Source organism: Scatophagus argus, chromosome 5, assembly GCF_020382885.2.
Source record: "Scatophagus argus isolate fScaArg1 chromosome 5, fScaArg1.pri, whole genome shotgun sequence".
Taxonomy (NCBI): Eukaryota; Metazoa; Chordata; class Actinopteri; family Scatophagidae; genus Scatophagus; species Scatophagus argus.
Window position 1 is genome coordinate 21,141,805 of NC_058497.1, and position 422,629 is coordinate 21,564,433.

A 422,629-nucleotide genomic window follows, 5' to 3' on the forward strand; every position below is an offset into this window, starting at 1 on the left:
ATTCGTGTTCAGTGAAACTGTTTGACATTTTGTATTCTGTTTAAGCAAATGATTCTGTATTGACTAGGGTCATCTAACAACATTAAGGTGTCCAGCACCTGACTCGCTGCTCTGTGGACAATGGAGTGTCTGAGGGCCAGTTTGTCGATGTCCCTCGAGTATCCCCCTCCAATAACAGCAGCGACGGGAACACTTCTGCTCACCGCGGTCTTCAGCACGTACAGATCTCTCCGATACAGCCCTGGGAGACACTTACAGTTGTTCTTAAACTGTCTAGAAATGATTTGTAGGTAGAAATAGGTGGCCACTCACCTTGATCAGTGAGACGGAGCCTCCCGAGTTCGTCTTCCCAATGAGGGTCGACGCCCGCGTCATACAGAACCACGTCAGGGCGAAAACTCTCCAGCAGCCAGGGAAGGTGAGCCTCCACTGTGGAACATCAGACATGTAAGTTAGTTCATGGACTGATCACAGTAGTTTTATGTTGTGAGTTTTCATTTGGCTTGTTCATTTCTCTTCTGAAACCAGCAGAAAGAAAACACAAATAAATGTGAAAGATACTGACTTGACTTTGAACACGGCCTGTGTTAACATACCCGTGGAGAGGTACTCCTTGTCTTCCAGCCCCTCCTCCACACTGATATCTAGGTCGCTCTGCTGTTTACGGAGGGGAAAGCTTTTCCCACAGTGCACCGAGAACGTAAACACACGCGGCTCCTCTTTAAAAATGAAAGCCGTGCCGTCACCCTGTCGAATGCAAAAGTTTTATTAATGCCAAAAACCTTATCAAACTAAGAAAAAAAAAAGACTGTGGGCTATTTATGGGATATTTATATAACCTCACAACATTATACAACAGAGACAAGTTATTGCTACCTGATGAACATCTAGATCCACAATCAGAACCTTCCTTTCGGAGGACGAGATCAGGCATTTGGCTGCAACTGCCAAGTCGTTGAGGAGACAAAACCCTGAACCATAGCTTGGAAAAGCGTGATGTGTCCCCCCTGCTGTGCTGCACGCCAAGCCCCTCTGCAGGGCGACTTCAGCAGCGAGGACAGTCCCACCTGTAAGCAAGAGAGCGAGAAAGGAGATCTTCCCAGGCCGTTAAGCTGTCAAATCATCAGGACACTTCAGAGGGTCCTCCCACCTGTTTCATATCGGCAGCGTCTCACTATGCCTTCGCTCCAGGGGAAACCTGTCCTCCTTTGTTCTTGCTCATTTATCTTCCCGTTCATGAAGTTGTTCAAGTATTCCTCTGTGTGCACACAGCTGAGTAAATCTTTAGAAGCAATTTCGGGGACCCACACCTACTGCGAAGAAGGAAAATCACAATCACATCAATATTTCTACTAAAAATAGTCTTGCAACTAACGTGAATTTCACTACTAATCAGTCTCTCTGCATAGCCAGTCTACAAAATATTGAATTTACAGTGAAATACAACCAGGGAAAATCAGCATTATTCAATATCATATCGATTAAGCAAACCACCAGCTGACTAATAATAATGATTATGACGTCAATACTTTTTTTTGGTTGAAAACGTCAATGAGTGACTCACCTGCTTCTGTGTGATGACCTGGTCTTTTATTAAACAGTGTAACACACGGGGGAACTTGCCAATTGGGAACCTGTGATTGGGTGGGAGCTCACACACGTACCTGCTGTGATGAATTATGGGAAGTCCGCTGGACTCATGCCTCACCTGCGAGGCGAAAAGGTTCACCGCCAGGTCAGTGTCAGTAAAGCACGCTGTATTCGTTCTGTTCAGTAATATGTGTTTTATGAAGGCAGTAAGTTCTCACTAGTTCAGCATGGAAACATCTGCAGGAGGTTAAAGCTGCACCGACCAGCCGCCCGACTCTTAGACGAGGTCCTTTAGAAAACGTTTGCTTTAAGCAGGTCATTTTTCACACTAACGTTAATGCGTAATGGCTCGCTTTAACAAGGACGGTAAGCGTTGAGCAGCCGGGAGTTAAAATACAAGTCCATAACTGTGTCCTGGTTGGTGACGGATATGTGACTGTGTTTGTGCTCTCTACTGCCACCGTCTGTCCTGGAGTGATAGTAACACACAGTGTGAGGATTACATTGTTGATTGCCACCATCTACCGATCTGGAGTGAATACTGCAGATGCGCAAATAGCTTCATCTGTCAGAGGGATACAGTACACAGACAAAAGTATTGGGGCAGTTTTCAGGGGTTGGGCTTGGCTCCTTACTTCCAGTGAAGGGAAATCCTAATGCTTCAGCATACCAGGACATTTTGGACAATGCTATGCTTCCAACATGTGGCAACGGTTTGGGGAAGGCCCTTTTCTATTCCAGCATGACTGTGCCCCAGTGCACAAAGCAAAGCTCCATAAAGACATGATTGGATGAGTTTGGTGTGGAAGAACTTGACTGGCCCACACAGAGTCCTGACCTCAACCCCATCCAGCACCTTTGGGATGAACTGGAACGGAGATTGTGAGCCAGGCCTTTTGGTCCAACATCGGTGTCTGACCTCACAAATGCTCTACTGCATGAATGGGCTAAAATTCCCATAGAAACATTTGAAAATCTTGTGGAAAGCCTTCCCAGAAGAGTGGAAGCTGTTATAGCTGCAAAGCTGTCTGTGTATTTAAAATGCAATCTCATTAAAGGGTTGGTATAATGATAAGGTGCCTCAAATTTTTTTGCCTCTTCTAGCTTCTCTCTCGCTCATGATAAAAATTCAATAAAAATTGTTCATTATTAAGTACATTAGCACCAGCAGGTTCTCAACTATAAGTATCAAAACTTTGAAAAGCACTGAAATGTGCTTTTTATCTGGTAGTGTCATGTTCTATAGTACAATTATTCAAGTACACCATATTTGATGACACTGATTATGAGTTTATGGCTCAGCAGATTCAACTGTAACATTAACTTAATGCACCAATAATTATAATTAAGCAATGTGATATTTATTCTTCAAAAAAGGGACCGTTTGCGTAGGTAGTTTTGAATATATTTTCATGCTATAATACTTTTGTACTTAGTCATGTCATATCATAGCTTGTGATAAGGTTTCTGCACACATATCGATTTCTTAGTGAGAGAGATAAATTCATCCTGAGTGGAGACCCCATGGAAATGAGGGGAATTTAGGATTCATGAGGCTCTTTTCATTCTGCTCTCTTCTTCTTTCTCTTGGTTCAAGGATCAAGGAACTTTTATTGTCATACCAGCTCACATTTACATGCTTATGGTATGAAATTAGGACTCAGGACTCAGGAGCAACAAGGAGAATATAAAAAAATATGAAATGAAAAGTTGAATAAAAAACAGAAATATAAGCTAAGTAAAAATAGAATATATAAGCTAAGGACAAATACAGATATATAGTATATATATACATATAGACAAATATAGTGTGAGGTAGAAGAAATCAACAAATGATAACAAAGCTGCTTTTACATAGACATATACATATAGACTTTTCAGTGTGTTCACATGTCGCTATGAGAGCAGCTGTTTCCCTCTGCATTAACCAGCTTTCCTCTCTGATGTTTGTCTGTGCCCTGTTCATCTCCATCCACTCCTCCCCTGCGCCTCCCCTGCAGCCGTCACCGTTAACTCCCCTCCTGTCAAGCTAAAGCGGCCGAGGTGGTTAATCGCAGTGGCAGTGGATTGTTTATGGTGTTCCAATGAAATCATGTCAGAGCCTGACAGATTTACTGTCTTCACTCCCACATGTTACAGTTTAGACAGAAGGCTGAGGAAGGGTAAGTGATAACAAATAACAGTGTCTTTCATTTTACAGAAGTGCTAAAATGTTGGTGCTTTTTATAGATGAAATGTATGTTTCTTCAGCTTGGAAACACTCTGGTTTCATTGTCACTATGCTAAAATTATCTTCGATTAGCTACTATTGTGTCTGGTTTTACTTCTCCATCTGTCTCTGCTTTACATTGCTAACAGGCAGCTCAAGGCACTGTCTGGCATACTCTTGGCTGTGTGGTTCTCCCTTGTGTGTGTGTGTGTATGAAGAGTCTGGTGAATGGGGATTAGTAGGACCCCCGCTGGGAGGGGATAGTGTACTCACACTCAGATAAGAAAAAAGAGGAGCGTGCTGGCCCCAGGTGCAGAGGAGAAATCTCCTCATAATGCAGAGAGGAGATTAGAGCGTTAAGATCAGTTACCGGCTTCAGCCTTTTAACAGGAATTTCAAATAGGGAGAGAGGAAAAAGGAAAAGGGACTCCAGTTTATCCTTACAGAAAGATCGTTTGCTTTGTAACAGAAGATTACAAAGCAGTAACATGTAGATTTTATGTTCCACTTTCTCTTGAATTTTATTGCATTTTTAAAGGACCATACCACTGTTTTTGCATGTTTTCACTGACTACAAATCATTGATAACTTTTTTGTAATCTGTGCTTTTGGCTTTGCAGAAAAGTGTTTATTACTGCTCTCGGCACAATCCCATACAGTCCACAGCGACATCTTGACATGTTTGTTTTTTTTTCTAAACAAAACGGACTAAAACAAAGAAGAATGCCTTTGAAAATATACATGGCATCTACATTATTTGTAGGAAGATGTGGTTCTTTAACATTTTGCACAAATGGAGGAGGAGGCACAGCTGACAGTCAGCTGTGAGCAGCAGGTCTGCTTCAGGGCAGCTGTTCTCAAGGCCTCGCAGCTCCGCGTCTCATTCCTGCCAGAGACAAAAGAAGAAGCTGACAAATGCTCAGCTTTGATCAGATTTTCTCTTCTCTGGCGTGATATTAAGTCAGTCTTACTCTCAGTGTTGTATTTCCATTAAAATACAGTTGAATTATTGTCTCCATGCTTTGAAGTGAGTGTTTAAGTTTATTTAGTACTTGGACCATACATACCGTCTTTAGTTCACGCATGGATGGGATCGATTATTTGCTGCACGCAATGTGTGCTTAACCGAACGGATAACCCCGTCATCTCTGAATAGCCCTGTCATGTCGGCATGTATTTTCACGTTCCTGGAAGCAGTTGTGTTTGTTGTCCGATCCCGGTGGGGGACTGGGCGACATGTTGTTTGCATCAGACACTGGATTCAAACATACCTGTCAATTACACAACATCACAATCACAACACTGGGCACGCAAACGCCACCCCCCATCCTTCACCTCCACCTCACAACTCAGAACGGAAGGAATTTGCTGGTTGATTGCGAGTGCTTGCAGAGCGTGTTGCAGCAGGTGAGGACAGGGGTTGTTGTTGGAGTGAATTAATTTGTATGGTGACGGCCCTCTGCCTCGTCCCCCCTACGGGGCAAACCCCCGGCAGTTTCATGAAAGGGTGAGCTGATTCACCTCTCATGCATCCCCGTGTGCTCCTATAATCACATACGTGCTGGGGAAACAGGCTGTAAAATCACTGAGCGGTAGTATAATTTAATATCATTTTAGTCAGTGTTTACATCTCCCGTCTTCATCACTGAAATCTTCTTTTTGCTTTCTGGCATCACTCATTGCTTGGGAATGTCCTTACAGCTAGCACAGTGGGTGCTGCTGGCTGAGTGTGGTAATAATAGTGATAAACCTCGTTTGTGTAGTTTTCATTCATTTTAGTTTTCATTTCTTTCATAGAAGAAATGCGGCTCAAAGTGCTTTACAACAAGAAGGCATGGAATGAGCGTAAACACAGGGATAGAAAATCGTAATTGTAAATTGACAAGGAATACCTTCAAAACTATTCAAAATTGGTCATTTTTTAGAGCAAAACTGAAATGTAGAGTAAATGTATTACATTAATCTAGTCTGAATAAGTTTTTAGCATCTTTTTTATTTTTGAATGGTTGTAATCTAGCTGTGTCTCAGAGGTGGAAAAATGATGTTTTTTGTCACTGATGTTTCATGAGACTTGAAGTTTAGATCTGAATCAAGCATAACACCAAGACTTCTCATCTCAGATTGAATCCAGGGGGTTAATTTCAGTAGATTATTAAACAACACTGGCTTTAAGATAGGTAGGAATTTCACATTTGTCCTTTAAAAAATTGTTGCTCATCCATTAGATTATTGCCAAAAGACAGGCAGCGATGGAGTCTATAGCTGCAGCACCATTTGGTTCGACAGAGATGATGAGATAACTATAGAAACACACATTGTGCTTTCTAATAATGTTAGCAAGTGGCAGCATGTGCAGTGAGAATAAGAAGGGAATGAGGCAACTTCCTTCTGCGACCCCATTACAGATCATCATGTTTCTCAGACACACGATCTCCAAGACTGACGGAAAACTTTCTTCCTTTGATGTATGATTTGAACCAGTTTAACACAACGTCGGAGATACCAAGTGACTTTTCAAGACGACTGATTCGATATGAAATGCTGCACTTAGAGCACAAGAACTGAGTGCTGTCAGAAAGCTGTAATGTGTGAGCCGCTTAAAAAACAGCAGTGTACTGTTGCAAGTAGTTCAGAAATGCTCTTGTGGTGTTTGAATTGTGGTTTTATTGTCTGAGGAGATTAAGTTTTTGGGGGTTTTTTTAATGAGCTTTTCAGCTGATTGTTTAGAAACAATTTTGTCTGAATAACTGGATAACTTAGAAAAGCACTTAATTTGACAGCGAAAAGCAGATTTAAGCACATAAAGCAATTCCCACACTAATTATTCTCTTTGTGCTTTTGCACAAATAACTTCAATTACTTTCATATTCAGTGTTGAGTGTCTGGGGCTGTTTTATTAGCAAAAGAAAAGCTTTTTCAACCAGTTAGCAAGGACAATTCACATCTGTTGGCTTGCCAAACGTCCTAGTTTTCATGGAGTGTTTTAAGAGCAGGTGAGATTCTAATTAACTGAGTAAAATGTGTGATTTTAATTCCAGGGCTTAGATGATGATTTCACAGGTGTTTCGTGTTGCATTTTGCCTCAATGCCTCCTCAGTACAGATTAAAATATGGCCTTGGATCTTATTGCATTCAGTTTTAATGTTACATAAAATCTAACACAGTAACATAAGGTGGTGTGGGCCTTTTGGTTTTTATCTGTCACCCAAATTAAAGACCTTTCAGTCTTACTCGCATGTGCTCTCAAATATTAAAAAGCTGTGGTTTGTTTGCGACATCCTAAATTGAATGGACTGAATTTACACCCTAACAACCTCTGGTACAATCTGAATAATGGGAACATAACGGTCAGTACTTGTGCATCCACAACAACTCCGAGGTGATTTGATTAGTTCTTTGGATAGAGACAATGTGAGACTGTAGAGGGAACTGATAACACAGAACATCTGCCCATGATCTGTGGTATGCTGGGAATCTGTAGGGGAGTCGAAAAGCTGCAGAGATATTGACTCAGACTGTGGTATTGCTGGAATGTTTTGTAAATGATGTTTGCGTTTTGTATTGTACTCGTCTGCCCTCCACAGCTGGGTATGACTCAGGTCATATAAGAGGGCTGCATGCAGTGTCCTTAGATGTAAATGCAGGATGGTCTGAATGATGTGTTGCAGGACAGATAAAACGTAATAAGCATCCATACTGTCAGTCTTTGCTGTCTTGACAGACTCCCGCTTGTTCTGTGCAGCAATAACATGGCTTGCAGGCAAACATGCAGCCATACAGCCGCATGTTTCAGCAACACAGCTGCCTCCATTCTCTTTAATTTCACTATGCCATGTGAGGACCACAGGCACTTCAGAACGTCTGGCCCGTCTTGACAGCCATGTTGATACGTCTGATAAGGAGAGGAGGGAGAGAAGAGAGTGAAGTGACAGAATGTGCTTTTTCTCATACACTGTAAAACGTTCTCACAACTGTTCAGATTCTGGATGCTGTGAGACATTACATCTCTCGCAAACTAATCTTTTGCCCATATCTGATTATATTTTTAAGAAGTGAATTTATTTATCGTTTACTTGTATCGGTGCAATGCGTTGGTGATACGGTAAACACACAAAACGGGCGACTTCGTGATCAACACATCCACATTCCACAAGTACTGAACAGTGTGCATCAGAGGTCAGGGTAACTCTTTTTTTCCATAATGCACACTGATAGCATGCTTTTCTTAGGCCTTCTCTGCCTGGTAAACCCTCACATTATTAAATGTCAAAACAGAAAATTTCTTTGGAGGTGTCCAAAATAAATGGTACTGAATCTACTGTCTTCAGTAGATCCAGTGTGAATACTGGAATAATTAAGTCAGAAAGGAAAAGATGACATCCATGTATGCTAAAACAGATATTTATGACACATTCGTATTTCATAAAAGTAATTAATCTGACTCCTGTTGATGATCTGCAGCACTGACATGTTTTGATTAGTGTTTTTACAGTGAAACAGACAGCTGTTTCTACTCAAGGGCCGTACTTGAGTGCCAAAACATCTTGCGCAAGCTTGTGTCAGTATCAAACTGCCTTACTTTACAAAGTCTTCAAATGAGAACAGACCAGAGGAGATTCCAAAACAGAAACAAATGTATTTAAGTCTTGCCTGGATTAGGATTAGCAGTTCATTGAGAAAGTATTTTGCACCCTCAGGCGTTACAAGTCTTTGGGTGAGTTGGTCTTGCAGTTGAAGTGAATGGGAAATCATCATTCTCATCGCTCTGTAAGTAAGGAAAAAACAAACAGTAATATCCTCTTACACTCACATTTGCTTCTTTCTGGAGGGGTTGGCATTGAGCTTTTCCGCCTCCTGAGGATTTGCGTCCAGGCCTTGGTATGCCTACCGTCTCTGGCAGTTTGCTTTGGCAGCCAGTCCACGTCCCCCCAGTCCTCTCTTGACATAGTTGTCATAGCGGTGATCTGTGGCAGGAAACCTTGTCTTGTTTCCATTTAATTTAACACACAGCTCAACATAAGGCTGTAGTTAAGAAATACATTTAGCCCACATACTGAGGAGATGGTTTTTTTTCTATCACTGAAATGACACCTGCATGCTTTTAATAAGCTCATATCTTGTAGCCAAATTGCCCCAAACAAATCTTACCAGTCATAGCGACAGTCAACACTTTTTAATATGAAAGTGAGATAATAAAGCAGGTAAAAGCCTCCTGACATAATGTGATTGTAAAGAAGAGTGTAAAACTGGCATAACCTGCCAACCTCAGAGCAAAGAAATTAAGTCATGGTGGTCAAATTTGATGGACGCACAGAGACAGAGCCTGATGTCAGGCCAGCACAGAGTGACTTTGCCCTCTTCTGTTTCCTCCCTCCTGCTCCATGTGCAGACGGTGCCTTGCAGGTAAGCTTGTGAGAACATCCAGCTGTGTTTGAGCTCGACTGTTCTCACTCCCACTGGCCTTGGACTGTTCACCTCCACAGCTCAGATAGACCAGGCAGAGGAAAAACTGCTATTCTTTAAGTCCTGCCAATTTTACTGTAAGCCAACACTCGGGGTTGACACATAATCTTCCTGTTTTTGTGTTTCACTCTTTCTGTGTCTTTGATCCTCTACCTCACTTGCATACATTTGTTACCTTTCAGCATAAACAAGTTCATAGCACATTGTCACGCTTGGTCTGTCCTGATGTGTACACAACCCATGCAAGAAAATCCTTTAAAAGAAGATATCTTTTGATTTAAAGTAGTTTGGCTGTCAGGAATGATTCTGACCAAGTTGTGACCCGCAAATGGCAAAAACCAAACCTCTCGTGCGCTTCCTGTAATCTTTCCATGTACCCATTCAGACAGTTGGGGAAATGTAAACACAGATACCCAGCAAGGACATCAGGAATGTCACTCACTGTGGATAAAAGATCAGGAAACATTAAAAGTTTGCATACATACCTTATCTCACTGGTCAAACAGTGGGTTTAGTCGAACATCAAACTCATGAACACTTTTATGAGTATTCTCAACAGAATGCATCTACTTTTCTCTTTGATATACCTCCTGATGTACCCCCAGAACCATATTTATTTTACTTATTTCGTTTTGCTTTACCTTATTCTATTTTATTTTATTTTATTCTACTATTATATGTTACTCGTTACATTCTATGTATGCACCAATCACCAAGATAAATTCCTAGTAATGTGAAACCTCTTCACTTACAATGGCAATAAAGTCAATTCTGATTCTGATTCTGATATCTAAACGTTGGTTAGCAAAATACTTTCATTCTGCATATTATTGATATAAAAGTACAGAAGTCAGTACAGTTCAAAGGTTGTCAAGGCCTTGTTGTTAAAAATCTCTCTTTAATAAAGTGCATAGAGCGGTGGCTGAAGCTGACTCGTAAGGAAACAAAGAAAGAAAAACACACAGAGAGAAGCTTTGAAACGTCGCTGAGCGAGGGTGAGAGCCACAGGCTTTTCGCAAAGAGTTTTATGAATGAGAGAAGTCAGTCAGCACTCATTTTCTCCCTCCTGGCCGGAGGTCAAACTGAGTCCAAGTGCTGATTTGTAGCTGTAGCTGCACCACCTCACTCCTTGTGAGGAGATTGAATGAATGAGTGAATAAACAAATGAATAAATGAATGAACGCCCCCCCATGGAGTAAAGTCAAGGACAGCACACAGAGAGTGAAGGTTTTTTTTCCTTTTTCTACAACACTCCTCCCAGGAACAGTAGAAACAAGCAAATGCTCAGACATGCCCCTTTTGTGTTTACTCTCATTTCACTTTTACTCGCCTTCTTCCACAGTTCCTATATGTGGTATACTTGGCACTTCCTACAAACATTTCAACACATTCTCATCCCAGGCTGTCGGTGAATCTCAAGAGGACTATTGTTTGCTGAGGAATGCCTTGGCTCAAACATCCAAGACGTGACATTTGCTCTGATTTTGGTTTTGTTTATGATCCTTGTCAAACAGGAATCACTCGCAGCTTCTGTTCTACGTGTCATAAGTGATAAGCAAAACACTCACTAGAAAGTCTATAAATATTAAAAGGCGTCCAAGAGGATGAATGTAGGCTTTCGGAATAAAGACTGAAGACATTTAACTAAAAGAATCATCAAGTTTGTCTATCATTTATATTCCCCAGCTGTTGGAGTAAATCTTTGATTTGTTAGACATGAAAAAATGTGAATCAACTATCAATAATGAGAGCACTTATGTACAATTAAGCATCCTGTCACTTGATGATTTATAAGAGAGTCCTACACCACAATTTGGCTTGCTGTCTGATGCAGCCTGCTAAACTGGCAGTTTTTCTACACTTAGTGTCAAATAAAAACTTGAGGAAACATGCAATTGGTTTCAGTTCGGCATCAAATCCTGTCATGGAGATATTATCTCAATCTTATGTATAGTAAGCTCCAATAAATTATGGTGCTTCACAGCAAAGCATTCCTCAGCCCTCTGTTTCGAAGCCATGGGTCACGGCTGTGGTCCATCCTGCTCCTACACAGCTCACAGGGCTGCTGCAGTTGGCCATTCCTCACAGCCTGCTTGGGAGGGCTGGAAATCTGTTCACCTTGTTCTGTTACAGTGCCAACCAATGCTGCTCCCTCTGCCGTCCACCCCCTCCCTCCCTGTTTTTACTCCCCCCCCTACTCACCTCCTTTCTCCTCCTCTTTCTATCTCCCAACAAGTACACATTCTCCCTGCTCATACGCATATTGTGAATGGTTAAGTCGCTGCTAACTGAGCACTGCAGCCCCCCTAGGGAAACACAAGAGGAGGGGTGATAGTTGTGATGACAAGCTTGCCTTTTAGCAGAATAGGCCTATGGGGACGTAAGTGTGGCTCTGCGAGGGGCCGTCCAACCCTCTCTGCTCTTATAGGGACAGGCCTCACTGTTTTGCCATGATCTCAGTGACACTATTTGGGCAACACGGGCAGCTTTTTTCCACTCAGCAGGTGAGTATTTTGCGTTCTGTTTTTCCTCTGAATCTAACTCAGTGACGACTAGCATCTGCTCTTGATGGAGAAACAAATGACATCTCAGTTTTTTTCTCTCCTCTCTAATCCTCCTTAGCCGAGTTGGGAGAAGTTCTGCTATAGGTTGTTTCTGCGTGAGACGACGTGTTCAGGACCTTTCTGTTGAAAATTTTCCAACTCCAATCTAATAAATAAGCTGTGGTCTCGCCTTGCCAGTCAACACTCGCAATTCGTTTTCACTCTGTGACTTCTTCACCGTTTTAATCTTCTGTGTATTCATTTGAAAATAATGAGACCCTCTTTGCATAGTGTTTTTTAAAAGAGGGTTTCCTTGAAAGGAACCCTAATTTCCTGTATGCTTGCTTCATATTCACCGTGTAGATTGGTTCCACTGTTTAATTTATTCAGTATTTAATGTTTCTGTGTGGAACTGTGAATACATACAACATCCAGAAAAAGTATCATCAGAGTTACATTTTGTCTTGTCCTTGTCTTAGGTTGTTTATCTGCTTGTGTCCTAAAAACAAAGAGTGTGTATGCATATTTTTACGTGTATGTGGGTGTGTGTCATGTGTCTCAAGGTCATGGTAAAGACACTGGCAACTGCAGCTTTCTCACAGAAACAGCAGAGACCTGTATGTGCAGAAATTACATAAATGAATTTTGTGCATTTGAAGAGAGGTTTTCCCAGGTTGTGTTTCTTTTGGAAGTTGTCCCATCTAAAGAAAATGTCTCCTGAGGAAAGTCTTTGTGGTTGAACAAGATGATAAGCACCTGTAGCAGCATGATAATGCAGTTGTTTGTCTTTGTATGTACTTTGGATGTCTAGGACTTGTCCAAGGTGTACTTTAAAGAGCTGCTTAATGAAGGGGTGAGTGGGACGTTAACCACGGTCGACCAGGGACATCTTCTGCCCTGATGAATGGTGTAGTGAGTAGTAAATCACCGACCGGGGAAGAGCAGTCGGATTCCTCTGTGGAGTGATGTCACCACGATTGTGTGTGAAACAGATCCAGACTTGAACAGCCCAGCCTGAGCCAGATGTTGAATTTCACAGCAAATGTCTCGCTGGATGGCAAGCAGTCAGAGCTTTTCAGAGCTGGATTTAGAAGGTTTACTTCAAGCAGAGACTTTGATAATCACGGGACACAGTCGTGTGGTAGCATTCATAGAAGTATGTATAAGTAGTCCACCTTTTTTGTACCTGTGTTGGCTTTGGAAGGAATCTTTATCTCTCTGCGCTTCTCAGATGTGTTACATGCCATTCATGTTTTCATTTCTCTTCTGTTTTTCAGGTTTTGTGCTGTGTGGTTTGACTGAGCATCTCGGGTAAAAAAAAAATGGCTATCAGATACATCAAACACAAGTATCTGTGGATTTATGTTTTAAATTATGAAAAACTGTAGAGTCGAAGCGTAATGGAGATTCCGCCTGTGGTGCATTTGGAGGGACATCAGTCTTGGACAGATTCAGGATTACAAAAACGTGCAACACAGGAGTTAACCTCAGAAAGTTCTGCTCACGCAGCTAACGGCTCACCAGACCACAGAGGAGACGACTGTCTCCTTGAAGCTCAAAACTCGCTGTTGGAGCCAGATGAGGACACACTCAAGCTGAAAAAGAGTTTTGTTTATGTAAGCCCAAAGAACACTGAATGTTTAGAAGCCGAGCTCTTACAGGAGCCCAAGCAAGCGTCACTCAGTCCTGGTGAAGCGCATCTGGAGTCGAGTGCCTCAGCCAAACTTCACGAAGCAGGTATTGTGTCCACATTACTGAAGTCCGATGACAACTGTTGTGGTAACATTTCACTCACTGTTCCTGTTGCAGAAGGCCAGTCAGACCCGGTGGTTCAGAATCATGCTAGTCATACAGTGGACTTAAACACTGGATGTGTGAAAACAGACTTTGAGAAGTTAGAGACGATCTCAAATGATCATGTCCTCAATCTGGACTCCAGTCCCACTCACTCTGTCACAGCTGCGACTATTCCTGATTTAGGTCCGACAGTCCTGCATTTGCCACGCATTGTGAAGCACAAACCGAGCTCAATCACCTTCTCACACTACACCTGTCCTTCAGGAGCCGGCGGCCACACTTTTGTCAATGAGAGCTCTGAAGATGAAGAGTCTTCACCGGAGGAGGAGAAGGAGGATGACCATAATGATGATGTTGATGATGATGGTGATGATGATGATGATGACGATGATGATGATGTGTTCAAAGAGCTGCCTCAGAACAGAGAGTTCCTTGCCAGTCACAGACAAAGAAGCAAAGACAAACAGAAGAGGAGAGGTGCTTTGAGTGCCCGAGCAGAAATCGATCACATGAATCAATCGCATGACTGTGGTTATGAAGCAGAGGGGGAAAGCAGCAGTAAGGAGGTAAGAAACTACTAACTTAAAATCATCCACAATTCTTCAGCGTTGCCTTTGCATTATAGTATTAATCACATATTGACTAACATCGGGAAATTACAGTAAATGTCTGGCATGAAAGACAAATGAAATGCAGTTATCGTTTGGTGATAAATTGCCTATAAATTTAGGCAGAAAATGAACCTAAAAGCATGTGTGCATCTAGAAAATTTCTGTCTAAAATGAAAATGGACTTTTAGCAACATTATTTAGTTCTGTTTATTCTTTGGTCCATTCAAGGTAAAAGACCACAGTGTCAGAGCTCATATTAGCCAGCTCCCAGTAGCTGACATCATTTTTTTGTTGGTATAAGTGTGTAGGAGTCTACATTGACTTCACTTTTGCATTGGTGAAACACAGATCCAGAAGGAATGCAAACAGCTTCTGCTTTCTCTCCACTCCCTCAGCAGGCTGCAGTGTTTTGACAGAGTCCATAGCGGGCCATATTAGCACTGAACTTAGCCTTCCATTACTGAACAGCTCCCTTTTTCTTGAACAAGTCAAGGCACATCAGAGGCTCTTTTTCTCACAGCCTTCAGCCTGACCTCAGTTGTAACTGTCCTGTAACCCATCATCCCTGCTTTTTATGGCCTTTTTAAAGCCTCATATGGACATTCATAAATATATGACATTACTGTCTCCCTCTTTTCTTAACATTCAGATTATAGCACACGAGTCTTTTTCTCAGTAGGAAGTTTTCAGATTTATGTGCAGAATAACACTCATAGATGAACGGAAGGACAGCAGGTCAATGCGTCCCATGCCGTCACACCACAAGCTCTGTTATCATATGATGAGCATGACTTGAGAGTCACTACAGGAAAGTTTTGAATTTCATGCAGAGAAGGAAGAAAAAGTCTGCTGGTATTGAGGTATTGATTTCACAGAAATATAGACGTGAAAACAAGCTGTGGTATAAACTACGTTTATATGTGTGTGCGTGTGTTTGTCCCAAACCTGTCCACAATCAATCAAAAATAATAAAGAATTCCAAACTGCAGTATGCTCAAACTGAAGTTTTAGTATAAGTGTCGAAATCTTCTGAAAATACTCAAACGGAGGAAAGCTACTGGAATAAGACATAGATGCAGTTGTTAACATTAACCATATGAGGGCAGTGTACGCACAGTGTTTCCACTCGTCATCTTGCGACTTTCCACTGCTTTCATCATTTAACTGTGACTGACTGAAACCCTCTAAAAACATTTCTTTTCTTCATCAATCCTTCCCGCTCTGCAGACACAACTGCTCTGCGTTCAGCTGGTGTTTTGCATCGCAGGATATTAAGAAAGTAATTTATTCCTCCAAGCAGCCAGGTAGTCGTTGCCCTTTCGCATGACCGGCTGCTACATTTGGACACCTCCATGGTGATCTCTGTGGGTGGCGCAGACTAGGCACCAAGCCCAGAGCTCCCACACTTAACTCCTCATTTCCATGTCAAAGCCACAGTGTTGGGATTCACTATGTGGCCAATTTGTGCTGATAAAGTTATAGTCAGCTCACATTTTGTTGTCCCCAGAAGATAACATTAATGCATTTATCTAAAGGATTGACTCATACCAGCTCAGTTGCCATGGTGTGAGGACTCTACACAATTGCCGGGGCCGGATCGAGGGGAAAGGCATGAGGAAATGAATCAAGGGTAGTGTCTCACTTGAGCGTCAGGCCTTCTCTGGAATTTGTCTCATTCTAAGTAGAAGTGCCCACATTCCTAAATAGCACCTTCTGGGGATGTCACTGCAACACACAGTGTGAATGTGTTCCAGATTTGGCTCAAGCATGTGCCAGAATGGGGCATCTGTTTCTTGCGTTTGTGTTTGTCTGACTCCAGGGGTTAACTGCAAGTCCAGCTTGCAAGATCTTCTTCTTCTTTCTTTTCCTTTCTCGCACAAAATGCGTCTCAGAATACCAATCTCTCCCCTCACTATTGTCTTTAAAAATGACTGAAGTTCAGCTTGTTGCTCTCAATTTGCTCTCTGATTCTTGCTCGTGGACATTTCAGTAGGATTGGTGCTTGCCTTCATAATCCATAGACTCATTTTATTTGGTCAGTTGCTGTCTTCTCCTTAGCTTGAGGAATGTACACACACTGAAGGTCAGACGTGAGGATTTACTCACAACTCACATGTGAAAACAATTTCATTTGCGCACGCCTCTGGTTCCTTTCAATTTGGTGCTTAATTAATTTTGGCAAATGTTTTGTCACAGCTTATCAGTTTATCATTTTAAATAGTGAAAGCTTACAACTTTATGTCTCTGATTCCACACGGAGGAGCAGGAGAGTATCTTGTCTGTAATCTGTGATGACAGTCTTGATGCTCCCTCTGAGAATCTGCAAGAAAGATGGAAACAGAAAGTGCAAAAGTGTGTAGGAGGATTTTCCCAGAATCAGTGTTCATTTCTCTAAACTCGTGTTGTTTTACAAAGCCTACATGGAGAGGAAAGTTGAAGCAAATTTCATCTACATTATTATTGTCTCACTTATCACAGGGAGTAGCTATAGAGTGAGCATTAGCATGCCAGAGAGTTTGTGATGTCTGGATCCTGTTCTCTGGAGTGGATGCTCACTATTTGTCACTGATCCGCCTTTACATTGACATGCTCCAAATATGAAAGTATGCAAAGGCCTTTTGTTAAGCAGACACAGAGAATTGAGCTGTCTAAACATAGTGACCCCGTGTCTAACCTTTGATATTCCCTGGTCAGACGCTTTATTTCTTCCTCTCTGTGACCCCAAGTGACCCCTCAGGGTTCAGCAAGGGATTGGCCAGATTTAGGTCATTCCTCAGGGATTGAGTGGAAAAAGGCACTTTCTCCCAGTGCTGGGTCAGTCAGCTGACACTGGGTGGTCAGATGAGTGAATGGACCTTCAAGTGTCTGGTCCCTTAATTCCTCTCAATTTAGGGGGAATGCAACATAAGTTTGTTTGTCAGTGCCTTAATATGTAATATAATTCAGATGTAATGCTTAATGGAGCCCGTGGGAAGCTGCAGAAAGGCTGACCTATGCTAAATTAGGACGTATTTACAGAGTCTTAATGGTGTTTCTTTTAAACAGTACTAGTAAACAGTCTATGGCTTGCAAGCTGACTACAAACACTCAGTATAGGTCACAAAAATGTCCTTCTCCCCATTTTGTCTTTTTTCTGATTATATTTTTTTTTTCAGCGAATTAATGAAAATACCAAAGCAATTATGTCATACTTGTTTCCAAAAGTTTCAAAAATCCCTTTGGATAGGAACCACGCCCTGTTCAAGACATTCTGGGGGTTTCCCATCAAAACCTTTATTGACGAGTCCCTTCAATGCAGCGATTGTACACTGAGGGGCTTAATGATATCAATGGAAACATGACTTGATTTATAAATGACAGGCCGTAATCAGCGGTCGGTCGCATTTTTTAGCTTGAATGCCAGTAAAAGAATTAATAGTTTTGTTGTTTTGATTTAATTTTTGGTGATGGTTACCTTTAACCCTTTATTTTATTCAATTAGCACAGCGGGATGATCAGCCACAGGGTGCTGATCAACACTAGATTTTTTTCTCCTGATGTAAATTTCAGGTTTGTACAGACATGCTGTTTGTATCTAGTTGATAACCCTGAAAATCTTCTTCTTCTTTAAGTAACATTTTACTGTAAGTCCCCATATTTAGCATTCGTAAGCAGTGTATAAAAATTTAATAAAATGTTTGTAACACATTGTAATGTTATGTAATATTATAGTTGTTGACAAGTGCTGGCAGATTTAATGTAAACAATATCTGCTCTCTAACTTGTACGAATCTTTTTTGATCTTTTCTTCACAAAACAAAGTCTTAACAGATTTTTTGCACCACTCATATTCCAGGAGCAGCTTCCTAAGAAATACATGATGATACAAGTTAGTCAAAAACTATAAAACGCTCCACATGAGAACTCCCCCAGAGACTCCACTCCACTGTGGTTCTGGGATTTCATACCGGGATTCTTGAAAAGGGTCCACAGTGATGAAGAGTATGCAACGTATGCGACCCTGTCCAGGACCAAGCAGGAAACACTCACTGATGTTTCTCCTCTCTGTCAGCCCGACAGTTTGCTCAGATTGCAGAACAACAATGTTAATTTATGCTTCGGTGACTGAGGTGCATCCTGCTGATTTATGAGACTGGACCTCCAGATCCTCAGACGCAGCTCCCGTCTGTGTGAGAGGATGATCTATTTATACACACGGTGTGTCTGGGGAGTAGTGAAAGCCAGTGTGGGGAATTTCATCCTGCTCTGTATGTCTGGAGCCCTCCTCCTTTGCTCTTTCACCCTGAGACACAGCCAAGGAGATCAAATTTCCATGCGTTGCAGCAATGAAGCCCACTGATGTGGCATCTGCAGTTTACAAGATACTTTTTTGGGTTTGGCTGTAACTCTCTAGGACATTGTGGTAAATTGACAGATGCTTCCACCTCACCCGAGAAGCTTTCACGTGTTAAATAAGTCTGCCAAGGATGACAGACAAGCAATTACTGAACTAAGGAGGCTGTTTTTTTTACCCCTGATCTCAATTACTTTTGCTGCGGGTTTGAAAGTCAAATTATTTTTATTTTGATGAAGTTTTGCTGGGGCATATAATTAAGATAGCAAGCAATTTTGATGAAGTGTCAAGAACTCAATTTGACATTAACCTTAAAGTAATGCCTGAAAACCCCAGTGGGCAATACTGCGTGTGTGTTGAGCCTCTGGAAAATGTGTGTGTGTGCATAATATGTAGGCCAAGCTGATGTGATTGAGTAAGGCAGCTGCTTTTTTCTTTTATTATTGATATGAATTGTTGCAGCTTGCAACTTTCCATTGTGCAAAATGCTGACATTTTTTGGAAAAAATGAAAATGTGGGCACAGCAGCACTGGAAAATCGTGTTGAATTATCGACATTTTACAAAAATGAGACACAGCTATGTAAACATATAAAATTGTGGAGGAAAAAGTCTGAAAATTTGTTTAAAATAAAATATGAAAGATGTTCTTAAACGCTTCAGATTGTGATTTAAAAACAAATCTAATTAAACAAGACAAAATAACTGCTCTCAAATACATGAATTTGGCAAACAAAACCCTGAAATTTTAGCTAAACAGAGTTGATACTGTCTTTGCTTAAATCAGTGCTTCCCTGATTACCTGCAGGAGTCTCAGCAGGTCAGGTCTCCCTGGTCAGAGTCGATGAGCCAGCTGATGAGGAAACTCGACCAGCTTAATCTGGATTTAGAGGAGGCTCTGAGTGCAAGCTCCTCCCCCACAAACACACCGTGCACCACCCGCAGGAAACAGGTGAGCGTATTTGACAACAGTTTTGTCCTTCGTACTTTGCCATAAACACACAATATACTGTACGTACTCTGTGTTTTCAAGCAGTCTGCAGACTGACTTTCAGTGCCTAATGGCCTGGTCACGGTTTGTACTGTACACATTCCTCTGAAGCGTATGCTGCATACTTGGTCATGCTTGTAAACTTCCCTGAATCAATTTACTTTGCTGTGGGGACAGAAAATCCCATTGCATTATTCGGACCTGTGAGCAACAGGTGTTCATCAGAATTTTATGTCGTGGTCAGTTTTTAAAAGTGTTGCCCATTAGGTTTAGATTCAAACACGCTCACTGAAATCAAGCAGCAGTGAGCCATAAAGTCGGCCTGTGAGGGGAGATTCGGCATGCTGACCTCCTGCTAGTTGTAACAATATCGTCTGTCTGCGACAGTATGGGCTTTCTTGGGCCATCTTAAAGTGTCCTCCTGACCTCGAGGGTCTTTTATGATGTAGGTCTGCAGCTCTTGGATGTGGTACTGGAGTGTACAGTGCTTTTGTCGGGTCTGAATGGTGTGGCAGGAACAGACAGCTATTGTGCTGTTGAGGTTGCGTTGGTGACCATGCAACTGTGTTCCAAAAAAAGGGCTCTTCTCATGGTGGCATGTTTCATGAAATATCCCACTAGAGTCCACATTCACGAACAAAAGTGCTCTTTCGGGGTCCATATGCATGCACTGCACAGAGGAGCTATTGTACTGAAGGGAGTTTGTATGATTTGGTCCATTAGGAATGGTTGAGAGAGGCTCACATGGCTCCCAGGCATCTGCATAACCATCCCAGGCATTCACTGTTACTTGCTTTAACTAATGACAGGCGACTGGCCAAGACAAGACATCTTTACTGGGATATTTGACAAGGTCATAATCTCTGTCTCCTTAAAAGAAGAACCACACATACAGGCTCCTTTGTGTACCTCTGTCAAGCTGAATTGAGAGTGGAGATTTCACTTCCCCAGCAGTTGACCTCAGCCTCTTGTTTTCTTTTCCCCTGACCACCGCTGGGATCATCCTGTCCTAGGCTGTTCGGCCAGACGGAGACAGACACACAGTATTGATTGTTGTTGTGATGTTCTTGCAGTGCAGCACTGTTGCAAAGTCCACGTTGAACCAAACCCCGAGCAACCACGCTCTCCAGAGACTGGACCGAGGGGCATGTCCGAACCAGGACAGGTCTTCTTCTCTTCGCGGAGCCTCAGCTGGAACAAGAACAGCACCCAAGAAGACGGTAAGCTTCTCTGAGACTAACAGCTTTCCTGCACAGAGTTTCTGTGAGTCTGTGAGAAGTCACTCAGGTGGTGTGTAGCAGAGGTGTTGTCTGGTTGTCATCTTTAAAGCTGTGATCCCCTAAACCTCTTCAGGTTTTCAGAAGTAGTTGCTCGTGTTTTCTCTCTTTTTTTGGCTCAATTCTGGCTTTAGGCATTTTTGGATGACTGTCATGACCTGCTTACTTCCTGCACCGCACAAAGTCTTTATCGCTGCTATTTCAAAGTCCTGGTCTATCTGGATTATTTTTATTTGAAACTGCAATGATCTGGACCTTTTAGTCTCTGTCATTGGCCTTTGCTTTTTTTATTATTATTATTACTGAAGACATACTGTATCAAATGTGTTAATGCATCTGTTGGCTTGAAGTTTTCTTTAAAACCTGTAAAAAAAAAAAACAGAATTACTGTATGCAAATAAGAATGCTTTATCTACTTACAAAATATTTTAAATATCTCTTATCAGTTTCCTTCATGAATAAAATCACGCTCTGTGGAACCTACATTTCACAATCACATATTTGACCCTGACATTGTGATTGCTGTGTTGAAAGAAGAAAAAAACATATCACAAATAACACTGCAGGAGTGGATTTTTTTTAAAGATAAATCCATCACCAGTCAGCTGAAATTCTGACATTTCCTTCTGTGCAGCTGCCTTTTTCCCTCTACATCTGTAAATATTTGAGGTTTGTGTAGAGAATAAGGTCAGCTTAGGCATTCTCAAACAAGCAGGACTCACTTCTGCTGGACAAAGTATATAAATGTCACTATTCAGCTGCCCTAAAGGAAACAGACAAGTGAGAGATTTGCAGAATGCAGGGCAGGTTTAAATTCAAAGCCTTTCAGCTTCTGCTTTGTGCATTCTTAGCGGCTCTGCTGCAGCCTGATGCCAAACAGCCTGCTTGTAAGCGAAAACTGCAGCCATCCACTCCATTCCATTCATTTACACTTCCCAGTGTCATTTGGTGATATCAGATATCATCTGGCCGGGGTTGAGACACAGTGGAGCATCAAAAAAGATTATTTAGTCTGCGGGCACTTCAAAAGAAAAGACGCTCAGTCCGAGGCGTTGCCACCTGTCGTTTTTGTGGACCCCATAAGTACCTCTTCAAAATGGCAGCAGCTGGGTTAAAACGTGGCTTGAGAACAGCCTGGAATGTTCACATATGTTGAAGAGTATTTTGTCTGCAGCATAATCTTGATTATAATGAGATCACATGTTGCTCAGTGATGATGTGTTTTAGGGTCTTTGTTGGTTATATGAATAATACATTTTTCTCAATGATTTTTACACTTTACACACATGCACTGCATTGCTTTTGTTGATGCCCTTGTAAGCGTTGATATTGACACTGCCTGGCTCTGACCAAAAGTGATCAAATCTCCCCTTCTAGCAACTCTGACTCTCCACCACCACCCTCAAATAAACATCAAACTCTTCCTTTAAGTTTGTTTAACTGGTTTTCGTGTGACCTTGCAAAGCTTCCCAAAAACAGATGAAGTGACGCCCCAGCAGCAGCGCACATGCAGAAAGATTTTTTCCTCCTCGGCCCCCTCTGGGTCTTACATAAGAGCCCTGGAGTCAAGGTGAAACTTGTGACAGCGGGGAGCGAGAATGCGATACAGACTGAATCACAGTCTCAGAGTCTAAGAATAAACAGGCCTGAATGTGTGAGCCACTACACATGGTGAATAGTCAGTCATGGCTTCACTGACAGATGTTTTATGGATGTATCTGGTAAAAGTTTTGGCACCTGTCCGACAACCTTTGACTCACCCCTGCCTCTGTGTCATCTCTAAGATCTGCTGCACATCATGCAAGCTGAGCAAATCTCTGCTGGAATGTGTTGGATGTTGACCAAGATTTTGTCTCCCTGGAGCGAGAGATGTGTATATATATCATTTGTTAATCCTCCATATCATTACGTTCACAGTCATTTTAAGAAAATATTATGAGCCTTTTGTCATCAGACTTCCTAACAGCCACAGTCCTAAAATGTACCTCCGATTAAAAAGAGCAAAATCAGGGATTACCAAGTTTTGAAGTGTTAATCTACTTAAGCTTCTGACTGTTTTGTTGTAAACAATGAAAATTATTTTCTTACTCCATCACAGTTCGTTTATATCAGAAATGTTTTCTAAACACAATAGTTTATAAGTCTGTGTACTAATCACACACTGAGTGTGTGTAATTATGATAAGCAGCTGCCAACATAAGCTGTCAAAAAAATCAACTGATTGGGCTGTCATAGTTTAGGATGTTTTCATCTCCAGCCTTCAGATCCATGTTTGTTAACTCTCTAGCCTTGCTTGGTTCCACTGTAAATAAAACCAGTTATTCAGTTATTAAGGCTTGAAGGATGTACCTTTCATTTGAAGTAGGGATAAACTTATTCCAAAAATGCTGTTTAGTCTGTATATTTGTCATTCTCAAAACCAGTCTTTTATGATTTATTTTACATGTCTCTATTAATATGCTCTGTTTGAAGCAGAAATGATTATTTGATCAACTGATGACTTGTTAGCTGACAGGAAATTAATCCAAAACTACTGTTTCAAAGCCACCTAAAGGTTTTCTGCTTTTCTTTGTTTCCTGTCAGTGTAAATTAAGCATTTGAGTTTCAGACTGTTGGTCAGGGAAAGCAGTCATTGACTTTGGAAAATGCAGTGGGCATTTTCTATCTTTTCATTCGTTCTTTCCTTCGGTATTGACAGATTAACAGTTTCACGATTAGTAAAAATAGTTACTAGTAGCAGCCCTAATTGTTTATTTGTAGAAGTTATCTTGCTGCCCTGCACAAAGTCCGGGTTAGGCCGGCTGTATGCTGTGTTCTCTTATTAGTGGAATCGGTCATGTTTGGGTTGAGGATTCCTACTTTTAATTGGTGTTGACAGAGACAGGCAGAACAGAGGACACGCTGCTCTGTCATTCGGACTGACCGGTCTTGTAACTGCTCTGTTGACTCTTGGGCAGAGTGTCATTTGTGCTGGGACAGCAGCTATCATTCACCCACACAGACCTGTCACTCCTTATAAACATCCTTGTTGGTGTAAGCAAAAGGAAGTTTCCTCTGTAACAACAGCCCTGCACGGAGGATGTCACTTTTCTTGACCTGCAACCTCTGACATGTGTCCACCATCTGACCGCGGCTGGGCTGAACTAGGGCAACGTGTGCTTTAAGTGGGTCAGCACTCGAGATGTGCCAGGATGAAATACTTTCTCCTGGCTGTTTAAAAAGAGAGAGAGTGATGTGTCCCAGTCTTTGAAGCCCTGTCGAATCGGCACATCTCCTCTGGGGCCTAGCATCTGGTTTTTGGAGTGCTAATTTTCAAGTTTATAATTGAAATTGGGTCTAAAGCTGGTCCTTGGAGGCTAACTTATCAGGTCCAACTCATTTGCAGGAGACGTTCCTATCTCTTGCAAGGCACATGCAGTATATGATTTTGAGCCTTTGAACTCTGTTACAGAAACGTTTAGATACGTGATGGAATTCTGCCAGACTGTGCCAAATCTCACAGTCAATAATGAGGGATACATTTCAGAGGCCCCACTCCCCTCCTCCATGTGTAAACAGGGGTGAAAATGCATGCAAGAGTGTATGAGTCACACTTTTATCTCATGTTTTCCTATTTTCTTGTTTTCCTGTTGAGTAAGAGTCAGCGAGTTGGGATTCTGTCGATAACCGAGGGGTCGAGCCTGATGACCCTGGAGCCACATGGACACCGAAACCTGCCAGAAGTTTTTTTTTGGCTGTGACTCTGTCTTTGTTTTAAATATTCTTCTTCCCTTTAATAAATCAAAAATGTGCTGCCAGGTGCCTGCTGTTCTTCGACCTCATTTGCTGGCCTCAAAGTGTCAAAGACCCTGTAACAAAGACAGATAGCACACAACCAAAACCACCTGTCCCGGTTAATCCTGCCAGTCACATCTTTTTTATTGTCACAGCAAAGTGGCAACCATATAGGTCGCTCACCAAGCCAAGTGCTTCTGTAGGCTGCAAGCGTTTCTGCTACCATGGCAACACGGGGGGGGCATGGCCCTTATGAAACTTGCAGTACATGACTAACTTATTGTGAGTCCAACTTAACAATAAAACATTTGCAGATATGTTGATGGAAGTTTGAATCCACAGCATGTGGGCTGATTGCCAACTGGCTGTCATGACGGAGAGTCAAAAGTATTGCAAGCAGGCAGGCTGGGAGTTTTCACAGCGTTTTGTCTCTGCCAGGGGAGAAATGTGGAAACAGGGCAAGCAAACAAGAGTGTAAATCAGACCAGTGGGGCACAGAGGGGAAATGGAGGTGCAAGAGGGGACGCAGCTCTGACTGGTCCAGATCAGGAAGACCCGTTGAGTCCTCTGCCAGTCATTTTATCACCTTCAAAATTAACCATTAAAACTGGGGACCTCTATCACCCAGTGTTTTTATCCGATTCCAAGGTAATGCAGTATGTAGCCTCTCCTCTTTCCATTTCTTTTCAGCACTACTTTTCCAATGTCACAATAGTCCTGAGAAACAGTACATTGCTCAGTAAATTTTCATTTGATCTTTGGTTAAAAGTTTAAAGCTCTTTATGTTTTGTTTTATTTTTTGGGGGGCGCTCTTACTATCAGTACTCTTAATGGACTCAGTATGGCAGTGAGTGCAGTATAGAAGAATGCGGGGAGACGTCCTTTATCCTTCAATTCAAGGAACTGTGTGTGTGTGTGTGTGTGTGTGCGCGCACGCACCAAATAGCGAGAAATAACAAAATGTTTTTCTTAGCTACACTGAAGTAAAGCTAAAGTCTCCATTTGATTGTCCGTGTTCCCATCTCCCTTCCACCTTCCAACCTGGTGATGAGTGGTCTCCTCTCAAATTTAATCAGGATATGTTGCAACCTACTGTTACTGAGCTTTTGTTATGTCTTTTGTCTTGTAGATGTTCAATAAGATGACCAATGCAGCAGGGCCAGGTAAGAAATTCTTCTTTCTGTTCGTCTTGAACCTGTGATGGACTGTCCGGTGTGTTTGTCTTCCTCTCGGCTCACAGTAATGCTGTGAAGGTGATGCAGGGAGAGGAAACAAATCAATAAACGTGATAACAGTATTGCCTTAATGGATATTAAAGAGCTAAATAAATACTCTTCTGATTAGAAAGTACTTTTAACCCTCAGTGTATCTTGCCTGCATGCATTGTATCAGACTGAATGTAATGATGAGCACATTTCCAGTCACCGGAATTGAACAGGATCATCCAGTCGCTGCAGTCTTTGCACTGATTTCAGTTCATTTCCCATTTCTGTTCATATTAACCAAGAGACTGCACAAAGCTTCAGATGCAAGAGAATTTGATAGCACATCATTTTCATTCACTGGGAAATCAAATTAGAAATGTAACAAGAAAAGGTCCTCAAATGTGTGAAATCCTCTGGATAATTTGTTGTGTTCTTGATAGAAGTAAAAGTATGATCTTTTATTGACTTTTATTGACTTTACTGGGTCCGTACTGTCCTTCAAATGGTGCTGTGCTGCAGTCTGCGCGCATCAGGAAAAGCCTCTTTGAAAGTGATCTCCCGCTGTGTCCTGGCTTGTGTGGTGGCATCAGCCAGGACTCAGACAATATTAATAAGACTGATGGCCACAGGTGTCTGATGGCTCCCTCCCAGCCGGTGTCTCAAGAATGTCCAAGCACAGTGTCTCTGATTTTAAAGGCATTCTATATATTGGTTGCTTGGCGGGATGTCAGTTAAAATTAGGCAGTGTGCCAGATCATTGTTTCTGTTTTGCTGAGGGGAAATATTTGGCCTGTTGTGATGTGGCCCTCAGGGGGCAGCTGTGGGATTTGGGTAGATGCCATTTTAGGCTCAGGTTGCACTCTCACATGACCTCTGTTGTGCATGACGGTACCGCACAAGTGGATATTATGGTGTGGAAAAATTCCACGTCACTTTTATGCAGCAGTTAGATAATGTGTGGTCTGCTGGTATGTATGAGATATGCAGTGTGACCGATCGCTGGTCATTCCTGACTGTAACTCTTAGAAACCTGAGTGTGAGACCACCGTGAAAAACATCAATAAGTTTGTCAACACGTCTGTGAAGTTCTCTTCAAATGCGTTTATCATTCTATTTTTCCACCACATGATTTTCATTGCACACTGTGTTTTCAGCCACACGCGTTCTCTTTTAGGTGGTTGTCTTGGCTGAAATAAAACATCTCAGAGATAGCGTCACTGTCAACTTTATTTAGTCCTCAAGCAAATGAAATCGGTAATATTGTCTAAATTGGAATCTGATAATAAAAAAACTTGTAAAACAGTAATGTTGTAAAAAAAAAAGAAAAAAAAAAGACAAAGCTGGCAGCGAGTCAGACACATTAGGTGCGATATTCCCTGTTTGTATTTTACTGCAGAGCTGAGGAGACCTCTTTTCTGACACGGATGCGAGGTGTCCAGATGGTTCTCACTATCAACCATAACAACAATGTCCACCTCATTAAAATGACATTGTCCAGGAGAGGAAAGCACATTCTTTGGGTCCAGATCCAAAATAGCAAAGCAACAGTAAGAAAAACGGTTGGTATTCTGTGCTATAAATCTGCAGTGTCTTTTTATTGCTCTCATATGGTCTGCAGTCATGCAGTATGTGCGCAAGTACACACACTATTTTCATCAATAGCTGCCTGTAAAGAAAATATTCTAGTCCCCAATAGCAAGCTGTTAAATAACTATTTTTTTTATGAGAAAATCCATTTAAAATTTTATTCATATTCATAAAACCAGAAACAAATCCCCGGTTCTCCTTTAAACACCTTTTATAGTGATGTTTTGGCAGTTTTGCTCCTGAAAACACATTTGCACTGTTTGTTTGTATGATTGCAGTGCCAGATGCTGCATAATAACACTCAATTTTGCATTCAGTTTGCACAATTGTTGCATGACGGCTTTGTTTAGAACACGTTATTGTCTAATCTTTAACAAAACAGTCGTGATGAAAAAAAAAATCCCAAACTGTATAACATTTGAATCCTGACAGGGAAATCTCTGTCAGCGTCGCTTAGTCAGTCACAAAGGCGATCTGTGAGCCGTTACAAACATTTAAGGAGCATCCTGTAGGAGCCACCGGTGGGTTTTTAAAAACTCATTAGTTTACATTTCACTCATCTCTGCTGTGCTTTTAGCAGCATTCGATTGTATTGAACAATGGCCTGCTTGTTTGCCACAGTCAACACTGACAGAAGGCCCTGCGCCATTTAGGATGGAGGCAGTGAGTGGAGATTTCAGAAATATTTTTGGGAATCTCAGATTTCCTACTTGTTCTTTATTTAGCACATGCAGAGGCAGTTATGGAAAAAACACTAGACCCTTTAGCCCTCTTGACTTGTTGTTTTGTTTTTCCTGAGGCAAAAAACAAAACCCAGGGCTCCATCCTAAAACCACACATGAATATCCTCAGAGAACATTTGGTCTATGGAGAGGAAAAAAAGCTTACCAGTAATACTCCCTCTCAAATGTTTATTTTTCTGAAGGCATTACTCAACGTTTATAGAGCATTTTTCAAGTCTTGAGAGGATGAAGGACCAAAAGAGCCTTATTCCCTCTTATACAGCATAATTTGGATGGAAATCTATTCCCTACAGTCTCTTTAATTGCAGTGTGAAAATGAATGGCTTCCTCTGGTGAGAGGAGTCAGCCACGCTCATCCTCAAACCCTGCTGCCTTAACTGACATTAATCACAGAATTAATGAATCTGCGCTGACACTGCAGGCTGAAAACTCCACATCCAGCCAGGTTTCTGTCAGAGATGCAGTACAGATAGGGAGGAAGACGTTGCTTTTTTCTGTGTGGTGTAAAACATATATTTGTTAATGGGCAGACAAGATTTTGTAATGGACGTGGTCACAACTTTGTGCACTGCAGGTATTGTTATATTTTGTAAATGTGTTTGTGTTTAACAAGAAAATAAAGACTGCAGTGAAGAGGGAAGACAAACAGAGAGCTTGACAGGGTCCAAAGAGAAGCAGTTATGCAGAAGTCACTGACTTTTAACTTGTGTAAATAAATGGTCATTTGCTTTGTTATGATAAACATCACCTGGCAAAACGTCAGTCTGAAAGGAAAATGACTCAAGTGAGGCTTAAACAGCACTTTCTGGAGCAAATCTGTCAGTCCGAGCTTTCGAACAGACAAACTGTGTGTGCATTTACACAGATCCTCTCTCTGAATGAGTATGCTAATCTACTTTCAATGTGGAAATCTCCTGCTACCGATTATCAGAAAAACAAAGAGGAAACTGTGGAATCCCTTGGAGACTTCTTAGCATAAAGCCCTGCATCCTTGACGCATTGCTGTGAATGACTCTGGGAAATGCTGGGAAAAGAGGAAGAAAAAAAGGATATTTTGAGTTTTAATCTGACCATTTATTCCTTCATTGTCAGTATTAACCTGATGCTGCATTCCTAATCGCAGCCTTGCTGCTTTCCTTGATTCTGACTTCAGGGTCATATGACAAGCTGCAAACTGAAGAAGAGTCTTTGGCCTGTGCCCTGGACTGTGAAAGTGATTGTGAAAATGTTGATTGTGAGGGATGTAAAGCCAGAGAAATGTGTAAATCTTGTACTCACTGGAATCAAATGAAATCAAAATGATACTGGGGGGACTTACACAGTATGTGTTGTTTTGGCAACATTTCTGGTGATGAGCAGTAATAGCTGTGGTGTTTTGGCACTGCATGTGCAGAGCGTATCAGAGGTCAATAGAATGTTGTCAACAGCGCTGTGGCCTACTTTTCTTTGAATTGTCTGCTGATGAGTGTCTGTAGGTAATGTATTTCTTAAAGTTTCACAGGAGTTTCTCTTTCCGTTTTTCTGCTGTTGCTGCTCCCAGTAGCTCAAATGTCTCATCTCATCTCATCATCTCTCACATCTCATGTCTCCTCTTGAGGATTTTTCCTAATTGGCATCAGGATGAAACATTTATTCATTTATGTGAAACATCATAACAGATTTTTCAGTAACAATTCATATATAAAATGTTGAGGCACAACTTAAAGCTGCCCTGATGTTTTGGATTAGTTGCACAGCAGTGTCACAGTCATTTACCAGCCACTATTAGCGTCCAGTGTGAAATGACTCCTCTGTGGGTGTCCTGTGAGCGTACACTGCTACATAAATCACCAGTCCAGCTATACATGAACCACCAGTGGACATTATATAATGTCTATAGCTGCTAATGCATTACAGCAGGGTTGTCTTATCTGTTTGTGCATGTTCCTCAGCTGTTCTTAGTGTCCAGGCCTTGAGTCTCAGCCAGGGTCACTGCCTGCTGCGGGAGGCTGACTGTGGCCTGGGACAGCTGCGCTCCCTCTCTTCCTCTCTCTCTGGAGGCCTGTTACAGACCATAATATACACATCATAAGGGCTTTGTGGCAACAAAGAAGAAGTGCACTAGTGGGTGGAATATTGCAACCTAATGTAACTTCGGATGTTTTCATCTGTAAACAGGATTATTTACTCTGCTGCTATTCACTGGTCTCCACTGGAGTCTGACCTCAGTGCTGTTTTTATTACAAAATGTTGAGTTGTTTTTTTTTTTTTTCCATTCAAACTTTGTGTATCACATAATTGAGAAGGGGAGGCTGTGGGGCCTGATGGTCATTAATCACTGATCACTGAGTCTTCTAGGAAGACTTTCCACCGGATTTTTAACCCTGGCTGCTGGGATTTGCTCGCACTCAGTCACAAGTGACGCGAGGTGGTCTGCTGATGTTGAGTGATAAATTCTGCATGGCAGTCAGTGCTCCAGTTTTGTCCCAAAAATGTTGGATTGTGTTGAGGCTGGGGATTTGTGAAGGCCAGTCAAGTTCTCCCTCACGAAACATTTGTTTATGGACCTTGATTTCTGTGCGTGGGAGCAGCGTCATGTTGAAACGCAAAAGGGTTACTGTACTTTTGAGCAGTGGTACAGTACTCAGATTCATTACTTGAGTATAAGTACCAAGGCTGCAGAAATATGTGTGGACTAGCATGAATATGTTGTTGGGGAGGCTCGTCTTTATTGTGAATCAGAGTCATCACAACACAAGGCTTTTTAAACGTGGTTGAGGAGACGACGTGTCTGTGAATCTGTCGCTCCAAAGTATACGTGTGGTGCATTAGAAGTCTCACTGATATCGAGGTTAAATGACAGCGTAGCACATTGTTTCCACAGCAGTGTTTGAATATGGCCAAGTGTTTTCGTCTGTCCTGTGACTATTTAAATACAGATCTGTGCATTGTGGAGCGTCCTGATTCAACACATATGCAGGCTTTAAATACTGCAGGAAAATCCATTTTCATGAGATTGTACCATTATTTTTGCTTCCCTGTCTGTCCGTTGCCTAACAGGTGCCAGATCAGTGACATCATGCGCTAAATTTATAACGAAGTCGTCATTTGTAGATCCAGCTCAGACTATAAAGGGTGCTGCTGGCATGACGAGTGCATGAAAAATTCCACACATGGAAAGATGGAAAATGACTTGTGGTTTCCTGAGTGCAGAGGCCAGCTTGGCTGTTTGACAGGGAAAGAGAGGGGAAAAAAGAAGCCTGGTAGTATTTCTAGACTTTTCTTTGTGTATACAGTAATTTGTCAAGGTTGTGAAAACAGTAGAAAAGCTGTTTGGTTAACCTGCACTGAAATCTTTTAACGTTTTTATTGCAGTTTCAACATTTTCATTACAATTATTCTAGTTATCTACATAAAATAGCCCATAATATCATTTAATAATGCCTTCAAGGCCCTCGTATCAAATGAGATCACAATGTTCAGCAGTTCCCATCATGTTCAGCCATAATTTATGGCCCAGTATACCAGTATTAATCATCTGGTTTGATCCTCTCATTAGGTGCAGTGTGTGTTCATAGGACTGTTTGAACAGAAACTGTACTATCTGCCAGTTTTATGTTCTTCAGTGGGAGGAAACAGTTTTATTGTTCTGATTCCCAATTATATCCACACTGCCAATTAGAAAAGAAGCAGTCAATAAATCCTTTGGGGCACAACTTCCTCAAGCGGACCAAGGTGAGAGTGTTTTCTATGTGTGTCGGTTAGCGTGTGTGTGAGTGTGTGTGTGTTCTGAGGAATTTAGGCCTGGGTTTTGTAACGTAAGTGGAAGGAGACGTGGGCAGCCGTGTCAGGATGCAGGCCAGTTGCAGGAGGACAGGCACTCTGTGTGTGTGCCTGAGTGTGTGTGAAGCAACACAAAAGCTAACAGGTTGGTCCAGCACTCAGCTGCCAACTGAGAAGAAAGGCAGAAACAAGATTTGGAAAGTAATGAGCCAGGAAGGGCCACACTCCTTCAGCACCCTGGAGCAGGATGTAGTGAATAAACAGTCAACAGGCGTGAGTCCTGTTATCTCCTTTTCTGCGTGTGTTTGTGCGTGCGCGTGTGTGTGTGTGTGTGTGTGTGTGTGTGTGTGTATCATTCCTAAGCTGGAGTTCAAACAATAACTCTTTTCTCATCCAAAACTTTATCAAGTCTGGTGCTCCACTCTGTAGTTCCTCAGAGTCCCACACACATACACGCAGCGTTTCCAAGCCAAGAACATTTCCGCAGGGTCGGTTTAGATACAGTCACCACATTGGCTCTGTCACTGGCCTCCCGAATTTCCCACGTAAACCACAGAGATTCCAGATGTTGCAGGGAGGCAAAAAGTCTGCCCCTCCGTAGGGCCCGCGGCCCTCACTTCTCCATCCTCGGCTTGGCCGAACACGTGGCACGGCTCACACCAAATGCCGTGTCCTTCAGCACAGACGCAAGGCTGCCGGTACCCCATGCCACTGCAGATTTACATAGCTGTGCTCTTCCACCTGTACCCTGATAACAAAGAAAACACAGCTCCCCGTTAAAAGAGGCTCTGTCCCTGGGCAGTGTAGCACTGCGGCTTTCTTGTGGTTTCAGACCTGATTAAACAATTTGGCTCGTTAATCAAAGAGCAATAGCAGGCAGAGGCAGACCAGACTTCCTGCATCCTCTCTGCTCTCTGGCTCCCTGGCTTTAAAAGTTAAGGGTCCTCCAGGACCTTTTTGTGTCTCAGTTTGAAAACAATACCTGCACTGTACTTCCAGCTTATCGCGGCTGATGAGTTCAACAGAATCGTTGGACAGGCTGATTACACATCCACACATCCGTCATTAAAAAAAAATCATCATGAATTTGCTGTTGAAAGTAAAATTCAGCTTTTTGTATTGGTGCTGCGGCATAAAAACTGTTTTATGTCTTGTAATTAAAAAGTCTTTTTCCTCTGTTGTGCTAACATGATTCAGCTTTAAAAACGTGTGTGAGTTCACACAGATGTTGGTTGCTGCCGTTTGGTTCCTATTAAGCAAAAATATTTTTGTACAACTGTGTTAGTGCTTTGAGAATCATTTGTGTGGAGGCAAAACTGCACTGATTTCAAACAGGAACTTTACATGTGTGACATTTGTCATCTGAGGGGAAACTACATGACCAACTGTGGGTTTCATTTTAAGCAGCTGTCATTTTCTCCTTTGGTTTTTGTCAGACTCTTAACTCCAGTTTCTCTCATGGGACGGCACTCATCTTGAAATATAAACAGCGACTTCCTGTTTGAATTTGTTTCTCGAAGGCAAACGTCATGCTGTGGTATATTTTAAGATGTATGAAGAGCCACCTTGTCAGCTGTATCTATAGGTGAAGCAAATCTCCTCTGATGTGCATTTCATCATTAAAGCGATGGGACTTGTGGAACCTGGTTGAAAAAACTGAAAAGCCAGCTTGAAAATTGCCTAAAATCAATAAAACATGAGCTTATTTCACATCTGCCACCTTTGAGAGAAAGAGAGTGAGATGGAGGGAGTGAGGGTGATTGAGAGAGAGAAATGTACCTCTGTGATTAGATCCTCATTGCTCTAATAGAAACCAGGTGCTGGACAGTGGTGTAAAATGTTTTCCCATGCATTTTTGTGGGCAGTGCAGCCTTAACAGATTCAGACCTGACAGCATTACATGCTTTGTCATTCAATGAAACAATCGCCACGTACGCTTGTCATGCCAGTTTTACATTCTTCAAGCCTCTTCATACAAACTTTGTCCCCTGCGAGCTCCCACTCCTACCCAAGCTTCATGATATTTAAATTAACTGGTGAGGTTTTCTGTTTTTACCTCACTTATTTTTTTTTTTTGTTTTATCTTGGATTTTTAAAACAGATTTGACTTAATTGATCATCCATTGAGAAATTAATGATTCTGTAAAGAAGAAACTATGGCCTTACAACAGAGTACCCCCTAAGAAAACAGAATTAGTGGCCACGTTAATGGATTAGAACCAAAGTCGGCTCCTCCTACTCCATCCCCATAATCTGAACCCAGATATACACCACATGTGTGGCTCCTCTGGAAAAATGAACTCAACTTGGGAATATATGGTCAGGAAATTTATAGCACATGCCTGGGACGAGCCCTCAGGGGCTGAGGCTGGGGTGGAGGTGGAGGGGCGGCCTCCCTTCTCCCTGCTCCCCAAGCCTTGATTCCATTAGGCTGGGAAGAGCAATCTCCTAGACTACTCAAGAGAGTGGGTGTGGGGTGGGGTGGGGTGTGGGGGCTGGTGTAAGACCTCCTGGCCGACAACATGACCCAACGGCGGAGGAGAAATCAGTTTCCTCACATCTGGGATTTTCCCACTGCAGCTATGGGGCAGCATTCCACATCAGTCACCAGACACGGACGCAGCTTGCACACAAACCCTGGCATTCAGATAACTTGTGTACAATTAAAGATGTGAGTGTTTATGAAGGAAGGGGAGGATGATGGTAAGAGGGGGTGGGCAAAATGTAGCCCTGAAAACATGCCAGTTTTTCGGGGAAAACGGGAGAATGAGTGTTCTCTGAAAGCTGCCCGTCCAAAACAAACAAGTGGGTGAGTCAGCGAAGGGAAAACATTCTCAACCTGATTGATGTTTCCTCTCTTTGCATCTGCTATTACTTCCACTGCCAAGGACCACTCCAGCGGCTAAGTCACCGTCTAGCCACAACAGTACTCACCGCGATAATGCTCCTCTTTATTGTGCAAGTTTTGTTTTTAGAGTTAGCAAGGACAGCGTTTTCCACTCCAGTGGTTCATGTCGAGAGACATCAGAACTTTGCTGCTGTGTTTCCTCCATCATTTTTACTGTCTCGGGCTGACAGGGACAGCATTGTCTGTCCGTCCATTCCTGGCTTGTCATTCATCAGGCCTTAAGATGGATACCTTGTTTACAATTTTGACAAGCAGCACACATCATTCGTTATCCTGTTTTTAACCGTGTCAGAATACATCAATCGAGGAGAAGATGATGGACGGATGATATTTTGAAGATTGTTTAAGGGTTCATTTTGAAATGATTCTGTCTAATATTTGTAAATCAGTGCCTTCCAGTTTTGTGGAAATGGTTTGTGTGTGTCTTGATTTATAGATTTAGAACCTTTTTTTGTGTTAAACTGCCAGAAGTCGTATGCTAACTTTCAGCCTCTTTCCTCCATAATCTTCCTGGTTCACATGACCAGCGTAAAACAGGGTGCTTGACTCGGCCTAACCCTGACCCAAGTTCTCTCAACAAGTGTGTGTGTGTGTGTGTGTATTTTTTCTCCTCCATGCTGCATTTTAGCCTGGGGTCTGAGCAAGCAGCGCTGAAAATAGCAACATGCTGATCACCGTTGAACAGGTTCCTCCCTCTGACCCATGCTGAACCAAAAAAGCATTTCTGTTTTCTCACACGTTTCATTCCTGAGACTTTCTAAACCTTAAAATAATGGTTACAAATTCAGTTAGATCCACACACACTCTGGGAAATAGTTTGTTTCTCCACAGTGAAGGACCAGAAAGTTTAGCTGTTTTGCTTCAAGTAAAACCTTTGATGTTTCTGTTATTGTGTCATTAGCAGAAAGTGGAGACTTGACCTGTGATGTGTAGAATGTTTTCCTGTCAGATTCAGAGCAGGATTAAGTTTTTTTCTTTCCTCCTCCCTGCACATCATCCCAGTTTTAGACAGAGCAAATGGAAAACTGAGCCCTTCATTAATATTCTCGCTTCAGCCGCACACTCCTTTGGCACTCAGATATCTCACTGTGTGACCTTGTAATAATGTGTAAATCACCCGTCCTGCTCAGTGGCAAATGGGGTCCGTCTCCTCATTGAAATGAAGTAATGTTAGCTCGGCTTCATATGGAGAGGGCAAACTGAGGTCAGCTGAGATTTGTTCATTTAAGAAACTGTCAATCTTCAGCCAGTCGCTCTGTGTTAAGACTGTGTGTTTATGATGGTATTAAACCTGTTATTACAGTAATCCCAGCTGGCAAGCGAGAAATTAAAGCAGCTGATATGATATCACAGCTTTTAGGTCGGGCAGTGCCTGAATGAGCGTACAATAATAGGAGGAAATTCCTAAAATAATTATGGTATAGTGACAACTGAAGCCCAGCAGGCAGCAGCAGCCTGATAGAAGAACTTATCGTGTTGACTCTTTGGACGTGAGCTGAGGATTTCTTTTCTTTTCAGTATCTGTGGTGCAAGATATTGTGACAACAAAAGTAAATGGTGGTGAATGTGAGCCCATGTTTCTGCTGAAGGGCTGACCTACTCTAAGCTGTCTGGGGAAACTTGTTGAACTCTCACCAGGCTGTGGAATAATAGACAACATGGTCAACAGATGGGAGGTTGAAATCCTAATAGAAGTTAATCAACAAGTCAATCAAATGTTTTCGAAGAATCCACAAAAGTTTGTAGCCTAACGTTAATGGTCACCACACACACAGGATCTCCGATAATTGAACCTTACTGTATAGTTGCAGTGATTTTATTTTCTCGTATCTTGTTGTTTTTAGGCTGATAGTGAAATGAGGGCCCGGACTGGAGAAAGTGATTGCTCGGGTTTCAAATGTGTCATCTGAGAGCCCATGTGTGTTTGTCGTGGTGTTGGTGGGGTGTTGAGCGGTTTGCAGCTTGCGATGCCTTCATGTGCTCTACGTAGAGTTCCATTTCCTCCTTTAACGTCTTATGTTAGCGTTATCAGATGCACTGTGGGTGTAAAAATGTGACCGAATGGAAACTCTGTCTGGCACTCAGTTTATTCTAGAAATCAATTCCATCAGGGGTTGAGCTAGCCTACATTGTACTCACGTAAGAGACTGAAGGGAATACTGACACTGGATATAACATCCAGACAGTAATGTTCATTCATGAGAGTACTTCTGAGACACAGTCCGCCATTTCATCTGTTTTAATCTGTAATTACTTAGTAATGTTTATTATGACATGTTTGTTAAGTTTTTCCTTTTCCAGAGAAACGCGGGAGGGAGGGTTTTTGCTTTTTAATCCAATAAACATAGTGTTGGAAAAAAGCAACATCCACGTGGTTTTCCAGGAGGATTTTCTTCACATTCTGTTTCTGCAATGATCCCATGTGATAAATGATGTGGGTCCAAAAAAATATTTTTTAACCGTCCCAGAACATTGCATGGTTATGGAAACCTGCAAGGAATGTTCTCAGTTCACTGGGATTAAACATTGTGCAGAAATCGGTAGTATTCACATAACCATGACAGAACATCAGCCTGTGTGGAAGCCTCCTTGTGATGTTCTTTAAAGGTTACATGAAATATTGCCATGTGACAACCTTCATAAAATGCTACAAAAATGTATGTTTGGCGGGCCATTAAGCACGTGACAATTATTAATAAACAAAAACTGAATAGCCTAAATACTGCCATCCGTTCTTATATGTAAATATTTACATATAATACAAAAGAGCAAGTATGAAAATAAAATAAAAATGTGTTATTATCTCCTTTGCTCCTTTCCACACTTGAATGACAATCTGTTGGTTGCTCATTAGCGCTCTGCTGGTAGTGCTGATATTTCCTACAGTTCTTGAAGGTATCACTACTTCCAAGCGCTCACTGCGCGTGAATGCCTTCTCAAACACACACACAGACGCACGTACACACATCTGGTGTGAAGTGTTAAAGTCTGACCTGGAGCTTTACTATCATCTTATTACTTTGACTCGTTTCCTTGATTCGGAGTGAGAGGAATATATTTATTTTCCCCCCTCAAAATGTTGACAACAGACCAGGCACCAATTTCAGGTTTGTTGCTGCGGTAGAGAAGAAGTGAGTAACCGGGAAAAGGTGACTTTCTGTCGGAGACTTTGACATAAAGGGTTTGTGTGGGACGAGGAAGAGGATTTTGGTTATTATGAGCGATCGGAGGATTTGCGATGACATCTAGAAGAAACTCCGCGAAACTGAAGCTCCGGCGGTCTTTCAGCGAGCAGCTGCGCAACTCCACATCCAAAGCCTGGGATTTACTCTGGAAGAATGTCAGGGAGCGGAGGCTGGCAGGTCAGTAGCCCGCGACACTCGGACCCTGACGCCGCTGAGAGCGGAGGGTTCACCAACGCAGTCAAAAGTTTTGTTTTTGTTTTTTTGTTTGTCTGGCAGCAGACTGATAGACACCATTCACGGTGTGTTTAAAGTTTAAAGTGACGCCACAGGGCTCATTTATAGGGAAACAAATAAATTATGGAAATGGTATTAATTTGGCTTAGTTTTGGTGGCCTGGATTATTTTCTAGTGATAAGGTCGGCCGGCAGTAGGGCGCAGAGCAAACATGTTTATCCTAAAATGGACACATTATAGTAAACGTCCATGTGGCCCAGTTCATTTTAAAATCAAAATGCCACTTGAGATGTGACAAGTTCTGGTCGGGACTGAAGTCGTAACCTGTTGAAAACTAACATCCCGCCGATTTTAACAGCGTCTTAACGATATATTAAATTTATTAGATTTTGCACACGTGTAGGAAGTCCTTTGGTGTCATACTGAACACCAACCATCCATCATAAAAGGCCGCCCTGCTGCCGCTGAGTGGCGCTGATGGGTCATTTTTGCACTGAAGTAAAAGGTGAGTGAGGGTGGACAGTATTTGACTTTTAAATCGTGGTGTGGAAGTATATTTGTGTTCAAAGAGCTTGACCTTGAATTAGCTTTTAGCAGTTTGAAATGTAGGAGTTATAGAAGGATTTCAAGTTTATACTGCTATGAACCTCTTTGCAAATAAAATTGGATTCAGCAGTTTGCTGGCAGTGTGATTTCAGTGAAACGGTCTATTCATGTTTGCTTTACCCTCTGAAAGTACACCTGTCCCGCTGGTGGATGTGACATACTGTGCTGCCGAACTTTATTGTTATCAAAGTCCCATTTGAGGTCCCTTCTAACAGACATTAAATTTCCTGCGAAATGCAGATGAAATTGCACCCAAGAATCGTGTGAATGATGTGATGCTGCGGGTTAAGGAATGGGAAAATGGGATTATTATTTACCACAATACAGGCAAGATATTGCTTCAGAAATCTGATGGGGATGGGGGGTTAATATATGTGATGTCGTGGAAGTGTTTGAGAGAAACACTGAAGATTTGGAGTTTAATGCAAAGGTCTGAGGGTGTTGTGTGTGAAGGGTGGAAGCTGGATCGTTTGTGCACCGTCTGCCGTGAGGTGCAGCGAATTGACCGCAGCAGCTCTTCATGTGGGAGAGCCACATGAGTCACAAAACAGCCCTGTCTTCAACGGGACGAGTTTGAGTGCAGGATGTCATGCTTTGCCTGGATATTTGACACATTAATCTTGCAGTCTTTTCCATACGCACTGTGTACCTCAGTGATGTGTGCCGTGCATCTGGCAGCCATTGCAGTCCTGTGGTCTCAAGCTGCTCATATTGAACAAGGGGATCCATAGAAGACCTGATGCAGCTGACTGACTTGGATTAGCAGTTTTTCATGCTTGTTTCTGGATGACTGTGATTATGGGTCATATCGGGCTGTGTCCAGGGCTCATGTCAAATTTTGGGCAGACAGAAGAAAACTCTTTCATTATGAAAACAAATCAAAGGCAAAACAGAGAGAGGAACTTGCCAGTCTGCAAAGAAATTCATGTGTGTCAAATCCCAGTTGGTGGCCTGCTCACAGACAGATACTGCTGGATTGCTGTTGTGTCAAGAGTCAGCATTTAGACAGCTACACAAAGTCTTTTCCACACTTTGCACTGACTCCGACCTGATAGGCTTAAATTATGCGCATCGGTGCATCAGATAATCCGATGCATCAGTCTGCTGCTGTGTTTAAGGTCACCGTGTAGTTAGCAAATATTTAAGTGGGCATGGTGGGCTTCACATCCTCCTGTGTGATTCATAGGTGTTAACTGTCACAGGCTGACTGGAAAGTGGGAGCCAAATACTGATAAGACGGGAGCTGTCCTTGTCAGTATATTTAACGCTCTATCACAAAGCTCCTTTTTAATTACTGCGAGATGGGCGTGAAAGGGTTGAGATGAGTCAGTTGCTCCCACAGACTAGTGAATTTACAGGATGCAGAGTGCTGCAGGGATGACATATTTTTGGGGGGCCGACCCAACATCGCCCTGGTTTCCTCAACGAAAAGCCAAGCCAGAAGCTGCTCTCGGACTCCTTAGTGAAAATGTGTACATGTATGTTTATTAAGCTTTGTTGGAATGTGCAAAAGCAGTACGTTATACATTACACCATCATGAAATTGCGACATGATGCTTTTGCTCGAATGTTCCCAAAGCCAGAAAAGAAGAAAAGAAGAGATAATGAAAGAATTGGTGAGATTGTTAACCAGCAAGCGGCCACTTATTATGTTTCATAATGCAGTCGTGGTGCTCGGTTGAGAAGCTTCCCGTATATAATTAGGAATAATGACAATGTAACTGTATTTGAGCGTGAAATCTATCCACTCGCACTTTTAATGCAAAAAGCAAATACTCCCTCGCCCACGTTGTATTTATTTCCCGGAAAATTTATAGTTTCACTCATGCGTCACTTTAATTTGCAGGTGAGAAACCTAAATATCTCGGGACACACCTCTGTTTTGGGGAAAACCCAGCAGCTTCGTGCAGCTGCTGAAGGAGTGCTTGCTGCTGAAGATGAGATTACGGTTTGAATAATTGTGCATGAAGTGATCCTCGCTATTTTGAGCGAGTAAAACAAGTCTGCAGTACCTCATCTACTTCACCGTTATTAAATTATTAAATGCCTCAGGTTACCTGCAGAGCTGCATTGCTGGTCCTGCAGTATTAAAGTGTCATTTACTCCCAGACCTGAGCTCAGAGTTCAGACATTTGGTGGCACATGAGGTGGAAATCTTCAGTCACACTGGTGCTATTCTTAAGCCTTAACCACACAAGCCTTAACGTAGCCGCACCAGAGCCAGAACTGCCCAGCGCAGATTACATGTGTCTGCCCCTGAATGAGACCACATCAGAGCTGTGTCTAAACCCCACTCGACTGCCTTCTTACTCATCATCTGTGGGCCCCGAGCTTCAGCTCCATGATTCAAAATTTAGGTTTCCCATCTTGTGATCACACCTGGCTGGGTGCTGGGGCAGAGGGAGATTGAAGGTCAGACATGCATGACAGCTGCATTTCAATGTGGCTTAATTTGTCATCGCACAAAGACGTTTACTGCCTTCATTGAGATAAAATCCACTCTGTCAAACTGGCTGGCATCTAAACGAGCCTTCATATGTTTCATGTGCAATGTGAGTCTGGATTCCTGTTGCCATGCTTGTAGTATTTGCGCTCTGAAAGCCAGACAGTGGCGTGTTGGAACACGTTTGATAAGGGCTGCAAGTCACTGCTCCTGACACACAACACTCCCACAAAGGACACACCACAGCCATTTCATCATGGCATGCAGCATGAAGTTAAACACCGGGACATCCGAAGAGCACACTGCAGAGCTCGTAACTCTTTCACAATCCCCGCTGAGGTATTTGAGTGCAGACAGAGACGAAAACACCATTAATCTCACTCATTATGATGTTGCATAGCAGTGGGTGATTGATTCCATAATGCCTTACGTATCATGCGCACCGTGAGTTTCTCTGTCTAGACAGCGATGAAGGATGAAAACAAGGAGAACACGCTGCCGCCAGCGTGCTGCCGCTCTTTTTTTTATAGCATCTGAAACCTGAAGCAATCCTTGTACAGTATGAATGAACACAGGTGTTTGTGTGCGTAGAATGTGAGTCACTGCCCAATGAAATCATCTGAATAGTGTCACACCACCACCTAGTTCCTTAAAAAGCAACAATCACATATTCAAACGGCTCCACCTGAGGGTGTGGAAAGGGTCATTAAACCCAGGAGAAGTTTATGAAAACCTGCAGCGGACTTGTGGAAGTGTGCTGCTGAATTGTGGTCTTTGTGAGCTTATGGTAGGGTGGGTTTTGCCAGCCAGGGAGTGAAACAGACAGGGGCTGTGTTTGACTTGGTCACTTGCCCATTTGTGCTCTATTCACATGTATGGTGCCATACCATACTACACAGGCAAGCCTGTATGCAAAGAGCAGCTCGCAAGGAAAGTGGCAGGAGCTCTGATTGGCTCTGAGCGACTCGGCTTGTGTGGATGTGGATTTTATTTTGTGAGGAGATTGTTGTTCTATGCTGTAAACAGGTTGACGCAAGTGGACTCTTAAACCAGAGAAGCGTGACTGTCAGCTTTCATTAAAATATTTCATAATCATGATAATCATGATGTCTTTGTATAGCATCTCAAGTCCTAATCTTTTTTGGTTTTTGTTTTTTTTATCAGACTGACATCTGTAAACACACTTTCTGTCCATTGTCCAAATGGAAAAGTCTCGTATACTAGAGAGTGAGTACTATGAAATCAGTGAATTGTTTAAATTCTTTCAGTCCACCTAGTTTTTCTTTTGTTCTCTCCAATTTCAAAGTGACAGTTTGATTGACACTCAATGACTCATGTCTTAAATCATTTCCTGTTGCCGCATTGCATTCTTCTATTTTAACTGTAAAACTCTACCATAAGCTTTAGTATATAGTACATAAATAATTTTTTTTTGCAATAGGGGACATATAGTGAGGGACATATAATCAGAAGAGGCTTTTCTTCCTGTCACTAAACGGCCACCAGAGCTGAACAGATGATACGGCGGAGCTTGATCTTTCCTTTTGTGTAGAGTTAAGGGGATATAGGTCACTCATATGTATTCAGGCTAAAATTTCTCTTTTCCCCCGAGGAGCTGACACTTTGAGGAGACCTGCTGAGAGGCCTTCCTGTGGCTGGAACAAGGGGGTTATGTGGTGGGGGTGGGGGAGAGCAGAAATTAGCATTCTCCAGGCAAGAAAACAGCTTCTGCCTTCTCTTTTTCTCTGCACTGTAGTTTGCTTTAAAATGGACACAGACTCGCTCTCGCTCAGTAAACCTGGCACCTGTGTGACCAGCAACAGCAAAAGAGTTGTTCTAGTGCAGGGCGGGCCCAAAACCACTATTTTTGTAAGTCCTCCCACACCCCTCTTTCTACCACTCCTGCTCCTCTTAGTCAGTTCATAGGCATTCCAATGGTATTTATATTTCCCTCCAGAGCAGGGGGAAGTTGACAAGCGTTCACACAGACATTGGACTCAGCTCAGCAAGGTGGGCAGTACTCCAACTCCTTCAGTTGCCATTGGCCTCCCTGCAGTCACATGACCTCCACTGAAGTTGTGGCACTCCTCCCCCCTGAGCTCTGCTCTGCTGTCCGTCTCAGCTCACTTAAGGCTTTTTGCGCCTGCATGTGAAGTTTTCTGTTACTGGGAGAGTGAGTGAGTGTGTTTGGTAGTCAGCGGTACAGGGACTTTTTTGAGGGGCTATAGTGTTTCAGTTATGTTTCGGGATCTCCCGGAGTCAGCAGGCAGCGAGTGTCTTGGGAGTATGACCCCAGAGACTCAGGATATCTACCTGAGAATGGACCATCACCGCAGACGCTCAGGGTACAGGCTGGGCAGGATCATTGCAAGGCAGCAGCTCCTCAAGAAGATTGCTGGAGGTAGGAGATGTGTTGGGATAGAAGTGACAGCTCAGGCTGTTGGTCTTGGTTCTTTTTTTTAGCTTTGGCTGAAGAGCCAGCTGTTAGGTTGTCTGTTTAAATCAGTCCTTCTGAGTCATACCTCCAGGAATTCTAGGAATAATGGCTAAACATTTTGGTAGTCAAAATATGCAGTGAGTGAGATGTGATACACATGAGAATATGAATGCATGGGTGGAAAATGAGCAAGGGCAGTGTTTGTTCGGGGAAACCCAGTTCATATCTCTGGCTTTTTTTCTTTGTTCATTTGTTTCAAGATAAAGGTGGAATTCAAGAGAAATAAGTTTTGGTAACAAAGTGTGGTTTTGTCTGGTGGGGTGTGTGTGTGTGTGTGTGTGTGTGTGTGTGTGTGTGTGTGTGTGTGTGTGTGTGTGTGTGTGTGTGTGTGTGTGTGTGTGTGTGTGTGTGTGTGTGTGTGTGTGTGTGTGCCTGTGTGCGCCACTGCAGACAAAGCCAAACTTGACCTTCAGCCAATAAGTAGTCAAGGGTGCAGTGGCGGTAAATAATTAGTATTGACTGACTATAATCAACTCTGATAGATGATAAGCTGTAGAGTCTGTTACGTAACAAGAGTTCAGCCCAAAGTGTAAACAAGAGATATCAGTGAATGTCGAGGCCTGACAGTTTTACAAGCCCTCAGCTCATTTGTGGCCTGCTGTATGTAGCCAGGAGAGCAATAGTGGTGGTATTTTACTGAGACATGGTCTGACCTTCCGTTCATCTTCCCAAGGCCTGTAACCTCTTGCCTTTGCATTTACCTGAACAGTCTGGGGAGGGGGCACGGGGGGCAGGGCAGGGCAGCATAACAATAGAGAGGACAAAGCGCTACCAGTCCTGCTCCCACCTGCAGGTGTGAGCACCCTGCCGCCGGATCAAAGGATGGCCGCAATTTGTAACAGAAGAAGCTACAACAGCCAACGTAGTTCTCCTCTCAGTCACACCAAAGGAGAGCGTGAGTCAGATAATGCCGCCAATTCTGTGGGCTGAATCACACAGAGGACCAAGCCAGGCCATGGTGCATGTTTTGAGATTATGATGATTTGAAGGATAGTCAGAGCTAGTTGTTGGATTGATGCATGAAGATGTCCGGGAGCTGTGTGTACGTACGCTTGTTTTCAGGAGGAAATCTCCAGATCTGATGTTCGCAGGCATGTGCAGTCACGTAACTTGGCATGTGTTTTCAGATTACAGATGCCTGGTTTGACAGCAAACCAACAATTTGGGTCATCTGTGTCAAGGACTGAAAATACTTACATGTTTGAAATGGCTCTTTAATCTAAGTCTAACAGTGTTTTACTTGCAAGTATATAATCAGATGTGGCGTAATGTAAATAAATATAATGTGCTTTGATTTCAATGGAATCAGGGTGAATATTAACTTTACATTCATTTGATAGATTTTATTGCACAGTTTTGCATTTTTTGTTTTGAGCAGAGATAACAGAAAGCTTTGAAGGTTTCCCCGTAACATCATAAATCTGTCACTATTGTTAATATTCCACCAATGCAATCATGATCCTCATCTTTTATAAAGCTGTTTCAGCTGTGTTTATGTGTATTTGTATGTATGTGCATTAAAATGACATCAAATGGCTGCAAATGTAGAAAAATAATATAAATAGGAATAAAAGCTACGTGTGTTGCATTCAGCCAATGTGTCAACACATACCTTCTTTAACTAGCACTGAATGTAACCCACATAATACCATCAGTTTGTTTAAGAAAGTGAATGCAAACATCTTATGTTTCTGATGGTGGATAATGTAATTTTCCATGAGATAAAAGACTAAAAAAGATAAACTGTTGGGCACTTAATGTTTTTCACATCTGTTTTCATTGGCTGTCATAAGTGCTATGATTATGCCTAATTTTGGTAATTGTAGTTTTTTAATCTGACTTGCCGTAAATGCCTTTACTGAGCAATTTTCTTGCAGTGTGGCAATTTCTTTTGACATTTTCTCTTCGGAGAGCAGTGTTTTAGCATCTTATTTCCTTTCATGGCTCATGTCTCACCTTCTGTGATGCATACCTGTTTGAAATGCCAAAGATAGCATCTAGGTGGTATTTTAAGCGACTGACAGCAGAGTGTGCAGAGCCGCAGGATTGATCTCCATGTGTTGCAGTGGCTCCTGCATTCCAGCTGCCCAGTCCTGTTGACATAGCAGGTTGAAAGTGAGTGGGGGCCATGGTGATGGACCGAGTGTCTCGGTATTGTTTCATCCCAAATTCCAGGCAAGCCTGTGGGGGTCTTAGTCATGTTTCCGATTTGATGGCATTTCAAAGCCTCCAACGCCGTGTGTGTGGGTTCTCGTTTAGTCCAGTGAGCTACTCGCAACGTACCAGGAAAGACTGAGTACCCAATAAGTTTCCAGTATATCTCATCGGCTTTGAGAGTCAGTGGATATAAATGCACAGCTGTGTGAAATGAGATGGAAAGAAACAGGCGTTTGATTGCTGCGCAGTGAGATTGTGGTGTAAGGAAAAGGGCCTGTTTTCATTGTGGAAGAATGTGTCTCCTTTCCTGAAAATATTCCTCAGATCAGATTTTGGGGGGAGTGTTCACTCTGGAAGGGCTACTGTGTTTCTGCAGCTTTCTGCTCTGTTTGCAGTGATTCCTCCCTCTCAGCCCATCTGGAGTCCAGAACCTCAGGATTTCTGCATCTGTTGTTGCTACTCATGCATTTACTGTATGTGACCGATACATTGTTAGCTTCCACGTATATTTTATTCTGCACAGACCATCATTTATGGGTCAGTGATCTACTCATGCCAAAATAAAGAAGCAAATTACTTGTTTGCCCAAATTTTAATCAAATCACTGTATGTTGCAGTTTTAAAGAAAAATTGTAAAATTCTTTTTTAGGTGTGTTCCATGCATGAAACGTTGCTCTCTGAATGGGGATTTTCAGCTACTCCCCGAATGCGAATGAATCATCTCACTGTAATATGCCCATATTAAGTGTAGAAATTGCATATTTATGCCATTACGTGATAGTTTTCACAAGGTTTTTCCTGTCGTGAAAACTGAACAATTCACAGATTGTTCACAACAGACCATTTTCAGGTTGTGGAAATGTTCAGCCACTCAAAAGTCCTGGAAACTTCATCTGCTCTTTGGTGGAAAACCCTGAGCAGCTGAATGCTGCACCGTGACTAAAAACCTGCTCGCTGACTGTGGCTATTTGGCTCTTTTTTCCCCTCATTGAGGAGTTGTTGTGTTTCAGACAAGAAGCTCTGTCCAGTGTGACCCCTCCGTGGCCCTTCTTCATGGCTTATTGACCTCGGTGCAGCCAGTGGGCTCCGATCTCTGCCCTGGAAAGATCATTAGTGCATTCTGCCATGGCTGAGGACGTCATGCCTTTCTTGTCAAATGACACAAGTTATTGCGTGGCAGCTGCATGCTTATCATTAATGTGTTTGTCCCAGAGTTACAAAGCGTGCCTTTTATTCTTCTGTCATGGCTGAAAGGCTGTGCTATCTGCTACATTTGTTCTCCTCCTGGCGTGTATCAATGTTTGTACTGTACTGTAGTCCTGTTTGCTCAGTACTGCAGTAGATATGTACATTCTGGGTTGCATTTTTTGCTATATTTTAATCTTCTGCAAACTTTAAATGCACATTATCAGCAGAGAAAACCTACAGGCAGAGAAGAAAAACATTTCTGAGCAGGATAAAAATGTATAGCACTTAAACTCTTGTAGATCTGAAATGCTTAGTACAAAGAGGACAGAAACACTTCAGCTTGTTAAGAGGAGAAGCTCTCTGTTCTTCCTCTGACTATTAGACGTAAATTTGTTAGAAACGAGCTCTGAAAAGGGGTTTGCGTTGTTCTTTCTTTTGAGAAGTTGTAACGGTATAAAGGGCTCTTCAAGGTGAGGAATCTAGTTAGACTATGTCCTCTCCCACTCAAGACTCCTCTTCCAAAGAACTGAATTATTCATCAGTGGCATATGGCACTTTAGATCATCTGTGTGTGAAACAAATCTAACTGCTCCTTCATTCAAATGGAAGTTTGATGATAAGTGAAGCTGTAGCCCCATGCGTTGTTTGCTTAGTACACACGTACCCAGTTTATCTTTTATTCATGAACCTCTCTGTGGATGTAACTGTTATGCAGATTTTGTTTGCTACCTTCAGAGGGCAGTAAGTAATACTGTCAGGGAGCTGAAAGCAATTTTGACAATGTGATTAGGTGGTCGTCTACCTCCAGCACTACCATCGTAACACTTCAGCTAATTAAGTCTGTAGCTTGTACTCTTGAGCTTAAATTATATGATGATTTTGTTGGTACAGGGGCTAAATATATTTTAGAAAGTAAATAATGTCACATGAACGTGTGATTGACGCATTAAGACTAATTCTAATCACTTTTACATGTATGGACATTTTACACTAGAAAAATGAACATGTGATAAAGTATATTTGACAAGATGGCACTCATACTAAATACTCTAAATTTCTGAGGATGTTGTGTCAACAATACAAAGCACAAAGGAAGCTCTGTACAGCTGGCAAAAAGACATTTCTCTGTCTCTGTTTTTGAAGTTGAATTGGTAGTGACAGTACAAAGTCGCCAAAACTGCACGTATTGTATCAATTCCTGTTGGTGTAAAATGGAAAAATATGTTCATTTTTTACATACTGAGTGCTACAGTCATTAACTGTGGCAATTGATATGTAACACATACTGTATATAATTAGTATGTAATATGGATTTGGAACAAGCCCATGTTTGCGTATGTGTTTCAGTGTGTATGTGTATGTGTTAGTTCTATGATAGACTGACAACCTGTCCAGGGTTTGTGTGGGATTGGCTGACAATGTCCCCATCTAACAGATAAACAGATCTGATTTCTCCACAGCTCTGCGTAGTTCTCAGTATACTTTCACCAGCCACTCTTCCTCAAGCCAAAACGTACCAGCAGTTGGCTTGTAGCTGTTGGTAATTTCCCATCCCGCTGATAAAGAGCGAGTAAATGATTCAAGAGTCTTGTAACGGCCGGGAACAAACTGACTCAATCCAACCAACCTCGGGTAAATGAAGGTTACACTCATATAGCTGTTATGGGGATTTCAGCTTTTTGCCTGCAGGTGGCAGGCTGTGCTCATGTCCTTCTTGTAAACCTTTCTGCCGAATGTGGATCAGTGTAGCTCCTACACAGTCAGAGTAGCTGACAGCTGCCACATGTACGCGGCTAATTATTTACTAAGAGGAGATTTCAGAAATGCCTCCGCTGCACTGTAACAGGAACAGAAAGTCACATATTAACAGAGGCCCAGTGGAAAACTCATGTTCTCAGGTCTTTTACGTTCCACAGATTAGAAAATGCTCATTCACCGAACAATCCCACAACCCACATTCAGCAAATAGTACACCAACCATGTTATGATCCAAACAATCGCTCTACAGAAAATCTGAAGACAGGATACAATAGATTACTGTCAGTAATTACTGATAACTGCTATTATAGCTGCTATACTCCCAACATAAATTGGACAGTCTGTATACAACATAAAGTGCATCTTATCATCATCTACATGTAAACCATGGCCAAGTTCAGCACTTGGCCGCCCTCCTATGGTAGAAATGTACATTACTTGTTATGAGCTGGAAAAACTGACAGAAGCGCAAAGGCAGTGTGCTTCCAGACATTCTGCCGCTGTCTCTTCACTTTATGGGCCTCTCAGCCTGGGAGCAAATGACTGAAACAAGGCCTGTCGTTGACAGCCACACGTGACAGATGGGCAGAACAATCGCTCAGCTATTTCTCTGGGTAAAATTCTTGATAAGCTATGCCGCACCTCATCATACACAACAACACATGCTGAGAGTGTCATCATCTCTGCTGCAGCTTGCCAGTCTGTTGAATGAATGCTGCAAGGCTCCTGAGGCCGTCTTGTGGCCGTTCACTTTGATGTCGTTAATTAGGGCCAGAGTCCCTAGGGATGGCTCCATGCTTTTATTGTGGAGGTCCTGACAGGGCTTTCTCACGGTAGGGGCCCTTGTTCTGACACTGGCCCCCTCTCTACCCTCTGACTCTCTGAGGCCATTCTCAGAGAAGGAGGGAACCCCGAGTAGTCCCCTCTGGGATCTAGTCCAAATGAGAGGGAGGTGGACGTAATGGAGCTCTGCAGGATTCGACTTCAGAGGAGTTCCTTCTTTATATTTTTCTTCCCCTCTTTTGCCTGTATCCTGTATTTTACAGAGCGGTACTCACACAGGAGACCTCATCTGTTAGCTTACAATTTTTTTTAATTTATTTGCATCCACTAAACTTAAACAGTCTTTCATCTTGAGACACTTGATTTGTGTGGGTGCCAAGACTTACAGGACATGTGTTGATAACTTTCCAGCCAGTCTTTGTTATTGTGCTCTGTGTCTTTGAGTGTTTGTCAGTAATTCATAGTTATGTTATACGTTGCTCTCGGAAAACCAAATTACAGTGTTTATATAGGCTATCAAAGGGAAGGAGGAATTACAGCCACACAACCGCATATTATTAGTAGGAGAACAGCATGACATGGCAAGGCTTGCAAACTACTGTGCTTTACATAAAATAAGACATGTATGGACTTCAGATCAGGACGCACACGAAAACACACCTGTGGGAATTTGGAGTATATGTTGGTAGGACTTACGAAAAATCCAGTTAACTGCATGGCCGCATGGGACACTGTAAGGATCTGGTGTAAGGAATGGGAAGGGAATTAAAAAGACAACTGAACAAGCTCACATCAGAGTCTTGTTGAGAGAGAAGGAGGTAGGAGAAAGAGCGTGGAGATCTTTGAGGGGATGTTAGTGGAGAGGAAACTAAGCTGGGAGAAAGTCAGGCAGGTCCGGAGTTGAACTTTGATCAGTTACATCTGGACCGAGCACAGCACAGTTGCCCACAGGTTCAGTTCCTCTGCTGATCTGTTACATCAGGCTTTCTTAGTGCTGATATTCTTCCTCTGAAGATTTGTCATGCTGTTATGAACTTTCAGGAGCTCACTTTAATGAAGGATATGTTGGAATGAGAAACAGCACAGATAAGAATGGTGATTAGATTAAAATCACAGTTTCTGATAAGCCTTATCACTGAGTTATTCATCCTTCACTGTTCTTTATCATCTGTGAGAAGAGTGAACCGCTGAGCAACCAGAACAATGATTACTCTGCAAAAATCAACACTGGTGTGAAGGAATAGTCCAGGGTATCGGGGAGGTATGCCTGGAGAAATGAAAAAGGAAATCTCCAAAAGCCAAAGTTGATGTTTTTATCACCAAAGAAAGCAAATCTTTCATAAAGGCCTTCAAGATGGTTGCCAAAACACTTTAGCATGCGTGGGAACGTGGCTGCAGTCCAGTGTCTGGAAGTGTTTAGCTTGTGCATCATGCCTTGGAAGTCACTGCAGTGTGTATTTCATAAAAAGCTCTGCTGACTGCTTTCTGCTGTGTTCAGAGGTGCTGACTGTAAAGTGGTACTTGAGGATCTGGTCTCCTCCTTCCTAGAAGTTTGGGTTCAGAGTTCCATTTTGTCGAACACTTCTCTTCAGTAGTCTGCTGGAAGCCATGTGCCAAAGTATCCTGCAGTGTGACCACTGGGGGAAGAAGGAGATCACCCGAGGCTGCAGTACAATCGACACTTTGCTCACTTTTTGCTGTTTGCTATATGACCCCGGAGAATCAATGTGTGGTTGTTGGAACATTTTCTCAAAACCGAGCGAATGTGAGACACTGCAGTGAGCTGGGTGAAAACACTGCAGAGCTTTGAAGCCTTGAAGCTGCAGTTTGAACTTTGAAGCCTTGGCTTGCTCAGAGACCACGTAGCCCACACATTATTTGTCTTCTGGCTGTGACACCCGACCATATCCAGTGAGCTATCGTTTTTCAGTTTGGGTCCGGGATAATTTGTAAATCCTTCACTGAAAAGCTATTTGTGGCAGACAGTGACTCTGATAATCTTTCCCATTACTCTCCCAGGCTGTTGTTTGGTGTCTTGGAACACATATAATGTCCGCTTTTGGAAGCACTTGAGTGATTTTCCGTGGTCTAAAAATGTTTACAACATCATGCTGACCCTTACATGGTTTTAACTGTATAACCCTGTATAACCCTCCATCAAGCAGCCATTCATCTTGATTTTGTGCTCTCAAACAGGACTGTGTGGGAGATATGAATCAACTTTGGGTTTTATTATCAGATTACTGGTTACCAACAGTGCGCAGGAGTAGGGGTACATCTGAATGAGTGTTTTAGGTATTTTGATGTCGTCACTGTGCGTTGTATTTTCATTAATAACTGTAAATGATGCACTAGCTGTGACTGGTATTTCCAGACTTGAGAGAGAGAGACAGAATGAGACACAGACAGAGAAAGAGAGTTTATAGGTTGTTACCGCTGAAGATGAAAGAACCTTCTCTCTGGGTGTCCGTCAGAGGTGAAGGAGAGTGTTACCACAGCTGTGCTGCCCTTGTTTAAATTCAATACAGGACCTCAAGAGAAAAACACAGCTCAGATGACTTTTGACCCAGCAGGCTTTGGCAATGGTCAACAACAGCAGCTTCCTAGCTCACATAGTCATGCTATTTACTCTCAGAATCAATAAGCTCTTGCTGTGTGTGTGTGTGAGTGTGTGTGCATGTGCACAAGTGAAGTGAAAGGTGAACCTTAGTCTTTTGCCAGTGGAGTCATTAAAACATTTGTAATATTCTTAACCCAGACTTTGTTTATACTGAAATCCGTCTGAAGAGAAACACAGAATAGAATAGAAGTATTTATTGTCACTATACAAGTACAGTGAGATGTCGTAGAAGAGCAGCTGATGATGATGGTATTTGCTTTATTTAAAAGGCTGATCTGTATCGCATGAAGATGAATCGTGGATGTCTTTGAAACGCCGACTTACTCGGGTTCAGAATGTTAATGCCTCCTTTGGCTCTGGCTTTTCCTGGGCTGGCACTGTGTTTGTCCCCATATCCCGGTCCACCAGGAAGCATTGATGTCTGCTTTGTATAACGACTTGTTACTGGAGACCTGCGGTCCACTGAAAGGAGTTCTCCACAGGTCACTGTGGATCACAGGGCAAATGCAAGCCAAGGATTTGCTAGCTCATTTGTATTTGGGGAAATTTTGTTTTGTCGTCTTAGTAACGTAGCCCAGAGCTGTTCATTTTAAACCTGCGTCCCATGTTGGCTGCAGGAAAACGGGTCCCCCCTGTGCCCCGCGGGATCAAATGAGGGGGCTGGAAGTCCGTGGGTGATTCAGCTCTGGCTCTATGTAATTACCTGCAGAGCCAGTCAGCTTATGTGCCAATCACTGCACAGAATAGAATAAAGAATAGAGCCACAACAACAAAGGCACTGTGTTGTTACTCACCTTTGCAGACAGATAATCTCTTAGATTTGGCTATTGTCCTTTGTCCCAACACCTTGTCGGTTTGCAGGTGATGAGAATGCTGTGAACTGCAGAGGTATTGTGATATTAGCGAGTGGCACCTCCTGTTATGCTGATGATTGTGGCGTATTGTGCCGAGGATGTTGGAATCTGAGGGGCGCGTAGAGCTTTTTTAATTTAAACCTGCTCCAGAAAATAAGCAGTCTGTATTCCCACGACATTAGGTGAATTACATAGGGCACTGCAGTATTAATCCACCTAGTGCATTTCCAGCATTCCCCTCAGAGGGCCTGAACTCTTACATGGAGAAAACAGATCTTCTGTGCCCCCTGTACATGGATATTGCTCTCCTGTCATCAGGTCTGTCTTTAAGCCGTCGTTCATCGTTATTTCTGCTTCCTGTTTTCTCCCCTGCACACAATTACAAACTGTGAGACAGAAGGAAATGTTAGGCTATTCTGGGCATGAGACATCAGATGTTGTGGTTTCTGGACAGACGAGAAGAGGGGCCAGTGTGTTTCCCCTGGCTGCCTGTCTAGTCTTACTTTTACAGTAAGGCTGACTGCTCTGTGAGTGGGTGTCTGTATGCAATTAGCATCATAAAGGGGGGAGAGAGGCCTCCCCTCCATCATGCCTCCCAGCGTGACGACACCTCTCCGCCAGCCAGCCCTCTCGTGGTTTTTTTTTTTTTTTTTTATTGTTGGCTCACTCTGTTTTTCTCCAGGTGTTTTTGATACAGACAATCTGAGCGCTCGGTTACAGTCTGTGTGTTTTTTTGAGTGATATATTCGGCTGGCTTGTCTGGCTGAGTCATCCATTTGTCTCTGCAGGAGTGCGGTGTGGGGGAGGAACGGATAGACATATCTGTAAGGGTCCACACAGAGTGCTTTTAAAGCTCTCATATGTGCTGTACGTATTTATTGTTACATTTGTTAAGGTCCCTTAAGTGGATCTAAGCTACATCATGGTGCTGTGGGTTTGCAGTGTTGTATGCAGTTCTGACCCCAGTAGGTCAGAAGAGTTGTGTGTTACAAGAGGAAATGGCCCCGGCGCAGCAGAGACAGGCTACATATGGAATTCTACTTACGCTGTAGGAAATTATGGATGGATGCAATGTCCTTATGTAATCACAGTGCCACGGCAAACACCCCAGTAATTGAAAGGGCTGGCCATTTTATCCACTCATTTATGACCTGATAGATTTTCCTTACACGTCATAGATTTTAGTGATCTCAGCTTTTATAAAATACTGTAAAATTGGGCTGTTAAATGTATAAAACTGGGGAAACGTCTCCAGTCACTGCTGTACATATGCAGCGTAGACATAAGGAAGACGTAGGAATATAAAGGAACAGGTAAGAGTATAATGATGATGTATTATATTGGCAAACCCACTCACTATATTCTCTTTGATTTTAATTGTGTACAAGATACAAGATAGGTTTATTTGTCACACATGCAATCATACATGGTACAATGTGCAGTGAAATTCTTTTTGTCCCTGCTACCAAAAAATAGGTAAGTAAAATGGAATGAGTAAAATTAAATATGTGACGATGTCTTGGAAACTATTTAGACTGAATAATGAAATGTATTGCTTAGAGTCTTTTAGAGATGTTTTAAATAAATGAATTATTCATCATTTTATCAAATTTACATGTAATTATTTTTATAATTATAAAATTATAAACAGTTAATGGGTTTTTTTGGCTGTCACATTTCTTTCATTCATTATGTTTAAGGAAGACTTTACTTTTAAAACAACTCATTTTGTTTTGTGTCAGGTGACGACAATGCTGGCAGTGTCTCGTGACACAGATCACACAGTTCCTCTCATTCATTGATTTGGCCTCAGACAAAGAGGCTGAGACAGAGGTAGAGCAGACGAGTATATCACTCTGATGATGTTAGCACAGAGTCTTGTGAGCCGAGCGCTTCAGCATGATTCACCGCTGATGACTGCTGACAGTTTACAGTATGTCATGGTTTTCCCCCAGTTCGGGTGCCTACGTTTTTTCCATTTTGTCGTTCTGTTGGAAAGACATCTGGACTCTGTGAAACCATGTGACGCTTCTCTTTTTGTTTGTTTAAATGAAACCTTTCCCACAATGTTAACACTTCTTGGATGAAATTATGGACAATTGCAAAAGCTTACATCATGCAATCTTGCCCAAATGACTGTAAAACATCAACGTATAAGGAAATGTTAGTTAATTCCTCACATTTATAAATCAGGGTCTTGAAATAGAAGAAGAGTCTAAGAATTCAGAGGCAGGGCTTACTTAGATCTTTGCCAAAAATGTGCTGAGTGGGTTATAAAAGAGTTGTCGTGGGCAGAGCTGGGTAGGAGGGTCGGGCACAAGAAGCTGAGGGGGGAGGGAGAAAGGGTGAACATTAGGGAGCCTGCCACAGAAAGGGGTGGGTTGAAGGAGAGATTTAGTGTTGGGACAGGCACATGGTGGTTGGGGGTAGATGGAAAGAGAAAGGGCAAAGAGGGAGCTGTGGATCTGAGTTCAAACTGCAAGCTGTGTTCAGAGAGAGAGAGGGCAGGAATGTGGCTCAGTGTGGGAATGAAGATGCTCTGACATGTTGAGAAACACTCTTTAAGTCCTGATGGATATATGAACCACTCTGGCTGTATGATGAAAATATCCCGTAAGTACACAATAATTTGTTACCGGAAGTAAAGCACAGCGTTAGCTGATTGAAGGATTTTGGAGAGAAGACATATTAAGGCATGTGCTTTGGTGATGATGGCTTGTTTTTATTCATCATAAGCCAAAATGAATGAATCTGGTAGTTTTTTTTTTGTGTGTGTGTTCTCCAAATGAGTATGAAAGGAAATGGATTGCTATCAGACAGATGCAGCTCAGGACAAACTAATACATATCATAAAATCTTCCTAAGTTTTCAACAATGTAGTTGGCTGTGTGAGTGGAATGTGAACGAGCCTTTAAAACTGTCATAATTTTGGCAGGGCTTGTGTCTTCTCACCGCTCCACGTGTGCCATATCTGTACCTGCAGCGCTTTGTAACATGTCATATCTCAGCCATGAATTGCATAACCGTAATCTTGATGGTAAACGTTGCATAAAGTGAATTGTAAAGGAAGGAGATGTCCTTGCCACAGATACTTTAGTGGTACACAGCCTTTGACATTCTGGGCCATTGTGTCACAGCCAAACTAGGTTTCATCTCTTTGTGAAACTGTAATTTTATACTGTACACAGTTTTAAAGCTGAGGGTTGCGGAGAGCAAACACAGGTCCTCATTCATTGGCACCATGCCCGCCCAGCCTTTTATCCACAAGAGATTTCCTTCGAGAGAGAGAATGAGAGGACAGAATGTCTCGGCATCATGTTACAGAATGCCAAACAGAGAGGAATTCCCAGCTCATGTTACTTGCTCCCAGTGGTCCAACCTGCGGCTGTGGGACACAAGGGGACCTGGCAGGGTTCTCACTACGTGCTGCAATTGAATAATACATGCCCGATATTATCCACCTGGGAGGGAAGCCTAGCTGAACAGAAAGCCTTCAGCTCCTGGTGATACAGGTGGGAACAGAGCACAGAGGTTCCTGCAGCGTGCACATGTTGACTCAACTGCTGGTTAAGAGTGTAAACAGTTGAGGTTTTTTTTTTTTGTCATCCAAGGACACAGGGAATTGTTAATATTTATTCAGTTGTTGGTCAGTCCGGTGACCAAAGTCACTTTTCATTGATTTCTTTGTGACATGGACGTGAAGCAGCACTGGTGAGTCCTGGATCAACAGTTCTGAAAAAGGGGTGCTAGCAGTATCTTCATGGCAAGGTTACAGTCGCCGTAATTACACCGTATTGTGTCATGAATGATCTCGGTTTGTGTTTCAGCTGTAGTGTGACAGGCACAGAGAAGGACGGGAACTGAGACTGTAGCTGTGTGATGGTAGAGCTGTTTGTTACCCGCTGCTGCAGATTATGAGTCCGTTGAAGGTTTACGCTCTTTACATTTTGGAAAGCTGGCTAAATTTCAGATGAGACAGCAGGAAATGTATTTGCTGTGTCGCTTTTAAAGAAGCACTGGAGCTGGTAAGAATATTTTGGACCTCAGGCATTAAATTATTTTGCATGACATGATTTATGCCATTTAGTCACTGTGTTTTCTGATTCTCAGTAAAGTAGCTAAAGAGTTATTGACTTTTGAAAGTGAAATAATTGCTTGTGTATTTTGCTGCGCAATACTGTACTCTCTTGTTTTCTGAATTTTTAAATGGTTTTCTTCTTTCATAACTGCGGCTAACACTTATTTTCGTTATCAATGAATTTATCACGCAAATAAATACATGCCTTCAACAATGGATGTATTTATCACGCAAATAAATACATCCATTGTTGAATCAATAGAATATCAGAAATAAAATAGTAATAAAATGTCCACCACAGTTTCCCGGGGCCCCGAGGTGACATTTTCAAACTGTTTTCTCCAAACCAATGATATTCAGTTATTGTAGAAACCAGTACCAGTATTCACATTTTAGTGAAGTACCTAAACGCTTAATCAATTCTGACAATTGGCTCTGATAATTTTCTGTCAGTTAACTAATCCATTGACTGATTGACATTGATTTGTTTCAGCGTTACTTTTGTTACAACAAAGTGGAGAAAACCTGCCTGTAGACATATTTAAAGATTAGATTTGACGTCACTGGTGCGAGACATTCAAGTGACATATCATGTGTACAGGCCTTGTCCTTTTGCTTTTAATTAGCTATTTATGTAAAATATCTATGGACTTTTAACGTGAAGCAGACCGTGTGCTGTAGCTCTGGTGTGGCAGAGAGTATGTCTCACTCAGATGGTAAATGGCACCCAGCTCTATTAGCATTAATGGAAAGGTGCCAACGGTCTGTTTCCTCTCCTTGTCATCAGCGGCTCTGAATCCTACAAATGGCTCAGTCTGCAGTTCACACTGCTGGGGTCATTTGTTTATCAGAAAGTCGGGGAGATTTGATTTGACTCTATTAAGCGGTTACAGAGAGTTCTGATTTATGAGTTTGTGTTATTATTCTACTACTATATACTATTTTATATTTTAAGATGCGTTACTTTTATTTAAACGTGTGGTTCATACAACATAGTATCTCCAGCTCTGTGTAGTGTATGTTGTGCTGTATTTTCTCCTGTTTTATGTTCTAAAGACTTCAGCTTTTTCTTATCGCATACACGTTGTATTGAAAGTAAACAGACAACAGATGGTTGCATAAGATCTTATGTTGTTTCACATGAGTGAGCCGCGATACCTCCACCCAGACAGAATGACCGGCAGGGTCATCATCACTTCCATGTCATCTCAAAAAAATCAGATGTGGGGGGGTTCAGTTTGAGAATCACGCAGGTCTGTCCACCCCCAAGGCTGTTGTGTTTGTCAGATATCAGAGGGATTTTTTTCCTAAATGAAAATGACTTTATGTGGCTGAGTTTCACTTTTTATCCCTTCTTTAAAATGCACACTTTCTTGTGTTTCAGAAATTGAAGCAAAAGAGGCGTGTGACTGGCTGCGGGCGGCAGGATTTCCCCAGTATGCTCAGCTCTTTGAAGGTAAAACAAGCGTTCACTAAACTCCCACACATGTTCATCACAAAGAGGGAAATGTTGTTTGGTTAAAAGGACAGAGATTAATGAAGCAGCACACCAATAAAAGACCTCTGTAATAAACCAAATATGGCATTATTGCTTTAAATTTTCCTTTATTTTTGTTGTGGAGCATAGCACTTTAATGTGGACTTTCGAAGATGAAGAGTGAAGTGCACAGTGTTATCTGGTCTGTCACCCTTAGTCCCCAACTCTGTACACAAAACCACATATTCAGAGGTTGCACAGTGACCCTCTTTTACACAACTGTCCCCAGGAAGCCTTGGAGCTATGGCTCCAGTCAGATGCCCAGACACCACAAAACAAGCGGAACATCAGCAGCTTTTAAGGTCTAATCTTTTCCAAGCTACAGATTCTGCATAAACACGCCTTCTGTGCTGAAAGACTGAAGTTATGGGAAGAAATGGGTTTTTATCAGAGCTTAGAGTGCCTCTACTCCCTCAGATCTTTGTGCCGAGGCCAGACTTTTGATGTGCTCGAGTGCGATATATTTGTTCGCTGACAGTTTGTACATAGTTGAAACAGACCTCAAGAAATGTGCACTGAAAATGGCTTTTGGAGTGCAAAATAGATGAGCATGAGTTTCAATCCTGATGCTGGACGTCATGTATTACAAAAGACATTAATGATGAAATATGTTATTATCGTGTTTCAAAGCCTGCACCCTGCAGTATCTGAGCGCTGGCCCTTTAAAGAACAGACTGAGCCTTGTCGAGGTCTTCACGGCTGCTTCTGCTTTTCATAAAAAGTTAACGACTTCTCATGAATGCGGTGGAATGTTAGATTCAGAGGGTTTGGATTCAGTCTCTTAAGTTATGTAAGAGGAGGCCCATACCCAGAGCAAGACGTAATGCCGGCACAAGCCTGAGTGCTGTTTTTTGGGGCAAATTCTGTCTCTTCTCATTAGCATCAGATACAAAACAAGTTTGATGGTCTCCCAGCTTTCATTCTGCTCCTGGAAAGAATGTGGTTTCCAGATTCAGATCTTTCCGTCTATCCTATCCAAGAACACTGTCTTTAGAACAGTTACTGAAATATTACATCTAATGTCAACAATATTTTATGCTTGTCTTTTTTCAGATTCCCAGTTCCCCATTGACATTACACCTGTGAAAAGAGATCATGACTTTCTGGACAAAGACCTCGTGGAGCCTCTGTGCAGGTAAGCAGCCATTTGATTGGTGCTCTAAAGATGGTGGTTCATCCATGAGTCAACTATGTCAATGCCAGAATTTCTTTTTTTTTTTTTTTCATTTCCTTGCCAAAAAGTAAAATTAAGTGAGAAAGTAAAATATATGAATGCCTTTATAGTAAAAACTCATCTAAATTTTCATGATATTTAAAACATACCGTTATGTAATTTTTACTGTTTTTTTTTACCTTGGGTGTCAAGATTTTCATGAAGAATTGAATGTTTTTTCCATACTTGTGTTTTATATTTATATATTTATATATATATATATTTAACTCATTTATTAAATTAGTAAATAAAAATGCTTTTAACTGCTATACTTTCAAGGTTAGTAATATGCTGAAATTTGAATATAATCCATGTTTTATGTACCCACGTATCAAAAACATTTGAAATGAAACAATCCCATTGTCATATTTGCATGTTATCTTCTGGAGTGAAAATTAAGAATTAATGGTGTTAAAAACCAAAGTGACAATATGCTATCGTACATGATGTGCGTATAGAGAATTCTGTAAATTCTGTTTTTCACAATTGCGTTTATTTTGTTAAATAATGAATTGTATTTATTTTAGATAGACCTTTATTAGTCCCGCACTGGGAAAATTCACATTGTCACAGCAGCACAAGTATAGCAAAATAAAAATGCAGGTAGATCGAATAAAAAAGACGTACAAAATAAAAAAACACGAGGATGTTTACACCCTTTTTTCAAAGATTTATAGTAAGTACAATAAGTTAGATTTGAATATAAAGGCTAAGAGAGTCTGGAAATGTCTGGTTTAGCTACCCTAAAAGTGCTTTAAAAAGTATTTGAATTTTAAAAAGCTGCACAAACCCTGGATTTTATAAATTGCAAAAGTATTAGTGGGAATCTTCTTCTCTTCAGTACCTTGAGTTACGTAACTGAATGACAAATATTGGATGTGTGCATTTCTTCCCAATTACTTAGACATTATTAAGAATATAAAAGTGCACTAAGCCAACAACTGGTGGCTCCACATCACTCCCTTGTAGGACAAGACGGCTCATGTACTTTTTCAAGGCGAGATGAAAACAGCACTTCAGTCACCACAGTAACCATGGAAACCACCCCAAAAGGGAAGCGGGAGGAGCATGAGGGTTGCCTCACACAGCTCAATATACTGTGACTCTAAACAACCCTAAAGCAACTCATCTAAATTCCAAACTAGCCATGGGATAAATAGAAGACAATTGGAAACAGTTCCACCTCCAACGTGATTTTGCCCATGACTTCCCAGCATCTCTATGGTAACATAAGGATGGCTTTGTTGTTAGTTACGGCACTAAAGTCTTGTGTGCAAAACTGAAAACCACCCTACATACTGTGGGTGTCTTTGATTGAACGTAAACTGATAGATATTTCATGTATGTGAGTGCTCTTCCTGATCCTCGGCTAAGCTGCCTCCCATTTTAGCAAACCACATTCAAAGCTCTTTAGGCCTGTGGAATAAAGGGCCTCCAGCTTAGAAATCCTCTCTTCAGGTGGGTCCCACTATCTATGGTAATAATCATGAGAACTTTTTGTTTGGCTAACCCCTATCATCTACAGCACTAGGGGAAACTTACAGTCTCCATCTGGTGCCATTTTATTCTCACAGAACAATACTGTCAATCTGTAAAAATAGACTGTTCGCAATATCTGGAGCTGTTAAAGTTTGTAATTATTGTGCCACAAATGAGTTTCCTTTCATGTAAAGCCAAGGCACAATGAGCTGTAGTGTATTTTGTCATGCTGTCTTCTTTTCCCCTGTGCTATTGTTGATTCATGTACAGTTTTTAGTGCTGTTACTTTCTATATCCCAGTTTACACACCCATGAAACCTCTCGTGGCTAAGCACTCGCTCCAAGACCTAGACTTGCCGTTGATTAAGAAAACTGAAAATGTTTTCTTGCTTCTCTGAGAAATTTTTTGAAAACATAGTTCAGAACATTTGTATTATCATATCAAAGGCAAAGTTTAATAGTGCTGTGCGTATATGTACGCTCAGTCAGGCAGAACTAAAATCACCCTTCATAATTCAGAAATAATTAGCATGCCAAGTTCAAAATGGCATCAAAGACTGGTCTGCATCTGTATATTATGTCTGCATATGACTATATTGACGATAATAATGATAATCCATTGCTTTACCTTAAATTCACCCTTCTTCAAACTACTGCATCCCACCTTTCAAGTCACAATCACTTAGATCCAGTGCTGAGAGAAAGAGAACAGAGCAGCCGTCAATTACCGGTGTTCATTACGTTTAGGAGATGGCACAGACAAGCTTTCCCTCTGCATGTGGTTGTACATCTAGATCAAAGGTTGATCCAGTTAACACTTAAATAGCAAACAGAATGGAATTTATTTTCAGAGAGCTCATTAGGAAACTATCTGGGTGTTTTTTTCTGCTCAGAACAGTTTTCATCCTGAGGCCATTTTTCTTTCAGACGACTCAACACGTTGAACAAGTGTGCCTCTATGAAACTTGATGTGAACCTTCCGAAGAAGAAAGTAAGTCAGGACTTTGGATTATGACCTTTATCATCACAATGATGCTTTTGCAATCTTTGACTTTTAAGGCTTTAAGGCCAACCGTTGTATGAGTGCAACATCGTGCTATATGCATTTTGAAAACAATGATGATTCAGTCTGTGAACAAAATATTTAAGGCTTGTGTGGCTGTCACACTTTCTCTCTGTGCATAGACTATTTATACATATATAAATATAACACTCTGTACTCTTACCATTTTTGCCCCTCAAAATTCCTCATCCCTTGGTGCGAGTATCACAGTTTTCATTTGTGCAATAAATAGAAGACAAAGGTCAATGCCTCCATAAGAAATAATATTTTCTCACAAGGGCTGCCTTAAGTTATGCATATTCTTCCTGCACTAACAGAAATATAATCTGGCTTCATCCCTTTAACCTGAATTCTTTGATATTTGAGATTTTCCATTGTTGTATTCATGCCTATTGAGTATAATTGCTTTGTATCTCTCATCACTTTGGCATGTAGCCTGCTGGCTTGCATTGATCTATTTATGGAAAAGTCTTTCAGTCAATGAAATCATTTGTTTGGTGTTATATCTCTGTTGGCTGCGTAATGTTATTAATTCTGAGCAGACCCATCCTGCAGCTTTTTCCAGCATTTCCTATTTCACTTTGTGGCATAAATGATACGTGTTATGTCATCTATGCATTAACTTGCAAGCCATTTTTTTCCAACTCACAACATGACGAGGAAAAAAATGTGCAATTTATCTTAAGCACAGTAAGCAAGCTTTGAAAAGTGTAAAAATATCCTGTTATTTTCTCTCCCTTTTTGTATTTCTATACTGTGCATGGTACTGCTAATATGCGTCTACCATGCGTCATCTTTTTAATTTAATTGTATTAATTATTATTAAATCAGGATGTTATGGCAGATCTCTTTTGGGAGACCTAAATAGAAACATTCATTACTACAAAGAGGGTTAAAAATAGAAAATTAAATCATGTTGATTTAATGCAATCTGTCTTTCCCCAGAGTGAAGACTCTGATGAAGAAGACCTGTTTGCAATCAGTGACAAATGGACCTTTGAGCTGAGCAGTCGGCGCTGGTCCAGGTTACAGGACATTGACTGTCTGCTGGGAAACCACGGAGAGGTTCAGCCCTCTAAGGACAGTGTGCCTCTGAAAACCACCACCAGCAGCGAGAGTGTTTTGACAGACCTCAGTGAGCCAGAGGTCTCTTCTTTGCACAGTGAGAGCAGTGGAGGCAGTGGTCACAGGGCTCTCAGCACAGAGGATTCTGACTGCTCCAACCGCACCTGCTCAGATTCTGCAGTGATGCCAGACTCTACTTCTCTCACAATGCCTCACACCCCCAAAGAAATTGCTCACTATGCCTCACTACCTGATAAGCACGTCAAGACAAGCCGCATCCGTGCCAAAGACTTCCTGAAGCGCATGGAGACATTGCGCTCCCGAGGAACTCTGGGAAGGGGTCGTAAGACTTTGGTCATTAGCTCTCCGGTGCTACAGCAGGAGGCCCGGGCTCTGAAGACTTTGCGTTGTGTCGAGATCATAAATGGAGATAGTGGGGCTCCAGAAACACAGTCCAACAAAGATCTGCCGTCCCAGTCCAGTAGTGAGAGTAGCAGCCATTCTAGTGGCAGTGCCGTCAGCACACCCAGCCTGAAAGAGCGTAAGCCTCACCGGGCTGACTACAAGCGCAGTGGCATGTATTTGGAGGACATAGACATCTTCTCAGGCACCCAAGTGAATAAAGTCGCAGAACAAAATCGCAGGAATGAGTTCTGCTCCTATGAAGATCTGGTGGTCCATATTCCCAAAGACCACAAGCCAGGAACCTTCCCCAAAGCACTGTCCATAGAGAGCCTGTCCCCAACCAATGGGGCTTCTATCAACTGGCATACAGGCAGCATGCACCTGGAATCTCCACTGATTACATGCAGTAAGGAACCCAGGCCTGTCACCCAGTGCTGCTCCAGAGGCAGCCGCATCAGTGTGTACGATAATGTTCCCGGCTCACATCTGTACGCCAGTACCGGAGATCTGATAGACCTGGAGAAAGAGGACCTGTTCCCTCACCTGGATGATATCTTGCTGCATGTCAATGGCCTACAACAGATAGTGGACCACTGGTGCAAGAATGTGTTGCCGGTTGGAGAAGGGCTGGCACAGGTAGATGGTGAGAGGGAAGATATAGTTGGCCTCCAGTCCTCTAGTCAGATCACACTGGACTTTGAGGGAAATTCTGTCACAGACAGCCAGACCCCACCTAGTTACGGAGACAGAGACAGAGTATCACTTGCTGAGACAGAATCTGCAACGCTCAGGGACAGGAGGGACTCAGGAGTGGGTGCTTCGCTCACAAGACCTAATCGGTAAGGCTCATGGAACTGTACTATTGTTACTACACCACTTTAAGTCCTCTTTGAACAAAAAAAAGAGAAAATGCTTTTCTTGTTTTTGCTGTTTTATCACATTAGGTTACGATGGCCCAGCTTTCAAATATCTAATCGCCTAAGTCACTCAGTGGCATCCCTGCAGATTACCAACCAGTCAGCAGGCCAGCTGAGTTTGTTGCAGAAGTTTTCTTTGCTGCGCCTTACTGCAATCATGGAGAAATACTCCATGACCAACAAGCATGGTTGGACATGGTAGGTCCCCATTTAACTTCCAAGATCCATGTGTGGCATGATTCATGATTTATTACACCTTGCCTGTACTTGTGAAAGAAAATTTTATTACACTTCTTTGATCTGATGATCTCTATTTGCTCAAATGATATTAGTATTAATTTTGTTGTGTTGATTTTGCTCATAGGTCTGTGCCAAAGTTTATGAAGAGAATGAAGGTACCAGACTATAAGGATAAGAATGTGTTCGGAGTGCCTCTCATTGTGCATGTGCAGCGTTCTGGACAGCCATTGCCTCTTGGCCTGCAGCAGGCCCTGCGGTACCTGAGGAGCCAGTGTCTTGACCAGGTCAGTCACCATACACACACACTCAGGTTGCATATGGCTTGCATTTTCACATGTGATGTAACAAATGGTTGGGTTTATCTAACGTGTAAAATGTGGTGTAAGATTTCGACACACAATGACTGACACAGCTTGTAGGCCGACACAATGGTAATATAAGTACAATGCACTGAGCAGCACTGCTGTACAATGTAGTTACATATTGCTGTCAGCTGTCAAGTTAACGTTAAGCCTTGTTTTTTATTTCCAGGTGGGTCTCTTTCGTAAGTCAGGGGTGAAGTCTCGAATTCAGGCTCTTAGGCAGATGAATGAGAGTTCTCCGGACAATGTGAACTATGAGGATCAGTCTGCCTATGATGTAGCTGACATGGTGAAGCAGTTCTTCAGGGATCTACCTGAGCCTCTGCTCACCAGCAAGCTGGGGGAGACCTTCCTTCATATCTACCAGTGTAAGGATATGAATGTCCATTTTGTCCCATTTTTGATCCCTCACCACATCTGCAAGGCATAAATGATACAAATGAATTCTTTCATGTACAGATGTCCCAAAGGACCAAAGGTTGCAAGCTGTCCAGGCAGCTATCATGCTGATGTCGGATGAAAACCGAGAAGTGCTGCAGACGCTGCTCTGTTTCCTCAGTGATGTCACTTCCTCTGTGGAAGAGAACCAGATGACACCCATGAACATTGCTGTGTGCCTGGCCCCATCCCTTTTTCATCTCAACATACTCAAGAAAGACAATCTCTCGCCAAGGTAATTTTTTTTGTCCAGTCATACGGTGATACAGTTGCCAGCCCCTCCAAATTAATGGACCAGATGCCAGAATTCTATTAACTCAAGTGTGAATATCTTCACCTATGACTCCGTAATGATAGACATAAAATGAGTTTCAGAGTTTGCTCAGCCCTCAAGGGTGCTATAGATTACTCTCTTTCTGGGACAGCTTTAAAAGGACATGGCACTCTTTTTAAAGCTCTATGTTTTATGAGATCATGCTGTTCACAAACAAAGCAAAGCTCCCTAATTTACCATGTTGAAATTGTTGCTAAAGGGATCAAAGGGGTTTCCTGCAGAGTGGAGGAAGGGTTTATATTGGTGGGGGACATTGACCAGAGGACTCCGCTGTCCTAATAAGTTTTTATCTCCTCACTATCCCAAGGGCCATGCAGAAGAAGTATGCCACTGGTAGACCAGACCAGAAGGATCTGAATGAAAACTTAGCAGCAACGCAAGGCCTGGCTCATATGATCGTAGAGTGCAACCGACTCTTTGAGGTACAAGAACCTGTAGTTGAGATGACGCATTTCAAGCCTGGAGGCAATATCCCCAGGCCACCCTCTGTGTATATTTGCTGTCAGTCTTAACTCCTTCTTTTATACATCCATTAGATCCCTCATGAAATGGTTACTCAATCGCGTAATTCCTACGTGGAGGCGGACCTACATGCACCAACAATTGGCGAGCTGTGCAAACAGATGGAAGATGATGATGGAACGTACCAAACCCATATGGAGGGGAGACTTCAGAACCTGCTGAAAGAGGCTCGAGAAAAATCCAAATACTGGATGTCCTGCAGCAGCTCTGATAACACAGAGCTTTTCTATAAAAAGGTTGGAGAGTCACGTTAATTTGTTATTGTTTCATATATAACAGCAGATCAAAATTTTCCCAACACTTGTCAAGTCAGAATTATGACAGTACCAACAGAATTTCAGTAATGCAAAAAAGAACATGCAGTTGCTTGCTGTCTCAAAACATAGATCTTGGTTTTTTGATCCGCAAATTGACCTGATCGTTTCTATCTGTGCATCCATTCCAGGTGGGAGATGGGAACCCTTTGAGACGTTGGCGAGTGTCTGTGGAGGTGGAAGCGCCACCGTCTGTAGTTTTGAACCGTGTGCTGCGAGAGCGCCACCTGTGGGATATAGACTTGCTGCAATGGAAAGTGTGCGAGACATTGGACAAGCAGACAGAGGTGTTTCAGTACGTCCTCAGTCGCATGCCCCCTCATCCCAGCAGGGACTTTGTAGTTCTCAGGTAAGTGGGAATTAAAAAAAAAAAAAAACACCAAACAACAAATTGTACTTTGTTTGGAAGTAGTTGTAATTTATTTTCTTTCAGGATATTTACTTAATCTCTTTCTGTTTATTCAAGGTCGTGGAGGACAGACTTGCCCAAAGGTGCCTGCTCACTGGTTTCTGTGTCTATAGAACATGAGGACTGTCCTCCTGTTGGAGGAGTACGAGCTATAGTCGTTGAGTCCAACTACCTGCTAGAGCCATGTGGCTCAGGAAAGTCCAGACTAACACACATTTGCAGAGTGGACTTGAAGTAAGTCTTATTAGAAGATTTTATCACTAACTCACACACATAAAATACATTTCAGTTGCCTTTAAAGATATTTATTTGAAGCTCCATGTATGTGCAAGTGTGCTTTAGTATATTGAATATATTGACTTTGATTTCAGGGGAAGGACTCCAGATTGGTACAACAAAGCCTTTGGTCACCTTTGTGCTGCAGAAGCTGCCCGGATACGCAACTCCTTTCAGCCACTAATCACAGATGGCCCAGAGACCAAAATCTGAAACCCTCTGCCAGTTGTGTCTGCCTTGAGACTAAGATTGAGCCTTTGAGTCTTTGCTAACAGGCAGACACAACACATAATCAGGACCCCGGAACTAAAGCACAGTTTATTCTTTTTTTTGTTTTATTTTATTCCAGAGTAGAAATGCTCTGAAAATGATTTTGAGCTCCTCTGTACTTGCACAATGACAAAAGAGGACATTTTATTGGTGCTGAGTATAATTAGTCAATGGGAAATTAATCATCCTGCCAATGCCCTTAGCTTAGGATCTTATTTACCTTTATGTTGCTAAACCTGTACATTATGATAATTATTATCTTTAAGAATATTGTATTACTGTTGCTTTAATCTATGATGTCTAGGACATTCAGACTCTTTAACGCTTCTGGGAAGCATGTATATGTTATTGTTTTCAGAGTTAAAGCTCTAATTATTGTGATGTAGACCCTTGTTTCTGTATATATGTGTGTGAATACTGTACATGCAAACAAGATGTATATATTGTATATTTGTGAAGGGATAAATAGTACATATGTTAATATTCTATATATTGATTCTTTCACTGTGTCAACCTTCCTGTAATACACATGGTACGAATTTGTAAACTGGTTTTACTTTGCTTCAGTATTGCCGTTTTGGAATGGGTGTAATTTTATGAAACTTTGACCTCCTATGGTTGTGAAAAGAATGACTTAAGGTTTGACTTGATCATACCTGCTTAAGGGTACTGGATTGTGCAGTCAAGTACAGAAGACGTCATTTTTTAATAAAAGTGTCAAAATTGCAAAATGTTTGTATGTACCAATTCTTAATCTCGCTGCCACATTAAAAAGATGAAACAAGCAATTTTCAAGAAATTATCCAGGAAAGACATCAACTGACTTATGAAGGAGTCTAAATATCTCTTTATAATAAAATTAGTACAAACCAGGGTCAGGAAAAGATTTACATTCCACAATTACTTACTGAATACACTACCAAAAACAAAACACAATTCTCCCTGGTCTGGGATGAGAGGGACCTCTACTGGTCAGTCAGAGGAAACATGTGAGTACAGGCAGCTCACATGGGAAGATGGACCTTATTTGAGCTTGAAACTAATTTTTAATGTAAACAACAACACAACAGTGATTGAAATTAAACACAAATGAAGAGTGCAATTTTTTTTATCTGACCTTTCCTGACAAATTATAAGAAAAGGTAAAAACTTTAGTTGAACACATAAACCTGGTTGTCATTTTTGTCCACTAGATGGCCCTTTCTGATTAGCAGAATATGCATATTTACTGTGGCCACGTTTTTATTCACCATGGAGACGTTATTGAAATGACAACCCTTTTTTCACAGGCATTTTCAGTTATTTTTAACTAATAAGGATGAGAATATAGATATCTGTTATGATATCTAATGGACAAATGTCCATGTCAGCTGTAAAGAAGCAGTCTTCAGGGTTGCCACATTAACAGTGTTCATTTTGTAAAATACGTTTTGGTTTGATGGACTGAAAAATGATCACCATTTGGTATTTAGAAGGTTGAAGGTTGTGGCAGCTCAGACATGGTGAAAGTATAGAAAAAGATCATTCCCAAAACCATTACAAAATACAATCAGATGGTGCTTTAGCTGAAACAATCATTATGAGCAACGTCGCAGGTCATTGAGTCTGGATCTGTGCTTCTGATTGAGTTCCTTTTATATTCTCTTACTGTGTGAATGGCAAAGTCAAACCTTCTCCACTGACCTCTGTTCATTGCTGGCAGGTTTTATGGTTCTCATTGTAAATGGGTACTAACAAACTTAACAGAGGGGATAGGAGGACAGGAAGGATGAGTTTCTGATAGTATGTATTGACATTAAAAGGACATTATTAGATAAAGTGACACCAAAATAATAAAAAAACAACAACAAAGGACTAATATCTTAAGGATAAAATAACTACAAAAAATATTTTTAATTTCTCTCACTCAATTACGTTGCCATTTGCTACTTCAAAGACATAACATTCTGAAAGTACATTTATAATAGCACATAGGACTGCAGTGAAATAACAACCCACATTGTAGGATGAAAGTACACTATCTTGGTGAACAGGCTAAATAATGAGATTTTTTGTTGTTCCACATTGCACTACTGCAAATTAAATCAAGTTTTAAAACCTTACAGTATTATAAGTTACATGACAGGTAGCTATATAATGTCTGACATAATTTTTACCTTTTTTAAAGCCATGCTGACACAGATCAGCTTAAAGAGGTCATGAAATGCAAGCTCAGCTTCTGGCTGTCAGTCAGGACGATGAACAGGATCGTTGCCAAGCTGTCAGTGTCAGTCACTTTTATACAACCCTGATTCTAGAAAAGTTGGGACACTGTGCAAACCATACATAAAATAGAATGTGATCATTTGCGCTGATCCCTTTTGACACATGCTCAATTGAAAGCGGTACAAAATCAATATATTTAATGTTTTACATCCTTAACTTTGATTTGTGTAAATATATGCTCATTCTGAATTTGAGACTAGTAACATATTTCAAACAAGCTTGGACAAGGACAACAAAAGGCTGGGCAAGTTATGGAATGGTAAAAATTATAAAACAAACAATAAATAAATAATAAAACACCTGTTTGGAGCATCCCACAGATAAGCAGATTCATCTGTAACAGGTGAAAGTATCATGATTGAAAGGAGCTCAACTGTTCAAAAGAATATTATCTTTTGAAGGCTATTACTGCATGGGATTGGTAACATTTACAAAACCGTTGTCAGCAGTTTGTCTGCAAATGACTGCATTATTTGGCTACAGTGAAATAAGCCACATACAAATATTGGAGAAGTCACTGTTCTTGAATACTCTTCTCATAAAACATTTTGGACAAAAGGCAGTAAAATGCATAATATCTACAATACAATGTATAGATGCACCATTCAAAGGATTAAGTCGCTGACAACAAACATTTTCTCTGGCCTGGTAAATGAATATAATAAAAATATGTTAATAGGTAACATGCATGATCAAGTAATACTGCAAGTTGGGACTTTTTAAAATTGCTTAATAATATCTCTCACTATTCATGACTATCTGGTATTAATGCAGAGAAATGCTTAAAATTCTGCTTAACACCAGTTCAGCGTCGGCACGCAGACCCTAATACTGACTCATCAACAACACTGAGAAAAACTTGACTTGTAGCTGACCAAGGGAATTAATCTCAGCATAATAGGATTTGTTGTATTGCTTTGCATAGACACAGGGTCACCTCTGTACCTCCAGACCTATCAATGGACTGTACTCAACTGGAACCAAAACTGTTACACATTCATGTGATGGGAAAAAAATCATAGGATAATAACACAAATCAGATGTTTGTATACGTGCTCAGGCAAAAATGTTCAGGTGTTCATTCTCAAAAAGATGGGCTGAATGAATAAATGAATGACTCAGTGTGTGCAGTTAATAATAAGTATTGTTAAATGTTTTCTTGGTCACTAACAACCTATCGTTCCTTTGTAAGTTTAATGAAATTAATATTATAATAAATGTTTTCATGGCCATAAAGCTCAGATCTTCTTTTGGCTAGGCTACTGGTCCAAACACACCAAAATGACCTACAGGCCATGAATCACTTTTATATTTACTTTTATTTATAATATTTACATCCAGACAGGAAACCAAAATCAAGTAACTTCCGGCTGACATATTTCTTCCGGAATCAAGATAGTTTAACTTAACAAAATTTACCCGAATTTGCTTAGTTGACCTACTACTGGCAAACTTAAGAAAATGCGTTTTAATGGCAGTACAAACCGACTACTGTTTTTTTTAATTATTTAATTAACTTAATTTTTTTTTTTTTTTTTGCATAAGTAGCCATGCTAAGCCCCACTAAGCGCTCCACTCTTCGCTGATCACACCTGCCCGGCGGACAGCATGTCGAAGCGCCCTGGTAGTAATCAAGCTCCAGCTCTCCAGCTCCATCATCGCAGCCAGCGCAGGCGTGGTGAGTGGAACCGCAGGCAGGGGGCGGCAACATGGCGGTGACAGCGGCGCGGACGTGGAGACGCGCATCCAGGAGAGCGGCATACACACACACATTTGCGTACACGGCGCAGTTCAGCCAGCTCAGTTAACCGGTTGGCACCGACAACACGCCGAACTCCCGCACCAAAACTCTCGAGAGTGGATTTTACCGACCGAGTGAGTTTTTGTTTGTGTTTTGTTTTTTGTTTTTCCGGGGCTCAGTGAGTGTTCTCTTTCATTTGTTTTTGATGCTTCAGAGCAGTGATCCCAATTTTGAACAAGGGGAAAACGTGAAACAAGCCTCTGAAGCCGCCAGGTTTGTGTGGACATGGCAAGCGAGAGACCGGTGACAATGCCAGGCTCGGTGTCGCTCTCGGACCGACAACCTCCACCAGGTCACAGGCAACACGCAGCGGCTGCAGTCTCTCCTGCCGCCGCTCAGACAGTGATGATGTCCGGCCCCGGTTCAGTGGTCCTCCCGGCTGGGATTATCAATCCATCGGTTCCAATCCGGAATATCAAAATGAAATTTGCTGTTCTCACCGGACTGATCCAGGTTGGAGAGGTTAGCAACCGGGATATTGTTGAAACGGTGCTGAATCTGGTAAGTAAACGTTTTTTCCTCTCTTCTCACTATATGACTGGACGTTATTTGCCTAATCCCAAATCAGGAATGCTGTTCAGCGGCCATAATAACTGAATTTAATGTTGACATGTTTTTTATAAAATCACAAATAACTATTCAGTTATTTTCAGTAATACGAGCAAGTATGTATGTGCGAGTAGAAAGCTGTGAACATTTGAACATTGAGGAGATACTAACACAAAGCCAGTTCTCAAGTTTTCAAGTTCAACAAAGTCCAGTTTCACTGTGTTTGCTTGTGAACTGATCAGGATGATGTTAGTGAAGATAAAGTACGTACCTGCTGGGATTTCAGTTTTATGTGAGTACTACTGCACACATTATTTCAAATGGCGTTTGTGTGGCTGTTGGTGAACAGAGTGTGGAGGCATCTGCTGCTACGTGTGTGGAAGTGGTTTGGTGCGTGGGATGGAGGTGGGGGATTCAGGGGACCCAGAGCTGAGGGTCACCATAACACACCAGAGACTCAATCTGTTGCTGAGTTGTTTCAGGAAACCCAGAAATGCATCATGTAGAGAGTTCAAGAACTGGTTAATTTTTAGTGATCAATTGTCCAGTGAAGCTTGTATTGAAGCGGATGAATATTCTTTGTGTCTCCTGGACCCGCTTCTAACTAAAGCGTCAAAGCTTGTGTGGTCATCACCTCCAGATCCATACTGATCCAGAACGTGTTCTTCTTCTTCTTCTTCTTCTTCTTCTTCTTATAGATGCAGCAAAATCAGAGTGAAATGAGAAGCAATAATGTTGTCACCACAAATTGATTGGGGATTTGAGCCCATGGTAAGACCAGGGTTAGCAAAAGAATTCAGTTTCCTCTGCTGGTACAGTGTAAGATGACATTAAGAGCTAGTAGAGCCAGCTGACACCCTTTCTTTGACCATCTGAAAGAGAACTACAGTGGTGCCTTGTTTGCAGTTTTTTGGCTTCTCCTTGTTAGCACACTAGAGATTAATTAAGACCTGTTCTGGCACAACAGAAATCCACTTTGTGGAGCAGGACAAATTGTAGCCCTTGGCATGTTCATACATGAGAGCAGTGCTGCAATGGCTGGAGTCTCTGACAGCTTGCCCTCTCATACTTTGCAGCGCTATTTTCACAGGAAATGTGCTCAAGGAATAACCCACTGTTGACTGCACTGATTTTGTCCAACAGTGATTGTCTTGACAATAGACTAAACATTTATTTACAACAACACTGATCTTGTTTAAGTAATTTTTCCATTTTGCTTTGTTCTCTTGACTTACTGAAGGCAGACCATTAATGTCACATCTGCCCATGTTTATATTTCAGACTAATTTGTAATTTGTGTCCTTATATGTAATGAACAACAGAGTGTCCTATATCCAAACCGTTCTCAGACTTTTGAATGACAGATTTAATTAACAGAGTGTGTGACTGATTTGCTGTGGTTGGCTATTTTGGATATCAGGCCAGTTTGACTCTCTAGTTGACTTATTTGCAAACAGAAATACAACTTACATCCAAATTATGTGCATCACAAAATGTGCATGAATAAGACCAGCCAGGGACGAGGGTGGAGAAGGCCGTCATGCAAACAATTCTCCCGTGTGTAGACGCCATAACTGTGAGGATTTTATGCTTATAATTTCTGATTATTTTTGTATAAGTGTAGAGAGAGTGTGAAGATCCTGAAGGATCCTCAACTTTTTCTCACGGGGTCCAATTTGTGGAGTAATGAAATAATAATGTTTTTCTCCATCTCCAAGGAGCATCTCAAGAAAATTGTGTGCAGGGGATCCTGGTCTATCATGAAAGTGTTTTGTTCTGTTACAGTTGATGATAAATTGTGCTTTAATGGAAACTGACCTTAAATGTTATAGATGGGACATGAGGAATTTAATTAAATTGATGAATGGCCACCACCCATCAGAAAGGTAAATTTAAACTGAATTAGACACAAAACACCTTCACAAGGTGAAGCATTAAATTGCAGTACCTCAGAACCCTCAGATTTGTATCAAATACTGAGGATTTGCAGTTTTTACATAAATCTAACAAATTGAAGCTTTTATCATGAATATACTGTGTAGGTCACACACTTAATCTAATCTGGTATGGGCACGAATAAAAAAAAAATATTCCTTCTTGTCTTCTAACCATTAAGTTGGACACAAAGTGGATTTGTTTCATACTCAGATGTGCAGTTCACAGTAGTCACCCCCTCTGTGACCTGTTAGCTGCCTCACAGCTTTCTCCAAGATGTGAAAATAGAATTGGGTTTCTGCTTAGCTAATTGTCACTTGTTATGAATTACTGCAAGACAAAGTCGCATTACTCAACAGCAAGGCAAGCATGATCTGATGTGGAGACTTGTGACCTTTCATGAAATTAGGAGGAAATGTTCACGGCACATCTTCATTTTGATCACTGACATTTGGAAGTAACAAAGTCCTCATCTGCTGTCAACTGGCTGATATTAACACAATAATGAAATAGGTGTAGAAAGCATATACCCTTGACCTTGATTGTCATGTCAGGTCAGAGTTATCACTGAGCTTATTGTGGCTTTGTCTCCACCCAAAGTCTGTACTTTTAGTCACCACCTGTAGGTGTTAACAGTGATGGATTCCTTCTTCATAAAGAACAGAAGCTATGAATTTTATGACATGAATTTTAGAACAGTTGCATTGGTTGCAATGTTTTTGTAGTGGGAAAAGTATAGCAAACATGAAACCACACACACAGAAACTTGCCAAAACATGTCCGCAGTAGAATCCATTTATCCATCATTCAGTTTGTATACTCATGTTCCACATGATAATATAGGAAATACAGTTTGTGGTTGCATCTCATGTAGCGGCTTTTGTTTGTACTGACTGACTACATTTGATGAGTTTAGATACTAAGATATCTGAACGCAGATTGCCTAAATCATAACCAAATAAAGAAAGGAAAGTTTATATATAATATAGTGTTTCACCTACTTATTTTATCAAAAGCCAAATGGTGCAAGATGCTGGCCTTGGAACGCTGGAAGCTAATGCACTGGAGCTTAACCGATTATCTGCTCTGAAGAGGACTTTGACACTTGGTGTAGACATCTCGAAGTACCTAGAAATCAACCCTCTCTCTTAGATGTTATGCTTATGTACTAAATTATGATGTGTCAAAGATAATCACTGCCAGGAGTTTGTTCAGAGGCAACTTTTATACCAGGCTCAAAGAGAGGTGGACATGGTAGGTGACAGGTGAACAAAGTGCATCAGGGACTGGATTTGTATCCAGCCAGGCTACATGAAATCTAAGGCTCTGTGTATCACAGAGTAATTTTCACATCCTATTCAGTGAATGTATCTAAGAAGTGAGGTGCTCGGCTTGCTTAATTGTGAGAGACTCAATTTTAATCTCTCCATTCTATTCCATGACAACTGTGTGTCTTTCACTCAGTGGTTGACGGTGCAGTAGCTAGCCGTTAGCTCAAAACTACAAGCAAACTGTCTGTATTAAATGGCCTTCTTGGGAGTTTAAATAATTTACAGACCAAAGATATACATTTAACTGGATGGAGGGCTCTAAATTGCTGTCCAAGTAAGCCTCAACAGCGGGCTGGCGATCATCCCAGAGAGTCTTTGTCCCTTGGCCAACTGGATTCTGTGATAAGCTCCAGCCTTCTAACAAAAAAAGAAGATAATTAAAGATTTGGGGTGCAGTGACTGCATATTATGCACACCTAAACCTCCCGTAGTTAATTTTCTAGTAAAAAGAAACAAAAAAGAGCCTGATTAACAGTTGCTGTATCAATGTAAAAAGTGAGTGTTGAGGAAAGTTTCACTGATCAACTGACCAACAGCAGTCAATGAAACGTCGCCTTCAGTCACAGTGACCGAAAGGAGAGGTGCTCAGAGGCAACCCACCAACTCTCAGGTGGGTGCGTTATAGCGTGCGGCCATATTGATATTTTGTGGCAGGAAGGTTTGGACCAGATTTGAACAGCTTGTCTGGCATGAACAAAATACAGTAAAAATGCGGGTTTCAACCACCTGCAGCACTTAAATATGTGGTTTTGTCATGAGTGACGTGTCTGTGCTGCCATGTTATACTCTACTTGCTACTAATGTAGCCTACATTTCTTAACTATTTTGTTGTCATCTTGTCATATTCTTTCACTGACAAAACTGGCTTTGGGCCCCTTTGTATTTTTCATTTAAGTGACTGAACAACTCCGGTAGGCATCAGTTTGACACAGCACAGAGTTTTGCTTACAAATGTTAACAGGTTTTAAGAATAAAAATTTGCTGTGTAACATATGATCTTTGTGTCGGTGTGTCTGACCTTGGAATGATGTTATGTACTCAAACTTTTGTGGTTCTAGTAAGAATTCTTGCATTTTGGTCTATTCTTCTTGTATTGCACCAAATGGAAGACCAACCTGAGAAGAGCATGTTACAGTAGTCCACTCTAAATGATTTCTGCATCTGACTGTGTTAGAAATGAGCCACCTTGGGCAACATGGCGGAGGTGGAAGAAACCTGTTGTCGATGTGCTTCTCAAATATGAGTCAAAGGTGACGCTCAGGTTTTCATCTGTTGAATATGGAATAATAACACTGCGATCCAGGCTGAGAGTCGCAATTGGGCAAATGTGATCATGATAAACAATAATAGCCATTTCTAGCTTAAATTATTGCATACGTCTGGAAAATGGGTATGAGAACAGTGTGTTTTTGGAGGGGAAAAGATATCTCTTCCTCTACTGACAGCTGCTTCAGTGGAGCACAATACAATGCAGGCACAAGGTGTATTGAGACTAATGGGATTTTGCTCATCTGGGTAAACTGCTCTCTTCATGTTTCTTTTGGAACAAATATTACTTTTGCTGTCTGCCCACACACACCACACTGAAAGTCATTCTGCTTGTTTTCTTCATGATAACGTTGCTAATGGCTAATAGTTAAAGTAGCTTGAAGTTAATTTGGCCAACTGTTCTCTGATGCATTTAATTCACTCTTGACAATAGTCTTGATTGAAATTACAAATCTATTATCACACCTGTCAGAAGCAGAAAACAAGCACAAAAGCAAATAAATAAGAATATAAATAAATAATCTTGCTTCAACACACTGTATTAACATTGTTCCTCCTGGTTGACCAGAAGTAAATCACCTTCCTGCCCTCAGCCTTTAAACCACTATTAAAAGATTTAACGTGGATTTGGTGTCATTCTTTTTAAGGAGTAAAAACAGCACATACATCAAACTACCCCGACAAGATTCTCTTGATAACTAATAAAAATGGTCTCAGTGAAGTCCCTTGTGAACTTTAAAAGTCCATCAGGGTGGCCTCTTAGATCATCCTGCCTATCACTGCTTGTCATCCCAAGGTCTACATTAAAAAAACGTTCAGGGTCCCTACTGTGTGCAGCAGCCTTCTACAAGAAGATTGGCCTGTCCTTTTTTTTTATTTATCATCTTATTATAAATTATTTTACTAAAATTTATTATAGTGTATGATCTTTTGTTTAATAAATTTGCTCCTTATTCAATCCAGACCCTGGTAATTCAATCAGTGGCAAAATGCTGATCTCTTTGTTTGACGTTGTCTTCATCTCTGCTGTCCGTTCTGTTTATTCAGAGATAGAGACAGTTAAGAACCAGCAGGCATCTTTCACATTTATTTTGTTATATAGTGTGGACTCTCATTTCAGAAACAAATATTTTCTTTTAGACGTCTGAGGCTTTCTGTCTCCTGCTCTGAGAAGGTTGTCTTTTGTTCTTCACCATCGGAGGAGCTGAAAACAGTGTTTTTTGAGGATTGCAAAACATGTTATTGCATTTAGAATAAATTGAAAATAGGGCCAGTGCCAGCCTAAATTACTTAACTTTTGTTTCATAGTGTTGAATGAAAATCAGTTGAACCATTACAGAGCGAAACCTTTATGTTCACCAACTGCCTTTGCTTAAAAAAATAAAATAAAACTACTGTTGTGTGCAGCTTTGCCGTCAGGGGACAATGAGCAAATGTGGAAATGCATAATAGATGAAAGACAAGGATTGAGTCTTATGTGTGGCCTAAGCTGCTTTCTGTTATGGTTGGCCTTCACTGTAAGCATCCCTCTGCTGCTGTTGAGTCAATTGCGCACTTTGATCAATCTTGGATCGATATCACCTCCGGGCACTGGTACAATTTGGCAAATGTCACACTCCACTTTTTTTACCCCAGAATTGTTTTCTGTGTCACTCTTGAAACATTACCTAATGGGCCTTTGCCTTTTTTTGCTCTTTACTGCAGACCTACTGCATGTATCCATGAATGGTGTTACCCTTAGACAATTTTTATAATTTGCTTTTGGGAATGCTGCAAATGTTTTGCTAAAAAAAATGCAGTGACATGAAAAATGCCTCTGCCAGTCTGATCTGGTTTGTTTGACATCATGTCAAGCAATACTGAAAGAAGGGTTTTAGTTATTGATCTGAAACGTGTGTATTATTTATTCTGTCCTCTATCTTTACTGATGTCCTGCTGAAATGTCCTTCAGCATGATTCTCTGGTATGGGGCCTGTGTAGCTGTGTGCACTCAGACCTCTGTGTAGACTTGGTTAATGACAGATAATTTACCTACCAGCTAAGTATTACATTAATGCTGTTGATGTACCTGAGATAGTAGTCAGTATTCCACGTTTTCTCTGTGGTAAGATAATTAACTCAATCATCAGGAATAGCAGCGTTCACTGTCATGAATTCTTCACTAACGCTTTTCCTGTTTGAACCACATGCATTGTAGGGGAGTACAGCATGCTAAAATTGTGCTTCCTCAGTAAAGTTTATTCTCCACTAAGCCATCCAATTTCTGCCAAGAGCAGTTTCCCTCTGATCTACTTCAAGATAATCTGTTTAGGATTTGAGAGAGGGAAAATTGAAATTCTGATTCTGTGCAATTTTTTTTTGTTTGAATGTGATTTACTTGAACTGTTTGATTGATTCAAGGAGGATGCTGTTACATATTTTCTTGCCCTCAACCAAAGACAAAGTGAAGGGCAGCTTTTGTAAAACATTTTCTTACCTTTATACTCCCTACTCCCTAATTCTACCTTTATTTTTATCCTCTGCCCACTTCTCATTGTTGCCAAAATTGTAATTTGTTGCCAACATATTAATTTATAGGTTTTAGGGTTTATTTATAGGTATAGACCCTGTGTAGTTTCATTGATAACCAACAGCCAGTGCCTTGAGGAAATGCTAAGAGATAGGTCAAACGACTGCACAAAGGCCATGGATCTATTTTCTCTCTGTTCTCCCCTCGGCCTTACTTGTCTCATACTATGCTGGTTGCTCTTCCTCGCTCATGCAACATTACCCTTGAGAGATGCTGATGGTACATTATTTGGCTGCTGCCTACATTTGTGTCAGGGTGCATTCTGCGATTCATCTCCCAGCTCAGTGGGGCAATGTTTGCCAGGGGCACGGCTGACTCCAGGTTGTTGTGGACTCTGCAGCAGCGGCTGACACCGTCGTTCAGGACTTTTTGGATATAAATGTGTTGCTGTGCTGTAGCGGTATGATGTGGAAAAGTGTGAAATATCCTGTGGAGAAAGTTGACAATGAAATAGTGTGAGAAAGCAGAAAGTTTGATAAATGCCTCCAAGAACCTTTTTCTTCTTTTCTTCTTGCTGTTTCCACTTGGTAACATGATATGGTCACAGACACGTACACGAACAGCCATTAAATTGAACTGTAAGTTTTTTGCGTTTGTGACCATATTCAGTACAGATTGGTCTGCTAAAGAAAACACTTTGAGTTTAGCAGGTTTACAGTGAATATGACCAGAATCCTACTGCAGCTTTATTTGAAAATGATATGACTGTTCATTTATTTATGTATCTATTTAACTAGTCATATTTAGATTTCATATTTATTTTGTTCCTGGCTGGGGTACTTACAAGTATTACTGTAGGAATATCCCTCTGTTTCTATCAAATGTCTGTGGTTTTGCTGTGATGATATTTCTCAGTCTCTCAAAGAGGACATTTATTATAATCTGATTTAGCATCACTTCATTCTTCCTTCAACCAGTCTCAGAATAGCATCTTACAAAAAAGTCTGTCCATACCAATATGTACAGTAAATGAATAAATTATATATGTGTATACACATATATATGTGTATACATGGTCTGTTGACCATCATACATGATGAACTCTGGGCTGGCAGTGCTTTACATGTATGTTATACAAATATGAATGAATTCCATCTCCTTTTTGTTCATTAGATCCAAGTAGCTATTGAACATATTTTTGCATCAGTAACATTACAGTGTTCGTTAGCAGTGGTCTGTTTGTGAGTCAGCATTAACCAGACCTGTTTACAACAAGGGGCGAGTGTGTTGAATGATCAGAAGCAGCAATGTGCTTACTCCCAGGTGGAGCTGGTTTTGGCAGTCAACCAAATCCCAGCCTGGGTGTTAATGCGTTGTCTCCCCCCCTTAGGGATGAGGCCCTGTGCACACACACGCTCATTTCTATGGAGATGAGCTGCATCTCTGATCGGGCAAACATGCACAGTCATATTGCTCGCTGCAGCAGGGTGACAGCCAGTTACAGTGGCAAAGCGTTCACATCACAGCGCAGATGCAGCAAAGGCAAAGACTGCTTGATAACTGGATAGTGAAGGTGCAAATAAGATCTGCGGCCTGTTCCTCACAGTCACTATGTGATACAGTCCTGCTTGGAAATGGAAATCTTTGCCTAATTTGGATCTACCCGAAATATGTGGTTGAAAGCCATTCTGTAAAGTTATAAAATAGTTTGGCAAGTAACAAATGCTCGAAAACAAACTTGTGTTTGACTCAAATGAATATAAAAGCAGTCAGCAGTATAATTGGATGTGAGGTTGCGGGTGAGTTGATGTTTGAATGGCTTCTAAGTCACAGAAGTCATGAAATTGAAAGTTTCCCGTACATTCATTTATTTGTGGAGGCTCTCACCACAATATGAGCACTGTCCCCCACATTTTAATTGTATTATTCTCTTTCTCTTTCTTTCCTGTCTCCTGACAATCACACATGCTCTGCAGAGAGATTTTTTTTCTCCTTCAAATGTACTGCTTGTGATACAACCTCTCCTGTTTACTGTAGGCCTACTTATGCTGTTGGTTTAAGCTCGGAAGTGCACCTGGTTGATGTGATGTCATTCGGTACCACATTGGTTTTTGACAGACTGCTTCATTAACGACAAGCCTCCTTCACACACGGCTTTCCTGCTGTTGTGAAAAAGGATTTTTTTTAGGGTACCTTCATAAACCATTCATTCAAGGAAACTACCATTTCTGGCACTTCTACACTGACTTAATTTAAGTACATGTGAAAGCAAAAGACCCTTATTTTTTCTTATTTTGACACCAATTGACATTATCCTTTGCACCTCTTGTTTATCTTTAAATTTGAACAAAGAAATTAAAGTTTATTTAAATTATGTTGGAAATGTAAATCAAGATATTTTCTCAGTTTCCTCACTCTTTTGTAATCATGCTGTGATTAATAAGGATATTGCGTAGTTTGTAATATCCGGTTAGTTAGGTCTGACCCATTTCGGATGGCATTCAGTTTAATATATGGTAACATAGTTTGTCAGTCACTGAAGTCATATATGTAAACTCCTGTTGTTGTATTTTCCTGAGGCAGTGAATAAAAGAATAGACCTATCTGTATTGTGCTCTGCATAACATAAAGCATTGTTGTGAATGCTGCGCATCAACAAATACAGGTACTTTAATGCATGTTCAGTGTCATACAACAGTTGCTTCCCAATGGAAATGTGGTCTGTGTATAAACAGTTTTTCTTTCCATCTCTGCCACTGACAGAGCACATCCAACAGAGTCTAACCCACTTTACTGGTGTAGAATAAGGCATCTGAAGTCCGTATTACAGGAAGTGACAGATTTATAATTCTCTCTTGCACACAAGCCACTAGGTAGTTAATGATGTGTGCTGAGAATACAGATTTCTACATTATGCCTGACAAGGCTGCCGTTGTTGATGGGATGGTTTCGAATATGTTATGTTTTCATTTACACTTCATTCCCTTTGGTCTTGAAGTGCTGTAGCGCTGTAGCCTGCAGTGTGTTGCTGCTCGATGACTGGGGCCAGGGTGCCGTGTTCATCCTCCTCTCCTGCTTTTCGCAATCCTGCAAGGGCTTTGCTTTTGATAAAGGTTAGTGTAATCAATCTCCTCGATGTTTATATTTATTGCTTCAGTACAGCTGGGATGTTTCCATTTCCTGCTGATATTGAAGCATGAAGGACTCTATAAAAGCTTGATCACACACTGATTTAATGTGGCTGAAGTAAGGGAGAAATAATGGAGGGCTTAGGGTTTTGGATTACAATTAATACTAAGGGATCAGCGTAATGAACGAAGACACCATCCATTTTTATGGCTCATTATCCTCCCTGCCACCTTCTAACTGAATCTTTTTTATAATTAGTCACTTGGACATACTTTGTCTCTTGTCTGCTTGTTTTTTCATCTTGGTTGACACACTAACTTTTAAAAGCCACTTTAATGGACTCCACTCACCAATTTGCTGTTGAATATTTGGGTATTGCTCCAATGAAACATCAGTGCTACCATAACTTTTGATTCAAATGCCCTTTAATGTTACATTTCCTTAGTACAGCGTTACTCATGCATAAATTCATGAGAGACACGTGTTCTACTTACCTTGTTTAATTGCATGATGGCAGCTTGATATGTCCTATGGTCAGTCAATTCAGATTGTGTTTATTCCTCATGTGAAGGCGCATCAGTGTTTGTCCTGTGTTATGTGACATTGTAGTCCTAATAATGATGTATAATGCACTGTAGATGGCTTTTTGTGCCATTTCTTTGTTGATTTAAATTGATTCGAATAAACAGTCAGAGCACTATGGCTTCTGTTGTAGTCAATTCTAGTTGTTGTTTACATGCTCTTTATAAAAAAATTAAATATAAATATAAAAATCATGATGAATTAAGTTAAATTTCCTCAGTCCACAAATGCTGCTTAACACGATGGACCAACAGTAAATACATTTAACTGTACCATGATGCATTGCATATCTCTTTTGTACCTTTGGGGAGTTAAGTCTCTGTATGTTGTATGCATGGGCATACTGAAGCCCAATTTCAAGCATAGGCTGGATGCTAAATGTGTGTGTCTGGCTAATGCTATTAGTTGTGAGAGTTGGACTGCTTTGAAAGGAACATCTGGCTGGAGAGCCTCACTGTTGCTCCAGAGTCTCAAGCTGAGAAGGATTACTGCTGTGGCATTTGGTTGAAGATGATTCAGCATGGAATTAGATGGCCTATATGGAACACAGCTTGGGACAGTGTGACAGTCATACTCTTCTTGTTAATATGAATACAGGGTGTTAAGAGTGGTGAAAGGCTGTGGGGGATTGCTGAATCCCAGCATCATGCTTTTGACTGATAATAGTTGCTTTGATTAATGTTTGAATATTATATCTCTTATTTTCTAGCTTTGGGCAGAAAATCCATTCTGTTCACAGCTTATGCTTAGCTTTTTCTATAAACTGTGTGGACTGTGTTGTATTTTATTTCTCAGCAGGATGGTGTGGCTTTTCTTAAAGCTATGGGGTATGTTTTGATTTTATCTCTCCACAGTGTCAGTATCCCACCTGTCAGTCCATCTCTCCCTTCAAGCATTATCCTGTACAGACAGTATAGGAGAACAAGAAAAGCAATGTACTGATATACTCTGATTCAACGAAATTGATTAATATTGAATTGATTGCATTACGTAAGAGCAGCAGTTTATATTGTGTATGTTGAAACAAACTGGCTGGCTTGTAAGCATTAAATAAGAAGAAGAGTAGAAAAATTTCTACTTTATTGAAATAGATTTTACCCTACCCTAAAAATATCAACAAATGGACAGCCTGGACACATAAGCCATCTGACATGGCTCCAAGGCATTCTGGATATTACATATATATATATATGTATATATATGTATATGTATGCTCTAAAAATAAAACTGACTTGACTTGACTCTTGTCACCACCATCATGTTTGTGTCTGTGAAATGGTAGAGCTCCCCTAGAAAACAAAGACATAATGATCAGTGTGGGCTGCTGCTACATGAAAGAACATAGCACATTTATTCTTTACTGCACTTATGTTTGCATTCACATCGATACACCAGGCAAGTCTCCCTCTATGAATGTGCATTATTTCAAGGGGACCAGGCTGCAGCCAGATGAGTAGTGCAGATATACCTCTTCAAGAGCGGATGAAAGTGCTAACTGAAGAGAGTGCCTGTGTATCCCAGGTGTAACTTTTTAGAGGTGGCATATTTTCTCCTAGAAAGCACACTGTTGTGATTATCATGGTGACAGCCTTGTTTGCATAGAGTTTAATATGGGGCTGTAAGTGTCTGGAGAGAACCTGGCTGTACTGTTTAGTTTACTGGTATCACAGTAATGTGAGCCCATGGATATGTCTTCTTGGACCACAAAAAGTAGTACTGCTGGATGTCACTCTGACCAGGCAGGGCTATAATTGCATTCACCAGGTGTCCCAGGTCTAAATCAATACATCCACACTGGATGACTAGATTAAACACCAACAATTCTGTTTGGCAATCATTTTCACAGTGTGACATTTAAATAGAAAATTGTAATTGAAGATCAATGCACAAATTAGAGATCTCTTTTTCCACAATTCCTTTGATATGACGGTGCCAGTCTCAACTCATTTTGTATTGTATGCTGACTTGAGAGAGAGAGAATGTGCATTTAGCTTTGTGTTTTTGGAGTAGATTGATGTTGCTTCAGTTGGGTGTTATGCTTCCTGGCTTGCTTTACGGCTTTGTGTTTAGTTACATTAATGGAAGCATGTTTTTTTTTTTTTGTTTTTTTTTGATTTGTTTGTTTTTTTTCTTTTTAAGCTCCAGTGTCTGAAGGGTTTTCTTCTCCAGTTGCACTTTGCCAGTCCTGACTGATGCAGGTTTCTGTTGACCTTTGAGAAACCGCTGTTTCACAACACAAAGTAGTGGATGGAGGATGGGGAAACAGGGTGAGGAGAAGTTCAGGAAAGCCTCATCGGTATTCCAGGGCACAGGAGGCCAGCCAAACTAAATCCATGTGACAGATGCGCCTGCATTTTATATCACTGTGTTCACAATGTAAGCATTAACGATGATTAGATTGTTCCAAGTTCATCTTCACGGCTAACAATAGGAAGTGCCCCCGTGGCTACAATCCTGCAGCAGTCATTGTTAACGTTTCCAATCAGCTGTACAGCTCTGTGTCCATTACTCACAGCCAGCAGATGTGGGGTGCAGCTGTGCTAATAAGTTTTGTGTTTGAAATAGGGCTCTCTAGTGCTGTCCTTGTATAAATTGGACTCTTTTTACAGGTAGTTTGTCACTGACAGTCTCATAAAACATCAGTGTGATTATTATTATAATTATTATTATTATTGTTATTACTTTTTCAAAATAAAACTGTTTATGTTCATGATCCTCTCAAATATCTATCTAACAGTGGCCCAGGAGTCAGCGTTGGTCCGTTCTCCCTGCCCTGTTTCTGGCTGCACTCGAGTCAGAGCCACTTCTCTGGAACACTTTTATCTGCCTGACTTTATTAAGAGTGTTGAACAAATTAGTGAGCCACTGCTGGCCCAGAAATGTCCTTGAGGCTTAAAAGTAAATTTGCACTGCCAAGTCTAACAAAGTTGTACATCAAGCCTCTGACAGGCCAAAACTTCTCAAACTCCAAGTGATCCCGTGTTGCTGCTGACTAATCTTTTCTTTTTGTCTGAGAACCACCTGCAGATTCTGTGTTTGAACATATACATATGTGTTCACATCGTAGCCAGAACAGTTAACCAACATTGTTAATTATTATTATCGGATGCTCATTTTTACAAAGCAGCATTTGACTAGGAATTATGTCAGTATGTAATTTAAATGTCTACTTTAGCTGCTAAGCCGACCCTTAAAGCCGCTGAGGGGCTGCACAGACAGGTTAGTAACTGTGATCCTCCCGTAGCACCGCTTAGCAGCGGGTAGAGAAATAAGTGTTTTTGTTATTTATATTTATCGCTTGCATGTTACATGCAAAAATCTGCAACCACCAGCACAAGCGTAGCATAGCACTCAAAACATTTTTTGTGCTCTCCATCCAGCAACACCCTGCACCCTGAGTGAAAGGTCCTACCTATCTTGCAAGAGACCCAAACCACAAACCTGGCACCTGCTGGTCCGGTGTGGTGTCCTATAGACACTTAGCTCTAGAAATGGCTCCTTCTTGTACAAAAAAATTACAAAAAGTTTAACTGACTGGTATTTCTGGTGCCGACTAGTGAGGGTAGTAACATTTAATTGGCTAGCCAACTAATCCCTGTAGGTACTCATAGTAGATACAGAGCTTGGCTCCTTAACTAAAATATCATGTGAACGTATTTGTTTTTTGTTTTTTTTTACCTCGGGTGTCTGTCTGAAGTGATTTTCAGAGGCAGGTTTAAGCGCGTCCTCTTCCTCCTCCTGTGGATTCTCTCTCAGTGAGGGTCCTCAACCTGCAGCTTTGAATGACAGCGTGGCCCTAATGACAGAGCAAGCAGAGTTGGAAATGAACACCTACCCCTGGGCCATATGTTGGTTAATAGTTCTTGTTTTTGTAGGTGAATTATTAAGCATCAGCCAATAAAATGTGATTACCTTAGTTATGTGCATTCCTTATAAGTTTTCAAACTTTGTGACTGCTAGCTGAACCAATCAAATGGCTGTGTATCTTACAAACAGTTGGGTGTCTGCTCGATGTGAAGCGGTAACTGCAAGCTTTTCCCTCCTTCCTTTGGAGTCCCACCGAACATCATCTGTAACTTAATATTTTTCTCCAGTAAGGGGTATTTTGGCAGGTTTTTAATTTATTGACTTGGCTGGTGAGTTAAAATGTTAATTTCCTTCACTGAGAGTAAATATTTGCTAAGCATCCTTAAATCTGGTCTTTTGATAAAATGTGTTAATACTGAGCGGAAACTCAGGAGCTGATTTGGTCTGTATATTAAATGCCGAATTTAATGATCTTAACAGCATAAAAGCAATACTCTCACAGGTTTTGTTAGACAACCCTTGATTGTTTGTTTTATTTTATGGTAATGTACTACTTAAATCATTGGCAAAGTCGACTTTCTTAAATTTTATTGTTGCTGATATCTTGATATCCATGCTATGTGAGAATATTTCTGAACTTGTCCTTTGAATGAAAACCAGGATTATCAGACTGTTGGCTTGCTATATCAGCAGTGATTAAAAAAGACCTATTGTAATTGTTAGAAAGCACAAAGCATTAAAAAAAGCAATTTTCGCAACAGTCTAATGGTTAATAAGGATGTTCTGATCCTGAGCCGAGTCCTTGAATTTGAATAGTGAGATTGGTCCATTGTATGTAGTACTGCATGTTTGAAACATTAATAACTCTGCATTAACAGAGTGGCAAACGCCACCATCAAAACTTTAAATTCTTTTAATACATTTTTTTTTTCACCAAAATTATAACATCAAAAAGATATGAATAAAGGTTTAAATGTGAGAATGAGACTCTTGAAGCTCTTACTAGTCTGAGTGCAGACACTGGCTGCGGAGAGCCGCCCGACAACAGCCAAGTTTAATTTTGACCTGTCATCAAATTACTCATGGCATTGTTATTAATGAGTGACAGCTAGTGTAGCCTGCCGTCACCATAATTTTAACCAGTTTGTGCGACTAAAAGCTAAAAGCGAATGTTTTGTGGACCACGTTGTACTTAATGCCTCAAAGTGCTTTTGCTCATCACTTAGTGTGTGAATATGTGCTGTATGTGTTTCTTTTTGATGAAAATGGTACTGCGGGTTCACATTGCACAGTGACAAAAATAAATTTCAGCATCTCAGCTGCATACAGTGGAGACAGTACCTACCACTGTGAATTTTTGAATGTTGAGCTGCTGTGTTAGTGAAGTCTTGTTCATTCATTGCTTCTGGCAGCTGTCATTTCAGTCAGTGAGCGGGAATTTATTTTGCTGTGCTTCCAGCAGTCGAGCATGTTTCGAGTTTCGACCAGTGTTCTGTCGCTGGTTTATGGGATTGAGTGTGTGACCTGTTTTACAGGGGGGTCATCTTGAGTTTGACGGGGGCGGGGATGGCAGGGGAGAACCAGAGGGAACCGAGTAAGCTGAGGAGGAGAAAATGTGTTTGCTACACAGTTCAACTGCCAATTATCATTATCCTCAAGCCTCTCGCAGTGCAGTTCACAACTGTTCAAATCCATTAGTGTGGTTTAAGTACACACATTCATTTACAGTCCTGCAGTATGGTATATTAATGTTATCAATATATATATATTCATGAGAGATCTAAATTTATCAGTTGAAACAAATCCTCCATGCACAACATCTGTAACTTTAAGGAAGCTTTCAAATATTTGATAACGTAACTTTAAGTGAACATTACTGCTGAACAGTTTTTGGACAAAGTATGAATTACTTTTTCTTAGTCTGCTGGCTTTCTGCTGACTTTCTAAGTCTGCTGGGCTCCTTGTGAATATAAAATGCAGAATGTTGGAGACTGACGTTGTTGTGCTGTCAAACTTAGATGTTTTTATCTTTAGGCAAAACTTTAGACCTTTGACTGTGCATAGCCAGACTCCAGTGTCTTGCTTTGTCATCCTTCATGCAGAACTTCAAATTAATCCTATTTTAAATTATGGATTGAAACAGTACATGCATTCATTTACCCAGTGCTGAGTTACTGTGAGATCCACGGCCTGTCCAATGTGTTATTATTATAATAGTTGTAATATTTTTATGTTTTTTTTTTCTTTCTTATTATCTCTATTGGCTAAGAATAAGCCAAGCCATACAGACATAACAAACTTTCTATCCCGGGTGCCTTGTTTGCGGTTGCACTCTACGAGTTGGCTAGTTGTTCCTCGTTTCTTGCTATCATTGTCAAGTGTCAGCAGCTCTGAAGAATGAGAAACCATATGCGTTTACAACATTTACCAAAAAAAATATTGCACGGATGTTTGTAGCTCATCCTACAGTGACTAGTTTAAAAACTGATGGAAGGCAATTTAGCTTAATCCTCAGCATGGAGTCAAAGCTTAACCAGGTTATTCTAAACAAGCTATGACAACATGGAGCACACAAATAATGTATTAGTCGAGCAACAGATTAAGACTGAGATTCTCCACACCTGTAAGTGTGGCCACTGATTGAATCAAACCCTCACTCTGAACACTCAGTCTCAGTTCAGCTCCAGATAACCTCGTCTCTCAGTCCGTGAGGCCTGCAGAATGACACCTCACGGGGGAGACAGTCGGTCCCTGTCAGGACATTCATTCTCAGTCAGAGGGCAGCTGGTGCTTCCAGGTCCGTCACAGAGTCAGTGGTGCTGTGGACTCTGTGGCTGTGTTTCTGCACTGGGCCGTGTGATTGCCATGTGTCAGAGAGCACGGCCAAGTCTCACTTGGGGCATCTGCAGATTAGTGTGTGTTGCCTGAGTGATCGTGTTTTTCAGCTGTCCAGTCCTCGCCTCACCTCTTCTCTTTTTTCCTCTGAGTGTTAAGATACCGACTTGTATTCTGAACACGCCGCGGCTGATACTGATCCTGTTCACTAAACACAGGCTTTAAGGTGGCACTGCTTGGGGTCTGTATCGTAATTATTAGGCTTTTAACTTTTGATGTGCTGGTGTATCCATGAGTTTACAGTTACACCTGTTGCAGTGTTTATCTAAATGTTCTGAGCCGGCAGGCACGCAACTAGAGTTAAGCCAGTTTTTGCTTTAATTTGTAGCCATTTTACCCAGTATGTAATTATAGAAGCATTCAAGGTTTGTTTTTTCCTCCATTTCTGGAGGTGGTTGCTGTGCTTTTTGAGGACAGAAGATGTGAAGAGCTTCACAAACACAAACAGGGCAAACTCCCCTGTAGGCGCTGTAGAGTGACTCTGCTGTTTTACAGCCATCTGGCTCCTCTTGTCTGTCTGTCTGTCTACACTCAGTTTGCTCCACCACACCCGGGTCCATACATGATTAATAAATGTCCGCATGTGCTGTGTTATGATTCTAAATACCATATGATTTTCATCCTTCACTGCTGCTTTTGTTCTTGCTAAAGCAGTAGCAAAAGATCTTAGTTTGGGTCTGAGCTAGCAACTTACCTTGTTTTAGATTAAATATTGACGTGTACTTTGGCCTTGTGAGTAGTTAAATTTGACTGAATTTCCATATTCCTGCAGGAGTGAGGTTATCACATGCACTGTGTGCTGTCTGTCTGGAAGTGATCAGTGCATGTGAATGAGAGGGATGCATTGTTGACATTAGTCCCACTTTCAACAAGCAACATTCTGCTCAGCAGCCTCATGACGTTTGGCAGATTGAGGCTGACAGGTTGTGTTGATGCAAGTAATTACACAGTAGATCAAATAAGACCATAATAAAGCCATCAATCACTGTGCTGAGACCATACCCACATGAACACACAGAGTGTCTGATGAAATGACTGTGTTTTAAGAAATAACAAATTTATGTCTCTGATACATTTTGTTTTAAACTGCAGCCTAATTTTAAGTTACTTTCCAAGGCGCTGTTTACTCTGTCTGAAATGAAGTTGTTTTTGATTGATTTTTCACAAGTTGTTCCTTCTACACTTCAGTGTCAAGAGTCTGTCAATAACAGCTTTCCATGCAAATAATTCCAGCTTGTTCTGGCTGTCTTTTATTTGTTTTTGGTGTTTGATAACCAGTTTGACATTCAGCTGGAGAGAAAAGTGAAAAGCACTTTGTCTTGGCCTAATATAAACTGAGCATGGCACTCGGCTGTGTTGTTTTATTTTGCTGCGGCTTGGTTCACAGGAGCTTTCAGAGCTTGTAAAATCTCCACTGCAGAGGGGCGGAGAATTTCCTCCCTCTTTGACTTTTTGTCACAGCAGAGTCCACCGAATGTGGATTTAGGCGAATGTATGTCATGACTGAATATTTTGGTAAAGGTGCAAGATGTGACAGAATTTTGCTTTGTGTGTTTGAGTGGTACATATTCACATACTTAAAGATATGATGTATGCGTATCCCTGCTCTGCTTTTCTAGAGAGAGCACCGAGGCTGAGACTGAATTATTCATCCATTTTCATTTTCTCCCAGCATGAACATGACAGTCAGGGTTGAAGTAAGGGTTGAAGAACAAGCAAGCCAAAGGAAAGGTTCTCCCCTTTTTGTCCCAGCTGGCTGTCTGTTCATTTTTATAGAGGCTCGCTGAATGAATGAAGTAATTTGGACTCTACATCTGTAACTGAGCACTATAAATATTTGGACAGCGATGATTTGGCTCCACACTGTCGTTACTAGATGTGAAGTGATGACACAGTGAGGGCTGTCAATGGCAATCTGGGCTGTCTGTGTTTAGAGAATGTTTTTCTGCCACATCAATGTTTAAATAATTATTGTCTCTTTTCTAGTGTCTGAGCATCCATCCATTTTAGGCTACAAAAACTAATTTGGAAAGGTCAAGAATTAAATTATAGATGAATGAACACTAGCTGACTTGTTGGAGAACACCGTGGTTTTCTAACTCGTATCTCAGCACTGAAACTTTGAATGGTAGTTACAGATTATTGCTGTAATATATAATAACATATAAATGCATTGTTGTCTATTTCACCTGATGTTAATTTTTCTGCAGTGCCAAACATGCTGGACATACCTTTTGGCATACTGTCATTTCATACAGAGCTTTACTTGCCACCAGAGTTCTTTTGAAACTTGTGGCAGTTGTTGCACCAAAACTAGAAAAATCTTTAACGCCTAAATAAACTTGTTCTTTAACATCATGACAAAAAAGAAATGGAGCAAATCATGCCAATGTTAATGTTTGATACGATAAGACATCCCCCTTAAAACAAATTAAATTTCCGATTTCCCTATTGGCCTTTTGTTGTTGTTGTTTTGGCCTTGTATTTTCACTGATTCATTCGAAGGCTTCAGCTTTTCTTCTCCTCTGTGTGCTGCTTTAATTCTTCTTTTGAGTCTACACTCCTTACATGTAAGGTGTGAGGGTTTATGTCAGCACGCCAACAGCATGCATCCTTTTGAATGAGGAGGATTAAAGATCCAGCGTGTATCTACCCTTCCTCAGATAAAATTCAGCTACACTAATTTCATATTCCATCTGACGTGAGAGGAGGATCACGGATGATACCAGCAGCCACAGGTAAATCCTCACTAAGGAGCGGAGGTTTCTTCATTTTTCTATAAATGTTGGTCTGGAATACAAGAACAGTTCAATTGAACATTGTGGTGAGATAATACTGTGATTTATGCGTCCGACATTCAACGTTCATGCCTGTGTATTTTGATGCAACCGCTACTGTAACTGTTCTCACCGAAAGCAAAGCGTCAAATGGACCATATGGGGTCCAGCATGGGATGAGATTTGTCCTTTTGTCACTGGGTAATGACCATGAATTTTCCTGGACTGACAGGCCAGGCAGGTGGAGCAGGCAGTAAGCAGTCAAGTAATTACGCTGCAGGACCTGGGGGAGAGAAAAGCCGAACCACGAGGACTCAGAGGTGTGGAGCTTGGCTGAAGCCTCTCACCTGCCCTTGTGGAGGTGACAGAGTGGTGAGAGAGGGAAGCTGGTAGGTGTAGCGTTTGTCTCGAGCTGTGAGGATAGTGGTTAACTTGCTAATCCTGCAGAGAGAGTAGATTGGAGATGCCATATTTTACCATTTTTACACTAAATTAGCATGTCTACATGCTTTTTTTAAAAAAAGGCTGTTAAACCTGTTAAAAACAGGGAACAGTAAAACGCAGCAGATCCCACACCTCATCAGACTGTATCCGGAAGATGTTAAAACATGAGAAAAAGAGTCTGCTCTGGAGGCAGTTGTGCAGCAGCCTAAACCCCACTTTGACACCCTGTTGCTTTATAGGCTTGACAAATAGGGTCAACTTCTCGAGATAAAATTGGATTATTATCAGATTATCAGGGCTGTTGGACATCAACATCGGATCTTGGACGGGACAGCAGGACTGTCTGTCCCACTCTCACTCCTCCCATAGCAGGAGCTCCCGTGAAGCTGTGAATATCTGTCTATACTACTTGACCCCTGCCTCACCCTGATGCTGAATATGCAAAGCTCTCTGTTCATTGCTGCTACAAAGGCACTCATAATGAGCTTGAACGTCTCATTAATTGTGCTCATCCACTGGCTATTGGAGCTTGCGCTGACCAGGACCTATTACTTAGTGATGTGTGGACAAACAGGGTCCTGTTGCTTTTTGTGTTGTCAGATTGCAGATTGTAAATGTAACTGTATAGTGAAAGAGTAACAGTTTCAGTTTTATTTCTATGAGCAGCTGTCTCTCTCAGTCAATAACATTAAACATGCAAATATTTGCCAGTTTTCAGATGAGCTTCCGCTCCTCCTCTTCTTGTTAAACTCCTCCTTTAGTGTGTGCATATTACCATTCAGAATCTTAGAGATTTTGGATGTGATAGGAGAGGAGAGCTCTTTTTTGTTGACAGTATTGTTGTGTGTACATTAGCTCCAATATTTGCCAGTCAGCTCAGATGTGGTTGAGAGAGTCTCTGTTAGTCGGGCACGTCAGCTGTCTCCAGCATTTGAAGTACAGCCAGTGGATAGTTGCTTGTTGGGGGAGCGTACTTGTTCCCAGGGTCCTATGTTCCCACTTTATTTTGCTCCTGTGGTTCTACATCCCTAGGTGAGTATTCTGTTTACACATAAATCTCCTGTTTGTTCTGGTCAAAACCCCTTCCCTGGCAAGCTAGAACTCTGTGAGACCAGATGCGTAGAATTGGAATTGGAAAGCACAGCACCCTTTGTCATGTTCCCAATATGTACCATAAAAATCTGAGGAACATGTAAATACAAATTACATTAAATGGGAGAAAGATTATGGGGCTTTAAATGCACATGCCCCAGGCAAGGATCTGTGAATGTGGGAATCAGAGAAATGCAAGTCCAAAATCATACTTATGCTTGCATTAGGTAGCGAGAGGTAGTGTATATGTTCTGTTCTTACTTTAGGGCTCAGCAATTTACATTTTTCCCTTCTGAATTTTAATAAAGAAAATATGGACTTTCTTTATTTACTCAGTTAATTTTACATAAACCCAGGGGGAAAATAGGACTTTATCAAAGTTCCCCTGATAGATGAAATACCTTATTTGCCCTAAGGCAGAGAGATTTGACCTCAGTATGCAAGTGTATTCTTGTGATTTTTCACTTTGTGAAAAGACTTTCATCTTCCTATGGATTTTCTTTATGTGTATCTTGGTTAGGAAGGAGAACAGCAGGTTGGAAGTTTTAACAGTATATTTATGTGTCTGAGATTTCTTTACTCCTCTGCACTAACTTTCATTTTTGGCTCTTTGTAGCTACATTACATTTGCCCTTAATCATGTCTTTTTACTGTAAGTTTAAGACTGGTGAGTGGATGGCATGTCTGTATGTGCACACGTCATCTGAGGTTTGCTTATATCATAATCACTCAGTGAAAGAAACCAATGTGGACTAGCTGTCAGAGTGTTGATAAATTGCCTGCGAGGAAACAGTGTCATTAGTGTTGTGGTCAGACGGAGGAAGTGGGAAATTGCTGCAGTAAACACTGTGGACTCCACCACTCTCCCCTTCCCAGTTCTGTGACCTGCATACTGATCCCTGTTTCTAACCTGGAGGACATCTTGTCCCCATCTTAGCCTGGGAAGAGAAATGACACTTTGATGATCTGGAGAGGACAGAGTCAAGAGCTCTCTGCTGTCGCTTCCCTTTTCATCTTTTGCCTTTCTTGCCTTCTAGAGGTCTACCTCAACCCTCTCTGTTCCCCGTCCTCCCTTCCCATCTCTGCCTCTCGTGTCTGCATTGCAGTGTACTTTTCTTTCCTCTGTCAAACCAGAGATGTTTATATCAGCAGTGGACCTTTAGCCTCCTCCTCTCCTGTCCTCTCCTCTCCAGCACGTATTTCTGGATGGATGCGCCTTGCTTATCTCTTTAGAGCACATGAGACATCAGGAGAACATATGTTTTTTGACAGCAGTATTCAGTGGGAGGAAACTGTGCTCACTAATCACAGAACCCCTCGATTGTTAGATCTGTCCCCAGCTGTCTGCTTCTTCAAGTGTAGCTGCAACATGATGTGTTTGAAGCGCCAGCTTTATATCAACCAGTTTATATCTCAAGGTCAGTGGGGTTAATGCCACTTCACAAGTGTTGCTCTATATCTAATGAGCTTAATTAGCTGGGAGTTAGAGTGGGCTGGTTGATTCTTGTGTGTTCAGAAATTGTGCAGGAAGGCATTTTTGTTTCAGTTGTGCTGTGTTATGGGATTGTATCACACGGCTCGGCTGCGCCTACACAGGTGAACAGAGGAGAATGCTGCAGTGCAGAGTGCGGTGAAGGTGAGTGTCTGTCTTGGGTCAAATTTATAACTAAGTTACACTAGCTTCCATTTTACACAATTGTAGTTGTGGACAGCAGCCCCATGCGTCCGCAGCCTTTCTTTGGATTAACAAAGTGTTCGTATTCAGATCATGTACAGATCATTTTCATCATATTGAATGCCTGTGCTGTCCTTCTAATTTGACTTTGTGTCCTCTACTGACAAAGACTTTTTTTCCCCCAGAAATTTGTACATATTTTCTTTCCTGTGCTCCGCAGGGTTATTATTATGTCAGGTTAGCGCTCAGATTTGATGATGTGTGTTTTGTGACTGGCACTATCATTCAGTCAGGTTTCCTGCTAGATGTGTTCACACAGCACATCCTTGCTATTTTTTTGCGAGATATATTTCCTGCAAGATTGCCTTTTAATTTTCTTCCTCTCCTCCTCTGGAGAGGTGAGCACTTCTGCTGTTTGACAATCCCAAGCATTTCAAGGGATTAGAGGAACGACCACATGATACAACCCACCAGAATAGTAAACAGGCCAGTGTTGCCACACAGTGAGCTGTGAATATGAGATAGGAAAAGCAATGTGGCTTGGAGAGTTTTTTTTTTTTTCGTCACCCCTTTGGACCTACACTGCTTTCCACTAACTGCCCCACTGAGTGTGGCAAATAAAAGGTGTGATTAATTAGTGGAGTGGAACAAAGACACTCTCAAAGTACTCTCATACTCTCTCCTTAACTGCCATTCAAAAGCAAACAAACCAGTATGACTGGGCTTTAATCCCCATTTATTTCTTGTCAGTCAGGCTGCTTTAAAGCTCAAGACTTGCCATAGATGAAAGGCCTCACTTCTGTGACCACTGGCTGCTCCAGATGACAAGGTTTGGCATAGAACTGGGGAGCTGAGTTTAGACGGTGTCGACACTGTTGAAAAAAAAAAGCATTTTACACCATAGAAAGTGTGAACACCATGTTACAAAGCTAAATCTGTCAGTTTCGCTTAAAGCGGACCATCCCGTTCAGGATTGTAGCGCTGATTCTCCGCTGGGTTCCACAAGAAGGGAGCTGTCCTCAGTGCTGAAATGAAGACAGGCAGCTGGTGTCTGGGGCAGGAGCTGAGGGAGTCTTACTGTTCAACTGCCTCTTTATCAGAGCAGTAATCAGTCACTTCAGAGCCTCCCACGTGCAGAGAATCTTTCATGACCTGACTGTTTGGCCTTTAAGCTGATATTCTGTTGTTGTTGTTTTTTTTCTGGTTTTGCATTTCTTGGCGAGCTCTAAGAATATCTGTAGGGGAAAAACTTTTTTTTTTTTTATTTTGAAGTGCAGGACAATTTATGAATAATCTGACATTGTGGTTTAGAAATTGGACCCCTATGTTGCATTGTTCTCCAGTTTCACCTTCAGACTTTGCAATTTATTCACCCCCTCTGGCTTTCAGAATCTTAATCAAATCCAGATCCCCATGACTCGCAGGGGAAGCTACATTTTGATGCAACTTCCTGCAAAACATTCCTTTCATGACTCTCCCTTTTCCTTCACAAGCTGTCTGTAGTTTAAAATACTCTTCAGGATCAGAAGGAAGATTAAAAATTGTTGAGTGTTTTTATTATACAGGTGAAAAATGTGATTCATCCCAAATTAAGATAACGGCCTCTATAGTCCTTTGTCCTCCTCTTCCAGCTTCATATTAAATAACACTGCTAAGTGGCACACAGGACTAAATGATTTTACCACAGCTGACATGTATTGCCATTTATTACATTTTCCCGCAGATGGAAATGTTCATGTCGTTACTGTTAATTTATGTATAAGCACAAGCAACCATGCTGACCATTTTGCGGTAAGTCAGGGCAACTAGACAAATTGCACTTTCATTGCTTTTTAAGATTTGTTGCACTTCATTTTCCCCTGAATTTATGTGCAGAGAAGATGACAATGGACAGAGGTCACACCTTTCCCAAGATAAGGCCTTTTTACACTTGACAATGGAAACAGCTTTTAATATTCAGGTCATATTTCTGTGCTTCTGCATCCCTTTTTTGTTTGTTTGCCTTTTGCTTTCCTCTTAAATAAACCACAAATAACTTTTCAGTGTTTTCTTAGGACTTGCTGATTTTTGCTCCGATTGAAATAATGACGGCAGCTGTGTCAGTTCAGGGTTTCAGAGCTCGCTTGAGGAAAAAGTAGCAAATGATTTAATTGGGGACATTAATGAATTAATGTTGACTAGTGTGTTTTTCTTGCTGTGTTTGGACGGGAGGTCAGAAGCAAAACCGTTTGTTTGCCTGCTGTTTTGGTTGATGTTGTCCTGTTGGTTTGATGTTTTATTGTTTTTTCCCCAGATAAATTACCTCTCACAGGGTAACCATGTTGTTGCATCTCAGAAGTGAAATGACACATACTAGTGATGTTGTGGCGTGAAGCCAACACCAGAACATTTGACACAGCTGTTTGTGGACCAAGATGAGATTAAATATATGAGGTGCCTGTGATGCATGATGGGATGTGGTGGTCACACTGCTGTGCATGGAAGATGACTTGAAAAGATGAGAGAAATAGATGCGCTGTCCTCTGTCCTCTGTCCTCTGTCCTCAGTCCAGTCCACACAAACTCTTTCACATTTTTCCTTTGTGGTCTTGTCAAAACTTTCTGGATTCAAACCTCCTCTGCGGTTCTGTATGTGTTTTTGTTGGTTTCATCTGGTAGTCTGCCTCTGGAACAATGCATGTTTATGACCCTGAATAAAAACAAGCAAGTAAAATTGAATCAGTGAATGAAGTCATGCCTTGACTTTGTCAGAATACCCCGTAAATCTCTGTTTTCTCTGTTTGTGTTGCTCTCTTTGACTCGCCCTCCCTCACCGCTGTCTTTCTTCTTCCTGCTGCAGCATTGTCACCTCTTTCATTTGCTCTTTCCCTCCCAATCTGTCTCTTTGCTGTGCCTTTAAGTTTGAATGCTGCTAGAGGCTCAACCTGCTGGGCTGAGCAGTTCCAAGTCAGTGTAACAGTGAGCTCCATACAACTGCTATTCATCTGTCCTATAAACAATACCTCAGTTCGCTCAGGGAGCATATTGGCTCACGTTTTTCTCTGCCAGCCTGATTTTCACTTCACTCACTGACACATACAATGTAGTTGCGTTCCTCTGGCCTTGTAATATTAGGTCAGAGAGCTTTCACATAAAGGCTGGACTTCATTAAATCACCACCTTGCTATTGGATCAAAGATTACATGTCAGCTTAAGAAAATGAATGATCATGTGGCTGTGTTAGTGTCTTGTCTTAACAATGCTACATTTCTTCAAAAATACCTCTTGTTATGTAGACTAGAAGCCAGGGTGATAATCATTTGTGAAGGTGGCTGCCAGCAGCTTATTAAAACTGTTACTTGTGTAATAGTGTGTGCAGTAAAAAAATTGCTCTTTTTTCACAAACATTTCTTTGTTGTCATCTGTGATTTCTCATTTGGTTTATTCCCATTTCCTTCCCAATTGAGGTGAACTCCCATCAGCCCTGCTCAGGGCAGCACTCAGCACAGGTTCCAGCATCTGGGAGTCCTGGACGACAGTAGAGTCATCAGACCCATTGAGCACTTTCACATTAGCACAAGAATCTGCACCAACTGCCCCTGTTGTGCTCCTGTTAACCCAGTCTCACCCTGTTGTTTGGAGTGAAATGCAGAAATATCATCTACCTCCGACCTTGACGACTTTCTACTTGAAGCCAGGACAGTCAAATGCTAATGAGGCTATTTACAAAGCTTGAGGCTCAGCTTTTTAGCAAGTAAAACTGTACAGCATCACAGTGTTCAAATATTTTATGCTGATTGCTGCTAGTCAGCTTAAGTTATTGTTATATTTTATCCTCCTTATTTAGATATTATAGATATTAAGTAGCTGAATTGCTGCAGATTTTAAATGATGTTTTGATTATGAAATAAAGATGGGACATAAAAAAAGCAATTTAAGCATTTACCACTATGAATTGAGATATATTAAACTAAAGTGCAACTGCATATCTTAATCACAGGTTGTGCAGAAGTTTCTTAGATTCTTTTACTTCTTGCATGTAGCCGTAAAATCTATAAAATTGATTAAATTCTTAACTTGTCAGTTCCATTTATTGATCTGCTATGGCTACGCTATGGCCAGCTGATATTATGAAGGTGGGAAAACAAAGCTGTCACCAACTTGACAAGCAGATGTTCACAGACGGATGATAAATTGGTGCTATTCTCGATGAAATTATGGGAAGTGAGGAAACGCAGCATGGCTCCATTAGCTGTAAAGATTTCACGAAATCCTCAATGATGGACTCCCCGCTAGACGGTATGATTATGAATCACCTTTCATCTTCATTTTCTTGGGGGCTTGTTAGCTGCATCTGTATGCTGCAGGCGTCCAGTTCAGTAAGGCATAAGCACTGTAATCTTTAAATCTTTAGCAGTGTTTCCACACACAATACACCGAGCCTCCTGAAGTCTCAATCACAGTCCGGTCACATGCAGGGAGTTAGTCGTTAATTCAGGTCACATTCTCCCCAGGCCTGCCAGTGCTTCCCGGTAGGTTTACACTAATCTCTACACAAATGCAGTCGAACACCAAACACTCTTGTTCAGGTTCTGTAAATACGTGCTACTGTGATTCTCAAATTATATTTTTGAACACTTTAACACTTGAAAGTTTCTTTGCTTACATGCCGATGTTGACTCTCTGAAGAATATTTATCAGTTACTGTTCAAATCCACGTGAACCTCACTTCACGTCGGCATAAATTAGGTCCACCGCGCAGCAGACAAAACAAAAAATATGTCATATGTTTGCCTGTTACACAACTCTGTTATTTCCTTCTTGCAAACAATAATAAACACATACACAACTTTCAAAGGTGTGGAGTTTGCAAAGACCTTAGCATGAGGGGAAAAGAGCAGTGAAGAAGACAATCATCTTTTCTTTCCATGTTTTTTCATCCCCGTTTTTTTTGCCTTCCACAGTTAATCACTGAAATAATAAATGTGTTGTCTGAGCTGCGAGGAAACACGACACTGCTCAGCCACTATCTGACATATGGATGTCAAATACAAACTTACTGTGGATCCACACTCCGGCTGTACACGGCAGGAGATGTGCTCAGAAACTCAGACGTACCAGCTGGTTCTTGTCTGCTAGCTGTTAGACTGAGCCTAATTTTTATTGAAGGAGAGGAGACTCTCCAGGTGTCTCATAGAATGCGGTGAGCATCATGCAGGTTGTACAATTGTGCAATTTAAGGTTGTCTGGATAGCAGAATTTTTAACTTTGATACAGCATAAGATTTTGAATGTGATACAATACTTTTTCAGTATCACGACAGCAGTCACTGAACGCATCCTAACTCTGCATACTAATCAATTATGACGTACACATCACAGTCTGTGGTTTGGTTTAAACCTCTGACTCCTGCTGGTTTATATGTTGATTTTCAGCAAATTCTGGCCGTGTTTTGTCTCGCTGTAGTGTGAAATCAGACACGAGTATGTGTGCCGGCTCCCTGATCTGAAGTCATTGAGTGATATATTTTAAACCCTAAATAGATGCAGTAGTTTTTGCATGGTTTTGTGATGATGGCCATGCAAATGTGAATCCGGATTAAGGAGAAAATGAGGAGGTGTTCCACTCTCTCAAGCGTGTCAGGAACAAGATATGGTCCTGTGTTACAGTCGGAGCACTTCAGGGACTGTCGCATCCAATGAAAGTCCTGCTCTCTTGCTCTCTCTGTTTCTCTTCTCTCTTTCCACTCTTAATCTATTTTTTAATTACATGGAGTACAAATTAAGTGCGGGCCAGCTGTACGTAGATGCTAGAGAATACTCCCTGACATTGCAGATGTTTTCAATCTTCTTTTATTTTTCTGTGGCCAACACATGGGCAAGTGTTTGGACCACGTTGGAGACGCGATGGGAGTTGTCCTCTCATTGAAATCCGTGCTCAGCTGATACAAACAGTAACTTCTTGTGTGTTTTTGCTATCACAAAGCCAGTTGCAGATCTCTCCAGCTGCAATTATTTGGGATGAGTAGTACAGCATTTCTAAAAGACAAAAATGTGGTAGTGTACATTTATTTCAATGTTTTGTTCATGATTACACATTAAGAACTAAACAAGGAGACAAATGGATAAACAAGAAGGAAGTTGTTGTCCCCAACTTGGTTCATCAGTCCTTTCTCTCGCTCCATCTCTGTTTCCGTTCCTCTCTGCTTGTTCTCCATTAGTATGATTATTGCCTTTTAAGAGGAAAAAGAATAATTATTTTCTCGCTCCCAGTCAGTGTGCAAATCTGTGGCGAGGTTAACTGATCACTGGAGCGGAGTGGATAGATAGGGCGTTTGAAGTGTGGTCATTAGCATGGTTCAGCACTGATGTGATGGCCATTCATCAAACTAAATGGAACCACAGAAGCAATAAGCTTATTCTTTTTCTTTCTTTCTCTTTGACACACCTCCTTCAGTGTCCCACACCCCTGTTCCTTAAATGGCTTGACCTTTATTTTGGTGACATTTTTTAAATTAAAGTTAGAATGTGCTGCAGTTACTCCAAAGAGTTCCAGCTCAGCTCTGAGGATGCAGATCCCTGGAGTGACAGTGCCATTTTGTGTCAATGAAGGCTTCTGTTTGCATAATATCTTTTCATGCATCCTTCAGCCATGCATTTTAGCAGTCACGCACTGAAGAAAGACTGGAACTAAACGGTATTGTTTGCCAGCTTGGTTGGTCAACTGATGCTCCAGTGTGCACTCTGGCATATGTGAGCACATCTACCACTGCGACCATAAGATCGGTTATTTTCCACTTCAGTCAAAAATGAGGCATCCAAATAGCTTCAGTTTAATATTGTGAAATTCATTTCTTGTCTTTGCCTTTCGGTTCAATTTTCCTGTCTTTTGGGAGTGGGAGTTTTTTATAATACTGTAATTTCCGGACTATTGAGTTCACCTGAATATAAGCCGCACCCACTAAATTTAAAAAGAAAAACAATCTTGTACATATATAGACCGCAATTGTCTATAAGCCGCAGGTGTCCACATAGTCAGTCTCTCTTTCGTTTCCCCTCTAAATGTCATTTTTGTCTCGAGGCAGAATCCATAAATTAGCTGCATCATTGTTTAAAAAAGTAGTGGTTTATAGTCCGGAAATTACGGTACATGATATCACCTGTACTTCAAAATAGCGAGACTTTAAAGAATGTGAGCTTGATGAAAAGAGTGTGTAGATGTAGAAAATATTTGAGAAAAGTTATTTATGCCGTTGCTTTTGAGAATGAATTGTTTGAATGTTAGATACGTTCTCTATTGCAGTTTAAATGCATTCATCTGCCTTTGCCTCTTTGCCTCTTACAGACGCAGTTTTGAGAGTGCCTGTGAAGTGAGAGGGCTGGATGGAAAATCCAAGTACTCTATATGGATATTGTGTTGAGTCTAACTTCCTCTGGTGCTGCTAAGCACTTGGCTGCAGAAGGACCAATTCATGGTTTCCTCCTCTTTGCTCAAACATACCACATTTTTTGCATCATACTTTATCTCTTTGACTGCCTTTGGACTCCCTTTGGTCTTTGGAGTCAGCTGCAGGCTGTTCTCATTTTGTAGCTGAATCTCGTTATTGGTTTGGTATGTGCTTGGTTTGCTAAAGTTTCTGAGGAGAAGAATACTTACTGGAATAAGCCACTAGTCATGTCGTGAGCTTTATGGCATCCTTGTTTAGTTGTTTGTTTTCTTGGTCTATTCTGCATCATATGTTGGAGCATCATTGTAGAACACAAACTGTCCACACAGACACAGTGTTTCAAGCGCTTCATGATCACTTGTGTGTGTGTGATTATGGTACTTTTTTTGCTGTAAAAATGCTATTTTGACAAAGTTGGGAAAGAGATCTTGCACATCCCATAATATTAATTCAAAAATAACAGGTTGGATGTTACTCCAGTCAACATCTGCTACTGTCCACATCTGGCAGACTATATGAACCTGTAACACTTTTCGTGTTATTCATTTAGATCGTTTCAGAGGGGGCTCGCCCCTCTTCTCATGTGCCTGAAGAGGACACCTTCCCTGTAAAGTTCGCACTCCGCCAGCAGTCTTTGTAAATAGGAAATCAGTTCTATTTATTTTCACCCAATTTAGTGGCCACTGTAGGCTTCTTGCAAACTGTCTCAAGTCCAATCTTGGCAGCCCGTCACCATGGTGACGGTGAGTTTTCAGCCCTGGCCTAATCACAAGCAGTTGAAAGTGGAAGGATTCTTGAGGGCTCAGATGCAACTCTCTTAACCTCATAGCAGTGACGCACAGATGAATTCTCAAAAAGATGAAAAAACAATTCTTTAATTGAGGCTCATAACCCTATCACGCTAATAGAAAGGGACCACAGCGGTGAATAGTGAAACTAAGCACACGCCTTAATTGCTTTCACATAAATACTTTTTGCTTTTGCTGCACAGGAAAATAAATGCCTGCTTGATGGAACGATGTTCCCGGAGAATCACTGTTATAGAGTAGCTTCTTTCATTTCTTCTGCTGAATTGTCTGTGGCATCATGGGAATCTCATTCTTTCCAGGTCAGCCAGATAACAGTGACAATATGCTTGTGAGCAGTTCAGTGAACCTCAGGCGAATGAGTGAAAAGGGTGAGTGAAAGATACTACTGCTAATCTAGTTTTGCCCCAGGTTTTTGAGCCACAAGGCCTTCTTGTCTCTGAGCTATAACAGTGAAAGGAGGTGGCTGCCACTCACTACTCTTGTGTAACCACACTGACAGGTCTGCTAGCTTGAGCTGCATAGATACCAGTTAGAGTCTAATTAAAGTGGTATTACTCTCCTGCCTCACATTGCATTGTTGTTTCTATAACCTTCCTCTCCGGTTTGCAAATCATCGACCCGCAGCTCCCCTGAGCTTCTGAGCGTCTTAATAATCCGGAGCAGATATTCTTAATTGAAATTATATGATTAGCTATAGCTGCAGGAGGCTTGTTTCCTCCTTCCGTGGGCCCCTCCCCTGGGAATGTGGAAATGGGTCAGCTTTACCTCCGTCTGCAAAACCATGAGTTGAATCAGCACATGGGTACTTGCATCATACAGCATAGATTCTTGGCTGCTGCTGGCCTTCTACATGGTTTTCTAGGAGTCTGTGTGTCCGTGCATTTAGGTAACCCTGCAATGGACTACTTGCACGCTGTGCAGAACTTATGTGGCTCTTTGATGACAAATGATGGTGCGATCAAAGAAATGTCAAAAGATTTAATTCATTTGTGGTTGTGTTTAAGTGGAAATTACTCGAATACAGATTTGGTTGGGTGAGTGTGCAAAGAAAATGCTTAAACAGGCTTGATATGCTGACTGACAGGTTTTTTAGGACTGTATCACAAACCTCAAACACCTGAAAGAGCTTCAGTTAGAGTGTTTTTCAATTTCAACCATTTAGTGACACACAGAGAGAAAAAAGAGCATTTTGTAAGTTCAATAATTAGTCTCTCACATGGATGAACAAACTCAGTGGCTGTCACCATCAGCATAACATTAATTAACAGTTCTCCCATCCAGAAGCGGTGCAGACTTGTAGCCTGTGGAGATTTGCCTTATGTGATGAAAGTCACGGAAACAGCAACAGGTGCCAACCATTCACACCATGTGGGTTGAGATAAATATAATATGTTTTACAGTATTCAGCCATGAATTAAGCTCAATCTGAAATCATCAGCTTCAGTGGCATCTGTGAACAGCAGAGGCTCGACACAGATTGACCGGCAGATTCATGGCAACATGGTGACCACATGGCAACATACGACCTGCAACTTTACACTTCTACTGAAAGCATCATGTGATTCCTTATTTGTTACATAGATTACTGGTCCATCTGATGATACTTTGGTTCAACAACTCCAGGTTGATGCTTTTACTGGAAAGTCTTGTCTTATTATCTGCATAACCTTGTTCTCAGTCATGATGTGGATGATCCCTCCATGCATCAAATCCCTAATTAAATGTTCACCTTTTGACTTTGTTAATATTAAAGCCCTTTAATTAATTCAGAGTATTGGTTTCAGTTGAGAAACACACTAACTTCAATATGATATAAATCAGTACGGTAGCACCTCAGTACATAGTTAAGCAGCAGTACTGTTAACCTTTTGTCCTGGCTCTTTTTTTGCGTTTGAATTTATAACACGTGTGTCTCACGCAAAGCAGGAGTTTTATTGTGCAGATTACTGATAGAGCTATCACCTCTGCATCTCAGTGAGAAAGGACTTACAGAGGAGCTCAATCTCACCAGCACACTGAGCTGCTGTCAGGGTTTAACCGTGGTAAACAGAACAAGGCTAGCAGTGTTCTATCATTGCAAACCATCAGGAGTACAAGTCAGAGACAGACGCAGAATAAATGAGTGTACAGTCACATTCTTTCACTGTCACTGTTTCCTGCTGTTATTGTGTTTTAGATAAGTCCCGGAGAGGCAGCAGGGGGTCAGAAACAAAATTAAACATTAAATTCTGACGGTGGGGTTTTGAAAAGAGTGAAGCATCACCCTGCATGTTTTGTCTTTGTTTTTGTTGCTGCATTAGTTTTCTCTGAGGTGTTCCACCTTTTAATTGCATTAAGCGTTGGTTGGCCAAGACACTACTAACAATGAATTCCAGTGGAAATTTCAAAAACATGGCTTTGGCAGACATCTTCTTCAACATTTAGATTGTTACAGACTTAAGTTACAAAGTAAAATATGTCAAGTTGAATTACCACCTTGTATTAATTTGCCTCAACACACCAGTCCAGTTGCAGTTCTCATACATGTCTGTCCAGACTCATATATGTCATGCCTGAGAGAAACTTCATCACATGGTACAATCACCTGAAGCTCAGCATCAGTGAAGCCAATGAGCTTGTGGTGGACCACAATGTTTCAAAAGCAGATGTTGCTACAAAGATGTTTCACACACGTCTTCAACTCAACAGCACAGAAGATCTTTACAGTCAAGATTAGTGACACCAGTTCAGTATTTGGTCAAATGCAAAATCCAGTCACAATCTGCCCTTGTGTTCCTGAGTTATGGTGAGGAGTAATGGGTGGAGAAGTGTTTTTGCAGAACAGATGCCTCAGTGACATTTGTCTCATCACTTCATCATTTTATCATATTAGATGTGTGAATTCTTGAGTTATGTTTTTGTGAGGTCACGGTGACCTTAAACCACCAAAATATTATCAGTTCATCCTTGGGTCCAAGTGGGTGTTTGTGCTAGATTAGAAGAAATTCCCTCAAAACATTCGGAGATATTGCATTTGTGAGAATGGAACGGGCAGTCTGAAAATATGCCTCTAGCCACGGCTGCCGTCAGCATGAACCCCTGAAAATGTTCTGAATTTCGTAGATGTAAAACACAGAGACGTCTAATTTACATCCAGACTCTATTACTTTTTACAGACGCAATTTGTAGCAATCATATTCTCAAGTCTCCTACGTTTTACCATCCAGTGGAGATCCCGTTGACTCCTGTCAGATTGGATGGGTTCAATCAGAGGAATTTTATTCTTTCAGGTCTCTCCACATCTTTTCAATCAGGTTTACCTCCAGACCTTATCCGATGCCTGGGTCACTAGACACTCAGACTCTTGTCATGAAGCCACTGCAGCATTTCATTTGCAGAGTGCTGAAATGTCTTTGTCAGGCTGAAAGGTGAATCCATTCAGTGGTCATCTGTCTTTCTTCCAAATCCCCTCTGCATTTAGCTGCGTTTATTATTTCCTCAGTCCCACTGATAGCCTTTTGTCGCTGCTTAATTTGCCACCTGGCATTCGGGCCAGTGTTCCATTTTGTTCTCACCAGGCATCACAATATTTTCATCTTGTGCTATCGAGTTTACTGTTATTAAGTAAACTCCAGGCAGGCTGCCACATGCCTTTAATTTAGGAGCGGAGTTTGTATTCTACCAAGAAGCTCTAATTAATGGAGTGTCACAGAGATTGCTGTCTTTTTTGACCGGCTCTTCATCTCTGCAAAACTTGGTTAGAGTGGCCATTTGGTCCAAATGAAACTCAAACAAACAAACAAATTCCCTGATCCAAACATTTTATCTGTCCCCAGATTTTTGCCTCAGCACGGTTAAGTTGTGTTCTTTGGACATTCTTGTTCTGTTTTCTTGTTTTGTTTTTTCTTTTTTTTTATTACACATTTTCTCTTGCTAAATTTTATAAAACTTGTATGTATTTGTGCCTTCACCTTAAGTTTTGGATCTCAAGATCCCAGAGAAAACAAAATAAGTCAAAACTGAACTGGTGCCATGGTCATAGCTTTGAATATATTGTACAGTTAAGGACACTACTGTATCACTAAACCCTCATGAAGTGGCTGCTGAGGTTACATGCGTATAGATATAGATTTATTTCAAAATAAAATAATTATTTTTGTCATTCTGCTTATATTAGGTCACACTAGAGTCATAGACAGGAAATAAAACAGAGAGAGACTTGACATGCAACAAAGGTATATGTTACACACTATATAGACAAAAGTATTGGGACACCTTACCATTACACCTCCAGGGACTCTAATTGCATTGCATTCTAAACACACAGCTTTGCAGCTATAACAGATTCCACTTCATGCAGGAGAGCATTTGTGAAGTCAGACATTGATGTTGAAGGCCTGACTCACAATCTCCGTTCCAGTTCATCCCAAAAGTGTTAGATGGGGTTGAGGTCAGGACTTTGTGCGGGCCAGTCAAATTCTCCCGCACCAAACTCATCCAACCATGTCTTTATGGAGCTTTGCTTTGTGCACTGGGGCACAGTCATGCTGGAATAGAAAAGGACCTTCAACAAACTGTTGCCGGTTGGAAGCATAGCATTGTCCAAAATGTCTTGGTATGCTGAAGCATTAGGATTTCCCTTCACTGGAAGTAAGGAGCCAAGCCCAACCCCTGAAAAACATCTCCATGGAGAGGGATGGCTGGATATTTTTGTCAATATAGTATATGCAGATATTTGCAAGCTGAACTAACGATGAATTTTGTTTGCAGTTTTACTCTTTTATAGCAGCTATTGTTTTTACTGCTGTACTGCGTAAACAAACTGTAGCAATTTACCCCTGTATACAAAGAATCTGGTCATTTACTTAACATTGATTATGGGGTTTACATCACTGAATTTAAGTGGCATTCAATCTCTGCTTTGATTTACTGATTAGGAATTTTTCTATGGCTCAGAAGCTCTACTCTCCACGTGTTAAGTGTGTAATCAGGGATTTCATGCCTTTATTTACCTCTTGAAACATAATGGTTGAAAATTTATCTGGGGATCTGAAACTGCAATTATGCCACTTCTCAGGATTGTGGTGTGCCTGTGAATAGTGTGATTAATGGCAGTTGCACTGAAGAATGATGAGGTTTAGTCAAGACATAGTGGCTCTTTTCCTTACATGCGATCATGAATAATAACTTCAACAACTTTTGACAGCAACTGAAACCATATAATGTCTCATCTTCGTTATTATTGGTTGCATTGGTATTTTTATGCCACAAAGTAAGAACATATATATATTATTCATCACTGATAGCGAGTCATTTGCACCTTCACTGGAATTCATAAATGATCTCAAAGCAGAATGGAGCTTGGCAGGTGCCGTATCGACTGCATTTTTAGGTTTTTGTCCTTATATAAAGTGCTAACTGAAGGCTTTTGTCCTTATATTATGCTTAACACTTTACTAATACCATATTTTATGTTTACTATAATGCCACATATGTTTCATGTGAATCTCGTCTTGAAACTAAATGAACCTTCTCAGGTCCAGCCACATACATCATTCAGTATTGCTCATTATTTGCTTCACATTCACATCAGGACTTTTGGGCAGCGTCAGGGGTTTTGGTACCATACTGATATTATATTGTAAACCGTCCAGTTATTCTTGGCCGCCTGATGTGGCACATTTTACCAAACTGAAGGATAAAGCAACAGAGTGTTTTTTTGTAATTGTACCCTGTATTTGGCATTTTGCAGGAGGACATGCATGGTGGCATTTGGAAGTGGTAGGAGAAGTGGGCCATTTGGCATTGAGGTTCATCTGCATACCGATAACAAGCTTTCCACCAGTTTGTTCATTTTCCATACCCGTTAACACAGTGGCTATATTTAGATAACAGACACGTTACAGCTTGCTCGGCTTTATTCGAGTTGTCTGCACGTTTCGGCCAGTGAGCTGACTCAGACTGCACATTACCTCTGCCCCATGAGTTTCCAAGCTGTGAAATTCCTGGTATTGTAAGTGCTTCACTGCTCTCTGTGCTCATTGATAACGATGCCTGGTTTCCAGGCTGAATTTCAGCATTGGCAATGGCTTTATGTAGTTATGTAGGCAAGAGCTTTTTCATTTTTCCGGAATAAACTGCCACTCTGAGATGCTGAAATCTTTACAGAGTGGATCTGCATACCTGCAACCTCAGTTGGATGGAGTGACTAAACTGTGTTTGATGAAATAAAATCATTAATTAAAAAGTTTTAAGTGCATGATACCTTTTCAGTGCGCATTGTGCTGAATAACTTCACTGTGGACGGAAAGACTGTGTCTCCAGTTTCTAAGTCCAAGCAGTGACAGATATCATTGTAATGTATTTGCACCAAGATCTGATGATGATTGAGGTGAGACTCTGCTTATAACTCCACGGACCAGCCTCTTTCCACTCCCTCAGGCTGCTTTTGATCTCGCCTTGCTATTACCTGTCAGTCACAATAATGTACAGTCAGTTTCTAGGCCCATTTTCCACCTGCCTGCTTTGATGCCCACCAGAAAGTTGTTGTCAGTGCTCTCCATATATGCCGTACCCTTCTTTAGAGGGCTAATTTCATGCTTGTTGAACTTGAAGAACTGCATTATTGATTGTTGTTTTCTACTTTCTTAATAGTGATTATCATTTGTGTCTTGAAAGTGGCAGCCGGGCAATAGGGATCCCATTTCCCCTCTTCTTTTTATTAAATGCTCGGCTGTTTTATTTTCATGGGTGTTTAAATTCTGATCAAAACCTTTTAGAAGATTTCTGCTTTGTTCTTGCAGTGCTGACCAGCCCTTTATCATCAGAGCTGTGACCTGGAAAATATGTGGTTAATTTCCCCCCCAGAGAACGAGCCTGATCAAGAACAGGGTTGAAAGCTGAGTCAAACAGAAATGTTCAGCATGAAAGTTTAGTTTAATCCATGTCACTCTGAACTGGGGGAAGAGATCATCTACAGGACACAGAATTTAAACAGGCACAAAAATAGTAGTAGTTTTAGTGGTAGAAGTTTTTTGCTACATTACATCATTTCTTACATTTATTCCATCTTATTCTGCAGTTGGTGGGTGGGGAGTTTGATCTGGAGACAAACTTCATCATCCAGGATGCAGAAAGCATCACCTGCATGGTGGAGCTGTTGGAGCACTGCGACGTCACCTGCCAGGCTGAAATCTGGAGCATGTTCACCGCCGTCCTGCGAAAAAGTGTTCGAAACCTGCAGACAAGCACTGAGGTGGGCCTCATCCAGCAGGTGCTGCTCAAAATGAGCTTGGTGGATGACATGATTGCAGGTATGATGTAGCGTGTTGGTACATGTCTGTTCTTTTTTAGATAGATATGTGAGGTTAATGTCGAGTTTGCCCAGCCATGATGCTATCACCTGTTGTGGAATGTTACAAACAGGTGTTTTTGAGAATTCTGCAACTTTTCCAGGCTTTTGTCTTACCCTGCCGCAAATTGTTTGAAGCTTTTGGAACCTGGTTGGCCTGTTGGTGTCCTAACAAATTCATGGCAATGAATTTTAAAAATGAGGCAATGAGAGAGATGTAAATTATACAGGAATGTTTGGAGTTTTCTTTTTCTTTTTTAACTTGGTTGGTTGTACAGCTGTTTAATCATTGTCAATTCTTTTTATATCTTCTGTTAATTCAGTTCAAACAATTCTTCAAGACATCAGTTGGTGCAAAGAGCAAAACTGAATTTAAAGCAACAGTATGGTACTTTATAATTGATGGAAGGTGAATTTTGCTTTATAAAAAGAGAACTCTTTTACATATTGGGTGAAGAATATTTTAGATGTATTTGATTTTCATCAAATACATCTAAAATATTCTTCACCCAACTACAGAAAGGCCTCAGGATGTTCTTCTAAAAAATACCAGACACATTGCTGTTAGATTTGGGTATTCACGAGTATTCGTTTATTTAGCGATTATAAATTATCCAGAGGTTAACTGATGGCAGTGACCTCTTGAACTTTTGTTCCGCACCGTCAGGGCAGAATTTCACCTTGAACAGCACATTATTCATTAACAAGATACAACATCTCAAATTAATGGGTTCAGTTTCCATGAAGTGTTGTTGCTGGTAGCACTGTGGTCTCACACAAGGGTGGTAAATAGCACCGCAGTCTAAAGGGACTGCCAGTTAGTCTTATTTTTTTGATACATGCAGGCCTTTCTTGAATGAGCGCCTCAAATCTGTATTCAGGTCACTGTGTGGTTGTCTGCGCAAGTCAGTGTCACTTTGATATTTTGGACTGTGCAAATTACATCCATGCCATGTGTAACCTGTAAATTATGTTTCAGCTGATTAAATCCAAATGCGTTTCCCCTGCAGTGTCTCTGAGTTTAACAATTTAGACATCACTTTGATTTAGAAGCCAGTTTCCACGTAATTGTGGTGGAAGTGTCCCTGCGATAGGTATAATGGAATTTCATGACAATGAACTCACTGAGAATGAAGCTGAACTAAAACAAAACCATTTTTATTGTCTCAGAAGTGGCTGCATGTGAATACTTTTCACTCATGAGGACCTTTTGTGCAGTGTGGATGAATTGTAATATCACTAAAATACAGCTGCATTTCACGATTGTCCTCTCTCCCCTCTTGTTTGTGTGCGTGTTTGGTGATGCATGCATGCTGTGTGGCCTTTAAAGACTTGCTAGTGGACATGTTGGGAGTGCTGGCCAGCTACAGTATCACAGTGAAGGAACTGAAGTTGCTCTTCAGCATGTTACGAGGGGAAGGAGGCCTCTGGGTAAGTGATAGCAGGGACTGCATGCAGTCAGTCAGGCAGAAGAACATGTTTTGTGTGTGGTTTGTCACTGTCACTTGAGTTGCCTCCAGAGAGCAGTCAGACTGATATGTTTAGGGCTTGTTCTGTAATTGACTGAGTGCAGAATGAGGTAACTGACAGTGCAGTCAGAGCGGTCAGAGGGAAGGCCTTGACTGTCTTGTTTTTTGTTCTTTTTCATCACCTCCATCGTCACCTGTGCAGCCGAAGCATGCGGTCAAAATGTTGTTGGTGCTGAATCAGATGCCCCAGAGACACGGTCCAGATGCCTTCTTCAACTTTCCTGGTCGAAGTGCAGCAGTAAGATTTCACACGTTTCCCTCCGGCAGTCAATTTTGAAACAACATTTGTTTGTGCATTTTTAAGGAGCCCTGAGGTTTATAGGAGAAAAAACAACTGATGATTCACGTTGACAGATTACCAAAACAATCTCTACAGAAATGGATGTCAAAGATTTCACAAAACCAAAGTAAATCCAAGTATCCAAAAATGCACCTCTAATATCTGCTGAGCTTCACAGAGTTATATGTTATGACCACAACAATCACAACAGTCTAACATGGCTCACAAATCCTTTGTTTTATTGTGTCAAATCAAAGTAACAGGTATGAACTTGTCTTTATATGTAGATGGAAACAGCCTCTTTAATACTGTATACATGTATACTGTTTGTGGCAAGAGTACAAATGTATTAAAGTATTCACATCTGAGAAAATATGTGTAAGCCATCTTGTCTGAGGAAGACTGACAGTATGCACTGTAGTGTGACTAAGTTCATTTGACACAGTTTGGAGCTGCTGATAGTTTAGTTTGAGTTTTTGGGTTCTGACTTCTTGAGTCATTTCATGGTAATTTCATAAAACGTAATTTTTTACTGATAGTTTAAGAGTTGTGTGAAACGACTCTGCGGAATCACAGATATTATTAGCAACTTTAGCCAATATGCAAATAGCTCCTGAAATCGTGGCAGGATTTGTGTCAAAGAGGCTGGACACTTCAATCATAAAATATTCAGCATGAACAGGAATTAAAATGCAGTCAGTTGGCCAGTAACATGGTGCAGGTCGCTACATATTTACAGTTTTCCGGATGTCATTTATTTTTATAAAATTACAAAGCTTTATCATGAAACTAGAAGTTATAACATTATAGTGATTTTAGTTTTGCTACGCTTGCTCTTGCCACAGACTCAGAGCTTTGCATTTAAAAGCTCTGGCGTGCTGCGCAATACAGAGATTTATGTGGCTGTGATAGGCTTAATCAGCGCTGTATTAACTCTATTAACTCATATTCGTTCATATGTTTATGTCCCACACTGCATGTTTAACTAAGTCTTGCAGAAGCAGTGCTGCAGATTTTTAAACTGGGTCATACTGCATGATTGTGTCTCCTAGCACCTTTAACAGTGTTTTGTGTTTTGTCCTAGGCCATTGCTTTACCTCCTATAGCCAAGTGGCCTTATCAGAATGGGTTTACATTCAACACCTGGTTCAGAATGGATCCTTTGAATAACATCAATGTTGACAAGGACAAACCGTATCTCTACTGGTGAGTACAAACTTTTATACATTTATGCTTCATGTTCCCAAAGTCCTCAGTTCTCTCCTTGTTCTCTCACTGGTGCTTTAAGCCTACGTTATGACACCGGAGAGAAGAGAGTTACACTTTGCTGTTTTTCATCAATCTAATTGCTTTAGCTTTGTATTAGAAATCATTCCCTCTCTGCAGAGACCTATAAAGCTCCCAGCAGCTTTATTGACAAAGCAATATGCTGTCTGATATTCTGTGACCTACAGTGATTTTTTTTCCTCTCCTTCTAAGCAGATTATGGCTGGAACTTGTTTTTCAAGGTTAAACTAGTTTTACACATACTATTTTCACATACTAGAAACACTTATGTAATGTGGTTGGTCGAAAGGCCTAATTTTTTCCAGATAATGATCATGAATTTTAGTGGACAAAGAGGGGAATTGGGTGAGATTATTAAAAGCCATGGAAGCATGAAGTGCAGCGGCTGGTACTAGCTGTTTCGCAACGGACTGCAGCGGGAGCAACTGTGGAGGTATTAATTTAGATTTGAATGTCTGCCACCTAAGGCTCGCATACCAGCTCTTGCAGGGACATGTGAGTAATTAGTACTAAAATCAATAACCCAAAAGTGCAGTGATGAACAGCTGTCATTATATACCTGTTTATGAGCGGAGCTTTGAGAGAAAATCACACAATACAGTGGGACATGTGAAACAGTTGTGGAAGGGAATGAGCTTAAAGGGTATGATGAGTTGGCTGATTGATCGGTTGTCTGATGAGTTCACGCTTTTCGGTGAGTGCTAACACCTAGCTTACTGTGTAATGTGCTGCCCGCCGCTGTTTTACTGGGATCACGCAGTTTGAATGTAAGAATCTGCTCACCTTGGAAGGACTTGTTCTGCGTTTCTCTGATGTGCAACATCAGAAAGAAGAAAAATAAAAGAAATGCAGCCTAAGCTAAGTTGTTGATATTCATGTGGCATCGATTCCTTACTGACAGAGTCACAAAAACGTCTGAGATATGCCAAGCTAATCCTCTTTATGCATTGCTTTGAGGTCCCTGTAGCTCTGTGGCCGGGCATGTCGACAACAGAAAAAGAATTGTATCTTCAGAAGCGGCCAAGGTTTGCTGCTTTCCACCTGATGTGTAATCACAAGCAGGCCTGTCCGCTGCTCCGTCTTGGCCGGCTCAACGGTCGCTCGGTGTGGGGCCCCATATCTCTTTGTCCCGACATGCTCCCCACACTATAAAAGCCCCGTCTCTCTTTATCTGCCTTGACAAAGAGTTCTGCTTGTTTCAGATGATCACTGTGGGTGGTGGTGGTGGTGTGGGGCTTTGAAGGTGGTAGACTGCTATAGACCTAAAGACAGTGGGAGTGTAGTGAGTACATGTCAGCAGTTGAAAAAGATGTTCAGTCGTAGCAGAGAAAGAATAGAGGAATGGTGTGGTGTTGTAAGGTTGTTTGCGAGTGTGCAGGGCTGGAGGAGGTCTGCAGATATTAAACAGAGGTGATATTTCCTCAGTGCTGCTGCTGACGTTCTATATCTTTTTATCTGTGCAGTTAAGAACATCAGAGTGCAGTGCGTTAGACCCTGGGAGCTTCATTGAATTGTGCTCATCAACTAAGTGTCCTTTGTCTTTGTAGTGCCTGCAACATTTTGCAGTAGCTGTAGTCTCACCTCCGATTTTGACCTGTTCTGACTGATTAAATATAATATCATAATTCTCATTAAAAATTTTTAGAATTGTCAATTACCGCCACAAATTGCTCTGTGTCTGTGTAGCCCTAGGCATTTTGTTATTTTGACCCCAGGCTTAATATGCAGAAGAAAGACTCTATTTTTCTTATTGATATCCAAATATCCAAAATGAATAATTAAAGTTAAAAAAAAGTATTTTTTAGTGCCTGACGATGAAGTAGGTTTACCCTTTCAAGTTTGGAGCTCATGATACATAATATGCGTGTTTCTGCTTATAGTTTCCGTACCAGCAAGGGCATCGGATATTCTGCACATTTTGTCGGAAACTGCTTGATAGTGACATCCCTCAAGTCGAAAGGCAAAGGTTTTCAGCACTGTGTTAAGTATGATTTTCAACCCAGGAAGGTAAGCACACCTTTGGCTTTCAATCATTTGTTTCAAGTATTATTTTGTGGCCATTTGTGTATGTAATATGTGTAGTAGCTACTTCCGATATACACAAGTTAGCCACATGTGAACATGAATCGCATTATAACAACCACTGAATAACAGAATTACACATAAGCGTGGCCTGAACTGAGAGGAAGCGGCTTCAGATTTCATTTAAAAACAAGCAAGAAATTACACTGCTCTTTCAAAGCACAATGCAGTTTGGCTACACTTAGCCATGACTCCCTCCCTACCACCTGTTCTTTTACTGGCATTACAAAGTTGTATGTCTGCATGTAGAGCTGAAGGGTTTCAGACCCCTAAAGGAGTATTACAGGTGTAATTGGATGTAAATGTAGATGAGGAAATGAAACTTAATTTAGCGTCGCATGTCAGTGTCGTGCAGCCGTCCCTGCAGAGAAGGAAAACAAGCTCAAAACATGTGTCAAACAATTAGAGGCTTCACATAACACCTGGGAACAAGCGATCGTCCTATTCCTCCTGCCAGGCGCAGGTATCGTTTTGTGGAAGCTCTTGGAAGATAAAACACGTTGAATTAAGATTTTAATTGATTCTGGGTTTAGACATCTGCGGATAAGTGCCATTCTTAATTATCTGCAGTCTGCTTCCACTTTTCCCTTCAGCCATGAATCCTCTTTAAGTGTCCTTACTTTTGTGTGTAGACCACTGTAATTATATTAGGCTGCCAACAGTGTACTTCACAGGTCAGGCTAATAAAGTCACATGAGAGATGGACAACCTGTTGTCTACTGCTGTGAGGGGTTGAGCTGGTCTTTGCCCTTTTGTAAATTCATTTCATGAGCCACCACAGTTTAATTGGACATTAATTGGTAGACATCAAATCAAACTAAAGACAATACAATGTTTCTGTGTTTTGGACTCAAAATTGCAGGGAACCTGTAAACACTGTAGTGTATAATGTGTAATTAAATTTTCATACCAAATTCAGGTTTATTCACACAGTCTGCCACACCATTATGACATGACAGGCTGAAGCGGTCCAGCACAGTGTCCCTTCATGTAGTATTTATGGCTTGGTTAGTGTTACCTGATCCCTCCATTTTCAACTTTTTGATTCAAAGAAGTTAAAGATTATCTGAGTAAGGAGAAAAGTTTGGAGACACTCTGTGGTAAATTAAAAGAATATCAGTGTTACAGCTGCTGCATCAGCAACATGGAATGTTGATAACCCCTTGGATAAAAAAAGCAAAAAACAGAAAACTTGAAGAAATAAAATGCAGCTGCAGAGTGAATAAGAAATAAAAAAATCTGTGTATGTGCAGCTGGGTCCACCAACTGCATTTGTCCAACGTTATGTATGAACAGTATGAACAGACTCCTGTAACATCATGAGAAATCTGCAGTCTATTTTTAGACTTAACAAGAAAATGTCTGTGCTCAATACAAAACCAACAGTTCAGCTAGCTAATGAATATGAATCCTTATTACAACAAAAAACAAACTCTTCAGGATGTCAAGAAGTAAACAAAATATTAGTTTGAGACTCAACACAACACTAAGCCAACAAAAATTCTCCCAAGTGATGCCTCCTGCATCTGATGGACAAGCGTAGTGATTCTCTGACAGCAGTGTTACCCACGCTGCTGTCAGCTCCGGGGACTGGCCAGCCTGGGAGCTGGGCAGTTTGGTGGTGCAGAATAATCTGATTCTGTGGGATGGGTAAACTATGAATTATAGACATTTTGGCTTGTTGCCAGGGATTTTGCAAGCTAACTGACTGACTCGGCCACTTTGACCGGTGAGAAAGTTAGATGCAGGCATTTTGTGAATTCTTTAACATTCTGCCTGTCGAGTGGCAAGCTTTGACGTGCCGGATGAGGCCGGCGGGCTGCTAGTCGAAGATCACTGATGTACAGGTTCTGTGTTAGGAAATATGATCGAACAATTTATATATAAAATTTTTCCCTGTAAACAGTACTTAATATTTGGTAAGTGGTTTCAGGAAACTCAAAGTCCATTCGTGTTTCCTTTTCTTTAACTCACAACTGTTTTGAGATCAGTGGCTTTTCTTTTATGGTTTCTTTCATGTGATTTTTGTACCCACTTGGCATGACATCCTTTAGCTCTCTCTAGCTTGCAGATTTGATTTGACTTGACTGGCTGTAGTTAGTGTTTCATCCCTGAATAATTACAGCCGAGCATCTGATGTGGCATTGTTCGCAGTGAAAAATGAGTTGTCTTGCCTCCTCTTTCTCTAATCTATTATTCACAGTGTTCCACTGCAGATTTCAAAACATTAAATGGCAAACCTCATAGCAGTGGATTTCTGGTAGCTCTGATGTTCATGTGAATTCCCTGGCTTTAAAAGAAACAAATTCAAGAGCTTACGTTGGGCATGTTGCTCAGTAAACCAAATTCCATTGTGGTTTAAGTGACGTGTAGCCAAATTTAGTTAAGTGTGGGTGTTCTTTGTTTAGGTAAGAATTCACACAATAAGTGACTTGTTCTGTAGATCATTTTGTAAAATCTTTTCAGTCTGCCTCTCTTCTCACTTTCAGTGGTACATGATTAGTATAGTTCACATCTACAGCCGCTGGAGGAACAGTGAAATCAGATGCTACGTTAACGGACAGCTTGTTTCTTATGGAGACATGGCATGGCACGTCAACACGAATGATGTAAGCACTCTTATTTTTACTCCTCCTCACTGCTGTCATCTCGCTCCCTTGGTCTTGATGTTTATTGGCAGAGGACCAGCTGAGGCTGCCACATTAACATTTCTCATGGCTGGAACTTGTGAGAGGAAAAAAAAACCCCATAGATCTTCTGTAGTGCTCATTGAGCAAAATGAGTTTTACCATATCAACATGGATTTCTCTCAGTAATATGACTGACATTTCAGTCTCAGTTTGACTATCCATTTGTCACAGAGCTGTGCTGCAGCAGAGGGTGGAAGACGGAACATTAGACATTTGGAGAACAGATTTATGCATAGAGAATATTTATGTATGTATACAGTGAAAAATGGCGACAGGGCAGTATAGCTCCTGTAAATATGTATACAGAGGGTGTAAATACCATCGGACTGAAGCTTTCTTGTTTAAAATGTATGAAAACATTGGGAGTGAATGTGTAACAGTACAACAGTTTCACGTTTGAATGACTTTAAACCAAAATGAAACTTACACACTCACACTGATCTTAAGGACAGATTTGAAAAACAGTTTGCCCTTACACAGATGGAACACATTTCTAAAGGTGTGCTTCATGCTGCAGCTGTGTGTCCAAGGGAAGATTACACAAATCACAATTTCAGACACACCAAGAGAGTAGTTAAATTAATGATAGAGAGACGTATACAAAATGTACTGAATACAGTTGCATAAAAAAAAATAATCTCATCACAACGTTGAAGCAACGTTTTGCACCCTTGTAGCTTAGCATTTCCCTGAATTTGGACACATGTTCAGGCAACAACAGCTTCTCTCATATGTCATGCAAGAGGTAAAGTCAGGTGGTGGTGATCTCTAGATATATGACAGCTGGAGCGTTGCTACGTGTGGTGGGTAACATCTGGTAACATCAACAGGCTGAAAAAGCTTAGAAGTTGTATGTAGAAACATGAATAATTTATATTTTGTCCATTCATCCATTTTCTATACCGCTTATCCGTCAGGGTCGCGGGGGGGGGGGGGGGCTAACTACAGGTGAGAGGCGGGATACATCCTGGGCTGGTCACTTGTCAATCACAGGGCTGACACAAAGAGACAGACAATCACACACTCACACTTAGGGTCAATGTAGTGTTGCCAATTAACCTAATGTGTAAATTCTAATTGTTCCAGTCTATTCTTTCTATATTATTGACGCTCTGATATTAAAACCTAAATGCTGTAGTTTCTTGTGTTAGTGAAAATGTCAAATTTTTCCTATCATAATGTTGCCGGGTCCTTAGCTCACTGTTGGTGGCACCTTAGAAGTCGGACTGAAGGTAAAAGTCTGGGTAACTGTTTCACAAATTCTCCCAAGCTTTTGTAGCAAAGGTATGTGAGATTCAAGGCTCATTTTGTCTGTGTTTATTTAACTTTTAAATACACAACACACAAATTAACATGGTTAGGTGTAAGACAAGCTTTATGAAGAAAAATCTGATGGATTTTTTTCCTCCTGCAATACCAGTTGTATAGACCCTCATAGTGACTGCTTCTTCAGCTGGTTTTTAATTTGCTTCTACAATCACAATACATACTCTCTCCATCCCAGAGGTTATATTGAGGTTTCCTACCTTTATAGATCAGAGCTGTTGTTTTTCTCTTTTACAGAATTGTCAGAGTTGTCACAAAAACAGCACAGTAGGTGATGGTGCAAGTAGTTGCATTCGAAATACAATTTCTTGGCAAAAATTAAAAACTAAATAAATAAATAAATAAAGCAATCAAATGTACTTCTTGCTTTTCCTCTCAGCCCTAGTTCAGCTCTGTGTGAATTTGGATATTTTTTTTTCTCGAGTCCCCATGTATAAAATGATGTAACCCTTCATTTCTGCGTCCCTCTTGCAGAGTTATGATAAGTGCTTCCTCGGGTCCTCTGAGACAGCGGATGCAAACAGAGTCTTCTGTGGGCAGCTGGGAGCGGTCTACGTGTTCAGTGAAGCCCTCAACCCCTCACAGATATTTGCAATTCATCAGCTAGGACCAGGCTATAAGGTATGTGCTTTGGGGTTACTAAATTAGATTACATGTAAGCGGTCTGCATCACCTATCAATCTGTGAAATCAATGCCTGGTGCTGCCCTGTCGCAGTTCCTTTGCCGCCCTGGGAGCAATGCTTTTCCTCCCGGATAAACGGCTGCATAAATTACCCACTTCTTGGAAATAATGGCACAATACACAGAGGGAGGCAGCAGGCGCTCTGAGGGGATAGAGTCCTGAGCTGACTTATATCAGCTGGAGCAGGTGTAGCACTCCCAAACTCCTTGACAAAGGCCAAAAGATGATAAATATAGAAAGATGCTGACCCACCCAGAAGGGGATTCAGCTGTGGATGTTAATCATACTGGGATAGAGTATTTGGTTTGCACATTTTATCTATTTTTTTTATTTCCTCCCCAAATATTCTTCTCATCTTGAATGAGATGCAGGGTGTGTCCTCAGTCTCAGATTTAGAGATGGCTCTGTCTCCCTCACTTTGTCTCACTTTGGCTGCTGATGCTCACAAAGTGCTGCTTCTTCTTCACAGTTTTAAGCCCTACGCTCTGTCACAAATGGAGGAATGACACGCACTGTCAAATCACCTGAACACAGGATCTGTCTCAGACTATTTACAGTATCTCTGTCCATTTCACGCCAGCTCTGTTTGTTCTCCAACTGCTTTGAAGACAGAATTAGGATTTTTTTTTTTTATGCTGGGAGAAATAGCAGTCTTTGGTCTTGTCATTGTGAAACCTACTCTGTTGAAGATTGTGAGATGGATGTTTACTTCAGTCAGGTCTGTGATTGCCTGGATATTCCCAGGTGAACTCATTGTTTGGTCTCTTCGCTAATGGCTGTTGACTTGCCATTTACCTCCTTAATTGTGGTCCTAGACCTTCTATTAGAGAGGTAACACACAGCAGAGCAATCCTCCAGATTTCTCAAAATAATGAAGAGCACGTCCTGGGGAGACAATTACTAGCAATAAATGAAGCTGTGAACGGTGTTGGTAATGGTGAGTATGATAGAGCCAGCCAGGTGAGTTGAGGAGGAAGGTCAGAGAGTTGTCAGGCCCACTGATTGGTTGTTTTAATGGGAGTGCTGTCCTGGGGACGAGAGGTCCGTCTGCTTTAATTGAAAACTGCCAGGAAGAGTCTTGAGTGCAGCAGATCACAGCGTACATCTGCTACAGTATGTATGTTTGACTCTCATTATGTCTGCTTCCTCAGCTCCACAGCTGGAGAAAAAAACAAAACGTCTGAGCTGATGTGTGATTTGTTTTCTGATCCATTGTCCTCTCATCCATGTTTGATGTTTGACACCCTTTCCCTTGCTCACACAGTGCATTGAATGTAACTGTAACTTCTGCGCTTAGTTGAAATGCAGAGATTATTGCTGCCAAGGGTAACAATTTCTACTGCATGTTATGATTTATGGGCCTAAATCTGACAGACCTGTTAGCAGAATCTACTCCCTGGGCTCTTTTCATATTGCAGTATGTGAAATTGCACTCTGAACCGAGATGGACTCATTCTTATTTCATTTAAAGTACTAAACAACTGCATATTGCTATTTGTATGACTGGCTTGAAAGATTCCCAGCCTTTCAGAGATAACATCAAGGGGCACTGCTGGATCTGCAGACTCTGAGGCTGACAGAATCTGGACTGTCATTCATCATGCTGTTTTAGCAGATTTCATAAGCTTTTGGTCTTCGTCTAGGAAATTGTGGCCTGAGAGATTCATACGGGGAAAATGCCTCACAGCTGTGTAAGATGTAACTCAGGTTGAAGAATCTAATTCCTTTGGGTACAATGCAAACACAGAGTTTTAAAAATCCTTATTAGTGTGTTAATTCTGGATAACTATCTCTTTCCACTGCTGGGTAGCCTGGTTGGAAATCATAAAGTAACGTCCTTTACAGCAATATCCAGTGACAGCTTCAGTGAACACAAAGTATTAGTCATTGAGTTGACTAGTCAAAATAATTAAGCCATGACTTTATGTCTTTTCATTTGATGCACTGAGAGTTATTTCTGTTCTTGCCCTCTATCATCACTGCCATATGTGTTCTACAAGAAGCAGATTAGCCCATTGAATTTGTGCCAACACTGCTCTGCAGTATGCACCACAGATTGCTGTAGAAGAGACTGAGGAGCTGCAAAGTCCTGGTCCTCCCTTGTCAGGGAAGACAAATGTTGTCTCTGTATAGAGGCCATGCAATCGTACAATATCTGAATACTACATGACAAGCTCAGCAATGTCAAACGCTTCTGCAAATGCAGGCCTATTTGGAGTAAACCTACCTGCCTTCATAATTGTTGTTATAAATGTTGCTTGATGTTTGCATTTACGACAAAACACTAGTGTTGTTTCTGCTTTTAATTTTGTTTAAAATGCTTGTGTTGCTGTCTAGTTGTATTGTTTCAGTCCGTTGTCCTGATAAGCCTGAAGGTGCTGTAGCATGGGAGCGTCCCCAGCTTGTCGTGTGTCTGCTTGTTTTTTTTGCAGGGAGTTGTGGGGATGCCCCCGGTCAATGACAGCCTTTTGCACTGGGAGAAGAACAAGGCAACTGTGCTGCAATTCTTTCATATGACTGGTTGGCCTGTGGAATGATGCTGTCATGCTACAGGGACTGTTACTGCAGCTACAACCCATGAGATCATTATTTTCACACTGCGGCAGGGCTCACGCTAAAGTGCAGGGCACTGGAGCTTGTTATTTTTTGTCACTTGGGTTCCATGAGTAGGATCTTTTGAAGGATGTTAGAGACTTCATGATGAGATGCATGCTGGCTGCTGTGTGGACTTGATCATAGCAGATGAACAGAATGCCTCTTATGCCTTTTTTATCATCTGACTGGAAGGAGATATGCCATTAAATGTGGCTCAACCCTCTCAGTTTCTGTAAAGCTCTGTAAAAGTAGAATAAAGCTGCTAGGCTACAGATTCTGCATCAGGAAATATACATGGATTTTGACCAATATCTTTGGGAAAAGGATTAACTTTCTTAAAGTAAAATCTGAAACCCAAAGGATAAAGTTTTAGGATCAGAAAACTTAAAAAAAAAAAGCATATTAAGATTTGAACAGTGTTTTTGAAAGTGTTTCAATATAAGCTGATTTAAATGTACTATTGTGCAGTATTTGTAGCAAGTATGTGATATAAACATTAGTGTTGTATTTTTGCCAGCGCCTTAAAATTCTGCATTTTAGAAGCACTCTGAATAGAACACACAATAATTGTGCAATTGACAACATGAGTCAACTCACCTTTTCATCCATTTACTGCCTTACTGCTATCCAGATTTAAATGCCTTTTAGGCAGGTGCATGAACCCGTTTGTTTGTGTTGAATAACAAACTGTAACTGCAGTCCTTCTAGGATCAGATGGTTGTTTCCTCACTGGTGCTTCAGCTCTTTCTGTCTCTCTTTATCTTATCACTGTCCGCTTGCTGTCCATGAGTCAGAACGAAGGAAACACATTTCACTCATTCATTAATAATTCAGCCCTCCTGATTAGAGGACTTGATTTCCTTATTAAGCATGTTCCATTCACACTGCAGTGACATATTAATTCAGCTCACTGGCCATCAGCTAATTGATTGAGTAAATTAAGACTAGTCTGTTATCGATCGGCTGTTTGTTAAGTTTGCCATAATTGATGTGTTACTGAGCCGCTGGCTGATGGAAGCTCGAGTTCTTTTTACACGAGCGTCGAAAAGTTTCAGATATCTAAGGACATAATGAAACACCGGACACAGCATGAAGGTGTGTGAGACATGATTTAAATCATCACAGCAATCAGGCAACACCACAGTGTGTCTGTAGTCATGAGAATTAAAGAGGGTCAGCGCAGCAGATGTAAGGTTTGCTTTAAGGTTTAAGGTGCATCTCCGCTATGTGTGATTTAACTCTAGTTTTTTCTAAAACTTTTAAATATCTTTGTATTTAGCTTGATGACAGCCTCTCTTTTATTGAAAGTTTTATTGAAAGTTGAGACAGAAATTAAGGTTTTATTTCATAAATAAGTCCTGCTTCTTTTTTGAGGCCAGAAGAACACTGGTCTCTGCTTCTTCTTCACTGGTTCTTCATTATGGCGATCTGTTGTGCGTGAGTGAATCTATTGCTTGCACAGTTTAGAAACTGTGTATCACAGCACTTTGAGATTTGTTACGAACTTAAAAGGGCTCAGTCACTCAGGGCAGGGGGACCGTGACTGATTGTTCATAAGCTCAATCACTGGTGCTTGTTTATTTCTAAAGCCATTCTGGGTAAACGCCCATCTCCCATATGCACTGTGCTGACACAGAGATCCCACTGTGTCACATGGCGTGTTTTTGCTGTCCGTTCCCAGTGCACGGACTGGGAACTGGGAAAGAAAACATTTAAGTGCCCTGCTCCCCTCACGTGGAATAGCCTTCGAAAAGATTTGAAAGTGAGGGACTCTGTCTCCCTGCCTGATTTTTAGGCTCTTACAAGTAAAGTAGTGAATGAGTTGGTTGGTACTTATCTGTGTATGTAGATATAAGTAACGCTACATTTTAGTGTATGTTTTATTTTTTCGTTGTTGTTTATGGTTGTGTTTTCTGACACTTTTTTCTGCTGCCCTCTTGGGAAGGTCTCTCTTGAAAAAGAGATCAATGATCTTAAAGGGACTAACCTGGTTAAAATAAAATAAAATCTTGTTCTCTTGCTGGAGGGTGGAAGGATTTAATTAATAAATACATCAGATAAACCAATATTGAGTCTACTGTGATCTCAACAAGTATTTGCATTTTGACTCAGAGTTTGAGTTCTTTGGATGTAAAGTAACACAGTTACTTGCCAGCTTTAATTTGAATGTGTTTTCAGCCATACTGGCTAAAATCTTCTCGTGTTTGCGGCTGCTCCATGAGTGCAAGGCATATTTGATCAGAAAAACATGTTCCTTAAAGAAACCTATGCCTTGGTAAAAATCTTAATGTGTTCGAAGTAAAAGACTGAAACCATGGCACACACACTCTCTGTGTAGCCTTTTTCCATATTGAGATTGCTCCAAAGCAGGCTAGAGTAAATGGTCGGGTTAAATTAATGCAGGTAAACAATCATCTGTGGTATCAAAGAAACTCTGATCCCTCTCATCAGTCGCTGTTCCTCCTAATCATTGTACTCTGCAGTAGAACTTGAAGATTGTCTTTAAACAACGTTCCCACAGAGATAAAAAGGGGAAGGCTCCAGCGTAAACATTCAGAGCGAAACAAAATGAAGCTTAATAAGAAAAGACATGCAACAAATACGTACGCAGCATACATAATGTCCAATGTCCCCTGTGAGATGCATTTCTTGCTACTTGAATGTAGCTTTTCTTAAGCGATGTAAGCGTACTGCAGCCAGACACATTGATGAGCTAATGAGCCAAAGGTGAAAAGGATGGCTCGTAATCAGTATGAAAATGCACTTTCAAATTGTTGATATACTGTGATGCACTCGGTGACTTCTAGAAATGCACGACTGCTAATCCACAAAAAACATCTTGTCATTTTTTATTCTTGAATGGATATTTTTTAATCAAGTTATAATTAAAAGATAACACCCAAGAGACGCAGATATGCAGGAGCTACTGCGTTTTCCACTCTCTCTTGTCTTTCTTTATCTCTGCCTTATTCTGCCTCATTTGTTCTCTCTTGTTCTTTTTTTCCAGAGCACTTTTAAGTTCAAGTCAGAGAGTGATATCTACTTAGCAGAGCACCACAAGCAGGTGTTGTATGACAGCAAGTTGGCCAGCTCCATCGCTTTCACCTATAACGCCAAGGCCACTGATGCCCAGCTGTGCCTGGAGTCTTCACCTAAAGAAAATGCCTCCATCTTTGTGCACTCACCCCACGCCCTTATGCTACAGGTCAGCTGCTTTAATCAAGTCTGTTTACACCATACCAGATACTGAGCCATTCATTTCTGTTGCACCTATTTAAAAATGTCTTTACGAAGGTATGTTTTATTGGTTTTATTTTATCCTCACAGGATGTTAAAGCCACAGTGACTCACTCCATCCACAGTGCCATCCACTCCATTGGTGGGATCCAGGTGCTCTTCCCGCTTTTTGCTCAGCTGGACTACCATCAGTTGAACGATAACCAGGTGGAAGCTACTGTATGGTAAGTAATAGAAAAGTTGTTACAGTACAACAAAATTTCGCTTTTGGATTGTTTTTTGATCCTTTAATCGTGAACCTTTTTAGATTTGTATGTGAGGCTGTGTTTGTGGCTGATTGAGAGAAGGCAGTTAATATTAATCACTTTTAAAAGTCACACAAGGGTTCACTTTTGTATAAATATATGCCTGTATTATCAGCCTAAGCAGAAGCCAGAGCACAACAGAGCAACGTTTAATTTTCTCTGATTGGAACATTGTACTGTTGTATTTATTAGTGTTGTGCTCACGGACAGTAGATTCAGCGCACAGCAAGTGAGAAATAAACAAAAATTCTGCTAAGACAGCAGATTTGTTGAATCCAGTGCAAAAATATAGTCGAGTTCTCAGTTTGCTGATGTCATGTTACACGACATCTTGGTGATTCTGTCTAAACACTTGGAATTAGAGGAGGTCTCTGCTGTGATGGAGAGTATTTCAGCATTTCTTCAGGTATTTTTTCTGTGTATTTGCCGTTTGCTTTTCTTGGTCAGCACACACAGATGCCAGTATACATAATACCATAATATATATAATACCAGCTTTGGTCAAGCTGTAGACTGTTATCTCTGCTCTCTGGTTCAGACTCCTCTCTTCCTCGTCGCCCTTTGCTTGTCAGTCCAAAGCTTCCCCACTGTGTCCTGGATGGAGTCTGAGCTCTGCTCTAATCCCATGTTACTTCAACGACAGCAGTACGGCTAAGATAGACGCAGGAGCACAAACCCCCCATTGCCCAAAGCCCTCTGCCTCTGTCTGTAGTTTTCTCTCGTCTCTGCTCTCTGTCCCTCATTCTTTCTTGCTAACATGTTGCGGGTCTTTCCCTCACAGTATGTCACTCTCCCCAACACTTACTTTGTCCTTGCTTTGGCTTTTAATCTAAGTCCTACAAAAGCCTGCCGGGCTGAGGAGTTCAAAGCTTCTGCAACAGCTAACTCTCTGTAATGCTTGGGGATCTGCTTTGGCTGTGCTCAGCAGCACCCTCGAATAGTGATTTTTAAAAAAATTGCTTTTAATAAACATGTTACTCTGTGCCCATTTGAATTCCAAACAGCAGAGCTATAACATCAATCACTATTGTTCAGCAAAATTGGAAGGAAGCTGTGTTTTCAGGAAAGGATCAAACGCGAAACCAAGTGAACTGTACTGACTGTCACCCACTTCTGTGTGCAGCAATGAGATGAGCAGCTGCAGACTGAGAAGGCAGTATCTCTGTAGTTTGCATGCATGTAGTGTATGTGCAGTATCTATTGGCAGGCCTGCACAGGAGTGGTTATGTCCTTGTGATTGTCGCGCTAGAGTGGAGGCCACCAGAGGATGTGAGGGAAAGCCGATTAAGAAGTGTCACTGAGCACCACTGTCATTCAGCCAAAGGCTTCAACGGAAAAGCCCTGCAACGAAGGAAAAACCTCACCTCACACACATACACACACACCCTGTTATGACCCCCCCCCCCACCCCCCCCCGCCCATCCTCTGTCCTCAGAGAGCCCAGCGACTCAACCCTTTCTTCCCTGCTGAAGAGGGATGAAAGTGGTTTGCTGGAGATCCCAGCTGATTGCTGACATCCTCTGAAAATGACCTTGATTTTTTTCCCTCCTCTGCCACCCTGTGTGCTTGTGCTGCTGCTCCTTCACCACCTGATGGGTGTGTGAATGCGTGAGTTTTTTCCCTGTGTGAGATGTTATGTCTTCTTGTTTTGCAGTGCGACACTCCTGGCCTTTCTGGTTGAGCTGCTCAAGAGCTCTGTGGCCATGCAGGAGCAGATGCTGGGAGGAAAGGGCTTTTTGGTGATTGGATACCTGCTCGAGAAGGTATGGGAGCGCTTCTATAACATATCACACTGGTTTCCTAACCTTGGTGACACATCGGTTCTCTGGAGGTTGCCATTTCCAAATTAACCAGTATAGTCTCACCCATACAAATACTGTCTTGTTCACACACAGTGACACAAGATGTCCCAGTACATGCTGACAAATATAATAGGGACAGACAGACTCATCACAGCAACTGTTTATCTCACTTTGAACAGGGATTTGAATGCTCAACTCTTCAGTTCTTTCTTGTGTGGAACAATTAATGGGAAATGTTTTGACAAGTTGTATTTTTTTTAAACTGAAAAACCCATCTACTTTTGGAACTTTCATCTTTCATCTTCCTCAATATCAAGCTGCACTGTATTTTGACTGCACTCCTGTCAGCAGTTTGATCCTCTATTGCCTGCCCTGAATGTGTCTTGAAGCTAGAGGAAGAACACCATAAGACTACACCACCCTCCCCCCACATCAGTCTTTATTTACCCAATTTTTTGATGCAGGTGTAGCAGCTTGCCGGCCTCCCCAGAGCGCTGGCTCTTTTGGAGCACTGAGAAATGACTCCACTTTGTCACTCAGTTACTCGCCTGCCTGCTGGCTTCGGCTGCTGTTAGCTAACAGCCAGGCAGAGTCGGCACCTGAGAACTTTTGCTTTTTGTTTTTTTTCCCGACTTCCCTCCCGCTGCCAGGTCTCACACTTCCACATATCGTGCCATCTGTTCGTGATCTGTTTATGCCACACCTTCTCCTTTCCCCTTGCCTTCATTTTCTCTCTTTCCTGCCCTCACCAAGTCCCCACCTGGGCAGAAAACAGGTGCCATACAGAAGTGGTAAAAGGCATTCGTCAGAGTGACATTCTCTGCAAAGTCAAGCCTCTACAATTTGTCCAAATTTTGCTAAAACTTTTTTTATATTCTTTAGCTTGGTAAAATGGCTAAGTAGATGAATTTATCACCAATACAAACCTGCTGCCACAGAACATAAGGAGAGCACGTAAATCCAAGTGAAGTCGAAATCCAAGTCTTTAACTGAGCTTACAAACAGGGGTATTGACAAAATGATGCAAATGGTGAGTCATATTAAGCTTCACTCCAATTACCAGCTTTTTAATATCTCTGTTTCAGACCACTTCTGTGGTTTACACAGGCTTCCACCTGTCAACTCAAAATGGCCTGTTTTGTGACAGAGTTGTGGTTCGTTTCTTTGTTTTCTTGTGTTTTTTTTTTTTCTTATGGATTTTACAAACAGTCACTTCACTAACAGTTACCATCTCCATGATGCATTCAGTATCAGGAAAGATAAATACATGCAGAACATGCAGCAGACCATGCTTGGCAGTTATTGTTAAACATGACTTTGTGCTTCCTCCTCCAGTCATCACGTGTACACATCACCAGGGCTGTGTTAGAGCAGTTCCTCTCCTTTGCAAAGTATCTGGACGGTCTCACACATGGGGCGCCGCTGCTGAAGCAGCTGTGTGACCACATCCTGTTCAATGCCGCAATCTGGATCCACACTCCTGCTAAGGTGAGCTCCTGCAGGTAACTCAGCCCATGAAGAAGAAACAGGTATCTTTGCATGCAATCAGGCTAAAGCGGATGCATGCTGGGAGCTTTGAACCGTAAAAGGCTACAGTAATCCTCAGATCATCATTGCCTCTGTAAAGGCGAGATTTGAAACTGTGAGTCTTCACACGTGATTGCGTTCCAAAAGAAATAGGGGTGGGAATTTTCTGTGTTGTCAAGTGTGTATCACACTGTTGTATTGGTGAGATTCCCCATGGCAGCAAGCACAGCCGGTAATAAAAGTACATAGCAGAGTCCATACACGAGATATATTCTCACTATCACAAGATCCCAAATGGTTGTAGAGTCCATCACTTGTTTCCACTTTCCTGTTCTCAACCTATGCAAGTTTTTTAAATGTCCCAGAGCCCCTTCACCTCTTTTGAGTAATGACCCATGAAAAAGTAGGATGAGGTATATCAAAGGAGCCGAGTTTGTGTGGCAAATACATTTGCCTCAGGAATGCTGCTGATGGGCCAAGCCATGAATAAATAAAAGGAAGAAATAAATATGAGGCTTGCCTGTGACACTCCACCAAAATAGAGCATGGAGAAAGAGGGAGTGAAAAATGAGAGAAAAGGCAAGGTAATGAAGTGGACTAGAACACTTTGAGCTACAATGTCAGAGAGAGCCATGCTGGCTCCTTCCCATAGGAGAAGCCACAAAGTCTGCATTTCCTCTGTCCCTATCTGCTGCACATATACAGAGAGCAAGCTGTGTGAATGATGGGTGCATGCATTAATTACCTGAGCTCACCGACCCTGTCCTCGTAGACCAATAAGATTTTATGAGCGCATTTCAGTTTTCTGTTCTCATGGAAATTACATTACTAGCAGCATGGTGTTCACTTATCTCTAGCGTTTAATTTCTGTAGCCCCAAACCATATCACATCACGCTTACATTGTAACCACGCTGCCACCTTTCATCACGGCTCGCATTTGACTGTTTAATATCCTATAATTTATGACGTATGGGAAAACGCCCTCAATATTTAGAGCCCGAATGACTGTGGTGGGATTAGAGTTCTTGTCAGGTCTGTCGCTAATTACAGAGTACATGCTAATCATCTCTGAACAGAGTGGCGCTGCGACAATTATGAAATTGAGTAATACGGGGTCAGTGGCCGACCCTATCATACACTAGCAAGGATCACAGACGCAGCTAGTGCAAAACGTATACGGTTCATGGAATTAATTACATGAATGCATGTATGTGTGTGTTTCCACTCCAGGTACAGCTCTCTTTGTACACATACCTTTCTGCTGAGTTTATTGGCACGGCAACCATCTACAACACGATTCGTCGAGTGGGCACGGTGCTTCAGCTCATGCATACGCTCAAGTACTACTACTGGGCCGTCAGCCCTGCAGACTGCAGCGGTATCACGCCAAAGGGTCTTGGTGAGCATATTTAGCATTTTGGATTTGTTTCTGTGTAAGTCAAGCTACGTTTATTCGCTTTTTTTGCTGTGGAATGTGATTTGATTAGGGATGTTGTTAAACTGTTTTCCATCCATCCTGAGGCTCACTGAAGCAAAGCTCAGTGTTTTGGAAAGAAAATGATTGGGAGTGAACCAATCACAGTCATTGTGTGCAGTCACAAGCCTGTTATCAAAGTGTCTTCCTGAAATGGCAGCAGCTCCCCCACGTTTGAAATGACTCATTCCCACATGGAAGCGCTTGGCTGTCAGCTGTTAGGACTGTGGCCATCACTGGAGATGACAGTGATGCATACACGCCACATCAATACTGTTATCCCCCCAGGGTGCTTGGTGTGGGTGTTAGGCCTCTGAAACTTGGGCCAGAAGTATGACTGCCATCCTCTCTCTAGGAAACCGCATGTCACCAAGCAGGCTGTGCTGGAAGTGAAAGTGTCCTTGAACTGCCATTTCCTTTTTGCTGTCCATTATTCTTTTCTAAAACTATTTGTGTTGAAGTAGAGGGGTTGTTTTATAGTGGTAGTGAGAGCTCAGTTTATGCTGCACCAAGGTGTAATGAAATCTACTTCCTGAAGGTCAAAGCTTAGACACCTTGATACAATCCTGGCCATAGAGTCAAAGGTGTTTTCTTCCCAGAAGCATTTTTTTTTTTTTAACTTCCATCGGCACACATTTAATAACACTGCAGTGCCACTGGCTAAATCTAGCAGTTTTTAACCTGTAAAACAATATATATATATATATATATATGTGTGTGTGTGTGTGTGTGTGTGTGTGTGTGTGTGCACAATATGCCACATCGAGGAAAGTGGCTTCTTCCAGCTGGGAGTGATCCTAATTGATTTCCTACTGAAAGTCATAGTGATCTCTAGACTGAGGTTAACTGGGATGGAAACACATATCTATAAGTTAGGTCAGTCCACACGGCCCTCAGTCTCACTGTTCCTGATTTTAATTTGTTTCTTATCCCATCTGCTCACACTGTGCGGTGTCCCTTGTCCCTCCTTATGCTGTGCAAGGGAACATTACAAGACATAATATTTGATGAAAGTTTATCCTGAAACTCATGTTCAAGGTTGGTGAACTATATTTAGCTTAGACATCAGAGGAGCGTTTCTCCTGAATTTATTTTGAACGCATCCACTACATTGGACACTCTCAGTAGGTGTTTTGCTGCTTTCACCACTGTTGAATAATAGATTCTGATGTAGAAATCACTTGTTTGGGAAATCTTTCTCTGTGTAGCCTCAGGCACTGCAGTGTAGTTCTGCTTTATATACGGGAGTATCAAAGGACCAAGCAGATTTCTGTTTTGTTCAGTCAGACACACAAGTCAGAGATGTCAGGTTATTGTAAAAACACCAACATAAGAGCTCTAATGTCATCCATCTTTATATTACAGTCAGTGGTTGAGCGTGAGGAAAAACTCTGCGCTTACCAGTCCTCTGCTCAGTGACCCAAATGAGGTTCCTTGTCAAAGTGTTTGTGCTTAAAGGTGCAATAAGCAAATCAGGAGATTATCTCATTCCCAGATCATTGACACCAATGCTTTGGGTCACCAGTTCAGCCTGTGAATAATTTAGTATGTTGGAGGACGAGGGAATGAAACTCAACAATAATTTTATTAGCACAGAACAACACAGAAGTATAAAGGGGGGACACACATCACAGCTTTTAGATTGTAAAGAGGTGCACATACAGGATACAAGTATTGGACTATACTCTATATTTGTAAATGATCTTCATTCTATGAGCTTCCTAGTTGAGTCTTCCCTAAAATCAAGCACCACTGTGAATATGATGCTGACTGTTGTTGAATTCCTGGTAGATTGTAATGGGTTGAGAAAATGGCTAAGATTATCGGGAAGACATATCTGGAAATGGATCGCCTTCCTTCTGTAGGTAATTTCCAGAGTGGGTCCGGTTCCATTGATCTGCGCTTGATTTGGCAGGTCACTTTTTCTCTCTGTCCTTCTAAACTGAGAAATGACCAAATAAAGACTCATACGAAGAGGGAGAGAGCCAAGAACATAATGAAGTGTTCAATTATGGGGACAGAGAGAGCACATTTAAAACAGAGCTCCTCCAGCTACTCGCTCACTGTTTCTGGAAGTGCCTCCTCTTTTTTTTTTCCTCAGGTCTTAATAGAGATTGCTATCAAATTAAAGCCATGTATCATTCGGTTATACACACAATCACTGCAGGCGCTCACAGACAGATGCCCATTGCTCAACTTCCCTGAGCCTGTGATATGTATCCGCAATCCAGGACATAATCTGTCTTAATCTTTATTGCTCTCCTTTGTTTATGTCTGCCTCTGTTTTACTAAATAATGAATAATGAGATGGGAAGTTAGCAAACCTGTTTGACTGGTCACCACTTTCAATTCAAGCTGGTTTTGTTTTGTTCCCATTACACAAGTAATCACCAGTGACACACAGTGTAGGTGCTTCAGAGGATCTGAAGGATAATCTGATCAAGGCTTGTGGTTGATTTGATTTTTGCGTATGCCTTCATTCTGTTGAATTAATTTGATGTAACACACAAATTACTGATTACAGGGAGGCAGTCAGGGAACGATTTGGCACATAGATGTGCTTCTTTTATCAGTGCCTTGCTTCTGATTTCCACGTTTACACCTGGGAAATCCACTGGAGCAGCTGAAATGAAGGTTAGAGAGAGAGAGAGGGTTGTTTGGAGAGAGATGTTTTTGCCCATTCTGTCATATTATTCCCCTCATGTTTGCCCTGTGCGTGTCGCATGAAAAGTTAAAGTCCAGTTAAAATTCAGCATTCTCAAATTGCTCTCAACAGAGCAGGTGAAGTTAGTTAAAAGTGGAGAACAATTCTGGAAACAAATGGCTGCCTCTGCATTCACAAATGCTTGTTGCATAAGAGTGTTTTATCTTATGAGTGAAAATCTCTTTATTCTAGCTATACAAGCTGTGGCTTTATTATCATCAGTCATAAGCCAAAATAGGATTGCTGCATTAATCACATGGCCCCAAATTGTTTTTCAATAAATTCTTTTTCCTTGTGCCCCTGGGATGCAGGAAGTAAAGCAATATGCGAATGGGAAACAAGAGCTGCGCACAGCCGCTGAGCATAATTGGTTGTGAATAACTTGGATGCAGTGGCTGCGGTAATAATGTTCTTATCATCCCCTTCATGTCAGGCTCTGTCCCTGCACAGGGCTTTCCTCTCTCACTCTATTAATCAGTGTCAGGATGCAGTGATGCTTGCCATCCTCCTTCAACCTCAGGGAAGGAGGTTGGTTCATCATTGATTAAATTGACTGGCTGTCATTGATTACATTGACTGAGTTTTGGTGCGGCCGATTGGCCAGGTGTCTACTGCCGTTGTGCCTGTCATCATGACACAGACACCGTTTCAAATGAACACGTGTCCTGCCGGGGTGGAGGTTGAAGTTTATCAGGGCTGCGAGGAGAAGAAAGACTTGGCCCAAGTGACCAGTTTTCTCTGAAAGGCTTTTGGCTGTTGTATTTCTCCCAGTGACTGTCATTTTATGTAAAAGATTTTGTCAGTGTGTTTATACCTGGCTGCCTCCACAGCATGAATGAGAAATGAATGAATATATGCCAGGTTTTACTGCCAAAATGAAGCTTTTGTGCTCCAGTGAGAGTGCTGCTAATCTTGAGGGAGATTCATGTTTGCATTGTTATAAGTTTAATGTATGCCATGTCCTGCATTTTCTGATTTGTCTGACTGGATAGCTCTGCGTCGTATTGATCTGCCTGTTGCTGCAGCCCATTAATGTGCTTACTCAGTGTACATGTTGACACTGTTTGGTTAAAAACTAACGAGCTGAGCACATTTAAGAGGATCTGACTGTGTCAAAATGAATCCTTGTGCCAGCAGCTGTGTGATATGACAGTTAATCAATGCTTTCTGTCACATACTGCTGTCCTCCTTTATTTGCACAGCATACAGACACCTGCTGACGTCGTTGTGCCTGTCAGAAGTTGAATGAGGTTCATGACAGGGATGGATTGCAGTGCGAGTCTAACTTCAGAGTGCCAATGTGACCTTAAGTTGGCAGTGGCATTCTGCGTAGTTTTAATGAGATGTTGGCCAGTGTGATGGGCAGGTGAGACTGTGGTGACCTTGGACAGGCTTCCTGGGCACTATGCTGTGACTGAGACTAACGGGGATATACGGAGGCTTTGAACGCAGCATGAGTGATAAATACATTTGGATTTAAGCACCCATCCTGAACTTAAAATGTGCATATAGCGAGTATATAAAATATACTCTAATGATTATGAATGTACCAATTCTTCTGTGCTTACAATCTTAAAGAGTGGCACACACTGGGTTGTTGATACAATTCTAAAGCTACAGCAAAGAAAGCTGAAAGTGTCTTTGAAATTTTCCTGTTTTTTTTTGCCAGCTTTTTCCCCAAAGCTCACAGGAAGACATCAGTGGGAGAAATATTTAATTCATTCTTTTGTTATCTATAAATCCACTTATCATTTGGAGGGTTGCTAACTCTGGTCAAGAGGCAGGGTCCACACTGGACAGGTCACGAGTTCATCATTGGGCGGGAGATAAATATTTCATAATCAGTCAAAAAATATATATAAAATAAACTTTAGATTGTGAAAATAAGCCAAATAAAACATTTCCAGTAAAAAAATGTAGAGGAGACAGGAAAAGACCTTTTTTGGTTCCAGTTTTATTGCTTTTATTTACTTTCTCTCCAACTACAGATGGCCCAAGGCCGACCCAGAAAGAAATCATTTCTCTGCGGGCATTCATGCTTCTTTTCCTCAAGCAACTCATCCTGAAGGTATATCCCACCTGTCTTCATTCCTCACCGCTCCTCACACAGCTTGATTTTGAACCACAGCGAGAAAATAAGGAGATTGTCACTTCTCCCTGTGTTATCTGCCTGCTCTGTAATAAATTCAGTGCTGTTTATTTATTTATTTCTTCTAGGAAGCATGTGTGCTTGGAAGAAAACCAGTTGTGGTGAAACTAATTTAATGAAATCATTAGTCAGTCAGGCAAACATTAATAAAAGAAAGTTTTGATAATTATTTAATCATTTAATAATTTATCAGGTAAAAATACCAAACATTTGTTGGTTCAAGCTTTTCAAATTAGACAAACTGATGGTGATTTTCTTCGCTTCAGTTAATTGTAAATCACTCTCTCTGGGGTTTGCTGCTGTTTATCTGACAAAGAGCCTTTTCTAGTCATCACTTTTTTGGCTTTGGCTTTTTTGCTAATTAAATTCGCTCAGTTATTTAAAAATAAATTATCTGCTTATCAATATAAAGTATTATCTTTCTGGACTACATAGTCGCATTTGGTGCGTTTCTTTTAATGTTTTATACTTCACAGTTTAACTTAATGTATTCCTTCCCATATCCCAGTGTGCCATATCTCTGCAGATAATTATCTTGCCACATTCTGTCACAGGGTTTCCGTGCCATGGCAGAAATAAGAGAGCTTTTGACACTGAGGAGAAAACAGAATCGGCAAAGAAGACTTATCTGGGTCTTCAGTCTGTTTTGGTGCAGAAACCTGTAAATTCTGAAGTGCATATCTAATCTAAGCACAGCAATAATAATTTCCACACTAGAGGCCAAAATACGTCCTCCAGTAATTTCAAGGATCTTTTTTACATCTGCACCAAATTGAAAAATACTGCAGTGCTTTTTTGTCAGAATATATACCAGACATACTTTACATTTAGAATGCACTGACCCTTCTCCAGTTATTTGCCCATTATATCATGTAATTGTTTCTCTGTTCTCAGGACCGAGGTGTGAAGGAGGATGAGCTGCAGAGCATCCTGAACTATTTGTTAACAATGCATGAGGTACATGAGAGTCTGTGTCTGTGCCAAGTGAATTCACTCGGTGTGTCAGTGTGCCACTTTGCTGCACTGAGCTACAAGGTCGCATTTTATCTTCAGAGTTGATATTCTAGGAGAAGTTTATTCTTTCCAGTATTTAAAGTATCCAGCAAAATGAATAAATCTTTTCGATTAACAATGGAGGGAAAAGGCAGCCACAGTCAGAAGGTGTACCATGGGCCCAGGTGTATCCTGCAGTTGCAGGTGCTATGACTGCAAGGCGCATACATTAAGTCTTTGCTGCATCTGCAGTTACAGAGTCTTGGTGAACAACAAAGACTGTATTCTGTCTTTTCACCTGCTCGCTTTTCTGTTCTGTGTTTATCTCTCATCATCTCTCTCTCGTGGTTTGTCCACAGGATGAGAATCTCCATGATGTGTTGCAGTTGGTGGTAGCACTCATGTCTGAGCATCCAGCCTCCATGATCCCAGCTTTTGACCAGAGAAACGGAATACGGTAAGCCCCTTAGGGGGAAAGACACAACCCCTCCGTCGTTCAGGCACAAATTGAAGAGGTGATTTCACAAAATAAACCTAAGCATCTAGCCCTCGAGTTGTTGCTGTGTGCTTATGAGACTCGTGAATAATTCATGAGTTCAGTGGAAAAAAAAAGACCTATGCATGGAAAAGTAGCAATATTAACATATTGATTTCAGAATATGACACGGATGATCAAACTTACCCCATGTGATCCTATAAAATATAAATGCACACAATGTAGCACTACTTGTGAGTTCTGAGGAATTCATTGCGGAAAGACTGCCGCTTTCATTAGGACATACTTTTAATGCTAATGTAAATTCTCCCTGAAGGAAAGTTGTTGTCAGCTAACCAATGCAGGGCCTTTTCATCAACAGGCCTATACTTTATTCTGTCAGGACAGCGTGCTGTTGCCAGCTTTCACTGCTTGTGTCTGTTCCAGGGTAATCTACAAGCTCATGGCCTCGAAGAGCGAAAGCATTCGAGTGCAATCCCTCAAAGTCCTCGGCTACTTCCTCAAGCATTTGGGCCACAAGTAAGTAACCGATTCCAATGTGTTTGTACTACATGGTAATTACAAACTATAAGTGTTTTCTTAATAATGAATAGTCTTAAGATTTATTTATTTATTTAACTGTCAGAGGTATGTTACCTGCTGTTATCTGCATTGTCAGTTTGTGTTTTATAAGCCTCTCTGTGTTCATGTAATGTCCAGGTTTAACAACATTACAATAGGCTGCTAGGGCAGAAACTGAAAATTCATGAGGCTTTACCTTCAGGAAGATGATTCATCTGTTCCTGCCACTCCTTTGTAAAAGTGGGCAGTTAGAAGAGCCAAAAAAACTTTTGACTGGATGCCAGTTTTGCAAATTAGGGTGCATTTCCTTGTAGAACACCTGAATTCCTGGCATTGTGCCCTAAAAACATTACTTCACGTACAAGAGTAGTGGAAGAGGGCTAGGTTACTGTCCTGCAGAGTAAAATAAATAAATAATAAACTACCAACTAGGATGTCAGCATATCCACTGCATGCTGCATATTGGAGAGGAGAGAGAAAAAGCCTATGGGTGGGGAGAGCCCGTGTTACAAAATGCAGGATTCAGGGAGAGGATTTTGCTGTGCTCGCAGTGGTGGGGCACCAGGTGTTGTGGTGTTGCCAGTGCCTGATGAACAGAGGAAAAAAAAGCCCCCATAAGCCTGTGCTAGACAGCCCCGGGGGCAAGGTAAAGGCCAGTAGCCTCAAGGGACCTGAGGGCTTCATGAAAGCCAGCCTTTTACTGCTCATTTTCTTTCGTACATTTTAACACACCAGTCTAGTTCACTGTGAGCTAGTGCAGCTCATAAAGAATTAAACATGTTTCTTCTACGCTTTGTTGGTTTGTTATTTGAAGTTAATTTATTTTACATTCATCGGTTCAGTGATGTTACCTTTTGTTTGTGTCTGATCAGGGTTGATGAGTCACATAATCACTACGACGTGATCTACAGATTTGTTGTTGATACTTTTTGCAGGTGGCATACAGTACAAAACAAGCAGACTAGGACAGCGCTGACATAAGCTTGGCTTAAACTTCTGTCTTATCATTTCAAAAGATGAAAGTAAAAGATAAACATAATGTATGTTGCATGTCAGTTTTGTTGTTTTAGAACTAAATTCATGTCCTGCTTTATCGCTACTCTAACTGCAGTGTATTTAAAAGCATCCTGTTTTCATATTTTGAACAGTGTGCCTTCATTTGACATGGTCATGACTTCGGATTCAAACTACATGCAGGACAGAAGAGAGTGACTTTGTCTGGATATTACACTCATGAAACACGTACAGCAAGACCTCTCCTCCCGCTGTACCTCACTGACTGAGCAGTCTTGTACAACTTCTACCTCATCTCGTTGTTCACCATCAGTCTGGACTTTTCTCCCAAGTATTCATATTTACACAATTGAGAGAGATCCTGTTTGACTCCTAAGTGTCCAATTTGCCAGCCTCTGCAAAATCCCCCCCCAAAAAGAAATTCCAAAAATGTCCCACATTGGTCTTGAGACAGTAGCAGCAGCAGCTTTGGCTTAGCACTGTGACAGCAAACTGCTTATGCTGTTTGCAGAAGTAGTTTGTCACTGTTGAACCCATTCACCTGTGGTATGCCTCTGTTGTATCTTGGAGCCATTCCTACTGACAGGTTATCTTCATTATCCTACACACGTTCAACGAAATTCCCCCAATTTATGACAGCAGGCAGTTCCTGACAGTTGTCTCTGGAGCCCGGCTCCCTGTGGGTGAGAATTGGAAAGCAAGTTGGCGGCCCCCACTGATCCTTTCAGTGGCTTAGGGAGCTCTAAACAAGGCACTTTACCATTATGTCTGTGTGTGTTTATCCACAGGAGGAAGGTGGAGATCATGCACACACACAGCCTCTTCACTCTTCTGGGAGAGAGGCTCATGCTGCACACCAACACTGTGACCGTAACAACCTATAACACTCTGTACGAGGTAACAAAACATTTCCTTCCTCTTGAATGTGCCAACTTTGCTGCACCACTGGTTTCTGTGTACACAATGTGTGACCGACATCCTCTCACTGCGTCCCTCATCAGATCCTGACAGAGCAGGTGTGCACGCAGGTAGTTCACAAACCTCATCCAGAGCCCGACTCCACTGTCAAAATTCAAAACCCAAGTAAGCTTGCTATGTGTCACAAAGAGTTTTATTCTCTCTGAAGAGCTTGGTTCTCTGGTAAAACTGACAACGTGTTTGTGCACATCTGGCATCAGTGATTCTCAAGGTGGTAGCCACCTTACTGAAGAACTCCGCCCCCAGTGCTGAGCTGATGGAGGTCCGGCGGCTCTTCCTTTCAGATATGATTAAACTTTTCAGCAACAGCCGAGAGAACAGACGGTGAGCAGAACTTAAACCTTTTACTCACCCACTCCATCAATTATCTTACTGAATAATGGATGGCAGAGAAGAGGGGGGGGGCGGGGGGGACACTGTTCCTCCTGCTTGCATCATGTTTTATAGACTCATATGGACACTAAATAATCCATAGACATGCACATGTTCTCCAGCAGATGTTTGTTTTTTGACAGTTGCTCATTTCTCTCTTTTTTTCACTCTCACATCCAGTCTCTCCTTGTGACAGACACGCTTTAAGACATATTGCAATTAAATTATAACTCTTAAGAAACCACTGACCCAAATCAACAACATAATTAGCCCATAATTAATAGGCAGACAGAGCTTCACCAAGTCAAACTGCTGAATTGAAAATAACACTTAATTGGTTTTCACTTGCTTGCTCCTTTTCTATCTTGGCTATTGTTTTGTGAGATGCTGCTGCCAAATAAACAAACAAATTAATGTGATAATGAGTGGCTGGATGATCAAAACAAATTATTTTAATGTGAATAACAAATACCATAAAGCAACTGTATGATCTCTGGACACAAAGAAAATATTGAGGAGATGCAGAAAGAATCATAACAGATTTTTAATTTTGAAGGGAAAACTCAGAGTAGAATTGATGTTGTTGAAAATTCTTTCTTTTAGCACCCACACCAATTACAAATTTTAGACCTGTTGAAGATAAGAGGGTCAGAGTTTGCTTAAACTACTTAAACCTGTTATCTGGATAAAGTGAGGCAGATTTTGTTTTCTTGATCTTGTGGTTATGTATGTATTTCAGGTGTCTGCTTCAGTGCTCTGTTTGGCAGGACTGGATGTTTTCTCTTGGCTACATCAACCCTAAAAACTCTGATGAGCAGAAGATCACTGAGATGGTGTACAACATTTTTCGTATTCTGCTCTACCACGCCATCAAATATGAGTGGGGAGGATGGCGTGTGTGGGTGGACACGCTCTCTATAGCCCACTCTAAGGTGAGTACTGTACTGTACAACATAGGAAACACTGATATCTACACCTGAGGGAGACACTTTTATCTAATTTGTCTTATTTTAACTAAATTGATCCTCACAAATATGTGGCTAAAGCCGTCTATGATTTTGCCGTTTTTATAGGTGACATATGAGGCACATAAAGAGTACTTAGCTAAGATGTATGAAGAGTATCAACGTCAGGAGGAGGAAAATATTAAGAAAGGAAAGAAGGGTTTCGTCAGCACCATCTCTGGTCTGTCTGCTCAGACCTCTGGCATTAAGGGCACAGTTGAGATTAGAGAAATGGACGATAACTCCCACACACCTGAGAGCGAGAAGGATTATGAGAGTGCAGACTCACGCAACCTGCTGGCTGAAGGGAAGGAGCCTGAGGAGAGTCTCAGAGGAACAGGGGATACGGTGGATGGGGTCACGGTTGAAGTTCATGACCTTCTGGTGGACATCAAGGCTGAAAAGGTGGAGGCCACAGAGGTTAAGCTAGACGACATGGACTCTGAAACTCTGGGAGTATCTGAAAATGGAGCACTGGTGGAAGTGGATTCTCTTTTGGATAATGTTTATTGTGCTGCTGTGGAAAAGCTCAACAGTAACAGCGTCAACAGCGTGTTGCTGCCAGAAGGCAGCATGGATGACCAAAGTGCACCCCCTCTCATCACTTTAGATGATGACAAGGACAGCATCCCCAACAGCAACGACTTCCTGTTCAGCAAGGTGGAGGACAAGCTACTGCCTGATCTCAGTCCAGCTGATCCTCTGGTCCTGCCTCATGCTCCAGTCCACACCAGCGCCACTGATGAACTGGGCCCTCTTGCTCACATGACAGTCAGCTCTGAGCTTGGCTCCTTACCCAGTATCCTGGAGAAGGATGAGTTTGAACTGCAGGCAGCCTTGGAGGGCATCAGCTCTGCGGCCGCTACTGAGGTCTCCTCCAAACGATTAGAGGTCACCGAGGCCACAGCTGCAGTGGCATCTGAAGGGGACGCCTTGACTGTTAAGACCAGCAGTGCAGCAGATGCAACAAGCAACAATTCTGACACAGAGAGATCCGAAGAAAACAAAGGCAAGGAGAAAAAGATTCAGACAACATCCACCACACAGGTCAGTCTGAGGTCTATCAACACAAAAAAGACAGTCTTTTCTCATTTTCAGACTTTCTCATGACAGAAATAGTCGAGATTCACTGACTTCACTTGATTTATAATAACAGGAAAGGTTAGTCAGAGCAGATGATCACCAGTAACCCTTTTCACACAGAGATCCTGCAATACTGCAGCAATGAAAACCAGTCTTTATGCCAGCTTGGCTTTTTAACACTGAATCAAACAGCGCTGGTATTATAACGCCCCAGTGTATGTATTTTTGGATAGCATGACATTGTTCTAGGAGCAGCCGAGGTAACACAACAGCACATGTAAAACAGCACGTGTCCCATTCCTGCCTTGAGCAGGCTGTGTTAAAGGGGGTAGTGCTACAACAAAGCAGCACCAGGTCTCCATTTGCCACTGTCAGGATCTACTGGCGTTTAGTGAGCAGTTCTATATTACCAGACCCACAGGGATCATTTCCTTGCCCATCTCTAGTTGTAATGGGAACAGGGTGGCCTGGTGAACATCGGGCAACATCCCTCTGAGATTCAGGAAAGTGGGTTGCTGGAATGGCCAACTGTAGGGCAGAAATAGACAAAGCATTTTTCTGCAACGGTCGCTAGGGATTTGTTCATTGCTTCCCTCCTCTCATATGAGCTGTGCTCTTTTTCAGAGGTCAGGCTCTTTTACCTAGACTGGGTCACTGATGGTGGGCCGATGGGAGGCAGGGTTTATTTTTAAACATTTCTCTGCTGTTGCATAATTGCTCATGTTCAATTCATTGCCACTGCTTTTTAAATAGCCTTTTTTTGCAGGACCTTGCTGACTCATTCATCTTAATATTTAGAGGTTGGATTGAGCTTGTTGTATTTTTTCTTTACCTGCAGGCAGGAAGAGATCATTCGAACACTCTGGCAATTCATCATTCTTAATGAATAGTATGACAGTAGCATTATATCTCATTAAAGATGCACTATCAGTCTTGACAAAAGAATATGATTAGGAGCTAATCTGTAAACAGCATCTCATGACACTGTTTTATACTGACTAACTGGTCTCCTGTTAGAGCCTACATGGCCGCTTAGCCACTCAGATGGAGAGGGACATACGTGTGGACTTGGGCTTCAGGGGGATGCCCATGACGGAGGAGCAGAGACGTCAGTTCAGCCCTGGCCCACGCACCACCATGTTCCGCATCCCAGAGTTCAAATGGTCAGCCATGCACCAGAGATTGCTCACTGACCTGCTGTTTGCACTGGAGAGTGATGTCCATGTGTGGAGGAGGTGTGTGAAGTGGTTTATGTGCACTTGAGAAAGACAGAGAGGGAGGGTGAGCATGGTGCTTGTAGTGATGCTTAGTTTAACCTTCCGTATCACAATTGACATCTACTACTACCACTTCATTAGAGTTTTTTCTATGCATATTATCCTGTAAATATATTTAGCTTAATTCATAGCACAATTGATGGGATTTATATAATGTGAAAACTGCTTGTACCCATAATAATGTTTCTTTCCCTCCCTCCCCTGCAGCCACTCCACCAAATCTGTTATGGACTTTGTTAACAGTAATGAGAACATTATTTTTGTCCACAACACTATCCACCTCATCTCACAAATGGTAGACAACATCATTATCGCTTGTGGAGGGATCTTGCCTCTTCTCTCAGCGGCCACCTCCCCTTCTGTAAGTGCCCATCGCTGTCTTCACTGTGGAGGAGTAACGCCATCTAGTGGCAGTTTATTATAACCGCATGGTCTTTGCTTGCCTGTCTTCACTACAGTATAGTATGTACCTATGGGAAATAAGTCTTGTTTGTGTTTATTGACTGGAGCTGGCTTTGTTTGCTCAGCTTCACTCTGCTACAGTTAATGCCTATGATTATTTTGGTACAGTCTCATATGTTTGTAATTAGCTTCTCTGTGTGTTATTTATGGTTACTTTTATCAATCTACTGTGACACTCAGACTTAATTTGCAGGCTTTAACTGAAATTGATTTTAATCATTTTCTTTTGTTTATCTTGTCTGTGTATGTCTAGATTGCCAAGGATGTTATTTATGCTACTTTAAGGTCTCTCTCAATTTCACACTGAATTGGCAAGTAGATATTTGCCTTGGAAAACCTTTCTATGTTCCAACACAAACAAAAGGAGAGGTGGACTCGGATTAAACCTAAATTTCTACAACTGAGAATATTATCTCTACTTCACCCTCCCATAATAATGATGTCCCATGCTGTTGACCTAAATTCCGAAGTACCCACTGCTGTTTATATGTTTGATCTCCTCCTTTTCAATCATCTGTTGCATGTTTCTCTTAAAATATCTTGCTCTAATCGCAACTAAGAGAATATGGCAAAGATGATCTTGTGCGCTTTTTATTTTATGTGATTGGTGTCTTCCTTGTTGCTTGTGCAAGACGGAGTTGGACAACATTGAGGCAACACAGGGCATGTCCTCAGAGATGGCCGTCACGTTCCTGTCCCGTCTCATGGTTATGGTGGACGTGTTGGTGTTCTCGAGCTCCCTCAACTTCAGTGAGATCGAGGCTGAGAAGAATATGTCCTCCGGTGGCCTGATGCGTCAGTGCCTCAGACTTGGTGAGCTAATGACTGTCTGCTGTTCTGCTGTAGATGTGAATGTCAGTCAGTGCACTGCGGTAGTGAAACAATTACAGTATCTTTGTGTTGGGGTTTTGGGGGGTAAAAAGCTTTTTCTTTGCCAGTTTCAATAGAAATTTGATGAGCTCGAAAATGCCACAAAATTCTCTTCACACACTGTAAGAATTTTTCTAATCCCCCCAATCCTCTGTTTGATCAGCAAAGCTAATTAATTTAAGAGTCCTTTGCAGGCTTTTGCTGCACTTTCCAGCTGCAGAAAATGACAGGAATCTTTTTGAAAGTCATACTGAGGAGGGCGAATCATTTGCGGTGCATTCCTGTAGCCTTTGTGTCTGTCATTGGTGTGTTCCATAGGACTCCATGATGTCCTCTCTGTCCATTTGTGTGTTTGTGTTTGTGTTTGTGTACATTGTAGAGATTTTTTTTTCTTTTTGGAATGCAAAGTAGATGACGGCTCAATTCAGAATTAGTTAATTGTGAATTTTATTGAATCATCTTTGAAAATTAGAGTTCTGTTGTCGTACCAGATTTAGTTGACAAAAAAAGAAGGCATAAAGAATGTGTGTATTTGTGTCTCTTTTTGTCTTGGCATGTGAGAGTGTATCTGTGTCTATATCTGTTCAGGCCAGTGGGTGTGTATGTGTGTAAGTGCACATGTGCGCGCCTGCGCTTGTGTTGGCTAGCTTGTTGACTCCAAGTTGTGCTTTGGGGGATGAGAAATAGCCCTCAGACTTCACACTGTCCTTGTTGCAAACATACAATTTCTCATCACTGGCTTCAGTGTGAAATCAGTCTGGCTGCTGATTTTACTCCCAGCTTCTGTCCTGACAGCCTGGAACAAATAGTCATCAGAGATAACTGATTAGTTTATAGGAGGTCATGCATGTTATCAACATTTAATTTCCATTTAACTCTGAAAGGAGAGCCTATTTGTAAACTCTGTGTGTGTGTGTGTGTGTGTGTGTGTGTGTGTGTGTGTGTGCATGCAGTGTGTTGTGTGGCTGTTAGGAACTGTCTGGAGTGCAGACAGAGACACAGAGACAGGGGAAGTAAATCTTCCATTCCCAACAACCACAAGACTCAGGAAGTGTCCTCCAGCAAGGTAGGATGTGGTGTCATGCCTTTGCTTTTTGTGCCTCGAGTTGCAAATTTTATCTGTGCACTTTGCAGCATTTTCATGATGTGGTCTGAGAAGTGATGCTTACCCAGTGCTCTTATTCTAAGTGTCATTTATGCCCTCTATTATACTAAAACTGTCTTTGTAAGATTTTTCATGTCCTTATTATGGAGTTTGCCATTCCTTAAAATCAAATAAAAAGAGAGGCATTAGTAAAAACTTACCTAATTTGTTCATGTTTGACTGAATAGAGTAGCTTGTCATTTTGTGCTATCTATCTTTAGACATCCATAGAGACTGTCCCTGGTAACCTGTCTCCCATTAAGGACCCTGATCGCCTTCTGCAGGATGTGGACATCAATCGACTGCGTGCTGTGGTGTTTCGTGATGTGGTGAGTGCAGGTCTACATTTGTGTGTCTGTGCTCAGTGTAACACCTTTCAGTGTGAAGGTGAAACACCCAAGGCGCCCTTGTCGACTCAGTTGCTGCTTGTTTAATACAAGTCTACGAAATGTTGAATCAATGGTGGTGAATGGATATATTTAAAAGCTTGTGTTAGAGATATATGAGAGAATAATGGCAGTACTTTGAATGTGTTTCATGCTCTGTGCAAAGTGGTTTCCTGTGAGAGGACCATTTCAGGCAGCAACGGTGGGTTGTGGGTATAGAGTGGCGTAACCACGTTGTGATTCCTTTCCACAGGATGACAGTAAGCAAGCACAGTTCCTGGCTTTAGCTGTGGTGTACTTCATCTCTGTCCTCATGGTCTCCAAGTACCGCGACATCCTGGAGCCCCAACGTGAGACTGCCAGGATAAGCAGCCAATCGGGCCGCAGCATGCGTCAGGAGATCAACTCGCCCACCAGCACAGGTGTTGACAGCTGTTGCCCTACCTTCCCTACATCCGTTCTTCCTGGTCACTAATCTTAGCTCCTGGTCACTGTGTCAGATATAAATGAATGTTAAGTGTCCTTGGTCCTTTTTGATATCCAGCTACCAGTTTGAGCTGAGAGCTCATTCAGTATAATAGCAGGGATACCCTGCCTGCACTCCACTAGTTCACATATGATTTATTCATAAGCTCTGCTAATTGCACTGCACAGAATTAAATGTGGAAGCAAATGGAGAGCGGGGCTGGAGAAGGTAGTTATGAACTTGAATGGGCATCTTCGTTCGCCATGAAATGAAAGGTAGTATTTGCCTCGAGTCATAAATCATACATTGAGTCACATGAAAGGAAATCAGTGGCTGCCTACAAAGGTTTAATGCAATCTCTGCTGAAGTGCCAAGTTGCTATTATAACATGCACGAGTGAGCATACTTTATCAGCTTCTATTCAGACAAAAGGTGCGGTGAATAAAAGAAACCAGAAAAAAAGAAGAAAGACCCAAAGAAATATGAATGTGTAATACTGCGCTCGGAGCACGCGGAGAATGAGGAAGGAGAAGACGAGCAGTGAGGAGAGGAGAGATGGCAAAGCAGCAGCATGCTGACCAACTACTGTGGGTTTTTGGGGCAGTGGAGCCAGGCTTGCTATTTTCAGCCCCATCTGTCAGTGCCCATTAGGCAAGCAATCCACCAGAGGAGAATGGGATCATAGAGGTTGCTGGGAGGAGAGAGGCACACTGCCGCCTTCATAAATTTCACTAGAAAATGGGGGAATTTTCCAGACGGCATGTGGCAGACGATTGTCTGATGGACCAGGAAGCCAGACAAGTTGCAGGCTAAATCAGGCCCTGCTGACTTTGTTAGGGGGCATGTGATGAATATTAAAATGGCTCGCCTTGCATCTAGGTAACCGCTGGGTCAGGATGGACCAAGATCAGACAGAGAGGCCACTTTCCAGGAAAATCAACATTTATTATTTGAAGTTTATCACTATATAAACAATGTGTTTTCAGTGTAATGCAGATTTTAGCCTTCTTGGTTCACCCTCAACATCTCATATATGTAACGGTACAGCGTACAGTATATTATGTAGCAGATTAATAAAGCAGCTGTCTGACTCCTCTGTCACAGTTTCAAATCAGTTAAATAGATGTGCCTCCCAGGGCAGGAGGAAGTTGAAGAAAAGGATTCATGTTGTATTAGCATAGAAGCAGAATAACTGAGTGATAATCTCACCAGAGGATCAGAGCTTCTGTGGGGAGATCTAAGAAGCCGCGTCGCCACATGGCTCCTTCCTCACTCGCTAAATTTACTCTCTGACTAGGAATGTAAAGGCTGCTCTGAAATCCGGTTTGGTTCATTAGTATTGGTATCAGATTGTTGTAAAATGTTGTTCGTCAAAATTCGTTTCTTACTTCTCTTAACAAATACTATTATGCTAATCTTTTGGCATCTAGAAAGGTTACTTGCAACAAATATGTGTGATATGCTCATATATATAGTGTAAAGATTGACAGAATTAATTTAATTCACTGAACTAATTTATCCAGCAAAAGCACCAAAACATCACATTGAACTGTGGGAGATTGTTTATTCTTTTGCTTGTTTTTATATTTTAGCAGAAGTCAATAACAAATAAAAATAAAACTAAAAAATGTAATGAGTATTTGTAGTATTTGAGTTTTAACAGTTTTCCTAGTTGTGTACCTATGTGTGTCATCTGTGTTTAAATGTGTGTGTGCATTCTACAGAAACCCCCCTAACATTTGACAGCAGTAAGAACCATTCGGTGCCATCAGAAGACCTCCACAAGGAAAGTTCCCTTCCCCACACAGACTCTGGTATCGGGGAGGAGCAGGTAGCCAGCATCTTCAACGGGTCTGACTTGGACCACAGAGCAGGAAGGCCTGCGCTCATATCTACACTGTCCTCAGAGGTCAAGCAGTCTCAGGAGAGTCTGTCTGAATCGCCCAGCATGGAGGCGTTGAAATCATCCTCCTCTATCACCAGCATCAGCCAGCCCAGAGGGGGCATCAACGTCAAGGAGATTCTGAGGAGTCTGGTGGCAGCCCCATTGGAAGCCATGGAGGCTGGACTAGAGCCTGTGGCCTACCCAGACCCTACTGCCAAGGCCCAGGCCCAGGCCATGCTGCCCATGCAGTTTCATTCCTTTGACAGGTGAGGAGGTGTCATCATTGTTGTGCCTATGTGTTGGTAACAGTTTCAGCTGGAGGCGTTATATTTTCAGGTTGTCCGTCCGTGTGTTGAACAGCTCATATGATCATTATGAAAACTTTTCACCCAAATGTCTATGGTCAAAAAAGATGACAAGATGACATTTTATTTCCTAAAGGTCAACTTCACCCTCACATTATAATGCTCTGCCAAAACTTTCAGCACAATAACAACACTGATAACCATACTTCAGTCTGGGTCAGATACTGACGCTAATCTCAGGTGATCATTTTGATACTGTGGTGATGAGTTTGTAGCTTCTTTGTGTTTTATCAGAATCAGCTTTATTGGCAAAACGTGAACACATGCAATACTTCTGGTATTATTACTGCTGCTATGCATCTCTGCTTGTGTGCCCCTTCTCTCACGCCCCACCCCCCTCTCCCTCTCTCTCTTTGTCTGTCTTTCTCTCTCTCTCTCTCTCTCTCTCTCTCTCTCTCTCTCTCTCTCTCTCTCTCTTCCTCTTTCCTGCTCTCTCTCTCTCAACCCAACCGGTCAAGACAGATGGCCGCCCATCTTGAGCCGAGGTCTGCTCTGATGTTTCTGCCTTCTAAAAGGCAGTTTTTCCTCGCCACTGTTGCCAAGTGCTTGCTCAAGGGGGAATGTTGGGTTCTCTATATTACAATTTAATTAAAGAGTTTGGTCTAAACCTGCTCTAATTGGAAAGTGTCATGAGATAACTTTTGTGGTGAATTGGCGCTATATAAATAAACTGAATTGAATTGAAAATTAAAAATGCAAGGGGCAAAGAAGGGAATATATTATCATATGTTTGACTGTATCATTCTTAGAGGATAACTAGCAAACATTTCATACCGTAAACGTGTGTGTGTGTGTGTGTGTGTGTGCGCTAACATGCAAGCAGCCCTAAAATGCTGTTGTTAATCCTCAGGGTTTATTTTAGTTATCCAGTATTTTACTAATGGTTTCTAAGCAACATCTAAGACATTATTCATTTCAGGCCACTTGTATTGTACTCATGGCAAGGACTTCCTGTGTTTGAAAGGGTCTTCAAAGCACGGTGGCACTGCTGCGGTTTATTTACATTCCTGGATTAGATAAAACCACACAGTAATCTATCTGGATTTGGGAGTTTACAAACCTGCTCCTGCAGGGATTTCAGGCTTTAGCTCCTCCCGATCCGTGTCCCCTGTAGCTGGATAAGTTTTGAAAATCGTAATTTTTCTGAAAGTAAAGGAAGGTTTAGCACAAACAGAAACTTCTGCTGTCCTCTGGACTCCATTGACTGTGTAGAGTTTTTTTGTGTAATCACAGCCAGGTCCCAGAGAGACAGCAGAGAACACACTGAGTCAGGAGTAACAATGAGGCCTCACTTCTTTTTATTGTGTACTGCTGAGGTGAGCCTGATGAATAGGAGAGAAGATGGACGAGTACGTGGAGCGAGGACAGCTTAGAGGGTGGGGGTCTCCAGGGTGTTTATGACAGATTAAACAGAGGCGGCCTCACGCCACACCACGGCCAGCCCTGCCGCCCTCACCGCTCACACCCGTAATGGGAACTGGCAGCCTGAAATGAGTCGCCACAGCAAAGTGTATTATTTTTGAAATGCTTTCACACAAGCCCTCCTGACCACATATACAACTTTGTCTCATGCTTTTCATGTCACTTCACCTCCAGCCTCCATTTGCTGTGTCTAATTGTTTGCCACCTGCCAGCGAAATGAGCTGCCAGACATGGACAGGCCTTTCATTTGTCTGTCAAGGCAGCAATAGATTGGGAGTGACAACATCAAAAAAGAAAAAAGGAGAGGGAAAAATGGCTTGAAGCAGAGTGCACAGGGGCAGAGGCCCCTTTCATAGAGGAGGGGTTTAAATTGCTCAACATTCAGATTTCCATTTAGCCAGATGGGAACCTTATCTTTCTTAATCCTTAACTTCCTTCCTTTTCCCTTCTCTTTCCTTTAAAGTCTACAAATGAGCTCTATGAGATATTATTTGTCCTTACATTTTTTTTCTGTGATGCAGAACAATTATAATTGGTTTTAATTGAATTTGGGAGTGGAATGTCGGCACATTGCCTCTGTGACTATCCTTGTACTCCTGAGTAAAGCACTATTAGATTAGATTCCATCTGTTGGATTTATAAAAGAAAAATTTCTTCGGTTATACTTTACACCCCAGTCATCTCCCACAGCCGCAGAGCTCATTAATATTAATTACAAGATTAATCCTTGCTTTATTCTCTGCAACTCAATTAAGACAATCCTATTAATAAGATATGCGCTAGATAATCTATACATGATTCATGAGCACTCAGCTAATAAATTATTCATTAAAAGAGGTTCATGTTTTATCAACATCCTGTAGATCTAATGTAACGCCTCAGCTATGCCAGTTGTGCAAGAGCAGGCAGACTTTGTGCTGGAAGATGCGAGCGAGTGATAAATTTCCAAAGAAGGATTAAATTCGTGACCAGTTCTAGACAATCAAAACATGCTCGTTATGTTCTCCGTATTCGTCAATAAGATTTCACAGAGGAGAGCAGTGCAAAGATCTACAAAGTAAATGATTTTTGTCATCAGTTCTATGTGTCTGGAGATGATGGAATATCAGCAAGCTTTCAGGCTTTTCTCTGAACTGAGTTGATTTTGTTCTGCTGCTCAACAATGTTATTTTACTACTGGTTTTGGTATTGTATGCATGTTAAGTGGTTGTCAGCCAGGCAACACTGTGTCACTTAATGTGGAATGTTACCTGCTTTTTATAGATTTTATCCATAGTGATAAACTAAAGAGCTATAGAGCCTATATTTCATGAGGTTTTTCATTTTGAGAAATCAGTTATAGAAACTGTCGTGAGATAAAATCCAAAAAGCAACATAAAATAGTAAAAGTCTGTGTTGTTTTGTTGGGAGGAGGATTTCTGGGGGATTTGCTTCAGATGACGGCCGGCTTAGCTCGTGACAGAGCAGAGGCCTGGTCTGTGTCACCCAGAGTAACTGCTGGAGATTGGACAAGACATTATCTGGCTCCCTCACAGACCCAAAGGCCAACTGGAGACCTGATAAGGACCAGCTTTCCTCCTCAGTCGTGACAGGGAGCTCTTGCAAGGCCAAGTCCACTGCATCATCTTTAATCCTCAGCCAATCAGATCGTACGTGAACAGAAGTCTGGTGGGTTAGTGATGTGTCTGTGTTTCATTTGCTGGTACATGAATTCACAAGCGAATCTTTCATCTCAAGCATCTAAGTTGTTGGAGCTCACTGCGACTGTTTCATGGGAGAACCGGTACAACTGTAGAATGGCCACAATTGTGGCAAGACTTTTTTTTTTCAAATGCAAATTTAAATTGTATTCCAGTAAAAGTGTCTTCATTGTGAACATACAGTTTTTTTGTAACTATTGTTTGATATCGAGCTGCTCATGATGTTATGTTGGTCTTTAGCATTTGATGGACCATTTGGACACACGTACATCGTAATAAAGAGATTTTGGGGTTTCACACGTGTATGTTAAGCGTGTGCAGTATTTCCACTTTAGAAGTACATAAAAAATGCACAGCTGAGATGATGAGGCTTAAGCTAAGCATGAACATATTTTGAAATAAAACATTAGTGCTATAAATATATATATATATATATACATATATATATACATATATATCATAAATACAGAAATATTATCTTTTCATATGTATATATTCATATATATAATTCCTCTAATGTATGAGTTTTGGAAGCTGTCTTGTACTGGATACTCTCTGTTTATATCTAGCTAAATAGTGCCATGGTGTCTGTGTGCACATATCACATTATGAATCCTATGGTGTTTATATGTTTTATATGGTGTTTATAACCAGATGTACAAATGTTCACATGTATTCAGAATTATTTAATTATTTGCCACCTCTTCTGTTTCCATTTTAAGGGTTTCTGTTTCTCGAAAAGAATTTACAGGGTTGTTTCTCTACGATCATCATTTAAAAACCTGCAGTATATAGAACATAATCTGTAAATATGTCTAACACTCCACATGTGTTTTCTGAAAGGAGAAAGGCCTCGAACCTGATGCTCAGTGAGCCGTAGCTCTGTCGGTTCGAACACAGACGGTAGCTATGCAAATGCATGTCAGTAACAAGTGCCAAGTCGCTCCTGGAGAGCCTTTCATTAGGGTCTGGGATGTTTTCAGCTTTTCCAAGCAGAGCAGAGGGCAGCAGAGGGCCAACAGTGGCAAGAGCAGATGTAAGGAGAAGTGTAGTAGCTGGCTGGCTGGCTCCTTGCCCTCAGGTTTATTTACTTTATCCTCCTGTGTTTGTGTGTATGTGTTTGCATTGCATGCGTTATGCTGAAAGATGGAGTTACAGGCCAGGATGTTTCCCTTTCCGAATGTTTTGTTTATGTCTGGGCATGCTCATGTTAGCTGGGCCTGGGAGCAAAAAGAGACAATGAAGATTGTTACTATTCTCCTTTCTTTCTCCTGTTGTGTGGAAGTATTTCAGAAGGGAGGATTAGAAAAATAACAGTTGAATTTCAAGTCTTCTGTTTTCTTCTAAAACCAGGGCTGAAAAGCTTATTCCAGATACTGGCTTTACTGAAAGTCAGCTTTATTGTGACAATGTTTGTCCTAAAGCTAACCTGATACATGATTGAACCCCTAGTTTGCAACTTCTCAATCGCTGGGCTCAACTATGACCTTTGGACAAAAAAAGCAGTCTTTTTGTATTGTAGTATCAAGGTCATAAGTCAGAATATATAAATAACTCTGAAGTTATCACAGTTTAAGTCTATAGTTACCACTTGAAGTTACTAAAGTACTCTGGGGTGTTTTAATGTCTGTCTTAGAGGCCCTTTGGGAGGGAAGATTGTGCATTTCTGGTTCACTTTCTGGTTCACTCTGCAGCAGTATAGTGTTAGAACTCTGTTGAACGTTTTGATATATAAACTGTTTAGAAGTCTGTTTTTTCTGTGCTTCTGTATGAATAAAGTGTATTGTGTATGTGTTTCCTGTAGGAGTGTGGTGGTGCCTGTGAAGAAAACCTCCCCTGGCAGCCTGGCAGTTAACACAGTGGGAAGCAGCAGCAGTAGCAGCACCTCTGCTGGCCTGGCAGCTGGCAGCACCCCCAACATCTTTGCTGCTGCCTCTGCAACCCCTAAAAGCATGATCAATACCACTGGTGAGTCACGCACAAGGTTACCTGAACTCACTCCTATAGTCAAAATACTACATTCAGCTTTGGTTATGTGTTTCATTTTTAATTCATAATACTTTAGAGCAGTTTTAGAGTGCTTAATTTTAGTAATTAGTGTTTATCTTAATGAGCCTGTTTTTTCTTTCTTTGATGCAATTCCAGGAATAGAAACAAAGTGTTTTCCCTTTGTTGGATCATGTGATCCTCTATGCCTGTGCAGGGGTCTGCTCTTACCACTAGATGGCCCTCTTTACCTTACTACCATCATCTGCACTGCCCTTGAGTGCATTCTTAAATTTAAACTGCACTCCTTCCTCCACTAGGATCCCATTTTAATCTACCTGAATTATACAATTAAGCAAATGTCTTTACAATAGTGAAAAGCACGTGTACACATGGCCTCCCTGTGTAGTATGTGTCCCTGTCGGATCGACTACATGGCCTCTCTCCCTCCCTCTGCTGTCACGTTGCCTCTCCCTGGTCTCTGCTGCACTGAGCCGCTTCCACCTCAGTGGAAGTCTGGGTCTCCGAAAGGACGCGCTGAACACCAAGAACAATTAGGAGCTCCAACACCTTTTTAATGTGCTCCAGTTTAAAAAGAAAAAGAAAAGCTTTCCTTCTCCTCTCTGAGCCACCGTGCAGGAATGTGAGAAATGTATCCAACTCAAAGTGTGCTTTCAGCTAAAGCTACAGGCTCTCACCCAAACCCCATGATCTCACTTACTCTGATTTTAACCTCTCATAAGGACTGTTAAAATAATGGCTTTATACTTACACCTGTGCTGCCAAGAAGATGTGACTCAGGGCTCACCTTGTAATTACTGTAGTTACAAAACCCTAATTTTGGCTTTGATGCCAAAACTAATAAGTAAAAAATTTCTTGCAGAAGCTTTTCTGATTTGTTGGCTGATTCTTCATCTTTGTCGTCCTACGTGTTGCTGCAGGCGCCAGTTTTAACAGCCAGCTGAGATGCACGATTTGACACTCTTACCATGTTTTCATTTGTATGATGTGGTTGAAATTTCCTGTCAGTCCACCGTCAGGGGCCAGGTTCATTTTCAGTTCTTTCTACTGTTTCTTGAAATTATTTCAGTCTGTCGGATGTGAGCGTGACAGTGAAATGTGACTTCAATCAATATATATGTATTTTTTTTCTTATGAGTCAGTGCTGGGTTTAATCTTTGATCACATAACTGTAGTAACATTCAAAATACTTAAAATGTAGTTTAAAAGTGCTTTCATTTCCTAAAAGTCCCACATTTCAAATTATTCTGAATTATACTTTACGGTAAGACGTACATATCGAGAACTACTCTTGCACTGCACTCACTAATGTTGCATGCTTGTGTTGGTCTTCCCTGCAGGAGCCACTGATGCAGCCCCCTCTGCTACCTCTTCCTCCAATTTTGTCAATGGAGCCACCAGTAAGAATCTGCCGGCAGTGCAGACGGTGGCCCCCATGCCTGAAGACTCAGTAGAAAACATGAGGTACAACAGGGCCCTCTCTGCTCACCCATGCTTACTGTGTTCGTAAACTCACTTCAATCGAATTATGTGACTTACATCTAAAATCTGTTTGTGTGAAACGTATCCTCATAGTTTTTCCACAAAATATTTTATTTTTAATTATCTTTTTCATGTTTTTGCTGTCCTTTGAACTGATTGATGTATTTTGATTTGATAACTGCTGTGTCTTCATGGTTCACCTTTAACTAACAGCAGTTTATTCCATGTGGTACATTCATGTTCTTTGTTTCTCCACTAAACAAAATACCACAGATGAAACTGAGGCGTTCCTCTTTGGAGCCAAATGACAAAGTTTGACCTAATTCTTTGTGTAGGTTTGAGTATTTCTGTGCGTATATCGTGCTGTGACCTTGTCTCTTCTTCCTCACTTGCTCTAATAGTTTGTGACAGAGGTCCTTAGTCCTGCTCTCCCACTGACTGCTGAGAGCCCCGGTTTTTCTCCAGAGTCTCTCTCCCTCTCTCTCTCTCTCTCTCTCTCTCTCTCTCTCTCTCTCTCTCTCTCTCTCTCTCTCTCTCTCTCTCTCTTCCTCTCTCTCTCTCTCTCTCTCTCTCTCTCTCTCTCTCTTCCTCTCTTCCTCTCTCTCTTTGCTTCAGTGTGTTCTGCTAGAGGATTCAGTTGCCATGGCAGCAGTAACCGACATCACTTAGTGTAACTGTGAAGTCAATGATAAGACTATCTCACTGCAGAGCCTGCAAGTGCCTAACTTATTTTTAAGATGAGGGAAATAAACATCCTAGTTGAATTTCCTGCTCTGTGTGGTGAAAATAACAAACATAATTAGAATTTATGATTTTATAATTGGTTAATGAGGCTAATCATTAAGTCACAAAGCAAAATGAAGCAGCTACTGCCTGTGGTTTCATTTTTCGTTTCTCTCTGTATTTCAGTGCCTTTTGTGAAGTGGACCAGTGTCCACTACGTGAGGGACCAACACCTCCTGAGCACAAACCGTTTAGCTCCGTGACAGGATTACAGGCAGCCTCCAGAGGTGCAGGCCAGTGTCTTAGGCAAGAACTTTTATGTTAGCCATCTAGACCCCTTTACACCCTGCTCTTTATGCTAGTCTGTCATCCCTCCGCTGTGTTTTCCCAGTGTTGGAAGGCAGATTACACCACACACACATACAAGGAACACTCATGCAAATTCTCAACCTTCCCTCTCCTTTCCTCTCCTCTCCTCTTCTCTCCTCTCCTCTCCTCTCTCACTTTCTGTTTCTCTATACCCTGCTGCTTTCTGCTCATCTTAGCTGGGAAAACAAGCCTCGACTCTCCTCGTGTTGCCTAGTATCCGTGTGTATACGCGTAGGAGCTCAGAGATATGTAGCTGCTTGAGTCGTATCTCTGCTCGTATACAGTCTGAGCTGAACGGCGGCATGACTCCAGCTCACAGTTCCATGAGATGCTTAGATAATGTCAGGTAGCAGCACGTAGAAAGTGTGTAGAAGATAAGGAACTTCCCTGCAGTGTTGAACAATGTGCAAGCCTGCTAGCGTGTCACAGCAAAGAATGCATACAACGGGTGAGAAATCCTGTCTTTGAAGGCAACAAAATATTTGTTGCAGGGCATTTAACCACATAAAATCTTCTCTTCTCCAAAATCTACACATCTCCAGTGAGATCAGTCATGGCTGCCACGAATATCAGTCTTGGTTTGCACTGCTATTTTCCTGGCTACCCTCGCTGGAAAGCACAGCACTACTTCCCTTACGTTTTTGCTCTAATTCTAAGTCAGTTTTTCTTCATGTGTTTTCTTTGACAGCATCACTACAAAGCTGGAGAGGGCCTTAGAGAAGGTGGCACCCTTGCTTAGAGAGACCTTTGTGGACTTTGCACCCTTCCTATCACGCACCCTGCTGGGAAGCCATGGACAAGAGCTGCTCATAGAAGGTACAGTTGTTGCATTATGTCAGAAGTGTGTGTGTAGCCCTGTCCCCAGCGCCCCTGTGCTGTACGTACTCCACCGGCTGCCTCGCTGACGGATGTATACGCAGTAGCAGGTGTTGACAGGAGAGTCACACATTTTGCACATAAGCTGGGGGTCTGTCACAGTCTGATTAAATCTGCTCTCCCTTTCATTCATCTTGTGATGTCTGCGTGTTTTGTTTTCTGTACGATTCACTCCACATATGGAGATGTAGTATTTTTAAACACCAGTCTTTCGCAGTCACAACAAACGTCAAGTTGAAATGAATGTTTCGAAATAATTGGTGGTGTTTGCTTCATGCCAATGATATTTTTAGTTCTCAAAATTTAAGACCGCATCTCACCCTGTTGTGCTAAAAGGAGTTTTTTTTGGCTTTTTTTGGTCAGTTGTGTTGTTTTTTGTTTTTTGTTTTTTTTTTCCAGATCTCAGTATGAGCTCGTTTGTGTCGGGCGTTTTGCCATTGTAGGACAATTTGAAATGTTAAGCTGTGTTTACGTTGGAAGTACAGCGTACCTTGTTTCTGTTTTTAGATTTGCTGCGTCATCTAATCCAGGTCCAATCCAGGTCCATGAACAACAAAGTGTAGTATAGAAACTCACAGAGGCCTTGGCACTCTTTGTTTCAATAAAACAGTCTTCAAGATTAATGTAATGTTATTTTGAACGGCATTACAGCAGTCACATTGCATGTATTTAAAATGCAGGTCTTACTGGCTCGGTTGTGCACAGCGTTTGCAGAATTGTGTGATCCCGCTGCTGCACTCCGCTCTGGGCTTTAGTAGTATTTCCTGTTGGCTGTGTGAAAGCTCCGAGTGCCATCCTCAGGCCCCAGGTTGGCAGTCTGCTCAGTCTACTTGTGCCTAACCTCAGGGATGTCTGCCTGCGTGTGTGTGTGTGTGTGTGTGTGCTCTGCCACTCTGTTCCCCCCAGCTTGTTTTGGCTTGCGTTCATAAGAACACACTGCCACCTCAGCCAGCACGAGTGCGTGTGACTTTGAGTGTCTGCGCACGTTAGTCTGATGTATGTGTGTGGCCTCAAGTTTCTCGACTTGCAGTTTGCACAAAATGAAATGATATCTCTGCCTTTTTCTCACTGCCAGCGTCTTTTCTTTTCACTGTAAGCTCAGCCGATATTAGTTTCAGAAGTCTATGCACAGAATGACAGCAGGCTGAAAGAATGCACTCCCTTGACTTTATTAAAACTGGTCTCTGAACGAAGTTGCCTGAGCACAGTTTTCTGTATGCTGTTTGCACTGCCATTTATCTTCACTTTATTTAATTGCTGCCAATAAAATGGCGTTTTATATCATAAAATATCAAATATTATATTCACTATTTCAGATTTTTGTTATTAAGCAGTTAGCTCTGAAATATAAAGACATTTTAATTGTTTTAAGGTCATAATTTAACAGTTTTTTAAAGCTTTCAACCACTGCAGCCATTAGCAGCCATCAGACATTTAAAGTGTTATTAACTGCTTTTTTTCCCCCAAATGTTTCCATTCTAGCCAGTTCCACAAACAATACATAATCTGTAAACAGGCGTGTGGGTATGTCATTCACATGTGGCTAAGGCTACTGACTCAAACTCAGTGGAAAGGAATGAAAAATAGCAAAGCCTTGACAAGTGTGAATATGTCTGTTACCCTTTCACTCAAAGTCTGTCAGTAGACTGACCAAGCTGACAAACCAGAGCTGAGCCGAGAGTGCAACCTCACAAACAAGGTCGCAGATAGACAGCTCGGGCCTCGGTGCTCTTCACCACACGTGTTTAACCCTGTGTGGTTCTCTGAAAAGTGCGCCCTGACATGGATTAGAGCAGGTTTATCAGACAGAACAGCTCGCAGATTTACCGCATGTTCTGTAGCTCCTTGAATCTCACTCAGTCATGGCTGCAGTGTGTATGTGTCCAAGTGGTTGAGCTGATTTTGCTGTTCGTCGCTTCTCTTTCTGCTTTTCTTCCTCTCCCTTCACAGGCTCACAGTTGAAATACTGTGCTGTAGAGCAAAGGCGCTCCATTTACCAGTAATTACCAGCCATCCATCACTCCTTAGATTGCCCGGGGTCGAGCCCCCCGGTGCCCCCTATGCCCCTTTGCCCCACCCTATTCCTTCACCCCTCCTGAAGACATGTGGTCACTGCGGCAATTATGTTGAGTGCACCCTGAGCTTTACACTTGGAGTTGGTGGGGAAGGCCTGTGTGTGAACACTGCTGCTGTTGTGATGCCTGCCGCCTGCTTCTTGCTGTCCCCTGAGTGGCCCAGTCTGCCGGCACATTGGCCCACAATGCCACATTCACCCGTGCCTTAACCCTGCCCTGTTTACAGGAAAGGACTGGCAGGCCGTGTTTAAATAGAATGCATTTAGTTTGTCTACCAGCACAAGGCCAGGGTCAGTTGGCCACCTGACTCCTGTGTCAGACCGGACTGACTTATGGCTCAGCATGTCACAGCTATAACAAGAGGTCAGCCGTGGCACTCTGTGGACAAGAGAAGGGTCACATCCTCTCAGAGTATTTACAATACACTCCCTCGGACAGTCTCTGCTCATGAATAGACTGATGTAGAGTCAGATCCGTCTCTCCAGTCCTCTGAATATTTTGCATTCTGTGTTACATTGTGCAGTGTTTACACAGGCAATGTTATGTCCTTTGAATGTTAATATCGAATTTTTATATTAATTTGTATATTTTGTTGCTGTCGTTACTCTCTATATTAAAAGACTTGTTGGTCAATTGTGTTCTGAATTTGGGTGGTGGGGCTACAGTTTTGTTTACTGAACATGTGGACAACAAATTGTGCCTGAATCTGAACAGAGGGAGAACAGACTGCACACTGCAAACTTCCTGGAATAAGCAACAGCATATGCACCAATGTCTTCTGCGTACTGTCATGTCCCTCCCTAAGATTATTCTGACCGACAATTTTAGAAATGAGTCATTGTGATAACAATCAGCGAGGCATGCTGTTATTTCTCATTGTTGATGCTATACTGTGTAATGCAACAACAGCTCCTGCAACAACATTAACTTTTAGAAATTTTGTTCTCTGATTGACATCCATGAAACAATGGCAGTCCTGTGGTGCAGAGTTCTTCTCCTGTAATGAGTCTGAGAGAGTTGCGTTCTTTCTTTTCTTTTACTAATGACTGCACCTTTAATGGTTCTCGCCAAGTGCAACAGAAGGAGGTGGAGGTGCGGAATACGAGATCAGTTGAAGCCTTTGTTTCTGCAAATGAGCTTTTCACACCTGCCCTTGTTTCATTAGAGAGTTGTCGGCTTCTGCGGCTCACTGGCTACAGAACTGAGAGAAGGGAAGAAGCTGTGAATGTGTGTGTTTACTTCTGTGAGTGTGAGTGTGTGTGTGCGGGTGCTTGCATGTACATGTGCACATCTGTTCTGTGCACGTCTACTCTGTGCAGATGCAAATGTTCTTTATATTTTTCTTCACTTTTATGTTGGAAATTGGAAGCACAATTTAGGGTGCTTGCAAACTGTCACTATGCCTCAAATGTTCCTTGTGCCAAAAATAATACAGCTTTGTCAAAATTCGATCCTGTATGATTATTTATTTAAAATGTGGTCTTGTTCTGCCAAATAAATTAAAATAACTGCTCATTATGCAATCAAATAATCAGTGTTGAACACTTGTGCAATAAACTTTGTGGTTAATATCTGATTCTTTTCCTCTGGTTTGTCTCTACAGGCCTGGTGTGTATGAAGTCCAGCACCTCAGTGGTGGAGCTCGTCATGCTGCTTTGTTCTCAGGTGAATCTTTTTCTTTCGCTTCCTCATCACATTTCTCTTTACCAGCCTCTCTTCATCTTTTTCTCTAGTTCCCACCTTCCTTGCTTTTCCCTGTCTGCCTTCTCTACTAACTTTAAATGCACAGAAAATAGGTCCAGTGTTTACCCTATTGAAAGTGCAGATATTTTTAAATGTATAGATGGGTGGTTATGATGGTTAGATGATAGATGTCTCATATCAGAGAGCACATGATATAATCTCCACTGAAGCTTTGCTTATCAGTGTGTTTTGTGCGGTAAAATGTTCCATAAGCAAATTGTCCAAAACAGTGACAACATACTGACACATTCAGCTCTCTGAGAGAATCCCGTGGCTTTCTCACTGCACCCCGGAGCTTTAATCCTGAGCCCTCCTTCAGAGAATGAGCCCCACCTCATGCAACACTGCTAGTGACTGATCACCTCCAAGCTGACCCTCCGAATCTCTTGTTAAGCCCTTGTTTTAGAGAAGGTCAAAGCCCCGATGTAGCAGTTAGAACAGGAGATATTTAACATACCTTCTGTCAGCCCATCAGTCTTGCGTCGGGAGCCCATAAGGAAGCCATTACTTGGTGCCTCTTTGTGGATCCAGACTGCAGGGCCAGAGCCTCGAGGAGGTGGATTGCCACTATGTGTGCTCTGTGGTATCCGCAGTCCAAAGCCCTCTTCTGCAGGGAGTTCAGCCTCTGTTATATGGAGGCCATTATTCAGGGGCTTTCCTCCAAAAAAGCCTACATAAATGGGACAGCAAGCTTTGAGTTATTGTTGCTCTTTTGAAGGTTTTCAACAGGCTCCTTTTTGCGCTCCTTTTCCGTCTATCTGTGGGTAGCTGCTTTTTTCCAGCTCTTGGATTTATTGCAAATGAGAGCGTCAGCATGCTGTTAAGGGTCTGAGTCCATCCCCCTTTGCACAGATAGCATTACTGCGGCTCCAGAGGTTCCTGCCATTAGGGGCTCTAGGGATGAAACCCAGGCTTAGATATCGATCAAACAGTGAGGCCCTGAAACTGTACCATATAGCTTGGTGTCCTTCTACAACCTTTCAGATAGAGATGGGCTGTTGCTTTGTATCTAATATACACCATTAGTAATGAATTCAGTTATTCTGCCTGCTATTATGATTTATCATCATGCCGTGACGATGAATGATTGATATTCAGTGTTGTCTATAATGCTTATTTTAGGTGATTTTGTCACTGAGCTGTTTCATCCTGAGCAAATCTATTGTTTTTCAGATAATTAAATTGTAGTATGTTCCAAATCAATGTCTCTGGTGTCACATACTGTATCTTAAGTACTTTCTAGCTTCTGCCTTGGCTGACATACAATATGCCAACTTCAACGTATCCCTCACATATATCAGCATTAATGTTTTAAGACAGCAAGGAGGGCACTTAGCTGACCTTTAGTCCTTCTCTGTTTTGTGACCTGTCAGTTTTATGAATGAATTAGTGCTAATGATCTGCCTCTCCTTATTTATGCATACTAATCACAGCAATCATCGCGTGGTTGGCCACAGTTGCAGACACTGTGTGTCTCTTCTCAGCCTGGGCAGCTGAATGAAAAGGTCAAGCAGCTCTGGTTCTTGTAACAGCTTAAACATACGGGGGGTGGGGGTGGGGGGGTCTTGGTGGAGCCACAGAGATTTAGTGATGGAAGGTCTCCAGATGTGGAGAGTATAACAGAGCAGAGCAGAGCAGATAAAAGCAAAGGCTCCCGCACACTGACAGGTCAGATTGAAACACCACAAATACTTAGTGCCCTGCTGAATTTCAGGAAGATGAAAGTGGGAGGAGAGAAAATCCTGCCGAGACCAGCGAGCTGTTGTCTGGGTTGGGAGTTGTGGGATTTTAGCTCCACAAAAAGGTTGTAGGTTTTTCAAAGATAGATGGAGAACAGCACCATTGCCCCAAGTGAACCTGCATTATCATCACTGTCCTTTTCCCACGGTTGCATGTTGTGTTAAAGAATTCACAAACTCATTATGGAGCTTTTTTGCTGCTTTTAGCAAATTGTTTGGTTTTATATGCTTATTTACTTTATTCTTCAGTTTCTTCAGTGCACTTGTTAACATTGTTTCCTGCAACAGCAAGCAGCTGTTTTTTAGTAAAAAATGTCTAGTAGTGTAAAGAACTGTATATGACTTGTCAAACACCAAACATCAATCAGCTTGTGAAGTTTTTTTCCTCAAGCGTTTGTGCAAAAATGAATGAATGTTAACATTTCCCGTTGAATATGTCAGAAGGCAGTTGTTAGTTTACAGGTTGGTCACAACAACATAGTACAAAGCGACGTCAGGCTGGTTTTCAGTTTGTTGTGGAGCTCTTCCGCCCCCAGAAGGCCAAAAACCCAATTAATTCAGCTTTAAAGCACAATTTTTCACATCCAATCTAACTAAACAAACTTCCAGTGGCCTGAAGTGCTGCACTCTGATCATGGTCTGCATTTACATAAAGAATAACTTCTCTTTTCTTTTAAGCAGCTGCACGTCAGGCCTAATTCCCTTCAAATGGGCAGCAGAGGACTTTTTAAAATCTCTGCAATCAAAGGCAGGCTCCTCTGGGACCTCTGTTCTCCAGTTAAAAAAAAAGACAAGTAAAAAAAAGAGAGCCTCTGAAGTGCTATCTCAGCTGTCAACAAGCATACCTCAGACAAGATAGCAATTTTGACTAGTTCATGCTATACCTCCATTGACCTGCTGCCATTTTCCCACAATGCCCAAGTGTCACATCTGCCTTGATTTCCGTATTTATTTTTGTCACGTGAGCATTGTGCAAGTGGAGCCTCAGAAGACTGGCTGTACATGATCCCTGTCCAAATCAAGAACAGCTTATTCCAGGCAGATACTGTTGCAGAGGAAAGGGGGTCATGGGGAACATTTGGAGACCAGATGCTCAGCAGTTTGTGAGCACCATCTCCCTGATTTAACACATCGTAGGGTCAGACTGTGTACTGTTGCGTGAACCGGTACGTGTCAGGAACGACAACTGTGTACAAAAACACATGCCCATACATAATAATGTCAGTGTCAGTTATTCTAGTGCTGTACACAACAACCTTGTGCAGACATTAACACAGAAGCAGTGTGTATCACTGTTTTGCATGTGCGAATACACATTAAGGATCCCCATATGTTCTTTCCTTTGGAAATTATATTAATTTCTGCATACTTTAAGAAGAGGTGGTCACATACAAAGGATTCTTATCTACATGAACAGCCTCAATTTCCATACACAATACTAGCCCTCTGGAATGAAAACCTTATACGTTTCACTTTCCTCTGTTCCCCCTCTTCTTTTGAACTGAGGCTTTCTCTGTTTTCTCTTCCATTTGCACCTCACTGAGGGCACAGGAGAGCTGAATTTCCCACAGTGAAAAACGCGCCCTCAAACTGCTTTTTAATCATTTCCAGAGCATGTTGTGAGACAGCAAGTGCTGGCACTCTGGCCCAGGGCTCGGATCGCTTGCAGGCATATACTGCAGGGCTCAGTGAAGCTGCTCAGTAATCTGTCACTGTAAGGGACGGGGGAAATGGCTGTATTTAAGTGAGAGGATACAGTTTCATCCCACAATTACATCTCTCCTGTGTTTACAGATCTTTTCACAGAGGAAGAAAGCATTGTCACACATGCTGTACAGGGTTTCAGTTTTTTTTATAGACATCACTTTTTTTCTCAAATGATATATGAACTACATGCTTTCTTTACCTACTTGAATTACAAGCTATGAAATGTAGTCCAAATTACAGCTGAAATATGCAATTTGGGTGTAATGTGATTCTTGCCAGCGTGTGTGAGTCATGCATTTATGGAAGATCTTCAGAAGGGTATTTTATCCTTCACCAATTTAACTTGTGGTGTACATTGCAAAGGCATGAGTGGTGGTGGACTTTTTCCTCAAATCCACATTTAATATTGATTGTAAGGTTGTAAATATGTCTTTGTCTCATCTCAACACATCTCAAATTCTTTCATTTCAGGAATGGCAGAACTCCATTCAGAAGAACGCTGGCCTGGCCTTCATAGAGTTAATCAACGAAGGAAGGTAATTCATCCGTTCAGTGTAATGCATCAAGTGCTTTTTAAAGAATATATATTATCCCGGCTGGCTGTGAAACGACTGTTGGACCAAGCAGCAAGACTTAGATTAGCTTTAAGCCTCTTGACGGCTGCTCTGTTGGGGGGTAACAGTAAATAAGATTGTGGTAAGAATACAAACACTAGAGTATAGTCACCCTTCTTATATCTTTGTCTGTGCCTGTTTCGCTGTACATCTCAGTATCAGTGTTTCTCTCTCTGTCTCCCTCCCTCTTCTCATCTCTGGGTGTGGCCAAAGTCAGGGTCTTTTTTTTTTTGTAGAGCAGATCAGGGGTGGCTCAGCCTCCTTGTCCATCTGCTGACCCATCTGGCCAGGCCTTCTCTGTGCCCGTGCTTTAGCCACAGCCCAGCCGGGCTTCTCTGAGTTCCCTGCTGGCCCTGGAACAAAGACTCCGTAGGGCCACACGGCGCTGTCCAGGGTGCTGCTGACAGATACATAATTTCCCAGTCTTACTCAAGTCTCTGCGTACCTGCTTTGCTTAACTAGACAGATCTAGAGGTAGCCAGAGTCTGGTAAATCCGTTTGACTTGCAAGGTGTGGCTGACACAGTATCTTCTGCATGTGTTGTTGCACATACAGCAGATACTGTGTCAGCAACACAACTATCAAAGTGACTGGAATCTGATAATAGACAAATGTAATATATTACTGTAAAGGCTCTGTTTCCAATATCTTAGTATGTTACGTTTCCATCTACAACACATGTACAATCCATACAATATATTGAATAGTGTAACCTATTCGTGAAACATAAATTCAAAAGTGTGGACGACAGCATCCATATCTTTTTCTCCATCTCCAAATATCACTCGCCAACATGCTTTCTCATCTATTCTTGGTTTCAAAGCAGAGCTTGGAGTTGTCATCGTACGTCTTTGTACAGTGAACGTCTGTCTATTAATGAGTGCCTGTCAGCAGTTAAAGAGGCAACAGCAGCTGATGAATGCAGCCTCGGGATTACTGCCTCTCCTTGGGACAGAAGGGAAATTACAATCTGTATCAAGCACTGGAGAGGAACAGGGGATGCTTTAATTAAAACAAAGCTAGCCTAATGGTGTGTAAAATGGCATGTAATCTACACACAATAGCCAACGTGTTTTCAATTATTAAAGATACTGGAATTTAAATGTGAATGTGGGTGGAGACCACAGAGCCTCCAGAGTCAGTCATGTGAGAAGTTGTTCCCGGCCGGACTTGTCAGCAATACAGGCACTGGGGTTGATGTTGTGGTGAGTGGGAAGAGATGCTCAGTCAATCAGGAGTATGCCAGACAGGCTTCGATGCTCTAATGACACTCCATTCCCTCCTTAATGCTACAGAGGGATCTGTCACTGACCCGCAGCCCTGCGACATAACACAGACAAATGATGCTGTTTACTCGTCTGCTCTTTCAGCAAGCAGAATTTGGACCATCCTGACAAGCTGTATTTGCCTTAACTCTGCTCCTTCTTTAAGAGTGTCCTCACAACAGATTACAGCTAATCCATATGCTCTATTTCCTAATCACTGTTGATAACTTGAATTTCCCTCAGGATCAATAAAGTATCTACCTATCTATCTATATATATGTGAAAATGCAAAGTCTGTTGCATTTATCTTTTTCTACAACGTTAAAGGTTGCTCTGCCATGCCATGAAGGACCACATAGTTCGGGTCGCCAACGAGGCTGAGTTCATCCTGAACAGACAGCGAGCAGAGGACGTCCACAAGCATGCCGAGTTTGAGGTATAAACTGGCCGTTCTTGCATCGTTGCAAAGTGACAACTGACAAATATGGTACTAAAGTCAGTATAATGAACATTGAATTGCACTATTCCAGATCACTGGTCCTCCAAATTCAAATGATACAATCTTTAGTGAAAATGGAACATTTTGTCAATCTTTTAATGAACTCTAAATAAATCCTATTAGTATTAAAAAGTCATTCAACTGTACATGCTCAGTATTCGTGTCCCTCTATTCTGTCCTCCTGAGGATTAACTCCTTACCCTTACAATTCCTTTAAAAAATTAATTACTGCTTGCAAAGCCAAACGCAAGCAATATTAATTTAGGATTTTGATGTGAGCTTTTGCTAACTTAACTCGAGGAGGGGGTAGACCTCCTGAGTCTGTATTTAGCCCACCAGTGTCAAACCACTCCTGTGTCAGACATGAAAGGAAACGCTGACAAGCTTTAATCCTTTTCTGAATATTAATTTTCTTGCAGTAATAATTTCTCTTTTATTTTCCACTAAGGGAAAAGACATGAAGAAAAACAAGGGCCTTGTATTTTTTTAGTGCAGGTAGTTTAGGGAAATAACTTGCACAAAAGAGACTGCTGGAAAACTGTGAATTAATCTTGTTGTATTAAAAGTTTGTCCATTGTAGCTCATCAGAAGATATATACAGTGTGTGTGTGTGTGTGTGTGTCATCAGAGAACCCTGACCAAGCAGGCACACAGATGCACACATAGTCCCACCACCTCTGTTAGCAGCTTGTACTTGTGAGGAGTGATGAGTTTCTTATCTGGGAAAAGCAGCCATCCTCAAACAGCTGCTTGATATACAGTTCTTGAGGATCCTTGACCTGCTAGATAAACTGGAAGAGACGGCTAGATATGCAATGTCAGGAGAGGGGGGAAGCGTACCTGGCCCCATCCGTTCTGTCTGCCAAACTCCAGACAGCCTACACTTCTCATCTAGGGCTGACGTTACTTTATTACCCACTCTCCAAGATTGAAGATTCAGGACGCAGATAAGACATTTTTACAATTAAGTTGGTGTCGGGGCGAAGCGTCATATTCTTTAAAGTGATAAATAACGTTTGATATTTGTCACAGCATCACGTGGTGATGTGAGGTGACAAGCAGAGATTGAGTTATCTCCCTTATGAAGAATATGTTGAGGTATGATATCTGACAGAATTCAAATTTTAAGCAGGAAATTCAATTAACTTCCAGCTTCTGTTAGCAAATTAGATTCTGAATATTAGCAAGAGTTCCTCCAGGGTGGCACAGTAAGACAGTCTTGTTTTAGCAGCAAAGATAGAGTCAGATGTGCTCCTCCAGATTACATTTAGCCACCTGGCCCACTTGCATAGTTGTACTGACTTCTGGAAATTGATTTAAAAGCGGTATTGTCTTTTTTCACATTTAATTTTTAAAATGATTATTTTAACTTCTGACACTTAGATATCAAACATTATTATTGATATTTTTAATGTTTAATTCATTCATTCCACATGTTTTTTTGGTATATTTTGTTTTATAAAATGGCTGCATGTTTACATTTTACACCAGGTAACGATGACAGGCTCTTTGATGTAATGGCGGTGCAGTTTTGTTAACCTTGACAGACTATATTCTTTGTGGATCTATTGGAGTATTTTCCTTTCTCCTTTAATAGCGCCATCCACAGCTACCTAGCAGGGAGCCTCATCTGTCCGCAGTTAGGGAATGGACTGCCTTCATGGGCTAGCCATGATTTACTGCACTCCTCCAAGGGAGCCGAAATATATCTCTCAGCTGTCCACTAATATCTTTATGCACTCAAGTGTGTTGAATTAAGCCATAACATTCTTCAGTGTGACAAATGCTCCATTAGAGAGAATATATTATTCAAGTAAAACATTCTCAAATGCTATTAGTACATTGTCAGACATCACTTCTGGCAGCGGATACTGTACCGAAAGCCATAAATATACGATGAAGTTCACACTGTCTTTTTCCTTTTCCTTTTTTTTTTTAATCTTAAATTAGTCCAACTGTGCCCAATATGCTGCTGACAGAAAAGAAGAAGAGAAGATGTGTGACCACCTGATCAGTGCCGCTAAGCACAGAGACCATGTGACGGCCAACCAGTTAAAGCAGAAAATCGTCAACATTCTCACCAACAAGCACGGTGCCTGGGGAACAGTGGCCCAGAGGTAAGCCCTCACGCACGAACAAGTTCACCTTCGGACCAACACGGCCCCGTTACGTCTTTAACGTGAACCATAGCCGCTCCAACAGAGGACAAAAGTTACCTGTTCACAAAACTCTGCACTGATGGGATTGGACCACCAGTTAATGTCATTTTCCCAGGATCCGATAGGGTCAGCGATCAGGTCAGCAAACGCAATTACAGTGCGGAGTGGCTTAATCCCCTGGGGACAGCTGATTGGCCAGCCGTCCGACAGGCCGGGGTAGAGGAAAGGGAAGAAGGGGGTTGGCGTGTTTTCTGTAGTGTTGTCCAAGCATTCATTGACCCTCTCAGTAACACAGCCCAGCACCTGGTGGTGGTTGCAGACTTCCCCATGGGCCCTGTTAAAATAACCGCCGGCTCTCCTGCTCTGCCTCCCACGTCTCTCGCCTGCATCCACATGGTCCCGCGGAGACAGACTGGAGTGGCAAGATCAAGAGCTGTTTATATCAGACAAACGGAAGTGTCACAAAATTTTGGTATATATTTTTTTTTTTTTTACTAACCAAAAAGCTGAGAATTTGTTCACTTATCTTTTGTTTGTGCAACTGCATACAGCAGAACTGGGAAGCTTCAGTTGCTGTTTGCTGTGAGGCGCATTACATCAACATCACTACATGCAGGTCAGATGCAGAAATGTAAAGTGACAAAATTACAGTGTTTACCCAACCATGTTTGTTAATTGTGCTATGAGCTGCATTCTGCAAGACCAGGCACGTGAGAAAGTCTTGCCTTTCTTACACAACCCACCGCTGCCGATCAGCCAAAAGCAATTCTGCCTCTTGAATGAAACAGTAGCTTTGGTTTTGTTATTGAATTTTCAAACACAATGCAGATGTTCAACCTTGTTCCCTGAAATTAGGTTTGTTTCGTATCTTAAGCTATATTTACCGTTGTCAAGAAAAATATTCTAGCTGGTGTAATTACTTTTTATGGCTGTATTTTATGTCTTTGACCTGCTGTAAAGTTCAAATAGTTTCCATCCAAAACAGCAAATGTCATAAACAGCTACATTTGGATTTTCTTTTCATGGATTCATGGAAGATTATGCGTTTGCTTCATGATATCATGTGTATGTATATTGGCATTATTCACTGTGTCATTTTCTGTTGACGTTATTAGGTTTGTAAGAGGCCATTAATTTGTTCTGATTTATTTCAGAGTTACTTGAAAGAGCCTTAACCGGTTCAAAAACTGTGTTTAGCGTTATAGACGCTGTCAAATGAAAAAACATTTTGACTGTGACTGGAAAGGTTACAGTCTTCAAGTACAGATTGTCATAAAACTGACTGAACCTAAGCTGAAGTACCCATGACAAAATCTATTGGACTGAATTCTGGGCTCTTGTTCAAATATTTATGGAGCCCCTCTCAGAGGCCTTGCATTTGCATTGAAACAAAAGGTTATTGAGCGTGGGTGTATTGTAAATGATACCGCAAAACTTCCAACAAATTCAAATTTAATGGTAACCTGCTGGTGAAGAAAAATGATGCAATATGCTCACAAGCTCAAGGCAGTGTTGCAGTTCAGCAGCTTAGTCTTATTCAATGCTACATTAACTTTCCCATTTATGCTGCTCTTGTAAAATATAAAGCCCTCAAGCATTTTGAGGTGGCCGGGAGAGTGTGTGTGTGTGTGTGTGTGTGTGTGAAGGAGAGAGGGGGACTTTAGTTGTTAATGTTTCTTTTCACCCTCATGCACAGAAATAGCTTTGCCTTTTACTCCTAAATTCTGCCTGGAGACATGCCAAAGGACATTTATCATTTCTTTATGGTAAATTACAAACAAAAATTTTTCTTAGGCAGCTAGGAGAAAGAAACTAGTATAACTTATTTGTTAATTTTTTTTTTCTTTTAGCAGTGTGTATGTGTTTTTATGTGTTTTTAGCTGTGCACAGTGTGTTAATACAACCACTCTGTCTTCTGTTGGATGCATTCAGTTTTTCTGAATTCTAGACAAAGGCAGGTTATCTGCATTTCTGAAGGCCAGTGCGTTTTGAGCTGTTGTTCCTCTTTCTGACAGACGGTGTAACAAACTGTTTTGCAGCACACACGACAGCAACAGCCTACAATGAGGAAATAATCTGCGTAGACTTGAAAACAGCTGCTCTGCAGTCATGTGATCTGAGCGGAGAATAAGCAGATCAGACCCCACGGTGCCCTGTTGGATCATACTATATGCTTGCTTGGTGATGAATGTCCCCCTGTATAGAGTCAGCATAGGAAAATCAATACTCCTCAAATTGAAACAGTATAGGGTCGTATTGATCCGCCGTGCTAAATCAAAATGAGGAGGCTTTGATACATCTCTCCGAGACAGCTCCCTGCCCAGTAATGACACACTATCAATTTTAGCTTTGCACTGATAAATCAAGTTGAAAATTGGATGTCAGAGTTTCTTCCAGGGAGAGAGTGATTTTCCCTGCCCTCTGGTCCCCTCTGCTGTTGACCTCTGAACCCTGCCAGTGGATTATAAAGTTCAGGCTCGTCTGAAGTGAAAGTAGATGTCAAGGCAAGGCTGATGAATTCATTGAAAAATAATGTCCACCACTTTTGCAGCACGGGACTACCTTACTGTGATGGTATTATTAAGTCTCCCTCGTTGTGTGGTTCTTTCACATTGCTGAAGTGTAAAATAAGCAACAACTGTTTGCCTCACGCACCTCAAAAGCCTGGAATTTGTCAAACTATTTAAAATACAAAGCTTGAGTTACACAGTGACAGGCATACATGCTTTTAAAGTGCATTTTATTGCATTATTAAAAATAATGAAAAGTATCCTTTTAATGTTTATGTATCACAGAAGCTTTTTATACTGTATACAGATTTTCATTGGTGTTTTCACCATTTACAGTACATTTTGTGCAGGAGATGTAGCCTCATGCAGACTACGTACTACTGACATTTAAATATTCACCATGTGAACTTCTCTTGTGTCATTCTCTAGCATTCATTGGTCAGGGCCCTCCTCCTCAGGGTGCTAATTGTTTTGACACAACCACCCTAACAGAAATGTAAAATGGGGCTGAAGGAGACAAACCTCCCATTGTTCCCATGCGGGCGTCCGTGTTCACATCAGTAGCATCAGTGACAGCTGATGGAGGAGCCTCCACTGGTCCCCACAACGGACCTTAACCTTACCTGACTAGTCTATTGATTGTCAACATTTCTTCTGTATAATTACTTTTTGTAGCAGAGGAGAGAAAGGAAAATGGTGGCTTATATTGATCTGTGGCGAGGCAGTGAAACAGCCGTTTCCCTTGACTAACAGTGAGTTTCATCTCTCACACTTGATGAATGGTAACAATCTGCCTGTGGATAATAACTTTGTGATGGAAGGAGCCTTTTTACTCACGATGTGCCCAGAGTGTTTGGTCTCGCCGTAAAGGGTTATCAATTCTAATAGAGGTCTACAAGCGGGGGAGGGGGGGCACCTTTCCAGGACCGTACAGCCTCAGAGGGTTCGAGGTGTCATGACCCCTCTGGGGCTGAAAAGCAAGGCCAAGGTCTCTGGTTGAGCCTGACAGTATAAACAAAAATCAGCCTGACAGTGTTAGATATATAATTCAAGTATATTCTTTTCAACGTCCAGAATAACCAAATGTGTATCATCGTCTTCATTTTATGTGTGAATTCCTGTGATCAATTTAATGTAGTTTCTTTACATTAAAGTCCATTAATACTCTCTTTAATTTTTCAGTCTGCTATTGAAAAAAATTCAGCTTTATAAATCAGCTTGGAAATAATAATGTTTTATAATTCTTTGCGTAATTAGATTTTATTTAAACCGTGATGCTCCTTTGTTCTTGCATGCTGGTATTCTCTCAGCTTGCATTTGTTCTTGACCCACACCAGGATTTATTCCCCTGGGACACTCTTAACCTTGCACACTGTGCTAATTATCTTTGGAAAGAGGCCCATTCACACAATCATCAATTTCATTGGGTGTTGAAATTGAGCTGGGCATCGCCTGACCGTGCCCCATTTCCAATGAAAGATGGCGATCCACAAAGCTGGCGATCCTGGGGAGTTCACCTACAGTACAGTATGGCTCCTCATCCCTCGTCCCACTGCGCATGTCTGTCTTCATTACACCAGATGACCTGGAGTTAATCTTGTTGCTGCTGTGTTGTTTCCCTTTAGTCTTTGTCCAATACCCATTCCTCAGCGTGCCTATTCTCTATCTCTCAATCTACAAAAGAAAAGTCATATCCAATAACTGGAAGCATTTGGATCTTAGCTTGATATTCTCACGACTGCAACAGTGTTGAGTGTAGTGATGATAAGAAATGGCCAAATTAAAGAGATGAAAGTCTTGTGTACCATTTGCAGCCCTCTGGTATAATCTGATCATGATGTTGGCCATACAGTCACTTAATTCTCAGCATTCAACAGACGCATGATCAAACTCGATGTGTTTTTATAGTTAAGATGTTTTGGGTTTTTTTTTTTTTTTGTCTTGGTTTATAGGTTACTTTGAAAGCAGTGGGCTGAGACTCGCTCATCACCATATGGCTTCCAGTCATCACTTTTTAAATCACAGTGTATTTTTCAACGGTACCCTTGTTGCACTATGTTAAGCACTGTGGCCCCAAAATGAATGCACTGTTTAACAAACAACATTTTAGCATTTCCTTGCTTCGGTTTTTTGGTGTGCCGGCTGCCTGATGTTTTTCCTGATCCGTGGAATCTGCATCATTAGACAGTCACATATGTGGTTGTCATTTTGATGGGTGTGATTAAGTAATGTTATTTGGTCAAATTAGAAATTGTTCCTTACATTTCTGCACTCGGTGTGGTTCTGGTATGTCCCATGTAGTTCTGTTTGGACAGGTACATGCTTGGGAGGTTATGTCTTTTGAGTATTTTATTTTCTAACCAACTTTTTATTTCACTTTTTAAAGATTTTTTAATGTCAGTGACACTTGCAACTCAAACTAATTCCTCATGGACTTTCTAAGTCAGGCTCAGACTGTGTAAGAACAACTGAAATCTAGAGAAAAGACCACTTGTCCTCAGAGTTACGCTAAAATCTGACGTGTGTTCAGCGTCCCAGTGTGTGTATGATAGAAACCAGTCACTGTGCCTTTGAATGGAATTGTCACTGATTACTGGCATTTATTATAATTACCCCCTACTCATGTCACCAATGGAAGCTTTTAAAGGAGTATAATGGTGTTTTATTGAATCAGCATGTCCCTGTCCTTCCTCTCGACCGCCTCACACAAATCTCCTCTGAGCATAAATAGAATATAAAGGAAATCTTCTTAACCATGAGATCCTCATCTGTCTGCAATCCAGCTGTGTACATGTTTTAGTGAGGCACTGGTTTAAGTGACTGGAAAATTGTGAAGGTAATTATTACTTCCGACAGTAAATGAGTGCTACATCTTTAATTCAACACTTTTATGTTTATTGTATGCGATTTTAGCGAGTTGTGTAGTGTTTGTTTTCTTCTCCTTGCTGATTTGACACACAATGCTGGCCTCACACAAGCACCTTTAACTTGTTGACAGCAATGGTTTTTCCTTTGCACTGGCTCAAGTTTATCCTTTTACTTGAGTGCCAATATTATTATTCAAATATTGAGACAATATCTGTTGCCCTAATATAGCAGTACCCTCTAGTCTAATATGAGTCCACGTCAGCTATCAAAAACACGTCTTTTCTAGAATGATATTGCAGTTTCCTATAAAACTGTTATCAGTCCTTTTATTTTTATTTTCCTCCCCATCTTATTTTGAATTATGCCTGTCAGCTTTCCCTTTCCTTTTACAAACAGAACACATTCCCCATAGACCCAAGTCTTAGATCTGGCAACTCAAACACCTCTGCACTGGCTCCTTGAGGAGCGGTGTGCTTTAAATACCTATTTGAGAGAGAAGAGAGTAGACGATAGTCCTCCTATACATTTATCCTGCTGCACTTAGCAAGTCTGAAAGCATCCATAAATAATGGTGCTCCTGTTTTCTGTAGGTTATCAGTGCTGGAAAATTAGCTTTTAAAATGCGGTTTGAAATCCATTTGGGTGATTGATGGGCGACGGGACTAATAAATTTGGCCAGTTTCTAGGAGGCGGGCTCCCTGCCATTCTTTATGGTTGTCATGAAGCCAGACACATTTGATGTGGAAAATAAGGAGGTCTTGAGCCAACTCAGCTTAATAAAGAAGGATATTTGATGTACAATTTGTTGTTACACAGACAATACAGGCAACCAGCTAAATGTGGTTCTGTGTAGTAAGATTGCTTGTAATCAGAATTACAGCCCAAATTACATTTAATTACAGTTACATTGTCTAGGATTACTAGGACTACATTTTTGAATGCATCTTTAAAATATGGCAATTTATTCAGCTTTTTTTAATGAATACAAAATAAGTTACCCCTCACAGCTGCCAGTTTTGCTAACGGTAATTTACCTGATAGTTGCTTTTGTTTATAGCGATGATGTTGGACTTTTTATTGCTTTTTTTTTTTTTTTACATTGAAAATGGAAGATGAACACATTTGAGTTTGGGCTTCTCTCACATTACAAGAGAAAAGTCCCCCTTGTGTATTCAGAATAATATTTGTGTGCCTCTTTTGTGGCTGCATCCATTTTTGTAGTACAAGCTGCAATATTTTTGATTTTTAAGTAATCCAGTATTCGTTTTCGGTCTAATGGATTAAATCTGAATACTAACTTGTATTCAGTAACTGACTGTATTTCAAAACAATCTGACCGAACCCTGGTTAAATGGCACAAATGTGCTTACCAAGCACAATTTCATTCTTTGGTTTAGAGTCCCAAAGAGGAGCGAGTATGGCATTGATTTTGACAAAACACTGGAAGTCTTGCTCAATCCTTTCATCCTACCATGTTTTGAAGAGAAGGCTGAGCTGTTTGGTGGCTCGGTGCCACCTCAGAGATCCCTTGTGTGAGAGCTCAGTAGCTCCCAGCTGTAGATCTCCATCAGGAGTGCAGTCCTCCTGAGAACTGTTTGGACCACCCTCAGAGAGGAGGTCCCTTCACAGCACTTTGGCACAGTCCAAATCCGGTTTAGCAGTGCCTGCATAGTGTGGAATATCAGGTCCTGCAGCAGAATACCACATTCAAAGTGAAACCATCTGCACAGGACAAAACAAGGGGAAGAAGAATCAAAATGTTATTATTCAGCTCATTAATTAGTCATTGTGACTTGAGGGTTTCATTCGCTGTCCTTTTGGTTGTTGTTAAAGATAAATAACGATATGCTGGCTTAAAATAAAGTTGTACTGAAAAGAGCAACTTCAAAATGGATAAAATTCAGTTAATACTCTTATAAGAGAATCTTCAAAGTGGCGGATTTATCCCCCACTGGCATCTGCTGTCTATTTACACTCAGAATTAGGGGACATAATCTTCCACAGTAATCGCCCAGTTGCCTGCAGTGGATTTACATTTTTCACACTGTGTAATCTTGCATTTACAATATCATTTACGTGGGTTTCTCCTTTCAGCCCACTGACATCTTTCTTTTCCTCAGTTAGGCTTTGAGGCAGATTGACAAGGGACAAGCTCAAGGCGGTCGGTCTTGCTTTGCATACAGTGGCTCATGATACTTTGTGCATACAATGAGTGTATTCTTGCACACACACACACACTCAATTTTGATTGATACTTAACTGAAACTGAGCTCTTGTTGCTGTCAGAGCACAGCTAAGTCTCCTGAGCTCCTTGATTTCTGACATTTGTAGATATTATATTCATGGAGCAAGCAGGCTGTATTTTGAGATGTGATCCCCTGTAACACTTTAATCTGTTTAGACTGCTTCAATACTGTGGCAGGGAAGGGGGCAGGAAGCGTACAATGCAATAGACGGCTGCCTGCCAAGGTCTTACCGTATCCTTCACACACTGAAAAATCTCTGCTTGGATTTGGACACACAGTACAAGATCCAAGGTTTTATTTAGAGCTTTGGGTGGCTGTTTAAGGTGTTTTACTTATTTTGTTTTATAATATGGAGGTAAAAACAACATTTTAGTACGAAGAATTCTGGAGCATGTATTTTGCAGCATGTTTGTGTAATGCACATGAGAGCGTTCGCTATGACCCACGCGTACTGTAGCTGCAGAAGTTCAACAAAATAAAACAGTGATGCCATATTTCTGCACATTTGACTGAAAATTAAATAAAAATGAACATCTTGCCAGGCTGATGTAATCACCTCTTACCTTACTGTCAACTTCACACCAATTACTTGAATCACTGCTATTTTTTCATGTGTTACTCTTCCTCGTTAAAGGTAGATTAAAGCTGCATTTCCCTCTAAAGGAAACACAAAGGCTTTGAAACAGCTCCAGCTAGTGCACAGTTGGAATAAGCAGCACTTAGTAACCTAATGCTAGTCCTGGTGCTTAATGGTTTGCATTAGCCACAAGCAATAAAATTATCCCAGGTCCTCACTAATGTTGGAATAATCATTTACAAAGATGGTTACCACATGCTGGAACTGTTTTCTTCTTTTTCTCTTTTTTTTACAGCCCTAATTCACTGTTATTAATAATGAATAAAAATGCAATTTTCTGTCGGGTTGCTCCAGGGCTCTGAGAATCATTTCAATGAATATTTCAGCACATTATTTTAATCATGGCTCCACATATGCAGGGAGGGGGCTTGTTTTATAGGCTCATGCCTCAACCGCCCCAAGACCCCGATCATTAAACCCCACGCTGTCTGCGCTGAGGTTCCTACCTTTGATTTACAAGACTTGTTAAAAAACATTGTAAAAAAAGGAGGCAAGCTGTGCCATTTATACTTGTAATTCGATGCTGTATTTGTTAATGGGAGTGCCTGTGATTTATGAGTGCAGCGGCTGCTGCTGCTCCCTGCTGTTCTGATGCTATAGGTTTTAGCAGAGCTAAGATATCTGGGCCTCTGCAGAGCATGCCACTCGTCAGCCTAATAAATCTGCTATCTGTGGCCTGATTTTTCTCCTCAAGATGTTTTCCCCTGATAAGGAAGGGTGCTGTAATCAGACCATCACTGAGGGGTGTGTACTCCATCTAACCTAGTCTTCTTGTCTCTCGCTCTCATAGTCAACTGCACGACTTCTGGCGTCTGGACTACTGGGAAGATGATCTGCGGCGGAGGCGGAGATTTGTCAGAAACCCTTTTGGCTCCACCCACTTAGAAGCCACATGCAAGTCGCTGCAGGAGTATGGTGAGTTTATCCTTTCTTTGTGGAATCAGAGTATTTTTTGAAAACCATCAGAATTAGATTTCTGAAAATTCAAGGACATTATTACCCCATATTAAATGTAAAATATCAATGTTGCCTTTAAAGCATCATAGAAAAAGCATTAAAAAGCCATTAAAGTTAACCCACTTGTCCATATAGTTTAACGTATTGCTTAGGAGCAGTTTTGTGGCATTTTTATAGACAACCTATTTATGAGTACTGTGAATTGAACATGACACATCAAGTTTATTGCAAGTTTTTATTTCCATCACAACACATATTCAAGAACAAATTGGATCCCCTTCTTTATTGTTTCTTCTCTTTGCTCGAAACTTTTCTTATTGACCCAGGCAATCTTGAAGTGTTGCCCACCACCTTGTGTCAATTTTGCCTTATGTCATGCAACACCGCCTTTTAAAGGAAAGCAGCTCAGTACTATTAAACACCCTTGGCCCTTCTCTCCCTCTGGTAATTGAATAGCAGAGTGTGTGTATTAAAGGCACAAGGGTGAATGTATTGATTCTAAAATTAATGGAGTAAGCTCCTTTTTTGACTTCATAGAAAATAGAAAACAGGCAATGCATGATGGGTAGCCTTTTTAAAACAACCATGGACTTACAGCAACATGGGCATAGTGATCAAAATGTTCACTGATCTCTGACTCTGACTCGTGTTGAGCTACTGAAGCTGACCGTTGGCTGGGTTCATAATGTCATCTGGCTGCTTTCAAGTCCAACTCTGCCATGACTGCTGCGTGGAGATCGTGGCAGCTCTGTAGATAAACACATGCCAGCTGTCGCTTCAGCTGCAGGTGGTCCATATACTCACATGCAATAACTGCACCGTCTGCTTTAAAGTTTGTAGTGGTTCTATTATTTAGTCGTAAGATAATTTTGTGGGCTTTTGGTGATGTGTTGATTCTGTGATGGAGAGGATTCAAGTTAAAAAAATGTTACAACTGTAGCACACTACAACTGTTTCAAAAACCTTAATGAACGTTAAGATCTTCTCTAACATCTGCAAGGAGACACAGTCCAACATAAATATAGTGTCGCAAACCATATCGTGGAAAAACTGTGACTGTCCTTTGCATCTTCTGGGAAGCACCAAGCTGCCAAGTTGTCAGAGCCGCTTTCCAAGCCCAGAGAGACCACAAGTGTTGAAATCTCAAAAGATTTTCACTGAAACATTCCTCTAAGGTGGTGCAACAAAGGCTAACTGCCACAATAGGAATTATTTTTTAGGATTGTAAATAAAAAAAGATTTGTGGACAAATCTCTTCAGTGGAAATAACTTCAATGGCTGTATAAAAGCTGGTGAGGGTTTTTTCCTGAAGGCATGGCCTCACTGTTCCGTTGCTCAATTTGCTACTTGTGTGTATCATCTCCTTTCGTGACTTATGTGACAGCTGTCCTCAAGACAATGCCGCAAACACACATCATGCTATTTCGTCCATCAGATCACTAGAATGTGCTATTGAGCTATCTGTTTTGTTTCTGTTGTTTGACATTAATGCCTATTTGAGTGAAGAGTTGTTGAAGTCCCGCTGGCATGTGGTGGTTTTAATGAGTGGAATAATGTATAAACTTGTCAAGTGAAGGGGATCGCCTGCGGTCGGATGGCCTTCTTGCTCTCCTCGAGAGGTGAGCTGCACTCTCAGGCTTTTTCTAGCAGGCTTTGATGTGGCTGCACAACGGAGGGCAGGTTTTGTTGTGAGTTAAAATGAGAAGCATCTTCTGTTCTTTTGCAGAGCTTCAATAGATTTCCTTAGCTGTGACGGTTGACAGTTTTTGTTTTAAATGTACTGTGACAGCTTGTGGTTTTTGGTTTTTTTTTTTTATGAATATTCACTTTTAATTAGCATGATATTAAAGATAGGACCCGCCTTTGCAGATAACCCTGGAGCAGAGGCTCAGTGTCATAACTACCAGATTTGGTTTCCTAGATTTGACAGGGTCTTCACAGAACTTTTTACTGGGATGTTGGCTACATAGGCACCAGAGTAGAAAAATAAAGAGGTTTCTTTGATTTAGCCCTTGAGAGTCATTTTTAAAGCTTTAAAATCTGGGAGAACTTGGAGAACCAGTAGGTTGTCCAAATTGAATACATAGTTTTGACAGCAAAATATGACAATATTCGCTCAGCCACCATCTCAAGTTTGAAGAGGGCAGACTTGCACTGTAAACGTCAATCTTACATGCCCACGCGGGGAAAATGAAAGTGAGCAGGAGAGTTTATTTTTCACACGAACATTTCAGTGAGTGAGTGGCCTGCATCGTTTTTGACAGCATAGACGAGTCTCTCAATTCTCTTTGTTTTCTCTTCGGAAGAAATGAAATATTTTTCGCCACTTAAGAAGTGGGATTAGTTACATTTGTTGTGTGGATTTTGAGGAGTTTACTTGTCAAATTATTTTGAGCATTTATGGCTTCTTTGAAAGCTGTTATTGGTATTTTTGGACCAAAGTTGCAAATAGAAAAAAATATTTTTTAAACCCACATGTTAAAATTTGACCTTGTTCACTGCTTACCACAGTATTATGATATGCCAAGCTGACAGAAACTCTGGATTATCCTTTGCAAAAAAAAAAATAAAATAAAAAATTGCACACTTCCTAAAATTCTTTGAAAGTGCAAACGTTCAGGGGAAAGTTTTTTAAACATCATGCCCATATATTGGCAAAACCTGAGCATTAGTGTAACCTTTGTAATCACTTTTGTGCAATGTGTGTGTGTGTGTGTGCAAGTGTCTTCATTCATGAACATGCGTGATGGAAGGTTAAGCTCTTGCCTTAAACTCTGCCTCGTTGTCTATTAGCAGCATTGACAGCTTAGCCAGCACATTCTGTCTCTGCCCTCTCAGCCTGTAATAACCTGCCCTGTTACAGCCAGCCACGGCCCAGTATCAGAGTATATTGTTAGGTGATTGGAATTGGGCAAGCATGAAATGGAAGTCACGTTAATATTGATCCAAGTGTTTAACGGGGTGTTTTACCTCCGGGTGTCCTTGCTGTCTCATTTCAGGTGAGCAGCCTCTCTCGGAGCTGATTGCCCCGGGCGGAGATCTTTATAGCTCTTTACTGCAGCAGAGGCACCAGCCTCGTGATGTGATATTAACCCTCTCCAGCTTTACGATCGAAGATATTAAACCGTGACAAAAGACATTAAGGCATTTGCTAATATGCAAATCCATTTTAAATGCAGCCTTTCAGTAAATACATGATTTGTTCAGAAAGGGTTGTGTGGAGTGTCTAACGTCCCAGATGTGGGTATTATTAGACTCTGCTGTTAATGTTTTGATCGAGAGAAGATGAGGTTGTTTGTAAGCTCTGGCAGCACAGTAGACACGCACTGCACACCCCAGGATATTAAATAAAGACCCCCCCCTCCCAAGAGGAAGCGTCTGCACCGTATAAACTCCCCTACATCAAAGTTGTGTTTACTTTAACAGTCTCAAAACACATTCTCTGCAAAACGGATGGCTTGCATCACAGGAAGTATGAAGCTGTCATTTGTTCCCCCTCATTTCATCTTTCAGTCCAGAGTAAATAAAAGTGAAAAGACAGAGGGCAGAATTGCATCGCCCCAGCGGTAATGCAATCCCACGGACTGGACTTTTTCTCTCCATGTGGAATGTGGAGCCCGTGGAGAGGGTGCGTAGGAGTGCAGGATCTGAAACAGATAGAGTCTGGGAAGCGGAAGAGATATATTTAAAACATTCTATAGAGCTCACGGTATTCGGATAGTTGAATGAATGACTGCATGTACATTACGTTATTAGACAGTGTAGTAAATAAGCTATGGAATCGAGGCTCGTACTAATGCGTGTTATCTACAGAGATCTGACAGAATGAGACATAAAACAGAATATCTGCCAAAGCTCCGGAGACAAAGCTCTCCTTCCAAGTCTCCGTTTAGAAAGAGGTAGAGATAACTGTTTGTCTTAAGCTGTGTCCCAAATGTTGCCTGTCATGTCAATTAAAAAACATTCAGCGATTTCTTTTCAAGAATGTCTGACCTTTTCCAGCATTTTCCAGATCTTGCTTTGCTGATCAAACCACTTCATGAAAACTTCTCAAAAAGAGCAACCTGGAGTATGTTGCACTTTATTTATAGTTGCGTATATAGAATTACCCAAAGTATTTGTGAAATGAGCTTTTTTTTTTCTCCTTTGGCTCCTGAAGAGTAATACTGATGTACATTTGTTGAACCTTAAGTGAAACATGATGTTGTGGATTTCTTTTTGAGGAGTGTCAGTGAAGTGTTTGAGCCAGGGTGTATAATACATAGGAGACTTTGAAAACCTTGTGCTTGCAGGTTCTGCGAGCGTATAAAAATGAGAGGTCACTGCCACAAAACTCCAGCCATACAGTATATTAAACATGGAGTCTCGCCAACAGTAACGTAGCTGATTCAACAGCCTTTTAAAAGCCTTTCATCTCTTATCTATTCTATACAATAAAACTACTGAACACTGAACACATTTCCAAAGTGGGAGTCCATATCTGAGACTGTAAAGTTTATTTGAATTGACCTTTAGCTTGTTCACACAAGGACACACTTGCTTAATTTCACTGCCTCAGTGAATTATTCTTGTCTGTTTGTCTGTAACAAATTATTTCCTAGTCAGCTGGGATAGGCTCACCCCCCACCCGCCACGACCCTGATGGATAAGCGGTACAGAAAATGAATGAATGAATGAATGGTAAAAACATGACAAGATAAAAGTTATCACCACAAAATTCAACCCTCTGCTTCTTCTATACTGATATTTTGTTGGGGTACACTCATTGTGTTACATCCTTACTCCAAATCCTGTTTTGATAGGATACACGTTGCATTAAAGGAGAAAAGATGGCCTGTCATAGTGTCAAAATAAAAACCTACTTTTGGTTTCGTGTCAATAACTTTAAGATCTGTCTGACTTCAGGATGAAACTTGATTTTTAAGTTATTTTGTTCTCATGTCAAGATCTTCAGGTCATCTCATACAGAACAGTACAGAAGAATTGTACTGTTGTTAAACAACAGTATGTTTAACATTTTTAGCCAGTTTTTAAGAAAATTATGCCACAATAGGTAGATACCTCAACAGGAACTCCGTGTTGAACAGCAGTGATGAGGGCTCAGGGACCTTCCTTCATTGGTCACAGCTGGCAGATCTTCATCACCCCCCCCCCCCCCCACCCACCCAATGAGGTCACAAAAGCTCTGCAATGCACTTTACTGAAATTAGTGCTCTGTGAAGCAGTTTCGACTCAGTGATTGAACAAGAGGACCCGGGAGACTGGTGATCAGTGGCTTCTCCTGGCACTTTTCCTGACGGGCTTGAGAGTAAACATGAAATGAAACGGCTGTTGAGAAGTCAATGGCAGTGGCTTTTGCCAGCTTGGTTTGTTAGTTGATGCAGAGAAGCTACACAGTGGCGTGGTTTTTGTTTTCCTTTATTTAATATTGATTTATTAAGTGAATATTGTTTCAAAATGCCCACTTAATGAGATTTGATGGAAAGATTTGACTCAGTCTGCAGCTTCTCCAAGCGAAAGCAAACATCTACTTTTTTATTTCTTGGTGATTTTTTATCTTACTAATATTTTTATTTTTAATTTGGTGTGTAATAACACTAAACTAACACAGTATTCTCAATTATCAATTCAGCTGAACAAAGAATGTGTAAATCCTTCAGTGACTGCATAAGTACATCTACCCTTGCCCGAACTTGACTTGTCTCCTGCTCTTTTACACTTTAGGTCATTCAGTCGGAGTTATGTCAGATTTCCAAAGGGTCATTCTCTTTGCTTTGCGATTTAGTGGTCAAGGGTGAGCACATGAAAACGTTTCTAATGAGTCCTTTTCGACATCACTGCGCAGCAGATCCCATAATAGTGACAAATGGCGACCCTTTTACCAGCCGCACTTTTAATACAAGAATGTCTGTGAGTCAACGGGCTATCGCTCATGAGTCGTCACTTTTCATGTCAGCACATTTCCTCTTTGTGTTTTAAAACTCACTTTCTTGTTATTTATAACCATATTACTTTTTTTCTATGAGAACAGAATTGCCTTGTGGGTAGAGCTAAACCATTACCCTGCACAGTTGCCCCCACACACACATACATAAGAATTTACATTGGTCATTTGCGTGTAGAAATCAGCGTGGTTTATTTGGTCTGCCAATGGGAACATCAGCCCGTCTGCTGAGCTTTCTCTCATTTACTTTGAGCATAATGATGGTTTACAGAATTACAGTTTTAAGTTTCACTCGTTCAGCTTTGATCTCTGACCGCTGGCTGGCTTTTGCCTTTAACATTACACAGAATTCATTTCCGAAATGCAGACTTCTTCCCTCGCTCTGATGAAAGCTCTCCAGATATGAGACAGAGCAGGAAGCAGGCTTTTTTCTCAGTAGCAGTGTTGACAACAGTCAAATGTGACCTCTTCAAGACAAGGTACACGTTCCTCAGGGGAGGGAGAGGCGAATTAAGAACTGTGCTGAAAAGAAACATGTCAGACGGGTGTCAGCCACCTCCCATTTCTTGATATGTGTGCTTCCTTCACACACGCAAGGTTTTCCTCTACACTGGACTTCAGACAAATTCACATGGACTGAGCAGCTGTGTGGCAGGCACATGTTGGAGATGCGCTGATTTAAGCTGATAAATGTGCTGTGAGACCTCTTTGTTTTGCAGGATGTATGAACACATATTGTTGAATGAGTGTGCTCCACCATAGCCATATGATGAAATCGTGGTGTAAGCAGCCTCCTAATTGTGCTGTCTGTTCAGTCTCACTCTTGTCAAGTCTCCAAAAGCGGCAAATGATATCTCTAATCGACTACGAGCTCGAGATGTATCCCCCGACTCAGCTGTTGGTCTTTCAAGATACAGATAGTGTTTCATTGTTGACCTTGTCTAAAAATAAAAGCTGAGACACCTCTGATGTTCAGCGATGCGAAATGTATTCAGTGAACGATTGCGTACTCTGACATTCTTTCATATGCTGTGGCAAGTACATTACTGAGCATCTCATATCAGGTTCACCCTGCATATGTTGTGTATGTCGTGCAGAGATTCTCCACAGTTTACTTCTTTTTATATATTTCACCAGATGTGGTGCGTGTTAATAGCCTATGAAATCAGATTCCTTTATTTGAACTTGCACAAACTCGATTAGGATAAACCTGTTAATCTGGTTATCAGAAATGTGGTTATCACACCTGGTTTGGTGTAAATCAGCGAGATTTGAATGTGTCATGCAACTTTTGCTTCACATACAGTACGTAATAATTTCTTTTTCATAATTCATTTTCATAATGTGAATACATTTCCATTTTTGTAACACTTCTAATTCTTTGGTACTTGTAATGTGAGACTATAAGAGAAATAGAATACAGTCTGATATTTATGTCCATATAAGCTTGCTGATGTGCACTGATTTGAACTTTAGAGGTCAGAGGGCAATATTTAATAGTTTCTCTTCCTCATATTTCTTTTGACAGGAACGGAGGAGGACGAGGTTTTCAAGTCTAAGAAGGTCTTCCGCAGCCAAACTGTGGCCAGCCAGAACCCCGAGACAGAGCTGATGCTGGAGGGAGACGATGATGCCGTCAGCCTGTTGCAGGAGAAGGAGATGGACAACCTGGGTGGTAAGTCAGCACACCAGCACCTCCATTAACCCCAAGTCATCTACTCTGAGGGAGCATCAGCGCTTGTCTTTTATCTGTCTATTTACTATTAGCTGACATAGTTGCAGTGAACATGAGAAATATCGGTGCATCAAATGAGGCTATTGGATCAATGTCGTGGATGTTAATGCTAATTGTGCCGCACTGGCAGCTTTGAGATGTTTGGTATTATTTAGTATTCAAAATCTATTTATCTAATGTATTTCCAGTTTGGGTTTACAGGTTGTTTTCTGCACCTTCAGTGTTGTTCCATGGTCAGTGACTTTGTCTTCTAATCTGGCTTTGCTTAAGTTTGACAGCTACATATTGTTTTGGTCTGATAAGTGTTCTTCTCTGTTTTGTTTTGGATCTCGTCAGCAAGGTTCCTTCCTCGAATGTTTATCTCAAGAGGCAAGTCTTCTAAAGTTAAACTAACACCGGAAAGATGATCAGTCCAGATATGTCACAACTCACATTTAGCTTTTCTCAACCAATCAGTGATTTAAGTTGATATGACCCACCGCTTGCTAATGCTTAACTTGCTCTGATGCTAACAGTGCATTGTTATGTAATAGAAATTCTGCTGATCTATGGCTAGTATATCTGTCATTACCACTTAATAAGGCCATAGTAAAGTGTCACATATTGTAATCAAGTCTGAGCTAAGACAACCGTAAACATAACTCGTACTAGAAAATATCTTGATAATAATGATTAAACTTCATTAAAATCTAGTGAGTGTGAGTGAGTGAATGCAGCATGCAACATTTTGTTACTCACAATCAAAAGCCTGCATAATAATAAAACACACAACACATCTCCATGCACACTGTAACATAATCAGTTGACAAATTCTTGTATAGAGATAGTTTTAGTTTTGTCAAGTTCTGTATACATTTATTTCCCCATATTTTTACACTAATTATCTGTCTTCATTTCAGATGAATAAAATGTGCTGTAAAATGTATTTTAACTGAACCAGGCCAAGAAAATTAGGTACAATGTGTATTTACCATGTGGATGTGAGCACTTGGGTGCTAGAGGAGAGCAAACAACAGCTTAATTATTCTGCAACCCTTATTTATTCCCTCTGCACTGAGCAGTCATTAAAAATCACTTGGCCCGCAACAGCTGAGGAAAGACAAATACAACATTAAGTCTTTATTAATCTTTGATTTATTTTACTCATGTGATTGTCATTATTTGTTTTGGGGTTTTTTTTTTTGTTTTTTTTCCTACAAGCTCAACCCAGCCTTAAAGGGGAATTCACCATGTTTTATATGAATGTCCAGTTTGTGCTGGTGTTAAATATCAATGGAAGCAATAAACCCCTCGGGGCGTGACATATTTGCAGAGAAAGATTACTTCTTCTGCTCACCGAGCTGTGCTGGCATTTCCTACAATTACCAGGATGCATTGCGCGTTGAGCTTCTGGTGCCCACACTCAGGTTACAGAATATGACCACTCTAGGCTATAGCTATCAGTTTGTTGGGAGAAATCTAACATTCGGTGACCAATATATTAAATAGCCAGATCCCCCACTGGCCAGATCGTATTACAGCCTCTCTCTGCTGCACTTCCTCAGCCAAATGAATATCCCAAGTCGACCTAAAAACTATAAAATATATCCTCATCCAAAACATCCTCTGCATTCATATTGGAAATGTGACTAGTGCAGTACAGATCAGGACAACAATGTCACTGTGCATGTTAGAGCAACAGATTTTGCAGCAGGAGGCCTCTGCTTTCTCTGTGAATATAGCACGCACTGAGGAATTTATTGCTTCAATTTACAGCTTTTACATTCAACACTAATAGGATATCCACATCCATAAAATATGGACAAATTTCCCTTTAATACTTGTTGCCAAAAGATCTTGCAATTTAATCGGCATACACACTGTGTGTGTAAGCCAAACTACCAAGCCAACCCCTGACTGCTTCTCAAGTAACTGCCATAGCTTCAATAGTTATCCAGAGTTCACTTGAGTTTTGAGCGTAGATCAAGAAAGCTGCACTGTTTACTTTTCAAAAGCCAAATCTTCCACTCAGCACCTCCTGCAAATTGAATTTAAATAAGCAGGGTCTCTTACTGATGTGATACCTAAATGATATTGGATTTTTAGTTGAATAAAAGCAATACTCAGCCGTCGTCAATTCCAAAAACATCTCTTGTCTTCCAGTGAAAAGGATAATAAAGCAGTAAAGACAGGAAAGGTTTCTCCTTCAATGGTGAGACATTTGGGCCATTGTTGCTGTCTGACAGTCACTGCTCCAATAGTGCACACATATTTTTAGTCCTTAGGCTAACATGTTGTGTATCAAAAATGTTTCATTGATGTCTGATCTTAGTGATGTTCCTGTTTTTATGGAATTTTTTATCACTAGATTGTCAACCCAACTAAACAGGAGAATTTGGAGGATCTTCTCGTTTTGACACAGGAATTGCAATAATAATCTAAAATTATCGACTTTGTCTCCGAGTTCTGTGAGTTCAGCAAACTTTAAGCAGACATTTTACGGGTCTGATTACAAAATCCCTCCAGTCCTTCCCTCTGTAATGTCACCAAAATATCTTTTTTAAGGCTGAGCTGCCACTGAAACACATGTTAACAATAATAAATACTGTATGATTGCATGTTTCCTATGTAATGAATTCATTCCAGATACAAATTGTGATAGAAACTATGTGGAAAAAAAATTACAGATTCCCAGACTCTTAAATAATAACACCAGGTTCATAGCCCTGTATAACATTATCTAGTTATCCTGGCTTATGTGAGGCTCAAACTGAACCAGGGCACTGCTGAGTAGTGAAATCCTCTCTAAGATCCCACAGATGAATATGAGAGAAGGAGGAGGCTAACCCCTCCTCTTTGTCCCAGTGCCAGCAGGCAGCCAAACACTCCATGTCTGTCAGATGAACCCTGCACTGCCCAATCAAAAGAGCAAGGGAAGGACTAAAGTACAACGAGAATGTATTCCCCCGAGAGAACTGATAATGACCTTGTACAAAACAAAAAAATGCTGAAATTTGCTGTTTGTGATACATTTATGATGTGTTAGCTTGTTTGAAATTATAAACCAAACTCTGGAGGTGACTTTGAGCAGTAAGTGCTTGGATTTTGGAATATTTTTTATTTTGTATCAATGTTTCTTTTTTTCTTTTACCAGCAGGGGAGCTCCTCACTCCCAACCTTTGGATAATGTTTTTACCAGGATGAACTGTCTGTGTTTGACCTGTATCTAATCTCGGGCATGAACAGCCTTAATGAGAGATCTGGGACTAGATCCTTGTCAACAACAGTGCTCCTCCTGCCAGCCGTTGGGTCAGTGCCTGCTGCTGCTGCTGCTGCTGCTGCCAAAGGGGAGGCGCCTGCACTCAAGGGCCCAGGCGGTTGTGGTTACTGAACCTATGATTAGTTGTGCTCCCCCACAAACACTGGACATGCTGTCTGTGCTTGCACTCGCATTAAATGACCGTTTTGTATGCACACGCACACACATATTTAACCAGTTGGGTAAAATAGAAACTTAAGATGAGCATGTGAGAGGAAAGACAAGAGGAATCTGAGCCTCACAAGACATTTCTCATGTCAAGCAAGATTCAGTAGATTTGACTCTTCTTGCTGGCATGCCATAACTGTGCTATACCCCGAAGTGTGGTTTAGTAGCCACAACCATTTTGTTCTGCCTTAATTTAGCCTTTCTGTATCCATTTTAGTCCCCATTTACGAGACTGATCTCTTGAGTGGTGACATGTTTATAAAAGAGTAAAACCAACACAGAATTTCTGAACGTGTAATATCAGATAAAAGTGAAAGGACGACGGGGTGTTATTGCACTTTTTACACAGCCAAGTTTTTTTTTTTTTTAATTTAAAGGTCCACAAATCCTCTCTCAATTTAAACCAGATATAGGTGACTTCAGAGGAAAATATACAAACAATGCTGGAAAATTTAATTACTTACATTAAATATTTAGCTGTTTTTTGCTTGTTTTGAATTAATTATTGTCTCCTGCAGCCATATTAAATAGTCTGTAGTGTGGTATATATTTCGCCGGGCCTTTACATGCGAACGTTATAAGTTACATGCTGAAAGATAAATGCATTCTTTAAAAACGGTGGAAAAACTGATTGTTACTTCAGTGACTCAAATGAACAATAAGGCACTGTGCCTCAGATTCTCAACTTACAGCAGGTTAGAATGACTGCAGCTGAATGTGTGTATATGTGTGTGTATCTACCATAAGTCAACATGCTGGCTAGTGAATAATGGCGCTCAGGTGTGCAAGTAACCCACTTCTACTTGTATTTCTTTCATAATGTAGGATATAAAAGCATTCGGCCAGAAATGCCGCAGTCCAGCGGATGGATTGTGGTTAATAATATACCCATCTTCTCAGCAGTTCTCCCAAACTCCCACCACACCGAAATGAGACTTTTCATCACTTCATTAAATTGGCCTGTCATTTGACAAATATTTGCATTTTCATTCAAAGTAAGACCCAACGGCCGGATATTCCAAGCCTTAGCCTATATACACCACTCATCCTGTGTAACTTGCCCTTAATTTCATTATTCTCCTGTAAACATTTTAATGCCATATAGCCTAATTATGGAAGGATCCCTGAGGGGATTACTGCCTAATCCTCTTCCTCCCCATGAGCAATGGATGCTGTGGCTTAATGCTTCAGGCATTGTGTCTTTTTGTCTGCGTAGCCCTTAAGGACCGCAGTACAATGCATCAGCCCCAAAATGTTCATTTTAATGCGAGGTGGCGAAGTGAATGGGCTTAAAATGGAGTGAGCATAAAGACTTAACAACAACAATAATAATAGCAGTAATAATTTTATGTACAGAAGTTCACTTCTTGTTGTGCAATGTGGTATTTTTCACTTTTTCAATTTTGTCTTCTTTTAAACGTTATCTAAAATACAATAAAACCGGCTGAGGTGAAGTTATTTATTCTTCATATGAGTCTTGTAAGCAACGTGTCGCGCCTGGGCTGATAGCATCAGCAGATAGGATCACCGTTAATGGACCCGAGCAAAGCTGAGGGGGAAAAAAACATTCAGAGAGGGCGGTTTGACTGTGCAGCCTGCAAGAACGATGAAGGGGCGCTCTGGGAGTTGAGACCGAAATCCACTTGTATTCCTGTAACACTATCGGCCATAATTGGCTGAGGAACGCAGATTAAGATTGATGAGACATTAAAGTGGCTCTTTGGACTTTAAGGGATCGATAAATATCCCGATTTCGAGAGCTTTCGTTTGAGAGCAGACAAATCACTGTAACGGTGCTCCACAGCGACACTGATCTGAGAACATGGAGGATGAAGCAGAAGGAAGAGAGGGAGGGAGGAGACTGAAATAAAGATGTGATCACTATCAGCTGGCAGGGTCACAAACCCACCTTAAAAAACTTGGGGAATTATTTGGATTTGAGAACAGGGTCGTGCTTTTATTGTCTTCCTACCTTAACGAATAGCTTTTTTTCTTAATGGTTGTAGTTGTTTTGCGTTATGATCAGACCAGATCATCATGAAACCCTTTTTTTTCTTGGTCAGTGCATCACTGGTTTCCAAACAGGTACAAATGTTTTAATGACACAGTTATCTATTTATAGGACTGCCTGATAAATTCGCTCCATTGCGCGCATGTATAACTGAGGCCTAAAGACAAAAATGGCGTTCAGACCTGTTTTGTTGACTCATAAATAAGAAAAGCCATAAAAAGATTTTAACGGAGCTGGCAGAAAGCATAATATTTGACTGAATTGCAATAGTTAATTTGAAGAACCTTAATGCGTAAAAGGTGTAGCCAGTACGCACGTAGCGTAAGGTTTGGCGCAAACAGGCCGCTGGCGCGATGTTGTCCCCCTGTAATCGCATTGATCAGTTTTACAGAATGAACCTCACCGTCGCTTTAGTTAACACAATCACCATCATCTTTTTGTATGTTGCCGCCCCCTGTGCCCTCTGCAGGCCCAGTGGTCCTGAGCAGCCCGGCCCAGCTTGTCGCCCCTGCCCTGGTGGCCCGGGGGACTCTTTCCATCACCACCACTGAAATCTACTTCGAGGTGGACGAGGATGACCCCGCCTTCAAAAGGGTCGACTCGAAGGTAAGTAACACAAGCAAGCAAGTGCCCGAGTTTGATGCGGCCAGTTTGTTTTCCGACATCTTTTCCCCCCATTGGAACTGGCCGACAGCTATTAAACATTCACTGTGTTTTAAATTATTGTTGTAATAGAAAAAACACGCGGATTTGCGCAGGTGATTTTTGGGTTGCGATGCACTTCTGGCCACGTTTTGCTGTTTTGTATAATGACGTTTTGTGTTCAGAACTTTGTCGTTAATCACGGTGGATGAGTGTATGTGTGCGTGTGTGTGTGTGTCAGTTTGCTGCATTATTTGTGCATTTTTTTTAAAAAAATCATCTATTGATCGTTGAGGCCTACTCGTCGTGCAGGCTCAACCGTCACTGATGACAGTTCACCCACCAAGTTATGCCGAGTTAACTGGTTATCCACCAAATGTTAAAAGAAATTACACACACATTTCTTGCACGGTGGGTTTTAAAAAAAAAAATCCAAAGTGGTCGACAGGGTCGTAGATCTGGTGTTCTGTATGGAACTGACTCTTATTTCCCTTCCTTTTCCTTTTTTAAAGTGTCAAACTCATCTACAGAATACAAACCCTAAGAGACCCCGAAATTAAAAATTTAATTATATTGTAATTGACTGGCATTAGGCCTACTTCACTACTGTTAAAAACACATTTAATAAAACCATAGGGGGACACAAATATAAAACAACTCGTTTTATTAGCTCTTTAAATTAGATCAGAGACAGAAATTAAAAAAATCAGATCACAGATGTTATAATCCAGTGTATTTCAAGTGCATTTTTTTCAATTAAACTGTAATATATATACTATATATATGTTATCATTTTCATTTTTTTTATCATGTAGGCCTAAGCATGGTAGAGAAAAACAACAACCAAAAAATGTTCGAGTACTTTAAATAATAATTCAAGTAAATTGATGGAATGTTTTCAATGTAACAAATGTCTTACGCCTACCATCAAAATGTAAACTTTCAAAAAATATGACAATGTCCATTGAAACAGATGAATCAGACTACCACTGATGCAAGTATAAATTAATATCGTTTCTACCAGATAAAGAAAATTTTCAGAAGTAGATTTTAACAGGTGGATCCTATTTACGTGTCACAGAACAACATTCACAATTTCAGACCACTCGAATCACAATCTATGAATGTATTTACAGTATAAAATGTACAGATGTGTGTTTTTATTTTTATTTTTTCCAGTGGTTTTTCACGGGGCTTTATTTTAAAGCATTTAAGAAAATGTAGGATTTAGGCAACCGTGTGGCACGGAGAGAAAAGAAGCCATTGTCGAGGTGGACTCCTGGATTAATGGTAGCCAATAATTTAAATTTGCTCCTAAATATTGACACCGCCAAAAGGTGCACGGGCATAATGGCAAACTAGACCGTCTGTCGTAAAAATCGTCTTGAAATAGCCTGGGCCAAAACATATTCAAAAACAGAGGACAGTCACATTTCACAAGACTTCGCAAATTGATTGGCGTTATTGTTTTTTTTTTTCTGTCCGTTTGTGAGCTCGTTAGGCCTCTTTACCACAGATTTTTAAGACGAGGTGAACTAACATATTTTACCTCAGAGTTTCTCCAAGCTTTTGGGGTTGGTCAGTATTTCTCTTGCCAGTCGCCAAGTCTGTTTGGCCGCGTTCTCTAGAGCAGAGTGAGGTTTTCCTTGAAATAGGTCTAAATTAGGCAGGAAATAATGCGGGCACCTTCTGCACTGCAAACATGAAATAAGCTGCAATAGTATCCCGTTCAGACGGTCGCCGAGGCAGTTCTCATCCCAGTCCGACTCCCTGGGATGCTTCTCACACTCGTAGGAAACCAAAGTTTTCATGTGGTAGTTGTTCAGGGGTTGTCCGGGTAGTTCGAGGTGACGGTCGCGTAAGGCTTTGAGGACTGACAAACATTTCTTCCTGCATCCACCCAGGAGCAGCCGGTTCTCGGCCTCGGCGAACTGCAAGACCCAGGCGTCGCTCTCTGCCGAGCTCTGCTTGCCGTTCAGGGAGTAGCACTCTTTGGATAAAAGATTGAAACCTTCCGCTTTGACTTCTGCCACTCGGTTCGGTCCCGGCCAGGGGATGTGAGGGAGAGGCCAGTGCGCGGCGCTTCGTGGCCAGATCCCAGTGCACTTGAACGCCGGCGTAATTTGCACCACATATCTGTCTCTAATGCGCAACTTCACCTCACTTGTGTCAGCGACCATTTTGACAACATCTCTGTAGCTGCATTTATCCACTGCCTGCGCCACCAGCGTCTGAAATCTCGATCGGATTTTGCGCGCCGAGAGGTAACCGGAGGCTGTGATGAATTCAACCCACAGAGACATGCTTCTCTTGCGGCCGTCGCTGAGCTTCAGCACGGCACAGCCCGGGAGTGATCCGTCATCCACAAAGTTGAATACTCCCATCTGATTCAGATAGAGTACAACCTCGAACTCAGTGGGTGAAATGACCTCCAGTCCCTCGAAACGATTATCCATCTCACTGAGAGAGCTGATGAAGCGAGGTTCCTGCACCTCGACCTCCTTCAGGACATCCGATACCACCTTGCACACCTCCCGTATGGTCTTGGAGATGGCGGCTTTTCGAGACTGGCATTTCTCGTTGTAGTATTTGTTGAGGTGATACACCAGTTTTGCCTGGGCGGCTATCATATTAGGGCAGAGATCCGGGTTATACACCGGAGTCTCGCAATAAGCCGAGGGATCCAACGCGGCTGTTTGTACGGGAGCCAATTTTAGAGAAGAAAGAAAGCTATTTAAAAAGAAAAAAAATTGTCTATGTGTAAGACAACTATTCAAAACTGTGCTCAGAGCACATGCGTAATAATCATATCACAACATTCACAGCTGCTGTAGAGTAAACTGCATTGAAGTACTCGAAGCAAGTCCTCGAATTTTTCAGGATGGGCCTGATTAAAAGTCCATTTCAACGTTGTGAGGTTCAGTAGCTGATAAAAAAAGCCTTTTGGTTTTTCTCTGATCACTGTGCCTGTTAGGAGTCCGCGTAATTGCGCAGAGTGGAGTGTGCCCTCCTGATGCAGACGCCCGGTGTTGCTGTGTTTTACAACAGGGAGACGCACACACACACACTCATTATTATAAGGGAGGAGTTGAAACCAAGACGTCCAATCGCTATGTGGTGCGTCACCGCTTCCCAGTTTATCGAAAACAAATTCATCCCCGGGTGTTATATACAAGTTAAAAGTGCAGGTAGTAGTAGTATATCGAGGAGCGGAAGTACACCTACGTATTTGGAGAGAAGAATAAAACAGCATTTTCAACGCGTTACGGTCCTCTTTTTTGTGGACTCTGCTGCTTTTTAAGTCAGCTATACTGAATCATATATGAAACAGTAGGTGGATTTAGAATTGTTAAAGTTGGCTGTTTCTGTCTCGGGATAGTAAAAACATTTAAATTTGCCACATTATTATTTATTTTTTTCCTTTTCTTCGGTGGGCCGGATCTAATTTCCTCTACAAAAGGCACATCCGTTGAAGTGAAATCAAAGTCATTATTTTGTTCTGTTTTATTTTATTTTATTTTTTTGGCGCAAAATGTAATTCTAATTTATAAATGGAGTTTACCTTATTTTCTGTCTTTTGAAGCCACATATGAATAAAAAATAATCACGAATTTTTGTAGTAATTAGATTTTTTCCGCGATATTAAACTTGATTTAACAGTTCCGTGAGGTACAAGGCTTGTTTCTAAAAGATGGAAAAAAAGTTAATGTGCTATTTTTATTTAGCTCCCTCCCCTATTTAGCTATGTTACATTTTAATTGTGGCAGTGATCCATAAAAGAGTTGATATCTCGAGCTTGTGACGAGTATTTGTTTTTCTCTTTTACTGTGCGGGAACAGCCTGAAATGTCTTGTGCCACTAATCCACACGCCAGGATTTTTCAGTCATTTCATTAACTATTTATTCACTGTTAAAAAATAAGAGACTACATTTCTTCCTTACATTGCTCAAAAATTAAAAACATATTAATCTACTAAACGTTTTAATGTGTTCATTTGTCGAACGAAAGAAGAATGTGTAAACAAAAATGAATGTATCTTTTTGTGCTTTTAGAATTGTTATTATTATATATTGGAAATGCTTGTGCTGTTGAAATTATTTTTTTGTTTTCAGAAGTGTCAGCAATCAAAATTCATTATGAATTTGTAGAGAATAATATACATGGGCATTGTGGTGATGATAAATATATATATTTTCTTCCACAACAAAATAATGACAACAACACGATAAGAGCATAAATACGCAATTTGAGTATTTATGAAAAGTAAATAAAAAAAGAAACAACAACAAAAAACAGGGATGGCTAATAATTCTAACAATCGTGGTTGACGGTTTTCTGTAAAGTGCCATAGTGTATAGTGTGTCGTTTTGGGTGTAGCTGTGTTGGTCTGATCCACAATAAAGAGATCTCACATCCACACTAAACCCTCTCTGGCTCTCATCATTGCACTGGCACTCCATCTCAGCAGGTACAGTGCATCCTTTGAAGAGGACTTCAAAACGATAATGCTGCACGGATCAGATAAGGAAGACAAAGGCATTTACACTCATCTCTGCTCTAGTCAGAACTGCATAAGACCAGACATTATGAGGGCAAAGCGCCGTGCGTCAGGACTGACTCATGGATGCAGCTGAGCAGGAGGTGGCGTATGCAGGAAGGACCCTGATAGATAGGTGACTCCCATTATCATCACAGCCTGTCATAGACACACTGTCGAGTAGCTTCCTGGCAAGCCCCAGTGATAATTTCACACTGTTACCAGGCAGAAATTGTTGAGATGGAGGAGCATCTTTTTGTTTATCTGATTGTGGGACACAATAGATGTGTGTATAAAGGTTAACTCTGAAATTAAATACTAAGAAAAGGTGCGTTTTGTCACATTTAGGTCTGATTAAATTTCAGAAACAAAATTTTACATTCTTACTCACATATTTCTGAAGGATGTGGAGGACATTATGGAATGTTTTCATGTGGTGAGAGGTAGCTAACCCTCTTCCCCTCTCAAGCTTTGTCTTTTCTCTCACTCTCTCCCACTGTCTGTGGCCCAGCAGGTACTTGACTTTTATTGAAACCAGACTAGACTGCCTTTTCAGGCTATCTCGCTCCAAGTCGGATACTTCAGAATCCAGTTGCACCTCCTGAGCTTGCGCGCTAGCCTTTGGTCGTCCGTATGCGTGATAGAAGGGGGGATTTTCATTGAGATTATCACCTCTTAATCTAAAGCATGTGGCTCCACGGATCTCACAGTAACTCAACCTGCTTTGCAGTCCCAAGACTCCAGCAGTTGTCAGGTCTAGCCTAAGACAATCCGATCTTCTTTGCCATATCTTTACTATTACAACATTGCAAGCTTTGTTGCTTTATTCGCCATCCTGCAGCCCGCTAGGCTATTGGAGGCCCACCAGCGTGATATATGGGGCCGTGATTCCAGTAGAGGCCTGTTTCTGACCCAGCAAAACGCATGTACGATTGTGTAAATCAATACAATGACTTCTACTTCCCCTAATTTTGCATGAGCATGTGACCCTGTTTTGAAGGCCTCTTTGTTTCCAGGGCATGCCTCTACACTTATTCATTTTTTCTCCTCCATTTTTCTTTTTCCTTTCTTCTGGTAAGACTGATCGTCCTGTTAACATGGCCGGGCATAAGGTCAGTGGTGCTTGTCTGATGTCTGAAATTGCCCTTTGATGACACCACTCATGCTTTGAGTGACTTGAAATGATTCTACCAATTGTAGCCAAAGTCATTAAATGTATGTTACTTTATTTTAGTTTTATATTCTTGAGGATTAATATATTTTAAATTTGTATATAAATTCATATAAATTTTATAGAAATATTTGTATATGTTGCCTTTGGGTTTCAATTTTCTGTGTTACTTTATCACTGTTAACAACACAGTGGTGTTATCTAAGCATAGCATTTAGCCGATTTTAAGATGGATTAAGATCTCCATGACTGGCAATATACTGGATGACATTTTATTTTTTGAATAATCCTATTACACAAGAACAAATAAGGTCTTCCATATGCGTTTTCATTAATTTTCTGTGATCTTTTACTTTTGAGAAAGTGAATCTCAAACCATATCCCATACAAAGGCAGTTAACCAGCTAGCTCCCAAGCTAATATGCAGATTAGTCAAAGTGAACTTAATAGGATGACATATTTCTGTACAAATGAGATTAAAAGCGGTGACACTTCAGAGAAGTCACATCACCACTGGCTCTCAAACTGTGAGAAATAATATACTTCAATCTCATGGGATAGCCACTCATGTTGACACATTTTCTATAATTTTATTTGTCACGAAATGAAATTGTCATTGGGATTTTTAATAATGGAACATTATTATTCCAGGCAATATGGTGTCTCTGTAGGAGGCCAGTTAATTTTTGGGCCCAGAGCTACACTGTGGACCCCCTTTGGATTGTTTCCATTCATTTGTTTTATTCTCTGCTGTGTATTAGCAGCCTTCCTTTGGAGAAGTCAGGAGGCTGGACCACATAGCCAGAGGCTCTCAGAGACCCTCTAGTGATTGACTCAACAGGCTCTGTTAAATATAAACCCTATCCATAAGATATACACACACACACACACACACACATCAAAGCTATCAGTGTGATGAAAATTTTGAGAAAACGTGACAGGTGAAGAAAAGTGTAAATTATGAAACTTAATTGATTGTCTCAGCATTCATTTGGCCCTTCACCCCTCCCCTCTGCAATATGGTACGCTTGTCAACCTTCTTGATAAATTACATGCATGTATTTGCATGAATTTAGAATGAATACAATTCAGTTTTGGTTTTGTTTGCCAAAATACTGATCCAGAAAATATCTAATTTGCTTTACTAAAGGGAAACATTGCTTTATATTGTGTTCGGTGCACTTTTTTCCTGCACAGGTTATGCAGTTGGCAGCTGAGTGCAGTGAAAGTGCTGGTGCAGTGCTTTCCACTCGTTTTATTAGCACACAGCTTAGCATTGTATTTTGCTGTACATGACAGGGTGTAACACTGGATGTGTTGGCGACTTGAGCAGGATTGTTGCTAGTTTTCCCCAGTTGTTTTGTGCAAGTTTTTAGGGTGTTGATTGTTCAAAAAGAAGTGACTTTATATACACGCAGTTTTATTTCATTTTTTTACTTATTCATCAAAGAAAACTATATAAAATGTTGTAAAAGGCAACCATTCAGCAGCAACAGCAGTGTGATTAATCTTAATGTCTCATAGATGTCTACCATTTAAAGGTGGGAGCTGTAATCATCCGCCCACTGACCCCACGATGCTCATCTACAGTCCTCTCCGAAGCCCTTGTGTCTTATAAGTAATTTCAAATTTCGGATCAACTGAACGCTATTGTCTCCCATGTGACATGTAATCTAAGAGTGGGAGTTAAATCACACAAAACAAAGAGAATGGAAGAGTTGGTGGCATATTGTAGGTTTGAGCATGTTGGTAATCAAACGCTGCTGTGTGGCCTGTGATAAAATTAGGCAATGTTGCCTAAATAAGGGATGAAGGGTTCATAATTGCCAGTCCTGGAGATCTGAGGTGCCGGGTGCCAACTGTCAGAGCAGGGCTAATGATGACAAATGTCTCTCTATGCAGATTGCTGCAGCAGCAGCACGGGTGTGCAGCTGAGAAAGAAGAAGAAAAGAAAAATGCAGAGGGCCTAATAAGAGAAAGCTTGTGTGCACATATTTAATGACCTACATGAAAACAAACTTCACTAACTGATGGGCTGCCTTTGAAAGTACTCAGGCTTGATGCTTTTTAAAGCTGCAGTAAAATGAAGGAGTCCCCTCTTATACCTGTGACTGATATTAATAGCCTGTATGATTATGAAGAAGCATTGCTGCTTTAAGCAATACAATGCACACACAAAAAAATATAAGCTACAACTAACTTACATTTGCTCGCAAGCTTGTTAAGATGATTTTAAAGATCTGTCATGTTGGACACATATCGAAGCAGTCCATCAGATCAAGGGGAGAGGACATGAACTGTCAAGAATCAATCAACATTGTGTTTGTGCTTAGTTTTCCTTAGTTGATGCTTTCATCATTATTGTGCAAGATGGCAAAGTGTTGTAAAAAGAGAAATGGCCTGTCTCTCTGTGGCTCATGCAAAATAACAGGCTGTTCCTGGTTAACATAGCTAAACTGTTGTTGGTTAAACGTGGCTTTTGTGAAAAAAAAGAAGTTTTTGTGTCTTAAAAGTGTGCTTGATTTTAACCACCTTTTGTAGCAGAGAGCCATAAATCTGATTTCACTTACTGTGACGTAAGGCTCACGCTAATAAAAGAGCAAACCCAGAGTGTTGCATGGCCAGATTTCCCCAATTTGTTGCATGAATGGCTTTTGAAAGGGGTCCCTTTTTGTACAAAGGGAGCCTCGTCTTTGTTTGGTTTCGCCCCATCTGTGTCATCTGGTGGTCTGTGCAAGAGGGTGGTGTCTTGGGGTGCTCCCCAGCGGCGATGCCAGTTGTTTTATGGACTCGGTGGAGTGGTGCTGGGAGTTCATAAGTTGGCTGGCCCATTGTGTGCTGAGCCCAGCTGACACGTGTGAATTGACTCCAGCATATTGACAGATCATTTCCATTAATGAATCGGAGGAGTCTGCCTTGTTTCACCCTGTGATTTATGCCCTTGCTTCATCATCCTCTGAGCTCAGGGTTAACTAACAAACCCCTGAATGACTCATCCACAGTTTGCTGGGTGAAGGGAGTTTGCTTTGTTCAGTAGTTGTGTGGATTGAAATGATTCAAGCATTTTTTTTTAATTTTAAGTGAATTTATGTAAGTAGCCCAAAATAACAGTTTTGTCTTAGAGGGTTTTTATATCTGATTTCCAAATCTAACATAATAGCATTCTGTTCAAAGTATAAATCACTGTCATCTAGAAATGTTCTTTTAATGCAATTCTGCATTAAAAAACATTAAAAGTTCCCATGAATAAAAACTGGATGATGTGCATTTGATTATCAAGAAGCCACTCCAGACAATTAAGTTTATCAAAGAACTGTTTTCTGCTGGAGATGGGTGGCCTGCTTCTTGATTTGATATTGAGCTGCTTTTGTTTCTAACCGCTGGTTTCTCATCAGCTGGGCCCTGATCCTCCATGGCGACTATCCAGGTTGTTCAAAGCAACAGCCACACACTGCTGATGGCGTTGGCCTCAGCCTGCCCTGTCACCCCCACCACTGCTGCCACATGGAAGGCACATTTGCTCGCCACCATTTTATGCCGCTGTCACCCTCCCTTCACGAGTGAGGGGAAAAGAGGGGAGGTGAAAAGGAGAGGAGGGAAAGCGGGAGGCTCACCCTGAGCGGATGCTAGACAAAGATGGCAGCAGAGACATTTTGTCTACTTTCATTAGTTCTGGTGGTGGTGAGCTGTGCTGAATATTAGCCGGTTACGGGCAAAGCCACACATTGTGGGGCACAGACGGAGAGCATGTCACAATCAAATCTACCCCACCTCATTTCCATCTTCCTCACTGAAAAAGTGGGACATATGGGGCAGGATGCCAATTGCTTATTTTATATGGTAATTAACATCCCTCAAACCGTGTTATGCGGTAGGTGTGTCTGAACCGTGACAAAGTTTGTCTCACAAATTTACATATATATTCCCAGTAAAGTATTTTAAGATCCCAGCACAAAGGCTCATGTGCTATATGTCATTAGGAAATGAATGAACTTTGGTGGCCCTCACTCATAGTTTCACTGTAATAGTTCTGTTGTGATGGCGTCACATTCAGCCAAACTCGGAACCATCCAAAATCAGTGCTGTCATTTCCTTGAGTATGTGATATCTGGGATCTGATGGCTTAAATCGTGACTCAACCTGGAGCCATCCACACCCTGTATGGATCTGTCTGTGTGTGTGTGTGTGTGTGTGTGAAGATGAGGCCTGTGCGCTAATGCATGTAAGTGAAGGACAGTTTGATGTGCAATGCTATTTTGATGAATTTGATTATTAGATTGCTGTTGTTTGTGATCAGCGTGACCTAATTGCCAAAACATCTTTTATTGGGGGGGATTTCTGCCAAAACACAGATGTTTCTGATTCTTTTGTTTGTCTAAATAACAACATTGACACAGTGAGTCCCTGATTGGTGCTAAGCCGGGTGTGTGTGTAGAGATGTTTCTGAATGTTGTTTTGTCCTGCTGGGCTTTCATCTGTTGGACTCATTATGCTAGTCATCTCACTGGGTGCAAGTAGAGACGCTCAGGAGACGGGCTCGTCATGAAAGAGTCATGATGGATGAAGAAGTGCTGATGTGCTGGTTCCTGCCTTCAGGCTTTCACCTGCTCAGAAACAGCCTCAAGGCAAAAAAACATGCAGGCCACTCCAGCCAGCCGGTGAAAGACTGAAGAACTAAGGTCAGATTCTCTTAGTGTTGCTTACTGTGAACTGGAGGCTTGGTATTAATGATAAAACAAAAGTTAACAAATTACTAAGTGAATTTCCGGAATCTCTTTCTAATGATAAAAAAACAAACAAGTTAAAAAGATGGATGAAAGTACCAAAAAGGATGGATAAACTTGCATCGTTCCACCTTGTTAAATTTCAAACGATTTTATTAGAGTGTCAATTCTGTGGTCTTGGCAGGGCTTGGGAGGTGTCTGAGCAGGGAGTGCAGCAGCAGCAGGCTGAGAGCATGTCGGCTGTTGACACCATCTAACGAAGGGAGGATTAGGAGTTTACAGAGGCAGTAATATGATAGGTCAAAAAGAGGAGGCACTCCTCCGCAGCACTTGGCTCTGTAATGAATGATTGACTGGAAAAGGAGAAGCTGCCACTCGCTGGCTGAGTGCTCATCTTGACGCCTGCCGCACCGCTCCACGGCTCCCCTTGATCACGTTTCGCTGCTCCCTTCTCATCTAAGGCACCAGTCTGCAGGGAAAAGCTGCTTTTCCCTCTTATTTTTCTCCCTAATTTACACATTTAAGACATTTTTGTTTGCTTATTTGCAATTCCTTTTTTTGTCAGAGAGCCTCTCTCTATCAGTCCAACTCCCAGCCCTGAAACCAGCCCCCCCCCAACACACACACGCACACACACATGCTCACACTCCTTCACTTACAACCTTCCCTTTCTCTTCTGTTTGCCCTGAGGCAATGAACTAATTTCAGGTTTTGTAATTGTGGTGTGTTGTACACCTGTCTGCTATTAATTCTCCCCTGTCTCCCATTCTCTTTCTTAATGAGATATTATTGTAATTATTGTCATTATGCTATTTTCCGTAATGAACTTGATTGATGTTGTTGTTATGGTACTATTTATTCTCTATAATTAGTGAAAATGTGTTGAGAACTTACACAGGCACTGGTAGTCTGAGGCTGTGGTTATAAGTAAACTTAGTCTGTCATTCACTCATAAGTTGACCCCAGAGTTCCTGCTTAGTGCAGAGTTTGTCTTGGATATGGAGAAGAAAGCTGAGCAGTGTGGTCACCAGTGAATAGGGCCCTGCTTGTAGCCATTTTAAGACCATTACGACAGTGAAAGGCTACACAATGGCCAGCGCTGGGCTTTGTTTCAGCCTGTCACTTGCACCCTGTGAAAATCAAATACTACTTTGCCTTAAAAGAAAAGGTGAAAAAGGTTTTGCCTATACTCCCATTTTTGGAAAATCAGGTTGTGTTTTGAAAAGAAAAAAAAGTTTTCAGTGACTTGATTTTGAATGTTATTGTTGAAGAGGCAAACTACTGGAAGGAATGCAAAAGAAAATCTCACCTGAATGAACTATGTTAAATTTTTTTTCTTAGCTGCTCTCAATCCAATTAGGAGTTTAATAAGGGTCATGCATAGGGACTTCACGCTGCAGGTTGGTTTCTTTTGGGTGCTTTTGGGGACTAGGATGGGGCTGAAGTTGGATAGCGGTCTGACTGAAGGCTGGTGTCTTTAATGTGTAGTGAGGTGTCTTGTGCCCTGGTGAGTCATTGAAACTGTCTGGGGAGCACAGATGATCTTTTCCGTTATGCTGAAGGCGAGGTCGGAAGATAATCTGACACTGTGGTTAGATTGGTTTCTCAGGTGGTACCAATTACCTGATCTCTCACGACCCCCTTCCCCTACCCCTACCCGTTCCCCTACCCCTACCCCTACCCCTACCCCTACTCCTCACCCTCATATGCTCCTCTCTTTTGTTGCCTCATTTGCCTTGAATTAATTTATTTCTTTATTTAAACCATAATTTCACTGATCAAATTTTGCAAATTTAGCAGGTTTACTGTCTTGGAAGGCTGTAACCCTTCTTGAAAATTGGAATGCGAGTAAAAATGCAGAAGGGCTACATGGATCTTTAAAGGGGCCTTAGTTTATCTTTAATCTCTCACTGTGAGGGAGAAAGTGGGTAGGAGGGCCCTAGAAATGGACACGTCCAGCCTTTGTGGGTTTGTTCACATGCTGGGGAGCTTTGAGTGTTTGACAGCCGTTTAACTCCACACGACCTGGTTCTCAAGTGCCATCGTTTGGGCGCTCTTGAATCCTGTTAGGAACCATAATTACAATTCATGCACTCCCTGCGCTCCTTTGAGGAGGCATTGAGAGCGAAGAGGGCTGCAGAAAGCCTGAGAGAGCCCTAGCAATACTGACCCTTCATCAGTGTGGAAACTCTTTCAAAGGCTTTCACTGAACAGCTTTACCGCAAACTAAGCTACCACATAGTTTTATGTAATGGACAGATCTACCAAATGGTGAATAACTGGGTTATAGAAAGGCAAATTGTGCAAATACAAGTAAATATTTTCTTTTTGTATAGTGCAGAACTCATTTCACAAGACACATTTTATGAAATTTCCCTTCTTTTAAGTATGCAAACAACTTGTGAATTGAGGTGAGAGTGAAGTGAAGCACATTCAATGACTTTCAAAGAGAAAGAGGAGAAAGGGTGAGCATAATGCCTAATAGGTGCTTTAGTAATTTTGGAGTTTTCATAGCTTAATCCGTTCTGAAAAGCTCAGGAGAAGAAAGGCTGCAAATGGCCCTCAGTATTAATTTGATGTGACTTCTGTACAATAAGGGCTGTGGATCCCAGAAGCCCATTTTCAAGCTTACCTTCTTTCATCATCCTCAGCCCTTGGAACTTTTGCCTAAATGTTTCATGAAACCAAGGCTGTAAGCCTCTTTGGTATTCTGTCTTTATAACGCCTGGTTTAAGACTATTATTACACCATGTTCAAGGCAGAGGAGCACACACAAACAGTGAAGCTGCCTCTCCATTGTGTGAAACTCAAATTGATTTGGTACAATTGGGAGAGCACTTGTATTAAAACACACATATTCTATGGCTCATTTCCCCTCTTTCAGAGTGAAGTTTTGCAAATGCAAATGAGGGTTGGTTTCCCTCCTCCTCCTTTTTTTAAACAAATACGTATTATTTCTAGTTTTCTGAGTATATCTATTCATTTTAAAGCAGATAAAATGGTGTGTCCACTATTTGTATTAATCATGGATTTCAACACAGCATTCCTCCATTGTATGACCAAACCACACATAAAACTGCACCCCATTACTCATATTTCAGCCTGATTGCTTGCCAAGATAAAAGTAAAATTAAAATGAAATTTTGCACTGTTGTTGTCTGCACATGGAGACCCTCCTGAGTCCCCCTATCTCCTTCTCCTTGTGTAAAAAAAATAATTTTGTGAACTCTGGGACTTCTGTGAGATTCATAAAAGGCCTTATTTTGTTTTTCTTTTCTGGCAGAGAGATGAAGGCGGCAAAGTATTCGGTTTGTTGTCAAAGAATCCTGTGATGATGTTCCTCAGGAAAGTGCTGGCTGCATCTCACAGCTTTCTCTGTTGTGGATGCTTTGGAATACATTCTCTTCTATTGTAAAAAAGCAAATAGGGATATAGATACATGTTCATTGTTATATTACTTTAGATAACAAAGATTTTACCTTCGCTCATGTGTGTGTTTTCTTCACATCAAATAGAGGGAAACTAGCAAGTGACACACTGGGTAGGTCAGTGACCCTGGAGAAAACAGCTTGCATTAATGTGGTCTAATCCAATGTAATTAGTCAAATTACAGCACGCCAAGCAGCTTGTCAAGGGCTGTCGGCTTTGGCAGGCACACAAGATGGCCAGGAGTCCCACTGGACACCAGAGAGACCCCAAAAGCTCTGTAAAGCTGCCCTACTGCACTTACTTTTACTCCTTCCCGTCCATTTTATGGTGTCCTCCATCTTTCTTTCTTGACAGCAGTGCTACAGCGTTTTCACCTTTTCTGAGTTGCCTACCATACCCCCAGGCTGCTACCTTGGTTCCCTGCCTGCCTGCTAAGGTGAATCAAGATGATGTGAGGATTCAGAAAGTCAGAGCAATTATATCAGTGCTGCACTCCTCCTACGTGATGTTATGAGAGAGAGTCAGATGCACGCTAACTAGTTACTGCTAAGAACCACAGACATGGTTAAGACACTTCCTCGTGTCGTAGGATTAGCATTGGTAAAAAGATTTAAACTATATAATTACATGAGGATAAAGTACAAATTATCTAGTGCACTTAACAGCCAGATTATCATCCCCTGCAAGCCCCGTTCAGCCTCAAGGGGTGAGCCAGGATGACAAAGGCGCTCATTAGCATAAATTTACAAGTGCTCTCGCTCATAGAAGCCGATAAGAACCTGTTCCACCTTTGCTTTGGCCCTGAATGGCTTGTTGTGCTTTTGGCAATGACAGATAAGTCAGGGTAATTCCACTTTATGCCTGAAAAAATGATGCTCCAGATTCTGGCTGCATCCCGAAGGTGTCACCCATGATAATCCTCAAAGAGCGTCCGGCAGAAAGGGGGCTGTGTGTTTTCCAGATGATATACTGCAAATGACAGAAAGAATTATACGAAGGAGGACAAATCTGTAACATATTATTAAGCAATTCCCAGTGAATAACAGGGATAAAAGGATAATGGATGAGGGTGTCGTTATTACCTTAGTGCTGAGGGAAGCGCCAAAGCAAAGGTAGAGAGACAAGATTAATTGAGGACGAGTGAGGCACTCATTGCTCATCAGGCCCTCTCGTCTAACCACTTGCTCTTTCTGTCCCTCTCCTCCTCTGTCTCTCCGCCTCTCCATCCTTGTCTCGTTCTTTCTGTTCTTCTCTGTCTCGCTCTGAGCCCCTATCCCTCCCACACACCACCAAAAAAAAAAGGTTGGATTTAAAGCGATCAGCTTGGCACTCTCAGTGGCAGCCAGAGGAAGCTGGTACCCAGGCCAGGAAGATTTCAGTCATCTTAAGGCTGACAAGTCCCTGAAAAAGTCCCATTAGGAAAAGCTTGCTGAAAAGACCCCGTACCAAATGACTGTATCCCTTCTCTCAAGCTCCTTAGTGAAGGCATCCTCAAGCTGTTTATCTGGATGATGTGCTCACTAAGTGTGTTCATGTATGTGTGTGCACTTATAGGGAGGATACAAAATAATATACATTACATGGAAAAAGACTTGAATTCTGAAGTTCATTATCATTAGTAACACAGTTACAAAGGTTACGTCATATTTGCTCAAATGCCAATTTGCAGCATTTGTCAGCTTTAAAAGAAGCATGAAATATGTGCTTTGGTGTCTACGATTTTCAAGAACACAGAGATAATTGACAAAGAGAACAATAATGAGGCCAAATAATGTATTCCCAAACTGTAGGCGGTTGGTTAATAAAAGGTAAAAATCATTAAACAGCCATGATTTCAATAATGATAACCTTAAAATTTTAGCCTCAAAGTCCTTCACCACTCAAAAATATCTTTTCTTGTTCCTACAGTTGGTGTTTGAGCTTCACTGCAAAGAATAATGTATGAGTTTTACATCACAGCTAGTTTGGGAGGTCAGTTCTGGTCCAGTATGCAACTGCTGTAGTACTTCATATGCATACACTGAGAACAGACTTTGTGGTTTGAGGAGACATTTTGTAAAAAATGCAAGAAATTAACAAAATTTAAGTAGTCATAGATTCTGGAATCTTTAATGAGGTAGATGGAGTAGATGCCTTTTTAAGGATTGTAGTGTGAAATGTATACTTTTTTGGGGAAAAAAATCAAAAAACATCAGAAACATTATGGTTTGGTCTATATGTGTAAATGTTAGTTCATATCAGAAGAGGAGTTTTTTGCATGTAGTTTTAACAGTACTTATTGTCCCCACTGTATTTTTTTGCCATTCCTAGTAAAAGGGCATCCAGCTTCATGTGAAGTAAAAAAAAGACAGTAGTGTGTGTATTGAATTCAAGAAAATCTATAAAATGCTACATGTTGATCATAAGATCACGTTTAACAAATATGTATTTCCTGCTGCATTTACATATCACTCTGTGATGGTCATCAATTAAATACATTTTATTTTGTGTTATTTCTTCTAAGCCCTCTGCAGATATCATGACTCAGTGTCAAACTTTATGTATCATCGCTGCTAAAGTTTTGCTGTTTGGGGGTTTTTGTCATTGAATTTCTTGAGACTTTATATTTTAACATAGACACACAACAGATGCTTAAAGAGCCTTGACTCTTTAAGAAGAAACTGCATACTAGGAAACCGACTCCTCCCACCTGTCCCACCATGGCAGCGTTGAAGGCAGTGCTGCAGGGCCTGCTAATGTGCGTGAAATACCATCCCTGACATAAATGTTATTGACAAACTTGGCTGGACATTTGAAGCAGTGAACTGCCAGTATATTTAATACATATTCATCTCTTTTATCCCACTGGTCTTGCCAGAGCACCCAAGCTGTGTCATCTTGCCACACTCCAGCTACCACCCAAATGTATAGTGACACTGATTATGCAAATCTGTATCTTGTTTTCCCCCAATACCTGCATTAGGAGACTGCTACTTTATTGAAGTTGAGATATGGGTCTCACAGAGAGGAACCAAGTGGAATGCAGATTTTTTTTTTTTAATAATCTGTGGGAATCTTGCTTTTTTATATTTTTGCACTTCATAACAGTTGTCACATTAAGGGAGGATCAGATGAGAAACATGCTTTGATGCTCAGGCATACGTTATAAATCTCTGCAGGATGTAAAAGGGATTAAAGCTGAAATAAAAGTGCGGATTTGGGAACGTCGTGGTCAGACAAGATTTCCGTAGCTTTTCTGCTTGGCTTAATAAAGTTTTATGTGGCAGTATAAGTTTCATTTCACTGTGTGTGGAACACCTGACTCATTTGTAGAAAGAAGAATATGTACACTATGTCTAGCTCGTACTTCTCTTAATTTGAAGGGTCGGTGCACCCAAATTACAAACAGTTAAGTGTTTCCCCTTAGTGTTATTTAATCATGCAGATATTTCTCATGAAAATTTATATTAAAAAATTCAGCCACAGCATCTCTTTCCAGAAACGATGTTATTCTGAATAATCACTGTGCTTTTAAATTTTTAGTGCCTGCTTTTTTTCTTTCCATGAGCAAAACTAACAAGGTTGCACTCACCTTCACTGTATTCAGACAAAAGCAGAACTCACAGAGGCTATTATGTCATAAGCTTTGCAAATAAAACCAAATTTCAGTTGTAAGATAACCCGAAATATTTGTGTGTAATTCTTCTGTGTTTTATTGTCAAACATATCTAGATAGTCTGTACATTGACTATCTATGCTCTGATTTTATTTCCGTCATAGCCTATGGCTGATGAGGCTCTCCCTCTAAGCTGGGAGGTGCTCCCTGCTCTCGTTGTTACTAGGCTTTACACTTTTCCTTTTTTGCCTTCTCCGACTGCTCAGCCTCTTCACAGATTTGGCCCATATTGCCTGAGGTCAGTCATTGAATACAGTATTCGCAGTGTGTGCTGATCCTCCAAATTGCCATGTGTGAAATCCATCCCACTCGCTCCTGGGGGAGTAGTCATATCACTCAAAATGAAACTGCCCCTCGTATCCTCCCCTTATTCTTCCACTTCGCCGTTCTCTCCGTCCGCCTGGGACCATGCAGTTGTGAGGCTTTATGGTGGAAGCCTATTAGACAAATCTTAGAAGAATGCAGCGGAGGTGCTGTGATACCAGGTTGTCAGACTGCTCTACAGTCTCATATAAATATATCAGTCATGCTGGCTTGGAGGTCTCACTGAATTATGTTATTTTCCTGTTTAAATGCAGTAGAGGGGGATTGTATTGTTCCATATCTGGGAAAATGGCATCAGATTCTGCAGAAAACGCTTCGTTAGATTTATTAATAACGTCTGTCATAGTGTCTCAGCCAATGTGGGGTTAAAGCTATTGGGAAGTCAGCTATGATTAGAATCTATTTCCATGCATGAAGTGGCTTCCTATCGCTTTTAAGTATGATGTGCTCCATTTGAGCATCTGCACATTATTATATGTGAGTTTCAGCCTAAACACTGGTGTCACCTGTGTCTCTCCTCATCTCATCTGTCACAGTATTTTTCTGTTTTTCACCTGTGATGTTCCACAGGCAGAATGCAGTCTGCCCTCTGTCATATCAGGGAAAGAAGTGAAGGGGAAGAAAGGGAGAGAGAGGACAGAGACGTTAAATTGCATTATGGCTATTATGCTGTAGAGATGTATCTCTCTGCAGCTGGCTAAGCAGCGCATGCGCCTGTGGCTCCTAATGAGCCTGCGTAGAGGGACCTGTGTGGAAACAAAAGGCTGTGCTTGTCGGCCATACCAGACCCCTCCACCCGTCCCCTCGCTGCTCCCCCAGCCCTAAGCGTGACAGACCAAGAGCAGAGCGCCGGTCCCTTCCTGGTGGCGTGATTAGATTGGGGCCGAAGTCTCCAGCTGGCAGGCCTGTCTGTGACTGGAGGCGGCGGTCCCCAGCGCTTGTCACTGGCTGACACCTCTGACAGGCAGGGGACAGCTTCAGCAGACAGGTTCATTAAATGGCATTTTTTACAGCTGGGCCTCCAAAAATGAGGGCTGGGCTTTGTCAAATCTCCAAGTCTACAGGGGCCCCTGCGTGTTGGTTTAGACCAAAGCTTTGTTGTTATGACAAATTTTTTGATCTGGGCTGTTTGAAATCAGCTCTTTTTCTCCTCTTTAGCCTCTCTTTTGTTGACAGCTAGGCCTTTGGCCTGTACTTTGTCATGGCAACAAAAAATGTTCACTCCGGCTCTGCAACTAGAAACAGCCAGTGCACATTATTGTGCTGATGATCAGTAAAGAGGTCGCATATTCTAGCTTTTTTGATATGATTTTCAATTACTAAAACACAAAATAGTGTGTCGGTTTGACAAGCCCGTGAAAACTGCATTGTTTTTTTTTATTACTCTCTGGCTTGTTTGTTCGTTTGTTTTAATAATGCATGATATAACAAATGGAGAATTCAGGATGCAAATATAAGACCCTGTTACAATCAAACAGTAACGCAAATAGAGACTTTGCTGAAAATGACAAATCATTTAAAATCTCTAGACATTCACATGACTAAATATGTTTTCACAGAACAGCTTGCTAGTGCCTTGATGGAGTAAGCTGTTGTAGCCTTCCCATGATGCATATCTGTACGACTTGCCTTTCAGCATTGCACTCGTCCGACTGCTTCCACAACATCTGGCTGTGGAGCAGGACTGGAATAAAAGCTACCCTGTCTACTAGTGAGATGCTGCTGGCCCTCAACCGTGCGCCCGCAGCTCCACAGCCATCCCTCCATCTCTCCTCTCCTCCTCTCTACTCCCCCCCTCCAGTCAGCATGCTGCCTCCTCTGGGCTGTGCTGTCTCTATGACAACTGTTTGAGTTGGGGGTTGCAGAGGTGTCAGGCGGGGGCATTACTGGGAGGAGAGCACCAGAGATGCTGTGCTGCACATCCAGTATCTCCACCTAATCCAATTTTAATTGAGCTCCAGAGATTTTGGATGTGGCACGGAGGTCGGGCATGAGCTATTCCAGGGAGAAATTAAGGCAGCCTGGCTCACGCTGCACTCTTCCAGCCTGTCACTACTTTAAATGAGCATTAGCATCAGACCTAACCCAGCTGAACATCTCACTCTGACTTCCCTCCCTCCCTGCCTACTCCACCTCAATAACCCGCCTCACACACAACCACGCCACCCCACAACCACCACCACCATACCCCACCACAACCCTCCCAAAAAAAATACACATACAGACACCCACGAACACACACACACACACACACTTAGGTACTGTATGACCTCACCCTTTACTGCTCTATTATATCTTTATTCTCTCACACTTAACATATGTGTGATTATAACCTGGAGAGTTGATGAGGTTGCGCTCTGGCTCATACTGTTGGACAAAATTGTTCAGTCAGAGGGAAGTGAGATGGAAGGAGGTGGGGACGGGTGTGTGAGCCGACCATTCTCACCTGTCAGAACAACTGCTTTGGCTTTCTGTGTGTGGACCTGCAGCCCCAGTGGTGCTGCATACACTAATGATCCTTTGTCTGCTCTCTCCTCTCCTTGGCATGATGGTTTTTATTGATTATATATGTGTCACTGACCCAGGTGGTTGTTTTTTGACCATTTTCCTTGCTCTAGTGAGTTTTACAGAACAAATGCCAAAGTGTGAAACACTCAAAGAGAATCTGTAGAGAGCACTGTAACATCATAATGTATATAGAAGTGCCATGAGATATGGTTAAATGTCTCAATAATACTACTACTAATACTAATAATAATACTACAAATTAAAATAAGGAATAAATTAAACTATACTTGTGTGATATTTTATATTCCATATGTTTTCCATTTTGAATAAAACTCAATCAAATAGTTATTAAGAATATATTTTAGTATTACAATGCTCAGAGGAATAAACTTGCTTGGAAATAATGAGTGTACTAGACCATGTGTCTTGCCGACTATTGTTGGGTGCCCATGAACAAGAAAACAAAAATATTACAAAGTACAACAGCTACCAACTTTTTTAAAAGAGGAAAGGTGGAAAACAAATGTTAATTGCTGATCTCACTTTTGTAGAATTTTGCTCAGGTCTTATTTACTGTCATGCTGCGATTGCTTTTCTGTCCATATCACAACAAATTAGCCTCTTAGTTTACTCCAGTGCTTTATTTAACATTTTAAATCGCAGCCTGAGAACTTGCCAGATTTCAGTTGTGTACTGCAATACCAGTGGCACTGTAGATGAAATGTTACACACAAAGCCTGTTGCAGAACCTAACGTGTCATGATCTCGATGGTTTTATACAACTATTATAACCTGAGGACATTCTTCTATTCCTTTTCTGCCTTCCTAGGTCTTGGCATACACCGAGGGTTTACACGGGAAGTGGATGTTCAGTGAGATTCGGGCAGTATTCTCCAGACGCTACCTCCTGCAGAACACAGCGATGGAGGTCTTTATGGCCAACAGAAGTAAGTGAAGTGCCAATTACGGCTTTTGAAATTCATGTTTCTTCAGCTTTTCATCGGTAACTTATGTCTGTCACTGCTTCACAGCATCAGTCATGTTCAACTTTCCTGACCAGGCCACAGTGAAGAGGGTGGTCTACAGTCTTCCTCGAGTGGGAGTGGGTACCAGCTATGGACTTCCACAAGCCAGGTGCGTCACATATTCCAAAAGAAAATTAACTCAACGTTAATGCATATTTCTAACATTGTAATTCCTTCGTGGCTGGTGTTACCTTCTCCTTGTTGCATGTTGGGGCCTCTGCAGCCTGGCCTGCAGCAGAGTCATGTGAGGTCCCATTTGCTCCAGTCATTGAAGTGGATGTGCACTGACCCTGATTGAACTGACCTAATTCTCTGACAGAAGACTCTATACAGCAGGGTTGCAGCCAGGCCATTGACCACAGTCAAACGACAGATTCCCTTTAGACTCTCATAGTGCTAACAGACCTGTGTGTACGCTGTTACGAAACAAGTGCAGTTCTTTAAGTCTCAAGTTAACTAAGTGGATATAAAGTAAGGCATCCTAAATTAACACATGGTAAATTAACTATGTAATTTAAGGACTCTTAATTTGCACCTAGCTTTCATTTAATTAACTGGAATCAAAACTGTGTAACTGTGAATACCACTGCGGTGGATATCACCATTATTCTCTGTGTTATTCGTCTCTGTATCTTAATGCTAATACTGCCATGCTGGACATAGAGCTGGTTATCAGCTGTTCATGTACCTCCAAATTTAAGAATAGCTTCATATGCAGTTAATGCTTTTTACTTTTACTTTTTGAAGGCTGTAAGTGTTTAAATATCTGTAAGTAACACCAGCCTTCTGTTTGAATGTTTTTTTCCAGACGCATCTCCCTAGCCACCCCTCGGCAACTTTTCAAATCCTCCAACATGACCCAGCGCTGGCAGAGGAGAGAGATCTCCAACTTTGAGTACCTCATGTTTCTTAACACTATTTCAGGTAAGGATTGTTTTTAATGTGGAAGTAGCTGAAGGTATGGAAATAATATATTCTCTTTTTTTCACAGCCATCACTTAAGTAGATAGATTCTGATTTGTTTTCTTCCTTATCCGAGTAAAATCTGCAACCAGTGAAAGTTTTAATTTTTAATCTACTATCTATGGGAACCTCTTCACCATTAAAGTCTTATGGCTTTAAGTTTAGCTATCATGATCAATACAAGTGATGTGTCAGTAGTACCAGAAATGTACTATAAGTGGCCTCGGGTATGTCATATTTGTTTAAGAATCCAAGGTAACCTTAAAGTGGTGCTCAACATGGTAGACTTCACTGTTCATGGGAGTGTGTTGTTTGAAGCTAAGAGCAGGCGCAGCATATTTTGCCAGATAATTAGTGCCTGGCTTTTTTAGGGCATACACATGTGCGTCTGCAGAGTTGTGTGTCTGTTGTCGGCTCTCTGATCTGAACTGCAACTAACAGGCAAAGTGAGAGCGACTGCACGCTACTCTGCTCTGAGAGGTGTCATCCTCTCTCTCGCTGCATATTCATGCATATTTATATTTAGCCTGTGCTTGAGTTCGATACATTATTGTCAGCTAATTAGATGTAAGGCAGACAGAAAAACATGCCCAAAATTCATTAAAAATCCCCGGTAATGACCTGGGCTGACAGGGATGTCAGAATAGTGTGGGTCGGCAGACAGGCGGGGGGGTGAAGTGTTGAGAAGAGGTGCGAACGGGAAGTGGTCTTCTAATTAAACACTATTCCACTGTTATTAACATCCTGCCACCCCAACTCAGGTTCTGAACAAGTAGGTTGAACCACACTAACACCCCCAACTCATCCTCCACACTCGGTCTGCTGCTTCCTTTTCACTATGTGGCGTTAACCTGTGTAATTATGCTTTCTAGCTTCCCCCAGACCTTATATACTCTGCAGAAGCCTTCCCATTGACTAGCCTGTCACACACTGTCACTCGCTCAGCTAGATTTAGATTATCTAATACCAACCTTTGGCAGTCCAGAAAGGAGTGAAGATCTGCCTGCTAGATTGGTGTAATTTGAAAAAAAATTGTAGGTAATCATTAAAAACTGTATGACTGTAGAGAGTGGGTCCCTCCTCTGAATGATCTTCCTTTAGTGACTGGCATAACATTGTATTCTAATGCATGAACTTTATTATATTTAGATGTAGTAAAACAGCTTTTAAGATCCTGATCCTAGGGTTAACACTTCCTTGATCTGAAATGCTTAAAGTTCTCAGTGTGACAACAATGTGCTTTATGCAATTAGCTTGCTGATCCAAGATAGTCTTGGTTTCTTTGACAGCTTCGTAAGCATCAGTTAATCATGAAAATGTGGCATTTTAAATGCAAAAGGTTGCAGGGTTGTCTCATTTCCCGTGATGTCATGATGCTGTAATGTGTGACTTTGATGTTTCTGTTGACTTCCAGTTTAAAAAGTCATTCTTGCAGCATGTCTTCAAAGGGCTTGTGCTATGCCAGTCAACATCAACAATGCAAGAATAAAAACATGTCAGATATTTCTGGGGGGAAAATGTGGTAACTTTTATTCCATTAAGGATTTTTTTGTGGGTAAAATAAAATGCTTGATTTGCTTTGAGCCTACACTTTTTTGCTCAATTTATCACCAGCAGTAAAAATTCCAACAAAACTATCCACAGCATTCCTGTCCCAATCCTGGATTACAACTGGCCACCACCTGACCTCACAGCCATTTCAGTGTCATCTTCAAAAGAAAAGTGGAGCATTAATGACAACATAGTACATGCTCTTGGCTTTTCCCATGGATTTCATTTGACACGTTTTGCCATCTGAAATCCATATTCCCACTGCCAGAGCAGAAAGGAATTTCACATCTGGCCAATCAATGCATTAGACTTGCAGTGACATTTCAGGAGTCATGGCCCTCAGGAGAACCTATATCCCTCGTATTACCTACACTCTTCACAACGTAGAGATAATTATGTTCTCTGTAACTTTAAAGACAATGCACTCAGGACTCCTGTAATTCCCACAGTCCACTGGTAAATTACGCTCAGCAGGAAAAGGCATGGGGAGCACGGAAAACCCTCTCTCATAGCAAAAAGAGTTTGCCATTAGTGCATGCTTCCCAGGCAGACTCCATGTGAGACAGGAAGTGAGTCTGATTGAGGGCTCTGAGATCGGGGTCTTGTTGGAATGTTGCACGCTGATCCCCCAAAGTAACTGAAGCCTCAAGTGTACCCTGCCCTGCTTTCAGCCCCCTCTGTTTCCTTCCAGCCCTTCATCACTCACAGATTTCTGCCTGCTCTGCATGTCTAGGGAGGACATACAATGACCTGAACCAGTACCCGGTCTTTCCTTGGGTCCTCACCAACTACGACTCAGAGGAGTTGGACCTGACCTTGCCAGGGAACTTCAGAGACCTCTCAAAGGTACCAAAGCCACTTGGCTATGCACATCTCCGTGTGATAGAGGGGTGGGGTGGGCAGGTGGAGGCAGGGGGCAGCTGGCCCTGATGGCAGGGGATTTCCTTATTAAGGTCCAGATTATAAAAGAATATCGTATTTAATAGCTATGAAATCATGTGCACCCTGATGACCTCAGGGTGGTCCAGGGCCACGTAGTTGCAACCATGATCACATTGTTAAAGCCGCTATAATATTTTTATATAAACAAAGGATCGCATGCCTGCTTGTAAGTGAAAGGGATCACTCACAGGGAATTATCACCCGACTCTGCAGTTCCCCTCAGCTTGACGGAGGTTTGTAGTATCTTTCAGCTCACTGTTTTGGTTTTCCCATGCTTAACTTTTTTTGTTTTGGTTTGCTCCCACTGCTCTTTTAGCAATGTTTTCTAAGGCAGCAGTCCAGCAGCCCAGAACCAAATGCCAGACAAAGTTGGTGACTAGCTGGTGAACACAGTAGGAGCAGTATTAGGAGCAATATACTTATACAGGACATGGTGGAGAGCAAAAGAGGGCAAAAAGTGAATATTGGATTTACTTTCCCAAGTGGCCAAATATGCTGCTCCAAATAAATACTAATGTGGCTATGTGTTGGATGTGCAAATACACAACTGCTTGCTGAAGGATTCACCATGTCAGCTGATGTCCGTAATGTTAATAATAATATGTTGTGTTCTCAACTTGTTTCTTGTTTGAGTTGGATATTGTCGTAACTAGAATTTTGTGATTTTATTAATAAGACATTGCCATTTAGTTATTTGAGTTATCAGGGTTAATGAACATATCGTTAGCAGAGTGTTGCAGTGAAAGACCCTCTGAATATGGCAGGTCAAAAACACATCAAGCTGTGCAACAGTGAGAGTCCTGCTAATGTTGCCAAATCACAAGAGCTCAGACACAATGACACTAAAGCCCAGCAACCCTGGGAGATGAAGTTCACCATTATGCCTGCTCTGTCTTTGGCTGAAGAGGGAAAAGGCAGCAGATTGCTATACCACAAACTATGGCCTGGTTTCACCACCCCCTTCTCTTTCTCTTTCTCTGTCTCTCTTTTGCACATGCACACTGCAGCTCACTGACCTGAAAACAGTCACATTCCTGTCTCGGCTTTCTCTCTCTCTCTCTCTCTCTCTCTCTCTCTCTCTCTCTCTCTCTCTCTCTCTCTCTCTCTTGCACACTTTATCGCTCCCTTGTTCCCCCTTGTTTCCCTCAAAGTGCCGACATTCTGACTAAGAGCCTCAGTTCTCAACAGTTTGTATCAATTTTCAGTCTTTCAAGGCATGTGTGTGCTGTGGTTTGTAGTGGGAGAGGAGGAGAACTCTGAAGTGAAAAAAAAAGGAAGTCACCGTGAAAGACTTCACAAAAGAATAATGGAGAAGTTTGATAGAATGTTATGAATTTGAAAAATGAGCTCCCACTGCTTTGGAACACTTCATATTTCAGCTCGCTTGTGTGTCTTGCCACCGTCATCTCAGCACTTGTCTTCTTTTGGCTGCTCCGGCCTGTGGGGATATCCAGGTGGGCTGAGAGAGCCACGGTGTGTGTGTGTGTGTGTTGTGGTGGGGGGGCTGAGGGGCGATCAGGGCAGAGCTTTGTGCAGCCCTCCTGCCCTGGGGAGACAGTTATGTATTGTAATGTATTCCAGTGACATCCTCCCATGCTGTTTACAGGGCTTAGCTGCCTTCATTAGCATGAGTTCACAGCCCGTGTCTCCTGACAGTTGTCCTTGGAACCCCGGGGCTCTTACCTCCAAAAGTTCACAGCTCGTGTAGCAGGGAGAGACAGAGGGCCCCGCACTTCTCTCAGCTTGGTCTGCCCTTATGTTCAATTATGGATCAGAGGTAGTAGCACAGTCTCTAGAGGCTCGCTCACTGGATATTAGGGCTGGGTGGGTTGGGTGTGGCTGTGTATCACGCAGGCTATGTGTGTGGTAACTAAGGCTTGGTATCATTTCTCATTTTTTGTTGAAGTGCCCATGTTTCAGCACCAATACCATTATGATACCAATTCTTGAGGGACATGTCTTTAACTTTTCAAAATCCTTTTCTCACTTCACTTTGACAACCTTGCCTGCATAAAATAGTTTAAAATGAACTGTCAGTCCCAGTAGAAAGTATCGTGGTTCAATATGTAACCCCAGCGGTTACTACATAAATCTTTCTTACTTTCTTACTCGTTTTCTGCTCTAATTTGTATGTTTATTTTTGTTTCTGCAATTTAATAATAACTAATCACCTCATTTAATATTGTGATTGTAGCATTATGAAGATAAATTGTCATAACATTACTCTTAGGTCAATATGCTGGATAAATTACACACTATAAACTAAAGCACGATGCTGTTGCACAATTTAGGAGGCTTTCTTTCCCACAGATGGAAGACATGAGACCTGTTTGTCAATTACAGGTGATTGGCACTTGATTGACAGCATTGTTTAAACTGTAGGAGTTCAGTGCTGCTCTGACTAATGCTTTCCTCACAAACCTACTGCACACACCTACAATTACCTGCTGGTTGGGCATTCAGTCAGCTGTGAACAGTGGATTGAACACTGCACTACTTTGCCTCAGGCCAGAGTTCTGCATATTTGGATGTCAGATACAGTCATGCACTGAGGTGTTTCATTAGGTTCTAATGATTATTCCTTGATAGATTGACATGTGGGTGATAGATAGGCGGAAGCTAATCTTTCTCATAGTTGTTAAATGATGTGATGAAAATGCATTTAATTGCCCAACAAGGAGAGAAAAGTTCATGTGGTTTAACACTGTGCTTCCTGATCCGCTGACTAAAATTTATTAGATGTGTCCTTGGTAAAATATCATTTCAACAGACAAGCAACACCAGAAAGTGACACTCTCTGTTGTTTACATACATTTTCACCCAACTTAAAATGACTAATATAATGCTGATAAGGTTGATTTGGCACTGTAAGCATATTTATGAATGAGCTGTGCTCAGACAGGGGAACCTGTTTTAATCTGTTTCCTTCTCGAAGCGGATCCTGGAGGATCTTTAGGAGAAATAATCTGAGTAACGAGGATAGGCTTGGCGACTGTTAAGACTCCTTCCACACTTTTTTTTTTTAACCACAATGGAGCCTTCTTCCCTCTCACTTCCACTCCATTCAGTCTCTTTGAGAGCACATCTGCTTTATCTTGAGCTTGAGCAACTTGATTGCATTAGACTGGTACTGCGTGCAGCCCTGCCTGTGATGAGGTAAGCAAAAGTGACTGCGACCATAGCAACATACCCTTAACGTAATTTTTTTTGAAACATGGTGCATCTCAGATATAACCAAACAAATGGAAGCACTCTGTTCACTCGTTCCATGTTAATTTCCTGCATCTTTGGAGTGCAACACCAGATATGATCCTGATTGAATCTGAAGCCAAATCTAAGTTTGATCACACTTTGTTTAGTTGTGTTGATGCATTTCACTGGGTCAGGTGTTATACAAGAAATTAATTCGGATAGGAGGAGGTATGAAACTGTCTGAATCAGTTGTTTTTATTGTCTGATATCTATGATCAGTATGGTAGGCAATGCAGGGAACCGGAAGAGGTGATTATTCTGTGTTGATCAGAGGTAAGAAAAGCTTGATTTGGGCTTAACAACAAATGTGACTGTGAGGGGAATAAAGCCGCTGAAGGACCACTGAAGTTCGTATGCTATCTTATCATAAATGGATTTTTGTTATGTCTCCATGCTGGCGAAACAGAGGCATTAGTTTTCAGGTTATCTTTGTTTGTATGTCTGTCCCATTCTTGTGAATGTGGTTTGTCAAGAACACTGAGAGAATTTCTTCAAATCTGAAACAAATGTCCACTTTGACTAAAGGAAGAGCTGATTAGATTTTGGTGATCAAACATCAACATCAACGTCACTGTGACCTCACATTTTTGGCCATAAACCTACAACTCATACACAGTGTTAATCAGACAAATATGTAGTAGTGTAAAATTATGAAGTGATGGCATTTTATATCCAAAAGGTCAAAAGGTTAACTTCACTGAGACATCATAATGTTCTGCAAAAACACATCTCTGGCCATTATTTAACACCATAAGTCAAGAACAGTTGGATACTGAATTGCTGACGCTAATGTTGCGTGCCCACCTTGAAGCCACACTGATATCTGCGGGGCTGAAGATGTTTGTGAAGCATCCCTGTTTTAGAACATGTAGCTTCTTTGTGTAGAATTGGCTTTATTGACCAAGCATTTTTTAGCTCTCTCAGCAAAAATACTCACTAATAAACAAACAGCAGTGGTCAACCACAAGCTCAGTGGTTCTGCTGATATTAAGCTTCAGGTGATTGTTGTTGCACCATGTGACAAAGCTCTCTGACAGCCCCATGTGCTCTTCTATTAAATAAAACTGTCTCAAAATACAGACAGCATGTTCCTCACTGGAAATGATTCACTGGAATCATACGTGTCAATATAATGATAACCTCCATTTCACCAAGAGTTATACTTAACTTTTATTACATTCCTTCAAAGTTTTTACTACATATATTGTGAGTCTGGACAGACACAGATTGCAACTTGACTGCTGACTGGTAATTCTGTTTATTTCCCATTCAACAGCTAATCAATCAGAAATTCTCCTCAGTTTTGGCTGTCCTGTCATCATCAAAGCAAAACTTGTTCTATCTATACCAAATTCATCGTATATGGAGTGTTTTTTTTTTATGGCCAAGGCAGCACACCTGGACTGTGTGGACAGGATTTGGACTAACCTGGAAATAGGTTTTTAATTTATGCCAAACTTTCCTGTACCTGCAGCTGAGAGAAGCATGGCATGTTTGTCTTGGCAAACTTGCTCTGGAAACAGTGTCTGTTTTGATGTCAAACACTGTCTTCATTCTGTGACACATTTGGGACGTCCTTATTTGTTTGTTAAGTCTAACAATTGGCACCACTAATGTTGACTTTGGAGGAATACAACAAACTCACCAACGAATAAACTCTTGGGTTTACAGCCTCCTGTTTATATACAACTTGGGAACGACAAGCCACCAAAACTGCTTTGATTTTCTTTGTGCTTACATTTATTCATGTTGATTCCTTAATTTAATTCATCACCCACCCATCTGTGTATGTCTGGCTATGCACCTGTAAATATATGTCAAATTTGCTTTATTATTTTCATCAGTGCCACTGTATTCGTGGCCTGATAAAGAGCAATTTGGACATTTGTCAGCTTTGGTGAGTCTTTACTATATTTTGTTGTTATTTTTTACAGCTCAGTGTGTTTGCTGCTTATTTGCTGTGTAACAATCCCAGTCTGAGCAGTGTTCAGTGGTGTGCCTGGTGCAAATTCCTTTTGAGATGACAGCAACCTGTGACAAAGAGTAACTTCTTCGGTGATGTGGGTGAAATAATGAAAGCTTTGCCATGCTGTCGGTATAATTATCTTAGCTCACCAACCACACAAGTTTTATAGAAAAGCATTCTTACTTCTGCACCACACTGCAAGTCATGGAGGTGTCTTAGCATATTCATGCTTATACATCTGGGCAACTCGAGAACAATGTGAAAATATTTTTGCTTCATTTATGTAGTGGCCGATAGAGGAACGAATGGGAAATAACCTGTCAGCAAAAACGTCTTTGGATCCCTTCCCTGTAAATTAGTGCTTCGTTAAAGATACGTTTGTGTTAGTTTAACCTCAGGAAGAGTTTGGTAGTAGCGGACTGGAGTCGAAACGTACTTTTTGCATGTACCAGAAGTTCAAGAAATGTAATGTTAACTTTTAACATCCCTTTAAACAAAAATCTGTTTTTCATATCACATATTCTTGGCTTATATAACATCACTTAGTTTGTTTTCTGGCTTCTTCTGGCACCATGATATTAAAATGGGAAAGTAAAATATTTAAAAAACATTTTGTGAGCTCCTTTGAGTTGTTACTTATTGCTCATGTTCTTATTCCTTATTTTTCTACCTCTGTCAGGACACCTGTATCTTTCATACAACTCTAACACGAATTAGTTACACTAGCAACGTTTTTACGTAGTGCGAGACGTCTTGTGGCTCGCACCCTGATCCAGCTGGGCCAAGACGTCCCATGCAAGGCTATTATCACCCCATAAATCTACGCAGATCTCAATAAACTTCTCCTTCAGTCTATTCAATTGTGCTAACACTGATGTGGCCTGCATTAAATTTTAAGGAAGAACCCAGAAAAAAAAAAGCTAGCCTCATTTAATTTTGACATAGAGCTTCAGGCATGTGTGTGTGCTATGCTATACATGGATATGACCAGACCGTAATTATCAAAGTGACCAAGAAAGTCTGTCTGACGCACTGAGGTTGCATACAAAGTGTGCCCGGCCAAAAGAATAAGAAGGTAATTTTAATAATGTTAGTGGCATCATTTTTTGGGCATCGTTCTCAGTCTTACTTTAGAATTGTGGGTTTTTATTTTATTTCTTCTGACCTCTGAGCTGCAGCTTTCAGGTGGAAAAGCTGCCATTGATTACATTAGCAGTCCCCCTTCCCCCTCTGTAACCGATTCAGTGTTACTGAGTATATTAAAATTGACTGCCAATACGCCTGCGAGGCTCTTATATTGGATGGGGTGATCGAAAAGGCAGAGAAAGCAATTTATTCACCACTAAATGTATGTTTAATGGGAGTAATTTTGTTGCCTTAAGAACACATAAAAATGAAACCACCGCCAAAGGGCAAAAACCCAGTGATGGTGTCAGTACAAAAGTGAAATTATTACTGAGGGTGCGGTTAAATAATGAACCATGCTGTCCAAGCTTTGGCCTAACGATGAAATAATTGGATGGATGTCCAATAAATACAGCAGTGATGTTATTTTTTTTTTATCCTCACAATAATAAAGCAGCTTTTTTTTTTCAAATGCAGAACAGAAAAAAGAAAGTTTTTTTATTATTTTTTTTTATTTCTGGCATTTTCAGTCTTCACACAGCATTTATTGCTCATGTGGTTAGTTTCAGAATTCGATTCGGCTTTGCTGTTTACTAGAGAAAAGCTGGTTTATAGCTGATAGAAATATGTTTTCTTGTACTTTGTATAACAGGAAACTGTCACCTTAATTTTCTGTGACAAATTTTGTTGTGGGGAGATGCAATTTGTCAGCTTACATGCTGTCCAATTATGTTCAGTTTTTTCAGAACCTGAAAAACTGATGTTAATCCAACTCTACTTATTGGGAGTTTTAAAATCATATCTTATGGTATTATAAATGATTAGATTCCGATACTATATTGTTGAGACCTGGTAACACAATCAACAGTAGCACAGAAGGGCTCTGAACACAAATGGGAGTAGCAGTGCTGAGTAAAGTGTTTGGCTCTGTGGGTGCGCTGGGTGTAAATCAGGTCAGCCAGGGTTAACCGCATGGATTAGCCACAACATTTAGCAGGAGACGCTCATATCTGCTCCCTCCATCCTCAGTGCGCCATCCTGCTCACCCATGCCTCCATACCCCTGTAAATTTCAGACAGAAGACAGCGCAACAGGAACTTTTTTGGGTTCATGAGAATAATGGGGTCTGACAGACAAATCCCAGAGTAAAGCTCCTTGTCTGCCCCGAACTCCCCCACCCCAGCCTCACCACATGTAGTCTAATGGGGAGCTACTAAGACTCTGCAAGTCTATCTCTGTTAATTGTATTTAATTATGTTTTCCTGTTCCTTGTGCTTTGCCAACACAAGATGTAGGACAGCAGGTAATTTACATTGTGCACCCAACAAAAGATTTTTACCTGTGAATCAAAGTAGATATACTGTAGCTTTGTTGTTGGTTATGGTCTCAAATAAGTATCACTGCAGCCGTGAGTTTGAACAAAAGTGCTCATATCACTTCTGTGACGCACTCACACTGGCTTACAGTTACGCGTAATATAGATCTTAAAATACTTGAGCTTGTCTATAAATCCTTTCATGGACTTGTCTTTAACTATATTGTTAAATATGCTGCCAAGACACGTGTGGAATATTCTCCGCAGATCTATAGACTTTCTGCTGCTCTGTGAAGCAGATCCAAACTCAGAGCAGCTAAGGGACAGCAAGAAAAATGACTAGAATGCAACTTTTAGGCTTCCCTTAACCTCATATTGGCTATTTTGTAAAACTTGCAAAGTCAATTCAGATATCAGAATGGAACAACCAGATGCATCAAAATGATCAAATGAAGTTTGACTTAACTTACAAAGCGTGCAACAGGAAACTTGTACAATTTCTTTACGATTACTTTGAGGGGAGAACCTTTGTGTTGCTTGCACAGGTAAATAAGGAACAAATTATTTTGTTGCAAGAACTGAGTCTCTTACTTCCTTATCTTTTTTTCCAGCCTATTGGTGCCCTGAATCCGAAGCGCGCAGCATTTTACGCTGAACGCTATGAGACTTGGGAGGACGACCAGACACCACCTTGTCATTACAACTCCCACTACTCCACAGCTGCCTCCACATTGCACTGGCTTGTCAGAATAGTGAGTAAAATCACTCCCTCACCCACCTTCACACCCATTATTGTACTGTGTTCAAAATCCCCGAATTAGTCAAGCATCTGAATAGGAATGAAGTGAAACTCACATCGTCAGACAGCTTTTCATTTCAGAGTCTACATTAGTTGATTGTCACTTGTCAGACTTGATGATGCTGTTACTTTGAGGTCTGTCGGCTGCTGCACAGGCAACGGCTCAACGTCTCAATTTGATTGGGCCCGGGTTAGACCAATGGTGCTCAGAAAACACATTTCACAGGCCAGTAAACCGGCATATGTGAACTAAATAAAGAGTGGCTGGGTAATGATTTACAGAGGCTGCTGTGACAGGTTTATGTGTTTCAGGCTACCCAGTGAGCGCCGGAGACGTGTCCATCAAGGTTACTGAGCACTGTCCTCATTTACTCTGGCAGAGAAAGAGGAACCACACGCACTCTCTACCAATCTGTTTCCTACAAAACAGACCCTTATAACCAGCACAGCTTCTCTGAGTTGGTACACGTTTGATTTTGAAGTCAGCTTATTAATTTGAAACAGCTTTATGAGGAGTTGGTAGTGTAGTTCTCCTCCCCCATCATTAGTAGAAAGGGGCTGATGAACTGAGGGAGCTCCCTTGACAGCAGTTAGATTAGCCTCTGTGGGTTTGTTCCCACAATCCCTTTCTTCCTCTGGTGAGTGATCCATCCGCCCCAACCAGCAATGGTCGCCATCTCAGGCTTAGAAAACCAAATTTGAGCCAATTATCATTATGGCTTACTGTACTCAGGAAGAACACTAATTAATTCTCCCCAAGGCTTGTATACAGTGAATGAATGATCTCAAGAGAAATCCCTTAGTCTGCTGCAGAAAATAACAATGAAATAATACAGGTTATTCAGACTATTCACATGTATTTTGTGTGGTAATCCAATAAATTCAAAACAGCACTGAGACTTTCATTATGTTCATTATTAAGGTTGCAACAGAAAATGCAGATCAAGAGGATGAAAAAAAAACGATGGCTTCACATTTGCGAGGGAGATCTTTGATTTTTGTTTATGTCTAATTTGCTTTCTCTGCAGGAACCCTTCACCACATTCTTCCTTTGTGCCAGTAACAACAAATTCGACCACCCTGACCGCACCTTTTCAGGTATTGCCCGCTCCTGGCGAAACTGTCAGAGGGACACTTCGGATGTAAAGGTGAGAATCACAACAAAAGAAAACAGTATGTAAACAGTAACCAATGTTTTTTTTTTTTATGTGCACCCAGAGGTCTGGAACTAGATACCTTGTCTATTATCTATATATTTCCTTGAGACATATTGTCTTTAAGCTGGCGTTATGGTCCTTTGTGTGTTACACTACATATCTTCCAGCGGAATTCAACTATACTTTATATGTAATTGGCAATATAACCATACCAAGCCTCTCATTCCATATTCTCTTCCCCAGTCAGTGTGCTTCAACACCACTTCAAAAATATATACCATTAATTATAAATGTGTCATCCAAACAGCGAAGACTCATAGTGTGTAGGAATACACTAAGCACTTATAAATGCACGTTCAAATTATCTCATGCAGAAAACAAACTATCTCGGAGGTAGACTAATCTTGTGTCTGTGCATGCAAGCACTCATAAGTTTGAACAAAGGCTTGTGCCTGAGAGAAAGACAAAGCCCTCCCTCAGTCTGCAAATCCACAGAGCAGATACCGAAAACGCTGAACCCTGCTGATTCGCCTCCATTTTGCCCACTGCATCGCACGCAGCAGGAATACGCACTGACCTCAAAGTGTCATACATTTCTAGCACACCCTGCATTGGGTAGTGTTGCCCCGGGCAATTAATAAAGCATTAATGACAAAAGCTATTTAAAATGTAGTCTTTTATGTACGGACAGGGCTTTTACTCGCCAGGATCTGGGGGAGAGCAGCCAACAATCTATGCGAGGCAGAGGCAGAAAGCTGCAAGCCAGCGAACAGCTGAATAGTCAAACGCCACCCTGTTAACAAATACAGCCTACTTTCAACTACTTGTATGTCTGCATGCATTCATTTTTACACACATAAGATGGCTACTGATCTATTAGGAGAGGCATTGTACTGTGGAGGACAATGCTGGATTACTAACACTATTTCATAATGTATTAGAAGCAGGAAAATATTATGCAAGAGCTTGTTTGGTTTACTGTTGGCGCAATATGGATAAGCTGCTGTATGAGGCAGTGTCACTGTGACTGATTAGTTTATTCACCTTTGCTCTGATCCTTCTCATAACAATCTCCCTTTTAATTTTTATGAGTATTTTATTTCATTTATGTGTAAATGGAGCATTGTTTAATAAAATCCTATGCGCGCCAAGAGAAAGACAGCCAAACACACCGACAAACCAGACGGCATGCACAGGCGGCATGCACAGACACCATGTAGCGACTGAGACTGAAAGGAAAGTCTGGGGTTACGGTCAGCTTCGGCCCAATACACCGAGCAGGGCCATCGGGCCTCTGATTAAAAGGCATCTTGTTTTTACCAGGGTCTCTCCTTCATTAACCCCGGCCTCATCCAGCAGTAATGACGACAAGACTGAGTGAAGCTGAACCCCTGATGAGGATGACCTCCTAAAAGAGCAAGTCAGATGGAAACAATCCTGCGCCGGCCAAGCCCCTCACTTCCCCGACTGCCCCATCATTACTGTGCATCCATGCCTCTCATTTATTTCTGTGCGCACACGCTTATGTTAAGCTGGCAAAGCCACGGTGGGCACAGAGAAGGAAACTTTTCTTGAGAGACATGGGCACATGCACATACCCTCCCTCTCGCACAACCTGCCACCATGCTGTCTGAAGGAATCCAGCAGCACTCCACTGGTGACAGATTTTGACGAACATGTCATTAAGGTGACACAGTGTAAAGCAATGGAGGCTTGTGTGATTGACTTGTTAGCCCATTACGATGCTGTTGCAGAATTAATGGCTGCCATGGGAGGGTGGCTTGAAAACAGAGCTGGCAGTTTTAACGGCTTGGCGGTGAGTTACGGCAGGAAGTTTACGAACGAAAAAGTGGAGGGAAAGTGCGGTTGTGTGTATGTGGGGAGACAGAGGAAAACAGAGAGGAAAGGCTACTTTACTCCCTTCCCCTGTCGTGTGCAGAGGGTGAAATGTGACCAACAGCAGACCAGCGATGTTATTGGCCTGTACGTTGTCATGCTAACTCGCTCTCTCAAAACCCTCTGATTTATGGGGGCCTAAAGGCTCTGCAGGTTATGTATCCCACAGGCAATATAAAGCTCGATAGTACCACTGAATCTGACAAACACTGCATTCATAAAACAAGCCTGACACAAGGAGTTAAAATACTGTCTTGCACCCTCCTTTATAATCTTAATTTAAGAGACAGACAACAGCATTTAACTTGCCTTGTGCGTGTGTGTGTGTGTGTGTGTGTTTTCTAATGAGGACGGAGCAGAGGATCTACATTCCTCATGTGCATGTGCCTCATTGTGTACATGCTTTACTCACTCCTTTTTTCTTAGCCGTATTATCAGGAGAGTAAGAGATCAGAGCACTTTACAATCACACAAAATATACATACAGTCACTTATTTTGCAAATACCTTTTCTTAAAGAATTTCCCAATAAACCAGGTGGACAGATTTGCATTTTGAACCCTTTACCAATCTAAAGCCACAATTTCTAGACTGAAGACATGAAATCCATGGATGTCACCATTGAATTTCAGAGTACTTTGAAAGTTAAGCCTGAATGTAAACCTTAACTTTTGTGATAAGGTTCATCATTAAATATCATGTCCTTTATTATTGTTATTTTTTGGGCAAAGTTAAATTTTCATTAAACGTTAATGCAGTCGAAACTGAAAGAGAGAGAAAGTGTTCTCTGTACAAATGCTCTTGATTTTAAGGATGGATCCAAATTTCAGCACTGGCTGCTAAAGAGCTTTGCACAATCTCTGTTTTGGAGACACCAACCAAGAAGATAAATAATTAGCAAAAACTGATTTTGTGAGAGTTTCTAAAGTCTAAAGTATGTGACTGTGGCAAAAAATAAAGGCTGCAAAATGTTCACTGTAGTGGCTTTATGCAAGTTAATATTCACAATGTATCCATAAACGTAGTGTGTGATGTGTACTTAACAGCTTAAAAAATGTAAAATTACTAATGTGGTTTCAACACAGAAAAATGCCTTTAGGAATGGTCTTGTCTCAAAACTCGGGTAAATATTTGTTCTCTTCTCCAACGTATGGAATCACACTGGGCTTTATGCAGGGGGCTCCTCCACCATGCTGACTTCCGCTCTACTGCGAGGTCCTGACCTCATCACAAGAGCCCAGAGACCAGGGAGGAAAAGCCCAGCTCAGTTCCAGTTTCATTTAACACACCTAACACCTCTGCCTGGAATAACTGGACTAGCACCTCTCACCGCCTTCTCATGGCCTGCTGTTTAGTTTGTTTGTCTTACCTTTCCCCTTGAATTCTCACTTCATCTCAGTGGGATACAGAGTCTTTTTTTCCTCTGTTTTTTGTGGCTTTGTCTTCACATATGTGATTTCTTGCACTTGAATTGTTGTTGAATTGTTGGACGATTATACGGTGAAAACTGAGGCGTTAGACGTTGTCTTGTTAGTAAGCTGTAAGTTATCAACATCTCTCTTCCTTTAACACGCAGGAACTGGTTCCTGAGTTCTACTACCTCCCGGAGATGTTTGTCAACAGCAACAGCTACCATCTGGGAATGAGGGAGGACCGGACCATGGTTTGTGATGTGGACTTGCCAGCCTGGGCCAAGAAACCTGAAGACTTTGTTAGGATCAACAGGATGGTAAGGTTTTGGCATGTGTCAGATTCAAAATAGTAATGGTATAATTACTTTGGTCAAAACTGTACCTGTGTATCTAATTTCTTAGATAAAATGTTGCACATACTTCAGGCAGTATTAAAACATAAATTCCATTTAATTTTTGCTTCTTTTTTTAATTTTTTTTTTAATCTGTTTTGTACCAAATTTAAAAGATAAAAGGTTAGAGTAAATACTACTTAAAATACACAACATGTAAATAGTGTAGTATCATAGTGAAACGTTACTATAATTAGTTACTATAACTGTATTATGTAATATACATTATATACTTTTTAAAATGAATTTTTTACATGTAGCCTTTCTGCCTTTTTCTCACAGCAGAATTCTTTTCCTGCTCTTCCCCGTAACCTTCCCGTACATCTGTGTCTCCCTGTCTTATGCATGAAGCATCTAATAAAGTGCACCGCTCAATACTTACACTGTACCTCTGACCCCAGTGGTGTCACTAAAGGACAAGACTGAGTTCTATCGAGTTTCCCCCGATAGTGTTACCTTCTCGAATGCTGGGCCTCATCACTTTGGCGGGGCCCTTTACGTCTGCTCGTCTGTGAACTTCTGTGTGTGTGTGTGTGTGCGCACGTTTAATACAGACAGCCTATCAACATGTGGTCCGCAAATCCCAGCAGGTTTCGGGTGCAGCGCGGAGACAGAAATGGAGCTCCAACCCGTCTCTGGCCGTCAGATAAACTCTGTTCTCCCTTTAATCTGGAATCACTTACTGCAGAAAGTCAACATCGCTCCTCCCCACTAAACCTAATGAAAGACAACGCAAAACTTTCATACAAAAACTACATGATGAATGGGAAGTGCATGTACTTACAACAGCACCAATTCATGTGAACATGTTGCTTTTAGGAAAGCCTGACATTAAACTAAAGTCACATTGTTTGGTGACTTGTAATTTGGACAGATTTTAATTATTTTGAAAATGGTATCTTCAGTACCCAGAAATGCTGTACCACAGTGTTAGTATACTGTACACAGCATGCCGATATTTGAATGCAGTTATTATTAAGGAATGCAGTTTCTGTTATGTTTGAATTTATGTTAAGATTAATATTAGAAAGCGATATTTCACATGTGAAGAGAAACACTTCTCATGCCATGTTGAAAAAAATTACTTTATAGGACAACGTGATTTTCTCTGTTTGTCTAACAGAATTTAATGGCTACATTTACAGCCTCATTGTAGAGTGAAGAAAATCCTCAATGATACGCCTACATTTTCCAATTTGGACTTAGTGAGAGGTTCATCCTTAAAACTGGAGAAAATACAATAATGCAGCTAGGAATACACAAAGTTTCATACATGTTATGTATTCCGAGTTTGGGGGCTGATGTGTTTTTGGACCAAAGGTAGAAAGAGGCTCTGGGAACACATTTGACCTTTTCAGCTGGAGTGACAGAGCTGGTCTGGTGTCATGGAGGTGACCTTTCCCTGTGCTCTACCCACGCTGCCTGGTCGAGCTCTATCAGGATTGTGTACCAGCAGAGTGTGAGTGTGTATGAGTGTGTGTGTGTGTGGTGTGGGGGGGGAGTTGTTATGGGCATGTCTGCATCTCCTAAACAAGGAGAAAGGATGACAAAAGGATTACAATGGATATTTTCTCACTGTTGAAGGATACATGTGTGATGTTGCCTTGCATTGTTACTCTCGCAGACCAGCGTATTCACATGCCCAGAAAATCATAGCCTTCTGCCTCCATTTTTTTTGTCTTTCTTTTGTTCTGCTCCTTCTCTAGCCCACACTCTTGCTTCCTCTATTATTTCATTTCTGTCAGTGAATCTCTCCCTCCCTTCCTCCCCCTCTGTCTCACTCTTCCTTTTTTCCTTCCCTCCTTCTCTTTCTCCCTCCCTCCCTCCCTCTTCCTCCCACTTCCCCCCACTTCCCCCCACTTCCCATCTTTGCATGTGCCACTTTCAATTGTAGTGATATGCCCTGTGGCAAACTCTGCCTCTGTGTGCTCGAGCAGGCTTTGTTGGTAATGGCTGTTATTCCTGACGCGAGGGGAGGAGTGTAAATTCCTCTTGCAAAGCCTTACACCAGCATGCATGGGAATTATATTGTACCGTGTTTTGGAACGATGCATCAAACTCCCACTGCATAGCCTCCATAGGTATATTTATAACAATTATCCACCCTAAATCTTCTCCTAAATATCTCAGTAACACTCCCACAAGAAATCAAGTCTCATTTTTCACTCTCCCAAATGATTTATCAGTTTTGCTCCTGCAGACAGCTTTACAGTAAATTGGATCCCTGTTAGTATTGAACCGATTTCTTTGTCTCCATGCAAAGATAGCCAGTCTATATTTTGAGTGGACAGAGAAATGTGATATTAGAGGTTCGGCCTGAGTGAGCTGTTAGTTATTCCTCTGTAATGTTTATGTGCAGTAAAACAGACTAAATACTTTATTTTATTTCATGCACGTTAGTTTCACTTGAATTATTCTTAATTAGTTTGTGATGTCTGATATTAAGTAAACCCCTGGCGGATCATCTGTGTACAGTAACATACACTGTGTTTTGGTGTGTGCAGTGTTGTGTGTGAAGTACAATTTGTGTTTTGGCCCATGTATTTTGTGCTACTGGTTTGCCTCCCACCTCTACTTGCCCTGTACTCCTCTGACAGGCCCTGGAAAGCGAGTTTGTGTCATGTCAGCTGCATCAGTGGATTGACCTTATTTTCGGCTACAAGCAGCGAGGCCCAGAGGCGGTGCGTGCCCTCAATGTCTTTCACCACCTGACTTACGAGGGCTCCGCCAAGCTGGACAGTATCACTGACCCTTCGCTCAGAGAGGTAAGGCACATGCACAGTTTGGCACAGAGACAAAACTGCCTTCTACCCTTCGTATTCATCACAGGCACACAGCTTACTCCTCTATTTGTCCTGGCATGTGCTGGAGCTCCGGGAACATTCATATCATGCATCTGTCAATCAATTATTGCTTCATGCAAATGTAAGCCGTGAGAGAATGGGGCAGAGCGGCTGACTCATCAAGTCTGTCTTGAGATTAGTGTCATTTTGTGATGACCTGAGTTATTAATTTCCTCTCTCTCTCTCTCTCTCTCTCTCCCTCTCTCTCTCTCTCTCTCTCTCTCTCTCTCTCTCTCTCAGATAAACAGTAATCTTTTAATATCTGTCCACATTATTCACAGATCCATCCTAACATCATTTTCTGTTGTTTCTTCCAGGTGCTGAATGTACTGTAATTTTCCTTCCCTTAGTCAGATCAATGAATCTGCTTGTGCCCTTTGATCAATCAACAAGAGGTCACTCAGTCAATAGATGAGGGAGTGAATCCTCTTGTTCTTAACTAATTAATTGAATATCTATTAGCTCAGCCATACTACTCGTGAATAGCTTAATTGCGTAGAGGGGAAAGGGGACCAGAGACTGCAGCAGCTGGCATGCATTGTGGTTCTTTCCAGTGTGAGCTTGTCTCTCCCTGTGATATCCACCATCTGCTGTCTGCAAAACAAGTCATTTATATACTGTCACTTCCAGGGGCGCCTTTATTTATCAAGTGACCACTATGCAAATCACCTGCAGAAGATTTGGGCGATCTAATTACCAAACCATATTGTGAAAGATTCGGTTTTCATCATTTTGAGAAAGGTTTCGGTGATGGCTTTTTTTAATGCATCAGGCAAAGGGGTTTTTAGCTGTCTTACACCTGACTGTTACCCTGAGAGATGACAGTACTGTTAGTTAGGTGCACATTAGGAAGCCTGCTACTCAGACTACCTAATTGTGCCCAGTCGATGCTATTGTGACATGTGAATGTATTTGTGCAGGAGAGAGAAATTGGATCAGGTAATTGCAGCTGATCTAATGTTGAAATGATGAGCACTAATTAAGACAAGCCTTCATACCTTCAGTCATGTCTCTCATTCCAGATGGATTCATCCTCTCCCTGTATAACCTTGTACATAAACCCATAAACCAAAACCTGGCAGTAGCCTGAAAATACGTTATGTCTGTTATACAGTTATTTTAAAATACAGTAATTGGAATTTTGCAACAGCCCACTGCAACTATGAAGAAAAAGTTGACTAGGAAATAAAAAATATATTTGTCCAGTATTATAATTTTAGTATTTCTCCAGACTGATTTAAATTCAACCGTTTAACTGTGCTCTGATGCTCTGCTGTGAAATGATTCAAATTGAACAATTTCTTGCATAGTCTACAGTGACATTCTGATAAGTGTGTGGGATTTATCACTCCATATTTCCTATTATTGTTTACCACTCCTCCTGTTCCACACAGGCCAGTCTGTGAGCTGCCAATCTGAGTCAGTGAGGTGGAGCATGGAAAAATGCCCAATGAATGTCTTGCTAAGACCTGCTGAAATGTAACGATTGACTCCAGGGTATTGATTCATTCTCCCCCTGACAGGTGAAACTGCAGATCTGGCATTAGTCACAACAATTAAGGCATTTGAAATGTCAAGAAATTAGAGGTCATGAGAGATAATTTCCGTCCGTGTGTCAGATGGAAATGATGGCACCTTCTGACATGCCACCGGGCCGCTGGTTGAGGGCGCAGTGACAGCTCTACTGGGCACACTGCCGGAACAGCAGTCCCTCTCCGTGATGCTCCTCCTGACAGCCTTCTCTTATGGAAAAACATGACAGCAACCCCTTGATTCAGACCCCGCTGTGTCACTCAGAAGTAAACAGACAAATTATTCATCAGTGGGACTCTATTCCTCCTCAGCTGCCACTGCCACTCCCGCCCACTCTGAATCGACAAAGACAACAAAGTGTGCTGCGGCTAGGCGGTGAAGGGCTTTGAAGCAGCTGATGTACTTCAAATTGATTTCACCTTGATAATCGAATAGGGATGGAACACGAGTGTTTGAATGCTTGACCTTAATGGTAAGAAACTACCTTCATGTGTGTCACATATAGGATCCAGAGTGCATTGTTGTTGATGGTAGCTGCATTAAAGACAGTCACTTACATGTGGGCACCTTGTTTAAGACATGTCTGCTCCCACATACAGTAGTGCACACGTTAACTCCCAAGCTGTCACTCAAGAAGAAACCCTCAGGGTAATTCTTTGTTAGTAGGATTAAAATAAGTCCAGATAAGCTTACCTTAAACAAATTTCCCTTGACATGTAAAGAATGGGCAGCAGAGCGGTCACATGTGAAAGTAACACAGTTGACCCACAATTACATTAATTGTTTGTTTATGTGTATTTTTGTGTGCCTGTATGGTTTCCTTTCTGTTCAGTTTTTATAGTCTGTTTATACTATTTAAAAGCCAAAATTACTTAATGAAAGCAATTTGTTTCCGTTATACCAATCTGTCAAAAGGTGAAAGGTGTAGCAACTTCATATTTGTAGCAGCCGACACTGATCTCAAGTGTCGTGACTCGGCATGATCCCACGCTGTTTAGCGGGTCACTGCAAGGCCGTGTTTGCATTCTGTCTGACAGAGCTGTTGTGTTGCCGCATTGCATGAGTGCACTGGAGGATGCTGTTAGGGGATCGTCCTCCACAGAGTCTCTCTGTCACTAGTTCAGGGACCAGGCTGCAGCCCCTCACCTCTCAAGCCTTTAGCTCACACCAAAATCAGATGTGAACAAAATCAGACAGACATGGTGCGTTATGATGGATGTTAGGTGCTCACCCAAGCAAGGCAGTTGTTGCTGGGAGGTGAGATCATCCAGATTGCTTTGGCAATAAGTGTCGCTTATCAGCTAAAAAGCAGAGCCTGAAGTGACTAATGAACTGCCTGTTAAGTGCTCTCCATCTCAGACTGAGATAGAGATAAGTTTCTGACATACCTCAGAGAGGATTACTGTTGAAGCACCTGAGAGATATTGACATGTTTTGATCATCTTGTGGAGGAACACGTTCTTGAGTTAACCTTCAACAAGTCAGACTCCCCTTCCCCTGACACACGCAAAAACACAAACACATACAGAAAATTCCTCGTCCATGCGCTCTGGAAATAATTGTTGGGCGTCAAGGTTGTCTAAGACTACCAAAATGGGACATGCAGCAGCCCAGTTTCCCTGGTAATATAATCATCACAAGAAATATGATGATGTTTTCCACATGGCCCTGTCAGCCTTCCTGATCTTTGTATAGAATTCCTTTATTTGAGCAGACATTGTGACCCTCACCCCAAACCTAACCTTAAATAGCCATAATGTCAGTTGCTTATTACTTGACGGACTGCATTGTAAAGAAACACCGACCAACACTTAATGGTTGCCAAATGTGCACAGCGACTCACATGAAACTTTCACTGCTGTGCAACGGCGCTCAGTCGTGTGGACAGGGCCTTTTTTGGTGCTGTGGAAGATCGGATGTGACCATTGAGTGTTGGGGGCGACTGTTTGGCTTGCAGGTGGCCTGTCCTAATTCAGTATCACCTCCAAACTTCCCGTGCCACATCTCCCTCTGTGGCATGTGTTACCCAATAGGTCCTTTTGATAGTGAGTGGTGTGTACAGGCGTAGGAAAATGAGGGCCAGTCACCCAGGCAGTCAGAAGGGCGGGCGAAAGGCTGAGCGATGTATGTTCCATTGTGCACAGTGGCATTGACGGACGTCTACAAGCTCCCCTCTGATGGTGGAAGTGGCTCCAGTCACATCAATCACTCCCTGTGTGGAGTGCCCCACTTTCAGTCAAACTCAGTAGCTCTTACTCCTTGTTTTTTTTTTTTTTTTTTTACCCTCTCCCACTGGAGGCAAAAAGAGATCTTTTGCCTATGTAAATGGAATTTGTTTTCTAATCATAATAAAATAGTCTTCTGTCATGTTGTTTTTTTTTTTCCTCTACTCAAGACGAAACTTGTGCTGTTTTAAGTCATTAGTCACAAGCATCCGGACTCGCAGTTCATACCCCATAAATCATTCTTCATCAAGGTACCCTCTGCCAAATTGCCCTGGTCTGCTTGTGTGATTTTGTGCCTCTGTTTCATGCGTATGTGTGTGCATAGACATGCTTTCTTCCTTTGTTTCAAGCACAATAACATCTAAAAGCAGGCCGGCCTGCTGCAGTCCTAGCTGGATGTCACTCCAGGTTAACATTTATGCAGCGGGGGCCCCTGCGCCTGGAAATGGGAATGGTTAACTGAAGCATGTTAATAGGAAAAGGCTTGTCTCTTCCATACTAACACTTGGATGACTCTGCAGAGAGGGGGGAAGGGGCACCCAGGCGAATTGGGAGTGCTCCCCTTTCCCTTTGCTTCCCCCCCTTTCTCAGAGGCACGGCTGAGTTAGGATTTGCTTGCATTGTCAAGTAACGCATTGACCCATCACTTTGATGCATATTGATTGTGACAGCCTCTCTCTCTCTCTCTCTCTCTCTCTCTCTCTCTCTCTCTCTCGCTCGCTCTCTCCCTCTCTCCCCTTCTCCCCTCTCTTTCTCCCCGCAGGCCACAGAGGCACAGATCCAGAGCTTTGGACAGACGCCATCTCAGTTGCTTATTGAGCCACATCCTCCACGCAGCTCCGCCATGCACCTGGTGAGAGCACCGAGCAAGTTGGGAAAATTCCCTGCACCTCTGATGGTGATGGTGTGTGTGTGTGAGAGAGGGTTTGTGGACCTGTGCAGCCCTAGATTGTGTGCATATGTGTGTGTGTGTGTGTGTGTGCGCCTGTGTTTGTAGGTAGGAGCAAGAATAAGATAGATGTTCCCTTATTTTTCGTATCTGTATATTTCCTCTGATCCTCTCTTGTGATAGATAAATATTTTAGCGGGCTTACCTCATATAGGTCACAGACCCACAATATAACACATTTTTAGCATTAGTTTTCTGAACTGTTTTATAGCTGTAACTTCCCTCTAACAGCATGGGGGTAAAGGAAAGAGTGCTCCATGCTGGCCCGGTAGCTCCCTTTTTCTTGCTGTAAGCTGCTCATTCCTGTCTAATCCGTGTAATAGCCTACCTAGCCCTCATTATCTCCACGTGGCTCTCTGTTTCTCTCTCCCTACCAGGATCTTTGTGAGGCCCTTTATTTTAATTTTCTACTTTTTGCAGCAGATGAGACTTTTTTTCACTGACTTCTGCCCGCTTCTGTCCAAAGTCTCTAAAATTAGGGATGTGAGCTGAAATTGGTAGGATTGCTCTGTCCTCCATTGCTGTTTACTCTTGCTGTACATGTAGTTTACCTCAGGGTTGCAAAAGCTGGATTTCACAGTGATAAAATAGGCACATGTTTAAAAATGATGCAGTCTCTTTTAATGCTTCTTCTATATGGACCAAATTGAATCTTTCTGATACATTTGTATCATGTATGCACCATCCCATGTGTACAGCCTACTTCATCCCTGTTTTTCATGTCTTACCCTTGTCTGACCAGTCACCTTGTCTGACTGCACTGTCCAGAGGGGGCAGTGCATGAAGCTCTCCTCTGTGTCTGAACCTAGTTTTTCCTCCAACCTCCACACTAATTGCCTCTTTCCATTCTTTTCTCCCATCCTTTCATACCTCCTCTTTTCATCTTCTTCTTGCTCCTTCCTCTTTCTGCGCCTCTTTCCTTGTACTCCTCCTCCTCCCCAACCATCACATCCCTCCATCCTTCCCCACACTTTGTCTTTTCTCTCTTCTACTCAACAGTGTTTCCTTCCACAGAGTCCTCTCATGTTCAAGGACCAGATGCAGCAGGATGTCATCATGGTATTGAAGTTTCCATCCAATTCGCCAGTAACTCACGTAGCCGCCAATACCCTGCCCCATCTTACCGTACCTGCTGTTGTCACTGTCACCTGCAGCCGCCTTTTTGCTGTCAACCGATGGCACAACACTGTTGGTGAGTGCAGCTCAACGCGCACATGGCAGATGATGTGTTCAAACATACACATTTGCCCTTGTGAAAACAATTGTGCTGCTCCACATGTGGTACCTACCACAGCAGTTGCCCTGTAAAATCACTTCATCACCGTCACACACAAACCTGCCCACTGTTCATAATAGAGTTGTAGGCAGCTGGCTGTGTGAGAGGCGAGCACCTCCTAGGTAAGATGACCATGAGTGTTTCCACATGTTCCTTTTCAGACATGTGCGAACAACATTACCCACAGAGCCCCTCCCTGAGAATCAGCCTCACCTCAGGGTCAGAGGGCCAAAGCAATGGTTACTCGGAAATTAGGCCGCAACTGCACCACATTCTCCTCACACGTCCACATGTGTCACTGTAGAAACACACCAAGCTCAGGACCAAAGAGTCCACACTGTGTGGCTGCTCTGGCTGCTCCCACACTAATGAACACAGCTGCAGCACCCTTGCCATCCTGTCTGAGAGGAGGGAAATGTGCTTTGGCTTTTCGGAATAATGATGATAATAAGGCCTCCACATTTTCAGACATGTTGCTGTTTCAAAACTTGGCTCCGGACACAGATTGCATCGATAAAATGACTCCATTCAGTTTGACATTTCCAAAAAAAAAAAAAGAAAATAGAAAAAAGAAAACCCAGTAAGGCAGATGGAAATCTCACTGATGGACCTCCAATACCTCCATCTCCTGGAAGAGACTCCAAATTAACTTTGGCTCTAAAAAAGGAACAGGTGTGTGTGTACATAAGAATGTATATGTGAAGACGTTAGAAAAATGATTCATTTCCTTATGTATCCCTGCCTGAATCCAGGTCTCCGGGGAGCACCAGGCTACTCTTTGGAGCAGGCCCATCACCTGCCCATAGAGATGGATTCTCTGGTCGGTGAGTAAGTTTTCTTGTTTTTGCTCGTTTTGAATGGAAAATACAAAAAAAACAGAACACTGACTTTTGTATCTGTTGTGGCTGTAAGTGTCTTGATAACTTAAAAATCGCTCGTTATAACCTCAGGTATTGACGAGTCTTCTGTTTTCCCTTTCTCTTTTTTTTTTACAGCCAACAATACTGGAAGCAACAAGCGTCAGATCACAGACCTAGTGGACCAGAGCATCCAAATCACCTCACACTGTTTCGTGGTGACAGCTGACAACCGCTACATACTGGTGTGTGGCTTCTGGGACAAGAGCTTTCGTGTGTACTCCTCCGAGACAGGTAGGTTGCAGTGTAAACTCTATTTCCTATAGAGGTGTGCACTGATGTGTGGAGGACTCAGCGATATGATGAGAATAATACAGCATTGTCTCTGCTGTCTCCTGACAAGCCCTGTAGAAAAATGGATGACTATACTGTAATACACTGCAACCCAATGTTATGTTTTCGCTAATTTTCTTTCTGTTGAAATTCATTTAATGGGAGCAAGATGATAATGTTGGCAACACACGTCTTTAAATATATAAATGATTATCGCTGTAGCCTTGATAAGTGCCATTTAAGACATTGGTTCCAAGTCATGGTGGAGGCCATGACTGCCCCAAGAGGCTCCAAGATTAATTTTAAGAGTCACATGAGGATTGGAAGGATAAGAAAAAATATCAGTTCTGTTAATTTTTCTTTTATCTCGTGAAATACTTTCACCTCTCCTGGCCTCTAAAATTCTTTCACATATAATAAATCGAGAGTGCAACCCACTCCTGTCCCTACTAAGGCAATAATCTGTGATGACGGGTCACAAGCCAAAAACGGCTGGGAACTACTGGTTTAACTGGAATTTTTTTTCTTTTCTGCTGCCACCGGTGCTTTGAAAACACAACTGGCAGTAGTTTTATGCTGCATTTCAGGAACTTTGAATACAAAAAACATGTCTGTTAACCATTTCTTTTAGGCAAGCTGACCCAGATAGTTTTTGGGCACTGGGACGTGGTGACATGTCTGGCCAGATCAGAGTCTTACATCGGCGGCGACTGCTACATCGTCTCTGGGTCCAGGGATGCAACACTTCTGCTGTGGTACTGGAGTGGACGACACCATATTATTGGTGACAACCCCAATAACAGTGAGTAACACACAGCATCACCATCTGGACAAATTTCCCGGAAACTTAGATTTTTCAGTATTTCAATCATATGTACTTGTCTGTAAAAGTTTAGAAAGGTGCATGAGTTCATTGCTAGTATTTAAAAAAAAGTGATAGTCTACAGGAAGTCTTTGATCAACACTGGAAAAAAAGGCATTCTTCTCAAGAAATCAAATAATATGGAGAGAAAGGAAGAAGATAATTTATCTGCACTGTAGCTGTGATATATTAGTGTGACCCACTGCATTGAGCTGTGCTGCTTTCAAGTAGAGGACTCCAGATGTCTTGGCATTCAAAATGGTAGACCCCAGTGTGTGATTTCTGCTGCTCAGCTCATTTAGTTGCTCATTCTCACTGATTGTCTGTGTTCAAAACAATCCATCAGAGCGGAGGCGAAGCAGGCATTGCAGTACAAGTGAGGAGGGCCATATATGGTGTGGAACAGAAACATTGAAGATGAGGAAGAGACTTTTGTTTTTGCTTTATTTCTGGATGTGCGTGTGTGTGTGTGTTAGTAGAAGATCTTGTCTCCAAATGACACAGATTCTGGTAGCTCTGGATTTGTTGTGTGTGTGTTCCCTAATTAACTTCACTGAGGCTCCAACAGTTAATTAAGAATTTCAGCTTGGTTGCCTCCAATTAGCAAGGGGCAATAGCACTTGTGTTACTGCAGCAGGAAAACAGTATTCCCCTGATATTCACGCTACTAGGGCTTACGATGCATCTTCAACGGACAAAGGGGAAAGAAGCCACATAGCTCATCTCTGGAAGCAAAAGACAGGATGTGTTTTTACTCAATCAAATAGTTTCTATTCTCTTATCAACATATGAGGATGTCAGAAGCACATTGGATAATAGCAGATAATAATCTAACTTGGTTCAAGAATGCAGAGCACTAGAGGTGTGGGAACTGGGAGACCATGGACCCAGTGGAGGAAAATGATTCAGAACTCTTCTAAAAACTTTGCATAGTGTTTGTTTGACACGGAACTGTACAAATCTCTGAGCACAGCTGATATCAGTCGTGTTCAAATATGGATAGCAGGCATTTGCAAGGACCCTGAGGGATAAACCACTACCGCCTTTTCGTATCTTTACACTTGAAGTCCTGTTTATTCTCATACTTTCTGGCTTATTCATTTCGCAAGGCTCATCCTGGTGATTTCATGCCTATTATATTTTCTATAATGCCGGTTCAAGGTTGTGTGAATGTGGGAGCAGCAGCCCTCTGGATCACCGCTCCCTCATCCTGCAGATGTGGCGTGACCAAGAAATTGATTTCACCCGCACCCCAAAAGGTGCATGTGTCTTAAATGTGTAATAATTAAAATAACTTCAAGCTCAATCATGGCCCTGCCTCTCAGACTCAGCCCCTCACTCCCGTGCAAGGGGATATTTGCACCGGGTAATTGTGGTGGCTGACTTTGGCTCGTCCCAAGGGCTCGGAGAGGGTGGGGGTATGCAGTGCAGGCTGATTGAATCTTTTGTCGGGTAGGTGAGCTGCACCAGGTCCCTTTTTCCCCCTGGAGGCTTTTTCTGACACTTGTCCTATTCAGCCCCCCTCAACGGTGGGTGCTGGGGACTGACAGCCCTGTTCAGGTCCTGGTCTCTAAGGGACTGTGCTGCATCGATCACAGTCCAGCTCACTGACTGGACCGTTACAGATGCAGAGACGATATGCCGAGCTGGAGGAGGAGGAGGAGGCTGGGATAAGAGAGGAGGAGAGTCTGACACATGTCCACATCATCTATCAGGACTTAACTGTCATCAAGGTGGATAGAGAAACTTTGACTGAATTGGCTGGACAACAGCCATGTATTCAGTGGCAATAGTTTTCCAGTTGCAGGTTGAAAGATGGTGAATACTAAGGGCCAACGCAAATTCTTAGTAGAATTATTTTATTTAGATAGTTAGAAATAATAATTAATGTATTGATTAAAATAAATACAATTTTGATTGAAATAAATAGAATTTTCATTGCAGCAAGCATTATTTTTTCAGTTTTACAGAATTCCTAACTACGCCTGGCCTCGTAAATGTAAATGTTGGACTTTTTTAGACTGCATTTTGTTTTCATTTCTTTGTTTGTTGTCACATACAGATCTATAAATAAATTACAATAATTTAGTGATGGATTCAGTGGGTTCAGCTCTCTGAAAGACACAAAGAGTATTCAGGGACATGATTAGGGCTTACTCAGTACTGGTGATCAGTGCATTTCAGAAGGAGCGCCGCTCGCGGTCGGCTCCAGTTGCCGTGAAACTCCCCTCACTAACCTCTCCCCTGGCCATCATCAATCATGTGACACACGGGATGAAATCAAGTGGCTCGGCTGCCTTCAGTGGGCATCCCTGCATTTACATGACAATTCAAAGGGACCTCCCTGCTAGCAGATGTGCATCACAATCAGTGTGTTTGTGTTTATATGATTTTATTGCAAGATGAATGTGTGCTAGTGGTTATGTAGAATGTTGCACAGAAATCCAGATTCACAAATGCAGCATATTGACTGGCAAATTTAGATTAGCGGTCAGTATGCTAAAGGTTCTTAGAGTCTGACAATACATAGATAACAACCAAATAAAGCAAGTCATGTGTTTTACAATATTGTGTATGTCTTTTAGGTGACTACCCAGCCCCGCGAGCAGTTCTGACGGGTCATGACCAGGAAGTTGTGTGTGTGTCAGTCTGCGCAGAGCTGGGCCTGGTGATCAGTGGAGCCAAAGGTCAGTATACCTTCTTGGTTCACCTCCACGTCGTTGTCATCAGATTGAAAAGAGGAGGTCAGGGACATTCATGCTGTGAGCTGGATTATTGGCATGAACACTGGAGGTTATCAGACAGACAGGTATCAGTTCAACACGCAAGACCTGCATGTGTTCCCAGCTAAACAACATGTAGTCACCTCATGGAAAACTGTTTATCCAGGAAGCTATCTCTGAGCATGCTCAGTAGTGATCTTTAAATTATATTATCTGATTATCTATTATGGATAATTCCTTTTACATCAGCAGTTTGTTCACGCAGTGTTTGTCTGTGTATCCCCCGCTTCTGCAGAGGGTCCATGTCTGGTCCACACCATCACAGGGGACCTCCTACGAGCTCTGGAAGGACCTGACCACTATCAGCGCCCACGGCTCATGTCAGTGTCCAGTGAGGGCCACTGCATCATCTACTACGAAAGAGGCCGCTTCTGCAACTTCAGCATTAATGGAAAACTGCTGGCACAGATGGAGGTCAATGATTCCACCAGGGTGAGCTGACACATGCTTTCCCAGCAGCGAGAGATGTGGCTTGCATCTTTGTTCATCTGAAGTCTTAAATACTTAAAGGCATAATGTAATAATTGCAGACACACAATACAAATTTGGCCCCTCGTGCACAGCTCATTAGTCGGGTGAGAGAGAGAGAGAGCGGTGGTGAACGAGCTAGAAAGTGAATGAACAGAGCGGTTAGCTGAACGAAGCAGTGAATCAGAGGAAAAAATGTTAGTCTATACTTTGTTTTTTATTTTGTAGGAAATTGCTGCATGTTATGCTTTAAAAGATTGAAATGGTTCATAAGTTTTTATTCAAATGCTAGTAGTAATAATTTGGTGTAATTTTTGGTAAAATACTGTACATTCCAGGACTGTTAGTGTTCCATTCGGTTAAGGTTATGGTAATATACTACAGGATGATATAAACAAACAAAAAGTGTTATAGTGTTGTTAAAAGGGCCAGCAAGAGATTCAGCGAACACACCAATTTGACCAATACGCTATGGACCTTACAGAGTCTGAATCATAGTATGTACCGGTAGTCCAAAACATTCCCTACAGGTGACATTTAAGTTACCCCTGTCAGATTTTAGGCTATAAATAACAGTATATAAAATATTAATTATATTAATACAATAATCCGTCTTAAGTTTGTACTCAGCTTTAAGTGCATAGCACTGCTGCTTGTCATTTTCATACCGTATCACCTATTTTGTGTACATAACCATCTCTCAGTGACATCTTCTACATGCTGCAACAAGACAACTTTCCCTAAAAGGCACTATAAAAGTTAAGCTGGAGAGTGATGGGTGGAACTGCTCTGCTCCTTCCCTGTAGACTATTCTTCTGAGCAGTGATGGCCACAACCTGGTCACGGGCGGGGATAACGGTGTGGTGGAGGTGTGGCAGGCCTGTGACTTCAGACAGCTCTACATCTACCCTGGTTGTGATGCTGGTATCCGCGCCATGGACCTGTCACATGATCAAAGGTCAGAGCGGGAAGTTGTATGGCAGAAGAGATAATTTATACAGAAAGCCATCTTAATGAACTGTCTCCTACTCATCATATACATGTACATTCACAGTTTTAATGTGGTCCTCTGATGAGGTGAATCGAGGAAATAGAAACTATCCCTTATTGATTCCTGTAGTTAATCTCTGCCACTCACCAAGAAGTTATAGACAAAAAATTTTTTAGGCCTTGAAGTAAAACAAACTGCAGGTCATATTCAAGTGATTTGCATATTTTATTGCATGATAAGAATGAGACTGCGTGGCTTTACAGAATCATTGTGTGGGCTTGTGTCGTTTTCATGCCTATGTGGGCTCGCCTGGCAAATCCCTTTATGTTTGTGTGCGTTTCCACATCTTCAGTACTGTATGTGTAGGCCGGAGTAAAAAGCCTTGTGTTTCATGGTTGTCACTGTGCGTTTTAGTTAGCGGAAAATCCACCAGCCTTTCCCTTTAGATAGAACCTACAGTTGCCATAGAGACAAAAAAATTACCGGGTGTCTTCTGCGAATGCACTTATTTTGGATAAAGAGACAACAGCAAGCACACATGCGTACTGTCTGCCGGCAGGTCAGCAACATGTTTTCCTCAGCGTTTGCGTTCTTAAAAATTTGTCGGCAGTCACAAAGGGTGCCTGGATGGCGGCGCAGAGGCAACAGTTTTTGCTCTGAGGCTATGAGCCTGACGTCATCATGTGACCCTGGCAGTCGACAGAGGTTACAGAGTCTGAACATTAGAGCTGCGTTTCACAGCCACCGGCGAAATCGCCCTCAGCATTTACGATCTGTCCCAAAACACAGGCCTGTTTCTTAAACAAATAAACCCTGCATCAACGTCTTTGTGACACAACCTGCGGAAAGTGAGCAGATAAAGGATGAGTAGTCAATAATTCATTTAGTTTTAATGTAAACTAAATATCACAATGTTAATCACACCCCAGACTAAAATGGCTGCTTTTAATTCTTTTTTTTTAACAAATCACCTCAATTAAATATTTAAAGAACCCCTTGATTAAATTACAGTCTCATTCTTCAGTAAGTTGACATTAGGTATCACAAGTGGGCCCTGCTCTAAAGCACCACTTACAGAGGGGCATTCTGCTTCAGCTCTGTTCATTGTGCGCTCAGTGTTTAAGCCCTTGGGGTGTAGCAATATAAGACGACCCTGTGAAATCAGCTGCTTTTCCTACATACCAGCCGGCCGTGAGCACAAGAGCAAAGGAGTTTGGAAAAAGACACTGGGGCTCAATGGTCTACTTCAGTTGTCAGAGGAACTCAGTAATTTACTGTCACAGCCCTGATGACCTCCGGTGCTTCATTCACCACTGTGCACATTTTGTTCATATGCATGGAAATAAGCTTTAACAATGAACATATGTTGGTTCCTTGTTCATATAAATACACCTTTGAAATATGAACACCTTATACATTCATTTTTTTGAAGAAAGATTAAATGTGTAGTTTTAATTTAATTGTGATTTTTTTTTTTCAATTTTCCTACATTTGACTAATTTCTTTGTTGACACTGGGATTTCGTGGTTTTGTCGCTCCTCAGGACTTTGATCACAGGCATGGTCTCTGGCAGTATTGTGGCATTTAACATCGATTTCAACCGGTGGCATTACGAGCATCAAAACAGATACTGAGCAGACACCGAGAGCAGGAGATCCACGCAGCAAAAGGCGAGTGAGGAGGGTTAAGAGAGGCGCCTAACAACGAGTGATCGAGCTGCGTCGCAGAAGATCTGCAGAGCATGGAAAAGATCCAGTGGGCTGGAGAACATTGGAATGGTGAAAAACAAGGTGTGCTTACACGTGTTCATCTGGCCTCTAAGGTAAACCTGTTGCTGAACAATCTGGACACATTCTCTGTTGGTTTTCATGTCTTACCTGAGCACCAGCTGATGCATTTCCCTAACCGAGTCAAGCAGGTCTGTTGTTCTGTGCGAGGAGAGACTTTTAACACCTAACACAATTACACAGTCAAAAAAACATACTTAATCTGAGCTTTTGAGTTCCTGTTTCAAACTGTGACAATGCAAAACAAAATGAATCCTCTGTTAGGAACATTTCTACAACATTTGTATTGCAGATACATATCTCAGTTGGAACACTTTTCTAGGAAAAAACATACAGAGTTAACCTGTTAAAATGGACAGTGTAAAGTGTTTCTGCCCTCCAAAGGCTGAGATAAAGATCGAAGTGCTGTTAGACTAGTCACCATGACGCCAACGTTTCCATTAATGTGAGCCATGTGGAGATGTTCAAAATGTCTTCATTGCACTTCAGATATTAGTTAGTTAGTAATACATGTGATAAAACACGCCATTGTTTTCTCATTGTTATTAACAGTGGTCAAATGTGTGTGTGTGTACGTGAAAAGACAAAATGTTCATTGTTACTTTGTTGTGTTGTCTATATGGCAGAAAAGTCGAATTCGGTGTGAGCTTAGTCCTTTGTGAAATATTTGTTTCTGATCACGATGTCAGCAAAAAAGTTTAACGGTGATACTTCCCATGTTTGTTTCCATAAATTGAGGACTATTTTGGTTATTGATGGCAGATAAATAAAATCCTTCCTAATACATATCAAAAAAGATTAAAGATCAGATTTGTTGGATAGCCTGTCATGACTGTAAAGGTGTTTGTGGTAAAGTTTTCTTTGTAAAAGAAATGTCATTTTAAAAACATTATACAACTGTTGGCACAGCTAACATTAATTAGCATCTCACAGTTTTTGAGTTTTGAGTACTTTTGCACCAAATGTTTTCTCATCTATTTTCAACCACACCAGTTCATGCTTAAACACCAGAGATTGGTAAGCAATATTATGACCTGGTTGCTGAAAAAGGTGTGAGGAAGGTTTTAAGCTGTGTTATAAAGAAGAAGAAAAAAAATCTAATGATGAAAAAAAAAGTCTTCCAAAAATGACTATGGTCTATTTTTGGTGAAAAGAAAACTGCATTTAATTGCAAAAATGACAAGTGGGGTCTCTGTGAGCTGACAATTTCATATGAACAAAAATATGCAAATAGATTTTGAGTTTGCATTCTGATTTTTCTAGTGGTGCTACAAGACGCCACCCTACCCAAAGCTGAAGTTTTGCATGCTAAGAGCTATTAAAGGCATTTGGGTTTACTTTGCTTTCCTGTGAAATCGTATTCTCGATTATATGTTTGAATTAAGCAGTGCATTTTGATTTCCTGTAATATATTTCAAGATATTATGATTTACACATTTTAGTTTTGCCAGTTGTCTTTGCATATGTTTGAAGCTGATGTGATTATATCAAAGATGAAACCTGTAAATTCAGCTGCTTTAATTTTTTTGTTTTTAGTAAAACTGACAAAAAATATAGTACTAGTGTCAGTGTTTTTCTGCCCAACAATGATGCATACATTGATAATAATTCCATTATAAAGTATGCATAGCTGTAGGTCAGTAAATGCATGTGTAACTGAAGGTTGGATTTTACTGACGATATTGTGCTTGTTGTTTGGCTATACTGCCACCTGCTGTCACAATTTGCAGCTGCAGATAAAGTGGGTCAACTCTAAGTCTTGCCAACACACTTACCTTCTGACTCATGTTTTAAGTCACTGACTCACAAAATTACTTAAATCCTTTTTTTATTTCCAGGTTTGGTTCCTTTGCAGAGCACATTGTAAGAAGTTTACTATCCAACCATAACAATGGATATTTTCTCGGGAATTGAAAAGAAGCGGATTACTAGTTTTTGTTCTCGTTTAGATTGTTTATAACACCCTTACATTAATGGAATATGGATGAATATATTACAGCATTCACATTCTCCATGTGCTTCCACATAACACTGACATTCCTAATTGTCTTTGAGTACCATTTTGTCAAACTGTACAACCATGACATGTTTTTCTGGCGAGGAAAAACAGACAATCTTGAAAGCAAACACATTCCCAAAAAGTGACCATCACAGCTTTCTTTTCTTGTGCTTTTCAGGTCACTTCCTTCTAGTGAAAAACTTAAAAGCCCTTTAACAACAAAATCAGTGGTGTGACATTACATTTCTGTTAAAATACACACAAATCTTAACTCAGCTGTGGTTTGTCTATAGTCTGTCTTAACTGAGCTGTACTCACCATGACAGCACGTAGGACGGAAATGGTTCCATATCTTACAGGCGTCTATCAGACAGTAGAAGACCAGAACAACTGATTTGGGATGCATTTGAGTACACATGCAGGTTACAGTCTCTGAAGGGAAGAGGACATTCACATCTATGAATATGTGATCTCTGGTGAACCAATGTATGACGAGGTCAGAGGACACATAGTACATACAGTCTGTTGAGCCGGACTTCTTCGTCATGTTGTTTGATTATTATTATTATTTTTTTTTTTAAATAAAAAAAAGGTGCTGATTGAATAAACAAATAAATAACAGATTTTACTGGAAGCACTGCTGTGTTTACCAACATTTAACTTACTTCTTATTTCATTAAGGAAAAAAAAAAAAAAAAAAGTCACAAGAGCCAGCTGTCACCGTTTGATGGAGGAGTGTGTCAGCCGGCTGCCAGTAACACCAGTGACAGATCCATTATCACTCATTCCAGCATTGCGAAGGACAAATTTAAAAATACTGTGCTCAGGGGGTAGTACACCTAATTGCACTTAAATCCATAGATGCCAAGGCAAGGCTTTAAACATGCACTTACTACCAACTACACAGCACTGACATTCATCTGCACCACCAGTGAATCACAACCACTCACAGACATGTGACAAAACTGTTGTTTCAGTAATTATCCTCCTGCACACAGCTGAGCTGGGCCATCAACAGTCAAACATTAGCCGTTTCAGTGCTCTTAAAGAGGCAAGCTACCGACAACATTCGTCCAACACAAATAAAATCTGTTCAGTACAGATAATGTTTATGGTACAATAAAGCAGCATGTGTTTTCAGTTTCTTAATTCCTCGGTGCGTCTAAGGTTTATGCACCAGGATTTTAAGTACCATAGCAAAGTAATCTGGAGATTGCACAGTACAGCAGATAGGTGACTGTTAGAGTTAATGTTGTATTGAATTATTGTTTAACAGCTTATTATGATAAGTAATGAGTACTGAACTTATCGCCTCACGAAATCATGTAATTTGGTATTCAAAAGCACTACCCATTAAAAAGCAAAGTGCTTCATGACGCAGGTCATCTTTCCTGCAGTATGCAACATGAGCCAATAGAGGGCATTGGAGTACTACAATAAAACAGTGCTTGCTGTGTAGAAATAAGGCTTGAACAGTTTGGTGACTTTTGAGAAAGAAAGGGAAAATATATTCAAACATTGTTGCATGATGTTAAGGTGTATTCTCTGATCCAGTCAATAATGGGCCCCTTAATCTTATCATAGCATTTTGCAGTTAAAAGTGTTATGACTGGAGAGAAAAATATAATAGGGAAGTATGCAGTCTAAATGTCCACTGTTGGCTCTTTCCATTGTGCACCCCACCCTCTCTCACTTGTGTTGTGGCCTCGGAAAGGCTGTTTAGAATGGAGAGATGGGTGACCGAACAGTGTCAGCCGAACTCGGGGAATAGTCCTCAGACTCTGCGGGGGAGAGGCTGAAGTTGGCACTGTGGGAGGCACTGGCACCGATACTGTGCGGGAGGTGGGGAGTGAGCTTCACATCCTGGTGGCGTCTTCGTCGGAAAACTTGCTTCTCTTTATCAAGTGCCGTGGTCTGAGGGAGGGTGACACAGCAGCAAGCGTTAGGTTCTCCACAAAACAACAGAATATGAGGAAAAGCTTCGACTCAACCACCGAGTGAGAAACTGGTGCTAAATGTTAAATGAGCCAATGTTAGCATGCAGCTCTACCTGAAAAGCTGTGTTTACAGTTCCCCTTAGAGAGTCTAACTTCTTGTGGCAGAGAAAGTTTAACTTCATCTTGTGACACAGCATACTAGTGCAGTGCTCAACAAAAACCAGGAAAAGCGACAATGAGGCTATAAAGTCTGCCACCGTCAGATGTATGAAGTCTTTATGTCCGTGATAGCAGTTCTTATGAAGAAACAGAAATGCATTCAGCCTGTGAAACGAAATCTAGTTGCTCAGTGAGTCCAACGAACCCTCAAGTGCAGTCAGCATAACTTTTCTATACAGAATAGTAAGATAAAGTGCACAACCAGGCGAGCGGAGACAGCCACAGCACTTGTGAGATGAGGTAATGTGATAAAGTGATGGGACAAATGATGTAAGTAAGGGCGAGGCATGAAAAGGGCTCCATTTAAGGTCAATGGCTCAAGCCCTTGTGAGGATGACAAATGGGGACTGTCAGCACTTTGTCATAGAAGCACTGCATATTTGCACTATGCTGTTTCATACCTTATCCAGTACAATCCTGGATGCTGGTAGTGGTCCAAAGACCCTGACCTCTGGATGGTAAAGTCCTGGTCCGGCTGAGCAGAGAGAGACGAGCGCGGCTCAGAGGATCACCTTGAACTCAAAGCATTACTGACCTGATTAGCATTAAGGCGCACAGCTCTAAACTTTTGTTATTACTGCTGTGATGAGAAGGGAAAAAAACTGACAGAAAAATGTCCTGTCACTATCAACTGACACTCTGAACTGTCAGAAATATATTTCTATTTAAAAACCGAGTGCTTGGCTTTCCTGCAAAGCAAATAAAAACGGTCAGATATAAAAAATATGGACAACTTCAATCGATTCCTTCCCCACATCAACAGCAAGCAGTAAAAAAGTAAGTAGCATCTGACTTCCAGCATAAGCTATTTATTTTTCTGTACAAATCCAGCTCAGGTTTCCAGCTACTCACGAAATCATATCTACCAAAACCTAGTTTTTGTAGTCCAATTATGTTAGATCTCCTAACAACAGTGCTGACAGTCCATCTACAAGAGGAGAATGAAAGGCCAGAGCACCACACACGGGAAGACCTGGCAGCAAGAAGCAGATGATTGAATTGATGCAAAATAAGTTTCTAATTGACAAATCATCAAAAAAAAAAAAAAAAAAAGAAAGAAGAAGGATGGTGAATGGATTAATTTGCTGCTTTTCAAAGGCAGGCAGACAATGTTAGCTTCAACCTAAGAAATAAACGCATTTTCATGGCATCCAAAGGAATAAGATGAAAAGGCTTTTGGGCGCTCAGCTAGCAGCTACATACAAGGAGCACTGCAGTTCAAAGCTGCAGGTGTTTTCAATTTTGAATGACATTCAAAGCGTCATTGCCAAAGCACAATGTAATCTACTGATGCAGAATTACATGCAGTGTCAGCGTGTGGACGGCTGCAGATCAGTGCTTACTGTAATGACTGATACTCCTGCTGTGGTGCTGTTGAGCTTGGGCCCCGTGTTGAAGTGCTTCTTGATCTTCCCGGCCACAGGCAGCTGGTGCTCATTCTCTGACACACCTTCATCCTGGAAAATACAGAGAAAAAAGCTTCAGCATCTCTACCTGCTGTGTCCTGCTGCATATTTTTTTAGTACGTGTATGCACACAGGTGATTGTGCTGAAAGGCCTGACTTCAACGTGCTCAGCTTACATTGACCCATGGGTGACCGAGCACCTGCACAGCTGTGTATCTCTGATCCACCTCTACCTGCAGCATCCCAGTGATCAGAGCCTAAAGAAATATGACATGTTAACCATGAGTCTCCAGTATGTATCCCAGAGCAACAGATCACAGACAGATGCTGGTGTTTCACATGAATCATGACAATGTCAGATGAGGAGAGCACTTCCAGACACAAACCTTTGCAGTGTCAGACACATTATCCCAGTATGGTGCAGGGAAATCAAGCAGGCCCTTCAAAATCTGCTCAAAGAGAGCCTCTTGATCTTCCCCACTGCTGTGGAAACAAAAAAACAACAAAAAAACAAAAAAACGATATGTTATAAAGTCCAAAGCAAAATTTCACATAAAATCCTATAATGTAACTGCAACCCATAGACACGTTGAGTGATTTAAAGAAAATCTAAGAGATTAAATTAAATTCAATTTCAATTCAATTTATTTATACGCCAAATCACAACAACAGTTTAAAGTGGTTAAAACATCACGCTTATCGAAGTAAACCTCCTCACGCAGGAGCACATACCCACGGAAAGGAGGAAAGCCACACAGCAGTATGTAAGTGATGACACCAGCTGCCCAGATGTCCACCTTGAGGCCATAGCTGTCATCGAAAAGGAAGACAGCAGGTATCACAGAGAGAACACGCACATTTGCAAATAGCAAAAGTCTCCCAGAATGACTGAGGCAGTTTCTGTCTGGGATTATGGTCATGTGTCTACTTTAATATCGCATCCCAGATGGCTCAGATGACGTAACTCTTCTTACTCACCCGGTCTCAGCAACAATCTCTGGTGCTACATAGGTGGGCGTGCCACACACAGTATAGAGGGGCCCGTTGACGACGGTAGCCAAGCCAAAGTCGCCTAACTTCAGAGATTTACTGCCATCGGGGTGTTCGTACACCTGTGTAACACACACAGTGAGGGAAAGGGAGAAACCACAAGCAAAAATGTCACCAATTAATATTCATCACTGTGGTAGAGATTTTTAATGAGCTTGGTGTGATCAGACAATGAAGTAACACTGAGCACAATGACTTACAGAGTTGAAAAATTAAGACCGTGGGGAAAAATTTTTGCATTATGGTAAAAACAGTTTGGGGAAGGTACAAAAGTTTGCTTTATTTGAGATATTTAAGGTAAACGTCTTGTTGTAATTTCAGGCTTTTCTTTTGCTGAATGAACTGAATCAACTGTTCAATATTATTAAGATCAAGATGGCGCCGCGGACGGTCGCCTCGGAGTTTCTCTCCACCCTGTGGACTATCTTTTTTGTAGTTTTTGTTAGTTTTCCGGTAGTTTTCTCATTTCAATACACCAGAGAAGAACTCTTGAGCATAAGAGATACGTCTCTACCCAATTTTCCACCACTTTTCCACAATTCTGGAAGTTTTCCGGAGTTTTTGGTCAGAGGCGCAGCGGCTCTCTATGGAATTACGCGGAGATGGAGACGCCGTCGGGGGAAGCGCGCAGGAGCACTCGTTAGGCTGAGGCAGCGGGGGTTACGCACGGCGCTCCCGTCTATTCACCTGGCAAATGTTCGCTCCCTGGCAAACAAAATGGACGAACTGCTGCTTTTAATCTCCAAAAACTCCGACTTTAGGAACTCCGCCGCTCTGTGTTTCACTGAAACCTGGCTCAGCGAACACATCCCGGACGCTTCTCTCCAGCTGCCCGGCTTCCGGCTCTTCCGTGCGGACCGCAACTCGGAGCTCTCTGGAAAGAAGAGGGGAGGCGGAACGTGCTTTTTTGTCAACGAAGGTTGGTGTGAAGATGTCACAGTGTTAAGGAAATCATGCAGTCCTCATCTTGAGTCGTTATTCATAAACTGTAAACCATTTTATTCACCGCGGGAGTTCTCCTCGTTCATCCTGGTCAGTGTTTACATTCCACCTCAGGCATGTGTAACGGAGGCGTTACAACACCTAGCTGACCAGGTATCAGACATGGAGGCTAAACATCCAGACTCCCTGCTCATCATTCTTGGGGATTTTAACAGAGCAAACCTCAGCCAAGAACTCCCAAAATACAGACAACAGATAAAGTGTCCCACCAGGGATGCTAACACACTGGACCACTGTTATACTGTTCTAAAGGACTCCTACCGCTCTGTTTCCCGTGCTGCTTTGGGACTCTCTGACCACTGCATGGTCCATCTCATCCCAACCTACAGGCAGAAGTTAAAATCAGCAAAGCCTGTAGTGAGGACAATTAAGAGATGGACAGCTGAGTCAAAGCTGGAGTTACAGGCCTGCTTTGACTGCACTGACTGGAGTGTCTTCGAGGCTGCAGCCACAGACCTGGATGAACTGACCGACACTGTGACATCCTACATCAGTTTTTGTGAGGACTCATGTGTGCAGACCAAAACCTTCTGCACATACAACAACAACAAACCATGGTTCACCAATAAACTCAGGAAGCTGCGCCAGGCTAAGGAGGAGGCCCACAGAAGTGGGGACAGGGCCCTGTACAAGCAGGCCAGGAACACACTGACGAGGGAGATCAGAGCTGCAAAGAGGTGCTACTCTGAGAAGCTGGAAAACAGGTTTTCAGCCAACGACCCTACTTCAGTGTGGAAAGGCCTGAGAGACATCACCAACTACAGGAGCCCATCCCCCCACCCTGTGGGTAACAAAGGACTGGCAGAGGAGCTGAACAGCTTCTACTGCCGTTTTTCACACCCTTCTCCCACCCCATCCACAACACTCAACCTCTGTGCCATACCTGACACCTCACCCTCCCCCCTCAACTCAGACCTCCTACCAGCACTGAAGGTCAATGTGGAGGAGGTGCATCGGCTCTTCCAGAGGCAGAAGACCAGGAAGGCTCCAGGACCTGACGGAGTGTCCCCCTCCTGCCTGAGAATCTGCGCTGACCAGCTGGCACCCATCTTCACCCAGATCTTCAACAGATCTCTGGAGCTGTGTGAAGTACCCTCCTGCTTCAAACGTTCCACCATCATCCCAGTCCCCAAAAAACCCACCATCACGGGGTTGAATGACTACAGACCCGTCGCCCTGACGTCTGTGGTCATGAAATCCTTTGAGAGGCTGGTGCTGAACCACCTGAAGTTCATCACAGGCCCCCGGCTTGACCCCCTGCAGTTTGCCTACCGGGCAAACCGGTCGGTGGATGACGCAGTCAACATGGGACTGCACTTCGTCCTCCATCACCTCGACACCCCAGGGACATATGCCAGGATCCTGTTTGTGGACTTCAGCTCTGCATTCAACACCATCATCCCAGAAATCCTCCGCCAGAAGCTCTCACAGCTCACAGTGCCGACCTCCACCTCTCAGTGGATCTACAACTTCCTCACTGACAGGAGGCAGCAGGTGAGGCTGGGGAGCATCACCTTCAGCACCAGAACCATCAGTACTGGCACCCCCCAGGGGTGTGTTCTTTCCCCGCTGCTCTTCTCCCTATACACTAACGACTGCTCCTCAGGGGACCCGTCCGTAAAACTACTTAAGTTTGCGGACGACACAACTGTAGTTGGCCTCATCAAGGATGGTGATGAGGCTGCCTACAGACGTGAAGTAGACCAGCTGGTCCTCTGGTGTGGTCAGAACAACCTGGAGCTTAACCCGCTCAAGACTGTGGAGATGACAGTGGACTTTAGGAAGAACCCACCCACCGTACCTCCTCTTACCATTCTCAACAACACAGTGTCTACTGTGGACTCCTTTAAGTTCCTGGGAACTACAATCGCCCGGGATCTCAAGTGGAAGTCCCACGTAGACCTAATCAGAAAAAAGGCCCAGCAGAGGTTGTATTTTCTGCGACAGCTGAAAAAGTTCAACCTGCCTCAGGAGCTGCTGACCATCTTCTACACCTCCATCGTCCAGTCTGTTCTCTGCACTTCCATCACTGTCTGGTTTGGATCGGCCACCAAACAGGACAGAAACAGACTGCAACGGACAATCAGGTCTGCAGAAAAAATCATCGGGGCCGACCTGCCCTCCATCCAGGACTTATACCAGTCCAGGGTCAAAAAACGGGCAGGAAGCATCACTGCAGACCCCTCACACCCTGCACACAAACTGTTTGATCTGCTTCCCTCTGGTAGGCGTTACAGAGCTCTGTATGCCAAGACCACCAGACACAAAAACAGTTTCTTCCCCCAGGCTGTCTCCCTGATCTCCCCATAAACCACCTGCCATTGTGTGAACCATCACACTGTTTGCACTACCTCATTCCACTGTTTGCACTACATGTATATATATATATATATATATATATTTTTTTTTTTTTTTTTTCTTGTAAATATTTTATTCTTCTTTTTATTATTATTATTGCTTTTTTGTATTTGTATGGTGCACAGGACAGAGAAAAATCCGGAGTCAAATTCCTTGTATGGTCACACATACTTGGCAAATAAAGCTGATTCTGATTCTGATTCTGATTCTGATATGACATCTTCTGCTAAATTTTAGAGGTCGTAGATCAAATCTGAAATCCGAAGGTGATTAGCTACAGCTGAATAGTGGTAAACATTTTGTGCAGCAAGTAATTTAATGTAATAATTTACATATATGCAGTTACGGATTTGTATGTCTTTATGTTGTTTGTAAACACAAGCTTGTACGTATAAACACTGGAGAACAGATATAAAGGAGATGGGAAATGGGATGGGATTAACATAGAACATGGACCTTTTGAGGACTGAACACTGAAAGCTTTTACAAGGCTGCTCCACTCACCACCAGTAAAGAACAGCCTTTACAGATTCTTACTTACCAACAGGTTTTCTGGTTTTATGTCTCTGTGGACAATATTGAGGCTGTGCAGGTACTTGATGGCGCTTGCCAGATTGAACAGCATACAGCTGGCATCTCGCTCTGTGTATTTGTTAGAGGAGGTGATTGCATCAAAGAGATCTCCGCCCTGGAGAAAGAGCATTCGGGGTGTGATAGAGTGCCAGTTATATGACTGATGCGGCTGATGATTTGACAGTAACACTTGATTCACTGACAGGGATCGATTTTTGGAGACTAACATAACAACAAAAAGTATTTATGAACAAACATCACAATGAGCACTAAAAATTCAACTTTTACACCATTTTTGAGCTTGAAATTTCTTTGTAACAATTAACAAGTGTGTATTACCTTAACCAGCTCCATCACAAGATAGAGCTCACTATGGGTGTCCATTTCCTCAATTAGAAGTACAATGTTGGGGTGTTTCACACGTCGAAGGATGGACACTTCACTCTGGATCATGTGCTCCTGCGTAATAAAGGAAATTCAATCAGAGCAAAACATTAAAATAAACCAGCTTGAAAAATAAATTTAAATAATGTTGATACTCATTCACACAACTTTTGATGGTTTTATTGAAACAAGAAACAGAAAAAAAGAGAACATGTTAGTTTCAGAGGAGATAGCACCATCTGCTGACCAACAAAGAAAATTAAGAAACTGAATGAGCATCAAAAACAGAACTCTGTCCAAAAATAGATACCAAAAATAACTTCTCAATAGTCCGTTAGAACAAACATGATGATTGAAGTCAGCTGACGTACAAACAGGCTCACCTTTCCTCTGCATTTATCTTTACTGATGATCTTAAGAGCGTATTCTCTTCCACTGGATCTCTCCACACACTCTCGGACCACAGCAAAGTTTCCATCCCCTAAAGTTCTGCCAACTTTGTACCTCTCTGCTATGGTGACAGGGACTGAGGGGTAGTCATCCACTGGCTCAGCTGAGCAGTAAAACAAAAGGACATCTATGATATATAATATATAGGCTGCGTGACTTGCCAACAGTCTTTTCCCCATCGTATACGTCTGTACCTTCGCTGCCAGGCCCATCTCCTTCGTCCATTGAGCTGCAAACCTTGGTGGAAGCTAAAGACAGTGAAGAGCCACTGTGCTGAGATCCCTGGAAAGGAGAGACAGCCATGAAGTGAGAACGAAAGACGCTTGTCTTACACAAACTTTGGAGAAAACAAACCTTGTAAAAATGTGATTACAGCCAGCTTACACAAAGCCTATTGGTTTCATTCTGCCAGCCTTAAGTAAGCAGTTTGAGGTTAGATAGAAACAAATCAAACGTGGTGAAACATTATATTAACCTTTTCACCAGCATAAAGGCTGGCATGTGGTTTGAAAAAGGGATTTAGAGAAAACGATATCCTCCTCCACAGCCACAATACCAACCCGAGCCAACCTTACGATTAATTAGTGATGGAATCACTGACAAATAGATTTTGCTCCAGATCTGACCATGCTGTGTGGCCTCACAACTTGCTTGTTCTCTCCAGATCAGTGATAACCACTGTGAAAATGTGCTACTGCGCTACTGATGACGTTTCATTCAAAAGATAGCCTTAAAGCTTAGCATAATACGTGTACAAACACAGCCTGTGTTGACAGAGGGGACAAAAGGTTTGGTGTTCCAGTGTTCCAGTCACATCACTGCTCAACAAAACAAACAGCAAAGTCAATAATGTACAGCTAGAGGATTCATACAAATATTATTTTGTTAAATTTGCTCAATAATCTACAACATCTCTGTCTAAATCCTACTCTCTAGAATACTTTTAAATATTGATGAAACAAATTCCTCCACAAAGTCAGTGTGGTATGATGATAAAATAAAATTTTAAGAACTCAACTTATTTACAGGAACATCAATTTTTATTACCTGTCGTCTTCGGAGGCTAGCTGGACTCGTTGGAGAGGGGCTTGGTGACTTTCCAGATCGAGGTGTGGACAGCTGACTGCCTGCAGTGCCATTAGCTGTCAGTACAGCAGAAATGGAAAAAACAGTTAGCATAATGATGAAATAATGAAGGACACTTTGGTGGAATAGTTGTATAAGAACACTGTGTGATGCTTTGGATCGATACAATGCTTTTGTTTCTTTGTGTCAAGACAGACTCTCACACACACACACACACACGTACCTGAACCAGTGGATGAGGGCGACTTGCTCCTGCGGGACATCCCGCCTCCTCTTGGGGAGGAGCGACCCTGTAAAGAGGGGAGGCGGCCGTACGATGCAGACTTTGCCACCCTGCATTCTATAGATAAAGGAAGAAAACACATAAACGTCTCCTCTGCTGGAGCAATATTTTTCTCAAAAAATAGTGGGCTACGTTATTCCCATTTTTCACTCAGTTTTGAGAAGTTTGAGGTTCTTGCACAAAGTTTCAGAATAATTTTACATTTCTAAAAAACAAAAGGGAAAAGGGGCATTGAAAAAGAGCTTCCAAATACTGGGCAGATGTGTTTAAACAATGTTCAATATTCTTAATAAGGACTAATAACTGCCTAAAACCAAAGATCCACAAACTATGAGTGATGGCATCCTCTCTGTTCTGACCCGCACATACAGGTTATACCACAGTTACAAAACTAGATCAAGTGAATTAATGAAGGTAACAACGTCTTTCATGTGAAGCAAATTTGTGTTTCAGTCTGTCTCCTCGTGACACTAACAAACATAAAGACTGTGCTTAAGCTTAAGGTAACACCACTCCAGAAGGCTTTCAGCCAGAAATGGTCAATATGTTTGACAAAAAAGTTTGTCCTTTAAATTTTAAACACACAGATTTGTTGTGAAAAAACACTTTTGATGGGTACAAACTTGCAAGAAGCACAACAACAACAAAACCCACACATTTGGCAGATTTGGTTTAGTCACGCTGCAAAGTAGGATGGTTTAATAAAGTTTTGAGTCACAGTGGACAAATGACACAAAATCCGGCAAGTCTGCTGTAAATGAAAGATCACTTACCACTTTCATCCAAATTGAAGTCATCCTGATAGCGGAACTTCTCAGGGCCGCAAGCGAAGAATATATCATCGTCCCCGAAAAAGTCCTGAAGGCAGGTGACCTGGTAAAGATGGAGATGTTTCTGTCAGTACAAAAACATGTTCGATATGTAATCTGTACTCTAAATATCAATAATTCAAAAGAGTACGGTTGCATACCAAATCGAAATAATCTAGAAAGCATCATTAGTGCAGGTTTTATTTTTCACAAACCAGCACGCTGACACTCTGCTCCCGTACTCACTTGTCAGTTTTGGCCTGCGTTCAAACTTTAATGGAGCTTCTTGGAAGAGATTCGGTAACATTTCAGTGTGTGAAGGCAGTGACACTCAATATATGCTGCAGATCCACATGCCAACAACTTTCAAACTGGCACTGCAACGGTTATATTAAAATCATATGTAACCTACTGACTCTTCTGTAATACACAGCAAATGCAGTAAGCATAGTACTGCATATTCAGCGTGAAAAGGTCACATAAGTACACACAAAGACAACATAAACATTACTATGGCTTTTGAAGGAAGTTGATCAATAAAGGGCATTGTTCACATGGGCATTATTGATGAAAATCAACTTTCAGGTCATCTCAGTGCACAAGAGAGAAAAATGTCTCGATTGATCACAGAGGACTGCAGCTGAGCAGACTCGCTGCAATTGCATATTTCAAATTGGCCAAAAGTACAAAGGGAAAATGAATGCTACAGTGTGTACAGCATATGAATGAGGGAATTAAAATTTCTTCTGCTGGTGTATCAGCCTGGTTGCATATGAAAATGTCTCTAGGGTAACTACAAAGAGAAGAAAAGCTTCTTTTAAACCTGTTGGATTTTGTTCAGTACGGTCTGTGACAATGGCGTCTGCTGGTAATTACATTTTTTCCATGCCTTGTGAGAGATTACATTAATTGCCCTCTGTTGTCTTAGACTAGTCAATTTAAAATCACGTTAAAGCTTGTTTTTAACACCACTCGTCCATTCGGGGCAGCAATCACGTCAAGACTGAGTGAGCATATTGTTCCTTATATGGATGCATTTTCAAAATATGATAGATCTTTTAGCCCAAATCTAACGTGTTGGCATAAATTACTTGAGGTATTACGAACAGAAGACTGAAAAATAAGCCTAAATTCTGACATCAAGAAATGTTCTTGTTTCGAGATTAAATGTTGCCTTTTAACAACTTTCAAAGGCAGCTTTCAACTTTTTTTAAAATAAAATGGTCACCGCATTTAAACAGACAGAAATAAAAATAATATTTTTTTTTTCCATGTTTTGTCAAAGAGAAACTAGATGTTGTGTTGATTGGTGCGCTGCTCTCATTAATACAGAAGCCCATCACAGTGTCATAAATAAATGAAGATGCTGATGGAGTCCTGACCTTCTCTTCCAAAAGGCTATTGATGTGCTTCACTGTGTGCGAGTGAATGCAGAGCTCCACTTTTCATTTCCTCTACAGATGGGGTGGACTCAGCAAAACCTCCATCAACAACAAAATGTGATCCCATTTTTGATATCAGTTATGAGGTGAAGGTTTATTCTATCTTGAATTAGCCGCTAGGTGAGATGTAACCTATAAATTAAATTGCATATACCTTTAAATTATGGATTATAAATATTGATATCAGTTTGAACATGAAATGAGTATAAATATTGAGTCAAACAATGACAGTGGTACTCAAAATATTGCAGACAATTTGGTACAAGACAACAAGGTTTAGAAAATCTGAAAAAGCAAGATGGTCAAACTGAGTACATGATATAATATGTACATAAATGATTCACTGTCTCATCATTAAGAACCATAAAGAGTTCAGCTGGAGTCTGATAAGAAGACTTCAGTCCTGAGACAAAGAGCAAAGGAGCCCAGACAAGAAAGCCACCACAGTCTATCAACCTGACTGCCCTCTAACCATATAATAAATGTCTCGTTATCTCCTACCTTCACACTTATGATGTGCCAATATTCTGCTTCACATTGTACAAATGTCAGATTACCTCGGAAATAATGTATTATTTAAATTAATCAAAAATTCTAAGAATGCAGTATACGCAGCTTTGATATTCTAACTTGCTGAATTGCAAACAAAGGGATTGGTTTATCGGTATCCTGCAGCAAAAGCACCAAAGAGCCAAAGGTCATTCAGCCATGAAATCTTAAAATAAAAACCGCGCACACAGGGGGGGCTTAATATGGCCTTTTTCTCTGCAGACGCCCCTCTCTGATAAACCCTCCTCACCACCCCTCCTCCAAAACTAGTGTGAGATCCCAAAGGGAGGAGAGCTGCACAGCCGTTGCCAAGGAGACCAGACAGAATCTGAGATGAGTTTGAGGCGATGAGAGGGACACGGCTACTTTAAGATCCGCTGTCAGATCCTATCTGGAGCACCGAACACTGGAAACTGCAGGCAACAGCACAATCTCACCTTCGGTCTAGGTAAGACACAATAACATAGAACACCTTGTCACTGTGATGCTGTGGGTTCAAATGTGGCTTCAGACATCAGACATCCCCTACACCTCCCAACCGCTCTCTTAAAACTGTCTGATCAAAAAGAAATGGCCAAAAGTTTAAAGTTAGGGTTAACTGACAGAGATAAACAGAGATCTAACAAACTGTGCACATCTTCTAAACAACAACAACAAAATTGTCCAATCTAACAACAAAACATGGACTCCATTATAGAAGATCCTGGGCAAAATGTGGCTCCCTGATTTCATCACAGTCGCTCTTTATTTTTATATGCATATGCAAAATTTAGTTGCACATTGTTCGTCTTAAACACTTGGGATAACTAGGGCAATCGTGACTCTGTTGCTTTATATTGATTTCTTATGCCTGTTGGCTCAGTGACACAGCAGCTCCATCAGGCATACCATCCCCCTCTCAGAGACACACACACACACACACACACACACACACACACACACACACACATAGACATAAACGCTCCTTGCGGTCCAGCAGCATCCTGTGCGAATATTGATTGCCAGGGTTTCATATGTAATTTCCTCAAAGCACAAGCATTCCTGAAGAAGGAAAACACAACAGGAGGTATGCATGTCATATAAGCTAATCAATCAGAGTCATATTAAAGACCACAAACTGCGCAAAAGATACAAACGAGTAACAAAACAAATCTCTACCAGAAAACAGCTGGAGCTCTCCCGGGTGCTTAATCTCCAGTTTAAAGTGGAGCACAGCAGCCAGTCAAATGGTTCTGGTTCATTTCAGTAATATTCACTCTATAATAATTTATTTTCAGCAATCATGGGTCCATTATTTTCTGTAATCTATTTGTTTTCTGTAAACTGCTTTATGTCCACATGCTCAGACAGACACACAGTATATAATCAGGTCTGCTGCAGAATGCTGTGGCATAGGCGCAGTTGCTGCAAAGGCTGTCTAATATAACTGCTTTAATCAGTCCAAGCCAGGACACACCCACCACCCAGGCACACATTAAAACACATATAAGATATTACACTAAGCCCACACATTTCCAGTATTCCTAATCATAAGGGTCTTCTTTGAGCTTCTATATTTAGCCCTTAGCAGTTCTAACAACATCTGACTTTCAGCAGCAGAAAAAAGAAGGCCAATTCAAATCATTTTTCAAACAGGCTTGCTTGCTGATCTGACAAGATCACCATAATATGGGTGTCATGTAAGATGACTCTGGAAAACTGCAACATCACACACACATATATACTGTCAACATAAGTAGCAGTCATGTTGAATCACTAACAGATGATCAGAAAGCAGGACTGTCATTAACCGAAAATGATTAAGTATTAGTATGTATTCTAATGTAAGTAAAACAGTGACTTGCATTTGAGCTCAAGCAACAGAACAAAAAGACTGTAACAGAAAACAGGTTCTCTACGCCAAGCGTGGTGGGACGCTGGGCGCGTCACCGTTGTTTGTTTAAAAGCCAAGTCACAGCAGTAGGTGTGAGGAAAGCCAGACAGCCTCCCAATCTCCCCTTCATCCTTCTCTCTCCCCTTCAGTCACAGCTCGAGGTTTAAATGTGTTAACAGTGCTTTACTCCATCAACCACAAAAAAGTAACTGTTAATCACTGGTAATGGTATTTTTACTATTTTATTGCTTTTATTTTAGAGAGGAAGGCACTACATGTCGTATGTATTTATATTTTGAATAGTACCACTCACACGTTTGCAAAACCAAAATACTAATTGCCTACTTTTATTCTGATGTTACTGAACAGTAGGAGAATGTAATGTGATCGTCATTTTACTTCATGAGAAATGACTTATTTTCTAAAGAGGAAAATGCATCATGCAGAAATAACCTCTGTGGTATGAGCACAGACCTACAGAGATCCATGGTGGGCACACAGAGGCCAAACCGGGGAACAGCAGAGTCAAGGTCAACGAGAATGAATTGGAAGAAGTGAGTTAGATTTCGCTCTCTGGCACAAAGGGCACCATGAATTTCATAACCAGTTCCACACTGTGTCTAATTTCTGCCACATGAATTGGCTGCTTATCACATCTACTGATACATAATTTTATAGTGGAGAATTAAGCCTTTGCCTTCATGCACTGATGTCAGGCAAGGCTCCATCTTCGCATGGCTGTGCTGACATCTGTTTCAACAACAAGAGTTGACTAACACACAGTGAAGTTAGCGGTGTGCATAATACAATTACAGTTCTGTGGCACATCCATTACAGGCTGGTTTGCGCGCCGTGGGGCAAGTCTACTCAGACACACTCAGTCATGCAAACATCCCACACAAAACAGTCCGTGGCATGTTTTCTCGCCTCAAACTGCCTTGCCTGCAGGGTGTCCGTTCCTCTCTGGCTTTCTCTCCGCCTTTTGTTTACAATACTTTCAATGTGGATAATGTTTTATCAATAATCAGTCATCTGATGTTCATAAAGTGCAGCCTAAGACCATTAACTTTGTTTTGTTGTGTCCATTTGGACAAGTTAAATTATACTCATATGGCAGAACTCCATTACAGAGTGACTCAGCAGCATGGAGGGATTATAACCATCACAAACATGGAGCATGAGTTTAAAATAAATGTGAACAATATGAAGTAATACAAATCGCCTGTCCGTTTCTTTTGCAGCAAAGGTTTTCATAGGCTGTCATTTGTCTCAGGACCAAAACAACAAGCAGGTAATTTACCAAAGGTTAAACACCCATGAAAACAGGTCCTCTGATGCCACCGGGGGCTTATTTGGCCATCTGGAGCCACAACATGTGACAAAAGTGACAAAAAGCAGAGAAACTAGAGCACAGAGCTGCACTGCGAAGCACCTGCCGCATCTTATTGTTAGGAAGGAAGTGAAGAAGTCGATATTATCTGGCGATTACTGTGTGACAGACAAATGCAGAGCCATAGAGAGGAACTGCAATTTTATGTCCGCTTATGCTTCGCCAAACAATCTGTATTCCTAAAATAACTGATGGAGGATTTGTGAAGGCAGATTTGTTTGTTGGTGTGAAAATCCCCAACTGCTCCCTCTACACACCATTACAGAATGGCTCCTATCCTGGGATTATACTTCAGCCATGTGCTCCATCTTGCCGCCATGTTTATAATGAGGCTGACAGTCCAAGCACTGCATCTACAGTACCAACCCTCTCACACTACACCTTCAGTACTGACATCACTACTGCACCGCTCTGCCGCAGAGGCTGTTCCTTAGCAACCAACTCAGGAAAGCGTGTCACCACGAAACGGAGGGAGAAAAAAAGTAATCGCTATATTTTTTAATGAGGTTACCAAAATAGAGTGCAGGTGATAGAGTTTATCAAAAGCTCCGGTTTAAAAGTTGATTATTCTATGGGATGTTCTGTAAGCAGTTTGTCCAGTTAATTCAATGTTTTGTGATTGTGAGCATATCCAGAAGAAGCTTAATTAATGTAATGTAAGGCTACAACATGGGGTGAAATATGTGACAAGTATAATAATGTACATAATACCTATAAAGTTCAGTTCAATACAAATATAAGAAAATACAAAGTATGCAGATTGCAGGTGTCAACATAAGGATCACACTTCCTGTCTGGTGTGAACTTCCTAAGTGAATATCATTCAATAATCTGCTTGTGCTTGGTAGAAATACTGCATGGAGTCCTAGAAACCTATTTCTCGTAACACATTTAGCAAATATTCCCAAGTGACTTTGAACCTACTGGGCTGTCTCTCTTCGGGTTATGGAAGCAATTCTTAGAGACGTGAATGAAGATCAGAACAGAGCACGTCTAATGTCAGAGGAAAAGTTCTATTTTCTTCTAAAACCTCAAGAATTCGCTCACCGAGAGATCAACTCAAAGCACACTGACTGCAAATGTGTACAAGCACGCCTCAATCTGTCCATACCAAAGGGAAGCCAGAATGTGGAGAGAACATTTAAATCAAACGAGGAGAATACCTGTCTCCTCAACCAAATGTGTACTGCACACAGCCAAGATGTGCTGAGGTCATGCCCCTATCTGACTTCTAACCATCAACGTTGTCTTTCCTTCTTCCTCTGTTGCGAGCATTAATGTATCAGTGGTGGAGAAAAAGGCACAAGATAATGGCACTCCTAGGTATAAAGCACTTACTGACATTCACCTGCAGTGCTTTAGCTTGGAATGCTAAAGCATAGCATGAATAAATAAACTAGAATACGGGCTGCATAAGTGGATTAACGTCTCTTAAGTGTATGGAAATTGGGTTACTTTGTCAAAAATGCAAATTAACTGACGTTGGCTACAAATGTGCAACCAGCTTCACCAACTGCAACCCAACCGAGTTACATCAAAGTGAAGCAAAATTTCACTGAGAGCAGTTAATGCAACTTTAAGTGTTTGTCACCAACTGTGATTTGAATAGCGCAGCTTCGTGCAGTGAGATTGACAAACTTAAGTAGATATGAGTTATCACGTTGTTTTTATACGCAGAAGTGTATAACTACAACAGTGGGCTGCTTTCTTGGTGTAGTTTAAAGGCATGCTATGCAGGATTTGTCCATGTAAGCGCACCATTCAAAGGTGACAGCTGAGTCCCAGGTTGTCAAATACTGACACTTTGAATTGGTGAACCACAAATTCAAACCCGTTGTATGTGACCACCTGGAAATGAGACTCAACTGATGTCCAAATGCTGTACACTACCATTAAGAAAATACAGGGAGAGGGCAGATACAATAAAACACGTTATTTTTGTATACCTTGTCTTTTAGAGGGAAAAAACTGCATGGTATACCTTTAAGGGACCAAAAGTTAACTTTGGCCTGTTTTCTGCACAGAATATGTTAACTATGCTCTTTTAATGGGAGCGTCTGTCTTGACTCCCAAGTTCAATGGCTAATTTGAATGTTCTCCAAAGTGCCTTAGGTGAAAACATGTGAGGTTCAGAGAACAACAACTAGAAATGTTAACGTAACACCTACCATCTTGCCGTCAACAGTATAAAGCCTTTTGACGACTCCAGAGTCCAGCTTAATGGCGTCTGTGACGTCAGTCATGACTTGCTCAAAGGAGTGCGCGGTCTTCTTGTTGAGCAAGATCCGTACGGCCTTGCGAGGCTTCACTCCGCTGCGGACAATAGTTACCAGTTTGGGCTTAATAAAATCCCTGCTCTCTTTGGCTTCTGTGCACACTGACTTGGCACTACCAAGGGAAGAAGGGTCACGGCTGGACACAGCAGTCCTAGCACCAACTGACCAGTTGGGATTTACATTCTTTGTGTACTCCAGCTTCTTGTAGGGCTCTATGGATGCACAAACATAACTCTCTCCTGCAGAAAGTCACACAACATGAAGATATTTTCAAAACTAAACCACATCCAAACACCACTAATCACAGGATGCAACAAGGACTACTCATGTTTCATAAGACTAAGGAAGTCATGCATGTAGTTTTGATCTAGTCTACAACTTACTTGATTGCAAACTTAGAACACTTCAGGAACATAACTCACCTTCCACCAGCTGGTCCATGCTGGTGATCTTTGTTGTCCCATCCACAGTGTATATGGTCCGCACCCCTTGTGGCAAGTTGACATTATCTGACAAAGACCTTGTGAGGTCAGCCAGGAGTGCCTCTATGGACCTAAATCTCTCTGGAGAAATGGCATACACAATCCCTTTGAAGTAGCGGTCTCCGTTGCGGTAGAAACGAATCTTCTTGGCCTTCTTTTCTGAGATCAGTGCTTGCAGTGTCCTGGTTCTGTACAGGCTGCAATGAGCGCTATGAGTGGGACTGGGGAGTCCATTCCCTCTTGAGCCCCTTCGGGTATATCTCTGAGCCTTGTCCCGCTCATCAAAGTGCTCCAGCTCCATGACTGTGCAGTGCTATTAAATACCTGAATAATACAAGGAGAATGTGCAAGATTCAACAAAGCTCTCTAACTTGAATTAGGTGAAACACATGAGAGAAATACTATACAGTACTGATACAAGCATTGATGCTGCTGCTTGTACACACATTATGAAGTAACATGTCACACCCATGCTCTCCGGTGTGCCTCAATTCAATCTTTACAGCAATTAAATTCACATGCATTTGCAGAAGACATCACTACATCCCGAGTATAAGCCTATTTAGGGATCTTGGCTGAAATATTACGGTAATAGGTGAACGATTAAAATCAATATAACAGAGCAAAAAAAATGGCACGTAACATTTTCCCTTGTTCTGGTGCAATCGTTCTTACCTTTGAGGTGAGGACAGGACAGATGCAGCAAACGCGTGTCTTGTATGCGGAACTTATCTCAATGGATCATTTATTCAACTAAGCGTCCCTTTGTTGGCCCTGTGGTGATGATGTCTGCCTGTCTGCCTGCTTGCCGTGTGTCTACTCTGCCGTGTATTCACATGCAGAGAAGAGGCAGGGCTGTAGCCGGTGTCTTCCACCCTCCCCTACTCCTGTGCTGCCATTGCAGTGATTTACACCGGACCGCTCGGGTGCCAGAGCGCGCCCTCACTGCGCTGCGCGTTCACGTTCAGGTTGACCTGCTTGAATGATCTTACTTGCGATAATAACGATGAAAATTCGCAATAAATTATAACCACCCTTCAGTAATTAGCTTAGAAGAGCAAGATTTAATTAACTGAAAGGGACAGAGTATCATCAGAAAAGAAAATACCACGTATTGTTTTATGTAAAAGAAATCTTTCTTCTGAAAAATAATTGTATGTTATCTGAATTTAAAAAAAAAAACAACGAAAGTTGAGAAAACTTAATTCAAATAAGGGTCCACATTTGTTTTTTGCAAATTTCCTTTTCTCGTTTTTCCATTTGAAGAAAGTGCTGAAACGCGGGACAGGTGACCCGGAAGTGAAAGTAAACATCAAAATAAAAGCCCAAAAGAGAGAACAGTCATTCTATAAATTTCTGCAAGTACATACCAGGGTCAAATGTCAAATATAGCTATCTATCTATATATATATATATATTGAGAAAGTTCACTTTCTGCATGAACTAGTTCAAAGTTCAGTTCGCAAATTTTAAAATGAACTCAGTTTAAGGTTCCAAAAATGAACCACTTCACAGTTCTTTTTTTATTTTTTTTTCTTCAATAAGCTGCTGCGAGCTATTATTTGTCAAAATTATTGCTACGGCCCATAGAGAACCACAGACAGCAATTATTTTGTCAGTTTTAACACTGAAACTACGTGTCAGATATTGAATTTCCCTCGGGATCAATAAAGTCTATCTATCTAGATTCATCTTCGTATCGTCCATGCGCCGTATTTTGATGACGTATTTGTTAGTGCGACATGCGACAGGTATGACAGCTGTTGCCAGGTTGGGTGGCTTTTCCCCTCCATATTAAGGGCTGTTTACGGTGTGTTTAGCGTGGGTTATCGCCTGGAAGGCTCTATGGAAATCTGGCACACTCTGTGAGAGGGCGCCGTTCATAAACGCCAGAATGAAGGAGTTCACAGTAACGTTCATCAAGCGGAAATACAGCACGTGCAGTTCACGTTGGCCCAAAATATGAACGAGTTCATGAGCGAGTTAATGAGTGTTTGGTGTAAGAAAGTGTGTAGTATAGTTTATAATATACATTTAAAGAATTATTACAATTAATAGTGAACGCAGAGGAAAGTAGGTCAAGCTAATGTCTTCCCGCTCTATCAGTAGATGGCAGTATCACTATATTTAAACGTATGCATGGTTTGTTTCTTTGTTAATTGCTAGTTTACATATTAACAATCATCCAGATTATTTATGATATATTTAGTGCTGTTAATTTCACTGCTTTATTTAATACTATTTGTGATTTATTTATTAGTTTATTTAATCGAGTATTTGATGTTTATAATTTATTTGCTGTCAAGTTAAATACAGCATGTACTTACTTTGTACTTTTATATAATTGCAGAAATACGCATGCCTGTTGAGAAAAATGAGCATGTGTTGATCTTGTGGAATTGAACAAAACACCCTTCTGTGGGCCTGGCTTCAGTCACCACACAGTCATAGCACCACCTGTGCTCCCTGTGTTTTCATAGCACCATCGTCACTGTATCATCATCACTATCATCATCACTATCATCATTGCTGTCATCATCGTCATCCTTGCACCTTCAGCACTGAATCATCATCGTCATTCACCATCAGCTCAGACTGAAACCTGCATGTCCTTCAGCCCTTCCACTCTCACAGTTCTGAGGAGATGTCTCACATCTTTCTTCTCCCTGTACACTCCAGAGTGATTGTAGGACACGCACTTTTATGACTGTCAGCATCTCATCTTTAACCAGATTAAAACAATCACTTGCTGAAGGGCCAACTGCTGATTTACTTTTCCTCAAAGATTACAAGGTAATTTTGTGTTGAACAGCTGACATTTCTTTCTACTTTAACAATTTTTATTTGTGTTTTGAGGTGTCGGTAACATTAATCTGATGTCATTGTGTCCTCAATAGTCTAGATATGCTCTAATTACTCCTCTTTAAAGTGTGTGCTCATAGTCTTTCTCACAGTGATATTCAGTGAATATTTGGATGTTACCTGGATCTTTAGATCATGTCACACCTGAGCTATAAGATAAAGGGTTGCAGGAAAGAGCAGGGGGTATCTGTGCAGATTCTGATACTGGACTCTATAAATAAGATTTACTTGACTAAGAGAGGAGCATTGAACACTCTTCATCTTCACTTGTTTAAACATGAATATGTAACTCAACAGTTTTGAATATAAAGGAGGCATTAGTGTGGATTCAGGGCTGCGTTTGCCTGCAGGTCCAAGGATGAGCAGCTTAACAATGAAGCTACTTAAAGGAAGTTTTGTCCCTTTTCTGAAAAAGGAAAGTGAGCTCCAGGCTTCGCTTCATTACTGCAAGGAACAGAAAACAGGTTGGGCTTTCACTGGACTTTGGTTGATTTCAGATTGTGTCGACAAATTGAAAACTGCTGAAAATTTCGTGTACTGTTCAGTCATGGGCATCTTGTACATTGTGCTATGTGTGTCATAATCCTAAATTAGAGAGAATTAGTTAAGTAGTTATGTCCATGAACTACCTGAAGGAGACCCTGCCTCCAAATATTGTCTGACAGTGGGTCTGCGGCTTCCTTATAGACAAACTTTGGTTGCGACAGAAAAGTCTCTCCCACACTGGTAGATCCAGCTGCTCTACCTTCAGTGAATTCTAAGACTACAGTCCTCTGTGGAAACAAACTTCATTAGACTGATACACCGCTTTTCACCTCATCTCTCTTCAACTTGAGGTAAATGAAGCAGAGCTGTCATATTTCATTGCATTTTCCATTTTACTGTTTTAAAAATAGTCAGTCCATCCCTTTTGTAAATGGCAAGCCATTGGAGGAATGTTGTTTTTCTTTTGTAGTAGAATGTTTTCTTCCTTTCAGTTATGAATTATGAATGCACACATAGCCAGTGTTTATTGCTGAATTGATCCCATAAAGCCCCCCAAAAAATCCCCAAATCTGCCAAGAAGTAATTAATTTCTTTTTTTCTTCAAACATTTTATTTTTCATACACATTTCAGCATTTCAGGTGAAAGAAAAAGAAAAGAAATGCGCAACTACAGCACTTGAAAATGATCTGAAAATTACAATTAGTCTTAAAGCTCGAGTTTAGAAAGTGACAAACAAGATTACTCATAACACAGCTGTTTGGGAAACAAGTTAGCATGACACTTCAAAAGTCACATTTTGTTTAATGTGTTGTCCATCCGTCAAAATAATAGATTCTCTATTTCCATATTAAATAATATAAACATTAACATTTCAAAGATATCTGCATAAAAGTCAACTGAAATGCAGACAACAGCACTGCAGATTGTAGCAGGACACAGAAACAGACTCGTTAACATTTCAGTAACCCTCGTTCATGTCAGTGAACGTCTAAACAATACATAAGATGTAAAATTTTACAGCATTCAATTGTTGCATATCATTTGACATTTGCAGGCACAGTCAGCATGAGTGGTGACTTCTCATTTTAAGCATCGCGGGGACAAACAAAAGTAGAGCAGATGCTTTCTCAGTACAAACAGTTAAACTGGTTAAACGATAATACCTGGATGTTGTGCTGTAATGTGTGTCATTATACTGTACACCCCAAATTTATGTTTTCATTTAGTTTAGTACTCTGCTGGTTTTCTTCATTTAGGTCCGTAGATTTTAAATAAAGTGCTCAAGAACTGTATTAAACTATAGGATATGCATCTAACAGTAGTTATCTTGTAAATGTAGAACAAGATTTATAAATAATGAGTATTGAATAAAATTTGTTTTAAAGATTTATTTATAGAAGAATACAAACGATGCTTTAAGGCATTACAGGGGGAATGAGGTGGGGCTCTATCAGCTATTTGTCCGATTTCTCCACTTGCTTCCCATTCACCGGTTTTTCCTGAAGCTTGTAGTCTTCCAAAATGGCCTGCGCTGTTTGCTTGCCAGTCCTTTTCACCACAGCTTTGATCCCCAGGTTGTCAACATTGAAGGCAGTGATACCGACATTAAGGGCAGAATTGACGGCATGGTCTGTGGCTTGTCCTGCAGCTGCCCCGTATCTTCATCAGAAGGTACATTGGATGAGAAGTCAGAAGAAGAAGCAAGAAATAGAGGATTTGGGGAGAAGTGATTAATATGCAGTGTAAGGGTTCCATAAAGTGGCATGCTCTGTGGGAATTTTAATGTGAGGATTCCACCCATGCAAGTGTGCAATATTAAACCGAGAAATTTCTAACGGCCAGAATGTTAAGTTTAATCATATTTCCACAAAGGGTGGGCAATATAGATGTAATCATCCATGATAGTATATTTAGTTTCTTCTCACAATATTAATGTATACTGAAACTGCATTAAGTTGAATTAATTATAAAACAGCCTGGTGCAAAAGTTGTCCAATCCAGTTAATTAAATTCCTGACAAATCAAGAGGTACAGTATATAGTCAAAAGTATTGGGACACTTGACCATTACATTACATTCTAAACTACGTAGACATTAACATGGAGTTGGTTCCCCCCCTCCAAAACTGTTGCCACAAAGTTTCGAAGCATAGCATTGTCCAAAATGCCCTGGTATGCTGAAGCATTAAGATTTCCCTTCACTGGAAGTAAGGAGCCAAACCCAACCCCTGAGAAACAGCCCCCTGTCTGAATACTTTTGTCTATCTATGTAGTGTACTTAGATAGATAGATAGATAGACTGATTGATACTTTATTGATCCCGAGGGAAATTCAAGCTTAATTCACTTTATGAAGAACTTGTAACAAGAACTCTTGAAAGTTAACAAATATATATTATCTCACAATATGTATATAACACGATATTGCCCAACCCTACAGGAATAAATGATCCGCCATACTGCACACCCATTTTGCTGAGAACACGAAACACCGATTCATACCATATGGGACGATTTTAAGGTCAGGCAGGACAGAAAACTTGCTAACTGTGAACTTTCCGTTAAAAACATTTCAGAAATCAGTGAAAAGCAGAACCATCGTGTGAATTACCACACAGGGAAGGCCAGTGAATTGGCACAGCGTGGATTATGTAAGAGAGCTTTGTGCATCAGCCAGATCATTCAAAATAAAAAAAAGCAGCTCATGTCATGCTCGTGATTAGTGTTGCCAAGAGTTAAATAGCTGTGTACAATTAAGGAAAATTACATTTCTCCTCATTAGGTGGGTCAAAGATGTTTTGTAGACCCCTAAATCTGCAAAGCAAATTGAACAGTAAAGTAAGTGAGCACGTGTTTGGTTTTACATGTGTAAAACGCATGAGGTCATTTGCAAGAAACATATCAAAAATGTGTCCAGCAAGCAGTGCTGAGCAACAAGCAAGTGACAGTGGTCAGAAAAGGGATTTAAAAGACAAGACTTACTTATGTTTTACAGTGGTGACGGTCTCTGCTGCTACATTCGTGGTAATGTTCTTTGCTGCTACTTCCAAACCAGTCCACACTGTCGCAAATCCTGCACAAATACACAACATGCAAAGCACGTTAGGTCCATTTTAGCAGTCCTCTAATTAGCAAAAGCCCCTCAGAAAACAAAGCGCAGATGCACTCTACCTTGCACTCCGCTGGCAGCCACCACCATGGCTCCGTCTATGTTGGAACGCCCGTCTTTGTCTTTCCTCATAGACTCCGGGATCAGCTTCCCTCCATGTTTTTTCACATGCGGAGCCAACTCTCGGCCCACGCAGCCGGCGACCACACACACCCCATCCACTGCAATAACAGCATTACTCAATCAGACGTCCGCTGCCAAATAGCCACAGAAGGTCAATAAAATGTGCTGACTGGGGACGACTTAGTCACCTAGAAACTGGCTGACTTTGACGGCTCCCCCTGTTGCTTGCTTGACAACGTTGAGGCCTTGGGTGACGGTGGGGCTGACATGGGCGGGTTTGTCCTCCGGAGTGATGTGTTCTCGGAGTTTAGATGCCCCTTTGTGAATGGCCTTGCCTGTGAACTCGGCTCCTTTCACCAGGCCCCAGCTTAGCCAGGACGCACCTGGGAGGACAACAGGATCACACGGGGCTAGTCATGCAGTCTCTAGTCTTTCCAAACTAGCTATTACCAAACTAAAGCTAAAGATATTTTAAGGGGAAGGTGTAGTTTGACCTCACCTGTCAGGATCCCATTTGCCACCTTTTCACTCCACTCGGGCAGAGGCTGATCCTCCTCCCCCTGCCTCTCGCCCCCCTCCTCCTCCTCCTCCTCCTTTGGCGCAGTCTCTTCAGGTGTAGCGATGGACACCTTCTGACTGAGATTAACAGTTTCTGCAGCTTCATCTGGAGCCTGAGCATACAGACACATCGGTTAGCTATTGTAAGACCAAGACAGAAAACACAGGCTGAAAATAAGAACAACTTGTCAGTCAAAACCTTTTGGATAACTTGTCTGCTACTCTGTGCAAGCTGTACACATCTTCACTCAGATGCTTGTCTCCAAGTAACCCCCAATTCACACAATAGCTCCTCTTATTATTCTGTGATTCTTGTTACAATGCGCTATTTGTTTGCCATTTTAAAAAGCCTCTCTGACAGAAAACAGTCTCCCTTTGTGCTGAAAACCTCAAATCTTCTACTTGACCCCAAAAATGAAAACAACAACAAAAAAGCACCTACTTGTTGATAGGGAATGACATCCATCAGAGAAGATAAAGATAACTAGCCTGACTGCACACATAAGGAATGACCTTGTTTGGCATCGCTCTGAGCCAGCATCTCTACCTCCATCATGGCTGAACTGGCACTTGTCTTTCAGCTGAAGCTCTGAGGTTGTTCAAACTGCTGCAGATAAGAGCATTACGGCTGATTAATTCTCCTCACCTGCCGCTCTCAAATCCCCACACTGCTGAGGCAGGGGTAACTTGGAGAAGTGTGCCAGCTCAGAAGTAAGCAGGAGCAAATGTTTGATTCCAGGCCACAACAACAGTGAAAAAGTTTGGAAACTTCCCAAGCTGCAGCAAACTCAAAGCATCACACAAGAAGCAACTACAATCTTTTAATGAGAGGAACTGCTGACATGTTTAAAGATGGACGACCCCAAAACCATCCCCGCCCCCAGACTTAAACCCATGCATCTCGAACACCCCCTAGTGGCTGGCTGCAGTATGGGCCAAACTAAAAACTCAAAAGTACACAAGATCATTTATTCCAGATGGTTTCTGTCCTTTTAGGTATTCTTATCACAGTCATATATATCAAGAGTTAATTTTTCAGATAAGTTTGGTTTTGATTAGTTATCTGATGCCATAATGAGGTGAAACCTCATGACTGACAGCTGAGGCAGCACTCGCAGCAGAGATATTTTGGCTTTATTCCCGCACAACAGAGGAAGCTGAGACATCTTGTCCATATTCATACATGTCAACGGGAAGAAGAGATTTAATACCAGGAGTGTTTCATGTGCTTGCAGAATTTGTTTGTGATGATGGACTTGAGGGAGGCTGGAGGGTGTTTATGGGCTGCCAAGTAGCAGTGAAATCACAAGCTTACTACCAGCTGCTTGTTTATATTGACAAACATTTATGTCGGTCTGCGCTCTGTTCTAGAAGACACTGTGTAACAATTCTTTAGTGACCTCAAATATTTTTGTGAACATATTTTTTGTCATGGAAACAATAGAAATACACATCAGAGTACAGCTTCTCTAAGCATTTGATCCGAGCTGACACATCTGACCGCTCAGCGACACCGACCTGAACCCTGAGGTCTGTCATCTGGGATAGCAGGTCCTCGAACAGCGCTCTGTCTGCAGCAGGCAGCTCAGAGGACAACACCACTCCCACATAATAGCCTGGAGCCGGCGCCATCATGTCCGGAAACATAAACACGCCAGTGTTACACAACAGCACCGGCGAGTCCACGGCCATGAGGGGGTAAAGCCAGTCACACACCTGCCAGGAAGCACAGGAAAGTTAACACAAATAAACAGCAAAAGCTGGAAAATGTGATGATAAACACAAATGTAAAATGTGTATCAGCCTAATTTATTTCAGAAAAAAATGTGCTCTGTGTGCAGTATGACTGATGTTAGTCAATTAGGAGAGAGAGGAGAGCTTCTTCAAAGAGGGTCTGGCTAAAGTTAATGTTTCCAAATATAACCTCAAAATGATTTGCCTTACATGTCTAATGCAGATTCTGCTTAGTGCAACACAATGACCCGTCTGAGGGAAGACAAACCACTTCACTGTCTCCCCCTCTGACTGCTGCACGGTTAACAGGATTATAAGGCAGAACCGTGTGAGCAGGGTTTTGATAATCACTTGCACTCAGTGTGAATTGCTGATGTCACCCACTGGCAATACCACCTGGGAAATTCCCAGATGAAGAGTCAAATTTCAGTCTTATGATCCACTGGTATCAATGTATCGGCTGTTTCAACACACAGCAAAGAAAAACAGTCGATATTTCTCAAAACTGGACAGGCTGACCAAACTAGATAAGATACTGATTGATTTTTTTAGCAAAAACCTAAACTCACACGTTTGCACAGCTTCACGTGATTTCTTATCTTATCTCTTATTGTCGTCTCAACCTGCCCATTTATAAACCAATCTGCTGGTTCAAAGGCCTGAGGCTCTGCACATTAGTGGGGACAAAGCAACAGGGCATCTAAATGTTAGCGGATTTATTTCTGCGGTCGATTTTGATTTTATTACATCGAGGCAGATGACCAAAAATATCTCACAATTTTGTCCTTTTTCCCCCTCTTTGTCTATATTTTTTTCATATAGACAGTCATATGATTTAATTAGTGTGTCACATGTTGAGGAAGTTATCGTCCAGTAGATCACGGCTAAGGAGCCATCTATGTCCACCTTTCAACCAGGAATCATCCTGGTGTAGGATTTACCAGGAGGATGACATCATATGCATAAACCCATCAGGATTAGGGCACAGAGTAAACAACGCTCCCATGATCAGGCCCACAGGAGTTGGGACAGAGATCATTAACGAGCCTATCTCCCCCTGCTGATGACTCACAGTCACCGAGGTCTTGATGAGACAAGCAAACATCTTACAAAATCAGGTTAAAGGCCACAAGAAAGACTCGAGAGATCCGGTGACACTGCAGTGATGGCATTTCACTTGCACTTATTGCATCAAGTAGGGCATGACTGTGGCTTATCCGGTCCTGCCAAGCTTTACGTCAGAGAAGTTTGCCTAAAAACACCTGGGATCAGGCAGTAATTTACTTTTCCTTACCTGCAGAAATGCTGGTGGTCGGTTGGGCATTCTGTCAGAGCGATCACTAGTAAACTTCACCAGCCGCAGGTAGCCCGGGTATGACGGAGCGCTCACCTGCCCTTCAGGTGTGACAAAGAACATCTGTACACCATGAGGGATGTACAGCAACTCCTCTCCCTCTTCACCCATACTCTGGGGAGATGGTGTCGAGTTAGAAGTACGACTGTAGAACTCATCCCCAACCAGTGACATTTCTCCCTCCTCCGTTCCATAAGAGATGGACAGGTGGCCGTCAGCTGCCTGAGGAGAGTAAGCTGGAGGCTGTTCGGCTGGAACCACAGGCTGTCTGGTGGGTGAAACAGGCAGACCTTGGCTACTGCGTGCAGGTGTGCCTCCAACAGCTCCTGCTGCATGGCCGTTTGCAGGGAGCAGGTTTGGTGAAGCTGGCCTGTCTGGCTTCTTTTTGGTGGGCAGGGCTGGGTAGACACCCCCTGCACATGTGTCTGTAGCACCAGGGCCAGGCACACTTTTATCAGTCTGTGTAGGTGCAGACTCCACGTCAGAGCTGGTCTCCAGAATGGCCAGGCGGGTGGTGATGTTGTTCAGGGTCTCCTGCATCTTCTGCTGCATCTCTCTGGCTGAATCCCACTGGCTGCCGACACACTCCTCTCCCCGTGAAGGCACGCTGACGGCCCTGAGAAGGTGCTGTCGGCCCCGCTTGTAGAGCTCCAGGGCCTGCGCCTTGTCTCCAGCCTCGTCCGCTGTCAGTCCTTTGTTGATGCATTCAAAGGCGCTCTCATAGCCATCTTTAATCACCTGGAGTCTGGCGTTGTCGAATGCATCCTGTTTAGCTTTCTCCATCCCCGCTAAAACAAGAAACGAGATTCCGCTTAGTTTTCGCGTTATTTAGAATTTGCTTTATCCAGCACACACAAACACGCACCCCGGAAATAATGATTAATGATAATGATAAAAACGGGAACAGCTTGAGAAGGCAAATCGTCACTTTCAATCTGACACACTTCTTAATACTTTATCTATTCTGTGAGGTTACATTTTACTGCTTTAAGCTGAGCTCATCAACAGTCAGAAGACATTTCACATGACGAATAAAAGTGACGTATAACTGAATTGACACGACTGAAGTTGTATCATATCACTCGATTCACTCTAGATAAGTGCGTTGTTTTTGTCTGGTCTCAGTTAGGTCGCTAAAGTGGGCTAAAATGGGCTAAAGTTGATGGTAAAGTTCAGATGTTCCTTCACCTGTCACGACACCGCACCAACAGCAAAATAAGTCTGACACTGACAAGTCTGCTAACATAACACGATTACTATTAGCTACTTAGCATTAGCTCCTTCATTAGCTACAGGTATCCAGGCTTACCCCAGTGAGCGAAAAACTCCGAAGAAACGCTTAATTAGCCGGTTAGCTAAGTAATAGCTAACGTTACGTGTTCTTGTCAAAACGGATCCGTCCGGCCACCTGATCTTGTGAAGTAACTTTGACTTCAATCAGCCACCAGCTTCCTGAACCAACTTCTGATCTGTTGATGGTCGCTGATGGACCTTTTCACTGCTGACCTTTTGAAGCAGAAGTACCGTGATAGGATGTACCTGGTGCTTCCCTTCAACACAACAAAATAACATGCCAATTGCACCGTCATATCTGTGTGTACGCGTATGTACACATTTGGTTTTATTTAGAAAGTATTGACAGGAAGTGTTGGTACGCTACCATAGCGGCATCGACAAGACTTTGACTAATATACGTGATGCAGTTCTTCATTGCGCCCACTAGTGGGCAGTAAACATTCATCCTAAATGTACTCTACTCTTTGGAGATGACAGTTAATAAAGAATCACGGGTGTTTACTACCATCTAGTGGACACATTGGGAACTGCAGCACTTAAAATTAGTCAAGTTATTGTCAGTGTAATAGCAATATACTTCCTAGTGAATACTTTCAAAGTACAGTGACCAACTTGAACAAGGCAGTAACGACCGAAAAAGTATGCTAATTGTTCACAGATACAAAACTCCCGATTTTTCAGAAGGAAGGATGTTAGTTATGGTATGTTATTATACACTGCTACATGTATAATAGCAAGACGTATCAATGAGCATTTTCAGAGTAAAGCCCTGCATCATAATGCTTTAAATTTGCAACAAACCGGAAGACACGCCAGGGAATCATAAAACGTGTAAGACTTAGTCCCGCTAAGTACTCTCAAAATAAATTGAGCAAATTGAAATGATCGGAAATAGGCAATGGGCAAATAGGCTTTGTACTATACCAGAATGCAACCCACCTACTGACGAAGTTGTGTTCCCACATGATTTCTGGCAAAACTCACATTATTTTGATGAATGAGTTCAGGAGTTATCCACTCTAATGCAACATGGGACCTGTTTGCTGTCCACCCTCAGGGCTCTGAATCACAGGTTCAGGAGAAACACCTTGGTCAAAAACAAAAACTCAACTGCAGTAAATCACAATAGAATTTTTGCTACAGATCTGGAAACCATAGCAGGTCATGCTGGACATAGAGACACACATTATACGGCTTCTAATCTATTGCACATGTATATTTTGAACTTGATAATTGTGGAAAATTGATCAAGATAAGAACATTTTAGCATGGAAGAAATTGGATATGTGCACACTTGTAATATCAGTTGCAGTAATTTAATGTTTGCTAATGACTATAAGCATGATGTGATATTAACAGTCATCACAGTCTTACTGGTGAAGACCATTATCTGCAGAGGGCGCCAAGTCCAATCTGAAACGGAAAGAGGTGACGTGACCACTGGAGAAAGAGTTGTGTTTATACTGCTGTAGATTTAAGTTCATTAAACCATTTTATAACCCTCATAATTTAAGCATTTGGTCTGAGCACGGAAATGATTAGACCTACAGCTTGGCAGAAATGTGCCACTAATGACCATTAAAGTTTTTTTTTTCTTAGCATATGGGCATTTAAAAAAGCCTGCAGGCATTAAAAGTCAGCAGAGCAAACCAACATTATAACCACAATTAAGTCAGAAGTTGTGTTTTTATCAGTTTTCGTGTCATCTTTTCTTTTTCACTCTTGACTGCTGCCAGTTTCTGCGCGAGCTCGGATAGTCTCTGTGAGTGTGAAGAAAAGGCGTATGATAAACGTCAGTCTCTTCACCAGTTTGACAGGTTCCCAGCATGCATCCTGCACAGCACAGGGACCAGACTGCACACACTCCTCACACGTACCGTCCTACTCGAGCTCATGTTCATGTCCACTTTACCTGTGCGATGCCCAGTGATATGTCTGTCTTATGGCATAAACAAAGCACTTTTATCTTAAACAACTGATGTTTATTATTGGTTATTTTGGTGGGAAAATTATCACCAAGTCAAAGTGAGTACAAGAGAATTTTGTGATGATTTTCCTTTTAATACAGTCACAGTAAACACACTCTGCAGTACTTTAACCTCTTTGTACTTTATAGTGACATATGGCTCTTGTGGGTTATGCTTACCATTGTGCTACTTCGCTCCTTAAGGAAGTTGTAAATTTGCTGTGTTTTGTCATACTGAGTTTAACAGCAACTCATGTCTGTAACTGAAACAGTCTGGTGATTCACATCTTCTGTCTTTCATGCTGTTTTCACATATGAACAACACACGCGTCCTTCAGTGTTTCAGATTTCCTTTAATTCTATAGAACCATACATGTGGAGAAATAACTTGTCAAGAAAGCAACAAAATCACATTGTGGTTTCCTTTTCCTTAAACTTTTCTTAAAAGTTCAATAATAATAACAGCATGACTGCTATTCTTGTTGTCATTGTTCTGTTGTTGTCCTCCATCACTGGCTGCAGCAGACAAGACTTATTTAATCTAAAACAGCTCGTTTGCATTCCTTGCACAGAATGAACAGACCCAGTGATGAATGAGGGTTGATAACTCAGCCAACAGTCAGATGATATTCACGTGCTTGTGGAAGAAAAATAGAAAGAAAAATATCTTTTTTTTGTTTGTTTGTTACTAAGCTGTTCATGTTATGTTCATGGAGTTTCGATTTTTTTCTTCTCTGTTTATTTACACTGGTGGCACCTACATATGTAACTGAATGTAAATATTTCATTCATGAGAAGATTCAGTGGATGAAACCAGACGTGAATGCATAGTGCAGCTCTGCACCACTGATTTTCACAGACTGTACTGCAGATATCTTCTTCTATGATGTTCATTTTCCACATTAAATACAAACTGTTTTGCCCCAGTTTCCCTTTGTCTGACCTCCTATTTTCCTAGACTGCGGGTCTTCACTTTAATTACTGAGCACATCAAAACATGCCATTACATTTAATAATCAGTCAGTTACATGCCACAGATCAGTTTTGTACTTATTTATTTATTTTTGCTCCTTCTGTTATTATTCCAGCTATGGATGCAATTATGTCAGTAATTTATTGTTGTTTTTCATATGGTGTTGTATACTCCAAAAGTCATATGTGTTCCATAACTTACTGTATGTCACATGAATATGTCAGGATCCACGTGGTATGGAAAAAAAAAAAAGTGCTGAAAATTGCCCGATGATGACTTCTTGGTTTGGTATCCCTTTGAAATAAGGACAAGCTAGACATCAGAATAATATATGGGGAAATGCAGAGAGCTGTTTGCATTTCTTCTAAGGTGTTCATCTCACCTGTGTGAAGCAGCTCCTGGACCCTTTATTTCATTCGCTACCAAAAGACAACATTGATAACAGACTTGTAAGTGCAAAGCGATTATCATAAATGGGACATTTTGGTGTGAAAAGCTTTTGGCAGTAAAACCACAAATTCTGCAGCGCTAATGTTGGGCTTCGTGAGGCTTATGTGTGTAATTTTTATCATAAAGATTAAGATTTCTGACAACTAAGACTACTGGAAACAATTCTGTGCCAGTTTAAAATCGTGCTTTCTTTTAGTCTTCCTATCGACCGCAGTGGTCACTTGTGATTATTGAAGTCAGTATTAACGTGCAGGTTATCAACATAACGAGGGAGCTATTTCACTGCAGTACCAAATGAAGGTAACTAAGCGGACATGACGGGTGATCACATCAACAGATGCTGAAATACAGTATAGAACAATTTATGCTGTCATCAAATGCAAATTTTGTATTGACCAGTGCATGAAAAAGTGTAAAACGAGTGATAAGTTTCCTTCCATGTGTTTCTTGTTTGTGAGCCAAATTGACTCATTAAAAAATGATGGAAGCAACTATAACTGATGAAGCTGCTTGGATTAGCAGTGAAACGTCTTCAAGTCAATCTTCACAAGTCCAGACGCCTTGCTTTAACCCTTCGAGAAGCAACTATAACATAACTATAGACAGAAGCCGATAGAAAGTATGCAACCAGGACAGAGAGGAAACCAGATGACATGTGATTCCAATTAATGCTGGTGTCAGAACTCATGTTGTCTGTCTTTTCCAACTGAAGCTGCAAAAAACAAAAAAGAAACAGCTGACATGAAACAGTGCAGTATCCTCACTCGCACATTTAGTTATTTTTCAGACGCAAATACATACCTCTTGTGCACAGCTAATAAAAGCCATATGAATCAATGCAGTTCCTCACAGACATCAGATCCTTAAGTCACAGTTTCCCCTCGACGGTCCGCTGAGGATCATAACATGTAATTTTCCCCACAGTGCATACAGTTAGACAATAAGTCGCCCATAAGTGAGATTGCAACAGCTGAAGATTGAATCCGTTTAAAAGAAAATATTAGTAGATGTTTAATAATGTTTGTTTACGTAGTTAGCAGACTAACTGCAGAAACCCACGACAGGATACAGTTATTAGGATCTAATCATTTGTTTTAGAGAAAAACACTCAAAGTGACAGAGTATCAGATGCAGAAAAAATGTAAAAGTACTCAATCACAAGGTACCAACAGTACTGCTGTAAAAAATGACAACTGGGCAATAAGTGTTAGATCATATCAGCTGGTTTATGAGTGTCAAATCTTTCATGAAATGTAAATGTATATTTACATACATACGGTGCATGAAATATAAATGTGTATTTTCTAAAATTTTCGTTGTTCTCAATCGATATCCTCGTAAGTTACAGTTAAGTTAAAAAAAGTTTTCTTCGACTGATGGATGAAGAAATGAGGCTGAATCACAGACCTTAGTAAACCTTTCCCTCCTCTGTGATTTATGGGCCGAGAGATCCTGTTCTTTTCTGACTCCAAGAAGCTGCAGAGTCTTGAGCTATCATTCTCTAAGTGAAACAAGGCTCTGATATTTGGAAAAACACTCTGGCCCACTTTAACTGCTGGCTGTATCTGGTTGAAAGGGTGCTAAGTATGGAATGGGGGTACATCTAATCCAAAAAGCCCTTATACTGCAAGTGATTGAGTATGACATGAAGGTAAACTTTTAAGTGCTCGCACTGATCATAATAAAAAAAGAGGGCTCTTCAGTAAATCACTCAGCTGTTAAAAAAGCTATTTGTTTTACCAGAGGCCATATTGAGTCTCTGTAGCAACCTGACGGCACCGCATGCATGAGCACTTTACCTCAGGAGAAATGACTTAAAGAAAACTGATGTCATCTGCACTAAACTAAGGTATGTTTCCCATAAATTTCAACTCAAGGAGGATGTTCTGTCCAAACATAAAAGAATTTCCCCTCGGGGATAAATAAAGGAATTCTGGTTCTGATTGTGATATCTTAGGGTTAAAATATTCGACTCCAAAATATCCAAGATGTAAAAGATTAAAGATCAGCTTGCACCTTGTTTCTTCTTGTTCCGTAATTACATTAATAACAGAGGAGAGTGGCAGTTTCAGTGTTGACTGGGCAAGTCAACTAATGAAACTGTATTTATGTGGTTGTGGATAACTCACAGGGAACAGGACATTAAGTGCTTTTGCTGTAGGATTATTATAGTTACACGATATTTGGACAAGATGTGTCACTATAATTTCAGTCCATGAGGATAAGTTTACATTAATGCTCATGATGTACATATTGCATACCTTCTTTCCAGAACTGGAACTGTACAAACATAGAGACGTGTAATTGCTTTTCTTCCAGCTAAGCTGATAAACCACATTTCCATTTTGAAACTATAATGCTGCCTGAGGTCATTGCAAATAATAGCCTTTGCTCAAATCAAATTGGCTTCTCCTGACTGAAGTCAAGTTTCTGTCAGGCCACGTTCGATCGTCAGCTAAACATCATGAACCAGATTCAGGATGAGGAGTTGGGTTAAATGTATCTTACATGTTGAATATCTAGCTTGTGAACCTAAGATCACTGACCATATTTGAAGAATATCAAGCAGATGAGCTGTGCTAATGACTAACCCAGCGATGGAAGATTCACAAACACAAGCAAACATCATTGGTGCGGTTTCCCAAGAAAGTAAAATACTTCTGGCAGCAAAGTGTGGGAGGAAGACCAAACAGTTTGGGTCTGTTACATCAACATCAAGACAGATAATAAACAACCTCGGAGATATAAAAAATAAGGAACATATTAAGTATGTTGCTAACATTAAAAGTTTAAAATATGTACTAAACCTAATTTAGGTGTAAATATCTTCCTATAATCAGACACATGCTTTTTGTAAAGATGCAGAACACAGTAAAATGTGTAAAACAGAAGCAACCGAAGGGAGTGAATGATTGAAATAAAAGGAGTCAGTCCAGGCTTTTCTAAGAGAGAAAAATACTGTAATTATCATCGTGAAGGCTTGTAAAGAGAGTGCTGAAAAAGCGTGATTGATGACCCACAGTGCTACCCTGAAATGCATATGATGTAGAATAATATGCTGCATACTGGTCCTTCATGAAAGGCAACAGAAAGAGGACAACAGAGAAGGAAGACAACAGGAGGAAGAACGTTACTATTCCACACATTGCAGGAGTATCAGAGAAGCTCAGAAGGATTTTTAATAAACACCAGATTCCGGTACATTACAAACCCAGCAACACTTTAAGACAGAAAGTGGTACACAGTGGTAAGGACAAAACTCCCAGATACAAACTAGATAATGTGATATATGCAGTGCAGTGAGGAATGCGTGGACTTACACATCGGGGAAAACAAACAATCACTCCACAAATGTATGGCACAACACAGGAGAGCCAACACCTCCAGACAGGACTCAGCAGGCCATCTGCACCTCAAAGCCAAGGGACTCTCCTTTGAAGATGAGATAGATAGACAGATAGACAGACAGACAGATAGATAGACAGATAGATAGATAGATAGATAGATAGATAGATAGATAGATAGATAGAAGCAAGGTTCAAGGTTCATGTTCTAGCCAGGGAAGACAGATGGTTTGAGAGAGGAGTAAAAGAAACCATTTTTGTTAACCTGGCTTTTCTGCCCAGGAGATTCACAGCCCAGTCTCATTCTAATGACCCTTTTTACCATAACGACTCAGGTGGCCACAACAACTCAGTCAACAACTTAGAGGGGTCAACGGCCCATCAGACTCCTTACCAACCCTTGTCATCTCTCCCAGGTGGATGTAACAACCCTCTTCAGGGATGAGCCTATGGACTTACAGCCCCTTTTGTACAGGAATTCATTACCCACAGAGGTTATATACTCTGCACTCCCCACCAAAAAAATTTAGAACTGAAGAAGCTTCTCGGATGAGAGGCGAAACGTCTTCAAGAACCCTAACAAGTCCAGATACCCTAAGAATTTACTACACAGACCATGACCTGGATGACTGAGAACCTTCACCGACAATATGCTGCATACAGTGTGTCTCAGCCATATGGATTTGTCTAAAGACATGAGCAAGAACTCTCAAATTCAAATAAGTCTTTACTTATATAAAATAACCCACAATGAAGGTGGTGGAAGCCAACAGATATCTTGTTGTACAGTAACAATGTCACCACTTGCCTCAACACATCATGACCTCCAGCACTCTGGACTAAATTTCCAAGTGTGGAAAATGATGTGCTCAGCATGCCAGCACAGATAGTGGAATTCATCAGCTGCATTTAGGTGTGGCTCTGCTGTATTATACTGTATTATCTCAGGGCTACAACCAAACAATCAGTTCTCACTTCAGGGTCTGAAAAACTTGAAAATGTGAAAATGGAATGAATTCTGAGTATGAATAACCTGGCAGGACATGGTGTTAAGGGATCGCAATTCAGTATGTATACAACCCTGGGACACCTTTGTAGCTCTTATCCAGTGCGCAGTCGTGAGGTGCACCACCATAAAATAAATTACCCAAATAATGGTGAAACTTAAACCTTAACAATGACAACGATCTCCATGAATTATATATGTATTATTTGTACTTTGCTTGCTGCGGCCTAGAGGTTGGAGAAGTGGCTTGTGATTGGAGGGTCACCGGAGGAAAAATTTGGGTGCGGTGGAGTGATTAATGCGACAATTGGTCCCCCTCCCCCCATTAGCCGACTAATGTGCCCTTGAGCAAGGCACTGAACTCCTAATTTGCTCCCGGGGTGCTTGATGCAGTCCACTGCTCCAGTGTGTGTTTCACTGCATGTAATTTGCTGGGTGTTGCGTGTGTGTTCAACTAAAGATGGGTCAAATGCAGAAGACAAACTCAGTGTGTGTATACAAAAATATAAATACTATCAATAAAGGTGATTCTTCTTATTATTATTACTTCACTTGCTCATTTGACGTATGCTGAATGATGCATGTGAAGAGTAAAGAAATCGGTTTTCAAATTGATCTGCTGGTGAGGGAAGTTCCTTTGTGCTGACCTCAAATGTGAGTTTTAAGGCATGTTTGGGCAAGCAGGATTTTGTTTGACAGCCAATCACAGTCCAACATCCAACTTACAGAAGTGTGCAGAGGGCGAAACATCAGTGAAAAGGGGCTCCAGCCGACAACCCTGCAGCTGACCCAGCGTAAACAGGCAGGCAAAGATGCAAAACAGGAAGATCACCACCTGGAAGACAAAATGTGAAACGCAGACTCAAAGCATCCAGAGCACATGCATGGAGCAGACCATTCAGTAAAGTAAAAGCCATTATGTAGCCAGCAGTTAAACTTTCTCAGATGAATAGATTCTGGATTCATGTAGTAAGATTAGATCATTTTAAAAATGTTTAAGGATTGTAATTGCACTTTTTGTGTAATGTAAAATTATATAGTATAATAAGTAAAAAGAAAAGCAGTGTGTTTTTTATACATCTGAAAGGGATCTTTAAACATTTTTTCCAAGCTATCTGAAGTCACAACATACTGATATTTCATTCTGTCTGTGGTTCCGAATCATGAAATATTGATTTCCAAGTCACGAGTTGTTATGGACTTCACCACTGCATCACATGGAAAATTCAAAATATCTTAGACATCATTTAATACACATTTTCCTGCAATGTAGCTTGACACTTTTTGAGACTGAATTCAAAATAAACTTATGTGGTTTCAACTCGGCTTGACAACATGAATATGTAATGATGGACTGGACCCTGGGGATTATGAGACTGGGTAAGGCATGATCTTAATGAATCCTTTTTTTCCTCTTTTTTTCTCTCAATTAAGTTTTTCGGCCAGAAAAAACAACTTTTATGGAATTTCTTAGGAAATTAGAAGTCTGTGTTATGAAATAAGTAGTAATGATTCATATGATTTTCTTCCTAATATTGTTTTTGTGCATGTCTCCCTGTAGAGATGAAGAAATGCAGAGCCAAGCTGCAGACCATCTATCTATCTATCTATCTATCTATCTATCTATCTATCTATCTATCTATCTATCTATCTATCTATCTATCTATCTATCTATCTATCTATCTATCTATCTATCTACCTACCTACCTACCTACCTACCTACCTACCTACCTACCTACCTACCAACCACAGACTGGACAGAGAGGATACTGCAGTCTGGAAAACTGGACCATAAAAGCACAGGGAATCCCATCTACGTGGCTCATGCGTCCCAGAAACTTGTTGGAGGAGGGGAAGGAGTGTTAGCCACCAGCTAACTGACTTTTTGAAGGAAAAAACTGAAATATTGCTTTTCTACTCCTTATAGGCTACTGTGAATCTGTGCACTAATGACTTAATTATGAATTCACAAGCAGTAGATAGTTTCAACATCATTCCCTGTGGTAAAATAATTTAGAGTTTCATTGGCTTCTTTCTCTGCATGTGTGTTCATTGTTAAGCCTACTGATAAAAAACAGTGGAGACTTGGATTCCAGTGAAGAAAAGTAGCCGCAAGATAGATGTATTTTGCAACTGGTTCAGGCCACAGAATAAATAATTAAATTGTTAAAACACCACTCTCTTCTATAAAGCTGGGGGAAAACTGGTTAAAGAAAAATGAACTGATGCAGCAGAGAGCAAGACTTTTAGTCCAGGATCCAAGCATGCAAAATCCTACACTGTGCAGCCTTGTCATTGGTGCTGCTGGTGTTACAAGAAGATAACTGAAAAAGTTTTGGTATATAATATTGTGAGGAGTTACATCACTGAGTGGTGTGACGGCTAACTTTACACCATTTGGATACAGTGCACACTATGCTGCAATGTCCTGCTTTGGCACAGTGGAAAACGTGTGGAAGTTTTCCACAAAATGGAGTCATGAAAAAACACAGACTAAGCCAAACCAACACATGGTCTGTTGGTTCACCGTCCAATTAAAATGGTATTGTTCTTGCACAGTAATATCAAATATTCTCCAAGCTGTTACCAAAGTCAAGAGCACTCAAGTAAATATCCAGTAAAAATAAAGTGTGTTATGACACTACTGTCCAATAAATGTGTATAATACAGGAATGTGTTCCAGAGAAAAGCAGAATGCTCGTTTGAACATCGTAAGAGACTTTCTTAACTCCAATCTCGACAAGTGACCGCATTCTTCTTGGAAGTAGTAAAGTTGCAGTGAAAAACATCTCCCAGCTGTTCTTTCCACATTGAAAATGATCATAAATGTTGAGCAGGAGGCTCAGCTGATACAAACAAGGCAAACAGCCATTCAAATGTGTAGAAATCATCATTTGTTAAGTAATAAACTTATCTGTTTCCTGTTTACTTCATATTTTTGCAGGGTTCTGAAAGAGTTAAAATCCTCATTGTGTCATGCAAGCCATCTTGCAAGCCAGGGCTCGAGACAACTAAGGCATTTCCCAGTATTTGGGTTGGCGCAAGTATTGAAAGGTGTTGATCCTGAAGGCGATGAACTGCTTTACAGACAAATGATTTGCATGTTGAATCCCCATGCGTTCTTTCATCATCTCCTGTCAGATTATAATTCAAAACAAGTCATCAGGTCAAATGGACAACTGCACCGTATCGTACATTGAGTTGAAATACTTTAATAGTAGCAAGAATCCAAACACAAGATTGATACTCAGTGATGTGGTTGCACTGAGCTCAATCATATTTATCAAAACCAAGAGAATAATCCAAATACTGGATCTAATCCTTTTATTATGGAGTTTTATGTATTTTCCATAAAAACTGAACGCTACCCAAGGTTTTCAATCCAGATCCCTATGTTGGACAAACTGTTTGTGAAGTTGTTGCGTGTTTCTGATCCCTCTTGTGCTTTGGGCTAGCCATGGAATCCAGGAAAAACAAGAGACTGCAGCTGGCGGTTAAATTGCTGCCCATAATGTTGTTTTTTTTTTTTTTTTTTTGGTAATCTCTCTGGTCTCAGTGTTAAGATGCTAAATGTAGCTCAGCACTGCGAGAATGTATTAATGTGAGACGCACAGTGATATATGACAGGAAACCTCACAGTGACATCTTCAAAAGAAATTCAAGACAGAGGAGCCTTGACTTGGAAGGCGCAGACTGGGAAAAAGGTTGGGGAGGGAAAAAATGAAACATGTACGGATAAAAGACTCAGTTTGAGGAAAAATGTTTATCTTTGCCATTTTTTTCTCTGAAAGGTACAAAAGGGACTGCTCATGCACTCATTTCACCTTACATTTCCATGGAAACGACAGGAGTACAGTAGTGAAAACACACTGATATGACAAATACTTTCAGATTTGCGTGTTATGTAATGCAGTATAAATCACTGCTTCGTCAATATGGGTTTGTAATTTCAAAAACAAAGAGGATAATTAAACCACAAAAAATCTACCACATGAAATTACATAAAGTGCATAAAACAGAAATACAGAATAAGCCAGAATAAGATCTGATCAGCATCCAGCCCATATGGAGGAATCATCAGTCAATCAAGATAAGCCACATAAGTATTTAACAATTTGATAACATCAAACTGATACGTCTGAAAGAGTGCTGGACATATTCGCAGTATTCACTATGGACATCAGGTCACAGGTGCCATTCTTCAGTCCAGCACCAGAAACAATTCCAGGAATAGCTTGTTCTTGAAATATTGTTCACTGAGTTATTGCTTCCATGTGACAATATTTCAGTGACTTTCACATTTGTTGCAGATACAACATCACCTAATCCTCACTGAGCGCTTGAGAACTGGTGGGTTTAAATATTGTAAATATATTGTGTTTTTAGGTTGTGCCACCTTCACTTCAAAGCTGACTTTAGCAGGTGGATGAAATTTGGAGAGAACTGTGGGTAAATGAGGGGATCGTGTTTTTTGTCATAGTCAGGAATTTATTTAATCCACATGCGCTTTTTATTGCTGTTTACATAAGTATCAACCCTGGAGCCAAATGATTGGTATTTTGGACCGGCATTGAGTAATATAAAACATACTGACTGACTGTTTCTCATAGGAGATGAATATTGACTCCATCTGAAGATAGCACAGATGTTTAAATAAAAAAAAAAAAACTACTGATCTAACTTGGGTAAGAAACCACATGAAACTTTTAAGGTGATAAGATTTTCTCTTAAATGCACCCAACTTGCATTAGTTTGGTTGTCATTCATCAGTTAGCCACTGATGGCAAACTTGTTGCTTAATTAAGGTCAGTGTGGAGTTTCAGCATGTTTGTTGGTAATTTTGCATCCATAAGTTATATTAAAACATGGTTAAATTAACAGTTTTCCCAAATAAAACAATTTCTTAAAAATGTAATCTTGTCTTTTACTGACAATTTTGCAGCGTTCACTATGTCTGACTGTCTCTTCCACACTTGTCCATAGATAAATATGCATTCCAATACATTCCAATCCATAGTAGCATACTATTTCAGGAAAAATGCCTGGTATGCCTCAATACACAGTATGTCAAATACAGTATGCCAAAAATACTATGCAAGTCACCATGTTTTTCAGGCTATTTTATAGCTATGCTGCTATAGGCTTAGACTGCTGGGGGACACATCAGGACACAGTGAACCTCATTCACTCCTCTCCTCTCCTCTCCTCTCCTCTCCTCTCCTCTCCTCTCCTCTCCTCTCCTCTCCTCTCCTCTCCTCTCCTCTCTTTCCACACATTTGCTGTTCCGTCTTTATCTGTTACACTGCGTAGTCTGGCCTTGGTGTCTGGCACTCTCTCTGTGTCTTCACAGATTTCTCCAGAGCTCCATCCACCGGCACCAACCTCCACCTGCATCACCTCCTTCCCTGTGCTTCTACCCTGCCTGCCGTCCTTGCTTATCAACCAACCTGCTGATTCTGCTTTCCCTGTTTACGGCCCAGCCTGCCCACAAGGAGCTGCCTCCATCAGCCTCCATCAGCTCTCCCCTGACTGAACATTCCTCATCTATCCCATATTTCATGACCGTTAACTGCTGTCCTTCCTGTACAACATCCATTGCACATCTGCCCATCCTAGTTGAGGGATCCTGCTTCTGTTGCTCACCTGGAGGTTTCTCCCATTTTTTCCCTGTTGGTTTTTTCTGGGAGTTTTTCCTTAGTCAATGTGATGGTGTAAGGGCAGAGGATGTTGCTGTGCGATGATTAAACTTTATTTATAACTCTCAGCAAAAGCTGATAGATGCTTATTAAGACGTACATGAAATCTTTTCTTTTATGATAAACTCACCCTCATCCATCTGTTTAGGTGCCTGGATATTACATAACATCTTGGTACTCATGAGTGGAAACAAACAATAAAATTTGAAGTGCACATGTTTTGCACATAACCATAAGATGAGACTTGTCAAAGATAATTGGCTTCGTTATGATTAATAATTGTGACTGTATTTATAACTGAAGCTGGTTAATTTTGAATTTACATTAAATAAAACGTAAAAATGAAGTGCTAACCAAAGGCATTTGGGTGTGTAGTACACAAAGGCATAGTTAAACAACATACGCTTGTAGAAAGAAAGGATTTTAGCCACGTAGCATTAGAGCTCTTGGCAAAGATGCTCAATAAATTGTCTGATTGGAATAGACTAAGATTATTTATTGGGCTCCATTTGTGTAGCACTGGCAATGATTGTTGGTAGACTTTCAGAGTATGACAGATTATGTAACTCCTGAATCTGCTCCTCTGTGTGACACATAAGGGATGGGAAAACTAATATAGTCACTCTGCTATATAGATCCACATCAGCTAAGCAAAAGTATCCATTTACCTTACTTAGCATTAGGCCTAAAAGGGCTAGTTGTTAAACCTGATAATAATAATGCAAACATTAATGTGTGTATCATTCACTTGTTAGAAAAGAGCAGTTGACCTGATTGTCATTGAATATAGTGCAGTTTGATGAAGGAGACTAAACTTGTACATGTATTTTAGAGAACTGATATTTCCTCCATCAGCCACTGGGAAATGACACCTCTGATAGATTATAGTGTCTTGTAATTAGCAATAATTATACATTTTGTGGGGAAAAAAATACAGCACTGACGCAAAGGGGATTTAATGAAGTGTTGTGTCTTTCCTCCAGTAGATGTTGAGTGAAAAGGCAATACATCACTGTAGTTTTGAGAGTAGAAAAGGGAGCAGGCCAACACGCTGGAAATGGAGCACTGAAAGGAAATCTTGATGCCTGAAGGTCTATCTCACAAAACACATTTGTCATTCTCAGGCTATCATGGAGTCTTCACAAAACCAGCTATACCTGGACAACAAAGATGGTTGTCTGGCTCAGATAATATGGAATTTACCCACTGAACTGTATGTACACTTACATCAGTAACGTGAAGTGGCATTAACAACAGATAGCCAGTAACTTCACTGACTGCTCATTCGTAATGTAAAAATAACCCAGTCAATTCAGGCAACTTGTTCTGGTCATAACAATAAAGAAACACTTCACTGACCTGGAACTGCCAATCAGAACTCAGAAGGGGGACACTGACTCATGTTTGCTTCAATAAGTATAGATTTTAACCTGCTATACTACTTGGTTCATGTTCAGTATTACTCTCTTATCTCATGCTTTATTTTATTTTATGGTCTATACATGAATGCACTGCAATGAAAACTCATTCAAGATTGAGTAGTCACCGTGCCAGGAACATGTCAGCACTGGAGTCAATGTTGAATCCAGATGATGAGTCACTTTCACACAGCTGCATTCAAGGCATTTACATTTACTGGGCCAGACAGCTCTTCTGGAATGTATGAGTGATTTGGCCAATTAAAAACTTTAAAGAACACTAGCAACTAGAAACTTCCATGAAGGTCAGATGATGTATACTTGTATCCTAGATCAAGAGCGTCATACCCATATACTCATATTCATCATGCCTTCCAGAACATGAATGCAAACTTTCTGCATTTTGGAGCATGATCAGATAATTAAGTCAATCTTTGGTCATAGGATTAACAGTAAAAGCCTAGATAAATGAATTCTCATTTGACCAAAAAGATAGTGTACGCTGCCCGTGTGGTTTCACTTAAGGATGAGCTGTCTGTTGGTGATAGTGACGAGTCTTGGAAACTGCCACGCCAAGTAAAGTGAAATCTGAATCTAATGTTGGTGATAACAGCAGTCTCATAAATGACTTAATAATTGATTGGGACATCACCACTGAGTACAGTGTGGAAAACCAAAGTGTGGAAGACCAAATGGAAACATAATAGCATCCTCCCGCACATGTCTTTTCAATTCTCTCTCTCATTGTAAATGTAGAAAGTATTGCCTGCTGTGTGTCTGACTGCAGAGTATTTTCACTCTCTCTGTAACAAGATTTGCATGTTACTGTAACAATAGAAATAGTTACTCAATATCTTTTGTTAAACCTGACGTAACAGTGACCGACAGTCTAAAAATACAGTCATTCCTCAGGGATTTTAGTGAAGGGAAAAAATCCTATAAAAGACACAATCAAACAGTTGGGTAAATTATTCATTTTTATCCCAGTGCACTTTCATTATAAATTGACAAATTTGTATCAATATCTGCACTGATATTAAAGTAGAGTCAGTCAATTGCAACATGACCCTTATTATACTGGACAAGACCAATTTAAGATATGAAACCTCTTTATTCCTTCCTTATGCTGAAAAATAGCTGCAATAACATGAATTGAATTGCATTTATTTTATCAAGGTATAAGAAGAATGTGGCCTGCAGATGCATGCTTCAAACTGAGAAGCTTGTACTTTAAATTGTCATAACATGCATTCAGTGTTGAAGCCTGTCAGCTTTACATGTTATAGTCGGACATGTGCAAAGTGAACATGGTATGGTGTAACGTAAGTGAATGTTTGACAGCATATCACTTGTTGAAACAACCAGAACAGATGTTAGCATGTTCATTTACACAGCAACGTACAGGTTTTAAGGGCTACCTTTATTCCATTTATACATACACCTGTTGGTCTCTCTGTACGGTAAAAAATAAAGCTACATGTTTTTGTACTTCTTGTTTAATTGGCATGCAAGTTATAATTTGACTTCCCACAGGCCACTGACTGGATGAACAGACAAAAATGATTTACTTAAGATGTCATTTGAAATATTGATAATTAAAGCAGTGTGTAAATGGAACCACAGTGATACTAAGTATGATGACTTAATCACTTCAAGCAGTGTTTAACCAGATGTTTGGATCAATAAAGCCTGTTGCTGCATAATATGAATTATTTTTAATGTAAAATTGATTAAGAAAAAATCCTTTTATATTTTGCCATGTTTGTATTTTTGTATGTTGCAAGAGTTAGCGTTGCATCTTGGCAGTTGCTCAGATTTTTAATTATTTGAGACCGTCTAAGAAGCTATAAACTTCACTGAAGATCTTTGCACTTTAACCAAATAACAGAAGATCTGGGCCCGACCCAAATGTGTACACATAAAAGGCCACACAATGTCTGTGAAACCTCAAGGCGAATATTTCAGCTGGCTATATAACAAACACCAGCTTAAATATGATTTACACATTCTTTTGATATTGCTGATATCATTCAGAGTTGATCATTTCATAATCAGAATCAGATAACCTTTATTTATCCCGGAGGAGAAATTCATTATGTAATAGCCACTGTAAATGCAAAACACTGGTGTTAAAGTTAAAATGAACGATTTATGTGGTGTATTATGTATACTGTCCATGAAAATGGAAAAAGGGAGTTCATGTTGCACATTAAATCATGTTTATTTTCAATTCTACATAATGTCTTGGAAGTTTCTAAAAGTGGACTGGCAGGCTCCCTTTTGAACATACAGAAAAATGAGTGGGCCACTGAAAATGATGGCTGAATCAAATTTAAGGTCCTTGTACTTGTGGACCTTGTGCTCACAAAACACAAACATAATCTTGGTTCTCTTTTCTCACCCAATGTTGACTACCTAGGAGCCTTAAAGTACATTCAGAATTAAATTGGCGTATTTATATTAAAGAATGCACTTTATTAGCAGGCATTTGAAAAATAGAAAGGAGAAAACCTTCAGTTAGATACATTGCTTCAAATGGCACAGGCATAGACAACATTTACAAGAAATCTCAAACAACTATACAGCCAGAGAAATTATATGTTTGGAAACATGTAACCATTTCTTCTTTATCATGCTGAGATAAGTAATCTTCTCAAGCAGCTGCTGGAATCTCCTCGCTATAACCTTCAACTCTAGCAAAGACATTGAAAAGCTGAGAATGTAAAAGTTTTTATTACTACCCTAAATCTTAAGATTTTACTGTTACCCTGTCTTTAAAGTCATGCCAAAATGTTCATTAGAACACGGTTTACATATGCTGAAGACTCATTCAGACATGCACACTCACAATAGACATACATTCAAAGCACCATTAAATCGTTTATGAGAATGGTTTTATTTTTGTCAGTTTCACCTATTACAGTATGCTTGAAATCACTGACATTTTAAGTGTATCCCCTGTATTAAAACATCAGGTTTAACCTCTGGACTTGGTTTCTCTCTGCCTTTACAACGCCGATATTCTCATCAGTCCATGGTTAGTTCCTTCCTCTGTTCCTGTTGCCAGCTGGTAATGAAAGGAAAAGGATAGAACCATTAACACATGACAGACAGGCAGCTCACAGGGAATGGTGATTATGTGAAGGTCAAATATGAAGTATACTCTCGGAAACGTTTGGTGTCTTGACTTTGATCTCATCACTGCCCGCAACAAACACAGTTCGGCACAGCAGGAAGTGGGGAGTGATTATCATGATTTACAGATTGATCAAAGCCTACAGGTGGATGTTGGGATGGCAATGAGGTTCATGAAACATTATGTGGTTAGAAACGGCAGCCACAACAATGCCAAAAATCAGCTCAGCTTTCATTTGAGCACTGGGGCGGCAAGCATGGTAGCAAAAATAGAAACAAACACAGATGGCTTAAAGGAATAGTTTGACATTTTGGAAAATATGCTTATTTTCTTTGTTACAATAGTTAGATGACAAGACTGACATCATCTGTATGATAATTATAAATATTCAACAGCTGATGTTCTTAATTTAGCACATGTGCACGATGGGAAACAGTTAGTCTGGCTCTTTCCAAAGTGAAGGCGTCCAACTATAAGCACCTCAAAAATGTATTAATATATTATAGCTTGTTTGCTTAATCTTTACAAAAACAAAATGCAACAATGCTTTGGCCAAGAAATAGTCCAGTGCATAAAAACTGTAAAATGCTTTGCAGTTTGATTTGGTGAAGGTTAAGCAAATAGGATATGTGTTAATAACATGAGGTTTTGAGGTGACGGTACACTGATTTTGCTGCCTCTGGACAGAGCCAGGCTAGTTGTTTCTCCCTCTCTCCAGTCTTTGTGCTAAGCTAAGCTAACTGGCTGCTAGCTGTAGGCTCATAGTTACCTTGCAGCAATGAGATTAACATCCACCCTCTCATCCAACTTAAAGCAAAAAAAAAAAAAAGAAGAAAAAATCTAAGCATATTTTCCAAAATAACATCCACCGTGATGCATTGGATTGGTTATTTGTTATTTGCAGGAATGTGAATGTGGCAGCAAAATCGAATTGACTGCCTGAACCTACCAGCTCACAGACTCACAGACATTTATTACAAATGCAGGATCTTTTTTTTGTCTGGCTGATTTTTTATTATTTATTTATTTAATTTTACCTAAAACTCTTCGGGAAGTGGTTCTTCTCGAACCGCCTTCTATAAAGGCAAACAAACATAGTCAGAAAGATAATATATATATCAATTATTCTTACCAAGCCACTACGTACAAACTAACAAAACTCACCTTGGATGATTTTGGTGAGTCTTTCAGCATCAAAATCAGGGTTCCCCTCAATGTTGGTTATTTCTGAAAGGTCAACTCCTGAAGGACAAAAAAAAAAATCCTTGAAGTGAAAGTGAAATACGTAGTGCAGAGATGCATTGTACGGTTCTGTAGGAAAGACTGTTACGCTTGAAGAGTAATCACATTACATTCATTCATTTTATGTAAGCACCTGTTTAAACAGTTGCAATCTTTTGAATTTACATAATGTGTTTTAAATCTGTCATTAAGTAGCATCCTGTGTGTTTGTCTATTAATTTACCATTTTTATGTTTGGAGTTAATTGCAATACTTGTGTGAATCTCACTTATATTTCTAAGGGTAAATATTTTCCTGCAATGCAACCACATTTGTCATACTATTATCACTGACCATTGACTGCTGGACAGAGAAGTGACCAATAAACCATTGATCATTATTAGATAAGATTATATTTTCACTGACCTTCCAGGTTGATGTTTCTGGTGTCAGTGCTGACTGAATACTGAGGACCTGTAGATGACAGCATTCATGAATTCATAAATGATATAAAGCTAATCACATACCGATTCAAGTAAAAGAAATATTTACCTGAGACAACCCTGGTGACTTTGGTGACAGAGGGTTGACCTTCAATGACCCTGGTGACTTTGGTGACTGAGGGTTGGCCTTCAATGACCCTGGTGACTTTGGTGATGGAGGGTTGACCTTCAATGACCCTGGTAACTTTAGTGACACTAGGCTGTCCCTGGATAACTCTTGTCACTTTGGTTACATCAGGAACTATAAAAGCAAAGGAGGCTTGTCTCACTAATTTGAAATTACAGACAGCACAGCATTGCGTCTTGATACAGGGAATTTTCCATTTGTATGCAGGTACCATAGCAAATGGACCTTTCACTGGATCAGAAAGGTTGCTTTGACAGAAATGTGATTCATAATCAAATGATTTCTGTAATCTACTTTTGAGGTATCATTTTGGTGGAGCTATTTTCATTTCATAATCTGTGCCACTTATTAGTGTTTATTCCTTTTTTTTGCTGACTAGTACATGAATTAGCCAGTAGCAGAAAAGAGATTTTCTTTTCTTCTCTCTAACGGCTTCTACTTCAGCCACCAAACACTGCAGGTATGTACATGTACTTGCATGTTTGTGTGAAATTATCTTGATCAACAAAAGTGTGGGTTCGTCTCAACAGTCACAAGAGTTCTTAACCCCCCACCCCCAATTTTATACATGCAAAAGTTTTATCAATCAAATATAATCTGTCAGACTTTACTGATTAGGAATCACATGATGATGATACTCTGTAATCATCATTACTGTACCTTCCTGGATGACACGAGTGACGATCCTCTCTAATAACAACAGGAGATATAAAGCCATTAATGACAGTTTTGAGGTTATTAAAAATGATGTATTGTAGAAAAAAAACAAACAAACAAAAAAAAACAAAAGGAAAAGAAACAACAAAAACGCAAACAAAAATGATAATGTTGTTACTTACTCATAAAAGTAAGGGGAATTTCCTGATATCTGAATCCTGAAATATACTGTAAAAAAAAAAACCCAAAAAACAAAACAGCTGTTGATATACAGTAACAAACTGGGATATGAAAACATTATTTTTGTGTATGTAGCACAACAAAACCTATAAATAAGTGACCTGTGGAAAATGTTGACGATTAAATGCAACACAAACCAGCACACTGTAATATGATTATTCAAATCTACTGCCTTAATGCTCTGCCCAGATGGCTTTCAAGCAAATTCATCTCTTGTATTTGAAGTTGAATTACATAATCGCATTTTGGAAGCCACAGAAGGCATTTTAAAAAACACCTGCATACAGAAAACTGCACCCTGCCCTTAATAAATTTTGCAGCTTGAATAGTCAGAAGACATGCTTTGTTGTGACACCTTGATATTTAGGTAAGTGATGAGCCTCTTCAACAGCAAGTGCAGATCATAGCTTCCAGCAGGGATATCTGGAAGGAAACACAGGGCGTTAACTGCAGTCAGGCCTTAACAACAGTTATAAATCACAGATAAGTTGCAGAGAATACATTTGCTTGCATAAGCAAGGAAATATTTACAAAGCTGACTGGGTGAAAATTGTACCTCCAGGATATAGGACGTTGTTGACGAAGTGAATGACTCCATTTGTGGCCATGATATCAGATTTAGGGACTTGGACAGTATTCACTTGCATAGTATTGTTTGCCTGAGGGAGACAGTTAACACAATTACAGACAAGAAAACCACAAAATGAGAGGCTTGAGTGAACTTGTATTTTAAGTATAAGGATAATATTATTGGCTTCCTGAAGGTTCAAAATTGATGACAAGATTTTATCAGATTACAAAGAGTGACAGTACCCTAATTTTACTGAATAATGATATATGTAGTATGATTTGGTCTAGGTATAAAATCTTTTGACTTCAGTCATCTAAAGATGTTCAGTCATGCCACACTAAATACTTACAAACATCAGTTTGAGGTTGCTGCCCTGGAGAGTCTTGAGAAGGTTTGTGACTCCAGTCTCCAAACCACCACCAATGAAGATGCCATTGTTGATGTGGTACAGAAGGATGGTTCTGAGAGCATTTATGTCACCTGAAATAAATCATTCATGTGTTTTGTGTGATTATCAATTAGTGAAGTAAATGCTTGAAACACATTTAAAGGTAAAGGGAGTGTTGGAGTCCTACCCTTCAACAAGGTCAAATCATTTTCATTCAAAACACTGAAAGCCTTATCACTTGGGGCGAACAGAGTGAAGTCTCCCTCCTGTTTCAGCAAATCAGTCAAACCAGCAGCTTCCATCAGAGACAAAAAGATCCTGCAGCATAGTCAAAAAAAACATTAGCTTGGCTCTTACAGAAACCACTGAGAACTGACATATTGCTACAACAGCACTTTCTCATTCCCATATGTGCCATGTGGGTTTAATGGAAAGATACAGAAAGATGTGGTCAGGGTATTATACAGCATTTTAATACCACAGTCAATTTTCACTAATATTGCCCTATACTTACTTAAAGCCTCCATTTTCTTTCAAAATCTCAAACATGTTTTTTTCCGCTGGTTTCAACAGAGTCTTCATAAGATGAAGTGCCCCATTACTTCCTTCCTTACTGCCTCTTATCAGACAGGAATTCTCAATGCACACAGCCTGCAGAAATAATCCACAAGTTAAAGGCAATGGGGATTAAGGCTACGCCTCAATGATATGAGGATTGAAGGTCAAAATGTTAGGGATAATGCATATAGTGTATGTGTGGTGGCGCCCAGAGACAATTCTTGGGCAGACTTCAGAGAGCACTGGACGCACTGTGCGATAGATGAAGACCCTGAGCAATTTTCCTCCAATGGTCTCCAGCCGCTGGCCATTGTACAGCTGTCCCAGGACAATCTTATTCTTCAAGATGTGATGCTCCAGGATAATCCTGAGCAACCTCTGATCCATGGACATCACTTCATCTGTAGAGGGGGTAAAGTGGTTTAATATTTTTGATTAAAAATTAAACATATCAGAATCAGAATCCATTAAAATTATTATCCTTATTTTCTTATTTTGGCCCCAAAATCCTGTGACCAGTAGCTTTAATACTAACTGTAAGCGAAGACATGTGTGCTATCAATGACTTGATTTAGTGCACAGTTGGCTTGGTTTAACATTAACCCTAATGTACAAGTCATGTCTCATGATTTGTAGGTTACTGTACATGTAGGTTAAGTTAAATTTATGCTTTGAGATTCCTGTTATATCCAGCTGTCCTCATGCATTCCTCACTCCTGTTTAAATACATATGTATGTAAAGATAAAAGTATTATGCCTCAATTAATGACACAAACAAAACATCTCTACTCCCCTTGGGTCATTTCCAGAAATGCTTTCTTGGGGAGTGGGTTTCTAGCATAAAGCTTCTGTAGTGTCCCAGTAAAGCCACAATTTTCCTGAAGCGCCACATATGTACATATCTATTAATTTATGAGTCTGCATGCAAGGCGAAATAAAAACATTCCCCTTTATTCCAAGCTGTGACTGTGTGTAGAGCAGCCAGGGTTCATATCTAGCCAACCACTGAGAGTAAATTAGAGGGTCTTGCATGATGTAATGATCACACTCACCACTGAAGGCAACGTTGAGGGGAGCCAGCAAAGTGTACTCAGCCTCTGGTCTCATAGCAGCAGCAAGGCCTAACTCGGACACCATGTCACCAAAAGTCGACTGGGAACTTCCCACCAGTTCCATCACCTGCTTAGCTTAAAGGGTACAGCAAATCCCAACAACATTGAAGTATGGATAACAGAAAAATACCAATAACCTGATACAGTATGTGTGTTTAAGCAGTAAACCTTTAATATGAGCAAGAGGAAATTAGGGTCTAACCTGAGTCTGGCATGAGCACTTGGTCGATAAGGTGGATGACACCATTGGTGGTGACAATGTCCTTCTTGCGCACCATCTTGATGCCGTTAACTGTTATACTTTCACCGTCACAGCCAATCTCAATGTTGTTGCCCTCCAAAGTCTCATAAGAGCTACCAGCCATGATGGCCTCAGAGCACTGGACTGAGTTCAGGAGGTGGAAATTAATAAGAGCTGAAAAGGTGAGACAAAGTTTTAAATTAATTGTGGTTTTGATGTATGGTTAGAATCTTTGTGATTCAGCACTAACCAGCACCTTTTGTAAAATAAGATAAGATAAGCCTTTATTAGCCTCACAGTGGGAAAATTCTCTGCGTGGCAGCTCTGTTAAGATTGGTGTGTGTGTGTTGGTAATCTCCATTAAGATTGAAAAGTACAGTAAAAATCCAGTTGAGTGTTAATTTTAATGCACAGTACGTCAGTTGGCTGCATGGGCTGTTTTATGTTCTCTGTCATGTTAAACTGCAGTTGACAATATAACACCCTGGGAACCCCAAGATCCCTTGGATCCTTTGGGTCCTTGAGGGAAAAGACACGTGATTTCTTCAGAGTTCTGTTTAACTTTCTGCGAAATAGTCTGATCTCAGAGCACAGGGCAAGCTGTGGGCTAATAAAAACGTCTGGGGTTCTTGCCAATTTGACCAGTATACTCACTGAAGCAGCTGTTTCCTGCCTCTCAGTGTCAATGTAAAACAAGCTATAGTTAAAAATGACGAGAATTTTCATTTTTCTAGAGCTCCAAGTCACTGTACATTTGAAGTACGATTAAGAATTGTAACAGTGCTATTCTTGCAAATGTTTTGACCTACTCACAACTTATTTAAAATTAAAGAAAGAAAAAACCAAAACATTAACAAAGCATCAAATGATGTGATGCTTTGTTTGACTTTCCACTCACAAATTCTTGCATGACTTGAAACTAGAGACTTATTTTTATTACTCATCGACACAACTTGATTATCTACAGTTTCCCAAATGTGTGTGGTTACAGTTCACTGTGGTTTCATATGTTTTGAATTGAAAGAAACTGAACTTGAAAAAAAACTTTATGGGTGACTTAGTCTGGCATACATGTTGCCAAGGAACCTCCGTGTTTCTTTTCCTGTTCATGGTCCTAGTTTGCTGCAGTTAATACAAACCCAGACTCCCTACTGCAGTGGTATAAATGGGCTTGAGTGATCTTTTTGGCACTAAGGAACAATGACCAACCTCTAAAAATAAAAGTCTGGTTTACCTTTGAGGACCTCCTTGTCACTCTGAAGTCTCTCCAACACATCGCTGCCCAGTCTCTCAAAGGCTTCATTGGTGGGGGCAAAAAGAGTGTAATGTCCTGACTGACCCAGCTTCTCCAACAGTCCAGAATTCTGAGCTATATCCTAGAAGGTGATTTTGCCAGCAGAATTATGTTTAGTGAACTTCAATATACATCAAACTACAGTAGAATCAATTATGTGAGGATTATATAACAACAAAATCATCTGAAAATCTGTTTTTTGACTGATGCACCCACAATATTTTTGTTTGCTCTGCATGCTTGCACTCTTTCTCAGTTATCTGTAATGTGCTCAGGCACTATGGATGAAAAGAAAATGTAACTTTTTAGCAAACTCTGGGAAAATTTAGTGTTATATTCACAAAAGTGCACTATACCTGATAAATGTAAAGAAACAAATGATTTGTTGTCTTTGCCTTGTTAGTTGTCTCACACTGCTGTGAAAACTCCCATATTAAACCCACTATGACCCACCTTTGCAGTGTGTTTGAAATTAGCTCAGAATCCTTTCCCTGAGGTGTTACTTCATCAATCCCATATGAGTGTACTTACACTCAGAGTTGTCAGGTCATCGTCAACCTCAATGACATCCTGGATTGAGCTTCCAACAGCGCTGATTACACGGTCAATGACGTGCACAACTCCATTGGTGGCAACCTGGTTGCCGTAAATAATCCTGGCACAGTTCACTGTCACCACCTGCACATTACAAACACTTTACTGTTATACCAATGAAAAGTGTTTTCAGTGAAACTATAAGAAGATCGGTATGTTAATAATACTCACCCCATTGGGGTAATGGTTAATGTGCAGACCAAGGTCATTATACATGGAGGTGACTGTCATTCCATTTCTTAAATCTTTAGTTAAGAGGCGTTTGTTGGCCATGTGATAATGCAGAGCATTGTATAGTTCAATGTTGACATTGCTGATGAGTGCACTCCTCACTGTCTGTTAGATGAGGAAAAGGAGATGTTAGAAAACCTTACAGATGGACAGGATCTGCTGCTATATGTTTTGTTCTTGAATCACCTCATCCAAAAGCTCCCAGGCCTCATTGCTAGGGGCAAAGAAAGTGAAGGAACCAGATCCCTCAATCTCAGGCCTTAGCTTAGAAATGTCAGCATATTTTTGAGTTGAGGTGGCCTTCACCACACCCAAGGTGCCATACACATGGTCAATTGGAGCCACTATAAAAGAAATTTACAAAAAAGCATTATTAGATGTAAATTTGTTTTTCTAATGACTTTAAAGGGGTCAGTAATGTGCTACAACATCATCTTCCAGTGTATTTATGTCTGATCTCAGAAATAGCACACAGATGATCTACAGCTGGAGAATTTGGCCTCATCTAACCTTTACACACACTGACTTAACTGTTACACATAACACAGTGTACCTGCAGGGCAACCACGCATGCCCTCCAGCTTCATGTATCCGGGGCAGCATTCATAAAGCACAGTCCTGCAAACCACACAGATCACAAACGTGGACATCAGTTCAAGTAGATATCATATCCTTTGAAATATTGTTTACAAGCATCTTTCAACATAGCTATACAAGAGATTTGTATTGTTTTCTGGCTGCCATATTTTTAGCTGAATCATCATTAGGCTTTGGTCTTGTATTTTCAGTGTTTCCAGATGTTACTCATTATCTCCTTCATTATCCAAACAGACCATGAGATCCAAAAGCTCAGGCCAAAACATAAAGGAAAGGGTGCCATGAGAATTACGCTACCATTACAGTGGTAGATTTATATTACCAAAACCTCTTCTTTGAAGCTAAACAATTAGTTTTGACTCTACTTGGCACTTGGTTAGCCTCAGAAACATCGGGATTCTGTTTCAGTGTAATTAAATTGATTTTTAGGAAATTTAGGTTGACACTAAGAACATTTAAAGGGATTGATGGTCTGTATGGACTATGGAGATGTTTGATCTAATCCGTTTATTTAATTGTCTACGGAATTTTACAGACTCTTCCACTTTAAAGAATGAGAATTGTGATTACTGTTTAGATGAACGAGACACAAATGACAAAGTTTCAATTGCTGTGGGACAAACATATGAAAAGCAGTGTCTCCTCTCCACATACTGCCAACCGCACTGGACACCGTAGCCTGAGGAGGATAGTAAAATTCAAAGCACAGCTGCTACATATAAACATAACTATACTACTTGTGTCAGCAGGTTTGAACATGTTGGAACTATAGCATTGTTTCCACCTCTTGGAAGACCAGACATTTGGAGATGTACATTTCACCTCAAATTACTAACATGTATGCAACAACAAAAAAACCCACAAGATATAAAGAACACCACAGATGTACTTATTAGGGGTAAATAATACCACATGTGTCCTGAGTTGGTTGAGGAGTTTATTACTGTAGACTGCCCAGTGTTTATGGTCGTAAAACTCAACAGTGAAGCTACTTCTTCCCCATTTTTTCATCTCATAATTAAAATAATCATGACAAATAGTAAGAACGTTATCAAATTATTGTCTTTCATAAAATGATCACTTACAAATGTCACAACATAATAAGCAGCCTTATATTTAGTTGTGTATGGCAGCTAATAGCATATGGGAGTAGTGATACAGGAGGGTCTGCACTCCAGGAAAGCTCTGCATGCATGCCTTTTTTGGTTCAAAACTGTCAATAATGACTTTGCCTGCATACGATTAACAAATATGTAACTGGATTTAATTATCTAACAGTTCAAAGATGCTACACAAAATGCAACTGTAAATAGCTGCATAAGGACAACCCCCCCCCCCCCCCCCCCCCCCCCCCAAAAAAAAAAAAAAAAAAAACACAGCTATGAGGTTCCAACACAAATTTACTTTTTGAGAAGAACAACTTAGAATAAAATACAAACATTTATTCACAAGAATAAAATGCTTGTCTGGGTTGTAAAGTCAGTGATAAACATTGCACGTATGTACCACTAACAGGAGTCTTTGGGTCAAACGAGGAGAATCCAAGCATAGACTTGTTTCCTTTGTGCTTATAGTTGTGCTCATAGTTGTGCTCATAGTTGTTATCCACTGCTGAAGTGTCAGACAGAATACAGACCAGGGTTTCTGTGTCATGGCTAACTGCATCCCTTCAACAGCTGTATTTGAATTAAAGTTGAATGGAGTCGGACTGGGATGAGATCACACAAACCCCCATTGGGGCAGAGTCAGCAAAACCCTCACTACACTGCTCTCCCACACAGAGGGTTTGTGTCTGGCCATGGAGTTGGAAATTTTTGACTTGTCAGCATCTTTATAAAAAGAACCTTTCCACTGAGAGTTGTGATAACTTTGTCAAACATAATATAAGCTACATGTGGCTTTATTCCAATTCAACCCATCACTAATGGGCAGTCTAGGAGTTTGGTTGTACAAAATTTTCTTGGAGACAGAGCTGCTCTGGAAGCAGAAATATTTTTCATTTGTTGAATGAAACCTCAGTGGATGAAGGAAAGTACTTTGGCTGGCTGAATAAAGTTATACCGAGCACCAATCCAAGTAAAAAGTGCAGTTTAAGCCATATTAGATCATCTTGGTAAGTGAGTTGGTTGAAGATGGTAATGCTTGTTTGTAGCTTATGGAACAACAGGAAAGATATTTTATTATATTTTATACACAAAGTCTCTTTGCCAAAATGAAAGAAATTAGAATTCCATTTAGAATAAAATTTTTAGACCTGATCAGTCCAAATCAAAGTGGAATGAGATGCTGATGTCAAAAGTATACATACATTTTCTGTGGCAGGAGACATTTACGTATGATAAGAGGACTTATTTGCTTTTAAATCAGCTAGTTATGCTATCTAAAACAATTGTACAAACAGCTGCACTGAAATAAAGAAAATGTTCTGTTGTTCTTGTGACCTACAAGGAAAAATCTTGGGAGCCAGTGGAAGACATGGTGAATGGAATGATTGGAGAGTTACAAGTTTGGCTGAGGAAGATAATATGATCTGTGCCACTGTAATAAGTAGTGTGTTCATGCTGTATTTGCACACATCTACTGTTTAATATTCATTAAATTGTAGTTAATTTGTTTAAGTTGCCCTTACATGGCTGTAAAATGGAATCTCCAGTACTAGTTTAAAGCTGTACTTTAAGGACACCTCGCATGAGTATACTAAAAAATGTAAATGAGTTTACAGTGTGACTTCACCTTGGCTCAGCCATCTTTTGACTGATTCCATAGCTCCATGTCAAAATCTCATTAAAATAGAAAGAATTCTTTGGCTGTTCCTAGTGTTATCACTTTCCAAGCTTGGTGAGCAGTGTGCATTTGTCATGAAGAGCCTATTTAAGCCAAGAGAGTTGAGCATCACTTAGGCGTAATGCAGGCATAAAGGGCAAGTTGAATGTGTGTGAGGGAAAGACTGTGAAAGAAGCATGGCTTTGATTCATGTTTCACATAACATAAAAGTGCTGAGAGGGCTGAAACAATCAGAAAAAAAGAGGTTGTCAAGAATGACTGAGCTGAACGCTTTTCCATTCATGAATAAAGGCAGCATTTTGCAGCCACATCATATGCTGTAATCAGTGGTTCACCACTGTGGCATCCAATGACCACCAGGTTTTCTAAGTTATGAGAACCTTAACTTTTAGTTTATAAGATCAAACGGGACAGGCTTCAGTAGAAAGGATTCAATGCTGCCTCGATAAATGTGTCTTTTATTTTAAGCCGGTATTTTGATTCAAAGTAAGATAACAGATGTCTGTCTCTATGGAAATGTTGATATTTCCACAAAAACCCTTAAAGAAGCAGGCACTAAGGAGAAATGCTACAATGCAACAAAAGCTGAATGCTTACATTAAATTCTGTTGGTGAATTTGAATGCAATCGTTATCTTTAAAGAGGAGAAACATGTTGTCTTTTTGGGAAAGTGAAACAACACTTACGCTTTCTTTCCACAGATGGCCCCCTGGTACCAATTACGACAAGTGCTGAAGTACTTCTTCTTGGTCCCCATGACTTGCTGGAGTGCACAGACATTTGGTCTGATGAGAATTGAGGGTGAAAAGGTGATGAAGCATTAATCACCAGGGAAAACACTGGAGTAAGATTCCATGGAAATTCTGAAATAATTCATTTTTAAATGATTATGTGACCAGCCTGTCAAAGTGTGAGTAACTGTTTGGCAACTAAACCTGGTGTTTCTGAAACCAGACAGTCAAACATGAATGATGGCATTCACGCCTTCTGGATATGAAACTGGTTTTTCAGATTTGAGTTATGATTTCATAACTACTGTTCAATGGCATATTATGTTATAAATTGCCATAAATTATCAATATTTGTTGTAGTTGTGACTGAATTACAATATAGCAGATTTCATTAAAAACCAGAAAAAAAACAGAAATGTGCAGAAATATTAAGAGTTACTGATGTAGTTATGCTCAAGGCTCAATAATGTTGCATGCAAAATAACATGACATCACCTGACAACTCCTATATAATCATAATTAACAATAATGATAAGCTTACCCTTCTTTTCTTGCCCTGATGCGACTGTGGGCGACAATTTTGTCATAAGCTGAAGAGTCAGCCTTGTCAAATGTGGAGAGCACAAAGAGTGCAAAGGCAGCTACAAAAAGGAGCTTCATCCTTGATTTCTTAGCTTAGCCCTTCCAGACCCAGAGTGACGGGAGAAGACTGAGTGGGAGCTTATATACCACTCTGTCTCACCCTCCACTCAAGGAGGATGGCAATACTTACAAGCATGCTTGGACCACCCAGAATCTACCAAACTTCTATGCACAAATACATTCGGTTTTACCATTTTTTTGTGTCATGAATATTGATACATTGTATTTAGTGCATTGTTTTATATATGAAATCATTTTAACAAGTGGGACCTTCACCACTTTCACACACTGGCTTTTTTTTCCTATATTTTTTTCCCATATTTTATTTTTCCCATATTTCTCACAAAATTATTTATTATGTAGAAACATTCTCAGCTTGCTTATTTCACTTGTTTTAAGACTTTTGCAGAAATTTTTGAAGTCACTCTACAGCTGGTGAGCAAAGATTAAAAAAATAGTAAAATTATCTGGACAAATTGGTACAAATTGGTACAAATTGGTTAAATAAATAAACTTGTCAGTCAATATTACAAAGTTGAGAAATTGAGAATTTCCCCACTACAGGACTAATAAAAGTTTATCTCATCTTATCTTATCTTAACATAGTTCAACGTATGTTTTTAAAGCCCCAAAGCTGAGCAGCACATTAAGAAATATATAGTAAACAGATTGAGAGAGAATGTAGCTGTCGTCTTTCTACAGAAGTCTCACTTATCTGGGCTGGTCATAAAAAAACATTACAAAGTCTCTGCGCTGAATAAATGCCTGTGAGCTGATTGTTAATCTTTCAGGAAGTAGTTTGCTCCACCTAGTGGTGAGAGGGAGCACAGGCAGTCTCACAGGTCACTTTTTTACAAGGATAATATTTTCACTTAACCTTTTTACATTGTAGGGGTAATAAGTTGTTGAGGTGAATCATTATTTGAACTATTAAATACTTCCTATCAAGGCAAGAATGAAACTTGATGACATGTCAAACATATTAAAGCAGCTACTTTATAATGTTTTGTTTCTATAAAAATATGCTTAAGTTTTACTACTCTTTGCTAATAAGCAAATTACACATGGCACTTTTTGACGACATGAAAAGACTAGGATTTTGTTCAAGCCATTCAAAAATCATTAGTTCTAAACTTGTAGCTGTTGGAAAGCTATGCCACTGGGTATTGTTACCCATGTGGCATCACTTAAAACCATTCACATTTATTCACATTCATTTTGCCACACATTGTTCAACCCTCTGGCTAGCCATGTGTTCCACATGTGAGCAGGCAAATGGATTGTTAAAAACAAGTATCTATTACTACAGTACAGATAGAGTGAAAAACCATGATCTGCTTGTTTATTATGCTAATGTTTAACTAAATTAAAAATATCAGAACACCACCAGTTCATATGCTTTACTGAACACTGCTCAGTTAAGCATATGTCTATCAAAAAGATGACACTTTAAAGGCAGCAAGGCTCTTATGATCTTGATGAGTCAAGGCCTTTTGGAAAGCATTTAATGAATAAAGTCCCTGTCCAGACCTTTTATGTCTCCTAAAATCCCAAAGACTGGAATATATTAACTTTACTATCCCAACATTCCAATGAGCAGCCAGTTTCAAACTAAAGACTCTATATTTGCTTGCATGGGGAAATAACGGCAACCACTGAGTCACTACAGTGATAATTAAATGCAGCGTTGCTTTTACACTTTGAATCATAACACTCTGTTTGAATCAGTCACTTTCACACACTCTGACACACAGACACAAACACTGCAGGTGTTGCAATGAATAGATAGTGTAAGTTTTGAGACCCAAGTAGAGTCTTGTCTCTTTGTATCTTAGAAACTCATTTTAAGTAGAAATTATAGGCAAAATGTGACAGCAATGAAATTAATTGAGCTCTTTGAATATAACTCCCAGACCAAAACAGTTTTTGACTGGCTTCCTAAAGATAGTATGACTTCTTCTCAGCTGCTATGGAAACAGAAACCTAAAGACTTCACCCTGCACACCAGGCTACTGGGAGCCTAAAGTTTTGGACTAAAATTGAATATCTTTGCAAACATGGGACATAGTAACTAAATTTCTTCAGCATAACACTAAGAAATCGGATGCATATTTGCCATAAATTAATACCATGCTAATAGCAATAACACAGTGATTTCTGTATCTCAAATTAATTCAGAGTTTGAGTGCAGGTTAAAAGCAACTAATCCATGCAACTATGTATCTGAATGCAGCTTTCAACAAATCTAAAGTTGTGACACCATTGTTTACAAATTTATTTTTAGTTTATTTAGCCCACAACGCTGCACTAGTTGTTTACATACTCCATGTCTGATAATCCTTTAACACTGAATCATCAAACCACTAGATGGAGTTGGAACTAAAACAATTGGTAGTAAGTGTTAAATTTTGGTTGGGCTCCTAAACATAACAATTAAGCTGGTAATTCAACATCAAATGTTTTGGGTTTTTGCAGCATTTAGATCAGGGTTAGTGAAAAGGGCATGAAACTGCATGCACATAAAATTAAATCATCTTCCACCTTAGGCCACAGATTTTATCACTCACCCCCTGTATGTTATGAAGTATGGCAAATATGTTGAAGTTAAAGTTAAAGTTCAAGGCAGTGTGACCAAGCCTTATTTATCATTTTGTTTAATTTGCCATTTTTTTAAGTTACACTACTTCACTTACTATTCCAGGTTTGTTTGTGTTAGCATTATGTTACAATTTATATCATATCATAGCTGTGAGTTAAAGCAAACACACAGCCATTTATTGGTTTAAGTTACTTTTATTTGGCTGCTGGCTTCAATATTGCTTAATTGTTTGCTTTGTTCATACTTACCATTGCTTTTTTTGCTCAGACTCGCCATGCAGGAGTATTGTTTGAAAACAGGGACTGCATAGCAGTTCCTGGTTTTTATGGTATTGGTGATGTCAGCTGGGTTAAACCAAGAGGAGGGGTTTACTCTTTGACAATGATGCTTGGTTTGATTTATCTGAAGATTTGTCTTAAAGAATGAGTAGAAGTTGCTCACCTGGACAAAGTCACTGAGAAACATGATGGGCTTGGAAATGATTCTAGCAATGTTATGTGGTTTCCTGGTTATGAGAATACTGTGTATTTTTACCTTCTGTATTATGGTACTGACTGAAGCGATTCAGGTGTCAATTGAACACACGTATACACACACATATATACATATACATATAATATACATTTATATATAAATGTATGTATGCATGTTACATGTGTAATGGAGAGTATGGTGAATAAATTTTCACACAGACAGTCTAAGGCAGGTTTGGTCATCTTATTAATTAGATAGAGTATCACTTGCATGACACATTTTCACACTGGAATTTAGTCTGCAAATAAGCATGCAATGGGAGCTTTAAGTAATACTTCCGACAGGTCAAAAAGTATGAGGGAAAAATCCCTCAGAACGAGGACGTCCATGTAAACTGTGTATCTAGTGCATTATGTTAGAGGGATCACCGTATATACAACCAGAAAGAAGCTAACAAACTATTTACTGAAATCTATTCCCCAGTAAACAAAGTGAAAGAGAAGGGTTCTGCAGTTCCTCTTTAGTGAAAGAGGCATCTACTCTCTTAACATCAGTCAAGTTAGTATGTGTGAAGTGGAGAGAGTACATCCTCAGAGAGGGCAGCAATGTGTTGTTTTGTCAAAAAGTCTAAAAAAGTTAGAAATACTGCATTTTGAATCAGATTTCATATTTTATTTAATCACAAATTCATTTCATTACAAGTTACAAAATTACACAGATCACAAGAGGGTCCTTGCACCTGCAAGTTATAGTCGATACAGCACTTGGCAGAGGATTAAACTCTGCAACAAATCTCAACAAGAATACACTGCATGTAAAACTTTATATCTTTCCCTGAACAGCTTAGCACAGTAATACTAGAATAAAATAAGTCGAGCCAAATATCTGAATTATCTAATCCAGGTGCCACATCAACTGGACAAATTGTCCAAAGGCACTATAAAATTTGCCTAGATAGTAAATACAAGTAAACCTAGAATAATTTTGATGATTTCTTTTAGTACAGTTGATAATTGAGTTATAATTGAAAAGTACTAGATACTGTCAGCATACGCATGATACTTTTTAGACATACTTCCAGAGTAAGAGGGCCGTTCAAGATGGCAGTAAAGAGGATAGACTGCAGGGTGTCAGAGCTCTTGGGAAATTGAATGCTCAAGATAAAACATGAATTACTATCTTGCTTTCCAATATCTTGAGCATCAAGTCACTGCAATCAATCCTCACCCAGTATTATTGTGTACTCTGTCTTCTACCAGAGATGAATGAATGTTATATAATGTGAGATAATATATGATTATGCCATTATGTACATCACAGGACACAAGATTATTCCAACGGAATATATTATCCAACTGTAGTACTGTTTACCATGACAAAATTAGTTTGATTTTGATAAACTAATGGATTTTACAACTGGTAGATGAATGAAAGAAAACCCCAAGATGTTTAAAATGATTGGCATCTCTCACTTGCAGACAGATTGATTTTTATATTTTTTGGCCCATTTTTCGCTTGTTTTTTCCAAGAATGTTCAGTCCCCTGAATGTCCTTCTCCACTTTCTGTAAAACCTCCACAATCACTTTGTCAGTCTGAAGTTGTTCTTGATTTCGGCCACCTGATTCTGAATTATCTACCTCTGACAGTGAATATATTTCATCACATTTCTGAGAGAGCTCTCTGCTCTGTCTCTGGAGGGTCCCAGCACCCAACCTGGCCTTGGATAGCTTATTGTGAGACTGGTCTGTATTGAACAGAACAACTGAACCACTGGTTTGCCTGTCAGAGACCACAGAGCTCGTGGTATTGACAACTCTGCTCTGCAAGATAGCAGCAGTGGTCACATCAAACATGCTGAGCTTCTGTTGGGGTTCATCAGTAGGAAATGTCGGAGAATATTTGAATGAGTTTCCAGGGTAAGCCAAGGTGGAGCTTGCCACACTACCTGCAACCCCACCTTGAGGTTTACCCTTCATCATTCCCAGGACTTCATAGCGGAAGCTGGAGATATCTTGCTTAAGCTCCTGTCAATTATTGAGAAGCAGAGATTATAGAGCAATGAAAAAATGTCAGTATTGAAGAAATACTAAATATATGCATATTACCTTGAAATTCTCTTCCGTCAGCCCTTCCTCTGTCTTGGCATCTCTGATCATTGCGGCAACATACCGCTTCACAAGGTTCCTCAAAACTTCCTAAACAAAAACACATATATTTTTTAAACTATAGATTCATCTTAAAATAAAAAAGTGTGTATTGTGGAAAACAAATCCCTACCTGATACTCATGGTTTAATCTTACATTTTCAGCTGCACGTCTCTACAGTTTGTGAAAAAAAAAGAAAAAAGGTAAATAATAAACATGGTATTTATCTTTGTAATGGCAGGGTGAATTGTTATTTTTGTTTTTTTTTATTAGCCCTTTTCAATTAAATGTCCTATGATATTAATAACTACCTGCCTTATTAAAGAAAACAAGTAATTCAATCTACTCTTATTTCTTTTGGAGCATCTGCCTTGAGGCTATAATACCAGACAAGCATTGAAAATGTTTTCAGCACAGTGCCAATGACAAAGATCAAAACAAGTCTTTGGAAATTCCTTACCCCCAGACTTTCAAAGGTTTCAAGCCTTTTAATGATTGGTCCTTTAAACAAATGCCTCTTGATCCATCCAATTAGATAATAAACAGACTTTGGACTGGGTATTATATTGAATGGAGATGGCAAAGTGCCCCCTTCTTCAAAATAGCTCATCCATAATTTTGTTCTAGCAAATTTCCATTCTATATCTGCATGATCCTGAGAAGCAAAACAAACAGCAATTAATGAAAACCTTGTGCAAAGGTCTGCAAGACAAATTAGTATAAAACTATAAAAACCGTAAAACAGCTAAACGCCACCACTCACAGCAATGTGCTGGTAGGAGTTGTTCATCATTGCAATTAACATGTTCAGAAGCACAACCAGGGAGATGATGTTGTATGTGCCAAACATGGTAGAGCCCACAAACTCAGTGAATTCATGATCTGGTTGCACATTGGACACATAGAGGGAAATCAGGCCAAATATAGACCAAAATAATGACTGTAGCGTCTCGAACAGCCTGGAAAGCAAACAACCATACATCACATTAAGTGCTGCTGAAAAACAAACTTATTAATTATTAACAACGCAGATTTGTCAGGGAAAATTTATGTAAGATCTTAAACTTGCGTTGTGAAGGCGTTGTTTTGCTGATTACAGCGAATACCCTTGCAATTATTTTCTCCCTCTGTTTCATAATAGAAGTACAGCTGGTTGAGGCCATTGGCAAAGGCTAACAACACTAGGCAGTAGATGAAGAGGAACTTGAGGATGTCCAGCAGCATGCGGCCCAGTGAGATCTGTAAGGGACCCAGATGGGAGTTGGCCGTAAAAAGGCAGATGAGGCGCAAGGAGCTGAAGATGTTAGCGATGGCAAACAGTGCTTCTGCCACCAAAGTTGGATGCCACATTTCCCAAGTGCCTCTGGGTTTGTACCCACTATACTGTAAAAAAGAAAGGGAGATCCATGAAAACAAGAAGCTGATGCTGCAGTTTCACATTTTCCAGCACACAAGTTGACTTGACAAGTTGAGAAATACAGGAATATACGGTGATACCATTTATTTTCAATTTCTCCTGACACAATCTATGATGTACTGTGCAAGAATATTTTTGAATCTGTGTCTGTCAAATACTTTGTGCTTTAAGATGTACAGTACCTTTGCATAGGCGACAATCTTCAGTGAAATGGTTGCAAGATACAAGGAGTTCATTATAAAGTCCATTAAATTCCACCAGTCATCTATGTAGTCTTGGAAACCACTATCCCACATCTGTTTGATCTCAGCCCATATAAAGCCTCGGAGAGATGAACAAACAATGGCAGTCATTATTACAGGTAAAGTTCCACAGGAAATACATTTTTTGGCAAAGAACCACTGTGCAGAGGTTATGGTAGCATGCGCATGATAATGGTACAGTAGGCACTTTAGCTCGACTTCCTTCAAATGTGAGTAACTGTAGTGTATGGCTGTATGATAAGATGACATGACATGTTATTGTGTGTGTCTATGTGTGGTTGTTGTTACCAAGCACCCAGGGCAGTATCATCCATTCCACCGTGGTAGGAGGTGGGCCTTGATAGTTTGGCTGTGGAGAGGCTATATGCTGCGAGGCCAGGAAGAGTAGGAAGAGGAAGGTCAGGTAGGAAGCAGTGTGACAGATGAACTTGATGAAGGGCTTACGGATGAACATGCCATAGCGGCTCTTTGGTGATATCAGGTACAAGATGGATAACAGTGGGAAGAGGAGGCCAAAAAAGATACATGTGATGAGCTTTACTGCCCAGTGACGCCTCCTCCAGCCTGGTAACTCATCATACCACCGAGACGCCAGCAGCTGCTGACAGTTGGGCTGAGCAACAAACTGAAAGGAAGGGAGAGTCAAAGATAGATAAGTTCACTTCTCGTTTATTTAGATCTTTGTCTTAATGGACAAATCAGATTTAAATGGTACACAAAAACAAACTTACACACAAAGCAAACAACAGAAACTGAAGACTGTATTCATTGTGCACACTGCACTACGTATAACCCCTATTCCAAAAAAGTTGCTAGTTGACAGGATATAGAAATATAAATTATTATCACAACTGTAGCGCCATGTTAATTTTATGAAGTATAAACTGCCACTAAACCATTGGTCTAATTAATGTAATTCTTTGTGGTCCTTAACATTGCAAGAGTGCCTGTCCCTTAGAAGAACCTCAACAGGACATGAAGAACCTTCCAGAACCATCCAGAAACCTCAATACCCAACTGAGGATGTTGAACAAACACATGTAAAAGGAGTCTTAGATGCTTGTCAGAAACAACAGCCCTCCCATTGTGCCGTGTCATGTTTTAGAAAAAGCCTGGAACCCGTTCACACATAAAGAACATAGATTGTTTTTTCCTCAAGTCTCAACCTCTCTCATGTATGATGACAAAAATTGCTTGTACATGTTTAGCATCACTACATGTGACTTTATACAATTAATAACAGATTTTTATCTTCCATGCAAGATAAAAGCAATCTGAGGACTTCCTTAATCCTCTGTTAAGAAGTGACTGTCAAATCTGTTTGCCATACACATTTTCTCTGCTCTGTGAGATTTGATATAAGTATCTGTTGGACATCTGCAGATGGTGATGGAAGTTAATTTCAAGTTAACCAAGTTATGGCCAAATGGATCTCCATTATGGTACTATAGTACAACATTAAATTGTGCTTGATGAGGTAATCTATCAGTGCAGAATCTGACATCTTTACAGTTCCGTCTCTGCCCTTGTGACATGCTGAATTGCTATAATGTGACTGAAGGCAAAAAGTGGCATCTGGCAGGACCAGATTTTGTCTGAGGACATTTTTGGAAGGTGAAAATGGCCCCATCCATATGTCACACCACTCCCCCCTTCAAAAACAAGTATTAGCTCTGTCCTGAGGCACATTCATACCAACAACATACTGTTGTTGTAAGTGCTTATCAATTAAGCTAATACGATTTAAGCAGTTATGAATGAATATGAATATGAACTACGTACATTTCACAGAAAATAGTAAAAAAAATAATTGATCTCAAATGTATTTTTGGTAGATGACATTGGTAGTTTATGTTTCTTTACATGCACACTGTACGCTAAAACACTACTCATCCAGCAATGTGACTTTTAGAACAAAAAATACGTTTTGCACTTTCATTCAGCTATAAAATGGCACACTATCATCATACCTGAGTGCAGAAGGCAGCAGGAGAACAGAAGAAAACTTAAACTCTACTGAACATGTGAAAGTTACAATTTTGTCACCAGTAAATGTTGGTAGTTTATGCAGTGTATGTAGAGTGTGCTATTTGTCTGGTTGTTGGTACAAATGGGCAAAAGCATTCTGTGTACGATATACATATGCTGGTCACTCCTGTACAGATAGTGAAGGGCATTATATACTATGAACACTGCTACATTAATTTTACTTACTTATGAAGATATGTGGTTTCAGTTTGGGGGCATCTGGTGCACCAAGACATGCAAAGGCCTACATGGTTTGGTGTATGCTGGTTGGTGTGCTTAATGTGAGATGTAAAAATTCCAAGTCAAATCTGATTTTCTTAAGAAAACGGTTACTGTGACTTACAGTGACACAGCAGTAATGCTACAAGAGTTTAATATTTTCATTTTACAGTTTTCTTAATTTTGTCTTTTGCGGAGCTGAGAACAAATCCATTCAATCCACTTTAATAATGCATTTGTAAAATAAATGTGCTATGAAATTTATGATACAAAAAGGAAAACAAGCATTTCCACTTTTTCATGCTAGATATTTGTCCCCCAAATGCAAATATTGTACCACCTGCTCAAACAGAACGGGGCCAGAATAAAAATCAAGGGCTCAATGAACAATAAAAAAGGAACGGTTTGTAGATAGTATGTTCTTTTACAAATTTCAAGACAATGATAGCCTTAACCACATCAATAAAGTTAATAAAAGTAATCAATTTTACACTACAAAAGAAGTACAATACAAAAGACATTAACAATCTTAATTATTTTGCATGACATTAAAAACAAGTCTAATTAATTAAAGGGATTAGTACATACTTGTTACAATTAGTGCACAGCCAAATATTAACGATTCCTCAAAGGATGAACACAAATGGGCAAAACAATTAAGTTCTATGTTTTATCAAGTCTATTGATTTAGCCTCATTCCAGGCTATTTAGACCAACTTGATGAATAGTGCAGCTATACAAGGCTTATATGAAATAGATATTATATCATATTTATTATTGTCCCAGGATTTTGCTGGTTTAAAACCGATCATATTTCTGTCTCCAAAGCTGGAGTCAAAAATACATTGTTCCTTTTTGTAATGCAGCCTGCTATCACTTTGAAATGATGTGTTTTCATCATAGCATACTTATTATTATTATTATTGTCATCATCATTATTATTATTATTACAATAGTGTAGGAAGTGAGTGCTCAATGTAAAATGTCTGATATTGACATAAGAAATCTTGTCCAAAACAACCAAACAAAACAATTTGTGATTAAAACCAAGGAAGAAAGCCCTTGAAGTTCAGCTGTGAAACATTTTGCCATGGAGACCAATTGTACCACATAGAGCTGCTAACAGTCACACTGATCTTTCATTCTCACATTGCCAACTGTCTCATCAAAACAGTCAAAACAACTGCAACTGCATGCAAAGACTCTTAAAAGCTCAACTAAATCTAAAAGTAGAAAATGAGCAGTGCACACATGGTGTTAGCCTTTATGTCTGGAAATGCCACATAACGGCTGTATATAAACAAGACCCAGAAGCTTTAATGAATGGAACAAATAAATGACTCACACCGAAACTCAGTGTGAACTTTTTACTCTGTTAAGCAGGAAACAATTCTAAATTTTCTTTCAATGCAGTAAAAGGCTACAATGCCACATTTTCTGGTAGAAGAGATACTTTTGTTGTTGTCACCTGCTACTGTGTTAAGCAAAAATCAGTGCAATAAATATAAACTTATATAAACTTATATAAGTAATACTTATACTGTTGCTCATTATGACTGTTACTGTGTAATCACAATGTGTAAATGTTTAGGAGCACTATTCCAAAACAAATGACAAAAAGCTGGCATTGCATCCAGGGGACTAATACTCCAAAGAAGATGTTAAAAGGTTCCCTCCCTGATTAAAATATTATGAGTACGTATTTCTAGGAAATGGCCATCACTTATTCCCTCATTATCCCCAATTATCCAATTGTCACGGGACTGTCTGAGAGGGCTCCTGTAATGCTTTGCTAAAAGCCATCCTGACAATTACATTCTAAACTCCCAAAGGACATATCCACCCATCTCAAGCCATTTACAGCTCATCTTGGAACCATTCTTGTAATCCAGTCCACATTGTTCAAAGAATTTAATGTTGTACTTGGGTTTTATGCACTGTAAAACCAAGTGTTACTGTACTTTTCTTAAGCTGTGTCTATGTGTCTAAAACAGTAGTACTGTACCACTGTGGGTTACACAGCAGCCATCTGTAAAAGAGAATATCATAATCAACAAAGAGCTTACCTCCTTCTGGCAGTATTTGATAGCCAGCTTCAGTCGGGCCAGATCATTAACATTCTCATCCAGCAGGGGGTTGATGTCATCACGGTAGTTGAGGATTATTTCCAGTTCTTTAGAGCTTCTGGTCTGGTCCAACAGCTCCTTTGCAAATTGTTTACACATATGAGACAGCTCCTCATACTCTGACTTGAACTCATTCTCCACTGTGCTGAGTTCCTTCAGCTCCCAGCTGAGTTGAAAAGCCGTGAGGAAAGGATCCTCACTGGAGAGGGCAATGAGAGACGGACTGGCAAGGGCCTTGTAGATGTTAAGACGAGAGCGCGAGTGACGAAGGCCATCCACATCTGAATTGGACACACACTCCGCGCAATTGCAGCGTACAGCGTGTGGCTGAGGTATGGAAACACCTCGCTGCAGAAGCAGTTTGATGATCTCATAGTTGTTGGTGTGGGCTGCAAGGATTATCGGAGTAATGTCAGGGGTGAAGTCTGAAAACTGTTTGTCCAGCAGAATTTGTGGGACCTTTACAGGAAGCCAAGAGAGAAACACACAAATGAACAGTCATTAAAACTTAGATAAATTTATCAGGTAGTTTACAAAAGAAGATTGCTTTCTAAAGCCCGCACAGGAAAGGAAAAAAAAAGGTTTGAATGGGTCTAATTTCATCTGTCTTGGGTCCCTAACCATCTTGTCTAACAGCAAGCACACAGCTAATGGGTTGTGGTTAAGCTGGCCTCAAAATACCTTCCTGGTTGGAGGCTGCTACCCCCTTTTTTCTTTTTTACGTTTCTTTGCAGAATACACCAATAAATTACAGTTGCTGTTGGTAGACTCAGTGGTGTCAAAAAAATAAAAATATAAACATGTCAAGAATTTATCTGAAAACTACTTTTTGTTGTAAAATCTATGGCAGACAGACCCACACGAGCACATCAAAGAGTATCAGCGGTGCTGCTTTGGAGCAGAAAATAAAAACAGCCATGCCTGACACCGAGAGACTGAGGAAAGCAGCTTTGTGAAAATGCTTTGGTCATTTATTATAACATTGACTGATTAATAAATTAATGAACTTATAAATATGCTGCAATGTTTCACTTGTTGATAAACAGGACTGTTATTAGTGTTTCTCACTGAAGCATCACAGACTGTACTTGTACCCACTGACTCTACACGAGCATGGACATAGCAGATCATCACATAAGAAAAACTACTTTCTGAGTCTAATTGGAACTAGTAGTTGACAGTGAGGCATCATGGCACTTTTGGAAGCTCTGTGCACAGGTTGGTGACAAACACAAATATGAGACAAAAAAAGACAGACTGACAAATAAAAGAATAATATGAAAAGACTGTTATTAGGACTGTTAAAGAACAATATGAAACAAACTGAGGCTTGTAAAAGAGAAACCCTTGTGGGAATGTGAACAGTAAACAGGATGCTATCGTGGATCTACAATACCTGTTTTTCCCCTCGTGGCTTCTTGTGATTGAGCAGCAGCTCCACAGCCCCCACCACTTCTTTGCGGATGGCATGTAGCAGGGCATCACCCACATGCACATTATAGCTGAGCAGCAGGTCAATGATCTCCAGATTCTCGTTTTCAATGGCAATGAGCAGGGCTGTGCGTCCCAGGGGGTCGATGCAGTTGATGTTGATCCTGAAGTAAATCTCAGCCTCCTCCAGGGCTTGTTTCACACTGGCATAGTCCCCCCTCTCAACGGCCCCCAGGTAGGCCCTCTCCATGGGAGAGAGCTCCGATTCGGCCCGCACGATCCGCAGAGGGATGCGGTCCCTGTATGACGAGCTGTCAGTTTTCCTGTAATACAGCTGTGACATTGCTGCTACTGCACCGCACTCTCAGCTGATAATGAGAAACAAAAGACAGTGGGAAATATGAGATCTATAGTTTCAGTCTTAGCTGATGTATCAGACACACTGCCCAAACTCTTGATTCTCCCATTTTAGCGATGCAATACCATTCAACAGTTCACATGGCAAATGCATTTCATAGCCTCATGTTATAAGCGGTTACTTGTTCAAAAAGAAAAAAACAAACGATTTAGGCCTATTTCAGTTTATAAGGCTGTTTATAACGCTAAATCTACATCTCTTAACATTGCAATAAACACAACCTGAAACATGACCAAAATATAATTTTCATGAGAAAGAAAACCATTAAAGCAGTTTCCAACAGTTAACTAGGAGGAGTCCGTAATCACATCATGAAAGGTACGCACCAAAGAACAGAAACACTCAAACTTTACCTTTACAGCTGTGATTTAGGCTACTGGAGCACTCGGCGGAGAACCAGAGGCTGCGACTGCCAGGAAGGAAACTTGCGTGGTTGAATCTTCATCTTGAAGTCTCCACTGGAGACACTGTTACTTAATGGCATGTCATGCAATCCTCTGCCCACCCCTTTCGCTCCCTCGTCTGTAGGGACATTAGAGACTGACCTGCACAGATCTCTGCAAAATCCACGCGTGAGATCAGGTGGGAGCAAGAGGTAACATCACAGAAAGTGCGCACAAACTGCAGGCTCAAAACTCAGAAAATGTATTTTTCGTCCATTACCGTCCATTTCCCCTTTGGTTTGCTGTACCACAGCATAAAAGCTGCCAAGTACAGTTTCCTGTGTAGGAAGCCAGTTATCCACTGTTTATTTTCAAACAATAGTAATGGCATTACTTTCATGTTGTAAAAGTAACGTTTGTGGACTAATTAAAGGAAATGTATGAACTGCGACAATAATAAAGTTCACGTGATTAATGTTCATTCATTTAATCTCTATTTAAGCCACTGACACAGGCCAACATTTCTGTAAAACCCAAACAAGTGTACCCCTTAAAATACAAGATTCAATATAGCTATTGAAAAATAGGATATCCTAAAAGAACAAAACAAAACAAAACAAAAAAAAACAACCAAAGTAATATATTTTGTTGATCTTTTTTGCATCATGTGACAGGATATTCAAAAATATGAAGCTTTATTGTATAAAACTGGCCTGCTTCGATTCTGTGTCAAGATGAATAAAGATACAATATTACCCTGATTGCTACATTACTTTAAGCCCAGGATGTTTGTCACATAGTACAAGGGTTCAATAAAGAAAATCAGTCCAATCCAAAGCGTATTAACATGACAAATTTATGTATTCTGTTTACAGATGACACTAAACTTATAGACCTATAAACCTATAAACTTGCAGTTTGGAAGATGCAAAATAACTTTATTCCCAATGAGCTCTCAAGAGGTGATCACTGTAGGGAAAATAGCCATGTAAGATGTTTAACACCGGGAGTTAGCTGGATAGTGTGAGCCTGCACAGTTGCTAAGAAACATCTTACATACTTTATTCCACATCCATAGGCAAGCAGAACAAAACATGCCGTATGTTAATGTTCTTTCGTCCTAGAGATACAGCTGACTGTATATAGATAAATAATAGATAATATAGATTTGTCATTGATACTTTAAACAAAATCAGGGCTTCATGTTTTCAGCAGTGATCTCACTGACAGAGAAGTTTTCTAAAACATGTGCAAAAGCATTTTTCTTCCATCAGGTGCAGGCTTGCAGGTTTGCTACATAAAAACTCATTAGACCAATATTAATACATTCAGATGTGTACTCATTCTAGGTTTGTTTTTGTTTCCAGCATACGCACATTTTCAGTGCTGCTCTGAAGGTAAAAATTCACTTTTAACTGCATCCATCTAAGAAGACACCGTTGTCTGTGTGAGAACTAATGTGCTTCAAGTGCTGCATCATGAATCAGGAGTTTGCATTCAATATTTCCTTGTTTTTCTCATTGTAATTAGACTGTGCTACGCGGGAGAAAAGTGTGTGTTTATGTGGGACTTTGGCACATACTGTGCGTGAGAGAGGATAGAGTGTATGAAAAGATGAATTTCTCTCCCTTTGAATCAACAGAATCTCTCGCTTGCAGGACTTGTGGTCATTATTATCAGCACTGAAGCTATTATCCCATCTCACTCATTGCAAGACATCTGCAAGGTAATCTGGTTTATGCACTTTCCAATACAATTATAGCAGCACCACCTTATCCTGCAGTAGGAAGAGAATAATAACAGGCACAATATTTAGATAGATAGATAGATAGATGATTTTATTCATCCACAAGGGGAAATTAGGTTAATCAGACCTTTTACATATACATTATGCATGCAGTGTGTGAAACCTCTTTAAGCAGTAAAAGCTTGCCATGGGTTATCATGGTTTTGAACTAAATGGCTCTAATTAGCACAACATGCTCTTCCATTTTGTAGATTGACTAAAAGTAAATGTTTTCCACAGTCAGTATCAGTATCATATCAGTTATAATTTATTCATTACTAGCTAAAGTGAAAACATGTAGGGATGTCGAGTGCTGAATTGGTGACATGGAAAATGTGATGCAAACATGTTGTTGCAAACAAAGCAAACAAAACCCAGGACAGTGATCTGCTTAATGAATCTGACCTGACTGTGGAGCTGTAGCTTTGCATGTCGGAGTGGCACCCAGAGAAAAATGTTTGCCGATCTACTTCAGACTCAATGCATCTAACTGCACACAGCGCACTGATGAAGCTCTTGCTCTATTGGTTAGTTTGGCTTAAGATATAAGGGTGTCCTTTTCAGTCCATGCAGCTGGGGTACGTGGATTGTTATCTCCTCAAACTCAATCTTTTACACAGATACAACAAAAGTAGCTTTAGACCTACAAATGTCACTTTTTAGCAACTTTCTTTTAAACGACTAGACAATAATTTTCCAGCTCCAGGTTTTATAACAAATCCCCCAGGGAGTGATCACATAACACCAGTAAAACTTTTAAGGCTGTAGTTAATATGACAGTTGAGAGACGCTGTAGTCCACAGAAACTGACCTCAGAGGTGCAGAAGATAATGTTGCAGTCTCACCACAAATAAAATTTGGAAACATCTTGACATTAATAATACATAAAGGCTTCCTGCTTCTGTGCTTTTGCAGCTGTGGGTCAGTTTTAAATGGTTCAAACGTGTCTGTGTAAAGTTAAGACATTTATTTTTTATGCCAAGTTTTGTGTAATTGATGTATATGACTGTGAGTAAGTAAGTAGAGTTGCTCAGAGTACAAAAAAAAAAAAACAGTATTCTCAGTCTCATTCATATAATGTGCTAAATTGAGAATGAAACAAATGAATGAATTCTTGGTGTTTTGTTTTGATATAAATATTTCATAACAAAACTTTTAAATGATCACACAATAGTTTTCTAACTCCAAGTTTTAAAATAATAATATCTCTCCATTCTAGCACATGCTAATTAAAACGTCAGTAAGGAAAAGAAGGAAATACTGAATGTGAACTCGTGATTCGTGATGCAGCACTTGAAGCATGTTAGTAACCATAATTCGTTTTATTTCAGTAGAAATGAAAATAATTCTGGCTGAAATTCTAATGAGACTGTCAAATAACCAACAAGTTCATGAGTGGCCCTTGAAATGATCTCTAACAGTGAGTATATTCTGTATCTTTCCCTTCTATCCTGCTGTGCATTTTTTTGCCCCAAGGAGCATTCAGCCTTTTCTATTTATTCCAGCTGCAATGTGAGAGCCCTGGTGTGACCACCTTTCAGATATTGCCTGTTTATTTTTATAGTTTCTCGGTTGAATTGCCTGTAATAACACTGTCCTGTACAGTGTGCCTTTTACACAGGAGGGTCACTGATAGACAGATCTTACGCCTGACTGCAGAATGTGATCGGCTTTGCAATATATTCCCTCTTGCTGGTTCAGACAATATGTAACAAATGTGTTTTGTGGAAATCACTGTTTGCCTTTAGCCACTGATAATGTCAGACTAAGACAGCAGGCTCCATTGGTATATACATATCAAAACCAATCCCTGAACCAAATGTAAACCATATGCCATCCCCATCAAAACTCAGGATTAGAACATGTTATCAAGCCCAATTTGCAACTAAATCAAAGGTTTATAAGTGTTTCTGATGTCTGCCAGTAATATTCACGAAGCAGTAAAACACGCCTTTTCATTCATAAGTGGTACTCTTTAATTATATATGAATCTACATAGTCAAAAACCTGACTGCGTTTGTAATAATAACACTAAAACTGACTCAATTATTTCTTTAAATCACTTGCCACTAGGGGGCAGCAAGAGATTTCCTTCTCCTAACGAAGCTCTTTGGGTGCTCGGCTTTTTCAGGCCACCAGAAAACTAATGGCATTTTTTGTTGTTGTTTGTTCCTGTCTGTTAGTCTCATCTGCTCTTTGATGGTTGCTCCCGAGAAAGAGAAGAATCACAAACTGTTTATCCTGTTAGGGAAAACATTCCCCAAGAAAGTTTCCACTGAGTAAATTACAGGGATGCTGTTTGAGATGCATATAAACTTCTGACAATGGTCTATGTTACGTGAAAGCTAGCAAATCTGGGCCAAATGTTCATTAATGATGTTTGTTTATTGCCAAAGACTCCTCTGACCTAGTTCCTGGGATGTAAATTACTGCTTTAGTATAGAATGACTCACTTTCCTCTGCCAGTACTTGGCATTTATGTCTTTTATCTGCAAAAATTATGAAAAACAAAGTAAACTTAAAAAAAGTATAAATTCTCACTGATAGGCTTCATATCAGGTTTCAGATGTGGCAGCCAACAATTTCTGAAGATTTTCACAAGCACCATGATTTATTATTAAATGAAGAATCTTGTAAGTTATAAAATATCCTATTACTTGCATTACAGTTCAGGCAGTCTGGTGAATGCAAATTCTGTCAAAGGAGATAAAATGCATTTTTATTAATGAGCCAAAGAATAGTTCTGAATAGTTTTGCATTTCAACATTTAGATTCTAACATATATCGGGAAAACAAGCAATAATACTGTTTGTGTGACACTTGAAATGAAGTTGGTTTCTCCAATAAGTTTTAACTGGCTTTGATGAGTTTGGTCTGAACTCTTGGTTCTGCAGAATTCAAGTCATTTATGTAATATTTAGAGGTAAAATCAATGCACTATGCATGGCTGGTTTGACTTTACAGGGGGTCATCAGTCTTTGCTGCGCATGTGGGTGTAGAACATATTTGACATTGCAGTCTGGCTCCCTGTCAATTAGATGTAGTATGTATCATCCAGGTTTCGACCTTGCTTCTAAAAATGAACGCTGATGCAATAGTCAAGCTGGCAGCAGAAATTCAAAGTCATTAGATAAGGTCTTGAACTAATTAGGTCTGCCAGTCAGTCTTTCAGTAGTGAGTCAAAACAGCTACAAAACGTAGCTCGGCTCACATGTCGACCCAAACTGAACGCATCTGAAAATATTATCCACAGCTTTTATAATGTTTACTACTCACACTAAGTACCAGACTGCAAGCAGTAATTCATGTATTTATAAAATGCGGTACACTAATTCAAAAGTTCGGTTTCTTCAGCTGAAGCTTTCAGTTATCATTTTTGGTTTTAGACATTTCATGTTAAATAATAAAACCAAAACTTTAACTGCAGCTTTAATCAGCGCTTTATGTTAGCTTCATATTAATCTATCAAGCTCAGCAAGCATGAAATTACAAATTCACAATTCATTCACCACAGTAAAGTTAGACATTAATTATGATGTTTAATTATGCATTGTTCTTCATTATTAATCTCCAGACTTTGTGCAGCTGCTGTCATAATATGATAAATTTATAATACAAAACTCGATTGTATGCAATTTGTAACACACAAAATGTAAAATATGTTGCTATCTTCTGCCACATGATATTTGTGTGTGTGGGAAATTATATTGTATTGTGTTTTCAGACTGTAGCTTGCTTTCTGATAAATAAAAATGTCGACTTTTCTCAGCAGTAAATGCAGTGTAGATGTGCTTATGGTTGTCTGCAAATGCAAGAATCTGTAGGAGGATCTGCCTGAAGGTCATATAGGTTCTGTTTATGTCTGTCTGCAGGGGTATTTACCAAACTCAATAAGATCAGCAACACCCCATCAGCTGACGAAAATGAGCAAGAGTTTGTCAGTTTGTGTGCTGGTGCTTATTAGAGCTGTCAGCAGGGGAGATGTGTGTGTGTGAGTGCATGTACGTGTGTGGTACTCATGCATGTGTAATTGTGTGCAGCGATGAGGTACAGGGTTAAAAATCACCCCCTAAGTCTCAGCTAAAACTCTCATCCATCAGGAAGCATAAAAAGCACCTTGTTACAACAGTTAACTCTAACAGATGACAGCTGACTTTGGCGACTCGGGGCTAATGGAAAGATTAAGTCAATTACAGCTTGGCAGGGGGAATATCTGAGACATTCCCGAGAATATTGGAACAATAGGCACCCACATAGAAGCTGTCAAATGGATGCAGTAAATTTCATCATGTCAGAGCAAATCTAACAAAACGTACTTGGTTCTTTTTCTAAAAAATAAATCTCGATAATAACAATGATAATAGTGAAACACAGTCCAAAGGAAAGCATTACTGTCCCCACATGTGCAGTGTGTGCAGCTTTTTCACGAGTGTCTAGTGAATGCACTCTGTTTCATCTAGATGATATTGTTGCTGACTTAGTCCCCAACTTTAGATCAAACAGAGCAGAAGGAGAATGCATTCAGCTCAGCAAAAACTGGAACCTCAAACATGCTGCGGAGGACAAATTACAGCAAAGAGGAATGGCTGAAATTTCCACAACACACATAAAATTGCATTGTTTTTATTGCACTACTTTTGTTTTTTTGCTTATCGAGTTTTTTTGTTTGTTTTTTGGGCTTTTTTTTTATAAAAAGCAATTTCCTCTCAATGCAGAAGGTGTTGTGCAATTTGGACTTGTTAATCACATCAGAAAAAATCTCAGTTGCATTTTTCTGCTGATGATGTGACAACATGCCGATGTCACGCAGTAACGCTCGCCAGGTGAATTCTCATTTCTACTTCGTTTTGTGCAGTATAAATGAGTTCACCCCATGGGGTGGGCATACATGTTAAGTGCCTTTCAGCTTTAAAACTCATCAGGAGAAGGAAGGCCTGCAGGGTATCTGGCAGCAATCCGATTAAATGATGTAACCTTTGACCTGTAGGTGACCACACCACCACAGGAAGCCCGAGATTTTTTGTTTTTAATAACATATAAAAGCCTGAAGTCACAAATACAGTTTTCAATTACGGATGAATGGTTAAATGTCTGCTGGCTGGCCTTTACTTGTGTCCTTAACTGCCACTACATCAGTTAGGTTAGTTGGAATATAATGAAGGCAGTTTTGAGAGAGCCCTGGTGTCCCTACAATTGCTTTTGCACTGTTAGAGGCTTTTAGGCACAGCATTACATGCCACCATTCATTAAAATCTTAACATAACAACAAGAGTGCAACAAAATCAAGCAATTAACTGCTAACACAGACAGAAACCTTGATTTGCTACCAGCCCAGAGTGACTGTGTCTTATGCCACTTTTTTGTAGGCTGCTGTGGCAGACACTGGATGCATGTTAAACGATAAATTTTATAATATTTTATAAAGTTGAACACACTTGGGAAACAACCATCTGATCTAGACAAAATATATCTTTAGTAGCATCAAAACTACATCTCGTCAAAACTATTTTACACCACAACCATTTGATGCCTATTTTTTGTTTTCCTATATTTTTATGTTACATTGTTATTAGCAAATAGAAAAAAAATATAATTGTATACTTTTACCACATTGTACAAACAAATCACAAATAACACGTTACACAGAAACTACAGTCCTAGTTCTGTATTTTTCCTGTTACCGCCAAACTGCAAGAAATTTTTGAGTTCACAGTTTTTAATTCTTACAGTGTATCTACATGTATATCTGTCTATCAATCTATCTATCTATACAGATATATTGAACTAAAGCCCATTGGTCAGCATGATAAAAACCTAAATTTATCAATGGATTATCACCTCACAATGACACTATTCAACTACGACTAAAACACATATTAATAAAGTCTTTTCTTTTGTGCATTACAGAATTTATACACCTTTGTTAACAATAAGACAAGATTCATAATCTGTAAACAAACTCAAACTCATACCTCAGTCATATTATCGCAACTCTCCATTCCATTCTGCGGTTTTGCTCATGCATTATGCAGACAAACCACTAGATTTTAAGTTCATGCTCTGCATTAAGTGAAGGTCAACATAACGTGTCCCGACAGTCTTAACATATTGCTACATTTTGCCCATACAAATGAACACACACGCATATATATATTTGTGTCCTCATTATTAGACATTGTTCTTTCTCTTGTTTTGCTGGCCCTTGAATTTCATTTATTTTCATCTGGCTGGTTTTTTGCAAAGCACAACAACCTATTTGTTATATGCATGCTGAAAATAAACCTAACTTCACTTGTTTTGTAAGCAGGATGATTGCTTTGGCCATATGTTATAGTCTTAATACACAGGTCCACACACACCTGGGGGGATTTAGGAGCGCAAATAAAGAATATGATTAAACTTGACTGGTTCTGCTGCCTTTTTAGTTCTGTAGAATCCCAGGAGTAAAATAAACTTGGGAAGATGGATTTGGCTGCCGACTGGCTGTGCATTGTGTTTCTATGGTTTACACAATTTACTTTTCTAGGAAAGGACTTTAGATTACCTGCTGCCACCATTCCAGCTTCAGTAATCAAAAGAATTGTCCCTGACAGAGACGTAATGAACTAAAATAGCCTTGATGAGATCAGTGAGGCCAGGGTTGTATTGTCTCGAGGGAATAACCACCAACAGAAATAATCCTGATAAGTCCAAGCAGTTGTTGGAATGGAATCACTTTAGCAACACTGAGGTAAACAGTGGGGTGACGCTGAGGCAGACAATTATCAAGCATACTGACCCTGTTAACACAATGCGCATAACAAACCGTGATAGTATCAGTAATAACAAAATTGATTGCGTAGCTTTGCAGAAATTACATCTTATATCAACAATGGTCTGTATTGGTTTATTCAGCACACAAACGGACCGTTTGGGCTATTTTCCAGCCAAGGTTCTACAGTGCAGTGCCATAGTCACACTAGGTAAGATAAGATACTGTGATGTGATACAAGCATGCAGAGCAATAATCGGTAGTAATTGTTATTATAATGAAGACAGTATGAACACATAAGAACAAAACAATGATGATTGTTAAGAGTTTGTTTGGCTGCAGATTCAATTAATCCTGCAGTGTTATCCATGTATCAGGTTGACTCAATGATGTCACCTCTGTGTGTGTGTGCGTGTGTGTGTGTGGACATTCAGCTGAGAGGAAACTGAAAGTAAGCCCTGCTGTAAACGACGCGCAAAACAGAAGATTTTTAAATTATAGATGCATCTAACATAAATATGGTTTTATTGTATTCTTGTAGAAAGTTGGTATCTTTGGATGGCGCGTGGAACCATCAAGAAACAAAACAAACCAAGATTATGGATGTTAACAGCCACAAAAGAAAAGCTAGATGAGCTGGTGAACAAACAGCTTTGAGTATTTTGTAGTTTTACGTTTTGTTGTGTTCAGCACTGGCAAAACTCTAAATGAATGAGCAACCCAAAATCACCTACTGTTATTCTCATAAATATTTAGAGGTGGAATAAGTGGTACATACTAAAGTGAACTGATCTGCAGTATTTCAGGCCAGACCCCAGCTGCACCATTTACAATAAAGCACCTGCACATCAGGAGTCCGTTTGGAACCCTCTCTTCCTTTACAGACTGACAGTTCTATCTTTCTAGAAGGATTGGTCATTTACAATAAATTTGATTTAAATGTGATATGACAGAATATCATCAAACTTCCCCTCGCCTCAAAAATAAGCCTGAAGGTTTGGGTATGATCCAATTCCCTCTCTGCTATCGCCGCTGTCAGAAAGTTCTATTCATCTTCTTTTTCATTTTCTCTTGTAACTAGGAGCTGTCAAGGCCTGGGGGCTTTGCCTCACAGTTTGCTTGGCTATATTTATAATTGGACCCTGTCAACAGTGTCCAGTGCAACTCAACTGAACAGTTTGTTATGGCAGCTACTGTGTACCGATTTCAACACATGCCAGCTGTGAGATGGTTTGTATGTTATTAATGTGCAACAATAGGCAGGTGCAGACACAATGGCTGCCCGGACAACTTTGTGGATGGAATGAAAATCATCTCAGAGGGATCAGGGGGGACTGAGCACAACTGAAGTCAGATTCTTCCAGGCAATATAGGACTATAGCTATACCACACATTGGCAGGGGAGCACAGGCTGTTGGGTAAATCAAACATACAGAACAGCTGCTCCTGTAGCTGCCTACAATGAATACCACACAGAAATTAGAGTGTTTTTTTTTTCAATTTACAAATATTTTAACAATCAGACCTTCGACAATTTTGCATGGTTTCATCCAGCATTGTTAGACTCCCCCATAGAAATATATCTTAATCTATTCTAAAATGTCTGTGATCCTTATCTGGATATGCAGTGGTGCTCACTGTGTCAAAATCAAGCCTACTTTAAATCTAATTGAGTCGTTTTGACCTGCTTTGCTGTGCTGCACAATGTCTGCGTGGGTGTCCTCTTAATCAACACTGGCTCTCCAGACGAGTAGCAGCAGAGAGAGGCTGGATCATGACTGGGCTTGTCAGGAGTTGGGGAAGAATGATCTGTTGTGGGAGGTGTCTGACACATGGAGGACCTATGTGATGACAGGGAATGACAGCAGGGAACAGGGCAATGTCACTGGATGACTCTACCAAATAGAACTTTTAACTCATGCTTTAAGGGTGAATTGTGGGCTATTTGGCAGGGTGAAAGCTGTACTGTGGCTGCATGGATTGGCTATATTTTATGACAGTAAACATACTCACTTTCCTGCAGTGCTTACTCTCCATCAGCTCTGTTGTATATGTCTGCAGGCACTGTACACTCATTCACACATTCACATTGTCACTCATTCACCAAGCTAAACATAAAGACACTTTATCCTTGTCCAACAGATCCTGTTTCACCTGGAAATGCCACAACAGACCTGGTTTTCTTTAGGACAAATGTGGAAATATGCATAACTTCGAAGCTAAGGTGAGATGTCTCCTGGCGACGAGGGCTGTGAGATTATCCTCAGCAGCGCAAACCACGAGAGGGAGACAAAGCTTTTCTCCACTCAGATACTAGTGAAGACTCTTTGGCTGCTGTACTTCTGATTGATCTCCCTTATTTGCTTAGAACTAGTGTGGAAGATATTGAACAGTTTTTAGGGGACACCTATGGATAATTTTAGAACAACATCTGGCATGAGGATTTGGTCTGCTTTAGGTGTGTAAAATCAAGTCACGCGATTCGCACTTTTCAATTCCATTTCACAGCACAGGCTATAAATACCGCCTTATGCCCAAATATCACCTTATCCGTTCGTTTTTCTTACCTTATTCAACCCGATGAAGTCCTGCCCACGCGGCATCTTTTTGTCTACCCAGAATGACACAAGCCACGTCCATTTAAAACCTGATAAACGCATTCCAGCGGATATGTTAACCAATCGGCTGAAAGGAGGGCGTAACTCTACTTACTCCGGCAAAGCAGGAGTATGAAGTTTAGGTTATCAGTGTGCTGCTGCTGTGAGAGAATGGTGCACCTTGGTGCCCATAGATGCGTGATATTATCCAACTCTGATTTGATATTCCCGCAACTTTAACCGCCATACTTAGTTTACGAGGGTGTATGCGCAAAGTTCACCGTGCGTTCTCTGCGGTTCCACACTACAAATGGCTTGGATTATTCCCCCGCATCTGCACGGGACTGGCGCTGCTTTGATTCTGCTTGCCGTGATTCTGACAGGTGATGCAGTTGCGCAGGTTTATAACAGCTATGGATTATCATACGCCTTGAGGTCCGAGCTGTCAGAGGACACGATATTGGTCGCCAATAATGGGATCCGCGTGCCTTTCGGGAGATCAGTGTTCATTGATCCCATAAACGATTTGGTTATCCAAGTTCAGCCCGGTGATACATGCAGCATAACAGTCCTGGATAATGACCCGTTGTCTCAAAGGCCCGGACACCTGTCTCCGAAGAAGTTTCCGTGTGAATTTGGCCCTAACGACGTGAAGTATTCTCACTTTGGCTCTAGGAGTCCTCCGAGGGACAGAGTGAGATTACAACTCAGGTATGACACCCAAACGGATACCATTATAATACCTTTTATGATGGAAGTTGAAGTTATTTTCACACAGCTGGAAGTGCTAACCAAAAATATGCCACTCACTGTTGAGAAACTGCTCGGTACGAGTAACCCCATCGACAGAAGAATTTTAGAATTCACCTATGATAACAGCGCACAACAATGCAAAATAGCCCCTCTCTCTAGTGGCAGCATGCTGCCCAGGTATGGAAAACTTGTGGATGAGGACAGCCTTGGAACAATGGTGGACTGTGATGAATTTATTAAAATGAATATTCGTTATCAGCACACTTTTGCTCTGAAGTCACCAAACAGAGATTACATTCCGATGCTTGTGGAGTTGCATGATAAGGAAGGCAATTTGCTCAAGCAGGAATTTTTCCAAATTTTGGTGAGGATCAAGGAAGGAGAGGAGAACACAGCTCCCAAACCCAGCTTTGTTGCAATGATGATGATGGAAGTAGACCAGTTTGTAATGACAGCGATAACCACGGATATGCTGGCTGCAGAAGATGTTGAGTCTAATCCCGACGAATTAATTTTCAACATCACATCCTCCCTGTCCTTTGAGGAGGGCTACATAGTGAGCACAGATGATAGGAATTTACCAATAACCTCATTTTACCAAGGAGACCTCAAAGACTTGAAAATCGCTTACAAACCCCCTGCTGTGGATTCAGACACTGAGCGGATTTTCCAGATTGAGTTTGAGGTTGTGGACACAGAAGGGGCTGTGTCAGACCCTTTTGCTTTCATGATTGTTGTTAAGCCTATGAACACATTGGCCCCTGTTGTGACTAGGAATACTGGCCAGTTACTGTATGAGGGACAGTCCAGGCCTTTGTCCAGTTCACAGAATCTGGAAATCAGCGATGAGGACAATTTAAACGAAGTCAAAATCACTGTTATTGATGGGCTGAGGCATGGAGAATTAACTGTTCTGGGCTCAAGAAGGAAATTTTTCACCCCGGGTGACCTTGATGCTGGAGTTGTCATTTATCAACATGATGGCAGTGACACATACAGTGATAATATTATTTTCAGAATGACAGATGGCACAAATGAGGTGGAGTTTCTGTTTCCCATCACTGTTGTGCCAACCGATGATGAGCCCCCAATAATCAACGCCAACACTGGCTTGGTTTTATTCAAAAACCAAATGATGCCAATCTCATCACTTATGCTCAGTGCAGCAGACATCGACTCAGAGGATTCTTCGATAAAATTCACAATATTGCCTCCCTTTTCCACAATTGGGCAGGTGTTGCTGCGTCAGTCAGAGGCCCCAGAGGACCCATCAACCTGGAAATTTAATACAGAGGATGAATTGTATGAGAAAGTAGTAACCGAATGGCTACAGCAGGATATTACTGATGGCAAACTCTTTTACAAGCATATTGGGCCTCACAGCACCAGCACAGTCATGGATCAGTTTTTGTTTAGAGTCCAAGATGACAATGACCCACCAAACCAATCAGGTGAGAGCTCATTTATAATCAAAATTCTCCCCGTGGATGACATCCCACCTGAACTGTACCCTGGCACGACTCTCCAAATGACTGTGCACGAATATCAGCTTACTTATTTCCGAAAGAAATTCCTCCGTTATACTGATCTGGACTCAGAGGATCGAGATCTCAAATACACAATCATCCAGCCACCGACAGATACAGATGAGAATAGCCCTATTGTCTTGGGAGCTCTGGTATTAACTGAGAGGCCAAACACTGAAGTCACAACTTTCACTCAGGCACAAATTAACCACCATAAAATAGCCTACAAACCGCCTGATCTTGAGCTTGGAATTACCACTCATGTTGTGCAATTTAGGTACACTGTGGAGGATGTTTCTGGAAATAGTGTAGAGGGAGTTTTCACCATATTTTTAAAGCCTGTGGACAACAAGCCACCTGAAATAACCAACTCTGGATTCACTGTGCTTGAACGCGGCACACATATCATTACAAGCACCGAATTGGACACCTCAGACACAGACACAGACCGCAAACAGATATCCTTCACTGTTACTCAGCCTCCACTGCATGGCCAGATGCAGTTTTCATTCTCTGACATGACAAAAGGAGACACATTCGGCCTAGAGGATATTGGAAATGGCAGAATTTCTTATATCCATAATGGGGATGAATCCACAGTTGATTTGATACAAATAGACGTCAGTGATGGAGTCCATATTGTCCCAATTAATATAAGGATTAGTGTGAAACCAATTGATGATGAAACTCCTACTATCAGTCTCCCAGCTGGTACAATTGGCTCATATATAGATGTATTGGAAAATGGAGCAACAGAAATCACAAGCAATGTCATACAGGGAAGAGATGAGGACACAGATGACCTTCGTTTGACCTTCATTGTGGAGGACCCGCCATCATTAGGTGAAATTCTGGTGAAAGGTGTCCCGTCCGGCACATTCACCCAAGCTGATATCATTAACGGATTTGTGGTCTATGCTCATACTAGTGGGGAAATAGGCTTGGCCACAAAGGAAGACTCTTTCAATCTCACTTTGACAGACATGTCTGATGAGTGGACTGTTGGTGGAAATAAGATCACAGGTGTCAGGGTTCATGTAACTATTCTTCCCCTGGACAGCCAGGCTCCAGAAGTATTCGTGGGGCCACAGTTCACTGTTGTTGAGGGAGAGAAGAATGTAATACAGATTCTTCATATAAGCACAAATGATGTCGACACCCCCAATGATGACCTCCTCTGTACAATTATTGTACAGCCAACTTCAGGGTATGTGGAAAATATCTCCCCAGCTCCAGGCTCAGAAAAATCCAGGTCTGGGACAGCTATTAGTGCTTTCACCATCAAGGACATCAGACAGAATCACATTTACTATGTTCAAAGCATTCACAAAGGAGTTGAGCCAGTGGAAGACAGGTTTACGTTCAGATGCTCTGATGGCATCAATTTCTCTGAAAGGCACTTTTTCCCTATCTCCGTAATCCCCTCTAATGATGAAAAGCCTGAGATTTACATGAGAGAGTTTGTGGTTATGGAGGGCATGAACATAGTCATTGACACTCCCATTCTGAATGGTGCTGATGCAGATATCCCCTCTGATCAGCTCACATTCATTATCACCAAACCCCCCATGCATGGATTTATTCTCAATCAGCTCACTACCGGCACTGTCTCTGTATCTAACTTCACCTTGGATCAGATCAGGGAGGCCTCCAGCATTGTGTATGAGCATGATGACTCAGAGACCACAGAGGACAGCTTTGATATTGTTCTCACAGATGGAAAGTTCAGTGTAGAAAAAACGGTAATAGTTATGATTATCCCTGTGGACGATGAGACCCCAAGGATGGCAATCAATGATGGCCTTGAAATTGAGATAGGTGACGTGAAAGTCATAAACAATAACGTTTTAAAAGCTACTGATCTGGACTCTGAGGACAGCACGCTAACTTATATTATTCGCTATGGGCCTGGTCAGGGGTATCTACAGAGGACAACTCCTTCAGGGACTTTGCAGAATATCACAGTTGGAATGAACTTTACACAGAATGAAGTGGATCAGGGTTTGATTGTGTACATCCATAACGGGCAAGAGGGGATTCGTGACCTTATCAAATTTGATGTGACAGATGGCATCAACCCTCTGATCGACAGATACTTCTATGTCACAGTGGGTGGCATTGACATGGTTTTTCCGGATGTCATCAATAAAGGTGTTTCCCTTAAGGAGGGTGGCAGGGTTACTCTGACAACAGACCTGCTTAGCACCAGTGACCTTAACAGCCCAGACGAAAACTTGGTTTTCACAATCACCAGAGCTCCAATGAGAGGACACCTGGAGTGCACAGACACACCTGGGATGCCAATCTCATCCTTCACACAGCTTCAACTGGCTGGCAACAAAATCTACTACATCCACACTGCTGACGATGAGGTGAAAATGGATAGCTTTGAATTTGAAGTGACAGATGGCTACAACCCTGTGTTCCGCACTTTCCGCATTTCCATCAGTGATGTGGACAATAAAAAGCCTGTCGTGACAATACACAGCCTGGTGGTGACCGAGGGAGAAAACAAACTCATTACGCCTTTTGAGCTTACAGTGGAGGACAGAGACACCGTTGACCGCCTCTTGAAGTTCACAGTCACTCAAATCCCAGTTCATGGTCTCCTGCTCTTTAACAACACCCAGTCTGTCACCTCTTTCACGAAGCAGGACCTGAATGAGAACATGATCAGCTACAAGCATGATGGCACAGAGAGTGTGGAGGACAGCTTCTCCTTCACTGTCACTGATGGCACTCACACAGACTTCTACATCTTCCCTGACACAGTATTTGAGACTCGAAAGCCTCAAGTGATGAAGATTACCATCCTCTCGGTAGATAATGGGGTACCTCAGATTGTGGTGAACAAGGGTGCCCCAACATTGCGGCTTCTTGAGACTGGTCACTTGGGGTTTGTGATCACCAGTAAGACTCTTAAAGCAGAAGACAGAGACAGCATTCAGGATTCTGTGACCTTTAGGATTACTGTTGTCCCAGAGCACGGGTACCTGATCAACCTTGGCAAAGGAAATGCCACTATCACCACCTTCACACAAGGTAAGAGAGCTGCATTTTAAATGGCTTTGCATATCCGTGACGTTCCATTAGATTTAAGTGTACTGCAAAGGCTCACATTGAAGACGGTTTTTAATTCTCTTGAGCCCACTTTCAAACTCACTTTACATTTATTCACCCTGCCAAATGTGGTCCCCACGATGCCTGAAAAATGCTGAGTTTGAATATAAATGTATTTGTTTTCAGTAAAGAAACTGGAAACTGAAGCTTATAGAGATGAAGTATGCCAGTACCTCAGGCTGACCAGATCTCACTGTTGGAGTGCATTTTTTAAATAGTGCCTAATGTATTTTGCTTTGGGGGAGAGCTGGTTCTGATTTGCACATTAATCAGAGTCATAATTTCTAACAGAAGACAAGTGGTTTACAGATATTATGACACATAACAGGTGCAGGGTATCGGGGTAGCAGAGTTAGAGTACAGTCAATATCCATGTATTCCCTGCTTTTATTTACTGAGTCACTGTAAGATGCTCTCCTCAAGAGGCCCTTTCAATATTTCAACAGTTCTCACAAGAGTAAACAGATAGTAAATAAAGAAATCTCCTGGGCATTTGAAAACTGTGGCTATGCATTTTTATGCATCAGTCCCTTTGAAGGGAAATGTTTTGACATCAAACACTGAAGATAGCAAGGGCTGTAAACTTCAAAATCATTCAGATCCAGGGCTATAAAGAACCTCTAGCATCATACTATCAGGAAGGCAAACATACGGCTGTGATGGAGCCTCAACAATCAAGCCATTCTTTATGTAGAGATAAACATCCCATGTTACGAGACAGTTTCTCATTTTAGATTCCCCTGACACTATGCAGCATGCACATTTCGTCACAGAGCCTCAACCTGCTTCATATAGCAGGGCTGAGGAGTAGTTATTGACAAAAGGTCTGTCAGGAGCAAATTAACCATAGAGCACTTCCCCACTTGTTATTTTAACCAAATAACAAATGTAAACATTTATATCATGAATATTTGTGCATTTTTTTGTATATTTTTCAGCTGATATTGATGACATGAACATATGCTATGTTCTGAAGGATGGCGGCAGTGCTACAAATGACATCTTCCATTTCTCACTTGAGGACAATGGTAAGTTCCTTTATTTAAACATGCCCTCTTGAATGTATATTTATTTGGTAGACACACTTTTACAGCTGAAATGAGTCCTTGTCAAGCTGACTTTTGAGGCTGAAATGTTGAATTTTGTTTGAATGTTGGGTCAAACTTAACTTTAAGAAACTTATATTTCTTTAAAAAAGGAAAAGAAAGTCTTGTGTGTTTATAATGTGCCTAATTTAGCAGAATTACTGAGGAAAAGCTGTGTGAACAAATGCGAGAGAACAATAGCTTCACACGGTTTCTTGTTTCAGCATAAGTAAACAAGAAAAAGCAGTGAATAAGAAGCAAAGGAAAATATACCATTTACAGACATCTTTTGTTTATGTCATGCTCTGTTGATTTCCAGTCAACCAGTAGGTCTGCCAAAAAATGTGAATGGCAGAGCTCCCACGCTTATTAACTTTTCTGTGAACATAATCTTAGTCTTACTGTGCAGTATACCACAGGAAGCTCAGTCTTATAGCACCTCATCCATGATCACCCATTGTTTCTTCCATGAAAGGGCCTCCTGATTTAGAAAGTAATGATTGATTTAGCAAGTAAGTAATTAGTAGAACAATTAGTGGAGACCTTCCTTCCACTGTAGATATGTAATCAGGCACAGGCTCAGTGAGTGGTTTGAAGCAATCGTGCTGGTGTTGCCGATTAGCAGAAGCAGCGTGCCTGACAGTGTGTCCTTTTTTGCTATCCTTCAGCCGTGATGAGTGAGCACAAAGGAACTCTCTAACAGAGGGCCTCTTTTCCCACAAGCACCTCAGTGGGCCCCCGTGTGCATTTTCTCATCTCTCGACTGGGGACTAATGTGGTTTCAGCTGAATAATACACAGGTCAACATCAATGCCAACAGGTAGTTGGGGTGCTAATGAGTGATGACAAAATGCAGGGGAGTTCTTGCCAGAAGGTGCTACTGAATGAAAGTGGTTTACCTGAGTTGCTGGCAAGTACCTAGCCCATGCAGAGTTTGCTGCTGAATGAGATTCAGATGGTCCATTTGTCATTGTCTCTGTTGGGTTATTTGTCTTGGATCTCTCTGGGCTTCTATTTGCCCATCACTTTCTTTCTCTTTCTAGCTTGTTTGACGCTTGATGACATACTTGTATCCAACATTGGTAGTGGTAGTTTATCTTCCAGAACTTTGCAATTGGATTTACTTATTCTTTTTTCAGCCCTCCCTGCAGTCTTTTACATTATCATTAGACTTGACAAGAGGATTAAAGACAGCATATGTCTTATTCTGTCCTCAATCAAAGTTATCTGCTCAAGTGAAACAAAACATAAAATTGCAACAGTCGGACACATCACATATCTCTAAAATGTTATTCTGTGTCAGGAGAATTGTGCTTTATAGTGGCACCTAAATGGCTGGACAAATTGATGAAGTATTGTTGCATGACCCATCCTTAAGGACTCAACACACACTGCACTGCAGCTCGTGAGGCACTCAGTGAACATTTTTTAATAAGATTTAAGCTGTGCTGGTGGCTGCCCTAAATCCCCAGACAGAGCCTCCAGCTCTTTGAACAGTCGTGTTGGGGAGGAGCTGAATAGTGTACACTGGCACACAGCTGCACTCTGTCATGTTCAGCCGTGGAAAACATTCTCCTCCTCACTTCAAGTTCATTGGGAAATTTACCAACTGCATTTGGCATTTGATTTTAGGGTGAAAAGTTACTTTTCATGACGCAGCTGCTCAGTTGGAGTCCCGGAGTTTTTGCCAACAGCCGTGATGAACCATGAAAATCTGCACTGCTCTCAGTTTATGTATGACTGCTAATTACTGAATTTGAACTGAACAGAATTTGTATGTATAATATGCAGGAATTTTTGATTGGTGGTCACTGTGTTTACAGTACATACTATATTAATAGACAGGTCTGAAATCAGCCTGTTTTCTGTTGCCGCTGCTCGGTGTACTGGGATCAGTGCCCCACACAGCTGATTGTTAAAGGATTTCTGCTGGCTCTATTGTCATTCCAAAAATAAAGTGACTTACAATCTGCACTCATTACAGGGCAGGGCACTAATTTACTCTTGGCATGTTTTTCCCAATGGGAGAATGAATGGAGAGTGCTAAGCCATTCATTATGCCCAATTCCAAACACTTATGACAGTCTGACATCTGACCACAATGCTGTTTTAGCTGCTGAAGCTGAGATCATAGTTTCTCTGTTAGATGGCACAGCAGACAGTCTTGGCTCTCTTAGATTGAGTTGAGAGGGGCTGAGCTCTTGGCAGTGAGGCATCTGCAGCTTGAAGTGTCATTTAAACTTTAAATGGAATGTTCAAAGTCCATATTTAAATCTATATTGACCTGGCTAGCCTATGCTGCAATAGTGTTCTTTGCTTTAAGAAGGCAGACTTTTGTGATTTTACAAGAACTGCTAAAATGGTTGATACACCCTTCATGATTTTTTATTTATTTATTTTTGTCTTGCTCAATTCTGCTCATGTAATTTAGAATTGAAGAGAAGTTGCTGTTTCGCGTAAGAAACTAATGGATGGGCTCTCTGCCACAAATAACTACATGGCAATTAGACCAAATTGCTTATCATTTTTAATCAGCATGTGTGACATTATAAGAAGTACTTCCATGTGATTGCAACTTTTAACTCTGTGAGGATAGAACAAACTTCAAAATAATACTGAAATCTCTTCAAAATCATACTGCATATTCTTTGTAATATGTTATAACTTTATAGTGATGGGCCATTTTATCCTCTGTCTCCTGTTTCTTAGTCATTTCATAAAGCTGCCACCATGTGCCGTCATAGTTGTATTTAACATGCCTTTGTCAAAGACGAGATAACAGGGCTTATTTTCTCAGAGCTGCTTGTGTGTCTTACTACTTGTCAAGCTTGTCAGAGTGATTATTGAATGAATAATCACAGAGGACTGAAATTACACAAATTAATTTGTGGGTGTCTGTTTACTGTTTTGGAGAAACATCACACCTGGACAGCACAATCTCAAAACAGAAGGGTGGGCCAAAAACCTCTTTAATTACTTAGAAAGTGTTTGTCAGTGTGTGTTTGTGTGTATATGTGTTGCGGAGTTGAGGGGTGGCTCCTGTCATTTCCTGTCAAGTCAGTTAATTGCTGTGTTTCACTGGACTCTCTTCACATCTCTCCCCTTGTCTCCTGTGTATTTGCGTGCCTGCAGGTGAGCTTACCTGAGCACACACAAGCCCTGGCCTTCCCAAGCATTTGTTTGTGAAGCTGAATCCCTGTCTACCTCTAACCAGTCAGTCAGCATCAGGGATGTTCCTACTGACAGACACATTGATGTGGCTTTTGCTTTTTCTTTACAGCCATTATAGCTCCCTTTTTCTTTAACTGAGCTTCAAAGATGCAGCAAACTGATCACTTGATAAAAATGTGTTAAAAAGTTTCTTGGGTTTTCCATTTGAGATTTGCTTAGTATGCAAAGTGCATAGAGAATGAAAATCAATAATTCAGATTTGTAGTTGAATGAGTCTACACAACACAGAGCTAATTCCTGACTGGCACATTTTTTTTTCTACCATCGCAGCCCTTAAAACGGAGAGGAATGTTTATTTTTTTGCAGTTTCTATTGTAAGTTTGCAGCATGTACCTTGACAAGCATGTTTTGTTTGTTATTTCTGCTTCATGTAACAAGATAAGTTCAGGTCACTGTCAGTACCTCCATAAGTCCGCTGAACCATTTTGGCCTGCAATAACATCTGCCGTGTAGATCTTCCACATCTTCCATGTTAGCAGTGTGTAATCGCTTGTGACACTGAGTGCATACTTGAATCCATCTCCCTTGTCTTGCCCTGCTGTCTAATCCCAGGTTGGGTGGGTGGGTGGGGATTATCTTTCTCCCCAGAGTATGCGAGAACACAACAAAAGTGAGGGGGGACATGCACTCACATGCAGTTGTGAGGTTAATACGGACATTGCGTGTGCTGTAATATCCCCATCACAGCATGGTGACGACTCTGCAGTTTCTCTGTGTCTTTCTACCCTGTTATTAATGTAACAGTCTCCCCTATGCTTTTCCTGGGTGGTATAACATTCCTCTGTCCTTGGAACCTGGAGCATGAATCATAATGCATAAAGTATGCTGTAAGCTTCAGCAAATTACATAGCTGGTCCAGTTGTGTTTTTAACAAATTTTAGGTTGTTAAGTTTTCCTCACCATCCATCTGTGCTGCAGCTAATAAAATATTAGGTTGTCGTTTTACTGTTATGGCAAAATGTTTTGTGGGAAACATCTGGGAGTTGATTAGAGGAGCTATTCCTGAGTAACAGCTGCTTCACTTTGGGGATGAAAAACTGAATTACAGAGAGAATTTAGGCTAATTGTTTTAGATGGAGAGTGATGTGCATGGCGTACTGGCCCATTATGTCTTTGAGACATAATTTTGATTATCCAGTCTTCTCTATTCAACACTGCAAGGTTTATCTCCAATTTATTTGCTTTTAATATGTGTGCAAAGAGCAGAGATGACGAAAATCAAAGCACATCTGGATAGTGCTAACCAAGAACCTATACTCAAGGGATGAAACATTCATTTTGATCTAACAGACTTTTACAAAAAGATTAAAAAGGCAAGTAAGCCAAAGCATGTTGATGAGAGGTTGTGAATCTGACAAAATGTTTCGAGTAACATTAGTCCTTATTTTCTTCATCAGCACACGCAAGACATATTAAATGTCCATTCTCTGCCATAATTTTCAAAATTGTTATAAAAAAAATACATACATACATGTATGTATTATACATGTAAAAATACATAAATACACCTGGCTTCTCCGCTTGTTTCACCATAGTATGACCTTGCAAGCTGATGGAATTGGTTCCTTATTTATGTTACATATGAATCCCTGGCTGTCTGAATCTGTTTCTCAGGTCCAAATCAGATATGCTCAGCCATGATGCTGACTGCTTATTTTGCCCAAGATATGTGCTTAACAAGGTAAAACTTTGATGTTGACTGAAGGCGGCCTTTAATGATTTATGATGATTTAGAAGAGCAACATCAATGTCTTATGTATTTTTAATTCTGGTGTATATTACATGAAATTGGAGTGAAACACAGGTAATGCTTCTAAGATCCTTCCACAGTGATGTGCCCTCATTTTCCCTTTGGAAAACAGAAAGGAAACCCTGCTTGATGATTACCCTCCTCTGTCTTAAAATGCCTCCAAAGTAAGCATGTGGAGCTAAGGTTAACAAAGCAAAGGCAAATTCCCAAAAGTATAGAAACCCCAGGCCCGGGCTTGTTCCCTAGATGATGATATGTGTCGTCATACCTGCCTTAGGATATCAGTCTAGCAGAACTGTGGTTGTTCAAGCACTAAGTTTGCAGAAAATCCTTCTTTTGTGGAAAAAACTTGCAGGCTGGGGTTTGTGTTATCTGGTTTGTGTTTTGACAGTCCAGAGTCCCATAAACCCCAGCAAACCTAATGAATGCCTGTATTTTAGCTGTAATGCTCTAGCACTGGCAACAGGAGAAGAAAAGAAATGTGTAAAATGGAATGGAAAGCGAAACTGTTCAGCATTTTGGAATTTTTTCACATCTGTAATGAAAAATTAAAATTAAAGTTAGTCTCTCCTGGGAGCGTTGCATTTGAGTGTTGTTTGATTTTTGGCCAAAACATATCAAAAGATTTAATGAGTGTTTTGACAAATATGATATTCAAAGAAAAGAGATGGAACTGAGAGTTAGTGCTGTCACTGCTGTGACATCCCTGTTTTTCACAGTAGCGGTGCTTTTGTTCAATTTTGCAGAATCACTCTGGTTAATGTGTTTTTGGCCCCTGAGTCCCAGCAGTGGGCCAGAGATGCTCCTCTCAGCCCTTCTGCATGATAAGTCTCTGACAGCTGGGCTAAGGCTGTGGTGTCACAACTCTCTCCAGCTGAGCCTGGGTTTCAAGATTGGAGCCAATGCTGGGTACACCGCCTTTATACACGCTTTTTATACACAGACATTCACTCACACACATACTCACAGACAGTTGCACACACAAAGCATCCACCATCTATCCATCTCAGGACCAGCTGCCTGGTATAATCAGAAATGAAGCTGGCACTGCTAAAATGTTGCATCAAGATGCTGGGCATCAACTACGGTTTAATTGATAACTGCTTTGTCTTTGATTTCAAGCTGTTGTCTCTTTTGATTAGAATGCTATTATGTAGGCCAAGAAAAACATCAGCTCCTTTCATTTTGATGTCATCAGCATTTCAGTGTGCCAAGAAAATATATGCAGAAGAGAGAAATGTTGTTAGAGAAATGTTAACGTTTTATGCATTCCCAATGAACAAGGCTGGAAAGGGTCTTGAGAGTTACAGGGCTCTCATCTCATAAATGGTGTGTATGGAACCCTTTGGGGATTCTCTGCATGGATCAAGCTCCGTCTCACCACCACATGCTCCATAAGTGGAGCCTGATAGGCAGGATATGAGAAGTCATCTGGCTGAGCAATGGGAAGAGCAGTCAGAGGAGATGAGCAGTCAGAGCAGATGAAAGATAGAAGTGCTCTGTTGGTCCCAGTATAGGAGGGGGTAAGGCTTTCTGTCGCCTGTAGCGATAGCATGAAGGTTCTGATGCACAGTTCACAGCCTGTGTTGACAAGTTGTGAGGGCTCTAATGTAGTAGGTGAGCTCTGTGTGTATGCAGCCTCATCTACTTGTGAATAGAAATTATTTTGATATTTACCATAGACTTAATTGGCCTACAGACAATATAGACTAATCTTTATTTGTTTGATTGCTTGTTTTTTGCTGCATGTAGATTTGAAAAATTTTAAGTTAAGTTAAAATGTCTGGAGCAATCCGGGAAATGGTGCAGTGTGCAGATCAACCCTTCTGCCATAAAGAATGCTGTGGAATGTCTTGCTGGCTGAAATTAACTAGACCATACCCGGGCTTATCTTGGTCTTCCAGGACATGGGCTTGGAGTGAAGGGTTACATATTAGCAAATGAATGGGAAAAGAGAAACAAAGACAGGCCATAGGTTGAGGTTGCTGGTTTAGACAACTGGGCAATGTGGTACAGAGGTTACATTTAGTTCCTTAAATCTCCAAGTTATTTGCTGAAATGACCAGAATCACCATAAAATTGTTTTGTAGCATTTTAGAGGTTGTCACTGGTCCATAAGTCATATGCAGGAGCACGTTGTGTTTCATTACAGGAAGGGAGCGTTTCGTGCTGTTTAAGTCTTGTGACACCTTTGGGATAATCAGCCAACAGATTTAATTTGCACTTTACTTACCTTCTAAAGAGTTGATCATTTTTCAAAGGGCATTCAGTGTGTGAGTTAAAGTGTGACAGAAACAGCTGAAGGCAACAGTGCAACTTCTGCACGCCTCTCATATTCTCCTCCTTTGACATTTAGCTTTCGACCTTCAGGTCTAATAGTTTTCTGTGTCTGTGAAATAGCACTCATCATGTTTTATTACTTTATTCCATTCCTTGGGGTCCAGGGGTTGCACTCTTTACAGCAGGCCGTGGGTCTTTTTTTGCTTTGAACACCCATTGTCTCTGAATGGCAGCCTGACAGAGAGTGCACCTCTTGCGGCTTTTTTTTTTTTTTTTAATTTATATTTTATAATGAGCTTCAGCTTTTGAGCAGCACTGCTGTTTCATGCTAACTTCAGTCAGTTGAAAAGCAATGGCAGCATTCAACCTGTGTCACAACAACATCCTCTGCCAAGAGAGTAACTTTGACAAATGGCGTTAGGGGTCGGTGATATGACCCTAAAATAATGTCACAATTTTCTGGATATTTCTTCCATCATGATATTCTTGATGATAATGCAAAGGTGGTTTAGAACTCACAATAGCTGTTGAGCTCCCCTTGTACTTTTTTTGTAGTTTGTTTTATTGCCTTTTTTTGTTATTACAACCTTGCATTTCTTACATATTACTGTGGTTTCTTGTGCATATGATCTTTTATAACCAAACCACTTGCATACTACTGAAGTCTAACTCCTCCACCATGGAGCTGGTAGCCTTATTGCTTTCCCTTTCAGCCATGCTTGATGTTGCTGTGTGTGATGGTGAGAACATCAGATATATTATATTACAGTTGGCTATTGCATACAAATAAGTTCCTGAATGTCATTTGCATGGCCGCTGCAAAGTCACAAGATCCATCTTTGCAACTAAAGAAGTGTCTCTGGCTTTGCACCAAACGTTCTTTGAGAACGTTCCAACCTAAAATTCAAATTCTCCAACAAAGACATCCAGAAGTTCACTTTGCCATGGTTCTAATGCAGGGAAAAACACTTGCAGTGTCTAAATGAAATTCTGCAAGCATCTTTTGAAGCCATCTTCTTTTAACATACCTTTATGAATTTTTGAACCCCTGGTTTGTTCCCCTGCACAAATATTCAGTCCAATATTACAAGAAGGTGACAATAGCAACACTAAATCCTTAGACATTTTCTGCCTTCTATTCATGAATGCAGGAAATGCTTATCTTGAAGATGCAGGTTAGTGCAGTTCCACTTGAAGGCTCCTTTTCACCAGTCATGAACAAAAACCAAGGGTCATTTAGCACTTATTTATTTAACACCATTTCAGCTTTTCAGGGAGCTTTTTCCTCTCAGACAAAAGTCTTTAACATGTGAGGATATGCAAGTAACAACTGTGAAATGCAGCCGAAACATGTTGTTATATATGAAACCAATGGCTGAGAACAGCCTTGACAAACACCCGGCTCTATTAGTATGGAGATCATGAGTCTGTGGGACTGGGATGGGGTTTTATATTCTCTGGCCTCACACTGCTGCTTTCAGCAAACAGTCTACCATTATTCGGTCTGACAAGAGAGCAAACAGTGCGCATTCAAGGGTCAAGAAAAAGCACGTCCCCCTCTCTCTGTCAAATCCCTTCATCCCGCATCCTTATGTTGCTTTGTTTTCTCTCTCATTTTCACACTTCCCCTTGTTTCTCCTTGTAATTTCACTACCTCTGTTCTTTTCTGTTCAGTCACCAGCAGCATTGGAAAGTTGGGGTACACTGAACACTTGCACTTATAACAATGCAAGCCTTTCAGTTCCTATGACAGAGACAGATTTTTGTCTCCATGAGCTCATCTCTTCAGTCAGGAAGTGTGTGGCACAATCTGTGTCCTTCAAGATAAGCTCAGAAGGAAACTAGCATGGTATTCTCTTACAACTTACTATTCAGAAAGGTATTTTTATGAGTTCATGTATACATATATAATGTCTAAATGGTTGTAGATATATTTTGCCAGTTTCCCCTTATGCATCTTTATCTTTTTTTTAGCAGGTCACAGATTTCCCAAAGCTACTTCAACTTTGGCCTTGTGGCTTTCAGAGAGTTCATACTGTACATAATTGACTGGTAATGAGCGAGAAACTCTTGATTTTACCTCTACAATGACCTTTACTTGTGAATGCTGAGGAAAGCCCTGCAGCTGCTAATTTAGCCTTTTGTTGTCATTTCCCGTGCTATTGAGAGTTCAGGCTTTTGCTCTCTAAACCGTGTGGCTGACTGTTAATTAAGACACTTGAGGCTGCATCCTCTTTGACAGACAGGAATGCCATTCAAAGGCAATCAAGGAATACTTTGTCTGACCTCACCTACACAATTGAACAAAGTCCTCAGCGATGACTTTTAGAACTCTTTTTGGGTGGTTTCCGAAACTAAGTGTCAGCTAACAGATTTATTTAACTACTTATAAAGAGATGCAGTAGAATTAGACTTTTAACATTTCTAGTGCAATAATCATCATTTTGCTGAACGAGGCCAGACAACAAAAAGATGCTGAATGCTTAGTGTACTTAATATGGTAAATTATTCTCATACACCATATGCATTTAATAGTGACTTGAAGATTTGCTCCAAATTCAGTTTACACGAATCATGATCTTTTTAGTGATTATAGCTTAGCCAAAAAGAAGGAAATACTTTTGAATAACTTGTGCCCACCCAAGTCTGAACAGTCTCTTTTCCAGCCTTAATGATGTAGCCCAGATCAGGGATAAGACCTGACCTTGGGTGCTTGCGGACTCCCCATGCCTTTAGTTGGAAATCAGCAACCCGCGACCGAGTAGATCTTCTGTAGAACTGTGCATCCAGAGTTGGTCACTTGTTAGTCCTTAAGGTGTTTGGAAAGATTCTGTTTCAACTAATATTTCCAGGCGAGGCTAATAGGATTACACTTAAGCACCGCTTATGTTTGCATGTAGGCACAGAAAAGTGAGTGATCCCAGCAAATATCTAAAGGGGACTCTTTTTTTGCATATTTACTATTTGACCGATATTTTTTCACAGAATAATATTGAATGTTCCTGAATTACTATGGAAAAATAATCTCCCTGGTGTGGGTTTTGTGTGGAGTGTGTTCTGTAATGGATGACAGATGACGTCATTTGTGGCAGTGCATCAGGATGCTACACTGTGAAGCAGACTGCCAGGACAGGCGTGACCGTCCCCTACTATCATATTGTACAGTATTTGCCATTGACACCTTCGTCTCCTGGGCTGCAAAGGTCTAAAATAAGAGCTCTGGGAATTCCTCACTGCCTTTCAACATAGGCAAGGTTGGGCCTCCTTTGTTTGTTTGTTTCAGTTTGGAGTCAAAGTCAGTGTGGGAATAAGATGAAGGTTGCTGCTTTGCTTAAAAGCTTTCTTTCTGTCCATCATACTGTGGAGGACAACATTGAATTTTGAATTTTTCTGAGGTGAATTTTATGATCCACAGAAGAAACATTTAACTCACTAATAACTAATGAGTTAAGTGCTTTACTTTGAATGACTTCATGTGGATGCTGCAGCATTTTTAAAATATTCTCTTGCTCTCATGAGCTCCTCTGGTTCTGTGCGCATTCATCCATCTCTGTTATGTATTGACTCAGACCAGTTGAAGTAATAGGTTGTAAGTCATATTGTCAGGTTTTGCATTGTAAGATTGGACAAAGGGAAGATTTTTCTAATCTATTTCTACAACCGGAAATTCACTGTCAACATAACAAGATAATACTTCGTGTATAAATCTCTGAGCTGAGATGTGAAACACCTGCATTTCTGAACTACTTCTAAACAGCTTCAGCAAATGTTTATTTGTGATATGGGAACCGAAAATTTAAAACAAGAAAGTAATTCCAGCCTTAGTATTCCAAATTTAGAATATGTCGCACTGAGAACTAAATCACCTCTATAGTTGTGGTTCAGATGTTAATCTCAAAGAACGCTCCCCGCTGAGAGTAAAGCCTTGCTTGCTTTAAGCCTTGAATGGCTCCCTGACCCAGCAGCTTTGTTCAGAAGTGCCTTTGGCCTTTCTTTCAGGCCCTTCAAATGTCGCCTCGGAGTGACCACTGTGTCAGAGTGGACACAGAGGCGACAGCGGCCAGAATGGACCCTGCGGAGAGAATTTATGGCAGACCAGTTCCCTGAAAGGCTGTACCGGTTGAAAAGGGATTAGGGCCTGTGAAATCATAACAGTTCTAAATCTTTCAAGCCATGGCCAACTCGTTACAGCTGATACAAGGCTTAGGGTGATTAGACCATATCTCTCTCTCTCTCTCTCTCTCTCTCTCCTTTGCCATGTGCTTTCTTTCCTTCAACAGGATTATCATATCCCTTTTCCCTTAATTGGAGAGATGAAAAGTATGCTGGCATGGTCTGGTACATTGTGGGACTTAAAGACGACTCAGTTAATAAAGTTGATGTAAGTTGTGATGATAGAACGAGTTAATTTTCCATTGCAAACACGATGCTTTATCATAGTTTTTCTTCAGAACAGTATTTGTAATTGATTATTCTCTAGCCTAAATGTAAAGTCAGCTGGCCACTTTGTCTCTCATTTGTTACCGTGGAGGCAGCAAGGCACTAAAAATGTCAAATGCAATCCTTCTACCACAGCAGAATTTGAAATGAACAAGACAAAGAAAACTAGACTCACTAACGGCCGCTGTAGTCATACTCTATAATATTATAATCTTAAATAGAATGAAACAGTGACCGTTTTGTACTCATAGAGTATATCTGCTTGTGGGGCTTTAAGCTTTTTTTCTGCCACTGTTGCCAGAGGAAACCTCATCAAGTGATGTACATGGAAAGCATCCATCCTCCAGGTATCATGATTAACAATGTCATGGAGATCTACCCATTAATTTTCAACCTACAAGACATTTTCACAGGCTTAGGTGTTAGTCAAGGGGAAATGTTGCCCTGAATGAAAGGTCAGGCATCGTGTCATCTTCCTGGAAACATGAATATAATCATAAAAATGAATCCTAATCTTTGTGGGAGTGATATTTAGCTAAGGATCAAAATGTTTGACCTGCCGCTCATCACTATATTGTAATGATTCAGTGGCTTTTATAAACTTGTAATTATATTAAGTGAATTGGCTTAAACTAGACTCTTAAATCTGTTACATAAATGTTTGCTGCTCCCAGTGCAGGTGCAAAAACTCCCGATCCAGCACTTTTGTATGCATGTAAACAAATGCAGCGTGGGAAAATGAAGCACAAATTTACACTTGATGCAGGGTATCCAAAATTGTGCTCCTGCATATGAAACAAATACATGCAGTATCTAGATAATTCAGTGAGTCACTTTAAAGTCACATTTTATCTTGGCATTGAAAGGCTGAGCTAACTGACTCAATAAGCTCAAACTGCCACTAAATTCAGAATGTATTCACACCTGTTCACTTTTTACACATTTCATTGTGTTGCAGCCTTATGCAAATTGCTTAATTAATCAAATTTTTGCCCTTGTAATGCTACACTCACCCATAGTGAGAAAATAGGAACAAAATTTTAATAGTTTTTACAAAAGTATTGAAAAGAAAAAATACATTATCACATTAACAAAGTATTAACTCAGAATTAGTTGAAGCACCTTTAGCAGCAGTTACAGCCTTGAGACTTATTGCTTATGATGAGACAAGCTTTGCACACTTGCAGTTGGGGACTTTTTGCCATTCTTCACTGCAGATCCTCTCAAGGCTCTGTCAGGTTGGATGGAGGACATCAGTTGAAAGCCATCATTATTTCTCCCCAGAGATGTTTGCGTGATGTTCTTGAGTGGCTGGGCCACTCAAGAACAGTCATAGAGTTGTCCCTAAGCCACTCCTGGTGAACATTACTGTTGCCCTAAAACTTCTAGTTTCCTATAAGTGCAGCCTTTAAGATGTGGGCTAATGGTAGAAAGGAGTTATATTTCGCCAGTATTCAGATTTAAGGCTTTTACTATGAAATAAAAACTCTAATACAAGGTTCCTGTGGCTTTGTCCTCCCGTTTGGTCTGTTTTAATAGCATCTGAAAGGATTCCTTGTGATTCACTCTGTGCATCAGCCTCAATAGTATGTTGCTTGGTATTTCATTAGATTAGTGATTGCAGCTCATGCAGGCTGCTGGCACACAAAGTCCATTTGCAGTATATGATTGTTAAGTATTTTTAGATGTATTGTGTCTATTCAACAGGATTCACTGGCTAGTCCCAATTTATCCTCCCTAATCAGTGTGGTGCTGGCATTGTGGGCAAAGGGCCGCCTGTCTGTCTGACTGGCTGAATGAACAGACAAGGGTCCATCGGGCATCATGGCCCCACGATGCTTGATGGTGACCAAATAAGGACTGTCTGCAGCATGTATGCAGGGAGGAGACAGGGGCACTAAGTTGGCACAGACGAGCCTCTGGCATTCTTTGGCCTCTTTCAAAAGGCTTCTGTCCCTCAGCTCACATCCTCTATGTGAGTGGACAGAACTTGTGTATAGAAGTGCATCTACATGGACTACACAAGAGGTTTTTGTTAAAATGTTCATGTACAAGGCTATTTATGATCAAGTGGTTAAAACAGCAGAGGTTGACAGTTTGTTGACACTATTATTTAGAGAGGCTACACAACAAGTGCTAAAAACTTGACATCAGTGAGGCAGGCCTTCAGTTAATACAGTAAATGAATTTAGATTTAGCACTGGAATTTTCAGGATTCTTGCTATAACTATGGGATTTTGACGCAAACTAGAACTAGTTCATGCACCTGCTTTGAGAAGCTTAAGCAATACATTCACTGCATATGATGTATGTAAGACCTAAATGTAAGAGATACTGATATTGTTCACTAAATTCGGTCTCAGTGCTGCGAATGCTGGTTAAAGATTAACTCTGGTGTTTTCCTTGGGGCCTCTTTGAAGTGGACTTACTCCAACCCCTGCTTATCTTAATTGGAAAGAAATCTGGAGGAGTGAAGTGGTTCTCTGGAAACAAGCACCTCCACTCCCCAGCTCCCTGAAGGCCACGCTTCAGCTTTACCAGGACTTTAAGACCTCTTAAACTCTGCATTTTTTTCATGTCATGATGGGATGGTTTTTGTATAATTTGTGAAAATAAAGCCTTTTTTGTGAGCGTTGAAAGTGCTGCTTTTTGACGTATCCTTCTCAGACGTTGCTTGATATGACGAATGAATAATTGATAGCGGCACTTTGTGTGTGAATACTGTTGAAGGCACACAGGAGTCTAACGTGATTCATCCTGAAAGGGAAAACTGCCTCTTTGAGGCTTAGCTCGATGTGTAGGCCATTTCTTCAGTGTCATGTAAATAATTATGCTTAACATAATCGTCACCATTTAATGTTGGCTTTAAAATGTATGAGGTACTTGGGATGAATCATACTGATAAACGATTTTAAAACATCCCTGCCTGACTGTTTGATTATCAAGAGATGGTGCATTTTTATTCTCCATTTTCTAGAATTACGTTTGAGATCAAGAGTATCAGCCACGTTAGAACTATTACAAAGTCTTTGCCAACCTGTGAAGTCAGATGAATAGCTTAGAGCTTCTCTGTTTCCATTACCTCAGTGGAGGCTCCTTTACAACTCAAATATCACACATGCAGTGTTTACTAGTAGCATGCGTGCCATGCTGCTGGCTGTAATCCAAATGGAGTAGGGAGGTCCTGTCATACACAGGTCGCCTGTCTCCAGAAGAAAGATGTGGAACACACAGGAAGCAAAATCCTACACTGTGGTGGACCTCAAGAATGTATGAGGTATAAAATGTAATAACATATCTTGTATTAGCAAGTTTTACAAGTCTCCATTACCACTTTTGTGATACAATAAAGAGGCATCATTTATATTTGCAATATTTTTTGCTTTTGGCACACTGTGTTGCACCAAAAACCTAAAGCTGTGTTCTCTGTACACACATCATTTGAGGTTTTAGACTTTAACTTTCTTGGAATTTTATATCAAAATGAATACCACGTTAACTTACCAGACAGCTTTTTCTGCTGTACTTTATTCAGTGCATGTCCCTTATTATAATACAGTATATTATTACTGCTTATTATTGTAGTAATAGTACCTTATTTGGCATTACCAGAGCGTGCTTGAACTTGGCTGAGCAGACCAACAAAAGAACGCCAGCAGCTGTTAATTATAAAAATTCAATTATAAAAATCACCTGTCTTCAAACTATCACACTTTGCATTAGAGGTTTCACCAAATGAAAACATAATTTAGTGGATTATAAATTTAAAGGGAATTCTTCACAAAGTATGAACCGTGAAGGAAACAATGCTCTTAGTCATAATATGGTCAGGAACTCATTAACACTGTTGTACACAACTGTGGTGAAGTAAAAAACAAACAAACAAAAAACAACCCTATTACATATTCATATTCTGTGTTCCTCAGAATTTCATGAAATGTGTACAACTAAATGATTCAAATGGTTTGTTAATTTTGCAGGAGCAAGAAAGCAGAGCAGTTTCTCCACTCATTTCTGTTCTGACTTCACAGTTTCTGCAGTCTTTTGTCCTAGTTACAGCTTGCTGTTGACATCACCAAGTCTGAAGTTTGGTCTGAACTGCTATCTATAAGTTCAAGGAATATCAGCAGCTGTCTTCCATATTCTTCTTCTTTAGAGCATTTCTGATAAAGCCCATCAGTGTGAGTAACCGTAACTGCAAAGATAAATTAGGGAATGTCATCTCTCTAAAAATAACAAAGTGCCTCCTTGTTCGTTATGGACTAAAGAACTTTATTCAACTAAATTATTTAATTGAGTTGTTGGCTTTATATAAGACATGAGGAAAAAAGGGAACACAAATTGCTCCCCGTTGTCCTTGCGCGCCACACAGACTATGCTCTTGTTCCCATTTATGGCTCCATGTTGTCAGAAAGAATTGATATCAGGAGCACTAAGACCCTATTTTGCTCTGTGTGAGGACATATGTACACTATAACACCGAAGGGAGACACTGTGAACAGGTGCAGAGCATATTTCACATGCGTACACGCATTCAGACACACATACTTGTAAATGCATGCACCCGCACACATAATAAAAGGCCCAGGGTGAATGTGTACAGATCTCACTTTGCCCATTGAGAAAGGAAATGGACACAGTAGAGCGGTCAGCTGGATGTAACAGATTTACTGACCATAACAGCTGGGGTGGGGCAGGGTAGAGACTCATTCAGACCTAACACAAACAACAGTAACACTCTGAAACCTCGGCACAATGCCCCTGCACCCTCCCAGCCATTTCACTTTTATTTCACCACTTTCAGAAGTGCCAGATGTTTAGTGGCCCAGTCATCTGTATCTCACCGTCCTCCTCCAGTACAACAGCAGGCAGCAGCCCTCACTGTGCAGACTGGTGCATGCATGCTGATTTTCAGGAACCAGCGGATTATTATTGAGGCTGCCAGTCAGTGCTGTAGAAATTACAACATTGCAGTGTGTTGTAGTTTCTGTATGAGTCACTGTGTGTATGTCCTGACTTGTTTTTTGTTAGTTTGTGTACCTGCATATGTGGTTCAGCTTTGAGTCTTTTTGGTCAAATGGTAGCAGCGATGCCCTTCAGGACTGTAGCCCTGGCCTTTGAATCCAACTTCAAAAGGCAAGGATAAAATAACCCAGTTCAGACAGGAAACAGACACCTTTTATCTTAATTAGAAATGAACCAATTAGGCACACACTCTATTCCAAGTGCATTAGGGCCATGCACCCCTCATACCACCCACTGAGTGTGGGCTAGATGTCTCAAAGATAAAGTCGAAAGATATCCAAGAAATCATTCTAATAAGGGGCACTGAGAATTCCTGTGCCAGCCCAGAAACAGAAAGCTATGTTAATTTGTTGTAGATTTTTGAGTCAAGCTGTCTGACTTTTGTGTTTTTCTTTGTGGTGTGATTTTAGGGAGCTGTTTTTACTGTTTGTTTAATTTAACTGTGAACTATATTTGTTTGCAGGGGGCAACAAACTGAAGAACCAGCAGTTCCGTCTGAACTGGGCTTGGATCTCTTTAGAGAAGCAACGCTACGTGGTGGATGAAGAGGCCAAGTTCCTGGAGGTGGTGCTGAAACGCCGGGGCTACCTCGGGGAGACGTCCTTCGTTAGTAAGTGCACTGCCTCTGATTTCATCAAACCACTTGTCATGATAATTGTAATAATTTCCACGCTGTATATCCAGCTTCTTAAAAGCACTGAGAGCATGCCGCATTTTAATTTATTCAGATAATTTTATATTAAAAGTTAGGTTGATCTTTGTATCCAGATCTTCACTAAAAACAATAATTAAATAAAATAAGTAAGAAATTATAAAAAAATGTACCATGACATTAATTCAGATCATGAGAAGATATGCAAATATGAATGTGTTGTAATGACATATTTCCAGAGTCACACCACAACCTGCCAACTTGTTGTTTTGCTCAAGGACTGACTTAGTGCCAAGTTTCCCTGAATCTGCTGATTCTTTTCAGGTATCCCAGTCGCTAACATTCAAACAGATAAACAAACAAACACACATGATGACAAACATATACTTACTTGTTCAAGCTATTTCTTCTCGTCTTTTTTAGCTATTTGAACACAAACTTAAGGTAGAGTGCCAGAAGCCAGCATATCAGTATCACACACACACACATGCACACACACACACACACACACACACACACACACACACACAGAGACAACAGACAAGCTCTTTAATGTATTTTAGGACAACTATAAGTCTGGCATGGACACCTTTAAGATCACACAGGTCATAACCTTTCGCTTGTCTCCTCTGGCCAATATTTACGTTCCAATGACACAATAGCGCAGAACAATCGCTAAGGAGCTGCGCGCACACGTGAGAAAGGTCACCCAAAGTTGGTGGTCTTGGAAAGGCGCCACTCCAAATGTTGGTCGTGGCAATTTACTGGCCGGAACTAAATGAACAATAACTGCTTAAGAAGAAAAAAGGCTGTGTTAAGGATTTATGATGGGCAGGAATTCTAATTAGTCCTTTTTAGTGCCACCATTTATTCTCTCCATAAAAATGAGGTGTGATTAAAATGATCTGATGTTAAAGATCAAATCCCGTATGGATCATTTACTGTACTGCTGGCTGTATCTTTGAATGCCCCCAGGGCACCAGATTAATGAAACATCTCAATATGCCATATGCAAATTTTACTGACCATTAGAGAGAATCAAGCTGCACAATATATCTATGCTACCTCAGAGACTCGCTGAAATAAAAAATTTAAGGCAGATGATTATATACTATGCAAATCCAGGAGGAACTATTTCATAATAGTTCACCATAAGAAGTAAGTAACTGTGAAAACAAGAATACACTTACATTTTGTTGTTCATCTTGATAGGTCACAAGAACAAAAGAAACAATAAATGAGTAGACTGAAATGCCTGCAAGATGACTCCACAGTGCTCTCTTTGCAAATTAATATTAAACAACAAAATAATGTATCTTGTATAAGGAGCTTGGGCAAGCAATCAAACAATTGTCGCTTGTTTTGATTTTCTGCAGCATTGCTACTGTTTTATTAATGATTGCATTATAAATTAAAGATGTGCTACTTTGAACTTTGGATGCACTCAGTGTTCAATGCCCAGAGAAAATACGCACTGCATTTTCATAATGTTTGGAACGACTGTTGTGTTCTTTCAAGTCCAAACCGTAGCTTTTCGTAGTGCAGTTTCAGGCAGCATGAAGGAGAATGATAATGGATGAGGGAGGATGATGTACCTCTCCATGCACACAAAAAAGCTGCAATTTAATTTTTTTTTCAAGTCAGAACCATTTTGTTTTACAAAGCCCTCAAAGTTTTTCTTTTCTAAATGCGTATGTGGTGAAACCTTTTATGTTGTTCATGTCTCATTACAGTAAGTGAGCACATGTTTACATCCTCAGGCATTGATTCTTTGATCATACAGCACTCTGTTCCTTTTCAGTCTTATCAAATAGCCCTGGACTATTAGTCTTTTCAATTTCTTACAAAGAGAAACATTTGCAGACCTTTTTCATACCTGCCTCAAAAACATCTCTGTAGCGTTCTGTCAATGACAATTGGTTAAATATCTGATAAACAAGCTGAATGATTGTAATTGATTCAAGCCTAATTTCTTCTTTTACTTTAGAGAGTTTTAGACTATGATTTACATCTTGTTCAATATTTTTTTCTGATTATTATCTACACAAGACCTTCCTCTTCGTTAGTATTTCGGTCCATATTGTAAGGGGATACAATACAAAGGGGAAGTAAGGTTGCATAAACACTTAAATAAACTGTTAGAAATGAAACACCAAAGTATCGTTCATATTTTACCGTCATGCCCTTCACAAGTGCATCCTTTCGAGCATTACTAAAAACAAATAAGTAAGCAAGTAAGTAAGGTGGTCTCCATTGTGGTCAAAAACAAGAGCTTTTATTGCTTTCTCCTTATGGTCAGTTGAACTTCCTTCTTCCTCTGCTCCTTTGAGGACAGGAGAGCAAAAGCAGCAGACAGTTTTGGCTAACGAGCACAAACAGGCCACTAGAGCAGATTGGCAGTTCAAGCCACCCATCTGCCTCAATGTTGTGATGAGAGTTTGACTGATCCGGGGCCAGTGCCTTCTCATGAAGACTATGGGATATCTCTTCTTTCCCAGCCCTGCCTGAATGAATACTGATCAGAGGAGCCCACCGGCGGGCTTCTGCTTCACTGGTCAGTGTGTCGAGTGCAGGTGTCACCAGTTTGGAGGCTACAGCGAGCCCACCTGCCGTGAAGCCTCTGAGTGCCTGCTGTGATCAGGGCCATCCAGTCCAGGCATTGTGCAGGAGATAGAGTTAGGAGTAAATCATACTTTCTCCTCTCCTGGCTACTCTTTGAAGACTGCTGATTTTTCAAGCTTCATTGAGCTTGACCATTTTATCTTAGCACATATGTCTGTACTTGCATATCAAAGCCCACTTTTTTATTTTCATCAAAGAACAGAATGGTAATTTTCTTAAAAACCCAAACTCATGCATTCCTCAGTCTATGGTCTTTTGAAGACCTTGTGTGTAGTCCTTTTTCTCTCCTCTTTCTCTCTTTCTACCTCTCTCTGTTGTGAACAAACAGCATTTTTTTTAAAAAAAGTTTGCTGTTACTGCAGGGCTCCATTTATCCAGTAATTTCTTGTTTACTACATTTGTGGTAGCCTAGAGGATTGTGGGCTGCCTTGGGGTGTGCAGCCATGTTATTTTATTTACCACCAGACCCCCACTGTGTGTTCTGTGGCCAGACACCAAAGACAATGAAGTGCCTGTGTGCTCCTGCTCAATAGGAATCCTGCAAGTGTCACAGCTATAGTGACTGTAGACCCCATCAAACAGTTCACATACTGAAGGTCGGACATTTTGAGTCAGCCTCTAACCACTGCTGCTGCAGTCAGGCTGAAGTAAGGGCTAATTGGATTTATTCCCACCATTGCCATTTGAAACGCTTTGGGTTGTAATCTGCACTCAGAAGATGGGCAGATATTATCGGGTTAGTCCAACTGGGGCTTGACATTTCCCAGTTTTAATTGCATATTTTTCTATTGACAATATCTGTGTGACTATGATCATTAATAGTGGCATAGATCAGATACCTAATCCTACCCCTACATTCAAGAAAGTTGAAAAACAATATCATGCACATGCCAGATGTATGGTATGGTAAGTTTGTTATCTGATTATGACAGTGAATGTCTCTTCTGTGTGCTTCTTAAGGTATTGGCACAAAGGATGGCACTGCAGTAAAGGACAAAGATTTCCGGGGAAAATCTCAGAAACAGGTGCAGTTTAACCCAGGCCAGACCACAGCCACCTGGAAGGTTCGGATCCTGTCAGATAACGAGTATGAAGTGTCAGAGTCCTTCCAGATTGTCCTCTCTGAGCCGGTGATGGCAGCCCTTGAATTCCCAGAGTTTGCTACTGTGGAGATCCTGGACCCTGATGACGGTGAGTAATGGTTTCACATGCAGGAATTTGATATTTGACATGTTTACACTTATATTTATATTTATTTAATTGGGGCTAAGTTTTAGTGATATTAATTTAAAGAAAAAGATAATAAAAAACCCAAACATATTGGCACACTCAGGTCTTATAGTTTCACAGCAGCATTTTTCATCCCCATGAAATATCTTGTTTGATGTCATTAGATGTCTTAGATCAAAGATTAACGTTTTGCACAGATCGTCAACAGTCATCTAAAAAGAAACCCATTTTAAAAGAGACGATGATATAAGTCATGTTTTGAATAAGTACCGTATCCTCGATGACTGGGGCCAGCAACCAATAATAGGCCTGCATGTACTTTCTCTGTGGGTTAGAACATAAAAAACCAATGAAGTCAAAGAAGACAATGCATTTTTAAGGAAAGCAGATAAAAACAAGTGATGAACAAGTCACCAAAATACACTACATCTCACCCAGTACACTGAATTGTACAAATTAATTTGAATGTACCTTGTACCGCTTTTTCTGGCATCGGAGATCTCAGCTTCTGTTGCTATAGTGGTTGATCAGGCCTCATCTGAGCTTTAATCGCCTTTTGGAGAGATACTTCTGTCCATCTGCCTGAGAGCGTCAGTGTGCATAACATTTCTGATACAAACTCAATTCACGTGAAGACTGACGCCCAAAAGGAACTGACAACATCTGGAACCCGACTTGAAAATAGCTGCATAATCAGTAAGACCAAACCACTTTCCACAAGTGTGGATAAACAAGGTCAGATAAGCACACTGACCTCCCTTGCATGTGTGATGAGCGCTACAGGTGAACAGATGAACAGTGTTTCTGAAAACAGCTTGACTGTTTTAGCTGAGATAGAGAACTGCATAATATAAATGTGGGCAGTGTGTCTCCCCATCCCACAGGGCCTCACCGGGTGAAAAGGTAGAATTTACTGTCAACAGTTTATGCTAATTAACATGGTTAGTTGGACCTTTGTTTCACACATCAGTCTCTGGAGGGCAATCAGAAAAACTGGCAGCTGTCTCTCTGCAAGATTTGAATTTTTTTTCATGTCTTCCTGCAGCCATATGTCTGTTATCATATTATACTGTTTATTGATTCTGAAATTTAATGTATTTTGACCTCTCAAGGTCAAATAAACTTTGAGGGCTTATAAAATGTTTTTTGCTTGATTGTTCTTAATGAAAGAACAGAGGAATAAAGGAATTGCCCAGAGGCTGCCATCGTAAAACTGGTGAAGAGTGGATACATCATCTTATGTGCATATATGGTCCACAGGATGGTAGAGGAAATGTCAAGTTCTGCTGACTTACCGATGCCTTGTGGGTGACCACTGAGAAGGATCCAAAGCTTCTGTCTGAGCGCTGTGGCTGAAATGTTGCAAATTCATTACCTTCCTGATTGTCACATGCAGCTCAGAAATGGAGGGAAACAAAGAGAGGGAGAGCTGCCAGAAAAACTGAAAAACAGTTTAACATGTCTCTGGTTGATATGCCTCTGCTTGCAAACTTAATTAACAGGGCTTTTTATTCTCGCCAATTTATATGGGAAACAAACAATAGGCTTCCTGCGTAAAGCCAGTAGTGTGATATGTTGATTTGCACACATTGTTTTTAATTTTCTAAAGGATTCTCTATTTTTTTTCCCCAAAACATCTCATAGATCTCAAGATAACATTTTCCACATCCATCTTTATCACTTACCGGGTCAATAACCACAGCCTTCTCTCTGTTTCAGCGTAAGCTAACTTTATTGGAATATTTGCTGCAGATAAATAAACAGTAGATGGTGGCTTTTGATTAAACACAATGGATACACCATCAGCAGAGCTCTAATGGGAGCTGGGTTTGGATGCAAATAATATCACAAAAGATTAGATCCTCTGAAGCTTTTCCCTTTTCTTCATTTCTGATCCTTCACTTCAGTTAACTTGACATTCAATTTATCAGGATCACTTTGCCAGAAAACCAGTCATACACAAGCAATTTTCTCGTGCACACCATCAGATAGGATTTAATATAAAGGTATTGAAAATGAACTAATATTAATGGTCTGCGTCAAAGTGAAGAACTGCAGTTTTGATGTTGATTTTTCTCACACACAGAGTCAACAGTCTTCATACCATCAGCTATATACAACATAGAGGAGGACACTGGTGAGCTGCTTATCCCAGTGCGCAGGAGTGGAGATGTCAGTCAGGAGTTCATGGTCATCTGCTACACCCAACAAGGTAAGACATGGACTGTGTGTTGAAAGTGCTAAGATGTGATGATTAAAATGACAATGGACACACTGGACTTGTTATTTATCTTGATTATCTCTTCTCCTTGAAACTAGATGGAAAGTGAGACTGAATTGCTATAACTGGCATCTGTTGTCCAACATGTGTTGAAGTAGCAGATGATGAAGTTTGTCATGTTGATATTAACTCCAAAGCACTAATGACCTCTGCATCATGTGCAGTTTTGACTTTGCAACAGTTTTATTCTTACACTTAAAATGTCAGCCCAGTCTCATTCACAGGGTGTCAAATGCCATCATTTTTCCAAGCAATCAGACGCAGAAAGTACGTCTGTTATGAGACACACCAGGTTTTAAAGCAGCTCCAATGTAGTGTGACAACACAAACTCCTCCCAGAAGACCAGGGTTTGTGTCCCATGTGAAAACGAACAAACCAAGTTGTTTCTGTGCTTAGATTAAAGTGCCATTTCACCTGTTAGAAAGGCTCTGTGGCAGGGAGGCTTAACCTTGGTACCTTGGGCTTTTGTATGAAGTGTGATGAAGCAGTGTCAGTATCTCACAACCTGAGATGAGAGCAAATGTGAGTGCAAAGTGACCTTTAATCAAAGTGCCAGAGGGAAAAAGAAAGCCACAAATTGTCTGTGTTTCATCACTGAGATTCATCACTAAGTTCAATGCAATGATTTCAGAGGAGGTGTTCAATTGTCACATTATGTCGCCATGAAAAATGGAGGAAGGAGTGCAAAGAAAATGACCTTATGCAGATCCACGCTGGATGAAAATGCTTCTGTAAATGTTACAAAGCAGTTGAGAGTGAAGGTTTCTCTTTCCCGTTCAATCAGGCTTACTCGTAATTTGAGAAAGAGCTTAGGTTGCTCTGCACAGTTATGATGTATGTATACAGGAAGCAAAATTAAGGAAATAACTGGTTTGAGTATAAGGAATATTTTCTAGGTTTTGGTGATGTTTGTAACTAACTTTGCTTTCTGTCATTCTGTTTTCCGCCCACTCAGTTTCGGCCACGGGCACCATCCCAACCACAGTGCTGTCCTACTCTGATTACATCTCCAGGCCTGAGGACCATCACAGCGTCCTGCGCTTTGACAAGGGAGAGGTGGAGAAAACCTGCCGCATTGTGATCATTGATGACTCTCTGTATGAAGACGAGGAAAGCTTTAATGTCACCCTCAGCATGCCCATGGGGGGCCGTCTGGGCTCAGAGTTCCCCACAGCCAGAATCACAATCATTCCTGATATGGAAGACGGTAAGATGACATTTCACTGATCAGAAGTCTTAAATGGTAAGCATTTCATTGTCATGTAGTCTGTGCGGGTACAAGAAATCAAAGGTCTTTGATTATTAAATCCCTTTGAGGCATTTAGAGATACAATTTTTTGTGCATGTGATTTTTCAGTTTTCATCAAAGCCCCAAGAAAGACAGCATGAATCTCTTTTTTAGTCAGAAGGGCTTTTATCTGATTCAGTCTGAAATGTTGCTGTATTTTTGTACTCTTTACTATTTTGTGTAATGGATAAGCATTTTTGACTGAAAAGTTCTGGAAATGTTGTATAAACTGACACATTCAAACAGGTGGACAGGTGTGCAGACAGACAGCAAATATGCTGGAGTGCTTGTGTGTTCAGTTTTTCCTGTGTGTCTGTGCTTTTCTGACAATATCTGACAAAAGCGTTTGAGTATGCGAGCCGCCTTCCTGGAGGCGAAGCCTTTATCTCGTATCTGCAGGCTCAGACTGGAGGGCCGATAGTCTTCAACATCTTCCTGACGCCTCTTTGTTCCCCAACACCTGACGGCCATTCCTCAGTTCCTTATCACTCTGATGATCTCTGGAAGCACTGCTGTGAAGTCAAGGCTCTGTGATTGCAGGCAGGCAACACTGGAGCTGAAAAACCTAGCATGATTGCGGAACCGTCTTTCTTCCCTTGAATCAAAAGCCATTTGAAGCTAGATAATTGGGTTGATGATGCAATGTTCAATTCAACATCCTATTTAATTGCTTGCTTTAAATAGAGAGAAAATCATGACCATTGGGAAATGAGTTTTTTGCATCTAATCAAGGCAAATTAGCTAAATTGAGATATTTTTTTTTAATTTTCTCCAACTGCTCAAATTACTCAGAATTAGTGTCTTCCTGTTTTAGGAGACCCTTCCTTTATGTAGTATTTTACACACTGCTGCAAACATTGTAGACTTTCATTTGGACTGTAAAATATTGTGTTGTTTTTGGTCGATGACAGCGATCTTCCTGTTTGCACCTGTTCTCTCAGCATGTTGAAATAATAACAACCTCCTGTGCTTTAGGAACAAAATCGTTCAGTCTTTTATTTCCCCGTATTTGGACATTGAATAGTTTTTTAGACCACAGCCAAAACCAATGCTAAGGATGTGAATCATCTGTCCATGAACCTGTGCTGAAGAGGTCTTGTCTTTGAGACTCTTGCACCACAGTTTTCAGACCACGTAACAGGTTGTTCTCCCCGTCTATTTCTCATGGGATTCAAGGCAGACACACTTCAAATGCATTTGTCTGACCTGCTTGTGGAAGGAGGAGGTTGCGTGGTTGGAATGTTTTCTTGCTGTAGCAGTGTCCAGTGTAACCAGAGAGTAACTTCAGGACCTTTTGACCTCTGCTGGTCCTGGGTATCCACTCCAGACTACCAAAACAGCTACTGAGACCCACAAAGTTTTAATAGGATGTACGTTAGGCTGTCCTCGCGGCATTTAGCTGACTTCACGGAGAAATGTCATTAGCACTGCAGCTATGACATTTCTAAACAGTGTCATAAATGTCTACAACGTATATGTCTTACCATAACTGTCTGACTTGGTCACATACAGTTGCTGGTCATTTATTTTTTGTTTTGCCGATAAGGGTCAGTAATGTTTGAGAAACAAGATGACTGACAAGTAAAGCGCACAGGTTTCAGGAAGTGCTACAAAGAATTAAGATAAGTCATTTTGAAATTTGTTCTGAAAGTGGTCTCTGAAGAACAAAGGCGAAGGGTTAATGTTTTAAGAAACTACTCCTTTAGTGGGGCACAGCTTCCTGATACTGATAAGCAGCATGTTCATATTCATGCATTACCGCTTTTCAGTTGTGGTAGGCAAACTCTAATTTATGATTGTGCCTCGTTAATAGAGAGTCAGCCAGTGTGCTGTCTTATCTCAGCTGTTATAAACAAAGTTGATGATTTTTATAGCTTGAAAAGTAAATGCATTATAAAATATACTATATGTTTTCACTCTACATATTTGATTCCTTCTGTCATGCCTTTGTTTTCATAGTCATCCTGTATTTTCACAAAGAAAGAGAAGAAAAGAGGGCTTAGTGTAATGAACTAAACCCCGATTAGGTTGACAACCAGCCAGACAACAGTCTGTACTGTTTATTCCTGTTTTATGTGTTCCCTTTTGCCTTTTGCCTCAGGTTTGTCAGGGAAGCTGAAAGCGGCTAATAAACAAAATCTCCTTTTGCATATCATTCTCACATGGGTGTTCCATACTGTAGTAATGATGTAGTGGCCAAACTACAGCCTCCTTTTGCAGAAACATCCTTTGTGTGTGTGTTCTTGTTATTCTCAAGTCATTCTCACTGTTGCTAAGAGGTTATGTCTGACAACTGGACTCCTTATTTTAATGACGTGAGAAACTGACATCAGATCAACTGACTGAACATGCACACATATCGTACACACACAGTAAGATGGCACAGCAACACCTCCAAAGTATACTTTGGATTAGGTGCTGGAGGTGTTTAGGTTCCCGGCATCGACTGAATTAATAGAATCCAAACAGCAAGAAGAAATAATGTGGTGCCAAAACTTCATATCTCCCTGAAGGAGGTGATAATGAAGTTGCCTGAGCACTGATGGTGAAGTAAATGGTAAATAGCTCTGAGGTAAACAGAACAACAATCTCCTGTCTGGAAGAATAGAGAGGCAGTCGGAGATTCACTTTGCCTTTAAGTTCAGCTAACCTTGCTTGATGTTGAATTTCAGTACACAGTCCAGGCTGTTTCCATACAACTTCACACTGGTATATATGGAAGAGAAGCAACCGGTGCACCACATTCTTCTTTGTCATCCCTCTTATAGCAGCAGTTGTCCAGTGGGTGTTATACCTGGGAGGAAGGAGTTGGTGCCTGGTCGAGCACCTGTCCATGCATGAGAGGGGTTTACGAAGGGTCTCCCCAGGAGGGCTTTATTCACACTGATACACACAACTTTTATCAGCAAAAAATGCGTGTCAGCAATATGTCTTCATTTCAAGTCAGCAAACTGGAGTAGTATGATGAAAATAGAAGCCAGAGGGCACCAATGTGTGCGCTCTCTCCTCTGTGCAAATGCAGTCTTGGCCACCTACGAAGGTACAAAGACTTGCAAGAAACCACACAATACAGTACGTGCTGGAACTTGTATTGTCTGCCAAGGGTTTGATGTTAATCTGACAATGATGGGATTCTAAACTGAGAATGTTTACAGCTTTAACACCTAAAGTTAACCCGTTTTGTAGATCTGCACCATGGAAAAAGCAGGGATGTTTTCTTTCCAACCAGGGTTCATTAATTAGCACACCTGCACTTGCAGAGAGGCAGTGGGTCAAAATTGTTTTGTTTACAGTGAAAACCACCAGATTTTTTGAATGCACGTGAAGAAACATGTTAACAGCATGTTGCCTAGGTACAATATGACCACAGTTACTGAGATTTACATGTGTTCAGTCCCCGGCGGCTGCACTTCCAGCCTGTCCAGGCCATCCAACAAACACAACTGTCAGTCTGCGCAGGTGCAAACGTGGTTTGATCCATGCTGGTTGTTCAGGTTGTCTTTTCAGCAGGGAGGGATCTGAGAGGGTTAGTGTGAACTGTGGAGTGTTAACAGTCTCTGAATACAACTCTGGTGCAAACACCTGGCCGGTGACTTTTGTCTAACAAGCAAGACTAAATTACTAAGGGGGCAAAGCACCTGAACTAAGCTGTTCTGAAAACCTTTGCTCTACTGTGACTCACCTGGTTTGTCATAATTCAATTTAAAACTAATAAACATCACTACACCAAATTAACAACTGGCATAACGTGGGTGCTTTCTAGGAATAGCTTACACAAGTCATAGTGGGCGTTTTTCTTATCTTACCTTATTTTATCTATGGATTTTAAAAGGCGGGTCATTTTGCTTTGGGTTCATATGCTATTCGGAGGAGCCACTCCAATGTGTATAATAAAAACACAACAAAACCGTAGCAGTGGAGTAGGCAAAAAGGGAGAAAAACATGTACCTTAAAAACAAACAATAGGGAGGGGGAATCAATTATAAAAGATAAAGAGAAGCCAAAAAATCCAAATCACAAGTAAGGACAAACAGAATCTAAATGTCATGACAGCAGAACACAACTTTGAAGGACACAGTAAACGAAGAAGGGTAACAAATTGAAAAGATCAATAAACATATAAAAGAGACTGTGGTAATTAGTAGGAAACTGTGTTGTTACACAAGGTTGTTTTACAAGTTTGTTTTACAAGGTTGTTTTACATTGCTAAATGAAGAGATTTCAATACACACTTACGCTCTTGATTCTGTCCTTTTTTCTGATCTCTAGAAACACTAAAGCAATGAAAAGCACAAACAGACATACCACAGAGCAGCTGCTGAAAATGATTTTGTTTTGCCAAGCATATAGTCGACAGCTTACTACTTTTTTACACCAAGGATGTGAATTATGTTCTCCTTACTTCTGCATAGAAGGTAACTCTTGCTGGTTGGAAGTTAGCTGTAAAGTTTACAAGCTGTCCAGACATTCTACAGTAGCATGCATGGACAGCTGCTGTCATCCAAACACTCACTATTTTCCCAGCGGCAGACCATCTGCACATAAACGGCTGCATCCTTACAGTTTCCACTCTGGTTTTTGTGTGCGATGCGTTTGGAGAAACTTGTCCTCTCTTGCAGAGGTAATTGCTGTTTGATATTGACTTTGCATCCGGGAAAATATTTTGGTGGTTGGGACTGGAAGACATGAGAATGCTTGTGCAGCAGGACTTGACTCATGTATTTATGGCCTGGTGTCAGTTGCCTGTAAATTTCGCTTTGGTTCTGAAGGTGTGATTATGAACTGCTGTAAAGATGGGCGGATCCTGTGCGTGTGCATTATATCCTGGATGGGGATGAATCGAAGGGGGGAATCCACAAACCCTTTCATTATGTTTCACCTGGATTCCTGTTCATTCTGATATAAACAGATGTCCAAAGTACTTAAGCAGAGAGGTGCTGACTTTAATCAACATCCTTAAGACATTCAATCCTCGGCTTTCTTTGAAAATTCAAGTGTTTCTCTCAGTCGTCAGTGGTTTAAGTTGTAGATTACTCTGTGTTGAATATGGAACTCCTTTTGTATGCTTCTGCTGCTGGAGAGAGATTTGTCGAGCACACAGTGGGCAGAGGAGCGTTTGCCAGGGCTCAATTGAATCTCATCATGAGAGAAGCCACTTAGTGCTATGGGAATCTCATGCAAAGTTCAAGTGAAATCAAGCAGTAAGTGGGAGTGAAACAGTCCCTTTGAGGATGCCCATGTCTCTCCTTGTGCTTCTTGTTTTATTTTATGTTCATGCATATGCAACTGTACAGCTATTTTCTTTGATTGTCTTCTTTGTTATTCAGGCATACTGCATGATAATAATAAATTGGCAGCCATAATAACTATGTGTAAGATGCTCTTACCTCTGAATTATTGTATGTATCGATTTGATTGCTTTCCAGGTTTGTTGAGCGAGTATTAATGACGATACTTAAAAGTCATTGAACAACTATATTAAATCTAATCATACATTGTTATGTGAATAAATCAGAGTTTGTGCACCTTACATAATTTTACATAATAAGCAGATCCAAATCTGGATTATCTCCACTTACATACCAGTAACCTTAGATGTGCTGTGTGGTGTAGGCGGCTGCTGCTGGCTGGGCTGATGGAGTCCAGGAGCCAGCGGTTTACCTTTCAGTTAATGGACCGTGGCTCTTTGAAATACACTGTTTGTGTGCTTCACAAACCTTATCTGATTACTGGTCTAGTACAACAGGGCCCGGGTTCCTGGCTGCCAACCTCAGGCTAGTAGATCTGATTACTTCTCCTGTTGGGGACCCAGTGCAGGCAGCCAAAACCATCTTTGTTTGGGTTCTCTGTGGGGAGAGATTCTGGCAGCTGCAAACCTCTTGATGCAGCACTCATTGTCCCGGCTGTGCTCTCAGGACAGATTAAAGCATAAAAGTTTTCTGTCCTATGCTTTCTCTTAGGAGAATTATTATTTCAGCAACAGAAATGACTCCTCTGGGAACCACAGCTCCCAAGGCTTTGCCTAAAAAGATTAATTTCTTTTTAGAACTTGTCTTATCTTGTCACTATAGAGCTGTTGCTGCCAAAGCAGCTGCAACAAAATATGCAGTTTTTCTGAGACTCAGATTACTTGTAAGAATAATGATATAGTGCAAAATAAACACTTTTTTCTTGATCAGTAATTGCGCCTGGCAGCACTGTTGACTGACAGTTAATCTCTTTTTTCCCTTCTCTTGTATTTTGGTTTCATTAGATAATACAATCATCATGTAATTACAACAGTATGGATTTGTTTTTGTTCAATGCACTTATCACATAGTTGCACATCCCCACTCTTTCTTTTTGTTTTTTTGTTTTTTTTAGCTAACTACCATTTTGTAGGTGCACACTTCCATTGTCATGGAAACTACAACTTTGCCCATGGCCATTGCTGTTCAGTTAATTTATTCATTATTTGGTCACAGTTGCTCTCAAAGGCACATAGTTTGTACTGCTCAGTAGTGGCTTGTTCGCATCAGTCATTATTACAGTGATGTATCTGAGATTTATAAGAATGCGTGTATTTTGAAAATAAAATTTGCTCCTTTGGACTGGTCCCAGCTTTTAGCTGCTCACATTATTTCTGTAATACTCCAAAGGACCATGACTGACTCCCTGCAGTTTAAGTTCATAAATACTCTTTATGTGATGGTAGTTATTGAGCTATGGCAGGAGCTGTATGCAACACCCAAAGGGAATGTTTACAGAGGTCCAGGTATTAAAGACATAACATGTAGCGTTTATTGAGAGATCCCTAGCGGTAGAAATGACATACTGTGTATTTGAGTGTATTGTTGTGTCACGAGCAGTATGACATTTAGATGAGAGAAAACAGGCTTAGAAATGGTTAAATAGAAAAACAGTGGGTGAGTTTGGCTGCAGTGGAATCTCAGCTCATAGAAACACTAATTGCAGTCAGGCAGGCCTGGGCTGGCACATCGAGCTCTACTTCCCCCAGACCTCCTGTCAGGCCTCCTGTCGGCCTCTCAGCCCCATCACTATCAAAGTCAGCTCCACCACCAGGCTCATTCAGAACAAAACCAGGAAATGAGGCTGCTGTTTGTCTTTTAGTATTTGTGGCAGATGTAAAAATCCCCCCAAAACATCACAGGAAGTTAGAAAGTGTTGTTTAAGGGCTACAATTACAGTGTTGACGACTTGCTGGTGTTTCGATGGAAACATTCCCTCATTTTCTCCTGTAATCAGAGGTGATATTACAGAGTACAGGCATTCAAGTATCCTGTTGTGAAACAGCAAAAAGATGATTATGGATTACATCCTACTGTGTGCTTTTCTTCGTCTCCTTCACTCCTTCCTCTCTTGTTTCTCCCAGCTCCCGTCTTCTACTTTGGCAACACAGACTACCATGTGGATGAGAGTGATGGCTTTGTGGAGGTGCAGGTGTGGAGGACAGGAACTGATCTTTCCAAAGGAGGAACTGTCACAGTGCGCTCCCGAAAGACAGACCCTGTCTCTGCTGAGGGTATGTGTGCCTGCCAGGCGCCTTTCTCTGACAGCTTTAGCTAGTTAGTGCTTAGAGAAATGTAAACCAGAGAAAACAATAGACTTAAGTCGTCACCTTGTCACTTTTTGTTTTCCTGAGCTCAAGAGACTAAAGAGAAACTAATACTTTATATGTTGGGTGGATGAATTGGGGAACGTAAACATTGTTTGAGGTCAGGGAGAGGGTGTCAGTCAGCCTTTTAGGCATTGGATATGCACAATGCGGTGAGGATAATGGTTAGGAATGCATACTGATTGTTCTGCACATTGGTAACCGCTTTGTTCTCTAAGTCTGGTTGCTGTTTCCTCCAGCCTTCCCTCCGGCCTCTATTAGCTCCTGCCCCCAGGAAGCCTTCTTCCATTTGTACAGATCCTTAATATCTCTGCTCTTATCTGTATTATGACTGTAAAAATAACTAATCATATGCAGCATGGTAGAAATGTGGCCCCACAATTATGTGCATAACTGGGTCATAAGTACATGAGAAAAGCCTGCGGGCAAAGGCAGAGTTCTCAATACCAAGGCTCTTCAAAGAACGGCAAATGAATAACCTGTTTGCACTTGGGGAGATATCCAGTTTCTTGCAACTCTCCTTTAATCACGCAACAAATTGAAACTGTTCATTGCTTTCGACCACGAGATAGAAAGCGTCACTTTGTCAGCACACGGTGTATATCCTTTCATCTTGCTTGCTGCCTGACATTCACAAATGAATTATGGAGTAACGTGAGAACTGCTGCTGAAACAAGATCGCGTTCTGTAGTCCATTTGTGCTGTACCCACTCTATTCCATAAGCACTCTGTTCTTTGAAACACGCCTGACCTATATTGTGTTGTGGAGCAGCTGGTGTGGATTACGTGGGGATCAGCCGGAACCTGGACTTTGCACCAGGGGTCACCATGCAGACGTTTCGTGTGACCATCCTGGACGACCTGGGCCAGCCAGTGCTTGAGGGGCCAGAGAAGTTTGAGCTGGTACTCCGGATGCCTATGAATGGAATCCTCGGGGAGCCAAGCAAGGCTACCATCCTCATCAATGACTCTGTTTCCGACTGTGAGCGAAAATCTTGGTTGTAATCAAAATTCATTGAAATGGTTATCCCTAGTGATTTGTAATGATTATACCGTATTTCTGATGTTGATTTATGGGTTTAATTATGTGGTTCTAGTGCCAAAGGTGCAGTTCCGTGATCCTGTGTATGTGGGAAATGAGAACTCGGGGCAGATCTCAGTTATCGTATACCGTAGCGGTGATATCAGCTATAAGTCCACAGTTCGCTGTTACAGCAGGCAGGGGACAGCCCAGGTCATGATGGACTTCAATGAGAGGCCGAACACAGATGATTCCATCATCACCTTCTTACCAGGTTGTGTAGTAAAATGTAGCACACACCCATTTGCACGGTTTTTGTTTTCTTATTTTTCATATTAATTACAATGATTTTGAGTTGCTCAATATTTCATTTTTATTTTTTCAGGAGAGGTTGAAAAGCCTTGTGTACTAGTGCTAGTTGACGACAAAGAACATGAGGAAGAGGAGGAGCTCCGTCTTGTTTTGGGAAGCCCCAAGAGTGAATCTCCATTCGGAGCATCTATTGGAGGCCAGAATGAAACACTCGTAAAGATAAAAGACGACGCAGACGGTAAGAGTGCTTTGTGTTGTTGGTACTGGCTGTTCCAATATATCTAATTATCACCATGTGCACAATTAGTCAGTGTGTCAGCCCATTTTTCTCACTTTCTCCAGGATTAATATAGTGTCTTTTGTGATAATATCACTGAGGCAAAAAATTCAGACACGTCCACGTACAGGGGCGTTAATGCAACTGTCTGTGGTATGCTGTCACATCAGAATTACAGTTTACTAGCATGATTTAAACTGTATACCATGCTTTCTCAGAGCCGATCATTAAATTTGGAGAGACCAAATTCAGTGTGAATGAGCCGAAGGAAAGTGGCCAAGTGTCTGTGGTGAGGATCCCAGTGCTGCGTGCTGGAGATCCTTCCAGGGTCTCAGTTGTGCGAGTTCATACCAAGGACGGATCTGCTACCTCTGGGGAGGACTACCATCCCATATCTGAGGGTAAATCTATTTTATTTTTATTTTTTCCATGATAGCATTTATTTTAAATTTGCTAGATAAATCTTTGTCATATCTCTCTCTCTTTCTTGGCAGAAATTGTGTTCAAGGAGGGCGACACTGAGCACTATGTGGAAGTGGAGATTTTATACGATAGTGTCAGAGAAATGAGGGAGGCTTTCACTGTGCACCTGAAACCTGATGAGAACATGGTGGCAGAGACAAAGGTTAAAATTAAGCCAAATTAACATATAATTTAAATGGCAAGTGTGTAACTACCTGACCAACTCGTGCATTAGAAGGCAGCTGCAATTTGTTCTTCATTAACATTTTCTTAATTGCCCTTGCTTGTCAATCAACAGAAGAGCAAAGCCATAATTTATATTGAGGAGACCAACAGCATGGCGGATGTCACCTTCCCTTCGGTGCCCAGAGTGGTTTCTCTCTTGCATTACGATGACATTGACAAGAACAGGGACACTCTTCCTGTGGCCGGATACCCTGTCATTTGTGTCACTGTACGTCCCTTGTCATAATCTAATAAATATGTAGTGATATACTTTTCATTTTCATTTACTCAACTAATGAGTCACTTAACAAGACATTTTGTCAGTGCAGTTTTAAACAGGTAAATACTGTTAATTAGGTAGTATTTAGCAGACATGAACACATATTTAATTATCAGTAGTTTGAAAGCTCACTAGTGCAGTGATTTTTGGGTGCATTTTGCATAGAAGTATAATTTGCTTCATTTATTTATTTTCCCTTTCCTAGGCCTGTAACCCAAAGTACCCAGACTACGACAAAACAGGCTCCATCTGTAAAAGCGAGAACATCAACAACACCCTAACTCGCTATCGTTGGCTTGTTAGCGCCCCCACCAGCCCCGATGGCGTCACCAGCCCTATGAGGGAAGTTGACTTTGATACCTTCTTCACCTCCTCCAAGCTCATCACTCTGGACTCAGTCTACTTCCAGGCTGGCTCCAGGGTCCAGTGTGCTGCAAGGGGTGTGAACTCTAACGGGGACGAAGGTCTGGAGCTCAGTAGCCCCATCGTGATCATCAGCATGGACGAGGGTGAGTGCGGCTTGTTTGTTGAACTGTTTAGTCTCTCTCATGGTTCAACATGATAAGCAGCTTCTGGCTGCATTCGCTGTCCTTGTTGGGCTTTGAAAATTGACACATAAAAGAATTTTCTGCAGAGGAATTTTAGGGAAACAAAATGTTTCATGTTTGTTTCTTTATGGCGTGGTTCCAGGAATGTGCCAGCCCCGTATTGCAGGCACAGTGGGGGCCGAGCCCTTCTCTGCCAAGCTACGGTACACTGGAACAGAAGACGCAGACCACCCCAACCTCATCAAATTGACTGTCACCATGCCTCACATTGATGGTAAGATTAAAAATGTCACTCAGAGGCAAGTTGTTGGTTTGAAACCAGCGGCTTGTGATCGGAGGGTCATCAGTTTGATTCCCCCACCGGAGGGCAGGAAAATTTGGGTGTGGTGGAGTGATTAATGAGAAAAATGCCCCCCACCCCCTGTATTAGCCAGCTGATGTGCCCTTGAGCAGGGCGCCTGACAGTGGCAGCCCACTGCTCCTGTGTGTTTCACTGCATGTAATTTGCTCGGTGTTGCATGTGTGTTCAACTAAGGATGGTTTCAGTGTGTGTATGTAAAAATATATATACTGCCAATAAAGCAGTATATATGTTTTTCTTCTATTCTTCTTCTTCTTCTGAAAGCTGGGAAAGTCTTCCATATATCAGTCATCAACCAAATTCTTTTAACAAGAGGCTGCTTCAGTTATTTTTTCCTTAATTTTTAATGTAGCATTTTTATGCTTCCACTTTCTGACTGCTTTGTTTGTGTCCTCACTCAGGTATGTTGCCTGTGTTGTCCACCCGGCCCCTGTCAAACTTTGAGCTCACGCTGAGCCCTGATGGTACCCGTGTTGGCAACCATCGCTGCTCAAATTTGCTAGACTATACTGAGATCAAGACTCGTTACAGTTTCCTTACTGAAGCCACCAAGAATCCCGAAGTGATCGGTGAGACAGCCCCTTACCAATACAGCACGTCCCTCAGAGGATCCAGTACACTACGATTCTACCGAAATCTCAACATGGAGGCTTGTTTGTGGGAATTCACCAGCTACTATGACATGTCTGAGCTGCTCAGTGACTGTGGAGGAACCATTGGGACTGATGGACAGGTGAGCAGCCCCACCTTTGAGCTTTAGCTCACCCTTGACCCTTCTTTGTCATCTCTTGACATGAGGTGCAATCAGTCAGTTCAATAAAGGAGCAGACCCCCTTGAGGATAGGAATGTGGACTCAGCAGTTACTGGTCTGTTCTGTACAACAACAAGACTTGCCCATTTTCATTTCAAAATACCCCTGGATTTTCAATCCTCATTTATCATTTACAGACATATTAAAACCCTGCTCGCCTACTTGGTTTACCTTTAAAAGATCCTAAACTAAATACTAGCCTGTAGAGAAGTCATCCATTATTGTCTTGAGACCCATGTTAACCTCCACAGTAATGACTAACCCAACACCCTGCTTCCTTCAACTCCTGGTGAGACCGGTTATTTGACTTGTCAAAGTGGCAAGTCAATAACCAACAGCCTCATAAAAATCTCTGTTCTCTAGCTCTATTCATCTGTTACACTGCGTGCACAGTGTGCTTTTTGCAGTAGCAGCTGTTATTTGTTGAGCTGGAAGACGAAGATCTTAAAGCCTGCTCATACCTTGCAGGCTTGAACATTTGCATTCACCTTGGAAACCTACAGTTAGTTGACTTGCAGTTAATTAAGGTAGTGGGTTGATAAAGAAGGTCTGGAAGAGTGCACAGGGCACATCATGGTGAAAACCTCCACTACACTCCCTATAATTAATTAAAGCCCTACAGCACCCACAAATATATTTGGCTTGGAAGGTATATAAGTGCATATATTGCTTTGTTGTTATGATAGGAGTGTCTCATTTTACATGGCTTCGGGTTTATTTACTTACAAAGGCATCAGCCAGGTGACAACAGACAGAACTAAGTTGCCTGTAGCCACATGATTTAAATGTGAATGCTGTTGTGATAAACATGTCCTGGCAAGTAGGCCGGCTGCTGCCTTTAATATAAACTCACCTTGGCCAGTAGTAAAAGCTTGAGAACAGAAATCAACAAACTTTGCAATAAAAAGTGATTATGGTGACTTCAATTCTTTCTTCATTGATTAGTGACCACAGTGATCAGGGATAATCCAGTAATTTTTAAAACAAAAATAACAGCAAGGTGTGAAAGAAAGAAATAATTTTGACCCTCAGATTGCTTAGTTTCAAAATCCTCAAGAACACACATCTAGCAATAAAAACTATTCTTGTCCCTTTTGTCGTTCCATCAAGGGGGCGCGGTATACACTCAGCTCTCGTACAGCTCTGTATGTAGATATTGTTGCTATGGTTACTGTTGAACAGAGCAAAAAGACGGCATGTTGATGCACAGATTGAGGCATCACAGGTTCAGTTTCAGGATCTGCAAGGCAGGATCAACAGAAAAATGAAGTGCCTTTGTTTGTGGGTGCCCTGTGACCTGAGTGCTCCTCTAAGTGGGCAGGCAGACAGCTCTGTGCAGGCTGGGACCAGACTAGTGTCATGTCACAGTGTAGAGCTTAGTGCCCAGCTTAACACTACCACAGGAATCTATTAAGGCCCAGCAGGTTGTGTCAGAAGGCCATTTTGTGAATCATTTGCCTGAGCTCTCAGCGCCCAGAGGCGAAGGCACGTCTCCACATGAACACAGAGCCAGTGCAGGCAGGTGCTGCTCACAGGTCAGAGAAAAGTGCAGATACCAGAGAGCGCTCCCTCTGAGGACTTTCACCACTTAGAATTCTTCAACCATTTTAGGACAGCATTTTTAGAGAGGGAAAGTTGGGAGCAATTCGGTATCCTCAATGATTGTGAATGTAGGGCAATCTATGTGTGTGGTTTTTTTTAGTGGCAAAGATAAAAAATGCATCACTTCATCTATAATCCAAAAACACTATAGAACATACAGCTATAGAGCATCAATTCATCATTCATCATTAATGATGCCTACTTGAAGTTAACAGTACAGACATGATAACTCAGGAAAGTCTGCTTTAAATTCCCTTGAACATTACATGTTCCATAACAAAGACAACTTTTTCTCTGACACAACATGTTCACTGCAGGTGTTGAATCTGGTCCAGTCCTATGTGACCCTACGAGTCCCGCTCCACGTGTCCTATGTCTTCCACTCTCCTGTGGGTGCAGGAGGATGGCAACACTTTGACTTGCAGTCAGAGCTGAGGCTCACGTTTGTATACGACACTGCCATCTTATGGAGGGATGGTATCGGTAGCCCACCAGAAGCTGAACTACAAGGTGAGACTTGATCAGTAGTGCACAATTAAAAAATATTACTCCCTGGGGAGTTGTTTCGGGCATGTCCATCTGGGAGGAGACCCCAGGGCAGACCCAGGACATGATGGAGGGGTTATGTCTCTCGTCTGGCCTGGGAACTTCTTGATATCCCCTCTGATGAGCTGGTGGAAGTTTACCAGGGAGGGGACAGTCTGGGCTTCCCTGCTGCCCCTGCAACCTGGACTTGGATAGGCAGAGGAAGACGAGACAAGACAAGACTTAACGATGTGCTATGTTTACTAAATGAGGTAATGTAAATGAATGAAATAGCCAAATTAAAGCCTGTTGTGGCTGTCTTTGTAGGTGCACTGTACCCAACCAGCATGCGTATAAATGGCCAGGGTCGACTGGTGGTCAACTTCCGCACTGAGGCTCGATTCAGAGGCCTGTTTGTGTTTGCACATCCAGGTACAGTATGTAACGTATAGGTGAAGTTTAACAGTCTAAATTTAATGTGATTGTATGTGATGCTGCTTTACAACATCATAACTTTTGAATAAAAGTCCAAGTAAAACATGTTTCATGTTCAGTAACATGTTAAGTGTAGGAGTTTTTTACCTGTGACAATATATTTCAAGCAGTGCTATAATTCTCTTTTTATAGCACATTTATCATTAGTTCTAGCTTAAATTGTATTTTAAATTCTAACTGAGCATGCTATTATGATGATTGGTGTATTTTTCCATCAGCTTCACCACTCACCTCCATGGTCATGTGTCCGGACCACCCCAGTTTGACCTTTAACCTCAGTCTTGTGAGGAACGAGCCAACCTACAATCAGCCCATCCAGCAGTGGACGTTTGTCTCTGATTTTGCTGTGAGTGAGCAACTTTTTTCTCCAAGGAGCTGTTTATTGCTTTTTACATTTAACTCTTCCTGAACATACTTTCCCCTCTCAGGTACGTGACTACTCCGGCACATACACAGTGAAGCTTATCCCGTGTACGTCCCCTCCCAGCCTGGAATACACCATCCCTCCCATCTGCAATCCCAGAGAACCTCTTACCTTCGACATGGACATCCGCTTTCAGCAGGTGACCTCACCATGACTAATATTAACTTGAAAAAAATTAAAAGTTAAGTAAACAATGCTTGAATACAGACCACTACTGCATATTTGAAAAATTTGTCTGGAACTTTGTGAAAGTTAAATGAACACAGCCAGTTTTTCATTTATTTGTCCCTTCTCCTTCATTCATTACTTCCTGTGATCCCCACTTCTTGCCTCTTGGCTTGTCGTTTATTTTCTTGCTTCTCATCCCTTGAAAAATCTGAAAGGAAACTCCCCTCTCGTACTCATTAAACTGCAGCTCTTCTCTCTCACCCCGACAGGAACAGATCTCTTGTCAGTATTTTGCTCATTTGTGTGTGTTTGTTTGTCCTTCATGTGTTTGTAGGTTAGCGACCCTGTGGCCACTGAGTTCAGTCTGAACACCCAGATGATTTTACTCTCTAAACGGATACTGTGGCTCTCAGACGGCTCCATGGGCTTTGGACAGGAGAGTGACACTGCGTTCTCACAGGGTAAGGCACTCATGAAATGCTAATTTCTCTTGAAGGTTTTGTAGATTATATACAAAACAGGGCACAAATTTGCTGAAATTGAATGATGGCTGTGAATGTGTTGCTAAGCTCCCTGGATTTCTCACAATTCTAATAGACCAAAAGAAATCGCTGTTTAATGAATATTTCTGTTGATAGCTGGTTGATTAGCATATTCTCCACTATTTCCCAGCCAAACTGAATAAAAATCAGAATAGTGAAGCCTCCATGATACACCATTTTGTCTGCTTTCATATCTTTTCTCAAACCAAACTAATTACAAGAGACTGAGTTTTGTTTCTCTCAACAAGATCTGGAAAGTCAAAGGTTGTTGTCCAAGTGAGTGTGGGAAACTTTTGTCGCCAAGACATAGAGAGTAGCTTTAGCTTCATTGTTGTATGAACACATTAAAATCATATGAGAGAACTGCATTAGTGGACAAATGTGAACAAAGCTTTGTTTAGTGCATTTAATTTAATCATCAAGTTTTGTTTATGTTTTTCAATGAAGAAATCTGTATTTCCTTTCCATCAGGGGATATGATTTACGGACGAGTGATGGTAGATCCAGTGCAGAACTTGGGCGACTCCTTTTTTTGTAACATAGAGAAAGTGTTCCTGTGTACAGGAACTGATGGATATGTCCCTAAATACAACCCCAGCAACTTTGAATTTGGCTGTCTGGCTGATGCTCCATCTCTGCTCTACAGATTCAAGATTATTGTAAGCATCAAAAGTATATTTGCCATCATGTTACTTGTGCTTTGTGTCTATACCTAAATATTCCTTCTTTTCAATCCAGGACAAAGCCCAGCCAGAGACCCAGGCCAGGTCATTTGGCAATGTAGCTTTCAACGCCTTCCTGGCGGTGGATGACCCTGGCGCTTTAGCTCTGGTGAGACAACCCGGGTCAGATGGTTTCAGAATGGATTCCTCAGCTCTCTTCCAGGTCAGTATAAATGTCAAGTACAAGAAACACAAACATCTGAATAGTCCACATCCTCATATCCCCATTCACCAATCTGTGATGAATTCCAGGGAGATTTTCTGCTGGAATTTCCATTTTTGTTTGGCCTTTAAATCAACCTGGCTTTTAACTCTCAGGGAGCTGGTGTGAACTTGTGGCATCCCACCGTGTAGCCTGTGGAGAGAGAGTGAAATGAAAATGCTGTATTGTATGAGTTAAAGAAGGTCATATGGATGTTAGGGGATATTCTACTTTTTCTCCAAGCTGGGGAAAAAAAAGACTCACTGTCCTGACACTTGCGTCCACCTGGACACCTTACTGCGAGTGAACAATTCTGTCGCCATGTGAGCTGGTCTTTATATGGCTGAGAACAAAGCTGGCCAATATTGTTTTCTGGAGGACCATACTGATTTACAGTAGATAAAGTAAGCAAAGGGCCACAAATTGGCCAGTTGATTTGGAACATGAAACACTTCAATGATCAACTGCTTTGTAAAAATATTCTGCCTGGGAATTAAGTTGGAACACAGTTTCACCTTTTCTTCTCTTTCCTGCTGCTACTCTCTTAGCATATCAGACATAGTTCCTCTGAGATGACACTCAAATGTTTACTCTTGGTTAGAAGCATAACATTCAGAGTTAATTTTCTCTATTTTGAAGCATTCATACCATGTTTCTGTCTTCACAACCGCTGACATAACTTGTCACTTGGGCTGAGTAAACTCGAGGTCTTTAGTCCAATTTTTAAGTAGACTGCGCCCTCTGTTGGAATCAAGTTAAATAGCAATATTCACTTGGCTTGAGTGAAATCCAGCCTTTCACTGATTTTTTGGGGTTTGTTTTATTTTTCTTTAAGGACGTTACAGGCCAGATTAAGATGGTCCACGGACCAGTTTTGTATTTTGTGTATTTTGCTTAGTGTGACCTAAACTCTCCCCTTTCACTGAGTCCAGATTGCTTCTTCTTGCCGGTGTGTCACAGTGTGTTTCTTGGCTTATTAAGAAGTCACTATCATTATACCCCACAGGGTTTTTTTTCCATATTTTTCAGAAATTTCCATACTCTCTTTTCCATACTGGCATTCCTATGAGTATCAGTAGTAAAATAGCAGAAACTTATCTGCTTGGTCCACAAGGTGAAGTTACATTGATATTAGGTATAATTGTTTATAGTATTTTGTAGTAGTTTTTTATTCTTTTTTACTGAACTCTTGAGCTTCAACAAAAGGATCTGGTGCCCTGTGGAAAGCAGTGCCTTAAAAATGACCTACGGGTAGCAGTTTTTAAAACAATAGCTGTTGCTCTTTCCAGGTGTCTGCAGGGAGAGAGTGGTACATTCACACCATCTACACCGTCCGTTCTCGGGACAATGCTAACCGTGGAATAGGGAAGAGAAGTCTGGAGTACCATGTGATGAGCCAGCACACAAATCTGCTTCCAAAGGGTCAGCATCGCACCAGAAGATCAGCCAACGATGTGCCAGACATAATAGAAGAGATCGGTGTGAATAACAACCGCGGCACCAACATCCTCCATATCGCGCTGGAACGTAGCAACCAGAGGAGGACGAGCCCAGAGAGGGAGATCTTCACCAAAGGGATCATCCCTCGTGAGCTCAACCAGAAAGAAAACGGCGATGACAGACTAGTGTTGATCATTGGTATTTTTGTAGGACTGCTCCTCACAGTGCTCCTCATCATTGTGGTGGTGTTACTGGTGCGCTCCAAACGAGACAAGAAAGATGTACCCAAGAGCTCCAGCAGTGCAGAGCCCATGGTGACACGAGTCCTCAGTAGCAGTGACAGCTCAGAGGTCTAACAGACTGTTGATTGAGAATTTTAGTTAATATTTTTGTTTTGCAAGTGCCTCACATTTTAGACAAAAATTGAAGTGTGTGCGTGTGTGTGTGTGTGGGTGTGCAAGTGTGTGTGTGAAGCAACACAAACTACAAGAGCTTTGATTCTATTCAGAAATCTACTTGAAATACTGCATCACCTCCATGGCCGGGGAGTGGTCTTGACATTAACCTGGGGACAGACTTTGTTGGCAGTTGTTTCAAGGCACTTGTCAAGTTGTCAGCACTTGCTTATTGATTTGCTTTTGATGCCACTTGATCCAAAAAAGGTGTTATTACCTTTCCAAAGGTGCTTTAGAAGATGCCTTCTGACTTGAATGGCATTTTGTGTTTTACCAAGTAGGTCAAGAGAAGGTGGATATTTTGCAAACTGTAGTTGTGGTTGTTAACAATGGGCTTTACATGTTTGATTTGTTGCATCAAGACACTGTCCATAGTTTGCTTACAGTACGCTGGCTAAACCTGTCCCTTCTTATATAGAATGATTTGTCCTTAGATTCAGTGTGTGCCTAAGAAACCACAGGATTTTGAGGTTTAATGATGTATGTTATGTTTGTCCCGTGTGATGAGTAAGACATCCATTCAAATGAAAAAAATGTTTCACATTGTTTTCTTGTGCTTATCTTTTTGCATGCATTCATTTTTTGTATCCTAAGATTGTTTAAAAAAAGTCTAAATGCTGATTTGAATTGTCTACTGTATTTCCACCAGTTTGTATTTTACAGTATATCCCATGAGAAACCATCACTAACTAATTATTGTTAAATTCCCCTAAATATTTAGTTCTTAAAACACTATGATTTTAACTGACATGTGGCACTAAGTCAAATGAGAGAAGTCCGTGGTTCTGAAGCGACTTTCAAGACAGCTGGTCTGCGTTGTACAGTGTAGTGAAGTAACAGATCCAAATCTGCTATTTCCAACAGGGACCATTTTCACGCTTGGCACAACTGGTATGCTAATTTTCTAAATGCTCGCTGTAGCTTAATGGAGATAGCTGAGACTCCAGATCCCTCTCACAACAGGACTACGTGTAGACTGTGCTGTTTGATTTCTTTTTTAAACCTTGAAATATTGTCCAATAAGTTTAGCAGAATTTGCTGAAAGGGAATAAAATGTTCTACCCCCATTCATTGTATTTGTTGTCTGCTGTACTCATTCATTAGTTTTAAATGTATTTATTTATTTTTTCAGTGCTTGTTATTTAGTGCCGATATAAATCGCATATCATTTCCTCTCTCTTTTTAATTTTGCTTTGAACCTATCTTTCACAAACTGTATGACTTGTTTGTTATTATAGTTTCAATGTACAATACACACATACAGGTTATGTTTCATGTTTGCATTAAATCAGTGTGCAGATGAGATGACCGTAATATCTTTCCATCTATCAGTGTTAAATTTTTACTGTTACAGATCTAAGCACCACATTGCCATAAAATCTGATTACCTCATAGTACTGTGTATTGTATGATAGACATTAACTTCATACTCTCTGCTTTCTAGATGTTATAAATGTTTATTTGCCATTTTATTTTGAAATTGTAAACAATGCTATGCAACCTGTGATGTCATACCATCATGTATGATTTGTCTTTTCAGTGCACAATTTGCTTGCTAATCTAGGATTGACACTGTATCAATGTACTGTGGTTCTTTTATTCCACTCTAATGCTTTGAGTGCATTCTGAGCTTTTTTATGCACATGTATGTATGTATATACATATATTACCTATAAATATACCATTTGGATGTTATGGGAATGGTTATTGTTGAAAATTGCATACTGTATGTGCTGTAAGTATTTGTAACATAGACCAGAAGCTCAGCATGGTCTGAAAATAAATGATTTTTCAAGAAACATCATGAAATTTTGTGGTTTTTGATGAAAGTATGCTGTATATTTTGATTTTAAATGATTACCAAATCTTTTTGTCTTTCAAATAGTTTGACTAAAAATAATAACCATTGTCTACCTATGTATAAATTTACAAATATACCTATTGATCTGGTTGAGTATTAGTCACTTTTTTGTAGAAATTCAATATGTAAAAATTTCTGTGAAGAAAGAAACAAGGTCATAAATATATTTTATATTTCATTAATGACCACAAATTATTCAGAAGTTGCTCTCATTATTGATTTCAGGATGATGAGATTTAAATGTAAGCTCACTAAACCAAGATGTGGACGCATTGTGCCTACTTAACGCATGATTTCCCCAATAATATCATCCAGTGATTACATTTAATGTGCAAATTCATGAACAGATATCATCCATCTCAGTGCGAGTCAGATACAGATATACAATAACTCAGTAAACCATGTGCTTTTATTACCAGTGCATATTCATAGAGAAAACAAAATAGTTTGTATTGGTGTGACACAAACAGTGTAGAGTAAAATGCTTCAGACACATGTCGAAACGGTAAGCCCTTTGACGCTTTAAAGACGTCTGGGCTCCTGTTTGGCAACAAGTCAAACAACAGATCAAGTGCATGAAAAACAGCAGCTTCCTGGATGACTTAGGTGGTGAAATCAGGTCACATCCTGTTGCTCAGAGAATTTCTACACTGGGTAGAGTGAATGTTTATGTTGGGGTTTTTAGCACAATGCTGTGAGTAATTATGTCAGACATGGAAGTTGCCTTTTTCCTGCACCTGGTCTCTTCCACTGTGGCACCAGGTTTTCTTGACATTACACAGAATGAACACTAGGGGGAGGAAGAGCAGCACCAGCTCTGCGGGTAAAGGTTTTTCCTTGGGACTCATGGCTTGATGTAGTGCAGGCAGAAACTCATATCTAGCAGCCTTATGCTTGATAGCTTATGACACGTATCATAGGCATGTGTATTCTAAAGCGTGGGTGAGTCTGCTGGCAAAAGTCATCTAATAAATTATCATTTAATGATTTTGTAACTGTTTCCTATGTAAAAGCCAAAAAAAACAAAACAAAACAAACAAACAAACAAACAAAAACAACACTATAAAACAGAATTCATATTTCATCCCAATAATTTCCATGATCTTGGATTCATATTGATGCACAGTTAACAGTTTTCTCACAAAGCTCCCAAAGCCTCCCTAAAAATCTGATACCATCAAAGGAATAAAAATTAAAGTTGTTTCACTGACATGGTGATTAATTTGGGTGGTTTTCCTGAGATATGTGTATTATTTCTGGTTTGTAACTGTTAGCACTCAAATGAATACAATCATTCTGTGATCCCATATCTTGAGACATTAATTCTAAACAAATAAACTAAGATAACTTTTTATGATGGCATCCCAGATGAAAACAAAGAAGCATTGGAAACACTAATCAAAATCTTCCCGATGTGAGGGAATACTGAATTCTGCTTTAAGGTGAAATTTCATTTTAGGAGAAAAGGGACAAAGTAAAAACAAAGGAAGCACATCACTTTAGAAAAATAATTTGTAAATGCTGAGCTAGTGTATAAAATAAAATAAATTAGCTTTTTAATTTTTGATTTTCCCTTTAAAACAACAGATATTAACAAAAATGGTTATTGTGCTGCTTACATTCCCAATAAATATGACACTCTTCTTCTTTTAAGCATGTGCTGGGTATGTTTAAAAAGCACACTTTATAACAGCTGCCATACACACATTCTTGAAATCCTGGAATCCTTGACTGCTGCTCTTTGAATAGCCAAACAGCTGTGTGTTTCAAAATCATAGCAAATACATACGGAGTGATCTAATATACACAATATACATTTATGTATATACAGTACATACAGCAAATCAATGCACAGATGGTGGTGACATTTTTATGTTCTGTCAGTAAATGAGAAATTTTACATTTCATTGCTGGAGAAGCTTAGCACTGTTCAGTTCACTGTAAGCATTAACTAGTTCATGAGAAAAGCAACTGATGGGTACACTGTGCTGTTGCCTAAGCATTAAGATAAAATAAAACTTCATGCATTTGGACAAGTTATGGCTCATTAAATACTTCAATTTATCTCCTACCCTTTCTGGTCTCACAGGTAATAACACCATCAATAGGCTCTAAAACCAGTCCATAGCTTTATGTCCATGACTTGTCCCAGGATGCTACATTGCCCCACTTTAAAACAACTTTCAATACACATCATAAAAGGGTAAACTCGGGTTCAGACACTTCATTATATCCAGGAGATCAGCTGATGTGCACATTAAAAGGCTGTATTGGAAGGTGCACCCTGTGGAATACATTAGTTGTGTCGTTGTCAGTGCTTGCAGTGGTGAAGATGGCTGTCTCAGGTGTCTACTGCAGGTAGCGGTAGACCTTGAAGCAGTGGTTCCCAGAGTCGGCCACCGCCACATGACCATCAGACGTGAGGGCCAGGCCTTGAGGGCCATACAGGGGGTCTGCTGATGTGTTGATGTAGGACAGGAAGGACCCTGAGCTGTCGAACACCTGTTTGGCCACATAGCACAGATGAAAATGTGGAATGAGTAAAGGATGTACTTACAGTGTTGTTGTCTGCATTCACTGAGAAGCAGTTTTATCAAGCTAACCTGGATCCGACTGTTGCCCCAGTCAGCAACAATGATATTTCCATTGGCATCCACAGCCACGCCTGTTGGAGCATTGAACTGGCCGTTCCCTTCGCCATGGGAGCCAAATTTAAACAGAAACTCCCCATCTGCATTGTACACCTGCAGAAAAGATTAAACAGGAAGGAGAGAGGGAGAATGACACTCTGCTTTCACACAAAATAAAAACTGCTGCTAAGAAAAACAGGATACAAAGCACAATGACAAAAGTATCTAAAAGAACCAAGCCAATCAACCAGGTAAAACACACAACTTTTTAATTTGTTTTCTAAAGTTTGAATGATTCCGCTTACTCTTGTACTATTGAAAGTGTGGGATTTAAAATTTTTGTTTATTTTTATTGTTTTATATTTTTCCTATGAAAGAGAATGGCACCACCATTGCTGAAAAAAAATAGAAAATGGCAGGAATGGCATTATCAAACATAGACACTACAAAGCAAAGAAACTGAGGGAGAGGTTTGCTGTCACTTTGGCAGGTTAAATTGATTCAAATATGAATATTTTCCCAGTAACTGATTTATTCACAAAACTACCAATGCAAGTTTTACTACAGTAAAGCATGTACACACATCCTCGCAACAAATCATACCTTGACTGAATGGTTGTGAAAGTCTGTTACCACAATTTCATTTTTGTTATTTACGGCCACAAAGTGAGGACCTGGAAGCATCAGAGGAGACAGAAAAGGAAAGAGAGGAAAGATGAGTCATCCTCTGCTTTGAAACATATGGGAGGAAGCTCCACACTATATTTAGACTTTGAAAAAAAAAAACACACACACACAGTGGTCACAAAGAGAGATGACGTGGGACAATACGTGTGACATGACAGAGCTGATGCATCAACATGTAAAAAGAACAGAGATTTGTTTTCTTAGTTCACATTCACAGGAAGTAATTACTTACTGAAAACAGGGCCAGATTTACTAAGCTTTTGCTCCAGTGCAATGTTTGCACCACTCTTTTCTAAAAGAAAAGAAAAGGTCCACGTGAGAAATAAAATTGAAAGGGCAGGTGAGTTTCAGCTGAAATACTGCAGTTTGTGCAACAACTGAAGCCTTATTAAAGTGGGATTCAAGAGAGGCAGGGACGTTCTATTAACAGTAATTCTGAGTGAGTGAGAGGCAAAGACAGGAAGACTATCATCACATTTTTCCCATGCATTAGTGTGCTTTACAAATGTTTGCCTCTTTACAGCTCCATCTTGTACTTTACAGTGCAAGATTATCAAAGCAACAATAAAGAATCATTAACTGTGCACTGATGTCTATAATCAAACAAGCAGCTGCTGCTATACATGCTTACAGACTCTAAAATAAAAGGGTGTGTAGAAACATGCTGTTCACTAAATAAATGAGATTTGTACAAATAAACATTCGAGTAATAAATAAAATTGTAAATCTGGCCCATCCGCATGACCTGAAGCATGAAGCATTGTTCAGCATGCATTTTGTCATCCTTTTGAGAGACATAATTAATGAAATGATCATAGGCACTTGTACTATTAGACAGTACCTGCAAAGTGTCTGTCTGATGTTCCTCTGGCTCCAAACTTTGTCACCAGTTTCCCATTTGACTGGAAGATGAAGACACAGCAGGCCTTATTATCTACTGTGATGATATGTCCATTCTTATCCACAGCCACACCTTTGGGTCCCATCAATCTTCCGGCGCCGATTTTGTTCTGTGACAGCCAGAAAGGAAGTTTGGTCATTCAGTGGAACATTTTAAATTTGTGAAGTGAAAATTGTTTTTATTTTATTTTCCTGGCTGAGACCATTCACCTTGAACTTGCCATCCGGGGAGAAGATGCTAATCCATCTGTTGTCGTAGTCAGCTACAATTATGTCGCCATTCATGTCCACTGTGACCCCTGTGGGGCGCTGCAGCTGCCCTGGTGAACGACCTCTGACACCAAACCTCATTTTAAACTGTCCGTCATTTGAGAATACCTAAATGAAGAGAAAACCCAGTTGGTCCAAAACCTAAACGACTGAAAAATTCATTAGATTTTATTGTAGCTCAGGAGAATGACAGAAACTGACCTGTATACACTGGTTGTTGCTATCTGCCACAACAATCCTCCCGTTACTAGAGGCTGAGATGCCTTGCAGGTTAGTGAATTCTCCTTTATCTCGCCCTCTTGTTCCTGTCATATCAACAAGACATCAGGCTGCTTCAGCACAAGGCATGTGTAAGCATAATGTACATTAGTTCTGCTGTACTTCACTTGGAATATCTCTTGATATGTTTGGTTTTTAGTTGGTGCTTTAACAGAGAAATCAATTTTGTGCCACAAAAGGGGTCTAATACTGTGCTTCATTAGGTACTGAAATTATCCAGAGATTGGACTGATTGTGTGCCCTAGGAAAAGATCATGCACCTCAGCCAATCGTTCCCATAATAAACAGCAGAACAAGCCAGATGTTCACCCACCCACTCTGTAGATCAACTCATCCTCTATTGGGTTTTCCTTTTTCTTGGTGGTGCTGTACATGCTGGAGGGCCTGCGCACAGCCTTCTGTCGAACATGACCTCCTCCTCCACTCGGAGACTTCACTCTTCTCTTCACATCGTCTGGCGATTGCAGGACATCTGACGGCTTGACAGCACGCAGACGGAACGGACTTCCCCTCACAGGCTGTTCATACAGCAGCAAAGAGAAGGTGAATTCTCCCTCTGAGCGGATCGTATATCCAACCTCATAGGTGCCATTCTTGTTGTCCACCACCTCCGCTTCAGTGCACACTCCATCCGCAGAGACAATTTCCGCCCTCAGAGCAGCATTACCAGTCTTCACTAGTTCTCCATCCTTGTCTTTAGTAGTGACTGTGATAGTAGTGTGCTGGCCAACCAGCGCATGTCGCAGGCCTTCACCAGTGGCAACACTAGTATGGCCTACAGCCCCTGTTGTGATAAGGACTCCCAGGTTCTGGATGGAGCGCCTTAGTCCATCTGTCTCCACTTGGCATTCCAGATGTCCATTTTCGTGGGGATGCTCAGGAAAGCTGTGTCGTGCCAGGGCACTGACCCGCTCACCCATCTGTTTCTGGACCAACAGAACCTCAGTGGCACTGCCATGGCTCAGAGCCTGCTCCGTGAAGTTGCAGCTGCTTTGAATGTTCTCTTTGCCCTGGAGCAAAGATGTTAGCTGGGCTTGAAGCACCTAAGAATGTTCAAAGAGACAGAGGCTGACAGTCAGTGGTGCTTGAACTAAAAAGTTAAATTAAAAAAAGAAAAAATCAAAAAGACCTCTGACCTTCTGCTTGGTGTTGCAGATGTTTTCCACCTCAGTAATGAGAGCGGTCTTCCGCTGGTGTAAGGCCTTCTCCAGCTCGTCAAATGTGTTACTGATATCAGTCACTGCCTCATTTTTCCGCTCTGTAAGCTGCTTGGAAATCTCATTCACAAGCTCAATGGCAGCCGTAAGCTGAGGTAGTCTGCCAGAAGAAAGAAAGAGGATAAACACAGATTAAAACTTTCAAATTACCGCACTCCATGTTTCCAATACTTCGAAGATCTTCCAGTCACATAATACATTATGAATTACCGCACTGAAAATTGTACCTGTTGCGCAAAGCATCCAGCTGATTTTTGAGCGCCGACTTGTGCTGTTCCAGCACATCCCTCAGGGGAACTGTCACATGTTCCCTGTGTTCTCCTTCTGTACAATCCAGACACATGGCTGTTTCACATGACTCGCAGTAAAACTCCATCACCTGCAGATGGTGCAGTGGGGCATGAGACAACATATTTGAGAGATGAGATAACATCATTTCATGTGGGTAAATTTGCTATATTATATATAGTATAAATATATTTTTTATATATTTTAATATTAAGGTTGGTGACAATGCACAGCGTTGTTATGAACTTGTGGTCAATCTCTGAAAGATCTGACCTCCTATAATGCAAATGATGCCCTCCTTCTTGTTTTAGCTTACCTTGCCCTCATGGTTGGGGCAAGAGAGGGGCTGACAGGCTGTAGCTGCACTGGCTGACTCAAGAACATTACAGGCCTCAGGTCGGCTGCACTCTGGGTCTCGCTGTAACACCTCCATTAGGTTTGTGATGAAGAAGTTGTTTTGCAAGGCTGCCACACCCTTCTCTGGCAGGATAGAGGTCTGTCTGCAAACTGGGCAGGACAGTGTCAGAGACTGGGGAGGGATGTAGTTCTGTAGACATCTACATGAAGACAAGATAGAGAGAAATTAATTAGAGGGTCCATTCCACAGCCAGCAAAACTTTTATTTTTGGCCTTACAGATTTACTGGGCACCAAATTATTTATATAATTACTGTCTGTCCTGTGTGGGAGCAACAGAGCTGTGGAAATCAGTGCTTACTGCCAGCCTTGTCATGCCATAAAGACTGCTGTCTGTTCTCTTGTGGCCAAGCTGGTTGGTGGATTACATCATGCAGAAGCCACAATGAGCTGCCATAAGGGGTGTGATTTGGGGCCATTATACATAATCTCGAATTTCTTTAAACATCCCTTTAATGTATACCAGTTAAAGACCTTAGAACAGGCAGAAGAAATACAAAAAGTTATAATGCACTAAACTATTTATGCATCTTACTGTATTCTTAATGACAACATAAATTCTAGTTGATCTTGTAGTAAAATGATTAAAAGCTGCCTTGTCCTTCAATTTTTCCCTCTAATCATCTCCCACTGTTAGGGTTAGGGTAGGGTTACTGTTTATCTTTCTACTGTCAAATTAATCTCATTAATCAGTCAGGTCAGTCACCTGTAAAGTACTTTGAACTGTATTGTATGAAAGACGCTGGACAAACAATGTTTAAGAGATTGATTCACATCTTACTTTTCACAAAAGGTGTGCAGGCATGGCAAGACCTTGGGGTTGTGATAATGGTCCAAACAAATGCTGCAGACCAGGAACTGCTTGTCTATCTGCCTGACCACAGGGCTGGTGCTGCCGGTCTCACGCTTAGCCATGGTGACGGACATTCAAAGGGGGTAAGGAGACCGCTTAACCTGCACACAGGGTGGAAGAAACAGCAGAAAGGTCAAGAAAGGAAACATTCAGGAGGAGGAGGAAAAGAAGGAGGAGGAGGGTGTATTCGCTTGCTCTCAGCATGAGCAACGGAAGAAATGAGTCATGATGCTGTTAGCATTATAAAACCTCATCCAAGTCTATCTGCTGGCATTTTATGCTCCCTCTCCCTTATTAAACTGTGTCAGTAGGATGAACACCCACATAGCCAGAGGTTGTTTCACTTTATAAGTGAAAATCCTAATCAAGCTAAAGCAGTTGAAGAAAAATGAATACATGTGATTAACACCGCAGGACACAAACTCTCAGCCGTGACAACTACATGGTGTAGGAGCTGATAAATCTGTGCTTAGGGTGGTGTGTGTAATGTGGTAATGGCGTATAAATATAAATATGCTACAATTACAATGCAGTACAATTAAACTTGGTGTCCTCTGTTTTATTCCATAATATTTGCTGAATTCAAGATGACCAGATCCCTGCTGGCTCTCTGGTTCAGACTGGAATTACTCTAACATGAAACTGTATCACTGGGTCACTGGAAAGATTATCTCAGTGACATGTTGTACATCTGTCACTTTGCACATAAGCACATGAAGGATTACATGAAAACCAAAAACAGAGACACACTGCTTTAATATGAACAATAATTCAGTAAACACTGCTTGCAATCCGTATTTGTATTGTGACACTAAGTATTTCTGTTAAATTTAGCCGTTAAGCTATTAAGCTTCGTGTTTAACTTTTCCCCAGATGTCCTCTGTCTTCTGAGACACCTTTTATGAGGGAACTGACACAATACAGAATACTGTAGAGAATGTGTCATTAACTTCTTGCTTCCTGTATTTTCACTTCATTTCATTTGCTGCATGTTGTTGTCATTAACCGCATCGGTCATGTGCCATCCTCTAAAAACCTTTGAGTCTACACTGTGTTTCTGGAATGAAAGCTCTCACTCTTTTTAGTTTCATTATACATAAGTGGAAGTTAGACAGGGAGCGCCCTACTTACATTAAAATTCAAAGTGCGAATCTGTATGTCACTGTTGGCATAAAGATCTCTGACATCTTGAATTGCAGTAACTACTCCTGTAAAGACAGTTCATTGTCTCAAACAAAAAGCAAATATATCCAGTTGTAAAAGTCAGTCCCTGAAAACTGGAATGCATGGCTTTCTCATTTATTTCTCATTGTTGTTGTTTTATTCTTTCTCTTATTTTTAAGCGGACAGTGCTCTCCATTACTTCATAAGAGAGAACATCCATTTGGATGAGTGAGATATGACTGATTTAAAACCAAGTACAATATCAATGGAAGTCACTCTCCTTTTTAAAAGTCCAGTGTGGACTTTAAAAATCATTGATTGTTTAAACGTTGCCTAACTCACTTGTTAATATTCCAGTTAAGAGCCACAGTCGAGAGGTAATTAATCCCAAAACAACACAATCAGCCAGAATGCAATGTCAACTCACCCATCACCTCATGATGCATCACAGCCCCATGACTGTACTATTCCTCAGTCTTGCTTCATCTTTTAACCACTGTTCCAACAACAGGGTTTGTTATGTCTCTTTTGAGGTTGCATTTATAGAACTGTTCTCTTTCTCTCAGTCTGACATGAGATGGGGCTAACTGTCAGGCCTACACATGACCACACACAAAAAAATAAGCTGCTCTGAACGGCACCTTGACAAATATAGCTAGGCCCCTTTTCTTGAAGAGTAAAGAGAGTAAAGAGGAAGCTTTAAAATGCCACTCCCTAAATTCCTCCTAGTTCCTTCCCTTGACTCCCAGCTGGCTGAGTTCAAGCCCCACCTGTCTGTCTGTCTTTCTGTCAGGAGATGGAGGGAAAATTCACAGTGAACTCAGCAGCCTGTCTCACATGAGCAAGAAGGCCTCAGAAGCAGCTGTCCCTCTCTTAAGCACAGAGCAGTGAACTCTAACAATGGCATTCCAGCTCTGCTCACAGCTCACCGCCCCACATCGCTTACCCTCCCTTCATCTCTTTTTCCTTCTATCTATTGTCTCTTCTTTCTCCTTTCTCTCTCTCTCTCTGTCTCAACCACATAAACACACTCATAGCATCAGCAGGCCTGATCTCAGCCACAGACGTCTTGCAGATGGGGATTTTCTCAAGCATGCAGGCCCCATTGTTGCTCCTTGCCAAGTGATTACAAGGCCTACTGACTAAGGAGCTCTGCCGAGCCCTTTCACTGTCCACACAACCAGCCCTTCCCCGACCATCTTTGCCCACCTCCCCTTGTCTTCTCTGAAAAGCCCTCCCCTTCCTGGGCTGTCTTCCCTTCCCATGAATTGCAGCAGCTGAACGGTGACATCAGGAGGAAGGTTGAGGAGCCAAAGCCCTCAGGCTCCGCCCCTCTCAAATGCCTCCCCCCCGAACCGTCCCTTCCCTTCCTCCCTGCCTGTCCACTCTCTCTCAGAAGCTCTCCTCAGCTCTCAGTTCCTCCCACTCTCACCACAGAAAGAGGATCTTTCTTTAAAAACAGACAGCAGCTCTGGGTAGTTGCAGAACAGAACAGAAAAGACAAAAAATGTCAACTAAATCCATGCCGATGGTTAAATATACCATCGGTATATTTAGACTTTGTTGCAAAGCTGTAAAGGGTTTAGTTATTCCCAGATACAGTACATAGAATATCGTAAAATCTTCTTAAGATTGGTAAATCTCAAAAGAACAGCTATCCAAGGATCCATCAGAGATTTTAAAAATAGCTCTGATAGAAAAATTAGACATACAGTAATAGTGTCAGCAGTGACAGTACAGACTAGAAGCCCACAGCTCCGGTGCACTGTAGTGTGTAAAGTAGCATGTGACTGACCCTCTTCGAGGCTTCTTCACCGAAGCTGAATACAGATGAGGTAATTTATCCAAATGAAGTTTGCCACTGTGTTCTCTCTGTCCTGTATCTGTCACAGTGAAACACGACGCCTGCACAAAATCCACCCAAATGTGAATATTGCTTGTAAATTCAGCTGTTTGACTGCAAAGCATCTCTCTCTGCCACTCTCACCCTGCATTTCAGTTAAGTGGCTTAATGTCCTCCTGCGGGGTCAGGCCCTGTCTGCCAGCTGGATTACAGTGTCTCTCAGACTGTGATGACACCATCACGCCCAGTCAACTCAAACTGGAATTAAAGACACGCCTCACATGAATGTGCATAAACTTGGTCAGAACTCAAATGCTGTTACAGTAACACCAGTGAAGCAGTGACAGTCAATGCTTGTCCACAAACTACACTGCAAGGACATATTCCATACTAATGTTAAGTCGCCTGTGAGCTTAACACTTTTCTCCTGAAGACATGGACATCTAATGTGAATGGTTTAATTAGACTTCAGAAACATGAGCTCACATTCAGAGAAAACAAAGCTCTCAGGTTAATCGGCTTGAATTTCATCTGCTTCATGAGTGCATGCAGCTTAGCAATGTCCTGCTCTTCACCTCTCCCATAACACGCTGCCTGTTTTTGTACTTGTGAGCTGGGTACTTGGACTCGAGAACTGCCATGCTTTCTGCAAATTATCACTCTGAGGCTTTTCTGTCCTCCATAATAAAAAAAGTAATGACTCATGTCTACTAGTCCAGTGCATTTCACTGCTTTGTAAAGTGAAATGAATAAAAGAAAGGCATCTTTGTTGCACTTAAAATTTTCCAGAAAGACTAAAGTGATGAGTGATTTGAAGAATATTCTACCCCTCTCTCTCTCTCTCTCTCTCTCCCAGCGTTTATTTTATCATTATTATTATTTTTTTATTATTATTTATGAAACTTATTAGATAAGATTCTGTGGAAAGACAAGTAAGTCCAGCTACTCTCAAAGTAGCAAATGTGACTCATTTACAGTAATTTACTCCTTACTTCTGGTTTATTTAAGGAATAAAAATAAATATAAATGCTCAGAACAAGATTTGGAAAATTCTTGATGAGAACTGCTCATAGAATCTGTGGATTATCTTGACTGGAGAATATTTTCTAGCATGAAGGATACATTCTGGTATTTCCACATATTATGATACTGCAGATGTACATGTAAATTCAAGTTGAAATAATCAACCTGAAGTTAAAAGCAATCAACTGTGTTCCACTGTTACACGTATGTCTATTAGAGCCATATAACTGTGATGGCTCCAATGACAACTGATAAATGAACTGATAAATGAGAAACTGGTCCTTTCAGCAGGCTGTAATTTGTACACTGTTACTATCGTTCCATAGCTGTAACCCTTTAGGATTCCAGGATGTTTGCACTCCAAGGGTCATAATCCTCCCCCTCTTCCTCTTCCCCTGTTTGAATAAGAGGCATCCACCTTTTCTTTCTGTGTTTGTGTTTCAGAATTAACTTTTTACTATTAACTTTGCTGTACCTGTGCTGGATTACAGTATATGCATCACTATTTGGATAAGTCAGTGTAATTCTGTTACTCCCAAGTGATATCTGCTTTGTCACAGCAGAGGGGAAAGACTTTGGACTAAAGAATCTCGCAACAGTTTATTTCAGCAGTCATTTGTGTGCTTGACTGGTAAACAAAAACTTTCAGTGACCTGAAGTAGGAAGCTTTGGCCCTCAACGATGTGCTGGTAGGATTGTGTTTAAATATAGACTGTAGTTTATGTTTCCATCTACTGCTGTGACTCTGTGCTTGTGTCATCATGTGGTAATTATTCCTGTGTATACTCAGTCTGAACAGAACAACGATAGATCTCATTCTGAGTAAATGCATCATACACTTTGTCATCTGTTAAGAAAACATGTGTGTTTGACTGGGAGAGAAAATCAGAAAAGAGAAGAAAGTAAAAATGTAAAATATCACCTTCATTGCTGTAAGTAGCTCATTTGTTTGAAATGTAACTGACTGAAGTAGTAAATAAAACTATAAATTAATGTCATCTAATTCGGATGTAGGTTAAGCAAGACTGATTTCATTGTCCCACATGCATTAGAAATAAACAATCCAACTGTTTAGAACAACACAGATGATGCAGCGAAATCTGAGAACAAGACATCAAGAAACATTTCTGAAAGTACATATGCATTTTGGAGGGTGTTCAAGGACCTGTTGTGGGGACAGCGAGGGGTGTCTGGCTCTATAATGACTCATCAATTATTATTCATACAACACACAAACCTCGAACTAACAAGCTCCCCTTACACTTCACTGCATCAGATGAAGGAACCTGTCTCAATGCATCAGTCTCTGTCAGTGGACAGTGATTTCCACCTAATTAAAGTTAAACAGTATGCAGACAAAGAATTCAAAGAGCAACCAAGTCAGCATAAGACATAATGACACGTTCTACTGTTTTCATGGAGCTCATCTTTTCCATAACTGGGATCAATGTTTGTATTTATAATTAATGGCTGCCCAAGTACAGAGAAATTTATTTTCATACATAACAAATGCCTAACTAAAGTATGCAGACCAGGTTAGTAACAGTGAAAAACAAAAGACAATGACCCTAACTGTACAGTGCAACTAGCTATTATACTTCATTTATTTCATCTGCTTTTGTCTGCAGACATTAGACTGATAAGGGCTGACAGCTAATAAGAGAAAATGAGCGAAAGTGACCACATCATGTCAAGCACAGAAGTCAGAGGAGACGGACACGAAAAGAGTCAGGAGACATCTGTGTCTCTCCCTCAAAGTCCACTATCACAAAGGCTAGCAGAAGACAATGCGGCATGCAGGCAGTGTGTCTGCAGGAACAACATGCACTGCAGATTTAACAAAAGTTCTATCAGTGCACAACCACAGGCTCATTCCTGCAACCTTTATCCACTTGCAGCAAAAGCTACAGAGTGACTGTAGCATCTTATGCTGTGGTTGGGATGGTCACATGATGCCTTGTACCCGTTGTCCTGTGAAGATGATGTGCTGAGCAACACAAATGTTTAGCTTGAATAAACATACCCCATTAGTGGTGAGCGGCCTCCACTAACCCTTCTAACTCGAAAAACTCAAAAACAAGTGTGTGGAAATTGTGACACTGGACAGAGATTTATGTTGCCTGACTTATCTTTTAGTCATTAAGCTTCAGACCAAAATGTGTTTAACAGGGTAAAATTTAACCTTTACAAATGGTTGTAATTTCCTTTTCCTGGAAGCATTGTATCATTACTTTATTGTGTGCGACATTTTTCAGTTAGGAATTTATTGAACTGAGAGAAAACTGAGAAATTCAGATTTTTCTTCAGACCTTATGAAGGCAAGTAATCAAGATTAAGGATAAATAAAGGTATAAAGAGCAAAAATTATGTACCCTATCAAATCATCTTAATGAGACAACATGTTTGAAATTTATTCAGTCAAACCTAAACAAATTATTTTAACTCATACTGAATTCAATAATATTCAATTTGTACAATTTGATGTCAGTGCACAGAATGTAATAATAACCCCTGTGAAAGTTACTGTTAAAGGCCTAATTCAGCTGAGGGTGATGTAACCTAGAGATCAGAGTCATTAAATCACTGAGAATGAAGGACAAGGGTCAAACTACCCTGATTAATCAATCTGTCATTCTATTCATCAATCGGTCTATCTTCTCTTTTTGGCATGGTTTCAGAGTGAATTGATTTTGACAAGTAGGGTCCAACAATTTCTTCATTACTGCCACCTGTCTGTATTCAAATGTTGCATCTAGTCACTTTTAAGTTACAATTTGAACTTTGTTCATGGTAGCCTACACTTCAATTGAACATTTACAAAGACATACTGAAACAATTCAGAGTGTATTTGTATGGTCAGCATCGCACTCCTGTTTGTAACACAGTTCTCTTACACAGCTCTGTCTGCTGTCTGTCTAGACAACACATAATCTGAGAGTCTAAGACCGACCCCATGTACACAAACTGAACGAAACCCTGGAGACCCAAGACACACACATAACCACTGCTAAGTATCTGCCCTCAGGCACAGCATCCAGGACTGTCTGCAACCTCCCTGTGACCCAGTGCAGGCAGCCAGCAGAACAAAACCAGCCAAACATTCCCATCAGCTGTACTCATCATCCTCATGTGACTTTTGATATGTTACACAAAGATGAGCCATCTTAAAGAACTAAAGACCAATCAATAGGGAACCGCTCAGCCATCTGCTCGCAGTCTAGGCCCAGCATTATGAAAATGATGCATTGACTGTTGCTGTTGCTGCAGTACAATGCAACCAAGGACTCAGAGAATGACATAAGGAAACACCACACTGATACATATGTGGCTCACATAGCTTCCCAGCAATATACTCCCTACAAATTCAGATCAGAAAACCAACGGAATATTGTTAATCCTCTAAACATAAGTGGACGTATGCTTGACTACAGAGCCCAGCCCTAAGACTGCAGCAGAGATGCCCACCTGCTACAGAGCAGGCAGCCAGGGCCGCCGAGGCACTAAAATGGAGAAGTGTGTGGGCTGGTTGAGGAAGCAATAAAGAATCAGGGCAGCAGGGAGTTTTAGTGCAACAGTTGCTCTTACACAAGGCTTTATGTATTTCATGATTGATAATAAAGAACGAGAATGTATCACAACAGAGAAGACTTCATGGTTAATAAGTACAATTCCTCTGTGAATCACCAATGCACAGATGATGGATAGGATGGGGTAATCAATTATTCATCTGCTCTCATCCCAGTTATTGTATAATTTAGGACTCAACATAATAGCACAAACAAGATGAGAAAGCAGAAATACGATACCACAGAAAGAAGTGAAAGACTAGATTGTACTCACATGAATTCCCAGCAGGAGGGAGTGGAGTGTCAGCATTGCAGGCCATGGAGAATGATTCCCATTGTCAGTGTCCCAATCCACTACAACAAATCCACAGACCGGGCGACAGAAAGGAAAGGGCAGGGTCTGTCTGGGAAGAAGGGGACAGTAAGGAAGAGGAGAAGGGAAAGGAGGAGATTAGGGGAGTGGCTTACATGCAGCATTGGTCAGATGGCAGATGGGAGGAGTTGAAGAGTCCAATAGCATATGGAGGGGGCAGGGATTATGCAAAAGTGTTGAAATCTCAGGAACTGACTGAGGGATACAGTCTGTCTGGTGCAAAGGGGTTTGGCTTCCTTAGATACCGCCCAGTTCCCCTAAAAGGACAAAGGATGCAGCTTAACCTTTAAGCCTTAAATTAAGGGTGCAAATAGTTATTGGAGTATAGAGACAAAAGGAACACTGAAAATAACACTTAGGCATTATCCTAACTCTGAAACCAAATGCCTTTCAGTGACTAAACTCTATGACAGTTTAACAACACACTTCATGGTATACTCTCTTTGTTCTTGCCTCATGAGGTCCGAGCTTCTTGACTTTTTAACTGTAAACAAACTGCAAATTACTATGAAGATTCTATGATGACAGAGAAGTGACAGGATATGGGTGAAGGCAGAGAGATGGTGTGTGTGCAATTAGCAGGGGAGTCCCTCTTGTTCTGGTATTGACGATAGAGCTATTTGGGTGGAGTCAGTTGGTGGTATCAGGGTTGGGGTGGGGTCACTTGATAAATCTCATGGAATATGTAATCATATATATTTTAAAGATTCAAGAAAGGGACACTTAAAGGACAAAGCAATATTCTCAAGTTAAACTCAGTGAATCAAACACGGTTCTGAAGGTTTAGTTGTAAGGGGACTGTGGGTGGGTCAGTAGGTGCTATAGATAAAACTAATGAGAGGAAGAATGAATGAAATAAAAATGGCACTGTATTGTTAAGTGGATGCACTGTGTATGGCTGCTGTGGTGGTGCAGACGTTTGTTGGGGGTGGGGCTTGGGGTGAACACAGTCATCTCTGGGTTTTAGTCTGCAACGTGGAGTTGCCATGGAGACTGCTTCCATCGTAGTTCAGTTAAGATGGCCGCTGCAGTCTGGCAGCAGCAGCAGCAGCAGCAGCAGCAGAGAGCAGGTCACACAATACATACTGTAAGTAGCTCACACTGTTGAGACTGATACAGTTAAACTAGAAGGTTTGTTAATGCACTGATGATGGAAGAAACCAATTTCAATTTCATTGTACATTTGTATGTCCTAATGCTTACAACATCGTTATGCCAAATTTGCTATTATTTAATAGGCTACCCCTTGTTAAAAGAGATTTTTTTCATGGCTGTCACTCCATATTATTGTATTGCCTATTTAAATCAGTTTCCACACCTAATAAAACAAACAGACAGACAGCCAACTCACTAATGTAATTATATAAATAACATTCATTACATTCTTGGTTTCACTACATTGTCAGTTATTTTAGATAGCACACATGAGAAGACCAAGTCTTCTATATGCTTTCTTAACATGAGCGGCAAGGTGTTACATGGCGAATAATGGCGAATGCAACAATCACGTACCTCAGCAGCAGCCCATCACACGGGTGAATCAAGGAGACATTAGATCACCCTGAGAGTGACTCCTCAACAACAGGACTTCCATCCTGGGACCCTTTAAATATTTGCTGTGTCATCACACATCACAGGCAATGTAGTCCTGTATGAATATGTGGTTGATTTTACTTTACAATGCAGAGAGTAAAGTTACCTGGACATTGCAGTGATTCTCTTATTTACTAAACACAGATATTTCTATCGATTTATTTGAAATTGCAAAAAACAATTTGACAAAACATGATTTAGTTACAATATTATGTGTTTAGCTCTCAGATCACTCAGATTAGTGTATAAATGAGGAGAATATTAAATTGAAGGTAATCACCTCATTGTTACACTTCAGTCAGACAGCTGAACATAGTCCTAAAAGCTAAGTATTGTAGCCATTGTAGCAACTGCTAAAAGAGATACCAGAATTTACAAGTATTAGGTGTGCTGGCACAAGCTTTGGCTTCGCTGGCTCTTGTGGACTCTGTGGAGCCATGGGTTCGTTGCCTGGCATTGCCGCAAGCGATGTACAGGCGTGAAAGCAGGGAGGCTTGTTCTTTCCATTATAATAGGCCACCTGGTCCTTCCATCATAGTAATCTCTTCTCAAGTTAATGTGAGATCACCACCCTCCACTTTGCAACTGACAGTCTATGGTTCAGCTCTGCTCAGATGCAGGCTGCTTTTGTAACACTGACCCATTTAAGCCCAAAACAATGGATGAATTGAGTAAGACCCTGAAAGCATCCTCGACATTCTGCATTTTTGATGTGATTCTGTGACGACAGATGCTGTAAACAAAGATATTCATAACTGTGAAACAGAGAAATAACAATATTAGATTAAGCATATACAGCACAAGTGGTCAAAAAGTATCAAAAATAACAATCAAACCAAGACTTTACATACAGTTTGATTCATCCGTCTACATCCACACTCCATATTTATTTACTTACAATACCATCGTGACAAGGGAATATTATTAAGCATGGACAAAAATTTAGTAAGTAATCTTGGCAGTGGTTGGGCCCATCAATCTTTTGTTTACTTGAAAATGTCTGCCTGGAAATCAACAACACCCCTAGTCACCATAGTTTACCATGTTACTGGTATATTCTGCCATCTAGTGGTATAACATACAAATTGACCTTTCCTCATCAAAAACATTCTGAAACCACTTTCTTATAACCTTCTCTCCGTCTTTGCTCGACCGCATGATCAACATACAAAAATAATATTATATTATCACTATGATGAGTTCATTATAAGTAACACTAAAGTTACATGTGCTTCCCTGACTTTAAATTTTGTATCTTTCAAAGCTTATACACCAGAACCGGTGCCCTTGTCGACAGTTTCCTTGCTGTTTGGCAATTTGCTGATATCTCCAAGACGTTTTAAAAAGCTAAAAAATAGTCCAGTGGTTTCGGTTTTAATCCATGTACTCTTGGGGGGAACATTTTCACTATTCCTCTGCTCCCCAAGCCCTTCAGCTGGAACATGGGTTACGGAAACATCAGGCTTGCTTTTCTTTTCTGCTGATGGAGAATTCTGGTCTTGAGCACCAGTTTTTGTAAAGTTGAGAGGTATGTTAGTAAAGTCAAACACTTGATTCGAGGGATTGTGTCCTGCACCTTCCACTGGAAATGTCTCTTTTACTCTTGCTGCAGAGTTAGGAGCTCTGACTGGAGTCTGAGCCCAAGGATCGTCTTCCTCTTCCTCAGTTTTAGGGACTTTTGTAGGGAGAGTATGGCGGCGCCCAAGGTTACGTTTCGAGGAGGACTGAGGACTGAGCAAAAATCTAACTAAATCCTCATTGGTTGGGTCTCCAGGATACCTCTCTGTCTCCTCATCAAAGGTGCGCTGACGAGGCAACACAGAGCTTGCACCAGGAGATTTCTGATTTTCCAAAGGAAACTCAACAGATGAGACACTGCCACGGCTATTCTGAAACTGCAAAACTTTTTTCGATGCTTCACGCAACTTCTGGGCTTCTTCCTCATTATTGTCCTGTAGATCTTCCTCACCATCATCAGTGGTGGCTGAGAAAGATCTCCGTGAGGAGGAAATATTGGTGGTACTATTGAGTGGGGGTGTAAGACCTTTAGTGTCCTCTTTTCTGGAAGTTTTCATCTCACCTTCATGAAGAATGTCACCTTTTGCCTTGTTGTCCTCACCAGCGAACTGTACATTCTTTTGCAAATAGTGCTCTGTAAGTTCAGCTGCTGAATTCCACTCTTTTTTGCCCAAGTCCTTAACTCTAAAAGAGGCTCCTCTCTTTTGATTTCCAATGGGCAGGTTTACCTGGGAAGTAATTTCTGATAGGCTCCCATTGTTGGGGCTGCCTGTCGTCGGGCTTCCATAAGAAGATGAAGGTCTTCCAGGTCTCCTCCGAGAGACACGACTGGAAAGAAAGTTCTGTAGCACGGACTCTAATGCAATGCCATCCATTTCCTTGTCTCTACTAGAGCAGGTCGCTGTAGACCTGCGTTTTGCAGCACACTGCAGTCTGTCTCTGTGTCTCCGCTGCACATCTGCCACCTCCCGAGCCCTGTTTTCCTGCAGAAAATTACACAGTTAATAGATAAAGCAGGACTTCTTTTTTTTACCTCAGCTAAGGAAAAGACATAAGCACACAAACTTACCTGCATGGCTCGCATAAATTTCTCACAAAAGGAGTTGAAAATGGAGCAACACTCATCCAGTTTGAATTTGCTTGGATCTTCACAGAAGTACTCTGCCACAGTGTCACTCACTGACTGCAGTTCCTGAAGATCAGACTCTATTTCTGCCAAGCAGACATCAGCCTTCTACAAGGAGCACAAATCAAAAGATGTTAGAACAAGTTAAAAACACTGAAATTTGTGCAAACTGAATTTCTCCACGAAAGACTTCCTCACCTTAAGAAAGTCTTCCATTTGTTCCTTCAGGTCTTCCTGCTTTGAGACGTCTGCTTTGATGTCTTTTAGTTTCTTTACCTGTCTTTCAAACTCTGCCTCAATTTCACCTTTATTTATTCTAAAAGAAAATTAAAAGAAAGAATCAATTCTGATAGTATAGCAAATAAAAAGATGGTTAAAATTAACAGATACTTTTAAAACATGATTGCATACTTTGCTGCAGCTTCAATGTGTTTGAGTTGTTCTGGAAATTTAAGGAGGGCCTTGTCTGCTTTCTGAGATTGCTGTGGTGAATATGAAATTTTGCATAAATATCACATTTCACAAACATATTTTAAAATACAGAAAAACTGGCACTGTATTACAATCAGACCAAAGTAATAAAAGCTACTTGCCATCACAACATAATGCATAAGATTCATTCCAGGCTTGTTTGCTTTGGTGTCCGCTAACTTCAGCAGAGAAGCCATTCGGAAGCCAATTGCGCTGCCTGCATAACCACCCTGTGATCAGATAAATTAAAGACTTTCAGTCTCAAAGATGCACAAACCAAAATGAAAGTTATCCATATCACATATTAGACATTCACCGCATTCATATAATTTCCGGTCTTCAGTACCAGGCGAATGACAGAATGGAGACTGTCAGACTCCAGCAACTCTAAAAGAAGACACACAGGGTAAATTGTTAATCCAAATTGGTTTACAACTCTGTTTTAGCTGAATACATTTATTAAAAATCCAGGAAAACAAATAATACCCTTTCCAGCAGCTGTCAAATTGCCGATAAATTCTTTGATTTCACCCATGAGGGGGAAGAATTCCTCTTTGAGCACCAAGCTTTTGAGGCGCTCTACATAACTAACAGACACAAGGTTTTCAGCATTAGTAAAGCACCAGGGACATTTAACATTCATAATACAGAGAATTACAGAATTACACTCACCTGGGAATCTTGACCAGCATTAGCATAAACAGATCAGCTTCAGGGACAGCAGAGTGATCACCTTTAAAACTGATCAGCTGCCTCTCCTGCATTCAGCGAAAGAGCCAAAATAAATGACATATATTAAAACCAGATTGGTTTTTCTTCCCATTGCTGCATCCTGCTTTGTAAATGACTGAGACTTTTAAGGATGACTCTTTCAGTTCCAATCATAATACTAAAACCTGTTACTAATCAACCTGTCTACTTGTGAAATACTCCAAACAGGTGTTCTTTCACAGTATTTTGTTTCACCTGTCACAACTTGGCTAAAACATGTTACTGCAAATTCAGAATAAACATATATTTACAAAAACCAATAAAGTCAGTACGGTGAAACATTAAATATATTGTCTTTGAACATATGTTGGATTGAACATATGTCTAATGATTAGCAAATGGTTCTGTTTCATTTATCTTTCACTAAGTGTCCTATCTTTTTTGGATTTGGGGTTATGCCAGCAATGAGGTTTAGAACGTTACGTACAGAACACATGAGACATAAAAACATAAGAAAAACATTAGCAGCTGTCACAAGTACCTCCTCTTCATCTGGCAACAGTTTGCACAGCTCCCTCAGTTTTCCAGGAGCAAAACCGAGACCATTTCCAGATTTAATTTCTTGAATCATGTCTGTTACAGGCCTGTGGATGGAGGTGGACAGACAGATTTCAGTTGTCAGATTTCAACTTGACTCACCAGTGGGTTTCTACATTAAAACCACACTTTACTTCTTTGGGACGGCTGACACCTACAAGTCTCTACCCGTTCAAGTAGCTTTGCAAAATAGCTTCTGATGTCAAGTCCCCAAAAAGCAGGATATTAGAATGATGTAATATCTTTTGACAAGAAACATGTTTTGCATTCTTGTCGGTTTGGGGGCAAATATTTGACGCTATCATTAACAGCTGTGTTCCATTTCCTGTTAAATCTGTTGCATTAGCCAAGTAGCCTTGGGCAATACATTTAGGCTACAGTACCTCTCTATAACTGCAGTAAAGGTTACCACAGTGAGGTAACCTGTTGGGGCTGTAGAACAGTGCAGATCAGACCTGCCAGGACATGCTGGATTTTCAAGGTTTTGAGCATGAGGCAGCCACGTTACAGATTAATCTGTCTGCTTCGTCCTATGTTGTCTCACAGTGGAACATGATGAGTGTTGTGCAAAAACAATCACACCTTCAGAATACTACCACTGACTCACCGCTTAAATTGCTTTAGGAAAATTCCAATGTTCATGCTCCTCTTGGAGCTGAGGATGGAAACCTGGGAGTGGAAACAGACACAGACCTGGATATAATCAACTTGTCAGTTGCTAAGATAATTTCACTATTGGCTTGAGCAGTGTCTTTTGTATCACAGATACCTAAGCTTTGCAAACAGACAGAAGACTCCAAAGGTTAGGAATTGTTTGAGTTGATTGTATTGAACAATCAAGAAAAAGATACCGTTTTGCATTAGTGACACATTTTCTCAGTGTCTCTCTTGGAAAAGAGGGCATAGGTTAAAGTAAAAGTTAAGAAACAGATTTTTAATCCACTTCTGTTAGACAAACTACCTTGACTGATCTACAAAATAAATGAAAGTGCTGGTAGATTGCTAAGAAGATTGGCTAAAAAAATGTGGTGGTTTTGAACTGCCTTTAAACCTACCTTTAAATGAATGGCAATAAATGCAGTTTATTATACATGGTAGCTTTTGTACAGACCACATATAGGTTACTACAGAGAACAGCTCTGTATGAGGACACAATTATACCTTCCTTTAGCAAACACATATGAAGAATAGTGAGACTCCACCCCTGCATTGAATGATTCTAAATCAAAACACAAGGTTCAGATTTTACATTATATTTCATATTACTACTCTGGAAATGCAATATACAAATTAATTGATTTTTTTTCTGATGGGAAACACTGTTTCATGTTTATCTCAGCTGTACACCTAGAAAAACAAATCAATCTAGGTTTAAAGAACTTGCCTCGATATCTCAGCGTTACACAAGAAAAAAGTACCATAAATGTTAATCTGTTCAAGTGTCACTCTGATTCAGCAAAATGTGACACCTGTATCCCGTGGTTGGTTGTACTCACCATTTCCCCTCCTGAAGCAGCAGTTGGCAGGCCCCTCAGACTCTGGCGGTTGAGGGCCTTGAGTTTTTGCTGGTTCTGCTGGTGACTGAACAGCTCCTCCATGTGATCGGTGTCCAGTTCATACTGTCCATCAGTTTTATCTGCTGTCCAGATGTTGTGCTTTCCTATCACACTATGTTTTGGAAGGGTTTCCCAGTTGAAATTGCGCATTCTGGAGCTCCTGCGCCCCCCCTTTCCGATGAGACCCGAACCATGTAGAGGTGGAGGGAGGCCAGGGGCTGGAGGTGGAGGTGGAGGAGGTGGAGGTGGAGGTGGAGGTGGTGGTGGCGGAGGTGGTGGGGCGGGAGGACCTCCTGGTTGCATCATTTGTCAGGGAGCTAGTCAGTGAGTGTTGGATGTTATCATGGTCTTAGTCACACATAGGCCAATAAAGAGTTTGCGGTGAAATCTAATTTACTCTGAATGACTTTACTGTGCAGCAGCACTTAAGCTGACTTAAGAGACTTGTCCAAAATGTTGTCAGGTAGGATAAGTTAGGATGATGCATTCAGACTGAAAGAAACAAAACAGGGTGGGGACACAGTTACAAAAGTTCTCATGCACACTGTAAGCAGCTGTGTTCAGCAGTGGATGAAGCATTCACTTCATCTTAAAAAATATAAAATAAAAGGGTATATAAAGGGTTTTCAAAACTTACAAAGCATTAGAATAACTTATGGTGCATCTTAGAATCTTCATACAGAAGTTACTCAAAATCTGTTACAGCACTCAGTAATTGTTATGTCATAGGCAAAAAAGAGGTGCTGAACTGAATGTTAAATCCAGTCTGTTGGCTGAGTTAGTTACTCAAGATGCGTAGCCTACTTGACAAAAGATTTAAACAAAAAATTATAGTGATTAGCCTTTAATAATGACTTTAAATACTAAAGGCTAATTGTTGCTTGGAAAGGCTGGGTTTTATTCGTCGTCCGCCTTGCCCACCTTCAGCTATAAACTAAACAGTTTGTTACAGTGTTCGTTACGTTATTGTCAGGTACACGTTAGGAAGTAACAAAACAACTTACTTTTATTTTTAATTCCGTGACTGCCTCATTTTCCTTCTTTCCTTGTTTTCTGTCTTATCCCTCCGTCGTCTTGAAGAAACTTCACCATCAACAGTAGAGAGTGACAACAACCAGGATAGCGAAAGAAGAATGGCGCAACTACCTGCGTGCCACCGACACGCCCAGGTAACCCACGCACATGGACGTGGATGACAGCCCACACCTTCCCGGCTGGAGGAACTCTGGGATCTCTGAGGCTATTCTGGCTTGTTGGCTGGAGTTTGTGACTTCGCTGTGTTGTCCAGCTGTCATGGAGCTGTGTGAGCGGTGCTCCTGCAGCGTGATAAACGTCCTCACTGATAGACAAAGAAAATTGATTTCTTAAAGATATTAGCAGAAGACCTTTCCCACCAGCCCAAATAACCAGAAAATAACAACTTTAAGAACAGGCTGCACTATTTTTAGGAGATGGTTTCCTGGATTGCCGGAATAAATAGACTGGAAAGAGAATAAATGAGTGACAAGCTTTAACAACAGATTACATACTTTGGTTAAACATTAAGCCATTTGACCAAATCACACAAAGCATTTTTGCTTGAGTGTGGGCTGGTGATCATCTGGCCTTTTACCTGTTGGCAGAGTTGTCAGTATCACGTACTTAAACTTTGCCCCAAAACAGATAAGCCCTCAGAATGACAGATCTAACACCCTAAATACATCTGTATGCAAATCACACAGTTCTATACTATCAAATAGGCTAGACCTGTTTGATAGCATTGTTAAATAAATGTTATTAAATATCCTTATTTTTTTATTCTTTATTTAAAATGTGTAGTACAAATTTGTGCCTCATTTTAAGTTGGATATTTTGCAAAATCAGTTATCCTGACTTTAATAGGTATGTCTTGTTAGTACCTGGTTAGACCCCCTTTTGCCTTTAGAACTTAATTGTTTGTGGCATTGTTTCAATAAGGTGTTGAAATATTCCTTGGAAATTTTGGTTCATACTAACATGATAACATCGCACAGTTGCTGCACATTTGTTGGCTGCACGTCCATGCACGTCCTGTTCCACCATTTCCCAAAGGCCCCCAAAGGTTCAATTCAGATCTGTAGAAGAACAGTGAACTCAATTTCATGTTCATGAATCCAGTTTTCATGATTTGAGCTTTCTGACATGGCACAAAATCCTGCTGGAAGTGGCCTTTAGAGGATGGGCAGGCCTTTGTAGTCATAAAGGGATGGGCCTTTAAGATTAAGTGTTTCATGCAAGTTGCAACAACAGTAAAGAGCAGTTCATTCTTTTCACTTGACAAAATGACTTCATTTTTGGCTACATGTATTCAGAGAAGACGGAAGCAAGTGGAAGGTAGCTAGACCAAATCTGTGACCACTGTGAGCTGTGTTGTCGTTGATAAGCTTAGAATCAAAACACTTACTCTAAAGTACAGTTTAACAAGAGAGGAGATTACAGATTAATTCTGTTTTAATCTGATATTCTGCTTTTGATCTGAGAGCATTCAGAAACTCTTCTCAGACTAAACTGGGTCTATTAGGAGATAACAGCTTGAAAAGTAAATGCTCAACATGTTTTTTTGATTTTAATGTTGTATTGCCACGTTGGTAAGATTTACCAACTGCACACACCTAGACAAAGAACACATCCAGCTTGTTTAAGATACTCTGTGTTGCCCTGTGAAAATAACAACAGGCCAGACTAGTTTAGCCTTATTCAACATGCCTCCAGTCAACTTTGGTTGATTCAACATCAGTAAACCAACATCAGACAGAAAAAATAAGTAAAATATACTCCAACATTCAGTCCTGGAAGTTACAATGAAACTTGTGTTGGACCCTAGAATCTGTGCTTTAAAGTTTCCAGTATTCCCATTCACTGCATTGTCATGTACATGGGAGTACTTCATGGTGCCAAACATATTAAGTATGTACGTACAATTCTGGAAGCTAAATCACAGAGAGGGAAATGATATACACACAACATTTAAATAAATGCAGAGTAGGATGTATTGGGTATTTGTCCAACTTGCCATGTCTACATCTGACAAATACATAATCCAAGTGTATGGGAAATGGCTAAAACTAATTTTTTCTCATACTGGAATCAGTTAAGTTAGTTTAGTGTGAAGAGAACTGTAATTTACTTAATTCCAGATTGTGTTTCTATCCTCATTTCACCATGAATTCACAGTACCTTTTGCGGGCGAACTTTGCTGATCACCTCTGTTACCCAGGAGAAAACAGAAGTTAGTGTTTCCTACAGAAACAACAAAACAAGAAACCTCTGCCAAAATCCCAAGAAAATATTGTTCAGGCGTCAATGTGTCGTGCTACAATAACGTCAACTAGACCTTCAAATAATGAAATTATCACGATAACGAAATAAGATAAAAAGTCATGGAACACATGTTAGAGATATATCAGACTGTATTATGATATACATAATTACTGGTACCATACATATTACATATATTGTGAGTTTTCTGTACATAATCTGTGAGGGCTTTCCATATCAAACTGACAAATCTATGTCAACTGCACAGTTAAGTGAAACAAAACATCCAGCAGGTTTTATTGGAAATGCAGACAAAGACAAAGACAATCAGCTGACTGGAACTTAAACAAGTGCCCATAACATAAAATGTTAAGTACCAACAGACTGGTAAATAAATAACACAAAATAGCAAAAATGTAATCATACATTCTGTCCTTAAAGAGACTCTGAAACTTGTATTGTACCGTTGGATGCATGTGGTGTCACACATTCAGCATTCCCATTCCCTGTTTGTGATTAAACAGACTTTGACACTTCAAGAATGCATCTCAAAGGTTGATATCTTAAGTTACTCACTGGTGCCACCAAATGTAACATAACTGATCAGACATTGTCTATGTGTTGCAATTTGATTTTGATTCTTTTATGATAACTGAAGTGTTGTGTTTATCATTGATGCACTAATAATGAGTTACATATGTTTGTGTGGCTTGTTTCCATATGTAAACTCTTTAGTAAACAACACTGACTCTTGTCGCTGTGCTGGCTTCATAGGGACATATCTGAGGGTACCTCAAATTTAGAGATCAAACTTTTTATGGATTGTATATTAGGTTAGAGAAAATCACCATTTTCGCTATATATTTTATATATTTTCTATGCATGTTAACTGAGCATTTAGGCAGGCATTCCACAAAATTATATTAGAAATCTAGTGGGATAAACTGACACTTGTACTACATCCTGATGCCTGGTTCACTCATGCATACTCAGGAAAAATAAATATTAATTTGATTTCAAAAGATATTTCCAAACATTTTTGATTTTATCCAACTAACTCACTAATCTAATTTGTGGAATTCCTCCAATTTTATATACTCTGAAATATTAAAGATAACGCTTTAGACAACATTTAAAAAAAAAAAACAACAACAACAAAATAATGCATGTGCAAAACTGCCAAGGGGTATTTCCACAATAGAAGACTATACTGTACATAAATAACAAGTGATATACATGTAAATGATTGTGCCTCCTAAAGAATAAGAAAGTAACAAAAGCCCATTTTGTGTCTGAACCAAAACAAAAATCAAAATACAACTGAAATAGTTGCTCCTATCTATGAAATAAGCGATACTGGAAAAACAATACAAAAGTGATATCTCACGTTTTTTCTTTTTTTACTGGCAGCTACTGCTCCTACAACATACTCCTTTATGCATTAAATTCTTGTCCATCTAACCATGAGTGAAGTCACATTCTTCACTGACCAGCATGTGACGATTCATCTCAAACAGCCAAACCCTGAGCGCCCTTCACTGCTCCTCCAGCCAGGATGGCTTGTCTGATCCTGGGGGCTTTAACTTTACATTGAACTGTATTAGAGTTTGTTCCAACTGCTGCTGGTTGCCAGCAAAGTAAGCAGAGATAGCGTTATGGAAGAGAAGCAGCTGCTTGTGCATCACCTTCACCTAGAAGAAAAAAGAAGAGAGAAATTCTGCCATTACAAACACAGTTTCAAGTGTTTACAGGAAAATACAGGCTGTGGACATCTATTAAGATGATATTTACAAGCTGTTGAAATTAGTTTCAGAGGGCTCAACCTAAAAGCAACATGCACATTATACTCCTCTAAGATGTATACCCGAAAGTCAAGCAGCTTCAGAAGTTATTTTAAACAGGAAAAGTCTTACATACTGCAACTAATATTGATTTTCTTATTTCTTTCTTCTTATTTTTAATTAATTTGGCAAAATTGCCAAAATAAAACTGAATTATGTTTGGTGTTTTTAACAGTGTGGATCATAAGTCTGTGTTTAATGTGACAAAACCACAATTATTTATAGCATGAATATTTATGTCTGTTCATGAAGGAGTGTGCCTGTTTCCTTCAGTCTGAAATGACTTGCCTTTCAGATGGACAATGGAAAAGATTATGTGAATTTTCTGCATTAATGTGGACAATCAGCCTAAAACTATATTTAAAGTACATAACAGCTGAGGTATGTACTGTAGAAATAGTTCTGAAAGTGCATTAACACTGGACTTATTAACTGTGTAAACTGGGCATGTCTAAAAGCAAATCTGAACACCTGGCTGAGAACCATAACCAGAAAGACTGATGCCTGTGGTTGGGTGTGGTCAAAAGTGTATTTCCCACCTGTAATCACAAGCAAAATGTCAGAGGGTGCTGAAGTATGCCTATACATCACTGCAGTAGTGTGGGAAGGTAAAAAGCTGGAGGTCAGCAAAAACAAAAACATTTCTGAAAAATAAAGAAGAAAACTATAAACCTTGTTTTCCTCCAGGAATTTGAGCTTGATGGTGACATCACTACGCAGCCTCTCATATTTGTCTCTGTGGATCTGGTAATCATGCTGAGCCATCTCAATGCGGACCATTGCAGCTGCATCTCTTGGGCCCAAACTCAGCTCCTCCAGATCAGAACGATAGGCATCAAACTCAAGTCTGCATGCAAAAACAGGTAAGGCTGTCACAGGTTCTTATTTTCCAGATCATGACACTGATCATGACACTGCAGGAATTCAGATAGCATTTCTCAGGCTGTACCTCGCATTTTCATAGTGCTTAATGGTCATCAGAGTATCCTCCATTGTTTTGTTGACCAGGGTGTTGACACTGGACACAAAGAAGTTTATAGCACCGAGCAGGGCTTCGCCATTCTTACACAACAGTTTTTGTGTTTCTGCATTATACCCAAACTCGTCCTGCAGAGAAACACATGAGTGTCACTTCCTAACTTCATTTTCACAAAGTCATGAAAGGGGAAGCTTTGGTAATAGTGTACCTGCAACTCTGGGGACTTCTGGCTGAGGTCGGTGAAGGTGTCTCCTAGAGCCTGTTGTGTCTGCACCATGCTTTGAAAATGACTGGTGAGTGCAGTGGCCAGTCTTAAGATGTTTTCATATTTGCTCTTAGTGTCTCTTAACACGTCAATTTGGGCCTCCAGTTCCAGGTCTACTGTTCGTGAACCTCGTCCAAACTTCTCTGAGAACATCTGCTTTGTACACTGTAGAGGGGATATGAACAGAGTTGACATTAAACCCAGTATAAAAAATTCTGATGAAGTTATGGTAGCATAAATGTAACATGATAACACAGGTAATACACCTGATACAGGAATAATATGGACGTGCCCTAGACGAAAGGATACCCACTACATCAAACGTATAAAGTCTAAAATGTATTTTAAATGATACACATTTTAGATAAAAGTATTGGGACAGAGTTGAGAGTAGAGCCGATTCCCCCTTTGCAGCTCTAACAGCTTCGACTCTACTGGGAAGGCTTTCCACAAGATTTTTGAACGCTTCTGAGGGAATTTTTGCCACGCAGGAGAAAAGGCTTGGCTTGCAACCTTTGCTCCAGTTCATCCTGACTGCATTCGATGGAGTTGAAGTAGTCAGGGCTCTGTGCAGACCAGTCAAGTTCTTCCACACCAAACTCATCCAACCATGTCTTTATGGAGCTTTGCTTCGTGCACTGGGGCACAGTCATGCTGGGACAGAAAAGGGCCTTCAACAAACTGTGGCCACACAGTTGGAAGCATAGCATTGACCAAAATGTCTTGGTATGCTGAAGCAAAAGATTTCCCTTCACTGGAAGTAAGGAGCCGAGCCCAACCCCTGTAAAACAGCTCCATACCACACCTGAATTCAAAAATAATGTGTCCCAATACTTTTGTCCATATAGTGTATATACCATACACAATTTTATGGGGGTAATGCAGTAACGGAGAGGAATATATAGGTCTAAAATGTCCATGTTATCAGCAAAAGAAAACAAAATGTTTCGTCAGAATAAACATCAGAATAAATAAAGGAATTCTGATTCTGATGTTTACAAACAGTGCACAATACCTTGTATGTGTTTATACCCCATTTCTTTACACTGTCCAATTTCTCCACTGCCACACCACGAGAGACTTCCTCAGTTGAATTACTAGTGTTATGGTGTGACGACCCTAACAGAGAGATAAAAGAACAATGTACTCTCTAATTCATGTTAATCTATCAAAGTTTACAAGGCAGACAGACATTGCATGGATCATGACAATGAGTCAGGACAGTGCAGACATGGTGATTAGCATGGTGATACCTGGATGTTGGTCAGTGTGTTGAGCAAGTCGACTGGCTGCAGATTGGCTGTTAGGCAAGCTAACACCCCTGGATTTCATGCGAATGTCTGAAATGGAGCATGGCAGTGACAAAGAGTGAGGATGAAAAGAAGGCATGGAGCGAAATGTATGCGAAAAAGCTTGCAGTAAAATATGCAGCTCAACAGCAAAGTATGTAGACTGAAAAAAGAAAAATTAGACTCTGCGATATATAGGATGCATAATAAGTTGGGGGTTAAAATGGATTTGAAATAATCCACCGTGCAGGTTTCTCATGCAGAATAACAGGATTTATGAAAGAGATGAAAATGGACTTCATGGAGTGAAAGGTAATTACCAAAATTACCAAGCAATGACAAAACAGTCATCCAAAGTGCATTTTACTGTACAAAAGAGAACATTCTCATTCGACATTAGCATTTCACATAGCATTTCAAGTGATAGATCTGCAATATCATGTTAGTGTATTCCTAATTTTGAAAGCTGGCAAAACATTTCTTGTTGCCGAAGGTGTGAGTTGAAGAGTTACGAGCGAGGTTGCAAACAACTTTTTGGTCAAGCAACACCTCTTACAAAGGGGCCAACACAGACCAACATAAAAATGTTAACTTAGAAAACTAAAGGGAGGTTGTCTGAATACACAGCCACCTGGTCCTGGTGCAGGAGCTCGTCTTCTGTCCAAATACTCAGGGTTGAAGCGAACTGCAGGCCCTATGGGATATGGATGTTTGTAATATGAACCAGGAGCCTAGAGGTCAGCAACTCTCCAGAGACACATCAGGATACAAGGAGGAAAAGCCATTGGTATGTTTTCTTAAAGAGGAATTAGGTATCACCCTCTTTCAGTGACTTAAGGATCGCAAAAACATTGAGATTGAGATATCTCTGGCACAGTGCATGGCAGACTGCAGCTGACAATAGACAGAATGTGTGTGCGTGTGTGTGAAGCCAGAACCTAGCAAAGTAATTGCAGGGTCACTCTTATTGATGGAGAACCCTTTTAAACTAATGTATATACATATTTTAAACTGTGGCACAGCGACGCTTACTTAACACACTGTATAAGTCATGATTTCTTTGCAGAGCAAACTGAGTCTGTACCTTGAAGAATAAACAATAAAAGCAAAACCTGAAAATTCAGGCTTTAGGTACTGCACCTTTGATGGTGCTGGTAGGAATGATGCCCCCTGCAGGTCCCCCATAACCTCCTGAGACAATGCTGGTTTCATTCAGATTGGGTCCAGACACCATCACCTGCTGCAAATCCTGAGGGATTCACAACAAATATAAATGGCAACAAATATGGTTTAGAAAGCAAGAAATAATATTAGCACATTTTTAGCATTTATAGTACACAAACAGCACAATGCAAATAAAAAACAGATCACCCTTAACAATGTACATTCAAATATAAAACTAGGAGCGTGACAAAGATTTGATTTTTTCTTCACATACAAACAAACCAGTAATCTAACTCAAACTGCACATGGGGGACACACCAATAAGTTGCTTATGTGCTGTGTTATTAATCAGCATGATGGCCCTCTCACAAACAGTCAAACATATGATTCCTGTAGCACCACTGATACCTCAGCTTTCTCAGTCCTGTTAGGTTGCACCAAAATGAGACATAAAACGATGCACTACAGTTCTAAAATTTATTGACAACATGTCATGCAAAAGCTCATATGACTGAAGTGTCCTGCCAGAATGACTCCCTCTACCTGCTCTTAAGACACCATTCCCAGCTGCAGGTATGGATGGTAAACAGTAGTATTTAGCTACTGTACATAGCTGCAGGCCTGTGCATGGTTAGGTAACAGTTGGCCTAACCAGCCTTAGTCCTAGTCTGTGCTGTTATGTGAAAAAGGACAGACAAACAAAAACTGGACACAAAATACCAATACACGTTTAAAAGAATGCTAATGTCAGTGCGAAAATGTGTCAGACTGACCTGCTCCAGGCTGTCATCCTCTGGAGTCCCTGTGTCTCCATTGCTGTTAATGGGGATCTCCATGGTAGCAGCCTTACTCATGATACTATCTGCCATAATGAAATCTCTGCAAGACAGCACCAAACACTGACAGATAAAGAGTGGGTCATCTTTGCAGTATGCGAAATTATAATCATATAGCGCTCTAATGCACCTCAACACAAAATAACAGCTTGCTTAAATTGATGCTAACGTGGCTGGCTAATATCAGCGGTGCTGATGTGGCTGCCTAGAGGGCTACTACTTGACAGCTAACTTAGCTTCCTCACCACAGTAGCAACTTGATATTGGTCCAGTCCAGTCGTCCGAAAAAGAAACAAGTCGTTGCTAGAAGACAGCAATGTAAAATACTTTCAACGGGAAAGCACCGTTGTCTTTAATTATCATTAAATGCTACAGCCATGATTATTTTTCCTGCAACGCTTATCAGCCTGCTCTCATATAAATCAGCTAGAAAATCCTTGCATCCAGCAGGCTAACAGCTTTAGTAGTACCACTTCGAAATAAAAGCTGTGTGGATTTTATTCTATTGAAAGTCACGTGGTTGCGTTTTAAAAAAGCAAAGTACTTCGAGTAAAATATATAGCCGATGCTGTTTCGTGTGTGTTATTTTACAAATGAGAGACTGGAGACGTGGACAGTGAGAAAATGCTCTTATTTTGAAGGATGACACCTTTAACGTAGCATCATCGTCAAGCTTGCCCGCCCCCCCCCCCCCCCCCCCCACCTTCCACGTCGTGCAATGCTGACGTAGCTTTATCCCTTGACTGCAGTACTGCCCTGCTCCTCAAGATGTCACTAACAGCCTGTCGACTACTGTAAGGAAAACCTGTCAAGTCACACATACAGTAGACTTAACTCTTCATCAGTAACGCCACTAAGGCGCTGGTTCCTCAAATGTTATGAGTATTAATCATTAGATGCAAGGTTGTTGTGTCCTGCCTGT

The 422,629-nt window shown here is 40.9% G+C and overlaps 12 protein-coding genes across 36 annotated transcripts in view; 3 read left to right on the forward strand and 9 right to left on the reverse strand.

Moving 5' to 3' along the window:
• The window catches only part of hdac12 (histone deacetylase 12), a 2,519-nt gene extending 390 nt beyond the window's left edge, over positions 1-2,129 (reverse strand). The window contains exons 1-7 of one of the 3 annotated variants that reach the window (XM_046389605.1): positions 1,809-2,129; positions 1,565-1,708; positions 1,151-1,310; positions 877-1,067; positions 597-747; positions 313-429; positions 99-241 (exon numbers count right to left, since the gene is read on the reverse strand). In XM_046389605.1, the coding sequence (XP_046245561.1) occupies positions 99-241; positions 313-429; positions 597-747; positions 877-1,067; positions 1,151-1,310; positions 1,565-1,708; positions 1,809-1,910 (1,008 nt within the window). In that variant the 5' untranslated portion in view covers positions 1,911-2,129. Of the gene's footprint in view, positions 1-98; positions 242-312; positions 430-596; positions 748-876; positions 1,068-1,150; positions 1,314-1,564; positions 1,709-1,808 lie in introns of those variants that run through there. The other 2 variants (XM_046389606.1, XM_046389607.1) reach the window with 2 other exon arrangements.
• Positions 2,130-3,662: 1,533 nt separating this feature from the next.
• stard13b (StAR-related lipid transfer (START) domain containing 13b) lies at positions 3,663-68,770 on the forward strand. Of its 7 annotated transcripts, none has more exons than XM_046389610.1 (18): positions 3,663-3,752; positions 13,083-14,168; positions 19,354-19,497; positions 20,610-20,756; positions 25,717-25,750; positions 58,580-58,651; positions 59,786-59,867; positions 62,352-62,415; positions 63,433-64,796; positions 64,902-65,072; positions 65,239-65,398; positions 65,646-65,844; positions 65,936-66,149; positions 66,556-66,670; positions 66,785-67,006; positions 67,216-67,433; positions 67,551-67,727; positions 67,865-68,770. In XM_046389610.1, exons 2-18 carry the CDS (start codon positions 13,206-13,208, stop codon positions 67,980-67,982), a joined length of 4,464 nt encoding a protein of 1,487 aa, XP_046245566.1. In that variant the 5' UTR covers positions 3,663-3,752; positions 13,083-13,205; the 3' UTR covers positions 67,983-68,770. The 7 variants fall into 7 exon arrangements, with proteins under 7 accessions (XP_046245566.1, XP_046245565.1, XP_046245568.1 ...); XM_046389609.1 differs by lacking the exon at positions 3,663-3,752 and adding an exon at positions 11,549-11,766; XM_046389612.1 differs by lacking the exons at positions 3,663-3,752; positions 13,083-14,168; positions 19,354-19,497; positions 20,610-20,756; positions 25,717-25,750 and adding an exon at positions 37,710-38,154.
• A 3,091-nt stretch (positions 68,771-71,861) lies between these two features.
• nbeab (neurobeachin b) lies at positions 71,862-249,932 on the forward strand. Of its 3 annotated transcripts, XM_046389619.1 has the most exons (57): positions 71,862-72,606; positions 111,394-111,625; positions 112,994-113,094; positions 113,335-113,430; positions 114,557-114,678; positions 116,640-116,766; positions 119,331-119,450; positions 121,332-121,478; positions 127,143-127,340; positions 127,463-127,596; positions 129,332-129,440; positions 130,815-130,967; positions 132,238-132,406; positions 137,174-137,253; positions 138,229-138,291; positions 138,687-138,784; positions 139,250-139,342; positions 141,187-141,295; positions 141,400-141,481; positions 141,577-141,700; positions 142,488-142,680; positions 142,822-143,799; positions 144,853-145,070; positions 145,320-145,473; positions 146,207-146,387; positions 147,398-147,510; positions 147,810-147,917; positions 148,228-148,396; positions 150,165-150,591; positions 155,617-155,780; positions 157,160-157,283; positions 158,211-158,330; positions 159,082-159,209; positions 162,948-163,009; positions 167,005-167,069; positions 168,740-168,848; positions 170,862-171,028; positions 180,122-180,246; positions 187,761-187,907; positions 193,914-194,050; positions 215,265-215,382; positions 215,467-215,569; positions 216,269-216,384; positions 218,708-218,820; positions 227,186-227,326; positions 228,402-228,521; positions 232,002-232,154; positions 234,827-234,994; positions 239,594-239,683; positions 240,779-240,971; positions 241,808-241,879; positions 242,051-242,206; positions 242,877-243,047; positions 245,693-245,794; positions 246,126-246,322; positions 247,165-247,316; positions 248,893-249,932. In XM_046389619.1, exons 1-57 carry the CDS (start codon positions 72,331-72,333, stop codon positions 248,981-248,983), a joined length of 8,778 nt encoding a protein of 2,925 aa, XP_046245575.1. In that variant the 5' UTR covers positions 71,862-72,330; the 3' UTR covers positions 248,984-249,932. The 3 variants fall into 3 exon arrangements, with proteins under 3 accessions (XP_046245575.1, XP_046245573.1, XP_046245574.1); XM_046389617.1 differs by lacking the exons at positions 71,862-72,606; positions 111,394-111,625; positions 112,994-113,094; ... (12 more) ...; positions 138,687-138,784; positions 158,211-158,330 and having other exon boundaries at positions 138,844-139,342; XM_046389618.1 differs by lacking the exons at positions 71,862-72,606; positions 111,394-111,625; positions 112,994-113,094; ... (34 more) ...; positions 180,122-180,246; positions 187,761-187,907 and adding an exon at positions 192,922-193,518.
• On the reverse strand, positions 194,873-197,115 carry mab21l1 (mab-21-like 1). The gene has a single exon (XM_046389622.1). It carries the CDS (start codon positions 196,714-196,716, stop codon positions 195,637-195,639), a length of 1,080 nt encoding a protein of 359 aa, XP_046245578.1. The 5' UTR covers positions 196,717-197,115; the 3' UTR covers positions 194,873-195,636.
• Positions 249,933-250,935: 1,003 nt separating the features above from the next.
• On the reverse strand, positions 250,936-272,184 carry LOC124059536 (serine/threonine-protein kinase DCLK1-like). Of its 2 annotated transcripts, XM_046389621.1 has the most exons (17): positions 271,380-272,184; positions 270,645-271,028; positions 270,115-270,461; positions 262,657-262,756; positions 261,824-261,940; positions 261,562-261,656; positions 260,709-260,796; positions 260,448-260,617; positions 260,020-260,139; positions 259,649-259,795; positions 255,676-255,809; positions 255,430-255,507; positions 255,084-255,180; positions 254,874-254,954; positions 254,635-254,748; positions 253,693-253,766; positions 252,860-253,049 (listed from the first exon to the last, which is right to left on the reverse strand). In XM_046389621.1, the coding sequence occupies exons 2-17, from the start codon at positions 271,003-271,005 to the stop codon at positions 252,992-252,994; spliced, it is 2,181 nt and encodes a 726-aa protein (XP_046245577.1). In that variant the 5' UTR covers positions 271,006-271,028; positions 271,380-272,184; the 3' UTR covers positions 252,860-252,991. The 2 variants fall into 2 exon arrangements, with proteins under 2 accessions (XP_046245576.1, XP_046245577.1); XM_046389620.1 differs by lacking the exon at positions 253,693-253,766 and having other exon boundaries at positions 250,936-253,049.
• Positions 272,185-275,426: 3,242 nt separating this feature from the next.
• On the reverse strand, positions 275,427-282,501 carry spartb (spartin b). Of its 2 annotated transcripts, XM_046389625.1 has the most exons (9): positions 282,239-282,501; positions 280,870-281,717; positions 279,360-279,557; positions 277,783-277,954; positions 277,472-277,666; positions 277,223-277,381; positions 277,034-277,124; positions 276,819-276,865; positions 275,427-275,712 (listed from the first exon to the last, which is right to left on the reverse strand). In XM_046389625.1, the coding sequence occupies exons 2-9, from the start codon at positions 281,710-281,712 to the stop codon at positions 275,606-275,608; spliced, it is 1,812 nt and encodes a 603-aa protein (XP_046245581.1). In that variant the 5' UTR covers positions 281,713-281,717; positions 282,239-282,501; the 3' UTR covers positions 275,427-275,605. The 2 variants fall into 2 exon arrangements, with proteins under 2 accessions (XP_046245581.1, XP_046245580.1); XM_046389624.1 differs by lacking the exon at positions 276,819-276,865 and having other exon boundaries at positions 282,239-282,499.
• A 17,031-nt stretch (positions 282,502-299,532) lies between these two features.
• On the reverse strand, positions 299,533-315,622 carry postnb (periostin, osteoblast specific factor b). 4 transcript variants are annotated; one of them, XM_046389636.1, is made up of 23 exons: positions 312,605-312,757; positions 312,019-312,117; positions 308,505-308,569; positions 308,138-308,295; positions 307,892-308,056; positions 307,658-307,804; positions 307,067-307,208; positions 305,794-306,006; positions 305,532-305,666; positions 304,732-304,880; positions 304,436-304,572; positions 304,109-304,239; positions 303,883-304,013; positions 303,519-303,621; positions 303,318-303,385; positions 302,905-302,950; positions 302,726-302,755; positions 301,988-302,179; positions 301,862-301,909; positions 301,379-301,456; positions 301,252-301,290; positions 300,984-301,021; positions 299,533-300,145 (listed from the first exon to the last, which is right to left on the reverse strand). In XM_046389636.1, exons 1-22 carry the CDS (start codon positions 312,721-312,723, stop codon positions 301,014-301,016), a joined length of 2,403 nt encoding a protein of 800 aa, XP_046245592.1. In that variant the 5' UTR covers positions 312,724-312,757; the 3' UTR covers positions 299,533-300,145; positions 300,984-301,013. The 4 variants fall into 4 exon arrangements, with proteins under 4 accessions (XP_046245592.1, XP_046245594.1, XP_046245591.1 ...); XM_046389638.1 differs by lacking the exons at positions 300,984-301,021; positions 312,605-312,757 and adding an exon at positions 315,553-315,622; XM_046389635.1 differs by lacking the exon at positions 300,984-301,021.
• Positions 315,623-316,435: 813 nt separating this feature from the next.
• Positions 316,436-326,659, reverse strand: trpc4b (transient receptor potential cation channel, subfamily C, member 4b). 4 transcript variants are annotated; one of them, XM_046389760.1, is made up of 11 exons: positions 326,180-326,633; positions 325,374-325,776; positions 323,918-324,436; positions 319,893-320,229; positions 319,524-319,663; positions 318,994-319,307; positions 318,688-318,883; positions 318,385-318,579; positions 318,057-318,098; positions 317,885-317,974; positions 316,436-317,803 (listed from the first exon to the last, which is right to left on the reverse strand). In XM_046389760.1, the coding sequence occupies exons 2-11, from the start codon at positions 325,749-325,751 to the stop codon at positions 317,228-317,230; spliced, it is 2,787 nt and encodes a 928-aa protein (XP_046245716.1). In that variant the 5' UTR covers positions 325,752-325,776; positions 326,180-326,633; the 3' UTR covers positions 316,436-317,227. The 4 variants fall into 4 exon arrangements, 2 of the variants coding, with proteins under 2 accessions (XP_046245716.1, XP_046245717.1); XR_006843409.1 differs by having other exon boundaries at positions 317,758-317,803; positions 317,885-317,970; positions 326,180-326,652; XM_046389761.1 differs by lacking the exon at positions 318,385-318,579 and having other exon boundaries at positions 326,180-326,640.
• Positions 326,660-337,477: 10,818 nt separating this feature from the next.
• On the forward strand, positions 337,478-388,919 carry frem2b (FRAS1 related extracellular matrix 2b). The gene is made up of 24 exons (XM_046389626.1): positions 337,478-342,664; positions 343,681-343,770; positions 361,017-361,163; positions 364,788-365,018; positions 367,144-367,269; positions 368,295-368,546; positions 376,000-376,149; positions 377,015-377,224; positions 377,340-377,537; positions 377,649-377,813; positions 378,071-378,253; positions 378,347-378,477; positions 378,613-378,768; positions 379,025-379,328; positions 379,510-379,641; positions 380,130-380,461; positions 382,460-382,652; positions 382,995-383,099; positions 383,381-383,508; positions 383,591-383,725; positions 384,089-384,215; positions 384,768-384,955; positions 385,035-385,181; positions 386,510-388,919. Exons 1-24 carry the CDS (start codon positions 337,654-337,656, stop codon positions 387,014-387,016), a joined length of 9,348 nt encoding a protein of 3,115 aa, XP_046245582.1. The 5' UTR covers positions 337,478-337,653; the 3' UTR covers positions 387,017-388,919.
• A 448-nt stretch (positions 388,920-389,367) lies between these two features.
• On the reverse strand, positions 389,368-404,540 carry LOC124059540 (tripartite motif-containing protein 3-like). Of its 3 annotated transcripts, none has more exons than XM_046389627.1 (13): positions 404,387-404,540; positions 396,445-396,617; positions 395,564-395,804; positions 395,187-395,338; positions 394,879-395,059; positions 394,056-394,785; positions 393,665-393,768; positions 393,404-393,571; positions 393,135-393,303; positions 392,526-392,585; positions 392,210-392,280; positions 391,580-391,720; positions 389,368-391,478 (listed from the first exon to the last, which is right to left on the reverse strand). In XM_046389627.1, exons 2-13 carry the CDS (start codon positions 396,588-396,590, stop codon positions 391,326-391,328), a joined length of 2,316 nt encoding a protein of 771 aa, XP_046245583.1. In that variant the 5' UTR covers positions 396,591-396,617; positions 404,387-404,540; the 3' UTR covers positions 389,368-391,325. The 3 variants fall into 3 exon arrangements, with proteins under 3 accessions (XP_046245583.1, XP_046245584.1, XP_046245585.1); XM_046389628.1 differs by lacking the exon at positions 404,387-404,540 and adding an exon at positions 398,108-398,877; XM_046389629.1 differs by lacking the exon at positions 392,526-392,585.
• A 1,681-nt stretch (positions 404,541-406,221) lies between these two features.
• LOC124059541 (FH2 domain-containing protein 1-like) lies at positions 406,222-413,379 on the reverse strand. Its single transcript, XM_046389630.1, has 12 exons — positions 413,062-413,379; positions 411,998-412,549; positions 411,109-411,170; positions 410,446-410,548; positions 409,866-409,951; positions 409,680-409,780; positions 409,510-409,580; positions 409,316-409,423; positions 409,134-409,204; positions 408,921-409,038; positions 408,666-408,830; positions 406,222-408,579 (listed from the first exon to the last, which is right to left on the reverse strand). Exons 2-12 carry the CDS (start codon positions 412,361-412,363, stop codon positions 407,344-407,346), a joined length of 2,487 nt encoding a protein of 828 aa, XP_046245586.1. The 5' UTR covers positions 412,364-412,549; positions 413,062-413,379; the 3' UTR covers positions 406,222-407,343.
• Positions 413,380-416,183: 2,804 nt separating this feature from the next.
• LOC124059599 (arfaptin-2-like) lies at positions 416,184-422,302 on the reverse strand. 5 transcript variants are annotated; one of them, XM_046389747.1, is made up of 10 exons: positions 421,953-422,302; positions 421,645-421,770; positions 420,848-420,956; positions 420,339-420,401; positions 419,672-419,758; positions 419,434-419,537; positions 418,362-418,583; positions 418,124-418,281; positions 417,847-418,021; positions 416,184-417,024 (listed from the first exon to the last, which is right to left on the reverse strand). In XM_046389747.1, the coding sequence occupies exons 2-10, from the start codon at positions 421,738-421,740 to the stop codon at positions 416,869-416,871; spliced, it is 1,170 nt and encodes a 389-aa protein (XP_046245703.1). In that variant the 5' UTR covers positions 421,741-421,770; positions 421,953-422,302; the 3' UTR covers positions 416,184-416,868. The 5 variants fall into 5 exon arrangements, with proteins under 5 accessions (XP_046245703.1, XP_046245702.1, XP_046245701.1 ...); XM_046389746.1 differs by having other exon boundaries at positions 421,645-421,750; positions 421,838-422,302; XM_046389745.1 differs by having other exon boundaries at positions 421,645-421,750; positions 421,953-422,301.
• Positions 422,303-422,629: the final 327 nt, after the last annotated feature.

Coding starts and splice junctions, on each gene's coding strand:
- stard13b (XM_046389610.1), top strand. CDS start 13,206: ATGGAGATTCCGCCTGTGGTGCATTTGGAGGGACATCAGTCTTGGACA. Junction 65,073..65,238: donor AACAAGCATGGTTGGACATG/GTAGGTCCCCAT, acceptor TTTTGCTCATAG/GTCTGTGCCAAAGTTTATGA. Junction 67,728..67,864: donor ATTTGCAGAGTGGACTTGAA/GTAAGTCTTATT, acceptor CTTTGATTTCAG/GGGAAGGACTCCAGATTGGT.
- nbeab (XM_046389619.1), top strand. CDS start 72,331: ATGGCAAGCGAGAGACCGGTGACAATGCCAGGCTCGGTGTCGCTCTCG. Junction 114,679..116,639: donor GACAAACCGTATCTCTACTG/GTGAGTACAAAC, acceptor TTCTGCTTATAG/TTTCCGTACCAGCAAGGGCA. Junction 127,341..127,462: donor CCCACGCCCTTATGCTACAG/GTCAGCTGCTTT, acceptor TTATCCTCACAG/GATGTTAAAGCCACAGTGAC.
- mab21l1 (XM_046389622.1), bottom strand. CDS start 196,716: ATGATAGCCGCCCAGGCAAAACTGGTGTATCACCTCAACAAATACTAC.
- LOC124059536 (XM_046389620.1), bottom strand. CDS start 271,005: ATGGAGCTGGAGCACTTTGATGAGCGGGACAAGGCTCAGAGATATACC. Junction 270,462..270,644: donor CATGGACCAGCTGGTGGAAG/GTGAGTTATGTT, acceptor GACTTTCTGCAG/GAGAGAGTTATGTTTGTGCA. Junction 262,757..270,114: donor ATACTGTTGACGGCAAGATG/GTAGGTGTTACG, acceptor CATCTTTACCAG/GTCACCTGCCTTCAGGACTT.
- spartb (XM_046389624.1), bottom strand. CDS start 281,712: ATGGAGAAAGCTAAACAGGATGCATTCGACAACGCCAGACTCCAGGTG. Junction 277,955..279,359: donor TGACAGACCTCAGGGTTCAG/GTCGGTGTCGCT, acceptor CTGTATGCTCAG/GCTCCAGATGAAGCTGCAGA. Junction 277,382..277,471: donor CAAAGTCAGCCAGTTTCTAG/GTGACTAAGTCG, acceptor CTGTTATTGCAG/TGGATGGGGTGTGTGTGGTC.
- postnb (XM_046389635.1), bottom strand. CDS start 312,723: ATGAAGCTCCTTTTTGTAGCTGCCTTTGCACTCTTTGTGCTCTCCACA. Junction 304,573..304,731: donor GGGTCTTCATCTATCGCACA/GTGCGTCCAGTG, acceptor TTATTTCTGCAG/GCTGTGTGCATTGAGAATTC. Junction 301,457..301,861: donor CAGAAACATCAACCTGGAAG/GTCAGTGAAAAT, acceptor TTTGTCCTTCAG/GAGTTGACCTTTCAGAAATA.
- trpc4b (XM_046389760.1), bottom strand. CDS start 325,751: ATGTCACAGCTGTATTACAGGAAAACTGACAGCTCGTCATACAGGGAC. Junction 320,230..323,917: donor TCAAATACTGCCAGAAGGAG/GTAAGCTCTTTG, acceptor CCTTCCTTTCAG/TTTGTTGCTCAGCCCAACTG. Junction 317,804..317,884: donor TGACGGAAGAGAATTTCAAG/GTAATATGCATA, acceptor AATAATTGACAG/GAGCTTAAGCAAGATATCTC.
- frem2b (XM_046389626.1), top strand. CDS start 337,654: ATGGCTTGGATTATTCCCCCGCATCTGCACGGGACTGGCGCTGCTTTG. Junction 361,164..364,787: donor CGGGGAGACGTCCTTCGTTA/GTAAGTGCACTG, acceptor GTGCTTCTTAAG/GTATTGGCACAAAGGATGGC. Junction 378,254..378,346: donor CTACCATCCCATATCTGAGG/GTAAATCTATTT, acceptor CTTTCTTGGCAG/AAATTGTGTTCAAGGAGGGC.
- LOC124059540 (XM_046389627.1), bottom strand. CDS start 396,590: ATGTCCGTCACCATGGCTAAGCGTGAGACCGGCAGCACCAGCCCTGTG. Junction 393,769..394,055: donor TGAGTTGATCTACAGAGTGG/GTGGGTGAACAT, acceptor TTGATATGACAG/GAACAAGAGGGCGAGATAAA. Junction 391,479..391,579: donor GGGGCAACAGTCGGATCCAG/GTTAGCTTGATA, acceptor GTGGCCAAACAG/GTGTTCGACAGCTCAGGGTC.
- LOC124059541 (XM_046389630.1), bottom strand. CDS start 412,363: ATGATGCAACCAGGAGGTCCTCCCGCCCCACCACCTCCGCCACCACCA. Junction 409,581..409,679: donor TTTGACAGCTGCTGGAAAGG/GTATTATTTGTT, acceptor GTCTTCTTTTAG/AGTTGCTGGAGTCTGACAGT. Junction 409,039..409,133: donor CACATTGAAGCTGCAGCAAA/GTATGCAATCAT, acceptor ATTTTCTTTTAG/AATAAATAAAGGTGAAATTG.
- LOC124059599 (XM_046389747.1), bottom strand. CDS start 421,740: ATGGCAGATAGTATCATGAGTAAGGCTGCTACCATGGAGATCCCCATT. Junction 418,584..419,433: donor GGGGTATAAACACATACAAG/GTATTGTGCACT, acceptor TCCCCTCTACAG/TGTACAAAGCAGATGTTCTC. Junction 418,022..418,123: donor AAGCACTATGAAAATGCGAG/GTACAGCCTGAG, acceptor TTTTGCATGCAG/ACTTGAGTTTGATGCCTATC.